Source organism: Manis pentadactyla, chromosome 7 (genome assembly GCF_030020395.1).
Source record: "Manis pentadactyla isolate mManPen7 chromosome 7, mManPen7.hap1, whole genome shotgun sequence".
Lineage (NCBI taxonomy): Eukaryota > Metazoa > Chordata > Mammalia > Pholidota > Manidae > Manis > Manis pentadactyla.
Genome location: NC_080025.1, coordinates 39,753,726 through 40,307,255, shown reverse-complemented (window position 1 = coordinate 40,307,255; position 553,530 = coordinate 39,753,726). Strand labels below are relative to the sequence as shown.

The 553,530-nt window shown below is 43.6% G+C and overlaps 4 protein-coding genes, 1 long non-coding RNA gene and 2 pseudogenes across 9 annotated transcripts; 4 read left to right on the top strand and 3 right to left on the bottom strand.

The window, feature by feature from the left end:
* The first annotated feature begins 112,145 nt into the window (after nt 1-112,145).
* Nucleotides 112,146-352,755, top strand: LANCL2 (LanC like glutathione S-transferase 2). Of its 3 annotated transcripts, none has more exons than XM_036910340.2 (9): nt 112,146-112,897; nt 250,011-250,128; nt 281,411-281,618; nt 282,455-282,602; nt 283,654-283,800; nt 292,564-292,746; nt 323,530-323,706; nt 332,519-332,591; nt 351,668-352,755. In XM_036910340.2, exons 1-9 carry the CDS (start codon nt 112,706-112,708, stop codon nt 351,778-351,780), a joined length of 1,359 nt encoding a protein of 452 aa, XP_036766235.2. In that variant the 5' UTR covers nt 112,146-112,705; the 3' UTR covers nt 351,781-352,755. The 3 variants fall into 3 exon arrangements, with proteins under 3 accessions (XP_036766235.2, XP_036766234.2, XP_036766233.2); XM_036910338.2 differs by lacking the exon at nt 112,146-112,897 and adding an exon at nt 226,974-227,963; XM_036910339.2 differs by lacking the exons at nt 112,146-112,897; nt 332,519-332,591 and adding an exon at nt 226,971-227,963.
* On the bottom strand, nt 142,116-152,919 carry LOC118924996 (neutral amino acid transporter B(0)-like). The gene is made up of 8 exons (XM_057505306.1): nt 151,026-152,919; nt 148,600-148,642; nt 148,128-148,175; nt 147,090-147,256; nt 145,023-145,256; nt 144,075-144,269; nt 143,798-143,932; nt 142,116-142,362 (listed from the first exon to the last, which is right to left on the bottom strand). The coding sequence occupies exons 1-8, from the start codon at nt 151,589-151,591 to the stop codon at nt 142,230-142,232; spliced, it is 1,521 nt and encodes a 506-aa protein (XP_057361289.1). The 5' UTR covers nt 151,592-152,919; the 3' UTR covers nt 142,116-142,229.
* Nucleotides 160,826-177,269, bottom strand: LOC130684452 (neutral amino acid transporter B(0)-like). Its single transcript, XM_057505311.1, is given in 9 exon segments — nt 160,826-165,173; nt 165,176-165,297; nt 166,680-166,814; nt 166,957-167,151; nt 167,904-168,137; nt 169,971-170,137; nt 171,009-171,056; nt 171,481-171,523; nt 173,913-177,269. Coding segments are annotated over 9 exon segments (1,650 nt in total). The 5' UTR covers nt 174,479-177,269; the 3' UTR covers nt 160,826-165,033.
* On the top strand, nt 188,953-211,547 carry LOC118907920 (40S ribosomal protein S15a-like; annotated as a pseudogene).
* Nucleotides 352,756-372,999: 20,244 nt separating the features above from the next.
* On the bottom strand, nt 373,000-490,749 carry VOPP1 (VOPP1 WW domain binding protein). Of its 3 annotated transcripts, none has more exons than XM_036910333.2 (5): nt 490,561-490,749; nt 417,597-417,655; nt 397,594-397,671; nt 392,518-392,654; nt 373,000-375,407 (listed from the first exon to the last, which is right to left on the bottom strand). In XM_036910333.2, exons 1-5 carry the CDS (start codon nt 490,612-490,614, stop codon nt 375,217-375,219), a joined length of 519 nt encoding a protein of 172 aa, XP_036766228.1. In that variant the 5' UTR covers nt 490,615-490,749; the 3' UTR covers nt 373,000-375,216. The 3 variants fall into 3 exon arrangements, with proteins under 3 accessions (XP_036766228.1, XP_057361293.1, XP_036766231.1); XM_057505310.1 differs by lacking the exon at nt 490,561-490,749 and adding an exon at nt 490,045-490,104; XM_036910336.2 differs by lacking the exon at nt 397,594-397,671 and having other exon boundaries at nt 490,561-490,746.
* LOC130684453 (uncharacterized) lies at nt 490,118-498,462 on the top strand. The gene is made up of 2 exons (XR_008998750.1): nt 490,118-490,265; nt 497,869-498,462. It is a non-coding gene; the product is annotated as an uncharacterized LOC130684453 (long non-coding RNA).
* Nucleotides 498,463-512,926: 14,464 nt separating this feature from the next.
* Nucleotides 512,927-519,159, top strand: LOC130684345 (septin-10-like; annotated as a pseudogene).
* The last annotated feature ends 34,371 nt before the right edge of the window (nt 519,160-553,530 follow it).

Sequence of the window (553,530 nt, the reverse complement as noted above, 5' to 3'; positions counted from 1 at the left end):
TTCAAAGAACCAGTTCCTTCCTCCAGCAAAGGAGCTGTTCACCCCCAGGGACAGCTGTTGAAGTTCCCTCCAATGTCTATTTTGCATTTCTTTCCTTTTGCTAAGCGCTTGTTTTACTACAACGTAATGATCTGTTTATATTTCCTTGCCTGGGGGCTGTAAAACCTTCCTGAATAGAAATCCCTGAATAGAAATTACCAGCCACACCTGCCACATTATGGGCTGTGGGCTTTTGTACTATTAAGATACATTTATGCAGGACTTTTAAATGTTAATCTATTTCTGTAACTTTATGAGGAATACTACCCTCATAGGTGGCCCTGAACTTCGTAAGGTATATTTTTAGGAAAACTCATTTTTCTACTAAAGGCAATGTTAGGCTGGAGAAAGGAAAAACAAGGACATGCAAACAGAACAGAGAGATGCCATAGGGGGAGAACAGACCAGACCCCAAAGTCCGTGCAGTATATGGAAAGGGGACCCCTCTCCCTGAATTCCATCCTGATGTGCCAACTAAGACCCGGATGTCAGCCTCCTCTCTCTTGGAAAGAAAAAAGTTTCTAGTTGTCTATTATGTCACCTTTAGCCAATCGTACCTCTCCACACCCCCTAGGATAGCTTGCCCACTCCTCCCCCTCCTAACCCCTTATAAGCCCCCTACCTCCCTAACCGGCGTGACTTCTCTGGCCTCTGACAATAAGGCCACAGAACCTCACCCGGGGGTATTTAAATAAATTACCTGGCCCTTTGTTGCCTCTCTTTGCCTGCTTATTCTGGCTAGAATTTATCTTACATGAAACAGTTTACATTAGAAAGACCAAAATATAATCAATATTTGAAACAAATCTTTGTTTAAAGGGATTTAATTGAAGCAAGAGAAATGTCTCTTACAAAAAGACACAACCTCATTCAGCTAGGTCATTATCCTGAGGAAGAGAATCATGGTTTTTATGTTTATAAAATGAGAAAAGGTAGAACGCACATTCTTTGTCTTGATCTGAAGCAAGTTTGGTTGAGTCTGTTTCAGACACTGTTACTGGAAAGAATTATTGTCATTACAAACACGGATCCGACTGCATGTTGTTCTCATCTGCCAATATGAACTGTAAATGTACAAAAAGCAATTATATAACACTTTTTTGGTTTCTATATGCTAATCTGACTTTTACCCAAATTACTTCTATGTTTACACTTGATATGCATTCACCAATATAGACGAGAGATGTCTGCGGAGTCCTAGTAAAGTTCAGTGTGTTTTGGTTACTCAGTATATTGATGAAAGCCACCAGTGGTCTTACCAAGCCTGAGCATGGGCATGACCCCCTTGAGAAGGCATCCTCAGTCCCAGACACACAGGGAAATCACTGGAGGAGCTTTTGAAAATCTGAGGCCCAGCAGCACCTCAGATCAGTTTAATACGCAGGCAAATTCTACTGACGTAGGTACCTCAGGATGAACTCTTGAGGCCCAAAGGACTGAGCCACAGGACTTCAGCATTGAGGCACCTGGATGGACACAGGTTCTGTGACAGTTGTCCAAGAGCTGGAGGGGAAAGGTCTAACCAACCAGTGAGAAAGGGAATATAGAGCAGTGTAGGTAAAATTGGAACATTTCCAGAATATCTCGCCTGGCTTTGGTACATCTGCATATCAACAGGCATTCAGAGGTGTAAAAAAGTATGGCTTTAGTGTATTTGCATCATTCCTCAGGGGTAGAGAGAAGTTCAGCTCCATATCAATGGGTAATTACCTGGGCAGGGAGGCTTATCTGTACCTGAGAGGGGAGGGGAGGGCTGGTTTTGCTTCTGCTAGAGCAGGAAAGAGAAACAGCCCCAGACTGCAGTTTGTGAGCAGTAAACGGGTTTTAAACTTTATTTCTCTCTTTGACTGATTTCGGTTTTTAGAGGTATTTTGCCCCGGGATTTCGTGTCCCTGAAACTTAGAAGCAGACACTGGGGTCCAATTCCTCTCTTTAAGGTGGACTGGTAGTGAAACAAAAGTAACATTCTTACTGCTTGTGCCACCGACCGACGGCCTCCATAGGGCACCAAGTGACCTTTATTTCCCAGTTACATTACACAGGGTAGAGACAGGCTGCATAAGTAGTTCAACAAGAATCCAAGAAGAGGGTTCTTCCTTTAAGAAACATTTTTTATGTTTTTTTCATGAACTGTATCTGAGATAAAACTGAAGCAGTTTGTGCTCTCACTATGGTTAACTGCACAGCTGGCGGAGGCTGCAGGTCCAGAAGGTCAGAGCTGCCTGTGGAAGCCTTAAGTGCCCCCCATCACCTAGCGGATAAAACAAGGGAAAATGCAAATATAGGCATCTGTAGTTGCCTTTAATTATTTTTTTAAAAGCTCTTTGACCTGATTTGACTACAAAACAATCTTACTGTATAATATAATCTCTTGGAAATGAGATCGATGGGTCTGATAACTGATATCAGAGGTGACCATGTAACAGATCAGCAAAAATTTAATTTTGACACAAGCAAGCAATAGCTTTACAGTTTCTACTGAGGTACGTTCTAATATTGTAAAGTTTTGCCATGATGAAAGCAATATTTGTACAACTGAAAAGCAAAATTCTCATTCTAGGTTTACACTATTACAGAATGTGTTGATTGTATATTAAGTATTAAAAAGCTGGATATGTATTATTCATTGTTCCTTACTCACAAGTACCTTATAAATAATATTGTGTTCTTTGTTAACAACACAGCATTGATATTAGTTATGAATCATATCTTACCTTTCTGACAACTTTTTTAAATTAATAAACTTTATTTTGAACAGTTTTAACTGGTTCAGATTCTGCAAAATTGAGCAGCAAGGGCAGAGTTCCCATATACCCCCCTCCCCCTCCAGCCTCCCAGTGAGACAGGGACCGTGGACTTAGACAGAACAGGGTGAGGGTCTCCGGAAAAAGCCCCCTACCAAAACTCTGTATTAAACAATTAAGCAAAGTCAGAGTCACATTAATTCTCTAAAGTAAAATATCAAACTAAGAATATAAGCATTCTTCAGTGAAGATTAGTTAAAACTAAAAAGCCAGGAATAACCTGGCCTGGAATGTTTGAACATCCCCCAGATAAGAAAATACCTCAGCATAGCCCATGTCTTGTTTGTGTCAATTAAATAAATCTATTGTAAAATTTACTTTAGCCCAGTAAAAGGCCCAGTTTGTCTTTAACTTTACCCAGATGCTGCTTTTCCTCCTCCAGCCCCTAATCAAGTCAGTAACTCAGCTCACCTTGAAAGCAAAACAAGCAGCCTTGACTGATAGGCTCCCAAACCAAGAAACTGCTTTTCTAAGAAAGATTCAAAGCAATAAATTTCTTACGTTAACTCTGCAAAATAGTCCGGAAAACTGATAAGAAACTTAGTGTCTCTTTAAAGATAAACACTTGGAGACCATCTGATGGATCTACATCCCTAGCCCTTTGTCTTTCAACTGCCTATAAACCCCCTAGACAACGCACCACTCGGGCTCTCCTGTCCCCTCTGGGCATGAGCCGGGAGCTCTGTCCTCACTGTATCTCTAAATAAAAGCCTCTCCCTGGCTTTCCCGCCTTAACTGTTTGCTAAGTTCATTCTTCGACCCTGCAAACAAGAACCTCGGCCTCACCAGAGCCACCACCTACTCCAGCTCCAGGATGTAAAGCCAGCCCTCCCACCCACCGCTGGTCACCCTGCAGAGCTCCCACTGTGGCTCTGACCCAGGAGAACAGAGGACAGGAAGTCTGGCGCCTGCAGCTCACAGCCCTGGGGACCCCACTGTCAGCTCCCCTCATGTCCAGGAAAATCACAGCTCTGTTTCTTTTTCTTCACCCTGAAGGTCATCAGTCATCTACGTATAAACATAGGACTGAGACTGAGACTCAGACTAAATTTGTGTGGAACTGGGACATCAGGATAATGAGGTCCTTGAAGAATAAGCAAATTGGTAACTTTTCAGTGTCCGCATCAGGCCCCCAGGCCTTCCTGGGCTGCTGGCCCTCAGCCCCCACACTCACATTCTAAGGTGCCCTGAGGAGGATCAGCCTCTTAGAGCTCAAAGCTTTTGATTATTGGGTTTAGCAAGTTGGGGTAAATGAAGCAGACATGGGGAGTTCTACGGGGCACTGGCTACCTGGAACCTGAAATGCCACCCACAAGGGAAGGTCATGCTTACGGTCCCAAGGAGCACCCTTTCTGCAGGGCAGACTCTAGCACCATGGTGCCCCCGGTCCTGCTTCCACAATTCTAGTTGAAGCTCAACACAGATGGGGCTTCGGCCTGAAGAGGCTTTCCTGTGGGCCCATAATCTTATAAACGTCATCATGACCATCCGGGGAGAGAAAAGACTTCCCAGGGATGGGAGAGTCTGAAGAGGAAGACTGAGTCAGCCCTGCCCTCACCTTGGGTGCCCTGTTCAGGCGTGGGCAGACCGCCAGCTTTGTAGTCCTGGCTCCTCCAGGCCGCCAAGGCCCTTCCTCCACACCCAGGAAAGGGCATGTAAACCTTGAGTAGAAAAGCCATAAGACCACATCTGATTTCTGCCCTGCTCTCAGAACCAGTAAACAAAGTCTGATAAAGAGGCTGTGGGCCTAAATTTGTAGGTTATAACTGTGCATCTTGAAGGGGCCTCCCCCTCTGCTCCACCCCAGCCACACTGAGAAACCTGGAAAATACAGCCAGGTCACACCTGAAGTCCTTCCATAGGCTCTGCCTTGAATCCTTCTCCCTGCCTGGGACACTCAGCTAGGAAACCTGGAGAGCAGGTTCTAAAGGAAACAAAATGTGTCCTGGACCCCATTCCTGAAGGTGAACCCTTCTGAGTCCTAGCAAAGGCATTCTCAGTCCTACAGCCATGGCACGTGTAGCTGGGGACAGGTGCACAGATGGGCCGCAGGGCCCACAGCCCTGTTCTCACCTGTGTTCAACTCTGCCCCACAGCAGGCCACCCCTGGCTCAGAGGGCTGCACAGTGACGATGCTGAATAGGTTCCAGCACCTGAGCATGGTGCACAGGAGGGAGGGCAGGCTACGGGTGGACAGTTCTGCTATTTCCTGCCCCACCCCAGGGAAAGGGCAGTATCCATGGATTGGCGGGAGACATGTGGGGAGACTGAGGAGCTGTCCAAACCAGGGTTCCCAGCACCTGGGTCTGAGGCTGGTACTGCTCGAGCAAATGGGACCTGACACTCAATAGAAAGTGGGAGGCCCCGAATTTCCAGAGGCCTCAGGGCCCGTTCAGTTTCCTACAGCACATAGCTTTCTTCCCTTGAGCCAGTGATGTTACAAACCCAGGATACTCCATCTAGATGGGTGGGCGTGGTGGTTGTAGGAGGGATAGCTGTCCTTTCCCGTCCATGGGGACTTGAGGCCATTCCTTACCAACTCTTTTTATTTCTGAAGAGGTTGCTTCTTTCACCTTTTCTACTTCCCAGAGCCTCTTCCCCTACCCTTCCCATGGTATAATTTAGCCTTTCCTGAACCCAGCACAAGTGGGGAGATAACCTGCAAGGATACTTTAACCTATGATAAGCTTTCCTCTGCCTTAAACTTATGCTTGGCTGACCAATTTCCACAAGAGCAAGTCTCAGGGAAATTAACCCAGCACAGCACACAAGCTTTAAGCCTCAAGGACAGTGGGGCAGTCAGAGGGAGATCTGCTTTTCATACACATCAACAGCATAAAAGAATTGACATGGCAAAGACCATCACTAAAAAAGTCCACTAGACTCAAATAGTTTTTGGATGTTCTGGCCTGCAAAGAATAGTTTTTATATCATTTAAAGTATTGCAGTACATAGAAAAAGATGGGAAATTTCCCAATTCATTCTACAAGTTTAGAATAGTACTACAAATCGAAAAAGTACTACAAAAACAAAACTATAGTTTCATTTATGAATATAGATGTAGAAATCCTAAATGAAATACAGGAAATGGAATCACTTATTCCAGGAATCCAGGGACAGTTCAATGTAAGATATTTTGTTTATATGTACAAAGAAAGTAATAAGGAAAATGTTAATATTAAGAGATGCTGACATAGCACTTGATGAAATCCAATCACATTGCTGTTAAAATCTTATTAACCTAGAAATAGATGAAAACACCTCTAAATGGGTAAAAGTATCTATCAAAAATTTAATAAGAAACATGGAATTTAATGATGAAATACCAACCCCTTAAATAAGAACAAGATAACAGTGATCGTTATCACTTCTATTTTCAACACTTTTCTGAAGTCCACTGTTTTGGAGACAAGGAAAAATAGGATATTATTTATATATGCTATATTTGCATCTTTTGAATATAATCAGCAGACCCTGTCACATGCCCAAGAGTTGGATCGAGCTAGCGACCTGTTTTTGTAAATAAACTTTTATTGGAACACAGGCATACCTGCTCCTTTATGGATTGTCTATGGCTACTTTCACACTACGGTGGCAGACATGAACAGTTGCAACAGGGATCCTGTGACCTACAGAGCCAAGCTTTCCTACATATTATCAATCATTAATTAGACAATGTAATGAATGAATGTCATTTACAATAGCAACTAAAACTACAAAATAGCTATAAATAAACTTAAATGTGCAAGAACAATATGAAAACAAAATTATGAAACTTTGCTAAGTCATAAAAGAAGACAAAAGATATATTACATCCCTTGATATGAGGATTTAACCTTGTAAAAATACCAATTCTCCCCTAATTATTATGTAAATACAATATAACACAAATGCAAATTTCAATCATCATTTTGGGTAGTATTAAGTTTGAGAACTTGGAATCTAGAAAAGAAAAGACACAATAGCCATTTGGGAAACAACTGAGTAGTGATATCAATGATATAAAATATACTCTATAAAATTATAATAACTAAAGCTGCATGGTACCAATGTAGTCACAGAAAATAATTAATGGAAAAAATTTAGAAGTTTGGAACCAGGCATGTACATACATGGAAACATAGCATATGGTAATGATAACATTTGATAACATTTCCAGATAATGGAGGAATGAAAGACTCTCCAATAAATGGTTTTGGAGAAAACTTACATACATTTGGAAATTAGAGCTCTATTTCACACCTTACCCCAAAACAAATTCCAGATGGACTAAAGATCTAAAAATAAAAACCAAAACAATCAAAAAGTATTGAGCAAAATATATGGGAATATTTTTGAATGGGAAAAGTGATGTTAATTCTCAACAATAAAACTCCAAAGCCATAAAGAAAAAGATTGGCAACATGGCCACCTAAATTTTTCTTTCTGGTTTTTAAAGAAAAGAATAATTAAACACAGTAAAAAAAAAAGTCAAAATTCATATGAGGAGAAAAACTGAGATATATCAAAGATTAATAATGAACACACGAAGAATTCCAAGGGATCCATACAAAAGTTAAACAGCCAACAAAAACTTTGACAGTGTATACGTAGACAATTTGTGGGAAAATTAGAAATGACTAATAACACTTATGAAAATAAATGCTCAACCTCCCTAACAATCAAGAAAATGTCAATTAAAAATTATACTTCCTTTTCACCACACATTTTGGTGGGAATATAAAGTATCAAACTTTTTGAAAGGACAGTCATAAATATGTTTATCCTTTGAAATGGCAATTTCATTTTAGAAATAAACTGAACTAAAATATTGTCACTGACTCAGTATGTCTCCCCCAAAGTCCATATGTTGAAGCCCTAACCCCAATGTGATGGTATTTGGAGAGGTGGCCTTTAGGAGGCAGGGTCAGGTGAAGTCAGGAGGGTGGGGCCTTAAGAGTATCAATGTCCTTATGAAACGAGAAAGAGAGCAGAGGTGCCTCATGTTGCACCAGGTGAGGACACAACTAGGCAGCAGCTACAAGCCAGGAAGACAGACTCACCCCGATCTCATATCCAGACTGCAGAATTGGGAGAAATAAATGTCTGTCATTTAAGCCACCATCCAATTTATGGTACTTCATTTTGGCAGCCTGCACTAACACAAATATTTAAACAACTATACAAAGATACATGAATGTGAGCTACTAGATCTAATATCTGAATTCAGCAAAGTTGCAGGTTACCAAATTAATACACAGAAATCTGTGGCATTCCTATACACTAACGATGAACTAGCAGAAAGAGAAATCAAGAAAACAATTCCATTCACAATTGCATCAAAAAGAATAAAATACCTAGGAATAAACCTAACCAAGGAAATGAAAGACCTATACTCTGAAAACTACAAGACACTCATGAGAAAAATTAAAGAAGATACCAACAAATGGAAACACATCCCATGTTCACAGATAGGAAGAACTAATATTGTCAAAATGGCTACCCTGCCTAAAGCAATCTACAGATTCAATACAATCCCTATCAAAATGCGAACAGCATTCTTCAATGAACTGGAACAAATAGTTCTAAAATCCACATGGAACCACAAAAGACCCTGAATAGCCAAAGCAATCCTGAGAAGGAAGTAATAAAGCAGGAGGGACTATGGTCCCCAATCTCAAGCTCTACTACAAAGCCACAGTAATCAAGACAATTTGGTACTGGCACAAGAATAGACCCATAGACCAGTGGAACAGACTAGAGAGCCCAGATATACAGTCAAGCATATATGGTCAATTAATATATGATAAAGGAGCCATGGACATACAATGGGGAAATAACAGCCTCTCCAACAATAGGTATTGGCAAAACTGAACAGCTACATGCAAGAGACTGAAACTGAGTTATTGTCTGTCTCCATACACAAAAGTAAACTCGAAATGGATTAAACACCTCAAAGTAAGTTATGAAACCATAAAACTCTTAGAAGAAAACATAGGCAGAAATCTCTTGAATATAAACATGAGTGATTTTTTTCCTGAGCATATCTCCTCAGGCAAAGGAAACTAAAGCAAAACTGAACAAGTGGGACTACATCAAGCTAAAAAGCTTCTGTACAGCAAAGGACACCATCAGCAGAACAAAAGGGAATCCTACAGTATGGGAGGATATATTTGTAAATGACATCTCTGACAGGATATACATTCTTCTCAATTGCACATGGAACATATATAATATATACAAAATATATAAAGAACTCACCTCAACACCCAAAAGCAAGTAACCCTATTAAAGAATGGGCAGAGGATATGAACAGAGACTTCTCTAAAGAAAAAATTCAGATGGCCAACAGGTACATGAAAATATGCTCCACATCGCTAATCATCAGAGAAATGCAAATTAAAACCACAATGAGATATCACTTCACACCAGTAAGGATGGTCAACATAGAAAAGACTAGGAACAACAAATTCTGGCGAGGATGTGGAGAAAGGGGAACCCTCCTGCACAGCTGGTGGGAATGTAAACTAGTTCAACCATTGTGGAAAGCAGTACGGAGCTTCCTCAAAAAACTCAAAATAGAAATACTATGTGACCCAGGAATTCCACTCCTAGGAATTTACCCTAAGAATTCAGGAGCCAGTTTGAAAAAGACATATGCACCCCTATGTTTATCACTGCACTATTTACAATAGCCAAGAAATGGAAGCAACCTAAGAGTCCATCAGTAGAGGAATGGATAAAGAAGAGGTGGTACACATACACAATGGAATATTATTCAACTATAAGAAGAAAACAGATCCTATCATTTGCAACAACATGGATGGAGCTAGAGGGTATTATGCTCAGTGCGATAAGCCAGGCAGATAAAGACAAGTACGAAATGATTTCACTCATCTGTGGAGATTAAGAACAAAGCAAAAACTGAAGGAACAAAACAGCAGCAGACTCACAAAACCAAAGAATGTACTAACAGTTGCCAAAGGGAAAGGGACAGGAGAGGGTGGGTGGGAAAGGAGGGATAAGGCGGGAAAAGGGCATTACAATTAGCACACATAACGTGGGGGCGTGGGGCCAGAGGGAAGGCAGTATAGTACGGAGAAGACAAGAAGTGACTCTACAGCATCTCACTATGCTGATGGACAGTGACTATAATGGGGTATGTGGTGAGGACTTGATAATGAGGGGAATCTATTAACCACAATGTTGCTCATGTGATTGTATATTAATGATACCAAAAAAAATACATGAATGTGAATGTCCAGTAACACATTATTTATAATTGAGAAAAAATGGAAAGCTTATTTAAAAACTTACCCTTTCCATCAAAAGGAAATCATTGAATAAATCAGGGAGAATCATACTATGGAATTCCATGCAGGTTTTAAAAAAGATAAATACATATGCAATAGCATGGAGATAGCGTCTCATGATACAGTTTTTGGGTTTTTTTTTTCCTTTTTTCTAAGAACCGTGTATTCAAGATGGAACCCTAAATCTTTTTTTTCTTTTGTTTTTCTTTTCATATCATTAATGTACAATTACATGAGCAACATTATGGTTACTAGACTCCCCCCATTATCAAGTCCCCACCACATACCCCATTACAGTCACTGTCCATCAGTGTAGTAAGATGCTATACAATCACTACTTGTCTTCTCTGTGTTGTACTGCCTTGCCCATGCCCCCCACCCCACATTACGTGTGCTAATCGTAATGCTCCTTTTTCCCCTTTATGCCTCCCTTCCCAATTTATTTGAATTTACTGAGGCTCTTTTTGTGGCCTAGTATATGGTCTATTCTGGAAAATGTTCCATGTGCAATTGAGAAGAATGTATATCCTGCTGCTTTTGGGTGTAGAGTTCTGTAGATGTCTTTTAGGTCCATCTGTTCTAATGCGTTGTTTAGTGCCTCTGTGTCCTTACTTATTTTCTGTCTGGTTGATCTATCTGTCCTGTGAAGTGTTGGTATGTTGAAGTCTCCCAAAATGAATGCATTGAATTCTATTTCCTCCTTTAATTGTGTTAGTATTTGTTTCACATATGTGTTGGGTGCATAGATATTTATAATGGTTATATCCTCTTATTGGACTGTTCCCTTTATCATTATGTAATGTCCTTCTTTATCACTTGTTGCTTTCTTTGTTTAAAAGTCTATTTTGTCAGATACATGTACTGCAACACCTGCTTTTTCTCCCTATTATTTGCATGAAATATCTTTTTGCATCCCTTCACTTTTAGTCTGTGTATGTCTTTGGGTTTGAGGTGAGTCTCTTATACGCAGCAGACAGATGGGTCTTGCTTTTTTATCTATTCTATTTCTCTGTCTTTTTATCGGTGCATTCAGTCCATTCACATTTAGGGTGATCATCACTAACTATGTACTTATTGCCATTGCAAGCTTTGGATTCGTGGTTACCAAAGGTCCAAGGGTAGCTTCTTTACTATCTAACCATCTAACTTTAACTCACTCATTACACTCAATCTGATGATTCTTTATTTCTCTCCCTTCTTATTCTTCCTCCTCCAGTCTTCACAAGTTAGGTGTTTTTTCTGTACTCTTCTGTGTTTCCCTTGACTGCATTTGTGGATAGCTGATTTTGTTTTTTGCCTTTAGTTAGTATTTGGTTGGTCTGCTTTCTTTGCTGTGGTTTTATTTTCTCTGGTGACATCTATTTAACCTTATGACTACTTCCATCTAGAACAGTCTCTTTAAAATACCCTGTACAGGTGTTTTATGGGAAGCAAATTACCTCAACTTTTGCTTATCTGGAAATTGTTTAATCCCTCTTTCAAATTTAAATGATAATCTTGCTGGATACAGTATTCTTGGTTCAAGGCCCTTCTGTTTCATTGCATTAAATATATCATGCCATTCTCTTCTGGCCTGTAGGGTTTCTGTTGAGAAATCTGATGATAGCCTAATGGTTTTCCTTTGTAGGTGATCTTTTTTCTCTCTCTGGCTCCCTTTAATACCCTGTCCTTGTCTTTAATCTTTGCCAGTTTAATTATTATATGTCTTGGTGTTATTCTCCTTGGGTCCCTTGTGTTGGGAGATCTGTGGGCTTCCATGGCCTGAGAGACTATTTCCTTCCCCAACTTGGGGAAGTTTTCAGCAATTATTTCTTTGAAGACATTTTCTATCCCCTTTTCTCTTTCTTCTTCTTCTGGCACCCCTATAATGTGTATATTGTTCCATTTGGATTGGTCACACAGTTCTGTTAATATTCTTTCATTCCTAGAGATCCTTTTATCTCCCTCTGCCTCAGCTTTCTGTATTCCAGTTCTTTGATTTCTATTCCATTAACAGTCTCTTGCACCTCATCCAGTCTGCTCTTGTATCTGTCCACTGTTTGTTTCATTTCCGTTATCTCCCTCCGGACTTCATTCCTTAACTCTTGCATATTTCTCTGCATGTCCATCAGCATGGTTATGACTTTTATTTTTAATACTTTTTCTGGGAAATTGGTTATATTGGTCTCACCAGGCCCTCTCTCTGCCATTTGAGTGATTTTGGACTGGACCAGATTCTTCTGCCTTTTCATGGTGATAGAAGTGATCGCCGGCAAGTGGCGCATTTATCATCTGAGAGAACAAAATCCTTTCCTGCTTGCTGGTCACCTTGCCCTTCTCCACTGCTTGTGCTTGTTAACTGCACACAGGGAGCAGTCTCTGGGTTAATTCCCTGAACTGCCATTCAGGGGCTGCCCTCAGGATAGCCTACAGCCCTGCTGTGAGTCGCACATGCATGGCATATGTTCTCCTGGGAGAACTGTGCCCCTTTGTGCTTTCCGGACTTTGCACCGGCTTCCTCTGCCTGTGCCGGGCAGCTGTGCACAGGGGTTAGCCTCTGGGTTTGGCCCAGTTAGCTGCATGCTGGGAGAAGACTCTGTGTGGTTGCTGTGGGCGGTGCTGCTCCCTGGCTGGTCCACAGCCATGGTGGGTCAGTCGGTTTGCTTGCAGAGCCAGTTGGGGGGAATGAATGGCAGGCTGCTTATCACCTTGAGGGGCTTTGGAGCTGCATTTCCACCCAGGGTCTTAGGGAACCTGAAGTTTCTTAAAATTCCCAGCATGCTGGGCTGAGTGTTTTAGGACAATTTTGTCCACCTGTTAAACACTTTTTCCTTTAAGACATTTAAGGTGACTGCTTTTATTTTGTCCCAGATCTTTTGGCAGTCTCAGTCCCAGATTTTACTTTTTTATTTCTCTAATACCCAGTACACCATACAATGTGTGTCTGTGCTCCCAGTGAAGATTACTATGGCTGGGTATTTAGCAGTCCTGTGCTTCCACTCCCTCCCCACTCTGATTCTTTTCCTCCTGCCAGTGAGCTGGGGTAGGGGGAGTGCTCTGGTCCCACTAGGTCATGGCTTTGTGAGATGCTGAGTTCTCACAGATGTAGACATAGTCTGGCTGTTGTACTGTATCTTCTGGTCTCTCTTTTAGGAATGTTTGTATTTGCTGTATTTTCCAAAGTATGTATGGTTTGGGGAGATTTCCACTGCCCTACTCATGCTGCCATCTTGAGAAAATCCCATGATACACTTTTAAATGAAATAAAGCAAGTTAGTGAATAATATTTTTGGTTTTTAAAAAAGGTTATATTTATGTACATACCTATGTGAGTTGCACAGGCATACATACATACACTGTCTGGAAACATCTGGAACTATGAATGTCAGCCTCTTAACGGTGGACACCTGTGGTGAGTGGGGAGTGAAATGTGAGATGAGGAAGTGGCAAGGAGGGACTTTCACGTTTTGTTCTCTGCACTTCCATGTCATTGGGGTCTTTGTAATGAGTATATGCTACCTTGGCAATTGTGTTGGGACAAAACATAATGTGTTTCTGTTCAGAGCCTTTCATTCCCTTCACTCACAGCAGCATATTTAGCAATTTCTTGTGTAGTCTTCACTTCATCCTGGGGTCAGCCTCAGTGCCCCTGGGTGGGCTGGAGGGGATGTGGTCCCGGGCAGCCTTGGTGCACGGAAGCTGCACTGTGCTGGGGCACTTCAGGCTGGGTGCGCAGCTCTGAGCATGACGGAGTACACACTCACAAGCAAAGGATGCAGAGCCCCTCAACTCGCCACAAAAAAAACCATGGACTGGGAGGCTAAAACACACAGACATGTATTTCTCACAGTTCTGAAGGTGAGACATTCAAGATCAAGGCTTATTCGCTCCCTGGTGAATCCATCCTCCTGGCTTGCCAGACGTGCCTTCTCCCCAGGCACTCACATGGCAGGGAGTCAGAGTGAGCGAGCTTGCGGTGTCCCTTCTTATGAGGCTGTCAGTCCCACTGGGGAAGCCCAGCCTCATGACGTTGTGAAGCTCAGCCTCCCATAGGCCCCACCTCCATGTATTATCAATTGCAGGGGTAAGGCTTCAACGTGGGAATTCAGGGGGACACAAGCATTTGGTCTGTAATAGAAAGTCTTCTTTATTTTAGGGTGCAAGAGCCTAGGGAGGGTAACAGACTCCAGTGATAGTTAACCTATGCTGCAGTTTAAGGGGGATCCAAGTATGACCTGGAATTTCTGTTGGGAACTTGTTTCTTTAAATTGTTAAGGAAAACACTGGAATACCTGGACTGGATCACTGACTGAAGTACGAAGCAGCACTCAGAGGTCTTGGAGAGTTGAGGTTTATTTTACACTGGCAGGCTCAGAGGGGAGCAATCTCCCAAGGTCTGAGCCCTGAACACAAGCAAGGGGAGCAATTTATATTATTATTATTATTATTTTGGTATGATTAATCTACAATTAAATGAGGAACATAATGTTTACAAGACTCCCCCTTCACCAAGTCCCCCCACATACCCCATTAGTCACTGTCCATCAGCGTAGTAAGATGCTGTAGAATCACTACATGTCTTCTCTGTGTTGCACAGCCCTCACTGTGCCCCACCCCACATTATACATGCTAATCATAATGCCCCCTTTCTTCTTTGCCCCTTCTCCCTCCCTTCCCACCCATCCTCCCCAGTCCCTTTCCCTTTGGTAACTGTCAGTCCATTCTTGGGTTCTGTGATTCTGCTGCTGTTTTGTTCCTTCAGTTTTCCTTTGCTCTTTTTTTTTTTGAGAGGGCATCTCTCATATTTATTGATCATATGGTTGTTAACAACAATAAAATTCTGTATAGGGGACTCAATGCACAATCATTATCAACCCTAAGCCTAATTCTCAACAGTCTCCAATCTTCTGAAGCATAACAAACAAGTTTTTACATGGTGAACAAGGTCTTACATAGTGAATAAGTTCTTACATGGTGAACAGTGCAAGAGCAGCCATATCACAGAAACTTTCGGTTTTGATCACACATCATGAACTATAAACAATAAGGTCAATTATGATTATTTGTTTGATTTTTATACTTGATTTATATGTGAATCCCACATTTCTCCATTATTATTATTATTATTATTATTATTATCATTATCTTTAATAAAATGCTGAAGTGGTAAGTAGATGCAAGATAAAGGTAGAAAACATAGTTTAGTGCAGTAAGAGGGCAAATGCAGATGATCAGGTGTGTGCCTATAGACTAAGATTAATCCAAGCTAGACAAGGGCAACAAAACATCCACGGATGCAGAAGATTTCTCTCAAAACAGGGGGGGTGAGGTTCTAAGCCTTACCTCTGTTGATCCCCAATTTCTCACCTGATGGCCCACCTGCGACTGTGCCTGTCTTAGGTTGTTCCTCCCTTGAGGAATCTTACCCGTCTCTGGCTAATCTTCCAGGGCCATACAGGGAAATATAAAGTTGGTAAGTGAGAGAGAAGCCTTATTGTTTGAAAAGGTTAGCTTTTTACTTCTTTGCAGATTTATGCCCTGTGGCTTCTATGCCCATCATTTGTCTTGAGGTATCTTTACCATTTGGAAGAATTATGATACTCAGTAATTTCGATATGAGGCACGAATTCTACTTAGGGATTTTAATTATGAAGGAAGAAGAAAAGCTATAGAAGTGGCAGATGGAAGAAAATATGGGAAGATTGATTATTTCTTTGACATATCTTCTTGTAGTGTAACATAAGTGTGTATAGGTTTTAAATTACTAATTAAATTGCGTGCACACATTAACATAATAGGAATACAGCTACATAACCAAAGCAGACCTACAATTACCAGCCATATCTGGTGAAAACCAGTTAGGCACCCTAAGCATTTGTGAAAACTTATCAATAATATGATAGATATTGTCTAACTGAATTTGAATAGTTTGAGAAAAATCAGACAAATTAAAACAACACATACCTGGGAACTGTTCACATCCCATATGTTCTTTTAACAGTAGATAGTCTATAGTCACAAGATTTTGGAGCACTGCAACTTGCACTTCTCCTAATTCTTGGTTGAGTTCCAACAGTATAGATCCAGTCAAATTTGTTGTTTTACTGTATGCACAGGCCAGCTTAGATATCTCCTTCTTCATTCCAATGGCAAGTCCAGGAACCGGTGGGATGAATGCAGCTACAACTGCAACAGCACCAGGATCTTTGTTGAAGTTTTTTGATGATCATCTTCTGGAATGACTCTTCCAGAGAATGTTGATGTTGGAAGTTCTTCTTCATATCGTATCTTAATTCGTTTTCTGGGTAGCCAAATTAGGCTTTGGTCCTCTGTAAAAGCACAAACAAACCCTTTGCCCACACTTTCATATGCCCTTTATACCATTGTGAGGAACTTATTGGAGAACACCACACAGGAACTGCTTTTTTTTTTTTAAGAGAAAGGAATATTATCAGAAAAATGTACTTCCATAGCTGATCATCTGACACCCTTTAAATGATCAAAATTAAGGTTATTTAAAGCATGCATTAATCGGTGATTTTCAGTTAGTTTAATCCTATCAGGGAGTAATCCCCCTTTTCTTTCTTTCTTTCTTTTTTTTGTTATCATTAATCTACAATTACATGAAGAACATTATGCTTACTAGGCTCTCCCCTATACCAGGTCACCCCCTCACAAACTCCCTTACAGTCACTGTCCATCAGCATAGCAAAATGTTGTAGAATCACTACTTCTCTTCTCTGTGTTGTACAGCCCTCCTCTTTCTACCCCCCCATTATGCATGCTAATCATAATACCCCCTTTCTTCTTCCCCCCCTTATCCCTTCCTACCCACCCATCCTCCCCAGTCCCTTTCCCTTTGGTAACTGTTAGTCCATTCTTGGGTTCTGTGATTCTGCTGCTGTTTTGTTCCTTCAGTTTTTCCTTTGTTCTTATACTCCACAGATGAGTGAAATCATTTGGTATTTCTTTTTCTCTGCTTGGCTTATTTCACTGAGCATAATACCCTCCAGCTCCATCCATGTTGTTGCAAATGGTAGGATTTGTTTTCTTCTTATGGCTGAATAATATTCCATTGTGTATATGTACCACCTCTTCTTTATCCATTCATCTACTGATGGACACTTAGGTTGCTTCCATTTCTTGGCTATTGTAATAGTGCTGCAATAAACAGGGGTGCATCTGTCTTTCTCAATTTGGGCTGCTGCATTCTTAGGTTAAATTCCTAGAAGGGGGATCCTGGGTCAAATGGTATTAGTATTTTGAGCTTTTTGAGGAACCTCCATACTACTTTCCACAATGGCTGAACTAATTTACATTCCCACCAGCAGTGTAGGAGGGTTCCCCTTTCTCCACAACCTCGCCAACATTTGTTGTTCTTTGTCTTTTGGATGGCAGCAATCCTTACTGGTGTGAGGTGATATCTCATTGTGGTTTTAATTTGCATTTCTCTGATGACTAGCGATGTGGAGCATCTTTCCATGTGTCTGTTGGCCATCTGAATTTCTTCTTTGGAGAAGTGTCTGTTCATATCCTCTGCCCATTTTTTAATTGGATTGTTCGCTTTTTATTTGTTGAGGTGTCTGAGCTCATTATATATTTTGGATGTCAAGCCTTTATCAGATCTGTCATTTATGAATATATTCTCCCATACTGTAGGGTACCTTTTTGTTTTATTGATGGTGTCCTTTGCTGTACAGAAGCTTTTCAGCTTGATATAGTCCCACTTGTTCATTTTTGCTTTTGTTTTCTTGCCCAGGGAGATATGTTCATGAAGAAGTCACTCAAGTTTATATCCAAGAGATTTTTGCCTATGTTTTATCTAAGAGTTTTATGGTTTCATGACTTACATTCAAGTCTTTGATCCATTTCAAATTTACTTTTGTGTATGGGGTTAGACAATGATACAGCTTCATTCTCTTACATGTAGCTGTCCAGTTTTGCCAACACCAGCTGTTGAAGAGGCTGTCATTTCCCCATTGAATGTCCATGGCTCCTTTATCATATATTAATTGACCATATATGTTTGGGTTATGTCTGGAGACTCTATTCTGTTCCACTGGTCTGTGGCTCTGTTCTTGTGCCAGTACCAAATTGTCTTGATTACTGTGGCTTTGTAGTAGAGCTTGAAGTTGGGGAGAGAGATCCCCCTCACTTTATTCTTCCTTCTCATGATTGCTTTGGCAATTCAGGGTCTTTGGTGGTTCCATATGAATTTTAGAACTATTTGTTCCAGTTCGTTGAAGAATGCTGTTGGTAATTTGATAGGGATTGCATTGAATCTGTAGATTGCTTTGGACCGGATGGCCATTTTGACAATATTAATTTCTCCTAGCCAAGAGCATGGAATGAGTTTCCATTTGTTAGTGAAATCTTTAATTTCTCTTAAGAATGTCTTGTATTTTTTGGGGTATAGGTCTTTCACTTCCTTGGTTAGGTTTATTCCTAGGTATTTTATTCTTTTTCATGCAATTGTGAATGGAACTGTTTTCCTGGTTTCTCTTTCTATTAGTTCATCGTTAGTGTATAGGAAAGCCTCAGATTTCTGTGTATTAATTTTGTAACCTGCAACCTTGCTGCATTCTAATATCAGTTCTAGTAGTTTTGGAATGGAGTCTTTAGGTTTTTTTATGTACAATATCATGTCATCTGCAAATAGTGACAGTTTGACTTCTTCTTTACCAATCTGGATTCCTTGTATTTCTTTGACTGCAGCACCTGCTTTTTTCTCCTTGTTGTTTGCATGAAATAACTTTTTTTTCCATCCATTGACTTTTAGTCTGTGCATGACTTTGGGTTTGAGGTGAGTCTCTTGTAAGCAGGATATGGATGAGTCTTGCTTTTTTATCCATTCTGTTTCTCCGTGTCTTTTGATTGGTGCATTCAGTCCATTTACATTCAGGGTGATTATTGAAAGATATGTACTTATTGCCATTGCAGGCTTTAGGTTTGTGGTTACCAAAGGTTCAAGGTTACCTTCTTTACTATCTTACTGTCTAACTTAACTTGCTTATTGAGTTATTATAAATACTGTCTGGTGATTCTTTGTTTCTCTCCCTTCTTATTCCTCCTCCTCCATTCTTTGTATGTTAGGTTTGTGTGTGTGTGTGTGTGTGTGTGTGTGTGTGTGTGTGTGTGCTCTTTTTTGTTTCCTTTGACTGCTTTTGTGGGTAGTTGATTTTATTTTTTGCCTTTAGTTAGTATTTGGTTCATCTGCTTTCTTTGCTGTGATTTTATTTTCTCTAGTGACATCTGTTTAGCCTTAGGAGTGCTTCCATCTAGAGCAGTCCCTCTAAAATACCCTGTAGAGGTGGTTTGTGAAAGGCAAATTCCCTCAACTTTTGCTTGTCTAGGAATTGTTTAATCCCTCCTTCATATTTAAATGATAATCGTGCTGGATACAGTGTCCTTGGTTCAAGGCCCTTCTGTTTCATTGCATTAAATATATCATGCTATTCTCTTCTGGTCTGTAATGTTTCTGTTGAGAAGTCTGATGATAACCTGATGGGTTTTCCTTTGTAGGTGACATTTTTTCTCTCTCTGGCTGCCCTTAATACTGTGTCCTTGTCTTTGATCTTTGCCATTTTAATTATTATGTGTCTTGGTGTTGTCCTCCTTGAGTCCCTTGTGTTGGGAGTTCTGTGTGCTTCTATAGTCTGAGAGCCTATTTCCTCCCCACGTTTGGGGAACTTTTCAGCAATTATTTCTTCAAAGACACTTTCTATCCCTTTTTCTTGCTCTTCTTCTTCTGGTACCCCTATAATGTGGATATTGTTACATTTCGATTGGTCACACAGTTCTCTTAATATTCTTTCATTCCTGTAAATCCTTTTGTCTCTCTCTGCCTCAGCTTTTCTGCATTCCTGTTCTCTGGTTTCTATTCCCTTAATGGCCTCTTGCATCTCATCCATTCTGCTTTTAAGTCCTTCCAGAGATTGTTTTATTTCTGTATTCTCCCTCCTTAGCTCTTGCATATTTCTCTGCAAGTCCATCAGCATATGACCTTTATTTTGAATTCTTTTTCAGGAAGATTGGTTAGGTCTATCTCCCCAGGTTCCTTCTCAGGGGAGGATGTCTGTGTGATTCTGGTCTGAGTCAAATTCTTCTGCCTTTTCATGGTGATAGGCAGATGGCATGTGTGTCAGCTGGGAGAAAAAAATCCCTTCCTCCTTGCTCCTCACATTCCTCTCCTGGAAGAACAGCGACCCCTAGTGTCTTGTGCTGGGCAGGTGCGTGAAGGAGCAGCCTCTAAGTCTGGCCCCAGGCTGCTGCTGTGGGCATGGCCAGCCTCAGGCTGCTACTCCACTATGGTGGAGCTGTGCCGGAGGGGTAACGGGTGGGAGGCTCTTTGTCGCAGTGATGGGCCTCAGAGCTGTGCTGCTGCCCAGGGGCTTAGGGCTCCCGGATTTCCCCAGGATCCCTAGCTGCTGGGCTGAGTGCGCCGGGATGCTTCTGTCCAGTTGTGAGGCTCCTGTCCCTTTAAGACTCTCAAATAGCACTTGCTTTTCTTTTGTCCCAGGGGCGCTGGCCATTGGGACCCGCTCACAGGTCTTACTGTCCTGTTTCCCTAGTATCCAGCCCCCCACGCATGCACTGTGTCTGTGCTCTGATGTGGATGGCTAGGGCTGGGTGTTCAGCAGTCCTGGGCTCCCTCTCCCTCCCCACTCTAACTCCTCTCCTTCCGGTGGGAGCTGGGGTGAGGGGCGCTCCGGTCCTGCTGGGCTGTGGCTCATTTCTTAACCCCTTCATGAGGTGCTGGGTTCTCGCAGATGTAGATGTAGCCTGGCTGTTGTCCTGTATCTTCTGGTCTCTCTTTTAGGAATAGTTGTATTTGTTGATTTTCAAAAATATATATGTTTTTGGTAGATTTCTGCTGCCCTACTCATGCCGCCATCTTGGCTCCTCCTCCAATTTATAATATTTTGATATGTGGCATTTCAGCATGCGTTGGGCAAAAGAGGAGCCTGGAGGAGGGGAGGGGGGATCTGGGAGGGCTTTGCCAACTGGAGGAAAAAAGCAGTTTGCTGACCTTGGCGGCTGTGTTGAATATTTTTCTTATCAAAATGAGACACTGACTTAAGTATCCAAGTCTTGGTCATCATAGGCCAAAGCTCCAGTACTTAATATTTTAATGATTAAGGAAAAATAGTATTTTTAAGTTTATTGGTTATAGGCATCAGCAACACAAATATGTGAAGTATGTTCAAAATGTGAATTTTGAAGAGCAAGATAAGGAAGAATTTCCTTAAAGATATTCACTTCGAGCAGCACATTCCAAAGCTAGTCTCAACCCAATTACACAGAGAATTTGGTCCTAATACATGCAGGAATCCACTGTATTCAATTAATAACTTCTCTATTCTCCTAGAATTGTACTAGTTCGCTACCACCCTTGGGAGTGTGAAATAAGATGAAATTTTATTTTGATCCCCAACATGATCTCATAGGCAGAGAGCTATGCAAGCTGAAGAGACCACACAGGTCAGCTGGGAAGATACATGCTGTGCTCCAAGGATGTCCTGAAGCCATTCCTGCCTGTGTCATATGACTCACAGCCCCTCACCCCTCATCCGTGACCAGAGGAAAACCTGCCTATTTTCATCGCCACCTTATTTACAACAGCCAAAATATGGAAGCAACCAATGTGTCCATCAATAGATGAATGGATAAAGAACAGTTGGTACATATACACAATGGAATATTACTCAGCCATAAAAAAGTAATCTTGCCATTTGCAATAACATGGATGGACCTAGAAGATATTATGCTCATTGAAATAAGCCAGGCAGAATTAAAGAAATAGCAAATGGTTTCACTTATTTGTGGAATATAAAAACAAAACAAAATAAAATGAACAAAACAGCAGTAGACTCACAGAAACTGAGAAATGACTGGTGGTCCCATAGGGGAGGGGCTGGGGTGGGTGGGTGGGGAGTGGGGGGGGATAAAAGGGCATAAAATTTCTTGATCATAAATGTAAGTTGGTCACGGGGTTGGAAGTGCAGCAGGATGTCTGTGGCATTTCAGCATGTGCAGGGCAAAACATAGCTAATGATTCTGTAACATCTTCCTGTGCTGACAGATAGTAAGTGCACTAGTGGGGGTGAGGATTTAAGAATGTGGGTAACTGTTGAACCATTGTGTTGTATATTTGAAACCAATATAAGATTGTGCATCAACTATACTTTAACAACAATCAAAAGGAAAACATGCTTGGAAAGCTCAAAAGGAGATAAGCTGGTCTGGCCCTTCTGTCTCCAGTAGAATCCTTGAGAAGGATGATCAGCAGTCCTGTCCTTTCCTCTCATACAGATGGCATCAGAATGTTATTGTCTTTTCTTTTATAACACTGCCCTGATGTACTGATTGACATAACCTCTCCCCTGCACCCATCTGCTATTGTAAAAAACCTAAGATGTTCCCAAATAAAGGGGCTTTGGAGCAGTTTATCAAAACACTCTGATGGGCTGCTTTGAAGCCATGATCCTCAATAAGATGCCAAATAAGCCTTTTCTTAAATACAATAGTCATGTTGATTTCGGTCAACAGGAGAATTAAGACACTAGTCATTAAATTATTTCCTATAGGAAATCTCTCCAGGTGTCACAGTTGAAAAGTCCTGCATGCATCCAAGAATAAAGGGTGGTTCTGATGCCGGGGTTCTTGTTTGCGGAGCCGAAGAATGAGCTATACAAACAGTCAAGATAGGAGCACAAGGTACAGGCTTTTATTTAGAGATAAAGTGAGAGGACAGAGCTCCTGGTTCACGCCAGGAGGGGACAAGAGAGTCCGTAGTGGTGTGTTGTCTAGGGGGTTTTATAGGCAGTTGAGGATTTTTTGAGAACATGAAAAAACTTAGGGGTGGGGACTTGTTAAGTGGTCCCTGAATATTAAAAATTAACTTAACTCTAAGGAATTTCCTACCTTGATTTATCTCTGGGACACCAGCGCCTTGGTCTGGGAGCATATCAAAAGGCTGCCTGCCCAGCCCCCAAGGTGGGCTGAGGTATTGTCTACTTGCTAAAGAAGCTTGCCTCTTGAACTTCCTGGGTGTTAAAATGCAATCTTATCTTTAAGATGGAATTCTTTCTGCCTTTAACCATGCTGTCTACAGCTGGGTCTGCATGTTAAGTTAGTTGCTCAGTTTGCAAAATCACCTTGTCAGATCTGAAGGAGGAAAGACAGCACATAGGCCTGGGCCTTTTAGTATGCTAAAGTGAATCTTACACATGGTTACAAATGATTAGTGAAGGGCCCCCACCCATAAGATGGCGAACTTCCTGCTTCTCTTCTGGGTCCTCGGTTCCTGTCGGTGCCACCTGAAGCCCAATCACCTCTCTCCCCCCTCCCAATCCCAGCACCTAGCCAATAGCCACCAGCCCCGTAGAAGTAACACCACAATCACCTCATGCCCCTTCCTATATAACCCAGCACCTTTCCCTAATAAAGCGGAATTCTCCAGTGAATTGCTGCTGTGTGTCGCTCCTTCCTTTCATTGGTGCCGAAACCCGGGAGATGGGACACCCCAACTGGGCCCCGTCTTCCCCCCAACACCAGCAGCAGCTTGCCCTCGTCCTCTTTTTCCGGCGCTGGCTCATCACACTCACCACTCCTCTCTGGCCTTTGGGTAAGTTTTCCCCTGGAGTGGGCCACTCTTCCCCGAGCTATCGCAGCGCCATTGACCGTGATCGTCCGGCAAGGCCCTGACGCTCGGGGACGAGGAGGGAACTCTCCCTGCCTCAGGCCTTCACGGCTGTGGCGGACGCTCAGGCCCCTCCTCCAACAGCCATAAATGAGGTGACTCCTTTGCAGATGAGAACGCTCCCTTTTCCCCCCCTCCTGCTTCCGTTCCTTCCCCCGAAAATTCCTAGTACTGGGTTCCTCGTGACTCTGGCACTATGCCTTCTTAGAGAAGTCTGGGTGACGACCCACACTTACTAAGAAATTCCAACTCGTATACGAGGTTCCGCAGACCACTAAGGATCATCGGGGACGCCCTTTGTCTCCTTGCCGTCTGCTCCCAGTCTGAGGATCTCCTTTTGTCTTCCCCTGTTTGTGTCCTTCTCTGTCCTTTAGCCATGGGAGCCTCCTCATCCCTCCCTGAAAGTTCACCTCTTGAATGTCTGCTCAATCATCTAACTACCCTCTCCCTGACGCCTGATATAAAACCAAAACTTCTCCGTAAATACTGCTCCCAAGATTGGCCGACATACCCCCTAGACAATAACAACCAATGGCCTGCAGGGGGAACTCTTGATCCTAACATCACTCGCGATCTCTTTAACTACTGCCAGCGCCTGAAAAAATTGGAAGGAGATTCCCTATACCGAAGCTTTTCACCTCCTAGCTCAAAATCCCAGCCTCTGCACCACCTGTTCCCTGCACCAAGTTCTCCTAGCCTGCAAGCTGTCTTCCTCCCCTCAACACACTCCCAGTCCCTCTTCAATTACCTTTGACCCAGCCGACGAACCTTCGCCATACAGGCTTCCCTCGTCAGCCCCTCCCCCTCCTACAACACCTCCGCCCTCTTCCGCAGTCACTGCTGCCTCCACCCCCTCCCCCACAGAAGCCTCCTGCACGGGCCCTTCCCCCTCCTCTCCTACAACAGCCCCTCCCCCTTCCTCCACCACCATCTCCTCCCCCACCTCACCCCCTCCGCCTTCGTCCCCCTCACCTTCCCCCCCCGCAGATCAAGCCTGAGCCTTTCAGCCCCCCTCTAACTAAGTCCCAGGAGCCTCCTCCATCTTTGCCCCCATCACCTGTTTCTCCCCCACAGACTGAGCCAGAACCCTTCAGTCCTCCTCAGACTTGGTCCCGAAGGCCTCCCAAAATTATCGCCCCCCTCCGGGAGGTAGCAGGATCCAAAGGCATTGTGCGCGTTCACATCCCTTTCTCCTTAGGAGATTTAGCCCAACTTGAGAAATGCCTAGGTTCCTTTTCCACTGATCCCACGACATATATCAGGAAGTTTCAATGGACCCTCCAGTCATACAGCCTTACACTTCATGACATTTTCATGCTCCTGGCCAATACCCTCCTTCCTGAAGAGCGTAGACGAGTTTGGGACTTCACCCAAACACATGGTACCAAAACCCACAGGACTGACCCCACCTATCCCCCTGGCCCCACCACTGTCCCTGAACAAGACCCACACTGGGATAATAACACCGCCGTGGGTCTCCGCTCTCGAGATATTTTCGCCTCCTGCTTAATAGCAGGTCTGAAAAAGGCAGCTCGTAAAGTAGTCAATTTTCAAAAGCTCCAAGACATAATTCAAAGAAGGGAGGAAACTCCCTCTGAGTTCTTAGACTCACTCACTCAAGCCCTATTACAGTATACCAGCCTGGACCCAGAAACGCCTGACGGGAGACATGTCCTTATGACATACTTCCTGGCTCAAAGCTACCCCGACATTAAAGCTAAACTCAAAAAGTCAGAACAGGGCCCCGCTACCCCACAGACTGAGATCCTAACAGTGGCCTTTAAAGTCTTCCATAACCGGGAGGAGGAGAAAGAACGCTGTAAACAAAAGGCTGATCAGGCCAATTTCCAAATGTTGGCCCAGCTGATAAAACCACAACCTGGGCACCCCTCTACAAACAAGCCCCCCCCAGGAGCTTGTTTCAAGTGTGGAAAAGAAGGACATTGGTCAAGGGTGTGCCCCTCCCCCAGATCTCCTACCACCCCATGCCCCAGATGCCACAAAAAGGGCCACTGGGGGTCTGATTGCCCAACCACCCGAAGGGGAGGCTGGACAAACAACCCCCATCCTAAGCCCGCCGTAGTGGGGCTGGCAGAAGAAGATTGACGGGGCCGGGGGGCTTCTCACCCAACAATTTCCATCACCAAACAGGAGCCCAGGGTTACTTTAATAGTAGACGGTCACCCCATGTCCTTCCTCCTAGATACAGGAGCCACCTTCTCAGTCTTGCGAGAATACGAGGGCCCTACCATGCCTGCCATTACTCCTATAGTCGGGGTAGGAGGTAAACAGATTTTCCCATTAAACCCCCCCCTTTCATTCACAATCCAAGACAATCCCATACCTTCCTCCCACTCCTTCCTGGTTATGCCCCAGTGTCCCATCCCTTTACTAGGATGGGACATCCTTTCTCTCCTCCATGTTTCCATAACTATATCCACTCCCACAGCCCCCAGTACTCCCTTTCTGATGGCCCTCATAGCCGACAACCCCCCTCTACCCAATGAAAGCTCCAGTTCCGCCCCCATACACCCTGTAAATCCCAAAGTTTGGGACATTAAAAGTCCCTCCATGGCTCTATGTCCTCCTGCCTCTATCAAATTACGTGACCCCTCTCAGTATATCTGTCAGGCCCAATACCCCCTAACCACTTCAGCCCTCATAGGCCTCCAACCCATCATTCAAGATCTTTTAAACAAAAATTACCTCAGACCCACTCACTCCCGTTTAATACCCCATATTAGCTGTTAAAAAAACAAATGGATCTTTCCGCCTTGTCCAAGACCTTCGCCTCGTCAACATGGCAATCATCCCTATCCATCCCTTAGTCCCAAATCCATACACCCTTTTATCGCAGATCCCTGCCTCAGCCTCCCACTTCTGTCCTAGAACTCAAGGACACATTTTTTTCTATCCCTCTGGACCCCTCCTCCCAAGATTTTTTCGCCTTCACCTGGACAGACCCATACACAAGACATTCTGAACAACTCACTTGGACAGTTTTGCCACAAGGCTTCTGAGATAGTCCCCATATTTTTGGACAGGTCCTAGCTCAGGACCTCAAACAGTTTCATCATGATCACTCCGAGTCCACCTTATTACAATACGTGGACGATCTTCTACTCTGCAGTCCCTCGTGGGAACAGTCTCAACTTGACACTGCCTCCCTACTTAACCTTCTAGCTTCCAGAGGTTACCGGGTATCCCCCATCAAGGCTCAAATCTCTTCCCCTTCTGTCACTTACCTCGGATTCCTTCTATCTCAACAAAGAAAGTCCATTACCTTAGACAGAAAACGGCTCCTCTCTGACCTGCCCATTCCCAAAACCAAGACAGAAATCCTTTCCTTTCTAGGCCTGGCTGGGTATTTTAGAGCATGGATCCCTAACTTCTCCCTGTTGGCAAGACCCCTATACGACCTCAGCAAGGGCCCCCCTGAAGAACCATTATCCTCCTCACCCCGACACTCCTTCATTAAGCTCCATCAAGCCCTTGTGGAAGCCCCAGCTCTCCATCTTCCTGATTTGTCGAAGCCCTTCTCATTATACATTCATGAGAGGTCCAGTCAAGCTCTAGGAGTCGTAGGCCAACATTATGGCCCATCCTTTGCCCTAGTAGCTTATCTTTCCAAGCAATTAGACCCCACAGTTCGGGGATGGGCCCCCTGCCTACGGGCATTAGCTGCTGGACAGCTCTTGCAGAAGGAAGCTCGTAAACTGATATTCGGGGCACCCCTTACCATTCTGTCCCCACATCACCTAAAGGATCTCTTAACCTACAAAAGTTTACAAACTCTCCCTCCCTCCAGACTCCTGACCTTACTGTCCTCTTTCCTCCAAAATCCAGACATTTCTTTCCTCCCCTGCCCGCCCCTGAATCCGGCCACTCTTCTTCCTCTACCCTACTCTCCTCATACTCCCTCGCATGATTGCCTGGAAGCCCTTCACAACTTCCTTCCGTGCCACTCCAAGATCTCCGAAGGAGCCCTCTCACACTGCGACCTCATCTGGTTTACTGATGGGTCCTCCTTTAAACATGAGGGCACCCATTATGCAGGATACTCAGTAGTCTCCCTCGAAGACATCATAGAGGCATGAGCCCTACCCCCCAGTACAACCAATCAACAGGCTGAACTCATTGCAGCCACCAGAGCTTGCACTCTGGCCTGGGACACGTCTCTTACACTGTACACTGACTCCAAATACGTATTCCACATTCTCTTGTCTCATGCGGCAGTATGGAAAGAACGAGGCCTCCTCACCACAAAAGGAAACTCCATCACTAATTCAGCCTTAATTTCTAAACTTCTAGAGGCTTCACAACTCCCACACCGACTGGGCATAGTCCACTGCAAATCACATCAAAAGGACGACTCCCCCATTACAAGAGGTAACAATAAAGCTGACAGAGTAGCCTGGTTGATTGCCCTATCAGAAGAAGTACCAGACAGCAATCCGTCTGCCCTTGCAGTTTTAGCCTTATCACAAGACACCCTCTGTTCCCAGGACAAAGAGTCCCTCTTCCGCTTCTTACACAATCTGTTCCATCCTAGCCCCCAATCCTTGATCCATTTTTTACAATCCTTTTTTTCTCTCTCTCCTGAAGACAAAACCCTACTTAACCAAATCACCCGCAGGTGCACCATCTGCCAACGCACTAACCCTAATACCCCCCTCAAGGCCCAACCCTTCCCGGCTCATCAAGCAAGGGGTAATGTCCCCACTGCAGATTGGCAAATAGACTTCACTAACATGCCCCCCGTACTGTGTACCAGATACCTACTCTTCTTAGTAGATACATTTTCAGGATGGGTCAAGGCTTTCCCCACCACTAACAAATGAGTGTCCGCGGTTGCCTCTATCCTCCTCACCCAGATATTTCCTAGGTTCGGGATGCCCACTTCCCTCCAATCAGATAACGGCCCTGAGTTCACTGCCCAAATCATTCAGAACCTCTCCAAGTCGCTCTCACTCCCCTGGCATCTACACTGTTCTTATCAACCACAGGCTTTGGGAAAAGTAGAAAGAGCCAATAGGACTCTAAAAGACATCCTGACCAAACTATCTCTAGAACTACACCTTGACTGGGTTCACTTACTTCCTTTAGCTCTACTCCGCATTCGGGCCCTCCCAAAGAAACCTTCCTTCTTGTCACCCTTTGAGATCATGTACGGCCGCCCAATTCTAACCCCAGGGCTTCCCACAAAGGACCAATTCCTCCCAATATGGCCCTTCCGCTACTCTCTCTCCTCCACACCGAATTGTGGAAATATCAGGATTGGCTCCTTCCTGATCCATCCGCCTCCCAAAATCTTCCTGTCTTACAGTCTAGCCAACTAGTGTTTTATAAGCCACCAGAGGATCGGCCCTCTCTCACCCCAAAATGGGAAGGTCCACACCCAGTTATTCTCTGCACCCCCTTGGCCGCCAAGCTCTTACTGCCTGATAACTCTGTCACCCCTTGGATTCATATCTCCAGGTTGAAACCAAACACCCAGGATCCACCTTCTCTGGACGCCCAAGACCCATCGGTCACAATCCAGAGTCCTTCAGATACAGCCCAAGACGCTGTCTACTCTACCACTCTTCATCCCTCTGATCCCTTGAAACTCCGCATCTCCCATTCACCCCATTTGCCATCCATACCCGAATCATGACTTTTTCCTCCTTTACTGCTCTCTCGCTTTTTTTCCTCATTCCTATTGTCTTCCCCGCCACCCCAGCCTCCTTTGTATGGCGATTCAAAGTCAGACAGACTTACACACAGCATCAAACAAAAGTTACTGCCCTCATTGCCACATCAGACTGCCCTCTGAAAGGCTGCTCCGAGCCTTTATACCTCCACTTTCCTCCCTCCACCGAAGTGTTCACTAGCAGCTACCTTTATTCTCCCTACCTCTGCTCCCTCTATGACCAAAAACAAGCCTTTGCAGGCGATGGCCAGACACCTACGGGGGATGTCCCTACTGATCTTGCGCCATTCACTACATGGGTAACTCCCCGTACCCACAGTATTACTCCTCCAACCGTTTCATAAAATATCCCAACAGCTCATTCTCCTTATCAATCCCAGATCCCTGGGACTCTCAATGGGCCGCCGGAGTCACAGCCACAGTTTACTATGGGGGGTCCTCGACTCCCCACGGTACCCTTCATATCTCTCAAGAGTATGTTCCCTCTCATTCCCAGATCTCTCAAGTTGCATCAGATATCGGACATTCCGAAAAAGTCATTATCCAAACTCTTGACAGCACCTCTTCATCTTCTTATCCCCGCCCCTCTTCCAATTTCTCCTACTCTTGGTTACAGCTCATTCAAGACACCACCATCTTTCTCAACCACACCTTCAACACCACCAATTGTTTCTTGTGCACATCACTACAGCGCCCACTGCTGGCCGCCGTGCCCCTTAATATTTCTAACTACTCCTTCCACGCAGTAGGACATCCCCTCCGCCCCCTGGCAGACATACCCCTATGGGAACCAGAATACGCAGATAATCTCACCATCCACCACTGTCTAGGCCCAACCCCTCCCCCCTCCAACGCACTTCACTGCCTATCTATCTACACCCCCACCTCCGACTCTAAAACTTTTATCCAACCAGGACACTTCTTTTGGTGTAATGGCAGTCTTTTCAACTCACTGCCTCCCAACTCCAATATACCCTGCATTCTCATCACCCTAATCCCACAGCTTACACTTTACAGCATGGCAGAATTTCTTGAGCTCCAACCTCCCTTGCCCTCGCGCACAAGAAGGGCTGCTTTCCTTCCCATCATGGTCGGTATCTCTTTGACCACCTCAGCCATTGGGGCAGTGTTTTCGGGAGGGGCCTTGGGTCACTCTCTGTGGGCAATTAAAGATCTCATCGCCAAACTTGAGGGAGCCCTGACATCCACTGCCGATTCCCTGGCCTCTCTCCAAAGACAGGTCACTTCGCTAGCTAAAGTCACCCTTCAAAACCGGCGGGCCTTAGATCTGCTTACAGCCGAGAAGGGCGGCACCTGCGTCTTCCTTCGAGATCAAGAAGAGTGCTGCTATTACATCAACGAATCTGGCATTGTAGAAACTGACATTACCAAACTCACCGACCTTGCCTCCAGCCTCCACTCTGCTTCCAATTCCAACCCATTCTCTTCAATACTAACAAATCCCCTCCTTACCTGGCTCTGGCCCATTGCAGGCCCCATAATAATCATTCTTCTCACCTGTCTCTTCTTACCTTGTATAATAAAGTTCATTAAATCCCAAGTCGGAAAAATCTCTAATCAAACTTTCAACCAGTTTTTACTCAGGAACTATCAGCTTCTGGCCACAGAAGATCCCTCACCCTCACGTGACCTCCTCACCACACGCTGAGATGGACCCCTCTCTCCACTGGAAATTGTTCCTGGAAACAATGGCTGCAGACACCTGGCTTCTGGCACCCATATCCTCTTGGCACCATTGGAATCAACAAGTCCTCGACCTATGGTTACAGGGAACCTTCACTGATTTCCAACCTGAAGAAGTCCACATCTACTCGTCCTTACTGTGGGGAGTCCTATCAACCCTTTCCTCCCAGTCCTCAAGCCCTTACTCCCTTCTGTGCCCCATTCAGCAGGAAGCAGTCAGAGAGAAAGCAACGTGCACAACCCCATAGAGGAGAAAGGGGGGAATGAAGGGCCCCCACCCATAAGATGGCGAACTTCCTGCTTCTCTTCCGGGTCCTCGGTTCCCGCCGGCGCCGCCTGAAGCCCAATCACCTCTCTCCCCCCTCCCAATCCCAGCACCTAGCCAATAGCCACCAGCCCTGTAGAAGTTACACCACAATCACCTCATGCCCCTTCCTATATAACCCAGCACCTTTCCCTAATAAAGCGGAATTCTCCGGTGAATTGCTGCTGTGTGTCGCTCCTTCCTTTCAATTAGCATAATAAAACATGTGCTACTCTTCTTTATCTGGGGAACATTAACTGATCTCACTGAAGAATGATTCTAGAGCTCAATGTTTAACAGAGTTTTAGTAGGGGGGTTTCCTTGCATGTAGTTACATTGCTCTGACTGCAAATATCCCGCCCTGCCCCCTCCAGAGCCCCTCACCCTACTCTGACTACATCCATTGCCCCTGTCTCAGTTCCAGGTATCTTGTGTTACATTAACTCAAAATATACTCTATAATTCAGTAAGGCGCTAATTAATATTTGGAACAGTGAAGGAATTAACAAATGAAACTGATGCTGGTTTCTTGTTTGCAGAGTTGAAGTATGAACTTAGCAAACAGTCAAGGTAGGAGAGCCAGGGAGACTTTTATTGAGAGATACAGTGAGAGGACAGACAGAGCTCCTGGCCCAGGCCTGGAGGGGACAAGAAAGCCTGTAGTGGTGCATTGTCTAGGGGTTTTACAGGTAGTTGAGGATTTTGGGGAACCGGATAAAAGCCTTAGGGGTGTGGACTTGTTAAGTGGTACCTGAATATTAAAAATTAACTTAACACAAGAAATTTACTGCTCTGATTTCTCCCTGGGATACTGGCATCTTGGTCTAGGAGCCTATCAAAAGGCTGCCTGCCCAGCCCCCAAGGTGGGCTGAGGTATTGTCTGTTTGCTAAAGAGTAAGTTAAGAACATTACTTCTTAAATTTCCTGGGTGTTAAAATGCAATCTTTTCTTTAAGGTGCAGTCCTTCCTGCTTTTTACTATGTTGTTTACAGCTGGGTTTGCATGCTAAATTAGTTGCCCAGTTTGCAAAATCACTTTGTCTGATCTGAAGGAGAAAAAACAGCACATAGGCCTGGGTCTTTAGCATGCTAAAGTGAACCTTACACATGATTACAAATGATTAGCATAATAAAAACATGTGCTACTCTTCTTTATCTGGGGAACATTAACTGATTTCACTGAAGAATGACCCTAGAGCTTAATGTATAACAGAGAGTTTAGGTAGGAGGTTTCCTTGCATGTAGTTACATTGCTGACTGCAAATATCCTGCCTTGCTTTCTCTGGGGGCCCTCACCCTATTCTGTCTAAGCCCACAGTCCCTGTCTCAAAACAATAATAATTGATTCTATATATTGATTTTTAATACAGACCAGATTGCTGTGCTGAGTGGATGTTTACACTGTGGGAGATGAAGGATTTTCCCATTTCACAAAAGAAGAAGAAACACCTAACATGCAATATTACACTACTTATTTTACACACAGGAAAAATTATGTCTGTCACATAAACAAAAATAAAAATATTTAAAATATATTTAATTTTCTTAATTTATTTCCCATTCAAATTTCATTTGTGACCTTTTTTGGGGGAGGATGTCTGTATCCTTTTTACTGACTTACAGGAGTTCATTGCATATCCTGGATTCTCATTTTATTTTCAATTTTCTAATTACATGTTACATATTGTAAATATTATCATTGGTGAAACATAATTTGAACATTTCTTATATCAAATTTATTTTTTCCTTTATGGCATTTGCCTTGTACTTCTGGTTTGAGAGGCCTTCCTCTTACCCAAGCACAAAAAAATGTTTTCCCACATTGCTGTCTGTCTCTAGAGTATTTTTACTCTCAGCTTCACGGGATTCAGCAGGATATTCACCCTCTCTGGTGGTGAGGCCCACGCGCTCCCACGGGGCTGCTTCTCTCTCTGGGATCCTCGCTCGGCACTCCCAGGCCTAAGCCCCGTCCCTGGGCCTTCAGCACCTCCTGCTCACACCCACCCCCGGCCCCGCGGATCCCGGAATCCCAGCTCGCGGTGAACAGTAGGGGGACACGTTCTGAGTGACCCCTGCCTTCAGTCTCCAGCCCGGGCCGCACAGCCCAGGGAGGGAGTGACCCCTACACACCCGAGGGCCTGAAAACCACAGGGCCCTGTGGCTCCTGCGAAGCGCTGACCAAGCTTTCTGGCGTTTCGGCAGTGACCGTCCCCACATACACCAGGGGCAGGGGTGGGGGTGAGCCGGTCTGAAAACTCTCTCAGCTTCTGCCTCACCTCCCAAGAAGAGCTGCTGGCCGCTGCTGGCCGCTGCTGGCTGCCGGAGCTGTACCCGGCCCTCCCGCCTGCTCCCGTGTGCCCTGCAGGCCCCTCTTCCCCAGAGCCAGGCCACCCACTCTCTCCCCGGAGCCAGGACCCCCTCTTCTCCCCGCAGCCAGGATCCCCTCCCCACCCCCCAAGTCAGGACCCCCTCTCCCCCGGGAGCCAGGACCCCCATCCCCCCAGGAGCCAGGACCCCGTCTCACCCACTGGAGCCAGGCCTTCCACTACTGTGATTTTCAGCAGGAGAGATCATTGCCTTTGCCAAAACAACTTCAATTCCAAGTCTCCTAAGCCTTAAACAAGAAGTTTAACTTTTTTACTTACAGTAAAGCCTGGCGGTAGGCACCCAGACTCTTCCTACAGCGCTGTCGCACAGCGCTCTCACCGTCCTGGGAGTCTGCAGTGGTCCTTACACCACCGGGATCAAGGAGTCCGACAATGACCTGAGCACGTGGGGCTATTACAGCAGAAAATAAGAGGAGACACTGTTGGACAGATACCAGTGCACACAGGAGAAATGTGGCGAAAAAGGACTATGGAAAAAGGGATCAGTTAGCCAGGGTGGTGATCAGTGGTCCCATCACAACTTCCATCAGATGCAGGGGCCAACTGAGGCTTGAAATAAAGAGGCTCAGATGGGCTGGGGTGTGTTTCTAGAGTGTTGGGGATGCTGGGATGTTGGAATCCTACAGTTCTACAGCACATTCTGCCCACTGTGGAGCAGAACCTTGGACAGCTAATGGGGATATAGAGAGGAGGGTCCAGCCCATATATAGGGGACAGGAAAACTGGAGCAGGGTATCTGGATCCAGCTAAGAAGATCAAAGTGCACAGCCAGGCAGCAGCCTCAGGAGGAAACTAGAAGGCGGCCAAGAAATTAAGGCACAGCTAATGGTGTGGCCCCGGCAGATGCAGCTGGCATTAGAGAGGAGCTCTGGGACTCGGTGACACACAGCGGATTGGAATCACCTCTCACTGTATGCCAGGAATGCTGAGAACCTGGCTGGGAGCAGGAAGACCAAGTCTATCCTCTACTCACTGGTGGGGGTGAGGCTGCCTAGTCCACCTGCCCCTGTCCTGCTGGAAATGACCATGGCCTGTTAGGCTGACCTTAACTGAGCCAGCAGTGCCTGGAGAGGGAAGGCTCAGGGAAGCAGGAGCCAAAGCGATTTTCACAGCCAGTCTCCTCCTCAGTGTCCAGCCACCTCTGTGTCCACCCCTGTGATGTGGTAGACAGCTCCCTCCTTCTGCCTCTCTATCCAGGACCTTGTTTGTGGTTTTAGAGGAGAGGTGGAGAACAGCCCTCCCTTCTTCTTCCCCCCAGGACCCCTCCCCACTCTGTCTTGGGTTTTGGTTCCTTAGTCATGCTGACTTGGGTGACCTCCAGTCCATTTCAGCATCATGAAACATCAGAGCCCACCAACAGTTTATGCTTCAGACCCCACACAACAACCCACTAATCTGGAACCCCATTATTCTTTTTCCCCTTTTTCTCACCTTAAATTCTGATTTGTTGCTTAGAGGCAGAATGTCTGGCACCTTATGCATTTATTCTGTTACTTAAAGACTTTATTTTAGGGTTTGTCATCTCTTGCATACTGCAGCTATTTTCACCCTCTGCCTCTTCGTCTTCCCAACTTACTCCATACAACAGAACATAACATGAATAGTTGTGATGGTCAGTTACTATGGAAAAAGAAACAGTGAGGCACCGTGGCACATGGCCCCATTTATTTCGTAGTTTTCATTCCTAAGCAATATAGAACATAGAGTATCTTCTTGCTAGTAAATTACCTCACATTATGGGAATAAGACATGTTGCTTCATAAAGACCACAAGACTGATAGGAAGTCAGAAGATCTGTCAAAAAAATTGGCTTAGTATCTTATCCTTCCCCTCCATTTTTGACTCACCACCCAATTTACAAATAAAAACCACCAATTTCTTGCATCTCTCCTATCACATCCCCTTGCAGCCTTCTCAGATGTAACCACCATCCTGAATTGTGTGTTGAATCACTCTCTTGCTTTTTGAAAAAGTAGTTTTATCATAAATGAATGCATTTATAAACAGTGTATCACTTCAGTTTGCTTGATTTGTATCACTCGGAAAATGAAGCCCTAGTTTAGGTGGTGTCCTGGGGCTGCTTTCTCTACTCCATGTTGTGCTGGTGAGATGTCTCATGTCTGTGAGGTTGGAGCTAATTCATTTTCAGTGTGGTAGTTTATTATGTCCAGGCAAGAGATAAAGAGAGGCACAGGCCCCGTTCGTCCGGCTTTTCTCCTGGGTGGCATTCTGTCCTCCACAATTAATTTCATAATGGCTCCCCTCTTCCCAGCACGTGGCATTGGGGTGTTTGCTAGGGAGGGCTGTGCATGCGTGATGATTGCTAAGTGAGCTGGGAACTGTTTTTATAGGTCATGAATGATGCTATCACTCCTCTGGTTTAGAATAGCTCTGTAGAAGACAAATGGTCATGTTATTTCTCAAAAATTCATTTAGTGGACTCTAAGATAACATCTCAGCCTATACCATTGAGAGAGAGGGTGACCCCATAATTTGCTCAGTGTCCCCAGTGCAGACAGATCTTGGGATCAGTCACATTTCTCTTGCTCTTGAATACATGAAACTTCAGCCTCAAATCGTCACTTTCCATATGGTCTTAATGCACAAACTTCAACAGGAAAGCCCTTTGAGCTGGAGCATCACCTAAACCAGGAGCCCCAGGACTGGGCTGATCTCATGTCTGTGACTGGGCCTGAAATGAGGAGACTGAACCAGATGGTCTTCACTAAGGTCTCCTCTCACTCCACAATTCTAACACCCTTTAACTTAGAAAAAAATAAGAAAGTAGAGTCATTACTGGCAACTGGAGCATGAAGAAAGGACTGGAGCCGTGCTTCCTGTGCTTCATGCACATCCGTCCCGGTGTTCTCAGTAACCAGAGATGCCCCATCGCTCCAGTGACCTGCTTCACAAAGCACAAGTTTGGGCTGGAGGTGGACCAAGACCAACTGGCAGGTGACAGGAGCTTCAGTTTCATTTCTTCCCAACAAAGCAGCAAACTGCTCTGAGTCCAGCCGAGCTCTGGGTGTTTTCCACAAGCTTTTGCTGACACTATGGGTTCTACACTCAGAAGGGAAAAGGTACACCCACACCGATTTCATGTGTGTGGTTTCCTCTCACAGATGCCCAAGGAAAACATGTCTCCTTCTCCTCCGAGTAGCTCATCTTGGCTCTGCCACTCACTACTGGGTGTGGCCTTGGGTGAATCCCGCATCCTCGCTATGATGAGTGGGTTGGACTAGAGGCTTCTAAGGTCTACCATCTCTCAAGTCCCAGGATCAGATAGTGTGTCTCTAACAAAATTAATGCATGCAGACCTATGTGGAGAGAACTCAGTGAATAGTCAAAGAAATTTGGATCCAGATGTCCCTTCATGTCTTGGGTATTCATTAGCATCTGTTCTGGGCTGGACACAGGCACTGTGTCCTTATGCATCCTGCCATGGTAGGGATGTCAGCAATATTGTTCCCATTCAACAGATAACCTCATCTCAAGGGTAGTAGGTGACTTTCTTGAACATGCTTAGTAGTCACACAAACGTTAACCATCAGCACGAGGAACTGAGTTGAGGCTGCTCCAGAGTACATGCTATTTAAGCAGTAGATCCTGGGTGGTTGCCTGCAGGGAAGCAAAATACAGAAAATCCTTTTCATGGAGGGGCACTGCTAAATTGTCTAAGCACTGGACAAGTGCACTTACCAGCATGCCAGCTTCACACCCATTATCCCTGCTTTAGAAATATAGCTAGGGGTTAGGGGTGGGGAGGAGATTGAGGAGCAACTCAGCTATGAGCTATACTTCTGGAATGAGCTTCACCCAGACAATGGGAAAACGCTGTTTCACCTACTCCATTTTACGTTTGCTGAAAAAAAGAAGGCAGCTAACTAGGGTGACACCTAAGGAAGCGTTTCCTTTGCAGTGAGCTTCAAATTAGCTGCTGGTGTGACTTTTTTACAAACTTACATGAAATAAATGCCAGGAAGTCTGGGGTGTCCCTATTCCTATCTAAAAATATGCAGTGATTCTAGGGAAACACACATTATGACATTTTTTGTTTTGTTTTGTTTTCTTGCTTTTTTATTTTTTATCACATGGGCAACACTGTAGTTACTAGATTCCTCCCATTATCAAGTCCCCACCACACACCCCATTACAGTCACTGTCCATCAGCGTAGTAAGATGCTATAGAGTCACTACTTGTCTTCTCTACGCCATGCTGCCTTCCCCATGTGCTCCCCCTGTGTTATGTTTGCTAATCGTAATGCCCCTTATTCCCCTTCTCCCTTCCTTTCCACCCACCCTCACAAGTCCCTTTCCCTTTGGTAACTGTTAGTCCATTCTTGGATTCTGTGAGTCTGCTGCTGTATTGTGCCTTCAGTTTTTGCTTTGTTCTTATGTACCACAGATGAGTGAAATCATTTGGTACTTCCTTTCACTGTCTGGCTTATTTCACTGAGCATAATACCCTCTAGCTCCATCCATATTGTTGCAAATGGTAGAATTTGTTTTCTTCTTATGCCTGATTAATATTCCATTGTGTATATGTACCACATCTTCTTTATCCATTCATCTACTCATGGACACTTAGGTTGCTTTCATATCTTGGCTATTATAAATAGTGTTGTGATAAACACAGGGGTGCATATTACCTTCTGAATCTGAGAACTTGTTTTCTTAGGGTAAATTCCTAGGAGTGAAATTCCCAGATCAAATGGTGTTTCTACTTTTAGTTTTTTGAGGAACCTCCATACTGCTTTCCACAATGGTTGGACTAGTTTACATTCCCACAAGCAGTGTGGGAGGGTTCCCCTTTTTCCGCATCCTTGCCAGCATTTGTTGTTTGTCTTTTCTCTGTTGGCTATCCTAACTGGTGTGAGGTGATATCTCACTGTGGTTTTAATTTGCATTTCCCTGATGATTAGCGATGTGGAGCATCTTTTTATGTGCCTGTTGCCCCTCTGAATTTCTTCTTTGGAAAAGTGTCTGTTCATATCCTCTGCCCATTTTTTAATCAGGTTATTTGCTTTTTGGGTGTTGAGGTGTGTGAGTTCTTTATATATACTGGATGTTAACCCCTTGTCGGATATGTCATTTACAAATATGATACTGTAGGATGCCTTTTTGTTCTGTTCATGATGTCCTTTACCCTACAGAAGCTTTGTAGCTTGATGTAGTCCCATGTGTTCATTTTTGCTTTTATTTCCCTTTCTCAAAAAGATGCATTCAGGAAGAAGTTGCTCATGTTTATATTCAGGAGACTTTTGCCTGTTTTCTTCTAAGAGTTTTATGGTTTCATGACTTACATTCAGGTCATTGATCCATTTTAAGTTTACTTTTGTGCATCGGGTTAGATAATAATCCAGTTTAATTCTCTTCCATGCAGCTGTCCACTTTTGTCAACACCATTTGTTGAAGAAGCTGGCTGTCTTTTCCCCTTGTACATTCATGGTTCCTTTATCATATAACAATTGGCCATATATGAATGGGTTTACATCTGGGCTCTCTAGTCTATTCCATTGGTCTATGGGTCTGTTCTTGTGCCAGTACCAAATTGTCTTGATTACTGTGGCTTTGTAGTAGAGCTTGAAGTGGGGGAGCATAATCCCACCAGCTTTATTCTTCCTTCTCAGGATTGCTTTGGCTATTTGGGATCTTTTGTGCTTCCATAAGAATTTTAAAACTATTTGCTCCAGTTCATTGAAGAATGCTGTTGGTATTTTCATAGGGATTGAACTGAAGCTATAGATTGCTTTAGGCAGAATGGCTATTTTGACAATATTAATTCTTCCTATCCATGAGCATGGGATGTGTTTCCATTTATTGGTATCTTCTATAATTTCTCTCATGAGTGTCTTGTAGATTTCGAAGTATAGGTCTTTCACTGCCGTGGTTAGGTTTATTCCTAGATATTTTATTCTTTTTGATCAATTGTGAATGGAATTGTTTTCCTGATTTCTCTTTCTGCTAGTTCATTGTTAGTGTATAGGAATGCAACCGTTTTCTGTGTATTAATTTTGTATCCCACAACTTTGCTGAATTCAGATATTAGATCTACTAGTTGTGGAGTGGATTCTTTAGGGTTTTTTTATGTACAATATCATGTCATCTGAAAACACCAACAGTTTAACTTCTTTCTTGCCAATCTGGATGCCTTTTATTTCTTTGTGTTTTCTGATTGCAGTGGCTAAGACCTCCAGAACTATGTTGAATAAATATGGAGAGAGTAGGCATCCTTGTCTTGATCACAATCTTAAGGGAAAAGCTTTCACCTTCTCGACATTAAGTAGAAGGTTGGGTGTTGGTTTGTCATATATGGCCTTTATAATGTTGAGGTACTTGCCCTCTATACACATTTTGTTGAGAGTTTTTATCATGCATGGATGTTGAATTTTGTCGAATGCTTTTTCAGCATCTATGGAAATGATCATGTGGTTTTTGCCCTTCTTTTTGTTGACATGGTGGATGATGTTGGTGGATTTTTTAATGTTTTATCATCCTTGCATCATGATGGGTGATCTTTTTTTTTTGGTATCATTAATCTACAATTACACAAAGAACATTATGTTTACTAGGCTCCCTCCTTCACCAAGTACCCCCCCCCCACAAACCCCATTACAGTCACTGTCCTTCAGCATAGTAAGATGCTGTGGAAACACTACTTGTCTTCTCTGTGTTGCCCAGCCCTCCCCGTGCCCCCCCTCACATTATACATGCTAATCGTAAGGCCCCCTTTCTTTTTCCTGTCCTTATCCCTCCCTTCCCATCCATCCTCCCTAGTCTCTTTCCCTTTGGTAACTGTTAGTCCATTCTTGGGTTCTGTGATTCTGCTCCTGTTTTGTTCCTTCAGGTTTTCTTTGTTCTTATACTCCACACATGAGTGAAATCATTTGGTACTTGTCTTTCTCCGCCTGGCTTATTTCACTAAGCATAATATCCGCTAGCTCCATCCATGTTGTTGCAAATGGTGGGATTTGTTTTCTTCTTATGGCTGAATAACATTCCATTGTGTATATGTACCACATCTTCTTTATCCATTCATCTACTGAAGGACACTTAGGTTGCTTCCATTTCTTGGCTATTGTAAATAGTGCTGCAATAAACATAGCGGTGCATCTGTCTTTTTCAAACTGGGCTGTTGTATTCTTAGGGTAAATTCCTAGGAGTTGAATTCCTGGGTCAAATGGTATTTCTATTTTGAACTTCTTGAGGAACCTGCATATTGCTTTCCACAATGGTTGAACTAATTTACATTCCCACCAACAGTGTAGGAGGGTTCCCCTTTCTCCACAACCTTGCCAACATTTGTTGCTATTTGTCTTTGGGATGGTGGCCATCCTTACTGGTGTGAGGTGATATCTCATTGTGGTTTTAATTTGCATTTCTCTGATGACAAATGATGTGGAGCATCTTTTCATGTGTCTATTTGCCATCTGAATTTCTTCTTTGGAGAACTGTCTGTTCAGCTCCTCTGCCCATTTTTTAATTGGATTATTTGCTTCTTGTTTGTTGAGGTGTGTGAGCTCTTTATATATTTTGGATGTCAACCCTTCATAAGATCTTTCATTTATGAATATATTCTCCCATACTGTAGGATGCCTTTTTGTTCTATTGCTGGTGTCCTTTGCTGTACAGAAGCTTTTCAGCTTGATATAGTCCCACTTGTTCATTTTTGCTTTTGTTTCCCTTGCCCGGGGAGATATGTTCATGAAGAAGTCATTTATGTTTATGTCCAAGAGATTTTTGCCTATTTTTTTCTAAGAGTTTGATGGTTTTATGACTTACATTCAGGTCTTTGATCCATTTTGAATTTACTTTTGTGTACAGGGTTAGACAATGATCCAGTTTCATTCTCTTACATTTAGCTGTCCAATCTTGCCAGCACCGACAGTTGAAGAGGCTGTCATTTCCCCATTGTATGTCCATGGCTCCTTTATCATGTATTAATTGACCATATATGTTTGGGTTAATGTCTGGACTCTCTATTCTGTTCCACTGGTCTGTGGCTTTGTTCTTGTGCCAGTACCAAATTGTCTTGATTACTGTGGCTTTGGGTTGATCATTTTGATGTATTTTTTAAGTCGTTTTGCTAATATTTTGTTTAGGATTTTTGCATCTCTGTTCATCAGGGATATTAGTCGGTAATTTTCTTTTTTTGTGGTGTCTTTGCCTGGTTTTGGTATTAGAGTGATGTTGGCCTCATAGAATGAGTTTAGGAGTGCTCCCTCCTCTTCTACTTTTTGGAAAACTTTAAGGAGGGTGTGTATTAGGTCTTCATTAAATGTCTGATAAAATTCAGCAGTGAAACTATCTGGTCCAGTGGTTTTGTTCTTCAGTAGTTTTTTGATTATCAGTTCAATTTCCTTGCTGTTAATTGGTGTGTTCAGATTTTCTGTTTCTTCTTGGGTCAGCCTTGGAAGGTTGGATTTTTCTAGAAAGTTGTCCATTTCTTCTAAATTATTCGGTTTGTTAGCATATAATTTTTAATAGGATTCTTTCATAATTCTTTGTATTTCTGGGGTGTCTTTGATGATTTTTCCTTTCTCATTTCTGATTCTGTTTATGTATGTAGACTCTCTTTTTTTATTGATAAGTCTGCTTAGGGGTTTACATATTTTGCTTATTTTCTTGAAGAACTAGCTCCTGCTTTCATTAATTCTATCATTTTATTATTCTTGATTTTATTTATTTCTGCCCTAAGCTTTATTATGTTCCTCCCTCTACTGACTTTGGGCCTCATTTGTTCTTCTTTTTCTAGTGTCATTCTTCTTCTTCCCTGAGGTAGGCCTGTATTGCAATATACTTCCCTCTTAGCACGGCCTCTGCTGCATTCCACAGGTTTTGTGGTGTTGAATTATTGTTTTCACTTATCTCCATTCATTCCTTGATCACTGTTTTTATTTGGTCATTGATCCATTGAATGTTTAGGAGCATGTTATTAAGCTTCCAGGTGTTTGTGGACTTTTTTGTTTTCTTTGCATAATTTATTTCTAGTTTCATACCTTTGTGATCTGAAAAGCTGGTTTGTGCAATTTCAATCTTTTTGAATTTACTGAGGCTCTTTTTGTGGTCTAGTATATGATCTAGTCTTGAAAATGTTCCATGTGCTCTTGAGAAGAATGGGTATCCTGTTGCTTTTGGATGGATTGTTCTGTAGATGTCTGTTAGGTCTATCTGTTCTAATGTGTTGTTCAGTGCCTCTGTCTCCTTACTTGTTTACTGTCTGGTTGAACTGTCCTTTGGAGTGAGTGAAGTGTTGAAGTCTCCTCAAATGAATGCATTTCATTCTATTTCTCCCTTTATTTCTGTTAGTATTTTTTTCACATATTAAGTGACCCTGTGTTGGGTAGGTAGATATTTATAATAGTTACATCCTCTTGTTGGACTGACCCCTTTATCATTATGTAATGTTGTTCTTTGTGTCTTGTTACTTTCTTTGTTTTGAAGTCTATTTTGTCTGATTCAACTATTGCAACTCCTGCTTTTTTCTCCCTATTAGTTGCATGAAATCTTTTTCCATCCCTTTACTTTCAGTCTCTGTATATCTTTGGGTTTGAAGTGAGTCTCTTGTAGACAGCATATAGACGGGTCTTGTTTTTTTATTCATTCCATGACTTTATGTCTTTTGATTGGTGCATTCAGACCATTTACATTTAGAGTGATTATCGATAGGTATGTACTTATTATCGATAGGCATGATATTGCCATTTCAGGCTTTAGATTTGTGGTTACCAAAGGTTCAAGGGTAATTCTCTTACTACCTAACAGTCTAACTTAACTCACTTAGTATGCTATTACAAACACAACCTAAAGGTTCTTTTTTCCCCTCCTTTTCCTTCCTCCTCCATTCCTTATGTATTAGGTATCATATTCTGTGCTCTTTCTCTTTCCTTTGATTGACTTTGGGGGTAGTTGGTTTGATTTTGCATCTGCTTAGTAATTAATTGTTCTACTTTACTGTAATTTTATTTCCCCTTGTGACAGCTATTTAATCTTGGGGACACTTCCATCTATAGCAGTCCCTCCAAAATATACTGTAGAGGTAGTTTTTGGGAGGTAAATTCTCTCAGCTTTTGCTTATCTGAAAATTGTTTAATCCTTCCTTCAAATTTAAATGATAACCTTGCCCGGTAGAGTATTCTTGGTTTGAAGGCCTTCTGTTTCATTCATTGAATATATCTTGCCATTCCCTTGTGGCCTGTCAGGTTTCTGTTGAGAAATCTGATGATAGCCATCAGATGGGTTTTCCTTTGTATGTGATCTTTTTTCTCTCTCTAGCTGCTTTTAAAAGTCTGTCCTTATCCTTGATCTTTGCCATTTAATGTCTTTTTGTTATTTTCCTTGTGTCCCTTGTGTTGGGAGGTCTGTGCACCTCCATGGTCTGAGAGACTATCTCGTTCCCCAGATTGGGGGAGTTTTCAGCAATTACCTCCTCAAAGACACTTTCAATGCCTTTCTCTCTTCTTCTTCTGCTACCCCTATATTGCGAATACTGTTCTGTTTGGACTGGCCACACAGTTCTCTCAATATTTTTTCATTCTTAGGGATCCTTTTTTCTCTCTGCCTCAGCTTGTTTGTCATCCTCTTGTTTAGTTTCTATTCCATTTACTGTCTCTCCTACTACATCTAATCTGCTTTTAAATCCCTCCATTGTATGTTGCATTTCAGATATGGAATTTCTTAATGATTGAATCTCCATCCTAAATGTGCCTCTGAGTTCTTTAATATTTTTCTGAACCTCCATGAGCATGTCTATGATTTTTATTGTGAACTCTCTTTTTGGAAGATTGGTGAGTTCAGTTTCATTTGGCCCTTTTCTGGGGTTTGTGAGATTTTGGCATGAACCAGTTTCCTTGGACGTTTCATATTTTATGTGGCAACCTCTAGTGCCCTGAAGCTCTAGGCTCTGGAACTGCTCACCTCCTGGAGTGAGGTTAGGGGTTGCAGGGGAATGGCACTGCTGCCTACAGGGAGGAAAGAGCTGTTTCCTGCTTTCTCCACCCTCAGAGCCAGTGGGCCAAACACAGAGGTGTAAGCCTCTGTGCTTTGTGTCTGTAGCTGTTGTAGGCAGGGCCTCTCTCTGGTTGGCCTGATGCCAAGGCAGTGACTGCCAGTTTGCAAGCCGGTGCTGGCGGGCCAGGAGGAAGGTGCAGCAGGCTGCATATCATAGGGGGGGGGCCTCAGAGCTGAGTATCCAGCCAGCCAGGGGGATGGAGCACCCGAAGCTCCTGAAAGTTCCCAACCTGCTGGGCCGACTGTGCCCAGACAACCTTGTCCACCTATCCTTTCTCCCACACAGCAAGCTCTGTGCAAACCCCACCCCTGCAGCAGCCCTCCTGCAGCTAGGAAGCCTCTCAGACCACCCATCTTTCCTTTGTCCCAGAGGGGCCAGATGTGGATCCCTGTCCTCCACAAATGGCTGGAATCTCAGTCTTTCAAGTCTTCTGTCTGTCTTAGCTTTCCAACCCCACTAATCTCCAGAGCACCATGCAATGTAGGTTTATGCTCCCAAAAGCAGATCTCCAGGGCTGGATGTTCAGCAGTCTTAGGCTTCCACCCCCTCCCTGCTCCATTTACCTTCCTCCCTCTGGTGAGCTGGGGTGGGGGAAAGGCTTGGATCCCACCAGATCAAGGCTTTGGTACATTACCCTGTTTTGTGAGGTCTGCTGTGCTTTGTTCTCTAGGTGTATGCAGTCTGTTACAGCCTTCTTTCCTGTTGCTCTTTTATGATTAGTTGTATTAACTATATTTTTGTATTATATGTGGTTTTGGGAGGAGTTCTCTGTCTCATGTCTCACACTGCCACCTTATATTGATCTCCCACTTTATCACTTTTAAAGGACTCATCTTAATGAAAATCAACTTTCTGATATACAAGCACAATTTTCTCTCATCAATTCATAGTAAATATTTTATAGAATGCCTACATGGCCCAGCCTGTTTCCAAACTTAGGAAGTCATAAACCATAAGAGGACCCCAAAGTTAAGTACAGAATTATATAAACTGAGCTTCTCCTCCTATCAGTGGCGAGTAAGTACAGGTTAAAAGGACACATAGCTATTTGAATTTCAATTTGAGGAAAGGAATGTATTGGTGTTACAGAACAACTCAAATTCTGGTTGAAAGTGATCAATTTATGGCAGCAGAACAGTGAGCCAGAACTGAGAAAATTAAGATGCAATGCCCACCTGCTTTCTCTTCCTTCCTCCTCGTTCCAATTTTGTCTGGTGCATAAAAGCAAATAGGAATGCCGCAGAGCAGGAACAGACAGAGCAGAGAAGGCCTTGGGCCAAATATAACCCTGGGACTGTGCTAAGCCATTGGCCTCCAGTGTGGTGCTAGACCAACATCCCAGAGTTGGCTGCAATTCTGGACCATGGCTGAGTTTCACCAGCTGATTTTCTGAAGGCAGAAATGTCTTGACAAGGTGACAGGAGAGCCAGGTGGCTCTGTCTGTGGCAATGATGGGAGCTGGAAAGGCCACTGGCACCTCACTGGCCTCCCACCCAGACTCCACCTGCAGTGTGTTAGGCACGAGAAGGCCTATAGCTGCCAGCCTGAAGACTGGCGGATAATGAGATGCCAGCTGGACACAGGGTGACTGGCTGTGCGGCAGTACACCTGCACTAGGGGGTGAGAAAATCCTTTTCATGAGGAGAGACAGTACTTCTTAACAGTTTTTTGCAACCCACCTAGGCTCCCTAATTTTAATCTTCCCCACTTTCTCCTTTGTCCTCTGTCATACTGCACAAGCCTCTGTCCATCCACTCTGTTTTTCTTCCTTTTAGAAGCACTCTCCTGGGTGTGTTGGAGTAAGAACATGAGCTGTGGACACATCTGAGCTGGGATCTGACTCAACCCCTAGTCTGGTGATCAAAAATAATAATTCAACCATGTTGCACCTCACTTTCCCCATTTACAAAAAGAAAATAACAATGCCATTGACGACACGAGACAGAACTGCTAGATTGTTATGTATTATCATCATCACATGTCCAGAGCTTGCTCCTGCCCAGTCATTGATGTTACAGCAGCTGAACCTCCTTCTGAAGCAATTGCATGGTTCTTTGTTCCCTCTGTGCCCTGTCCTTGAGCACATTGGAGGGACGATGGCTCAGCTGAATATTGCCTTGTTCAGAGACATATGAGGTTCCCATCTGCTCGTGCACCCGTGAAAGCAGAGCGTTTCCACCTCATGACTCAGCCAGCCTGCTCGTGTCACTGTGGACTGACAGCCTGACGCTGCCCCCTCTGAGGCTTTGCACCTCTGCCAGGGCTGGTCCCAGTGGCCATGCTAAACACAGGCCTTCCTCAGCTCATAGGGGCTCTCCTTTGTGACAAGAAAAAACATAAAAGCATGGGGGTTAGACTTCAAACTATTTTTAAGATGGGTCGCCAAGACGTACTTTGTGAGAGAGCATGTGCGGTCATGGAGGTGAACAGCCAAGTGCAGGCTTTTCACCTACTAGGTGCCAGGAAATGTCACTTCCCTTTTTCTGTTTTGTCATTACTTCTTTATCCTTGTCCAGATGCCACTGAAGATATTTTATTAATTGAAGAATTATTATTAATTGAAGAATTCATAATAAAGAAAAGTAAACAAAAAGGTAAAATAAGAAAAAAATGCATTTATCAAAGTTTTCCTCTTTATGTGTATCTGCCATGTCTCTTTTACAACTGACTCCATGAAGACAGATGGTTTCATCTGGTATGGCAACTATACTGTTAATATATTATAAAGAACCTGGTCTAATATAAGCACCAAGGAGAGTTAGAAAGGCAACCTCTGCAAAGGGAACCTGCCCAGGTGTGCATCCAGAGCATCTGAGTCCAGAGTCTCTTGCAACTGCTACATGGGTTGAGATTCTAAAATAATAGATATACTGATGAATCTCCTGAAATGGAAAGATGGCATTACAAACCAATTTCATTCCAGTCAAAGTCCAAATGAAACTGAAGGTTGAAAAAAAACTCAGTTACATGCATCCCATGGCCCCAAGTCCCAGTAAGGCTCAGAACCTGGGCCGCTTTTCAAAGGTTCCAAATTTCTTTTTAATCAGAATAATATGTCCCTGTTTTCTAAAAATCAAATCGTATAAAGGTATTAATAAAGGAAAACAACTGTCCCCTCCCCATGCACCCACCTGCATGAGAGGCAGCACATGGAGTCCTGTCTGGTTTGGCTCTGCGGCTGCCTGTCTGGTTCCCACAAGCTCCGGGACCAGTTCTGGACTCACCAGCTTTATGTGTTACCCATTGGCTCTCCATCAGGACAAATGGTGGCCTAGTTGGCTTAAATCCTAACATGTTTCCCCATAACACACTTGCCCACTGCATACATACAGGTGTTTTTTAAGTATATGTTTATAATACCTTTTTCAATTTATCTGTTACTTTTATAACTTTAAATCATATCTTTACACCCCTACTACTTTTTCCATTAATTATAGACAGGATGTATCTTTCTCTTTTAAAAATATAATCACCAATGTTCATTTGTGAATCAAAGTCAAATGGGAAAGTAAAATGTTTACCAAATTCCTACAGTGATTCCTTTCTTGCTCTGATCTGTAATTTAGGGTCCCTGGCTCCTGCAGCTAGTAAGCAGTCAGCTGGCCATCGGGGTTTCCTTCCTTCTCTACTGCAAAATGTAGATTACCCTAGAGGTGTGGGCCTTGATGATCCGGAAGCACACTGGCCTTTTATGGCCAAACTCCCTTACGGGACCCTTCGAGCACTCTCGAAATCTCCGTGGCCTGCATTTTGGGGACACTTACCTGTGTACTTCAGGAGCCTTACTCTTCCTGTGTCAACAAAACATGCTGCTTTGTAGGCCTTGGAATCACTGTCTTCCAGGAACTCTCTTCACAGCTCTCTTGAGGTGGACTCCCTTTTTCCCAGATCCACCAATTTTTTATTTGCTCCTCGTTTTTGCTAGAGTACAGCCTTGTAGTTGATTCCTAGGACAGCCACAGAGAAGTCAAGGTGGGTTTCCCATGATGCTAAGGCAGCATCAAAGCTTTGAGGCCCCTCACTAGCATGGGCCTCTTCCAAGGAAGTGGGCCCTAGCCGTAGGTTCACATGACTGTTTTTATAAAACCTGAAAAGATCAGCTAGTTAAAAACAACTCTTTAGAACACCTCTCTTCTTCTTCTCCTCTGTCACACTCCCCATCTTGCTAGTGGTTGTGGAGTGACCCACAGCACGTTGAAATTTGGTTAGTTGAGCTGGGGACACATTGAGCTTGGGTGTGAGTTGCACCATCTCTATGTATAGCTGAGTTCTTGCTGAGCTGGAGAAGAAATGGCCCCCAGGATGCCCCTCCTGCTCGGGGTGAGCATCTCCTCACTTCCAGGCTTTGCCAGCACGGGCCCTGAGGCCATGGCACGACAGGGACACATAGTTCCCTCAACTATCAATAAGAAATAACAACATTTTCATCAACTGTAGTAGAGAAAGGACTGAATATTTATTTCTATTGTCTATAAAAATATTACAAAATTGTCATAAGCATATAACAGAACTCAGGTCAAAAATGTTCTGGACTTTATAATGCTTATAATCTTTAAGCTAATATTTGCATTTAGTTGTGATTTCTTTTATGATTCTAAATAAATATTCACTTTTGTACCTAATTCTGTAGTAGTAATTTGTTCTGTTTTTCTTAAAGCAAGCTCCCCAAATTGTATAGACTTCAAGCCCCACCAAACCTGAGCCTCTGGGTAAAAAGGTCAAGAAGAGCTGGGGAGTCAGGGCCTTGAACAGGTCTTACAGTGGAGGTGTGAGCTGCATTCGGGGTGTCCCGATACTTTGCATCTCCGAATTTCAGAGTCATGGGAGAGGAAAACCTGGGACAGTAAGAGCCTCTTTATCGAAGTTTTACCATAGAGTGTGACTGTAAGCCCCTCCTTTCAGGCCATGACCCAAGTTTAAGGTTACGGGAGGAGGATCAGGCAAAGGGATGTCTCCTCGTCCCACTGAGAAGATGGAGCATGCAGGCTGTGAAAACAGGGGGCTGGCCTGCATCTGAGAGCTGGGCCGCCATTCCCCTGGGTGGTTCCAAATGGTTTAGGCCTCAGAACGTGCAGCCGCCATATAGTCTGTCTCCCCAGCCCCACTCCCAGTTCTTCAGGCAAGAAGCCCCTGGCCTGGGCTCAGAGCCACATCCACGGGGCTGGGCTTGGGGTGACAAGGATGCACCATGCTTCACATGCATGTTTTTTCTGAGTTTGATCGGAAATGAGTGGGAGGCCCAGAAACCACTCTTCCTAGATAAAAACATGTCATCAGCTTCCCGAAAAGCAGGAATATGGAGAGAATTGACTATTTCTTCTCCCTCTACTACCACCACCCTTCACGCCCCCGCAGTGGGTGCTGCCTTCGCTCCTCCCGTGTTGCAGTCAAGGCAAGTCTCAGAGGTCAGATGCCACACGGGAGAGCAGGGTCAGCAGAACGTGAGGCTCAGTTAAAGATCTGAATAGTTAGAGGTAAAAAAGTCAGGGATCCAAATCTGACCTTTCTGTCAGTATCCCAGTATCATTTTATTTTCTTTGATAAGAAAAAGTAAAGGAAGTCTTAATGGAGAAAGCACAATTTTAAATAGGACTCAAACTGGAATTTTACTTTTTTCTGATTATACAGATAGAGCATGAAAAAATGCAATAAACAAAACATAGAGATTGTTTTAAATTTAAATTAAATTTGCAATCATCTGCCAAGGGCCTGTGTTTTTCTCCTGGACTGCACCTGCCATCCTCAGCACACAGCTTCCACCTCCTCATCCAAGACGGCTGTTCCAGTTCCAGCCATAACACTCACAATCCAAGCAGACAGGAGACAAAGGCAGGAAAGGGGTGTGCCTCCTGCTCTTACAAACACTTCTCAGAATTGTGTCCGTGCTTCCCTTACACACGTACTCACACAGCCTCACCCTGCTGCAATGGGGATTCTGGGTGGCCATGTGCCCAGCTAAAAATCCTGAGTTCATTTATTGTAGAAAAACAGGAGAAAAGATCTTGGATCTTACCAGCAGCCTCTGGGACAGGAGTAAACTCCGAGGAGAATCCTTGTTAGGTCAGCAAAGGGATGAATGTGAAGACAGAAACAGATCATTCTATGTAAGGGAAGATGGTGTGCAGAGGGCTGGGAAGACATGCCGAAGCCAGCCTAGCCATAGGGGACCAGGTACACTGACTTCTAGGTGGAAAGATGAGGCTACCGACTCCAAGAAAGAACTCAGGGAAAGAGAAGACAATTAGAGGATTTTGTAATGAGGGGCTTGCAATGTAAACCCACTATACCGAACACCTATCGAATCCTCCATCAGTGTCCGTGCCTCATTCATGTGGTGTGGAGCTGGACCTCTGTGGGGAACAACTGGAGTTGCTGCATTCCCTACTGGGGACAAGTAAGGGAAGCATATTTTTGCTTTTGTCTGTTTTTTGTTTGGGAGGCATGCAGTCAAGATGTCCTGAGGCACAGCTGGCTGAAACACCAGAATCTGTGTATGTTCTTGCAGGGGCTAACTTACACACAGAGGGAAAGATTCATTCTTTCATCCTGGAATGGAGAGACCTCTCTAGGCCTGGTCACAGTGTATTTGCATACCCTGTCACAGGGTCTGGAGAACGTCTCCAGCGCACTCTCCATGTGTGCGCTGGGGGATTCTGTCAGGGCATGGCACTGCTGTGGGGCTGCGCCTGGCATCCTGGTGCATGCGGCCACACCACCCAGAGCTACCGGCAGACAGCAGGGTTTGTCCCCAGGTTCCCTGATGGCCTGGCTCCATACCAATGAAGGCAAGTGTGCACGACTCAGAGCCACACTTGTCCCTCACTTTGGGGCAAATTCCCTGGAAACTGGGGCATGGTCTTCGGCTGTCACCTCCAGAGCTGTGACTGTCCCTTTTTGTCTTCATGGGTCCTCACTAGTCTTCTCCTAGAAGTCAAGAAAGCATGTTTTGCTTTTGTTCGTTTGTGTTGTTCATCTCAGTCTCAACTTGAGGAATTGTTGGATTGGTGGGGAGAGCCTTCTAAGCAGAAATAACAAGAGAAAAATACAGAGTTAGGAAGCTAAGCCCAAAGCCAGGACATGGTGCAGTAAAAGACAAGGCTAGAAAGACTGAACGCAGACATGCAGCCGGGTTTCCTGTGCCCTCCTGTCAGCGGCAAACAGCTGCCTGCAGGGGGGCTGAGGCAGGGAAGCAACACCAGAGTCAGTGGAAGTGTTTGTGCCAAGAATGTAGAAAAGAAGTTCAGGAAGGAGCCCAAGGAGGCCTCGACACAGGTCAGGGGCAAGAGTGAAAGGGGCCTTGGAGCCACACCGAGGTCTGCAGTGGAAGGGACTTGTTATGTAGCTTGTGCCCAAATCTAAGAACTTCAGGACTCTCAGGGCTGCTGTTGCCTGAAAATCTTATTAAACGGAAACACCCCCTTTTAAAGTGTTGGCTGGAGTAGAAGGTGCAGTAGAATAGAATCAATCCCTGGGACCGTCCGTGGCTTCGGGAGAGTGATGAAGAGTGGGGGCCGGTTCAGGAGAGACCCCAGGGCCTGGGGCTGAGCAGGAAGGGCGCCGGCCGCCGCCTGGAGAATGCTGGTCACGGGAAGCTGCCAGGCTGAGTCCGGAGGTGGCAGGAGGGGCGGAGGGAGGTGCAGGGAAGGCATCCCCGCTTTGGGACTCCCTCCAGTGTCATCCTTCATCCTGCCGCTGTAGTTGCCGGGAGGGTTCCAACCTCAGCTTCAAATCCTCCAATGACCTCAGGCATTTGAAAGGTGGCTTTGCTTTTCCAGTTTGCTGTCCTTTCTCTGAAAGATTTTAAGAACCTCCAGTGGTGGGGCTGATGGCCTGTGAGTGGAGCCACCACAATCCCTAAGAGCTCTTTTCAAAGCTGGGATTCCTGAGTACAGTACAATGCATTCCTAGAGATTCCCCTTCATGTCCAAGTGTAAAGCGACTTTCACGGCTCCGCCTGTGCCCATGAACGTTACCCACAGTGCCAATGAATCTTTACTGGTGGCCCTCAAGTCCCCTAGGCCATTTCTCAAAGAGCTCGGGAACTCCACAGAAAGAGCTCCCCTGATGGCCACCCAGACATCTCAGGCTTCCTGAAGTGTATATTCAAAAAAAATCACTTCATCTAATAGTGGACTCTAGAAATATAACAGTTTGAAGTTACCACATTTTAATTTTCCCTACCCATCCAAAAATATTTGCGGCTTTAAAAGCTCAGCTGTCTGTCATCAGACTTTCATCCAACTCCCTGATTCTAGCAGAGTGGCTAGAAAGGACAGGAAGACTTACTAAAACAAAGATTTTTAAATGAAAAGATGAGTGTAACTCCTTCTTTCTTAGCAGAAGCAGCTCCTCCTTTGGCAAGAATGTCCTTTGGTTCCCATCCAGCATTCCCGGTCCTCATTGCCCATCTCACCTGACATCTGGGTTATTCCCCCCACTTCACTGCCAGTTCTAACGTTGACCACACAGTGCACAAGACATGCTAGTGATAGTTTTAGTGAACAGGCCCAATTCCTTTTTTATTTAATAATAACACTCAGAGCCTTTGTCTAAGGGCACAATGAAAAAAGTGATCCTCTAGCTTCTGATATCTGATTGGCTTAACCAGACCATATGTTACTGAGTTTCTTTTTTCCCTGACATCCTACCAATTTCCTTAAGGCTAATTTTCTCCTGACCCTACATTCTCCAGGCTCCTTCTGCCACACCCCTTTTAGACATGGCTTGTTCATTTCTCACCAATTCTACTGTCCGCCCCCTCACTGCCCTGTGCTCAGCCCACATGCCTCTGTACACCTTTCTGAACCTCAGAGCAGCAGCTGGTCGCACTGCCTCTACCTCCCTAGCAGCTAAGGAGGTGGCCTGCGAGAAGTCAGTGGTCATGCGACTCTGAGGAAATCAAGGGAGAGGAGAACTGCAGGGACAGGGTCTGGGCCAAATACCAGAGCAATGGCTCAGAAGACACGGACTGAAAGTGTGCTGAATAATTGTTCTGTGGACAGCTGGGCACCACTGCAGAGTACCGGCAGTCCAGACAGGGAGCTTGTAGGAGACAGTCTGACATCCTGGAAGGAACTTGACTTGTAGAGCCACTTGGCTTGGCTGGAATCTGGTTCTACCATTTACTAGCTCCGTGATCTCAGAGAAAGAGATTTGCAGCACGTGCTGTGGTGACACCTGTGGCTCAAAGAGAGGCAAACGTGGCCATCGGTGCCAGAGCCCTTCCTCAAGTCCTCTTCGGCCCCTTCCCTGCCACATCGCGGCTCGTGCCCACATCTCCTGAGGCTCCTTGGCCGTCTCCTCCCTGTGCTCCTGCATCCCCTCTTGGTCCCTAAAACGGAACTTATGTCAATTTTCAATCCACGCCCCTTCTTCTCCTTTCACACGTCCTTTCTTTCTCCCCTGTGGAAGATGTCCAGTACTTAGCCCACATGTCTCTGTATGTATCTCTAGTCCTTGGTCCTCTGCATGTGTAAACTGAACATCGTGACCCTTCCAGTCCCACTTCACCTGAAGGAGAAGCCATGGCTGGAAGCCCTGTGCTTCCCCGCAAGCTCGGCCCCGTGCGGCTGCGCGCTGCTGCCCCGTCCCAGGCCGCTGGGCACCGGCTGCTCCTCCGTAGGCCCCGCTGGCCCATACTGCCGGAGTCCAGCTACAGCGAGTCCAGGAGTCCCTGAAGAAGGAACGGCGTCGGCAACTGAATGAGTGAGGCCACAGACACTAGCAAAGCGGAGCCTGGCCTTTATTGTTGAAGTTTAGCAAGGTTATATATGTTTTGGGTATGCAGTTTCATAAGGGTTAGATCATTTGATTTTTTCAGAAAAAATGTTCACATAAAGGTAAGTCTTTAGAGATTAGATTATTGGCGCCTTAGCGATCATTAATTTTTTGCACTTATGCTTGCTTGACTTCCCTGGCAGTTTCGGAACAAACATGACTTAATTCTTAAAGTGTTCCCTCACGCCTGGTTGGCCTGGGCCCTACTTGCAGTTTCCTTATTATTGATTCTAAAATAGCCATGATTACTATTCATTTGATTAACAAGTATAGCTAAGTCTATTTTTCTAGGTCTAGAGCATTATGTGCAAATTTAAAGAAAAACATCAAAGTGTATCATTAAAGCAGTGTAGCAAGACTAGGCTGATTGTAATTGCGGGAACTGAAAACTCTGTACTCCTGGGTAGGTGCCCAGTTTCATAGAGACGAAAGCGTTGCACCTGGGGGGATGAGGTAAGGGGGTAATAACCAATGAATCAGAAGGCATAGGGGCCCTTCAGGCCACCTTTCTTCCCAGGGAGGGCAGGGGCATGTCCTTTTCAGAGTTTCTTTAAACCATATACAATAATAATCTTTTCTATTGGGATAGTTTCTACGGTCATGCCAGGCCCTTTCACACACAATATCCCATCCGTTATACTGGCTCTCCTTTATTGTTCTATTTTTTCCCTAGGACCCAACAGGTCTAGGAGTCATTTAGAAATTCCTCACGGGGCCGAGTTGGGCAGGGAGGGGGAACTGGAACCCAATCAAACAATCCCTGTTTATATTATCCTAATACTTGTTTCCAATGTCCTCTCCGCATCCCCTTCTTATCCTGTCCTCCCTTTCTGGGAGAAAGGGGAACCTTGCCTTTGGCATTCCTCCCAGGGTATTTTAAATTTGGTTTTCCAGTTTAGGTAAGTGACCAATAACAACATTTCCAAACACCATAATAATAGGGAGAGAGAGCGGGGTTGTTCCGCTCAGAAGTCCGCTTTGCGGTTCCTTCTTTCCAGGCGTCTGGGCTGTGCCATCAGACGGATGGGTCGGCCTGGCTCCCCACACCGTACCTCTGCCCTTCTAGCCTGTGAGTCTGGGGTGGGGGAGGGGGGAAGGGAGGGAGGACGGAGGGTCCCTGTCCCAGAACCACTGCCTGAAGAACTGGGAGTGGGGCTGGGGAGACAGACTATATGGCGGCTTCACATTCTGAGGCCTAAACCATTTGGAACCACCTGGTGGGAATGGCGGCTTCAGCTCTCAGATGCAGGCCAGCCTCCTGTTTTTACAGCCTGCATGCTCCGTCTACTCAGTGGAACGAGGAGAGATCCCTTTGCCTGATCCTCCTCCTGTAACCTTAAACTTGTGTCATGGACTGAAGGAGCTCGGACCTGGAAACCTGGCCTACCGTGCAGGGCCGCCTGCGGGCTCAGGCCTCCGGCCCCGAACCAGCGGGCGCGCGAAGCGCTCGGCGATGCCCTGCCCCCCGCGTCTGCGCGCACGGGCCCCGCGCGCTAAGTCCCCGGAGCTACGCCGAACAGGCTCCCAGGGCTTTGCGTCCGTGCCGCCGCCGGCCTGCGCCGGGTCCTGCCGGGTCGGGCCGAGGCCGTGCCCAGCCGCCGGCGCACGTTCTGACGCGGGCCTCTGCTTCCCGTCTCCAGGCCCGCGTCCCCGGAGCCTGGCTGCCTCCAACCCTGCCTGACTGCCAAAGGCCCCTTCCTGTAGACGCGCTCCTCCCGTCTGCTTATTAGGCAGCAGGTACCGAGCTGGATGACTTTCAGCGCCTGCTGCAGCGCCCGGGGAACGTGCCCGGGGAACGCCGCGGGCTTGGTGCAGAGATGCCAGCGTGAAGAGCTGCTTTGGAGAAGGGAAAGAACCCCCCGTTTCTCGTGGGCTTTGTCTCGGCGCAGATGGCAGCGTGTTTGCTGGGGGACGTAGGGACAGATGTTCAGCGACTGCCCGGAAGGCCGGCGCTTCTCTAACCTGGTTTTCCAATGGGCTTCCGCGTGTCGCAGATGTATCTGCATCGGATCAGAGCACATCGTGATGTTTCATATCCTCTGACAAAAGGGAGAGCCTTAAAATACCCGTGCCTAATCTTGAATGCAGTGTGCAGCAGTGAATGCAACATCCTCATATTAGAGTTTACCAAATGCTAATGAACATTCTAACACTGACTGGACGAGAAGCCGACTCTCTCGCCAGCAACAACGGGTGAATGGTGCCCTCTGCTGGGGGACTGAGCATGTAGACATACGGAACGGAGGCCCAGGCTTCACGGTCGTGATTCAGCAAGGGCCTTGGTCGCGTTAGGCCCTAAGCCCGAAGCCGAGAAGCCGGCTTCCAGCCCTAGCTCTGCTGCAGACCCACTTACGATCTCATGGAAGTGTGCACGTGATTCTCCCTCTTGGCCTCGCTGGACTGTTCCAGAATGAAGAATTTGAGCCGAGTGGTCTGCTGTGCCTCCAGGTTCCTCCATTCCTGGTAGCAGGGGGATCAATCTCATGCCCTTGGCTAAGAGACCAGAGAGAACCCTGGGACAAGGGAGACAGACAGAGCAGCCTGAGCTTTCTGAGCACACGTGGGGCCAGCATGTGGCCAGCTCACAAGAGCTCGCCTACCTGGTGGAGTTGTGGGAGGAGTGGGCCGGAAACAGCAGGCTCACTCCTCTCCCAGGAGCTGGGCTGCCTATCTGTTGCTCTCTTTAATGCTTTCCTTTAGGTGTGCAGTCACATGTTACCTAAAACATGGGTCTTTTACTGCTGGGAGGGTCACTGCCAGGCTATCCTGAAGATGACAGTTTGGTCTGCCCCTGATGGCCACTGGGCCTAAAGGAGCATGGCCAGTGTGTCCTGGTCTCCATTTCCACATTGCTGAAAAAACAAGGGGTTTTACTGAGGACCGAACAAGGGAATGAACACAAAACTGCCTTATGAACCTTGAAGAATTACACACGTGGATATCAGTAGGATGAGAAACCATCAGGGAACCACCTGGCCTATTTAGACAGGAGAGAGTGAGTAAGAGCACACTGGAAATGAAAATCCAAATTTATGCAAAACAGAAATTAGGGGTCTTACAGACCAGTAGCAAGATTACCTTAGGGCATCACTTCCCAAAATAAAACTACCCTGAGATGCTCCAAAGAAAAAAAAATGATGGCATGGGCAAATACATCTTCCCCTTTAGGAGACGCGCAATGCCTTTCAGTATGTAGGGCTACAGTCAGGTCAGATTCTAGCACCACATTTATTAACAAAAATGCTCGATTTTCAAAGCTGTTACAAATTTCAGAATTGCAGGTAAGACTTCTAAATTTGTGTTAAAATCCAAAAGAGGTTCCAGTCTGAGTGGCTCTTGTGTCTTGGTCTCTTCAGAAGAGCTGATCTTTCAATCTACTGTTAGTTTACATAGTCATCAGTAATTTAGTAATTAAAATATTCCTACCAACTATGGGCGATTTACAACTAAGTGGTCCAATGTATGTAAAGTACTGTGGGTAAAATTGCAGTATTTCCAGAATTTCTCACCTGGCCTTAGTGCATCTCCATATCAGTAGGTGTTTCCAAGGGCAGGGGAGAAGTAGTCCATCTCCACATCAGTAGGTGATTATGAGGGGGTGTGAGGACATATCTCTCTGGTTGGGTGGGGTCCCTATTTGCAGCAGGTTCGCCAGAGACACAGGCAAGCAGAAGTGGACAACTGCTTGTAAGTAATAAATAGGTTTCTCCCACTTTATTTCTCCCTTTGACTGATTTTGGTTCACAGGTATTTCGCCCTGGGCTGGGAAAATATTTTCCCCCCAGAGTTACAAATACTTATAATGGACCTAGGCAACAAGTGTGGCTGCAATTACAGCCTGTGGTGGAGGGGGTCCTTCTTGCCCCAGGTCGTGCAGGAAGGGTACCACACCAGAAATGCCTAGGAAAGAGGACCCATGCTGGCAACTCATACCAATATGCTGAGCCCCAAGTTAGGACTGGTGATCTGACAGGTTAAGTGTTAGGCAGGAAAATAGATATGAGCAGGGTGGAAAGAGAATAAGGCAAATAAAGCCCACTAGAAGGGACTCGGAGTTAACCAGTTAAAAATAGAAAGCTCAGAAGGCCAAGAGCAACTTGGCCTAGAAGTTTGAATACTCCCCAGATGAAGAAAAGTTATCTCAGCATAGCCTGTGTTTTCACTGTCAGTTAGAACATACCATTGTAAGATTTACTTTAGCATCTGCTAAAAGGCCCAGCTTATTCAGGAAGAATTCTATCTTAAAGCTAAGATTTCATTTGAATCAAACAGACTGTGACTCAGCCCACCTTGGAGGCAGAGAGACAGTCTTGATTGATATACTTCCAAACAGAAGCTGATACCCTGGAAAGGAATTAAAGCAGTATATTTCTTGTATTAAGTTAAAAAAAAAACTTAATGTAGTAGGATAAAGAGGGGAAAAACATCACCAAAGGCAAGAGTTACCTGGTAAGATTTCCCAAGGATAGTAGGACCAGAATGGAGATTTGAGGGGCTGCATAAAACCAAAGAAAGCATAACCCCTGTCTTCTGCAAAGCCATAAACAGATACCCAGGTAACAAAGGGAATATTCAAATGAAAGAGTATTGTTAGAAGTCCTGGCACTGCTTTAGCCAGGAGAGGCGGAGTCTGCTTGAATGACAACAACCCCGAATCTCAGGCTTTGACAACATCTTTGATGTCCATCATGGACCACCTGCTCCACACTGTCTTTCTTCCAAACCGGAGAGAGATGCTCCATCTGGGACAGGAGACCATGCTGGCTCACAAACCTTCTCCGGGAATGACACCTGTCGCTTCCTCACTCCTCACTGGCAAACGCCCACGTCTGTGTAGTGGGGATTCCATAATCCTTCAGTGGGAGCAGCAGCAAATATTTTGAGGAACTTAAAACAGTTTTCCACAGAAACACAGGGTGAGGCTGGCTTACTGCTTGAAATAAAGTCTGCTCCCTTAGAATGTATTCTATTTGAAAATGCTGCAAACAGGAGAGGGCAGAGATATTTCCAGTATTAAAGATCAAGCAAACTCATCAAGAATGAGTAGCAAATTATTATTTTTTTAAGCCTGAAGTTATTTTTTATTTGCCACTGAAGAATCAGAGTCCTACTTCACACAGCAATTTCCCAGGGGTTTTGTTCTTTCAGAGCAGCAATACCTGTGAAGCAGTCTGTGAAGATGAGAATCCCTTTTAATGAGGTGATTAATGGGGTGAGAGGGAAGATGCTCCTAAACAACTTAATTATGTTTCCTTTTTGTTTTCCTATCCCAACTGCAAATAACTAGACTGCCTTTTAATGACAATTAAATGCTCTGTCTGTCCTGCTCCATCACTGAGGTTCTGTGTATGCTTGGTACTAATCTGCAAGGGGACATATGCAGATACTAATTTTTTTTCCGGTGCAGTGAGGTTAAGACGTGGCGGAAGCTGTGAGGACCCAGAGAATGACTGGATCTCTAGCGCCCGTGGCCTCCTCACATATGGGGAGGACCAGGCAGCTTCTCCCTCTCTTGCTTCCCAGCCCTGGGGAGCATAGGTCAGGGACAGATCACACTAGTGCTCCTGGCCCTGGGCTTCTATTCCAAAACCTACATATTTAAATACAAGCCATTTCAGAGGAGTTATTTCTTCTCATTTTGAATGTGCTGGAAAGCCTGAAGGAGCATGCTAAGCTGACATTATGAGGGAGAAGCAGAATTTTCCTAAGAGGATGTGAATTGCAAACAATATTGATGGCCTCTTAATAGTCACATAAATGAGGACCCCTACAGTCAAATTCATTTCCAATGATTATAAAGGAATGTCTTGGTGGGGAAATTGTGTTTACACAACAGCCAAGGACTCTGCCTTGGGCTAGAATAAAAGAACATAAAAGAACAGGAGGAAAATAATTCAGGGAAATACTCCTTATTTTTAGCCGATAGGTTTTGTTTCTCAAGCCAGGGGGCTTAGTTTCTTTATCTGGGAAGGTAGGAAGACAAGCAAGGTGAGGAAGTCAGGAGGCTGTTTTCCCATCCCAGGTCTGCCACTGACCACGTGAGTGCTCGTGGGCGTGTTCCTGTGTCTCCCTGATCTGGACCTTCATCATCTGATTCACACAAAGTTTGCCAACCCCGTGTTGGATCAAATGAGAAAATGAATGTGAAAGTCCTTTGAAAATTGAGAAGTCATGTACAAATGATAACCATCTCATTCTCCAAACACCCTTCCAATGGAATTCACTCATTCATGAAATACTTGCAGTGCCTACTAAGTGCTACATGGTGACGCAAACACAGCCCGGCCTTGTGGGGCTGTGGCTTGTGGAGCAGAAACACAATGAGTACACAAATATTTTTGTGACCCTGTAACACTTCTTTTTTTCCACGCTCTTCCTTTCCAATCAACTCTAACACCATCTCCACAGTGGTGAGTGCTGGGGGAGGGAGGGGAAAGGGGGAAGGAGGAGGGGAGGGGAGAGGGGGAGAGGGAGGGGAGAGGAGGGGAGGAGTGGAGTGTTAGGGTTCAGGACTCCGGGGCTTTTCCAGAGAACAAGCCACGCAGGCACAGAGATGTAAATCCAAGCAAAGTCTTTATTCAGCCAGCTAGCTGGGGCCGACAGCACCTCCCCCTGACACACAGGTCGAGTCTGAGCTGTCGACCCCCAAGCAACTTTAGGTATAGATTATATAGGATCTCCACAGCCATTACACCAACGCCCATACATCACCACAACCAATGAAGTTAAAACACACCCCATGCTTTAACTAATAAAGTTGAAACGGGGACCCGCCGCTTGCCTGACCTTTGCACGAGCATCCCTTAACGTCTTGTCACGAGTTTCGTCCCCACGAGTTTCATCCCCCTTAGGGTATGGAAACTGGGTGGCTCTCGCTCTAGGGTGTTTCCTGCATTCCTTTACATTCTCCCCTTTTCTTGACTAAACTGAGGAATCTTCTACAGCGGCATTTAGAGCCCGATACCTTTGACGAAGGACTAAAAGTTGGACAGTGTCAATCTTCTCCTGCACAAACCTAACAAGCCTGTTAATTATGCATGGGCCAATCGTAAGCAGCAACAGCAGGATGACCAGTGGCCCTGCAATGGCCGAGAGGAGGGTAGCGAACCAAGGTTTGTATTTGAACTAAGACTCAAACCATCCTTCGCTACTTTCATATTCTCTATGTCTCTTCTCTAGATCTTTCTTCAGTTTGGCCAGGGAGTCTCTTACTGCACCTGTTTTGTCTACATAGAAACAACATTCTTCTTTTAAGGCTGTGCACAGCTCACCTTCTCTTAAGAACAGGAGGTCCAGGCCTCTTCGGTTCTGTAGAACCACCTCCAACAAGGAAGTGAGGGATTGCTCCAGGTCTGACATTGTCTGTCAGAGTTGTTCTAGGTCTCTATCAATTGCCAGCCTCAGGGCTGTAAGCCCCTGTTCCGGAGTTACAAGGGCTGCGACCCCAGCGCCTGCCCCTGCTATCCCTAGGGAGAAGAGGGCCCCAATTGTCAGGGCAGTAACAGGCTCCTTCTTTCTCCGGTGGGGGCTCGGCGCTTCTTCCCAAAAAGAAAGGAGGGATTCATGAGAACGATATATTAGGCGAGGTGGAATGGCCACGAGCACACAAAACTCACGGCTAGCATTGAACACAAGGGTGGATAGGGCTGGGGTGAGGCCTGCTTTTGAACAGAGCCACCAACTCGAGGAGGGTATAATCCACTTTTCCAGCTCCCACGTGGTGTTATTATAGGAGGAGCATAACTGACTCTGGGCCGTAGGGACTGTGCCCACACATGTACCAGCGATTGAGACCTAAGCAATCGTAAGTCCCTTCGGTCCCCTGTCCCAAGGAGTGGGATAGGAGTCGTTGATGGTGTAGGAGCCATTTATCCCAACTGCCTCATAGAAGGGGGGTGAACCTGGGTAGCATAACTAACAGGGATCAGTGAAGGAGGGAGTGGGGTGGTTCAGAGTTTCTGCTACTGCCTGCACCTTCTCCCACAAGGGGTTATCTAACCCGGACGGATCCAAACCCGGTCTTCCTGCAGGTTCTGGAATCAGCTTCAAAGATGTGGTTCTCTCAAAAGTCCATATTAAGGCGCTTATCAGCAGGATCTCCTTCATCTTCGGCTTAGGTGTAGTTTTAGAGGATTTGCCGGATGCTGCTGCACCTTCTACTCTTCCTCGCGGGCTCCTGGATCCTTATGAGGCAGGACCTTCCGAACGTGGGTGTGATGCACCCAGGGAGCGATACCATCTACCTTGAGGGCAGTGGGGGTGGTAAACAATACAACGTAAGGTCCCTTCCACCTGGGCTCGAGTGTCCTCACTCGGTGTCTCTTGACCCACACTATGTCCCCTGGGACTATGCCATGTTCCGGGCTCGGAATCTTTCCGCCCTCATAATATGCTCTAATCAGGGGCCAGATTTCCTGTTGCATTTTAGCGAGAGCTTGCAACACATTCAGGTAGTCAGGGGCCGGGTCCCCTGCCCCGGAAAGCTGTACTCGCTGAGTTATGGGTGGAGGAGCCCCATACATTATCTCAAATGGAGTTAAACCATGTACATAGGGGGAGTTTCGAGCACGGAAGATGGCTAAGGGAAGGAGGGTCACCCAGTCCCCGCCAGTCTCTAATACTAATTTAGAAAGGGTCTCTTTCAAGGTCCGATTCATTCTCTCTACCTGCCCAGAGCTTTGCGGGTTATAAGCACAATGTAACTTCCAATCTACCCCCAAAGCCTGGGCCAGTCCCTGCAGGATCTTGCTAACGAAAGCCGGGCCGTTATCTGAACCTATGGCTTCAGGGACCCCATATCGGGGAATAATTTCTTCAGTTAATCTTTTTGCTACTACCTGGCTTGTCTCATGCTTGGTTGGAAAAGCCTCCACCCACCCTGAGAAGGTGTCTACCACAACTAGCAAATACTTGTACCCATACTTCCCTGGTTTTACTTCGGTGAAGTCTATTTCCCAATTCCTCCCTGGAGCCCTCCCCCTTTCCCGAGTACCTGTCGGGTGGGGCCCTCTTGGGGCTGGTTTCAGCATTGCACAGCTGCTGCATTCTCTCGTGATCTGACGAGCTGCCTCATTCTGGTGGGGAAACACCAACTGCGCAGACTGGAAAAGGCTGAGCAGTTTTTTCCAGCCTAGATGGGTGGACTTATGCAGATTAGCAAGCATGTACTGTCCTAATGCTTCTGGCAGGATCAATCTACCTTCTTGGTCCCTACTCCAATTTCTCTCCTCAAACACTCTACCCGAGACTTGTTTCCTAATCCACTCAAGATCCTGAGGGGAATACTCAGGTTTGGGTGGCAAGGCGGGCAGTTCAGGTATGGGTACCTCGAGGGCTGCAAGTACAAGGGAGTCTGAGAGGGCCGCCCTCCTAGCTTCTGCATCAGCATGTTTGTTGCCGATGGCCTCAGGTGTCTTCTTTGATTGGTGGCCTGGTACATGTATAACTGCTACTGCCTTCGGTTTTTCGATAGCAGCCAGTAATCTTTGGACTTCTTGTAGATTCTTCAGCTCCTTTCCTTCTGCGGAGCGGAATCCTCTTTCCCAGTAAATGGCACCGTGGACATGGACAGTGCCAAAGGCATATCTGCTATCTGTGTAGATGTTGGCCCGCTTGCCTTCTGCTCTCTCCAGGGCCTCAGCGAGAGCAATAAGTTCCGCCTTCTGTGCTGAGGTGCCAGGGGGTAGGGCTGCACTCCAGACTACTTCTCCCTCGTGGGTCACCACCGCTGCCCCTGCTCTCCTGACTCCCTCCTGCACAAAGCTGCTCCCATCTGTGTACCAATTTAGCTCACAGTTTGGTAATGGTATGTCCTTCAAGTCTGCTCACATCTGGATAATTCCAGAGAGGATGTCTCTACAGTCATGGATGGGGGTCGACAGATCTGGGTCCAGCAGAAGGGTGGCAGGATTTAAGGTCACAGGGTCGGAGAAGGCAATTCGTGGAGAATCTAATAGGAGCCCTTGGTAGTGAGTGAGTCTTGTATTCGTCATCCATATTCCTGGCGGATGCCTGAGGATCCCCTCCACAGTATGTGGGGCTGTTACTCTCAAGTTCTGGCCAAAAGTGAGCTTGTCTGCCTCTTTTATCAGTAGAGCAATGGCTGCTAGGATACACAGACAAGGTGGCCATCTGGAGGCCACGGGGTCTAGTCGCTTGGACAAATAGGCCACAGGTCTTTTCCATGGGCCTAGCTGCTGAGCCAAGACTCTTTTAGCCACTCCTTTCTTTTCATCTACAAACAGGATGAAGGGTTTTTCTGGGTCTGGCAAAGATAAGGTGGGGGCCCGGAGGAGAGCTTCTTTTAGTCTGTCAAAAGCCTCTTGTTTTTCTTGAGTCCATCGCCAGCCCTGCCCTTCTTTGGTCGCCTCATATAGCGGTCGGGCTATTTCTGCGTACCCTGGAATCCAGAGCCTGCAGAACCCGACTGAGCCAAGAAATTCCCTCACTCCCCGGGGTGAGAAAGGGACGGGGATAGTCAGAATAGTTCGTTTCATGGCCGGCGTTAGCCACTTGGCTCCATTAGATATTTTGTACCCCAGGTAGATCACTGACCTTTGACAGATGTGGGCTTTCTTGGCACTGGCTCGATATCCCAGTGTGCCTAGTTCAGCCAACAAGTTCCCTGTGGCTTTTTCGCACTCCTCATGGGTTTCTGTGGCCAGCAACAAGTCATCCACATACTGCAGCAATGTCACACAGGGGTGGCTCCTGCGAAAGGGCTCCAGGTCCTGGCTTAGGGCTTCATTGAATAAAGTGGGAGAGTTTTTGAAACCCTGTAGCAGTCTAGTCTAGGTAAGCTGCCCGTTTCTTCCTCCCCCTGGTTCCTGCCACTCAAAGACAAACAAAGGCTGACTAACTTCAGAAAGGGGAATATTGAAGAAGGCATCTTTCAGGTCCAGAGTAGTATACTATACATGTGAGGGTGGCAGGTGGCTGAGCAAGGTGTAAGGGTTGGGCACTGTGGGGTGGATGTCCTCGATCCTTTCATTAACCTTTTGCAAGTCTTGCACCAGTCGGTATTCTCTGCCGCCAGGCTTCCTTACTGGAAGCAAGGGCGTATTCCATGCAGATTGGCAAGATTTAAGGACTCCAGCCCCTAACAGTCTGTGGATATGGGGTGCTATCCCTCTCCTAGCCTCTTCCGGTATTGGATACTGCCGGACTCGGATGGGCAGGGCTGCGGATTTGAGCTGAACAACAACTGGAGGCAGATGTTTGGCCTCCAGTTTCGGCCCATGCAGAAGGGAACTTCTGCAACCAAGAGTCTATTTCTCCTTGGCCCCCCTTTTCTTGATCTGCCTGAAACAGGCGATGCTCATTGGCTAGGGATAGGGTTAGCACATGCACCGGTTGTAGGGATTCCCTTCTCTGTCCATGATCTTTATCCCTTCGGGTTCAAAATGAATGCGCGTCCCAACCTTGGTCAATAAGTCTCTGCCCAGTAACGGTGCGGGGCTTTTGGGTACAACCAGGAATGAGTGAGAGACCTGATGTCTTCCTAGGTCCACTTTTCTATTAGTAGTCCAGGCACATTTCTTGGACCCTGTTACTCCCTGGACTACACTTGTGCATCTTGGGTTTAGGGGACCATGGGCTTGGTTGAGAACTGAATACTGTGCCCCCGTATCTACCATGAACCCAATAGGAGTCCCCTCCACACACACAGTTACCCAGGACTCGGGGAGGGGTGCCAAGTCCCGTCCCCGTCAATTGTCTTCTCCTAGGTGCAGGGTCTTAACGGGGTTCCCTCCTCCTTGTTCCTTCCTTTTTGGGCACTCTCTTTACCAGTGCTCATGTCCCTTACACAGGGCGCACTGATCTCGTCCTAGCTGGGATGGGCGGGGTCCCTTTCTTCGAGGAGATCTAGGGCTCCCCTCTACTCCAGCTAAGAATATCCTAGCCATCTCCTCTCTCTGCTTCTTGTTCTCCCTCTTCTGAAATTCTCTGTCTTCCTTCTTATTTCTCTCCTGCACTTCCCATTTCTCTTTCTTCAGCCTTTCTTCCCTATCTTCTGGAGTCTCTCTAGCATTGAAGACTTTCTCCGCTTGCTGCAGCATTTCTCTAATAGAGATCTCTCCTAAGTCATCCCACTTGTGGAGTTTCCTCCGGCTATCGGGGGCTGCCTGGTTGATGAATGAGAGGACTACAGCTGATCTGTGTTCCTCTGCCTCTGGGTTTATGGGGGTATATTGCCTGTAAGCATCAAACAGCCTCTCCAGATATGCGGCCGGGCTTTCCTTTTCTCCCTGAACAATAGTTTTTACCTTAGCTAGGTTAGTGGGCCATCTGGCAGCTGCCTGGAGACCAATCATCAGAGTCTGGCGGTAGACCCGGAGATGCTCCCTACTTTCTGCAGTCCCGAAGTCCCAGTTTGGGTGTGTAAGTGGAAACGCCTCATCAATGATGGGCTGGAGGGTAGTAGGTCTTCCATTTTCTCCGAGGACAAGGACATTTTTCCTGGCCTCATTGAGGATGCGCTCTCGCTCTTCCGTTGTGAAGAGGGTGCGGAGCAACTGCTGGCAGTCATCCCATGTGGGACAATGGGTGAACATAATGGACTCTACCAGACCTATAAGACACTTGGGGTCTTTTGAGAAGGGCGGGTTCTGAGTCCTGTAATTATAGAGGTCACTAGATGAAAAGGGCCAATACTGATATTGCTGAGCTCCGCCCGGACTGCCTGCACCAATGGCACGCATGGGCAGAACCGGTATTGCTTCTTCTGAGGTGGAGGAGGGGGCCTCCCCTTCTTGCTCCCTCGCCCCTCGAGGCCTCAATTGCATTCCTCCCACTCTACCTGGCGCCCAGCGTGGAACCAGGGTGGGAGAGCATGAGGAAGCTCTTTCCGGCCTCCTGCCTTCTCCTGCTGAAGAGTCTGGGGAAGCTGTGGCCGCCAGATCCCTGCTGGGCTCCCCAACCTCATTCTCTACCCCTCCGGCAGCTTCACCCCCCTTCTCCTGCATATGGGGGTGGCCGCTCAATCGGCAGAGGGGGGTAGAGGGGGGAACTGTCAGGGAGAACAGGTGGTGCACTTGGGCGCACAGGTTTTCTGGCCCTATGATCAGGAGGTTTTAGATCTTCCTCTATGACAGGGGCAACTAAGACGGAGGTTTTTAGTGGGTCAGTGTGAAATTTCCCCACTAAAAAAGGCCTCAGCCAGGAAGGGGGATTCTTGGCCAAATTTTCCCAGACAAGAATATAGGGAAGCTGGTCAGGGTGGCCCTCAGAGTCTGACTGGGAGATGACGGCTTTGACCTTGCCAATAAGGTCCAGGGAAAGAGACCCCTGGGTCGGCCAGCCTACTCCAAAAGAGGGCCACTCGGCTGAACAAAAGGTATCAAGCTTACTTTTCTTCATACTAAGACTCATGTTTAGGGCCTGTTCCTTGACCTTCGGAAAGTGGGAAAGGATCAGACCTTTAGGAGTAGCCTAAGTCTGGCCCATGGTGAATAATGCAAGGAAGACAAAAGGCGAAAAGTAGAAGTGCCACTTTAAACAAGATGATGACTGGTGTATGTGCTTGTGGACGGGTGCCTGTCGTTGCACAGTTTTTCTTCTGCGGGGGATGCGAATTTATCTGGGATTCACGGCTGTGACCCCCTTATCCTGTCACGGGAGTCTTCCAGCGGCGGGCGCCCTAATGGCTCTTAATTGCCCGACCCGTGCCCGCAGGGGAATGATTTAGTGGCAGAAAGGAGGAACGGAGAGAACAGGAACAGGAGAGCCTCAGAGTAAGAGAAACTTAAAGGGAAAAGCGCAAAAGGAAATATAAACCAGTACACAATAAAACAATCAACAATAACACCAAACACACACACCACATTTGATCGCACTCACTCAGACCTGTCCTTCTCTCACTCTGGTGCGCACCACACTCACCACTTTCAGGATCCTCAAAAACTCTTGTGATTCTCCTGAAAGGCATCCACTCGGACTGCCACAGGGTGACGAGCTCGATCCTTTCCTCCTCGGGCGCCAGGTTCCTGCCGATCGGACTTCCCTTCCTAAGGCCGAGTCACTCGGACCTTAGGGCCAGGATTGGTTACCTGGGCTTTACCCAGGGTCACTAACCTGGGGGCCAGGACTACCAACCCGGACTTCCTCACTCGGGATCACTAACCCGAGACCAGACACGGGATGGCGACTCCCGCTTTATACTGGATTTATGCAGACACGAGGGGGAGAACCTCGAATTACACTGCCCCGTCTGGACAATCAGACCTTGCCTCCAGCCGTCTCTTGTTCTCCGGGAAGTCGCTCGGGTCCCGGACGAGCCCCCAAAATGTTAGGGTTCAGGACTCCGGGGCTTCTCCAGAGAACAAGCCACGCAGGCACGGAGATGTAAATCCAAGCAAAGTCTTTATTCAGCCAGCTAGCTGGGGCCGACAGCACCTCCCCCTGACACACAGGTCGAGTCTGAGCTGTCGACCCCCAAGCAACTTTAGGTATAGATTATATAGGATCTCCACAGCCATTACACCAACGCCCATACATCACCACAACCAATGAAGTTAAAACACACCCCATGCTTTAACTAATAAAGTTGAAACGGGGACCCGCCGCTTGCCTGACCTTTGCACGAGCATCCCTTAACGTCTTGTCACGAGTTTCGTCCCCACGAGTTTCATCACCCTTAGGGTATGGAAACTGGGTGGCTCTCGCTCTAGGGTGTTTCCTGCATTCCTTTACATGGAGGAGGAGGAAGGGGGAAGGGGGAGGAATTCTCCCTCCACCCCCACTCACTGCACTCCCACCACCCAGCAGGAGAGCTGGAGTCTTCTCACTGACGTTGTATAGACTTGCTAACGAACAGTGATTACAAAAAGCATATGGACTTCAGTCAACGCTGTTACTGTGTGTACATCCTCCTGAGACAGTGCACCCTTATAGTCTTCACACAGGGTGCATCTGTCCCTATGGCCGGGAGGCCCAGACATTACTTCTCTACTACCATCTCCATTTTGGTCCACGGCTTCTCCTCTCTACTAGAAAAATGTCACTTAGTTATAGACAAACTACCAGTGGTTAAAAATCTTAACTCAGCTCTAGTCTTCTCTCACTAAAAATACTGGCTGGCCCCCTAACTATCTTTGAAAGAGGTCCATGTCAAATTTTTCAACTTAGAGTTTTCCAATTATTAAGGGATTTATATCATTTCAGCTCATTTAAGCCCTTAGTGCATCTACACCTCTGATTTCTTATGTCTCTCAAATAAAATGAGAAATATTGCTGCTCCCAAAATAGATGGAGGCTGGAAGTCTGAGATCAAGGTGTTGTCAGGTTAGTCCCCGGGGGTCCCTCCGGGCTGTGGGTGGCCTCTGCTGCCTGGGTCTGTGCATGGTCCTCCCCCTGTTGGTCTGTGTCCACGTCTCCTCCTCTTATAAGGACACCAGTCATGTCAGAGTGGGACCCACCCTAGTGACCTCATGTCAGCTTAGAGACCCCCTTAAGTGCCCCAAATCCAAATACAGTCACAGTTTGCTGTACTGGGGGTTAGGACTTCAACATATGGATTTGGGGGAGACAATTCATCCCATAACAGATGTCCATGTCCTAATCCCCAGAACAAAGCAAAAGAACTTTGTGATGTGATTAAGTTGATTTAAGGATCTTGAGGAGGGGAGATGACTCTATTATCCAGGGGGCCTCAATGTACTCAAGGGGCCTTAGGGGGAAGGTAAAGGGTCAAAGTTGGTAAAAAGATGTGTGGCAAGAGAGGCAGAAGTCAGAGACAGAGACAGAGACAGACTTGGAGGGGTAGATTCTGCTGGCTTTCAAGACGAAGAAAGAGGCCATGAGTCAAGGAATACAAGTGGCCTCTAGAAACCAGAAAAGCAAGGAAATGGATTTTTCCTCAGAACCTTCAGAAGGAGCACAACCCTGCTAACACCTTGATTTCAGCTCAGCGATGCTTCTGACCTCCACAACTGTGAGATAATAAATTTGTGTTGTTCTAAGCCACTATGTTTATAGTAATTTGTTATAGCAGCAATAGGAAACTAATATAACTTCCAGTCTGGAAACAGTTTGGAAACTGGAAAATGACGAAACAGAGGATAATCAGAAAATCATGAGAACTGGAGATAAAGGGAAAATGCCACAGTCAATGAGAGGTGAGAGAAAGAGAGAAAGAGAATTTGAGGGATGCAATAAAACAGATTGCAATTCAGAGTGTCAGGCCTATGGAGGACACACACTGGCCTGGAGAACAGTATTACATTAGGGAATTTAAATCACAAATACAGGGAGTATGCTAAATCAGCTGTGGAACCCTGAGCTTCTGGGAAAGGAGGCCAGTCCACACAGCAACTGGGTGCCCCATGGCTGTGACCACACTGGTTTGCCAAAGGCTGGGCAGAGAAGCCTTGGAAGGGCCCAGCCACACAGGCAGTCAGCCAGATCTGAAAATGGTCAGGTCTGCACACTTCAGAGAAGTCACTGACATAAACAGGACCTAGTTCCAAGACCATCTAGGTATCCTCCATGGGGGTGGCAATAATAATAGCCACTTTTCAGAAATGTGTTACTATGTCCAGGCACTTGAGAGACTGAAAATACAAGTGGACAATGCCCAGACTATATACAAAAATAGAACTCTGAGATTCAACCTCCAGCAGCTTGCCCAAGAAACTAGCCAGCATCAGCCAGACTTGTAGGAAGTCAGAGCACTATCCCCAGTAACAATCCAGGAAGCCTAACAATGACTTCTGTAACAATCGGCCCCAAATGGCCAGGACTTAATTAATAATTGCTACCTTCCTTAACTTTTGTCCCTACTTCCAGCTTAGGACCACCCAGAGAAATCCAGAAGTGCACCCCTACCCAGTCATACAGGATGTCCCACTTCTAGTCCCTGCCTCCAGCCTCCCCACACAAACAGCCTTCCCTTTTCCCACTGTAAAGCTTTCCCATCCTTCTGCCTCCCTGTGAGTCTCTGCCCATAGCAAGAGATGGTAGCTGACCCCTTGCACTAGCAAGCTCTCAATAAATAGCCTTTGGCTGTTCTCATTTGGGTGGGCTTCACCTAAGCTCTTAGGAACCACTTGCTCACAACCACCCTGTGAGGTGGTGACTTACAAAACAGCAAGATGGCAGAAGCCAGAGGATCGCCTCTGATTGGTAGCCGAGGCCCTTGTTCATCAGCCAACACGTGAACACCCAGAGAAGTCTGGCTCAACACCTTCCACAAAGCCTACCACTAACCACATTTGGGAAAGCCCAAGCTAGTGTCTATGAAGCAAGCCATCTCTGGGAACCAGAAAAATAAATAGTTGGAGGCCAGAGCAGGACTAAACCAGACAGCGATCAACATGATGTGACACAATCACAGGAGTATTTCTTTTTAGAAGTGAACAAGCTTCAAAATATGCCCAGTGTCCCTGAGGATTCCTCCAGGGTCTTGTTGCACATTGTCATGCAGTATCCAAGTCTCAGTGCCACTGCCATCCGGCCCTGGCCCTCCTCAGACTGCAGTGCATCTGGCCCTAGTGGTCACCACCATCCTGTCCTGGGCCTCGCTGACTCTGGAACCTGAGCACTAACCCCAGGGGCCTACTTTCAGAACCCCGAGAGTTGGGGTTGGGACCGCTTTCCTCCCTTGGGCCCCACCTGCCTTCTCAAGGCACCTTATCCCTCACAATTAGAGTGAGCTAGGCCTCCACATGTCAGAGCCTAGATCAGACCCCCGTCCCTGGGAGACCAGGCCTTTCTGCTCCCTCTTGTATCCCATCCATGGACTGAAGCACTGTGCTTCATCCCAGCATCCCTGTAATTTTGGATGACTGACAGCAGAATATCTGCTCCCTTCCCACAAACTTGAAAGACAACCACTCAATAACTTGATATGTGAGATTGGATTAAAGATGGCAGCATGAGAGCTGAGACAGAGGCATCCTCCTAAAACCTCATATAATATGAAAATATCATTAATACAACTAATCCTGAAAGAGCAACAGGAAAGAAGGCTGCACCAGATTGCATACACCTGGAGAAAAGAGCAGACCTCACAGAAAAAGGTAAAGTACCAAAGCCGTGATCCAGTAGGACCAAAGCCCATCCCCCACCCCAACTGATTGGTGGAAGGAAGAGAAACAGAGTGGGGAAGGAGTGGAGGCTTGGGACTGCTGAGCACCCAACCCTGGAGATCTGCTGTGGAGATCTGCACAAACCTACATTAGTGGTGTTGGAAAGCTAAGATAGGTGGAATACTTGAGAGACTGAGATTCCAGCTGTTTCTGGAGGACAGGGATCCATATCTGGCTGCTCTGGGACAAAAGATAGGTGGGCAGTCTGAGGAACTTCCCAACAGCGAGCAGGCCACTAAAAGGGCAAGGACTGCACGGAGCTTACTGCTCAGGAGAAAGGACAAGTAGACAAAATTGTCTGGGCACACTCTGCCCAGCAGGTTGGAATCTTTCAGGAGCTTTAAGCACTCCATCCCACTGGCTGGCTGCACAGCTCCAAGGCCCCCCAGCATGATACGCAGCCTGCTGCACCTTCTTCCTGGCCAGCCCACATCTGGCTTACAAACCGGCAGCCCCTGTTCTGGCGTCAGGCTGGCCAAAGGGAAGCTCTGCCTATGACAGCTAGAAACACAAAGCATAGAGGCTTACACCTGTGTGTTTGGGTCACTGGTTCTGGGAGTGGAGACAGAAATAGAAGCCAGGAAGAAGGAAACAGCTCTTTCCTCCCCACAGGCACCAGCACCACTCCCCTGAAACACCCAACATCACTCCAGGGTCTGAGCAGTTCCAGAGAGTAGAGCTTCTGGGCACTAGAGAGTGCCACATACAAATATGAAACATCAAAGGAAACTGGTTCAAACCAAAATCCCATAAACACCAGGAAAAGGGTCAAGTGAAACTGAAACTCATCAATCTTCCTGAAAGAAATTTCAAATTAAAAATCATAAACATGCTCATGGATGTACAGAAAAATATTCAAGAACTCAGGAGCAAATTCAGAATGGAGATCCATTCGTTACAGAATACAATGAAGGGTTTTAATTAGATTAGATATGGTAGAGGAGACGATAAATGAAATAGAGAAGAGGAATAAAAAGCTGAGGCACAGAGAGAAAAAAGGATCTCTAGGAATGAAAGAATATTGACAGAATTGTGTGACCAATGCAAACAATATTCATATTATTGGGGTACCAGAAGAAGAAGAGAGAGAAAAAGGGATAGAAAGTGTCATTGAGGAAGTAATTGCTGAAAACTTCCCCAATCTGGGGAAGGAGATAGTCTCTCAGGCCATGGAGGTGCACAGATCTCCCAACACAAGGGACCCAAGGAAGACAACACCAGGACATATAATAATTAAAATGGTAAATATCAAGGATAAGGACAGACTATTAAAAGCAGACAGAGAAAAAAGATCACATACAAAGGAAAACACACCTGGCTATCATCAGATTTCTCAACAGAAACCTTACAGGCCAGAAGGGAGTGCCATGACATATTTTAAGGCAATGCAGCAGAAGGGCCTCAAACCAAGAATACTCTACCCGGCAAGGTTACCATTTAAATATGAAGCAGGGATTAAACAATTTCCAGATAAGCAAAAGCTGAGAGAATTTACCTCCCACAAACCATCTCTATGGTGTATTTTGGAGGGACTGCTATAGATGGAAGTGTTCCTAAGGATAAATAGCTGTCACTAGAGGTAATAAAAATAACCACAGTAAGGAAAGTAGAACAATTAATTACTAAGTAAATGAAAAATTAGATCAACTATCCCCAAAGACTGTCAAGGGACAGACAAAGAGTACAGAATATGATACCTAATATATAAAGAATGGAGGAGGAAGAAAAAGGAGGAGAAAGAAAAAGAACCTTTAGGTTATATTTGTAATAACATATGAAGTGAGTTAAGTTAGACTCTTAGATAGTAAGAAAGTGACCCTTGAACCTTTGATAACCACTAATCTAAAGCCTGCAATGGTAATAAGTACATACCTATTGATAATCACCCTAAATGTAAATGGACTGAAAGCACCATTCAAAAGACATAGAGTCACTGAATGGATAAAAAAACAAGACCCATCTATATGCTGCCTATAAGAGACTCACCCAAAGACATACACAGACTAAAAGTGAAGGGATGTAAAAAGATATTTCATGCAACTAATAGGGAGAAAAAGCAGGAGTTGCAGTAGTTATATCAGACAAAATAGACTTCAAAACAAAGAAAGTAACAAGACACAAAGAACGACATTACATAATGATAAAGGGGTCAGTCCAACAAGAGGATATAACCATTATAAATGTTTATGCACCCAACACAGGAGCACCTACATATGTGAAAGAAATACTAACAGAATTAAAAGGGGAAATAGAATGCAATGCATTCATTCTAGGAGACTTCAACACTCCACTCACTCCAAAGGACAGATCAACCACACAGAAAATAAGTAAGGAGACAGAGGCATTGAACAACACTTTAGAACAGATGGACCTAACAGACATCTCAGAACTCTACACCAAAAAGTAACATTATACACATTCTTCTCAAGTGCACATGGAGCATTCTCCAGAATAGACCACATACTAGGCCACGAAAAAGAGCCTCAGTAAATTCAAAAAGATTGAAATTGTACCAACCAGCTTCTCAGATCACAAAGGTATGAAACTGGAAATAAATTACGCAAAGAAAACAAAAAAGCCCACAAACACGTGGAGGCTTAATAACATGGTCCTCAACATTCAGTGGATCAATGACCAAATAAAAACAGAGATCAAGCAATATATGGAGACAAATGACAACAATAATTCAACACTGCACAATCTGCAGCAAAGGCTGTGCTAAGAGGAAAGTGTATTGCAATACATGCCTACCTCAGGAAAGAAGAACAATGCTATACGAACAGTCTAAACTCAAAATTACTGAAGCTAGAAAAAGAAGAACAAATGAGGCCATAAGTTAGAAGTACAGAAATAATAAAGATTAGAGGGGAAATAAATAAAATCTAGAATAATAAAACAATAAAAAGAATCAATGAAAGCAGGACCTAGTTCTTCAAGAAAATAAACAAAACAGATGAACCCCTAAGCAAACATCAAGAAAAAAAGAGAGTTTACACACATAAACAGAATCAGAAATGAGAAAAGAAAAATCAGTACAGACACCACAGAAATACAAGGAATTACTAGAGAATACTATGAAAACTTATATGCTAACAAACTGGATAACCTAGAAGAAATGGACAACTTTTTAGAAAAAAACCTTCCAAGGCTGATCCAGAAAGAAACATAAATCTGAACAGACCAATTACCCACAACAAAATTGAATTGGTAATCAAAAAACTCCCTAAGAACAAAACCCCTGGACCAGAAGGCTTTGCTGCTGAATTTTATCAAACACTTAGAGAAGACATAATACCCCTCCTCCTTAAAGTTTTCCAAAAAGTAGAAGAGACGGGAATACTTCTAAACTCATTCTATGAGCCCAGCATCACTCTAATACCAAAACCAGGCAAAGACACCACAAAAAAAGAAAATTACAGACCAACATCCCTGATGAACATGGATGCAAAAATACTCAACAAAATATTAGCAAACCAATTTCAAAAATACATGAAAAAGATCATCCATCACGATCACGTACAATTTAATCCAGGGATGCAAGGATGGTACAATATTAAAAAATCCATCAACATCATCCACCACATCAACAAAAAGAAGGACAAAAACCACATGATCATCTCCATAGATGCTGAAAAAGCATTCGACAAAATTCAACATCCATTCATGATAAAAATTCTCAACAAAATGGGTATAGAGGGCAAGTACCTCAACATTATAAAGGCCATATATGACAAACCCACAGCCAACATGATACTTAACAGTGAGAAACTGAAAGCCTTTAAGATCGGGAACAAGACAAGGTTGCCCACTCTCTCCACTTTTATTCAACATAGTTCTGGAGGTCCTGGCCACAGCAATCAGCCAACACAAAGAAATAAAATGCATCCAGAGTGGTAAAGAATTAAACTGTCACTGTTTGCAGATGACATTATATTGTACATAAAAAACCCTAAAGAATCCACTCCAAAGCTACTAGATCTAATATCTGAATTAGGCAAAGTTGCAAGATATAAAATTAATACACAGAAATCTGTTGCATTCCTATACACTAACAATAAACTAGCAGAAAGAGAAATCAGGAAAACAATTCCATTCACAATTGCATCAAAAATAATAAAATACCTAGGAATAACCTAACCAAGGAAGTGAAAGACCTATACTTCGAAAACTACAAGACACTCATGAGAGAAATTAAAGAAGATACCAGTAATTGGAAACACATCTCATACTCATTGATGGGAAGAATTAATATTGTCAAAATGGCCATCCTGCCTAAAGCAATCTACAGATTCAATGAAATCCCTTTGAAAATACCAATGGCATTCTTCTACGAACTAGAGAAAATACTTCTAAAATTCATATGGAAGCACAAAAGACCCCGAATAGCCAAAGCAATCCTGAGAAGGAAGAATAAAACTGGGGGATTACACTCCCTGACTTCAAGCCCTACTACAAAGCCACAGTAATCAAGACAATTTGGTACTGGCACAAGAACAGACTCATAGACCAATGGAACAGACTAAGGAGTCCAGATATAAACCCAAGCATATATGGTCAATTAATATACAATAAAGGAGCCATGGATATGCAATGGGAAAATGACAGCCTCTTCAACAACTGGTGATGGCAAAACTGGACAGCTACACGCAAGAGAATGAAACTGGATTACTGTCTAACCTCATACACAAAAGTTAACTCAAAATGGATCAAGGATCTGAATGTATATCTTGAAACCATAGAACTCTTAGAAGAGAACATAGGCAAAAATCTCTTGAACATAAACATGAGCAACTTTTTCCTGAACACATCTCCTCAGGCAAGGGAAATAAAATTAAAAATGAATAAATGGGACTACATCAACCTAAAAAGCTTCTGTGCAGCAAAAGACACCATCAATAGAACAAAAAAATCATCCTACAGTATGGGAGAATATATTTGTAAATGACATATCTGACAAAGGGTTAACATCCAAAATATATAAAGAACTCACACACCTCAACACCCAAAAAGCAAATAACCCAATTAAAAAATGGGCAGAGGATATGAACAGACACTTCTCCAAAGAAGAAATTCAGATGGCCAACAGGCACATGAAAAGATGCTCCACATCACTAATTATCAGGGAAATGCAAATTAAAATCACAATGGGATAACACCAGTTAGGATGGCCAAAAGAGAAAAGACTAGGAACAACAAATGCTTGCAAGGATGCAGAGAAAGAGGAACCCTCCTACACTGCTTGTGGGAATGTAAAATAGTTCAACCATTGTGGAAAGCAGTATGGAGGTTCCTCAAAAAATTCAAAATAGAAATACCATTTGACCCAGGAATTCAACTCCTAGGAATTTAGCCAAAGAAAACAACTTCTCAGATTCAAAAAGACATATACACTCCTATGTTTATCGCAGCACTATTTTCAACAGCCAAGATATGGAAGCAACCTAAGTGTCCATCAGTAGATGAATGGATAAAGAAGAGGTGGTACATATACCCAAAGGAATACTATTCAGCCATAAGAAAGAAACAAATCCTACCATTTGCGGCAACATGGATGGAGCAAGAGGGTATTATGCTCAGTGGAATAAGCCAGGCAGAGAAAGACAAGTACGAAATGATTTCACTCATTTGTGGAGCATAAGAACAAAGCAAAAACTGAAGGAAGAAAACAGCAGCAGACTCACAGAACTCAATAATTGAGTAACACTTGCCAAAGGGAAAGGGACTACGGGGTTGGGAGTGGAGTTAGGTGGGAAGGGAGAGAGAAGGGGAATAACGGTCATTATGATTAGTACACATAATGAAGCATGGGGCCACGGGAAAGGCAGTATAGCACAGAGAAGACAAGTAGTGATTGTATAGCATCTTACTAGGCTGATGGACAGTGACTGTAATGGGATATGTGATGGGGACTTGATAATAGGGGGAATCTAGTAATCACAGTGTTGTTCATGTAATTGTATATTAATGATACCAAAATAAAATTTAAAAAGAGTAGTTTTAGGTTTATGGAAAAATTGGGCAGAAAATACAGTTTCTATACCCTCATCCTCCATCCCCACCCCCTCCACACACCACACAATTTTCTCTACTACTTAATAAACATCTTGTGTTAGTGTGGTAGATTTGTTACAACTGGGAACTAATATTGGAAAAAAAATAGCAGCAGACTCACAGACTCCAAGAAGGGACTAGCAGTTACTAAAAGGGAGGGGTGGGGAAGGGTGGGTGGGGAGGGAGGGAGGAGGGGATTGTGGGGTATGATTGGCACACATGGTGTGAGGGGTCATGGGGAAGACAGGCAAATAGTGACTCTGTGACATCTTACTGCACTGATGGACAGTGACTGCAATGGGGTAATGGGGGGGAACTATGTAATATGGGTGAATGTAGTAAGCACATTGTTTTTCACATAAAACCTTCAAAAGAGTATATATCAATAATTTCTCAATAAAAATTTTTTAAAATGCTAAATAATTTTAAAAATTAAAATAACCTGCCATGTGACATGCTCATGATTGCCTCATTGATCTTGGAGCAAATAATCTTCAAATTAATCCCACAAATATCCCTCTTTTGAAGGGTGATGAACACCTGGATTTTCATCCAAAAGAGCAAAACATACTTAAATCCTGAACACTCGCTTCAAGCTCCAGGAATAGTGGATGTATTTACCCTTCTGTCTGCCACACATGCCTTCCTTACAGAAGCTTCTACACTCATTATAGTGCTGTCAGCGCCAAAATTAAGGGCTGTAAGCCCTCCATTACAGGCTGTCCTATGGGAGAAAGCCCTCCAGGCCCTGTGACTGGCTAAGCAGTGAGATATGATCCAAGCAAAACATAGAGGGATATTCAAGGAGAGGGTTGGAATTTTTGTGATCCTGGAGCTTTGGGAAGGCATCTTTCCCACAACCAGGTAAGAGCCTTGCAGAGCAAAGCAGAGCTGCAGGGTGGAAAAGCTGTTTCCTGACAATAAGGGTTCAGAAGCAGAATCTTGCTATTGCTGAAGAAATAGCTGAATGACTGGTTCTGAGAGTCAGCAAAGTCCCTTGTTATCTGAAGCAGATTCAACTTAGGCTCTATCACTAGTGCAGCTAGAATAGAGGGAAATTGTCTGAGCCTCCAATTAAAATTAGGACAAACACTGGGCAATAGACTTCCCCCCTTCCCCAGGGCTCATGTCCTACAGTGACTCCAGAGAGGCAGCGGGATAGAATGCCTTCAAGAAACAGGGCTGCCAGAACTGAGCCAATGAGAGGAGGCCGTCACCTTGCATGGACCACACCAGATGCCTGAAACAGCCTCACGGGGCAGAAACAGTCTGGCAGGTGGCTACTCTTCTCCCAAGGTACTGTCGCCTTAGGGCCAGGAGCACGGCCCTTTGTCCCAGGGCACATGTTCTGAACAGCAGAATGTGCCCACTCTGCCATGATGCTCCAAAGTCCAGGGAACCATGGAGAGCCCCCTGATCCCACAGCAAGGTGGGCCCACTGGAGCGCTGAGTCAGAACCCATCCTCCAGGGGTACAACACCCGGGAACAACCTGCACTGCCCCGTTTTGTTTCCAGAGCCATGACCGGGTAATCCGGGAAAGGAACAAAACCTTCCTGGACACGCCTGTCTGGGACTCAGCAGCGGACTCATCAGGTCCTGGTGGGGCTACAGGCTGAACTGCGTGGAAGCCCAAATCCTTCACATGACTCTATTGGAAAGGGAGACTTTAAGGAGTTGGCTAAATGAGGTCATAAGAGTAGATCCCTGATCTGATAGAATTGGTGTCCTTATAAAAGAGGAAGAGACACAAGGGATCTCTCCCTGCCATGTGATGACACAGTGAGAGGCACCGTTTACAAGCCAGGAAAGGAGTTCATCAGAAGCCAAGTCTTGCTGCCTCCAGAGCTGTGGAAACAAATTTCCATTGTTTAAGCCACCTAGTCTGTGGCACCTTGCTACGGTGTCCTGATCCCACTGAGCCATGGACTGTGAAGACCTCTGGATAGCTATGTCCCCAGATCTCTGGGAGATCTGATGCCTTCCTATTACTGTGGTTTTCTGGACAAAATCCAAGTAACCCCTTAGTTAACCTGGAACTCCATGAGCTTAAAGGCAGGGCCTCTGCCCTGGCTGGTGCCAGAGGCTGTGGCTGCTGGCAGCTGCAGGGCCCTGCTGCATGGTGCTGGCAGACCTGAAGTGTGGACTTTATGGCCAGGAGCCCCAGTTCCTCACCGAGGAAGATGGGGCTTCTGCCGTAACCTTGAAGAAAATTAAGCGTCAGGCAAAGTCCTGGTTCAGGGACCACCTAGTCAGGTGACCTCAGGGTCAGGAATGTTGAGTGGGCATGGACGAAGCAGGCCTCCCGATTCCAAATGTTCCTGTTGCCTCAGAGGCTAGGCTGCCGTCAAGACCCACCTGCAGGCAACCATCCAGCAGAGCAGCCACCTGCATGCAGGCATGGAGATGGCCTCAGAGGGCCCTGAGGCCCAGGAAGGCAGGGCCCGGTGGGCTGTGCTCACTGTTTCCTTCCCAGCGCGGAGCATGGAAGGCGGAGCCCCAGCTGAGGACCTGTTTCCCCCTCCCGGCCCTTTCCAGCTGCGCTCCTTTAGGTTCCCGCTCCCTTGCTGCATTGCCACCCCTGCGGCTGGTCAGAGCCACAGTGTCAGAAAAGCTGCGCTGCTCCTGCACCGCGGGGCATCTGTCCTGGATACTCAGCATGCCCTTCCCATCCTGGGCTCTCTTCCTAGACACTTAGAGTAGAGGGAAGTTCTCTGCCTGCGCTCACTGCTGCCTCGCAGTATAGACACCTGGCCAGGGAGAGGGGCTGGCAGCACATGTCACCCACATTTTGCAGGCTATGACGTCAGCAGGTGCCTGTGCTGGCCTCTTCCCCTTTATGACCTCAAGTTCCAAGTGGCCTACCCTGCCTGTCATCCTCCCACACTTCTAGAATCCCTCTGCTCTCTCACCTCCCCTGAAGGTCATTTCACGGCTTCTCACTGATCGAACTTCCCAGGCACCTGCCCGTTCTCACCCACCCTCACTTCACTGAGTACACAGAGGCAATAACATCCCCCCACCGCGTCCACAAACTCCCTACACCTAGAATTGTCGCTCTGCTCTCTTCCCTGTGGCAGCTGGCAATCTGTCCTTGCTCCTTCCTTAAGCAGCCTAAGGTTTGTGCTCTAGACCCCATCCCCTGTCAACACAAGGACTTGACTCCTATGATTCACTCCTGCCCTCTGGCATCATCAATTCGCCCACGCTCCAGGATCATCACCACAAACATATCACATGATCAAGTATCTCCCATCTTTTAAAAAATGGCCTCTCGGGAGCCCATGTTCCGCCTGAGCTGCTTCCACCCTTGCGGCCGACTTCGCAGGCCCTTTGCTGGCTCTTTGGCCTCTGCACAGAGGGCAGTGCTTGGCCCTCTTCTAGCTGGCCTTGTGACCTTGGGCATCTCATCAATCACTGGCTTTAAGGACATCAAAATGCTCACAAGTATTAAATTTATATTTCCAGCTCCAACATCTTTGCTGAGTTTCAAACTCTGATATGCCAGTGCTTCCTTAGCTCTCTAGGAGGTGTCTCAAGTTTAATACAATTAGAACACTTACCAAATCTGCCCAACCTTGTGGATCCCTCAGTCATCCCCATTTCAGTAAATAGCACCAATATTTCCTCTGTTCTCAAGTCAAACCCTAGGAATCCTCACAAACTCCTCTTCCCCATACACCCTGGAATTCCTGCTGGAATTGGTCAGCAGGTCAAGATCACTTCCCCTTCATGGATCCCAGACCCAACCCTCACTGAAGCTTGGCAGCCCAACAGTCTGGGCTCAGGGCATCTCCCCAGGAGCACCACTGCCCCTGGGCCAGGTCAGGTGATGACGGACAACGGGGACAGGAGTCACCCCCACACACACCCCGCCAGCTGCCATACACAGGGCCAGGGCCACAGACACTTGAAAACTTACCCTAAGTCATGAGGCAGGAAGTGAAGAGGCAGGATGTGACCCTAGGAGGTCTGGCTCCAGAGTCTTTGCTCTCAGCCACTGTGTTAACATACAGACAAGGCCAGATATGGAGCGTGTCCAGCCGGCCTCAGGAATCAACCAGCAGACCTGCAAAACTTTCATTCTTCAGATGGACAGACGTAGGCATACTCAAAGTCCACTCCACCCTCCCCACCCACACATCCCCATAGTTGTGGCCAAGATATCTATTTACTTCCCCAGACTGGGGAAGGTTTCAGATCATGAGGCCATTTACCAGTCTCCAAAGCCACTCTTCCCCAGGGATGGGAGTCTAAGTCACAGGTCTGGGCCACTGAGCATGGCCAGTTGGACAGCTGGTCCCATGGGGCTAGGAAAAAGAAGAGCCAAGGGCATAAAGCAGTGGCCAGAGCAGGAGCAAGGTACAAAAAGGCTGTTACTGAACTGACATGGGCCATTTGTCCTGGATTGCAGGGCCCTGCTTATGTGGCCTGGCCATTGGGAACAAATCTAAACCCACCTGGGCCAGAAACAAGTGCCCAAATCGAAGAGACCGTAATTCCTATTGTGATCAACAGAATTATTTTGGAAGACTGAAAATACAGATTTCTAGGCTGTATTCTGACTGAATCAAGCATCTCAGGTGCCATCTGGGAGTCTTTACCTTTAGTGTAAGTCATCCAGGTTTGACAGAGACTGGTGTGAGGTGGGAGAAGGAAGTGATGGAGACACTGCTGCGGTGGCAGGCCTCCGGGCTGACCCCCGTGCACCCACTTGGTGTGCATGCCCTGGGGAGTCTCCTTCCACAGCAAAGACACCGGACCCGTGTGCCCACTCTAGATTGCACAAATGATGATGTCTGGTTTGGGGCCAGGTCATAAAAGACATCACAGCTTTACTCCTCACACTCTCTGGATTGCTACTCTGACACAGAATTTCATAGGGATATTCGAGCAACCCTGTGGAGAAGTCCACATGCAGAGGAGCCCAGGCCTCCTGCCAACAGCTACTACCATGATCAGCCCACGGCACAAGTGCAGCATTTTGGAAGTAGATCCCCAGCTACAGTCAGCCGTCCTGGTGGATTTTTCCCTCTAGCATTTTGAATATTCCATGCCACTCCCTTCTGCTCTACAAAGTTTCTGCTGAGAAATCTGCTGAAAGCCTGATGGGGTTTCCCTTGTGGGTAACCAACCATCTGCGTCTTTTCTGCTGCTGTTAAGGTTCTCTCTTTATCTTCAATCTTTGCCCTTTTAATTACTATCTGTCTTGGTGTTGTCCTTCTTGGATTCATCTTGTTAGCGTCTTTCTATGCTTCTGGGACCCAGACATTTATTTACTTCCCCAGACTGGAGAAGGTTCCGCTATTATTTTCTCACAATGTTCCTACCCCCTTTGTCTCTCTCTTCTCCTTCTGGGAACCGGAATATGCAAACAGTGTCACACTTGGAGCTGTCACACAGCGCTCTGAGCATCTCCTCAGTCATAGAAATTCTGTGTTCTCTGTCCCTCAGCTTGGTCACCTCCACAACCTTATCTTCCAGCTCGTGGATCCTTTCCTCTGCCTCCTCAAGCCTGCTATGCATCCCTTCTATTGTATTTTTCTTTTCCGTTATGTCTTCTTAAGCTCTGAGTGGCTCTTTTTTATGTTCTTTATCTCTTTGTTGAAATTCTCCCTGAGATCCTTGATTCTTTTCTCACTTCAGTGAGCATATTTATGACCACTACTTGGAATTCCTTATCAGGAAGATTGCTTATCTCTGTTTCATTTGGTCTGTTTCCTGGTGTTTTGTCTTGTTCTTTCGTTTGTGACATATTTCTCTGTCTCCTCATTTTGTCCGGGTCTGTGTTTCTTCCTTTGTATTAGATTGGTCTGCTTTGCCTCCTGGTCTTGAAAGTAGTGGCTTATGTAGTGTGCATCCTGTGGTGCTCTGCAGTCACAGCCCCTGCTCACCAGTGCCTGGATCTCTGCTGTGGCTGAGGCACAGCTGCTGTTGGTGGGCTGTGGGTGGGGGCCAACTTTTGCCTGTCTGACGGGCATGGCAGACACCCACTGCTGGCCTCTGAGTGCCTCTTTGCCATCAGTGGTGGAGCCCCTCTGCCATGCATTTGTTTGACGTTTGGCATTTCTACTGGGATGCACGGTGGGTGGGGCCACCCTCTGCCTATCTGCCAGCCATGGCTGACTACTACTGAGCTGAGCATGTTGGGTGGGGTGGGTCTGCAGGGGAGAGTAGGGCTGAGCCAGTGGGGCAAGTGGAGAGCTTCAGAGCTGGCTCTCACAAGCAGCTGGCCAGCTGGGCTGAGGGAGGGCTGAGAATGTGTCATCTGCCTGCTCTTTCTCCTCCAGAGGGAACTCCTCAGCCCCTACCCCTCCAGCACACTTCCCAAGGCTAGAGAATCTTTCGAACGCTGCCTCTGTGTTGGCATGGTGAGAGAGTGACAAAGCAGGCTGGTCTTCCACGAGCATCCGGTCTCGGCTCCCCACAGTGCTCCAGTTCTCCCTGGTGTCCAGCCCTGGTCGTCATCGAAGCCCAGTACATAAGGACATGTCTTCCTGGAGCAGGTCTCCAGGGCCGAGTGTGCCTGTTCCTGAGCCTTTATTCCCGCCCCACTCTGTTCCTCTCCCTCCCTCTGTGTGCTCGGATGGGTGAAGGGCTTGGATCCAGATGGATCATGGATCTGTCCCTTTACTTTCCTCCATATGGTCTTCTCTTCTTTGCCAGGTGTAGATGGTGTGTTCTGCAGGCTTCAGGTTGTTTTTGGAGTTTATTCTATTCAATGTAATTGCCTCCTTGGTGTGTCCCTGGGAGACAGTTATCACAGTGACCTCCTATTCCACCAACTTCCTCCAACTCCTCCTTTCTAATCTGGATGCCTTTTATTTCATTTTCTTGCCTAGTTGTCCTTCCTAGAACGTCTGGTACAATGCTGAATGGGAGTTGTGAGAACAGGTATATTTTTCCTATTCCTAATTTTAGGGGGAAAACATTTAGTCTTTCACCATTAATGATGACATTAACAGAGTTTCTCTTAGATGACATTTATCAGGTAGAGGAAGTTCCCTCTATTCGTAGTTGGTTGGTGTTTTTATCTGTTAAAGGTGTTATATTTTGTCTAATGCTTATTCTGAATCTTTTGAGATGATCATGTGGTTTTTGTCCTTCATTCTATTAATAAGATGTCTTATACTGATTTTCATATGCCAGAGTAAACTTGCACTGGTGTTATGACAAACCCCATTTGCTCATTTATATGTTACTGAATTTTATTTGCTAGTATTTTGTTGAGAATTTTAACATCTATATTCTTAGTGGATATTGGTCTGTAGCTTTCTTTTCTTATGATATATTTGTTTTGGTGTCAGATTAATACTGGCCTCACACAGTGTGTTGGGAAGTGTTCCCATCTCTTCTTTTTTAAGGGCTTGAATCAGAATCTCTTATGTGTCGATTTTAAATGTTGTGGTCACCATCTCCATTTCTGTAGTTGTTTTCAACCTGGCTAATTATTGCGCATATCTGTATAATTAGAGAAGGTGGCACTGTGTGTCAGGAAGTGCTTGGTAATATGTGTACAGACAGGATTTTTGTATTTTAACCATTCACATGCCGTTTATAGTCTAAAAATGTAACTCCATGCATTGGATATTATCTGTAAGTTTCTATATGATGCTACATAAATCAGAGTATATAATCTAGACCCTAAATACTTTAGCCTGGGCACAAATAATATTAAAAAACATTCCTTAATATCATTACTGTTTTTTTATTACAATAATTTAATGAAAGTATCATTTTCATAAAAACTCTGAAGACATAAAACTGAACATTTTTCTTGCACTGTGAACCTAAGTTTTAGGCCTTTTAGTAGCTTAATGATAACTAACTAAGGAGTTCCTTAATCCTCCTTTTTAACAAAGTTGATTGCACTAAATTATAAGCACACAGCTTCATAAATCATGCGTTCTCAAAATGTGTCATTTACTTCAACTCTGCATGGTCCTCATTAAGATGCAACTGAGTCATTTGACAAAACACCTCTGAGCACAGTGGAAGTTGGTTCCAACCTCAGACAAAAATGGGATGGTAGACATTTACTTCTGGGATTCTCAGCACTGCTTTTCTAAAGCCTTCTCCCACTTCATCTTCCCACCAAACACTTACATTTTTAAATTTTAATCACTAACTCAACAGTTAACTCAAGTTAACTAACTAGGCAGTCAGCATACGGGAGGATGTTTTTCATCCACTAGGATTTTCAGATCACAGTGTGGTTATTTGTCAATGAAACTTCGAAAGGAAACTAAAAAAAAACTTTCCTTGGGACTTGGCAGTGGAGGTCTAAGGTACGACCTGACAAGTTGTCGTGTCTATTTTGGGGCTGACTAGATGGAACAGGATGGAATGGTCGCAGGAGTTAGAGGAAGGAAGACCTGGTGCTGAGCTCAAATGAACATCTGCTGTGGAGGCTGACGCCGCGCAAAGTCACCTGCCGCTGCTCCTGACCATTCCCGCCTCTGCTCTGGGCTCCATCCCACCTTGTCTTCTCCTCTCTGCTCCCCAACACCTTTATTACCACCTACTGGGAACGGGCAGGATCTTTGCACTTAGAGCTTTGGTGAGTAGCTTGGTTAATCATTTTGAAAGGTGGTAATTAGCTATGTCTAAGTGGAAGGATTCCTGAGACCTATTTATAGGTCTTATTAAGGGGCAAGATCACAGATAAAGCATAGGTAAGTATTACTTCCCTAAACACCTCTTTTTGCAGGATTACGCTAAAAATTTAAAGTTTGATCTAATTTTGGGGGAACTTTCTGCCTTTAAAGTACATCTAAAGAATGAGGTTGTTATATCTGAATTTGCTTAATTTTCTTGTTCTTTTTTTGTGAGCATAGATTTTTTAATCTGATTATGGTAATCATAAAAATTAAAAATTACTGATAATACCACAAACTAGAACTAATCAGTGTTGACATTTTGCTTAATAGAGTCCTTGTTTCCTTTCTTCCTTCCTTCTCTTACTCCCTCCCCTTTATATAATGCAAAGCAAGACTATGGTATTCACACTCTTGCAATCTGCTTTCTGACTTACCCATATATGTTGGACATCTTACCATGTGAACACATATTCTCCCTCAAGATAATTTTAATGGCTGTATATTTCTTTGTATCATTTATATAATTATTGCCCAATTCTCACTACTGTAAATAACCAAGGTAAGCATTCTTACACATATATTCCTGTTAACATGTTCACTTATTTTCTTGGAACAAATTCATGTACTTGGAATTGATGATATGCTCATGTTTGGGGACTTTCTAAAAGCCACTTTACTGAGATAGAATTGATATAAAAGCTATACACATTTAATGTAAACAACTTTTGATTAATACTGCTAAGTTACCTTTCACAAAAGCTTCCTTATCTGAGGGTGGGGTGGGGTGTGAAAAGGGCAAGGAAGCAGGACAATCACCACAGGGTGTCAAGCTTCCTCGGGGGTCTGAAGCTTGTTTGGGGGCGAGGGGTAAGGGCCCCTGCTTGTGTATCTGTCTGAGGCGGATAGGTGGAGAAATAAGACTCTCAAATCTTCAGATGTCATTGCTCCCTTCCATGCTCTTCAGGAGAGACTCCAGGTCAGAGTGCCTGCTAAGCCACTCCTGAATTCCTGACCCCCAAAATCATATGAAATAATACATGTTTATCGTTGTTTTAACCTGATGAGTTTTGGGGTGATTCGTTACACAGAATGAGAAAATTAATATATCTGGAGTGATCAGGGACACTTCATGAAGGAAATTGGATTCTAGGCCCTGATAAGAAAAGAGGAGAAGGGCAGGGCATCAGGTAAAAGAATAATCTAGGGAGGAAACATAAGCACAAATCTCTTGAATATAAAGAGCAACTTTTTCCTGAACGCATGTCCTTGGACAAGGGAAACAAAACACAAATGAACAAGTGGGACTACATGAAGCTAAAGAGCTTCTGTACAGCAAAGGACACCATCAGCCGAACAAAAAGGCATTCTACAGTATGGAGAATATATTTGTAAATGACATATCCAACAAGGGGTTAACATCCAAAATATATAAATTCAGAACTCACTCATCTCAACACACAAAAAGCAAATAACCCAATTAAAAAATGGGCAAGGGATATGAACAGACACTTCCCCAAGGAAGAAATTTGTTGGTCATCAGGCACATGAAAAGATGCTCCACATCGCTAATCATCAGGGAAATGCAAATTAAAACCACAATGAGATATCACCTCCCACCAGTTAGGATGGCCACCATCCAAAAGGCTAGGAACAACAAATGCTGGTGAGGATGTGGATCCAGGGGGGTGGGGGGTGCCATCCTACACTGCTGGTGGGAACATTAAGCTAGTTCAACCATTGTGAAAACCATGTATGGAGGTGCCTCAAAAAACTAAAAATAGAAATACCATTTGACCTAGGAATTTCACTCCTAGGAATTTAGCTAAAGAAAACAAGATCCCAGATTTAAAAGGACAGATGCACCCCTATGTTTATCGCAGCACTATTTACAATAGCCAAGATACGGAAGCAACCTAAGTGTCCATCAGTAGATGAATGGATAAAGAAGAGGTGGTACATATACACAATGGAATATTATTCTGCCATAAGAAAACAAATCCTACCATTTGCAACAATATGGATGGACCTAGAAGGCATTATGCTCAGTGAAATAAGCCAGGTGGAGAAGGACAAGTACCAAATGATTTCCCTCATTTTGTGGAGTATAACAACAAAGCAAAACTGAAGGAACAAAACAGCAACAGACTCACAGACTCCAAAAGAGGGCTAGCAGTTACCAAAAGGGAGGTTGTGGGGGAGGGCGGGTGGGGATGGAGGGAGAAGGGGATTTAGGGGTATCATGATTAGTACACATGGTGTGGGGGATCACAGGGAAGACAGTATAGCACAGAGAAGATAAGTAGTGACTGTGACATCTTACTACACTGATGGACAGTGACTTCAATAGGGTATGGAGGGACTTGATAATATGGGTGAATGTAGTAAACACAATGTTTTTCATGTGAAACCATCATAAGAGTGTATATCAATGCTACCTTAATAAAAAACAATAATAATAATCTAGGTCAAAAGTGTTATTTTTCACTGAAAGTCAGACAACAGTAAATTTATCCCTCTGCCCAAATTACTCGATTTCACCAATGAGACTAACAGTGCTCCCCCCAGGGCATAGGAAGGCTGGCATCATTATGCTTGACGAGGATGGCTGGCACCTCACAGCAAATTGTCCTGGATCCTCACTGACCCCATTCATGAGTCTCAAGCTGTGTTACATGTTAAGATTCCCTGGAGAACTTGAAGAAATATTGATTCCTGGGCTACATCCCCAAAGTTCTGATTTCACTGGTGAGGGCTGTGGCTGGGCATGAGCAAGCCTTAAAACCTTCACAGATGATTCTAATGTGCAGCTCTGGCTGAGAACTGCTGTAGCAGAAGCTTCCACATCTGACTACGGCTGAGTTAGTCAATCCGGCAGTGAGGGTAGGCAGGAAACTTGTTTGTATGCAGCCCAGTGTGCAGGGGTGCTGGGACCATATATGCTACTTTCAGGCTTCTTCTGAAGGACAATAAATTAAACAAATAGCCAATGAGGATTGCTGTTCTGATTATCCGTAGCTGTGCTGCATAAACTACTACAACCATTTATTATAATTATCACTCTTGGTCCTGGGGGTTGACTGACTCAGCAAGATGCTTCGCAATTGGGCTCTTTCATGTGGTTACAGCCAGACAGTGGGTAGGGCTGGTGTCCTCCCTCAGACTTCACACATGTCTGGTGGCTAATGTGGGCTGTCAGCTGGGTCTTGGGTGGGGCTGTTAGTGGACCATTTACTTGCAGACTTTCCATGTGTCCTAGGCTATCTCACAGCACGGTGCCTGGGTTCCAAAAGTAAGTGTCCCAGAGAAATCATCGGAAGTTGCAAGACTTTTTCTAAGCCAGCCTTCCAAGTCAGGCAGTACCACCACATTCATCATCAAGAAGCCACAAAGGCCCCTCGAGGTGCTGTGGACTGAGTTGGGTCCACCACAAAATCCATGCATGGAAGCCCAAGCCCAATTGATGGTATTTGGAAATTGAGCTTTAGGAAGATGATCACATTTAGATGAGGTCATGAGGGTGGGACCCTCATTAGGGGACTAGTGCCCTTAGAAGGGACACCAGAGAACTTGCTCTGTCTCTGTCTCTGCCATGTAGAGGGAGGAGGCAGCCACCTCAAGGTCAGAAAGAGGACCCTCAGCAGACCCCACCACACTAGCACACAGATCTCAGACTTCCAGTCTCCAGAACTCTGAGAAATAAATGCTGCTTAAGCCCCCAGTCTACGGTATCTGTTCTAGCAGTCTGAGCTAGGACACATGCAGAGGAGGTACTGACTCTGCCACTTGATAAGGGGAGTGGCAAAAAATTTACAGACATGTTTGAAACCACTGAAAATAGACATGAACAATGCCTCTGGGCCACATCAAGACTTGTGTTAGTGAGTCTGAAACTAAGACACTTTGGGATTTTGTAGATGATCAGTAGCAGAGTTATTTTGTAATCCAGAGTTCCTGTAATTGCAGCTCCCACAATTTTTTGTGCAGAATTAGGAAGGGTAGATATAGGTCGATTTGGTGGTCTCAACAGGAAAGCAACAGAGGACATTCTCCCTTATTTAAAAATTCCAGAACATAGCATTCTGCCTAGCACATGGGAGTTGCAGAATAAACATTTGGTGAACTGATGAATTCAGTTCTCAGTAACCATCACAGGTACTGCCTTGGTCATCCAACTGAAAGGCCAGGCAGGGGTTACCTCTATCCTGTGTCTGGTATTGATCTGCCTGTTTGGAAGCAGAAGACACTAAGCATATATGGTGTCCACCTGCTGCCCAGTGACAGAGATGGGAGCTGAGGACTGACACTGTTTATAAGTAGTTATTGGAATTGATTTCTGCTTTGAGGGGATAGCGTGGGAATCTCTGAGGGGGCTGAGATGCTCTGATTCATTTCAGATGTGGATAACTAGAAACAGTGGGAATGGAACACAGGCAGGCTTCTCAGGCTGTTCCAGCCCTTCAGCTGCTGTGGCCCGGCTGTGATGAGACGCCAGCCACTGACTAAAGGTGCCTGGTACAGGGCACTGCCCCAGGGGCCCCTAAAGACCTTACAAGCGAGAGTGTAATGCAGATAGAATTTCCATCAGCCAACGCGCACTTGGTCCAGTGAGCTGGTGCCACTGGGGGCAGATGGGAGGGCAGAGCAAGTGGGAGGAAGCCCATGGAGGCCAAGGGCACGGCGGCAGCTGGGGCTGAGAGACTGAAAGGAGTCCAGCATTCCCCAGGGAACAGGACTCCGAGAAATGGACAAAAAGCCCCCATCATGCCCTGGGGATACCCCAGAGGGTGTTGCCAGGGAGGGATTTGCTAACTGGGTGAAGAGTGAAAAGGCCACAGGGAAAGGAACCTGCAACGAGGCAGAAGGGGATTCTCAAGGACCAGCAGGCTGTCCCCATGAGGGCCCCCAAAGCCAGGAGTCAGCCCGAGTGACAGCTGTGAACATGCTTGGCAGAGAGCTAAGTCCTCTAGCCACCCAGGGCTGTGGCTTGGCTCTCCCGGGTGGCTGCTCAGCCATTCACGAAACGTTACATTATATAAACTCACAAAAACCTCTGAGGGTGGTGTTTTCCCTACTTTGCATCTGAAGAAACTGAGCATATTAGTTTTCTGTGCTGCTGCAACACATTACCACTGAGTGACTTAGAACAACAGAAATTTATTCTCTCGTTCTTTGGGAGGCTGAAAGTCCAAAATCAAGGTGTCCGCAGGGTCATGTCCCCTCTAAAGGCTCCGGGGAAGAACCTTCCTTGCTCTTCCGAGCTCTGGGTGGCCCGTGCAGTCCCTGGTGCTCCTTGGCTTGTGGATGCTTGCTCCAGTCTCTGCCGCTGTGTGTCAGCCTCTCTGTGCCCTCCCCTCTTCTTGTAAGGACACCAGTCACTGCAGTTAGGACCCACCCCAGTCCACTATGACTCCGTCTTAATTAATTACATGTGCAAAGATGTTATTTCCCAATAAGGTCACATTATCAGGTCCCAGGTGAACATGTATTTCCACCCAGTGCACTGAGGCTTAGAGAAGTTTCAGGAAATGGCCACGTTTCCACAGCCAATAAGAAGCTAGTTGAAATGGGGCTTGAGCCGCAGAGTGAAGTGCCTGCACTTGTCCCAGTGGCCCAAAGCTGTCTCAGCAGTGAAGAAACAGCATCCCCCACGACCTTCACTTTTTAGCCAATGGGACAGAATTGGAGGGTAAATATTGTGCTACCTACGTGAACCCCTAGACAAGCAAATACCTATGCCAATAAAGAAAAACATAAGCAGGATTCAAAGAAAATGACTCCTCGAGTGGTAAAACACCCCATTACCGCACCCTTTACAAGCTGACAGGACCCAAAGAGCAGGAGCTGACGGAGCTTTTGCCCAGCAACCTGAAAACATGAGAATGTTCTCAGCTGGCTTGGAGATCCATCTGGACATCCCAGCCCCTCCTCACTGGGATTACTAGTGTGGACCAGGTCCCAAGCTGCCTCCCAGAGCAGCGCCGGCCTCAAGAATTCTGTGCAGACTATGGTGACCCCTGGTGGCCTTGAGAGGTGCTGCACAGAGGTTCAAAGGCTTGAATGGAAGAGGCAGAGGCGAACAACTCCAAGAAGGTCCCCAGAATCCCAAGGTAAGGAAGCCGAAGGGAAGGCGCACAGTTAGAGGGCCTTGGCCTTATTGAACTGGCACAGTGGCTCCTGGAAATGGGCAGGCAGGTCCTGGAAAAATGAGTAATCTTTCTTTACTTTGTCCAAATCTCTATATCACACCACTCGGTGTATTATTAGAAAACAAGAACTAGGAACAGCAGAGGAATAAGGACCTGCCTTGAGGACTCAACTCTGTTGGCCTTCAGTGAGGGGATGGAATGTGTGGGGTGCGATGGCAAAGGCCCCTTTGGCTGGCCATACCCTTCACCTTCCCCTGGCCAGCTCTCAGACCATTCACAGGGTCCCAGAGGGCAGGCGGCAGACAGCTTGGTCCTCTGCCTCTCGGCCGAGTCCCTAGCCTGCTTGGGCCTCAGCTTCCTCAGCTGCTCAAAGGAAATGACCCCTGACTGTTGTAACTGGGAAGAAAGGAGAAGTGATTGAAAGTGTAACCTGCTACTCCCTTTCGGAAGAAAAGACAGTAACGTTGATTTTTTTAAATGTTCTAGAGAGCTGCCATGCAGGGGCTGTTCCACATGGTGAGCCCCAGGGATGTGGCCCGGCTGGAGCCTGGAGCAGGCATTGGAGCAGGGTGGGAGCCGCAGAGCTGTGTGGCCCGGGTAGGTTCCCTCCATCTCCAAGCCTCAGGGCTGGTGAGACCCCAGAGAGATTACTTATGGCTCCCAGGCCTCCCCAGGTGTGCCTCTGAAGTCTGCAGGTGTCCCTGGGTGACGGCCTCTCCCTCAATCTTTTTTTCTGCTGCAACTTTCTATTTCGATGATGTATCGCTTCAAAGATGCTTCTCTTTTGTCTTCTTTCTGAACTCCCCACACCCTACCTGGCTGTATCTAAGTGTCTTGATTGGATCTCAGATTCCTTTCCCAAATGCTAATTAGCATGTGAACATTTTTCAGCTAAGCCCTGCACAGCCTGACCTGTAGGACACCCTGTAGGAGAGAATTGGTAAGTGCTCTTCTGCACTGGGAGCTGGGTTTTAATTAGGATTTATATCCTCATAGCCCTGCAAACTGTAGATAGCAGTGATTCCTAGTTATCCAGGGTTTTGAGGCAAGTTGTCTTTTGTTGACAACAAAGGAAGTCAGACTCAGACTGCAAGGTGGGAAGGAGCGTGGGGTTGCAGCCACCCCCCGCCCCCACCATCTAACCATGCTTCACACCCAGGTCACAGAGGACTCGGAAAGGAACAGATAAAGGACCGTTAAAAGAGAAAAACAGAGCGAAGCAAGTGCTTATTTCTCCACCCACCTGCCTCAGACAGATCCACAAGCAGGGGCCCTTACCCCTCGCCCTCAAACAAGTTTCAGACGCCCGAGGAAGCTTGACACCCTGTGGTGATTGTCCTGCTTCCTTGCCCTTTTCACACCCCACCCCACCCTCAGATAAGGAAGCTTTTGTGAAAGGTAACTTAGCAGTATTAATCAAAAGTTGTTTACATTAAATGTGTATAGCTTTTATATCAATTCTATCTCAGTAAAGTGGCTTTTAGAAAGTCCCCAAACATGAGCATATCATCAATTCCAAGTACATGAATTTGTTCCAAGAAAATAAGTGAACATGTTAACAGGAATATATGTGTAAGAATGCTTACCTTGGTTATTTACAGTAGTGAGAATTGGGCAATAATTATATAAATGATACAAAGAAATATACAGCCATTAAAATTATCTTGAGGGAGAATATGTGTTCACATGGTAAGATGTCCAACATATATGGGTAAGTCAGAAAGCAGATTGCAAGAGTGTGAATACCATAGTCTTGCTTTGCATTATATAAAGGGGAGGGAGTAAGAGAAGGAAGGAAGAAAGGAAACAAGGACTCTATTAAGCAAAATGTCAACACTGATTAGTTCTAGTTTGTGGTATTATCAGTAATTTTTAATTTTTATGATTACCATAATCAGATTAAAAAATCTATGCTCACAAAAAAAGAACAAGAAAATTAAGCAAATTCAGATATAACAACCTCATTCTTTAGATGTACTTTAAAGGCAGAAAGTTCCCCCAAAATTAGATCAAACTTTAAATTTTTAGCGTAATCCTGCAAAAAGAGGTGTTTAGGGAAGTAATACTTACCTATGCTTTATCTGTGATCTTGCCCCTTAATAAGACCTATAAATAGGTCTCAGGAATCCTTCCACTTAGACATAGCTAATTACCACCTTTCAAAATGATTAACCAAGCTACTCACCAAAGCTCTAAGTGCAAAGATCCTGCCCGTTCCCAGTAGGTAGTAATAAAGGTGTTGGGGAGCAGAGAGGAGAAGACAAGGTGGGATGGAGCCCAGAGCAGAGGCGGGAATGGTCAGGAGCAGCGGCAGGTGACTTTGCGCGGCGTCAGCCTCCACAGCAGATGTTCATTTGAGCTCAGCACCAGGTCTTCCTTCCGCTAACTCCTGCGACCATTCCATCCTGTTCCATCTAGTCAGCCCCAAAATAGCCACGGCATCTTGTCAGGTCGTACCTTAGACCCCCACTGCCAAGTCCCCAGGAAAGTTTTTTTTTAGTTTCCTTTCGAAGTTTCATTGACAAATAACCACACTGTGATCTGAAAATCCTAGTGGATGAAAAACATCCTCCCGTATGCTGACTGCCTAGTTAGTTAACTTGAGTTAACTGTTGAGTTAGTGATTAAAATTTAAAAATGTAAGTGTTTGGTGGGAAGATGAAGTGGGAGAAGGCTTTAGAAAAGCAGTGCTGAGAATCCCAGAAGTAAATGTCTACCATCCCATTTTTGTCTGAGGTTGGAACCAACTTCCACTGTGTTCAGAGGTGTTTTGCAAAATGACTCATTTGCATCTTAATGGGGAACCTGCAGAGTTGAAGTAAATGACACATTTTGAGAATGCATGATTTATGAAGCTATGTACTTATAATTTAGTGTAATCAACTTTGTTGAAAAGGAGGATTCAGGCAACTCCTTAGTTAGTTATCATTAAGCTACTAAAAGGCCTAAAACTTAGGTTCACAGTGCAAGAAAAATATTCAGTTTTATATCTTCAGAGCTTTTATGAAAGTGATACTTTCATTAAATTATTGTAATAAAAAACAGTAATGATATTAAGGAATGTTTTTTAATATTATTTGTGCCCAGGCTAAAGTATTTAGGGTCTAGATTATATATTCTGATTTATGTAGCATTATATAGAAACTTACAGATAATATCCAATGCATGGAGTTACATTTTTAGACTATAAACGGCATGTAAATAGTTAAAATACAAAAATCCTGTCTGTACACATATTACCAAGCACTTCCTGACACACAGTGCCACCTTCTCTAATTATACAGATATGTGCAATAATTAACCAGGTTGAAAACAACTACAGAAATAGAGATGGTGACCACAACATTTAAAATCGACACATAAGAGATTCTGATTCAAGCCCTTAAAAAAGAAGAGATGGGAACACTTCCCAACACACTGTGTAAGGCCAGTATTAATCTGACACCAAAACCAAATATATCATAAGAAAAGAAAGCTACAGACCAATATCCACTAAGAATATAGATATTAAAATTCTCAACAAAATACTAGCAAATAAAATCCAGTAACATATAAATGAGCAAATGAGATTTGTCATAACACCAATGCAAGTTTAGTTTGGCATATGAAAATCAATATAATACATCTTATTAATAGAATGAAGGACAAAAAACACATGATCGTTTCAAAAGATTCAGAATAAGCATTAGACAAAATATAACACCTTTAACAGATAAAAACGCCAACCAACTAGGAATAGAGGGAACTTCCTCTACTTGATAAATGCCATCTAAGAAACCCTCAGTTAATGTCATCATTAATGGTGAAAGACTAAATGTTTTACCCCTAAAATTAGGAACAGGAAAAATATACCTGTTCTCACAACTTCCATTCAACATTGTACCAGACGTTCTATGCAGGACAACTAGGCAAGAAAATGACATAAAAGGCATCCAGATTAGAAAGGAGGAGTACTTCCATTCAACATTGTACCAGACGTTCTATGCAGGACAACTAGGCAAGAAAATGACATAAAAGGCATCCAGATTAGAAAGGAGGAGTTGGAGGAAGATGGTGGAATAGGAGGTCACTGTGATAACCGTCTCCCAGGGACACACCAAGGAGGCAATTACATTGAATACAACAATCTCCGAAAACAACCTGAAGCCTGCAGAACACACCGTCTACACCTGGCAAAGAAGAGAAGACCATATGGAGGAAAGTAAAGGGACAGATCCATGATCCATCTGGATCCAAGCCCTTCACCCATCCTAGCACAAAGAGGGAGGGAGAGGAACAGAGTGGGGAGGGAATAAAGGCTCAGGAATGGGCACACCCAGCCCTGGAAACCTGCTCCAGGAAGACACGTCCTTATGCACTGGGCTTCGATGAAGACCAGGGCTGGACACCAGGGAGAACTGGAGCACTGTGGGGAGCCGAGACCGGATGCTTGTGGAAGGCCAGCCTACTTTGTCACTCTCTCTCCATGCCAACACAGAGGCAGTGTTCGAAAGATTCTCTAGCCTTGGGAAGTGTGCTGGAGGGGTAGGGGCTGAGGAGTTCCCTCTGGAGGAGAAAGAGCAGGCAGATGACACATTCTCAGCCCTCCCTCAGCCCAGCTGGCCAGCTGCTTGTGAGAGCCAGCTCTGAAGCTCTCCACTTGCCCCACTGGCTCAGCCCTACTCTCCCCTGCAGATCTGCCCCACCCAACATGCTCAGCTCAGTAGTAGTCAGCCATGGCTGGCAGATAGGCAGAGGGTGGCCCCACCCACCGTGCATCCCTGTAGAAATGCCAAATGTCAAACAAATGCACGGCACAGGGGCTCCACCATTGCTGGCAAACAGGAACTCAGAGGCCAGCAGTGGGTGTCTGCCATGCCCGTCAGACAGGCAAAAGTTGGCCCCCACCCACAGCCCACCAACAGCAGCTGTGCCTCAGCCACAGCAGAGAGCCAGGCACTGGTGAGCAGGGGCTGTGACTGCAGAGCACCACAGGATGCACACTACATAAGCCACTACTTTCAAGACCAGGAGGCAAAGCAGACCAATCTAATACAAAGGAAGAAACACAGACCCGGACAAAATGAGGAGACAGAGAAATATGTCACAAACGAAAGAACAAGACAAAACACCAGGAAACAGACCAAATGAAACAGAGATAAGCAATCTTCCTGATAAGGAATTCCAAGTAGTGGTCATAAATATGCTCACTGAAGTGAGAAAAGAATCAAGGATCTCAGGGAGAATTTCAACAAAGAGATAAAGAACATAAAAAAGCCACTCAGAGCTTAAGAAGACATAACGGAAAAGAAAAATACAATAGAAGGGATGCATAGCAGGCTTGAGGAGGCAGAGGAAAGGATCCACGAGCTGGAAGATAAGGTTGTGGAGGTGACCAAGCTGAGGAACAGAGGACAAAGAATTTCTACCACTGAGGAGATGCTCAGAGCGCTGTGTGACAGCTCCAAGTGTGACACTGTTCACATATTCCAGTTCCCAGAAGGAGAAGAGAGAGACAAAGGGGGTAGGAACATTGTGAAGAAATAATAGCTAACCCTTCCCTGGTCTGGGGAAGTAAATAAATGTCTGGGTCCCAGAAGCATAGAAAGACGCTAACAAGATGAATCCAAGAAGGACAACACCAAGACACATAGTAATTAAAAGTGCACAGACTGAAGATAAAGAGAGAATCTTAACAGCAGCAGAAGAGAGGCAGATGGTTACCCATAAGGAAACCCCATCAGGCTTTCAGCAGATTTCTCAGCAGAAACTTTGTAAGGCAGAAGGGAGTGGCATGGAATATTCAAAGTGCTAGAGGGAAAAATCTAGATCCAAGAGTATTCTATCCAGCAAGGTTATCATTCAGAATTAAAGGAGATATTAAAAGTTTTCCAGATAAAGGTCAAAATCATTCATCACAACTAAATTTTTCATACAGGATATATTAAAGGGACTTTTCAGATATAACTGTTTTCAAATTTAAATGTTTTTCAGCAGTGAAAGCATGCTTATGGTAGAGGTAGTTGACCAATCACAAAATAAACATGAAGGTAAAAGAGAAAAGTAATAATATCAACAATACACAAAACTAGTCAAGGAATATACTAAATAAAAAGATGTAGATTGTGATATCATATACATAAAATGTGGAGGAAGAATAAGAATAAAAAAATAGATTTTTATAGAATATGTTTGAAATTGACCATCAACCTAATACAAATTTGTATATATAGGAAGCTATATATCTTATACACAAACCTAAAGCCCATAATAGATGCACAAAAAATAAAGAGAAGGGAATTCAAGCATAACACTGAAGAAAATCATCAAATCACAAAAGAAAAGAGCAAGAGAGGAAGAAAGGAACAAAGAGGAGCTACAAGAACAACCAGAAAACAGTTAACAATATGGCAATAAGTACATACCTATCAATAATTACAAAATGTAAATGTACTGAATGCACCAATGAAAAGACATCAGATGGCTGAAGAGATAAAGAAACAAGATGCATCTTTATGCTGCTTACTAGAGACTCATTTGAGACCTAAAGACAAATATGCTGAAAACAAAGGTATGGAAAAAGCTATCCCACATAAATAAAAGAGAGAAAAAGCAGGAGTAGGAGTGTTTATATCAGATAAAATAAATTTCAAAACAAAAAAGTAACAAGAGACAAAAAAAGGCATAGTAATGATAAAGGAATCAGCCTAACAAAAGGATATAACAATAGCAAATATATATGTACCCAACATAGGAGCATCTAAATATATAAAGCAAATACTAACAGACCTAAAGGGAGAAACTGGCAGTAAAACAATAATAATAGGGAAGTTTAGCACCCCACTTACTTGAAGGATAGATTATCTAGACAGAAAATAAACAGGAGACACAGGCATTGAACAACACGTTAGAATAGATGGACTTAATAAATACATGTGAAATACTTTCCCTAAAAGCAGCAGAACACATATTCTTCTTAAGTGCCCATGGAATGGTCTCCAGAATACATCACATGTTAGGACACAAAACAAGTTACAGTAAATATAAGAAGACCAAAATTGTATCAAGCATTTTTTCAGACCACAGACAGTGTGAAACTAGAAATCAATTATAAGAAAACACTGGAAAGAACACAAACACATGGAGTTTAAAAAACATGGTTTCTAAATAATTAATGGATCAAAGATGAAATCAAACAATACATGGAGACAAAACAGAAATTAACAGTTCAAAATATGTGGGATACTGCAAAGTGGTTCTAAGAAGGAAGTTCATAGCAATGCATATCTACCTCAAGAAACAAGAACAATTTCAAATAAACAATCTAGTCTTACAACTAAAGAAACTAGAAAAAGGAGAACAAAGCCCAAAGTTAGCACAAGGGGCAACATAAAGGTCAGACAAGAAATAAATAAAATAGAGGCAAAGATCAAAATAGAAAAAGAATTAATGAAACCAAGAGTTTGTTCTCTAAGAAGATAAACAAAACATACAAACTCTTAGCCAGACTTATTAAGAAAAATATAGAGGACACAGATAAATAAAATGAGAAATGAAAATGGAGAAGTAACAATGGAAACCACAGAAATTCAAAGAAATTTAAGAGAATTATATGAAAAATAGTGTGCCAATTAATTGGGCAACCTAGAAAAAATGGAGAAATTCCTAGGAACATACAGTCCTCCAAGACTGACCCAGGAAGAAACAGAAAATCTGAACATGCAAATTACAAGTAACAAAATTGAACTGGTAATCAAAAAACTCCCAACAAACAAAAGTTCAGTACCAGATGGCTTCAGAGTTTAATTCTACCAAACATTTAAGGAAGAGCTAATATCCATCCTTCTTAAGGCATTCCAAAAAATAGAAGACAAAGGAATACTTCCAAAGCCATTCTATGAAGCCAGCATTACACTAACACCAAAATCAGACAAAGACACTACAAAAATGAAAATTAAAAACCAATATCACTGAAAAATATCAATGCAAAAATCCTCAACAAAATTTTTGCAAACCAAATTAAAATAATTCAAAATGGCCACTCATCATGATCAGGTGGGATGTATTCCAGGCATGCAAAAATGGTACAATATCTGCAGATCAATCAATGTGACATAGGACATTAACAAAAGAAATGGTAAAGTCATATGACCATCTCAATTGATGCTGAAAAAGCATTTCACAAAATTCAACATCCATTCATCATTAAAATGCTCAACAGAGTGGGTACAAAGGGAAAATACCTCCACATAGTAAAGGCCATATACAACAAACCCACAGCTAACACCAAAATCAATAAGGAAAAGCTGAAAGCTTTTCCTCTAAATCAGGAACAAGACAAGGATGCCCACTCTCATCACTTTCATTCAACATAATACTAGAAGTCCTAGCCACAGCAATCAGACAAGAAAAAGAAATGAAAGCCATTCGAATTGGTAAGGAAGAAGTAAAAATGTCACTATTTGAAGATGACATGATACTATATATAGAAAACACTAAAGATTTCACCAAAAAACTATTTGAACTAAGAAATGGACCAGTAAAGTTACAGGATACAAAATCAATGTACAGAAATCTGTTGCATTTCTATGTACTAACAACAAACTAGCAGAAAGAAAATCAAGAAAACAATTCCTTTTACAACTGCATCAAAAAGAATAAAATACCTAGGAATAAACCAAACCAAGGAGGTGAAAGACCTATACTCTGAAAACTGTAAGACATTGATGAAAGAAACTGAAAAAGATACAAAGAAATGGAATGCTCTGCCACACTCATGGATAGGAATAATTAATATTGTCAAAACGGTCATTTACAGATGCCCAAAGCAATTTACAGATTCAATGCAATCCTTATCAAAATGTCAATGGAATTTTTCTGTGAACTAGAGCAAAAATCTTAAAAATCATATGGAATCAACACCCAAAAAGCAAATAACCCTATTAAAAATGGGTGAAGACTATGAACAGACACTTTTCCAAAGAAGAAATTCAGATGGCCAACAGGCACATGAAAAGATGCTCCACATCACTAATCATCAGAGAAATGCAAATTAAAACCACAATGAGATATCACCTCACACCAGTAAGGATGGCCAGAATCGAAAAAAGTAAGAACAACAAATGCTTCTGCTGCTGTTTTGTTCCTTCAGTTTTCTTTTGTTCTTATGCTTCACATATGAGTGAGATCATTTGGTACTTGTCTTTCTCTGCCTGGCTTATTTCACTGAGCATAATACCCTCTAGCTCCATCCATGTTGTTGCGAATGGTAGGATTTGTTTTTTTCTTAGGACTGCGTAATATTCCATTGTGTATATGTACCACATCTTCTTTATCCAATCATCTACTGATGGACCTCCCCAGTCCCTTTCCTTTTGGTACCTGTTAGTCCATTCTTGGGTTCTGAGATTCTGCTGCTGTTTTGTTCCTTCAGTTTTTCCTTTGTTCTTATACTCCACAGATGAGTGAAATCATTTGGTATTTCTCTTTCTCTGCTTGGCTTATTTCACTGAGCATAATACCCTCTAGCTCCATCCATGTTGTTGCAAATGGTAGGGTTTGTTTTCTTCTTATGGCTGAATAATGTTCCATTGTGTATATGTACCACATCTTCTTTATCCATTCATCTACTGATGGACATTTAGGTTGCTTCCATATCTTGGCTATTGTAAATATTGCAGTTGTAAAATAGATAAACATAGGGGTGCATCTGTCTTTTTCAAACTGGAGTGCTGCATTCTTAGGGTAAATTCCTAGAAGTAGAATTCCTGGGTCAAATGGACCAATAGTTACCAAAGGGAAAGGGACTGGGGAGGAAGGGTGGGAAGGGAGGAATAAAGGCAGGAAGAAAAGAAAGGGGGCATTACGATTAGCATGTATAGTGTTTGGGGGGCACGGGGAGGGCTGTTGCAGTTGTAGCTGCATTCATCCCACTGGTTTCTGGACTTGCCATTGGAATGAACAAGGAGATATCTAAGCTGGCCTGTGCATACAGTAAAACAACAAATTTGACTGGATCTATACTGTTGGAACTCAACCAAGAATTAGGAGAAGTGCAAGTTGCAGTGCTCCAAAATCGTGTGACTACAGACTATGTACTGTTAAAAGAACACATGGGATGTGAACAGTTCCCAGGAATGGGCTGTTTTAATTTGTCTGATTTTTCTCACACTATTCAAATTCAGTTAGACAATATCCATTATATCATTGATGTTTTCACAAATGCCTAGGGTACCTAACTGGTTTTCTTGGTTTCACTGGATATGGCTGGTAATTGTAGGTCTGCTTTTGTTAAGTATCTGTATTCCTATTATGTTAATGTATGTGCGCAATTTAATTAGTAGTTTAAAACCTATACATGCTTATATTACTCTACAAGAAGATATGTCAAAGAAATAATCAATCTTCCCATGTTTTCTTCCGTCTGCTACTTCTATAGCTTTTCTTCTTCCTTCCTAATTACAACCCTTAAATAGAATTCGTGCCTCATATCGAATTTACCAAGTATCATAATTCTTCCAAGTTGTAAAGATACCTCAAGACAAATGCTGGGCATAGAAGCCACAGGACATAAATCTGCAAAGAAGTAAAAAGCTAACCTTTTCAAACAATATGGCTTCTCTCTCACTTACCAACTTTACATTTCCCTGTATGGCCCCGGAAGATGACTGGTTAGCCAGAGACGGGTAAGATTCCTCAAGGGAGGAACAACGTAAGGCACAGTTGCAGGGGGGCCATCAGGAGAGCAATTGGGGACCAACAGAGGTGAGGCTTAGAACCTCACCCACCCACCCCCGTTTTGAGAGAAATCTTCTGCATCCATGGATGTTTTGTTGCCCTTGTCTAGCTTGGATTAATACTTAGTCTATGGGCACAGACCTGATCATCTACATTTGCCCTCTTACAGCACTAAATTATGTTTTCTACCTTTATCTTGCATCTACCTACCACTTCAGCATTTTATTTAAAATAATAATAATAATAATAAGGGAGAAATGTGGGATTCACTTATAAATCAAGTATAAAAATCAAATAAATAATCATATCTGACTTGATTGTTTATAGTTCATGATGCGTGATCAAAACCGAAAGTTTCTGTGATGACTGCCCTTGCACTGTTCACCATGTAAGAACTTATTCACTATGTAAGACCTTGTTCACCATGTAAGAACTTCTTCATTATGCTTCAGAAGATTGGAGACTGTTGAGAAATAGGCTTGGGGTTGATTAATGACTGTGCATTGAGTCCCCTATACAGAATTTTATTGTTGTTAACAACCATTTGATCAATAAATATGAGAGATGCCCTCTCAAAAAAAAATGTCGTTGGAATTTTGAGAAGGATTGCATTAAATCTATAAATTGCTTTCAGCAGGATAGTCATTTTGACGATATTAATTCTTCCTATCCATGAACATGGAATAAATTTCCATTTATTTGTGTCTTCTTCAATTTCTTTTATGAGTGTCTATAGTTTTCAGAGTATAGGTCTTCACTTACTTGGTTAGGTTTATTCCTACGTGTTTTACTCTTTTTGTGTAATTATAAATGGAGTTGTTTTCTGATTTCTTTTTCTGTTAGTTCATTGTTAGTGTAAAGGAATGCAGCAGATTTCTCTGTAATATTTTATCCTTCAAATTTATTTAATCCAGTTATTAATTCTAACAGTTTTTTGGTGGAGTCTTTAGCGTTTTCTGTATGTAGTATCATGTCTTCTGCAAATAGTGACAGTTTACTTTCTTCCTTATCAATCTGGATGCCTTTTCTCTTTGTCTTGTCTGATTGCCATGGCTAGGACCTCCAGTACTATGTTGAATAAAAGTGGTGTGAGTAGTCATACTTGTCTTGTTCCTGATCTAAGAGGAAAAACTTTTCAGCTTTTTGGCATTAAGCATGTTTGTTGTGGGTTTGTTGTATATGACATTTATTATGTTGAGTTACATACCATCTATACCCATTTTGTTGAAAGGTTGTATCATGAAGGATGCTGAATTCTGTCAAATGTTTTCTCAGCATCTTTTGAAATGATCAGGTGGTTTTTTACCTTTCCTTTTGTTAATGTGGTGTATGGTATTGATTGATTGACAAACATAATGCCATCCTTGCATCCCTGGAATAAATCCCACCTGATCATTGTAGCTCCAGAAATAAGAGGGTTCCCAGCCCAGGGCAAGTTCTATATAAATCTGGTGAAACTGGAGATGGACAAGGGGAAAGGCAGGATGGGTTAAAAGGGTTTATTTATCACACCTTCATTAGCCAGATCCCACACCATTCATCCCCTCCCACTGTGACATGTACTATCTTCTCCTGCCCAATGGTGGATCCATGGTGACTGGCAAACACAAGATCAGTTATGTACCAGAAACAGAGGGAAGGAGAGAATGGCTCTTTCCTTTCCACCCCCTACCACAGATTGACCAGAAGCTCTGCCATGGTAAACATCCATTGGCTATGTAAATAGACTAAGGCCAGGTGGGAAATTTTGGAAATTCTGGGTGAAAACTTCCATTTACCCCACAATCATGATGGATGATCCTTTTGATGTATTTTTGGATTCAGTTTGCTAATATATTATTGAGAATTTTTTGCATTTATGTTCATCAGGAATATTGGTCTGTAATTTTCATTTTTTGTAGTGTCTGGTTTTGCTGTTTGAGTGATGCTGGCCTCATTGAATGAGTTTGGAAGTATTTCCTCCTCTTCTACTTTTTGGGAAACTTTAAGGAGAATGGGTATTAGGTCTTTACTAAATGTTTGATAAAATTCAGTGGTGAAGCCATCTGGTCCTGAAATTTTGTTTGTTGAGAGTTTTTTTATTGCCAATTCAATTTCATTACTGGTAATTTTTCTGTTCAGGTTTTCTGTTTCTTCCTGGATCAGTCTTGCAAGGTTGTATTTTTCTAGGAATTGTCCAATTCTTCTATGTTGTCCAACTTACAGGCATACAATTTTTCATAGAACTCTCTAATTCTTTGTATTTCTTTGGTATCCACTGTGGACATTCACTTTTTGTTTCTGATTTTGTTAATTTCTGTCATCTCTCTTTTTTTCTTGGTAAGTCTGGTTACTTAGCCCATTTTGTTTATGTTCTCAAAGAATCAGCTCTTGGTTCCATTGCTTTTTTCCATTGTTTTATTCTTCTCTATATTATTTATTTCTGCCCTGATCTTTATTATGTCCCTCATTCTACTAACTTTGGATTCATTTTTTTATTTTTCTAGTTTCTTTAATTGTGAGTTCAAACTGTTTATTTGGGATTGTTCTTGTTTCTTGAGGTAGGCCTGTATTGCTATGTACTTCTGTCCAAGAACCACTTTTGTGGTGACCCACAGATTTTGGACTGCTGCATTTTTGTTTTCATGTGTCTCCATGTAGTGCTTGATTTCTGTTTTGATTTGTTCATTGATCCATTGATGATTTAGAAGCATGTTGTTTAGCATCCATGTGTCTGTGGGATTACTTTGTTTTTGTGTGTGTGTTATTTATTTTAGTTTCATAGGATTGTGGTCTAAGAAGTTGCTTGATACAATTTGATTCTTTTTGAATATACTGAGGCTCTTCTTGTAGCTTAGTATGTTATCTATTCTGAAGAACATTCCATGTAGACTTGATAAACATGTGTATCTTGCTTCTTTTGGGTGGAATGTTCTGTACATATCTGTTAAGTCAATCTGATCTAATGTGTTGTTTGTGACTCTGTTTCCTCATTTATTTTTTGTCTGGCTGATATGTCCATTCATGTAAGTGGCATGTTAATGTCCCCTAATATGAATGTATTGCCATCTTTTTCCTCCTTTAGTTCTGTTAGTATTTGTTTCACATATTTAAGTGCTCCTATATTGAATGCCTAGATACTTATAATGGTTATATCCTCTTGTTGAACTGACCTGTTTATCATTCTGTAATGTCATTCTTTGTCTCTTGTTAGTTTCTTTCCTTTGAAGTCTATTTTGTCTGGTATAAGTACTGTTATGCCTGCTTTTTCTCCCTATTATCTGCATGGAATATCTTTTTCCATCACTTCATTTTTTGTCTGTGCATATTTTTGGGTCTGAAATGAGTCTCTTGTAGGTAGCATATAGATGGGTCTTGTTTCTTTATCCACTCTGCCACTCTTTTTCTTTTGATTGGTACAATCAGTCCATTTACATGTAAGTTATTTATTAATACGTATGTACTATTGCCATTTTATTAATTGTTTTCTGGTTGTTTTTATACCTCCTCTCTATTCCTTTCTTCTCTCTTGCTCTTTTCTTGTTATTTGATGTTTTTCTTTAGTGTTGTGATTGGATTTCTCTTTTTTAGTTTTTGTGTATCTGTTATAGGCTTTAGGTTTGTGGTTACCATGAGGGACAAGGATAGTTTCCTAACTATATAACAGTATATGTTAAGTTGACAATTGCTCTATTTCAAACACCATCTAAAAGTACTTGTTTTTTATTCTTCTTCCTCCTCAACTTTTATGTATTAGATGCCATAATCTGCATTTTTTGAATGTGTATAGTTGATTTTACTACTTTTGTTTTGTTTTGCTTTAATTTCATACTTGGTTGGTAAGTAATTGGTCTACTACCTTTACTGTGGGTTTAGTTTCACTGGTGAAAACTATTTGGGCTTAAGAAATACAGAAGTCCCTTTTACATATCTTGTAATGCTGGTGTAGTAGTGATGAATTCCTTCAGTCTTCATTTATCTGGGAAATTTTTAATCTCTCATTCAAATTTGAATGATAATCTTACCAAGTAGATTATTCTTGGTTGTATGTCCTTCTGTTTCAATACATTAAATATTTCAGGTCACTCCCTTCTGGCCTATAAAATTTCTGCTGAGGAGTCTGCTGATAGCCTGAAGGAGTTTTTCTTATAAGTAAATTTTTTTCTCTATAGCTTCTTTCAGTACCATCTCCTTATCCTTAATCTTTGCCTCTTGACAACTTTTTAAATGTACAATATATTACTGTGGACTATAAGTACAGTGTGATACAGCAGACCTCTGGAGCCTAGAGCCTATTCATTTTGCTTGATTGAAATTCTATGTATGTATGTTATGTAGTATCTTCCACTTTCTTCTTTCCCCAGTCCCTGGCAACATCATTTCACTTCTTGATTCCATGAATTTGACTACTTCATTCAATTTAGGCCATTTTAAATCAGATCATTAGCTTTTTTATAATTGAGTTGTAAGAGTTCCTATATATTTTGAAGATTAACTCCTTATCAAGTATATGGTTTGCAAATATTTTCTTCCATTTCATAAGTTACCTTTTCACTCTGGTAATTGTTTCCTTTACTGTGAGGAAAAGTTTTAGTTCAATGTAGTCCTACTTCTGTATTTTTGTTTTTGTCGCCTGTGCTTTTGGTATCATATTTGTGAAAATCATTGCCAAGATCAATGTCATGAAAGTTTTAGAATGTTTCATCTTAGGAGTTTTATAGTTTGCAGTCTTATGTTTAAGCCTTTAATCAATTTTGCATTGATTTTTGTATGGTATAAGGTAATGGTCCAATTTCAGTCTTTTGCATATGGACAAGCAGTGGATAACCAGTTTTCCCATACCACTCCTTGTAGAGAAATTTTGTATTCTTGTGTATCCTTGACACCCTTGTTCAAGGTCAGTTGACTCTAAATATTGAGTGGGACAGTCACATGGTGTTCTCCCTTCTTCAGTAATATTATTTCTGAAGTTGGAGAAGGTATTCCCTCAGGGTGTGTGGAGCACAGGGCAAATAGTGTTTTGAGGGACCACTACTTACACAATCTGAATCATCCCAAGTCAGTGTATCAGCCCCATTCTGGTGGCCTAATCACTCTTAAGACACTCTCCTAGAGCTTGGGTCCAGCCATGGGACCCAAGGAAAACCGCCAAGGAGAAGGTAACTTATACTCATTACAGAAAAATACTGTAAATTTTTTCTGGAAAGATCTTACCTCTGCAACTGCTCTGTGTACCAAGTAGGACAGATTCCCCTAGCTTATGAACAAGGTTACATGAGAAGTAATTATTCATATTCTACTGTCTCATTACCTGCAAACTATCCCCCCACCCCAAATATGTCATTTCATGATACGCCTCCCATGTTTGTGAAAAAGTCTGCCCTGAGTGCTGGCTCTGCTTTGCAGCAAGCCCCATTACCTGTGCCACCCTGACAGCTATGCCTGGTCTGAAGTAAGGAGGGGGAAATGCAGAGTTAACGGTGAAGCCCATTCTTCCTTCAATGTGATGACTTTCTCTTCATATGACCAGTCCCATCATGGGTTGAGCTGGAGACAAGGCCAAGCCTCACATTGTTCTCAGAATCACGCCATGTCTGGAAACAACTGAGGCTTTCCTCCCAGGCCACGTGGTTGTTCCCAGCTCACAGAGTGTAAAGAGAAGACAAGCTCCTTGCAAACCGTTTGGTGTTGAGCTGCCTGTGAATCTGAAAACAGTCTTAGAGACGGCTGAACCACAGCAGTGAGCTCCCTGTTCCCTGCTGTATCTCTAATATCCAATCTGAGTAAATCCTTGTGTCTGTTATACTTTGGGGCACTCAAGATGAGTTTGTCCTGAAAGCATGTCGCTCTCAGTGTGGTGGCCAGAATGAGTCCTGCAGAACTTCTGTGATGCCTCTTGCGCTCATAACCTTTCCTGTGATCTAACCAACTTCTGGGCTTCTTTTGTCTTCTTATCTGTGTGTTCATCTAGAACAAATTAGATCCTCCAACTGATCCCTAAGGGATCTAGAAATCAAAGTAGATATTTCAGGCAGCCATGATAGATTTTGACCCTGTGAGGAGAGAGTATGGGAAGAGTACGAAATTGCCTTTTGATTCAGAAACTTTCAAGAATAATCATGCCCTCCACTGATAGGAGCCATTTAGGTGGTCCCCACCAGAAGTCCTATGACAGCAGTTCCCTGTCCTCAACAACCAGGTGTGTCCTCAGCCACAATGAAGGGTGCTGAGAGCTGCCACAGGGACAAGAGCAGAATAAGATGTTCTCCAATCCACCATAACTTCTTCCTGGGAATGCCTACAGAACCCAAACTGGGTTAAAATCTATCACGCTTCTGGTTTCTACAACTATCATATAAGTATTAGTATCCAGCTTACTTTCTAATTTTGGCACAAGCTTTAAATCTAGTGGAGTATCCATGACTACACACAAAATGTGGTTCAGGATCTCCAAACTGTCCTTTTATGTTTGAATGGTTACCTAGCCTTTTTTTCATCTCACTTTTCAACATAAATTGTGTCCCACAAAGCAAGAAATTATACAAATGACATCAAAATCCATGAGCTGTCACAGGAAGACCTTGTAAAAAAGACAACAGGAAACAGCAAATATAAGATGAGGTAGGTACTCTTTGCAGTATTCATCTGCACCTTGGACTGCACTGAATTTCCTGTATCTCTGAAATGAAATATGCCGGGTAAAAGAACTGAAGGCAGCGGTTTTCTAATTTTGGTCTCAGAATCATATTATACTCTTAAAATTTGTTGAGGATCCCAAATAATTTTTATAAGGGCAATATCTATCAATGTGTGCCAAATTAGAAATTAAAACAAAAAAATTAATTTTTAAAAAATTTGTCAAAATAGTACCTGCAGTCAGCAGCATTTAGGGAAAGATGCCAGTTGCTTAAATAGGGTTTGGATTTTTTAGTTTTTGAAAATATTGGTTGTCCTTAGGACAAATTTGTGTATTTGCCCACAGCTTTCCACAGGTATCCATCAGATTTTAAAAAGAATGAGAAAAACAGTCCTCACCTCACACCAGGGGTAGAGAGAGATCAAAGGTCACCGGGCTGAACGTGGCAGAAACGGCCATGGATGATTCAGCAGCACCCGCCATAGTGTTACTACAGCCTGAAAGACTCAGGCTTTCGGGACCACCTGCCACAGGTTATTTTAATGAAGTCCCTGAGATGGGAGAGGGACACCTCCTAAGGCAAATATCAGTAGTTAGGGGACTGAACTTCCTACATGGGAAGTCATGAAAATTCGGGAGCAGTGAGGAAATTTCCTTAATTGAGGGTGGGGGGAAAAATGGACTCTGGGCAGGGGAATCAAGCAAGAAAGTCAGGCTGGCCCTGTAATGGGTATCCCATTATGTCACTTCTTTTTTCTTGAACTTTGAGGATAGCTGTGCTGAGTACACTTTGTTTTTCAGTTTTCCCCTACCCTGGAATATCCCGTGGTCATCCTCTCTGCAGGGGGTGTTCCTGCGCACAGCCCTGTGCAGCCGGGAGCCGATAGGGCAGACAGCAGTGGGAAGCCAGGCCAGAGGCAGGATTGGTCCTTTTCTGTGCTTGGTGCTGTTTTTCTCTATCACGTGACTTTTATGTTACGTTAATATCTACTTTGCTTCGTTCCAGAAAAGAATTCATATCACTCTATGCTACAGTCCTTACCTTTCCCATCCAGTGACTTGGAATCCTGGGGGCAGAAACTATCTTTTTAATCTCTACTTTGTCATTCAACTAATGTCTAAACGGAAAAAAACGGAATTCTTTCCCTAAAGGAGAAATCATTACGTTTGGTCCCAAATAATTAAAGAAGCAATAAGAACAAAGAGAACCATTAAAGACTGATAAGTAATCATCCTGTTATTATATAAATGTTAAGATTTCCTGTGTCCTTTTATTATACATGTTATGCTCCCAGGCAATTAAATTAATATTGGAGGAATCTCCCGGGGTAATTAAATATTTAGATGATTAAGTATTCTTTCACATGATCTCCCGGTCGGCGGGAGAAAACGCGGGTGGCTGACGGCGCGTCCACGCCGCACACAGCGTGAGGGCGGTGAGCTCCTCGCTCCAGGCTGCCCGGGGGCACGTGTGGCGCCCGCTTCCCCGGGGAAGCCGCGGCCAGGACGGGGCCGTGCAGGCGCTCGGAGGCTCCTGGCTGCAGGGGCGGCGCCGGAGCCCTCGGAGCGCACCCGCCGCGGCCAGGCCCCGCGGGAGGTTCCCGCCCGCTCCGAAGCCCCCGCTCGTGGCCTTCCTAAAGGGCCCCTCGCTGCCCGCCGCGCGGGGCCCCGGAGAGAGGCTGCCCGCGGCCAGTGCGCCGCGGCACGGCAGCGCCGCTCCGGTGGAAACGCGCCGGCAGGATGCTTGTCCCGGTGCGCACGCCGTACCGCGCGGCCGCGAGGGTGAGGGCGTGCGACAGAGATGGGCGAGGCCATGCCAAAGAGGCTGAAGCTGAAGCTGCATCTGAGCGCGGAGGCAGAAATGGAGGAGCGGGCGTTCGCCAATCCCTTCCTGGACTACGAGGCCGCCGCCGGAGCAGCCGAGGAGCCAGGCTGTGCTCGCCCCCCGCCCACCACCGACGAGCTCGGCCTGCCTTTCCACGACGACGGAAAGGTGAGTCGGTGGGCCGGGAGGGGCGTCGTGGGAGCTCGGGTCGTGGGATCGCCCGCCCGCCCCGTGACGTCATCCTGCCGTGCTGCGCGCCCCGCAGGGTGGGCCAGGGAACTGCGGTCAGCGCACGGCCCGGGCTGGACCGGCCTGCAGGGCTGCGGCTCGCCGGGACACTCTCCCAGGCGGGGCCCTTCCTGGTCTCGCGTGCCGTTGGAATGCACTGATGGGGCGCATGTTTCGTGGACCTTGGAAGCGTCCTTCCGAGCTCCAGGGTCAGAGGATATGCAGGGCCCTGAGCACACTCCCACCTTGAGCTGCGAAACGAGCCCAATGACCACCGCTCATGGCTTTTCTGAGGCCGGCTCTTTCGTGGGGCCCAGCTCCTTGTCCCCTGACCTTGGAATTTACAGCTTAGAAACCGCAAAAGCATAGTTCATACACGGTAGCGTCATTTTGATGGGTCGTGTGTGTACCCAGGTATCTGAGTACACGTTAACTTGCTAGGGGAAAAGTGAAAATAAAGGAAAGCGTGAACATCAGCAGAACTGTTTTCAGGTTTGGTAGGACCACGTTCACTAATCATCGTTTCTTCACCGATCTCAGTGTTCTAAGTCCCACTTCCCCTCCGGAGCTCCCCATGTATTTTGTATTCGGAAGGGTAAAAGTTTGCCAAAACTACTAATAAAACTTTGAAAGGGCCATTTGTCTGAGTACGGAAACTTAGGCAAGTGAGGACTTCTCTAAATCCCTTTTCTTATATGTAATCAAAAACTGGATAAAAATAAGGGTGTTAGTAATCGAGTTAGCTAAAATGCCGAAGTTGACTTGCAAACTGACTTATAAAGCACCTTCTATACTCCCAGTACATGTCAGTCTCTTTCTTCCCCTTGAAAATTCAGTCCTATGGCTTAAAGTTCACATGCTGATATTAGTTTTTCTCTAGATTTCTTCTGTTTGCAAATACATAAGTGTAACTCCCGGAGAGGAAATCGCGGGACAAAATACCTCTAACACTGAAATCAGTCAAAGGGGAAAATAAAGCTTAAAACCTGTTTATTGCTTACAAACTGCAGACCAGGGCAGTCTGTTTCCTGCTCAACCAAAAGTAAATTAGACCTCTTCCACACCTCTCAGGTTCAGATAAGCCCTCAGATGGCTGGATAATGACCCATTGACATCGAGATGAACCATTCTCCACCCCTGAGGAATTCCTATTGATGTGCAGATAGCCTAAAGTGATACTTCTCTCCACCCCTGAGGATGCACTAAAGCCAGGCGACATATTCTGGAAACATAACAGTTTTACCCACAGGCCACCCCTCCAGAAATCTCGCCTTACACTTTACTCATTTCCCCTTTTTTTTCAGTGGCCCCTGGGCCTGAAAACTGAAACATTGTGACCAGACTAATGAATACAGTAGCAACAGTAATAGAATCACAATAATCCTCAACCCAGAGGATTCAGCCTATGCAGATTAAGTAAATGTGCTTTACAACACAATCTCTCACTAAGCACAAAATATGTTTAATATACTAACACACTATTATTATTTGCTACACTTGTTTACTCATTCCTAACAACCATGCTAGATTACTCACAAAACTTTTACCGAACATTAGACAAAGTCAAGCTGCCTAAGCATTTTTTCTTGACAATAGCAATAAAGTCCAAAGCTCATCCATTTCAACCATCACGTAGCAGCTGCAGCCAGGGGGCGCATCCTGGCCACAAGGACTGTAGAAGAAAATAACCATGATCTTTGGGGTCACTCTGCTGTTACTCCACAAATACACAGGAGGCCAGCTTCCAGGCCTTTTCCCCTAGATGCCAGAAGAGCCACCCATTGCCAGTCCATGTGTTGAAATGTCCAGGGCCATGTCCACTTAACAGTATCTAATTTCCACTTTATTTCTAATTGCACCCATCTTTGCAATGCATGTCCAGTAAAGTGGGTACCTTGATCGGACTCAATCACTGGCAGCTGTCCATAGGCTGCAGAGAGACGCTTCAGGCTCCTCTTGGTGGTTTGCTGATCCTCACAACATGCAGAAAGAGAACCAATAGTCCAGTAGCCGTGTCCACAAAAGTCATGGCATACTGATATCCTTTTGATATGGACAGAGGCCCATATAGTCTGTCTGCCAGCTGAAGAGGGCTGTTGGCCCCCTTACTATTGTCCCATGCTGCTGTTGGACTTGGTGTAAGTCCCTCTGAGAGCACACAAGGAGCTCTTTCCAGGCTCGGCTGACTTCTTCAAAAGTCAATGGTAAGCCCCACCAATAGGCTATAGCCCACATTGTCTTTTGCCCCACATGCAACAAATGTTGATGTAGCCATTGGGCCACATCAGAGGCAGGCTTTCCTTCAAGCCAGAGCACCTGGGCCAATGTGTCTGCATTATTATTCCCTGGGGATGCCAAAGGCAAATGGCCAGTCACATGATATATGGTAGGTGTCTGTGCCACACCACTCCATGGCCTTTGTGTCCAGTCTCACACCCACCCTGTGATGGGACAGGTGGTTATTACCTTGGTTGGAGCTATTCCGGTAATGGGCTCCGTAGCCAGCAAGGCATGGTACACAGCACCCAGTTGCTTCTCTATCAAGGTGTACCAGACATCTGCTCCTTTCCATAGTTGTGACCAGGTTCCAGCCGGCAGCAGGAGCAGCAGAAGCAGCCTTCGGCTTGGGCCATGGCCTGGGTTGGCGCAGTCAGAGGCGGTGGTCGCACCTCCATGACCACACAAGTGCAGATAAATGTCCCTCTGCACAAGCGCCACTTCTCACCATTATCTCTAGGGGCAGCGCTCCCAAAGGACACCCACTATGACAGATTTCGGGTTCACAGATGCTGTCGACTACCGCCAGATGTAACTCCAGGGAGAGGAAATCCTGAGACAAAATACCTCTATCAAATGGAGCAATAAAGTTTAAATCAGGCAAATGGAGAAATAAAGTTTAAAACCCGTTTATTTCTTAGAAACTGCAGTTCAGAGAGAGGGCGGAGCCGAGATGGTGGCGTGAGTAAGACAGTGGGAATCTCCTCCCAAAAACATATATATTTTTGAAAATACAACAAATACAACTAATCCTAAAAGAGAGACCAAAAGACAGGACAACAGCCAGACTACATCCACACCTGCAAGAGCCCAGCGCCTGGCGAAAGGGGTAAGATACAAGCCCTGGCCCGGTGGGACCCGAGCGCCCCTCACCCCAGCTCCCTGCTGGCCGGAGGAGAGGAGTCGGAGCGGGGAGGGAGAGGGAGCCCAGGACTGCTAAACACCCAGCCCCAGCCATCCGCACCAGAGCACAGACACAGTGCATGCGTGGAGGGCTGGAAACTAGGGAAACAGGGCAGCAAGACCTCTGAGCGGGTCCCGAAGCCGATGCCCCTATGACAAGGAAAAGTGAGTGCTTTTTGAGAGTCTTAAAGGAACAGGGACGCCACAGCTGGAGGGAAACATCTCAGGTCACAGTCCAGCAGCTGGAAATTCCAGGGAAATCCCCTGGGCAACAGCTCTGAGACCCCTCAAGGAGGTAAACAGCCAAACAGCCCCCACCCCCACCCCCCGCATCCATTACCCCTCCGGGGCCCTGCCAAAGCAGAGAAGCAGCCTGAGGCTGGCCACACCCTCAGCAAGGGAGCTTCCGGACAAGATACAAAGACCCAGTCTACACGCAATTGCCCAACACAAGCCACTAGGGGTCGCAGTTGTCCCAGTAAAGAAAGGCCAGGAGCCAAGTGGAAAGCTGAGAGACCCGTCAATAGCACTCAACTGCACCTATCAACATGAAAAGGCAAGAAACTGCAGTTCAGGGCCATCTCTTTCCAGCTCTGGCTGAACTAAATTACACCTCCCCCTCACCTATCAGGTTCAGGTAAGCCCTCTGTTGCCCAGGTAACTACCCATTGATATGGAGATGAACCATTATCCACCCCGAGGAATGCCTATTGATACGCATATGAATTAAAGCCATACTTCTCTCCACCCCTGGGGATGCACTAAAGCCAGTTGAGATATTCTGGAAATATTACAATTTTATCCACAGTAAGATTTCTCTGATGCTTGTGACTTAGTGTTCAAATTTTTTATGATAAAAATAAATCTCTGCCAAGCATTAAAAGACCCATCGTTCATACTTATCAGTTGCTATGTCAATACTCTTTGTGTTGGATTCTCCCAGAGGAGGACGCCGCCCCAAATCACTCACGGAAGGCGTCTCTTGATGCAACAAGCAAGAGGAATTTATTCAGAGGCCAGCTAGCTGGGGTCCATGCGTTAGCCCGACGCAGCGGGTCTCAACGAGGACCCCGAACTCACAAAGCCAGAAGTTTTTATAGCATTTTCAAAGGGGCAGTATTTTCTACAGTCACAATACAGTGTTTTTTTTTTTCATAGACACATAAATTTTCGGCTGACGCCTCATCCTGGGGGTCTGGTTAGATAAAATCACTTTCGGAATGTTTAGGGTGGTTCTAGCAAGATAAGCTTAACTGATTGAGGTTGGCTAACTAAAGGTCACTACAATTAACACTGGCTGACTAACTTGTTTTTCAAAGTTCTAGTAATTTTTCTCCTTCTAGGTTAGAAAATGGTGTTTGAGCCTTTAAGATGGCTGTGCTTATGCTAACTTTTGATTCTTCAGGTTCTACATTTCCCCACTTCTCTTTAAGGGCATTCCAATCACGGAATGTTTGTATCTTCTTGTTGGGTGAGTGAATAATATTGTTGCTTCAAACATTAGTACATGAACGGCACTCACTCTTTCTCTAACAAAAGTTATCAGCCGATTCAATATGCAGGGTCCTAAAGTGAGGAGCAACACAAGGATGAGTAAGGGCCCAGCCAGAGTGGATATCAAGGTCGTAAACCACGGGGACCTAGTGAACCAAGATTCAAATAGCCCTTGGCCGGCTTCTCGTTCTCTCTTTCTCTGGTCTAGCCTCTCCCTAAGCTTTGACATTGAATCTCTTACTATTCCGGAATGGTCTGCATAAAAGCAGCATTCTTCCTTTAAAGCTGCACACAATCCTCCTTCTTTTAGAAACAGCAGATCCAGCCCTCGTCTGTTCTGCAAGACTACTTCAGAGAGGGAAGTCAGAGATTCTTCAAGTTTAGTAATGGATTGCTCTATGGTTTTTAGGTCTTCATCAATAGCTGTCCTTAGTCCCTCATAATGTTGGTTCCCTTGGATAATAGCAGCTGTCCCTGCTCCTACTCCGGCTGCGACTCCTATCCCTAACAACACAGCTAAGGTCAGCGAGACCGGCTCCCTCCTATATCTATGCCTAGGTTCAAATTCAGCTACGAATGAGAGGTCATCATGATACATCAACCTGGGCACCAGCTGAACCATGATACAGAAATCGCGGGAGGAGTTGAAGGCAGAAGTAGAGACACATGGGGTCACTCCAGTGTTACAAGCCCACCACCCTTCGGGAGGAGGGACTAGATACTCATTTTCACCTGAGGAGGTCACAGCTATGGTTTCATTACACAGAGCTTTATGGGTGGGGGGGACTGAACCTAAACATTTTCCTCTTCCAGTTACTTCAGTCAGAGTTAGCTTCTTGTGGCTTCCCCAGCTACAGATCTCGTGACGGGTTGTCCTGTTAAAACTGCCTAACAATCCCAGTCCTTCATAATAAGGCGATCCAGAAGAGAAACACAACCAACAGGATTCAGTAGTGTTAGGGTTGGTGGTATTTAAGACCTGAAAAGCCCCTTCAAGGAGGTTGAGAAGGCGTTGTCCGGTGCCAGGAAAGGAGGTGACTCGGCCAAGAGTGGAGGCGGAGGGAGTGGTGGCAGAGTCCATAGGTGGGGCTAGGGCCTGTTTTGGGGCTGGGGCTGGGAGACGCAGTTGATCTCGCAAGACAGCGTTGGGTCCTACTGGGACAGCTGGAAGAGTCTCTACCTTAAGCCTGAGCATAAACAAGACTCCATTATCATAGCCACTCTGGTAGAGTCTTAGTCCCCACATAAGCCCTTTTTCCCAGTTTGTTGCCCTTTTTCCTGCATCTGTGAAAGAGATGTCAATAGGGTTGCAGGTGGGATGAGTCGTGCATTGGGCATGAGCGGTATTCCACTGGATTTTTATGAGGCCTAGAGGAGATCTCCCTGCGCTTCCTGTCAGCCAATGGCATGTCCCTGTTTGTTCACAACCCCAATTTTTGCAGAAAAAAATCTGTCTTCCCACCACACTGTGAGGCCTTGGCACTATCGGCTGAGGGGGCTGGGCATACATAGAAGCAGGTATTCTGGAGCTCTTTCATGGTCCCAGAGCCCCAATGCACTGTATAATCTCGAGTACCACATCCGGGTACCCCAACTTTATCTTCATACCATGGGTCTTGTTTGAAGAGAGTGCACAAATCTACAGTGAGGGTAGGCCACCAAGTTCCCCTAGGGTGTTGTCCTGTTAACTGGACTACTACTTGTTGGGAAGCCAGGGTAATGATTTGCCATGTGAGTAACCTGGGTTCATGGGGGTTAGGGTTCTGGAAGGTGGGAAGTAACTGGGTCATTAGAATTAGAATTGTTAGTGACACAATCATTTTTACACAAGCGAAATTTAAGAGGGTTATCAGTTCGAATTACTCGCCAGTCCGGGTCTGGTTGAGGCACTTTCTTCAGATGTGAAGCATGTATCCAGGAAGAGATGCCATCTACTTTCACAGCTGTAGGTGTGGTCAAAAGGACGATGAAGGGTCCTTTCCACCGAGGCTCAAGATTGTCTGTTCGATGTCGCCTTACGTAGACAGAGTCTCCCACTTGGAACGGGTGAGGTACTGAAATGTCCTCTGGCCGATAGGCTTCTCGGATAGAGGCCCACACTTCTTTCTGCACAACTTCCAGAGCCCGTAACCTTTCAAGCAGAAACTTATTAGTCACAGATTCAGGGGATACGTGGAGGTGAGCTGCATTTAGTGGAGCCGGGGCTCCAAACATTATTTCAAAGGGTGTTAGTCTAAAACGGCTGGGGGTGTTTCTAACTCGGAATAAGGTGAAGGGAAGGAGGACCAACCAATCATATAAACCAGTCTCTATGGATAATTCAGCCAGGGTCTCTTTTAGAGTTCTATTCATCCTTTCTATCTGTCCTGAGCTCTGGGGCCTGTATGCACAATGCAATTTCCAATCCGTCCCCAAAATCTTGGCCAATCCCTGACTTACCTGGGCAACAAAGGCAGGGCCGTTGTCGGAGCCGATTACCTTTGGGATTCCAAACCTGAGAAATATTTCTTCAAGGATCTTTTTAGACACCGTCTGAGCTGTCTCAGTTTTGGTGGGGAACGCCTCTGTCCATCCTGAAAATGTGTCTAGGAAAACTAGAAGGTACTTATATCCATACTTAACAGGCTTGATCTCAGTGAAGTCAACTTCCCAGTAAGCTCCTGGGCGATCCCCTCGAAGTCTTTTCCCGGATGTTACTGGATTTTTACTCACATTTACTAATTGGCAGGGAACACAATTTCTTACAACCTCGTCAGCCAGTTTTCCTAATCCAATAACATGATAAGGGGAGTCTTGAACCAAGGTCTTTAGGTTTTTTGCTCCCAAATGTGTGAATTGATGCAATTGCCTTAAGTATTCTTCTGCCTCTCTCTTAGGCAGGACAACTCTCCCTTTTTCAGACTTGTATATCTCGTGGGGTGAGGAATTTTTAAACCCTAATTTGTTTATACAAGCGAGGTCTTCGGGTGTATACTGGAAGCTCTTAATACAAGTGGCCTCCGGGTACACTTGGAGGGGTAAGATATTCATTCCCTGGGCTGCTTGTTTTGCAGCTTGGTCCGCCCTTCTGTTTCCTTGAGCTATTAGAGAGTCGCTTTTTTGATGCTCAGGGCAATGTATTATTGCCACTTCTCTAGGTCTATGGATGGCTTCTAACAAATTTAAAATTTCTTGTTTGTTTTTAACATCTCTCCCGGCAGAAGTCAATAACCCTCTCTGTCTATAAATAGCCCCGTGTATGTGAGCGGTGGCAAAAGCGTATCGGCTGTCGGTATAGACGTTAAGTCTCTTACCTTCTGCCATCTTTAGAGCCTGAGTCAGAGCGACGAGCTCTGCTCGCTGTGCAGAAGTGCCCATTGGAAGTCCACTGGCCCACACGATTCGGTTATCATCCACTACTGCAGCTCCCGCCATTCTCTTACCATCCATAATGTAACTGCTCCCGTCTGTATACTAAGTCAGGAGTCCTGGTCCTTCTAAAGGCTGATCTTGTAAGTCCTGGCGGGTCCCCGCCTCCTCAGCCAGGATTTCCTGGCAGGTATGAAGTACTTCTTTTTCCAAATCGGGGAGCAGAGTAGCTGGGTTTAGGATGGCGGGTGGGGCAAATTCCACACGATCACGATTCAGGAGTAAGGTCTGGTAGTGAGTCATTCTGGCATTTGACATCCATCTTTCAGGTGGTTGCCGGATTATGCTCTCCAACGCATGTGAAGCAACCACAGTGAGTTTTTGTCCCAGTGTTAGTTTGTCAGAATCTTTAACTAGGAGGGCCACAGCTGCTACTACTCTCAGGCAGGCAGGCCACCCACTACTCACGGGGTCTAATTTTTTTGACAGATAGGCGACAGGTCTCTTCCAAGGTCCCCATTGTTGGGTCAACACTCCTCGAGCTACTCCGCTCCGTTCGTCCACGAAAAGGACAAATGGCTTAGTTACATCTGGCAATGCTAGAGCGGGTGCTGAGAGGAGGGCTTTCTTGATATCATCAAAGGCCTGTTGTTGCTCAGATCCCCAAAAAAACGGGGCTGTCTCCTTGGTAAGGGGGTAAAGAGGGGCGGCCAAGGAAGCATATCTGGGTATCCACAATCTACAAAACCCCGCTGTCCCCAGAAACTCACGAACCTGGCGTGCTGTAGTGGGGACCGGAATCTGCGTCACAGTTTGCTTCCGGGCTTCAGTAAGCCACCTTTTCCCTTTTCTCAGGGAATATCCCAAATAAATCACTTGTTGTTGGCAGATCTGTGCCTTCTTAGCAGATGCTCTATACCCTAATTTGGCAAGTTCAGTCAAAAGGGCTTCAGTGGCCTCTTGGCAGGTCTCCCGGGTGGGAGCGGCTATCAATAAGTCATCAACATATTGCAGCAAAGTTACCTGTGGGTTTGAAGCTCGGTAGAAAGCCAAGTCCTGATGTAAAGCCTCATCGAAGAGGGTGGGCGAGTTCTTGAATCCTTGTGGCAAACGAGTCCAGGTCAATTGCCCAGTAGTTCCTGTGGTGAGATCTTTCCACTCAAAGGCAAACAGCGGTTGGCTGTTCTGGTGCAAGCGCAGACAAAAGAAAGCATCCTTTAGATCTAAAACTGAATACCAGATGTTTTTGGGGGCCAGGGAGCTTAGTAGGTTATAGGGATTTGGCACGGTGGGGTGAATGTCCTGTGTCCTTTTGTTAACTTCTCTTAAATCTTGTACTGGTCGGTAATCTCCCGTTCCTGCCTTTTTTACAGGCAGCAAGGGGGTGTTCCATGGGGATTGACATTTTACTAATATTCCCTGTTCCATAAGCTTCTGGATATGTGGTCTAACTCCATCCCTGGCTTCTTTACTTATTGGATATTGCCTCACAGTCACTGGCAAGGCTGAAGCTTTTAGTTCTATGATTACAGGGGGCTGGTTCTTGGCGAGCCCCATGCCCGCCGTCTCCGCCCAGGCTCCTGGGAATCAGTCGAGCCACTCCTGACTAATTCAGGAGGGCTCTGGTTCCATAAAAAGACAGTATTCGTCTTCCAATCTTATGGTCAGAATACTCAAGTTCAAAGGCTTATTTTCCTGATTAGTCACCAGAGGTTTCTCAGCTTGAAAAGATATTTGGGCTCCTACTTTGGTCAAGATGTCCCTTCCTAACAGGGGCATAGGGCATTCCGGTATAATGAGGAACGAGTGACTTACTCGTCCTACTCCTAAGTCTACTGCTCTTCGGGTGGTCCATGCATATTGTTTCTGGCCTGTAGCTCCAATCACCCAAGACTTTTTGCCAGAGAGAGGGCCCTTGTCTTTAGTTAATACAGAATGTTGAGCACCGGTGTCTGCTAGGAACTCAACGGGTTGCCCCTCCACTTTCAGAGTTACCCTGGGCTCGGGGAGGGGTTCCGAGCCCCGTCCTCCCTAATCTTCGTCTTCCAGCAGAGACAACACCTTTTTTGGAGGCTTCTGCAGTGGCTTTTTAGGGCATTCTTTCACCCAATGTCCTTTCTCTTTGCAGTACGCACATTGATCTTTATCCAAAGGAGGCTGGTTGCCCAGGTGCCCTGCCTGACTAGTTCTACCACTAGAGGGCGGGCGTCCCTTACCTTCTACTACTGCGGCCAAGATTTTTGTTAAATTTCTCTCATGCTTCCTATCCCTCTTTTCCTCTTTACTTTCTTTTTCCTTTTCCTTCTTTAATTCCTTCTCTTCCTCAGTCTCTCTCTTATGATAAACTTTCTCAGCTTCTTTCACCAAATCTCTCAACGACAAATCCTGTAAGCCTTCTAGTCTCTGAAGCTTCTTTCTAATATCAGGCGCTGATTGCCCAATAAAGGCAAGAGCCACTGAAGCACTGTGTTCCTCAGAAGTGGGGTCAAAAGGAGTATACCGCCTGAAGGCTTCCATCAGGCGTTCTAAGAACACCGCGGGTGCCTCAGCGGCTCCCTGACTAACCTCTCTTACCTTGGCCAAATTGGTGGGGCGCCTTGCAGCCCCGCGAAGACCTGCCACCAGAGCCTGGCGATAGATGGTTAGTCGCTCCCTACCTTCTGGAGAATTAAAGTCCCAGTTGGGTCTGGTCAGCGGGAACCCCCTTTCTATATCATGAGGGAGTTGCTACGGTCGTCCGTCAGCTCCAGGCACGTTCTTTCGCGCTTCCAGGAGGATCCTTTCTCTTTCTTCCATGGTGAAGAGTACCTGTAAGAGCTGCTGACAATCATCCCAAGTGGGCTGGTGAGAGAACATCAGGGACTCTATCAGTCCCATTAGTCTCTGCGGTTCCTCTGAAAAAGGAGGGTGGTTAGCTTTCCAATTATATAAATCGGCAGAGGAGAATGGCCAGTATTGCAGAGGTTGGAAAGGCGGGTCTCCTTCCTCCCCGAGAATGGGGGCCCCATAAGACCTGAGGGGAAAAATACCTGATGGGTCCAATGCGGCCCCTTGGCGCCGCCAAGTTCCTTGGGCCGGTCCTGGAGCTGGCCCCGATGCCTCGGTACCAGAGGCTAGAGGCATCGGAGGTGCCGGGGCTGGAGGCACTGGGGCTTCGGCCACCGGGGCCTCGGGCGCCGGGGCAGAGGCAGGAGGGTAAGGAGGGGGATCATCAACCATGAGCAAGTCTTGAGTGTCAGGGTGTATTTTGGTGGTCTCTTTCCCTTTTCCCCGAGGTTGATCCTGAGCCAATAAGACTCGAGAGTTCGCTTTCTTTCGCACCCAGGGCTTTATCCAGGGCGGTGGATTTTCCACCAATTCTTGCCAGACCACAATGTAGGGCTGCTGATCCGGATGTCCCGAGTTGAATTCTGGAAAACAACAGCTTTTACTGCAAGCAGAGTGGAGAGGTCAAAAGTCCCCTCCGGGGGCCATCCAACGTTAAAAGTGGGCCACTCAGAGGTACAGAAAGTCTGCCACAGCCCTTTTTTAACTTCTACCGACAAGTCAAGCGCCCTTGCTCTCACTTCTGTCCAATGACCTAACGTCAGGCTATGGGGGGTCGTCACGGTCTGTCCCATTGCCAGTATAACAATTATTAGACACGTAAAGGACACATAAAACAGAGACACACAGAGATTAAACACACAGCGGCCGCTTTTTGTCTTCCTCAGATTTCTGACCAAGAACCGGAAGGAATCAGTGGGCTGATACTCTCGGCGCCCAAAAACCAACCCTATCTCATCCGGTTCACTTTTGCGGAAAAACAGGTGGGAGGCCACCAGGCGTCCCTGGCCCTCCAAACTCCCCGGGGCGTCCCCCAGGGTTGCAGCCTGCGGTGCTCCAAGTATGTCTACTGACCGCAGTCGCGACCCCTTATGGGACCGGGACGGCTGCCAGACAGAGGGTACCCTTTTCAGAACTCCGTCCGGTCTCACTGAAAAGCAGAACACAGAACACAGACAACTCAAGGCACCACTAATCTTACCTCTTCCTCCAAGAACAGCTTCGGGAGTGAAGCGGGGTGAGCGCACGATCCTGGACGAGCCCCCAAATGTTGGATTCTCCCAGAGAAGGACGCCACCCCAAATCACTCACGGAAGGCGTCTCTTGATGCAACAAGCAAGAGGAATTTATTCAGAGGCCAGCTAGCTGGGGTCCATGCGTTAGCCCGACGCAGCGGGTCTCAACGAGGACCCCGAACTCACAAAGCCAGAAGTTTTTATAGCATTTTCAAAGGGGCAGTATTTTCTACAGTCACAATACAGTGTTTTTTTTTTTTTCATAGACACATAAATTTTCGGCTGACGCCTCGTCCTGGGGGTCTGGTTAGATAAAATCACTTTCGGAATGTTTAGGGTGGTTCTAGCAAGATAAGCTTAACTGATTGAGGTTGGCTAACTAAAGGTCACTACAATTAACACTGGCTGACTAACTTGTTTTTCAAAGTTCTAGTAATTTTTCTCCTTCTAGGTTAGAAAATGGTGTTTGAGCCTTTAAGATGGCTGTGCTTATGCTAACTTTTGATTCTTCAGGTTCTACATTTGGAATAACAAGGCAATAACAGTGTTTACTTAAATGAATTTCTGACCACCATTTGAGTCTCCGTGAGAACAAATGAAGAGATGTGAGCACTTGGGTTTCATTTAATACCTCACAAAAGGAGATACACTCTGCTTCTGAAATTACGTTCTTTTCTTTTTACCCTTTATATCTGGTAAACTTGATTTTGACCTCAACTATATACCAAACTGACTTATGTAAAGAAAATAGAACCACAAATAACTAATTGGGCTTGTTATTATTTATCTCTATGCAATTAAACAAAAGAGGTTCGGGTGGACCCCATACTAGTGGTTTGATCATATGATAAAGAAAGGGAAATGGAAATTGTGTTGTTCCTGAACATACAAAGGGAGAGTGTGTTAAGGTGAGAGGAGCATTGTGATTTTAAAAGGTGGAGACAATGCTTATTTGTTACAGGAAAATCATAAAAAGACAAGTTGTCTTCTGTATAGATATTTTATGATTGGCAGATTATTACATTTTTAATTCTTAAAATGTTAAGATAGGAATGTAATTAAGAGAAGATTTCAAATATATTTGCATTTGTTTTGATTGAGATGAAGTTTTATGAAAATTGAGGGTGTTATGGATTGAATTGTGTCTTCTAAAAAGGCATGTTGAAGTCATAACTGCTGAATTTTCAGAATGTACCTTATTTGGAAATAAGGTCATAGCTGATGTAATTAGTTGAGACAAGGTCACACTAGAGTAGGGTGGGCTCTTAATCCATATAACTCGCATCCTCCTAAGAAGACAGAGACAGAGGGAGAAAAGATGGCCAACTGATGGTGGAGGAGACATTGGAGAGGCGTGGCTACAAGGAAGTGAATGTCATGGATTGCCAGCAAACTAGAAGGTGTAAAAGGCAAGGAAGGATCCTCCTCTACAGGTTTCAGAGGGTGCATGGCCCTGCCACCTGTGTGATTTTGGACTTAGAACTGTGAAACTATACATTTGTGTTGTTTTATGCCTCTAAATTTGTTTCAGCATCCCTAAGAATCTAATGCGGAGGGTAATTTGTAAATTAGGCATTGAGAAACAATTTTAGCTTGATGATATGTGCAGTTAGTGAGAAAAGATTACATAAAATCTACCAACACTATTATTGAGCCATAAAAAGAAAACAAATCCTACCATTTGCAACAACATGGATGGAGCTAGAGGGTGTCATGCTCAGTGAAGTAAGCCAAGCAGAGAAAGACAAGTATCAAATGATTTCACTCATCTGTGGAGTATAAAAACAAAGCAAAAACTGAAGAAACAAAACAGCAGCAGACTCACAGAACCCAAGAATGGACTAACAGTTAGCAAAGGGAAAGGGACTGGGGAGGATGGGTGGGAAGGGAAGGATAAGGGGTATAAGGGGCATTACGATTAGCACACATAATGTGGGGTGGGCACATGGATGGCAGTATAGCACAGAGAAAACAAGTAGTGATTCTACAGCATCTTACTACGCTGATGGACAGTGACTGTAATGGGGTATGTGATCGGGTCTTGATAATTGTGGGAATCTAGTAACCACAATGTTGTTCATGTAAGTGTACATTAATGATACCAAAAAAATAAAAAATAAATAAAAATATATCAACACAATACTAGCTTATTCTAAGTATTCTTTAGGACATTTACTCAATCATATTTTAGATTCATTATATATATGTGTGGTATAATCAATCAGTAAAATTCACCTCCAATTCTAAAACAGCTTGTCTGATTCTTTGAATCATGTTGGTATAAGTAGGCTTTTGTAACATGTAACATTTCTCACAACATTGGGACGGATATTATGAGAAGCAATTGATCAATGTAGTAGCAGTTTTTAAAGAAATATGAAAGGTATCTAAGTAGACACTGTTGGCTCCTTACCTAACAGCCATTTCTTCCCTTCCTTTTACTTCATTTTGTTGTGGCCATGGACTTTAGGCAAAGAGCCCAGCACCAGCGCCAAGTCATGATTAATCTGAGCCAGTGATTCTCAAAGTGTTCTTCTCTGTCCAACAGCATCAGCTTTATCAAGTGTGTTGTCAGGATCTAATCTGGAGACACAAACCACACAGTAATTTGATAGGGAAAGTTCAATATAAAGAGTTATCACTAATCATAACAACATTGGAGCAATGAGAGATTGCCTCATAAGAAGTAAACAGAATTCTGAAGTATAAGAACAGCAGATTTAAGGAGCAGGCCCATTCCTAGGGGCCATTCCTTAGTAACTGAATGAACATTTATTATCTCACACATTTCCTGAGGGTAGGAATCTAGTTACTGGATTCCTGAGAGTCTCTGGCTGAGGGTGGCAGCCAAGCTGTCAGCTCTCAGCTGTCTGAAGGCTCAGCTGGGGCTGGAGGGCCTGCTTGCCCATCACTCACAGGGCTGTGGGCAGGCTTCTCTAGTTCCTGGTTGAAGCCTTCAGGTTGTCACCACAGGAGTCTCACCACAGGCTGCTGGCTTCCCCTAGAGTGACCGAAGAATGTGCTAGAGCACCCAGGATGGAAGCTGCAGTCATTAGCAATGTGACCTCAGTGGTGAAGCACCATCCCTTAAGCCAAGACCTTACACCCAGCCCACACTCACGGGAAGAGGTCGCACAAGAGTGTAAATACCCAAAGGCTTAGAGCCCTGCATCCCGGACGGAGATCTGGGTTTCTTGGGGAGGCAGAGGCATAGCCATAGCTCCCTGGCTGTAAGAAACGAAATGTTGCTGTTGAGCCAGTGGAACTTGCTAGAAATATGTCCTCCAGAACCATGAAATGAGTGTTGTAGTTAAGTGAGACTATATAAAGAATGTCATGGGGCATGAGAGAAGGAAGAAGAGAGATTAATTCTGCCTGTTGACATGACGAGTAGCAGAATATATCACCCCAAAATACACTTCTTGGAACTGATTACTTTTGAGAAATGCAGAGGAGAATCTCTGAAAATAAGTGGTAGATACCCTTTTGTAAGAAACATGTGCATGTATAAAAGACGTCTCCATTTGTAAGGACATCTCCTTGTCTGTACCAGGTAAAGAAGGATGACTAAATATGCAGAAGCTCTTATCGTGGAGAAGGCATGGACGTAGATCTCTGTAAGAACCCCAGCCATGTTTACTGTGCTTTTCCCGGTCACCTCCCCACTACATCTCTTTCATCTTTAGTTGAAGATGGTATTTAAGTGGCAACTTGAGCCCTCTTGGGGAGTTACTCATTTTCCTCTTTATCTCCCCTGCATATTTGAGGTATACATGGAACTAAACTTCTGTTTGTTTTTGTCATGTTAATCTGTGTTTTATTACAGGGGGAGAGGTGGTCTCAACAAAGAAGAACCTAGAAGGAGAGAGGGAAAATTATTTTTTTTCCCCTCTAGGCATCAGGGAAGGCTTTTCAGATAAGATGACATTTATGTGGTGCTTGAAGGGTTAAGTGATGTTAAACTCAGGCGTATTTTTAATTTTTTTTAAATTTTATTAAGGCATTATTGATATACACTCTTATGAAGGTTTCACATGAAAAAATGTGGTTACTACATTCACCCCGTTATCGTGTTCCCCTATACCCCATTGCAGTCACTGCCCATCAGTGTAGTTAAGTTGCCACAGAGTCACTATTTGCCTTCTCTGTGCTGTACTGTCTTTCCCTGATCCCCCCACACCATGTGTGCCAATCATAATATCCCTGAAACCCCTTCTCCCTCCCTCCCAACCCACCCTCCCTCACCCCTCCCCTTTGGTAACCACTAGTCCCTTCTTGGAGTCTGTGAGTCTGTTGCTGCTTTGTTCCTTCAGTTTTGCTTCATTGTTATATTCCACAAATGAGAGAAATCATTTGATACTTGTCTTTCTCCACCTGACTTATTTCACTGAGCATAATTCCATCTAGCTCCATCCATGTTGTTGCAAATGGTAGCATTGGTTTCTTTCTTATGACTGAATTGTATTCCATTGTATGTATGTACCACTTCTTCTTTATCCATTCATCTACTGATGGACACTTAGGTTGCTTCCATATCTTGGCTATTGGAAATAGTGCTGCAGTAAACAGGTGCATATGTCTTTTTGAATCTGAGAACTTGTATTCTTTGGGTGAATTCCTAGGAGTCGGATTCCTGGGTCAAATAGTATTTCTATTTTTAGTTTTTTGAGGAACCTCCATATTGCTTTCCACAATGGCTGAAGTAGCTTACATTCCCACCAGCAGTGTAGGAGGGTTCCCCTTTCTCTGCATCCTCACCAGCATTTGTTCTTAGTCTTTTCAATGCTGACCACCCTAACTGGTGTGAGGTGATATCTCATTGTGGTTTTAATTTTCATTTCACTGATGATTAGTGCTGTAGAGCATCTTTTCATGTGCCTGTTGGCCATCTGAATTTCTTCTTCGGCGAATCGTCTCTTCATATCCTCCACCTATTTTTTAATCAGGTTATTTGCTTTTTGGGTGTTGAGATGTGTGAGTTCTTTATATATTTTGGATGTTAACCCCTTGTCAGATATGTTGTTTACAAATATATTCTCCCATACTGTAGATGCCTTTTTGTTCTGTTGATGGTGTCCTTTGCTGTACAAAAGCTTTCAAGTTTGATGTAATCCCATGTGTTCATTTTTGCTTTTGTTTCCCTTGCTCGAGGAGATGAATTCAGAAAAATGTTGCTCATGTTTCTATTCAAGAGATTTTTGCCTATGTTATCTTCTTAGAGTTTTCTGGTTTCATGACTTACATTCAGGTATTTGACCCATTTCAAGTTTACTTTGGTGTATGGTGATAGACAATAATCCAATTTCATTCTCTTGCATGTAGCTGTCCAGTTTTGCCAATATCAGTTGTTGAAGAGGCTGTCCTTTTTCCATTGTATGTCCATGGCTCCATTATCTTATATTAATTAACTATATATACTTGGGTTTATATCTGGGCTGTCTAGTCTTTTCCATTGGTCTGTGGGTCTGTTCTTGTGCCAGTACCAAATTGTCTTGATTACTGTGGCTTTGTAGTAGAGCTTGAAGTCGGGGAGCATAATCCCCCCAGCTTTATTCTTCCTTCTCAGGATTGCTTTGGCTATTTGGGGTCTTTTGTGGTTCCATATGAATTTTAGAATTATTTTCTCTAGTTCATTGAAGAATGCTGTAGGTATTTTGATAGGGATTGCATTGACTCTGTAGATTGCTTTAAGCAGGATGGCCATTTTGACAATATTAATTCTTCCTAACCAAGAGCATGGGATGAATTTCCATTTATTCATGTCCTCTTTAATTTCCCTCATGTGTGTCTTATAGTTTTCAGGTTATAGGTCTTTCACTAACTTGGCTAGGTTTATTCCTAGGTATTTTATTCTTTTGGATGCAATTGTGAATGGAGTTATTTTCCTAATTTCTCTTTCTGCTAGTTCCTCATTAGTGTATAGAGATGCAACAAACAGATTTCTGTGTATTAATTTTGTATCCTGCAACTTTGCTGAATTCAGATATTAGTTCTAGTAGTTTTGGAGTGGATTCTTTAGGATTTTTTTATGTGCAATATCATATCATCTGCAAACAGGGACAGTTTAACTTCTTCCCTACCAATCTTGATGCCTTTTATTTCTTTGTGTTGTGTGATTGCCATGGCTAAGAACTCTGGTACTAAGTTGGATAAAAGTGGTGAGAGTGGGCATCCTTGTCGTTTCCTGATCTTAAAGGAAAACCTTTCAGCTTTTCACTCTTAAGTATGATGTTGAGTGTGAGTTTGTTGAATATGGCCTTTATTATGTTGAGGTACTTGCCCTCTATACCCATGCTGTTGAGAGTTTTTATCATGAATGGGTGTTGAATTTTGTTGAGTGCTTTTTCAGCATCTATGGAGATGATCATGTGGTTTTCTTCCTTCTTTTTATTGATGTGGTGGATGATGTTGAGGGATTTTCAAATTTCATACCATCCTTGCATCCCTGGCATGAATCCCACGTGATCATGCTGTATGATCCTCTTGATGTGTCTTTTAGTTCGGTTTGCAGATATTTTGTTGAGTACTTTTGCATCTGTGTTCATCAGGGATATTGGTCTGTAGTTTTCTTTTGTTGTGGTGTCTTTGCCTGGTTGTGGTATTAGAGTGATGCTGGCCTCATAGAATGGGGTGTATCTATTTTGTTTAATCTTTGAGAAAATAAACAAAATAGATAAGCCCCTAGCCAGACCAATCAAGAAAAAAAGAGGATCTACACACACAGACAGAATCAGAAATGAGAAAGGAAAAATTCCTCCAGACACCACAGAAATACAAAGAATTATTAGAGAATACTATGAAAAATTATATGCCAGCAAACTGGATAACCTCAAAGAAATGGACTTTTTAGAAAACTACAACCTTTCAATGCTGACCCAGAAAGAAACAGAAAATCTGAATAGACCAATTACCAGCAACAATATTGAATAGGTAATCAAAAAACTATCTAAGAACCAAAGGCCTGGACCAGATGGCTTCATTGCTGAATTTTATCAAACATTTAGTGAAGACCTAATACCCATCCTCCTTAAAGTTTTCCAAAAAGTAGAAGAGGAGGGAATACTTCCAAACTCATTCTATTATGTTTTTTCGCCCCTTCAAGTTTAGTTTGTGTATGTCTTTGGGTTTGAAGTGCATCTCCTGTAGGCAGCATATAAATGGGTCTTGCTTTTTTATCCATTCTGTAACTCTATGTCTTTTGATTGGTGCATTCAGTCCATTTACATTTAGGGTGATTATTGATAGATACATACTTATTTCCATTGCAAGCTTTGGATTTGTGGTTACCAAAAGTTCAACAGTAACCTCTTGCCTATCTAGCAGTCTGCCATAACTCACTTATTATGCCATTATAAACACATTCTGAAGATTCCTTTTTTCCCCCCTTCTTTTTCTTCCTCCTCCTTCTGTTTATATGTTAGGTGTCATATTCTGTATTCTTTGTGTATCTGTTGACTGACTTTGTGGGTAGCTGATTTAATTTTGCATTTGGTTAGTATTTAATGGGTCTACTTTCTTTGTTGTGGTTTTATTTTCTCTAGTGACAGTTATTTAGCCTTAGGCACACTTCCATCTATAACAGTCCCTTTAAAGTACACTGTGGAGATGGTTTGTGGGAGGTAAATTCCCTCAACTTTTGCTTATCTGGGAATTGTTTAATCCCTCCTTCAAATTTAAATGATAATCTTGCCGGGTAGAGCATTCTTGGTTTGAGGCCCTTCTGCTTCATTGCATTGGATATATCATGCCACTCCCTTCTGGACTATAAGGTTTCTGCTGAGAAGTCTGATGATAGCCTGATGGGTTTTCCTTTGTAGGTGAGCACAGGGCTCAAGTAGTTCAGTTGCAGCAAGGAGGCTCCCTGTAGCTTTGGGACCGTGGTGGGTAACACGCTGGCCTACCTCTATGAGGAGCGTTGGATGCCCTTTGCTGCCTGTGCACACTGTGTGAGACTGCACACTACTTGTTGGGCATTCTGGAGGCATCCAGCGTGTGCTACTAGCTGGAGGGCAGCTCACTGCTGGGTACGCCCACCGCAGGGACATCATTCCCTGGGACTACAACATGGACCTGGGCATCTACCTGGAGGACATGGGCAACTGCGAGCAGCTGCAGGGCACCAAGGTGGGCTCAGTGTTGGACGAGTGCAGCTTTGTGTGGGAGAAGGCTGTAGAGAGTGACTTCAGTGTGCAGTACAGCAAGAGCAATGACCTGCATGTGGACTTGTGTCCCTTCTACCCCCGCAATGGGATCATGACCGAGGACATGTGGCTGGACCACTGGCAGGATGTCGAGATTCCTTAACACTTCCTGCAGCCTCTCGTGCTGCTGCCCTTTGCCAGCTGCATGGCCCACGTGCCTAGCAACTACCGCTGCTCCCTAGAGCTCAGGTTCGGCCCGGGGGTCATCAAGAACCCTGAGTACCCCAATCCTGCACTCCTGAGATTGACAGGAAGTGTCTGAAGCTTCAGCACCTGTGCCTAGGGTTGAGGGGACATTCGGGCACCAGGAGCTGTCATTTTTCTTGGTGCTGCTGGAATTTGGTGGACAGGCCAGGGATGCCAAGCCGCCCTGTAGGGCCCAGCACCGTCCTGCACATCAAAGAAGTGCCCTGTCCAAGGTTTCCAAGAAGCTGGGCTCTAGGGCATGGACAGTTTTGGAAAGAGAGGAAGAAAGTATAGGTTCTGGGGCTGGACTGCAGCAAGTCAAACTCCAACTCTACCACTTAGTTTGTTGGCTTTGAGCAAGTGTCCTGTTTCTCTGTGCCTCTGTTTCCTCAAGAATTCAGGGAGTGCTATCAGTGTCCAGCACACGAAGAGCCCTCTGGACACTTGCTCACTGGGGTTCTTTCTTCCACTAGAGGGCGCCATTGTCCTGCTGTGGGGCCAGAGCCTCTGCTCCATAGCTCTTGCATCTCCAGCCTTTGGTCTTCTCTCCAATCCCCACTGCCTGGCCAGTCGGACAGGATGCCTATCTCTGCTTCTTCCAGAACGCGACCTCCTCCTGGGAGAGCCCTGTGAGGCGCATGCTGCTTTTAACCCCATCTTGGGGATCAGGAAACAGGCTCAGATCTCTGAGGTGCAGCTGTGGTTAAGAACCACTCCGTGTTAACTGTGTTACCTCGTTATTTTAGTTCTCCGCACCCGTTAGCCTACTTGCTAGGTGGGTTAAACAATAATCAGAGCTCACATTTTCTGAGCACTTACTGTATGTCATCGTTCTCAGTGTTTCACACAGATGAACTGATCTATCCCTTGCCTCAGTCCTCCGAGATGAGAGCTGCTATTGTTCCAATTTTACAGATGAGGAAACTGTGACCACAATGGTAATGTTACTTGCCCAAGGTCAGACATCTTAAGAAGTGGCAGAGCGGGAAGTTGAACCCAGCCTGTCAGACTAGGAGCCCACACGGAAGTTGCCCTCTGTGCCCCTCTCTACAATGGTTTGTAGAGGGACTTCTGGGAAGCCCCACCACTCAGCGGGGAAAGCGATGGCTGCCTTCCTTTGGTAATCATGCACTTAAGAGTAAATACTGTTCGGCCGTGTACCCCCAATGTGTGTATTTATTTATAAGTTATATACAGGTACCACTATCATTCTGTATGTTAGTAATAAGGCTTAAATTATTCCAATCTAAAAGTAAAAATATATGTTTTGTTTACTTCTCATTATTCCAGTCACTTGTCCCACATACCTCCCAGGAATGTGCACCTGGCTTTTGAGACCACAGGTTCAGAAGTGGGGTGACCTGGATTCAAACCCCAGTACTGCTGCTTCCTACCACTGTGAACCTGGGCTGTCCTCACTGCCTCTCTGCAACTTGTTTTACACCTGGAAATGAAGGTAATGAGTGCTTACCCCACGGGGGTGCTGTGAGGCACTGGAGTGGAGTCAAGACTGGGTTTGGTTCCTGTCTTGGCCACTTAACCTTCTTTGTGATCTTAGGCAAGTCACTGCCTCTTTCAGCCTCTAGGTTGGGCAGAGGGATTGCTGATATACTGCAGAAGTGTAAAGCCCTTGGAGGAGGGGGCAAGACAAGATAAGATGCAAATTTGGCCCAGGCTCCTGAGGCTCAGACTTCCAAAGCCTGACTTCTTATAACTCAGCCTCTGTTTTTACCCACTAAACCTGCAAATGGCTGGCAGAGAGACTGTTGGGTTCTCATGGAGCCTTATAGGGACGTAATGGGGATGATCTGGGTTATCCCTGTGATCGGGTGGGGGTTTTGGCTCTTGGAAGGCATGGCCTAGAGGTGGAGATATCTTATAATATGCAGGGCATCTCCACACAATGAAGTATTGTTCCTTGTCACACACAGTTTTAAATGTGCCATTGGACTTTTATGACACATGGGTGATACTCAAAATACTTGGCAACTGGCACAGTGATATAAATTAATATATAAATATATGAACGAAAATTTAAAACATTTTTCTTCTCTAAATAATCAAAACCATCTACCTATATATACATAGTTCTTTAAATTGTTTGCCAAGAACATAAGTTGAAGCACGAATCATTCAGAAGTTATTGTAAGGATTTTGTTTTTAGAAATTGTTGGTGTGATTTTTTGATTGACATACCTGCGTATTTCCTATAAACATATGCATGTTTATAATATAACCAAGCCTTAGAGGTGATTTGATTAGGGAACCACATCAAATGGTTCTAGCAATTGTCCATTAGACTGAGACCATCAGGTGACTTGAGTTATCAGTAGATGAAGAATTCTCTTAACATAGTGTTTTGATGTTTTCTCCACTCTTTGCTGCCCCTCAGCTAACAGCAGTTACATTAAAAACTTTTCTAGCCCTTACAGTACTATCTCATAGTTTTGTATATTTAATATCTTTATTACGAACTAAGTAATGAGATGACAGAAAACCCGTTGCACCAATTAACTTGAAAAATGAGTTTATATCAGAACATGTATTTTTGAATTTTACTGTTTGCTCACTTACTTTTGTACTATTAACCAGCCAGAACTGAAGTACTCCAGTATTTTAACCAGCACATCCCTACCAGTGCATACTAGCTTAAGTTTTAACGTTATTTGGAAAAATCAGGTTAAGAATTATCTGAACTCAGGAACTAATTTTCTCCTCATGCAACGTCCTCTTTGTAAGGTTTTAATAGGTTCTGAATTTTCCAAGAAGTGCCACTACCACGTTAAATAAGGGTAGCTTATATGTGTTTTGTTTAAAACTTGGCCAAAGACTGTCAACAATCTTGGAAAATCACGTTTCACATGGCCTGTGGTAATTAGACACTGATACCCCATGTTTCCAGCCATGATGAGAACTGCACGCATTACAGGAATAAATATCTGGCTACCTCCTTGGGTTCTGGGAGGTGGCCCCACACATTCATATATTGAAATGCATATTATAAATGACTATCCTTTTATTTCTCCTTTTTATTACAGTTAGAGCCATGTAGAGACTGTTTTTAAAATCATGTGCAGGTCATATTGTCCATGTAGTTCATTTCAGGAGAGCCAAGAGGACTTTCCCAGAGCCAGCCTTCAAGCCAGCCCAGGGCACTGGTATGGCCATGCTGATGGGGAAAACATGAAAACATTATTGATTACTGTTCTGCTGGTCAATGTCACTGCCACGAGCCCCCTATTATTACCTTCCTGGGGACACCCTGGACCTCTTCACACCCAGAGAAAAAGGTGTTCACAATGGGCACAGCGGGAGGGAAGGGGACCCATGTCCCAGATGCGGTTGGGGTGACTGATAGCCTGACCAAGTAGTAAATACTTTGTGTATGCCTCATCTCCCTGCGCATTACAAAACATTTGCTATGAAAAGTAAATGCCTCTCAAAGATCTACATACAACACACGTTATACACAACGGCCCCAAACTGGAACCCACCCATGTCTGTTAACAAGTGAGTGAGTAAACAAATGGTGCATCCAGACAATGGAATGCTCTGTGGTGATTTAAAAAAATAAAAAAGGAATGAACTACTGATACATGCAAAAACATGACTAGATCTCAAAAGCATCATGCATGTACAAGAAACAGAATGCAAAAAGCTACATACTGTATGATTCCACTAATGTGAAATTCTAGAAGAAATCAAACTGATCCTTAGTGACCAAAAGCAGCTCAGTGGTTGCCTGGTCCTGTGGTGGAGGGTGGGACAGACCGCAAAGGAGCAGGAAGAAATTTGATGATGGTGGGAATATTGTGTATCTAAGTTTTGGTTTTTCATGAGCATATGCATCTGTCAAAACTCCTCCAATTGTTGACTTTAATGAATGCAGTTTATTGTATCAAATTATACCTCAATAAGGTTGATCCCCGCTCCCCAAAGAAAGCAGACTGGGAGGGCAGTTCAACAAGCCTAGATTAATCATTCTCTACAAGGGACGAAGCTGAGTCATTAGTCTGTGACTGCCTGCCCCCCATACTGTTATTCTGAGTCCAGAACTCAGGACCAAGCCCAAATCAAGAACAGCCTGAGCCTCCCTCCCAAGTCAGGTTCCTTCAAAAGAGCAAGAAGGTGTCCCAGTAATAGGAGTGGGTGGATCAATGGAGGAAGGGAGGGAGAGGTGGGAGCCCCGCCCCAGAGTGGCTGTCAGGTGCTTTTCCTTCTGTTCTTATGTAACCTTCACCAGTGGCCTTTGGGTAAGACATAGCCATTGTCACCAGAGGGTGAGCCCCATGCTGTGCTGGGCATAAGGCAGTGAACAGGACAAACGTGGCTCTCTCACGGAGTGATCACATCCTAGTGGAGGCCAGGTCTGGGAGCCACTGAAGCCCCAGTCCACCCTGGGAAGGCTGGGATGGTTCCAATCTTTCTGTATAACGGAGATCAGCATTTTAGGCAAATCAATGGCATGTGCCCAAAAAATTTTTTAAATGGCAGAGAAAAAAGTGGGTAGGTACTGTTTGGTGGAATTTAGCCCAGTTACAGTGTTTATGTATGGACACATATTGTGTATACAGATTGTATATGCAATATATTACATCTGCAGGTATGCACCTTTTTAAATACGCATCCCTCAAATTCTAAATCCAATGCACTTCCAACAAAGCATTAAATAGTAACTATCTTGAGCAGGGAAAATGATGCCTTCACAGTTCCACCCAAAACCCCAACTGATTTCCCCATGCATCATTAAAACAATCTTAAAAACTTACATAACAACCCACAAAGGAGTTTGGCATACTAGAAAGCATTGGAAATCTCAGTGACTGTTATTCAACACTTAACAAACTCATTAGTGGTTATGCTGTGTGCAATACACGATTCTGCCCAGAACCAGATATGAATTATATTTTCCTTCTGCACTGCAATTATCATGAGATGTAACTAAATAAACTGAAAAATGATGCTAAAGATACTGAAGGTACCATCGATAATGGAACCCAAATTGGTGCTGCCTCTAGGCACCTAGCAGAAGTCTACTTAGGGACCGAGGTTGGGGGCCATAGTATCAGTAGCGTGTGACACGCTGCAGCAGTGCGCAAGACAGGATCCTGCTCGGACAGGTGAGCTGCACTTGGTATCATCCATATCCTGGATATCTATAGGAGTTCAGCAGTTGCAGAGCAGTTTTTTAATTCAAATAGCAAATTCTGGATTTAAAAAAGCACGTCATTTTTGGGGATGATTTGGAAGTCACAGTTCAGCTACCAATGGAGTCTTGCATTCCCACATAGGTGATTATAGTGGAAAATGAATTCCCACCATGAGCTGTGCAAAATTCTTAAATGGAAGATGATATACATAGGATAAAATGCACACCTTTTAACTGTACGGTGTCATTCTACTGAATATATACATCTGTGTAAGCAGAACCCATATCAAGATATTGAACATTTGCTGTATCACTGAAGGCTGCCTTGTGTCCTCTCCCACTCAGTAAGTTGCCCTCCTAGATCACCACTGTTCCAATTGCTCTCCCCATGGACAGTTTAACCTGTTCAATATCTTCATATAAATGGAAATGTACAGTATGTACTATTTCCAGCTTCTTTCACTCAAAATATTATCTGAGAGATGCATCTAAGTTGTACATTAATACTCGATTTTTGCTGAGTTGTTTCCATCATACTTATGACTTTGCCAGTTTATACAACTGACTCATTTCCAAATGTTGGCAATTGTGGAGAGATCAGCTATACATATTAATATATCAGTATTTTTATGAGCAGCATTTCATTTCTCTTGGGCAAATACCCAGCAGTGAAACTACTGAGCTGTAGGGCACATGTACATTTTAACTTGATAAGCAACTGCCCAGTGATTTTCCAAAGTGATCGAATTACTTTGCATTCACCCCAGCCACGTGTGGGCTGTCCAATTGCTCCACATCCTCAGCAGCATTTGGTATTGTTTTTGTTTTGTTTTGTTTTGTTTTTTGTTTTTGCCATTCTGATAGGTGGGAGTGCTATCTCCCTGTTGTTTACAATGGTGTTTTTTGATGAACAGATAGTTTATTTCAATGTAGTCCAACTTACCATGTTTGGGTTTTGTTTTTCCTGTGTGGCTAGTGCTTTTAGTCAAATTCTTAAAAACATCTGATGAGATATGCTTGACAATTTTATTACTCAAAAATGTCCTCTGCCCAAGCATATATGTTCAACTAATATACGATAAAGGAGCCATGGATATATACAATGGGGAAGTGATAGCCTTTTTAACAGCTAGTGTTGGAAAAACTGGACAGCTACGTGTAAGAGAATGAAACTGGATTATTGTCTAACTCCATACACAAAAGTAAACTCAAAATGGATCAAAGACCTGAATGTAAGTCATGAAACCACTAAACTCTTAGAAGAAAACATAGGCAAAACTCTGTTGAATATAAACATGAACGACTTTTTCATGAGCATATCTCCCCAGACAAGGGTAACAAAAGCAAAGATGAACAAGTGGGACTACATCAAACTACAAAACTTCTATACAGCAAAGGACACCATCAGTAGAACAAAAAAAGTCCTACAGTATAGGATAATATATTCATAAATGAATGACATATCCGATAAGGGGTTGACAGCCAAAATATATAAAGAGCTCACATGCCTCAGCAACCAAAAAGCAAATAATATGATTAAAAAATGGGCAGAGGATCTGAACAGACACTTCTCCAAAGAGGAAATTCAGGTGGCCAACATGCACATGAAAAAATGCTCCACATCACTAGTCATCACAGAAATGTAAATTAAAACCACAGTGCGATATCACCTCACACCAGTTGGGATGGCCAACAACCAAAAGACAAACAACAAATGCTGGCAAGGATGTTTAGAAAGGGAAACCCTCCTACACTGCTGATGGGAATGTAAATTATTTCAACCATTATGGAAAGCAGTATGGAGGTTCCTCAAAAACTAAAATAGAAATACCCTTTGACCCAAGAATATCTCTCCTAGGAATTTACCCTAAAAATGCAGGATCCCAGATTCAGAAAGACCACTATGTTTATCGCAGCACTATTTACAATAGACAAGAAATTGAAGCAACCTAAGTTTCCATCAGTAGATGAATGGATAAAGAAGATGTGGTACATATACACAATGGAATATCATTCAGCCAAAAGAAGAAAACAAATCCTGCAATTTGCAACAAAATGAATAGAGCTAGAGGGAATTATGCTCAGTGAAATAAGCCAGGCAGAGAAAGACAAGTACTGAATGATTTTACTCATCTGTGGAGTATCAGAACAAAGGAAAAACTCAAGGAACAAAACAGCAGCAGGCTCACAGAACCCAAGAATGGACTAACAGTTACCAAAGGGAAAGGGACTGGGGAGTGTGGGTGGGAAAGGAGGGATAAAGGGAATAAGGGGCATTACAATTAGCACACACAACATTAGGGGTGGTGGTTCACGGGGAAGGCAGTATATCACAGAGAACACAAGTAGTGACTCTATAGTATCTTACTATGCAGATGGACAGTGACTGTAATGGAGATGCGGTGGGGACTTGATAATGGGGGGAATCTAGTAATCACAATGCTGCTCATATGAGTGTATATTAATGATACCAAAATAAAAATAAATAATTAAAAAAAGATACACAAAATGGAATATTATTCAGCCATAAGAAAAAAACAAATCCTACAATTTGCAACAACATGGATGGAGCTAGAGGGTATTATGCTCAGTGAAATAAGCCAGGTGGAGAAAGACAAGAAACAAATGATTTCACTCATCTGTAGAGGATAACAACAAAGCAAAAGCTGTAGGAACAAAACAGCAGCAGACTCACAGAACTCAAGAAGAGACTAACAGTTATCAAAGGGAAAGGAACTGGGGAGGGTGGGTGGAGAGGGAGGGAGAAGGGGATTGAGGGGCATTGTGATAAGCACACATAATGTAGGGGGGCACAGGGAAGGCAGTATAGCACAGAAAACACAAGAAGTGACTGTATCATCTTACTACACTGATGGACAGTGACTGTAATGGGGATGTGGTGGGGACTTGATAATGGGGGATATCTAGTAACCACAATGTTGCTCATGTAATTGTATATTAATGATATCATTAAAAAAATGTCCTCTCGAGTAACAGTAGTACTTATCCTGCTCTTCCGGAGTCCCCAGAGTTCCAGGCAGTGTTTCTCTTAAAAACACTGAAGGGAAAAGACGACCTGGGGACAGAGTGGGAAGTATATGGAGAGAGTCACAGAATACACACACACACACACACATACACACACACACACACACCAGCTACAGCCATCAAAAGAACAAGCAAAGGAGCCAGCAACCGGTCTGAACATCCTTCAAATCCGTATGGTGCCCTGCGCCCTGTGCCCCAAGACAGGTAGGCCAGGCAGGCTCCCAGGATGGGGTGTAGAGGACACTACTGCTCCATCTTGCTGTTTCTAGCCTTGGGTGGAGGCAGGAGTTGAAGACTGGGGAGATTTGGGGTGACGCACACACACACACATACATCCCAGCAATGAGGCCTCTCTGATGTGATGTCAGGGAGGAGGCTGGAGCCCCCAGCTCCCTGGAGTGTGTGGGTAGAGACCCGGAGCCCAGTTTGTTTATTCATCCCTCCTCATGATCCCAGTGTTCAAAGTGCCCCTGGTCAGTGTAGGGAAGGTTTCTCATAGAGTTTACATGAGGGATTCCCTCTTGTAAGTGTCAGCATACCCCCCCAGGTCCTGCACCACAGTTTGAGGAGGGGGTTTCCCTCCCCAGTAGAGAGTGGCAGTGGACTCAGGGGCCCTCAGTCTTCACTTCGATCAGCTCGGGCACCGGGCTCCAGGACTCTGTGTGATCCACATAACTTTGCAGGAGTCCTGCCCCAAAGGCGTCACCTTCCACATTGAGGACGGTACGAGACTGGTCTCTGAGGGGGTAGGAGTGATGGAGAAGTGAGTGGGGGGGGCTGGTCATGCCCAGCCCCACCCCTTGCTCCCTGGTATCTTGAATTCCCCAGCATACCCTTCATGGAAGCCCGTTCTACTCCTGGACCCAGAAGCTTGTCCCTCCATCCTCCCTGGACCCCAAATGATCCTTCTGCCAACAAAGCACAAGACTTGTTCCTTCTGGAACCTAAGTCATCCCTCTCTCTTCCTGGGGCCCCAGAAGACCCATCTACATCTCCTCTTACGCCTGAAACCCTAAAGTCTACCTCAGGCTCTTCTCCCCCCTGGAATCCCAAGGATCTTTCCTTTGCTTCCTCTTTAACACTATGTGTGTGCATGTGTGCGTGTGCATGCCACTTTAGAAAATGAAGCTTTAATTCACATAGCATAAAATTCACCCTTAAAAGTGTACAATCTAGTGATTCTTAATATATTCAGACTTTTGCAACCATCAACACTATTTAATTTCAGGATCATTTCACCACTCCAGAAAGAAACCTCCTCAACCCATTAAGCACTGACACCCCCCCCACACCCCACCATAACCCCTCCTCCCAGCCCTAGGTAACCACTGATCTATTTTCTGTCTATAGATCTGCCTACTCCGGACATGTCATACAAATGGAATCATGCAGTATGTGGTCATATGTGTCTGCCTTCTTTCACTTAGCATAGTGTTTTCAAGGGTCATCCTTGAATGTGTACATGTATCAGAGCTTCATTCCATTTTATTGCTGAATAATACTCCATCATATGGGTATGTGACATTATGTACCCATTCATCACCTGACAGACATTTGGGTTCCCACCTGTTTATTTGTTATTCTGAATAATGCTGCGATGAACATTCATGGACAAGTTTTTGTGAACGTTTCCAAATTCTCTCAAGTATATACCTAGGAGTAATATTGCTGAGACATATGGTAACTCTATATTTAACTTTTGGATCCAAATTGTTTTATAATCTTGTATGTGCTTAAAAACTTAATCATGATAGCTCACAATAATGTAGCATTTACTACTGACGAGGGGCTGTTATAATGGAGTTGCATGTATTATGTCATCCAATCCTCAAGGAGAGACTAGTCTTTCCATTTTACAGTTGGTGAAACTGAGACACAGAGATTAAGTACTTGCCCAAGGTCACTAATAGCTAGCAAGTGTGGCAGTGGGATCTGTACACAAGCAGCCTGGCCTACAGATCCACTTTAGTAATCAACAGTGTGTGTTACCTTTCTGCGGTTCTCAAAATCCCGAAGATCACTTCCGGTCCTCTGACTGGAATATTCAAGCTCTCATTCCCTTTTCTCTAGACCTCCTTCCTCTCTTCTGCACAGAGGTGCTCAGTGAACCTCCTGATCCTCTCCTCTCCCAGGGGTACCCCTTACCCACATTGAACCACAAACCCGCACTTACAGAAGCCAGTCCACAGCCAGGATCAAGGAGACGTCATGAGCTGGGAGACTGACGGCCTCGAGAATGATGGCCACCGTGAGGACACCTCCAGCAGGAATGCCCGGAGCGCCCACGCTGGAAGTTATGGCGGTGACCCTGGGGGAGGTGGGGAGGTCACAGAGACGCCTTGGTAGTGGGAGAAGCTGCCACCCGAGCCCTGCTCCCCTCAGCCTGAGTTTACTCTCAGAGGAGGGGTCAGGTGCGTTGGGGGTACTAGCAGCAGTCACCCCGCACTCACAGGATGGTGATGATCTTCACGAAGTCCAGGGACTGGTGGTTGAGCTGTACAATGAACACCGCGGCCACACCATGGAAGAGCGCAGCACCGTCCTTGTTGAACGTGGAACCGATGGACAGGACAGAGTGGCTGATATGCTTGGCGACGCCATTCCTCTCCTCCACGCACTTCTTCATCGTGGGCAGCGTGGCAGAGCTGCTTGGAACGGGACCACCCTGCAGTCATCTCGGGAGGTGACCCCGACCGCCCCGCCCCTGTTCGCCCCAACGCAGGCTCGGCTCCCAGCCAAGGCTCCGCCCAGCAGCCTACACCTGTCCCCAACTACCCCCAGGCCTCCACCCAAACAGCTCCCTAGGTCTCCATGGCATTCCCTTTCCAGGGCCAGAATAGGGCTCCCCCAGAATGCAAGGATGCCAGCATGCCTGAGTCCTGGGCTCCCTGGGGAAGAATAGACTGCTGCCCTTCAAAATACACTCAAAAATCCATACCTAAATCCTGTGATGCCTGAGAGCTCACTGGCCCACACCCCCTTCCCACTGCACCTCAGATCCCCCCTTGCCTTGGGGATGTCGCTGCAGGGAAGGACCGAGTTCTGGGGGGACAGGTGAGCAGAGACAGGTGAGATACCGAGGGGAGAAGGTGGAAGGAGCTCCCAGAGGCTGGACGCAGGCTGGAGCACTAGCGTCCCAGGACCAGGCCTTGGCAGGGAGGAGGAGGGCTCTGAGGAAGGATGAAATCTCTACAGCAGTGGCTTCCTTAGAAATTCCTTATGGTGGCGGGGGTGGGGGTGGGGTGGAGGTCGGGGATGGCAGGACCTTATGAGAAACTTAGGAAAAGTATGCTCCCTGTACGCAGATCCAATGTCCCCAGATACAAAATTTCAGGGATCTTCTTCATATCAGGCCCCTTAGCTTAAAAATCCTGGCCTGTCCTACCCCAAGGCCACACCTGGAGGCAGTCATGAAGGCAGTGAACAGCGCTGTCCTGAAGCCCCACAGGAAGCGGTAGGGATTTTTGCAGGTGAAGACGAAGTAGATGAGGGGCAGCACCAGGAGCCCATGAATGACATGGCCCAGCAGGCAGCACAGGATGTATTTGCCGAGGATGGTGAAGAACATCCCCACGTCCTGCATCTTCACGATCGTGCCAGCCACCAGGAACAAGATGCCCACAGGGGCATACCTAATTACCCAGGAGACAGATTGCAGTTTCTGACCACATGCTCACCCAGGGCCAGGCACTGCGCCCAGCACATGGCAAGACCACAGCCCCCTCATAGTCAGGAGGTGCCCAGAGCAATGTGTGCTGAGGTTGACACCTCCCCTGCCATCCTCTAGGCTCTCTCGCCTTGAAGATAGGGCAGCAGGGAGATAAAAGACACCTTCATCACCACTTGGAGGAAGGTCACTAAGCAGATTTGGACTTAACACATGATGGAGAAAGAAACATCCACCGTGTGTGGAGCCATTTACATTTTCGAGTTTCCTTTACTATAGTAGCCAGTATGACTTAAACCAATATAATAATCTCACCACATCATGAAAAATGAAAAGGCTGTGGCTCATGTCTTAATAACAGCTCTCAGACCGGAAGCATTACTGATGTGCTAAGCCCTTGAACGTGACTGAATCTTCACCACGACACTATGAGGGAGCTCCTATTTTAGCTTCTTGCAGCTATAGTTGAATTAAACAAAATCTTATAGGTCTGTAAAACAGGGACATTAATGCTACCAAGCTCATAGGAATGTTGGAAGGATAGAATGAGATGCCAGTTGAAATGACTTGAAAGCATTTTGTACATAATACATCCTCTGTAAATTTCAGCTGGGATTATTATAACCATCTCCTGAAATAAGATCCCCGGCGTGTTCATGCCTCCCAAACAGGAGGCTTCCCAGGACTGCCTCCCTGAATGCTCAATTGCCAGGGCCAGTTGTCTCCCAACCCACTTCTCCTTAGTAGCAAAAGAAAGGCATCATTTCCCAGCCACCTGGGCAGCTAAGGTTTGGTTCTGGCCAATAAGATATGTCCAGCAGTTGTACAAGTAAAGTACTTGATAAATAGTAGCAAATATTGTTTACTGTGGACATGCCATATAGGTTAGTCACTGCCCCAAGAGCTTTATACTTTACAATCCATTTGTGCCCAGTACAATAGGCCCCATTTTCCAGATGGGAAACAGTCACAGCAGGATAAGCAACTTGTCATAGGGCACACAGCTAGGAAGAGGCAGCAGCACAGTGGGAACCCAAGCCTCCGCGACCCAGCCTCTCTGGGTAAGTGCTCTTACTCGTCAAGGAGCACTACATTCCACACAGCAGCTTCTTAGATGTTAGCTACACTGGAACCAGGGAGGGTGGGGCTGTGCGATTTGTTTAAAATGCAGCAACCCAGGTCCCTCTCCTGATTTCTGACCTTCTAGATCTAGCGTAGGTCCTGAGAATCAGTGTGAGACTGTGTGGAGATGAAACTGGGGAAAGGGGCAAAGGGGGAAAGTTGGACGTGTGTGCACATGTCTTCTTTTCCCTCATTATCTGAGGTGATGTAACAAAACTCATGTCTAACAATCATAGCTAACCTGAAGTGAATGCTCACAGGTTCCAGGCAGTTAAAGCACTTTCTAAGTGCTCCAACTGTACCTTAGTCACTCCTTTCTTCTTCGTGATAACCCTATAAAGTAGGCACTGTTTTAGACCGTCGATCCAAAGGCAAACATTTGATTACATTTACATCTCTGAAACTGAGATGCTTAGCTAAGCTGTGGTCACAGTTTGGCTGTCTTTGTTATCTTCCAGTAGGATCCAGAAGGTGCTAGCATCGGTCTTAGCTCTTTTGGACTACAACAGTGTCCTTTTATAGAGGAGGAAATTAAAGCACAGAGAAGGTAGTCCACTTGCCGGAAGTCACAGAGCCAGGGAATGGTCAACACTGGATTTGATGCAGGCCATTTGGCTTCAAGGAGAGGATAGAAGATTGCCTCATCCCACAACCCCAGCCCCCACCCACCACTTACCACATGATCCAGGACACCAGCACTATGGTGGCTTTATTGAAGGCATTGAAGAACCGGATGAGCAGCTCTCCCTCAGGCCCCAGCTTCTTCAGGGCCACACCAAAAACGATGGCAAACATCACCAGGCCTAGAATATTCATACCTTCCACCTCGCCTCCAACAGGCACCTTTGGGCAAGGAACAGATGGGGATAGGACGGCAACACTCGTTGAGCCTGCACAGTCACTAAGGGTCTCTCCTGGGTACTGCTAGGACCCAGCACACAACAGCGCCTAGGAACCCTTCCTCCCAAGGCTCAAGTCCAGGTGCAAGACAAATGGACCAGTCATGAGGGATCACCCAGAGTGGGCATGGGAACCCAGGGGAGTACAGGAGCTGAGAGAACAATGCCAGCTTGGCGGCGGTGGGGAGGAGAATCAGGGAGGGCTCCCTGGGAAGGGGCTAAGATCTGGATGGTGAACCAGGTAAATAGGGGTGGTGGAAGGTGCTGGAGAGAGGAAACAGTGTGTAACAGCCTAGAAATGAGGGCAACTTGAGCTTTCAAAGAACATAGAGAAATCCAGTGGGGCTGGAACGGAACAAGCCAGGCATAGGTGGCTGGGCAAAGGCAGGGTCCCATGGACTGTGGTGAGGAGCAGGCTGGACTTTTTCCTGAGGGCACTAGGGAGCATGCCGGGGCTTTGGGGGGCAAGGGAGAGGCAGGGTCAGGTTTCTACTTTGGAAGGACTACCCTGGCTGCCAGGCTGAGGGTCGGGGAGGAGGGGCAGGCCTGGGAGCAGGCCAGGGTAAGATGGGGAGAAAAGAGACTAATGGACCAGGGCCAGGCCATGGGGAGTGGGAAGAGGAGGCAAAATGCAGACTCCAGAAAGGCAAAAAAGACAGAAATGGGGAAGGGGCAACAGAGAGTTTAAAACAAATTCCACACGAAATATTAGAGACACAGAGCAAACAGAGGCAGAGTGACACCACAAAATGGAAAAACCCCAGCAGTGGGTCAATGGGTGCGCCCCCCCCCCCAATCCCTCCTTCCGCTCTCACCTTCACCTTGGTTCCATCGACCCCTCTCTCGTCATAGGTGGTAGCATACTGCAGGTGGGGTTGGGAGGAGTCAGTGTCAATTGCCACCGGGACTCTCCCACCCCTTGTTGACACTAGCAATGCTCAAAGGCTGCCCTAAGCGTCCCTTAAACATGACCTCACTTCATCCTGCCAGCAACCCTGCTGAGGTAGGACTTTCATACCTCCATTTTCCATTGACAGAAACCAAGGCCCACAGAGGTAGAGGCACTTGCCTGGGGTCACACAGCTAGGATTAGAACCCAGGATGGCTCAGAACTCATATTGTCGTTTCTCAATGAGGAGCATGGGTGGGTTTCAGAGCCACCCAAGAACCCTGCAGTGTGGCCTGTGAATATGTGGGCATGTGTGCCTTTCCAGGCACCACCGTGCTGCATCTGGCTGTCTTTCTCCCGGCCTACCACCCACCCCTCGGGATATCCCTCAGACTCACTGAGCGGAAGGCTGCAGACACCAGGTTGGAGGGGAAGACATTTCTGCAGAGATAGACATGGAGGTAGTTATTAGTACCAAAGGGGAAGGTCAGGGAGTATCTGGGGGCTGGCTTGGCCTTTGGGGGTAGGGGAGGTCCCATTTCCATCCAAATATGGCCCCCACCTATGCTGGAGCTAGGTTCAGTCATGCAAAGTGTGGGGAGTCTGAGCTGGCCTCCTAGGACCCCAGTAGGCTGGTGGTCCAGCCTGGAGGGATCGTGGATTGGTAGTGAGGAATGCTGGCTGCGTAGCACAGGATGGGCAGGGTCACCAGGGGCCTCAGCTCCAGCCCATAAGGCAAACCTAAGACCCTGGTCATTTTGCTTCAGCCTCTTCCTCCGGAGGGCTGGGAGGGCTGAGAAAAGTGCTGGCCCTGGGGACTGGCTGTGGGTGGGAGGCTGTGGGGGAAAATCTGGGTGTGCTAGAAAGAGGCAGTGAAAGAAGACAATAAGGGGCTGTTTGTGTGACAAATGTGCATCTGTGCTTCCGTGGCCACCAGTGTGTGACCATGTCTGAGTGTGACTCGGTGTGTAACAGCATTCATTAAACCCCAGTAAGTGTGTGACGGAGCCACACACTGGCCTTCTGGATCTCACACTGAGACAGAAATAACAGCAAAACGCATTTACAGTAGCTGTAGTGAGTGCTTTTCATCAATCTACTCATGTAATCCTCAAGCAGCCCTTTGGGATTTGCACTATTGTCCTGGTTTTGCAGGGATCCAGGTGAACCCGGGAGCCTTGGAGAATCGTACCTGGGTAGGAAGTGGTGGCGGGAGATTTGAACCCAGCCAACTGGCTGCCTAGTCCTAACCACTCAGGATCCTCCCTCTCACCAATGACGTGGGTGTACAGCTCTTGCTGTGGGTCGGCAGACAGTGTTGGTATCTGGCTGGGAGTATGGGTCAGTGTTCAGCTATGTGGGACAGTGTTGCTACGTGGCCACGCAGATGTGTTTGTGTGTGTATGTACTCTCGAACGTGTGCTCAGGCAGTGCTCAATGTATTGACATAGTGGCATCACTGCGTGGCTGTTTGTGTAAAGGGAAGTCAGTACATGGTGTGTGTGTGGCAGCTGGTTTAAGACCATGTGTCAGTGTGAGATGCCGCAGTTGTGGCTGAGTGTCTGTGGGCCTGTGTCCAGCTGTGTGTTAGTTGGTTATAAAGTTTTGTGGCTCTGAGATGTTCCAGCTAAGTCTGAGTGGCTGGCCAAGTATGAATTACATCTATTTTGGCACACGGGGGAAGCCCACACACAAACAGCCTTCAGGTGGGTGTGCCTGTCTGCAGGTTGGCCTGTACCCACCCAGGCTAGCCAGGGCCTGGCCAGGGCCCAGCTAATCTCCTGCAGCCAGGACGTGCTCCTCCCACCCCACCCCGAGCCTGTGGCAACTTCTGAACAACAAGCCTGCCCAAGTCTCTCATCTCAGCCTCCACAGATGCCCCAAGGTGCTGGGGGAACCCAGTCCCGTGACTCGTCACTTGCTTCCCCCACTTCCAGGAAGTCCCCAACCAACCTGGAGCCACTGAATCAGCAGGCCCCAAAGGCCAGGCCATGTGGGTGGGCCCAGCAGTCTGTCCTCCTAAAAACAGGGAGGCTGGGTGGGGAGGGTACTTTCTTGGGTGGGGAAGCAGAGGTCAGAAGGAAAAGTATCTGCCACTTTCTGATTGGCCCCCTTCTGGGCAGCCTTGTTGTGGGGAGCCCAGACAGAGGGGGACAACAGGAAGGAAAGTCGGTGGAGGGGGCAAGGACTCTCCAGGAGCAAATACAGGGGAAGCCACCAGGGCCCAGCTGCAGCGGGTGTGGAAGGGAGGCTGAGAAGGCAGCCTGGGCATGTCCAGGTAGCCCACGGTGCGGGGAGCTCTGGGGCTGGAAGAGCACCTGGGGAGGGTCACTCGGGTGTCCTCAGATCCTCCAGGGACTCCTTACTCAGGGGCCCCAAGCCCTCTGACCCTAGACTCAGATCTTCAACCAGAAGCCCCATCCTGGAGCCTTCGCTGCCCAAAGATCCCCTTCCAGGTTCCTCCCAGGGTTCCAACCCGCTCAGGAGAGACCCTCGTCTATGCTCCCGACCCTTCTGAGCACTCCTCATCCTCCCCCCCTCCAGGACTGTTGCCTATCACTCTCATGGCCCTTACAGCCCCAGGCTGCACCTTTACAAGCCTCCCTTCCCCAATCTGCCCTCACCCTCTGTGCCCTGACCCCACAGAGGGCCGGAGCTTCCCCCACCATCCGTGCCGTCGTGTCCTTCTGAGGCCCTTGGGATGACCTTTCTCTGGAGGGCCCAAAGCGCCCCCCCACACCCCCCGTTCACGCGGTCCCTCCCGCCATCCCTAATGTGGCTGAAGCAGCCCCGTCTCCCCTCCACCGGGCGGGCGGGGTCTGACCTCACAAGATCCAGGAACGAATAGAGCACCTCCTCTCTGGAGTCCCCTTCCACGGCGTCCGTGGCTCCGAATGAGCTGCTGGCGGCGAAGGCGACGCCTGGCTGCAAGGCCAGAGCCAAGCCCACCCCGAGCGCGGACGCTAGCAGTGTGGTGACCAGGAAAAAGAGCAGCGTCCAGGCGCCCAGGCGGCCGAGCGCGCTCGGGTCCACGTTGGCGGCGCCGCTGATCAGGCTGCACACCACCAGCGGCAAGATGATCATCATTAGCAGGCGCAGCAGCAGCTCGCCCGGGAAGGCGAAGGCCTCCAGGCCCGCGGGGCCCAGCGCTACTGCGCCACCGGCCCACGACACCCCTAGCCCCAGCGCCACGCCCGCCACCGCAGCCGTCACGGTCAGCAGCACCAGCAGGTTGGCGCGACGGCAGCGGCTCACCTGGTCGCGGGAACCGCAGCAGCCACCTCCCGCTGCGCCCGGGTCCTCTGTGGGGACCAACTCCGGGACATCGTTAGCGGTGGGCTCCGCCGCCGCGAGCCCCTTGGGGTCTCCCTTAGGTGGATCGGCCATCATGACGGATGCCTCGGGGCTCCCCAGCGCCCGGAAGCTGGGAGCTTCCTGGGGGTCCTTCCCAGGACGTACACGTTCCTCAGAACTGAGCCGAGTAACAGAGCCTGGAGGCGGGAACTCGGGAGGGTTCCTTGGAGTGGTGAGTTCGCAGCGCCTAAGTTCCTTGGCTCTTGGGAGCTGGAGTGTCGGGGACTGCTAGGCTGGGCGCTGGGGCTCTGATCTTCCAGACTGTGTCCGGTGCCCCAAAGCGGTGACGTGGGAACTCCTGGGTTCACTTGGGCGTCAGGCACACAGGACTTTCTCAGGCTGGAACCTGGGGTCGTTGACTGCTGAAGAAGCAGCCCCCACGGCGGCGATCTTCAAGAGGTACTGGTGGCGCGGACCTGGGACCCCTGGATCTGGAAGGCGGCGACCTAGGTTGCCTGGGTCCTGGAAACCAAGGGCTCGGGAGCCCGAGTCTGGGGCCCGGGAGGCGCAGATCCGGGAAATGGGGAGCCAGTTCCCTGGGGCCGGGAGGGGAAATCCAGGCCCCTGGATGCGGAAGGCGGCGGTCCGGGATCCCAGAAGATGACGGCTATCAGCCCAAAGGGAACCTGCTGCGCGCGCCGCGCCGCTCTGAGCGGAGTTGGCGGAACCTACAGGGATTAAGGGCAGGGGTGAGGCTTTGAGAAGGTGGGGGGCTGGCCGAGGGCGCTGATTGGCTGCAGCGGGTTTGGAGGCCCCCCACTCCTGGGACCGAGGGGCGCGGCCCGGGTGAGGGTGGGGCCCGGGGCAGGGAGTCGGGCAGACGCTTTTCCCCGCCAAAGGAATTGGGCGGTTTGGGGCTGCTAAACTGCAACTAAACGGAGTCGCAAGGGTGTCCGCAGAGTGGAAGTGATCCGCCGGTGCTTAATTTGGAAACCTGCTCCTACTGGAACTCCTCCCTGAGTTCCATCTTGTGTCTCCTTTCGGATTTGAATTCCTCTAACGTAAAACTCAGATTAAAAGGCTCATCCCTCGCATGATTGGTTTAAGATTTAAGTGAGATGGAGTTATTAATTTTAAAATGTTAATAATTTTTAAGTAAATGTTCCCAATTCAGATTCTGACACAGCAATTAATGGCAGTTAGTATATTTGGGATTGTAATCCACTTTGCCCAAGCAAGGTACCCAATTGGCAATTCAGCCATTAAAAATTGTACTTTGAATTAATGACTGTGCTAATACATTTACAAATGCTTTCACCGAATATTTCTTCTATAGTTCATTAGAAAAATTTTCAAACGAACACAAAAATGTAAAGTATTTTACAGCACCCATTTACCTTCCACCTATAGCTTACAAGTACTGCATCACATACCTCTATATCGTACTTCCATCCATTGGTCTCTCTATCCGTCTGTCCATTCACCTTTTTCTGATGAATGCCAAAGTAAGTTGCACGCATCAGTGTGCTTTCTCTCTAAACACATCACCCCATGTGCATTTATTGACCAGAGTTCAATATTTGCACACAGTTCTTTTCTCTTTTTAGGTGAAATTTACATACAGTAAAATGCAAAAATCTTCAGTGCCATTCGCTGATTTTTGACAGATATATTTGGGTGATTTCACTGGAATCTTCATAACTTCTTGGTGAGGTTGGCATTGTACCCATTCTCCAGATGGGTAAAACTGGCCAGAGGAACTTTTGGAGGCTTACAGCCAAAGGAAGTCACTTGAGGCCACATCTGGGGAGGCTGGGAGTTGCACGCCTACCTGCTGAGGCCCTAATCCTAACTGCGGGGCCGTCTCCCTAAATCCGTTTTAGTCACGTGGATGTTTCCAGTGAATCAATCATGACTCCCTGCTCTGCGTAGCAGTGCTGAAATCCTACTTCCTTCCCCACCTGTCCGGTTACCTGACAACATTTCAGGTTTTCACACTTGCTCCAAGATTAGGGATAGTGATAACCTCAGAAGCTTAGTCCTGCAGCAGCTATGGGGCCTCAGGCAAGACACAACCTCAGTGAGCCTCAGTTTCCACGTCTGTAAAGAGGAAGGAAGAATAATAGAGCAAAATTCCTTGGTTGCTGTGTAGATCAAATGAGATATGTTCAAAACATTCAGGCAGGGTACAGGGTAGCCCTTAATAAAGTTAAATAGTACTGCTAAGATGACTGCTATTATCGTTGTTATTGAAGGATATGGTTGAGGCCCGGACCAGCTCCAGACGCTGCTGGGCCCTAGTGGTGAGCTCTCCCTCATGGTCACTGCCAGTCCCAGACCTTCTGGAAGGAGTTTGAGAGCTTGTGGTGACTCCCTGTGGAATGTGAGGCATTGGGGTCAGGCCGCAGCCCTGAAGTCCTCCTGTGTCTCTCAGACACTCTCCCCTCCCAAATCCTCCCATGCTTAACACCACCAACCTCCCATCCCACACTGAATTCTGAAGCCACATTCATTCAACAAACTCTTGTTAAAGCCTGGGGTGCTTGGTTCTGTGCTGGACACTGAGAGTGTGGGTCCTAGAGCCACACAGACATGGGTGCAGATTCCGGCTCCACCCCTTCCCAGTTGAACATCAGATGCATTTGTTCTAGAGTCAAAATGAGCATAAAAATTTGATCATGCACGCTGTGACCCTGGATACAGAATCTGAGGGCAGAATTCCTGAGTATTCCATGCATTCTCTAAATATTCCTTGAGCACTTACTAAAGGCCAAGTGCTTTCCAAGGTGCTGGGGATTCAGCAGTGAGAGAAAGAAAAAGAAAAGAACGACGAGGCTCCTTGCTAGCCTTCTAGTGAGAAGACACAAGGAGATGAACTGGGGCTGTCAGGTGGGGTAAGTGCTGGAGAAAGCTCCGACATCGCATGGCAGAGAGAGTTGGCGTGGTCAGGATGGGCCACTTTGAGGAGGTAACATTTGCATTGAGACCTGCATGACAGGAAGGAGCCCACTGGGACAGTATGGGAAGAACATTCCAGTGAGAGCAAAGAGCAGTTTTCAAAGCCATCAGGCAGCAGTAAGAGGGGATTCCCACCCTGTTTGAAGTGCTGTTTGGTGTTATCCTATCTCCACTAAGCCTTGGGACCTCACTCTCCCATTTCACTGATTTGGTAGCAGAAAGGGGATTTGAACTCAGGTATCTGTGGTCCTGGTCCATGCCGTGAATGCCTATTGGTTACCATGGCTACCCCTGCATTTGGCTCCTTCCCACATACAGACATTTCCTTCAATGGACCATCATTTATTCTGAGCACAAATGGGTGGTGCCAGGGACCCAGTGGTGTCCAAGACAGCCACATCCCCAGAGAGTAATGATGCAGAGTGAACAGGGCTGGGAGAGTGGAACGAGGGAGGGATGTTTGACTTGGCCTGGGGTTCAGGGAGGGCTTCCTGGAAGAGGAGGCATTACAGCTGGGATAGGACAGGGTTAGACCAAGACCAGGAATGTGTATTCCAGGCAAAGAGAACAGTACAGGCAACCGTCCAGAGTTTAGAAGAGCCTGGAATGTTCCCAAGATCTAACCTAGTCACCCCCACCCTCTGAGTGGCCCCAGCATCTTCCCTCAGGATAAAGTCCAAACACTTCAGCTGGGCACCTGTCTGTTTCACTACTTCATTCCCTCAATCATTTAACAAACCACATCCACAGAACAGAGTGCTGAGAGACGTCAGATGGAATGAGACAGATGGGGAACTGTGCTGAGGGCCCGTTTCAGTAATAAATCAGGTGGTCAAGAAATACTGTTAGGGAGGAAAACTTAAGGTTCAAGATGTGTATAGGACAGGGCACCTTACAGTCTATGGGGACAAACGAATATGTAGCAGCTTCTGTTTCAAATGCACTGACTGTCTCTACAAGAATGCATACACACTGCCCAAAGTGGTTGCTTTCAGAGAGGAAAACTGTAGCTTTGCAGTTCAGCGTGAGCACCCCGGTTTGTTCAACTGTGAAATGGGAATAGTTGTAGTATCTGCCTCAGAGACCATGGAGAAGTGAACCAAGTTTGTGTGTGTTAAGTAACTGCGGTGGTGCCTGGAAAGTCACAGAGTCAGGGTGTCTTCAGCAGTGAAGACTTTTTGAGATCAACATTTTATCTAAAATAAAATCTAAAAGGCCTTTTTCATACTTTCCGTCAGACACAACCTGGGGCTGCCCTCCCAGGAGTGTTCAAGACCCAGGGTCCACAGGCAGACGGAGCCTGAGAGGCGCCAGACTGGCCCCAGCAGCTGGTTTCACGGCCTGCAGTAGCAGGTGGCCTGGCTGGGGGCAGGGAAGCTTCTGGAAACCCTCCCAGTGATCAAGGCCGCAGGGTATGAAGAAGCGGCCCAGGCAGGGAGGAGACGTGCAAGGAGGAGGCTGCAGGGTTCAGGGACTCCTGAATCCCAGAACCTGCAGGGAGTGTGGGATGGGTTGGGCCAAGAGGTCAGCGTTTGGAGTTTGGTCCCAGATTGGCCAGGAGTGTCCCACCCCCTGCCTTCCTCAGGTTTAGAGAAGAAAATATACCAACTGGTCTCAACCAGCTCTCCTCCCACACAGTCAAACCTCCTACCCAGATTCAGATTTCTTCATTGGAAAAAGAAAAGAGAAAAGGCCTGGGGCTCTGGGAAAGAGGTGAGAAGAGGTGAGAAGGACCATAGGAGGCTGAACTGAGCAGTGGAAAATCTGGGCTCCACAGAACAGAGAGGCCCTTCCTGGCCTCAATTTGGCACCTGTGAAATGGGTATCATTCTGGAGGGTGTCCTCCTGCAGAAGACTGTTGTCTGACAACAGATGGGGACTGAGCAACGTTCAGGCTTTCAGCCTTCTCCATCAGACCTGTGATCAGGAGCCCCCAGAGGATAGGGTCTCTCCTCCTCCCTCAGATGTGTTCAGCAAACATTTTCTGAGCACCTTCTGTGTGCCCAGTCCTACACTGGGTGGAACTGGGAACCCAGCTGTGACTGATGCAGGTCTAGCTCCTGCCACCCTGAGCTCATAGTCCAGTGAGGGGACAGACAGTGATGACCCAGAGAAGTGTTGGAAGGGAGGAGCTCAGATGGGAAGCCCAGCCTGGGAATTCAGGTAAAGGAGGGCTTCCTGGAGGAGGCAGAATCTGAGCTAAATTTTGAAGGATGTCAGAACTGATCAGTGAAAGGAAGAGGAAAAGGGCATAGGCACAGGACACAGGTGAGAAATGCATGAAACCAAGAATTGTCCCATTTGGTTGGAGTGCAAAATTCAAGGGGAAATCTGTCAAGAAATGAGGCTGGTACTGTGGGGAGGGGCCAGATCAGGTAGGAGAAATAAAAAGGCTGAAGTTAAAACCATTCACTGAACATGTTTTACCAAAGTGCCCGGCCCTGTGGTGGGTACTGCTGGGGTTACAGTGATGGCCAAGGGGGGCTCTGCCCTGTTCTCTCAGAGTTCATCACCTGTGTCACTGTTTCTCAAACTTCCTGTCTCACAGCTCCCTTGGCATGTTAGAATGCAGATTCCTGGTCTCCAAGGCTACTTCAAAATGGAGGGAAGTAAAATCCTACCACCTGCTGAGTAGGAGAGGAGAATGGGAATATTGGTTAACAGCTCTAGAGGGATTTTGCTGATTCCAGAATTCTGCTCCTTTGCTCGGAATCCAGGAGTTCTTAGCACAGTCTGGTCACCTATATTTTCAAATTTCAGATGTCAACCTATTGCTAGGACAGGAAATAAAGTAATCGCTCTCAAGCAGCTAAATAGGAAAATATTAAATATCAGAGCATATTGCGGAAGCTCATTGTTTTGTGAAATTTTAAGTCACGTGTATGTGGTCATGCCTGTACATACACGTACTGGGTTCTAAGTAAAATATACATTCTGTTGTGCATTAAGGGTCTTAAATTCAATTAGTTTGAAAAACTCTAGGCTACTGGCCCTACGACCTGATCCACCTCCTCCTGGGAGAGCCCTGTGAGGCGCATGCTGCTTTTAACCCCATCTTGGGGATCAGGAAACAGGCTCAGATCTCTGAGGTGCAGCTGTGGTTAAGAACCACTCCGTGTTAACTGTGTTACCTCGTTATTTTAGTTCTCCGCACCCGTTAGCCTACTTGCTAGGTGGGTTAAACAATAATCGGAGCTCACATTTTCTGAGCACTTACTGTATGTCATCGTTCTCAGTGTTTCGCACAGATGAACTGATCTATCCCTTGCCTCAGTCCTCTGAGGTAAGAGCTGCTATTGTTCCCATTTTACAGACGAGGAAACTGTGGCCACAATGGTAATGTTACTTGCCCAAGGTCAGACATCTTAAGAAGTGGCAGAGCGGGAAGTTGAACCCAGCCTGTCAGACTAGGAGCCCACACGGAAGTTGCCCTCTGTGCCCCTCTCTACAATGGTTTGTAGAGGGACTTCTGGGAAGCCCCACCACTCAGCGGGGAAAGCGATGGCTGCCTACCTTTGGTAATCATGCACTTAAGAGTAAATACTGTTCGGCCGTGTACCCCCAATGTGTGTATTTATTTATAAGTTATATACAGGTACCACTATCATTCTGTATGTTAGTAATAAGGCTTAAATTATTCCATTCTAAAATTAAAAATAAATAGAGAGGTTTTGTTTATGTTTCCTCATTCCAATGACTTGTCCCACATCCCTTCCAGGTGTGTGCACCTGGCTTTTGAGACCACAGGCTCTGAAGTGGGGAGACCTGGGTTCAAACCCTGATGCTGTTGCTTCCTGCCACTGTGAATCTGGGCTGCCCTCACTGCCTCTCTGCAACTTGTTTTGCACCTGGAAATGGGGGTAATGAGTGCTTACCCCATGGGGGTGCTGTGAGGCACTGGAGTGGAGTCAGGGCTGGGTTTGGTTCCTGTCTTGGCCACTTAACCTTCTTTGTGATCTTAGGCAAGTAACTGCCTCTTTCAGCCTCTGGGTTGGGCAGAGGGATTGGTGATATACTGCAGAAGTGTAAAGCCCTTGGCGGAGGAGGCAAGAGAAGATAAGATGCAAATTTGGCCCAGGCTCCTGAGGCTCAGACTTCCAAAGCCTGACTTTTATAACTCAGCCTCTGTTTTTAGCCACTAAACCTGCAAATGGCTGGCAGAGAGAGAGAGACTGTTGGGTTCTCATGGAGCCTTATAGGAACATAATGGGGATGATCTGGGTTATCCCTGTGATCGGGTGGGGGTTTTGGCTCTTGGAAGGCATGGCCTAGAGGTGGAGATATCTTATGATATGCCGGGCATCTCCACACAATGAAGTATTGTTCCTTGTCACACACAGTTTTAAAATGTGCCATTGGACTTTATGACACATGGGTGATACTCAAAATATTTGGCAACTGGCACAGTGATATAAATTAATATATAAACATATGAACCAAAAATTTAAAACATTTTTCTTCTCTAAATAATCAAAGCCATCTACCTATATATACGTATTTCTTTAAATCGTTTGCCAAGAACATAAGTTGAAGCAGGAATCATTCAGAAGTTATTGTAAGGATTTTCCTTTCAGAAATTGTTGGTGTGATGTTTTTGATTGACATAGCTGCATATTTCCTACAAACATACACGTCTATATTATAATATAACCATGCCTTAGAAGTGATTAGATTAGGGAACCACATCAAATGCTTCTAGCAATTTTCCATTAGACTGAGACCTTCAGGTGACTTGAGTTATCAGTAGATGAGGAATTCTCTAACATAGTGTTTTGATGTTCTCTCCACTCTTTGCTGTCCCTCAGCTAACAGCAGTTACATTAAAAACTTTTCTAGCCCTTACAGTACTGTCTGATAATTTTGTATATTTAATGTCTTTATTACCAGCTAAGTAATGAGATGACAGAAAACCCGTTGCACCAATTAACTTGAATAATGACTTTATATCAGAATATGTATATTTGAATTTTCTGTTTGCTCAATTACTTTTGTACTATTAACCAGCCAGAACTGAAGGACTTCAGTATTTTAACCAGCACATCCCTACCAGTGCATACTAACTTAAGTTTTAAGGTTATTTGGAAAACTCAGGTTAAGAATTATCTGAGCTCAGGAACTAATTTTCTCCTCATGCAACGCCCTCTTTGTAAGGTTTTAAGAGGTTCTGAATTTTCCAAGAAGTGCCACTACCATGTTAAATGAGGGTAGTTTGTATGTGTTTTGTTCAAAACTTGGCCAAAGATTGTCAACAATCTTGGAAAATCATGTTTCACATGGCCTGTGGTAATCAGACACTGATAATCCATGTTTCCAGCCATGATGAGAACTGCACGCATTACAGGTATAAAAATCTGGCTACCTCCTTGGGTTCTGGGAGGTGGCCCCACACATTCATATATTGAAATGCATATGATAAGTGACTATCCTTTTATTTCTCCTTTTTATTACAGTTAGAGCCATGTAGAGATTGTTTTTAAAATCATGTGCAGGTTATATTATCTATGTAGTTCATTTCAGAAGAGCCAAGAGGACTTTCCCACAGCCAACATTCAAGCCAGTCCAGGCACTGGTATGGCCATGCCGATGGGGAAAACATGGAAATATTGATTACTGTTCTGTTGGTCAATGTCACTGCCACAAGCCCCCTATTATTACCTTCCTGGGGACACACTGGACCTCCTCACACCCAGAGAAAAAGGTGTTCACAATGGGCACAGCGGGAGGGAAGGGAACCCATGTCCCAGATGCGGTTGGGGTGACTGATAGCCTGACCAAGTAGTGAATACTTTGTGTATGCCTCATCTCCCTGCGCATTACAAAACATTTGCTATGAAAAGTAAATGCCACTCAAAGATCTACGTACAACACACGTTATACACAATGGCCCCAAACTGGAACCCACCCATGTCTGTTAACAAGTGAGTGAGTAAACAAACGGTGCATCCAGACAATGGAATACTCTGTGGTGATTTAAAAAAATAAAAAAGGAATGAACTACTGATACATGCAAAAACATGAGTAGATCTCAAAAGCATCATGCAATGTACAAGAAACAGGACGCAAAAAGCTACATACTGCATGATTCCACTAATGTGAAATTCTAGGAGATCAAACTGATCCTTAATGACCAAAAGCAGCTCAGTGGCTGCCTGGTCCTGTGGTGGAGGGTGGGACAGACTGCAAAGCAGCAGGAAGAAATGTGGTGGTGGTGGGAATATTGTGTATCTAAGTTGTGGTGGTGGTTTTTCATGAGCGTATGCATCTCTCAAAACTCATCCAATTGTTGACTTTAATGAATGCAGTTTATTGTATCAAATTATACCTCAATAAGGTTGATCCCCACCCCCAAATGAAAGCAGACTGGGAGGGCAGTTCAACAAGCCTAGATATATTGATCGTTCTCTACAAGGGACGAAGCTGAGTCATTAGTCTGTGCCTGCCTGCCCCCCATACTGTTACTCTGAGTGCAAAACTCAGGCCCAAGCCCAACCCAAGACCAGCCTGAGCCTCCCTCCCAAGTCAGGTTCCTTCAAAAGAGCAAGAAGGTGTCCCAGTAATAGGAGTGGGTGGATCAATGGAAGAAGGGAGGGAGAGGTGGAAGCCCCACCCCAGAGTGGCTGTTCAGGTGCTTTTCCTTCTGTTCTTATGTAACCTTAACCAGTGGCTTTGGGTAAGACATAGCCATTGTCACCAGAGGGTGAGCCCCATGCTGTGCTGGGCATATGGCAGTGAACAGGACAAACGTGGCTCCCTCACGGAGTGATCACATCCTAGTGGAGGCCAGGTCTGGGAGCCACTGAAGCCCCAGTCCACCCTGGGAAGGTTGAGATGGTTACAATCTTTCTGTATAACGTAGATCAGCGTTTTAGGCAAATCAGTGGCATGTGCCCAACAAATTTTTTAAATGGCAGAGAAAAAAGTGGGTAGGTACTGTTTGGTGGAATTTAGCCCAGTTACAGAGTTTTCGTATGGACACATAATGTGTATACAGATTGTATATGCAATATATTACATCTGCAGGTATGCACCTTTTTAAACGGGCATCCCTCAAATTCTAAATCTAATGCACTTCCAACAAAGCATTAAATAGTAACTATCTTGAGCAGGGAAAATGATGCCTTCACAGCTCCACCCAAAACCCCAACTGATTTCCCCATGTATCATTAAAACAATCTTAAACACTTACATAACAACCCACGAGGGACTTTGGCATACTAGAAAGCATTGGAAAACTCAGTGACTAAGTTATTCGACACTTAACAAACTCATTAGTGGTTATGCTGTGTGCAATACACGATTCTGCCCAGAACCAGATTTGAATTATATTTTCCTTCAGCACTGCAATTATCATGAGATGTAACTAAATAAACTGAAAAATGATGCTAAAGATACTCAAGATACCATCTATAATGGAACCCAAATTGGTGCTGCCTCTAGGCACCTAGCAGAAGTCTACTTAGGGACCGAGGTTGGGGGCCATAGTATCAGTAGCGTGTGACACGCTGCAGCAGTGCGCAAGACAGGATCCTGCTCGGACAGGTGAGCCACACCTGGTATTATCCATATCCTGGATATCTACAGGAGTTCAGCAGTTGCAGAGGAGTTTTTTAATTCAAATAGCAAATTCTGGATTTAAAAAAGCACGTCATTTTTGGGGATGATTTGGAAGTCACAGTTCAGCTACCAATGGAGTCTTGCATTCCCACATAGGTGATTATAGTGGAAAATGAATTCCCACCATGAGCTGTGCAAAATTCTTAACTGGAAGATGATATACATAGGATAAAATGCACACCTTTTAACTGTACGGTGTCATTCTACTGAATATATACATCTGTGTAAGCAGAACCCATATCAAGATATTGAACATTTGCTGTATCACTGAAGGCTGCCTTGTGTCCTCTCCCACTCAGTAAGTTGCCCTCCTAGGTCACCACTGTTCCAATTGCTCTCCCCATGGACAGTTTAACCTGTTCAATATCTTCATATAAATGGAAATGTACAGTATGTACTATTTCCAGCTCCTTTCACTCAAAATATTATCTGAGAGATGCATCTAAGTTGTATATCAAAACTATTTTTGCTGAGTAGTTTACATCGTACTTTTGACTCTGCCGGTTTATACAACTGACTCATTTCCAAATGTTGGCAATTTTGGAGAGAGCAGCTATACATATTAGTATAACAGTTTATTAGTAGGATTTCATTTCTCTTCAGTAAATACCCAGCAGTGAAACTACTGAGCTGTAGGGTACATGTACATTTTAACTTGATAAGCAACTGCCCAGTGATTTTCCAAAGTGATCGAATTACTTTGCATTCACCCCAGCCACGTGTGGGCTGTCCAATTGCTCCACATCCTCAGCAGCATTTGGTATTGTTTTTGTTTTGTTTTGTTTTGTTTTTTGTTTTTGCCATTCTGATAGGTGGGAGTGCTATCTCCCTGTTGTTTACAATGGTGTTTTTTGATGAACAGATAGTTTATTTCAGCGAAGTCCAACTTACCATGTTTGGGTTTTGTTTTTTCTGTGCGGCTAGTGCTTTTAGTCAAATTCTTAAAAACATCTGATGAGATATGCTTGACAATTTTATTACTCAAAAATGTCCTCTGCCCAAGCATATATGTTCAACTAATATATGATAAAGGAGCCATGGATATATACAATGGGGAAGTGATAGCCCTTTTAACAGCTAGTGTTGGAAAAACTGGACAGCTACGTGTAAGAGAATGAAACTGGATTATTGTCTAACTCCATATACAAAAGTAAACTCAAAATGGATCAAAGACCTGAATGTAAGTCATGAAACCACTAAACTCTTAGAAGAAAACATAGGCAAAACTCTGTTGAATGTAAACATGAATGACATTTTCATGAGCATATCTCCCTGGACAAGGGAAACAAAAGCAAAAATGAACAAGTGGGACTACATCAAACTACAAAACTTCTATACAGCAAAGGACACCATCAGTAGAACAAAAAAACATCCTACAGTATGGGAGAATATATTCATAAATGACATATCTGATAAGGGGTTGACAGCCAAAATATATAAAGAGCTCACATGCCTCAGCAACCGAAAAGCAAATAATCTGATTGAAAAATGGGTAGAGGATCTAAACAGACAGTTCTCCAAAGAAGAAATTCAGATGGCCAACAGGCACATGAAAAGATGCTCCACATCACTAGTCATCAGAGAAATGCAAATTAAAACCACAATGAGATACCACCTCACACCAGTTGGGATGGCCAGCATCCAAAAGACAAACAACAAATGCTGGCAAGGATGTGTAGAAAGGGGAACCCTCCTACACTGCTGATGGGAATGTAAATTATTTCAACCATTGTGGAAAGCAGTATGGAGGTTCCTCAAAAACTAAAATAGAAATACCACTTGACCGAGGACTACCTCTCCTAGGAATTTACCCTAATAATGCAGGATCCCAACTTCAGAAAGACCCCTATGTTTATCGCAGCACTATTTAGAAGAGCCAAGAAATGGAAGCAATGTAAGTGTCTACCAGTACATGAATGGATAAAGAAGATGTGGTACATATACACAATGGAGTATTATTGAGTCATAAGAAAAAAACAAATCCTACCATTTGCAACAGCATGGATGGAGCTAGAGGGTATTATGCTCAGTGAAATAAGCCAGGTGGAGAAAGACAAGAAACAAATGATTTCACTCATCTGTAGAGTATAACAACAAAGCAAAAGCTGTAGGAACAAAACAGCAGCAGACTCACAGAACTCAAGAAGAGACTAACAGTTATCAAAGGGAAAGGAACTGGGGAGGGTGGGTGGAGAGGGAGGGAGAAGGGGATTGAGGGGCATTGTGATAAGCACACATAATGTAGGGGGGCACAGGGAAGGCAGTATAGCACAGAAAAGACAAGAAGTGACTGTATCATACTACACTGATGGACAGTGACTGTAATGGGGATGTGGTGGGGACTTGATAATGGGGGATATCCAGTAACCACAATGTTGCTCATGTAATTGTATATTAATGATATCATTAAAAAAATGTCCTCTCGAGTAACAGTAGTACTTATCCTGCTCTTCCGGAGTCCCCAGAGTTCCAGGCAGTGTTTCTCTTAAAAACACTGAAGGGAACAGTCGGCCTGGGGACAGAGTGGGAAGTATATGGAGAGAGTCACAGAATACACACACACACACACACACACACACACACACACACACACACACCAGCTACAGCCATCAAAAGAACGAGCAAAGGAGCCAGCAACCGGTCTGAACATCCTTCAAATCCGTACGGTGCCCTGCGCCCTGTGCCCCGAGTCAGGAAAGCCAGGAAGGCTCCCAGGATGGGGTGTAGAGGACACTACTGCTCCATCTTGCTGTTTCTAGCCTTGGGTGGAGGCAGGAGTTGCGGACTGGGGAGATTTGGGGAGACGCGCACACACACACACGTACATCCCAGCAATGAGGCCTCTCTGATGTGATGTCAGGGAGGAGGCTGGAGCCCCCGTCTCCCTGGAGTGTGTGGTAGGGCCCCCGGAGCCCAGTTTGTTTATTCATCCTTCCTCATGATCCCAGTGTTCAAAGTGTCCCTGGTCAGAGTAGGGAAGGTTCCTCATAGAGTTTACATGAGGGATACCCTCTTGTAAGTGTCAGCATCCCCCTCCAGGTCCTGCACCACAGTTTGAGGAGGGGGTTTCCCTCCCCAGTAGAGAGTGGCAGCGGAGTCAGGGGCCCTCAGTCTTCACTTGGATCAGCTCGGGCACCGGGCTCTGGGACTCTGTGTGATCCACATAACTTTGCAGGAGTCCTGCCCCAAAGGCGTCACCTTCCACATTGAGGATGGTACAAGACCGGTCTCTGAGGGGATAGGAGTGATGGGGAAGTGAGCGGGAGGGGAGAGGTCAGGGCTCAGCCCCACCCCCTGCTCCCTGGAATCTTGAACTCCCCAGCACACCCTTCATGGAAGCCCGTTCTACTCCTGGACCCAGAAGCTCATCCCTCCATCCACCCTGGACCCCAAATGATCCTTCTGCCAACAGAGCCCAAGACTTGTTCCTTCTGGAACCTAAGTCATCCCTCTCTTTTGCTGGAGCCCCAGGAAACCCATCTACCTCTCCTCTTCCCCCTGAAACCCTAAAGTCTCCCTCAGGCTCTTCTTCCCCCTGGAATCCTAAGGATCTTCCCTTTGATTCCTCTTTTACACTATGTATGTGCATGTGTGCATGCACTTTAGAAAATGGAGCTATAATATGCATACCATAAAATTCACCCTTAAAAGTGTACAATCTAGTGGTTCTTAATATATTTAGACTTTTGCAACCATCAGCACTATTTAATTTCAGGATCATTTCACCGCTCCAGAAAGAAACCTCCACAACCCATTAAGCAAGTGACACCCAACCCGCACCACACCAATCCCCCTCTCCCAGCCCTAGGTAACCACTGATCTATTTTCTGTCTATAAATCTGCCTGCTCTGGACATCTCATACAAATGGAATCATGCAGTATGTGGTCCTATGTGTGTGGCTTCTTTCACTTAGCATAGTGTTTTCAAGGGTCATTCATGAATACATACATGTATCAGAGCTTCATTCCATTTTATTGCTGAATAATATTCCATTGTATGGGTATGTGACATTATGTACCCATTCATCAACTGACAGACATTTGGGTTTCCACCTGTTTATTTGTTATTCTGAATAATGCTACTATGAACATTCATGAACAAGTTTTTGTGAACGTTTTCAAATTCTCTCAAGTACATACCTAGGAGTAATATTGCTGAGACATATGGTAACTCTATATTTAACTTTTGGAACCAAATTGTTTTCTAATCTTTTATGCACTTAAAAGCTTAATCGTGATAGCTAACAATTATGTAGCATTTACTACTGACTATGGGCTCTTATAAAGCAGTTTCATGTATTATGTCATCCAATCCTCAAGGAGAGACTAGTCTTTCCATTTTACAGTTGGTGAAACTGAGACACAGAGATTAAGTACTTGCCCAAGGTCACCAATAGCTAGCAAGGGTGGCAGTGGGATCTGAACACAAGCAGCCTGGCCTACGGATCCACTTTAGTAATCAACGGTCCTCTGACTGGAATATTCAAGCTCTCATTCCCTTTTCTCTAGACCTCCTTCCTCTCTTCTGCACAGAGGTGCTCAGTGAACCTCCTGCTCCTCTCCTCTCCCAGGGGTACCCCTTACCCACATTGAGCTACAAACCCGCACTTACAGAAGCCAGTCCACAGCCAGGAACAAGGAGATGTCATGGGCTGGGAGACCGACTGCCCGGAGAATGATGGCCACCGTGAGGACACCTCCAGCGGGAATGCCCGGAGCGCCCACGCTGGAAGCTATGGCGGTGACCCTGGTGGAGGTGGGGAGGTCACAGAGACGCCTTGGTAGTGGGAGAAGCTGCCACCCGAGCCCTGCTCCCCTCAGCCTGAGTTTACTCTCAGAGGAGGGGTCAGGTGCGTTGGGGGTACTAGCAGCAGTCACCCCGCACTCACAGGATGGTGATGATCTTCCCGAAGTCCAGGGACTGGTGGTTGAGCTGTACAATGAACACTGCGGCCACACCGTGGAAGAGCGCGCCACCGTCCTTGTTGAACGTGGAACCGATGGACAGGACAGAGTGGCTGATATGCTTGGCGACGCCATTCCTCTCCTTCACGCACTTCTTCATCACGGGCAGCGTGTCAGAGCTGCTTGGAACGGGACCAACCTGCAGTCATCTCGGGAGGTGACCCCGACCGCCCCGCCCCTGTTCGCCCCAACGCAGGCTCGGCTCCCAGCCAAGGCTCCGCCCAGCAGCCTACACCTGTCCCCAACTACCCCCAGGCCTCCACCCAAACAGCTCCCTAGGTCTCCATGGCATTCCCTTTCCAGGGCCAGAATAGGGCTCCCCCAGAATGCAAGGATGCCAGCATGCCTGAGTCCTGGGCTCCCTGGGGAAGAATAGACTGCTGCCCTTCAAAATACACTCAAAAATCCATACCTAAATCCTGTGATGCCTGAGAGCTCACAGGCCCACACCCGCTTCCCACTCCACCTCAGACCCCCCCTTGCCTTGGGGATGTCGCTGCAGGGAAGGACCGAGTTCTGGGGGGACAGGTGAGCAGAGCCAGGTGAGATACTGAGGGGAGAAGGTGGAAGGAGCTCCCAGAGGCTGGATGCAGGCTGGAGCACTAGCGTCCCAGGACCAGGCCTTGGCAGGGAGGATGGGGGCTCTGAGAAGGAAGAAGTCTCTAAGGCAGTGGCTTCCTTAGAAATTCCTTATGGCAGTGGGGGTGGGGGTGGGATGGAGGTCGGGGATGGCAGGACCTTATGAGAAACTTAGGAAAAGTATGCTCCCTGTACGCAGATCCAATGTCCCCAGATACAAAATTTCAGGGATCTTCTTCATATCAGGCCCCTTAGCTTAAAAATCCTGGCCTGTCCTACCCCAAGGCCACACCTGGAGGCAGTCATGAAGGCAGTGAACAGCGCTGTCCTGAAGCCCCACAGGAAGCGGTAGGGATTTTTGCAGGTGAAGACGAAGTAGATGAGGGGCAGCACCAGGAGCCCATGAATGACATGGCCCAGCAGGCAGCACAGGATGTATTTGCCGAGGATGGTGAAGAACATCCCCACGTCCTGCATCTTCACGATCGTGCCAGCCACCAGGAACAAGATGCCCACAGGGACATACCTAATTACCCAGGAGACAGATTGCAGTTTCTGACCACATGCTCACCCAGGGCCAGGCACTGCGCCCAGCACATGGCAAGACCACAGCCCCCTCATAGTCAGGAGGTGCCCAGAGCAATGTGTGCTGAGGTTGACACCTCCCCTGCCATCCTCTAGGCTCTCTCGCCTTGAAGATAGGGCAGCAGGGAGATAAAAGACACCTTCATCACCACTTGGAGGAAGGTCACTAAGCAGATTTGGACTTAACACATGATGGAGAAAGAAACATCCACCGTGTGTGGAGCCATTTACATTTTCGAGTTTCCTTTACTATAGTAGCCAGTATGACTTAAACCAATATAATAATCTCACCACATCATGAAAAATGAAAAGGCTGTGGCTCATGTCTTAATAACAGCTCTCAGACCGGAAGCATTACTGATGTGCTAAGCCCTTGAACGTGACTGAATCTTCACCACGACACTATGAGGGAGCTCCTATTTTAGCTTCTTGCAGCTATAGTTGAATTAAACAAAATCTTATAGGTCTGTAAAACAGGGACATTAATGCTACCAAGCTCATAGGAATGTTGGAAGGATAGAATGAGATGCCAGTTGAAATGACTTGAAAGCATTTTGTACATAATACATCCTCTGTAAATTTCAGCTGGGATTATTATAACCATCTCCTGAAATAAGATCCCCGGCGTGTTCATGCCTCCCAAACAGGAGGCTTCCCAGGACTGCCTCCCTGAATGCTCAATTGCCAGGGCCAGTTGTCTCCCAACCCACTTCTCCTTAGTAGCAAAAGAAAGGCATCATTTCCCAGCCACCTGGGCAGCTAAGGTTTGGTTCTGGCCAATAAGATATGTCCAGCAGTTGTACAAGTAAAGTACTTGATAAATAGTAGCAAATATTGTTTACTGTGGACATGCCATATAGGTTAGTCACTGCCCCAAGAGCTTTATACTTTACAATCCATTTGTGCCCAGTACAATAGGCCCCATTTTCCAGATGGGAAACAGTCACAGCAGGATAAGCAACTTGTCATAGGGCACACAGCTAGGAAGAGGCAGCAGCACAGTGGGAACCCAAGCCTCCGCGACCCAGCCTCTCTGGGTAAGTGCTCTTACTCGTCAAGGAGCACTACATTCCACACAGCAGCTTCTTAGATGTTAGCTACACTGGAACCAGGGAGGGTGGGGCTGTGCGATTTGTTTAAAATGCAGCAACCCAGGTCCCTCTCCTGATTTCTGACCTTCTAGATCTAGCGTAGGTCCTGAGAATCAGTGTGAGACTGTGTGGAGATGAAACTGGGGAAAGGGGCAAAGGGGGAAAGTTGGACGTGTGTGCACATGTCTTCTTTTCCCTCATTATCTGAGGTGATGTAACAAAACTCATGTCTAACAATCATAGCTAACCTGAAGTGAATGCTCACAGGTTCCAGGCAGTTAAAGCACTTTCTAAGTGCTCCAACTGTACCTTAGTCACTCCTTTCTTCTTCGTGATAACCCTATAAAGTAGGCACTGTTTTAGACCGTCGATCCAAAGGCAAACATTTGATTACATTTACATCTCTGAAACTGAGATGCTTAGCTAAGCTGTGGTCACAGTTTGGCTGTCTTTGTTATCTTCCAGTAGGATCCAGAAGGTGCTAGCATCGGTCTTAGCTCTTTTGGACTACAACAGTGTCCTTTTATAGAGGAGGAAATTAAAGCACAGAGAAGGTAGTCCACTTGCCGGAAGTCACAGAGCCAGGGAATGGTCAACACTGGATTTGATGCAGGCCATTTGGCTTCAAGGAGAGGATAGAAGATTGCCTCATCCCACAACCCCAGCCCCCACCCACCACTTACCACATGATCCAGGACACCAGCACTATGGTGGCTTTATTGAAGGCATTGAAGAACCGGATGAGCAGCTCTCCCTCAGGCCCCAGCTTCTTCAGGGCCACACCAAAAACGATGGCAAACATCACCAGGCCTAGAATATTCATACCTTCCACCTCGCCTCCAACAGGCACCTTTGGGCAAGGAACAGATGGGGATAGGACGGCAACACTCGTTGAGCCTGCACAGTCACTAAGGGTCTCTCCTGGGTACTGCTAGGACCCAGCACACAACAGCGCCTAGGAACCCTTCCTCCCAAGGCTCAAGTCCAGGTGCAAGACAAATGGACCAGTCATGAGGGATCACCCAGAGTGGGCATGGGAACCCAGGGGAGTACAGGAGCTGAGAGAACAATGCCAGCTTGGCGGCGGTGGGGAGGAGAATCAGGGAGGGCTCCCTGGGAAGGGGCTAAGATCTGGATGGTGAACCAGGTAAATAGGGGTGGTGGAAGGTGCTGGAGAGAGGAAACAGTGTGTAACAGCCTAGAAATGAGGGCAACTTGAGCTTTCAAAGAACATAGAGAAATCCAGTGGGGCTGGAACGGAACAAGCCAGGCATAGGTGGCTGGGCAAAGGCAGGGTCCCATGGACTGTGGTGAGGAGCAGGCTGGACTTTTTCCTGAGGGCACTAGGGAGCATGCCGGGGCTTTGGGGGGCAAGGGAGAGGCAGGGTCAGGTTTCTACTTTGGAAGGACTACCCTGGCTGCCAGGCTGAGGGTCGGGGAGGAGGGGCAGGCCTGGGAGCAGGCCAGGGTAAGATGGGGAGAAAAGAGACTAATGGACCAGGGCCAGGCCGTGGGGAGTGGGAAGAGGAGGCAAAATGCAGACTCCAGAAAGGCAAAAAAGACAGAAATGGGGAAGGGGCAACAGAGAGTTTAAAACAAATTCCACACGAAATATTAGAGACACAGAGCAAACAGAGGCAGAGTGACACCACAAAATGGAAAAACCCCAGCAGTGGGTCAATGGGTGCGCCCCCCCCCCCAATCCCTCCTTCCGCTCTCACCTTCACCTTGGTTCCATCGACCCCTCTCTCGTCATAGGTGGTAGCATACTGCAGGTGGGGTTGGGAGGAGTCAGTGTCAATTGCCACCGGGACTCTCCCACCCCTTGTTGACACTAGCAATGCTCAAAGGCTGCCCTAAGCGTCCCTTAAACATGACCTCACTTCATCCTGCCAGCAACCCTGCTGAGGTAGGACTTTCATACCTCCATTTTCCATTGACAGAAACCAAGGCCCACAGAGGTAGAGGCACTTGCCTGGGGTCACACAGCTAGGATTAGAACCCAGGATGGCTCAGAACTCATATTGTCGTTTCTCAATGAGGAGCATGGGTGGGTTTCAGAGCCACCCAAGAACCCTGCAGTGTGGCCTGTGAATATGTGGGCATGTGTGCCTTTCCAGGCACCACCGTGCTGCATCTGGCTGTCTTTCTCCCGGCCTACCACCCACCCCTCGGGATATCCCTCAGACTCACTGAGCGGAAGGCTGCAGACACCAGGTTGGAGGGGAAGACATTTCTGCAGAGATAGACATGGAGGTAGTTATTAGTACCAAAGGGGAAGGTCAGGGAGTATCTGGGGGCTGGCTTGGCCTTTGGGGGTAGGGGAGGTCCCATTTCCATCCAAATATGGCCCCCACCTATGCTGGAGCTAGGTTCAGTCATGCAAAGTGTGGGGAGTCTGAGCTGGCCTCCTAGGACCCCAGTAGGCTGGTGGTCCAGCCTGGAGGGATCGTGGATTGGTAGTGAGGAATGCTGGCTGCGTAGCACAGGATGGGCAGGGTCACCAGGGGCCTCAGCTCCAGCCCATAAGGCAAACCTAAGACCCTGGTCATTTTGCTTCAGCCTCTTCCTCCGGAGGGCTGGGAGGGCTGAGAAAAGTGCTGGCCCTGGGGACTGGCTGTGGGTGGGAGGCTGTGGGGGAAAATCTGGGTGTGCTAGAAAGAGGCAGTGAAAGAAGACAATAAGGGGCTGTTTGTGTGACAAATGTGCATCTGTGCTTCCGTGGCCACCAGTGTGTGACCATGTCTGAGTGTGACTCGGTGTGTAACAGCATTCATTAAACCCCAGTAAGTGTGTGACGGAGCCACACACTGGCCTTCTGGATCTCACACTGAGACAGAAATAACAGCAAAACGCATTTACAGTAGCTGTAGTGAGTGCTTTTCATCAATCTACTCATGTAATCCTCAAGCAGCCCTTTGGGATTTGCACTATTGTCCTGGTTTTGCAGGGATCCAGGTGAACCCGGGAGCCTTGGAGAATCGTACCTGGGTAGGAAGTGGTGGCGGGAGATTTGAACCCAGCCAACTGGCTGCCTAGTCCTAACCACTCAGGATCCTCCCTCTCACCAATGACGTGGGTGTACAGCTCTTGCTGTGGGTCGGCAGACAGTGTTGGTATCTGGCTGGGAGTATGGGTCAGTGTTCAGCTACGTGGGACAGTGTTGCTACGTGGCCACGCAGATGTGTTTGTGTGTGTATGTACTCTCGAACGTGTGCTCAGGCAGTGCTCAATGTATTGACATAGTGGCATCACTGCGTGGCTGTTTGTGTAAAGGGAAGTCAGTACATGGTGTGTGTGTGGCAGCTGGTTTAAGACCATGTGTCAGTGTGAGATGCCGCAGTTGTGGCTGAGTGTCTGTGGGCCTGTGTCCAGCTGTGTGTTAGTTGGTTATAAAGTTTTGTGGCTCTGAGATGTTCCAGCTAAGTCTGAGTGGCTGGCCAAGTATGAATTACATCTATTTTGGCACACGGGGGAAGCCCACACACAAACAGCCTTCAGGTGGGTGTGCCTGTCTGCAGGTTGGCCTGTACCCACCCAGGCTAGCCAGGGCCTGGCCAGGGCCCAGCTAATCTCCTGCAGCCAGGACGTGCTCCTCCCACCCCACCCCGAGCCTGTGGCAACTTCTGAACAACAAGCCTGCCCAAGTCTCTCATCTCAGCCTCCACAGATGCCCCAAGGTGCTGGGGGAACCCAGTCCCGTGACTCGTCACTTGCTTCCCCCACTTCCAGGAAGTCCCCAACCAACCTGGAGCCACTGAATCAGCAGGCCCCAAAGGCCAGGCCATGTGGGTGGGCCCAGCAGTCTGTCCTCCTAAAAACAGGGAGGCCAGGGCTGGGTGGGGAGGGTACTTTCTTGGGTGGGGAAGCAGAGGTCAGAAGGAAAAGTATCTGCCACTTTCTGATTGGCCCCCTTCTGGGCAGCCTTGTTGTGGGGAGCCCAGACAGAGGGGGACAACAGGAAGGAAAGTCGGTGGAGGGGGCAAGGACTCTCCAGGAGCAAATACAGGGGAAGCCACCAGGGCCCAGCTGCAGCGGGTGTGGAAGGGAGGCTGAGAAGGCAGCCTGGGCATGTCCAGGTAGCCCACGGTGCGGGGAGCTCTGGGGCTGGAAGAGCACCTGGGGAGGGTCACTCGGGTGTCCTCAGATCCTCCAGGGACTCCTTACTCAGGGGCCCCAAGCCCTCTGACCCTAGACTCAGATCTTCAACCAGAAGCCCCATCCTGGAGCCTTCGCTGCCCAAAGATCCCCTTCCAGGTTCCTCCCAGGGTTCCAACCCGCTCAGGAGAGACCCTCGTCTATGCTCCCGACCCTTCTGAGCACTCCTCATCCTCCCCCCCTCCAGGACTGTTGCCTATCACTCTCATGGCCCTTACAGCCCCAGGCTGCACCTTTACAAGCCTCCCTTCCCCAATCTGCCCTCACCCTCTGTGCCCTGACCCCACAGAGGGCCGGAGCTTCCCCCACCATCCGTGCCGTCGTGTCCTTCTGAGGCCCTTGGGATGACCTTTCTCTGGAGGGCCCAAAGCGCCCCCCCACACCCCCCGTTCACGCGGTCCCTCCCGCCATCCCTAATGTGGCTGAAGCAGCCCCGTCTCCCCTCCACCGGGCGGGCGGGGTCTGACCTCACAAGATCCAGGAACGAATAGAGCACCTCCTCTCTGGAGTCCCCTTCCACGGCGTCCGTGGCTCCGAATGAGCTGCTGGCGGCGAAGGCGACGCCTGGCTGCAAGGCCAGAGCCAAGCCCACCCCGAGCGCGGACGCTAGCAGTGTGGTGACCAGGAAAAAGAGCAGCGTCCAGGCGCCCAGGCGGCCGAGCGCGCTCGGGTCCACGTTGGCGGCGCCGCTGATCAGGCTGCACACCACCAGCGGCAAGATGATCATCATTAGCAGGCGCAGCAGCAGCTCGCCCGGGAAGGCGAAGGCCTCCAGGCCCGCGGGGCCCAGCGCTACTGCGCCACCGGCCCACGACACCCCTAGCCCCAGCGCCACGCCCGCCACCGCAGCCGTCACGGTCAGCAGCACCAGCAGGTTGGCGCGACGGCAGCGGCTCACCTGGTCGCGGGAACCGCAGCAGCCACCTCCCGCTGCGCCCGGGTCCTCTGTGGGGACCAACTCCGGGACATCGTTAGCGGTGGGCTCCGCCGCCGCGAGCCCCTTGGGGTCTCCCTTAGGTGGATCGGCCATCATGACGGATGCCTCGGGGCTCCCCAGCGCCCGGAAGCTGGGAGCTTCCTGGGGGTCCTTCCCAGGACGTACACGTTCCTCAGAACTGAGCCGAGTAACAGAGCCTGGAGGCGAGAACTCGGGAGGGTTCCTTGGAGTGGTGAGTTCGCAGCGCCTAAGTTCCTTGGCTCTTGGGAGCTGGAGTGTCGGGGACTGCTAGGCTGGGCGCTGGGGCTCTGATCTTCCAGACTGTGTCCGGTGCCCCAAAGCGGTGACGTGGGAACTCCTGGGTTCACTTGGGCGTCAGGCACACAGGACTTTCTCAGGCTGGAACCTGGGGTCGTTGACTGCTGAAGAAGCAGCCCCCACGGCGGCGATCTTCAAGAGGTACTGGTGGCGCGGACCTGGGACCCCTGGATCTGGAAGGCGGCGACCTAGGTTGCCTGGGTCCTGGAAACCAAGGGCTCGGGAGCCCGAGTCTGGGGCCCGGGAGGCGCAGATCCGGGAAATGGGGAGCCAGTTCCCTGGGGCCGGGAGGGGAAATCCAGGCCCCTGGATGCGGAAGGCGGCGGTCCGGGATCCCAGAAGATGACGGCTATCAGCCCAAAGGGAACCTGCTGCGCGCGCCGCGCCGCTCTGAGCGGAGTTGGCGGAACCTACAGGGATTAAGGGCAGGGGTGAGGCTTTGAGAAGGTGGGGGGCTGGCCGAGGGCGCTGATTGGCTGCAGCGGGTTTGGAGGCCCCCCCACTCCTGGGACCGAGGGGCGCGGCCCGGGTGAGGGTGGGGCCCGGGGCAGGGAGTCGGGCAGACGCTTTTCCCCGCCAAAGGAATTGGGCGGTTTGGGGCTGCTAAACTGCAACTAAACGGAGTCGCAAGGGTGTCCGCAGAGTGGAAGTGATCCGCCGGTGCTTAATTTGGAAACCTGCTCCTACTGGAACTCCTCCCTGAGTTCCATCTTGTGTCTCCTTTCGGATTTGAATTCCTCTAACGTAAAACTCAGATTAAAAGGCTCATCCCTCGCATGATTGGTTTAAGATTTAAGTGAGATGGAGTTATTAATTTTAAAATGTTAATAATTTTTAAGTAAATGTTCCCAATTCAGATTCTGACACAGCAATTAATGGCAGTTAGTATATTTGGGATTGTAATCCACTTTGCCCAAGCAAGGTACCCAATTGGCAATTCAGCCATTAAAAATTGTACTTTGAATTAATGACTGTGCTAATACATTTACAAATGCTTTCACCGAATATTTCTTCTATAGTTCATTAGAAAAATTTTCAAACGAACACAAAAATGTAAAGTATTTTACAGCACCCATTTACCTTCCACCTATAGCTTACAAGTACTGCATCACATACCTCTATATCGTACTTCCATCCATTGGTCTCTCTATCCGTCTGTCCATTCACCTTTTTCTGATGAATGCCAAAGTAAGTTGCACGCATCAGTGTGCTTTCTCTCTAAACACATCACCCCATGTGCATTTATTGACCAGAGTTCAATATTTGCACACAGTTCTTTTCTCTTTTTAGGTGAAATTTACATACAGTAAAATGCAAAAATCTTCAGTGCCATTCGCTGATTTTTGACAGATATATTTGGGTGATTTCACTGGAATCTTCATAACTTCTTGGTGAGGTTGGCATTGTACCCATTCTCCAGATGGGTAAAACTGGCCAGAGGAACTTTTGGAGGCTTACAGCCAAAGGAAGTCACTTGAGGCCACATCTGGGGAGGCTGGGAGTTGCACGCCTACCTGCTGAGGCCCTAATCCTAACTGCGGGGCCGTCTCCCTAAATCCGTTTTAGTCACGTGGATGTTTCCAGTGAATCAATCATGACTCCCTGCTCTGCGTAGCAGTGCTGAAATCCTACTTCCTTCCCCACCTGTCCGGTTACCTGACAACATTTCAGGTTTTCACACTTGCTCCAAGATTAGGGATAGTGATAACCTCAGAAGCTTAGTCCTGCAGCAGCTATGGGGCCTCAGGCAAGACACAACCTCAGTGAGCCTCAGTTTCCACGTCTGTAAAGAGGAAGGAAGAATAATAGAGCAAAATTCCTTGGTTGCTGTGTAGATCAAATGAGATATGTTCAAAACATTCAGGCAGGGTACAGGGTAGCCCTTAATAAAGTTAAATAGTACTGCTAAGATGACTGCTATTATCGTTGTTATTGAAGGATATGGTTGAGGCCCGGACCAGCTCCAGACGCTGCTGGGCCCTAGTGGTGAGCTCTCCCTCATGGTCACTGCCAGTCCCAGACCTTCTGGAAGGAGTTTGAGAGCTTGTGGTGACTCCCTGTGGAATGTGAGGCATTGGGGTCAGGCCGCAGCCCTGAAGTCCTCCTGTGTCTCTCAGACACTCTCCCCTCCCAAATCCTCCCATGCTTAACACCACCAACCTCCCATCCCACACTGAATTCTGAAGCCACATTCATTCAACAAACTCTTGTTAAAGCCTGGGGTGCTTGGTTCTGTGCTGGACACTGAGAGTGTGGGCCCTAGAGTCGCACAGACATGGGTGCAGATCCCAGCTCCACCCTTTCCCAGCTGAACATCAGCTCCATTTGTCCTAGAGTCAAAATGAGCATAAAAATTTGATCAAGCACGCTGGGACCCTGGATACAAAATATGAGGTCACAATTCCTGAGTATTCCATCCATTCTCTAAATATTCCTTGAGCACTTACTAAAGGCCAAGTGCTTTCCAAGGTGCTGGGGATTCAGCAGTGAGAGAAAGAAAAAGAAAAGAAAGACGAAGCTCCTTGCCAGGCTTCTAGTGAGAAGACACAAGGAGATGAACTGGGGCTGTCAGGTGGGGTAAGTGCTGGAGAAAGGTCAGGCATTGTATGGCAGAGACAGATGGCACGGTCAAGATGGGCCACTTTGAGGAAGTAACATTTGCAGTGAGACCTGAATGACAGGAAGGAGCCCACTGGGACAGTATGGGAAGAACAGTCCAGTGAGAGCAAAGAGCAGTTTCAAAGCTGTCAGGCAACAGTAGGACAGGCTTCCCGCCCTGTTGGAAGTGCTGTTTGGTGTTATCTTATCTCCACCAAGCCTTGGGACCTCACTCTCCCATTTCACTGACTTGGTAGAAGAAAGGGGTAATGAGGGTGGTTGTGTGCCCAGAGCCATGCTACTCAAGCTGTGTAGCGAAGCTCAAGCTGGAGGAAGACCCCCGCAAAGCAGGGGCCTTCACAGCTGGCTCCCGCTATTACCCACCTTGATTTTGTTTTTCTCCATTATACTATTGGTTTTGTTTTTTGCTTGCATTATTGCCAAGAGCTAAGCTAACCTTTGCTGAGCAGTGTGGAAAGGATGAGAGCATAAACTTCCCAAAAGCTTTTCAGGACAGTGCTCCTGAAGAATAGAACACGCAGGGGCCAAATGGTGATCTTAGCATAAAGTACCAAAACCTGCTGTTAGTCAAACATTGACCACCCCATTTCCACTGAGAATGCCCCCCTTGTTTTGCTAGTGAAACTAGTGATGGAAAGTTTTATAGAAATAGAGTCATGAGAAAATATTGAATAGAATAACTCTGTTGACAATTAATCATTTCATGTTTTCTTCCCTCTACTACTTCTATAGTTTGTTTCTCTTCTTTCCTAATTATAGCCCTTTACTAGAATTTGTGCCTCATACGTGAAATTAGCAAGTACCATAATTTTCCAGGAAGTAAAGAGACCTCAAAACAAGTGCTGGGCATAGGAGCCATAGAGCATAAATCTGCAAAGAAGTGAAAAACTAACCTTTTCAAAGAATATTACTTCTCTCTCACTTACCAGCTTTACATCTCCCTGTATGGCCCTGGAAGATGGCTGGTTAGCCAGAGACGGGTAAGATTCCTCAAGGGAGGAACAACCTAAGATAGGCACAGTTGCAGGGGGGCCATCAGGTGAGAAAAAGGGGGCCAAGAGAGGTGAGGCTTAGAACCACACTCCCCCAGTTTTGAGAGAAATCTTCTACACCTGTGGATGTTTTGTTGCCCTTGTTCCACTTGGATTAAGACCTGGTCTGTAGGCACAAACCTGATCATCTACACCTGCCTTCTTACAGTTCTAAATCATGCTTTCTATCTATATCTTGCATTTACCTACTACATTAACATTTTATTAGATTCACATATAAAGTATAAAAATCAAATGAATAATCATACATTATATTTGACGTGATTGTTTATAGTTTAAGGTTTGTAGTTAAAGCAGAAACAGTTTCTATGATATGAATGCCCTTGCATTGTTCACCATGTAAGAATTTTGTTTAGTCCCTGCAGTAGTGGAGTCATAGAGACCTGTGTAGCATATGTCAGGGAGATTTTGGTATCCACACAAACGAAAGAGAAATGTAGATAAGAATCAGAAATGTAGTTTGCTGCCTACTGTGCCCTGTAAAGAGGTATATAATGAAGATATGTTTATGATTTTAGATTGATTATAAATTTATTAAAGCTGCTAAGAATATTTTTGTGGGAAAGAATCCTAGCTAACTGTGGCACTAGGTGACCTGTATTTCGCCCTGAGCTGATAGACTCCATAGTCGCTGCTACATACTGCACGCTCCTACGGTCACATGCACTACTTAGAAACTGTGTTGCATGGAAACATAAAACACAATAGAGTACATGTTGATAGGAAAAGTTTCGGTCAAGGAACAGAAAAACAATCACCTGTCTAACGCTTGACCAACCATGAATAGATTAAAAAGGAAAAGTAAGAAAAAAAGCTTGCCTATACTTATTAACCAACTGCCTATACTAATTAATCATCAGAACAATAAAAAATAATCATATCCTTGTGCAAAATGGTATAAATAAAGCTGTCATCGACACTTTGTCAAGAGACCACCTCCATCTGACTCCGTGTCCTGTCTCTCCATACGCTGACTCGTCCTGCACCTTCAGGCATCCCACCCCTAGGCTGGAGCTGGACTCCCGCAGTTGTGGCCCAGACCCTCTACCTGGGGATAATATTTGAACTCAGGTATCTGTGGTCCCGGCCCATTGATGTCAACCCCTACTGGATACCATGGCTGCCCCTGCACTTGGCTCCTTCCCACACACAGACATTTCCTTCAATGGATCATCATTTATTCTGAGCACTAATGGGTGGTGCCAGAGACCCAGTGTTGTCCAAGACAAACCCATCCTCGGAGAGTAATAATGCACAGTGAACAGGGCTGGGATATGGGAGCAAGGGAGGGATGCTTGACTTGGCCTGGCATTCAGGGAGGGCTTCCTGGAAGAGGAGGCATTACAGCTGGGATAGGACGGGGTTAGACCAAGACCAGGAATGTGTATTCCAGGCAAAGAGAACAGTACAGGCAACCGTCCAGAGTTTAGAAGAGCCTGGAATGTCCCCAAGATCTAACCTAGTCACCCCCACCCACTGAGTGGCTCCAGCATCTTCCCTTGGGATAAAGTCCAAACACTTCAGCTGGGCACCTGTCTGTTTCACTACTTCATTCCCTCAATCATTTAACAAACCACATCCACAGAACAGAGTGCTGAGAGACGTCAGATGGAATGAGACAGATGGGGAACTGGGCTGAGGGCCCGTTTCAGTAATAAATCAGGTGGTCAAGAAATACTGTTAGGGAGGAAATCTTAAGGTTCAGGAAGTGTATAGCACAGGGCACCTTACTGTCTATGGGGACAAACAGACGAATATGTAGCAGCTTCTGTTTCAAATGCACTGAGTGTCTCTACAAGAATGCATAGACGCTGCCCAAGTGGTTGCTTTCAGAGAGGAAAGCTGTGGCTTTGCAGTTCAGCGTGAGCACCCCTGTTTGCTCAACTGTGAAATGGGAATAGTCGTAGCATCTGCCTCAGACATCATGGGGAAGTGAACCAAGTTTCTGTGTGTTAAGTAACTGTGGTGGTGCCTGGAAAACCACAGAGTCAGGGTGTCTTCAGCAGTGAAGACTTTTTGAGATCAACATTTTATCTAAAATAAAATCTAAAAGGCCTTTTTCATATTTTCCCTCAGACACAGTCTGGGCTCCCCTCCCAGGGGTGTTCAAGTCCCAGGGCCATGGGTAGAGGGACCCTGAGAGGTACCAGGTGGGCCCCAGCAGCTGGTTTCACGGCCTGCAGTAGCAGGTGGCCTGGCTGGGGGCAGGGAAGCTTCTGGAAACCCTCCCAGTGATCAAGGCCACAGGGTATGAAGAAGCGGCCCAGGCAGGGAGGACAGGTGCAAGGAGGAGGCTGCAGGGTTCAGGGACTCCTGAATCCCAGAACCTGCAGGGAGTGTGGGATGGGTTGGGCCAAGAGGTCAGCGTTTGGAGTTTGGTCCCAGATTGGCAAGGAGTGTCCCACCCCCTGCCCTCCTCAGGTTTAGAGAAGAAAATATGCCAACTGGTCTCAGCCAGCTCTCCTCCCACACAGTCAAACCTCCTACCCAGATTCAGATTTCATCACTGGAAAAAAGAAAGAAAAGTACTGGGGCTCTGGGAAAGAGGTGAGAAGGACCATAGGAGGCTGGACTGAGCAGTGGAAAATCTGGGCTCCACAGAACAGACAGGCCCTTCCTGGCCTCAATTTGCCACCTGTGAAATGGGTGTCATTCTGGAGGGTGTCCTCCTGCAGAAGACTGGTGTCTGACAACAGATGGGGACTGAGCAATGTTCAGGCCTTCAGCCCTCTCCATCAGACCTGTGATCAGGAGCCCCCAGAGGATAGGGCCTCTCCTCCTCCCTCAGATGTGCATCCGTGTGTTCAGCAAATGTTTTCTGAGCACCTTCTGTGTGCACAGTCCTGCACTGGGTGGTACTGGGTACCCAGCCATGACTGAGGCAGGTCTAGCTCCTGCCACCCTGGGCTCATAGTCCAGTGAGGGGACAGACAGTGGTTGGGAGGGAGGAGCTCAGAGGGGAAGCCCAGCCTGGGAAGAGCGGTCAAGGAGGGCTTCCTGGAGGAGGGGCATCTGAGCTACATTTTGAAGGATGTCAGAACTGATCAGTGAAAGGAAGAGGAAAAGGGTATAGGCAGAGGACACAGGTGAGAGATGTATGGAACCAAGAACAGTCCCATTTAGTTGGAGTGCAAAATTCAAGGGTAAATCTGTCAAGAAATGAGGCTGGTACTGTGGGGAGGGGCCAGATCAGGTAGGAGAAATAAAAAGGCTGAAGTTAAAACCATTCACTGAACATGTTTTACCAAAGTGCCCGGCCCTGTGGTGGGTCCTGCTGGGGTTACAGTGATGGCCAAGGGGTGCTCTGCCCTGTCCTCTCCGAGTTCATCACCTGTGTCACTGTTTCTCAAACTTCCTGTCTCACAGCTCCCTTTGCATGTTAGAATGCAGATTCCTGGGCTCCAATGCTACTTCAAAATGGAGGAGAATAAATTCCTACCACCTGCTGAGTAGGAGAGGAGAATGGGAATATTGGTGAACATCCCTAGAGGCTGTCACACTTTGCTGATTCTAGAATTCTGCTCCTTTGATCAGAGGCTAGGGGTTCTCAGCAGAGTCTGGTCACCTATATTTTCAAACTTCCTGTGTTAACCTATTGATAGGACAGGAAATAAACTAACTGCTCTCAAGCATCTAATTTGAAAAATATTAAATACCAGAGCACATTGCAGAAGCCCATCGTTTCATGAAATTTTAATTCACGTGTGTGTGATCATGTTGTACATACACGTACTGTGTTGTAAGTAAAATATACATTCTGCTGCTTATTAAGAGTCTTAAATTCAAAGCACTTTGAAAAACTCCAGGCTACTGGCCCTATGGTCTGGTCCACCCCAAGCTTCTAAGTCCTATCTCTTCCTCCCTTTTTTCTACACACCTTTCTCTTCATTTAACCAAGATCTTCAGATTTTGACTCAGAGATCCCCTGAGCAGTCCTCCAGACCCTCAGGCTGGGTCAGATGTCTCTCCAGTCTCCTGCAGCCCCTTGGACTCCCTCCATCCCAGCCCTGTCCGCTCTGGGTGATCAGTCTGTCCCCTTGTAAATCCAGGGAGAGGAAATCCCAGGGCAAAACACCTCTAAGAACCGAAATCAGTCAAAGGGAGAAATAAAGTTTAAAACCCATTTATTGTTTACAAACTGCAGTCCAGAGATGCCTCTCTCCTCTGATCTGGAAAAAACAAGCCAGCAAGCAAGCCAGCTCCTCCCTTTAAACTCTCAGATTCAGACACACCCACGGTTGCCCAGATAATTACTCATTGACATGGAGATGAACTTCCCTCCACCCCTGAGGATATGCAAATGACCCAAAGCCAGGAGAGATATTCTGGAAATGTTACAATTTTACCCGCAGCCCACCCATCCAGAAATCTCGCCTTACAATCAACTTGTTCCCCTTCTTCCACAATGGTCCCTGGGCGAGAAAACTGGATCACTGTGAACAGACTAATGATGTAACAATACCAACAGCAATAAAATCATGACAATCCTCTAGCTGGAGGACTCAGATAGGTTCCAAATCCTATGCAGATTCAGTCCATAGCTCGTCCATTCCATAGGCAGGCAGTAGCTGAGGGATCAGAGCAAACATCACGCAGCAGCTGCAGCCAGGGGGGCCCATTCAGGCCACAAGGGCTGTAGGAGAAAATAACATTAAGGGCGATAAGATACATGTTTTAATGACACCAGCATAGGCAAATCTTGTCCATCAGGTAGGATACATGCAAGAGAGTGGTCCTGTGATAGGACAGTGGCAGGAATGGGATCTCATCCTGGTCGAGTATATGACACATTCACCCCCCTCCCTGTGGGAGTTACAGATGGGTGGATATATAGGGCTAGGGGAGGTACATGCACTGGCCATAAAGATAAAACAAAACTTCCCCGCAGGATGCTCTTACCTCCTGGATGTTTGGGGGCCATTCAGCTGTTACTCCAGGAATACACAGGAGGCCAGCTCCCAGGCCTTTTCCCAAAGGTGCCAGAATTGCCAGCCATCACTGGTCCATGTGTCAAAAATGTCCAGGGCCAGGTCCATTCAACAGTGTCTCCAGGGCTCAGTGCAGTAGGGGCTGGCAGCAGGATGTTGCTCTGCTGCCCATATCCTAGTTTCAATAACTCTAATTTGGTTTGGACATACAATTGTATAGGAGAGGCAGCAAGGTGTGTGAGCCTATCCACAGGGCTCAAAGCTCCTTTACGTGGCTTCTCATTCAAATGCCACAGCACTGTCCATAGGGGAACCGACCAATCCCATAGGCTATTGCTGTCTGACTTTAGGCCAGATTTCAACAAACCATTGTACCTCTCTATCAAGCCTGCCCCAGTAGGATTATATGGTACATGAAATTTCACTGTATTCCTAATTGCTGCACCCATTCTTGTAATGCATGTCCAGTAAAGTGGGAGCCTTGATCACTGTCAATCACCTGCACCCAGCCATAGGCTGCAGAGATGCTCCAACCCCTCTTGGTGGTTTGCTGATCTGCACAGCATGCAGGAAAAGCAACCAAGTCCAGTAGACTTGTCCACACAAGTCATGGCATACCAATATCCTTCTGATATGTGCAGAGGCTCCATATAATCTATTTGCCACCTGACAAGGGGCATTGGCCCCCTTACTATTGTCCCATGTTGCTGTGGGACTCGGTGTAAGTCCCTCTTACAGCACACAAGGCACTCCTTCCAGGCACTGCTGACTTCTTCAAAGGTCAATGGCAAGCCCCACCTACGGGCTACAGCCCACATTGTATTTTCCTCCATGTGCAGCAAACGCTTGTGTAGCCATTGGGCCACATCAGAGGCAGGCTTTCCTTCCAGCCAGCACACCTGGGCCAATGTGTCTTCTTCATCATTCTCTGGGGATGCCAAAGGCAAATGGCCAGACACATGAAATACAGTAACAGTCTTAGCCTGACCAGAGGCCCATAGGTCTTGCCACAACTCTTGCCCCCAAAGGGGCTGGTGACCAACCATCCAGTTGGCCTCAAACCATGTTGGTAGCCAAGGGTCAAGCCCTGATAGATGGCCCTGCTGTCAGTGCAGACAACTATGGGGGAAGGCTCCTGGGTGATCATGAGCCATACTGCCCACAATTCAGCCCATTGACTGCTCTTCCCCTCTCTGTCCTCCATCCATATTGTCTCAGTCTTAGGATGGAAAACCACAGCCCTCCACTTTGGGTGCTGCCCATGACTGTAGCCATCTGTATACCAAGCATCTTCAGGTATAGGGGCTTTTCCCTCCTGATAAGGACTCTCGGCTATGAATGGCTCAAAAGCAAGTTCTTTGTGCTTTCCACTGGTATAGGTGACTGGCCCCAGTAAGCATTGGAGTTCTCCACTTAAGGTGCTGGTAGAGAGGGTGCCACCTACTGTAAATATGCGCCCCTATGGCCAGTGTAGGTGTCTGTGCCATGCCACTCTGTGGCCTTTGGGTCCAGTCTTGTACCCACCCCGCGATGGTATAGGTGGTTATTACCTCGGTGAGAGTGGTTTCAGTGATGGGCTCCATAGCCAGCAAGGCGTGGTACACAGCAGCCAGTTGCTTCTCTATCAAGGTATACAGGACCTCTGCTCCTTTCCATAGTTGTGACCAGAATTCAATAGGTTGGTGTGTCCTTTCAAGCTGCTGCCAAAGACCCTATCCATAACCATCTTTGGTTACATGAACATCTAGCTCACAGGGCCTTGATGAGTCCATTACATTCAAGGCCTGTACAGCCTTGATGCCCACTTGGTAGCAGTAAAAGCAGCTGCACATACCTCATCCCAGTCCCACCTGATGCCCTTTAGTACCAACCAGTATAAGGGCTTCAGAATTTGTGCCAACTGTGTGGTAAACTCTCTCCAGTAGCCCAAAAGACCCCAAAACTCTTGTAATACAGCCACAGTGGTAGGGGTGGGAAAAGCCTGGACTTTGTCTATGACTGCTTCAGGAATAACTTTAGTTTTACCCGACCAGACAACCCCCAAGAATTTCACAGACAACCAGGTCCCTGAACCTTGGTGCTGTTCAGTCCATCCTTTTTCCTGTAGATGTTACAACATTCTAGGAACTGCCCCTTGTAAATCTGAAAGAGAATCAGATATGAGCATTTCATCAATGTAGTGATACAACTGCACTGTTTGCGGTTTCCTCCATGTGGCCAAGTCCTGGGCTGCAAGTCTATGACAGGCAGTGGGACTGTGGAGGTGCCCCTGTGGAAAGTCAGTGAATGTCCACTGCCAGCCTTCCCATGTGAAGGCAAACTGTTCCTGGCTTTCCTGTGCTATGTCAATAGAGAAAAAAGCATTAGCAAGGTCTACCACATAATGATACATTTCCAGTTCATGGCTGAGGGTGTCCAGAATGTCTGCTATAGAGGGGACAGCAGCATGCAAAGGGGGGCGTGACTTTATTCAAGTTCCTGTAGTCTACAGTCATGCGCCAGGAGGCACCTGGCTTTCTCACTGGCCACACTGGGGAATTAAAAGGACTATGAGTGGGCTTTAGTATGCCAATGCTCTCCAACTCCTGTAGAGTTTCTCCAATTTCTTGTGCCCCCCAGACAATTTATACTGCTTTATATTTGTCACCCACTGGGGTACAGGCAGAGTTACAGGTGGGTGCTTAGCCTGTCCCCTCAGAACTGCCTTTACCACACATACCCTCAGTCTGAACTCACCTGAAGTGGTCTGTAACCACAGGCCCTGCAGGATATCTATCCCCAAAATACATTCAGGGATGGGAGAAATGTACATAGTATACTCCTCTGGGGGTAAACACCCTATCCCCAGTGGGATTTGGGCTTTCTTCACTCTAATTGCCTTATCCCTATAGCCATCTATCACAGCAGGAATACCAGGAAAATGCTCAGGGTTGCTGTGAATCAAAGAACACTCAGCTCCAGTGTACACCAGCGCCAGACACGTTGTGCATTCACAGGGGACCAGTGAATTACTAATTCTACATGTGGCCTCTGGTCCCTACCATGTCCCCTAAGGTGGGGACTTTGACCACCCCCTCAGTCTAACCACGATGCCCAATCATCCTACTGTGGGGGTGAGGGCTCAGGTGAATCCTGAGTACTGTCTCCCATGAAGTTTTGCAGAGACACAGGTTGGGCATGAGGCCTTGACTCTGGTTTCCATGTCCTGGACCTCAGCGGCTGGAAGTGCTGCTCTGGCGTTAATTGGTGCCACAGTTCTAACAATATTCTATTGGGCTTCCCATTGAGTTTTTCTTTCACTACCATGTCTTTTATCAAATCAACCCACATCTGGGTCCTCAAGACCCTCACGGGGCCTTTTGTACCTCTCCTTTCAGTGTTGGCCTGTACTTTCCTATGTGCTCTTATTATTTCAACCTCCCCCAGATCTGTTAAAGTACAAGTAGCCTCTCTTATGGGTTGCCCTAGGTGGGGGGCAAGAGTATTCACTAGGGATGCAAAGAGAGATGTGGGAGCTGTGTGCAGCACCAGGTTTCTCATTCCTACAGTGAACACCTCCTCATCAGGGCCCTGGGGGTCCATATTATAGATGATATTTTTCATACCCAGTTCCCACAGTTGGAGCTCTGCATACATTTTCCAACTACTGGGTAAATATGGTAAATCACCCTGATTACGCCAAACTGTCCTGATGGCAGCTGTCAACCATTCCAGGAGTGTCTGATTCCCTGAGGTGTGATGGGCATTTTGCAACCGCCACTGGAGGTGGCCGTCAGGGAAGCCATTCTACTCATCTCAGTACCCGACACACTGTTTTCCACTCCCATATCCCAGAGATGTAAAAGTCACATTGGCAGAGATTCTGATTGTCTCTGTCTACACCTGACACTCCTGTCCACCAGCTCATCCTGGGTATAGGGGCAGAGCATGGAGAGCTCCACAACCTGGGGAGTGGGCTGCTTCTCCCCCTGAGGAGCCTGCAGTTGTTTCACTTTTATTTTCTTAATTGCAGCTCAGCAGGCCTTTAAAACAGGTGAAGATGGTACCTCCAGTGGTGGCCTGGGTAGCAGATCTGCCAACGGCACCGCCTCCTTACTCTTCTCCCTTGGGCTCCTTCACCAATGGCTCCTCTTCCACCATTTCCAGGGCTGAAGGGACTGCTCTTCCCCCAACCCATGGCCTCCTGAAACACTTTTCCTGCCATCTACCCCCTCGCCCCCTCCCCACTAAGGAATCTTCTAGGAGAGTGGCATGTCTTTTCAGTAGCTCTCTTCTTTAATAGCACCCCATAGGTAATCGCCCAGCTCTTCCAAGCGATGCTGAAGTGTGTCTCTCTCCTGCCCAAGTCCCTCGATAATCCTCTTTCTCCTGTATAACATTTTCCACTATTTCAATTAAAAGGGACCCTACAATGCCAGCCACTACACAGCCCCCTAAGGTCTCCAAGCAGTCTTCCAACTCACGGAGGGCTAACTGTGCAGCTTCCAGTGTTCCCACCTTTCCCCATTTCTGGTGAAGGCCCCACCCCTCTAGGAGGTACTTTACTAGACCAATTTCCCACTAGGGGTTCCCAAGTTGGAAGCCCCACAACTGGGGCGATAATAACAGGTGAAGCGGCACCCTCTGCTGCTGCATCTCCTGGAGCCTCCCCACCATCCACAGAGCAGCGCTCCCAAAGCTTGCACCCATTATGACAGATTTCGGGTACAAAGGAATCCTGCCAACTGATGCCAGATGTAAGTCTGGGGAGAGGAAATCCCAGGGCAAAATACCTCTAAACACTGAAATCAAAGGGAGAAATAAAGTTTAAAACCTGTTTATTGCTTACCAACTGCAGTCCAGCACCATCTCTCCCCACTGCTCTGGAAAAAGCAAGCCAGTAAGCAAGCCAGCTCCTCCCTTTAAATTCTCAGGTTCAGACACACCCTTGGTTGCCCAAGGAATTACACATTGACATGGAGATGAACTTCTCTTCACCCCTGAGGATATGCAAATACCCCAAAGCCAGGTGAGATATACTGGAAATGTTACAATTTTACCCACACCCGTCCATTGGGCTGGGGGTGAGGATGGGTCAACCACTGTGGATTCCCCAGCATTGCCCAGAGCGGGGCCAGGTGGACAGTAGGAACCCTGGAAATGTGGGCTGACATTTTAGAAACAGGAAGAAAAGGAAGGAACAGATGCCTGGGTATATCAAGGGGAGGATGCACAGACCTTGTTTAAGCCTTCTGTCCTGGCTAGAAAGCAGCAGCCTAGGGCAATAGAGTCACACACAGACCCCCGGGCTCCTACCTTTCCAATTACTTCTTTAACAGCTTCTTGTCTGGGCTGCTCCGCCCTGCTTTCCCCAGCCAGCAGGCTCTCAGGCCTCTCATGCTTGTAATACAACAGTAACTCAGGTTTCTGGGCCTTGAGGCCCAGAGGGGGGTATCAGGTACTACCCTCCCTGCAGATCCTGCCAAGTTTGTGGGAGCTCTTTTTCAGGGCAGCTGCCCAGCCACCACTCCAGGCCCTGCCCTGGGGTCCAACAGGTGTCCTGGGGCTTGGATGACCTGGATAGAGGACCCCAGGGCCCATTCATGGAGAGTATGTGGGTGTCCTCTCTGAGGGCTGCAGGCCTGAAGGGCCAGGACATTGTGAGTCTGGAGACATGGCCACCTCAGACCGTCTGAAGCCGGAGGAGTCCTCGGGTGCGGAGTAAGTCCCACACCATAAGCAGCCAGCTGGGTCTCCCGAGAAGAGGCCAAAGGGCCACTGCCTCACTTTATGAGAGAACTGTGGGACGAGCGGCCTGGCTCTGCGAGGCATGAGAACTTGGCCGAGACGAGGGGGCAGTCTGAGCACTGACTAAGGGTCCTGGACAAAGTCCTGCCTGTGCTGGATGGAGGGGCCGCAGTTTGGGCTGGGAAAGGCAGGCCCTGAAGCCTTGACACTCTGGGCTCAAGGAAGGCCTCAGCCCATGAAATTTGAGGGCTCACAAGAAACCAACAGGGTCCTGCCCCCTCTTGGTACAGGCAAGGAAACTAAGTCACCAAGTCCCACAGCAAACCATTGGAAGAGCCAGGGGAGAAGCTGGGGGTGGGGAGGGGGAGGAGGAGGTGGGGTATCAGGCCAGGAAGAGGGAGGGGCACAAGGCTTCCAGAACAGGACAAGCCATGAGGCTTCACAGCCTGAGAAGAACATCCAGATACTGGCCACCCCGTTTTTTTCCAAAGTGCCAATTAAAAAATATATACTTTTGAGGTGAAAAATCACTCGACATGAAAAGTAACCACTTGGCAGCGTACAAGTCAGTGGCATTTAATACATTCCCCACGTCTAGTTCCAAATCATTTCCATCACCCTGGTGAGGAAACCGAGTAGCCATTAAGTAGTCACTGTCCATCCCCTCTCCCAGCCCCGGGCCACCACTAGTGTGCTTTCTGTCTTTTTGTTTGCCTCTTGCGGACATTTCATGCAAATGGAATCCTACACTCTGTGCTTGCGATGGTCTGAATGTTTGTGTCCCGCCCAAATTCACGTGTGGAAACCTAGCCCCATGGTGATGGTATTCGGACAGGCCTTTGGGAAGTGATCAGTTATGCATGGCACAGGCGGCCTTATCAAAGAGGCTCCAGAAAGCTCCCTCACCCCTTCCACCACGGAAGGTACAAGTCTGCAGCCCAGAACAGGGCCCCGCCCCGCCAGTGCTGGCCCCTGACACCCAACTCGTGGCCTCCAGAACCATGCGCAACAAATTTCTGTTGTTTATAAGCCACCCAGTCTGTGGTATTCCGTAAAAGCAGGACCAAGACGGTGACCTATTCCCTCTGGTTTCTCTCATTTGGCAATCGGCCCAATATTTTGATTTAATAGCAGTAACTAACATTTGTTGAACACTTGCTGTATCTCAGGTGCTGCTCTCAGCACTGTTGATGTATTAACCTATTTGAGCCTCTCGGCAAGCCTGTGAGGTGCTCATGATTGTTAACCTTATTTTACAGTCCAACGAAGAGACTACGGGAGAGGCGGCCCAACCTGCCCCAGGTCACACGGCTGGTAAGTGGTTGAACTGGGACTTTTTTTTTCTCCTTTTTATTTTATCTTGTTTATTATTATTTGTTAGCATCTTGAGCTTCATTCTCTTGGTACTGTGGTAAAATATAAGTAAAACGTCACAGACTAGCCATCTTAAAGAGAACAATTCAGCGGCTTTGAGCACATTCTCAGTGTTGCATGACTGTCCCAATTTCTAGCTCTGAACCTTTCACCATTGCAAAGAACAAAACCAGGATCTGAACCCATCTGCCTCCAGAGCCCAAGAACTGGCTCTCTGCCCACTCTGTTCCCACTCTGTCTCTCAGTTGAAAAATTTAGCAAGTGGGCAAGAACGGGTCCCCTCTTTGGAGTTAGGCCTGCAGGGTGGTGTGTGGCTATTGGGTTGTTGGTGAGGGGCAACCAGGGTCTGGGATCTGGCACCAGGTCTGGCACTCTGTGGGCTCTTCTCTCTGCCTGGAACCTTCCCTCCACTCCCAGCTCTTTGCCTCCTGTGACCATGAAGGGGATCTCTAAAAGCAGAGGATACCGAAGTGTGCTGATGCAGAAGAGAACAGAGCCAACAACCCAAGACTGGCCTCATGGCATCATTCAAGCCCCTGGAGCCAGCTGTGCCTGAAGCCGGACAATGTGATGATTTTTCACTCAGAGGAGCCCATCAATTCCTGATTTTTCAGAAGACAGTTACAGTGGGGATTTCAGCTTCTTGGAACAGAAAGGGTCCAAAGTGAATGAGTGGGAGTTTCTGTGGTGATAGGTGCTGGGAAGTAAGCTCTCAGAGAAGGGAAATAAAGGCATGAATGAGCAAGTATGGATGGGAGCGTGGCCCATGCCAGGGACAGGCAGCAGATTACTAAGGTAGCTATAATGTGGAGTTTATGAAGGGTCATGGTGCAGACTTCCAGTTGCAAGACAAACAGACAAGACCCGCCAGTGAAGGGCCTCTGCTTTGGGAAGATCGGAGGCTTCATCCTGGGCGCAGTGGGAGCTGTCACAGGGTTTAAGCAGCAGAGTTTGCATCTCTAGGAGAAGCCTCTGTAGCCTGACCCACTGCTGGTGGGTGTGGAAATTGGTGCAGCCTCCATGGAAAGACATTAGGCAACAGGCATTCATGTGAGAACACCCACACCCTTTGACACAGCCCTTCTTAGAGGGGTTTATTCTGGGGGGCAGCCATATGTGTGCGAGATCACAAAAGCACTGTCAGTGTTAGCAAAAGACCGAAAACAAATTAAGAGCTCATCAGCAAAATATTTATGGCCTACCCATGCAATGGAATACCATGCAGCTTTACAAAAAAATGAGCCAAATCTCTGTGCATTACAGTGGTTGCGAGTTGGGAAATAATCACTGGCTCTCTGGGGGTGGAAACAGTCTTGCTTTGTATAGGTTGCCAATGTCTGTGGTGTAAATACTCCCACCACAGCTGATTTGAAGCAATCAATGTGACATTGACTGCAGCGTTTGGAGGAAACAGCAATAGCTCACCACTATATAGTATTTCTACCAGGCAGACACAATAGACGTAAAACCTCTAGAGCAGAAATGGTAGTAAATATGCTGCAATAATTAGGAAACAGATTTTTTTTGTATCATTAATCTACAATTACATGAGCAACATTAAGTTTACTAAATTCCCCCTCATCATCAAGTACCCCCCACAAACCCCATTACAGTCACTGTCCACCAGCGTAGTATGATGCCTTAGAATCACTACTTGTCTTCTCTGTGTTGTATAGCCCTCCCTGTGCCACCCCCACATTATGTCTGCTAATTGTAATGCCCTTTTTTTTCCTCTTATCCATTCCTTCCCACCCATCCTCCCCAGTCCCTTTCCCTTTGGTAACTGTTAGTCCATTCTTGGGTTCTGTGAGTCTGCTGCTGTTTTGTTCTTTCAGTTTTTTTTTTCTTTGTTCTCATACTCCACAGATGAGTGAAATCATTTGATACTTGTGATTTTCCACCTGGCTTATTTCACTGGGTAATACCCTCTAGCTCCATCCATGTTGTTGCAAATGGTAGGATTTGTTTTCTCCTTATGGCTGAATAATATACCATTGTGTATTTCTACCACATTTTCTTTATCCATTCATCTACTGATGAACACTTAGGTAGGAAGCACTAAGTTTTGGACTACTTATTATCTTTGTGTTTGATACCATTTTTTAGTTGAAGGTTTAATTTAATCTTTAGTAATGGCGATGTTTAACATGTGGCGTTCAAAATACACCAAAACTTAGCCATCGGCTCTCACAAACTATTACAAGCCAGCCCCAGCATGCCAGTGAGGCATTCCCAAAGTGAGAAAGCATAAGCTAGCTTCTGGACAGGGTTCTGCAGGATAGAGTCTCACCCCCGACACTCCCTCTCACTCATTCTTCTCCAGTCACAATGCTTTCCTTCCTGGATCTGAAAACACTTCAGATTCACTCCTGCCTCAGGACTTTTGTACTTGCTGTCTTCTCTGCTGTACACACCCTTACCCCTGGATTTCTAAATGACTCGCTTCCTTACCACTATCAGGCTTTTCCTCAGATGTCACCTGTTAGTGGGGCTTCCTCTGACCACCTTGTCAAAAAATAGAAACCTGCTTCCTTAATACTCCAATGTTTTTTCCTGCTTTATGTTTTGTTAATTACACTTACCATTGCCTTTTGACCTATTAAGTAGTTCAATGTACTTGTCATTTTATCTGTCTCCTGTCTGTCTCCCCCACTAGAATGTTAGCTCCAGGAAAGCAGGGAATTTTGTCTGTTTTCTTCTGTGCTGTATCCCCAGTGCCTAGAACAGTGCCTGGCATACAGTAGGTTCTCAATAAACATGTGTTGAATAAATGAAAATACTCTTGAGCAAAAATCTAAGGTGCAGAATCTTGTGAATAACCTGAACAGTATTACCTCATCTTCATTTACTTACAATAGCCTAGCTCTGGGAGAAAACCCTAGAAATTGGTGGCCCCAGTGCCTCCCAGTGGGGGGCCTTGGAGAAGGGAGAAGAGAAGGCTTGCACTGTATCTCTTCTTGGACTTTTAGAAATCTGTGCCATGTGCCTTTAATTATCTATTAACATTTTTTCCAAGAGTTCTGTGAAAAGTACCACCTCCAACTGTTGTGGAGACCAGGGACAGCATGGAGGAGAGCAAGCCCAGGCTGTGAGAAGGCGGGGACAGTGAACTGAGAGAGGGGGCCCGATGGGGCTGCTAAGCTGTCATGGCCTGTTCCAGAAGGTCCTGCGGTGGAATATTCTGCACACAGCCATTATAAGGTCCTGGGAAGCGAGGCCTGTCCCTTAGGACCCGCCCTCTGCCCCTGGCAGCTACAAGCCAGCCATATGGTCTTTCAAAAACATACATTGGTCACTTTGCCCCTAAGTAAAAAGATCCCTGTAAGTTCCTCTGCCTCCAGCTGTCCAGAGGACCAAAGCTTGGGGCCTTTCACACGCGGCGTCCTGCCAGAGTCCTCCCTAGTCCTCCTCTTCACTTCCTTCCACCCTCCTTCCTTCTCCTGTTCCTCCTCTGAGCCCCACACAGCCTGCCCCAGGGCCTCAGAATCACCAGCTCTCTTTGCTCCACACCTTTGCCTGTGCTGTTCCCTCTGCATGGAACTCCCTCCTCCAACGTCTTCACCAGACTGTGGTTTTATCTCAGAAATTCTGGCTTCCTTCTTTAACATACCAAAGATTTGCCAGGCATCATTTCTTTATCAGACTCTCTGCCAGGGATTAGGGAGCAGGGGCCGAGGAGAGGCCACTTCCTAGCTGGAAGGCAGGAAAAAAAGTGTCAACAGAAACTAGAAACAAGGGACTTTCTTAAAAGAGTTAAATGCTGCAAGGACAATTGTTCTGCAATCTGACAGAGGAGGAGCTGCCTGGTGAGGAAGTGAGAAGAGAGTACCATGCACAGGGAACAGCAAGTGCAATGGCGCAGAGGATGGGGAATAAGCTTGGAGAGTACAGGAATTGGAAAGAAGGCCATGTGGCTGGTTTCAAGGGAGTGAGAGAAAATGTCATCAGTTGGGGCTGAAGAGCTGGATCTCTCTGTGGGTGTCAGACTCCATGAGGAGCTTGGTTACCGCTTCTTCAGGAAGACCTCCTTGACTGCATCAGATACCCCTCCCTTGCATCTCGACCCTGTTCATTCTAGGGTGCCACCCTCTCTCTGGTCACTGATCTGTCTCTTCTACTGCCCTGTGAGGGCAGGGCTGTCACCACTATGTTCCCAGCACATGCCTAGGTACACAGCAGGGGCCAAGTAAATGCCCAGCACATGCCTGGGTACACAGCAGGTGCTCAGTAAATGCCCTGGTCACCACAGGAAGGATCGCCTTCTCTACCTCCCTGCCTTCCCTCAGCCTTCACCTATTCCTGACCCAGCCCCAGCATTCCTGAGCTCCCTGCCTGGCCACTTTCTTTCATCCCACCCCCAAAGGCCCATCTAGGGGAGGATTCCCAGCTTCAGCCTGCTCTGCTGGGCTGCATGCCTGCGGTGAAGGCTCTGAAGTGGTCAGATCAAACAGGGCTAGCCTTGGGTTGGACCAGAGTCAGGGAGTCTCAGAGGAGACAGAGGTTTCTAGGCATGAGTATTCAGGGGGAGGATGGAGGGGTGACAGGCAGGGTGTGGAACCAGCAAAGGGGCCCGCACATTTCTCCGTCATCACTACGTCCAGCTGCTGACCCATTTCATGTCAGCTCCTTTTTAAAAATAGTGTAACTCGAGTGGGAGCCAAGATGGTGGCATGAGTAGAGCAGCAGAAATCTCCTCCCAAAACCACATATATTTTTGAAAATACAACAAAGACAACTCTTCCTAAAAGAGAGACCAGAAGACACAGCACAACAGTGAGACTACATCCACACCTGCGAGAATCCAGCACCTCATGAAGGGGGTAAGATACAAGCCATGGCCTGGTGGGATCCGAGCGCCCCACACCCCAGCTCCCAGTGGGAGGAGAGGAGTCGGAGCGGGGGGGAAGAAGGAGCCCAGGACTGCTAAATAGCCAGCCCTAGCCATCCGCACCAGACTGAAGACACAGTGCATGCATTAGGTGCTGAAAACGAGGGAAACAGGACAGTAAGACCTGTGAGCAGGTCCCCGCAGCTGGTGCTCCTGGGACAAAGACAAGCGAGTGCTTTCAGGAAGTCTTCAAGGGACAGGGACCCCACAGCCAGATGGAAGCATCCGGGACACTTAGCCCAGTAGCAGGGAACTCTGGGCACCCTAAACCCCTGGATAGCAGGGCAGCTCAGAGGCCCCTCATGGAGATAAACAGCCTCCTGGTCATTTCCCCTCCAATGCGGCTCCGCCATATCAGAGGAGCAGCCAGAGGCAGGCCATGCCCACAGCAACAGAGGAGATAAACTCCATAGCAGCCGGGCAAGAATCAGAAGCCCCATCTATGTGCAGTTGCCCAGCACAAGCCACTAGAGGTCGCTGTTCTCCCAGGAGAGGAAGGCAAGAAACCAACAAGAAGGGACGTTCTCCCAGCGGTCACTCGTACCAGCTCCACAAACTATCTCTATCACCATGAAAAGGCAGAATTTGAGGCCGAAAAAGATCACAGAGACAACACCTGAGAAGGAGACAGACCTAACCAGTCTTCCTGAAAAAGAATTCAAAATAAAAATCATAAATATGCTGACGAAGATGCACAGAAATATACAAGAGCTAAGGGATGAAGTCCAGAGGGAGATTACAGATGTGCGGAGGGGGATTACAGAAGTGAAACAAACTCTGGAAGGATTAATAAGCACAATGAATAAGATGCAAGAGGCCATTGATGAAATAGAAGCCAGAGAAAAGGAATGCAGAGAAGCTGACACAGAGAGAGATAAAAGGATCTCCAGGAATGAAACAATATTAAGAGAACTGTGTGACCAATCCAAAAGGAACAATATCCACATTATAGGGGTACCAGAAGAATAAGAAGAGAGAAAAAGGGATAGACAGTGTCTTTGAAGAAATAATTGTTAAAAATGTCCCCAAACTGGGGGAGGAAATAATCAGAGCTCAGAAGTACACAGAACTCCCAACAGAAGAGAACCAAGGAGGACAACACCAAGACACATAATAATTAAAATGGGAAAGATCAAGGACAAGTACAAAGTTGTAAAGGTAGCTAGAGAGAAGAAAAAGGTCACCTATAAAGGAAAACCCATCAGGCTATCATCAGAATTCTCAACAGAAACCTTACAGGCCAAAAGAGAATGGCATGATATATTTCATGAAATGAAACAGAAGGGCCTTGAACCAAGAACACTGTATCCAGCACGATTATCATTGAAATATGAAGGAGGGATTAAACAATTCCCAGACAAGCAAAAGTTGAGGGAATTTGCCTCCCCCAAACCACCTCTACAGGGTATTCTAGAGGGACTATACTAGATGGGAGCACTCCTAAGACTAAACAGATGTCACCAGAGAAAATAAAATCACAGCAAAGAAAGCAGACCAACCAAATACTAACTAAAGGCAAGAAATAAAATCAACTATCCACTAAAAGCAGGTAAAGGAAACCTGAAAGAGCACAGAATAAAAAACCAACATATAAAGAATGGAGGAGGAGGAATAAGAAGGGCGAGAAGAAAAGAATCTCCAGCCAGTGTATACAACAGCTAAATAAGTGAGCTAAGTTAGGCAGTAAGATATTAAAGAAGCTCACCTTGAACCTTTGGTAACCATGAATCTAAAGCCTGCAATGGCAAAAAGTACACATCTTTCAATAGTCACCCTAAATGTAAATGTATTGAATGCACCAACCAAAAGACACAGAGTAATAGAATGGATAAAAAAGCAAGACCCATCTATATGCTGCTTACAAGAAACTCACCTCAAACCCAAAGACATGCACAGACTAAAAGTCAAGGGATGGAAAAACATATTTTATGCAAACAACAGAGAGAAGAAAGCAGGTGTTGCAGTACTAGTATCAGACAAAATAGACTTCAAAACAAAGAAAGTAACAAGAGATAAGGACATTACATAATGATAAAGGGCTCAGTCCAACAAGAGGATATAACCGTTATAAATATATATGCACCCAACACAGGAGCACCAGCATATGTGAAACAAATCCTAAAAGAACTAAAGGGAGAAATAGAATGCAATGCACTCACTTTAGGAGACTTCAACATGCCACTCACCCCAAAGGATAGATCCACTGGACAGAAAATAAGTAAGGACACGGAGGCACTGAACAATACAGTAGAACAGATGGACCTAATAGACATCTATATAATGCTACATCCAAAAGCAACAGGATACACATTCTTCTCAAGTGCACATGGAACATTCTCCAGAATAGACCATATACGAGGCCACAAAAAGAGCCTCAGTAAATTCCAAAAGATTGAAATTCTACCAACCAACATTTCAGAAAACAAAGGTATAAAACTAGAAATAAATTCTACAAACAAAAAGGCTCACAAACACATGGAGGCTTAACAACATGCTCCTAAATAATCAATGGATCAATGAACAAATTAAAATAGAGATCAAGGAATATATGGAAACAAATGATAACAACAACACAAAGCCCCAACTTCTGTGGGAAGCAGTGAAAGCAGTCGTAAGAGGAAAGTATATAGCAATCCAGGCACTCTTAAAGAAGGAAGAACAATCCCAAATGAATAGTCTAACATCACAATTATCAAAACTGGAAAAAGATGAACAAATGAGGCCTAAAGTCAGCAGAAGGAGGGACATAATAAAGATCAGAGAAGAAATAAACAAAATTGAGAAGAATAAAACAACAGAAAAAATCAATGAAACCAAGAGCTGATTCTTTGAGAAAATAAACAAAATAGGTAAGCCTCTAGCCAAACTTATTAAGAGAAAAAGAGAATCAACACACATCAACAGAATCAGAAATGAGAATGGAAAAATCATGACAGACTCCACAGAAATACAAAGAATTATTAAAGACTACTATGAAAACCTATATGCTAACAAGCTGGAAAACATAGAAGAAAAGGATAACGTCCTAGAAAAATACAACCTTCCAAGACTGACCAAGGAAGAAACACAAAAGTTAAACAAACAAATTACGAGCAAAGAAATTGAAGTGGTAATCAAAAAACTACCCAAGAACAAAACCCCAGGGCCAGACGGATTTACCTCGGAATTTTATCAGACATACAGAGAAAATATAATACCTATTCTCCTTGAATTTTTCCAAAAAATAGAAGAGGAGGGAATACTCCCAAACTCATTCTATGAAGCCAACATCACCCTAATACCAAAACCAGGCAAAGACCCCAACAAAGAAGAAAATTACACACCAATATCCCTGATGAATGTAGATGCAAAAATAATCAATAAAATATTAGCAAACCGAATTAAAAAATACATCAAAAGGATCATACACCATGACCAAATGGGATTCATCCCAGGAATGCAAGGATGGTACAACATTCGAAAATCCATCAACATCATCCACCACATCAACAAAAAGAAGGGCAAAAACCACATGATCATCTCCATAGATGCTGAAAAAGCACTTGACAGAATTCAACATCCATTCATGATAAAAACTCTCAGCCAAATGGGTATAGAGGGCAAGTACCTCAACATAATAAAGGCCATATATGATAAACCCATAGCCAACATCATACTGATCAGCGAGAAGCTGAAAGCTTTTCCTCTGAGATCAGGAATAAGACAGGGATGCTCCCTCTCCCCACTGTTATTTAACATAGTACTGGAGGTCCTAGCCACGGCAATAAGACAAAACAAAGAAATACAAGGAATCCAGATTGGTAAAGAAGAAGTTAAACTGTCACTATTTGCAGATGACATGATATTGTACATAAAAAGCCCTAAAGACTCCACTCCACTCTTACAACACTAAACTATGTTTTCTACCTTTATCTCGTATCTACCTACCACTTCAGCATTTTATTAGAAATAATAATAATAAAGAGAGAAATGTGGTATCCACATATAAATCAAGTATAAAAATAAAATGAATATTCATATTTGAACTGACTGTTTATAGTTCATAATGCATGAACAAAACTGAAAGCTTCTGTGATGACTGCCCTTGTAATGTTCACCATGTAACTTATTCACTATGTAAGAATTTATACTCCATGTAAGAACTTGTTCGTTATGCATCAGAACATTGGAGACTGACGAAAATTAGGCTTGGAGCGGATTAATGATTGTGCATTGAGCATTGACCCCCCTATACAGAATTGTATTGTTGTTAACAACCATTTGATCAATAAATATGAGAGATACCTTCACACACATACACACACACACAAAATATATATATATATACATATATATATGTATATATATATATAAACACACTTCCAATTGTAAAATAAATAAGTAACCGGGATGTAATGTATAGCATAAGGAATATAGTCAAAATATTGTAACAACTTGGTATGGTGATAGCTGGTACCTAGAATTATCATGTATATAAATGTTGAATCACTGTGTTGTACACCTGAAACTAATGTAATACTGTGTGTCAACTATCCTTCAATAAAAAATAATTATCCAGGGAAAAAAAAAAAAAGAAACAAATTGTGGGGGAAGAAAAAGACATTCAGAAACAAGATAATTCTGTACATTTTCATTCTGTAACAATGGGGAGGGACACTTCCAATTAAAGAAACAAAAACATGAAAAAAAAAAAAAAGACTCCACTCCAAAACTACTAGAACTGATATCAGAATAAAGCAAAGTTGCAGGATACAAAATTAACGCACAGAAATCTGTGGCTTTCCTATACACTAACAATGAACCAATAGAAAGAGAAATCAGGAAAACAATTCCATTCACAATTGCATCAAAAAGAATAAAATACCTAGGAATAAACCTAACCAAGGAAGTGAAAGACCTATACCCTGAAAACTACAAGACACTCTTAAGAGAAATTAAAGAGGACACTAACAAATGGAAACTCATCCCATGCTCTAGGTTAGGAAGAATTAATATAGTCAAAATGGCCATCCTGCCCAAAGCAATATACATATTTAATGCAATCCCTATCAAATTACCAGAAACATTCTTCAATGAACTGGAACAAATAGTTCAAAAATTCATATGTAAACACCAAAGACCCCGAATAGCCAAAGGAATCCTGACAAAGCAGAATACAGTTGGGGGGATCTCACTCCCCAACTCAAGCTCTACTACAAAGCCACTGTAATCAAGACAATTTGGTACTGGCACAAGAACAGAGCCACAGACCAAGGGAACAGAATAGAGACTCCAAACATTAACCCAAACATATATGGTCAATTAATATTCGATAAAGGAGCCATGGACATACAATGGGGAAATGATAGTCTCTTCAACAGATGGTGTTGGCAAAACTGGACAGCTACATGTAAGAGAATGAAACTGGATCACCGTCTAACCCCATAAACAAAAGTAAATTTGAAATGGATCAAAGACCTGAATGTAAGTCATGAAACCATAAAACTCTTAGAAAAAATTATAGGCAAAAATCTCTTGGACATAAACATTAGCAACTTCTTCATGAATGTATCTTCCCAGGCAATGAAAACAAAAGCAAAAATGAACAAGTGGAACTATGAAGCTGAAAACCTTCTGTACAGCAAAAGACACCATCAACAGAACAAAAAGGTACCCTACAGTATGGGAGAATACATTTGTAAAAGACAGATCCAATAAAGGCTTGACATCCAAAATATATAAAGAGCTCACGCACCTCAACAAACATAAAGCAAATAATCCAATTAAAAAATGGGCAAAAAACTGAACAGACAGTTCTCCAAAAAAGAAATACAGATGGCCAACAGACACATGAAAAGATGCTCCACATCGCTAGTTATCAGAGAAATGCAAATTAAAACCACAATGAGATATCACCTCCCACCAGTAAGGATGGCTACCATCCAAAAGACAAATAACAACAAATGTTGGCGAGGTTGTGGAGAAAGGGGAACCCTCCTACACAGCTGGTGGGAATGTAAATTAGTTCAACCATTGTGGAAAGCAGTATGGAGGTTCCTCAAAATGCTCAAAATAGACTTACCATTTGACCCAGGAATTCCACTTCTAGGAATTTACCCTAAGAATGCAGCACTCCAGTTTGAAAAAGACAGATGCACCTCTATGTTTATTACAGCACTATTTACAATAGCCAAGAAATGGAAGCAACCTAAGTGTCCATCAGTAGACGAATGGATAAAGAAGATGTGGTACATATACACAATGGAATATTATTCAGCCATAAGAAGAAAACAAATCCTACCATTTGCAACAACATGGATGGAGCTAGAGTGTATTATGCTTGGTGAAATAAGTCAAGCAGAGAAAGACAAATACCAAATGATTTCACTCATCTGTGGAGTATAAGAACAAAGGAAAAACTGAAGGAACAAAACAGCAGCAGAATCACAGAACCCAAGAAGGGACTAACAGTTACCAAAGCAAAAGAGACTGGGGAGAATGGGAGGGTAGGGAGTGATAAGGGCAGGGAAGAAGAAAGGGGGTATTATGATTAGCATGTATAATGTGGGGGATGAGGGAAAGTGGAGGGCTGTGCAACAAAGAGAAGACAAGTAGTGATTCTACAACATTTTGCTAAGCTGATGGACAGTGACTCTAATGGGGTTTGTGGGGGGCACTTGGTGTAGGGGAGAGCCTGGTAAACAAAATATTCTTCATGTAATTGTAGATTAATGATAACAAAAAAGGGGGATTACCACCTGGTATGAAAAAATTAACTGAAAATCAACGATTAATGCATGCTTTACATATCCTTAATCTTGATATTTTAAAGGGTGTCGGACGATCAGCTATGGAAGTACATTTTTCTGATAATATTTCTTTCTCTTAAAAAAAAAGAAAAGCCATTCCTGTGTGGTGGTCTCCAATAGGTTCTTCACAATGGTATAAAGGTCATATCAAAGTGTGGGCAAAGGGTTTGATTGTGTTCATACAGATGATCAAAGCCTAATTTGGCTACCCAGAAAATGAATTAAGATACGATATGAAGAAGAACTTCCAACATCAACATCCTCTGGAAGAGTCATTCCAGAAGATGATCATCAAAAAACTTCAACAAAGATCCTTGCGCTGTTGTAGTTATAGCTGCATTCATCCCACTGGTTCCTGGACTTGCCATTGGAATGAAGAAGGAGATATCTAAGCTGGCCTGTGCATACAGTAAAACAACAAATTTGACTGGATCTACATTGTCGGAACTCAACCAAGAATTAGGAGAAGTGCAAGTTGCAGTGCTCCAAAATTGTGTAACTATCGACTATCTACTGTTAAAAGAACATATGGGATGTGAACAGTTCCCAGGAATGTGTTGTTTTAATTTGTCTGTTTTTTCTCAAACTATTCAAATTCAGTTAGACAATATCCACCATATTATTGATTAGTTATCACAAATGCCTAGGGTACCTAACTGGTTTTCTTGGTTTCACTGGATATGGCTGGTAATTGTAGGTCTGCTTTTGTTATGTATCTGTATTCCTATTCTGTTAATGTGTGTACACAATTTAATTAGTAGTTTGTTAAAACCTATACAGGCTTATGTTACTCTACAGGAAGTTATGTCAAAGAAATAATCAATCTTCCCATGTTTTCTTCCGTCTGCTACTTCTATAGCTTTTCTTCTTCCTTCCTAATTACAACCCTTTAGTAGAATTCGTGCCTCATATAGAAAATTACCGAGTATCATAATACTTCCAAGTGGTAATGATACCTCAAGATAAATGCTGGGCATAGAAGCCACAGGGCATAACTCTGCAAAGAAGTAAAAAGCTAACCTTTTCAAAGAATATTGCTTCTCTCTCACTTACCAACTTCACATTTCCCTGTATGGCCCCAGAAGATGGCTGGTTAGCCAGAGATGGGTAAGATTCCTCAAGGGAGGAACAACCTAAGACAGGCACAGTTGTAGGGGGGCCATCAGGTGAGAAATAGGGGATCAACAGAGGTGTGGCTTAGAACCTCACTCCCCCTGTTTTGAGAGAAATCTTCTGCATCTGGGGATGTTTTGTTGACCTTGTCTAGCTTGGATTAATACTTAGTCTATAGGCACAGACCTGATCATCTACATTTGCCCTCTTACAGCACTAAATTATGTTTTCTACCTTTATCTTGCATCTACCTACAACTTCAGCATTTTATTTAAAAAAAAAGATAAAAATTAGGGAGAAATGTGGGATTCACATATAAATCAAGTATAAAAATCAAATGAATAATCATATCTGACTTGATTGTTTAGGTTCATGATGCGTGATCAAAACCAAAAGTTTCTGTGATACGAGTGCCCTTGCACTGTTCACCATGTAAGAACTTATTTGCTATGTAAGAACTTGTTCATCATGTAAGAACTTGTTTGTTATGCTTCAGAAGATTGGAGACTGTTGAGAATTAGGCTTGGGGATGATTAATGATTGTGCATTGAGTCCCCTATACAGAATTTTATTGTTGTTAACAACAATTCGATCAATAAATATGAGAGATGCCCTCTCAAAAAAAAAGTAGTGTAACTCATTAATTTAAATAGGTGAGATATGGTCAGGGTGCAAAGTTCTTAAGTCTTAAAAGGCAAGGGGAAAAGTATCTAATTCACAATTTTTAAAAATTGGAAAAAATGTCTCTCCCATTGGGAGGAGGCAACTCAGATTGCTGAATAACATTTATCTGCTCTCCACCCATTTCCTCTTCCCTCAGGCAACTACTATCACCAGTTTCACCAGGAACATTTGCTCAAAAAATATTAATTGAGCAGCTACTATGTACCAGGCACTGTTCTGTGGGTTGAGGGTATATATGATGTTGAGCAATGGAAGCTGGAGTCCCAGCTATTGAGCTGATACTCTAATGGAAGACAGACTAGGGGAATATGGACTGTAGCAGATGTTAAAACACTGAGTGGAGAAAAGTTAAGTATAGTTGGGACACAGGGGCTAGGGAGTCAAGTTTTTGTTTTTGTTTTTGTTTTTGATAAATCAAAGGAGATTAAACATCAGTTTTGTGTGCTGAAGGGGATGATCTAGATTCCTAGATTCTGGCAGAGAAGCAGAGGGGAGAGGGGAGAATGGCTGGAATGTTATCCTTGAGCAGGCAAGAAGGGAAAGGAGCCTGGGCTCAGGGTCATAGTTCATCATTAGTAGGGAGATGTGTTCTCTAAAGATGGCCACAACAATCACTCCCATCCCACATGCTCTCAGAGTGTGACTTCGACATTCCTCCCATTGAAACACAAAAGTGTATTTTTTCTGAAGTTGTGTTCCCTCCCTTTTTTTTAAGTTTATTTTTTCTTAAAGTATCATTAATATGCAATCTTATGTTGGTTTCAAAGGTACATCACAGTGGTTCAACAGTCCCCATGATCAACTTATACTGAGATTGTGAATTATTGTGCCCTTTTATCCCCCTCCCCTTCCCCCTTGGCAACCACGGTCACTTCTCTGTGTCTATAAGTCTAATACTGTTTTGTTTCTTTGGTTTGCTTTTTCTTTATATTCCACAAATAAGTGAAATCATATGGTATTTGTCTTTCTCTCCCTGGCTTATTTCACTGAGCATAATTGCCTCTAGATCCATCCTAGTTGTTACAAATGGTAGGATACCTTCTCTTTTTATGGGTGAATAAAATTCCATGGTATGTATGTACCACCTCCTTATTCATTCATCTATTGATGGACACTTACATTGCTTCCATATCTTGGCTATTGAAAATAGTGCCGCGATAAACATAGGGGTGCATATATCTTTTCGAATCAGAGATTTTGTTTTCTTCAGGTAAATTGCTAGGAGTGGAATTACTGGGTCAAATGGTATTTCTATTTTTAGTTTTTTGAGGAAGCTTTCCACAGCAGTTGCACCAATGTGCAGTCCGACCAACCGTGTAGGAGGGTTCTTATTTCTCTGCACCCTCACCAGCATTTATTGTTTCTTGTCTTTTGGATAGTGGCCATTCTAACTGGTGTGAAGTGATATCTCATTGTGGTTTTAATTTGCATTTCCCTGATGATTAGCAATGTGGAGCATCTTTTCATGTGCCTGTTGGCCATTTGTATTTCTTCTTTGGAGAAGTGTCTGTTCAGGTCCTTTGCCCATTTGTTAATTGGCTTATTTGTTTTTTGGATGTTGAAGTGTACAAGTTCTTTATATATTTTGGATGTTAACACCATATCAGATGAGTCATTTACAAATATATTCTACCATATTGCAGGATGCCTTTTTGTTCTGCTGATGGTGTCCTTTGCTGTACAGAAGAATTTTAGTTTGATGGAGTCCCACTTGTTCATTTTTTGTTTCCCTTGCCCAAGGAGATGCGTCCAGGAAAACATTGATCATGCTTATATTCAAGATATTTTTGCCTACGTTTTCTTCTAAGAGTTTTATGGTTTCATGACTTATATTCAGGTCTTTGATCCATTTCAAGTTTATTTTTTGTATGGGGTTAGACAATAATCCAAGTTTCATTCTCTTACATGCAGCTGTCCAGTTTTGCCAACATCAGTTGCTGAAGACGCTGTCTTTCCCCTGTTGTATATTAATGGCTCCTTTATTGTATGTTAATTGGCCATATATGCATGGGTTTATCTCTGACCTCTTTATTCTGTTCCATTGATCTATGTGTCTGTTCTTGTGCCAGTACCAATTCGTTTTGATTACTGGAGCTTTGTAGTAGAGTTTGAAGTCAGGGAGTGTAATCCCGCCAGTTTTGCTCTTCTTTCACAGGATTGCTTTGGCTATTGGGGGTCTTTTGTGGTTCCATATGAATTTGAAACTACTCTAGTTCATTGAAGCATGCTGTTGGTATTTTGATTGAGATTGCATTGAATCTGTAAATTGCTTTGGGCAGGATGGCTATTTTGACAATATTAATTCTTCTTATCCATGAGCACGGGATATGTTTCCATTTTTTGGTGTCTTTTATAATTTCTTGCATGAGTGTCTTGTAGTTTTCAGAGTATAGGTCTTTCACCTCTGTGGTTAGGTTTACTCTTAGGTATTTTATTCTTTTTGATGTAGTTGTAAATGTAGTTGTTATCCTGATTTCTCTTCTCACCAGTTTGTTGTTTGTATATAGGAATGCAACAGATTTATGTGTATTAATTTTGTATCCTGCAACTTTGCTGATTTCAGTTGTTAGTTCTAGTAGTTTTTTTGGGGGGGGTTTTCTATGTATATTAGCATGTCATTTCCAAATAGTGAGAGTTTAATCATTTTCTTACCAATTTGGATGCCTTTTATCTCTCTGTGTTGTCTGATTGCAGTGGCCAGGACCTCCAGTACTATGTTGAATAAAAATGGTGAGAGTGGACATCCTTGTCTTATTCCTGATCTTAGAGGAAAAGCTTTCAGCTTTTTGCTGTTAGATATGATGTTAGCTGTGGGTTTGTTGTATATGGCCTTTATTATGTTGAGGTAGTCTCTATACCCATTTTGTTGAGAGTTTTTATCATGAATGGATGTTGAATTTTGTCAAATGCTTTTACAGCATCTACAGAGATGATCATGTGATTTTTATCTTCCTTTTTGTTATTGTGGTGTATGATATTGATGGATATGTGAATATTGTACCATGCTTGCATCCTGGAATAAATCCCACTTAGTCATGATAGATGGCCTTTTTGATGTTTTTTTTTTTTCAGTTTGCTAATATTTGGTTGAGTATTTTTGCATCTATGTTCATCAGGTATATAGGTCTGTACTTTTATCTTTTTGTGGTGTCTTTGTCTCATTTTGTTATTAGACTGATGCTGGCCACACAGAATGAGTTTGGAAGTATTCCATCCTCTTCTAGTTTTTGGAATGCTTTAAGAAGGGTGGGTATTAGCTCTTCTTTAAGTATTTGGTAGAATTTGGCTATGACACTGTCTGGTACTGGAGTTTTGTTTTGGGGACTTTTTTTTTCTTTCATTACTAGTTCTATTTCATTGCTGGTAATTAGACTGTTCAGAGTTTCTGTTTCTTCCTGGGTCAGTCTTGGAAGGTTGTATTTTTCTAGGAACCTGTCCATTTTTTCTAAGTTGTCCAATTTATGGGCATATAATTTTTCATAGTATTCTCTACTAACTGTTTGTGTTTCTGTGGTATCTGTTGTGATTATTCCTTCTTCATTTCTGTTTCTGTTTATTTGTGTATACTCTCTTTTTTCTTGATAAGTCTGGCTAGGGGTCTATCTATTTTGTGTATTTTCTCAAAGAACCAGCTCCTGGTTTTATTGGTTTTTCTATTGTTTTATTCTTCTCAATTTATTTATTTATGTGCTGATCTTTATCATGCCCCTCTTTCACTGACTTCAAGTTTCATTTGTCTTTCTTTTTCTAGTTTGTTAGTTGTGATTTTAGACTGTTTATTTAGGATTGTTCTTGTTTCTTGAGGTAAGCTTTATTGCTGTGTACTTTCCTCTTAGAACTGCCTTTGCCATGTCCCATAGATTTGGGGCTGTTGTGTTTTGTTTTCATCTGTCTCCATGTATTGCTTGATTTCTTTTTTAATATTTTCATTGATCCATTGATTATTTAGAAGCATGCTCTTTAGCCTTCATGTGTTTGTAGGTCGTTTTGTTTCCTTTGTGTAATTTATCTAATCCTGCTTCTCTCTCCCTATTATTTGCATGGAATATCTTTTTCCATCCTTTCATTTTTAATCTGTGTATATCTTTGGGTTGGAAATGAGTCTCTTGTAGAAAGGTTATAGATGGATCCTGTTTCTTTATCCATTGTGCCACTCTATGTCTTTTGATTGGTGCATTCAGTCCATTTACATTTAAGGTGACTATTGATAGATAAGTACTTATTGCCATTTTATTAATTGTTTTCTGGTTGTCTTTTTAAATCTATGTTCATTTCTCTCTCATACTTCTCTCTTGTTATTGATGGTTTTCTTTTGTGTTGTAACTGTATTTCTTTTTTTATGTTTATTTTTGTGTGTGTGTGCATATTTATTGTAGGCTTTAGTTTTGCGGTTACCAAAGGTTCAAGGATACTTCTTACTACATAATAGTCTATCTTAAATTGCTGATTACTCTATTTCAAACACAATCTAAAGGTACTTTTTTTTCCTTCTTCTCCCTCCTCCACATTTTTCATATTAGATGTCATAATCTGCAATTTTTGTGAATCCCTTGACTGATTTTCTGTATAGTTGATTTTGCTTCTTTTTTGCTTTAATTTCATACTTGATAATTAGATGGCCTACAACCTTTGCTGTGGGTTTATTTTCACTGGTGAAAGCTACTTAGCCTTAGGGTCATTTCCATCTACCATAGTGTGTAAGACTAGCTTGTGGTGGCAAATTCCTTCAACTTTTATTTATCTAGAAATTGTTGAATACCTGCTTCAAATTTAAATGATAATCTTGCCAGGTAAAGGATTCTTGGAGGTCCTTGGGTTTCAATACATTAAATATATTTTGCCACTACCTTCCGACCTGTAGAGTTTCTGTTGAGAAGTCTGCTGATAGCCTGATGGGATTTGCTCTTTAAGTAATCTTTTTTCTCTCTCTGGCTGCTTTCAACACTCTCTACTTATCTTTGATCTTTGCAATTTTAATTATTATGTTGGTGTTGTCTTGCTGGGGGTTTCCTTTTGTTACAGGATCTCTGCACTTCCATGACCTGAGTGTCTATTTCTTTCCCCAAGTGGGGAAGATTTCAAGAGTTCTTTCCTTAAAGAGAGTTTTTAACCCTTTCTCTGTCGCTTCTTCTGGTACCCCTATTATGCAAAGATTGTTTTGTTTGGATTGGTCACATAGCTCTCTTATCATTCTTCACTTCTAGAAATCCTTTTTTTCTCTGTTTCTCAGCTTCTTTGTTTTCGTGTTCTCTGATTTCCATCTCTTTCACCATTTCCTCAACCTGCACCAATCTACTCTTAAATCCCTCCACTGTATGTTTCATCTCAGATACTGTATTCTTCAGCTCTGGGTGGCCCTTTTTCAGGTCTTCTATCTCTTCTTTGAAGTCCTCCCTGAAATCTTGAATACTTTCCTGGAAATCCATGAGCATGTTCATGACTTTCATTTTGAAAAATTTGTCAATAAGATTGGTGATCGCTGTCTCATTTAGCCATCTTTCTGGGGTTCTGTCCTATAGTTTTGTTTAGATCATTTTCCTCTACCTGCTCATTTTCTCAGGGATTCTGTGTTTCTTCCTTTCTATTAGATGTCTCTGCTATGTTTTCTGGTATAGAGTAATAGCTCTATGAAGAAGTGTGCTCTAGTGCCCAGAAGCTCAAATACTTTACTCTTTAGAGCCTGGTTCTATTTTGTGGTGGCTCCAGCTACTGTCATGCCATGGGTGGGGCACCTTTCTGTCTGGTGTCTGTAGTGGCCCAAGTCTGTGTGGGCAGTGTGCTTGAGCTGCTGCCTTTGTGATCACCTCAGGAATCTCTGCTGGGCTTGCTGTGGGTGGGGCCACCCTCCACCTGCCCTGCAGCAATGGCGGGTCTCCAGGGTTAGTGGGGTGGGCAGACTGATGTGTGATCCTGCCCCAGCTAGACACACAGCACTGGGTTTGGACACCCACAGGGAGGAAGGAGCTCTTGGGGCTGGCTCCTCTGGGCACCTCCCTGGTTGGGCTGAAATGTAGCCAAGGAAGCTGGGAGAGTCTCCCTCTGCCTGCCAGGCAGCAAACCCTTATACTGCTGCTGGGCCAAGTGGGCTGGCTCCCAGCCGTGCATGCAGGTGGAGCCTCCGGGACTGTACTGCCACCAATGGGGATGTAGTGTCTGGAGATCTCGAGAGTTCCCAGTCTCCTAGGCTAAGGAAGGGCTGTGGTGGCATCTGCTACCTGCCCTTTCTCCTTGGGAGAGAGTTCCGTCCAATGCTTGTCCTTCTGGTATTCCTGCCACTGCTGGCAACTCTTTCAGACTGCCGCCTCTGCTTTGGGTCTCTGGACTAGCACACTGGCTGGAGTCTCAGCCTCCTAAAGTGTTCTACCTGTCCCTGGTGTCCAGCCCCACTAGTCACCAGAACCCAATATAGTGTGGGCTCATGCTCCCAGAGCAGATCTCCAGGGCCAGGTGTGCAGCACTCCCGGGCTTCTACTGACTCCCTGCTCTGTTCTTCTTTCTCTGGCCTGTACGATGGGGTTGGGGGAGGGCTTGGGTCTTGCCCATTCTCCGCTTTGCCACTTTACCTTTTTCTATGTCGTCCTCTCTTCTTCCTCCATTGTAGGGGGTCTGTTCTTCAGGCTATGGGTCATTTTCAAGTTTCATTGTATTTGCTATATTTTCTTCTTTAAGGTGTTCTTGGGAGGAGGTTTCCACCTTGCATTCCTCTTCCACCATCTTTACTCCCTACACCGTGTCCTCTCTCTTTGAACCTGGGGAAAACTTTCTGTCTGCCTTGACCAATAAAGTGTAGCAGAGGTGAAGCTTCCAAGGCTACCTCATTAAATGGCAGGCACTTCCCACTTGCTCTTATGGCACTCACTCTTGGCACTCAGCCACCGTGCTGTGAGGAAGGTCAGCTAGTCAGAGAAGTTGTATGGAGGTGTTCTAGCAGTCAGCTCAGCTGAGGTCCCAGCCAGCAACTGCCAGCACCAACTGCTGGACACGAGTAAAGCCTCCACCAGCTGATTCTAGCCACCAGTCATCAAGGCATACCTGGTTTGCAAGTCTTGCCAGGTAAGGCCCCAGACATGACAGAGCAGAGACAAGCTCTCTTTACTGTGCCCTGTGCAAATTCCTGACGTACAGGACCAGTGAATATAATACAAGGGTTGTTTAACGTTTGGAGCTGTTTGGTATACAGCAGCAGATAACTGGTATACCATGTAATAGGAGAAAATGAGGGTTGATGGGTCATAGGAGTCTGGTGAACTTTTCTTCTGATTAGTTCTCTTTTGAGGTAGGAAACAAGATCCCCATTGACAGTGGACAGGAAGACAAGAGGTGTAGGAATTTGAGAAGAGAGGAGAAGGTATTAAAACATCTAGGGAACAGGCCAAGTGCACATCCTGGCCAAAGCTCTCAAGAGCTCAAAAGCATTAATAGTGCCAAAGAGAGAGGCACACGCCAAGTTCTTGTTAGGCTGTGCTTCAGAGTTATTTTAAACATTCTAATTGTGATAATGAGGCATGATTACATTGACAAATTTGAAATCATTGATGATCACAGAGCTGGGAATTTGGTGAACCTCACAGGTGGTTTGGTTTTATTGTGCCAATCACCACAGCTGGCATCGTGTACCAAGAGGAGGCACAAGAAAAACACACGGTAGAGAAACTTTTGGGATTCTTTTTCTAGGGATGTGATACACACATAGAAATAAAATACCCCAATGAAAAAAAATGGAATGACATTCTGGCACATGCTACAAGTATACATAATCCTTGAAAATATTATGCTAAGAGAAATAAGCCAGATATTAAAAAACAAATATTGTATGATTCTATTTACATGAAATATTCAGAATAAACAAATCTGTACATGCTGAAAGTAGATTAGTGGTTGCCAGTGGGCTGGGGAAAGGAGAGAATGGGGAATTAGTGTGTAGTGTGAACAGTTTCTTTGGGGTAATGATAAAGTTCTGGGGAGGAATTCTGGAGTGGGACGCCAGATGGAGTGACCTGCGAATGGTGATGATTGCACAACATTGTGAACATGGTTTATGGCACTGAATTGTATCCTCTAAAATGGTATATTTTACATTATGCACCTTTTTCTACAATTTCAATTTTTTAAGGATACTTAAAGAGCAAATGGGTTAAGGTTCTTAGAGCAATTTGCTAGTCAACATTAGCACCCACTTGAGGTCCAAGGTCCTGAAGGTCAAGGAGATGCGTCAACATGATTAAGGGTTTTTCTCCACCCACTCATCTGAGCAGGGACAGCCCACATTAGGCAGATAGTTGGGGGTCCTCCCTCTGTGTGAGAGGAGCCAAAGGAGTTCAGGATGGGTGCAGGGAAGCAATTGCAGGGATCAGCCACAGGTTGTAAACTGGGTGAGGGCAGAGTGGTCCTGAAGGAGGCGGAAAGAGTTGGAAGCAGTTGGATTAATGGAACGGAGGTCCTGGTAAGTTTGAAGGAACTCTGGAGTGGGACGCCAGATGCAGTGATCTGGAAAAGCCCAGGTGGGGGTGCTGGTGTGGGATGCCTGAAGCTGAGGTTGTGCAGGGAGTGGGTGTGGGTCCTGGTTGAGACCTGAGTCCGCTCTGGTCATGGAGGGGGGCCGGGGCTCAGGGACTCTGGATGCAAGGTGTTTGGGGGAGGAGAGGTCCACGCACTGAGGAGCCAGGGCGCTGGGACAGTCATCTCCATGCATTTGGAAATGCCTCCGACATTCCAAATGGAAAGGACAGGAAAGCATAACTGCAGCTGGAAGGCTGAGAGCCAGGGAGCCAGGGACCCGTTAGACTGCGCCCAGCCAGCATGACAGGTGGCACAGTGGGATTCATGAGCTTCAAAAATGGAAGGTTAGAATCACGGGAAGATAGTGGTGTGAGTAGTTCAGTGGAAATCTCCTCCCTAAAACATATATATTTATGAAAATACAATAAATACAACTATTCCTAAAAGACACCAGTGGATACGGTACAACAGCCAGGATACATCTACATCTGCGAGAACTAAACAGCTCATGAAGGGAGTAAGATACAATCCACGGACACGTGGGACCCAAGCACTCCCCCCACCCCAGAACCTGGTGGGATGAAAGGAGTTGGAATGGGGAGGCAGTGAAAGCCAGGACTGCTAAACAACCAGCTTTAGAAATCCGCACCCGGAGTGCAGACACAAGGTGCACAGGGTGCTGGATATTAGAGAAACAGAAAAACAAACCCTGTCGCAAGTCCCCGCAACCAGCGCCCCTGAGTCAAAAGAAAAGAGAGTGCTTTTTGAAGCCTTAAAGAGACAGGGACCACACAGCTGGACAAAGTTGTCCGGCACACTCAGCCAGCAGCTGGCAATCCAGGGTACTTTAGGTGCCCTAACCCCCTGGGTGGCAGCACAGCTCTGAAGCCCCTCATGGCACTACACAGCCTGCCAGTCATTCCCCCACATGGCATGTACCCCCAACACACTGCCCCAGTAGTGGGAGAGTGGCAGCGTCCATGGGGGGCAGCGACACTGGAGGGGACTGGGAGTGGCCTGCATGTGCCAGAAGTGCCAGAGGGGACCAGGAGTGGCTCAAGTGAGCCTGCTGCAGCAGCGCTCGAGCTGCCTGGGAGCGGCCCGCATGCACCGGTGCCAGTGACGCCAGAGGGGCCCAAAAGAGGTCCGCACAAGCCTGTGGTGGTGGCAACAGAGCAGCCGGGAGTGGCCTGCTCATAAAAGCAGTGGTGGTGCCAGAGGGGCAGGGGAGAGCCCGCGCATACCTGCAGTGGTGCCAGAGGGAACAGCTGTGCTCCCAGCAGCCGATGGAAAACCCAGCCCAATGCACAGTGATGTGGGCAAGACCCAAAGGTTGCTGCTGGCACACAGCTGCCGGGCAGGGACACTGCTATCATGGAGGAGTGCACCTGGCGTGCCTGCCACTCCCCGTAGGGCTCTGTGCTGCTCTGACGGAGACCCCACCCACAGCAACTTAGGGGATTAACCCAGTCTCTGCTCCAGGAGTGTGAGTAACTGACGCAGGCAGCAGAGAAGGGCAAGGAATCCAGCAAGCAGGAAAGGACTTTCTTATTCCAGCTGACACACCTGCAACCTGCCTACAGCCACCACTATCACCATGAAAAGGCAAAAAAATTTAGTCCAGTCCAAGATAGTTCAGACAACACCTGAGAGGGGATCTGCAGAGACAGACCTAACCAGTATCCCTGAAAAAGAATTCAAAATAAAAATCATAAACATGCTGATGGAGCATCAGAGAAATATGCAAGAGCTAAGGGATGACATCCGGAGTGAGATTACAGAAATGAAACAATCTCTGGAAGGATTTATAAGCAGAATGGATAAGATGCAAGAGGCCATTGATGGAATAGAAACCAGAGAACAGGAACGCATAGAAGCTGACACAGAGAGAGATAAAAGGATCTCACGAAATGAAACAATATTAAGGGAACTGTGTGACCAATCCAAAAGGAACAATATCTGCATTATAGGGATACCAGAAGAAGAAGAGAGAGAAAAAGGGATAGAAAGAGTCTTTGAAGAAATAATTGCTGAGAACTTCCCCAAACTGGGGGAGGAAATAGTTGCTCAGACTACAGAAGCACACAGAACTCCGAACATAAGGGACCCAAAGAGGAAAACACCAAGACACATAATAATTAAAATGGCAAAGATCAAGGACAAGGAGACAGTATTAAAGGCAGCCAAAGAGAGAAAAAAGGTCACCTACAAAGGAAAGCCTATCAGGCTATCATCAGACTTCTCAACAGAAACCTTACAAGCCAGAAGAGAATGGCACAATATATTTAATGGAATGAAACAGAACTGCCTTTAATCAAGAATACTGTATCCAGCATGATTATCATTTAAATATAAAGGAGGGATTAAACAATTCCCAGACAAGCAAAAGTTGAGGAAATTTGCCTTCGAAAAACCACCTCTACAGGGTATTTTAGAGGGACTGCTCTAGAATGGGAGTACTCCTAAAAAGAGCACAGAACAAAACACCCACTATATGAAGAATGTAGGAGGTGGAATAAGAAGGGAGAGAAATAAAGAATCATCAGACTCTGTTTATAATAGCTCAATAAGTGAGTTAAGTTAGACAGTAAGGTACTAAAGAAGCTAACCTTGAACCTTTGGTAACCACGAATCTAAAGCCTGCAATGACAATAAGTACATATCTTTCAATAATCACCCTAAATGTAAATGCAATGAATGCACCAATAAGAAACAGAGTAATAGAATGGATAAAAAAGCAAGACTCATCTATATGCTGCTTACAAGAGACTCACCTCGAACCCAAAGACATGCACAGACTAAAAGTCAAGGGATGGAAAAAGATATTTCATGCAAACAATAGGGAGAAAAAAGCAGGTGTTGCAGTATTAGTATCAGACAAGATAGACTTCAAAACAAAGAAAGTAACGAGATAAAGAAGGACATTACAAAATGATTAAGGGCTCAGTCCAACAAGAGGATATAACCATTATAAATATATATGCACCCAATACAGGAGCACCAACATATGTAAAACAAATACTAACAGAATTAAAGGAGGAAATAAAATGCAATGTATTCATTTTAGGAGACTTTAACACACCACTCACTCCAAATGACAGATCCACCAGACAGAAAATAAGTAAGGACATAGAGGCACTGAGCAACACACTAGAACAGATAGACCTAATAGACATCTAAAGAACCCTGCATCCAAAAGCAACAGCATACACATTCTTCTCAACTGCACATGGAAAATTCTCCAGTATAGACTACATACTAGGCCACAAAAAGAGCCTCAGTAATTTTAAAAAGATTGAAATCTAACCAACCAACTTTTGTGCAACAAAGGTCTAAAACTAGAAATAAATTGTACAAAGAAAGCAAAAAGACTCACAAACACATGGAGGCTTAACAACAGGCTCCTAAATAATCAATGGATCAATGACCAAATTAAAATGAAGATCCAGCAATATATGGCAACAAATGACAACAAACAACCCCACAAAGCCCCAACTTCTGTGGGATGCAGTGAAAGTAGTCTTAAGAGGAAAGTATACAGCAATCCAGGCATATTTGCAGAAGGAAGAATAATCCCAAATGAATTGTCTAATATCACAATTACCGAAATTGGAAAAAGAAGAACAAATAAGGTCTAAGATCAGCAGAAGGAGGGACATAATAAAGATCAGAGAAGAAATAAATAAAATTGAGAAGAATAAACCAATAGAAAAAAATCAATGAAACCAAGAGCTGGTTCTTTGAGAGAAGAAACAAAATAGATCAGCCTCTAGCCAGACTTATTAAGAGAAAAAGAGAGTCAACACACATCAACAGAACAGAAACGAAAAAGGAAAAATCACAACAGATGCCACAGAAATACAAAGAATTATTAGAGAATTCTATGAAAACCTATATGCTAACAAGCTGCAAAACCTAGGAGAAATGGACAACTTCCTAGAAAAATACAACCTTCCAAGACTGACCCATAAAGAAACAGAAAATCTAAACAGACCAATAACCAGCAATGAAATTGAAGCGGTAATCAAAAAACAACCCAAGAACAAAATGCCCGGGCCAGATGAATTTACATCGGAATTTTATCAGACATACAGAGAAGACATAATAACTATTCTCCTTAAAGTTTTCCAGCAAATAGAAGAGGAGAGAATACTCCCAAACTCATTCTATGAAGCCAAAATCTCCCTAATACCAAAACCAGGCAAAGACCCCACCAAAAAAGAAAACTACAGACCAATATCCGTGATGAACGTAGATTCAAAAATACTCAACAAAATGTTAGGAAACCGAATTCTAAAATACATCAAAAGGATCATACACCATGACCAAGTGGGATTCATCCCAGCTATGCAAAGATGGTACATCATTTGAAAATCCATCAACATCATCCAGCACATCAACAAAAAGAAGGAGAAAAAGCTCATGATCATCTCCATAGATGCTGAAAAAGCATTTGACAAAATGCAACATCCATTCATGATAAAAACTCTCAACAAAATGGGTATAGAGGGCAAGTACCTCAACATAATAAAGGCCATATATGATAAACCCACAGCCAACATCATACTGAACAGCGAGAAGCTGAAAGGTTTTCCTGTGATATCCAGAACAAGACAGGGATGCCCACTCTCCCCACTGTTATTTAACATAGTACTGGAGGTCCTAGCCACAGCAATCAGACAAAACAAAGAAATGTAAGGATTCCATGTTGGTAAAGAAGAAGTTAAACTGTCGCTATTTGCAGATGACATGATATTGTACATAACCCTAATGACTCTACTCCAAAACTAGTAGAACTAATATCGGAATTCAGCAAAGTTACAGGATACAAAATTAACACACAGACATCTGTCACTTTCCTATACACTAAAAATGAACTAATAGAGAAATCAGGAAAACAATTCCATTCACAATACCATCAAAAAGAATAAAATACCTAGGAATAAACCTAACCAAGGAAGTGAAAGACCTATACACTGATAACTATAAGACACTCTTAAGAGAAAATCAGTGGGTCACTCACAACTGGAAACTCATCAAATTCTCCTGTCTAGGAAGAATTAATATTGTCAAAATGGCCATCCTGCCCAAAATAATATTCAGAGTCGATGCAATCCCTATCAAAATACCAACAGCATTCTTCAATGAACTGGAACAAATAGTTCAAAAATTCATATGGGAACACCAAAGACCCCAAATAGCCAAAGCAATCCTGAGAAGGAAGAATAAATTTGGGAGGGATCTCACTTCCCAACTTCAAGCTCTACTGCAATGCCACAGTAATCAAGAGAATTTGGTACTGGCACAAGAACAGAGCCACAGACCAAGGGAACAGAATGGAGACTCCAAACATATATGGTCAATAAATATTCGATAAAGGGGCCATGGACATACAATGGGGGAAATGACAGTCTCTTCAACAGATGGTGCTGGCAAAACTGCACAGCTACATGAAAGAGAATGAAACTGGATCACTGTCTAACCCCATACACAAAAGTAAATTCGAAACAGATCAAAGACTTGAACATAAGTCATGAAACCATAAAACCTTTAGAAAAAAACATAGACAAAAATGTCTTAGACATAAATATGAGTGACCTCTTCTTGAACATATGTCCCCGGGCAAGGGAAACAAAAGCAAAAATGAACATATGGGACTGTATGAAGCTGAAAAGCTTCTGTACAGAAAAGGACACCATCAATAGAACAAAAAGGTATCCTACAGTATGGGAGAATATATTCATAAATGACAGATCCAATAAAGGGTTGACATCCAAAATATATAAAGAGCTCAAACACCTCAACAAACAAAAAGCAAATAATCCAATTAAAGAATGGAAAGAGGAGCTGAAGAGACACTTCTCTATAGAAGAAATTCAGATGGCCAACAGACACATGAAAAGATGCTCCACATCTCTTGTCATCAGAGAAATGCAAATTAAAACCACAATGAGATATCACCTCACACCAGTAAGGATTGCCACCATCCAAAAGACAAACAACAACAAATGTTGGCAAGGTTGTGGAGAAAGGGGAACCCTCCTACACTGCTGTTGGGAATGTAAATTAGTTCAACCATTGTGGAAAGCAGTATGGAGGTTCCTCAAAATGCTCAAAATAGACTTAAAATTTGACCCAGAAATTCCACTTTTGGAATTTACCCTAAGAATGCAGCACTCCAGTTTGTAAAAGACAGATGCACCACTATGTTTGTCATACCTCTATTTACAATAGCCAAGATACGGAAGCAACCTAAATGTTCATCAGTAGATGAATGGATGAAGAAGATGTGGTACATATACGCAATGGGACATTATTCAGCCATAAGAAGAAAACAAATCCTACCATTTGCAACAACATGGATGGTGCTAGAGGGTATTATGCTCAGTGAAATAAGCCAGGCAGAGAAAGACAAGTACCAAATGGTTTCATTCATCTGTGGAGTATAAGAATAAAGAAAAACTGAAGGAACAAAACAGCAGCAGAATCACAGAACCCAGAAATGGAATAACAGTTGCCAAAGGGAAAGGGACTCGGGATGATGGGTGGGAAGGGAGGGATAAGGGCAGTTAAAAGAAAGGGGACATTACAATTAGCATGTACAATGTTGAGGGGGTACGGGATGGGCTCTACAACACAGAGAAGACAAGTAGTGATTTTACAGCATCTTACTACGCTGATGGACAGTGACAGTGAAGGGGTATGTGGGGGGAACTTGGTGAAGGGGGGAGCCTAGTAAACATAATGTCCTTCATGTAATTGTAGATTCATGATACCAAAATATAAAAAATGGAAGGTTTAGCTCCTTACTGAGCTGTCTTTTTATCCCACATCACTCTAATTCACACAAGGGCACCAGGCTGGAACAGACCCCGTCATCCTGAGGACAGGGAGTTGTCATGACAACCGCATCTCCCTCACCATTGCATTGGGCCAGGGGGTGGGTCCTGGCATCCACTTCCATGGAAACAGCCAGGCTCACATTCTGGAGGGACAGTGTCATCATCTGGAAGACCTTTACTGATCTGGGATTCTTTCTCTTACCAGCCTTACTGTCTCTTTTAGGAAGCCTTCCAGGATTGTTCCATAGCCCTCATCTCTGGCCCAATCTGGCTTCTACCATGGGTCGCTGATTTGGGGAGAAGAGGAGGAAGCCATGCAGGGAGTACAGCGTGCTGTGAGAGTTCATGCGACAGAGAGGTCATCAGGAAAGACATCCCTAATATTTCATTCAAGCAATATTTATTAAGGACCCACTATGTTCTGGGAATTGTGCCAGCGCCAGGGACATAGTGGTAAATAAAATGAAATCCCAGTCTTCTTGGAGGGGACATTCTATTAGTAGGAGGAAGACAGATAAGAAATAGACTAGCAAAACATACAGTGCATTGCTGTCCAGTAGAAACAGAGTGGGAGCCACACAGGTCATTTTTACTTTTGTGGTGGCCACATTAAAAAAAAGAAAAAGAAAAAGGCAAAAATAACTTTAATAATCCACTTTATTTCACCCAATTAAGGTAGGCAGAATAATGGCTCCCAAAGATATGCACATCCTAATTCCATGGATTTGTGAAAGTGTGACATCACATGGCAAGAGGGACTGCAGAAGTGAGTAAGAAGCTGGAGATTGGGAGATCATTCTGGATTATCTGGATGCTCCAGTGTAATCAAGGATCCTCAGAAGGGAAAGAGGGAGGCAGGAGACACCCAGAGAGAGGGAGATATGTTGACGGAGGCAGGGGTTGGAGTGAGGCAGAGGGCATTGAGAGCAAAGGAATGTGGCCAGCTTCTAGAAGCTGGAAAAGGCAAGGGAACAGACTCCTCCCTAGAGCCTCCAGAAGGGACACAGCTTGATTTTAGCGCTGTAAGACTCATTTGGGACCTCCAGAACTGTAAGATGATATATCTGTCTTCTAATGAGCCACTAAGTGTGTGGTAATTTGTTACAGCAGCTGTAAGAAACTAATACACCCATATTTCCAAATTACTATCATTTCAACATGTAATCAACATAAAAATTTAGAGATTTTTTGCATTCTATTTTTTTCATTTATACTACATCTTCAAAGTCTGATGTGTATTTTGTACTTACAGTACGTCTTAATTTAGATTGGCTACATTTCAAGTGTTAATAGTCACATGTGGCTGGTGGCTCACCTATTTGCAGAGGTGTAGAATGTCAAATGGTGATAAATGCAGGGTAGAAAGCTAGGAAGTGCTGGCAATAGTTAGGAAGGGGAATAGTTTGGAATTTTAGGTAGGGTGTTTAGGGCAAACGCCAGAAATGTGAGAAGGATCCAGCTGTTCGAGCAGCTGAGGAAAGGGCATTCTAGGCGAGGGAACAGCTGGAGTGAACACCAAGCCAGAAGCCAGTGGGCAGAGCAGAGTAAGGGCAGGAATGGCAGTAAATGACATGGGGACGTTAGGAAGGGTGATAGTTCATGTAGGGCCTTGGGGGACTTTGGCTTTGCTCTGAGGAATTGTGTAAGGGTTTTGAGCAAGGAAAAGACTTGCTTGCCCTGTGTTTTAACAGAGTTATTGTGACTGCTGGGTGGGGGACAGGCTGTGAAGGCAGAAGGCAGGAAGCAAAGTCATAATCACTGGAGCTATTTTGCTTATTGAACTCTAACTGCCACTACTGGCTGATATTTATTGAGGGTTCCCCTATGTGCCAGGTGCTGTGCTAAATGTATTTGGTGCCTGGGCTCATGGTATTCCTCACATCACTTTGATCCTGTTTTACAGATGAACAGACTGAGGCTCAAAGAGATACAGTTGCCAAGTTAGCCAAATTCATTCAGCCCTTAAGTGCCAGAGCTGCGGTTTGAACCTATGGCTGTTTGACTCCAAAGCTCCTGCTTTTCCAAGGTTTCCATGTATGGTTGTTCAGGTTGGACACTGCACAACTCTAGAGGGCACCATTCACAGAGTAGACATCATTTCTTTGTTTGTTTTTTAACCATTGCCAGCAGATGACAGTGAAATGTCTCGCTCTAGCAAAATTATTATATTATGAAAATTTTCCAGAAATAGAAGTAAAGTATCTTGAAGAGAGGACACCTTTTCTAATTTGTTGAAAGAAGCTGTAAGGGCCAGTGATGACTCTGCTTAATTCCTATATAAGTCTGTGTGTCACTACCTGCGGCTGCCATTGTGCTGAGTAACAAACAACCGACCACAAAACCTCAGAGACTTTTAACAGTATATACTGATTTTTGCTCCTGAGTCTATGGGTCAGCTGGTTAGCTCTGCTAAATTGGCTGGGCTCCATCTTATATCTGGGACAGCAGCGGGTATCGTGAGTCCTCAAAGGCCTTGGCTCTTACCACATCTTTCATCCTCCAGCAAGCTAGCCTGAGCATGTTCTCACGGCAGAGGAGCAAGAGAAAACATGCGCACCCTCTTGAGGTCCAAGCTCATCCATGATCACTTGCACTCACTGTGTTGGCAGGAGCCACTTACATGGTCACCCCAGACTCAAGGATAGGAAGGAGGCTCCCACTCTTGATGGGAGATGCTGCACATTATAGAAGGTGCAGAAATGGAAAGGAGAGAATTGAGAGCATTTTTGCAGTCAGTCTACCACAGGCTTCTTTGACCCATAGAAAAAAATTCCAGAAAAACTAGGTCTTCCAGAAACCACTCACTTGATGATGAGGTTAGGACCCTACCTTGGGGATCCCACCATCTGAGGAAAGAGGCAGATCCACCCACTCGCACCCACAGCAGCAGGCTGGCCCCGTGCAGGCTAAGTTTTTAGGGGTTAGGGTTTCTGGAAGAAGTAAGTGTGCACACTAAGCACTGTTTTCTCCATGTTCCTCAAACACCCAAGCTTGATCCCACCTCAGAGCCTTTGGGCTTGCTGTTCCTTCTGCCTGGAACAGAAAAAGACACACTTGTGTATCAGTGACTACAGTGAGAATTGTTACAGCCTTTCTGAAAGGGAATCTGGCAGCATCAGTTACAATTGGAAATGCATTTTACCCTTGACTCAGCAGCTCCATTCCTGGGAATGCATCCCACTGAAATCAAACCTCCAGAATGAAGTAAAGGTATATATGGAAGGGTGTTTGCTGGAGGACTAGGGTAACAGGAAACTGAGAATCAAAGATGGAATCCTATCTTTGGGTCAAATAAATGATGGTCCACCCACTTGGTGAACAATTAATGCAGTCATTCCAAAGAGCAACCTAGAATCCATTCTAATGGGCTTGGTTCAGTGGTCCCAACTCCAGCCGCACATAGCATCACCTGGGAATGTTTAAAAATCCTCATCCTCAGACCATACCCCAGAACAGCCATCAGAGTCCCTGGGGCCAGAGCATCAGTATTTTGTAAAACTCCAAGTGATTCCAAACTGCAGCCAGAGTGGGAACCACTGACATGGAGGGCTTTCTTGTGGCATAGAGTGAGGAAAGGAGGAGTCAGGGGTGTGAGTGCAGCGAGCCCAAAGAAAGGCACCCCCCATAGATTGGTTTATCAAGCTATGTGTCAGGCTGTCTTCTGTGCATTTAGTTATCATAACAACTCTGATGACTGACTGTTATTATCCCCATGTTACAGATGGAAAGACTGAATCACAGAATGATTTAGGCATTTGCTCAAAGTCACAGGCTATTAAGTGGCAGATTGGGATTTGAATCCAGGCCATCTGGTTCCAGAAACTGCTGTGCTCTGACTACTAAACTTCATATCTGTACATATGTATGTATTTAAATATAGATTCACATATTCATGTATGTAATATTCCTATATATATATTTCTACATCTCTAGTCTTCCTATATGCATAATACTCCTGTTTCTATATACCGTATTTATATATAATGCCCATATATTTTTCAAATAATATTTATGCATATTAGTACAATATAGTTTTCTTCTATATGATATTCCTATTATAGGCATAGTACGTACAGGCGTAATTCTTTATAGGTGTAATATTCCTATGTATTCATATATAATACTACTGTATAAAATATTCTTAAATATTTCTTGATATATGATATTCCTTTGTATAGAACATTCATAAATGTAAAATATTCATTTTTATAATATTCCATGTATTTCTGTATATAATGTGCCTAAACAAAGATTTCCATATATATACCTATACAGTTGACCCTTGAATAACATGGGTTTGAGCTGCCCAGGTACACTTCACACACTGACTTTCTTCAATAAATATACTGGAAAAGTGTTTGGAGATTTACAACAATTTAGAAAGACATTTTCTTTTCTTTAGCTTACTTTATTCTAAAAATACAGTATAAAATACACATAACATACAAAATATGTGTCAATCAACAGTTTATGTTGTTGCTAAGGCTTCTGGCCAACAGGAGACTATTAGTAGTTAAGTTTGGGGGGAGTCAAAAGTTATACACAAATTTTCAACTGCACATAGGGTCAGCATCCCTAACCCTTGCATTACTTAAGGATCAATTGTATATACAATGTTCATATATATCTGAGTATATATACATAGTATTCCTATATACAACAGTTCATATATAGTATTCTTTTGTATTCCTATACATAAAACTTCTTTCTAAGTAACGTTCATATATATTATGTAAAGAACCCTTTTCCAATGAAAAATGAACATTCCATATGGTTGAAACTATGATTATATGCACTGGAGGAAGGACCCTCCCACCCCAGATTTTTGGGATGGGGTAGGAGGTGTCAGGGGGAGAGAGATGGGAGAAGAAAAAGAGCTGATTGGAGAAAGGTAGCAGAGAAGGTCTCCCAGCCCAAAGGGAAGGCAGGCTGGGCTGGGGGCTCACCAGAGGGACGCTGACCTGCCCAGGCCACCCTGGACCACCAAGGGGCTCCTCCCAGCTCCCTGGGGAGGATGAACTGGGGAGCACAGAATAACCATGTTCAGCAAATTGAAGAGTCCTCATTTAAACTTTCCTTAAATGAAAATATTTTTCTTTTATTAACCTTCTAAGCCCCCTGGCCTTGGCTCCCAGTTCACTCACTCATTCATTCCTTCACTCATTCACGTCACCAGTTTCCCCAGCACCTCTGTGGCACGGTAGACACCTCTGTAGACCCTTCCAGGCACTAGGGAGGCAGAGGTGAGCAGACTAAAGTCCCACCCTGGGGAGCAGTGCATGGCAACAGGCAGTGTAGAGTCAGCTATATGGGCTTAAGTGCTGGGCAGTCAGGGGAGCAGGCAGAGAAGGGGGCTCTGCTGGGGGTGGGGAGGCACAATGATAAAAGGCTCCTCAGGGAAACCCTGGGAAGAAGGGTGCCCTTGACGGACAAACTGAAGGAGGAGGTGAGAGGGTGACATATGATGATCTGTAGGGAAGAGAGATTCAGGCAGTGGGACAGCATGTGCAAAGGCCCTGAGGCGGGAGCATGTCTGCTGTATCAAAGAATGGCAAGGCAGCCAGTATTGTTTCCTCTCTTCCTACCATGTGAGATCTTGGCCCACATTCCTCCCCTGCTCAAATCCCTTCTGAGAACCCCCACCCCAGGCCTGCATGGATAGGGAGAACTTCCAGCCTCGCCACTCACTCTCTCACTTCTTTGAAGGGTGTCCTACAAATTGAGCTCAAATCTGACACTATCTATATAGCCTTAGATCCCACTGGTAAAGGGCACCATCCATAAGGCCATCCCTATGTCAGAGCCAATCAAAGTCCAGGCTGTCACCTATGCTTCTAGCCCACTGTCTAAAAATCAGAGGTTCGCACAACCCCGGTTGGATCATTTTTTAGAATGACTCACAAAATTCGTATCATTTTTAGAACAACTCCCAAAATCCAGAGTACTTATAATAAAGGATATAGGCTGGACAGCCAGATAAAGAGGTACCTAGGGCAAGGCCCCAGAAGGGTCTCCAACGGCAGGAGCTTCTGTCCCCGTGGAACTGGGATGGACTGACCTCCATCCACAAGGATGTGTTCACCAGCTCAGAAGCTCATCAAAACTTGTTCAACAGTTTCTATAGAAGAGAGGACAAGTCAAGATGATGAAAAGAGAAGATGTAAATGGAGCTCTAGGTTAAGATGTGGCCACATAGCTGAGGTGAATAAACAGCTACAATTACATACTACATTTTTAGGACAGAAAAATCACAAGTGGTAACACACAGAGCCGCACATCTTTTACTGCCCGACAAAATTAAACAGGTAAAAGTCCTTGCTAACTTTTGAATCTAAACGTAGATGCAATTTAGATCTAATTTCAGAATCTAAATTCAAGACGTCATTTGTGTCATAGTTGTGGCAGAAAGGGCATTGTGAAATAAAGTGAATCGCAACTACTGTGCTACTTGGGAAAGAAGAGCCCCCCAGAAGGGAAAGTGAACAATTTAAATTAACCGTCAAGGAAAGTTTTTGGCCGTGCTGCAAACAAACTATAAATCTTTCAGAAGATGCACCTACAGACACATACACAAAGACAGAGCAATTAGAATGGGATCAAATAACCAAAATCACAGGAAACTTCATTACTATTTTAAAGTCCATATAATGCTCCACTACTATTGAAATTACTCCTCTCTCCAAGACAGTGCAAATGAAGAGGTTGTCACAATTTTGCTCATGAGAATACTGTTGGCTTTCTTTTTCCAAATTTTCAGTAATAAAACTTTAAAGTATGTTATCTGCGATTACAAAGAGAAAACTAACCAATGTAAAATTGACCTAAATTAACATGGAAAGTAAACGGGTGGGAAGGGAGAAGGGTTTTTATAAACTATCGAGTGTAGCCGCCCCATCCCCTTCCCAGAGGGTGGAGAGTGGGGCTGAAAATCCAACCTGTTTTCACTGGATCTTCCTACTGATGGGCTCCAGCTTGAAGCTACGTGGGCGCCCCATACTAAATCACCTCGCTAGCATGTTTGATCACTCAGGGGTGATCAAGAGGGTTCCTGATTAATAATAATACACTCCTATCACTTAGGAAATTCTGAGGAGTTGAAGAGCTCTACGCCAGGAAAGGGGACGAAGTGGGAGAAAGATGGACGCTGGACAGGGGAATGAAGCAAGAAAATCAGGCTGGCCCTCAAGGGATGCCCCTGTAACGGGCATCCCGTTATATCACTTCTATTTTCTTGAACTTTGAGGATAGCTATGCTGAGTACACTTTGTTTTTCAGTTTTCTGCTACCCTGGAATATCCCGTGGTCATCCTCTCTGCAGGGGGTGTTCCTGCGCACACCCCTGTGCAGCCGGGGAGCCCATAGGGCAGGCAGCAGGGGGAAGCCAGGCCAGAGGCAGGATTGGTCCTTTTCTGTGCTTTGGTGTTTTTCTCTATCACGTGACTTTTATGTTATGTTAATATATACTTTGCTTCCTTCCAGAAAAGAATTAATATCACTCTATGCTACAATCCTTACCTTTCTCATCCACTGACTTGGAATCCTGGGGGCAGAAACCATCTTTTTAATCTCTTACTTTGTCATTACCTCGTGCCATCTAGCATTCAACTAATGTTTAAATGGAAAAAAACGGAATTATTTCCCTCAAGGAGAAATCATTACATTTGGTCCCAAATAATTAAAGAAGCAGTACAAAGAGAACCAATAAAGACTTATAAGTTTCATACTGTTACCATATAAATGTCAAGATTTGCTTGTGTACTTTTATTATACATGTTACGTTCCCGGGCAATTAACATTGGAGGAATCTCTCGGGGCAATTAAATATTTCGATGATTGAGTATTCTTTCACATGATCTTCCGCTACCAAAGACATCCGTTTATTTAAAACAAAGGGATTAAAAAAAAAAAAACGCCCGTGGCTCCTCCTCCAGACACCCCCTCCCAACAGTGGTGAACAGAAGGGCCTGTTCCCGCCGGAGACACTATCCTTGCAGTGTTTGGGGCTGTTCAGAAACTGTCATCCTTAGAAGAGATTTTTTTCCTAATATCAAACAGACCTGCTGCTATTCCCGGGGCCTGTGCACCCGGGCCGAGGACACCCGCCCCCGGTCGGCGGGAGAAAACGCGGATCGCTGACGGCGCGTCCACGCCGCACACAGCGTGAGGGCAGCGAGCTCCTAGCTCCAGGTTGCCCGGGAGCACGTGCGGCGCCCGGTTCCCCTGGGAAGCCGCGGACGGGACGGGGTCGTGCAGGCGCTCGGAGGCCCCCGGCTGCAGGGACGGCGGCTGCGCGGGCGGCGCCGGAGTCCTCGGAGCGCACCCGCCGCGGCCAGGTCCCACGGGAGGCTCCCGCCCGCTCCGAATCACCGCTCGTGGCCTTCCTAAAGGGCTCCTCGCTGACGCCGCGCGGGGCCCCGCAGAGAGGCTGCCACCGCCAGTGCGCCGCGGCCCGGCAGCGCTCTCCAGTGGAAACGCGTCGGCAGGATACTTGTCCCGGTGCGCACGCCGTACCGCGCGGCCGCGGGGGTGAGGGCGCGCGACGGAGATGGGCGAGGCCGTGTCGAAGAGGCTGAAGCTGCATCTGAGCGCGGAGGCAGAAATGGAGGAGCGGGCGTTCGCCAATCCCTTCCTGGACTACGAGGCCGCCGCCTCCGCGGCGCTTGCTGCCGGAGCGGCGGAGGAGCCAGGCTGTACTCGCCCCACGCCCACCAACAACGAGCTCGGCCTGCCTTTCCACGACGACGGGAAGGTGAGTCGGTGGGGCGTGCGGGGTGTCGCGGGAGCTCGGGCGGTGGGACCGTCCGCCGGCCCCGTGACGTCATCCGACCGCGCCGCACGCCCCGCAGGGTGGGCCAGGGAGCCGCGGTCAGCGCACGGCCCTGGCTGGACAGGCCTTCAGGGCTGCGGTTCGCCGGGACACTCTCCCAGGCGGGGCCCTTCCTGGTCTCCCGTGCCGTTGGAATGCACCGGTGGGGCGCTATGTTTCGTGGCCCTTGGAAGCGTCCGTCCGTGCTCCAGGGTCGGAGGATATGCAGTGCCCTGAGCGCACTCCCAGCTCGAGCTGCGAAACGAGCCCGATGACAACCTGCTCATGGCTTTCCTGAGGCCGGCTCTTTAGTGGGGCCCGGCTTCTGGGCCCCTGACCTTGGAATTTCCAGCTTAGGAACCGCAAAAGCATAGTTCAGACACGATAGCGTCATTTTGATGGGTCGTGTGCGTGCCCAGGTATCTGAGTACACGTTAACTTGCTAGGGGAAAAGTGGAAATAAAGGAAAGCGTGAACATCAGCAGAACTGTTTTCAGGTTTGGTAGAACCACGTTTACTAATCATTTCTTCACCCATGTCAGTGTTCTAAGTCCCACTTCCCCTCCGGAGCTCCCCATGTATTTTCTATTCGTAAAGATACAAGTTTGCCAAAAGTATTAATAAAATTTTGAAGGGGCCATTTGTCTGAGTACGGAATCTCAGGCAAGTGAGGGCTTCTGTAAACCACTCTTTTCTAATGTGATTAAAAGGTGGATAAAAATAGGTAATTCACAGTGGTGTTAGTGATTGAATTAGGTAAAATACCTAAGTTGACTGGCAAACTGCCTTATAAAGTACCTAGTAGACCTCCAATACATGTTAGTCCCCTCCCCTTGAAAATTCAGCCTTACAGCTTAGAGTTCATATGCTAATATTAATTTTTCTCTAGATTTCTTCTGTTTTCAAATACATGAGTGTTAACTCCGGAGAGAGGAAATCCCGGGACAAAATACCTCTAACACCGAAATCAAAGGGAGAAATAAAGTTTAAAACCCGTTTATTGCTTACAAACTGCAGACCAGGGCCATCTGTTTCCGGCTCAACCAGAAGTAAATTAGACCTCCCCCTCACCTCTCAGGTTCAGATAAGCCCTCAATTGCCTGGGTAATGACCCATTGGCATGGAGATGAACCACTTTTCACCCCTGAGGAATGCCTATTGATACGCAGATACAGTAAAGCCATACTCTCCACTGGGGGAAGCACTACAACCAGTGAGATATTCTGGAAACATTACAGTTTTACCCACAGACCACCCCTCCAGAAATCGCACCTTACCCTTTACTCCTTCCCCCTCTTTCGCAATGGTCCCTGGGCCAGAAAACTGAAGCATTGTGACCAGACTAATGACATACAATAGCAATAGCAATATAATCATGATAATCCTCAAGCCAGAGGATTCAGCCTATGCAGATTAAGTAAATGTGCTTTATAGCACAATCTCTCACTAAGCACAAAATATGTTTAATACACTAACACACTATTATTATTATTGGCTACACTTGTTTACTCATTCGTAACAACCATGCTAGATTACTCAAGAACCTTTTACCAAACATTAGACAAAGTCAAGCCTCCTAAGCATTTTTTCTTGACAATAACAGTAAAAAAGCCATAGGATTCAGCTAGGTTCAAAGTCCTATGCAGGTTAAGTCCAGAGCTCGTCCATTCCAACAATCATGTGGCAGCTGCAGCCAGGGGGCACATCCAGGCCACAGGGACTGTAGAAGAAAATAACCATGATCTTTGGGGTCATTCTGCTGTTACTCCGGGAGTACACAGGAGGCCAGCTTCCAGGCCTTTTCCCCAAGATGTCAGAAGAGCCAGCCATCGCCAGTCCATGTGTTGAAATGTCCAGGGTCACGTCCATTTAACAGTATCTAGTTTCCACTTTATTTCTAATTGCTGCTCCCATCTTTACAATGCATGTCTAGTAAAGTGGGTGCCTTGATTGAACTCAATCACCAGTGGCCGGCCATAGACTGCAAAGAGATGCTCCAGGCTCCTCTTAGTGGTTTGCTGATCCTCACAATGTGCAGAAAGAGCAACCAATAGCCCAGTGGCTGTATCCACACACAACATGGCATACCAATATCCTTTTGATATGGGCAGAGGCCCATATAGTCTGTCTGCCACCTGAGGAGGGCTGTTGGCCTCCTTACTATTGTCTCCTGCTGCTGTGGGACTCAGTGTAAGTCCCTCTGAGAGCACACAAGGCACTCTTTCCAGGCTCTCCTGACTTCTTCAAAGGTCAACAGGCTACAGCCCACATTGTCTTTTGCGCCATGTGCAACAAACAGTGACGTAGCCATTGGGCCACATCAGAGACAGACATTCCTTTTAGCCAGAGCACCTGGGCCAATGCGTCTGCATTATTATTCCTTGGGGATGCCAAAGGCAAATGGCTGGTCCCATTATATACAGTAGGTGTCTGTACCACACCACTCCATGGCCTTTGGGTCCAGTCTCACACCCACCCTGTAATGGGGTAAGTGGTTATTATCTTGGTCAGACCTCTTCCGGTGATGGGCTCCGTAGCCACCAAGGCATGGTACACAGCACACATTTGTTTCTCTATCAAGGTGTACCGGACCTCTGCTCCTTTCCATAGTTGTGACCAGGTTCCAGCTGGCAGCAGGAGCAGCAGAAGCAGCCTTCGGCTTGGGCCACAGGCCAGGGTCGGCACGGCCAGAAGAGGTGGTGACACCTTCATGACCACACAAGTGCAGACAAACGTCCCTCTGCACGAGCACCACTTCTCACCATCATCTCTAGAGGCAGCGCTCCGAAAGGTCACCCCCTGTGACAGATTTAGGGTTCAGATGCTGTCAACTACCGCCAGATTAACTCCAGGGAGAAGAGATCCCAAGACAAAATGCCTATAAAACTGAAACCAGTCAAATGGAGAAATAAAGTTTAAAACCCCTTTATATCTATTTTTTCTTAAATTTTTTATTAAGGTATGATTAATATACACTCTTATGAAGGTTTCACATGAAAAAACAATGTGGTTACTACATTTACCCATATTATCAAGTCCCTGCCCATACCCCAATGCAGTCACTGTCCATCAGTGCAGCAAGGTGCCACAGATCCACTAAGTGCCTTCTCTGTGCTACACTGTTCTCCCTGTGATCCCCCACACCATGTGTACTAAACATAACACCCCTCAATCCCCTTCTCTCTCCCTCCCCACCTGCCCTCCCACACCCCTCCCCTTTCATAACCACTAGTCCCTTCTTGGAGTCTCTGAGTCTGCTATTTTGTTCCTTCAGTTTTGCTTCATTGTTACACTCCACAAATGAGGGAAATCATTTGACATTTGTCTTTCTCTGTGGCTTATTTCACTGAGCATAATATCCTCCAGCTCCATCCATGTTGTTGCAAATGGTAGGATTTGTTTCCTTCTTATGGCCAAATAGTATTCCATTGTGTATATGTACCACATCCTCTTTATTCATTCATCTACTGATGGACACTTCCATATCTTGGCTATTGTAAAAAGTGCTGCTATAAACATAGGGGTGGATATGTCTTTTTAAATCTGAGAACTTGTATTCTTTGGGTAAATTCGAAGGAGTGGGATTCCCAGGTCAAATGGTATTTCTATTTTTAGTTTTTGAGGAACCTCCATATTGCTTTCCACAATGGTTGAACTAGCTTACATTCCCACCAGCAGCGTAGGAGGGTTCCCCTTCTCCACATCCTCACCAGCATTTGTTCTTACTTTTTTTGATGCTGGCCATCCTTACTGGGGTGAGGTGATATCTCATTGTGGCTTTAATTTGCATTTCTCTGATGATTAGTGATGTGGAGCACATTTTCAAGTGTCTGTTAGCCATCTGAATTTCTTCTTTGGAGAACTGTCTCTTCATATCCTCTCCCATTTGTTAATTGGGTTATTTGCTTTTTGTGTGTTCAGGTGTGTAAGTCCTTTATGTATTTTGGATGTCGGATATGTCATTTACAAATATATTCTCCCATACTGGAGGATGCCTTTTTGTTCTGTTGATGGTGTCCTTTGCCATACAGAAACTTTTTAGTTTGATGTGTTCCCATGAGTTTATTTTTGCTTTTGTTTCTCTTGCACGATGAGATGTGTTCAGGAGGAAGTTGCTCATACTTCTATTCAGGAGATGTTTGCCTATGTTGTCTTCTAAGAGTTTTATGGTTTCATGACTTACATTCAAGTCTTTAATCCATTTCGAGTTTACTTTTGTGTATGGGGTTAAACAGTAATCCAGTTTCATTCTCTTGCATGTAGCTGTCGAGTTTCGCCAACACCACCTGTTGAAGAGGCTGTCATTTCCCCATTGTATATCCATGGCTCCTTTATTGTATATTAATTCATCATATATGGTTGTGTTTATATCAGGGTTTTCTAGTCTGTTCCATTGGTCTATGGGTCTGTTCTTGTGCCATTACCAAATTCTCTTGATTACTGTGGCTTTGTAGTAGAGCTTGAAGTTGGGGGGTATAATGCCCCCGGCTTTATTCTTCCTTCTCAGGATTGCTTTGGCTATTCGTGGTCTTTTGTGGTTCCATATGAATTTTAGAACGATTTTCTCTAGTTCATTGAAGAATGCGGTTGGTATCTTGATAGGAATTGCATTGAATCTGTAGATTGCTTTTGGGCATGATGGCCATTTTGACAATATTAGTTCTTCCTATCCATGAGCATGGGATGTGTTTCCATTTATTGTTATCTTATTTAAGTTCTCTTAAGAGTATCTTGTAGTTTTCAGGTTATAGGTCTTTCACTTCCTTGGTTAAGTTTATTCCTAGGTATTTTATTCTTTTTGATGCAATTGTGAATGGAATTGTTTTCCTGATTTCTCTCTCTGCTAGTTCATTGTTAGTGTATAGGAATGCAACAGATTTCTGTATATTAATTTTGTATCCTGCAACTTTGCTGAATTCAAATATTAGATCTAGTAGTTTTGGAGTGGATTCTTTAGAGTTTTTTATGTACAATATCATGTCATCTGCAAACCAGGACAGCTTAACTTCTTCCTTGGCAGTCTGGATGCCTTTTATTTCTTTGTGTTGTCTGATTGCTGTGGCTAGGACCTCCAGAACTATGTTGAATAGAAATGGGGAGAGTGGGCATCCTTTTCTTGTTCCCGATCTTAAAGAAAAAGCTTTCAGCTCCTCGCTGTTAAGTATAATGTTGGCTGTGGGTTTGTCATAAATGACCTTTATTATGTTGGGGTACTTGCCCTCTATACCCATTTTCTTGAGAGTTTTTATCATGAATGGATATTGAATTTTGTCAAATGCTTTTTCAGCATCTATGGAGATGATCATGTGGTTTTTGTCCTTTTTGTTGATGTGATGGATGATGTTTATGGAGTTTTGAATGTTGTACCATCCTTCCATCCCTGGAATTAATATTACTTGATCATGATGGATGATCTTTTTGATGTACTTTTGAATTCAGTTTGCTAGTATTTTGTTGAGTATTTTTGCATCTATGTTCATCAGGGATGTTGGTCTGTAATTTTCTTTTTTTGTGGTGTCTTTGCCTGGTTTTGATATTAGAGTGATGCTGGTCTGATACGATGAGTTTGGAAGTATTCCCTGTTCCTGTACTCTGGAAAACTTTAAGGTGGAGGATGGGTATTAGGTCTTCACTAAATGTTTGATAAAATCAGCGGTGAAGCCATCTGGGCCAGGAGTTTTGTTCTTAGGTAGTTTTTTGATTGCCAATTTGATTTTATTGCTGGTAAGTGGTCTGTTCAGATTTTCTGTTTCTTCCTTGGTCAGCCTTGGAAGGTTGTATTTTTCTAGAAAGTTGTCCATTTCTTCTAGGTTACCAGTTTGTTAGCATATAATTTTTCATAGTATTCTCTCATAATTCTTTGTATTTCTGTGGTTTCCATAGTGATTTTTCCTTTCTCATTTCTGATTCTGTTTATGTGTGTAGACTCTTTTTTTCTTGATAAGTCTGGTTAGGGGTTTAGCTATTTTTTTAATTTTCTCGAGGAACCACCTCCTGCTTTCATTGATTCTTTCTATTGTTTTATTCTTCTCAATTTTATTTCTGCTCTAATCTTTATTATGTCCCTCCTACTGACTTTGGACCTCATTTGTTCTTATTTTTCTAGTTTCGTTAATTGTAAGTTTTGACTGCTTATATGTGGTTGTTTTTCTTTCCTGAGGTAGGCCTGTATTGCGATTTACTTTCCTCTTAGCATGGCCTTGGCTGCGTCCCATAGATTTTTTTGGTGTTGAATTACTGTTGGCATTTGTTTCCTTATATTGCTTGATCTCTGTTTTTATTTGGTCATTGATCCATTGGTTATTTAGGAGCGTGTTGTGAAGCCTCTATGTGTTTGTGGGATTTTTCATTTTCTTTGTGTAATTTATTTATAGTTTCATACCTTTGTGGTCTGAAAAACTGGTTGGTACAAATTCAATCTTTTCGAATTTACTGAGGCTCTTGTGGCTTAGTATAATGATCTATTCTTGAAAATGTTCCATGTGCACTTGAGAACAACATGTATTCTGCTGCTTTTGGGTTTAGAGTTCTGTAGATGTCTGTTAGGTCCATCTGTTGTAGTGTGTTGTTCAGTGCCTCTGTCTCCTTACTTATTTTCTGTGTGGTTGATCTGTGCTTTGGAGTGAGTGGAGTGTTGAAGTCTCCTAGAATGAATGCATTGCATTCTGTTTCCCCTTTTAACTCAGTTAGTATTTGTTTCACATATGTAGGTGCTCCTGTGTTGGGACCATAGATATTTATAATGGTTATATCTTCTTGTTAGATTGACCCCTTTATCATTATGTAATGTCCTTCTTTGTCTCTTGTGACTTTCTTTGTTTTGAGTCTATTTTGTCTGATACAAGTACTGCAACTCCTGCTTTTTTCTCTCTATTAGTTGCATGAAATATCTTTTTCCATCCCTTTACTTTTGGTGTGTGTATGTCTTTGGGTTTAAAGTGAGTCTCTTGTAGGCAGCATAGAGATGGGTCTTGTTTTTTTATCCATTCAGTGACTCTGTGTCATTTGATTGGTTCATTCAGTCCATTTATATTTAGGGTGATTATCAATAGGTATGTACTTATTGCCATTGCAGGCTTTAGATTCGTGGTTACCAAAGGTTCATGGTTAATTTCCTTACTATCTAAGAGACTAACTTAACTCACTTAATATGCAGTTACAAACACAATCTAAAGGTTCTTTTCTTTTTCTCATCCTTTTTCTTCCTCCTCCATTCTTTATATATTAGGTATCATATTCTATACTCTTTGTCTAGCCCTTTATTGACTTTGGGGATAGTTAACTTAATTTTACATATGCTTAGTAATTAGCTGTTCTACTTTCTTTACTGTGGTTTAATTGCCTTTGGTGACAGCTCTTCAACCTTAGGAACACTTCCATCTATAGCAGTCCCTCCAAAATAGAGTGTAGAGATGGTTTGTAGGAGGTTAATTCTCTCAGCTTTTGCTTATCTGGAAATTGTTTAATCCCTCCTTCAAATTTAAATGATAATCTTGCTGGATAAAGTAATCTTGGTTCCAGGCCTTTCTGCTTCATTGCATTAAATATATCATGCCACTCCCTTCTGGCCTGTAAGGTTTCTGCTGAGAAGTCTGATGTTAGCCTGATGGGCTTTTCTTTGTATGTGATCTTATTTCTCTCACTGGCTGCTTTTAATAGTCTGTCCTTATCCTGGATCTTTGCCATTTTAATTACTATGTGTCTTGGTGTTGTCTTCCTTGGGTCCCTTGTGTTGGGAGATCTGTGGATCTCCATGGCCTGAGAAACTATCTCCTTCCCCAGATTGGGGAAGTTTTCAGCATTTACCTCCTCAAAGACACTTTCTATCCCCTTTTCTCTCTCTTTTTCTTCTGGTACCCCTGTAATGTGAATATTGTTCCATTTGGATTGGTCACACAGATCTCTCAGTATTCTTTAATTCTTAGAGATCCTTTTTTCTCTCTGTGCTTCAGCTTCTTTGTATTCCTCTTCTCTAGTTTCTATTTTGTTTATTGTCTCCTCCACTGTATCCAGTCTGCTTTTAATACCCTTCATTGTGCTTTTCAATGATTGGATCTCTGACTGAAATACATTTCTGAATTCTTGAATATCTTTCCATAGCTCCATGAGCATAAGAATGATTTTTATTTTGAACTCCCTTTCAGGAAGAGTCATGAGGTCCATCATCTTTCTCAGGGGTTATATTAATTTTACTCTGGACCAGGTTCCTTTGGCGTTTCATATTTGTGTATGGCGCCCTCTAGTGTCCAGAAGCTCTACTCTCTGGAGCTGCTCAGCACCTGAGGCAATGTCGGGGGTGGCAGAGGAGTGGTATTGGTACCTGGGGAGAGGAAAGAGCTTAAGCCTGTTTATTTCTTACAAACTGCAGTCAAGGGCCCCTCTTTCCTGCTCGGCTTAAGTAAATTAGACCTCTCCTTAACCCCTCAGGTTCAGATAATTCCTAGGTTGCCCAGGTAATTACCCATTGATATGTAGACAAACTGCTTTCTACCCCTGAGGAATGCCTATTGATAATGAGATGCATTAAAGCTCAGTGAGGTATTATGGAAATATTACAATTTTACCCACAGTAAGATTTCTCTTGTGCTTGTGATTTAGTGTACAAATTTTTTTATAATAAAAATAAATCTCTGCCAAGCATTAAAAAGACTCATCATTCATACTTATCAGTTGCTATGTCAATACTCTTTGGAATAACAAGGCTATAGCAGTGTTTACTGAAATGAACTTCTGACCACTATTTGTGTCTCCATGAGAACAATAAAGAGATGTGAGCACTTGAGTTTCATTTAATACCTCACAAAAGGAGATACACACTGGTAATGAAATTATGTATTTTTTTTTTTACCCTTTATATCTGGTAAACTTGATTTTGACCTCAACTATATACCAACCTGACTTATGTAAAAAAAATGGAACCACAAATAACTAATTGGGTTTGTTATTATTTATCTCTATGCAATTAAACAAAAGAGCTTGGGGTGGACACTGTACCAGTAGTTTTATCATATGATAAAGAAAGGGAAATGGAGATTGTGTTGTTCCTGAACATGCAAAGGAGAGCGGATTAAGGTGAGAAGAGCATTGTGATTTTAAAAGGTGGAGACAATGCTTATTAGTTACAGGAAAATCATAAAAAGACAAATTGTCTTCTGTATAGATATTTTATGATTGGCAGATTATTACATTTTTAATTCTTAAAATGTTAATTTAGGAATGTAATTAAGATAAAAGATATCAAATATGTTTGCGTTTGTTTTGATAGACATGAAGTTTTCTAAAAATTGAGGGTGTTTGGATTGAATTGTGTCTTCTAAAAAGGCATGTTGAAGTCATAACTGCTGGAATTTCTGAATGTACCTTATTTGGAAATAAGGTCGTAGCTGATATTATTAGTTGAGACAAGGTCACACTAGAGTAGGGTGGGCTCTTAATCCATATAACTCGCATCTTCCTAAGAAGACAGAGACAGAGGGAGAAAAGAAGATGGCCAACTGATGGTGGAGGAGAGACTGGAGAGGTGCAGCTCCAACGAAGTGAATGTCATGGATTGCCAGCAAACTCTAGCAGATGTAAAAGGCAAGGAAGGATCCTCCTCTACAGGTTTCAGAGGGTGCATGGCTCTGCCACCAGTGTGATTTTGGACTTAGAACTGTGAAACTATACATTTGTGTTGTTTTAAGCCTCTAAATTTGTTTCAGCGTCCCTAAGAATCTAATGCAGAGGGTAATTTGTAAATTAGGCATTGAGAAACAATTTTATCTTGTTAGTGATTTATATGTGCAGTTAGTGAGGAAAGATTACATAAAATCTACCAACACAGTACTAGCTTATTCTTAGTATTCTTTAAGACATTTACTCAATCGTATTTTAGATGTATGTATGTGTGGTATAATTAATCAAAATTCACCTCCAATTCAAAAGCAGCTTGTCTGATTCTCTGAGTCATGTTGGTATAAGTAGGCTTTTGTAATATTTCTCACAACATTGGGACAGATATTATAAGAAGCAATTGATCAATGTAGTAGCAGTTTTTTAAGAAATATGAAAGGTATCTAAGTAGACACTTTTGGCTGCTTACCTAACAGCCATTTCTTCCCTTCCTTTTACTTCATTTTGTTGTGGCCATGGACTTTAGGCAAAGAGCCCAGCACCAGAGCCAAGTCATGATTAATCTGAGCCAGTGATTCTCAAAGTGTTCTTCTCTGTCCAACAGCATCAGCTTTATCAAGTGTGTTGTCAAGATCTAATCTGGAGACACAAACCACACAGTAATTTGATAGGGAAAGTTCAGTATAAAGAGTTATCACTAATTATAACAACATTGGAGCAATGAGAGATTGCCTCATAAGAAGTAAACAGAATTCTGAAGTATAAGAACAGCAGATTTAAGGAGCAGGCCCATTCCTAGGAGCCATTCCTTAGTAACTGAATGAACATTTATTATCTCACACATTTCTTGAGGGTTAGGAATCTAGTTGCCAGATTCCTGAGAGTCTCTGGCTGAGGGTGGCAGCCAAGCTGTCAGCTCACAGTTGTCTGAAGGCTCAGCTGGGGCTGGAGGGTCTGCTTGCCCATCACTCTCAGGGCTGTGGGCAGGCTTCTCTAGTTCCTGGTTGAGGCTTGAGGTTGTCACCACAGGAGTCACCACAGGCTGCTGGCTTCCCCTAGAGCAAGTGACCGAAGAATGTGCTAGAGCACCCAGGATGGAAGCTGCAGTCATTAGCAATGTGACCTCAGAGGTGAAGCACCATCCCTTAAGCCAAGACCTTACACCCAGCCCACACTCACGGGAAGAGGTCGCACAAGAGCGTGAATACCCAAAGGCTTAGAGCCCTGCATCCCGGACGGAGATCTGGGTTTCTTGGGGAGGCAGAGGCATAGCCATAGCTCCCTGGCTGTAAGAAATGAAATGTTGCTGTTGAGCCAGTGGAACTTGCTGGAAATATATCCTCCAGAACCATGAAATGAGTGTTGTAGTAAGTGAGACTATATAAAGCATGTCACGGGGCACCAGAGAAGGAAGAAGAGAGATTGAAGTTCTGCCTGTTGGCATGACGAGTAGCAGAATATGTCACCCCGAAATACACCTCTTTGAACTGATTACTTTTGAGAAATGCAGAATAGAATCTCTGAAAATAAGGGTAGATATCTTTCGTAAGGGACACATGCATGTATAAAAGACGTCTCCATTTGTAAGAATGTCTTCTTGTCAGTACCAGGTAAAGAAGGATGACCAAATATGCAGAAGCTCTTTTCAGTGGAGAAGGCATAGATGCAGATCTCTGTAAGAACCCCAGCCGTGTTTACTGTGCTTTTCCCGGTCACCTCCCCACTACATCTCTTTCATCTTTAGCTGAAGATGGTATTTAAGTGGCAGCTTGAGCCCTCTTGGGGAGTTACTCATTTTCCTGGATATATCTCCCCCGCATATATGAAGTATACATGGTATACCTTCTTGTTTGGAAACTTCTGTTTGTTTTTCTCTTGTTTATCTGTGTTTTATTACAGGGGGAGAGGTGGTCTCAGGTAAGAATAACCTAGAAGGAGAGAGGGAAAATTTTTTCCCCCTCTTGGCATCAGGGAAGGCTTTTCAGATAAGATGACATTTATGTGGCACTTGAAGGGTTAAGTGATGTTAAAAAATAAACTCAGGCATATTTTTAAAATTTTTTATTGAAGTATCATTGATATACAATGTCACATTGCTTTCAAGTATTCAACACAGTGGTTCAACCATTACCCATATTATTAAATCCTCACCCCCTCTAGTACACCTACTATCTGTCAGCATAGGAAAATGTTGCAGAACCATTGGCCATATTCTCCATGCTCTACTATCATCCCTGTGACCAACTTACATTATGACTGAGAATTTTTATGCCTTTTTATCTCCCTCACCTTCCTCACCCACCTACCCAAACTCCACCCCCCCTGATAACCACCAGTCACTTTTCAGTGTCTGTGAGTCTACTGCTATTTTGTTCATTTTGTTTTCATAGGTGAAATCATGTGGTATATGTATTACTCCGCCTGGCTTATTTCACTTAGTATAGTACCCTCTGGGTCCATCCATGTTTTTGCAAACGGCAGGATTCCCTTTTATTATGAGTGAATAATATTCCATTGTGTATGTGTACCACCTGTTCTTTTCCATTCATCTATTGAGGGACATTTAGGTTGCTTCCATAACTTGGCTATTGTAAATAGTGCTGCAATAAACATAGGGGTGCATATGTTGTTTTGAATCAGGAATGTTTTCTTTGGGTAAATTCCTAGGTGTGGGATTGCTGGGTTGAATGGTATTTCTGTTTTTAGTTTTTTTAGGAACCTCCACACTTGTTTCCACAGTGACCGCACCAACTGTCATTCCCACCAGCAGTGTAGGAGGGTTCCCTTTTCTCTGCATCCTTGCCAACACTTGTTATTTCTTGTCTTTTGGATAGTGGCCATTCTAACTGGTGTGAGGTGATATGTCATTGCGGTTTTCATTTACATTTCCCTGATGACCAGTTATGCAGAGCATCTTTTCATGTGCCTGTTGGCCATATTTATTTCTCCTTTAGAAAAATGTTTTCAGGTCATCTGCCCATTTCTTAACTGGGTTATTTATTTATTTTTTGGTGTTGAGGTATGTAAGCTTTTTATTTTGGATGTTAACCCTTATTATATGAATCATTTAGTAATATATTCTCCCAAACCGTAGGGTGGCTTTCTGCTCTGTTGATGGAGGTCTTTCCTGTACACATGCTTTTTAGTTTAATGTAGTCCCACTTGTTCATTTTTTATGTTGTTTCCCTTGCCTGAGTACATTTATCCAGGAAAAAACTTCTCATGCTTATGTTCAAGAGATTTTTGCCTCTTTTCTTCTAATAGTTTTATGGTTTCATGTCTTACATTCAGGTCTTTCATCCATTTCAAGTTTACTTTTGTGTATGGAGTTAATAATCCAGTTTCATTCTCTTACATGTAGCTGTCCAGTTTTCCCAACACGAGTTATTGAAGAGGCAGTCTTTTCCCCATTGTGTATCCACGGCTCCTTTATCCTGTATTGTATGTGGGTTTATATCTGGGCTCTTTATTGTGTTCTATTGATCTGTGGGTCTGTTCTTGTGTCAGTTCCAAATTCTCTTGATTACTGTGGCTTTGTAGTAGAGTTTGAAGTTGGGGAGTGCAATCCCCCCTGCTTTATTCTTCCTTCTCAGGATTGCTTTGGCTATTTGGGGTCTTTGGTGGTTCCATATGAATTTTAGAACTGTTTGTTCAAATTCTTTGAAGAATGCTGTTGGTATTTTGATAGGAATTGCATTGAATCTGTAGATTGCTTTAGGCAGGATGGCCATTTTGACAATATTAATTCTTCATATCCTTGAGGATGGGATGTGTTTCCATTTATTGGTGTCTTCTTTATTTTCTCTCATGTGTGTCTTGTAGTTTTCAGAGTATAGGTCTTTCACTTCCTTGGTTAGGTTTATTCTTAGGTATTTTATTCTTTTTGATGCAATTGTGAATAAAATTATTTTCCTAATTTCTCTTTCTGCTAGTTCATCATTCGCATATAGGAATGGAAAAGATATCTGTGTATTAATTTTGTATCCTACAACTTTGCTGAATTCAGATATTAGATCTAGTAATTTTGGAGTGGATTCTTTAGGGTTCTTTATGTACAATATCATGTCATCTGCAAACAGGGACAGTTTAACTTCTTCCTTACCAATCTGGATGCCTTTTATTTCTTTTGTTGTTTTATTGTCATGGCTAGGACTTCTAGTACTGTTTTGAATAAAAATGGGGAGAGACATCCTTGTCTTGTTCCCGATCTTAGAGGAAAACTTTTCAGCTTTACACTATTAAGTATGATGTTGGCTGTGGGTTTGTCATATATGGCCTTTATTATGTTGAGGTACTTGCGCTCTATACCCATTTTGTTGAGAATTTTTATCATGAATGGAGGTTGAATTTTGTCAAATGTTTTTTTAGCATCTATGTAAATGATCATATGATTTTTGACCTTCTTTTTATTGATGTGTAATGGATGATGTTGATGGATTTTCAAATGTCGTACCATCCTTGCATCCCTGGGATGAATCCCACTTGAACATGACGTATGATCCTCTTGATGTATTTTTGAATTTGGTTTGCTGATATTTTGTTGAGTTTTTTTGCCTCTTTGTTCATCAGGGATATTGGTCTCTAGTTTTCTTTTTTGTGTTGTCTTTGCCTGGTTTCAGTATTAGAGTGATACTGGCTTCATAGAATGAATTTGGAAGTATTCCCTCCTAATTTTTGGAAAAGTTTAAGGAAAATGGGTATTATGTCTTTTCTAAATGTCTGATAAATTCAGCAGTGAATACATCTGGTCCAGAGATTCTTTTCTTTGGGTAGTTTTTTGATTACTGATTCAATTTCATTGCTGGTAATTGGTCTTCTCAAATTTTCAGTTTCTTCCTGGGTCAGCCTCGGAAGGTTGTGTTTTTCTAGAAAGTTGTTCATTTCTTCTACGTTATCCAGGTTGTTAGAAAATAATTTTTCAGAGTATTCTCTAATAATTCTTATTTCTGTGGTGTCTGTCATGATTTTTCCTTTTCTTATTTCTGATTTTTTTGTGTTTAAATTCTCTTTTTTTCTTGATAAGTCTGGCTAGAGATTTATCTATTTTGTTAATTTTTTCGAAGAATCAGTTCCTGCTTTCATTGATTCTTTCTGTTGTTTTATTCTTCTCAATTTTATATATTTCTTCTCTGATCTTTATTGTGTCCCTACTTCTACTGACTTTGGGCCTTATTTGTTCTTTTTCCAGTTTCAATAATTGTGAATTTAGACTCTTCATTTGGTATTGTTCTTCATTCTTTAAATAGACCTTGATATCTATATACTTTCCTCTTAGAACTGCCTTCACTGCATGTCATAGAATTTGGGGTGTTCAACTGTTGTTTTCACTTATCTCCATATATTGGTTGATCTCTGTTTTAATTTGGTCATTGATCCATTGATTATTTAGGGGCATAGTGTCTAGCCTCCATGTGTTTGTGAACCTTTTTGTTTTCTTTGTACAATTTATTTCTAGTTTCATACCTTTGTGATCTAAGACGTTGGTTGGTACAATTTCAATGTTCTTGAATTTTTTGAGGCTCTTTTTCTGGCCTAGTATGTGATCTATTCTCGAAAATGTTCCATGTGCTCTTGAGAAAAATGGATATCCTGCTACTGTTGGATGGAGTGTTCTATAGATGTCTGTGAGGTTCATCTGTTCTAGTGTGTTGTTCAGTGCCTCTGTCTCTTTATTTTCTGTGTGGTTGATTTGTCCTTTGGAGTGAGTGGTGTGTTGAAGTATCATAAATTTAATGCATTACATTCCATTTCTCCCTTAAATTCTGTTAGTATTTTTTGTACATATTTATGTGCTCCTATGTTGGGTGAATAGCTATTTAGAATGGTTATATCTTCTTGATGAACTGACTCCTTTATCATTGTGTAATGTACTTCTTTGTCTGTTGTTAGTTTCTTTGTTTTGTGGTCTGTTTTATCTGACACAAGTATTGCATCTCCTTCCTTTTTCTCCCTATTGTTTGCATGAAATATCTTTTTCTATCCCTTCACTTTTAGTCTGTGTATGTCTTTGGGTTTGAAGTGGGTCTTTTGTAAGTAGTATATAGATGGGTCTTCCTTTTTTATCCATTCTTTGTATGTGTGTCTTTTGGTTGGTGCATTCAGACCATTTACATTTAGGGTGATTATCGATAGATATGTACTTATTGCCATTGCAGGCTTTGGATTTGTGGTTACTAAAGCTACAATGGCAGCTTCTTTACTATCTACAGTCTACCTTATTATGCTCTTATAGACACAATCTGAAGATTCTTTTTTTCCCCTCCCTTATTTTTATTCCTTCTCCTCTGTTTATATGTTAAGTGTCATATTCTGTATTCTTTGTGTATTCCTGGACTGACTTTGTGGGTAGCTGATTTAATTTTGCATTTGGTTAGTACTTAATGGGTCTTCTTCCTTTGCTGTGAATTTATTTTCTCTGATGACTGCTATTTAGCCTTAGGCACACTTCCATCCAGACCAGCCCCTTTAAAATACACTGTAGAGATTGTGGGAGATAAATTCCCTGAAATTTTGCTTATCTGGGAATTGTTTAATCCCTCCTTCAAATTTAAATGATAATCTTGCAGGGTAGAGTATTCTTGGTTTGAAGCTCTTCTTTTTTATTATTTTGAATATATCATGTCACTCCCTTCTGGCCTATAAAGTTTCTGCTGAGAAGTCTGATGATACCCTGATAGGTTTTCCTTTGTAGGTGATCTTTTTCTCTCTGTAGCTGCCTTTAATACTCTGTCCTTGTCCTTGATCTTTGCCATTTTTTTAAATTATATGCTTAGTGTTGTCTTCCTTGGGTCCCTTGTGTCGGGAGGTCTGTGGACTTCCATGGCCTGAGAGACTATTTCCTTCCCCGTATTGGGAATATTTTCAGCAATTATTTCTTCAGAGACACTTTCTGTTCCTTTTTCTCTCTTCTTCTTCTGATACCCCTATAATGTGAATATTGTTCTGTTTGGATTGGTCACATGGTTTTCTTATTATTTTCATTCCTAGAGATCCTTTTTTCTCTCTCTGCTTCAGCTTCTTTGTATTCCTGTTCTCTAATTTCTATTCCATTTACCGTTTCCTCTACCTCATCTAATCTGCTTTTAAATCCCTCCTTTGTTTCATTTCAGTTACTGTATTTTTTAAGGTGTCTGTTTCCCTCCTGAATTCGTCCCTTAGCTGTTCAGTACTTTTTGTAGCCCCGTTAGCATGCTTATGACTTTTATTTTGAAATATTTTTCAGGAAGACGAGTAATTTCAGTCTCTCTCACCAAGCCCTGTTTCTGGTGTTTGAGGGATTTTGCATTGAACAAGGTTCTTCTGTCTTTTCATAGTCCTGGAGCAATGGGAGTGGTTGCAGGCGAATGGCCTGGGTGTCAGCTGGGAGGGCAAAGTTCCTTCCTGCTTCCCGGACGCAGTGCCTTTCTCCACTGTCTGTTCCAGTTAACCACGTGAGGGAGCAGCCTCTGGGTTAGTCCCCTTATCTGCTGTGGATGGGGCCACCTTCAGGAAGGCCTATGGTGACAGCTGGGGTCACAGGCGAGCAGCGCAGGTTTTGCTGCAAGGACAAAGCCCTTTTGTGCTTCTCTGCCGCAGTGCCTGTCTCCACTTTCTGGGCTAGTTAGCCGCTCCCAGAGAGTGATCTGTGGGTTAATCCCTTAAACTGCCATGGGCGGGGCTGCTCTCCTGCTGGCCTAGGCTATGGCGGGGGTCACAGGCAAGTGGCACAGGTGTTTGCAGGGAGGGAAAAGCCCTTTTGTTCTCCCCTGTCATTGTGCCTGTCTCCACTGTCTGGGCCGGTTTGCCGTGTGCAGAGAAAAGCCTCTGTGTTATGCTGTGTAGTTTCTGTAGGTGGGGCTGCCCACCTTCTCATCTGCAGCAATGGTGAGGACAGTGGGTTTGTGCTCAGGTGGCAGTGGGGAGGAAGGAGCAGCAGACTGTTTATCATGGTGAGGGACCTCGGGGATGCATTGCCAACCAGGGGGATGGAGCACCTGAAGCTCCTGAAAGCTCCCAACCTGCTGGGCTGAGGGTGCCAGGACAGTTTTGTCCACCTGTTCCTTCTCCTAAATGCTGGCCCCTTCAGCAGCTCTCTGACTGTTGAGAAGTCCTTCAAAGCTCCTGCTTTTCTTTTGTCCCAGGGCAGCCATTTGTGGGAAGTTGTTCACAGTCTTAGTCTCTTGCTTTGGTTTTCAGCCCCTCTAATCTCCAGAGCACCATGCAGTGTGAGTCTGTGCTCTCAGGGTAGATTTCTAGTGCTGGTTAACAGTCCTGTGCTTCCACTCCCTCCCTGCTCTGATTCTCTTCCTCCTGCCAGTGAGCTGGGGAGGGGGGAGTGCTTGGGTCCTGATGGCTTGTGGCTTTTTACTTTACCCTTTTTCGTGAGGTGTTGACTTCTCCCAGAAGTAGGCTGGCTAGTGTACTGTTACTTCTAGTCACTCTTTTAGGAATAGTTGTATTTGCTGTATTTTCAAAATATATGTGGTTTGGGGAGATTTCTGTCACACTTCTCAGGCCATCTTTTTTCCTCTCCCCTGTGTCATTTCATTTTAATCACCTGTAATATTTGTAAAATTTATATATCCTTTTTATTTTTTTCTGAATGTAATATAGAACACAGCCTATGAACATACTAGCCTAAGTGCATACCTCATGTAGAACCTGCAGGTGAGGCAGAGAGGTGCACAGTATGTGTGTATGTACATGTTTTAGGAGACGACAGACAGAAAAAAATTATTTCCCCAAAATTTTTCTCATGAAGTATGTGGAAAAAATATGGCTGAAGAAGAATTTGACTTCCTGAAACTTTTTTCAAGAACTGAACTGGGGTGGTTGGTTTGCCTAACATCATGCAATGTTTGTTTATCTGTCTGTTTCTCTTCTCTCTCTCTCTCTCTCTCTCTCTCTCTCTCTCTCTCTCACTCTTTCTGTGAAAAGAGCACTGTCATCCTGATTCAAAGATTGATACCATGAAAACACTGAAGAAATGTACGTCTTCTTGTGAACATACACTGCATATTATGTGGGATAAGAGGTGCAGCCAGATCTTACAGGGAGTCTTATAGCCAGTGATTGATATCTATTCCAGTGTGGTTTTGCTTTATAACACTTTGAAGCATCCTTGTTTGGGAAAATTCTGTCCTTCCCTTTCAATACATTAAAATATTTCATGCCACTCCCTTCTAGCCTGTAAAGTTTCTGCTGAGAAATCTGCTGATAGCCTGATGGGGTTTTCTTTGTAGATAACTGTCTGCCTCTCTTTCTGCTTTAATATTCTCTCTCTTATCTTTAGTCTTTGCCATTTTAATTACTGTGTGTCTTGGTTTTGTTTTCTTGGGGCTCCTTTTGTTAGGGGCTCTCTGTACTTCCAGAACCTGGGTGTCTATTTCCTTCCCCAGTGTAGCTCCAGGGAGGGAATGGGTGTTCCTGGCTCTGGGCGAATGAACCAGTGGAACCAAAATCAGTCAAGGGAAAGGCAGGTTGGGGGAAAGGGCTTTTTATTGCTCATAATGCTGCCACTCTTGCTCCTTCCCTTTCTTCTGGGTCTCCACTAGCATAGCCCTCTTAGTGTTCTCTGTCTCTGCCTCTGCAGTCACTTCTCCACCTGCCCCTTCTTGGAGGAACTCCACAGGCAAGTCCCCGGCAACTGACAGACACCAGACCTATTATGTACCAGGATCAGAGGGAAGGAGAGGATGGTCATCCTCTCTCCACCCCTTGCCCCAGAGGCTGTGAGAAGCTGCAGTAGTAAATACCTATTGACATATAAATGGACTAAGGCCAGGTGGGAGATTCTGAAAATTCTGTACTTTACCCCCACACTGAAATTGGAGAAATTTCTTGCTATGATTTCTTCAAGAGACTTTCTGTCCTCTTCTCCTTCTGGTACCGCTATTATGCAAATATTGTTTGGAGTAGTCACAGCTCTCAACATCCTTTCATTCCTAGAGATTCTTTTTTCTCTCTGTTCCTCAGATTCATTGTTTTCTTGTTCCCTAATTTCCATCTCATTGACTCTCTCCTCTACTTGTAGCAACCTATTATTCATTCCCTCCACTGTATATTTCATTTCAGTTACTGTATTCTTCAGCTCTCAGTGGCTCTTTCTCAAATGTTCTCTCTCTTGTTGATATTCTCACTGAGACAGTCAATGCTTTTCCACAGATCAGTGAGCATATTAGGACTGTTACTTTGAAATCTTTGTCAAGAAGACTGGTGGTCTCTGTTTCACTTAGCCCTCTTTCTGGTGTCTTATTTTGTTCTTTTGTTTGGGAACATTCCTGGGCTCTTCATTTAGTCAGGGTTTCTGTGTTTCTTCCTTTGTATTAGATGGATCTGCTCTGCTTCCTTGTCTAGATAGTAATGGCTTTATGAAGAAGTCACCCTGTGGTGCCCAGAAGCTCATCTCTGCTCACCTGTGTGTGGTTCTCCTTTGTGGGGGAGCTGCATTTGCTGTTGGTGGGCCGTGGGCGGGGCCGCCTTTCTGCTTGTCTGCAGGCAGTGGCTGATCTGTCAGCAGGGGCCTTTTGTGAGCATTGCAGTGCATCTGGGAAGTCATGGGCAGGGTTGCCCTCTGCCTGTCAGGCAGCATTGGTGGGGATGCTGGGCCGGTGGGGTGGGCAGGGTAAGTATGTAGGGGGGATGCACCAGTGAGGGAAATGGGGCACTTGGAGCTGTCTCCCACAGGTGCCTCCCCATTTGGGCTGAGAGAGGGCCAAGAAAGTTGTGAAAACCTCCCTTTGCCTGCCAGACAGTGAAGTCTGACCGTTTCTGACCACTGCTGGGCCAAGCAGCTAGCTGGGTATGTGGGGAAGCACACCCCAGTTCTGAGCCACCAGTGAGGGAGATGGAGCATTTGGAGCAGGCTTTGCAAACACTCAACCAGATGGGCTGAGGATGGCTGGGGAAGTATAGTTCACTTGCTGGTTCCTCTGTGGAGAGTGCCCCGTCTAACCCTCACTCCTCTGGCACTCCTCCCACTGCTGGCAAGTCTTTCAAACCACCATGTCTGTGTTGGGTCTCAGTGGGACTGCTGAGGCATGCTTGATCTCTACAAGCAGCTGGAGTCTTAGGCTCCGCAAGTGTTCCCACTCTTCCTGGTGTCCAACCATGGTAATCACCAAAGCCTGATTCAGTATGGACTCCTGTCCCCAGAGCAGATCTATCGGGTCAGGTGTGCAAAGTTCCTGGGTGCCTGTCCACTCCCCACTCCATTCCTTTCCCTTCCATTTGTGGGCTGGGATGGGGGAAGGGCTGGGTTCCTGATTGATCATTGCTCTGCCACTTTACCCTTGTCAGTGTGGTCTCCTCTTCTTCCCCAGGTGTAGGTGGTCTGTTCTGCAGGCTTCAGGTCATTTTCAGGGTCAGTTGTATTCATTGTAGTGGCTTCCTTGGCATGTGTTCGGGAGGAGGGTTCTGCCTTGCCTTCCTACTCTGCCATTTTTTCCACATTACAATTGTAACAACTTCTAGGGTTGGCTTTTGTCCAGATTCCCAAATTTCAGTAAAATTTGCACTGAAAGCCCTAACTGCAGTAACATAATTTCTCTAAAGTACTACAGGGGGCATTCCATTATGGTAATGAGTCAGTTGTCAGGGAGACATCACGGTGATAAATTTTTCTGTGCCTAATGGTAGAAATAAAGTATACATAAAATTAAAAAATATTGGAGAAGTAGACAGTTCCATAGGCATAATCAGTATTTTAATTACCATACCAATTGGTACAGCAACTGGATTTTTCAAAAATCATTAACAGCAGAAAACCTGAACAGTACTATCAACTGTGAGTTTGGGAATATTGCTAAATTTCCCCTGGGAAAGACTACCAGATGCAAGAGTACCTGTTTCCTTAGCTCCTCGTAGCCTTGGTGTTCAAATATTTTAAGTGGTTTATTATTTAGACAATCTGTAGTATTTGTACTTACTTACATTTCATTAATTGCTAAGTGATTGGACATTTTTCCATAAGCTTGTCATTTTTTTCTTTTTAGGAGGTACATTGATCTATTTTGTATTATTCTGGTCTTTTTTGTATTTTATATTGCAAATATTTCTACTTTTCATTAACTTTTAAACCATCTTTCTTATGTTCTTTCACTCATAGAAGTTAAAATATCTATGTAGTCAAATCCATCTTTTTCTTGTTTCTTTCATTTTTTTTCTTTGGTGCTTACAACTTGTGTAATCCTGCTTGTGATTTATAGTTCATATAGGGCATTATTTCATTTAAATTTACCTTATAAAACCAAAGTAGACTCCCTCTAGTCAATGAAGCACTGAAATGGGCCAAGTAATATAATTTGTCTGTTACATTCTTACTATTTAGACTGAAAGTATTTGCTACCACACTGTTCTATTCTTATGCAATTTAAATTTGTGCCTTCTTTTGGTTCTCAGATTATTTTTAATTTTGCAAGGAGGATCCAGAACAAAATCAAAGATCTTCTACAGCAAATGGAAGAAGGGCTGAAGACAGCTGATCCACATGATTGCTCTACCTATACTGGTTGGACAGGTGAGAATATGGGGTGTAAGTAATTGGTATGTTTTACTTTTAGATTATGATACATAAGACTGGGATTTGAATTTTTTTCTTTTAAAATGCTAAAGGTTTATATCCTTTAAATAAAGTTTCAAACTGTCTTCATTGACAAGATGCTTTGGAATTTTATTTCTAAGGAAATTCTGCCAAAGATTGAACTTCAACATAGTATGTTGTATTTCTATAACATGATGTATTTGACTAATATATTATTGTTTATGAAAATGTGTAATAAGTGCAAACTTGCTCTAGGGTCAGTTTTTTTGTTTGCTTTTGCCGCTTTGATCTTTGTCAAGTTTCAGTTTTGTGATTTCTCTGGTTCATTATATATAAACTAACCTATTGCTTGTACTCATTTGGCTCCAAAATAAAATAAAGATTTTTATTTTTATTTTGATAAAAATAATTAAGCAACCAGTAATACAATTCACATTGAAAAACAATTTCAAAATTAGTCTACCTGAACTAATCTTTACATCCTCCTTATTTATTTACCATATAACCAGAACATAGAAATTGCTATTTAGGGAATATAAAAGTAACAAAAGACAGACCTTGTCTTGAAGAATTAGATTACCATATGATTACTGCTAATGACAGTGTACCTATAAATTTATAACGTTTTTTGCTAATTTTTTAAGTCTAATTATTCCTTTTTTAAATTTTGGTATCATTAATATACAATCACATGAGCAACATTATAGTTACTAGAGTCCCCCCATTATCAAGTCCCCACCACATGTCCCATTACAGTCACTGTCCATCAGCATAGTAAGATGCTATAGAGTCACTACTTGTCTCCTCTGTGCTATACTGTCTTCCCCATGACCCCCCCTACATTATGTGTGCTAATCATAATGCCCCTTAAGCCTCTTCTCCCTCCCTTCCCACACACCCTCCACAGTCCCTTTCTCTTTGTGGTCTGAAATGTTGGTTGGTAGAATTTCAATATTTTGGATTTTGCTGAGGCTCTTTTTGTGGGCTAGTATGTGGTCTATTCTGGAGAATGTTCCATGTGCACTTGATAAGAATGTATATCCTTTTGCTTTTGGATGTAGAGTTCTATAGATGTCTATTAGGTCCATCTGCTCTACTGTGTTGTTCAGTGCTTCCGTGTCCTTACTTGTTTTCTGCCCGGTGGATCTATCCTTTGGGGTGAGTGGTGTGTTGAAGTCTTCTAAAATGAATGCATTGCAGTGTATATCCCCCTTTAGTTCTGTTAGTATTTGTTTCTCATATCCTGGTGCTCCTGTGTTGGTTGCATATATAATTAGAATGGTTATATCCTCTTGTTGGACTGAGCCCTTTATCATTATGTAGTATCCTTCTTTATCTCTTGTTACTTTCTTTGTTTTGAAGTCTATTTTGTCTCGTATTAGTACTGCAACCTCTGCTTTCTTCTTGCTGTTGTTTGCCTGAAATATGTTTTTCCATCCCTTGACTTTTAGTCTGTACATGTCTTTGGGTTTGAGGTGAGTTTCTTGTAAGCAGCATATAGATGGGTCTTGCTTTTTTATCCATTCTATTACTCAGTGTCTTTTGTTTGGTGCATTCAGTCCATTTACATTTAGGGTGACTATTGAAAGATATGTACTTATTGCCATTGCAGTCTTTAAATTCGTGGTTACCAAAGGTTCAAGGTTAGCCTCTTTAGTATCTTACTGTCTAACTTAGCTCGCTTATTGAGCTGTTATATACACTGTCTGGAGATTCTTTTCTTCTCTCCCTTCTTATTCCTCCTCCTCGATTCTTCATATGTTGTGTGTTTTGTTCTGTGCTCTTTTTAGGAGTGCTCCCATCTAGAGCAGTCCCTGTAAGATGCCCTGTAGAGGTGGTTTGTGGGAAGCAAATTCCCTCAGCTTTTGCTTGTCTGGGAATTGTTTAATCCCGCCATCATATTTAAATGATAGTCGTGCTGGATACAGTATCCTTGGTTCAAGGCCCTTCTGTTTCATTGCATTAAATATATCATGCCGTTCTCTTCTGGTCTGTAAGGTTTCTGTCGAGAAGTCTGATGTTAGCCTGATGGGTTTTCCTTAATAGGTGGCCTTTTTCTCTCTAGCTGCGTTTAAGACTCTTTCCTTGTCCTTGATCTTTGCCATTTTAATTATTATGTGTCTTGGTGTTGTCCATCTTGGATCCTTTCTGTTGGGGGTTCTGTGTATTTCCGTGGTATTTTCGATTATTTCCTCCTCCAATTTGGGGAAGTTTTCAGCAATTATTTCTTCCAAGATACTTACCATCCCTTTTCCTCTCTCTTCTTCTTCTGGTACCCCTATAATACAGGTATTGTTCCTTTTGGATTGGTGACACAGTTCTCTTAATATTGTTTCATTCCTGGAGATCCTTTTATCTCTCTCTATGTCAGCTTCTATGTGTTCCTGTTCTCTGGTTTCTATTCCATCAATGGCCTCTTGCATCTTATCCATTCTGCTTATAAATCCTTCCAGAGTTTGTTTCATTTCTGTAATATTTGTGATCTCCCTCCGGTCTTCATCCCATTTCTCTTGCATATTTCTCTGCATCTCTGTCAGCATGTTTATGATTTTTATTTTGAATTCTTTGTCAGGAAGACTGGTTAGGTCTGTCTTCTTCTCTGGTGTCTCTGTGATCTTGGTTTGCCTGTAATTTTGTCTTTTCATGGTGATAGGAATAGTCTGCAGAACTGGGACGAGTGACGGCTGGAAGAACTTCCCTTCTTGTTGGTTTGTGGCCCTCCTCTCCTGGGAGAACAGCGACCTCTAGTGGCTTGTGCTGCGCAGCTGCGCGCAGACAGGGTTTCTGCTTCCTGCCTGGCTGCTATGGAGTTTATCTCCGCTGTTGCTGTGGGCATGGCCTGGCTCTGGCCGCTGCTCCAAAATGGTGGAGTCGCGTTGGAAGGGGAGTGGCCGGGACGCTATTTATCTCCGTAAGGGGCCTCCGTGCTCCGTGCATCCCAGGGTATTAGAGTGCCCAGAGATCACCAGATTCCCTGCCTCTGGACTAAGTGTCCTGCCCTGCCCTGCCCCTTTAAGACTTCCAAAAAGCACCCACCAAAACAAAACGACCACACAAAAAAAATAATAATAAAATAAAATAAATAAAAACAAATGGCCGCTCGTTTTTCTTTATTCTCTGGTGCCAGCCTCAGGCACCCGCTCACCGTTCTTGCTGCCCTGTTTCCCTAGTATCCAGGACCCCATGCATGCACCGTGTCTGCGCTCTGGTCTGAATGGCTGGGGCTGGGTGTTCAGCAGCCCTGGGCTTCGTCTCCCTCCCTGGTCCGACTCCTCTCCTCCTGCCGGGCGCTTGGGAGGAGGGGCGTTCGGGTTCCGCCCGGCCGGGGTTTGTATCTTACCCCCTTTGCGAGGCGCTGGGTTCTCGCAGGTGTGGATGTGGTCTTTATGTTGTCCTGTGTTCTCTGGTCTTTATTCTAGGAAGAGTTGTCTTTGTTATATTTTCATAGATACATGTGGTTTTGGGAGGAGATTTCCGCTGCTCTACTCATGCTGCCATCTTGGCTCCGGGTCTGTTGAGAGTTTTTATCATGAATGGATGTTGAAATTTGTTGTATACTTTTTCAGCATCTATGGAGATGACCATGTGGTTTTTGTCCTTTTTGTTGATATACTGAATGATGTTGATGGATTTTTTAATGTGGTACCATCCTTGCATCCGTGGAATAAATCCTATGTGAGTATGATGGATGACCTTTTTGATGTATTTTTAAATTTGGTTTCCTAATATTTTGTTGAGTATATTTGCATCTATGTTCATCAGGATGTTGGTCTGGAATTTTCTTTTTTTGTGGTATCTTTGCCCGGTTTTGGTATTAGGGTGATTCTGGCCTCATAGAATGAGTTTGGGAGTATTCTCTCCTCTTCAACTTTTTGAAAAACTTTGAAGAGGATGGGTATTAGGTCTTCACTAAATGTTTGATAAAATTTAGCAGTGAACCCATCTCGTGCAGAAATTTTATTCTTAGGTAGTTTCTGATTACCAGTTAAATTTCCTTGCTGGTAATTGGTCTATTTAGATTTTCAGTTTCTGCCTCGGTCAGCCTTGGAAGGTTGTGTTTTTCTAGAAAGTTGTCCATTTCTTCTAGGTTATCCAGTTTATTAGCATATAATTTTCCATAGTATTCTCTATTAATTCTTTGTATTTCTCAGGTGTCTGTAGTGATTTTTGCTTTCTCATTTCGTATTGTTTATGTGTGTAGACTGTCTTTTTTTCTTGATAAGACTGCCTAGGGGTTTATCTATTTTGTTTATTTTTTTGAAGAACGTGCTCCTGCTTTCATTTATTCTTTCTATTGTTATTCCTCTCAATTATATTTATTTCTGCTTCAGTCTTTATTATGTCCCTGCTTCTACTGACATTGGGCTTCATTTGTTCTTTTTCTAGTTTTAATTGTGAGTTTAGACTGTTCATTTGGGATTGTTCTTCTTTCCTGAGGTAGGCCCGTATTGCAATATACTTCCCTCTTAGCCTAGCCTTTGCTGTGTCCCACAGATTTTGTGGTGTTGAATTATTGTTGTTATTTGTCTCCATTTCTTGCTTGATCTCTGTTTTTCTTGAGTCATTGATCCATTTATTATTTAGGAGCATGTTATTTAGACTCCATGTGTTTGTGGACTTTTTCATTTTCTTTGTGTATTTTATTTCTCATTTCATACCTTTGTGATCTGAGAAGCTGGTTGGTACAATTTCACTCTTTTTGAATTTACTGAGGCTCTTTTTGTGGCCTAGTATATATGATCTATTCTTCAAAATGTTCCATGTGCACTTGAGAAGAATGTGGATCCTGTTGCTTTAATGGAGTATTCTGTAGATGTCCATTAGGTCCATTTTTTTCTAATATGTTGTTCAGTGCCTCTGTCTCCTTACTAATTTTCTGTGTGGTTGATCTGTCCTTTGGAGTGAGTGGTGTGTTGAAGTCTCCTAAAATGAATGCATTGCATTCTATTTCACCCTTTTATTCTGTTAGTATTTGTTTCACATATGTAGGTGATCCTGTGTTGGGTGCATACATATTTATAATAGTTATATCCTCTTGTTGGACTCACTCCTTTATCATTATGTAATGACCTTCTTTGTCTCTTGTTACTTTCTTCATTTTGAGTCTATTTTGTCTGATGAAAGTACTGCAACTCTTGCTTTTTTCTATTAGTTGCATGAAATATCTTTTTCCGTCCCTTTACTTTCAGTCTGTGTATGTCTTTGGGTTTGACGTGAGTCTCCTGTAGGCAGCATATAGACGGCTATTGTTTTTTTTATCCATTCTGTGTCTTTTGATTGGTCCTTTCAGACCATTTACATTTAGGGTGATTATCAATAGGTATATACTTACTGCCATTGCAGGCTTTAGATTCGTGGTTAGCAAAGGTTCAAGGGTAATTCCCTTACTATGTAACAGTCTTGTTTATCTCACTTAGTATTCTACCACAAACACAATCTAAAGGTTCTTTTTTTTTCCTCCTTTTTCTTCTTCATCTATTCTTATATATTAGGTATCATAATCTGTACTCTTTGTCTATCCCTTGACTGACTTTGGGCATAGTTGATTTGATTTTCCATGTGCTTAGAAATTGATTGTTTTACTTTGCTTTGGTTTTATTTCCCTTGCTGACAGCTATTTAATCTTAGGAATACTTCCATCTATAGCAGTTCCTCCAAAATGCACTGTAGAGGTGGTTTGTGGGAGGTGAATTCTCTAAGCTTTTGCTTATCTGAAAATTGTTTAATCCCTCCTTCAAATTTAAATGATAATCTTGCTGGGTAGAGTATTTGTGGTTCACGGCCCTTCTGCTTCATTCCATTAAATATATCATGCCACTACCTTCTGGCCTGTAAGGTTTCTGTTGAGAAATCTGATCTAGCCTGATGGGTTTCCTTTGCATATGATCTTATTTCTCTCTCTCTAGCTGCTTTTAAAGGTCTCTCCTTTGATCTTCATCATTTTAATTATTTATATGTCTTAGTATTGTCTTCCTTGGGTCCCTTGTGTTGGGAGATCTGTGCACCTCCATGGCCTAAGAGACTATCTCCTTCCCCAGACTGGGAAAGTTTTCAGCAATTACCTCCTCAAAGACACTTTTTATATCTTTATCTCTCTCCTCTTCTTCTGGTACCCTTATAATATGAATATTGTTCCGTTTGGATTAGTGACCCAGTTCCCTCAATACTCTTTCATTCTTAGAAGTCGTTTTTTCTCTCTGTGCCTCAGCTTCTTTGTATTCCTCTTCTCCAATTTCCATTCCATTTACTATCTCTTCTACTACATCTAATCTACCTTTAAATCCCTCCATTTTATGTTTCATTTCAGATACGGAATTTCTTAATGATTGTATTTCCGTCCTAAATTTGTTCGTGAGTTCTTGAATACTTTTCTATACCTCCATGACATGTTTATGATTTTTATTTTGAACTCTCTTTCAGGAAGATTGGTGAGTTCATTTTCATTTGGCCCTTTTTCTGGGGTTTGTGAGATTTTGGTCTGAACCAGATTCCTTTGACGTTTCATATTTCTATGTAGCGCCCTCTAGTGCCCTGAAGCTCTCTTTCTTAGGCTGCTCAGCCCCTGGACTGGGGTCAGGGGTCGCAGTGGTGCGGTGCTGGTGCCTGGGGTCTTGCTAAAGTTTTATGGTCTAACCAATGAAAGTATAGCCACAGTATAGATTTTAGAGTCACCATGAACAAGATACCTAGTTTTGCAATGCACAACCACACATGGTGACCCTGGTCTTTCTTTATTGGTGTTTATATTTAAATTAATTTATGTGATGCTTTATTTAATGTTTTCCTTTTATGAATACAACATTTACATAGTGACATTAGAATTAAATTTTTCCAACTTTTAAACTTAGACAGACATGGAGGTAGGTCACTTAACAGAGCCAAATAAATTTATCCTAAGTGTACGATTAGTTAATTTTAGCTAAGTTGATATAAAATACAAAGAATAAGGATTTTTTAGAGGAAAATAAAACACTTATTGTAGTGCAGGTTTCCCTTAAAAAAATTACACTTAAAGTACTTCCCATTGAAAATGGGGTTTTAACTGTGACTGTTCAGTCCCAAATTTGCCATTCATCAGAATATTTCAGAGAGCTTTACAATAAATAAAAATTGCTTCATAAAAATAATAAATGATATAATGAACAGTTTCCACTCCAGAAGAGCTACATCAGGAACTCTGGGAAGGATGCAAAGAATCAGAATTTTTTTTTAATCCCCATTTTTTTTGGAATCACTAAAAGAGCCATCATGGAGATATTTTGTTTGAATGGTTTAAAATATTTAGGGTTTTGGGTTTCACGTAGCAGTATGGAATCCATCTGGACCCATACCTCCCTTTCTTTTCTCCTAAAACTATTCAATATAAGAAGAGTGAATGAAGCATACACAATTTATCCGTTTAGCTAAATCATGAAATAGGAAATACGCAAGTAATACTGGGTGAAAAAAAAAGCAGCACCCAAAATGTCTGTGGAAAGCCATAATGTGTAGCTGGTTAGGAAAGCAAAGAATCTGGGGATGGCAAAAGTCTGTCCTGCTGCTACCCCCTCCCGAATCAACAGATAATTATTTCCAGTAGTGAAACATACCCTGAGGGGGATTTTCTGAGGTTATATCTATGTGTGAAGGGGATGAGAGTGGCAGGGAAAAAAGGCATGGAGAGTGTATAGGGAACAGTGGTTACAAGCTTTCTTTAAAAACAGTATTCTAAGAAAAGAGGATTAACTTATAAGCAGGAGACTCATCCCCAGTGGCACTGGGTAACATGGTGTAAGTAGTGAGTGAAACAGCAATGATAGGAGCCCTTCTGAAATGAGAACAAGTATGGGAATTAAAGGAAATTTGGACTCCAAAGTCACCATGTATTAAATAAACTGTTCATCGCTTAATAAGAGAGTATCCTTGATACTAAAAAAATCTGGAAAGCTACTCAAACCATTTTTGTTAGAGAATCTTCCTGTTAACTGTTGATCCAGAAAAATACATCTAATTCAAATTCATGAAAAAAATCAACAATTTTATATATATTAGGGGAAAAAAGAAAAATCGAAGGTTTTTAATGGAAGAAGAAAATGTATCAGGAAAATGTCACCACAATGTGGAGGAAGTTTACAGTATTTTGAACATTAATTTTGTAGCTTAAATTCAGCAGGAAGTTCCCAAAGCAGAAGTAATGGAACTCAAAGGTGGGAAAACAATAGGACGATGTGAAATAAGAATTGACATAACTAAAAAAGTGAAGAAAAGGAAAAAAATCACTTCAGAAATGTACTAATTACAAAGAGCTAAAGAAATAACTGATACCACAGAAATCACAGCAAACCATATAAAGAAAAAGGGAGAGAAAAATTAATTGAAAATGGACATCCAGTTTCCTGTCTGACATGTAAGGGCCTCAGAAGTTGCCACAACATCCTAACAAATAGAAAGCTGAACTGACAAATCAACAGCTTTTTTTAGATCTGTCACAGAGATAAGGTTACAGGGCAGAAGGTGACATCAGAAATAGGAGGAATAGGGAGATGACAAAGAATGAGAGTTTACTGGAGCACAGACCCACAAGGTCTGCACAGGAACCAATGTGGGGATAAGAAACCTAAGCTGCAATTGACAAATTGCTGGAGGCTCAGTGTGGGTAAATATAGGAGCTAAAAAACTGGAAGGGTCCCAGTCATAGGGAAGTATACTTATTTTGTTAGGTTAACTCCAGTTCACTTTGAATACTGGAGAAAAATTCCCTCAGGCTTCCAGCAGGGGTAGGGAAAAGCAAAACAGTTTCAAAATATGCCAGAGCATTCTTTTCTTCACAAAGCTAGCCCCCACAAGAAACTAGTTTACCAGAGCCTAACCTCCCTGGGAGAAGGGAATGCCTAACTACAGTCTGCTCTAGCTTTCTGTATGAGAGAAAGGAAGTACCAAATTCCAGCTCCTGTAGCCATGCCACCCGACCAAAGGGGAGAAACACACTGAGAAGCACTGGTGATGTTCATGGTTTATGGGCATAGGCTCACCATTCAACTGAGACTTAATTAGAACCATAGAACCCTTCCATTTCCACATTCTTTACTAAAACATTGCTTAACACCTATTTACTGGTTTTTTTTAACCAGTTTAAAATGTCCACTTTTCAGTAAAAAATTACAAGGCATAATAAAAGGGAAAGAAAAGTTTGAAGACACTAACCAAACATCAGAATCAGATATGACAGGAATGTTAGAATTGTAAAAAGAGAAATTTTGAAATATCGTGATTACACTGATAAGGATTTTAGTGAAAAAAGTACACAACATGCAAGAAATCCTGAATAATGTATGCAGAGATATGGAAATGCTAAAGAATGAATTGAACAAAAGTGCTAAAAATCAAATACACTCTAACAGAAATGAAAACTTCCTTTGATAGGCTCACTAAAATACCTGATACAGCTAAGGAAAGAATCATGGAGCTTGAGGATATGATAATTAGAACTTGCAAAACTGAAAAGCAAATTTTTTTTATTAATCTACAATTACACGAAGAACATTATGTTTACTAGGCTCCCCCCTTCACCAAGTCCTACCCACATACCCCTTCACAGTCACTGTCCATCAGCGTAGTAAGATGCTGTAAAATCACTACTTGTCTTCTCTGTGTTGCACAGCCCTCCCTGTGCACCCCCATGCACTATACATGCTAATCGTAAGGCCCCCTTCCTTTTTCCCTACCCTTATCCCTCCCTTCCCACCCATCCTCCCCAATCCCTTTCCTTTTGGTAACTGTTAGTCCATTCTTGGGTTCTGTGATTCTGCTGCTGTTTTGTTCCTTCAGTTTTCCTTTGTTCTTGTATTCCACATATGAGTGAAATCATTTGGTACTTGTCTTTCTCCGCCTGGCTTATTTCACTGAGCATAATACCCTCTAGCTCCATCCATGTTGCTGCAAATGGTAGGATTTCTTTTCTTCTTATGGCTGAGTAATATTCCATTGTGTATATGTATCAGATCTTTATCCATTCATCTACTGATGGACATTTAGGTTACTTCCATATCTTGGCTATTGTAAATAGTGCAGCAATAAACAGGGGTGCATCTTTCTTTTTCAAACTGGAGTACTGCATTCTTAGGGTAATTTCCTAGAAGTGGAATTCCTGGGTCAAATGGTATTTCTATTTTGAGCATTCTGAGGAACCTTGATACTGCTTTCCACAATGGTTGAACTAATTTACATTCCCACCAGCAGTGTAGGAGGGTTCCCCTTTCTCTACATCTTCACAAACATCTGTTGTTGTTTGTCTTTTTGATGATGGCGATCCTTACTGGTGTGAGGTGGTATCTCATTGTGATTTTAATTTGCATTTCTCTGATGACAAGTAATGTGGAGCATCTTTTCATATGTCTGTTGGCCATCTGAATTTCTTTAGCGAACTGTCTTTTCGTCTCCTCTGCCCATTTTTTAATTGGATTATTTGCTTTTTGTTTGTTGAGGTGTGTGAGCTCTTTATATATTTTGGATGTCAATCCTTTATCGGATCTGTCATTTATGAATATATTCTCCCATACTATAGGATACCTTTTTGTTCTATTGATGGTGTCCTTTGCTGTACAGACGCTTTTCAGCTTGATACAGTCCCACTTGTTCATTTTTGCTTTTGTTTCCCTTGCCCGGGGAGATATGTTCATGAAGAAGTCACTCATGTTTATGTCCATGAGATTTTTGCCTTTGTTTCTTTCTAAGAGTTTTATGGTTTCATGACTTACATTCAGGTCTTTGATCCATTTTGAATTTACTTTTGTGTATGGGGTTAGACAGTGATCCAGTTTCATTCTCTTACATGTAGCTGTCCAATTTTGCCAGCACCATCTGTTGAAGAGACAGTCATTTTCCCATTGTATGTCCATGGCTCCTTTATTGTATATTAATTGGCCATATATGTTTGGGTTAATGTTTGGAGTCTCTATTCTGTTCCACTGGTCTGTGGCTCTGTTCTTGGGCCAGTACCAAATTGTCTTGATTACTGTGGCTTTGTAGGAGAGCTTGAAGTTGGGGAGTGAGATGCCCCACACTTTATTCTTCCTTCTCAGGATTGCTCTGGCTGTTTGGGGTCTTCAGTGGTTCCATATGAATTTGTGAACTATTTGTTCCAGTTCATTGAAGAATGCTGTTGGTAATTTGATAGGGATTGCATCGAATCTGTATATTGCTTTGGGTAGGATGGTCATTTTGACAATATTAATTCTTCCTAGCCAGGAGCATGAGATGAGTTTCCATTTGTTAGTGTCCTCTTTAATTTCTCTTAAGAGTATCTTGTAGTTTTCAGGGTATAGGTCTTTCACTTCCTTGGTTAGGTTTATTCCTAGGTATTTTATTCTTTTTGATGCAATTGTGAATGGAATTGTTTTCCTGATTTCTCTATTAGTTCATTGTTAGTGTATAGGAAAGCCACAGATTTCTCTGTGTTAATTTTGTATCCTGCAACTTTGCTGAATTCCAATATTAGTTCTAGTAGTTTTGGAGTGGAGTCTTTAGGGTTTTTCATGTACAATACCATGTCATCTGCAAATAGTGACAGTTACAGTTAGACTTCTTCTTTACCAATCTGGATTCCTTGTATTTCTTTGTTTTGTATAATTGCCGTGGCTAGGACCTCCAGTACTACGTTGAATAGCAGTGGGGAGAGTGGGCATCCCTGTCTTGTTCCCGATCTAAGTGGAAAAGCTTTCAGCCTCTCACTGCTCAGTATGATGTTAGCTGTGGGTTTATCATATATGGCCTTTATTATGTTGAAATATCTGCCCTCTATACCCATATTGTTGAGAGTTTTTATCATGAATGGATGTTGAATTTTGTCGAATGCTTTTTCAGCATCTGTGGAGATGATCATGTGGTTTTTGTCTTTCTTTTTGTTGATGTGGTGGATGATGTTGATGGATTTTCGAATGTTGTACCATCCTTACATCCCTGGGATGAATCCCATTTGGTCATGGTGTATTATCCTTTTGATGTATTTTTGAATTCAGTTTGCTAATACTTTGTTGAGTATTTTTACATCTACGTTCATCAGGGATATTGGTGTGTAGTTTTCTTTTTTGGTGGGGCCTCTGCCTGGTTTTGGTATTAGGGTGATGTTGGCTTCATTGAATGAGTTTGGGAGCATTCCCTCCTCTTCTATTTTTTGGAAAACTTTAAGGAGAATGGGTAGTATGTCTTTGTATGTCTGATAAAATTCCGAAGTAAATCCATCTGGCGCAGGGGTGTTGTTCTTCGGTAGTTTTTTGATTACTGATTCAATTTTGTTGCTGGTAATTGGTCTGTTTAGATTTTCTGTTTATTTCTGGTTCAGTCTTGGAAGGTTGTATTTTTCTAGGAAGTTGTCCATTTCTCCTAGGTTTTGCAGCTTGTTAGCATATAGGTTTTCATAGTATTCTCTAATAATTCTTTGTATTTCTGTGGGGTCCGTCGTGATTTTTCCTTTCTCATTTCTGATTCTGTTCATATGTGTTGACTCTCTTTTTCTTTTAATAAGTTTGGCTAGAGGCTTATCTATTTTGTTTATTCTCTCGAAGAACCAGCTCTTGGTTTCATTGATTTTTTCTAGTGTTTTATTCTTCTCAATTTTATTTATTTCTTCTCTGATCTTTATTATGTCCCTCCTTCTGCTGACTTTAGGCCTCATTTGTTCTTCTTTTTCCAATTTTGATAATTGTGGCATTAGACTATTCATTTGGAATTGTGCTTCGTTCTTTAAATATGCCTGGATTCCTATATACTTTCCTCTTAAGACTGCTTTTGCTGCATCCCACGGATGTTAGGGCTTTATGTTGTTGTTGTCATTTGTTTCCATATATTGCTGGATCTCCATTTTAATTTGGTCATTGATCCATTGATTATTTAGGAGCATGTTGTTAAGCCTCCATGTGTTTGTGAGCCTTTTTGCTTTCTTTGTATAATTTATTTCTAGTTTTAGACCTTTGTGGTCTGAAAAGTTGTTTGGTAGGATTTCAATCTTTTGGAATTTACTGAGGCTCTTTTTGTGGCCTCGTATATGGTCTATTCTGGAGAATGTTCCATGTGCATTTGAGAAGAATGTGTATCCTGTTGCTTTTGGATGTAGAGTTCTATAGATGTCTATTAGGTCACTGTTCTAGTGTGTTGTTCAATGCCTCTGTGTCCTTAGTTATTTTCTGTCTGGTGGATCTGTCCTTTAGAGTGAGTGGTGTGTTAAAGTCTCCCAAAATGAATGCATTGCATTCTATTTCCTCCTTTAATTCTGTTAGTATTTGTTTCACATATGTTGGTGCTTCTGTATTGGGTGCATATATGTTTATAATGGTTATATCCTCTTGTTGGACTGAGCCCTTTATCATTATGTAATGTCTTTCTTTATCTCTTGTTACTTTCTATATTTTGAAGTCTATTTTGTCTGATACTAGTATTGCAACACCTGCTTTTCTCTCCCTGTTGTTTGCATGAAATAACTTTTTCCATCACTTGACTTTTAATCTTTGCATGTCTTTGAGTTTGAGGTGAGTCTCTTGTAAGCAGCATATAGATGGGTCTTGCTTTTTTATCCATTCTATTACTCTGTGTCTTTTGATTGGTGCATTCAATACATTTACATTTAGAGTGATTATTGAAAGATATGTACTTATTGCCATTGCACACTTTCGATTCGTGGTTACCAAACGTTCAAGGTTACCTTCTTTACTACCTTACTGACTACCTTAACCTGCTAATGAGGTATTATAAACACAGTCTGGTGATTTTTTCTCTCCCTTCTTATTCCTCCTCCTCCCTTCTTCATATGTTGGGTGTTTTGTTCTGTGTTCTTTTTAGGAGTGCTCCCATCTAGAGCAGTCCCTCTAAGATACCCTGTAGAGGTGGTTTGTGGGAGGCAAATTCCCTCAACTTTTGCTTGTCTTGGAATTGTTTAATCCCTCCTTCATATTTAAATGATAATTGTGCTGGATACAGTATCCTTGTTTCAAGGCCCTTCTGTTTCATTGCATTAAATATATCATGCCATTCTCTTCTGGCCTGGAAGGTTTCTGTTGAGAAGTCTGATGTCAGCCTGATGGGTTTCCCTTTGTAGGTGTCCTTTTTTCTCTCTGGTGCCTTTAATACTCTGTCCTTGTCCTTGATCTTTGCCATTTTAATTATTATGTGTCTTGGTATTTTCCTCTTTGGATCTCTTCTCTCCTGAGTTCTGTGTGCTTCTGTAGTCTGCAACTATTTCCTTCTCCAGTTTGGGGAAGTTCTCAGCAATTGTTTCTTCAAAGACACTTTGTATCCCTTCTCTCTTCTTCTTCTGGTATCCCTATAATGCGGATATTGTTCCTTTTGGATTGGTCACACAGTTTTCTTAATATTGTTTCATTCCTGGAGATCCTTTTATCTCTCTCTGCATCAGCTTCTATGCGTTCCTGTTCTCTGGTTTCTATTCCATCAATGGCCTCTTGCATCTTATTCATTCTGCTTATAAATCCTTCCAGAGATTGTTTCACTTCTGTAATATCCCTCCGGACGTCATCCCATTTCTCTTGTATATTTCTCTGATTCTCTGTCAGCATGTTTATGATTTGTATTTCGAATTCTTTTTCAGGGAGACTGGTTAGGTCTGTTTCTGCAGATCCTCTCTCAGGTGTTGTCTGAACTATCTTGGACTGGACTAAATTTTTTTGCCTTTTCATGTTGATAGCAGTGGCTGTAGGCAGGTTGTGGGTGTGTCAGCTGGGTAAAAAAAGTCCTTTCCTGCTTGCTGGAAGCCTTGCCCTTCTCTGCTGCCTGTGTCAGTTACTCGCACTCCTGGAGCGGCCATGTGGTTAATCCCCTAAGCTGCTGTGGGCGGGGTCTCTGTCAGTGCACTGCGGAGCCATGCGGGGAGTGGCAGGTACGCCAGGTGTGCTCCTCCCTAATAGCAGTGCCTCTGCTGGGCAGCTGTGTGCCAGCAGTGTCCTTTGGGTCTGGCCCCGGCGGCTGTGCATTGGGCCGGGATTCTGGTCTGCAGCTGGGAGTGCGGCTGCTCCCTCTGGCTCCGCTGCAGGTGCACGCAGGCCTCTCCTGGACGGACCTCTCCTGGGCTCCTCTGGCGCCACTGCCGCCGGCGCACACGATCCGCTCCCGGTCCCCTGGTGCTGCAGCCCTCAGCGCGCACTGCCACTCTCCCACTAGGCCAGTGTATCAGGGTCCACGCCACTTGTAGGAATGACTGGCAGTCTGCTTAGTGCTGTGAGGGGCTTCAGAGCTGCGCTGCTGCACCGGGGTTTAGGGCACCTAAAATTCCCCAGGATTCTCAGCTGCTGGCTATGTGTGCTGGGACGACTTTGTCAAGCTCTGGGGTTCCAGTCTCTTTAAGACTTGCAGAAAGTACTTGCTTTTCTTTTGTCTCAGGAGCGCCAGTTGCGGGGACCTGCCCACAAGTTTTACTTCTCTGTTTCTCTAATATCCAGCACCCCGTGCACCTTGTGTCTGCGCTCTGGGTGCGGATTTCTAGAGCTGGTTGTTTAGCAGTCCTGGACTTTCACTCCCTCTCCGTTCTGACTCCTTTCTTCCCGCTGGGTTCTGCGGTGGGAGAGCATTCGGGTCCTGCCTGGCCGTGGCTTGTATCTTACCCCCTTCATGTGATGTTGAGTTCTCGCAGACGTAGATGTATCCTGGCTGTTGTACTGCATCCACTGGTGTCTCTTTTAAGAATAGTTGTATTTATTGTATTTTTATAAATATATATGTTTTGGGGAGGAGATTTCCACTGAACCACTCACGCCGCCATCTTACCATGATGAAAAGCAAATTTTTAAGTGGCTGAACAAAAAACAATTCAAGAACTGTGGGACAATGACAAAAGGTGTAAATATATGAAATGGGAAAACTAGTAAGAGAAGCAACAGAAGTAATATTTGGAGCAATAATGACTGAGAATTTTCCTGAATTAATATCAGACACCAAATCATAGATCTAGGAAGGTCAAAGAATACCATAGAGGATATATGTGAGAAAAACAAAAGACAAGAAATTGCTACTAGGCATATCATATTCAAAATTCATAAAACAGAAGGGAGACAGAGAAAGAAGCCACCCTACTTAAAGAGGAACAGAGATAAGAATTACACCAAACTTCTCTTCAGTAACAATGCAAGCAAGATGAGAATGGAATGAAATGTTTAAAGTATTTAGTCGAAGACCCCCCCCAGCAGCCTAGAATTCTGTACTCTGCAAATTTATCCTTAAAAAGTGAAGGAGAAACAAAACCTTTCTCAAACAAAAGCCATGGGAATTTGTTGCCAGTAGACCTGACTTGCAAGAAATGTTAAAATAAGTTCTTCTAAGAAGTAAAATGATCTAGGTTAGAAACGTGGATCTACAAACAGAAAGGAAGAACATCAGTAAGCGAAGGTGAAATAAAGCCAAGGTGAAATAAAAACTTGCATTTTTCTTAATCTGAGAGATCAAAATATATGTTCAAAATATTTGTTCAGAATAATCGCAACAATGTATTCAATTGTGTGTGTTTATATTTATATATATTCTTATATGACATATTACGTATAAGTAAATGAATGACAACATGATACAGTGATGGAAAGTAGATGAATGGATAAAGGAGATGTGTTACATATACACAATGGAATATTACTCAGCCATAGCAAGAAAACAAATCGTCCCATTTGCAACAACATGGATGGAGCAAGAGGGTATTATGCTCAGTGAAATAAGCCAGGTGGAGAAAGACAAGTACCAAATGATTTCACTAATTTGTGGAGTATAACAACAAAGTAAAACTGAAGGAACAAAACAGCAGCAGACTTACAGAATCCAAGAAGGGACTAGTGGTCACCAGAGGGAAGGGGTTGGGGATGGTGGTTGGGTAGGGAGAGAGAAGGGGATTAAGGGGCATTAAAATTAGCACTCATAGGTAGGTCACAGGGAAGGCAGTATAGCACAGAGAAGACAAGTAATGACTCTATAGTATCTTACTACACTGATGGACAGTGATACAGTGGGGTGTGAGGGGGGCACTTGATCATATGGATGAATGTTGAAACCACAATGTTACTCATTGGAAACCTTCCTAAGATTGTATATCAATGATTCCTTAATTTAAAAATAATTAATTTAGAAAGATACAGTGATGGGAGGGAGGAATTAGGAATATTTCCGTTACATCCTAGCCAAAGCAAGACTGTCTAGTTGGTCATTCTTGCAAAAAGACCAAATCATTTATGGCAGGGAGATTATGTTACTGTCAAACCTCTCAGTGGCTACAGGATATTCAAGGAAAACAAGTACAAAGAAAAGATTTTAAGTTTGACTAAGTTACCACCTTTCAGGCATATAAGATACAACAGGAACCTAGAAAATGTCCCCAAAAGCATTCCTGAGGACTTCACTAGTTGAGGAGTTAAGGGATGGCTTACTGAGCCAAATTTGGGACCCAACCTGTTTTTCTACAGGCTGTGAGCAAGAAAGGTATTTAAATTATTAAGAATTTTGAAACAGAGTAATATGCAATAAAGACTGAATGTGGCCTTCAAAGCCTAACATAAAATCTGTCTAGCCCTTTTCAGAAAAATATTTGTTGACCTCTGTACTAGAGGACTGGCTAAGATATGAATGAGAAAGCATGTGCATAGGTTTATAATGGCATTGATTATATTTAGTTATAAAAGTAAGATTTAAACAAGTTTGCAGATGGGGAAGAAAGCACAATAACATTATCAGTGAAATGGGGGAAACCATTGAAACAGGAAATTTTGGAAATTATTTCACATCTTTTCACTCTACATAAATTTATTTCATAATGTATATGAAATAGGTAAATCTCTGAATATATAATCTACCAAACCTAACCCTAGAAGAGATAGAATGTCTAAATAGACAAATTTTTCAAATAAAAGCTAAGGATGTTATCAAAGATCTAACCAAAATATTTCACTCAGGAATTTTACCAAACCTTTAAAGAACAGGAAACCCCAGGGAGAGGGACATAGCATGATAGAACAAGAGTTTTCTACTGTCTTCCCCTCAAAAAAACCTGATTTTGACAATCACATACAGATAAGCATACCTTTGTGGGACCTAGAGTCAAGTGGAGAAGTCCCAGCACATTGCTGGAGTAAAAATATCAGAGATTAGACACACTGAAGAGAACAAGAGGAGTAGTTTTACTTTACCTATATTACCCCACCCTCAAGGTGGCAGAGCTCAGTGCCAAGAGAGATGCACTCATCCTGTTTTCTCCTACAGGAGAAAGTGAGAACATGTGAGTGAGTGTCTGATTTCCCCAGCTATACAGGACATTTCTAAAGACACCCGCTTCTTTCTTACCCCTTTCAGAGTACAGAGGTGATCTGTATAACTGAGGGGCAAGGAGAGTCTGGGAACATAGTAGCCAAGGCTCAGAACTCAACCAGGAAAAACCGGTTTCCATGCTCCATCAGAAAGCCTGCCCATTACCCACTGGGGATCCCTTACCTGTGCCCACAGGTACCTTTGACATTCTACATTCCTCATCCACAGACTGTCCCGCCCCATAACTGTGTGCACCTGAGGGCCATGAATGCAAGCCTTTGCAGACAGAGAATCTGGGCAGAAAGCTGCCTCAACCTTGCAGAAATGAGAGAAAGCAAAAAAACTCAAGTATTTAGTACTGCCCTAGCAAAAGAAAACAGGAGGCTGCCAATACTCAGCTTAGCTTTGTGGAATCAGAGAAGGCATCCAATTTAAGAACTTTCCCCTAAGAGGGAACAAGAATTACAGAGCACACATATCCATAAAGAAGGTCTGAGAAAGCCTCAGAATCCCTAGCAGGGCTGCTGATAGAAGACATTTCCTGAAGTCAGTAAAGACTAGAGGAGATAGTTGCTGCTTTAAATGCTGACAGCAGCACAACACTTCAAGGAAACATACCACCATCAAAGGAACAAAACAATTTCTAGTAACCACCCCCAAAGAAATGGAAATCTATTTGCCTGATAAAGAAATCAAATGAGTTGTTTTGAAGAAGCTTAGTAAGCCACAAGAAGACACAGAAAGACATTTCAATGAAATCAGGAAAACAATATGAAAACTAAACAATAGGAAGTTAAACTGAGAGAGAAATCATAAAAAGAAACCAAACAGGAATTCTGGGGTCAAGAATACAGTGAATGAAAAAAATGCAATAGAGAGCAATAGCAAAATGTATCAAGGAGAAAAAAGAATCTGTGAATTTGGAGACAGGCCATTTGTAATTATCCAATCAGAGGAGGAAAAAGTAAAAAACATGAAAAAGTGCGAAGGAAGCCTACATGTATTATGGGATAGCAGCAAATGAAACTTTTTATGCATTATGGCTGACAGCTTTTGAAATCTGGGGAGAGAGATGGGCCTCAAAGTTCATGAAGCCCATAATTCCCAATTCACAGATTCAATGTAAAGAAGACTTCACTGGAACACATTATGTAATATATAATAAAGCTGTGTAGAATCAAACACAAAATTTTGAAAGCAACAAGAGACAAAAAACTCTTCACATGCAACAGAACTCCCATAAGTCCATCCGGGTATCTCTCAGCAAAAACCTTACAGGTCAGGAGAGAGTGTGGGTTGATATGTTCAAAGTGCTTAAAGCAAAAAAAAAAAAAAAAGCCAGTCAAAAATACTATACCCAGCAAAGCTGTCCTCCAGAAATTAAAGAGAAAAACTTCCACAGACAATAAGTGAGGGTGTTCATAACCACTAGGCCTACCTTACAAGGAAAAGTGAAAAAGTTCTTCAAGCTGATATGAAAGGATATTAATTATTAAAATATAAAGCATGTTGTTACAGTCCAGTATGTAATCAAATTCAGATACCATAATAATGTAAGATGACCATGTGTAAATGGCTTAACTCTACTATAAAGGTTAAAGTACAGAAGTATTAAAAATAACTTTAACTACAATAATTTTAATGGGTACACTATAAAATATGTAAATTGTGACATCAGGATCATAAAGTGTTGGGGTGATTAGAGTTTTTGTATGATAGAAGAAACTTAACAATTTAAAATGGAGATTTGTAACTATAAGATGTTTTATTTAAATCTCATGGTAACCACAAAGCAAAAACTTATAGTAGGTACACAAGCAGTTTTTTAAAAAGGGATTAAAGTATACTAATATGGAAAATTGTAAAATCAGAAAGGAAGACAATAATAGATGAAGAAAGGAACCAAAACAGCCAGGAAATTAATAAGATGTGTTAGTAAGTCTTTGCATCTCAGTAAAAACTGTAAATTTAAATAGATTCTCAAATCAAGACATAGGGTCTTTGAATGGATAACAAAGAAGACCTAACTGTATTTTGCTCACAAGAGACTCATGTCAGCTTTATGGAGATAGACTGAAAGTGAAGACATGGAAAAGATACTCCATGCAAATGGAAACCAAAATAGAGAGGCAGTAGGTATACTTATGTCAGAACTAATAGACTTTAACTTCAAAACCTTATAATAAGAGATAAAGAAGGTCATTATATAATGATGAAAGACTCAGTCCAAGAGGATACAACAATTGTAACTACATATGTACCCACCATCAGAGCACTTAAATATATTAAGCAAATGCTAACAAATATGAACAGGAAAGTATATAACAGTACAATAATAGGAAACTTCTATATCCTTCTTCCAACACTGGCTAGATTATCCAGATCATGAATAGGAAGCATTGGAATTGAACTATACTTTAGACTGAATGAATCTAACAGACATATACAACATCCTGTCCAACAGCAGTGTACATTCTTCTCAAGTACACTAGAACATTCTCCAGGATGGATCATGAGTTAGGGCTCAAAAAGAATTATCAACAAATTTAAGATAGAAACTATATCAAGGATCTTTTTCACCACAATGGAACAAAACTAGAAATTGGTAATCCTAAAAAAACAAAACAAAACAAAAAACTGGAAAAATTTAGAAATGATATGGAGACTAAACAAAAAGCCCCTGAACAACAATGGGTCAAAGAAGGAACCAAAGTTAACTCAAAAAATATCGTGAAACAAATGAAAATGGAAACACAATACACTGAAACTTACAGGATGTAGTAAAAGCTATTCTAAAAGGGGAGTATATCACAATAAACAAGAGAAAGGAAATATCTCAGATAACAACCTAACTTTACATGAAGTAGAAAAACATGAAGAAATAAAGGCCAGAGGTAGTAGAAGGAAGGAGATAGCAAAGAGGGCAAAAATAAATGAAATAGAAACAAGAAAAACAATGGAAAAGACTGACAAAACTGAAGTGTTGGTTTTTTTGAAGATAAAAAACTGGCAAAACTTTACCAAGGCTAGATGGGAAAGCAAGAGAAGATTCAACTAAATACAGCCTGAAATAAAACACAAGGCTTTATAATTGATACCACAGAAATACAAAGGGTCATAAGACACTACCATGAACAATTATAAGCCAACAAATTGGATAACCTAGGAGAAATGGATAAATTCCTAGAAACAGAATCTACCAATACTAAGTCATGAAGAATAGAAAATCTGAAAAGACCATCAAGGAGATGGGATCAGTAATCAAAAACTTCCCTATAAAGAAAGTACCAGGACCTGACGACTTTATTGCTGAATTCTGTCAGACTTTTAAAAGAGAATTAATACCAGTCTCAGACTTTTCCCCAAAATCGAAGTGGAGAGAACACTTTCTTTTTTTTTTTTTGCCTTTCACCAGAGGAACTTCTATTTAGTTATTTGTTTGTTTGTTTGTTTGTTTGTTTTGGCCAATATTATATTTTATTTGCATGGAGTATTAACACAATGCATTAAATATTATGTAGAAATTCAGTTGCATGAATTTTTTTGATATCATTAATGTACAATTATTTGCACAACAATAATGGTTACTAGACTCCCCCTATTATCAAGTCCCCCCCACATACCCCATTACAGTCACTGTTCATCAGTGAAGTAAGATGCTATACAGTCACTACTTGTCTTCTTTGTATATACTGCCATCCCCATGTGTGCTCCTACATTATGTGTGATAATTGTAATGCCCCATTTTTTCCCCTTATCCCTCCCTTCCCACCCATCCTCCCCAGTCCCTTTCCCTTTGGTAACTGTTAGTCCATTCTTGGGTTCTGTGATTCTGCTGCTGTTTTGTTCCTTCAGTTTTTTCTTTGTTCTTATACTCCACATATGAGTGAAATCATTTGATACTTGTCTTTCTCCACCTGGCTTATTTCACTGAGCATAATATCCTCTAGCTCCATCTGTGTTGTTGCAAATGGTAGGATTTGTTTTCTTCTTATGGCTGAATAATATTACATTATGTATATATACCACATCTCCTTTATCCATTCATCTACTGATGGACACCTAGGTTGCTTCCATTTCTTGGCTATTGTAAACAGTGCTGTGATAAACATAGGAGTGCATATGTCTTTTTCAAACTGGGCTGCTGCATCCTTAGGGTAAATTTCTAAGAGTGGAATTCCTGGATCAAATGGTATTTCTATTTTGAGTGTTTTGAGGAACCTCCATACTGCTTTCCACAATGGTTGAACTAGTTTACATTCCCACCAGCAGTGTAGGAGGGTTCCCCTTGGAGAGAACACTTTCAAACTCTTTATCAGCATAACCCTGATGCCAAAGCAAATGATGCTACTAGAAAAGAAAATTACAGGTCAGTATCTCTAATGAACACAGATACACAAATCCTAAGAAAATACTAGCAAACAGCACTTTAAAAGGGTCATACATCATGGTAAAAGTAGGCTGTATCCCAGAGATGCTAGGATGTTTCAACATATGCAAGCCAAATGTGATATACAACATTAACAGAATAAAGGATAAAAATCATAATCATGTCAATAGATGCAAAAGCATTTGATAATATTCAGCATTGTTTCAAGATAAAAACTCAACAAATTCAGTATAGAAGGAATTAACTTGAACATAAAGACAATATATGGATTCAAGATGGCGGCATGAGAGGTGAGACAGAGAACTCCTCCCAAAACCACATATAGTATGAAAATATAGTTAATACAACTAACCCTGGAAGAGCAACAGGAGGGAAGGCTGCACCAGACTACATACAGACCTCCCGAACAGAGCAGACCACACAAAGCAGGGTAATGTACCAAAGCCTTGATCCGGCAGGACCCAAGGCCCTCCCCCACCCCAGCTCACTGGCGGTTGGAAGAGAAATGGAGTGGGGAGGGGGTGGAAGACTAGAACTGCTGAACACCCATCCCTGGAGGTCTGCTTTGGACCACAAACCTACACTGTGTGGTACTCTGGAGGTTGGTGGGGTTGGGGAACCTGGACTTTATTTAAGGCAGAGTGCTTGAGAAACTGAGATTCTGGCTGTTTGTGTAGGACGGGGATCCACATCCAGTGACTCTGGAACAAAGGAAAGGCAGGGGGTCTGAGAGGCTTCTTAGCAGCAAGCGGACTGCTGAAGGGGCGGGGTTTCCATGGAGCTTGCTGCACGGGAGAAGGGAAAGCTAGACAAGATTGTCTGGGTGCACTCAGCCCAGCAGGTTGGGAACTCTGAAGAGCATCAGGCACTCCATCCCCCTGACTGGCTACTCGGATCCGAGGCCCCCCACTGTGACATGCTGCCTGCTGTGCCTTCCTCCTTGCCTGCAGGCACTGGCTTGCAAACCGGCAGTCTCTGCACTGGTGTAAGGCCAGCCAGAGGGAGGCCCCACCTAAAACAGCCTGAGACACAAAGCACAGAGGCTTGCACCTGTGTGCTTGGCCCACTTTCACTGATACTGGAGACAGGCACTGCAGCCGGGAATCAGGAAACAGATCTTTCCTCACCCCAGGCACCAGCACTGCTCCCCTATGACCCCCCAACCTCACTCTAGGGGCTGAGCAGCTCCAGAGACTAGAGCTTCTGGGCACTAGGCTGGTTCAGACCAAAAAAGGGACAAATGAAAGTACACTCACTAATTTTCTGAAAAAGAGTTCAAAATAAAAATCATAAACATGCTCATGGAGGTACAGAAAAATATTCAAGAACTCACGAACGAATTTAAGAAGAAGTTTCAAATCATTAAAAAATTCCATACCTGAAATGAAACATAAAACGGAGGGATTTAAAAGCAGATTCGATGTAGTAGAAGAGACAGTAAATGGAAGAGGAATTAGAGAAGAGGAATTCAAAGAAGCTGAGGCACAGAGAGACAAAAGGATCTCTAAGAATGAAAGAATATTGAGAGAACTGTGTGACCAATCCAGATGGAACAATATTCGCATTATAGGGGTACCAGAAGAAGAGACAGAAAAAAGGATACAAAGTGTCATTGATGAGATAATTGCTGAAAACTTCCCCAATCTGGGGAAGAAGATAGTCTCTCAAGCCATGGAGGTGCACAGATCTCCCAACACAAGGGACCCAAGGAAGACAACATCAAGAAATATAATTATTAAAATGGCAAAGATCAAGGATAAAGACAGTCTTTTAAAAGCAGTTAGAGAGAAAAAAGATCACATACAAAGGAAAACCCATCACACTATCAGATTTCTCAACAGAAACCTTACAGGCCAGAGGGAGTGGCATGATATATTTAATGCAATGAAGCAGAAGGGCCTCAGACCAAGAATTCTCTACTTTGCAAGGTTATCATTTAAATTTGAAGGAGGGATTAAACAATTTTTAGATAAGCAAAAGTTGAGAGAATTTACCTCCCACAAACCACCTCTACAGTGCATTTTGGAGGGACTTCTATAGATGGAAGTATTCCTAAGGTTAAACAAATAGATGTCACCAGGGGAAATAAAGCTGCAGCAAAGTAGAACAATTAATTACTAAGCAGATGCAAAATCAAATGACCTACCCTCAAAGCCAATCAAGGGATACACAAAGAGTAAAGAAGATGCTACCTAACATATAAAGAATGGAGAACGAAGAAGGAGGAAAAAAAGAAAAAAACTTATAGATTGTTTGTAGTAACATACAAAGTGAGTTAAATTAGAGTGTTACATAGTAAGGGAATTACCCTTGATCCTTTGGTAACCATGAATCTAAAGCCTGCGATGGCAATAAGTACATACCTATCGATAATCACCCTAAATATAAATGGTCTGAATGCACCAATCAAAAGATAGTCACAGAATGGATTAAAAAAACAAGACCCGTCTATGTGCTGCCTACAGGAGACTTACCTCAAACCCAAAGACATATACAGACTGAAAGTGAAGGGATGGAAAAAGATATTTCATGCAACTAATAGGGAGCAAAAAGCAGGAGTTGCAGTACTTGTATCAGACAAAATAGACTTCAAAACAAAGTAATAAGAGACAAAGAAGAACATTACATAATGATAAAGGAGTCAGTCCAACAAGAGGATATAACTATTATAAATATCAATGCAGCAAACACAGGATCACCTACATATGTGAAACAAATACTAACAGAATTAATGGGGGAAATAGAATGCAATGTATTCATTTTAGGAAACTTCAAAACACCACTCACTCCAAAGGACAGATCAACCAGACAGGAAATAAGCAGAGACAGACACACAGATTAACATATTAGAATAGATGGACCTAACGGACATCTACAGAACTCTCCATCCAAAAGCAACAGGATATATATTCTTCTGAAGTGCACATGGAACATTTTCAAGAATAGATCATATACTAGGCTATAAAAAGAACCTCAGTAAATTACAAAATATTGAAATTGTACCAACCAGCTTCTCAGATCACAAGGGTATGAAATGAGAAATAAATCACAAGGAAAAAGAAAAAGCCCACAAACACATGGAGGCTTAATAACATCCCCCTTAAATAATCAATGGGTCAATGACCAAATAAAAACAGAAATTAAGGAATATATGGAAACAAATGAAACCAATAATTCAACACCACAGAATCTGTGGGATGCAGCCAAGGCCGTGCTAAGAGGGAAGTATATTGCAATCCAGGCCTACCTCAGGAAAGAACAGTCCCATATGAACAGTCTAAACTCACAATTAGCAAAACTAGAAAAGGAAGAACAAATAAGGCCCAAAGTCAGTAGAAGCAGGGATATAATAAAGATTGGAGCAGAAATAAATAATGTAGAGAAGAATAAAACAATAGAAAGGATCAATGAAAGCGGGAGCTGATTCTTTGAGAAAATAAACAAAATAGATAAACACCTAGCCAGAGTTATCAAGAAAATAAGAGAGTCTACACACATAATCAGAATCAGATATGAGAAAGGAAAAATCACTACGGACGCCACAGAAATCAAAGAATTATGAGGGAATCTCTATGAAAAATTATATGCTATCAAATTGCATAACCTAGAAGAAATGGACAACTTTCTAGAAAAATACAGCCTTCCAAGGCTGACCCAGGAAGAAACAGAAAATCTGAGTAGACCAATTACCAGCAAGAAAATTGAATTGGTAATAAAAATCTACCTAAGAACAAAACGGCTGGACTCGATAGTTTCACTGCTGAATTATATTAAACATTTAGTGAAGACCTAATACCCTTAAAGTTTTCCAAAAAGTAGAAGAGGAGGGAGTACTTCCAAACTCAGTCTACGAGGACAAAATCACTCTTAATACCAAAACCAGGCAAAGACACCACAAAAAAAAGAAAATTACAGACCAATATCCCTGATGAACATAAATGCAAAAATACTCAACAGAGTACTAGCAAACCAAATTCAAAAATACATCAACAGAATCATCCATCATGATCAAGTGGGATTCATCACAAGAATGCAAGGATGGTACAACATTCGAAAATACATCAACATCATCCACCACATCGACCAAAAGGACAAAAACCACATGATCATCTCCATAGATGCTGAAAAAGCATTTGACAAAACCCAACATCCATTCATGATAAAAAAAAAGTCTCTCAACAAAATGGGTATAGAGGGCAAGTACCTCAACATAATAAGGGCCATATATGTGAAACCCACAACTAACATCATACTAAACTAACATCATGAAAGCAGGAGCTGATTCTTTGAGAAAAGAAACTTAACGGTGAGAAGCTGAAAGGTTTTCCTTTAAGATCAGGAACAAGACAAGGATGCCCACAGTCTCCACTTTTATTCAACACAGTTCTGGAGGTCCTCGTCATGGCAATCAGACAACACAGAGAAACAAAAGGCATCCAGATTGGCAAGGAAGATGTCAAATTGTCCCTGGTGGCAAATGACATGATATTGTGCATAAAAAACCCTAAAGAATCCACTCCAAAACTACTAGATCTAATATCTGAATTCAGCAAAGTTGTGGGATACAAAATTAATACACAGAGATCTGTTGCATTCCTATACACTAACGATGAACTAGCAGAAAGAGAAATCAGGAAAACAATTCCATTCACAATTGCATCAAAAATTATAAAATACCTAGGATGAAATTTAACCAAGAAAGTGGAAGACCCATACTTTGAAAACTACAAGACACTCATGAGAGAAATTAAAGAAGATACCAATAAATGGAAACTTGTCCTGTGCTGATGGTAGGAAGAATTAATATTGTCAAAATGGCCATCCTGCCTAAAGCGATCTACAGATTCAATGCAATCCCTTTCAAAATACTAACAGCATTTTTCCACAAATTAGAGCAAATATTTCTAAAATTCGTCTGGAACCAGAAAAGACCCCAAATAGCCAAAGCAATCCTGAGAAGGCAGAATACAGCTGGGGTGATTATACTTCCCAGCTTCAAGCTCTAATACAAAGCCACAGTAATCAAGACAGTTTGGTACAGGCACAAGAACAGACCCATAGACCAATGGAACAGACTAGAGAGCCCAGATATAAACCCAAGGATATATGGTCAATTAATATACAATAAAGGAGCCATGGATATACAATGGGGGAATGACCACCTCTTCAACAGCTGGTGTTGGCAAAACTGGACAGCTACATGTAAGAGAATGAAACTGGATTATTGTCTAACCCCATACACAAAATAAACTCAAAATGTATCAAAGACCTGAATGTAAGTCATGAAACCGTAAAACTCTTAGAAAAAACATAGGCAAAAATCTCTTGGACATAAACATGAGCAACTTCTTCATGAACGTGTTTCCCCAGGCAAGGGAAACAAAAGCAAAAAATGAACAAGTGGGACTATATCAAACTAAAGAGCTTCTGTGCAGCAAAGGACACTATCAGTAGAACAAAAGGAAATCCTACAGTATGGGAGAATGTATTCATAAATGACATATCCAGTAAGGGCTTGACATCCAAAGTATACAAAGAGCTCACACACCTCAACAAGCAAAAAACAAATAAGCCAATTAAAAAATGGGCAGAGGAGCTAAACAGACACTTCTGCAAAGAAGAAATTCAGATGGCCAACAGGCACATGAAAAGATGCTCCACATCACTAATCATCAGAAAAATGCAAATTAAAACCACAGTGAGATATCACCTCACACCAGTTAGGATGACCACCATCCAGAAGACAAATGACAATAAATATTGGCGAGGATGTGGAGAAAGGGGAACCCTCCTACACTTCTGGTGGGAATGTAAATTAGTTCAAGCATTCTGGAAAGCCGTATTGAGGTTCCTCAAGGAACTAAAAATAGAAATACCATTTGACCCAGGAATTCCACTCTTAGGAATTCACCCTAAGAATGCAGGTGCCCAGTTTGAAAAAACATATGCACCCCTATGTTTATCGCTGCATTACTTAGAATAGCCAAGAAATGGAAACAACCTAAGTGTCCATCAATAGATGAATGGATGAAGAAGATGTGGTATGTATACACAATGGAATATTATTCAGCCATAAGAAGAAAACAAATCCTACCATTTGCAACAACATTGGTGGACCATGAGGGTATTATGTTCAGTGAAATAAGCCAGGCAGAGAAAGACAAGTATCAAATGATTTCACTCATCTGTGGAGTATAACAATAAAGAAAAAACTGAAGGAACAAAACACCAGCAGATTCACAGAACCCAAGAATGGACTAACAATTATCAAAGGGAAAGGGACTGGGGAGGATGGGTTGGAAAGGAGGGATAAGGTGGAAAAAGGGGCATTATGATTAGCACACATAATGTAGGGGGTCAGGATATGGGGAAGGCAATAAGTATAATAAAAGACAAATAGTGATTCTATAGCATCTTATTACGGTATTGGACAGTGACTCTAATGGGGTGTGTGGTGGAGACTTGATAATAGGGGAAGTCTAGTAACCATAATGTTGCCCATGTAATTGTACATTAATGATACCAAAAAAAAGAGACAGTATGTGATAAACCCATCATACTGTCATCATACTCAGTGATATTCATACACAGCTAAGATCATACTCAGCCTTTAAGATAAGAAACAAGGTAATGATACCCCTTCTCACCACTTATATTCAACATACTACTGGAAGTCCTAGCCAGAGCAGTTAGGCAGGAAAAAGAAATAAAGGCATCCAAATGAGAAAGAAGTTAAATTGCCTCTCTTTCTAGATGGCATGGTCTTATATATAGAAAACCCTGAAGACTCCACCAAAAAATTGTTAGAACTGATAAGTTCAGTAAAGTTGCAGGATACAAAATGAATCTACAAAGATTAATTGTGTTTACACACTGATGACTGCCTTTTGGAGAAAAAAATTAAGAAAACATTTCCATTTACAATAACATCAAAAAAAAAACCTTTGAAATAAATTTAACCAAGAAGGTAAAAGACCTGTACAGCATAAATTATAAGACATTTAATAAAGAAATGGAGGAAAAACACAAATAAATGTGAAAAGTATTCATGGATTGGAAGGATTTATGTTGTTAAAACATCGATAGTATCCAAAGTGATCTATGTGTTTAATACAGTCCCTATCAAAATTCTAATTGTCTCTTTCATAGAAATTGAAGAAAATCCTAAAATCATATGGGAAGTACAAAAGACTCAGGGAAGCCCATGCAATCTTGAGAAAGAACAAAGCTGGAAGCATCATACTTGCTGATTTCAAAGCATATTACAAAGGGATAGTAATCAAAGCATGGTATTGGCTTAAAAACAGACACATAGACCAGTGGAGCAGAATAGAGAGGCCAGAAATAAACCCAGGCATAAATGGCTGATTAATGCTTACAAGGGCACCAAGTACACACGTGGGAGAAGAACCATCTCTTCCGTAAACAGTGCTGGGAAAACTGGCTAGCCACATGCAAAAGAATGAAATGGGGCTTTATCTTGTACTCCCAAAAGTTAACTCAAAGTGGATTAAAGACTTAAATGTAAGACCTGAAGCATAAAGCTCCTAGAAGAAAACAGGGAAAATGCATTTGGCAATGATTTTTTGGATATGACACCAAAGGTACAGCAATAAAAAACAAAAAGTAACCAAGTAGGATGACATTAAACCAAGAAGCTACTGCACTGCAAGGGAAACAGTCAACAAAATGAAAAGGCAATTTACAGGATGGGAGAAAATATTTGCAAACTATACTCTGCTAAGGGGATAGTACCAAAATATATAAGGAACTTACACAACTCAGTAGCAAAAAAAAAAAAAAAAATTACAGTTAAAAAATGGGCAAAAGACTTTTCTTTTTTTTCCAAAGAAGTGAACATTTTTCCAAAGAAGACATACAAGTGACTAACACATATATAAGAAAGTGTTCAACATTAATCATCAAGGAAATCAAGACCATAATGAGATACCACTTCACACCTGTTAGGATGACTTTCATCAAAAAGACAGTATATAACAGTGTTAGCATGGATCTGGAGTAAAGTTAATCCTAGTACACTGTTGGTGGGAATGTAAATTGGTACAGTCATTATGGAAAAGTGTGGAGGTTTGTCAAAAAACTGAAAAAATGGAATGATCCACTGGTTATTTGGTCATTTGTATGGTTTGGTCATTAAAGAAAACTGAAAACTTGTGAGAAATAGAAAACTTGGAAAGAGAGGATATAAAATTCAGAAAGTAATTTAATTTGGGATAACAGAGAAAATAATTACATCAGAAATAAAAAGAAAAGGATCCAAATTAGCTTAAGATACAACGGGAAATGAATGAAAATCAGATGGAAATGAATAGGAAGTCTCATGTCTCCCTTTGTTGGGGAGCTATTTATTCACTATGTCAGAACAATAGCAAACTAATACATTTTAAGTTATTTAAAAATTTTTTCTACCCTAAGTTCTTTTATCTTCCCCCATTTTTAAGAAATATATAATATGAGAGTGTTTGATGTTGCCCCTTCACAAACAGGCTTTATTCAAGTTTTTCATGCATCATAAAATAATGTCCTGAAGGTAAAAAGGAAAGGTAATAATGCTTTTCTTTTGGGATGGGGGAATTATTCCAGGCATAGCCCTTTTGTACCTGCAGTTGTACCGAGTCACGTGTGACCAGACCTACCTGCTCCGATCCCTGGATTACGTAAAGAGGACACTTCGGAATCTGAATGGCCGCAAGGTCACTTTCCTCTGTGGAGATGCTGGGCCCCTTGCTGTAGGAGCTGTGGTATATCATAGACTCAAAAGTGATTGTGAATCCCAGGAATGCATCTCAAAGTGAGTTTTGAGAACTGGAAGTATTTTTCTCCAAATTCTCAGCTGTAGGTCTTGCTATAGAAATACATTCAAAAAAGAAATTATTTCTTAATTTATCTACTGTTTCAAAGAGGTTTCTCCAAGAATTGAAGAGGGTTATATATTACTTCTGAACATAATGGTGGGGTTGTGTCCTTTCTTTCAATCCAAGCATATAGTTGCCCTAATTTTGGGAAGAATAAACATATTTCTTTGCCTTACTTTAATCATTTTTCCTGAGTGATTCTTGATTGCTTCCAAATGCATGAAAATTAGCTAAATGCCTGAGATTCACTATTACAACTAAGTTATTCTTAGGGTCCCTTATTGTGGAACAGAGTGTGTAAACTTTTTTTGTACCTATTGGTTTATTTTCAAGGAAAATGCAGAAATCAGGACTCAGTCCCACATTCTGGCACATGCTAATCAGTTAATGTTTGTTGAAAGACAGAATGACTCGATCTAATTCCCAAGTTTTGGCTACTGAAAATTTTAGTACTATTTTCATTTATATTTTAAATCAACTTTCTTCTAATTCTGGATATCAAAATTGAGTTTCTTCTCTTACATGGTTTAGAGTATATATAAAGGTAGAAATTTTGAACAGAAATATGTTTTGTTTTTAATTTTGGTATCTGAGAAGAAAATAGTAAAGTGAAGTTTTTGTTGTTTTCTGGGGTTTTCTGTGTATTTTTTAAAAATCAGTCTTAAACGAAAAATAAATGACAGGTAGTTCCTAAAGTGATAGGTTTACTTAGAGTTTCAAAAAGAGGTATTTTAGACATTGTCTGGAAAACAGCATTTTTCTTGTCTGGTAGACTTTTGCAGCTCCAGAGAACCATTGTCTGCCAAGACTCAGAGCTTCCCGATGAGCTGCTCTATGGACGGGCAGGGTACCTGTATGCCTTACTCTACCTGAATACGGAGATCGGTCCAGGCACCGTGTGTGAGTCCGCTGTTAAAGAGGTATGTGGGATTACTGACAGCTACAGGCATCCCTGTCACTGCTATTTGAACCTGTCTTAGCACAGAGTGACTATAGTAGCTGGACTCTCCTTGTAGGTGGAGTAATTTCTTAAAGCATCTTGTAAAATTAATAAATAGTTTCTTTTTTTCCTTTCTAAGAATGTGTCTTAAAAATCTGTACTCCTCTTAGGCCTGTATTCAGCTGTTTTTACTAGAAGCAAACAACTGCAGCTTTGAAAAAATAGAATGTTTATTTCTCTTTCATGAGTCGTCTGGAGCGGTAGGAGCCCAGGTGAATATGGCTTTTCTGTCGTGTCTGCCATGTCCTAGGGGCATGCCCTTACCTGCATGACCAAAGCTACTGAGCACCCCCAGCCCAGGGGACAGGTGAGGAAGTGAAGGTTGAGGAGCTTTCTTTTTAAGGCCACGAACTAGAAGTTGCCCACCTCACTTTCCTCACATCCCACTTCCAGAACTTAGTCAAGTGACTGTGTCCAGCTGTATATAGCTCAGAGGTCAGATGCATAGCTAAAACTTGGAGCTCTGTTACCAGTAGTATGAGGGGAAGGAAGGATATGAAGAAAAAGTTAGTCTTTGCCACATTGTCATTTCAGATATGGTATTCTTTTGATCTAACATCTGCATACTACAATGACACATCTCATTTTATTAGCCTTTCATAAAGAAAACTAATTCCTCCAGCCTTTCCTGGAAGATGTACATGCCAGTCTTTGGGGGGAAATATTTACAGCTACAAAACAACTAAGTCTAGAGCAGTTGTTATAGAAAGTTATCCTAGGTTTTAGCAAACTGTTGATACAAAGAACTTTTGATTTCTTTGACTTCTTAATGTCTTTTCTACTCTGAAATTATCTTCTGGTTTTTCTCTGTATTTATTAATTTATAAAATAAATAAAACAATGTTGGCTACTAACTGCTTAAAGATTTTAGATTAAATTCTGTCTAAAGACAGGTTGTTAGTGTTAATTAAAGTAGAACAGGATACATGTAAGGTGTTTAGACTTAGGCTGCTGCCTCTTTATCTCTGTAGGTTGTCAATGCTGTTATTGAATCGGGCAAAGCCTTGTCAAGGGAAGAAAGGAAGGCTGAGCGCTGTCCCCTGTTATACCAGTGGCACAGGAAGCAGTATGTTGGTGCTGCCCATGGTATGACTGGGATCTACTACATGCTACTGCAGGTAAGTAAGAATTCTCAGAAATACTAATATCAGTGACTGCTTTATAAAATATTAGATCAAAGAGGGAATGTGAACTTAAATTTTAGTACAAACCACACAGGCTGAAATGAAATAAGGATCCTACTTTGAATTACAATGTTTAAACTCTGCATATGAGCCCCAAGAAGTGAACCCACGAGCACATTCCATATGCAGTTTTGTACAGGCGAGGTGTCTACTGGCCCCAAGTCTCTTCTGTGCGTGTCCCGCTGCTGATTGACGCAGTCACCCTTGTAACAGTGAAAGCCTTCAAGGGACTTCCAGAGTCTATCTCTGAATCTCTGGAGACATTTCATGGTCAGATACCCCCAGTTGCTCTCAGTTGTGTTCTTGATTTTTAAGTAGTTTATTGTAGAGGTTATGATGTTGTCTGTCAGTCATCCCTGACATCTACTGAATTAAGTACTGGCTCTTCTGTCAGGCAGTCAGAGACCCCACACAAAGACCGCTTCAGCCTGCAGCCAGCCATATGGCCTGTGATTCCTTCCCTTCCTTGCTCTGTATGTGGCCCAATTTTTTTTTTCCATTAAGGCTTTCATTATTCTGCCACACCCATAACAGTAGTTAATTAACTTGCTCAAAATCACAAAGCTATTAAGGAACATGGATTAGACTTTAGATCTTCTTTTTTTTTTTTTTAATTTTATTTTGGTATCATTAATCTACAGTTACATGAAGGACATTACGATTACTAGGCTCCCTCCTTCACCAAGTCCCCCGCACATGCCCATTCACAGTCACTGTCCATCAACATAGTAAGATGCTGTAAAATCACTCCTTGTCTTCTCTGTGTTGCACAGCCCTCCCCGGTGCCCCCACCCACACTATACATGCTAATCGTAATGCCCCCTTTCTTTTTCTCCTGCCCTTATCCCTCCCTTCCCACCCATCCTCCCCAGTCGCTTTCCCTTTGGTAACTATTAGTCCATTCTTGGGTTCTGTGCTTCTGCTGCTGTTTTGTTCCTTCAGTTTTCTTTTGTTCTTATTCTCCACATATGAGTGAAATCATTTGGTACTTGTCTTTCTCCGCCTGGCTTATTTCACTGAGCATAATACCCTCTAGCTCCATCCATGTTGTTGCAAATGGTAAGATTTGTTTTTTTCTTATGGCTGAATAATATTCCATTATGTATATGTACCACATCTTCTTTATCCATTCATCTATGATGGACATTTAGGTTGCTTCCATATCTTGGCTATTGTAAACACTGCTGCGATAAACATGGGGGTGCATCTGTCTTTTTCAGACTAGGCTGCTGCATTCTTGGGGTAAATTCCTAGAAGTGGAATTCCTGGGTCAAATGGTATTTCTATTTTGAGCATTTTGAGGAACCTCCATACTGCTTTCCACAATGGTTAAACTAATTTACATTCCCACCAGCAGTGTAGGAGGGTTCCCCTTTCTCCACAACCTCGCCAACATTTGTTGTTGTTTGTCTTTTGGATGGTAGCCATCCTTAGTGGTGTGAGATGATATCTCATTGTGATTTTAATTTGCATTTCTCTGATGACAAGCAATGTGGAGCATCTTTTCATGTGTCTGTTGGCCATCTGAATTTCTTCTTTAGAGAAATGTCTATTCAGCTCCTCTGCCCATTTTTTAATTGGATTACTTGCTTTTTGTTTGTTGAGGTGTGTGAGCTCTTTATATATTTTGGATATCAACTCTTTATAAGATCTGTCATTTACGAATATATTCTCCCATACTGTAGGATACCTTTTTGTTCTATTGATGGTGTCCTTTTGCTGTACAAAAGCTTTTCAGCTTGATATAGTCCCATTTGTTCATTTTTGCATTTGTTTCCCTTGCCCGGGGAGATATGTTCAAGAAGAAGTCACTCATGTTTATGTCTAAGAGATTTTTGCCTATGTTTTTTCCTAAGAGTTTTATGATTTCATGACTTAATTCAAGTCTTTGATCCATTTCGAATTTACTTTTGTGTATGGGGTTAGACAGTGATCCAGTTTCATTCTCTTACATGTAGCTGTCCAGTTTTGCCAGCACCATCTGTTGAAGAGACTACCATTTCCCCATTGTATGTCCATGGCCCCTTTATCGAATATTAGTTGACCATATATGTTTGGGTTAATGTCTGGAGTCTCTAATCTATCCCACTGGTCTGTGGCTCTGTTTTTGTGCCAGTACCAAATTGTCTTGATTACTGTGGCTTTGTAGTAGAGCTTGAAGTTGGGGAGTGAGATGCCCCACACTTTATTCTTCCTTCTCAGGATTGCTTTAGCTATTATGTCTTTGGTGTTTTGGTGTAAAGACTATAGCTTTAGTCTTTGGTGTTTCCATATGAATTTTTGAACTATTTGTTCCAGTTCATTGAAGAATGCTGTTGGTAGTTTGATAGGGATTACATCGAATCTGTATGTTGCTTTGGGCAGGATGGCCATTTTGACTATATTAATTCTTCCTAGCCAGGAGCATGGGATGAGTTTCCATTTGTTATTGACCTCTTTAATTTATCTTAAGAGTGCCTGTCTTATAGTTTTCAGGGTATAGGTCTTTCACTTCCTTGGTTAGGTTTCTTCCTAGGTATTTTATTCTTTTTGATGCTATTGTGAATGGAATTGTCTTCCTGATTTCTCTTTCTATTAGTTTATTGTTAGTGTATAGGAAAGCCACAGATTTCTGTGTGTTAATTTTGTATCCTGCAACTTTGCTGAATTCCGATATTAGCTCTAGTAGTTTCGGAGTGGAGTCTTTAGGGTATTTTACATACAATATCATGTCATCTGCAAATAGTGACAGTGTAACTTCTTCTTTACCAGTCTGGATTCCTTGTATTTCTTTGTTTTGTCTAATTGCCATGGCTAGGACCTCCAGTACTATGTTGAATAACAGTGGGGAGAGTGGGCATCCCTGTCTTGTTCCCGATCGCAGAGGAAAAGCTTTCAGCTTCTCGCTGTTCAGTATGATGTTGGCTGTGGGTTTATCATATATGGCCTTGATTATGTTGAGGTACTTGCCCTCTATACCGATTTTGTTGAGAGTTTTTATCATGAATGGATGTTGAATTTTATCGAATGCTTTTTCAGCATCTATGAAGATGATCATGTGGTTTTTGTCTTTCTTTTTGTTGATGTAGTGGATGATGTTGATGGATTTTCGAATGTTGTACCATCCTTGCATCCCTGGAATGAATCCCACTTGGTCATGGTGTATGATCCTCTTTTGATGTATTTTTGAATTTGGTTTGCTAATATTTTGTTGAGTATTTTTGCATCTACATTCATCAGGGATATTGGTCTGTAGTTTTCTTTTTTGGTGGGGTCTTTGCCTGGTTTTGGTATTAGGGTGATGTTGGCTTCATTGAATGAGTTTGGGAGTATTCCCTTCTCTTCTATTTTTTGGAAAACTTTAAGGAGAATGGGTATTATGTCTTCTCTGTATGTCTGATAAAATTCCAAGGTAAATCCATCTGGCCCGGGGGTTTTGTTCTTTGGTAGTTTTTTGATTACTGCTTCAATTTCATTGCTGGTAATTGGTCTGTTTAGATTTTCTGTTTCTTTCTGGGTCAGTCTTGGAAGGTTGTATTTTTCTAGGAAGTTGTCCATTTCTCCTAGGTTTTGCAGCTTGTTAGCATATAGGTTTTCATAGTACTCTGTAATAATTCTTTGTATTTCTGTGGTGTCCGTCGTGATTTTTCCTTTCTCGTTTCTGATTTTGTTGATGTGTTTTGACTCTGTTTTCCTCTTAGTAAGTCTGGCTAGAGGCTTATCGTTTTTGTTTATTTTCTTAAAGAACTGGCTCTTGGTTTCATTGATTTTTGCTGTTGTTTTATTCTTCTCAATTTTATTTATTTCTCCTCTGATCTTTATTATGTCCCTCCTTCTGCTGGCCTTAGGCCTCATTTGTTTTTCTTTTTCCAATTTCGATAATTGTGGCATTAGACCATTCATTTGGGATTGTTCTTCCTTCTTTAAATATGCCTGGATTCCTATATACTTTCCTCTTAAGATTGCTTTTGCTGTATCCCACAGTAGTTGGGGTTTTGTGTTGTTGTTGTCGCTTGTTTCCATATATTGTTGGATCTCCATTTTGATTTGGTTGTTGATCCATTGATTATTTTAGAGCATGTTGTTAGCCTCCATGTGTTTGTGAGCCTTTTTGCTTTCTTTGTACACTTTATTTCCAGTTTTATGCCTTTGCCTGAAAAGTTGTTTGGTAGGATTTCAATGTTTTTGAATTTACTGAGGCTCTCTTTGTGGCCTAGTATGTGGTCTATTCTGGAGAATGTTCCATGTGCACTTGAGAAGAATGTGTATCCTGTTGCTTTTGGATGTAGAGTTCTGGAGACGTCTATTAGGTCCATCTGTTCTAGTGTGTTGTTCAGTGCCTCTGTGTCCTTACTTATTTTATGTCTGGTGGATCTGTCCTTTGGAGTGAGTGGTGTTGAAGTCTCCCAAAATGAATGCATTGCATTCTGTTTCCTCCTTTAATTCTTTTAGTATTTGTTTCACATATGGTGGTGCTCCTGTATTGGGTGCATATATATTTATAATGGTTATATCCTCTTGTTGGACTGAGCCCTTTATCATTATGTAATGTCCTTCTATCTTTTGTTACTTTCTCTGTTTTGAAGTCTGTTTTGTCTGATACTAGTATTGCAACAGCTGCTCTTTTCTCTCTGTTGTTTGCATGAAATATCTTTTTCCATCCCTTGACTTTAAGTCTGTGCGTGTCTTTGGGTTTGAGGTGAGTCTCTTGTAAGCAGCATATGGATGGGTCTTGCTTTTTTATCCGTTCTGTTACTCTGTGTCTTTTGATTGGTGCATTCAGTCCATTTACATTTAGGGTGATTATTGAAAGGTATGTACTTATTGCCATTGCAGGCTTTAAGTTTGTGGTTATCAAAGGTTCAAGGTTAGCTTCTTTACTATCTTACTGTCTAACTTAACTCGCTTATTGAGCTATTATAAACACGGTCTGATGATTCTTTATTTCTCTCCCTTCTTATTCCTCCTCCTCCCTTCTTCATATGTTGGGTGTTTTGTTCTGTGCTCTTTTTAGGAGTGCTCCCATCTAGAGCAGTCCCTGTAAGATGCCCTATAGAGGTGGTTTGTGGGAGGCAAATTCCCTCAACTTTTGCTTGTCTGGGAATTGTTTAATCACTCCTTCATATTTAAATGATAATCATACTGGGTACAGTATTCTTGGTTCGAGGCCCTTCTGTTTCATTGCATTAAGTATATCATGCCATTCTCTTCTGGCCTGTAGGGTTTCTGTTGAGAAGTCTGATGATAGCCTGATGGGTTTCCCTTTGTAGGTGACCTTTTTTCTCTCTCTGGCTGCCTTTAATACTCTGTCCTTGTCCTTGATCTTTGCCATTTTAATTATTATGTGTCTTGGTGTTACCGTCCTTGGATTCCTTGTCATGGGAGTTCTTTGTACCTCTGTTGTCTGAGAGACCATTTCCTCCCCTAGTTTGGGGAAGTTTTCAGCAATTATTTCTTCAAAGACACTTTCTATCCTTTTTTCTCTCTCTTCTTCTTCTGGTACCCCTATAATGCGGATATTGTTCCATTTTGATTGGTCGCACAGTTCTCTTAAAATTCTTTCATTCCTAGAGATCCTTTTATCTCTCTCTGCATCAGCTTCTCTGTGTTCCTGTTCTCTGTTTTCTAGTCCATTAATGGTCTCTTGCTTCTCGTCCATTCTGTTTTGAAGTCCTTCCAGAGCTTGTTTTGTTTCTGTATTCTCCCTCCTTAGTTCTTGCATATTTCTCTGCAAGTCCATCAGCATGTTTATGACTTTTGTTTTGAATTCTTTTTCAGGAAGACTGGTTAAATCTATCTCCCCAGGTTCCTTCTCAGGGGAAGATGTAGAAGATGTTGAAGCTGTCTGGGTTAGTCTTGTCTGGATCAAATTTTTTTGCATTTTCATGTTGATAGGTACAATGGTGAGCTATTGACTCATCTGTCAGTTGAGAGAGCCACGACTTTCCACTTGCTCCTGGACTTTCTTTACTGGGACAACTGAGACCCCTAGTGGCTTGTTTTGGGCAATTGCGTGTAGACTGGGTCTTTGTATCTTGCCCAGCCGGTATGGAGGAAGCTCCCTTGCTGTGGGCATGGCCAGCCTCAGGCAGCTGCTCTGCTATGGCGGGGCCCCGGAGGGGTAATGGACAGGGGGGTGTTTGGCTGTTTACCTCCCTGAGGGTTCTCAGAGCTGTTGCCCAGGGGGTTAGTGTACCCGGAGTTCCCTGGAATTTCCAGCTGCTGGACTGTGACCCGGGATGCTTCCTTCCTGCTTTGGCGTCTCTGTCCCTTTAAGACTTTCAAAATGCACTCGCTTTTCTGTGTCCCAGAGGCACCGGCTGGGGGACCTGCTCAAAGATCTTACTGTCCTGATTCCCTAGTTTCCAGCACCCCACACATACACTGTGTGTGCGCTCTGGTGCGGATGGCTGGGGCTAGGTGTTCAGCAGTGCTGGGCTCCCTCTCCCTCCACACTCTGACTCCTCTCCTCCCACCGGGAGCTGGGGTCAGGGGCACTCAGGTCCTGCCAGGCTGGGGCTTGTATCTTACCCCCTTTGCGAGGCGCTGGGTTCTCGCAGGTGTGGATGTAGTCTGGCTGTTGTCCTGTGTCTTCTGGTCTCTCTTTTAGGGGTAGTTGTATTTGTTGTATTTTCAAAAATATATGTTTTTGGGAGGAGATTCCCACTGTCCTACTCAGGCTGCCATCTTGTCTCCACCTCCGACTTTAGATCTTTTTTGACTAAAAGCCCATATATTCCCTTTTTTAAAATTTTATTTCAAATTTCTTTTTTAAAAGAAAACTTACTGCGTCATGCTGCTACTCACTAAAGCACAATTGTGTAGGTATGAAAAAGTTCATATCTACACAGGACTAAAACCACTTTTTATGGTTATTAGTTGTTTTTGTGAATCATTGTAGAAGGTAAAATATGTATATATTCTAATTTGTGAATTTTCCTTAAGTGCAGACATGTTTTCAAAATAACCAAAATTCCATATCTCACTTAAAAATGGCATGTTATTCTGGACAGTTGGCAGATTGTGTATATTCTCTCTTTTGCCAGAAAAATGTTTTAGCAGCAGCTTTTGAAACTTTTTTTTTTAATGATAATAGTCTTAGCAGCAACAGAATCCTATGAGAACCATGCCCCAGAAAAACAGCTGAACTTAGATTTCAGTGTCAGGTTGATTTTGTTAGATACAAGGGGTTTCCTTGAGAGAAACACAAATCGTAAAATTGTCCCCTCATCTGCTTATAAAGTGAAGAATATGGAAATACCGTTTAGTAAGCATTGTATTTAGAAATTGATATTGGGCTTCTTATAGCAGTCACTGAGCAGTAGTGTGCTAGAGCGAGCTCACAAGCAGACTGCACATCACTTCTCTGTTCAGCGGGGGTACCGTCCTGGCAGAGCGGCGCCCAGCCATGCAGCAGTCAGCCAGCAGTGCACCACCATAGGTCCTGTGTAGCCTTCCATTTGGAAGGCTAGTGGAGCAATAGACACAAAACTTCTAAAATAGCACTTAAACAGATAAACTTTCATGATACAGAATGATATTGGTCAAAGATTATTCTGGATGTTTCTGTGAGAGCATTTTGGGTGAGATTTACACTTAATTCTCTTCAAAATCATCTCAAAATAACAAGGAAAACAAAAAATAGAAACCCAACTTCTTTGATGAAACTAGGAGACATCTGGCTCCCCAAACTACAAATATGTAGACTGAGAAAATAGATGAAAGAATGGAAGATGCCCTGGCAAGGCAGAGGAAGGCCACAATCCAGGAAGGGGCCTGAAGAGAGGGTGCCAACAAGGAGCAATCAGTTTGCCCTGCAGGCCCCTTGCCCTCAGGAATCTTAAGTGCCATGTACTGTTGGAGGCAGTGCCAGATGTCAGGTCTGGTATACGGAGGATGAGGGCTGGGCAGTGGGAATTCTTTATATGGAGCATTAGGCCTGTCGGTAAGATCACCCTGCACACTGAGGTGATTGCCCCCCACCCAGCTCCTGCTATGAAGGAAATGGTCTACAGGAACTGAACCAGCTCTTTCAACTCAAGAAAGCCGGGTGTGGAGGGAGTTGAAGTTAAGCATCCAACTGAAAACGGGGGGTTTGATGAATGTCCACATGGTGAGTGGTGAGACTTCCTGCTGCCATAGCCACTCATGCACACCTTCTTCACCCTATTTGACAAGACCACTTTCACCTCAGGAAGGGAATTAAAGTCTCTTTTTGGGGGGAAACAACTCAGATTAAAGATTCATAGATACATGTATTTGAAAGTCCCTAGTGAAAATACCAGCTATCTGTGACAGTTAATCTTACATGTTAAATTGGCTGGGCCAATGGTGCCTAGATATTGGTCAAACATTATTCTGGATGTTTCTGTGAGAGCATTTTGGGTGAGATTTACACTTACATGTGTGAACTTGTAGTAAAGCAGTTTTCTCAACCATAACATGGGGGACCCATCTAATCAGTTGAAGGCCTCCCCTGAGCAAGAGGGAATTCTCCAGAAGATGGCCTTCTTACTTGTCAGTGACATCAGAAAGACACAAAAAAATGTCTGCCCAAGTCTTAAATAACCAGTTAATCGAATTAATTACAATTTTATATGCTTCTTGGTATTCCAGGTAATTGATGCCTTCTTATATTAGCCACAAAACAGATTTTTTAAAAAGGAAACTTAAGGAAAAATTAATGTTTTTTTTTTTTGTTTGTTTGTTTGTTCAAAGCCATCAGCAAAAGTGGACCAAGAAACCTTGACAGAAATGGTGAAACCTAGTATTGATTATGTGCGCCACAAAAGATTCCGATCTGGGAATTATCCATCTTCATTAAGCAATGAAACAGATCGATTGGTCCACTGGTGCCACGGTGCTCCAGGTGTCATCCACATGCTTATGCAAGCCCACAAGGTCAGTGCTTCAGCTTGTGCCACAAGCATCCAGTGTCCGTAGATCCACTTTTCTCCACCAGGTTTTCAGTTTGATTTTGGTTGCAAACTAAACACCTTTTAGAATTAATGTTTTTACAAAATAAATAGAAAGTCTCTTTATTTCACTGTTCATCACCACTGTAGTTAGAGCTATAAGTACATGTGTGTGTGTTTTAACAGAAATCGTATTCATGTATAGAGTCAAACCTGGATGACAGCATAGTAATGATTTTTATTCTGAGCGTAAGTTCAGTAAGGCAGAAGGAAGTGTTATAAACAGGATGCCTTTTTTTCTTAACATTTTATTTTCTTGCTTGAATATTCCTCTATTGCTGGATTATTATTATAAGTCAGGGGCTTTTAAGTTTGAATTTAAAATTTTTATAAAATTATGCACAAGAGAAAGGTATGGCACTCATATTTTTACACATACAGGGTATTATAGGAAAACAGGAGGTACCTTTACTGATAATTCTAGTAGACACTAGATATATTTGGGCACAATATTAAAAATACTTGATTTCTTTTCTGGACTAAGAATTATAGCTTGAAAGTAAATAATGCTTTTTTTACAATTTTATTTTTCTTTTGATACACCTTATTTATAACATTTGATGTTAGAGATTGTTGCTCATATATCAAAGCATAGATTATAACCACAATGAACGTGTTTTGGTAAGGTTTCTTGGTTTTGCAGAAATAAATGAAATTAATGGAGTGGAATTCAAGTTTCTACCTGAAAATAAAAAAACTGGTCCCTGAATCATTTTTATTTTTTCTTTGTGGCTAACTAATAAATTAGACAAATTGTGGGGAATTATCTCTCATGATTTAGACTAATTTCTCAGAATTTTTTAGTCCTACAACAATAACATAAAAAATATTCTAATAATACAAAAGTCAGGTGTGAGCACTCAAGAAAATAATGTCGACAGTTGTGATAGTTGATGAGAGAGAAGCACAGTGAAATATACACCTTGGCATGCAGAAGAGCTTAATCATGCATTTTCTTAACACCTTAGCTTTTAAATTAAAACGTCTGTTCAAATCACTGCTTCCCCTTTTTTAGAGCTTTAGAGCAATTGTAGCTTTAGTGGCATAGATATGAGTCTGTAATATCAGAATTATCTGGCCATAATAACCGAGCATGCTGTTGGCAGTATAAGCAAGGGTCCCTTCATATTCAAAACAGATGTATGACTGTTAAAAGATGTATTTTGTTTGTCATACTTCTTTGTCGTACTTCTTTCCCCTTTCGCTTTAAAGAGAATCAGCTATAGAGGTGGGCACTCCTAGTAGCTGATGATCTTGGCTTCTGGAGGTCTCCTCCAACCCACCCCCAGGTTGCAGCAGCTGAACCCTTGGGCAGCAAGCAGGTGATCAAGAGCCATGGCTCCCTGGGGGCCCTTCTCCTGAGCAATTCTGTTCCTGTTAGCCCTGTTGACATTTCCCACCGTCCCTCTCCACCACTGCTGGTAGCACAGGAAGCAGTCAGAGCAGAGCTCTGCTGCCGGCAGGGCCACAGCTGTCTCAGACCAGCTGCCGCCTACAGGCTTCTGCTGAGAACACCATCTGGGTGCCTTTCCCTGCCCTGCACATTCCAAAACAGAAATTTCTTTCGTCTCGAAAATAGGGAGCCAAATACATTAAGGTGCCTTACTTAGTCATTAAAACTTAATTTTGTCCATTTATATCAAAATTCTCAGACATGAGGAAGGAGAGGAATAGCAGAATCTTCTGAAGTGAAGATATCAGTGGTAATTTGAAAAAGCACAATATAGTTTAACAGGTGAGTGACACTATGTCTTCATGGTCTAGGTCAGTGAGTGAGATGTGAAATTTGTGTTTGGCAGGGCCAGGGGGTGGTGAGGGGTGGGCGCACAGAGCTAGAGAACATGGTTCTAGACTCTATTTTCTCTCATGTTGGTAATTCAAATTAAGAGCATCTATATTCACTGAAGTTGTCTCTTAAAATTAGAAAGTGTTTAAATTATGTGTCATAAACTTTCTACAGTTTCTTATGCTGGCATATGAAGTCATAAGGTTTCTTCGAGAATGCATATGAAGGCACAAGGTTTTCAAGTACTTGAAAAAATATTAATATCCTTTACCAAAAAAACTATGAGTCCAGATTCACTAACTTTATTTTCCCTTGCTATAGATGCTAATCATGTTTTAGTCATTAGCTAGGGTATACTTGTCTTTTTATGAGCATGACTTGTTAATTTAAAATTTTAGTGTTTTAGGTGATTTTGGACAAAAAGTCAAGGTTTTAACAGTCTTCTTTATTGTATTTAGAGTTTTGTTAATTGCAAATGTTTTTCTAACAAATTACATTTGTGGACTCACAATGATGTATAGTTACAATCAGCTCTGGATTATCTGACAGTAAACTAGAGGTAATGGTAACAAATTCTACCTTCTAACCATAATTTGGGCCCTTGGGCATTAGCAATTTGGGTGGACTGAGCCACTACAAACAAATGTTAACATTCTTCAAATGAAATTGGAAGGGTTAATATGCTGCCAGGTAAACCATGCCGGTTACATCCAAGTACTCTCAACATGATCCTTTGGTTCTGGAGTAGACGTGTGAAACAACCATACCTTCCCTCTCTTGTCCCCCCATGCTGACACTCTGAACATCTCAGAAAAGAAAAGGTGGTCAACTGTTTCTGACTGTCAGAAAATGTTTTCATATGAATTGTGTTCCAAAAGCTCGTTTGTAAGTTGATTATTTGAAACAGGGAACATCTTTGGGGTGGGGTGGAGTGTGGTGTAGAATAATCACCTGGAGAAATTTTTTTCGAACTGTGCTGCTTCTTCAAGATTCTGATAACATCCTAAGTTTAAGCATTGTTTATGTAAATATACCACAGTTTATCCATTTGTTTTTCAGTTTTTAGCTGTTTACTTTTAGGAATCAGTTGGTATGAACATTCTTAGAAGGTCTTTTTATAGACATATGTTTTCATTTCTTTTAAGCTAATACCTAGGAGTGGAATTGCTGGATCAGAGGGTAGATGTATATTTAGTGTTATGAGAAACTGCCAGACCTCTTCTCAAAGTAGTGGTCATACCTTTTACATTCCATCAACAGCGTAAGAGTTCCAGTTGTTCCACGTCTTTGTCTTTTTAACTCTGTTCTGGTGAAGATTCCATTGTGGTTTTGATTTGCATCTTCCTGATTTATAGTGTTGAGCAGTTTTGCTTGTGCTCATGGGTCATTTGTATATCTTTCTTTGTTGAATGTCTGTTCATATTTTTACCTGCATTGTTTTATTTACTTTTTTTGTCTTTTTATTATTGAGTTATAAGAATTCTTAATATGTTTGGCTACAAGCCATTTTGTCAGATACAGGTTTTGGAAATAATTTCTCCCATGCTGTTTTGTGTGTTAAAATTCCTGATAGTATCTTTTGATGAACAGAGTTTTTAATCTGATAAAGTCTATTTTATCAGTGTTCTTTTTATGGTAATTACTTTCTGTATCTTTCTAAGAAATTTTACATGCTTTCAGATTATCCAGATAATACTCTGCTACAGGGTTCATGGATTTAGATTTGACATTTAGAACTGTGATCTGTCTCAAGTTTTGTGTATTATGTGAGTTAAAGAGTGAGATTTGTTTTTTAACTGTAGGGACACCTGGTTATTTCCACATCATTTGTTGAAAGACTTATTTCCCTAGGTGGATTAATTTTGGAGCCTTTATAAAAATCAAATTAACTAGTAAGCATGAGTTTATTTGTGGCCTCTCTGTATCGTTATTTTACCCTGTTTTTTCCTGTCATTATGACACGATTTCAATTACACTACTTAACTGTAAGTATTGAAGTCAGGTAATTTAAGACTTCAACTGTATTCTTTTTCAAAAGCACTTTAAACAATCCAGATCCTTTGCATTCCCATATAACTTTTAGAGTCAGTTTGTCAATTTCTGCAAAAGAGGCCTTTTGGGCTTAAGAGTGAGATTGTCTTGAATCTATGGATAAATTTTGGTAGAATTGATCCATGTGCAATCTTATTCACAAATACAGTATATCTCTCCATTTATTGATACTTTCATTTCTGTCAGCAATGTTTTATAGTTTTTGATGTCTTTAAAGTGTGTCTCTTTATACTTGGACTTGTCTGAAAATCCAGTCTAACAATGTGACCTTTAGTTTGGAAAGTTATTATACATTTATTGTTTAATCTATATATAATGTTTAATATACATATACAATGTATGTATATACATATACATATATATAAATTCATACTGTTTAGAATACACATACATACACAGGAATTATTTATATGGTTAAATTTAGCTTTGCCATTTTCCACTTGGTTTCTATGAGCTACATCTTGGAATTTTTTTCCTCCTGTTTTTCCTTTCTTTCCTTTTGTAGGGAAATAGGAGAGATTAATTGGATATTGTCTAGAATTTCATTTTAATATCTCTCTTGACTCTAATTGTATTTTTTTTGATATCATTAATCTACAATTACATGAGGAAAACTATGTTTACTAGACTTCCCCCTTCACCAAGTCCCCCCCACAAACCCCATTATAGTCACTGTCCATCAGCGTAGTAAGATGCTGTAGAATCACTACTTGTCTGTGTTGCACAGCCCTCCCTGTGCCTCCCCCCACATTATACATGCTAATCATAATACCCCCTTTCTTTTTCCCCACCCTTATCCCTCCCTTCCCACCCATCCTCCTCAGTCCCTTTCCCTTTGGTAACTGTTAGTCCATTCTTGGGTTCTGTGATTCTGCTGCTGTTTTGTTCCTTCAGTTTTTCTTTGTTCTTATACTCCACAGATGAGTGAAATCATTTGGCACTCGTCTTTGTCCGCCTGGCTTATTTCACTGAGCATAATACCCTCTAGCTCCATCCATGTTGTTGCAAATGGTAGGGTCTGTTTTCTTCTTATGACTGAATAATATTCCATTGTGTATATGTACCACATCTTCTTCATCCATTCATCTACTGATGGACACTTAGGTTGCTTCCATTTCTTGGCTATTGTAAATAGTGCTGCAATAAACATAGGGGTGCATCTGTCTTTTTCAAACTGGGCTGCTGCATTCTTGGGGTAAATTCCTAGAAGTGGAATTCCTGGGTCAAATGGTATTTCTATTTTGAGCATTTTGAGGAACCTCCATACTGCTTTCCACAATGGTTGAACTAATTTACATTCCCACCAGCAGTGTAGGAGGGTTCCCCTTTCTCCACAACCTCGCCAACATTTGTTGTTGTTTGTCTTATGGATGGTGGCCATCCTTACTGGTGTGAGGTGATATCTCATTGTGGTTTTAATTTGCATTTCTCTGATGACAAGCGATGTGGAGCATCTTTTCATGTGTCTGCTGGCCATCTGAATTTCTCCTTTAGAGAACTGTCTGTTCAGCTCCTCTGCCCATTTTTTATTTGGATTATTTGCTTTTTGTTTGTTGAGGTGCATGAGCTCTTTATATATTTTTTGGATGTCGGCCCTTTATCGGATCTGTCATATATGGATATATTCTCCCATACTGTAGGATACCTTTTTGTTCTATTGATGGTGTCCTTTGCTGTACAGAAGCTTTTCAGCTTGATATAGTCCCACTTACTCGTTTTTGCTTTTGTTTCCCTTGCCCAGGGAGATATGTTCATGAAGAAGTCGCTCACGTTTATATCTAAGAGATTTTTGCCTATGTTTTTTTCTAAGATTTTTATGGTTTCATGACTTACATTCAGTTCTTTGATCCATTTCGAATTTACTTTTGTGTATGGGGTTAGACAGTGATCCAGTTTCATTCTCTTACACGTAGCTGTCCAGTTTTGCCAGCACTATCTGTTGAAGAGACTGTCATTTCCCCATTGTATGTCCATGGCCCCTTTATCGAATATTAGTTGACCATATATGTTTGGGTTAATGTTTGGAGTCTCTATTCTGTTCCATTGGTCTGTGGCTCTGTTCTTCTGCCAGTACCAAATTGTCTTGATTACTGTGGCTTTGTAGTAGAGCTTGAAGTTGGGGAGTGAGATGCCCCACACTTTATTCTTCCTTCTCAGGATTGCTTTAGCTATTCGGGGTCTTTGGTGTTTCCATATGAATTTTTGAACTATTTGTTCCAGTTCATTGAAGAATGCTGTTGGTAGTTTGATAGGGATTACATCGAATCTGTATGTTGCTTTGGGCAGGATGGCCATTTTGACTATATAAATTCTTCCTAGCCAGGAGCATGGGATGAGTTTCCATTTGTTATTGACCTCTTTAATTTCTCTTAAGAGTGTCTATCTTATAGTTTTCAGGGTATAGGTCTTTCACTTCCTTGGTTAGGTTTATTCCTAGGTGTTTTATTCTTTTTGATGTTATTGTGAATGGAATTGTCTTCCTGATTTCACCTTCTATTTGTTTATTGTTAGTGTATAGGAAAGCCACAGATTTCTGTGTGTTAATTTTGTATCCTGCAACTTTGCTGAATTCCGATATTAGCTCTAGTAATTTCGGGATGGAGACTTTAGGGTTTTTTACGTACAATATCATGTCATCCGCAAATAGTGACAGTGTAACTTCTTCTTTACCAGTCTGGATTCCTTGTATTTCTTTGTTTTGTCTAATTGCCATGGCTAGGACCTCCAGTACTATGTTGAATAACAGTGGGGAGAGTGGGCATCCCTGTCTTGTTCCCGATCGCAGAGGAAAAGCTTTCAGCTTCTCACTGTTCAGTATGATGTTGGCTGTGGGTTTATCATATATGGCCTTGATTATGTTGAGGTACTTGCCCTCTATACCGATTTTGTTGAGAGTTTTTATCATGAATGGATGTTGAATTTTATCGAATGCTTTTTCAACATCTATGGAGATGATCACCTGGTTTTTGTCTTTCTTTTTGTTGATGTGGTGGATGACGTAGATGGATTTTCGAATGTTGTACCTTCTTTGCATCCCTGGAATGAATCCCACTTGGTCATGGTGTATGATCCTTTTGATGTATTTTTGAATTCGGTTTGCTTATATTTTGTTGAGTATTTTGGCATTTACGTTCATCAGGGATATTGGTCTGTAGTTTTCTTTTTTGGTGGGGTCTTTGCCTGGTTTTGGTATTAGGGTGATGTTGGCTTCATAGAATGAGTTTGGGAGTATTCCCTCCTCTTCTATTTTTTGGAAAACTTTAAGGAGAATGGGTATATGTCTTCTCCGTATGTCTGATAAAATTCCGAGGTAAATCCATCTGGCGTGGGGGTTTTGTTCTATGGTAGTTTTTTGATTACCCCTTCAATTTCGTTGCTGGTAATTGGTCTGTTTAGATTTTCTGTTTCTTTCTGGGTCAGTCTTGGAAGGTTGTATTTTTCTGGGAAGTTGTCCATTTCTCCTACGTTTCCCAGCTTGTTAGCATATAGGTTTTCATAGTACTCTGTAATAATTCTTTGTATTTCTGTGGTGTCCGTCGTGATTTTTCCTTTCTCGTTTCTGATTCTGTTGATTTTTGTTGACTCTCTTTTTCTCTGAATAAGTCTGGCTAGGGGCTTATCTATTTTGTTTATTTTCTCGAAGAAGCAGCTCTTGGTTTCATTGATTTTTTCTATTGTTTTATTCTTCACAATTTTATTTATTTCTTCTCTGATCTTTATTATGTCCAACCTTCTGCTGACCTTAGGTCTCATTTTTTCTTCTTTTTCCAATTTCGATAATTGTGACATTAGACTATTCATTTGGGATTGTTCCTCCTTCTTTAAATATGCCTGGATTGCTATATACTTTCCTTTTAAGACTGCTTTTGCTGCGTCCCACAGAAGTTGGGGCTTTGTGTTGTTGTTGTCGTTTGTTTCCATATATTGTCTGATCTCCATTTTGATTTGGTCATTGATCCGTTGATTATTTAGGAGCATGTTGTTAAGCCTCCATGTGTTTGTGAGCCTTTTTGTTTGTAGAATTTCTTTCTAGTTTTATACCTTTGTGGTCTTGAAAAGTTGGTTGGTAGGATTTCAGTATTTTTGAATTTACTGAGGCTCTTTTTGTGGCCTAGTATGTGGTCTATTCTGGAGAATGTTCCATGTGCACTTGAGAAGAATGTGAATCCTGTTGTTTTTGGGTGTAGAGTTCTATAGATGTCTATTAGGTCCATCTGTTCTAGTGCGTTGTTCAGTGCCTCTGTGTCCTTACTTATTTTCTGTCTGGTGGATCTGTCCTTTGGAGTGAGTGGTGTGTTAAAGTCTCCCAAAATGAATGCACTGCATTCTGTTTTCTCCTTTAATTCTGTTAGTATTTGTTTCACATATGCTGGTGCTCCTGTTTTGGGTGCTTATATATTTATAATGGTTATATCCTCTTGTTGGACTGATCACTTTATCATTATATAATGTCCTTCTTTATCTCTTGTTACTTTCTTTGTTTTGAAGTCTATTTTGTCTAATACTAGTACTGCAACACCTGCTTTTTTTCTCCCTGTTGTTTGCATGAAATATGTTTTCCAATTCCTTGACTTTTAGTCTGTGCATGTCTTTGGGTTTGAGGTGAGTCTCTTCTAAACAGCAAATAGATGGATCTTGCTTTTTTATCCATTCTATTACTCTGTGTCTTTTGATTGGTGCATTCAGCGCATTTACATTTAGGGTGATTATTGAGAGATATGTAATTTTTACCATTGCAGGCTTTAGGTTCATGGTTACCAAAGTTTCAAGATTAGCTTCTTTACTATCTTACTGTCTAACTTAACTCGCTTATTGAGCTATTATAAACGCTGTCTGATGATTCTTTATTTCTCTCCCTTTTTATTCCTCCTCCTCCATTCTTCATATTTTGGGTGTTTTGTTCTGTACTCTTTTGTGTTTCCTTTGACTGCTTTTGTGGGTAGTTGATTTTATTTTTTGTCTTTAGTTAGTATTTTGTTGGTCTGCTTTCTTTGCTGTGATTTTATTTTCTCTGGTGACATCTATTTAGTCTTAGGAGTGCTCCCATGTAGAGCAGTCCCTCTAAAGTACCCTGTAGCAGTGGTTTGTGGGAGGCAAAGTCCCTCAACTTTTGCTTGTCTGGGAATTGTTTAATCCCTCCTTCATAATTAACTGATAATCGTGCTGTATACAGTATTGTTGGTTCAAGGCCCTTCTGTTTCATTGCATTAAATATATCATGCCATTCTCTTCTGGCCTGTGAGGTTTCTGTTGAGAAGTCTGATGATAGCCTGATGGGTTTTCCTTTGTAGGTGACCTTTTTTCTCTCTGTGGCTGCCTTCAATACTCTGTCTTGTCCTTGATCTTTGCCATTTTAATTATTATGTGTCTTGGTGTTATCCTCTTTGTGTCCCTTCTGTTGGGAGTTCTGTGTGCTTCCGTGGTCTGAGTGATTATTTCCTTCCCCAGTTTGGGGAAGTTTTCAGCAATTATTTCTTCAAAGACACTTTCTATCCCTTTTTCTCTCTCTTCTTCTTCTGGTACCCCTATAATGCGGATATTGTTCCGTTTTGATTGATCACACAGTTCTCTTAATATTCTTTCATTCCTGGAGATCCTTTTATCTCTCTCTGTGTCCCTGTTCTGTGATTTCTGTTCCATTAATAGCCTCTTGCACCTCATGCTGTCTGTTCTTACGTGCTTCCAGAGATTGTTTTATTTCTGTCATCTCCCTCTGTACTTGCTCCTTTAGCTCTTGCATATTTCTCTGAAGATCCATCAGCATGGTTATGACCTTTATTTTGTATTCTTTTCAGGAAGATTAGCTAGTTCTCTCTCCCCAGGGTGTCTCTCAGGGGTTGTCTGGACAATTTTGGACTGGAATAAATTCTTCTGCCTTTTCATGGTGATAGCGGTGGCTGTTGGCTGGTAGCATGTGTGTCAGCTGGGACAGCAAAGTCATTTCCTGCTTGCTGGTTGCCTTGCCCTTCTCTGCTGCCTGTGTCGGTTACCCGCACTCCTGGAGCAGCTGCCGGGTTAGTCCCCTAAGCTGCTGTGGGGGCGGTCTCCATCAGAGCAGCACAGAGCCCTGCCCGGAATGGCAGGCGTGTCAGGTGCGCTCTCTCATGAAAGCAGCACTCCTGCCAGGCAACTGTGTGCCAGCATTGGCCTTGAGTCTGGCCCAGGCAGCTGTGCACTTGGCTGAGATTCTGGGTGGCTGCTGGGGGCACAGCTGCTCCTGGACTGCCACTGCCAGCATCCTGCAGGCCGCTCCCTGGCCCCTCTGGCACTGCCGCAGGTGTGCGCAGGCAGCTCCCTTGCCCCACTGGTGCCACTGCCTCCGGCACGCACGGGCCGCACTTGGACCCGTCTGGCGCTGCCGCTGCGGGCTCGTGCAGGCCGCTGTCAGGTCCCTATCCCTTTAAGACTTGCAGAAACACTCACTTTTCCTTTGTCTCAGGGGCGCCGGTTGTGGGAACCTGCTCATAGGTTTTGCTTTTCCTTTTCTCTAATGTGCAACACCCTGTGCACTGTGTGTCTGTGCTCCCGGTGCAGATTTCTAGAGGTGGTTGTTTAGCAGTCCTGGGCTTTCAGTCCCTCCCCGCTCTGACTCCTTTCTTCCTGCCGGGGTCTGGGATTGAGGGGGTTCAGGTCCCACTGGGCCGTAGCTTGTATCTTACCCCCTTCATGTGATGCTGAGTTCTCACAGATGTAGATGTAGCCTGGCTGTTGTACTGTATCCACTGGTGTCTCTTTTAGGAATAGTTGTATTTGTTGTATTTTCAAAAATATATATGTTTTTGGGAGGAGATTTCTGCTGAAATACTCACACCATCATCTTGGCTCCTCCTCTCTCAATTTGTATTTTTAAAACTGTTTATAAATGTTTAACTTCGCAATATACAAATCACAATATATATATATCCTTAACTTTTTAGTTTATGTAGAGCTAACATTGCACACTTCATACAAAATGTGATGAAATAGTAGTTCTCTTTATACCAGCACTTCACACTATGTCTGTCATCATGTCAACAAGTATTATACACCAAAATATAATTTTATAATCTTTGCTTTCTTAGATACTCCTGTGCATTTTGAAGAATTTAAGACAAAAATATAATCTTTGATATTTATTTATAAATTTCCAAATTCCGTTTTTCTTTTTTCCTTCTGCAACTTCTAGGTTTCTATCTGATTTTTTTCCATTCAGCCTGAAGAACCTCCTTCAACATTTCTTTTTTTTTTATTTGTTTTTTTTTGGTATCATTAATGTACAATTACATGAGCAACATTATGGTTACTAGACTCCCCCCATTATCAAGTCCCCACACACACACCCCATTACAGTCACTGTCCATCAGCATAGTAAGATGCTGTAGAATCACTACTTGTCTTCTCTGTGCTATACTGCCTTCCATGTGCCCCAACCCCTACATTATATGTGCTAATTGTAATGCCCCCTTTTCCCCCTTATCCCTCCCTTCTCACCCATCCTCCCCAGTCCCTCTCCCTTTGGTAACTGTTAGTCCATTCTTGGGTTCTGTGATTCTCCTGCTGTTTTGTTCCTTCAGTTTTTTCTTTGTTCTTATACTCCACAGATGAGTGAAATCATTTGATACTTGTCTTGCTCCGCCTGGCTTATTTCACTGAGCGTAATACCCTCTAGCTCCATCCATGTTGTTGCAAATGATAGAATTTGTTTTCTTCTTATGGCTGACTAATATTCCATTGTGTATATGTACCACATCTTTTATCCATTCATGTTCTGATGGACACTTAGGTTGCTTCCATTTCTTGGCTATTGTAAGTAGTGCTGTGATAAACACAGGGGTGCATATGTGTTTTCAAACTGGGCTCCTGCATTCTTAGGGTAAATTCCTAGGAGTGGAATTCCTGGGTCAAATGATATTTCTCTGGTTAGTTTTTGGAGAATCCTCCATATTGCTTTCCACAGTGGTTGAATTAGCTTACATTCCCACCAGCAGTGTAGGACGGTTCCCTTTTCTCCACATTCTTGCCACTATTGTTCTCAGTCTTTTTGATGGTGGCCATCCTAACTTGTGTGAGGTGATATCTCATTGTGGTTCTTATTTGCATTTCCCTGATAATTAGTGTTGTGTAGCATCTTTTCATGTGCCTGTTGGCCATCTAATGTCTTCTTTGGAGAATTGTCTGTTCATAACCTCTGCCCATTTGTTAATTGGGTTATTTGTGTTTGGGTGTTGAGGCATGTGAGTTCTTTATATATTTTGGATGTTAAACCCTTTTTGGATATGTCATTTGCAAATATATTCTCCCATACTATAGGATGCCTTTTATTCTCTTGATTGTGTCCCTTGGTGTACAGAAGCTCTTAAGTTTGATGTAGTCCCATGTGTTGATTTTTGCTTTTGTTTCCCTTGCTCGAGGAAATGCATTCAGAAAGAAGTTGCTTGTGTTTATATTCAGGAGATTTTTGCCTATGTTATCTTCTAAGAGTTTTACAGTTTCATGACTTACATTCAGGTCTTTGATCCATTTTGAGTTTACTTTTGTGTATGGGGATAGACAGTAGTCCAGTTTCATACTCTTGCATGTACCTGTCCAGTTTTGTCAAAACCAATCATTGAAGAGCCTGTCCTTTCCCCATTGTATATCCATGGCTCATTTATAGTAATAAAATTGACTATATATACTTGGGTTTATATCTGGGCTCTCTAGTCTGTTCCATTTGTCTATGGGTCTGTTCTTGTGCCAGTACCAAATTGTCTTGATTACTGTGCCTTTTAGTAGAGTTTGAAGTCAAGGAGCCTAATCCCCAAGCTTTATTCTTCCTTCTCAGGATTGCCCTGGCTATTCGGGGTCTTTTGTGGTTCCATATGAATTTTAGAACTATTTGTTTCAGTTCGTTGAAGAATGCTCTTGGTATTTTGATAGGGATTGCATTGAACCTGTAGATTGCTTTAGGCAGGATGGCCATTTTGATGATATTAAGTCTTCCTATCCATGAGCCCTGGATATTTTTCCATTTATTGGTATCTTCTTTAATTTCTCTTAAGAGTGTCTTGTAGTTGTCAGTGTATAGGTTTTTCACTTCCTTCATTAGGTTTATTCCTAGGTATTTTATTATTTTTGATGCAACTGTGAATGGAATTGTTTTCCTGGTTTTTCTTTCTGTTTCATCATTAGTGTATAGGAGTGTAACAGATTTCTGTGTATTAATTTTGTATCCTGCAACATTGCTGAATTCAGATTTTAGATCTAGTAGGTTTGGAGTGAATTCTTTAGGATTTTTTATGTACAATAACATGTCACCTGCAAACAGTGACAGTTTAACTTCTTCTTTACCAATATGCATGCCTTTTATTTTTTTGTGTTGTCTGATTGCCGTGGCGAGGACCTCCAGAACTATGTTGAATAAAAGTGCAAGGAGTGTACATCCTTGTCTTGTTCCCGATCTTAAAGGAAAGGCCTTCAGCTTCTTGCTGTTTAGTGTGATGTTGGCTCTCAGGGATCAACCCAGAGTCTTCCACCTGCGTGCGGCTGATCGGCACAGGCAGAGGAAACTGGCAGTCTGGAAAGCTTGTAGGAGCTCTATTCTTGTGGTGAACACAGACTGACCGCCTGCAACCACTGCCAGTTCCCTAGGCCACACTGAGGGCCGCCCTGCCCATGGCAGCTCAGGGGATTAACCAACAGGTTACCCCCTGCACACGCCTGACCGGCACAGGCAGAAGAAACTGGTGCAGAGTCCACAAAGCATGTAGGGCCTCTGTTCTCGCAGCAAACACATGCTACTTGCCTGCTACCACCACCAGTGTCCTAGGCCAGGCTCCTCTTCCTTTGGTAACCAATAGTCCATTGTCAGTATTTATAGGTCTGTTTTATTTTTGCTATACAGTATGTGTCTTTCTCTGACTGACTTTTTTTACTTAGCAGGATGCCCTCTAGGTACATCCATGTTGTTCCAATTGCCAGATTTCCTTTGTTTTTATGGCTAATATTTCCATTGTGTACATGTATAACATCTTCATTCATGTATTGATGGGCATTTGGCTTGCTCCCTTATCTTGGCTAATGTATACAATATAGCAGTCAGCACAGATGTGCATGTATCTTTTTGAGTCAGTGACTTTGTTTCCTTCATGAAAATTCACATATGTGAAATTACTGGGTTGAATGATATTTCTATTTTCAGTTTTTTGAGGAAACTCCATACTGCTTTCCAAAGAGGTTGGAATAATTTATGTTCCCATCAATAGGGTAGGAGAGTTCCCTCTGTTCCACATCTTCACCAACACTTGTTATTTCTATTCTTTTGGATAGTAGCCATTCTGACTGGTGTGAGGTGATATCTCACTGTTGCTTTGATTTGCATTTCCCTGATGATGTGTGATGTGGAGCATCTTTTCATGTGCCTGTTGGCCATCTATATGTCTTCTTTGGAGAAATGTCTATGCAGGTCTTTTGCCCATTTTTTATTTGGATGATGTGGGTTTTTGGTGTTGAGTCATAGTGCTATTTATATATGTTGGATATATTGCATATATTGTTTACAAATATATTTTCCCATACAGTAGGTTGTCTTTTTGTTTTGTTGATACTTTCCTTTGCTGCATACATGCTTTCTTGTTTGATTTAATCCCGCTTGTTTATTTTTTGCTTTTGTTTCCCTTTCCCAGAGAGATGTATCCAGAAAAAAAATATTGTTCATGCTGATGTTTAAGAGATTCCAGCCTATATTTTCTTCTAAGAATTTTATGGTTTCATGTCTTACGTTTAGGTCTTTATTCCATTTTGAGTTTACTTTTGTGTATGGTGTTAGTGATCCAGTTTAATTCTCTTACATGTAGCTGTCCAGTTTTCTCAACACCATTAATTGAAGAGCTCTTTTTTCCCCATTGTATAGTCTTGCCACCTTTGTCATATATTAATTGACCATATACATGAGTTTATGTCTGGGCTCTCTTCTATGTTCCATTGATCCATATGTCTATTCTTGTGCCATTACTATGTTTTAATTGCTGTAACTGTGTAGTATAGCTTGAGGTCAGAGAGCCTTATAAACCTAACTTTGTTCTTTCATCTTGCAATTTCTTTGGTTACTTAGGGGTTTATTCAGGGTCTTTTGTGGTTCTCTATAAATTTTAGAATTCTTTGCTCTGGTTCATTGAAGAATGACATTATGTTTTCATAGGGATTTCATTGAATCTGTAAATTGCTTTGGGCAGGAGGCCATTTTGACAGTATTAGTTCTTCCTATCCATGAACATGGGATAGGTTTCTATTTATTTGTGTCTTCCTTAATTTCTCTCATGAGTGTCTTATAGTTATCAGAGTACAGGTCTGTCATCTCCTGGTTAGATTTATTCCCTGGTATTTTATTCTTTCTGTACAATTGTAAACGGAATTGTTTACTTGATTTCTTTTTCTGCTAGTTCTTTATTAGTATATAGAAATGCACCAGATTTCCATATGTTGATTTTGTGCCCTGCAACTTTACTGAATCCAGTTATTGGTTCTAATTGTTTTTTGGTATAGTCTTTAGGATTTTCTATATATAGTATCATGTCATCTTCAAATAGTGACAGTTTTACTTCTTCTTTACCAGTTTGGATACCTTTTATCTCTCTATCTTGCCTGACTGCCATGGATGGTACCTCCAGTACTGTGTTGAATAAAAGTGGTGAGAGTGCACATCCTTGTTTTGTTCCTGATTTTAGAGGAAAAGCTTTCAGCTTTTTGCTGTTAATTATGTTGGCTGTGGGTCTGTCATATATGGCCTTTATTATGTTGAGGTACTTGCCCTGTATACCCATTCTTTTGAGAGTTTCTATCATGAATGGATGTTGAATGTTGTTGAATACCTTTTCAGCATCTATTGAGATGATCACTTAGTTGTTATACGTCCTTTTGTTAATGTGGTGCATCACACTGATTTACTTGTGGATATTGTACCATTCTTGGATGCATGGAATAAATCCCACTTGGTCATGATGGATGATCCTTCTGATGTAGTTTTGAATTCAGTTTGCTAATATTTTGTTGAGGACTTTTGCATCTATATTCATCAAGAAATCTGTGATTTTCTTTCTTTTTTTTTTTTTTTTGTAGTGTCTTAGTTTTCCTTTAGTGTGATGCTGGCCTTGCAAAATGAGTTTGGGAACATTCCCCCCTCTTCTGTTTCTTGGAAAACTATATTAGCCCCTCTTTAAGGATTAGTATAATTCATCCATGAACCATCTGCTCCTTGACTTTTTGTTGTTGGGAGTTTTTGATTTTCAGTTTGATTTCATTACTTGTTAGTTGGTCTGTTCAGATTTTCTGTTTCTTCCTGGTCAGTCTTGGAAGACTGTGGGTTTCTAGGAATTAATTCATTTTTTTCTCAGTTGTCCAATTTATTGTCATGTAATTGTTCTTAGAATTCTCTTATACTTCTTTGAATTTCTCTGCTGTCAGTTGTAATGTCTCCTTTCTCACTTCACATTTTGTTTGTGTCCTCTTTTTTTCTTGATAAATCTAAGATTTGTCTATTTCATTTATCTTCTTGAAGAGCCAACTCTTGGTTTCATTGATTTTTTTCCTATTGTTTCCTTAGTCTTTATTTTACTTATTACTGCTCTGATCTTTACGATGTCTCTTCTTATACTAACTTTAGGCTTCGTTTGTTTTTCTTTTTCTAGTTCTTTAGTTGTGAGTTTAGATTGTTCTTGTTTCTGGAGGTAGGCCTGTGTTGCTATGAACTTCCCTCTTAGAGTGACCTTTGCTGTGTTCTCACTTTGAACCATTGTGTTTCTGTTTTAATTTGTCTCCATGTATTGTTTGCTTTCCTATTTGATCTGTTCATTGGTGCATTGATTATTTGAAAGCATGTTGTTTACACTCCATGTGTTTGGGATTTTTTCCAGTTTTTTTTCTTGTAATTGATTTCCAGTTTCACACTGATGTGGTCTGAAAAGCTTGATACAATTTTTTTTATTAAAGTATAATTGACATATGATCTTATAATGGCTTCAAATATACAACACATTGATTCAATAGTTACCCACATTATTAAATCATCACCCCCACTAGTGCAGTTACTCTCTGGCTTGATACAATTTCAGTCTTCTTAAATTTATTGACATTTGTTTTGTGTCCTAACATGCGATCTATTCTGGAAACCATTCCATGTTCACTTGAGAAGAATATGTGTTCTGTTCTTTTTAGGTAGAGTATTTTGTATGTATTCATTAAGTCCATCTAGTCTAATGTGTTTTTCAATGCCTCTCTTTCATTATTTTGTCTGGATGATCTGTCCACTGAAGTTAGTGGGGTGTTAAAGTTCCCTACTGTTATTGTGTTGCTGGGAGAAAAGACATTTCTCCCTTTAGGTCTATTAGTATTTGGTTTATGTATTTAGGTGCTCCTGTGTTCAGTGCATAGGTGTTTATGGTTGTTCTGTCCTCTTGTTGGACTGATGCCATTATCATTATGTAATGTCCTTCTTTGTCTATTGTTATTTTGTTTAGAAGTCTGTTTTGTCTGATATAAGTACTGCTCCTCCTGCTTTTTTCTCTTTTCTGTTTGGATTACCTCTTTCTTTCCATTCAGCTTCAGTATATTTGTCTCTAGGTCTGAAATGAGTCTCTTTTAGGGAGCAAATATATAATTCTTGTTGTTTTATCTCCTCAGTCACCTGTGTCTCTTGATTAGAGCATTTAGTCCATTTATATTTAAAGTAACTATCAGTGTGTATGTACTTACTGCCATTTTGTTAAATGTGTCCTGGTCATTTTTGTCATTCTTCTCTGTTCCTTTCTTCTTCCCTTGCTGTCTTCTCTTGTGTTTTATGACTTTCTTTATTGTTAGGGTTGGGTTCCCTTCTCTTTTTGTGTGTGTGTATCTGTTACAAGTTTTTGGTGGGTGGTTGCCATGACATCCTATGAATATAACAATCTGTATTAAGCTGATGGCCACTTAAGTCTGAATGCATTCTAACAGCACTGCATTTATAACTCTGCCTCCTCCCCATTTTATGTATATGTCTTCTTTTATACCTTTTAATCCACTGATTCCCTTAACTAATTTTTAGGTGTAATGTTTTTGCTTCTTTTGTCTTTTGACCTTCACAGTAGCTTTTATGTCATTGATCTACTGCCTCTGCTATATGTTACCAATGGTAATTTTTCCCCTTCTTAAATTTCTTGCATCTAGTTAGGGTCCTTTAGCATTTCCTACAAGGCCAATTTAGAGATGGTGAACTCTTTAACTTCTGTTTATTTGTGAAGCTCTTTATCTCTCCCTCAATTCTGAATGTTAACCTTGCTGGGTAGAGTGTTCTTTTGAGTGGAGGATTTTCCTTTCAGCACTAGAGTATATCATGCCACTCCCTTCTGGTCTTTAGAGTTTCTGCTGAAAAATCAGCTGATAGGCTTATGGAGTTTCTCTTATACATAATTTATTGCTTTTCTCTTGTTGCTTTTAATATTGTCTCTGTCTTTGATCTTTGATATTTTAATTACAGTGTGTCTTGATGTGGGCTTCCTTGGGTTCATCTTGTTTGGAGCTCTCTGCCTCCTGGACCTGATATATTCCTTCTCTTGGTTAGGAAAGTTTTCAGCTATTATTTCTTCCAATAAGTTTTATACTCTGGTCTCTCTCTTCTCATTCTGAGACTCCTATAATGAGGATGTTAGGACTTTTGGTGTTGTCCCAGAGCTCTCTTACCCTATCTTCATTTCTTTTCTTTCTGCCTTCCACTATTCAACTTGAGTGGTTTCCATTACTGTCTTCCAAGTTACTGATCCATTTTCTGCATCCTCTAGTCTGCTGTCATTCCCTTCAGCATATCTTTTATTTCATTTATTGAATTATTCATCTTTGATGGGTTCTTTTTTAGATATTCTCTTTGTTGAAGTCCACCTTGAGTTCCACCATTGTTGTCTCACGGTCTGATGAGCATCTTTATAAGAATTACTTTAAACTGCGAGGTAAATTGTTTACCTGTGTGTCATTTAGTTTTGGGTTTTTTTTTCCTGGGCCTTTTTCTTGTTCTGTCATTTGGAGCACATTCCTCTATCTCTTCATTTTATATGATTTCTATGCTTGGTTCTTTGAATTAGTTGAAAGGGCTCACTCTCCCAGTCCTGAAGGATTGGCCTTGTGTGGGAGAGTTCCCTTTGTTGACTGTGTGCCTCATGGTCTGGGCAAGCTGAAGGCCTAGTGAGCACTTGATGAGCTTTTTCTGGTGCTGCTTCACAGTTTTGTTCACACTCCCTGTGGGGTCGGGGAACTTTCAGTCCTGCTGATGGGGGCTAGGCTGGTGGATGGCAGTGGGCAGCAAGGTAAGACTGCTGGATCTCCTGCAAGTGTGTTTGCTTATAGGTGGGGGCAAGGAGGCTGCCTACCCCCAGTCTGCCATTGGTGTGTGTTCCTGGACCTGCCCTTGGCTACACTAAGGTGTACAGGAGCACAAACAGTGGCTCTGCAGCCCCTGTGATCCCAGAGTGCTTCCTGCATCTCCCCTGCCAAGTGGTGGGTGCTCAGTCCTGAAATGGGTCTAGTTCTGTTCTCACCTTTTTCATGTGCCTCAGGGCAGCGAATGTGCCCCGGCTCTGGGATGTCCCTCCTCCCCCTCACCAGTCACTGTGCTGTGGGTGGCATACCTGCTGTCACTGGGTCTCTGTCTCCTGCTGCTTTTAACGTGGTCTTTCTGTCCCTTGTATAGAAGGTGTTCACTTCAGTATCCGCTCTGCAGGGTGAAGTGCTCTGTGTGTAAGTGTAGATTCGCTGGGTTCAGGAGCTCCACTCTGCCATCTCTCCCTAATCCCCATATCTGTATATATCCTTCTTGAGGTCCCTTAAGTGTCTTGAAATTGTTATGTCCCCCATTACAGTTGGTAAATAAATTTTTAGCTTTTATTTTCCAAAAGGTCCCTGAACTTTTTTTCCCCTTTGGAATTCAGATTGGATAATTTCTACTTATTTAGCTTCTTACTCACTAATGATTTCTCTCATGTCCAACTTACTATTAAGCCTACCCAGTAAGTTTTTTATTCCTGGGACATATAGGTGATACTGGTGGTGTTTTTCAGCTCCAGAATATCTTTTATAGTAATGTTTTCTCTGTGTGTTCCAAACTATTCATTGATTATAAGTAGGGTTTCCTTTTCATCATTAAATATTTGTAATAACTGCTAGAATCCTTGTGTCTGTTTTCAACATTGGGGCCATCTCAGAGTTAATCTGCCCAGTGACGTGAGCAGGCAGCTTCAGAGAAGTCACAGCAATTCATCCAAAGTTGCATTTTTGTAGGTGTGGAAGGAACCCACCCAGGCTCTGACTGCAGATCCCTGTTTTCACCCACACTGTACTGTCTCTCCTAATGTTTTTCATATGCTTCCTAGGGAAGCTTACCATCTGAGAGGAGTGATATGGATAAGTAAATGCATTTTCTGGCCAAGTTATAATTGCTACCATGTAGAGAAAATGAATCTATGATTAAATCTGAGAGCTTTTTTCTGTAATCCTTAAATTTCTAAATGTCACAATATTAAAAGTACCTCCTCACTTAGAACATGAATGTATGTGTGCAGAGTAGGGATAGGGTGGGAATTGCTGGCACTGGGGAGATAAAGAGCAACATATGGAGCCTACCTCCAGAGGCCCCATTTAACCAGAGAAACAGGGATGGCAGGAAGAAAATTAATTCGTTTACCTTTCAAACTTCACATACTCCTGGGCTATCACCAGAAGATGCACATCAGATTTCCTTTAGGACTGGCCTTACTCTCAGTATGACTTCAGAAGGTAGTCTCTAAAACAGTCTCTTTTCACCTACATTTGGGTGGGGGGTCGTTGAGAAATTGTGACCATGGGCTGATGCAGCAGTTGCGTCCTAGAAACCAAAGGTTCCCCACCCCGCCCCTCTCCACAGCCCCTCACTGACCTCGGAGTGTGCTCTGTACTTGCCTTCCCAGATCTCAGAAGCTGCCTCAAGGACTCAGCCTTGAGATAGTGATGTGGAGTTGAGAGTGTCTGACCAGTACGTAAGACTTACGTTCCTGGAGGGTAGGTGGGAAACCTGCTTGTCTGCCGCTGCTCAAGACCCTGTCAGCTACCAACCTGGAGTGGCCTGCCTCTTTCTCCAGTCTGTCCCTGCCCTGTGCTTATGGGCCAGCTTCATATTACACTTGGGAAGTGCCCAAGGCTTTGAAGTAACAATGAGCGAAGCAGACAGGAGACTGAAGAAATGGGCTTTGGGAAAGAAGCAGCCATGGAGGAAGTCTGAAGTTGGCCTTCAGCATCTTCATGGGGCTAGGTGGCCCATATGTCAGATGCTTCTGAACTACTGAGTTGAAACACTAGCTGGTCTAATGCACTTGTTAGAGGAACCATGCAAAGCACCCTGCGTGGCAGAGGGAGATGCATGGCTGTGCAGTGGGCTGCCCTCTGCTGTGGGCTGTCCAGCTGGCCACCAAAGCCCACATAGAATCTGAAGCAGAGCTGGAGTTAGAGTGCTTTGTGTGGGCGTCCACTGCTGTGCTGGTGTCAGGGCTGGCCGGCCAAGTGGAAGAGCAGGGCAGTAAGTTGGAGGCTTTAAGTGCATTGCTCTGCAAAGCTAGGCAGACACAGCTGCATGCATTAGGTCTTAGCACTTGTGACAAAGCCTGATTGGGACACTAAGAGGCGGAAGGAACCCTGCAAAAGTGGAGAACAAAAAGGAGGGTGTGACTGATAGGGAAACAGATGAAATGCCCCACCTGCCATGACCTCTCACACAGGAACGCAAAGCCCAGCGGTGGCCCAGCCAGTGGGCAGCTCCAGTCAGGAAGTGCCTGGATGAGCAAATATGTGCCTACTGGGCTTGGTGGTATATAGCGGCCACGTTCCAGCACAAGGCCAGTGGAGGGTCCAGGGGAGATCAGTCCACCTATACGGGTTATGGGGGTTGGCATCTCCGACATGGCAGGAGGCAGAAAATGAGCATCACCACACACCTGGCCTTCTGGAAGTGCCTGCATGACAGTGGGCAGGTTCGAGCCTGCAGGTATTGTAGCCTTCAGGTAAACCTGGCCAGTGAGGGGGGCCTCCCTGGGCATGTGGGACCCTCAGGACCTATAGGGAAAGGGCATCAAATACTTAGGAAATGGGAATGAGAAGGGTACCCTACCGCCTGCCTCTGAGGGCCCAAATGGGGCCACGTTCACTGCAGGAAGGAAAGCTAAGATTCTCAGTTCTCCCCAGCTCCTGCTGTGAGACACTGACATCTGTGCTGAGCACAGTCATGGGACAAGATGTTTATGATGTTGGGCAATCCATTGCTGATCTGGGGGAATTTGACAAGTCCCAGGAATAGACAGAGGAGGTGGGAAAGACCTGAGCCAGAGGGAGCTCACAAAGCTGAAAGGCTGTCCCAATCAGCTGAACAGGGTCCAATAAAAATTGTCCAGAAGCAACTGTGGTTTGACCTCATTGCTGTAGGGACCCCACATAAACAGGCCGACACCCCAGTGCTGTGATGGTCGGCCTGCGTAAGCCTCACAACCTTAGCAGCAGTCAGACCTGCCCCTCCTGCCCCACCGACTCTGAGGCCCTGCAGCTCCCACAGAGGCTCCAGGGGTGCAACCCTTTTCAGGGGGTTGCTCCCATTCCTCAGTTTAGGAAGCAGGCCAAGACTGTCTCCAGGGACGGCCACAGGAGGCCATCGGGGGCCTCATAGTGAGCTTGCTGTTCACTGGTCCTAGAAATTAAAAAAAGCTGGAGGCTCTGGTGGTTCCTGGAGCCAAAAGTACTGTAATACATGGTGATGCTCATGAGTTTTATGGCCTCTTGGGCACCATTGATGGTTATGGGGACAGCAGTTATGGTCAGGAAGTCCTTTCGACACTGCAAATTGGTGTTCTCCCTTGAGAATATGAGGTTTTTATCTCTCCAATGCCAAAGAATGTATTCAGCACTCATATCCTATAAGGTCAAGCTCTGCAAACTCGTCAGTGAATTCTGCCACCAGGTTAAAGTAATCAAACCAGCGCAGAGGGGAAAGGCCAACTGGGGACCAGTAAGCTTGCACTGCTGAGAAGAGCATAACTGTCAAACAATATAAATCGCCTGTGGGCATAAAGATGTAGGAGAACCCTCCCAAGGACTGCACTGCGTGGGCACTGACCGCCCTGCCCCTTTCAGCAGCCCAGCATGGCAGGCAGAAGAGCCAGAGGCTTGTGGTGGACGACAGTGGCCTACCGGGAACTGAACAGGGTGGTGCCCCATCCATGTGGCTGCACCCAGCATCGCCACTGTCCCAGATCCCTTAGCTGTCATCCTAGGAGTGTGCCATGCTGTGCTGGCCTTAGCAAATGCCTTTCCAGTAAGCCCCGGGCCACTGAGTCACAGTCAGTTCACCTTCCTGTGGGAGGGGCAACAATGGGCCTTTCAAGAACTTCCCCAGGGCCACCTGCACAGTCCCCATATGTCATGGGGTGGCAGCCCGAGGCCTGTCCCTGTCTTTCCCCACATCAGACAAATGGGCCCATCACACTGACAGTGTGGTGATGTGTGGGGACTTGCCCCTGCCAGAGGACATCCCGTGGCTTTGCTGGACATTTGTGAGGGAGGAGGTGGGTGACCCCACAGAGAAGTCAAGGCCCAGACACCGCCATAAGGTTTGGGGAGTAGTTTGGTCGGCAAGACACATGTTGTCCCAGAAGTTGTGATTGATAAAGTGCAAGCTTATCCAACCCCCAAGAGTGTGAAAGAGCTCCAAGCTCTAGGGATTTAGGCATTTGTAGGACTTTTATTCCCCACCTGGCTCTGGGGATCAGAGCAGCACACAGACTTTGAGAGACAAAAATACTGGTGGAGCAGATTAAAGCCCTAGGCATCCCCCATGCAGGCTGCCATTTGAGTTAGATGTGTCTAGGTCATACACTCTGGCAGAGACACCATAAGGGGAGAATATTCCTAGGATATACCCCCATAGAGCAACAGCTCCTAGCAGGTACACAGAACTCCAGGAAGAACCTCATACCAGCAGGTCCTGGTAAGAACTTCCCTTCCTATCAAGGGGTGGGGGAGAGTATGTTCCACTGACCCACCTCTGCATGGCTGAAGCCCTCACACTAAGGGGCTTGCCTATTTGCAGCAGAGGAGCACCCTGTCCACCAGCTGCTGTCTCTAGAAATGGGGGTGCTACCAGGCTCTGTGGAGGATGTAAATCCCTCAGGTGCCGCCATGCATACACATTCCTGTGGAAACCCCTGTGGCCTGCAGAAGGGAGCAGGGGTCTAGTCAAGGCAGCAGGTCCTCAAGGACTGCAGTAGCTATTCAGCCCAATACAAACACCATCTCGATGGAAGCAAGAACAAAACACAGCTGTAACTGAGCTGAACCGAGAGGTTTGGCTGGCAATCACTCATGCATGCTGGCCATTAACCTCATTGCACTAACAGGCAGGCAGTTCTAAAGGGATTCACCTTACAGCTTGGACAATGGGAAGCCAACGGTGGAGGGTCATAGATAAGCTGTGTGGGGCCAGGATACATGGACAGACTTGGGTTTGTCTGTCAGAGCCTGAGGCAGTCCTTACTGTCTCCACATACAGGCTCCTAAGGCAATTTTATTAGGTTTTACCAAATATTGCCTAAAGTGGGAAAAAGTGTTTCCCTTTATAATTCATTTTTAGAAGCATAAGATGCAAATAGCAGGATGAAGCATTTGTGCTGCTGTGATAATGTAGAAAAAGTACTAGTTAGAGAGAACTGTGTGACCAATCCAAATGGAACAATATTCAAATTATAGGGGTACCAGAAAAGGAAGAGAGAGAAAAAGTGATAGAAAGTGTCTTTGAGGAGGTAATTCCTGAAAACTTCTGAAATCTGGGGAAGGAGATAGTATCTCAGGCCATGGAGGTGCACAGATCTTCCAACACAAGGAACCCAAGGAACACAACATCAACACATATAATGATTAAAATGGCAAAGATCAAAGATAAGGAAAGACTATTAAAAGCCAGAAAGAGGAAAAAGATCCCATTCAAAGGAAAACACATCAGGCTATCATGAGACTTCTCAACAGAAACCTTACAGACCAGAAGGGCGTAGCATGATATATTTAATGCAATGAAACAGAAGGGCCTCCAACCAAGAATACTCTATTCAGAAAGATTATCATTTAAATTTGAAGGAGGGATTAAACAATTTCCAGATAAGCAAAGGCTGAGAGAATTTACCTCCCACAAACCACCTCTACAGTTATTTTGGAGGGACTGCTAAAGATGGAAGTGTTTCTGAAGCTAAATAGCTGTCAAGAGAGGGGGAAAAAAAAACCACAGTAAAGAAAGTAGAACAATTAATTACCAAGCAGATGCAAAATCAAATCAACTAACCCCAAAGTCACTCAAGGGATAGACAAAGAGTACAGAATATGATATCTAATATATAAAGAATGGAGGAGGAAGAAAAAGGAGGAAAAAAGAAAGAACCTTTAGATTGTGCGTATAAGAGCATACTAAGTGAGTTAAATTAAGACTGTTAGATAGAAAGGCAATTACCCTTGAACATTTGTTAACCATGAATCTAAAGCCTGCAGTGGCAATAAGTACATACCTAGCGATAATCACCCTAAATGTAAATGGTGTCAATGCACCAATCAAAAGACAAAATTACAGAATGGATTTTAAAAAAAGACCCACTTATATGCTGCATACAGGAGACTCACTTAAACCCAAAGACATACACAGACTAAAAGTGAAGGGATGGAAAAGATATTTCATGCAACTAAAAAGGGGACAAACACAGGAGTTGCAGTACTTGTATCAGACAAAATAGACTTCGAAACAAAGAAAATAACAAGAGGCAAAGAAGGACATTACATAATGTTAAAGGGGTCAATCCAACAAGAGGATATAACCATTATAAATATTTATGCACCCAACATAGGAGCACCTATATATGTGAAAAAAATACTAACAGAATTAAAGGAGGAAATAGAATGCAATACATTCATTTTAGGAGACTTCAACACACCACTCACTCCAAAGGACAGATCAACCAGACAGAAAATATGTAAGGACACAGAGGCACTGAACAACACATTAGAACAGATGGACCTAAATGGGATCTATAGAACACTCCACCCATAAGCAACAGGGAACACCTTATTCTCAAGTGCACGTGGAACATTTCCAAGAATAGATCATATACTAGGCCACAAAAAGACTCAGTAAATTAAAAAAGATTGAAATTGTACCAACCAGCTTCTCAGACCACAAAGGTGTAAAACTAGAAATACATTACGCAAAGAAAATGAAAAAGCCCACAAACGTGGAGGCTTAACAACATGCTCCTAAATAACCAATGGAGCAATGACCAAGTAAAAACAGAGATCAAGCAATATATGGAGACAAATGACAACAATAATTCAACACTGCAAAATCTGCGAGATGCAGCGAAAGCCTTGCTAAGAGAGAAGAATGTTGCAATACAGGCCGACCTCAGGAAAGAACAATCCCATATGAACAGTCCAAACTCACAATTAAAGAAACTAGAAAAGTAAGAATAAATGAGGCCCAAAGTCAGTAAAAGGAGGGACATAATAATCATCAGAGCAGAAATAAATAAAATTGAGAAGAATAAAACAATGGTAGCAGTATAAGCCAGAGCTAGTTATTTCAGAAAATAAACAAAATAGATGAACCCCTAGCCAGACTTAACAAGAAAAAAAGAGAGTATACACACACAAACAGAATTAGAAATGAGAAAGGAAAAATCACTACAGACAGCACTGAAATACAAAGAATTATTAGAGCATACTATGAAAAATAATTGCTAACAAATTGAATAACCTAGAAGAAATGGACTTTTTAGAAAAATACAACCTTCCAAGACTGACCTAGGAAGAGAAAATCTGAACAGACCAATTACTGGCAACAAAATTGAATTTGTCATAAAAAAAACTACCCAAGAACAAAACCCTGGACCAGATGTCTTCACCATTGAATTTTATCAAACATTTTGTGAACACTTAATACCCATCCTCCTTAAAGTTTTCCAAAATGTAGAAGAGGAGGGAATACTTCCAAACTCATTCTATGAGGCCTGCATCACTCTAAAACCAAAATCAGACTAACACAACACACCAAAAAGAAAATTACAGACCAATATCCCTGATGAACATAGATGTAAAAATACTCAACAAAATATTAGCAATCCGAATTCAAAAATACATCAAAAAGATCATCCATCATGATCAAGTAGGATTTATTCCAGGGATGCAAGGATGGTACAATATTTGAAAATCCATCAACATCATACACCAAATTAACAAAAAGAAGGACAAAAACCACATGATCATCTCCATAGATGCTGAAAAAGCATTTGACAAAATTCGACATCCATTCATGATAAAAACTCTCAACAAAATAGGTATAGAGGGTAAGTACCTCAACATAATAAAGGCCATATATGACAAACCCACAACTAACATCATAATTAACAGCAAGAAGCTGAAAGCTTTTCCTTTAAGATTAGGAAGAAGACAAGGATGCCCACTCTCCCCAGTTTTATTCAACCTAGTTCTGGAGGTCCTAGCCACGGCAATCAGACAACACAAAGAAATAAAAGACATCCATATTAATAAGAAAGAAGTTAAACTGTCACTGTTTGAAGATGACATGATATCGTACATAAAAAACCCTAAGGAATCCACTCCAAAACTACTACAACTAATATCTAAATTCAGCAAAGTTGCAGGATATAAAATTAATACACAGAAATCTGTTTGTTGCATTCCTATTCACTAACGAACAAGGAGAAAGAAATCAGGAAAACAATTCCACTCACAATTTTATCAAAAAGAATAAAATACCTAGGAATCAACCTAACCAAGGAAGTGAAAGACCTATACTCTGAAAACTATAAGACACTCATGAGAGAAATTAAAGAAGATACCAATAAATGGAAACACATCCCATGCTCATGGCTAGGAAGAATTAATATTGTCAAAATGGCAATTCTGCCTAATACCAACAGCATTCTTCAACAAACCAGAGCAAATAGTTCTAAAATTCATATGGAACCAAGAAAGACCCCAAATAGCCGAAGCAATCCTGAGAACGAAGTATAAAGCTGGGGGGATTATGCTCCCTGACTTCAAGCTCTACTACAAAGTCACAGTAATCAAGACAGTTTGGAACAGACTAGAGAGCCCAGATATAAACCCAAACACATATGGTCAGTTAATATACAATAAAGGAGCCATGGATGTACAATGGGAAAATGACAGCCTCTTCAACAACTGGTGTTGGCAAAACTGGACAGGTACATGCAAGAGTATGAAACTAGATTATTGTCTAACCCCATACAGAAAAGTAAACTCAATATGGATCAAAGACCTAAATGTAAGTCATGAAATAACAAAAGTCTTAGAAAACAACATAGGCAAAAATAAATCTCTTGAATATAAACATGAGCAACTTTTTCCTGAACACATGTCCTCGGGCAAGGAAAATAAAAGCAAAAATGAAAAAAATGGAACTACATCAAGCTAAAAGGCTTCCTTAGAGCAAAGGACACAATTAGCAGAACAAAAAGGCACCCTACAATATGGCAGAGTATATATAAATGACATATCCAATAAGGGGTTAACATCCAAAATATATAAAGAAGTCACACACCTCAACACCTGAAAAGCAAATAACCTGATTAAAAAATGGGCTGAGGATATGAACAGACAATTCTCCAAAGAAGAAATTCAGATGGCAACAGGCACATGGAAAGATGCTCCACATCGCTAATTATCAGGGAAACGCAAATTAAAACCACAATGAGATATCACTTCACACCAGTTAGGATGGCCAACATAGAAAAGACTAGGGACAACAAATGCTGGTGAGGATGCAGAGAAGGGGGAACCCTCCTTCACTGCTGGTGGAAATGTAAGGTAGTTCAACCATTGTGGAAAGTAATATGGAAGTTCCTCAAAGTACTATAAAATACCATTTGACCCAGGAGTTCCACTTACAGGAATTTACCTAAAGAAAAAAAGATCACAGCTCTCCTATGTCTATTGCAGCAGACTATAATACCCATGATTTGGAAGCAACCTAAGTGTCCATTAGTAGATGAATGGATAAAAAAGAGGTGGTATATATACATGCTGAAATACTATTCAGCTATAAGAGAAAAACATCCTAACATTTGCAACAACATGTATGGATCTAGAGAGTATTATGCTCAGTGAAATGAGTCAGACAGAATGACAAATACCAAATAATCTCCCTCATTTGTGGAGTAAAACAACGAAGCAAAACTGAAGGAACAAAACAGCAGCAGACTCACAGACTCCAAGAAGGGACTAGTGTTTACCAAAGGGGAGGGCTCGGGGGAGGCAGCTGGGGAAGGAAGGAGAAGCGGAATGAGCAGTGTTATGATTAGTACGCATGGTGAGGGGGAATCATGGGGAAGACAGTGTAGCACAGAAAAGACAAGTAGTGAGCCTGTGGTATGTTAGTATACTGAGGGACAGTGACTGCAATGGATTATAGGGGGGACTCAATACTATGGGTGAATGTAGTAACCACAGTATTTTTCTTGGGAAACCTTCATAAGAGTGTGTATCAGTGATATCTTTAAAATTAATAATAATAAAAGAAAAGGTACTAGTTAATTATAGCTCAGAAGTAGTTAGCATTTAGCTATGTGCCAGGCGCTGTTCTAAGAGCTTCTTGTATATTATTTCATTTTAATACAACAAGCAACTCAGATTAAAAAATAGTACCCTTTTGTAGTTGAAAAAAGTAACACATAAGAGGTTAAGTGACTTGCCCAAGGCCACATAGTTAGAAGATAATGGAGCTGAGATTCAAACTCAGGCGGTCTGACCACACAGCCTGCATCTCAGCTGCTTCTGTGACTGAGCATCCTCCTTGTGACCCTGGAGAGCAGGCTCTGTAGCCGGAACAGCAGCCGGGATGTGCACGTGCCTCTTGGCCCCCCTCCTGTGCCTGGAGGTCCTGCTCACAGGCCGTGCCTCCTTGCTTTTCCCGCAGCCTCACAGCCTCCTCAGCTGGGCGCCCCGGGGTTCCCCTCGTCAGTCACAGTAGCTGAATGCCATGTGCCACCTCGAGGAGATCATCTCCAATGACCCTTTTGCCTCTCATCCTTTTTCAAAAACTCGTTTGCGCCAGAATAGAACAAGCTGGCATGTGATCACTATTAACAGAATCAGAGGGAAGAACAGGGGAAAACAAGAAGCATCTGAGGAAAGAAAAGAACATTTAAAATGGAACCTTGTCAGCAAGAGACTGCCTCCCTTCACAAGCCTCGGCCTTCCCTGGACTCCTGGGCCTCCTGCGAGCCTCTGGGCACAGCGCTGTCGCATTCTGCAGCCCAGGAGGACTGTGGGTGCCTGCAGGAGTTTCGTGCAGGGTTCCTCATGACGGGTTCTGACAGACCTCCCCGCCCTGGCAGTGCCAGATCCACAGGGCCTTGCTGCTGGGTGGCTCGCCCAGGACACTGAGGGCTCCTCACCCGGATGGCAGGACATCGTGGAGTTACCAGTCTCTTGATCACCTTCTAAATAAGCAGAAGTTTTAGAGCTGTAAGTTTTAGGCCCCAGGAAGCACAGAATGATTTATTTATGACAAAACATCTTACCAAAGAAATCTGGTAGCTTTTATTTTAATTTTTTAAACTAAATTTTAGAATTATTTTTGTAAAACTATCAACAAGAAGGAGGGCAAGGAGAATGGATGGGTGGACAGTAGATAAAGACTGTAAGGCACCATGGTTTTGGTTTTGCTGGTCGTGTTTGATTTTACCCCAAGTGCCATTTCAGGTTTCCTAATGTCATGTAAGTTTCTAACCAGAAGGGGAATATATTTTGCTAACTCTATTGAAAACATCTTAACACTGCTTTGTTTTCATTGCCCAGGTTTTTAAAGAGGAAAAATACCTGAAGGACGCCATGGAGTGCAGTGATGTGATATGGCAGCGAGGTCTGCTGCGGAAGGGCTATGGCATCTGCCATGGGACTGCAGGAAATGGCTATGCTTTCCTTTCCCTTTACCATCTCACGCAGGATAAAAAGTACCTCTACCGAGCTTGCAAGGTAAGGATGCCTCTATCCAAACAACTTTTGTACATGCCAGAATGGACACGAAGCCCAAAAATACAACTCCTCTCCTCCTTTTAACTTGTTTCTCCAAACTCTGTGGTTCTTGTTTCTTCCGGCACAGCCTTGTTCCTTGCCTCTCCATGATGCATGATTCCATCTGTCAAGTGGGGCTAAGACACAGGGATGAGTTCTGAGGACACAAGTTCTAGAGTCACATGACCTGATTAGAATCATCCCCTGTGCCATTGACTAGCTTTATAGCTTTGAGTATGTCTCTTCTTAAAGCCTCAGTTTCCTCATCTATGAAATTGGGGAGAAATATCACCCACCTCCTATATTTGTTCCAAGAAGAATTAATTGAGATAATGTAATATGCAGATCATCTACAACTGCCCCTGCTTAAAATCCTCCAGTGGTTTTTCTCCCTGCAGTGTGACTGAAACCCAAACTGCTTCCCAAGTTCACAGCACCTGTTCACTTGCCCCTGGCTGCCTCTCCTCCACATCTTAGCCACTGTCTAGTCTAGCACATTCCACACCACAGCTGTGCTGCTGCCCCTTCCCAAGTGGAGCGCGCCATGTGTGCCTTTGAGTGTTTTTTAGTCTTTTCCTCTACCAAGAATGCTTTTCCCCTGAAATTTGCATGATGACTCCTTGTCACTCCAGTCTCAGCTTACATGGTGCTCTTAGAGCCTCTGAGATGTCAGAAGTGAAAGGGTAACCCAGCCATTCGTCGTGGAGTTGTTTCATGCATATGTTGCACCAGCAGAATATAAGGTCCGTGAACTTATTTGTCTAGGTACTGGTGTGGGGTGGTGACCCAGAACAGTGCCAGCACCAAGTAGAAACTTAACAAATATGCACAGAATGTATAAAAATGAAAGGCACAAAACAGGACTCAGTAAATGCTTGCCAGTGTTTTTATTACTACACACATTTCACAAAATATAGTTACCATAGACACAAGAAAAAGATGGAATGAAAGCAAGCCAAAATGCTCACAATGACCCTTGATAGAAGGGTGTTATGAATAACTTATTCTTTATATTTTTTGGACAATGAGCACCTGTCACTATTAAGAATCCTTTTCTCAACCCAAATGGAATAAATCCTTTCCTTCTTGGTGCCCTGAGACATACACATGCCAGGAGAAATGCCCACAGTCAGAGAGGAGCACACAGGACATTGTAGGGGCACATGGAGAAGGAGATACCCAACCTGGACATCCCTGAGAAGTTAAGAAGTAACACCTGGACAAGACCTAATGGGTAACTAGAAATTCAGCAGGGGGGATGGGAAGTGTTGAAAGGAGAGGCCTGAAAGGTGTGAAGCACCAAGCAGAACCCTGTGGAATTCATCTGGATGGAGCAGAGCAGCAGATAGAGTCCACAAGGTGAGGAGCAGCTTGACTTGGTGATAATTATCATAGCAGATGATTAAACAAATGGGGAGGATTGGAAGGACTTAATGGAGGGTGAGATGCAGCTGGTTTTGTAAAGATGAAGAGTGTTTCAGGTGGGTCAGGGGCAGCCTGGGGAGGTGGGTAATTGCCCTTGCAAAACCACAGTGCCGCATGGTCATGAGACTGAGTGCCCCAGTGCTGGGCACGGCAGAGGGCAAAGGAGAAGGCAGACAGGAACGCAAAGTCCTTTTGACAGTGGTTCTCAACATTGGTTACACATGAGAATCACTAGGAGCTTTACAGGAGTACCTGCACCCTACCCCAGACAGGGAGGGGGTGCAGGCCCCAGGAGTGTCCAAGGCCTGGGTATTCCAATAATCAGCCAGTGTGTATGCTGATCTGGAAAGGGGGGGTTCACAAGGGTTTCTGATACATGTTCAGACTCTTCTCATAAATCATGATCATAGCAGAAAGAGTGAGTTAGATGTTACATTTCCCCAAATTGATGTTTTGTAACTAACATAAGAAATGTTGAGTTATAAACCAAGACACTGGTTCTGATAAAAACAGAAAAGAGAGGCTTAAAGATGGCAGTGTGAGAGGTGAGACAGAAACATCCTCCCAAAACCACATATAATATGAAAATACAGCAAATACAACTAATTCTGAAAGAGCAACAGGAAAGGAGGCCGTGACAGACTGTCTACATCTGGGGAAAGAGGAGACCTTACAGAAAAGCGTAAAGTACCAAAGCCATGACCTGGCGAGACCCAAGCCCTTCCCCAACCCAAGCTTACTGGAGGAAGAGAAATGGAGCAGGGAGTGGGTGGAGGCCTAGGACTGCTGAACACCTAGCCCTGGAGATCTCCTCTGGCAGCACAAACCTACATTACATGGTGCTCTGGAAATAAGTGGGGTTGGAAAAATAAGTCAGGCAGAATACTTAGAGAGACTGAGACCCAGCCACCTCTGGAAAACAGGTAACCAAAACCAGCAGCTCTGCGACAAAAGAAAGGTGGGCACTCTAAGATTTCCCAACAGCGAGAGGGCTGATAAAGGGGCAAGGATTGCACAGAGTTTGCTGCTCAGGAGAAAGGACAGGTGGACAAAATTGTCCTGGTGCACCCAGCCCAGCAGGTTGGGAACTTTAAGGAGCTTCAGGTGCTCCATTGCCCTGGCTGGCAACACAGCCCCAAGGCCCACCACGGTGATACGCAGCCTGCTGCTCCCTCCCAGCCAGCACAGCCCCACAAACCTGCCCCTGCCATTGCACTGGGCCAGCCAGAGGGCAGCCACACCTATGGCAGCTATAAAGGTGTAGCATAGAGACTCCTCTCTGTGCACTGAACTCACTGGCCCTGTCAGTGGACACAGTCACTATAACCAAGAAGCAGGAGAGAGCTATTTGCTCCTGAAAGGCACCAGTGCTGCTCACCTACGACCCCTGCCATCACTCCAGGGGTGGAGCAGCTTCAGAGAACAGAGCTTCTGGGCACTAGAGGGTGCCACCTGCACCAAGTTACTATTACAAATATGAAATGGCAAAAGAAACTGATACAAACCAAAATCCCACCAACACTAGAAAAAGGGCCAAGTGAAACAACTCGCCAGTCTTCCTGAAAAAGATTTCAAAATAAAATTCATAAACATGCTCATGGAACTACAAAAAAATATTCAAGACTTCAGGGCGGAATTCAAGAATGAGGTAGAAACATTGAACAATACAGTATCCAAAATGAAACATACAATGGAGGTATTTAAAAGCAGATTAGATGAAGAAGAGGAGATGGTAAATAAAACAGAAATTGGAGAATAGGAATACAAAGAAGCTGAGGCACAGAGAGAAAAAAGGATCTCTAGGAATGAGAGAATATTAAGAGAACTGTGTGACCAATCCAAAGGGACAAATTTATTTGCCTTATATGGGTACCAGAAGATGAAGAAGAGAGAAAAGGGACAGTGAGGGACCACTCACTCCAAAGGACAGATCAACCACACAGAAATTAAATAAAGAGACAGAGGCGCTAAACAACACATTAGAACAGAAGAACCTAACGGACATCTACAGAACACTCCATCCAAAGAAGCAGGATACACATTCTTCTCAAGTGCACATGGAACATTTTCAAGAATAGATCATATATTAGGCCACAAAAAGAACATCAGTAAATTCAAAAAGATTGAAATTGTGACAACCAGGTTCTCATATCACAAAGGTGTGGAACTAGAAGTAAATTACACAAAGAAAATGAAAAAGCCCACAAACATGTGGAGGCTTAATAACATGCCCCTAAATAATCAGTGGATCAATGACCAAATAAAAACAGAGATCAAGCACTACAAGGAGACAAATGACAATAATTCAACACCACAGAATCTGTGGGACACAGCAAAGGCTATGCTAAGAGGGAAGTATATTGCAATACAGGCCTACCTCGGGAATGAAGAACTATCCCAAATGAACTCAAACTCACAATTAATGAAACTATAAAAGGAAAAACAAATCAGGCCCAAAGTCAGTAGAAGAAGGGACATAATAAAGATTGAAGCAGAAATAAATAAAATTGAGAGGAATAAAACGAAAGAATCAATGAAAGCAGGAGCTGGTTCTTCGAGAAAATAAACAAAATAGATAAACCCCTAGACATGAAAAAAGAGAGTCTACACACACAAACAGAATCATAAATGAGAAAGGAAAAATCACTACGGACACCACAGAAATACAAGGAATTATGAAAGAACACTATGAAAAATTATATGGTAACAAACTGGATAATCTAGAAGAAATGGACAACTTTCTAGAAAAATACAACCTTCCAAGGCGGACCAAGGAAGAAACAGAAAATCTGAATAGACCAATTACCAGCAAGGAAATTGAATTGGTAATGAAAAAAACTACCTAAGAACAAAACCCCTGGACTCGAAAGTTTCACTGCTGAATTATATTAAACATTTAGTGAATACCTAATACCCAGCCTCCTTGAAGTTTTCCAAAAAGTAGAAGAGGAGGGAATACTCACAAACTCACTCTATAAGGACAAAATCACTCTAATACCAAAAGCGGGCAAACGCACCACAAAAAAAAGAAAATTACAGACCAATATCCCTGATGAACATAGATGCAAAAATACTCAACAAAATATTAGCAAACCAAATTCAAAAATACATCAAAAAGATCATCCATCATGATCAACTGGGATTCATCCCAGGAATGCAAGGATGGTACAACATTCAAAAATCCATCAACGTCATTAACTACATCAACTAAAAGAAGGACAAAAACTACATGATCATTTCCATAGATGCTGAAAAAGCATTCAAGAAAATTCAACATCCATTCATGATAAAATCTCTCAACAAAATGGGTATAGAGGGCAAGTACCTCAACATAATAAAGGCCATATATGACAAACCCACAGCCAACATTATACTTAACAGCGAGAAGCTGAAAGCTTTTCCTTTAAGATCAGAAACATGACAAGGATGCCCACTCTCCCCACTTTTATTTAACATAGTACTGGAGGTCCTAGCCACGGCAATCACACAGCACAAAGAAATAAAAGGCATCCAGATTAGCCAGGAAGAAGTGAAACTGTCCCTGTTTGCAGATGACATGGTATTGTACATAAAAAATCTTAAAAGAATCCACTCCAAAACTACAAGATATAATATCTGAATTCAGCAAAGTGGTGGGATACAAAATTAATACACAGAAATCTGTTACATTCCTATACACTAAGGATAAACTAGCAGAAATAGAAATTAGGTAAACAATTCCATTCACAATTGCATCAAAAAGAATAAAATACCTAGGAATAAACCTTACCAAGGAGGTGAAAGACCTATACCCTGAAAACTGCAGGACACTTTTAAGAGAAATTAAAAGAGGACACTAATAAATGGAAATTCATCCCATGCTCTTGGCTAGGAAGAATTAATATTTTCAAAATGGCCATCCTGCCTAAAGCAATCTACAGATTCAATGCAATCCCTATCAAAATACCTACAGTATTCTTCAATGAACTAGGGCAAATAATTCTAAAATTCACATGGAATGACAAAAGACCCCGAATAGCCAAGGCAATCCTGAGAAGGAAGAATAAAGCAGGGGGAATTATGCTCCCTGACTTCAAGCTTTACTACAAAGCCACAATAATCAAGACAATTTGGTACTGGCACAAGAACAGACCCATAGACCAATGGAACAGAATAGAGAGCCCATATATAAACCCAAGTACATATGGTCAATTAATATACGATAAAGGAGCCATGGATATACAATGGGGGAAATGACAGGCTCTTCAACGGGTGGTTTGGCGAAACTTGACAGCTACATGTAAGAGAATGAAACTGGATCACTGTCTAACCCCATACACAAAGTAAACTTGAAATGGATCAAAGACCTGAATGTAAGTCATGAAACCTTAAAATTCTTAGAAAAAAATATAGGCAAAAATCTCTTGCAGTTAAACATGAGCAAGTTCTTCATGAACATATCTCCCCGGGCAAGGGAAACAAAAGCAAAAATGAACAAGTGGGACTATATCAAACTAAAAAGCTTCTGTACAGCAAAGGACACCATCAATAGAACAAAAAGACATCCTACAGTATGGGAGAATGTATTCATAAATGACATATCCAATAAGGGGTTGACATCTAAATTATATAAAGAGCTCACACACCTCAACAAACAAAAAGCAAATAATCCAATTAAAAAATGGGCAGAGGAGCTGAACAGACACTTCTCCAAAGAAGAAATTCAGATGGCCAACAGGCACATGAAAACATGCTCCATATTGCTAATCATCAGAGAAATGCAAATTAAAACCACAATGAGATATCACCTCACTCTAGTTAGGATGCCAACATCCAAAAGACAAACAACAAATGTTGGCAAGGATATGGAGAAAGGGGAACCCTCCTACACCGCTGGTAGGAATGTAAACTAGTTCAACCATTGTGGAAAGCGTATGGAGGTTCCTCAAAAACTCAAAATAGAAATACCATTTGACCCAGGAATTCCACTCCTAGGAATTTACCCTAAGAATGCAGCAGCCCAGTTTGAAAAAGACAGATGCATCCCTGTGTTTATCGCAGCACTATTTATGATAGCCAAGAAATGGAAGCAACCTAAGTGTCCATCAGTAGATGAATGGATAAAGAAGATGTGGTACATATACACAGTGGAATAGTATTCAGCCATAAGAAGAAAACAAATCCTACCATTTGCAACAACATGGATGGAGCTAGAGGGTATTACGCTCAGTGAAATAAGCTAGGCGGAGAAAGACAAGTATCAAATGATTTCACTCATCTGTGGAGTATAAGAACAAAGAAAAAACTGAAGGGACAAAACAGCAGACTCACAGAACCCAAGAATGGACTAACAGTTACCAAAGGGAAAGGGACTGGGGAGGGTGGGTGGGAAGGGAGGGATAAGGGGTAAAATAGGGCCTTACATTTGGTACACATAGTGTAGCGGGGAGGGACACGGGAAAGGCAGTATATACAGAGAAGAGAAGGAGTGATTCTATAGCGTCTTACTAGGCTGATGGATAATGACTGTAATGGGGTACGTGGGGGGGAGTTCATAATAGGGGGAGTCTAGTAATCATAATGTTCAAGTAATTGTACATTAACAATATCAAAATAAATAAATAAATGAAAAACAATGTAAATAAAGCACTTTGCACAGTGCTTGACACATAGTAAGTGCTTGCTAAGTGGAAAAAAAGAAGGAACAGCAAATGCTGGCACGGATGTGGAGAAAGGGGAACCCTCCTACACTGCTAGTGGGAATGTAAATTAGTTCAACCATTGTGGAAAGTACAATAATGTGGTTCCTCCAAAAACTAAAAATAGAAATACCATTTGACCTAGAATTCCACTCCTAGGAATTTATCCAAAAAAAACAAGATTCCAGATTCAAAAAGATATTTGCATCACTATGTTTATCGCAACACTGTTTACAGTAGCCAAGATTTGGAAGCCACCTTAGTGTCCATCAGCAGATGAATGGATAAAGAAGATGTAGTACATTTACACAATGAAATATTATTCAGCTGTGAGAAGGAAACAAATCGTACCATTTGCAGCAACATAGATAGAGCTAGAGGGTATTATTATGCTCAGTGATATAAGCCAGCTGGGGAAAGACAAGTATCAGATGATTTCCCTCATTTGTGGAGTATAACAATGAAGCAAAACTGAAGGAACAAAACAGCAGTAGACTCACAGACTCCAAGAAGGGACTAGAAGTTACCAATGGGGAAAGGTGAGGGAGGGCAATTGGAGGGGTGGCTGAAGGGAATTGAGCGGCATTATGATTGGCACACATGGTGTGTGTGTATGTCTCAGGGAAGACTTAACACAGAGAAGGGAAGTAGTGACCGTGGCATCTTACTACGCTGATGGACAGTGACTGCAATGGGGTGTTGGGGGGACTTGATAATATGAGTGAATGTAGTAACCACAATGTTTTTCATGTGAAACCTTCATAAGAGTGTATATTAATGATACCTTAATTTAAAAAAACAGAAGACAAGAGATTTAGAAACATTTAGATTGAGCCCACAGAATTTAATGGTTGTTTCCTTAATGTGAAGAAGATGGAAGTATCTGAATGTCTCCCAATTGTATGACTTAAAAAAACCTGATAGATGGCACATAAAACAAATTAGAAGAATGAGCAGATTGGGGAGGGTAGAAAGCCAAAAATTTTAATGTGCTGAATTTTATATTCCTTGTGTTTATTACTTAATGATTCTTTGTATACAAATGACAAAAAAAATAAGTTAGGTGAAAAATGGAAATTTCTGATAATGTTGTAAAAAACCCATTGAAGACAGGCTTAAGAAGGAAGAGTCAGAGAGCTTGATGGAAATTGCTTGGAGAGTGAAGGGAAAAAGAGCTTTAAAGATGAAGAAAGTGGTCGGGCAGCAGAGCGGAGTTTTATAGGAGTGGAACTGGGAGTAGCTGGGAACAGGCTGCAGTTGCCTGAGAAGATAGCCAGGGGGAGCCCGCAGGGGATTCGGAAGGCCATTTCAGAGACAAGGGTGATTTAATGTGGATAGAGCAAATGCTTCAAGTTGTTACTTCAGGAATTTTGACTCTAAGGGACAGGAGGCAGGTGCCTAAAAAAGCAGAAGGTTATTGTTGAGTTGTGTTTTTTGCTTCAGCCTTCGCTACCACCTTTTGACAGGTGAGTGAACATGCAGGGGGGTAACAAGTTGCCGGGTATCACCCAGCTGAGAAGAGGGGACACTGGGGCTCCGTCCAGAGCTCACACTCCTATCCTGTTGCCGGGGATCTTCTGTCTCTGAATCCTGATGAATCCCTGCAGTCTTAGCTGCCACCTCACCCAGTGAAGAGCGGAGACACTCTAAGAGAAACACTTTCTTCTTAGTTTGCAGAGTGGTGTCTTGAGTATGGAGCACATGGGTGCCGCATTCCCGACAGACCCTATTCTCTCTTTGAAGGTAAGAGTGAGGAAAAGACTATAGTTTTAAATATTGGGGCAAGTGAATTTGATCCTCCCCTTTTTGTGGATGACCACTATTACATTTGATCTTAATGGGTAATCACTGTAACACAGCTGTGAACAGGGTGGTTTATTGCTGAAAATTATATTGAGTCTTTTCACTTTACCTATTTTGTGATCCTATGAATGTCTTCCAAGTATTTTTAGATATTTTGTGAGGTCTATATAAAGTCAGAACATTACTGCTACTCAGTAATGCAAGAAGTAAGTTAACCTCTCTGCATTTCATCTGTGATACTGTGTTATAATAATGACCTGGTCACTGGAAACTTAGTTATTTAAATATATTTAATTATTTAATTTATATGAACAAGTATGAAGATAATGAATATTCATTAGTAATGTAAAGTATTCATAGTTGGAAGACAATATTTAAGAAAATTCTGAAAAACAAGCAATAACAGGAAATTGGCAAATGCAACATTAACAGTCTGAAAACTATTCTATATATATAAAATATAATTAACAAAAGAGACATCCTCAAAGAGACTCATGTATTTTTTATATTAATATTGTGCATGTGTGTATGAATTGGATAATTTATAACAAGCCACAAGTCAAAGGGCAGAGGTTAAATGGTGTGAGGATAAAGTGATGATAACTTTTACTTGTAATTGACCCTCAAAACAATATGGGTTTGAATTGCAGAGGCCACGCATATGTGGATTTTTTTCAATAACTATATTAGAAAATATTTTGGAGATTTGCAACAATTTGAAATAACTCGCAGGCAAACCATGTCCCTAGAAATATCAAAAAAGTTAAGAAATAGGTATGTCATGAATACATGAAATATATGTAGATACTAGTCTTCATTATTTACTACCATAAAATCAACAGTAAGTTATTAGTAATTAAGTTGTAGGGAAGTCAAAAGTTATATGCAATTTTTCAACTGCATTGGGGTCCATACCCCTGGACCCCATAATTTTCAAGTCAGCTGTACTTTAGAGCCACATCTTATACTAGTTCCAAAATAAACTTCAGAAGGAATAAATAACTGAATATTTTTTTAAAAAACAAATAATAGTTGGGTACTGAATTTTGTCAAAAAAATTTTTGCATCAATTTCTGCATCTGTGGAATAAACCTCAGTTGGTAATGGTGTAAAATTCTTTCTGTATAGTGCAGAATTGCATTTGGTAATATTCTGTTGAGGATTTTTCCACCTGTATTCACATGGGGTATTAGGCTGTTGTTTTCCTTTTTGTTTTTGTTTTTGTTATCTGGGTAATACTGACCTACTTACCTAAAAAACTATATTGAGGATACTTTATCCTCTCCTCTTCCATTTTCTGGAACAGATTGTATATTAATTGGAGGAAGAATTGGTGTTAATTTTCATTTAAATGGTAGAATTCTCCAGTGAAAATTATTCAGCTTAGGAATTTTTTTCAGAATTTTTTAAATTATAAATTTAATTTGTTTAATAGTTTACAGGGCTTTTCAAGTTATTCTGTTTCATATTTGATCATATTTAGTAGTTTCACATTGGTGTCCAATTTATCTGTGTAAAGCTGTGGTAGTATTCCTTTATTATCCTTTTGATGTTTGAATTGTCTATAGTGATGTGCCCTGTTTTTTTTTGCTATTGATATTTTTAAATCACATAATGGAAATATGAGTATAAAATAGAGAATTTGTCATTATCTTCTGCTGAGTAAGATCTTTTTAATATCCAAAGGAATCATAAAATATTTCTCCAAATAAAAATTTTATTCTTTCATGTCATAAAAATGCAGTGCATTTGCACCATATATAACAGAGTTAATACCTGAGCTTTAAATAGGGTCCCTTCAAGTTTATAATGGCAATTTCAAAGCCCCAGTAAATCAAAATCCTTGAATGTACAATTCCCTAAAGACTGGGAAGTTACCAAATTCATCTGTTCCCCTGTGCTTCACAAGTCTCTGGTAGTAGGCACTAGTTAGATTCCTATCCATGGGTAGTTGTATTGAGTGCCTGTGTGGAGACTGCTCACCTGGAAGGGTTGACATCTGTGACTCCTTCTGGAGGAGCTTTCTCCTGCTGAAGTGGACCTGCTGTCCCACCCCAACAAAACAAGCAAACAAGTGTCATCTCAGGATGGCCTACTCTAAGGGCTCTTCAGACAGTGTTATGCATCACTATCTATTTTTAATGGATTATAACAGATCAGTAGTTTTCATATTTCTTAAATAAGCTGCTGTAACTCTTTCTTTATATAAAAGCTTGTAGGAAAGGCTTGGAACAGCCCAAATGCAGGAAAACAGCTCCAGACTTACAAAAAATATGAATGAATCAATGAAAAACTGAAAGAAGAAACCAGATGCAACAGGCTACAATTGTGTGACTCTGTTCATGTGATAATCTGAAACAAGCAAAACTAATCCTTGGTGAGGTGGGAATGGTGGCAGGGGTAGAATGGAGAGGCACACACAAGAACTCCTTGGAGGACAAATGTTGGTAGTAATGGAAATATCCTGCAACACTGAAGACTTCTGTAGTTTGTTGTATATAAGTTTTACATAAAAATAATAATAAACAACCCAATAAAGAGGGATCAGAGTCAGAGGAAGATAATGGAATAGGAGGTAACAGTGATAATAACCTCCTCCCATGTACACACTGAAGAGAAAACTACATTGAATACAATTAACTCTGAAAATTACCTAAGCACCAAAGAATAGTCAGTCTACACCAGTGAAGAAGGGAAGAGCACATTGAGAAGGGTAAAGGAGCAGAACCATAACTGATCTGGATTCAAGCCCTTTCCCCATCCCAGCCCTCAAGCAGGAGGAAGAGGAACAAAGTTAGGAGGGGATAAATGCTCAGGAACCTGATGCACCTGGCCCTGGGTATCTGCTCTGGAAAGACAAGTCTCCAATGGGCTTTGAAGATAAATGGGGCTGGCCACTAGGAAGAGTAGGGAGTATTGGGTGCAGGGGGTGGAGGGGTGCCAAGACTCCAGTTAGTTATAGAGGACCAGTGAGCTCTGTTGGTCACTCTTAGACCCAGCACAAAGGCAGCAGCTTTAAAGATTTTCTAGCCAAGGTAAGTGTGTTGGGAGATTCTGAGGCAGCTATCTCTGGAGGAGAAAGGGTAGACAGACAACACTTTTTCAGTCCTCCCTTAGACCACTGGCCAGATGCTTGCAAAAGCCAGCTGTGAAATGCTCCCTGCCCACAGCCTACTAATGCAGTTGCAGCTTGCCACAACAGAGAATTGGGGTCTGGTAACAGAGGGTTTAATAATTCTGGGTACCGCACAATGCACACTACCTAAAACCACTATTTTCAAGACCAGGAGTCATAGCTGATCTATCTAATAAAAGGAAGAAACAAAGAGAACCAGACAAAATAAGAAGGCAGAATAATATGTTACAAACAAAAGAACAAGACAAAACACCAGAAAAAAACTGCTAAAAGAAACAGAGGTAAGCAATCTTCTTGAAAAAGAATTCAAAGTAATGGTCATAAATATACTCACTGAACTGAGAAAAAGAGTTGGTGATCTCAGTGACAACTTCAACAAACAGATAGAAAATATAAAAAGAGCCACTCAGAGCTGAAGAATACAATAACTGAAATGAAAAAATACAATAGAAGGAATATATAGCAGGCTGGAGGAGACAGAGGAAAGGATCCGTGAGCTGGAAGATAGCGTAGTGGAAGATAACCAGGCTGAGGAACAGAAAACAAAGAATTTCTAAAACTTACAAGATGCTAAGAAAGTTGTGTGACAACTGCAAGTGTGACACTATTCAAATAATTGGGGTCCCAGAAGGAAAAGAGAAAGACAGAGGGGTAGAAATTGTATAATAGCTGAAAACGTCCCCAGTCTGGAGAAGGAAATAAACACCCAGGTCCTAGAAGCACAAAAAGCCCCTAACAAGGTAACCCCAGGATGACAACACCAAGACACACAGTAATTAAAATGGCAAAGACTAAAGATAAAGAGAGAATCTTAGCAGCAGCAGGAGAAAGCAGTTTTACCTATAAGGGAAACTCTATAAGGCTATCAGCAGATTTCTCAGCAGAAACTTTACAGGCCAGAAGGGAGTGATGTGATATATTCAAAATAATGAAAGGGAACAATCTACAACCAAGAATATTTTATCCAGAAATATTATTTTATACAGAACTGAAGGAGAGATTAAGTTTCCCAGGTAAATGTAGGTTAAAGTAATCAATCACCACTAAACCAACCTTACAGGATATTTTTTAATGACTTATTTAGGTGTAAATGTCTTTAAGTGCAAATGTTTTTCATCAGTGAAAACAAACCTACAGTAAATGTAGTAGACCAATCATTTCCAAAGCTAATATGAAGTTCAAAAAATAAAAGTAGTAAAATCAACTATACACAAAATGCATCAAGGGATACACAAAAGATACAGATTATGACATCTTATACCAGAAAAGCATAAGAGGAATAAGAATAAAAGTAGAGTACTTCTAGAATGTGTTTGAAATTAAGTGACCATCAACATAATATAGACTGTTACATATATAGGAAGCTGTATATGAAACCTTATGGAAATCACAAACCTAAAGCCCATAATAAATATAAAAAATAAGGATAAAAGAATCCAAGCATTACAGTAAAGAAAATCATCAAATCACAAGGGAGGAGAGCAAGAGAAGAAGGGAACAGAGAGGAGCTATAAAAAAAACCAGAAACAACAAAATGACAATAAGTACATAACTATTGGTAATCACTTTACATGTACTAAATGCATCAGTGAAAAGACATAGGGTGGCTAAAGATATAAAGAAACAAGAGCCATCTCTATGCTGCCTACAGCAGACTTATTTCAGACCTAAAGACAAATATGCTGAAAGTGAGGGAATGGAAAGAGATATTCCATGCAAGTAGAAGAGAGAAAAAAGCAGGAGTAGCAGTAATTATATCAGACAAAATAGATTTCATAACAAAGTAACAAGAGACAAGTATATTGCATAATGATAAAGGTCAGTCCAACAAGGAGGTATAACAACTGTAAATATATACATACATACCCAAAATAGGAGCATCTAAATCTATAAAACAAATACTAACAGACCTAAAGAGAGAAATTGACAGTAAGGCAATAATAATAGGGGATGTTGACAACCTACTTACATCAGTAGTTAGATCATCCAGACAAATCAATGAGAAAATAGTATTGAATGACACATTTGACCAAATGGATGTAACACATATATACAGAACATTCCACCCAAAAGAAGCAGAATACACATTCTTCTCAGTTGCACATAGAATGGTCTCCAGAATAGATAATATATTAAGACACAAAATAAATCTCAATAAATTTAAGAAGATTCAAATTGTACCAAGCATCTTTTCAGACCACAACATTGTGAAAATACAAATCAGTTGCAAGAATTAAACTGGAAAATACAGAAACACCTGAGGCTAAACAACTCCAATAATCAGTGGATCCAATAACCAATAATGGATACAATAATCAATAAAATCAATGAACAGAACAAAGAGGAAATCAAAAATACATGGAGACAGAGAAAACAAACACAATGGTTAAATTATATGGGATGCAGCAAAAGCTGTTCTAAGAAAGAAGTTCACAGCAACTTCCCTAACTTTAAAACTAAAGGAACTAGAAAAAGAAGAACAAACAAAACCTAAAGTTAATATAAGGAGAAACATCATAAAGATAAGAACAGTAATAAGTAAAATAAAGACTAAGGAAACAATAGGAAAAACATCAATGAAACCAAGAGCTGGCTCTTCAAGAAGATAAATACAATAGACAAGCCTCAGACAGATTTATCAAGAAAAAAGAGGACACAAAATGAGACATTACAACTGACATCACAGAAATTAGAAGAACTATAAGAGAATTCTAAGAACAATTATATGCCAATAAATTGAACAACAGAGAAGAAATGGATAAATTCCCAGAAGCTCACAGTCTTCCAAGACCGACCAGGAAGAAACAGAAAACCTGACAGGCCAACTACAAGTAATGAAATTGAACTAAAAATAGAAAAACTCCCAACAACAAAAAGTCCAGGAGGAGAGGGCTTCGTGGAGGAATTCTAACACTTAAAGAGGAGCTAATACTGAGCCTTCTTATAGTTTTCCAAGAAATAGAAGATTGGGGAATGCTGCCAAACTCATTCTGCAAGGCCAGCATCACACTAAATCAAAACCAAGACACTACAAAAAACAATCACAGACCAGTTTCCTGGTGAACATAGATGCAAAATCCTCAAAAAATATTAGCAAACTAAATCCTGAGAAAGAAGAATAAAGTAGGGGGGATCTCACTCCCCAACTTCAAGCTCTATTATAAAGCCATAGTAATCAAGACAATTTGGTACTGGCACAAGAACAGAGCCACAGACCAATGGAACAGACTAGAGAATCCAGACATTAACTCAGACATATATGGTCAATTAATATTTGATAAAGGAGCCATGGACATACAATGGCGAAATGACAGTCTCTTCAACAGATGGTGCTGGCAAAACTGGACAGCTACATGTAGGAGAATGAAACTGGACCATCGTCTAACCCCATATACAAAAGTAAACTCAAAATGGATCAAAGACCTGAATGTAAGTCATGAAACCATTAAACTCTTGGAAGAAAACATAGGCACAAACCTCTTAGACATAAACATGAGTGACCTCTTCTTGAACATATCTCCCCGGGCAAGGAAAACAACAGCAAAAATGAGTAAGTGGGACTATATTAAGCTGAAAAGCTTCTGTACAGCAAAAGACACCATCAATAGAACAAAAAGAAACCCTACAGTATGGGAGAATATCTTTGAAAATGACACATCCGATAAAGGCTTGACGTCCAGAATATATAAAGAGCTCACACGCCTCAACAAACAAAAAACAAATAACCCAATTAAAAAATGGGCAAAGGAACTGAACAGACGGTTCTCCAAAAAAGAAATACAGATGGCCAACAGACACATGAAAAGATGCTCCACATCGCTAATTATCAGAGAAATGCAAATTAAAACTACAATGAGGTATCACCTCACACCAGTAAGGATGGCTGCCATCCAAAAGACAAACAACAACAAATGTTGGCGAGGCTGTGGAGAAAGGGGAACCCTCCTACACTGCTGGTGGGAATGTAAACTTGTTCAACCATTGTGGAAAGCAGTATGGAGGTACATCAAAATGCTCAAAACAGACTTACCATTTGACCCAGGAATTGCACTCCTAGGAATTTACCCTAAGAATGCAGCAATCAAGTATGAGAAAGATCAGTGCACCCCTATGTTTATCGCAGCACTATTTACAATAGCCAAGAATTGGAAGCAACCTAAATGTCCATCGATAGATGAATGGATAAAGAAGATGTGGTACATATACACAATGGAATACTACTCAGCCATAAGAAAAGGGCAAATCCAACCATTTGCAGCAACATGGATGGAGCTGGAGGGTATTTTGCTCAGTGAAACAAGCCAAGCAGAGAAAGAGAAATACCAAATGATTTCACTCATCTGTGGAATATAAGAACAAAGGAAAAACTGAAGGAGCAAAACAGCAGCAGAATCACAGAACTCAAGAATGGACTAACAGGTACCAAAGGGAAAGGGACTGGGGAGGATGGGTGGGTAGGGAGGGATAAGGGGGGGAGAAGTAGGGGGGTATTAAGATTAGCATCCATAGCGGGGTGGGAGAAAGGGGAGGGCTGTACAACACAGAGAAGACAAGTAGTGATTCTACAACAGGTTGCTACGCTGATGGACAGTGACTGTAAAGGAGTATATAGGGGGGACCTGGTATAGGGGAGAGCCTAGTAAACAAAGTATTCGTCATGTAAGTGTAGATTAATGATTAAAAAAAAAAAATGCAGTTCCTATGTGGTGACCTCTAATGAGTTCTACACAATGATATAAAGGACATATAAAAGTGTAGGCAAAGGGTCTGTTTGTGTTTATACAGAGGATCAAAGCCTAATTTGGCTACCCCGAAAATGAACTAAGAAACGATATGAAAGAGAACTTCCAACATCAGCACTCTCGGGAAGACTCATGCCAGAAGATGATCATCAAAAAACCCCAACAAAGATCCACGCACTGCTACAGCTGTAGATGCACTCATCCCACCAGCTCCTGGACTTGCCATGGGAATGAAGGAGATATCTAAGCTGGCCTGTGCATACAGTAAAACAACAAATTTGACTGGATCTATACTGTTGGAACTCAACCAAGAATTAGGAGAAGTGCAAACTGTAGCGCTCCAAAATCTTACAACTACAGACTATTTACTGTTAAAAGAACATATGGGATGTGAACAGTGCCCAGGAATGGGTTGTTTTAATTTGTCTGATTTTTCTCAAACTATTCAAATTCAGTTAGATAATAACCATCATATCATTGATAAGTTTTCACAAATGCCTAGGGTGCCTAACTGGTTTTCTTGGTTTCACTGGAGATGGCTGGTAATTACAGGTATGCTTTGGTTATGTAACTATACTCCTATTATGTTAATGTGTGTGCGCAATTTAAGTGGTAGCTTAAAATATATACATGCTGAAGTTACTCTACAAGAAGATATGTCAAAGAAATAATCAATCTTCCCATGTTTTCTCCCGCCTGCTACTTCTATAGCTTTTCTTCTTCCTTCCTAATTACAACGAATTCTTAAATAGAATTCGTGCCTCATATCAAATTTACCGAGTATCATAACTCCTCCAAGTGGTAAAGATACCTCAAGACAAATGCTGGGCATAGAAGCCACAGGGCATAAATATGCAAAGAAATAAAAAGCTAACCTTTTCAAACAATAAGGCTTCTCTCTCACTTACCAACTTAACATTTCCCTGTATGGCCCCGGAAGATGACTGGTTAGCCAGAGACGGGTAAGATTCCTCAAGGGAGGAACAACCTAAGACAGGCACAGTCGCAGGGGGGCCATCAGGTGAGAAATTGGGGATCAACAGAGGTGAGGCTTAGAACCTCACCCCCCCTGTTCTGAGAGAAATCTTCTGCATATGTGGATGTTTTATTGCCCTTGTCTAGCTTGGATTAACACATAGTCTACAGGCACACACCTGATCATCTACATTTGCTCTCTTACAACACTAAACTATGTTTTCTACCTTTATGTTGTATCTACCTACCACTTCAGCATCTTATTAAAAATAATAAAGAGAGAAATGTGGTATCCACATATAAATCAAGTATAAAAATCAAATGTGTATTCATATTTGAACTGTTTATAGTTCATAATGCATGAGCAAAACCAAAAGTTTCTGTGATGACTGCCCTTGTACTGTTCACCATGTAACTTATTCACTATGTAAGAATTTGTTCTCCATGTAAGAACTTGTTCGTTATGCTTCAGAAGATTGGAGACTGACGAAAATTAGGCTTGGGGTGGATTAATGATTGTGCATTGAGCATTGACTCCCCTATACAGAATTTTATTGTTGTTAACAACCATTTGATCAATAAATATGAGAGATGCCCCAACAACAACAACCAAGAAAAAGTACACACTTCCAATTGTAAAATAAATAAGCAACCGGGATGTAATGTATAGCATAAGGAATATAGTCAAAATATTGTAACAACTTGGTATGGTGATAGCTGGTACTTAGAATTATCATGTATATAAATGTTGAATCACTGTGTTGTACACCTGAAACTAATGTAATGTAATACTGTGTGTCAACTACCCTTCAATAAAAAATAATTATCTAAAAAAAAAAAAAAAAAAAAAATATTAGCAAACTAAATTCAAAACTACATCAGAAGGATCATCCATCATGACCAAGTGGGATTTATTTCATGCATCCAAGGATGGTACGATGTTCACAAGTAAATCAGTGTGATGCACCACATTAACAAAAAGAAGAATAACAACCAAACGATCATCTCAATAGGTGCTGAAAAGGTATTCGACAACATTCAACATCCATTCATGATAGAAACTCTCAAAAGAGTGAGTATAGAAGTAAGTATCTCAACATAATAAAGGCCATATATGACAGAACAACAGACAACATCATAATTAACAGTAAAAAGCTAAAAGCTTTTCCTCTAAAATCAGAAACAAGGTAAGGATGCCCATTCTCACCACTTCTACTCAACTGGTACTGGAGGTCCTAACCACAGCAGTCAGACAAGATAGATAAAAGGCATCCAAACTGGTAATGAAGAAGTAAAACAGTCACTGCTTGAAGATGACATGATACTATATATAGAAAACCCTAAAGACTACACCAAAAACCTGACAGAACCAGAAAAAAAATGGTGGCATGAGAAGTGAGGCAGAAACTTCCTCCCAAACACCACATATAACATGAAAATACAGCAAATACATCTAATTCTGAAAGAGCAACCAGAAAAAAGACTGCAACAAAAGGCCTACATCTGGGGAAAAGAGAAGACCTCATGGAGAAGGGAAAAGTAGCAAAGCCACGATCCAGTGGGACACAAGCCCTCCACCCACCCCAGCTCACTGGTGGGAGAAAGAGAAATGGAGCGGGGAAGGAGTAGAACCCATTACTGCTGAACACCCACCCATGGAGATCTGCTCCAGGAGCATGAATCCACATTACATTCTGCTCTGTAGATTAGTGGGGTTGGAAAGCAAAGACAGGTGGAATAGTCAGAGAGAATGAGATTCCAGCTGGTTGTGGAGAACAGATACCCACAACCGGCCACTCCAGGAAGAAGAAAGGTAGGCAGCCTGAGAGACTTCCTAACAGCAAGAGGGCTGCTAAAGGGGCAAGGATTACACAGAGATTGCTGCTCAAGAGAAAAGATAGGTGGACAAAATCATCCAGAAACACTCAGCCCAGCAGATTGGGAACTTTAAGGGGCTTTATGTGCTCCATCCTCCTTGCTGGAAACACAGTGCTGAGGCACCCCACTGCATTACAAAGCCTGCCACTCTGATTCCCAGGTGGCACTGGATGGCAAACCTGCTGCCCATACTGTTGTTCCAGGCCAGCCAAAGGGCAGCCCTGTCTAGGGCAGCTACAAGGGCAAAGAACAGAGGCTCTTCCCTGCATGCTCAGCCCACTGGCCCTGGCAGTGGAGGCAGGCACTGCAACTGGAAAGCAGAAAAGAGCTCTTCCCTTCAGGCAGGTACCAGAGCCACTCGGTGACCCCTTGCTGTTGCTCCAGGTGCTGGGCAGCTCCAGAGAGTAGAGCTTCTGGGCAGTACAGGGCACTGCCTACACAAAGCTATTATTCATAGTATCAAGTAGGATTATGAAAAGGCAGAAGAACCTTGTTCAATCCAAAATCCCTCAGACACCAGAAAGAGGGCTAAGTGAAACTGAAATCACCGATCTTGATAAAGATTTTAAACTAAAAATCATAAACATGCTCACAGAGCTACAGAAAAATAGTCAAGATCTAAGGGATGAATTCAAGAGATATAGACACTCTGAAAAATACAGTATCTGAAATGACATATACAATGGAGGGATTTAAAAGCAGACTAGAAGAGGTAGAGGAAGTGGTAAATGGAGGAGAAATTAGAGAACAGAAATACAAAGAAGCTGACGCACAGAGAGAAAAAAAAGGATCTCTAGGAATAAAAGAATAATAAGAGAGCTGTGTGACTAATCCAATCGGAACAATATTTCCATTATTGGGGTACCAGAAGAAGAGAGATAAAGGGAGAGAAAGTCTCTTTGAGGAAATAATTGCTGAAAACTTCCCCAGTCTGGGGAAGGAAATAGTCTCTCAGGCCATGGAAGTGCACTGATCTTCCAAAAACAAGGGATCCTAGGAAGACAACACCAAGACATAATAACTAAAATGGCAAAGAGCGCATATAAATGAAAACCCATCTGGCTATCATCAGACTTCTCAAAAGAAACCTTACAGGCCAGAAGGGAATGGCATGATATATTTAATGCAATATAACCAAAGGGCCTCCAACCAAGAATACTCCACCTGGCAAGATTATCATTTAAATTTGAAGCAGGGATTTAAAAATTTCCAGATAAGCAAAAATTGAGGGGATTTACCACCCACAAACAATCTGTACAGTGTATTTGAAAGGACTGCTCTAGATGGAAGTGCTTCTAGCCAGAGAAAATAAAACCACAGTAAAGGAAGTAAACCAATTAATTACTAAGCAAATGCAAAACTAAATCAGCTACCCACAAAGTCAGTCACGATACACAAAGAGTACGGAATATGACACCTACCATATAAAAAGTGGAGGAGGAAGAAAAAGAAGAGCAAGAAAGAAGAATCTTCAGACTGTTTTATAATAGTGTAATAAGTGAGTTAAGGTAGACTGCAAGATAGTAAAGAAGCTGCCCTTGAACCTTTGGTAACCATGAATCCAAAGCCTGCAATGGCAATAAGTACATATCTTTCAATAATCACCCTAAATGTAAATGGACTGAATGCACCAATCAAAAGACAGAGTTACAGAATGGATAAATAAGCAAGACCCATCTGTATACTACCTATAAGAGACTCACTTCAAACCCAAAGACATACACAGACTAAAAGTAAAGAGATGGAAAAAATATTTCATGCAAAGAATAGGGGAAAAAAAGCAGGTGTTGCAGTACTTGTATCAGACAAAATAAACTTCAAAACAAAGAAAGTCACAAGAGACAAAGAAGGACATTACATAATGACAAAGGGGTCAGTCCAAGAAGAGGATATAACCATTATAAATATCTATGCACCCAAACAGGAGCACCTACATATGTGAAACAAATACTAACAGAATTAAAGAGGGAAATAGAATGCAATGCATTCATTTAGGACACTTCAACACTTCACTCACTCCAAAGGACAGATCAACCAGACAGAAAATAAGTAAGGAGACAGACGCACTGAACATCACATTAGAATGGATGGACCTAACGGACATCTACAGAACACCAACCAAAAGCAACAGGATACACATTTTTCTCAAGTGCACCTGGAACATTTTCCATAATAGATCACATACAGGCCACAAAAGGAGCCTCGGTAAATTCAGAAGGGTTGAAATTGTACCAACCACCTTTTCAGACCACAAAGATATGAAACTAAAAGCAAATTGTGCAAAGAAAACATAAAGCCCACAAACACATGCAGGCTTAACAACATGTTCCTAAATAATCAGTGGATCAATGACCAAATAAAAACAGAGATCAGGCAATATATGAGGATAAATGAAACAACTCAACACTCCAAAATCTGTGAGATGAAGTGAAGCCCATGTTAAAAGGGAACTATATTGCAATACAGGCTTACATCAGGAAAGAAGAACAATCCCAAATGACCAGTCTAAACTCACAATTAATGAAACTAGAAAGAGAAGAACAAATGAGCCCCAAACTTGGTAGAAGGGGTAACATAATAAAGATCGGAGCAGAAATAAATAAAATTGAGAAGAATAAAATGATAGAAAGAATCAATAAAACAAGGAGCTCGTTCTTTGAGAAAATAAACAAAATAGATAAATGCCTAGGCAGACTTATCAAGGAAAAAAGAGAGTCTAAACACATAAACAGAATAAAAAATGAAGAAGGAATAATCCCAATAGATACCACAGAAATACAAAGAATTATTAGACAATACTATGAAAAATTATATGTTAACAAATTCAATAACCTAGAAGAAATGGACAACTTTCTAGAAAAATTAAACCTTCCAAGACTGACCCAGGAAGAAACAGAAAATCTGAACAGACCAATTACCAGGGATGAAATTGAATTGGTAATCAAAAAACTACCCAAGAACAAAACTCCTGGACCAGATGGCTTCACCGCTGAATTTTATCAAACATTTAGTGAAGACCTAATATGCATCCTCCTTAAAGTTTTCCAGAAAGTAGAAGAGGAGGGAATATTTCCAAACTCATTCTATGAGGGCAGCATCACTCTAATAGCAAAATTAGGCAAGGACACCACAAAAAAAGAACATTACAGATCAATAAACCTGATGAACATAGATGCAAAAATACTCAACAAAATATTAGCAAACCAAATTCAAAATACATCAAAAAGATAATCCCTCATGGGCAAGTGGGATTTATTCAAGGGATGCCAGGAGATGGTGCAATATTCAAAAATCCATCAAAATCATAAATCACATCAATAAAAAGAAGGACAAAAATCACATGATCATCTCAATAGATGCTGAAAAGGTATTTGACAATATTCTACATCCATTCATGATAGAAACTCTCAGCAAAATGGGTATAGAGGGCAAGTACCTCAACATAATAAAAGCCGCATATGACAAATCCACAGCCAACGTCATACTTAACAGTGAAAAGCTGAATGCTTCTCCTCTAAGATCAGGAACAAGACAAGGATGCCCACTCTCACCACTTTTATTCAGCATAATACTGGAGATCCTAGCCACAGCAATCACACAACACAAAGAAATAAAAGTCATCCAGATTGGTAAGGAAGAAGTTATAAATGGTCACTGTTTGCAGATGACATGATATTGTACATAAAAAGACCCTAAAGAATACACCACAAAACTACTAGAATTAATAACTGAATTCAGCTAAGTTGCAGGATATGAAATCAATTCACAGAAATCTGTTGCAGTCCTATATACTAATGATGAGCTAGCAGAAAGAGAAATCAGGAAAACAATTCCATTCACAGTTGCATCAAACAGGATAAAATACCTAGGAATAAACCTAACCAAAGAGGTGAAAGACCTATTCCCTGAAAATGACAAGACACTCTTAAGAGGAATTGAAGAAGACACCAATAAATGTAAATGCATCCCATGCTCATGGGTAGGAAGAATTAATATTGTCAAAATGGCCATCCTGCCTAAAACAATCTACAGATTCAATGCAATCCCTGTCAAAATACCAAAGCATTCTTCAGTGAACCAAAGCAAATAGTTATAAAATTCATATGGAACCACAGAAGACCCTGAATAGCCAATGTTATTCTGAGTAGGAAGAATAAAGCAGGAGGGATTACGCTCCCCAACTTCAAGCTCTACTGCAAAGCCACAGTAATCAAGACAATTTGGTACTGGCACAAGAACAAACCCATAGATCAATGGAACAGACTAGAGAGCCCAGATATAAACCCAAACATATATGAACAATTAATATACGATAAAGGAGCCATGGATATACAGTGGGAAAATGACAGCCTCTTCACCAATGGTGTTGGCAAAACTGGACAGCTATGTGTAAGAGAATGAAACTGGATTACTGTCTAACTTCATAACACAAAAATAAACTTGAAATGGTTCAAAGACCTGAATGTAAGTCATGCAAAAATAAAACTTTTAGAAGAAAACATTGGCAAGAATCTCTTGAAAATGAACATGAGCAACTTTTTCCTGAGCATGTCTCCTCGGGCAAAGGAAACAGAAGTAAATGAACAAAATGAACAAATGGGACTACATCAAACCAAAAAGCTTCTGTACAGCAAAGGACACTATCAGCAGAACAAAAAGGCATCCTACAGTATGGAGAATATATTCTTGAAGGACATATCTAATAAGGGATTTACATCCAAAATATATAAAGAATTCACACTTCTCAACACCCAAAAAAGCAAATAACCCAATTGAAAACTGGGCAAGGGATCCAAACAGACACTTCTCCAAAGTAGAAATTCAGATGGCCAACAGGCCCATGAAAAGATTCTCCAGATTGCTAATCATCAGGGAAATGCAAATGAAAACCACAATGAGATACCTCACACCAGTTAGGATGGCCAACATCCAAAAGACAACCAACAAATGCTGCCAAGGATATGGAGGACTGGAAACCTTCCTACACTGTTGGTGGGAATGTGAGTTAGTTCCCATTGTGGAAAGCAATATGGAGGTTCCTCAAGAAACTAAAAATAAAAATATCATTTGACCCAGGAATTCCACTCCTAGGAATTTACCCTAAGAAAACAAGATTCCAGATTCAAAGAGACATATGCTCCCCTATGTTTATAGCAGCACTATTTACAATAGCCAAAATATAGAAGTAGCCTAAGTGTCCATCAGTAGATAAATGGATAAAGAAGATGTGGTACATATACACAATGGAATATTATTCATCCAGAAGAAGAAAAATCCTACCATTTGCAACAACATGCATAGAGCTAGAGAGTATTATGCTCAGTGAAATAAGCCAGGTGGAAAAGGACAAGTTCCAAATGAATTCACTCATTTTGGGCATGTAACAACAAAGCAAACTGAAGGTACAAAACAGCAGCAGACTCACAGACTCCAAGAGACTAGTGGTTATCAAAGGGAAGGAGTTTTGGAGGGTGCATGGGGAGTGAAGGAGAAGGGGATTAAGGTGCATTATGATTAGCACACATAATGTAGGGTAGTCACGCCAAAGACAATATAGCACAGAGAAGACAAGTAGTGACTCTAACATCTTACTACGCTAATGGACAGTGACTCCAGTGGGGTGGAGGGGAATTGATATTATGAGTGAATGTAATAACCACAATGTTGCTCATGTGAAACCCTCAGAAGATTGTATATCAATGATAACTTAATAAAAGAAATAACTCCCCATTTGAACACTTGGGATCAAAACAACATACCCTAAAACAGAAACAATAAACAAAGCAGAAAAGAAAAAGAACTATTATAACCAATAACTGGATTTCTCAAAGTTGCAGGACAGATAATCAATATATGGAAATCTGTTGCCTTTCCATATACTAATAGTTAACTAACAGAAAGAAAAATCAAGTAAACAACTCCATGTACAATTGCATAAGAAAGATAAAATACCAGGGAATATACCTAACCAACACAATGCCAGATCTGTACTTTTAACACTATAAGACACTGCTGAATGAAACTGAAGAAGACAAATAAATGGAACACTCATAGGAAGAATTAATATTATCAAAATGGGCATCCTGCCCAAAGCAATTTACAGATTCAATATAATCCCCATCTAAATAACAATGGCATTTTTCAATGAACCATAGCAAAGAATTCTAAAATTTATAGAGAACCACAAATGGTCCCAAACAGCCAAAGTAATCATGTGAAAGAAGACAAAGCTGAGTGTATCATGCTCCCTGCTCACAAGCTATACTGAAAAGCTATGGTGATTAAAACAGTATGGAAATGGTGCAAGAACAGACCCATAGATCAATGGACAGAATAGAGGGCTCAGAAATCAACCCATGGGTATGGTCAATTAACATATGATAAAGGAGGCAAGAATATAAAATGGGAAAAAGACAAGTCTCTTCAGTAACTGGTGTTTGGAAAAGTGGACAGCTGCATGCAAGTGAATGAAACTAGATCACTAACACCGTACACAAAAGTAAACTCAAAATGGATTAAAGACTCAAATGTAACACATGAAACCATAAAAGAAAACATAGGTGTAAATTTCTTCAACATAAGCATGAGTAATTTCTTTTCAGATACATCTCCCTGGGCAAGGAGAACAAATGTAAAAATGAACAAGTGGGACTACATGAAACCAAAAATCTTCTCCACAACAAAGGAAGCTATCCACAAAGTGAAAAGGCAACCTACAGTATGGGAGAGTATATTCACAAGTGATATATTCTATAAGGGGCTAATATCCAACATACATAAAGAACTCATATACCTTAACAATAAAAAAAAACAAATAATCCAATTAAATGGGCCAAGGACTTAAATAGACACTTTTCCAAAGAAGACATAACAGATGGCCAAGAGGCACATGAAAATATGCTCCACATCACTAATCATCAGGGAAATGCAAATCAAAACCACAATGAGATATCACCTCACACCAGTAAGGATTGCCGCCATCCAAAAGACAAACAACAACAAATGTTGGCGAGGATGTGGAGAAAAGGGAGCCCTCCTACACTGTTGGTGCGAGTATAAATTGGTGCAGCCACTGTGGAAAGCAGTTTGGAAGTTCCTCAAAAACCTAAAAATAGAAATACCATATGACCTAGCAGTTACACTTATGGGAATTTACCAGAAAAAAAGAAAATCACTTACTTGAAAAGATGCATGCACACCTATGTTTACAATGGCCAAGTTATATAAGCAACCAAAGTGTCCATCAGTAGATGAATGGATAAAGAAGAGGTGGTACATATACACAGTGGAATATTATTCAGCCATTAAAAAAAAAGAAATCCTGCCATTTGCAACAACATGAATGGACTTAGAGGGCATTGTGCTCAGTGAAATAAACTAGGCAGAGAAAGACTAATACCATATGATTTCACTTATATGTGGAGCCTAAAAAACAAAACAGACGGAACAGAAATAGACCCACAGATACTGAAAAGAGACTGGTGGTTACCATGGGGGAGGGTTTGGGTGGGTGGGTGAATAGGTGAAGGAGATAAAGAGGTATAAAATCTCAATTATCATATAAATTAGTCATGGGGATGAAAGTACAGCATAGAGAATATAGTCAGTAATTCTGTAATATCTTTTTGTGGTGACAGTGTACTAATTGGGGATAGGCATTTAATAATGTAGATAACTGTTGAATCACTGTACTTGAAACCAATATAATATTATGTATCAACTGTACCTCAAAAAAAAGAACCCCAGCAGGGAGTAACTGAGGAGGGAGATGGGCCCTGGAGGCTGGCGCTGGCCGGCAGCCTTCCCACCCTTCCAGGCACCCCTGTGCACCAGGTTAAAGTCCGACCTTGGTCGCTGCAGTGGTTTTGGGTGAGTGTTTGAAAAAAGCAAGTAAAATTCAATTTAAAACAACATTCTTAAAACCTAAGGAAGATATGCAATACAACTTTTTGTTTGGAATAAGAATATAAAGGCTCTGCGGAGGAATTTTCATATGTTAAATATCATAATAGCAGCACCCATAACTTTTTCAGTAACAATTCTGTGAGATCATCTTAAAGTTTCAAGGTACGAGATTAAAGCTTCAAAGCCAATTAAAAACCAAAGACAGTGCAGAAAACGTATTCCACTAAGTGCTGGCAGCCTGAGCGCTCTTTATCTGTGCAAGGTGGTTTGTAAGGGCCTCGGCACCTGTCCGTCCCGCGCCTCTGGCACAGGCAGTGCAGCGCACTTTGTTTCAGACACGCCTGTGCCCGTCATAAAAAGACCTGCGTTTTGTGTTGCAGGAATGGCCGGTGCGATTCACTTTCTCTCTGACATCTTGGCACCAGAGACCTCGCGGTTTCCAGCGTTTGAGCTCGGCTCTTCACAGAGGGATGAGAAAGTGCAGGGAGACTAGAGGCCTGTTTGGGCCCAAAGCTACCAGATTGCTGAACACTGGGCATAGAACCAACTGCAAATCCTGATAAAAAGGAGAAGAAACACCCTCACAGGCCCCCTTGTGTTGCAAAGACCCTCAAGTTAAGAGCATGAGTGACAGAAACCATCCCATCAGTGTTTTGTAACAAGTTCCCCTTGCCGGTGTTGGAAATGAAATATGCACACCCAATTCTCTGTAGCATTTGCATGTTTCTTGGTGTGTGTTGTCTGTAAGTTGTTCTAAACAGAAAGCCCTTCTCTTCCCCAGAGCCAGGAGCTGTCTGTACATGGGAGCAGGCGGCAGCCCCCCCCTCAGTAGATGATTCCTGAAGAGGGGTGTCTGCTGTGTTGACAAACAGGAAGTCAGGTGCTGTCTCTCTTCTGTATAGGGAAAATTCTCTAACGTGATAGCCTAGTGATAATACTTTTTTCAGCACCTGGGAACCTTTCAGATGAGCAGGAGGAAGAAACCACTCCAAAACCTGAAAAGAAACAGAACAGATGGGAGGGAAATGGTTGGGGGCGTAAGCCTTTCCGCACGGTAGTTGAACTCTTCCTCTTTGTATTTCGAGCTCACCTTAGTGTCTTTAAGAGCCAAAGGGAGGGCACCGTAGCCCTCCTAGGACCCCCCGTTCTCAGCAGAGGTCAGGCGCTCTGTGTGAAGTTCCAGAGGCTCCTTGCAGTCCAAGGCCACAGCTGCCCTTGGGGGTGGGCTTCATGGCATCGGCGACAGCAGTCCAGGGAAGCCTTTTCATGGCGACATTGTACATCAGGTAGCAGTGACTGTGTGTTGGCAATTTTGGATTCTGTGTGTATTATTAGAACAGACTGTACCTCAATTTTGTCAATATTATAACTTACTGTTCTAAGTTCAATGATACAATTCCAGATGGGTGATAAATAGGAAAATTTTCAGCTGTTCCCCTGTCCCTGCAATTAAACTTATTTCAAAATATGGTGAGTTATCAGAGTATACATTTGGGATTAATTCAGTCCTTAATTTCTTGTCCACTATTTGGGTGACAAAACCCCACATTTGATGAAATGTATAAAGTGTAAGCTAGTCTACATATATATGTACATATATATGGGACATGTAATGCCCTAACCAAAAAAATTATGGCATCATCTGTCTAACATTTTTATTTTAAAAACGGGCATTAATTTGGATTAGCATACCCTAAATAATTCTACCACAGGTAACAGTTTTTAGGAGTTTTCTCATCATAGTAGGAGTGGCCAAGGACTTCCTGCATACTTTTCGTCTTGTGAGCTAAGGCATGCGTTCTAAAAGACAAGGTGGGTCTCTGATGGTCTGGTCCGTGCCTATGAGGGGCTTTCTAAGTGTTTATCAGCCTCTGTTTCTACTCCTTTCGTAAGGGAGAAAGAAGAGTGTCAGTGCAGAGGATGCAGTCCTTGGATGGCACCGAGCCTTATCGGTGGGGCTGCCACCCCGTGTGTGACCTTCAGGTCCTCAGTGACGCCTCATGAGTCTCTTCATCACAGACACTCTTGTTTCTAAGTCACAACTATCTTCTTCCAAGTTACGGTGATGACTTCCATAGTCACAAATTCTCATGGATATATTTTAACCCACTTTGTGGGCCTGGTGGTGTGCTTCTCAGGCCCCCAAGCCCCGTCACCTAAAGGCAGGATATGTCACGAGTGAGTTGAGGGCGACCATTTGGCAGAAGAGCTCACCTGGCGTCACAGCTCAGCCGGACGACACAGCTCCCTTCCTCCCCACCCACTTCATCCAAACCACGGCAACGGAGCCTACGGAGAGGTCCTGCCTGCTTCACCCGTGGCCACCCTCAAGGCTTCAGCTAAAAGCTCTGCCTGAGTGGTCTCATCTCAGGGGAAGCAGTGGGACCCCTCAGGAATCACCCCGAGGCCCCCGGACAGCCTGTCTCACCAAGAGGGAGCAGGTCCGGGAGGCCCTGATTCTGACAAGCCCCCAGGCCAGAAATATGGAGGGTGGCTTTTGGTTGTCTGGGCATCTTGCTGTGTATGGAAAATATTTGGTAGGTTTATTTCTGACTAACACCTTGAAGAAAGATAAAATACCAGTGGGATAAATGGAGGGTATTTTCTTACAGGATTTTTTTAAAAGCTAGCTGGGTTGACACTTTCCTACTTACCCACTACATGTTAAAAGATGTGCAGTTCTGTGACTCTACAATAACTCACTTACTAGCATCCATTCGGCTGCTGCATAACAGTAGTTCCAGCTCTCAGGCTCTGAGGCATAGGAGAAATGGCAGGTACTTCAAAGAACAGAGGGCTTACGGAAGTTGTCTTAATAGTTCTGTGTTTGAATTCAGGTCTCAGAACATATCACAATGATTTCTTGGATTTGTGTCCTCCAAAATGTGACTATACTTTTGAAGTATGTATATGCAAAATACCATTTTAAAACTTGAAAGAAAAAAAGCTGATGTCCACAGCTGTGTCTGGGGTTCTTGGGTTTTGTTAGTAAAGACAGTTTTGTGATGATCTGTGGATCTTCATGTGCTCTCACCTCTTGTGTTTAGGAGTGACATGGGTTTAGAGCATTGATCACCATTCTGAAGATTTGTTTCTTAAAAATCTGGCAGTTGCTCACATTATGAGTTACTAGATAACTGATTAGGACAGGAGCACTGTCTCTTCCTTCCAGGCCCTCTGGCGCCTGTCGGAGTGTAAGAGCAGCATGTGCTGACTGGCCCCACGGGACGGGGTCCTCAGAAGTGCAGCGCCCTGTGTGTGTGCAGGTGAGAGTCTGCAGGGAGCTCCTGGTTTTCACCAGAGCCTGAGTGTCCCTGACCCCAGAGGCTGGGTGAGGAACTCACATCAGCAAGCTGGGCTCCTAAGGGAGCAGGGGCCGGGCTGTCTGGGGTCAGGAGGCTCCCCACCCTCCTACGGCGGCAGATGCTGCCTGCAGGTCTTGATTTTTCCACATCGCTGTGAAGAGAGCCACATGTCAATTCCAGCATGACGGTGACCCCTGATGCCTCTCATCCTATTAAGCTGGCCGGTGGTCCTGGAAGGCTGTGTTCATCACCTCCCCTCCTGATCAGAGCACGTTTTACCAACCCTCTGGCTCCCTGGAGCCAGATTACTGAAGCACTGGTGGTTCCAGATGGCTGAGGCTATCATGAGGTCCAGTCCACTTCACAAACAATGCTGCCCCCATTTCCCTCTCCCACTTGGAGACGGGAGGTTGATTCCTTCATTCAGCAGATGTTGACTGCCCACCTGCAGTGTGCCAGACCCTGAGCTAAGTGCTGAGGGTGAAATCAGCCTACAGCCATGGATCCAACTTCAGTGGCTCACAGTCCCGCTGATGGACGGAACATGCCCGGAGTGAGCAGCCTGGAGCTCCTGCGCAGGGGCGCCCTCCCTTGAAGGACTGACAGGAATCACAGCGCGAGGTGGGAACTGCAAGTGTCCTTGTGAAGGATGTGCTCTGCGCCTTCCAGGCCATGGCAGCAGTAGTGGAGTCTGGTCCAGCCTTGTGGTGTGACACCATCTGGTAGGATGAGCCTGTCCCTGTCATCAACGGGCGTATGCAATGCAAACAAAGAACACAGACTCCTCAATCAGAATGTGTGTCTTTATCTCTGAGTGCAACCGCTTGTGTGAACCTGGACAAGCTTCGTAAGTCTTGGGTTTTTTCCTATAAAATAGGGATAATAATTGGGACAAACTTGTTTGGTTGGAAAGATTATTAAAATAAAGTAACAAATGGAGAAAGTGTCTAGCACATTCAAGTGCTCTGTTATGGGGGAGGTGAAGGTGTTGGTATAGTGCTTTCTCTGAAGAAACCAGCTCAGTCTCCCAGGTAGCAGGGTGAGAACAGATCCAACCAGGTCCAAAACCCCTGCCTCATAACAGTCCAGCTTCTCTACTCTGCCTGGGGGCCTGGGCCTTTCTGCCAGCTGTGTGTGCATGTGGGCATGCATGCATTTGTGTGTGTGCGTGTGTGTGTGTGTGTGTGCCTTGCCACCTCAGGGCAGGGAAAAGTTACCACAGGAACAAGGAGGGAACAAGCCCCAATTTCAGGAGGACTCAAAACCTTCTGAGAGTGGGGTCTCCACTGCTCTGGTCTATCCCTCGTTTAGTGCCTCACTGAGATCTCCCCAGTTCCATACCAGGCAGACATTTGCACTGTCACAGGATCGTCCACCAGGGCAATGTTGGTCACATGTCAAGAGGGAGTTCACCCCACTCTTTAAACCATTGCCCATGAGAGAATAAAACATGTTCCAAGAAGTGTAATCATATATCTACCCATGGTCATGCGAATATTCCAACAGATCTGAGAACTGAGGAGGATGGCTCTTTATACCGTTTCATCACAAAGGCATTTGATAATGAAATTATCAAATAATGAACTTAGCAAATGCTTTTGGCTCAGCTGCTGGGAACTAAAAGGCACAAGGACAGTCCTACTCCCCTGGGCTCCCCCAGGGAGCATGAGGCTCTGCATTAGCAGGAAGGGAGGCCGGGCTCCCTCTCTGCAGCTGAGCTAAATGTTCTGGGACCTTGCATGCCTGAAAGATGTCTCTGTTCTGCCCTGAAACTTAAATCATACCTTGTTTACAGAACTCTGGACTGGGAATTGCTTTCCTACTAAAATTTAAGGCATTGCCATACTGTCTTCTCGCTTCCACTGTTGCCTCTCAGAACTTCATAGCTATTGTGAGTCTTCTTTCCTTGTACCTGATCTTATTTTGAATGTGATTGCTATGCAAGTTGTACAGTTTTTTTCTCCCTGTCATGACACGGCCTAGTTCTGTGTTCTTGGTGGGCCCTTCCAATCTGGAAATTCTTATCTTTCAATTCTAGGAAATTTTCTTGAATTATTTCTAATACATTTTCTCTCTGATGTCCTTGTCTTTTTCTTGAACACCTATCATTAGATGTTAAACCTCCTACTATGTTTTCAGATTTTTCCTTCTTCTTCTTTGTCTTACTGCTTTACTTCCCAAGAGATTTTAATTTTATTTTCCAATCCTTTTATTGAACATTTCATTTCTTAATTTCTAGGAGTTTTTCTTGTTCTTAGGGCACCTTTTGTAAATATCTTCTTTCAGTGAAGTATCTTCTGAGGATGTTAATTTATTCAACTAATAGTCTAATGCTTACTCAACACCAGATACTATTTTAGGCACTTAGAATCCATCAGTGAACAGAAATATCAAAGATCCGTACCTTGTATAGTTTTTTGGTAGTATTGCAGGGAGGAGAAAACAAGGCAAACTTTCTCATGTTATAAGGTAATAAATAATATGGAAAAAAGATAAAGTAAAACAGAGTAAGAGGGACAGACAGTGGTGAAGAGAACACATTGTGCTTTAAACACAATGATTGGAGTAAGACTAGAGATGGCAACATTTGAGCCAACACTTGAAGTAAACAAGTCAGCCAGATGAATATTTGTAGAAAGAGCAAAAGAGCACGCAGACAGAAGGCGTGCAGCTAGTGTTCAAGGAAAAGCAGGAAAGCCTGACTGGAACATGACAGGGAAGAGGAAAGTGGTAGAGGACAGAGGAAGCTGGGTCTCCAGAGATTCACGTGAGGCCTGGAGCCAGTCATGAATTTGGCTCTTGCTCTGGGTGAAGGAGAGAGCCACTGGAGAGCTTTGAGCAAAGGCAGAACACTATCTGATTTCTATTTCAAAGGGATCATTCTGGCAGAATGCAGGGTAGAAGCAGGAAAACCAGAAGGCTGGCCCAGGAAAAAAATTATAATGGTGGCAGCTCCACCCTGGTATAGTTGGCAGCAGTGAGCAGTGGTCAGACTCTAGACATATCCTGAAGCTAGAGCCAGTGAGATTTCCTGGCCGTCAGGTGCAGGGTATGAAAGAGTAGACAAAGATGGCTCCAAAGTGTTTGGCCCCAGCACCAGGAAGGCACCAGAGCTGAGATGTGGACGAGGTCAGGCAGGAAGATCAGGGCTGGGTTTTGAGCATACGAGTTTGGGATGACTTTAGACATGAAAAGTCTGGAGTCTGGGATGGAGCTGTCACTTTGGAGTCATCTGCATATTGATGTTATTTAAAGTCATGACACTGGAGGCGCCCACCTAGGAAGTGAGGGTAAAGAGAATTGGGAAGGGGCTGAATGCAGGGCCCTGGGCCACAGCACCATTAAGTTGGGAGATACAAAAGAACCAGCGGAGGAGGGTAAGAAGACGCAGTCACTGGGGGAGGGGTACGTGTTCCTGGAGACCAGTGAGGAAAGTGTCATCCTGAGAAGGGAAGGACCCACAGGTTCAGAGGCCCTGAAGGCATAGGAGAGTAAGGGTAAGAGCTGACGGGCTGCCCGCAGCCTGAGGTCGTTCGTGAATTTGTCAGCAGTTTAGAAAACACTTCTTAGGAGTTTTGTTGCAAGAGAGGGCCATAGTTGGTGAAAGAGGATTAAGAAAAAACACTTTTCTAGTTCAGAAAAAAAACAGCATGTTTCGGTGGGCATGATCCAATGGGCAGTTAAAAACAAAAGTGATGTAGAACAGAAAGGGGGTGGTGCTGTGGTCTGCCAGCAGGCAGAGGAGCCAGCGCTGGCCACGGGCTGCAGAGCAGCTCGGAGGGACACGCACCACACCATCAGCCAACAGACCAGCAGAGGCAGGGCGGCCGCTGTGGAAGCTCTCCGAGTTCTTCTTTGGTCAGCGAAGTACGGAATGAGGCAGCGTCTGCTGAGTGAGGACAGTGGAGGAGGTGGTGCTGGGATCTGAAGAGAGAAAATGTGAATATTGCCCAGGACAATGGGAGAGTGATTGAGTAGTTCTCAAACTTGAGCCTGCTCAAAAGTCACCTGGAGGACGTGTTCAAATCCAGGTTGCTGGGCTAGGCTGTAGTGGGGCCTGAGAACTGGTTTCCTAGCAAGTCAGGGTGGCACTGTGATGCTGCCGGTCCGGGGACCCCACACTGCGGGGAAACTCAGGACAGTCGTCCTCGTTCTGCTGGTCCAGGGGGTCCTGGCCACGCGCCATGACGGCCTCAGGGCCCACACGCTGGGAACACAGGTAAGACCGGCCAGTGGATTCTGTGTTTTTCCCAGCTCTGCATTAGCAGAAGGGAGGCCAGGCTCCCTCTCTGCAGCTGAGCTAAATGTTCTGGGACCTTGCATGCCTGAAAGATGGCTTTGTTCTGCCCTGAAACTTAAATCATACCTTGTTTACAGAACTCTGGACTGGAAATCACTTTCCTACTAAAATTTAAAGCATTGCCATACTGTCTTCTATGTTTGCTTGCTTTTTTAGTTTATCAGAATTGCCTTTTCCTACTTGTTGGCTTTAGTTTCCATCTTTCTTGCTAGAGGGCCCCTTGCTATGTGCCGCAGACAGCTGCCCAGAGTCGTGTGAGGGGGGCTGACACACACTGAAAATTCTGGTCCCTGTGGTACGATCTGGGGGATCTTTGCATTGGGGAAACTGCAGCTTGTGGGGCCCATCAGTCCCTGCCGAGCTGCCGGTAGGTGGCAGGAGGGAATGGAAGTGAGCTGGGTGGCCACCTTCACTTGATGACACTCCTGACCTTCAACCAGATTTAGTACCCCCTGGGCCAAAGACGAGAACCTTTTCCAAAAAAGAAGCCTCCAGTTTTGTGCCGGGAAGCAGGAGGGGACTGTGGCCATGACACTGCTGTGTAGGCAGGGGAGAGCTGGCTGGTCACCTGCGTGAAGCGCCCTCGCCCCACCCAGAGGCCCTGGATGCGGCCCACCCCCCAGCCCGCCTGCTCTGGGTGGGTGACAGGTGGCTTCTGCTCTCCTGGCTTCAGGCTCAGGACACTTTGCTCCCCCTTCCTCCCACAGGCCTTCCTCTGCTGTGCTTTTTGGCTCCCCAGGCATGTGTGTTTTCCTCCTCTCTAATCTCACGCTCTCTGTGGAGATGCACCTTGTGGGGTGGCGGGGATGGCTGCTCTCCAGCAGGCCTTGCCAGGGAGCCCAGGTGCATGCGGCCCAGCCCTTCACTTGCCCGGCTCCCAGCTAGATTTGGAGGACCGGGAATGGCCGATGTTTTTTAGCCCAAGAGGGTTCTCATCTCCATGGTTTTATCTGGACTCTCCCTGGGCTGGACTAAGCACTGCCAGCCGTCACAGGTGCCAGGTATTGACCAGTCCTGAGACAGCCCTATACTCAGTGTCACCATCATTGTGCAAACGGGCTGAGACGTGGGCACTCTCTGCCCCAAGGGGGGCTCAGACCACACTGCTCTTTGGAAGCTTCTCACACTGAATTATCTTGCTGACATCTTGATTTTGTGATTTTTGTCCCTTACAGAAAGCCTGTTTGTTTTTGTCAAATGGAAAAATTCATAAATAAGGCATGTTAAGCATTTGCAAAACACCATAGTTTCTCAGCAGTTTTGCCATCACAACATTAGCCATTTCGGGAAGAACGGATGTTGAAGGTCAGTAAGAGCAGAAACAGGTGGCTGGGGCAGGAGGGGAGAGAGAAAAAGTTACTGGCCCCACAGTGCATCTGCAAAACAAGCCACCCACCCTCTCCACCTCGCCTCTCCCACCTTGAAAAGCATCAGGCCTTCCAGACATGCCGATACCTGAAATCCCCATATTCCACATCCAGAAAGAAGCTGTAAAATTAAAGTTCCCTGGTTGATGTCTATGAAGATTGACAAGAATGGGCTTTGACATCAGGAGCAGGGTTCTCCTGTGGCTTTGCCACATTCAATACCTGCCTCATACGGCTGTTTGGAGGATTAAATAGAATAATCCGAGTAAAACACCTAACAGTGCAAATGTTAACAAAATAAACATCACCTTTACTGCTAAATTAGGGACAAAGTAACTGACATCAGGGGATTATCTAAGGAAGGAAGTCTGTACTGATGGGGCTGGTTGCAGCTGGCACTCTGGGAAAGCAGTAGCAGGCCAGCACCGACACACAGAGGTTGCCCTCTTTTTTCTGTCCTTTTCCTGTTCCAGCTCCACTTCCCCGTTTCTTCAGGAAACACAGGCCTTCCCAGGGAGCTGCTTGCCCCTCCCACTTAGATGCCACAGCTTCAGTGTGAACACCCGACATACAGAGGTGTGGCATTTAGTTTACAATTAGCACAACTGAGTCATGGAAGATGTCCCCAACTGCCTCCTCATTGGAGACAGCAATAGGGCATCTTCACATCCTGTGCTCTAGGCTTGCGCACATTTAATGGGTTTATCACCAGAGCGTGTTTCGTTCTAATGTATAATAACACGATCTCTCCTTTACTGTGCCAGGCCCCGTGTGAAGCGCTTGATAAGCAGCTCTGCACTCAGTTACCCCGTTGGCCTTACAAAGGCTGGTGCAGAGCTTCTTGGGCACACTTTCATAGTCTCTGTTTCTGTTTTTCTGTTTTCTGTATTTTGAACAAATGCAATAAGTTATTGGTAACTCAGCCACATTTTACTACCTATGAAACAACTCGGGGGTGGGGAAGCTGCACGATGTCATACAACCACTGAGTTGTGGGGCAGTGATTCAACCAGACCCAAATTTACAGGAGTCTCATCAGACATTTCAAGATCAAGGATAAAAATGGAACTAATCTCCATTCTCGCTGAAGGTGAAGGTAGTGGAAGATGAGCCGCTGGAATGGACAGCAGAGTGGCAGCGTAGCACCTAATGTTAGTGGACAGAGACAGCTAAGCGGCAGTCAGAAGCTCTGATCTAGTCACTCAGGACAAATGTCCAAACCACGATCAAAGCTCTAGAGCAGAGTACATAATCTATAAAATAAATAGTGATTTCATTCAGTCAAAGGTATGGCCTTCCCCCAACATCCATGTAGTCTTAGTGATCTATTGCTAAATTATCCCCAAGTTTAATGGGTTAAAATAACAGTAAATCTATCTGTTGCCATGGCACAGAAATTCAAGAGACACTGGGCTGGGCCAATCTGACTTGGGGTCTCCCAAGAGGCTGCCAGCAGTCAGCGTCCCCTAGAGCGGGAGGGAGACCTCCAAGAGGGCTCACTTGCTGGGTGGGCAATTGGTGCTGCTGTTGGTGGGAGGTTGATCCCTCTCTGTATTCATTTCCTAGGGCTGCCTACAGGAGATGAATACAAAATGCACAGTCTGGGCACCTTGAAACAAATTTATTCTCAGTTCTGGAGGCTAGCAGTCTGAAATCCAGGTGTCTGTTGGGCCACACTCTCTGAAGGATCTAGGGGAGCATCTGCTCCATCCTTCCTCGGAGCTCCGGGCATGGCCAGCATCCGTGCCCCTCTGCCTCACAGGCGCATCACTCCAGTCGCTGCCTCTGTCCTCACAGTGCCCTCTCCTGTGTGCGTGTGTCTCTGCCCCTTTTCTTCTTCCAGGGACACCAGTTATTGGATTACGGGACCATTGACTGCTCCAGTGTGACCTTATCTTAACTAATTACATCTGCAATGACACTATTTTCAAAGCAGCTCATGTCCCACGGGCCTGGAATGACATGAATCAGGGAGACACTTCCCAGCCCAGGACACTCCCATGGGGTCATCTTTATAGGGCTGCTCGAGCATCCAAATGACAGGGCAACTGGACTCCCCAGAGTAAGGATCCAAGCAATCCTAAGGCCACTCTTTGACGGCCAGACTTCAGAAGTTACACACTGTCACATCTACAGTATCATACTCAGTGTGGAAGGCACTGAACAAGGGCAGAAATATCAGCAGTTGAGGCTGATCGTGGGCTGCACTGGAGGCTGCCTACATGACTCACATCCCTCCACTTGAAAAATACTCTCACCCCTCCCAGGCCCCCTAAATGCTCCTCTCATTACATGGGCTTCTGCTGGGCTAACGCACAGTGCCCTTTAGCTTCTTGGAAGCTCTTTTGTTTATCGGAATAGTTGTCTGAGGTATGACCCTAGGCGTTTCTTTTAACACAGCTCTTAACAAAAGATTTTATAGCTACACTCTTGCCGTCATCTTTATACAACATTTTCCTGAGAGCAGCCTGGGTTTTATCTTTGCCTGAAAGCCATTTCTTAATTTTAGCTTTATTTGCCATTTGGAGGGTCTGAGAATTTTCAAAATCAGCAATTCCTGACTCCTTTATGTTTAATAGTCCTCGTTCTAGCTTCTTTCTCATCTCACAAATTTTACTGTAAAGAGCAAGAGGAAGCCAGACAGCATCTTTAACTCCCATTTGGAAATCTCCTTATAAGTCACTCAGTTCATTAGGTATGTTTTCTACTTTCTCTCTTGGAAGAACTATCATGCATGACAGGGCTATTTTAGAAAACATTTTGCCCTGTCTGCTTTAGCTTTCTCTCTCTCCACACCCACACCCACATACACTTGCTTCATCACTTGAAAGTAAGTTGTAGATATTATGTATGACCTTCTTCATAAGTACTTCATTATACCTCTTCTGAAAGTAACAACCCGCCACATAATCACATTACAAATATCATACCTGATAAAACTAACAGTGGTTTTATATTATTGTAAGTCTGGGGAGAGGAAATCCTGGGGCAAAACACCTCTAAAACTGAAATCAGTTAAAGGGAGGAATAAAGTTTAAAATCTGTTTCTTGCTTACAAACTGCAGTCCGGGGCCATCTCTCTTTCCTGCTCCAGCAGAAGCAAAACCACACCTCCCCTTCACCTCTCTGGTACAGATAAGCCCTCGGTTGCCCAGGTAATTACCCACTGATATGGAAATGAACTTCTCTCCACCCCTGAGGATATGCAAATGCACTAAAGCCAGGAGAGATATTCTGGAAATACTACAATTTTACCCACAATTATGTTGTATCCAAATCATATTCAGTGTTCCCCAACTGACTCAAGAATGTCTTTAAGTCTGTTGTTTTTTTCAATCATGGCCCAGTTGAAGTTCTAGCATTTCATTCATCTCTTCATTATAACTGAGGACAATCCCTGTTTTTTGTTTTGTTTTTGTTAGGCAGAAAAATAGGTATAAGCAGGGTGAAAAGAGAATAAAGCCAGGAAAGCCCACTAAAAAAGACCCAGAATTAATGAGTTAATCAGTTAAAGCTCAAAAAAGGCAGGAACAACTTGGCCTGGAAGTTTGAATATTCCCAGATAAAGGAGGGTACCTCAGCATAGCCCATGTCTTTAGTGTGTCAATTAGATCATGCCATTGTAAGATTTACTTTAGCCTGCTAAAAGGCCCAACCTATTTTTCTTACTTTACCCAGACGCTGCTTTTCCTCCTCCAGCCCTTATCAAGTAACTTACAACCTGGGCAAGTAATGTGGCAAGCAAGCCAAGCCATAAACAACAGTAAAAGCAAGAAGGATTCCATCTTGAAGATAAGATTGCATTTTAAAACCCAATTAGTTGAAAAGTTTCTTAATATACTCATTAGCAAACAATAACTCAGCCCACCTCGGGGGCAGAGCAGGCAGTCTTCTTTGAAAGCTCCCAGACCAAGTCACCAGTATCTCAGAGCAGTAAATTTCTTGTATTAAGTCTTAACAAGTCTGCACCCCCAGCCCTTTGTCACATACCTGAAAAATCCTTAAAAGGAGGAGCCCGTCCCCTGCACTTTCTGAGTTCATACATTTTCTTTCAATGAAACTTAAACCTTTCAAAGCGCCTCTCCTCTGAGGTCACCTGCTGCACTTTTTCTATCTTTAAGTAACTTTAAATAAAACTTTTACTCTGTTTCACTACTGTGTCTCTGCCCTTCAATTCTTTGTTGTGGCAGGACAAGAACCAAGGAAAATACACAACGATCCCCCAACATTTTTAATGACATTGATTTTTTGAAGACTCCAGGACTGTTTTCTTATAAAATATCCCCTTGTGGATTTATCTGATTCTTTCCCCATGGTGCCATTTAACTTCTGCTCTTTCCCACTTCCTGTAACTTTGAAGTTAGGTCTAGACTCAAGGGCTATATTGTCTAGTATGGTAGCCAATAGCCACATGTAGCTATTTTAATTTAAATTAGCTTAACAAAGGTAAATTTGACATTTAAAATCTGGTTCTTCTGTGTCACTGGTCTCATTTCAAGTGCCCAATAGCCACATGTAGCTAGAGCCTACTATACTGGGCAGTATGAATATAGAACATTTCCGTCACAGAAGTTCTACTGAATAATAATGATCTAGATGCTCAGTTACATCCAGGTTAAACATTTGTGGCATGGCCTCTTAGGTGGTATTTGGTACTTCATTAGTGCACCACATGAGAAGGCCTGGCTGGGAGTTCCAGGGTCCCCAAGGGACTTGTGGGCTGTAATAATGGAACTAGAGATACCACTCTCTCCCACTCTGGACATCCTTCTCTGATTCTGTCAGCCTGGATCCTGCATCCTGTGATGGAAAAGATTTCTAAGGACAAGAAAGCAGAATCAAAGAATTTCAGAGCTGAAAGAGAACTTTGATACTATTTTACTAAGCAGCTGCAGAAAATGCCCATAAAGGTCGAAGAGTTGCTCAATGTCACTGACGCTAGTTGGAAGCAGAGAATCTCTTCAACAAACATCTCACTCCTGCCGAGACTTACATCCAAGTAGCAAATGAGATCAATTGGTACTGCTAACACTAGCAATAACAATCATAAAACACTGGGGGTCTGGGACAGGTGGACCCAGTGAGAAGACGGACTGGCTCCCATAAACAGGTAGTCACCATCTACCATAGCATTTTTATTTATTTATTTATTTTCATTTTGGTATCATTAATATACAATTACGTGAGCAACATTGTGGTTAACTAGATTCCCCCCATTATCAAGTCCCCACCCACCACATACCCCATTACAGTCACTGTCCATCAGCATAGTAAGATGCTATAGAACCACTACTTGTCTTCTCTGTGCTATACTGCCTTCCCCGTGCTCCCCGCTACATTATCTGTGCTAATTGTAATGCCCCTTATTCCCCTTCTCCCTCCCTTCCCACCCACCTCCCCAAGTCCCTTTCCCTTTGACAACTGTTAGTCCATTCTTGGGTTCTGTAAGTCTTCTCCTATTTTGTTCCTTCAGTTTTTCCTTTGTTCTTATAATCCACAGATGAGTGAAATCATTTGCTATTTGTGTTCCTCGGCCTGGCTTATTTCACTGAGCATAAAACCCTCTAGCTCCATCCATGTTGTTGCAAATGGTAGGATTTCTATATGTACCACATCTTTATCCATTCATTTACTGATGTACACTTAGGTTGCTTCCATTTCTTGGCTATTGTAAACAGTGCTGCGATAAACATAGGTGTGCATATGTCTTTTTCAAACTGGGTTCCTTCATTCTTAAATTCCTAGGAGTAGAATTCCTGGGTCAAATGATATTTCTATTTTGAGTTTCTTGAGCAACCTCCATACTGCTTTCCGCAATGATTGAACAAGTTTACATTCCCACCAGAAGTGTAGGAGGGTTCCCCTTTCTCCACATCCTCACCAGCATTTGTTGTTCCTAACCTTTTCTATGTTGGCCATCCTAACTGGAGTGAGGTGATATCTCATTGTGGTTTTAATTTGCCTTTCCCAGATAATTAGTGATGTGGAGCATCTGTTCATGTGCCTGTTGGCCATCTGATGTTCGTCTTTGGAGAATTGCCTCTTCATATCCTCCACCCATTTTTTAATAGGGTTATTTGCTTTTTGGATGTTGAGGTATATAAGTTCTTTATATATTTTGGATGTTAACCCCTTGTCAGATATGTCATTTAGAAATATATTCTCCCATACTGTAGGACACCTTTTTGTTCTGCTGATAGTGTTCTTTGCTGTATAGAAGCTTTTAGCATGATGTAGTCCCATTTGTTCACTTTTTTATTTTGTTTCCCTTGCCTGACGAGATTCATTCAGGAAAAGTTGCTCATGTTTATATTTAAGAGATTTTTGCTTTGTTTCCTTCTAAGAGTTTTATGGTTTCATGACTTACATTCAGGTCTTTGATTCATTTTGAGTTTACTTTTGTGTATGGGTTTAGACAATTATCCAGTTTCATTCTATTACATGTAGCTGTCCAGTTTTGCCAACACCAGCTGTTGAAGAGCCTGTTATTTTGCCATTGTATACAGATGGCTCCTTTATAGTATATTAATTGACCATATATGTTTGGGTTTATATATGGGCTTTCTAGTCTGCTCCATTGGTCTATGGGTCTGTTCTTGTGCCAGTACCAAATTGTCTTGATTACTGTGGCTTTGTAGTAGAGCTTGAAGTCAGGGAGTGTAACTCCCCCTGCTTTATTCTTCCTTCTCAGCATTGCTTTGGCTAGTCGGGGTCTTTTGTCATTCCATATGAATTTTAGAACTATTTTCTCTAGTTCATTGAAGAATGCTGTTGCATTTTGATAGTCATTGCATTGAATCTGTAGATTGTTTTAGGCAGGATGGCCATTTTGTCTACCACAGCATTTTATGCATGTTGCACTCATTCATTTAAACCTGTATGATATTTTGTTATTTAAAAACGAGAAACAAAATGGAAAAACCTTAAATTTTCATCCAAACGGAAAAAAAAGAGCAACCATGTTGTGGGATACTATTTAATCACTACAGGGAAGTAGTAGAATGTTTACATGCCATGAAACATACTGGAGAATAAAGGGCTACAAAAGATCCCTGTTTGGGGAGGAGCCAAGATGGCGGCATGAGTAGGACAGCAGAAATCTCCTCCCAAAACCATACATATTTTTGAAAATACAACAAATATGACTATTCCTAAAAGAGAGACCAGAGGATACAGTACAACACCCAGGCTACATTTACATCTGCGAGAACTCAGCATGTCACAAAGGGGGTAAGATACAAGCCGTGGCCCAGCAGGACCCGAGTGCTCCCCCCACCCCAGTTCCCCAGTGGGAAGAAAGGAGTTGGAGTGGGGTGGGAGTAGAAGTCCAGGACTGCTAACTACCCAGCCCTAATAATCCACATTGCATGATGTGCTGGATATTAGAGAAACGTAACAGTAAAATCTGTGAGCGGGTCCCCACAGCTGGCTCCCCTGGGACAAAAGAAAAGCGAGTGCATTTTGAAAGCCTTAAAGGGACAGGGGCCTCACAGCTGGCCGGAAGCGTCCCGGCACACTCAGCCCAGCAGCTGGGAATCCCATGGAACTTCAGGCACCACAGCCCCCTGGGAGGCAACACAGCCCTGAGGCCCCTCACGGCGATAAACAGCCAGCCAGTTGTTCCCACTCCAGCACAGTCCTGCCACAGTGGTGGAGCAGCTGGAGAGTGGCCACACCCACAGCAACTCCCAGAATCTCTTCCCAGCGTGCAGCCACCCGGACCAGATCCAGAGGGCGACTCTAGTAAACATAATGTTCCTCATGTAATTCTAATGATAGATACCAAAAAAAAAAAAAAGATCCCTGTTTTGATCCCGGGTGTGTCTCTTCGGAGCAAGAGAGCTTGAAAGCGATGGAGGCACACCCACCTCTTGGCGACGCGGGACTGGCAGATGATTTAAATTTTCCTTTTCTTTTTGCTTTTCTCAACAATCCACATTCCCTTCAATGAGCATGCATTACTTGCAGTCAGATAAAATATAAAGGCCCGTGGTTTGGTTTAGGGTAAAGGATTTTCACTGGGACCTTACCAAGATTCGGGACAGTGACCCCCCCTACTCCCGCGACGCAGTGGCCCGGGGGCGGGGCAGAGGCGGGCAGGGGCGTGACCGAAATTCGGGGCGTGGCCAGCGGCGGGCAAGGGCACGGCCAGAGCTCAAGGCGGGCGGGGATTTGACTAGAGCTTGGGGCGTAGCCAGGGGAGGTGTGGGCGTGGCCGGCGGTTGGGGCGGGGCTGGAGCGGAGTTCTCCCGGGGGCCGGAGCTTCCGCGGCGTCTCCCCAGCTGTCCGCGGCCCGGCTCCCCACCGGGCCCTGCGCTCTCGCCATCCCGGGCGAGGTGGTCTGGTGAACCCTCAGCACCCCGCGTGCCCCGAGGCTCACTTTCCCGACGGAGAGCCCCGGAGGTCGGTGACGCCAGTCGCTGAGTGACACACTGGGGCTCCAGCACCGGGGCACCGCCCTGCCTCCGCCCGCTGCGCGAGCTGCAGCCATTTCGGCCCCAGGCGAGGACAGCGACAGCGGGGCGCTCATCCCCAACTCGCTCCCCGGGGCATCTTCCCCAGGTTGCGAGGCTGACGGCGGGCCGCCGCCGGTGCGGAAAGGGGACGAAGGTAGATGTGCCCCGCAGGACTCCCCGGAACTGAGCCACACCTTCTGCGCACAGGGCCTTTGGGTGCCTGAGTGGTAGACCACAGACCATCCCGCTGCGCCTCCGCGTCCCCGCGAGTGGTTTGCCCGGCCCGGCAGGGAGAGCAAGCGTCAGCCTGGCCTCCCCAGGAGAGGGCAGCCCGCCCCACCCACCGGGCTCTGCCCTCGGTAGATCCTGTCACCCTTCTACCGTCCTCCTCCCCACTGCCTCCACCTCTGTACCTGCATTCTAGGGCCCAGTCACAGGTGTCGGGTGGAAGAGGTTCTGGACACCCTGTAACATTTGAGAGAAGCTGGTTCAAGGGCACTTGAGCGATCAGCACGTTGTGGGGGTGAGATTTCTGCAACTGAATCTTGGGTCTCCTGTACACCCCACACTGAGTCAGGCAAAAAGTTCTTCCCCAAGGACACACGTTGGAGTGAAAGTACTGTCGTCCTCCCTCCCTGCTGAGAGCTGCTCCCCCCTTCCAGGGGACATGGGCGTTTTGTTGAAGAACTTGGTGAAAACCAAAGGAGTGACAGACTTGCGTCTGGGGAGACATCTGGGAGAGACCTCAGGGGTCTGGCATCACTTACCTGGCCAGCAGCAGTGATGCTGGGAGCGTTGGTGAGGTTGCCCCAGACCTGCTGTCTCTTGGGTTTTCCTTAGCAATGCCCAGACACCACCATCGGCACCTTTGGAGACTAGAATGAAACACTGAGCTGCTGCAACCCTCCTGTCCAACCCAAAGAGCGCCAGGAAGGAAACACTTTTATCTCCCAAGATCACTGACTGTCACCTGGAGAGACGCTGCGTTGTTAAAGGAATCTGCAAGACTACCTGTGTAGCTTAGAGAATTGTATCGGATCGCTAAAGGTTGTACTGTGTCACGCCGGCTTGAATTCCACCTTCAACCTTTTCAAATTTACCTGACTTAAACCTCACTGTTGTAGGTAACCGGCCAGAACATGAGAACTGAGCATTTTCTTAGGCATTGTTGTCCCACATGGGTAGAAAAGCAGCCACTAGCTCTGTAGAGTTACTGCACACTTGAGATGTGGCTGCTCCAAGTGGAGACTGTGCTGGTGAGCATAAAATTCATATTGAATTTTGAAGACGGTATGGAAAGAAAAGAATAACATTTCTTTTTCACATATTTTGTTACATGTTGAAATAGTATTTTGATATACTAGGTTAAATATTAAAATCAATTTCACCTTTCCTCTTTTTTAATGCAGCTAATGAAATGTGATGTATTTGGCTCAGATTATGTTTTTAATGACTGGTCTAGGACATATCTCTAAAAGCATTTTCTGTAAACTCTAAAGCAAAATGCAAAATTCTTTTATTTCACAAAAACATGAGGGGTTGTGATTCAGATTTTGTGTCTCTTTATCCCCTTCAACTATTCTACAAAATCTCAATCATAAATCAGTCATGGGGATAAAAGTACAGCACACAGAATATAGCCAATGGTTCTGTAACATCTTTGGTGACAGTAACTACATTGGTTGGGATGAGCATTTCATAATGTACATAACTGTTGAATTACTATGTTGTATACCTGAAACCAATATAATATTGTATATTAACTACACTTCAGTAAAACACATTTTTTTAAAAATCATGAGGGATTGTTACTGTTTGGAAGGGCTGCGCCCAGGCACTTTTCATAGGTACATGCCTGGTATCTATCCTTGTTCCTGTACAATGAGTCCTGGGTCAGCAGCAAGTGATTCATGGGCTTCAGGACCTCAGTACTGTGATTTCGAGTCCAGAGAGGAAGACAGCAGTGCTCTGAAGCATTCCTGTTACTCCTGAAGAGATGGAGGGGTGCAACTCCTCCCTCCCTGCACTCTTGGAACTGGCCTAAGAACATGAGTTTTCCTTCACAGAAGCCGGATCTTTACAGCAGCGTCAGAAGGGGACTCTCCAGGGAGATGCTACAGCCCAACTCTAATCCCCTTCATCTTATCTTGGGCATTAGGGGAAGGAGGCATTGAGTTGCAAATCAGCTGTGCACCCACCACTTTCAGGAGGGTCCACGCCCAGGAGCAGAGCCCTCCTGGACACTGCAGCCACAGCCAGGGCAAGGCAGGATTATCACAATAGGTGGTTGCGGGGGGTCAGCAGAAACACCTGAAGTAATATGAATGTACAAAGCAATGCTTCAAAGTCAGGTCATGGCTTGTTCTGGGTACTCAAAGATCTCATCAGTACAGTTAGGTGCAGCGTGGTGGTATACAGCACACCCTGTGGCTTCCATCTTCACAGGATCGTGGTCTGAAAGGTGAATACATGGGGCACATATCCAGAGGAAGTTCACTCCCCTCACACCATGGACCTTGTCTCCTGATAGCTGTGCAAAGGACTGGGTGGGAGGCCATTTCTCTCCCACTGTGCTTCAATTTCTCTTGCTCAGGGAAATGTGGAATGAGGGAGAACAGACGATTTTCAACATTCGTTGAGTACTCACAGTGTACCAGGTACGAGGCTGGTATATGGAGCAACAGGGAGTATGACTCCATTTTATAGTTGTGGAAACTGAGACGAGATCATTTGAATCACTGAAGCTTAAATCATTTGGCAGACACACAGCTAACGAGCAGCAGACTCCAGACTTGAGCAAGGCTGGCCGTCTTCATGGCCCACAGTCTCTCAGTGACACCGCAATGGGCAGCGAAGCCCGCACGGGTGCCCTTACATCCACTGTGTGCTCTCATCTTTGGTATTCAAAGAATATTCTAGGTTGAAGACTCAAACTGTTAAGAACCATTGTAGCTGAGATGCTTGGGCAACTGGATCGCAAGGCTGACATAGTGCAAGTCAGGAGAAAACTTGGCTGAGTATCTTCTCTGGTGCTAGGGAAACTTCCAAGGGAGGCTTTGTAGTTCTGGTGACTGGGTCCTGATTTTTCCAGCTCCTTGAGTTTCTGCCTTGTGTGGGAACTTTCTCTGACCTGGAATCAAGATCCAGGGACTGTGAGAAAGCCATTGTAGCCAAGACGGAGTGTTTTAATTCATACATTAGAAAAGCCTAACCCATTTTCTAAGATGAAATAACGATGCCAAAGGCCCATCTCTCAGCATCTTACACCCAGAGCACCCACTTTGTGAGAAACTGAGCTTCAGGGTCATTAATTCCTGCGGCCAGCCACGCCACTTAATGGGAGCTGGGGCAGAGCACGGCCAGTCCAGCACAGCTGCTTCCAGAACAGCCCTTGCCCATCACCCTGCCAGCTGCCCATGGCCCACACCTGCCCCCTGCACTCACAGGGCTGCAGTGTACAGTGTCGCTCACTGCACGCCCTTCCCAACTGTCTTCTTGGCACATTTTCTGCTTCCATATCTCAGATGTTTTCTCCATCCACCAATCCCACCTGCCATCTTCTATGCCAGAAATTACTCAAAAATTCTGTTCTTGTACTTCTTTGCCTTGAGAGCCATTATGGATTTTTTTGAAGTTAAGTGAAATTTGGGAAGGACAAGATAGAAGCATCCAGTTTGCCATGAGCTTTGCCTTGTGAATGTCCCTGCTTCCACTTCACTAGGGGAAGGTGATGACAAATGGGGTGTCCAGGTAAGGTGGGTCAATTGGCTATGGCTTCAGCACAAGCAAGCTGCTTGATTGCATCTGGCTTATTTCCTGCTGTGTTTTAAGATAGCAAATTATAAAATCATACTTCTTTTAAAACTCTCAATTAGTGACTCGTGTAAAATGCAGCCTAATTGTAGCAGTTATATCCTTCAATAAATCTGTGAGATATCTTGGTTTCTGACCAAGCAGAGAGAGATTTTAAAATCAAGACTCACCCATAGAAAGCAGATCCTGACCACAAGGTAATTAATATCAGTATTAGTTATGAGTTTACCCAATTAATGCTTCTCTCTTCCTATCTGCTTCAGATAATTTTTTTTCTTAGGAAGATTTTAAAAATGTGTTGTTGAGCCAAAAGTTCCTTACATTCGTGGAAAATATCTAATCTCCGGCTCTCCTGAGATTGAATGCATTCTCCCCACCCCCACCTGGCTGAACTGGTGACCCACTGTACACCCTTCCTCTCTAGAACCTTCTTCTCTGCCCTCTTTCCCAATTCTCAGCAAAACAATCAAAGCACATGCCCAAATTTATTTTTATTTTGCATGCATAGGGAACAGGACCCTATCAAAAGAGAACTAAAAACAGAAAAGAGCCAAGTGTTGCAGAAGAAAAACATGCACAGATCTGCTCCAAGTTTACTCCTAACTGCTGACTCTATAGGACTTGACATCGGAGCTGGACTCACTCTAAGCAGTGGGCATAATCCACCCACAGCACAGAGAAGATGAAGATGGCTGGGAAATGTCACCACAAGTCGATTTTCCATACACCGTGTCAGTGTTCACTATAGCTGGGTTTTTACCCGGGTTAAAGAAAAACAAAACTTACTTTACACAAACATGGGAATATAAAATTGTCAAGCACTACCTAAATCATTCAGTGTCTCAAGCACATCTGCTATCAGAAAGATAACACAATTGCACAGTGGCCTTCTGTACGCCTATGCAGCTGTACCCTAATCTGGTTCTGGGGCAGCTCTTACTGCTGCTCTGCTGAAACAGGAAAGGGAGAAGTTGGAAATAGCCAAACAAATGCCCTGGTGGATGAGGAACTGCCTGGACCCAAGTTGCCCTTGGGTGTAAACAGCAAGTGTTGTGCTTAGTTGTCTCATGGGAATCAAGGACCCACGTGTGGGGAGGTAATGGAGTCGGGGCAGGAGTTCAGACGAGGGCAGTTGAAGACCCCAGCAGCGGCACCTCTTCACAAACTGTGTTTCCAAGGGCTTTTGTCTGGCTCCAAGCATTTCCTGTAGGATTCCCTTGGAGGTTTCCAGATTCTCTGTCGTTAAAGTCAAGTCAGCCTGAGGGGTCACTGCAGCCCATCGAGATTTCTCACCCCTGCTCCTTACAGGGTGTCCCAGCAGAGCAGGACACCAAGACTCCCAGTCTAGGGCAATGAAAAGCACTAGTACCCACTCGAGTGAGATGCCCTGGTGCTCAAGGTCAGTGAGTACAGATTTCCAACCCCACCTCAGGGTCCCACTGCAGAGGAACTGATCTTCCCTGCTCACTGCCAACAACCCCAGTGACTACAGGTAAAATCCTGGGTGAGACAGGTTTCTTGGCCAGGATTTGCATTTTTAATCATCATCTTCTTTATTCTAATTTTCATTATATTGCCAGTGAAATATAATTAGTACTTTTTGAAGAGATCTCCCTGCAGTCCTGGCATTTCCTATTACTGTCTTTCTCAGCAAGCTCCTCCTCTTCAGAGCCCAGCACACACCTGCTGAGAGCAAACAAAGGCCTAGCCCTAGGCACATCTATGAGGCATGGACCCAACTCCCCAGCCAGATGTCCTCTCTGCTTTTAACGTGCCTGTCAAACCCCACCACCAGAGCTGCCCTGGGGAAGCATGCTGAGACCGTTGGTCATGATCAAAACCAGCAAGCTGCTGATATCCAGAGTAGACATTCTCAGTCTGACCTCAAAGGACAGGACTAGGTACACGAACTTCCAAAAAATGCAACAAAGAAGGGGGAAATATTTTTTTCCCAAATCAGACAGACCAGGAGCTCATAAAATGCAATGTTGCCATGTGAAGCAGGGAGCAATTTCCCATGAATTTAAATAACTTCCTTTACTGATTTTCAGATGACTGTAAACATCCAGCTTGGCCTGGACCTGGGTCCTCATCTTGAGGTGAGAGCTGTGCACAGCACTCGCCCAGCCCTGGCTGTGCAGAGAGGAAGCCCCTTCTTCAGGAAGTTCATGGAGATAGGAAAGTGCTCCAGGGTTTCTTCTCCACCACATGTCTAACAGCTGCTTGAAGAGGAAGACTGACAGGACGAGGCTCCCCCAGCAGACCCCGTGGGGCCTACCGTCAGTGAGCTGCCTGCTGTTGCCGGGCTTTCCCTGTGGTGGGAGGAAGCTCACCTGGGCCAGGCACCTGGCCCCTCCGTGGGCTCGCCTGCCCATACCGCCTGGCCTTGTGCCCCCTGCTTAGTCTCTCTCGTGAGATCTGGGCGTGCTACCTATGTTGTTAACCCTTGGGGACTGTCCATGCTCCACCAGAGCACAAGTCACATCAGAAACAGAAGCAACAGAGGAGACACAGGGTGAATTCCAAGCCCCACCCCATGGAAGAGGGAAAGGGAGCTGTGCTTGCTGTGAAGGCATCACTGAGGAAGGGACCCTTGGTGGCTCATAGGATGGGGACAGGGAGGCGGAGGGAGAGGGCCCCTCCCTGTCCCCCTGTGAGGTCACAGGCAGGCGCTGGGCGGCACCCCCACTACTTGGCCTTCACCACCTGTTCATATGGGGGTGGCGGTGTGTTGCAGTAGGAAGGGGGTGGTGGGTAGGCTGTGCTTCCCTGAGGTGAGGTGGGCTGGACCTGGAAAGCCATCGCCATGGAGGTCCCAGCAGGATTCATGCCTGGCCCTCCGGGGTCGGTGTAATATGGCAGCCCTGGCTGGTGGACTCCTGCAAGACAGATGAACAGATGTGAGCACAGCAGAGAAAACCTACTGCCCATCACACCCAGAGCACAACCAGGCTGGAGGGGCCAAAGAGACCACCACCCTGGTCATCCACTCAGCTGACAGGTATCAAGGCCAACACACCCAGCCATAGTAAGGCACCTGGGGTGAAGTAACTAGCGAGGTGACACACAGATCCCTGGCCTCATGGAGCTTCTAGTCCATTGGGTGCAGACAGCTCAAAGACCCCACACAAACTCACAAGGGTGGCTAAGTGACAGGAGGGACATTAACAGGATCAGGCATAGTATAAGCGGGGTGCAGACATTGCTAATTTGAAGCCTGAATTATTAAGGCAGCTGTGTGAAGAGGTAGTCAAGTGGGTACCAAAGAAACTCCCAACAAAGAGGGCTGTGCACATTCAGCCACAGCCTGGACAGTGGCAATTTGTGGCTGACTGGGAAGCCCTGAAGAGGGCCCTGTTTCATGGCTCAGCCAGAACTACGCTGGCAGGGCCACACACCCTTTGGGAACACAGTTGCTGAAGTGCATTTCTGAGGTAGAGTCTCTCCTCTCACCTGCTGGGTTAACAGCTTATCAGGGTGAGGATGACAGGGAGACAACCTGCAGGGTAAATGCCAGCAAGGAGGGGTCATGCGGCAATGGAACCTCTATCTGCCTTTGATGGCCTCCTCCTCCAGGTGTGAGCCTTTGAGACACAGGCTGACTGGGCCACTCCAGGCCAGGGTGCAAGACGGGGGTCCAGAGAGCACAGAAGATGACAGGAGGGGACAGGCTGGTCATTGGCCCCAAATCTGGCCCTAATTCTCATCTTAATGGGTAGAAATATCTGAGCTGCTGTTCTAGAGCATACTTTTTACATCTGCTTACTCTGACGATGTTGGTAACCTACAAAATACTGAATATCTGAAGAATCAAGAGATAAGACTGGGAACTTGGGTGTTTCTGGGACTAAGCTGGTTTCATGGGTGCACTCAGGTCTGAGTCAGGCCTCATTTAACCCAGGGAGACATTTGGCATGTCAGGGAAGTCATCCCTGTATGTATACTGTGTAATTGTGTAGGGTCTTTTTTTTTAACACCTCCTTCTACCATAGTTTAAGTGAATAAAGGTCAGATTCCTGGAAAGATGGCCATCAATGCGTGCATGATGTCTCAACCTGGCAAAGGCAGGTCTCGGGTATGCACAGATGTGCTGAAGGAGAGAATGCAGAACAGAAACAAAGGGCCAGAAAAACATCTCAGGGTGTCGGCAGGCCCCAGGCACCGCCTTTATCCGCCGACCTGTGGGGCCCAACGGACAGCATCTACTTCTACTGGTGCATTCCCCCAGCCTTGGGACATGCTTGTCTACAAGCCCGTGACCAGGAATTTCTCAAGGGCAGAGACTCTATTTTTATTTATCTCTGGATCCCTTTAATTTTACACAAATAAAAAGTTAAAGATTAAAAAAAAGAGGCTATTGTAATAGCCCAGGAAAGGCATGATGGAAGCTTCTGAACATGAGAGGGACGGGGAGGAGAGAGAGGGACTCAGGAGGTGTGTCCAGAAGGACTGGGGCCAACTCTGTGGGCAGTGCTTGAGGATGGAGAAGAGGGCGAAAGGGAAGACCCTGGTTTCTGGTCTCCAAAAGGGAGTCCACCAAGCAAGAGGCAAGTTCCATGCTGGATCCACGGCAGCCAAGGCAGCTGTGGCAGAGACATGGTGTAGCCAAATCACCCCGCAAGGGTCCAAGGAGGCTGAGGGCAGAACAGTGGGAAAGACCAACGTCCAAGGTGGAAGAGGGCCCAGCCCCCGTGAGGTGGGCAGCAAGGGTGCAGGCAGTGGCCAGCAGGTGATGTGGCGGCAAAGGAGAGCTTACAAGAAGGCAGAAGCAGTCAGTAGCTACAAGGTTAAAGAGTTGAAACAAGAGTGGCAAAACCTCAGTGGATACGGCATTTGGGATTTCCTGCCAACAGTTTTAGCACAGCTGCAGACACAAAATCCCAAGTGCAGAGGGCAAAAGGGCTATCCAAGGGGGAGGGGGAAGGCCACTGAGGGGGTACCCAAAGGGGTACACGGTAAAGAAAGATGTATTTTATGGGTGGGAAATGCTTGAGCATGTTTATAGGGTGTAGGGACAGATACCTGGGAAAGAGAGAAGATTTCTAGGGGAGAATATAGGCTAAATGAGGGCAGGGAGCTTTGACATCTGGTTCCATGTTGCCTAGCAAAGAGCCTGATGACAGGGAGCCCGATGTGCCCCAGACGCAGGCAGAGAAGCACACAGGTAGTGGCCCTGAGAAGCTGCCTGGGGCCTCTGCAGCTGTGTGGGAAGGAGGCCCTGGGCACACCGCAGGCAGTGCTGCACTGAGAGAAACTGCATGTGCAGCTATCCAAAGACATCTGAGAATAAATGGTCACAGGTGGTGGCAAGATAGTGACAAAGTGGCAGAGCCAAAAGGCAGGGACTCAGTGTAGTCGGGACTTCATACATGAGAGCTGGAAGAGCACTAAGTGACAGCCAGGAGCCAGGGGGACGCCAGCCCCATCTCCTTCCCCTACAGGGGGAAACATGGGAAAAGAGAAGTAGCCCTTCAGGTTAGAAGGTTCACAGAAGATGACTCGGGTGGACAAGAAAGCAGAGCACCCTGTGAAGAGGCCAGGCTCACAGGAAGACTTCCTCTAGCAGAGAGGCAGGGTCAGGAGAGCTGCCCCTTCTGTGTCCTCAAGTATTAAGTGGCTACTATGCCAACCTGTGTTGCATTTGCTTTAGATGGGATGGGATGGGATGGGGACAGTGAGGCAATAGGGGGTGGTACTGTATAAACATTCTTTTGTTTATACATTGAGGCTCTGAGGCTCAAGAAGATGAGGTAACTTACCAGGGTCACACAGCTGTTACTTGAAGCAGTGGGACGGGATTTGAGCCCAGCCAGTCATGTGCTGGAAAGCCCAGGTTCTCTCCCCTATGATGTATGTCCCTCCCAACAGAGTAATGAATGGGGACAGAAGCTCAGGCATGAGAGGGATGGGAAATTCCAAGAAGATAGTTGACATTCACAGGCCTACATTCTGAGTGCCACCCACAGATGAAGGACTGGCTACGGTCTGTCATGATGCAGGCTTATCCCTGGCAATGTTGTCTGTCTCCAGAGAGTTGAAGTCCTTTTATTCTTTAATGCCATTATCTTTTTCCTCATTGAGATTGTTTGCATGTTTTGACAGGAAACTCTAAATTCAGTGCAGATTAGTATGCAAATGTCAAAGATGGCAATTGCAACAGCTCCTCCTCTAAGTGGAACAATTCCATCTATGCCCAGGGATGATGTGGCAGCCAAGCTTTCCTAACAATGACCCTGCCTCTCTAAACAAAGCTGACTTGTGGACAGACGGGTTTGGCCAGGCTTTACTTGGAATGCAGAGGAATCTGGCTAGCAGTAGAGAATGGTGTAAACACAGGGAGAGGTGGAGACAACCTGAGAAAGACCTGGCAGCCCATAGGACATGGAAAGGTTGCCAGTCCCAGGCTGCCCCAGATCCTAACACACCACACATGCCTACAGTCACCCCACTCGGGGTCAGCTCTGCTGGGTATCCAAGTTCGTCTCACTCCATTCGTCTGCAACCTCTCAGTTACTCAGAGCCAGTATCCTAAGTTCTTACGTCCACCTTTGTTAGCCAGGCTGCTTCTCAAGGTTTCGGCAAATATTTGAAACACATTACAGCTGACACATCATTCATCCTTCCCACCTGTGAGTTGAACATCCTGCATTCATTCCCATTCTTGATTGGTGCCACCAATTCACCCATGGGACCATAGGCTGAGTTCCCTGAGGGGGCACAGATGGCCCTCCACAGTCAGATTCTTACCTACTTCAAAGGGGTGTTTCTTCCTGCCTAGCCTTATTCTTTATCACCCAACAACAACCTAATTGCTTGCATCCTGCTCCTCACCCCCTACCCTCACCAGAAGGCACCTCACTGCTGTTCAACATGTAGACCCCTCCTCCTGGAACGACCACCACCTACAAACCACCTTCCCCAAAGGCCCCTGTATGGCTAACTCCATTTGACCTGCAAGCCTCAGATCAGAATCACCAACCCCAGGAAGCTCTATCTCTCAGCCTACCGCCCGCTCCCTGTGTTAGGTGCCCTGTCCTCCTGGCATTCAGGACAATGTATATGTATTGGTGCATCACTGTGTCATACAATTTTCTGAGCTTTCCGCACATGAAGACAGGATATCAATCATTTTGGAACTCTCAGAGCCCTGAACAGCACCTGGCATGTGGCACATGTTCATAAATATATAAGATGAATGGCTGAAGATGGGATGAATGGTGATTCTGATCTGGACTTTGCCATATAGTGCTGGGCACACCTCAAGGTTTCTTGAGACACACCAGTTTCTGATATGACAGGAAACTGGCTTCCCCAGCCCAGCAAGCTTGTGCCAATGCCACCCATCGTTTCCAAGGACAGAGGGCTTGGAAGGGATGCCCCTAACTCCCTATCACAGGTGAAGGTGGGTGGGTCTGGTCTTTGTACCAGAGATGTGCCTTGGGCTATGTCTGTACAGCCATGCTGCGTGACCACTCACTGGAGAATGAGAAACACGGGCAAGTGAGTTCAATTTAATTGGCAATTTTATGTTAACAGCCACAACTCACGGGTATTGCAGGGAATTGGAAGGACAGGATTGAAATACTTGAACATGTAGATGGAGAGACATTCAGAATATTAAAGAAATAGAACACACAGGAGGTAGATGAATTACATGCTTGTCAAGAACATGAGTCCTTAGGGACTCTGGAATCCAAAGTATTGTAAAACTGTAACTTCACAGACCAATATCCCTAATGAACATAGATGCAAAAATACTCAAACAAAAAATTAGCAAACCGAATTCAAAATTACATCAAGAGGATCATGCATCATGATCAAGTGGGATTCATCCCAGGGTTGCAAGGTTGGCACAACATTTGAAAACCCATCATCATCATCATCATCCACTATATCAATAAAAAGAAGGACAAAAATCACACAATCATCTCCATAGATGCTGAAAAAGCATTTGACAAAATTCAACATTCATTCATGATAAAAACTCTCAACAAAATGGGTATAGAGGGCAAGTACCTCAACATAATAAAGGCCATATAAGATAAACCCACAGCCAACATCATACTTAAAAGTGAGAAGCTGAAAGCCTCTCCTCTAAGACTGAGAACAAGACAAGGATGCCCACTCTCCCCACTTTTATTCAACATGGTACTGGAGGTCCTAGCCAAGGCAATCAGACAACACAAAGAAATAAAAGACATCCAGATTGGTAAGGAAGAAGTTAAACTGTCACTGTTTGCAGACGACATATTATACATAGAAAACCCTAAAGAATCCACTCCAAAACTACAAGATCTAATATCTGAGTTCAGCAAAGTTGCAGGATACAAAATTAATATACAGAAATATGTTGCACTCCTACATACTAAAATGAACTAGTAGAAAGAGAAGTCAGGAAAACAATTCCATTCACAATTGCATCAAAAATAAAATACCTAGGAATAAATCTAACCAAGGAAGTGAAAGACAAGCTCTGAAAACTACAAGACACTCATGAGAGAAATTAAGAAGACACAAATAAATGGAAACACATCCCCTACTCCTGGATAGGAAGAATTAATATTGTCAAAATGGCCATCCTGCCTAAAGCAATCTACAGATTCAATGCAATCCCTATCAAAATACCAACAGCATTCTTCAACGAACTAGAGTAAATAGTTCTAAAATTCATATGGGGCCACAAAAGACCCCAAACAGCCAAGGCAATCCTGAGAAATAAGAACAAAATGGGGGATTATGCTCCCCAACTTCAAGCTCTACTACAAATCCACAGTAACCAAGACAATTTGGAACTGGCACAAGAACAGACCCATAGACCAATGGATCAGAATAGAGAGTCCAGATATTAACCCAAGCATATATGGTCAATTAATATTTGATATATATTGGGGAAATGGATATAAAATGGGGAGATGACAGCCTCTTCAACAACTGGTGTTGGCAAAGCTGGACAACTATATATAAGAGAATGAAACTGCATTACTGTCTAACTCCATACACAAAAGTGAACTCAAAATGGATCAAAGACCTGAATGTAAGTCATGAAACCATTAAACTCTTAGAAGAAAATATAAGCAAAATTCTCTTGAATATAAACATGAGCAACTTTTTCATGAACATATCTCCCTGGGCAAGGGAAACAAAAGCCAAAATGAACAAGTGGGACTATATCAAACTAAAAAGCTTCTGTACAGCAAAGGACACCATCAGAAGAACAAAAAGGCATCCTACAGTATGGGAGAATATATTCATAAATGACATATCTGATAAGGGATTGACATCCAAAATATATAAAGTAGTAACTCTATAGCATCTTACTACACTGATGGACAGTGACTATAATGGAGTATAGTGGAGACTTGAGAATGGGGGGAATCTACTAACCACAATGTTGCTCATGTGATGGTATATTAATGATACCAAAAGAAAAAATTGCAATAGAACTTTCAAAAAAAAGAGAGAACCTTTTAAATTTATGCATGAAAGATAAAGAAGATTCAAAAACAAACAAAAAATGACCAAGAGAGAGGCCTCAAATCTTATTCTCTGTCAAAGAGAATGGTTTTCTAACTGAAATGGGGATTTTAATAAAATGAGTGAGGGCAAATGAAACTCCAAGATAAGTAAACTAAACATATAAAACAAATACTAAGAGAATTAACATGGGAAATAGATTGCAACACATTCCTTTGTGGGAGACTTTAACATACTACCCACATCAACAGACAGATAAAGCAAACATAAAATAGCGAAACAGAGGCACTAAACAACACATTAGACCAGATGGACTTGACAGCTACAGAATGCTCCACCTGAAAGCAACAGGTTCACATTTTTCTGAAGTGTACATGGACTGTTCTCCAGAATAGATCATATACAAGTCTACAAAAATGAGCCTCAATAAATTTAAAATGATTGAAATTGTATCAAGCAACTTCTCAGACCACAATGCTATGAAACTAGAAATAAATTACACAAAGAAAACAAAAAGCCTAAAAACACATAGATGCTAAACAACATGCTTCTAAATAACCAAAGGATCAAAGAACAAAATGAAAAAAATCAAGCACTACATGGAGAGAAATGAAAACAGAAACACAACAGTCCAAAATTTGTGGGACACCACAAAAGCTGTTCTAACAGGGAAGTACATAGCAATACAGGCTTACCTCAAGAAACAAGAACAATCCCAAATAAACAGACCAAACTCACAATTAAAGAAACTACAAAGGAGAACAAATGAAACCCAAAGTTAGTAGAATGAGGGACATAATAAAGATCAGGGCAGAAATAAATAAACCAGAAAAGAATAAAACAATAGAAAGAAATCAGTGAAACCAAGAGTTGGTTGTTTGAGAAAATAAAGAAAATAGATAAACCCGAGCCAGATGTATCAAGAATAAAAAGAGAAAATACACACACACACACACACACATACACACACACACAAATCAGAAAAAGGAATAGTCACAATGGATACCACAGAAATATGAATAATTATTGGAGAATTCTATGAAGAATTATATGCTAATAAATAGGACAATGTAGAAGAATTGAATAATTCCTAGAAAAATACAACCTTCCAGGATTGACCAAGGAGGAAAAAAAATCTGAACAGACCAATGAAATTGAGCTGGTAATCAAAAAACTGCCAACAAACAAAAATCCTATTACCAGATATATTCACAGCTGAATTCTACCAAGCATTTAAAGAACAGCTAATACTAATCCTTCTCAAAGTATTCCAAAAAGTAGAATTGGAGGAGATACTTCCAAACTCATTCTAGGAGGCCATCAATCTAATACCAAAACCAGACAAAGAAACTACAAAAAAAATTATACACCAATATCCCTGCTGAACATAGATGCAAAAATCCTCAACAAAATATTAGCAAATCCAACTGAAAAATACATCAAAAGGATCCATCACAACCAAGTGGGATTTATTCCAGGGATGGAAGGATGGTATGATATTCATAAATCAGTCAATACCATACACCACATTAACAAAGAGGGATAAAAACCACATGACCATCTCAACAAATGATGTAAAAGCATTTGACAAAATTCTAGCCAAGAAATGGAAACAACCTAAGTGTCCATCAATAGATGAATGGAAAAAGAAGATGTGGTACATATACACAATGGAATACTATTCAGCCATAAGAAGAAGACAAATCCTACCATTTGCAACAACATGGATGGAGCTAGAGGGTATTATGCTCAGTGAAATAAGCCAGGCAGAGAAAGACAAGTACCAAATGATTTCACTCATATGTGGAGTAAAAGAACAAAGGAAAACTGAAGGAACAAAACAGCAGCAGAATCACAGAACCCAAGAATGAACTAACGGTTACCAAAGGGAAAGGGACTGGGCAGGAGGGGTGGGAAGGGAGGGATAAGGGCAGGGAAAAAGAAAGGGGGCCTTACAATTAGCATGTATAATGTGGGGGGGGCATAGGGAGGGATGCGCAACACAGAGAAGACAAGTAGTGAGTCTACAGCATCTTACTACGCTGATGGACAGTGACTGTAATGGGGATTGTGGGGAGGGACTTGGTGAAGGGGGGAGTCTAGTAACCATAATGTTCTTCATGTAATTGTAGATTAATGATAATAAAATGAATATTTTAAAAAAGCTTCTGTACAGCAAAGGACACCATCAATAGAACAAAAAGGTATCCTACAGTATGGGAGAATATATTCATAAATGACAGATACGATAAAGGGTTGACATACAAAATATATAAAGAGCTCACACACCTCCACAAACAAAAAGCAAATAATCCAATTAAAAAATGGGCAGAGGAGCTGAATAGATAGTTCTCTAAAGAAGAAATTCAGATGGCCAACAGACACATGAAAAGATGCTCCACATCGCTTGTCATCAGAGAAATGCAAATTAAAACCACAATGAGATATCACCTCACACCAGTAAGGATCGCCATCATCAAAAAGACAAACAACAACAAATGTTGGCAAGGTTGTGGAGAAAGGGGAACCCTCCTACACTGCTGGTGGGAATGTAAACTAGTTCAACCATTGTGGAAAGCAGTATGGAGGTTCCTCAAAATGCTCAAAATAGAAATACCATTTGACCCAGAAATTCCACTTCTAGGAATTTACCCTAAGAATGCAGCACTCCAGTTTGAAAAAGACAGATGCTCCTCTATGTTTATTGCCGCACTATTTACAATAGCCAAGATATGGAAGCAACCTAAATGTCCATCAGTAGATGAATGGATAAAGAAGATGTGGTACATATACACAATGGAATATTACTCAGACATAAGAAAAAAACAGATCCTACCATTTGCAACAACATGGATGGAGCTAGAGGGAATTATGCTCAGTGAAATAAGCCAGGCGCAGAAAGACAAGTACCAAATGATTTCACTCATATGTGGAGTATAAGAACAAAGGAAAACTGAAGGAACAAAACAGCAGCAGAATCACAGAACCCAAGAATGGACTCATAGTTACCACAGGGAAAGGGACTGGGGAGGATGGGTGGGAAGGGAGGGACAAGGGTGGGGAAAAAGAAAGGGGGTATTACGATTAGCATGTATAGTGTGCGGGGGGTACGAAGAGGGCTGTGCAACACAGAGAAGACAAGTAGTGATTTTACAGCATCTTACTACACTGATGGACAGTGACTGATGGAGTATGTGGGGGGGACTTGGTGAAGGGGGGAGCCTAGTAAACATAATGTTCTTCATGTAATTGTAGATTAATGATACCAAAAAAAAAAAAAAGTTAAATCGGTGTCTTGTCATGTTAGTGAGAGGCTTTTGGACGCCACCCAATGGTGGGGCTGAAAGTTGAATCAGCCAAGAGCCAATAATTAAGCCAATCATGACCATACAATGAAGCCCTCACAAAAACCCCTAAGGAGAGCTTACCACTCTCTTGGGTCCTGCTTCTCTGTCAGAGAGAGGCTCCACACTTGGGGAACCAGAACCCCTCCACATGCCACCGAGTCAGACTCGAAGCTCCACAAGGATAGAAGCTCCTTTATTTGGGACCTTGCCCTATGTCTCTCTTTATCTGGCTGTTAACTTATATCTTTTATGTGGGGCTTGGGACCAGCATTTGGAGTGGTGGGTGGAGGGCAGTCTTGTAGGACGGAGCCCTTAACCCAGGGAATCTGGTGCTGTCTCCGGGCAGATACATCAGAATTGAGTTCTTGGACACCATGCTGGTGTTTTGAGAATTGCTTGGTGTTGTGCATGGGAAGACCCCCCTCCCCCTACACACACACACACACACACACACACACACACACACACACACACACTGGAATTGGGTCCAGGAATCCAAAAGGAGTTGTATTCTTCAACACATTAATTCAGCCTCCTGGTACTTATGCTCTCTAAACATGATTCAATATAATTTTCTGTTGGTGTCTGTTTCCAAGTTACACTAGCTTTAAAAAATAAATTAGGGAGATTTCCTAACTTTCTATACATTGCAGTACTTCATAAAGTATGGAAATGAACTTTTTCTTAAAAGTTTCAAAGATGACATATGAACTCAGAGCCATTCTGGAAGCTAATTCTTTGAAAATTAAAAACTCTTCCTTGACTTTGCTATTGAACTTCTGAATGTTCTGGTGCTTCTTTGGTGATGCACACTTTCCTGTCTGACAAAGGTTTTTCATTACATCAATACTTATTTGCAATTTTCAATCTCCTTTGTATCTGTCATGTTTTATTATTTTATTTTTTCTTTTTCCTCTTTACTGATTAGGTTTATCAGTGGGGGGCTTGTACTGTCATTGACTTTTATTTATTTTTAACTAAGTACTAACTTTTAGATTTACAAATCTATGTTTCTGTTTTGTGCAATTAATTTATACTTTTATTATGTGCTTCTTACTGCTTTCTATGGGTTACATGCTGTGAGGCAGTAAACACTCCTGGGTTCAGCTCTCAAAACCACACCTCTCCCCTCCCCCTGACCTAATTCTCTGGTTAATCATTCACCTTCTGCCATCAGGGATGAATTGGTAAGGAGTGTTCTGGTATCTATGAGAGTTATGTTAATACGTTGGCATTTATGGCTTTTAAACATATTTCCAGTTCCTTTCTTTCACCAAAACCATAAATTCAAAAATAATTCCATCTTAAAGGAAGTCACCCAGAGCAGCATAGTGGAGGGGAATGGACAAGGGTCCCTATGGGGGCACAGGGCTCTTATAGTCCACTGCCCCTGCACACCTGCTCCCAACCCCTGGCAGTTTCTTCAGAAAATAAACAACTGAAACCTTAGCCCCAGGATTAGAGATGGGGACAGGGGCCTGCAGGGCTGTCATCTGCATACCTGAGGCACCAGCCCCTTCAGGAAGAGTGACACTTACTCCACTGGCTCTGAGAGGCAGATTGTCCTCACAACTGAAGCAGCCCTGTTTGTGTTTCAGCTTGGATTTGGATGGTAATTAAATTGTCAAAACACACTCCCTACTATTTACATTTTCCCGCAACCGGCATCCTTTAGTCAGGCCACTGCTGCCACTGTGAGTTGACAGATTTAGCATAGGAGGAGACATCAGAACTCTCAGGAAGCCGTCAACAGACTCACCACAAATGCACTGCAGGAAGGGATGAAAATCCATCTCTCAGTGAGAATACTCCATTGTCTTCTATTTTAATTTCTTTAAGTCAGAATTAGTCACATTAAAGGAAACTATCTTTAAAAGAAAATTCAAACCACATTAACACCACAGATACCATTATTGGCGATTCCCTCCCATCTCTTGCATTTATGTGATTACACAGGCGGATCAGGGCCACTCGACAAACCTATCACCCACCATCCTCTTCTCCACACACAGCCTCACACTTGCCTTGCCAAATTTATGTAGCCTTGATCCTGACCCCAGTGCCTCTAGTGACCACATAATATACATGAAGAGACTGGAGCTGTGTCACCCTTTCCTCTGTACCCCCTGGCTCCCCCTCCCCGTGCTGTCTTGTTGCACCAAGTCCAGCTGAGGCCACTGCTCAGACCTGTCTGCAACCCTGCCCCGCTCTCCTCCAGACTCACAGCCCTGCTTCAGCTAAGGTTTTTATGTTTTTCCTACTGCTGTAAAAGCTTTTCTCTTCCAGTTTTATTGAGATATGATTGACATGGAACATTGTAGAAGGTTCAGGTGTACAACATGATTTGATATATGTACAGATTGTGAAATGACCACCACAGTAAGTTTAGTTAACATCCATCATCTCACAAGATTACACAAGTTTTTTCCCCTTGGGATGAAAACTTTTAAGATCTACTCTTTTAATAACTTTAGGGTATATAACCCGGTACTGTTAACTATGGTCACTATGCTGTACGTGACACCCCCAGAACTTATTTATCTTTCAACTGGAAGTTTGTACTTTGACACCATCTCCTCTGCCCCACTCTGCAAGTTCTTAAAGGGTGGGGAGGATATCCCACACCCCTCCCCTGTGTGAAATGCTGCCAGTCAGCTCTTATTTGTTGAGTGGATAAATGAGAGGATGTCTTTCCTTTCTGCCAAGGAGGGTGCACCCATGCACCCTGTCAGCATGGCGGAAGGGACTTGGGGGCTCTGACTTCCTCAGTCTCACGCAGGCAGCTTCTGGATATGACTGAGTGAACAAGCAGCACTTTTCCTCACAGAATGTCATTTTGCAGAGACTGTGCTGAGCCTAGCAGGGACAGTGGCTCATTGTTCTCACAGACCTCAGGCTTCCTGAGCCCCGTGCAGGTGCCTCTCTGTTTCAGAACTACAGCTTCTCCATAGCTCCTGTACCCCAGCGCAAGGCCCAGATGAGCTGGATCGAAGGCCCTGAGACCTTCGACAAGCAGCTTCAGCCTTTGTTCTTCTGGTTCTTGGCAGACCTGGAGCCCCACCTCTGAACCTTAGCCCCAGGACCTAGCTTGTTAGTCCTGCTCTGACCCACATCCAACCCCTAGAAACAATGCTGCCACATGCCTCCCCAGACCCTGCCTGGTAGAATCATCTTTGTAACGTGCAGGCCTCTGCTTTTCTACACTCAGCCATGCTGGACTGTGAGGCTGGTCCCCGCTCAACACTGCTGCATGCCCCCTAGCACAGCAGGGTAGTAGCTGCCACCCAATCCTGGCCACCTGCCCTCCAGTACATGAGCACCGGTTCTCTAAAACCTTCTGCCTTTTCTTCATAAAGAAGCAAAGCTCAACAACATCCACTTCCCCTACCCAGACCAGTGGTGGAAGGAAAATGGAGCCACCCCAGCAAGTCCACAGGCCCTGCCCCATGCTTCAGGCAGAACTGTCTTCCTTAGCACTGACCAGGCCCCTTCTGGACCCGATCTTTATCCTGTGGGCCTGCCATGTGCTGTCAGTGCACTCAGTTTCTCTACAAGACTGCCAAGCCCCATGTGGCCCTCTTACACTGCACACTCACTCCCACAGGCACGGGGCCGTAAGCCTTACAGGTTCTCAGCAAACAGGTGCACAGGGGATGAACCCCACCCTAGGGTGAGATGGGGTCTAGACCCAAATCATTTAGAAACCAAGGGACCCTACTTTTTTCAATGTTACTACTTCTAAAGAATCGAACAAAAGCATTTAAATTCTTCCCAACCTTTGTGTTGTTAGCAAAAGATGAACCCTTGATTTTGCAGTGAAGTTATGGAGATTGTATACTCCCAGGGAACACAGCAAGCCTCGTTTTCATATGATATTGTGGTATATTTAGGGACTGACTATTTCCAACCATGATAGGCCTGTAAGAAGTGCACAACAGGGATGGAGGTGTGGAGAGGTGGGGGCACCCAAAACAACACCTCCCAACAGGTCATGAATGGGCTCTCTCCCCAGGACCCAGCGGTTATTGCATCATGGGATGTCTAGGAAGAAAATAAAAGGTCCTGCTTCCTGAATACCCTCAATCACACAATGGAAGAGGATCAAACCACACTTTCCCCAAGACATTCAAGATGCTGTGCTTGGCCCTCCATTCACCTGTGTTCTTCCTCCACTGTTTGCAGACAGACTCAATATTTTAGTTGGTGTCTCTCCTGCCCTAGATCCCTACATTTATCCCACCATCAAAAGCATCCTGCAGGTGGTGCCATGGCCGCTGGGGCTGAAGACCTGTTTGCAGCTCTGCAGTGGGTAGGCATGTTCAAGGCTGTGGGAAAGGCAGATGCGGGCACCTCACTGGCTACTTCTTAGCATTGCACCCTTCCCCAACTAGCTCCCATGACATATTCTCACATACTCTTCAGGCCCTCCATCTGGCCCAAGATCAAGTTTCCTGCTTATATGGCTTCCCAGTATCCAGGACGTTTTCTCCATAGCCCTCAACTCAGTCAGTGGCTATAGCTATTTGTACAGTTGCACAGGGCTCCCACACGTGGTTGTGCAAACCATGCAATGCATGAGGGGGTGAACAAGGGCTGGAACCCAGGCTGTACCCCAACACCCATGTCTCTGCAGCACCTTAGTAGGTACATGGTATGGGCTGAGTGAGTGACTCGCAGACCTGGGCTCCAGGCTCCAAGTATGGCCCCAGTAAATCTCAATCCGAGGTTACCCATTCACTCAGCTGGCAGACATGAGTCTGCTTGGTGCCTGAGATGTGAGTCCTGCTGAAGCACTTGGCCAGCTGGGGTCCCAGAGTATACACAAAGGATTAAAACACCACAATACATGCTGTGAAAGCACCTGGTGGAGTAACCAGGACAGGAAGAGCAGGGAGGGAAATGGCCTGGACAATCTCACTATGGAGGCATTTTCCAGGTAGAAGATGCACAGGGGTCCAGAGAGATGGCAGGACTTGAGAGAGCAGGAGGGACAGGGAAGGTGAAGGGTCCTGGGCCCTCGGCTAAGGAGTCTGGGCTTGCTGGAACAACCTGAGCCTTAATCACAAGAATGACATGACCTATGCACCTGCCTTCTTCCTTAAAGAATCTTCTGGTGGCCACGTGTAAGGCAGAGAAGAGCTGGAAGACACCACTGTCAGGGAACTTGTAGCCGGCAATCACCAGGGATAAGAGTCTGAAGTTAGATGTGGTTGGATCTGACTCCTGTTTATTGGTGTGGTTGATATAGGAACTGAGGATTCCAGCTGCAGACAAGGTACACTGCGATGCAGGAAGGAAATGAGGGTGGGCATTGAGGGCACACAGGATGCACCAAGCTCCCATTTGGAAATGCTGAGGCCATGGACGCCCCAGGGGAGCTGTGGGCAAGCAATGGGAAGCATCACCTGCTCCCGCTTCCACTCAGCCCAGCAAGGACAACACAGCTGACACCTGCTCTGTGCTGCAGACCGAGGACATGTAGCATCTGTGTCACAAATCCACATACTGGAGACAGAAAGGAAGAGCTAATTCTGAAGTCTTTGACCCATTTCTCTGATCTACTGTCTCCTTGAAAAAAATCAAGGACTGAGAACTCAGACCAATCCAGATGAAAACTAGTTTTGGTCTCCCATCATAACTTCCCTTTACCCTATGCTACAGCACAATTTCAAACTATTCAAGTATTTCCAAATACAAAAGAATAAAAATCCACTTACATATGAAAAGGGGCACTAACCTTAAGTGAAAGTTTAAGGTAGAGCAATCTCTGAATTGTTGTGGAAAATACATGTTCAGATATTTGAGTAATGTTTTAAAAAAATAATAAAGAGGATTCTTTTTAAAAGAAAACACTGAGAAGCATCTGGTGGAAGAAAGCTAAGAGTAAATCAATAAGAGACTGTCTGGGCACCTTGAGCACAGCACGCCTCAGGAGAACAGAAGCAAGCCGTGTCTTCTTACACCCAATCCCTACTCTTCTCTTTTTCTGTTGGAAACCACTGTTTTGAGATATGACTAACTTACAAAAAGCTGATCATATTTGATGTATACAACTTGATGAATTTGGAGATAAATGTACACCATGACAATAAATGCCATAAACCTATCCATCAACTCTAAGTTTCCTCCTGCCTGCCGAATTTATTATTATTATTATTTTTAATTATTGTGATAGGAACACTGGACATAAGATCAACCCTCTTAGCACAATACAATATTATTAGCTGTAAGTCCTATTCTATGTAGCATATCTCTGGGACTTATTCTTCTTGTATAACTGAAGCTCTGTAAAAACCAAGGGAGGAAATGCTTTTGTGCATTTACCCATGGTGGGCAATGAATGGAGAGAGCCCCTCCTCTCATTCCTCAGACATAAAGTGACAGGGAGTAGAGCGGTGTGCACAGTGCACGGGAGCAATTCCAACTGCCTGGCTCCACCACACCATGCCAGGAGGGAAGGGAAACACCTCACAAATAATGCCCAAATACCAACTAGTCTGTGTCCTAAGGGAGGCTGGAATTCACCCACTACAGTATAGGAGAGTTGTAGATAGTTGAGGCAGCATTTTATAAGACCACTAACTCTTTTTGACTCTGGGCATCACTGTGGGAAGTGTTCCATAAAGAGGCCAAAATGTCACTTGTGCAAAATGTCTATAGTTGCCCTATATATAGGTATTCGGAATACTAGTAGATGCACAACAAATACTTGTTGAATGAATGAATGAAAAACAAAACAAACGATCCACAGTGACAGAATATCTAATTGCCATTTAGCAACACAGTTAATTAATATTTGGTCTGGAGGCATTAAGAATGGAAGGGATGTTACTGTTTCAGTAGGGAAACTTACACATGAAATAATTTTTAAGGAAAAAGACACAGAGAGCAAACAATATGCATATGCAAACTGCATAACCATGTATAAAAGGTACATCGATAATTAGATAAGGATATGAGGTGACAGACACACAATCCAATAGACACTGCATATTTTTTATCAATGTAAAGGCACAGGGAGGTTGATCATCAGAACTTAAATGAATGAACATAGCCTGAATTTTTTTTTCTAGCATATTCCATGGCAGTGCTTACAAGTGCTTTTCAAATGCTGACAGAGACACTCAGACTGCAGGGAGGAAAAACAAGGACGGAGGGATTGGCTGACCTGAAGTGGGGTTTGGGGGCTGCCTGGTGTAGGATACGTTGAAGGCAGGCTCCTCAATCAGCGGTGGGGGATACATGCGCCTCCGGAGGAAGAAGCCAGCTCCACAGCAGAAGAGCACGCCCATCATCAGGAGGAACCTGAGAAGAGCACAGGGTGAGGTGGAGCACACGCGGTCAGCAGTGCCCTGGGACCCAGAAGTGCCGAATCCTCAGTGCACAGATCAGAGGGCGGGCTCACCCTGGCTCCTGGTGGTCTACCCCTGGACATTTTCCCCAGGATGTTCTTGGGTAGATGCCATTAGGGAGACGCTTGGCCTGTGGGTATCCCTGGATGGGGGCCATTCCCACCAAGAAGCTCCTGAAGTGAGCTTTGTGTCTCAAATAGCTCCACATGATTAGGCGGCTTCAGTGAGTTGACCCATTTACTTTCCTGTCCATGGCTCTGACCTCAACTCAGTATTTTAGTCAAACAAAGATGCCATCTCCACCCTGTTTGAACACTATGGCTGACCCAGCCCTTACCGCACTATCCATTTCCCCCATTTTTCATTCTTCCCTGTGAAAGCAACAAGGGTTAGCACATTTATCCACCCCAGCAGTTTTCTTCCCATTATTACATATAAAGACATTTTAAGTAGTGCCTTTCCCTACAGCACACCTTAATGAACAACTCTAAGAATAGAGAAAATACTCACAATCAATAAAAAAGCTACAGCATTAAAATCTCTAGGGTCTAAGTACGGCTGAACATTCATTCCTACCATGACCCTAAAGTCTCACGGTAGAGCTGACCACCATAAGGCAGCTGCCCAACTCGTCTAAGCATTTCAGTGACTTTACATCGCTAGCATTCAAGAATGACTGACAAACGAGTGAAGGCCATTTTCCCACCTCATATTTGTACTCGACCCTGTGTTTCTAGAAACAGGGGGAGTCATTCTGAGAAGGGCCAGTTTTCTCTCCTGCACAGACGTAACTGGGAAGCTCTTACCCAACTCTGAACTGATAGTAAGATAGGACTCACGGAACCTTCCAGAACCTCACTCCATATATCCATGCTGTGTCTGGGCAGTAAACAGCCTTGTGAAGGATGCATGAGCACCACTGGCTGCATCATTGCCAAAAACATACATGGAATTTAACAAAAGCATAGATGACAAAGCCTTTGAGAGTAACTTAAGTGATGTCCATTGGTCAGTCAGCATGTATTCACTGGACAACCTTGGAACTTGAGCAGAAAGAAAGATCAGAGCACAAGACAGGAAACAAGAAAGGAATGAAATTGTGGGCTTCTGATCTACATTCTAATTCGTTATTCACTCAACAGGTAATGTTTAAGCACCTGGTATGCTCCCAGCACCACGCTGTACATCACAGGGAGCGAGACCGCTGAGCTGAACTCGAGTTCTAACACAGGAGGGGGACAGTGACAACGGGTTTATAAGGCTGTCGATTTACAACTCTGGGAAGTGCTAAGGAAGACAAGTGAAGGTGCACACAGAGGAGGGTCTATGTGTGTGTGTGTGCAGTAAAATATACACAACACATAACTGACCGGTTTCACCATTTTTATGTGTACAATTCAGTGCAAAAAGGGGTTTTAACAAGGGCATCTGTCACAGTGAGAAGATCAGAAGGGCTGCTTTACCTTCAAAGCAACATCTGAGTTTAGCTCTGAAGGAGGGGAAGAAAGGTGAAGGGAAGGGGAGGGCGGTCCGGGCGGGCAGAGCAGCACAGGTCCTCCCGCACAGAAGGCTGGGAATGTGAGGCGAGCAGGGCTGCGGGCTGCAGAACGGGGCGGGGCTCACGGGGCGGTCCTGGCGCCAGGGGAGTCCAAGCCGTGCCTGGCCGAGTGAGGCGATCTCAGCAGAGATGCTGAAATCACAAAGAGAACAGCTTCATCTCTTAGCACTAACTTCCTGCAGGTAGACTCAATGATATTACATTCAACACGGGGTCCAACCGTCAATCTCTGAGAGGAAATACAAAGGAAAGAGAGGCACATGGGGTTACCTTCTCAAATGACAGTACTGCTCACTCCCAGGAGACCAGCTCCCTGGGTTGGAAATTGCTGAAGCCATCTGAGATCTTGGTCTCTTCCACAAAGCAAGCCAAAATGTTGGCTACGTTAAGAAATAAAATGTATTTTTTTCCTAGACAAATAAAAGACACTGCACCTCACCCCACGGACTGAAGGCAAGCAAATTAAGTACCAGGCAGGGACAGACTAGGCCTTGTGGCAGGAGACCAAACCCCAGCTGAGGTGTTGATCGTCATTAGATTCGTGCCTTATTGAAGTATTAGTCTGAGAAAAACATTGTAAAAGAAACTGACAAGGGGGGCTGGGGAATGAGCTTACAGGAACAAGGAGACAAAAGGGAGCGGGAGGTCAGCTGTGGGAAGGAGGGAATAATAAGAAAAGCAGTTCTTTGAAATGCTATGAGCTACAGGGCGATTGCTCTCTGGATGTGCGCTCTCATTGCTGAGCAGGTGTGGAGACCTTTCCAGGGATTAAGAGAGGAAGTGTGTGCCTTTTCTAGCATCAAAAGTAATCTGGTTTCTTCAATTCTATTTGTTTTTTCGATCCCTTCCGACCGTCTGAACACCTGGCCAGCAGTTCTCACCTGCACATGCCCATACCAGGTAGCGGTCCTGCCAGGCTACAGCCCAGCTCTTGTGTGTCCAGCAGTGGGGCCCACCCAGTGCTGCCTGCCAGCTGTGCCTAGATGCCACGAGTCTACCTTTCCTAATTCTGATTACTTCATTCAGACCATCATGGTTAAGATCACTCCAGATTGTGGAGCTGGCGGGGTTCTGAAAGCATTCTCCTGCAAAACCTTTGTTTTATGGGAAGCAGACAGAAGTCCTTCAAAGCCAGGTGGGAGCCAGGTGGGAGGGCAGCCCTTCCATCCACATCCACCCCCAGCCTCCCCTCCAGTGATTCTCCCCTGAACCTGCCCATGCACACGTGCCCCTTCACTCTCTCCCCAGGCCCGTTCCTGTCACGTCCCTGCCCTGCCATGTGTTGTATCCTTCGTGAGGACCACCTTCGCTGAAACCTGGTCAGAAGCTTGGCAGCTTTTCCCAACTTTTCTGGCAACAGACCGCCATGATCTGTATGCAGAGCACTGCTTTAAAACTCTCCACAGGTAATTACATGATTAGACATCTGTCTCTTTTAGGACCCTGACCGCCATGAGGGCCTCTCCCTGGTGTCTGGTACAATCAGACACGATATACTGAGAAGGAACGGGCACAGCAGAACCCAGCATCCTTTGACCTTGGCTGGGGCACCGCAGACTCACATACCAAGGTGTATTTGGCTATGACCCTCATTTAGAAACTGGTGTCAGAACCTCAACTAACGACTCCAATCTGGCATCTGGCACACTGACCTTCTAGACCTGCTCTCATTTGATGGCACTCATGGGACAACTCTGTGCTAGGATCCCGCAAACCCATGTGCCATCTCTGTGACAGGCCCTGGCTATGACAAGTGACCGGGCCAACAGCTCGAAGCACCTGGCTGTCAGCTCAGCTACAGCTTCCCGGGAAGGCTAGCAGAAGCTGCTCTGGCTGCCAGGCTCTCACAGTTTTCCTGCACTCTCAGTTTTTTTCTTTATAATCATGTAATACCTGAACTTTGACAAGTTTTCTTGTTTTCATTTTTTAGGAGCATTTCCACAACCTCAACATTCACTGGGTGCTTCAGGCCAACCTGACATTCTTCTGAACCCTCTCAGGATCCCCGCCCCAGGCAGACCCTGCTGTTTCTACCACCAGGCCCATGGAGGAAACACCTAAGTGAAGGCATCATGAAGCCAGGTAAAGCTCCGAAAGGCCACCCCCTCCGGCTCCCCTCCCCGGCTGTGGTACTATCCCCTCCACCTTGAATAAACACAGAGCTGTTCACACTTGGAAAATCTCAGGCAGCAAAAAATTCACCTTCTGTTACAGAGTTTTCAGCATGAGCAACTATGAGGTGGGAAGAAGCCAGCATCCACATGCCACTGTTCAGGAAGCTGCCAGAAGTGGTGACACAGAGACAGGGGATGTCGGGGGAGGCCAGGTGGGGCCTAGTGAAGGTGAGTCTAGTCCCCAAATTGCCAGTGCCCCACCGTGGAGGTGGTCCTGGGGGTATGAACGGAGGCTCAAAGGCATCATGGCACATGGACTGCCCACTTGCTGGAGCCTTCTCTAGTCACTCATGGGGGACAGCTGGCAGGAGGGAAAAACAAAACTTCACAAAACTTCAAGTGGCTGCTGTAACATGCTCAGTAAAGGTCTTACAGTCTTTAGAAGTTAGTAATGCCAGAAGCTTAGAGTTACAATGAACCTTATGTCTTGAAAGCAGCGAAGTCTTAACACTGCGGAGTCTGCCTTGTGGCATGACTCTCAGGGGAGCACAGGAGACAGGGGTCCCTGTTTCAGGCAAATCCTTTCCCACGTGAGCTCTGCCACCCTGACCTGGGAAGCAATCTCTTACTGCAGAGTCGAATCGATCCTCAGACATACCCCAGCGGGTGCTCCCTGGGGCCAGCGATCCACAGGAGACTCCTGTTGTTAATGGGCTTTGCAGTCAAGGCACAGGTTCACAGACTTCAGGCAGCTCTTCCAGCCTCCCTCAGTGGAGCTGGAAGATGGACAAGGATACTGTCTGCCTGTCTTGGAAGTTAGGATCCAGCTGACACAGGCTGAATGGGGAAAATTTCCAGCAGAAGCTATCCCAAGATTTGTAGATTTTCTGATTCTTTAAGATAATCAGCCTCAGCTCCCCTTCAGAAACTTGTGAAGGAGCTGTGAGGGATAAGGCTGTTGTCCAGCCTGCCTTCCAGAAGAACAACTCATCTTCCCCAGCCATATGCCTATGGAAACAGGAACGAGCCTTCTGCGGGCTCTGCGAGCAGAAATGCTCATCCTGAAGCCAATCCACACAAACCTGTTTTCTGCCTTGAGACTCCACTACAGGCCCCGACCTCAAGTGCAGATACTGTAATTGGCTGTGACCCTACTGACAGGGCAGAGGCCCGGGGCTAGGCGGGGAAGGCATCCGAGACCAGCAAGAGTTGTGACCTACCAAAAATACCACAGCCTCTGTATGGAGAGGGCCCGCACACAGCACCTGGAGCCACAGCAGTCCTCATAAGGGCGGCATCTGTAGGAGAGAGGGGCACAGGCTGGTCAGCGTCTGGGCTGGAAGGCAGGGCCAGATGCGTCATGAGGCCCAGGCCCATTTCAGTGACCAGGACAGAACTGCGTTCCACAACACGGCAGAGCCGGCTGTTGTCCATCCGGTGGCCCAAAGGGAAGGACTGATGGACATGATCAGAGCACCATGCTGACTGCATGGCCCTGGGATGAATCACAGTACTGTCTTTCTGGGCACACTGTCATGAAATCAGCCACCTCTGCAACCAGACGGAAGCTCGACAGCAAACCGGTGTCCCATGTGGTAGCTCCTCCTCAGTGTGCAGTCCCCGACGATGGTCAAATGAGGGGAATACTGTGCCCAGTCCAGGGAGGGCGAAAGCAGAGGTTCTGCTGTCAGACAGGCACAGGCCTGGGCGGCATGCTCAGGGGCTGTTCTTCCCCAAGAGCTGCCCCAGAAAGGCCCTCACTGAGGAAAGGACCCAGGGCAGGCTCCAAAGGAGTCCACCTGGCTTCCTCCCCCAACAGCACCTCCCCACCTTTTTAAAAAGACAGGTCACATCCTTGGGTCATGCACTTCGGCATTTACAGAGAAACGTTCACAGACCAACTTGAGTCCATGTGGCAGTGGATGGAGAGATAGGGAGGAAGGTGGACTCTCAGTAATATTAAGTGATCATTTATTGTGATCTAAGTTGCTGCCAACTTTCTTTAAAAAAAAAAAAGTAGCTGGGAGAAAAACTTGATCCAAGATCTTAGACAATGAATTTGTAGATAATTCAATACAAATTGGCTTGTGTTACATAGAAAAATGTGTGGAAGACAGATGCCCAGAAATATGGCTGAGACAGAGCACCAGGAGTTACAGGGGAGCTCTGCAGACCCGAGCTGCTCCTCGGCTGGCTCCAGGGGCTTCTATCTCTTTAAATACTCAACACCCAGCTGCTGCTAAAACCTCTGTCATTTCAGGGCAAACTGAGAGTCTGTCCAACCATCATCACCACCACCACCACCACCACCACCACACACAGCACTCTACACGTGATTCAGACGCATTCACATCCAGTCCTTCTGCTGCCCATTAGCAGGAATTTTTATCTACTGGGTAAAATATGCTATGATATCGATGAGATACTCCCATAAGCTGGTGACATAAGCTGATCTGCTGAACTTGTTTTATCCAACCAACAGCTGGGATAGCACCAAAATGTGTGCTTCCAGATGCTGGTTTTCACAATTCATGCATCCAGCAAAAAGCCACTGAGTGCTACTAGGAACTCGGCTTTGTGCTGGGTCCTGGGGGTGGAGCAACGAAAACCCAGACAGAAGTCCCTGTAGTACAGGAGCTTTCCTTGTACAAGGAGATGAACAGTAAGCAAGAAAAGTATGAACTGTGATCAGGGCAATCAGTTCCACCCTGGTGGAATATACAGCAGGGTCCCGGGGTGGAGAGCATGGGGGAGGGGAGGCAGATAATACAGTTTTAGGGTGTTCAGGTATGACTCATGGAGAAGGTGACATCTGAGCAGAGACCACAGAAATATCCTTGCTGGCACCAGGGCCTCTGCGCTGTTGGCTCCAGGGAGGCTGTGCTGCTGGCCCCTCCAGGCCTGGCTCCACAGGCCCCGTGAGCACGTCACAGGGAAGAATGGTTGAGCACAGAGTGCAAGGGAAAATGAAATGCCCAAGGTGGGGTGGGGGGCAGTGCAGGGACAGAATCTGGGCCAGGGCTGGACCAGCAAGGACCTAGCACTGCCCCAACAGCACCATATAGTATGCTTCAGAGCACTGCCCACAGCCACAGCTTGGTGCTCTCTCCCCAAGGGTCTCAATGATCCTGAGTCACCCATGTATGGGTATGTGTGGAGGGAGCAGGGAGCATTCAAGGGGGATGATGGACTTCTTGCTCTTAGAATAGGTAGAGTTCAGACAACTAATTGTAAACAACAAGAGATGGGACTGCTTCCTATCATGAGTTTGCACAGTCCTTAGCAATTATGTTAGATTCATGATAGATGTGATAATGTGGCAGGCAGAATTTGAAGATGGCCCCAAGATTCTGTCCCCTAGTGTACACAGCCTGCATGATCCCCTCCCCTTGAGTGTGGAGGGTCCTGGATATATGACTGGATGGCCCCCAGGATTATGGAACAGTATGTAAGATCTGTTGTATAAAATTCTACCTTAGTTTTAACCCGTGAATTCCTCTCCTAGGAATTTACCCAAAGAAAACAACTTCTCAGATTCAAAAAGACATATGCACCCCTATGTTTATCTCAGCATTATTTACAATATCCAAGAATTGGAAGCAACCTAAGTGTCCATCAGTAGATGAATGGATAAAGAAGAGGTGGTACATATACACAATAGAATACTATTCAGCCACAAGAAAGAAACAAATCCTACCATTTGCAGCAACATGGATGGAGCCGGAGGATATTATGCTCAGTGAAATAAGCCAGGCAAAGAAGGACAAGTGCCAAATGACTTCCCTCATTTGTGGAGTATAACAACGAAGCTAAACTGAAGGAACAAAAGAGCAGCAGACTCACAGACTCCAAGACGGACTAGAAGTTACCAAAGGGGAGGGCCGATGGGAAGGGAGAGAGAAAGAGATTATGGGGTATCATGATTGGTGCACATAGTGTGTGAGGGGTCACGGGGAAGACAGTATAGCTCAGAGAAGACAAATAGGTACTCTGTGGCATCTTACTACACTGATGGACAGTGACTGGATTGGGGTACGGGGGGGACTCGATAATAAGGGTGAATGTAATAACCATGTTGTTTTTCTTGTGAAACCTTCATAACAGTGTATATCAATGATACCTTAATAAAAGGAAAAAAAAGGAGTTATTAACTATACAGTTTCATACCTACAAAAATTTGCCTCACTAATAGTTGGGCTATATTGGAGGAGAATAAAGAGCAAGTACAAGAGAGGAGATTCCACTTATAAACTATTACTGAGGCCAAGCACATGGTCCCTGCCTTTACAGAATTAACAAATATTAACAAAGCAAACAGTGCAGGTCTAGGGAAGTACAAAGATGGGCATGTGGGGAAAAAAGAGAAAAACAACTCTGCCTTAGCAACTGGGGCTCCCCTGCTGGCTTTAGCTGCTGTGCCGTAAGCGGGCCATGCAGCTAGGACTGAGGGTGGTCTCTAGAAACTGGGTATAACTCCCAGCCAGTCAGCAAGGGAACTGGGACCTCAGTCCTACAACTGCAAGGAGCTGCATTCTGGCAACAACTGGAATGAACGTGCAGGAGGATCTCATGCAGGGGATACAACCCAGCCAACCCTTTGATTTCAGTCTGTGAGACCCAGAGCAAAGGACCCATAGATGCTATGCCCAGACTTGTGATCTGTAAGGATTTTAAGAGTAAACAAATGTAGTGTCAATCTGCTAAGTTTGTAGTAATTTACTATGCAGCAACAGAATATGAATACAAATAAGAACAAAGGTTACAGGTTATGGACATGTCTTACATTCTAGATAGCAGGTCAAGTGCTTCACAACTTTCTCGTTTAACACTCAAAGAAAGCATCCATATTCAAGGTAAATACTGTTAGCTCCACATACGAAATAAGTTCAGAAAATAAGGCATAATGGATGTTGTGTGTCCTCATCCCAGGGCACTGTCTGCTAAAGCCAAAAATGGACTTGGCCAGTATTTCAGCAAAGCATTTTGTGGAGACACTGTCTCTTTGGCAGTACTGAGTCTTTCATTACCACAGTGCCACCTTCTCTGTCCCCACTTGATTTTCCTATTCTTCACTGGCTCTGCTTCGACAACTGCTGTGAGCCAGGCAATGGTGTGTTGTGACAATACTCATTAACAGTGATCATATAAGGCTCCATCACCATTTAGCTCATGCAAATGGACCAACTGGAAAAAAGAGAATCTGGACATTGGAGGGATGTCTAAGAAAGTGGAAGAGGTAGAGCAGGTGTGGGAGGAAGGTGAAGCTAATGCAGCAGGAGTAGGCCAGAGCGCGCGCCAAGCCCTGAGCTGTGGGAGGAAGGGGTGGACACTGGGCAAGGCCATGGGACAGAGATAATGTGAAAAAGCACAGAATCCTTGGTTGAATGGCAGGAGGGCCCTGGGATAGAGCCCACAGACAGAAACTCAGCAGTCACTGTTTAATAATGCCAGAAGGTGTTCTCAGTTTAACTTGGAACTGCGCATCGACCATGGTGACTCCCAAACAGGCCCACACCATTCCATGTCAAGAACTGTCTAAATCAGTAAATAACTTAATCATGAAAGACGGGAAAAAATACATTTGCATTAGGTAAAAGTATGGGATCTGGAAATTATTAATGCTCCTATAATATTATACAACAAAACAGTGTTTTTCCAACTATTGCGACCCACTAACAAATTATGAAATGACATTATTGGGTTGTGACATGCATTTTATAAAGGTAAAGACTGATTTAAAATAATCACAGGACATCACATACAAGCATTGTTTTGTGAAGCCGACCCTGGTCCCACATACAGCCACAAGGTACGTGCGGACTAGCAAAAGAAAGCATGTTTCTTCAAAGCTAATATTGTGGAAACCCCAAGTCAAAAGTGGACTGCCTCAAGACCCCATTGTGCCTAGATCAGCTTCTTGCATCTTCTTGGGAGGTTCTGGGCAGCCTCAGGGGAGATGACTTCCTGCCATCAATGGTATGGGGCTGAGGTCTCCAGGTTCCCATGACTTCTGGGTGACAGCAGTCAAATGGCTACTGTATTTCTGCTCCTAATTCTAGTAAAAAGTGTCCTGTAGTGATCAAATCCTAGAAGGTACAGCCCTTACAAAGACCGTCTCAAGTGGGAATGCCCCTTGTTGACCTGCCTACTTATGATCAGCCTCTGAAGGCAGGAGGTGGCTTCAGCAGTGGAGAGCAGAAAGACAATGTACAGCTTAGGAGGGGTGAGACGATCTTCTGAGCTCAGAACCACTTCCATCCATTGCTCTACCACTTTTGCCCCCACAAGGCTTCCTGTGTCTCCCCAACTATTGCTAGAGCTGCCTCAGCTCTGGGCACTGTCAGGGGTACGTGGGGTCTACCCAGCTGTGGCCACCACCCAACTCTCAGTATAAAAATTCAGTGAATGGATCAGCTTTCAAGATCTGAATTTGCTAAGACACTTCCCTTTCAAGGTTCTAAAGAAGTATCGCTGCTTTGAAACCTAAAACCCCTGCAGCATCCTGGTTCCCATGTCAGAGGAAGTACCCAGGGAAGAATCTCTACAGGCTTCTATATGTATGCAGAGCCTCTTCTCTCCAATTCTACACACACACACACATCTAAGCACACACACACATATACACCCCTCAGCCTGAGAACAAAGATTAGACGCGGAATGATTTCAAGTTCCTAATTCCACTCTCGGCATACTTGTGGCTATCTGCGGTCCTGGCCGGCTCCCGATGCAGACACTGGGGAAAGCTAGCCACCTGAGCATCAGGTAAGCTCCCACGGGGCGGCACTGACCCCTTTCTCATTGCTGCTTTCTTCCAATGAACCTGCTGGTAAATGGGGGCCCTAAACACACACCTGTTGACATTTCTAAAGAGCTGCAATTATAAAAAGAATGTTAAGTGTAACACTGAGCTTAATTAAAAGCAGTAAACATTAGCAGGCAGCTAGCATACTAAATAAGCTGTCATCCAACACCTCAGGTCTGTGCTCCTGTGCTTAAGCCCTGAAATGGCACCAGTGTTTAAATGACAGCTAAAGCTAAGCCAGTTGTTCACTGAGCTGGGTGCAGAACAAATCAGGACAGAGACAACAGCATGGAAATTTCCTTGTCATTCCACTCGGTGTGCCATATTTTCAGACTTGCAATAGAAAGGAACAAACATCACCTCGAACTAAAGCCACTCTCAACATATCTAATTAAACATCTAGGACTCTGAGGCATACACAACTGCTTCAAGAGATGAAAAGAGCACGAACATCTCCAGAAACAGACCCCAGGAATTGCTTCCTATTAGCCAAGTACTTTTCATTGTATCTCAGAATCCAAATATAAATTTATGATAAGGTCATAGAAGGGAACAGTCCACTCTGAGCAGGTGTTAAATTGTAATTAAGCATATCACCAAGATAAAATCAGAGCGTCTAGACTCCCTCTCCCAGTAATGATAGGGGAAGTGGTCCTGAGGATGCATAATGTAAAAAGGAGCATATATCCACCCTTGTACCTGCCACAGGTTAGAAATGCGCCCGTACTTAAATGCCAATGTGACAGGAGGGCCCTCGGGGAGTTTAAGTAGGTCTAGGAAATAAGCACAGGTTGTGCCAAACACTGTCCAGCAAGGGGGTCTGGCCACTGAATTCATTTATTCCTTGCCTCTGAGTCACAGCGATCTCAAGAGTAAAAAAATCTACTATACTAGGTCAAGGAATGTTCAATTAATGAAGTCAAAAAATCTTTCTATTAAAGAAAAATGTCCAAATGTCGGTACGTAACTTTTTCATATGGTGTAAATGGTCATTTATATTTAAACTGATTTGTGGAAAATCACCTCCCCATCTGGTGGAGCAACTAAAGTATGCATAAGATACTCGAGGTGGAGGTCTAGAGATGAAGCTCTTGGGGGTTGTAAATATTTGAATGTAAAATAAAGAACAGGGAATGGCTAACAAAAGAAAACTTCAGAGTTCTAAGTAAAGTTCTGTCAATACGATTTCATGCAAAAGGCCAATCCTTTCCTTCACCTGCTGGAATAAGTAAGTCTCAGCAGATCATTCTCTTCCTTCTAAGTATCTGCCACCACAACATTTTTCTTCCTGTCCAACCCAAGGTTGGTCTGGTCCCTCAGTCATATACTATATGTATTTTGCTATCTGGACCCGCTTTTTACACAACATTTATTTTCACGTGTGTTTTCCTACAGAGTGAAGCCCATAGCAGATGCATGGAAGGCTTCTTGAGTTAGAATCAGGAAGCACATTTAAGGTTATCAGAGACCTTCAGTTAACCTGCAAGAACATGGACTCCTTGGAAAAACTAAACATAGCCCTGCAAGGCTTGGAGAAAACTCTACAGGAAAGTGAAGTTGTGGGAGTGATGGTGCAGAGGTCAGCTCGATCCTTAGCCCACCTAATGGAGCTCTGCACTTTACTTGTATCAAGGAATCCGACTAAATTCCCCTGTCAAATGCCCCACGCAGAAGCTGTCCATTCCCTGCTGCAAGATCTCCTGAGGCACATGCCTTCTATGACCATGAGGCACTCTTCCTTGTGCAAAATCCAAGCCTGGCCACCTGGTCCCATTCCTGTCTCTCACGGCCACTCCACAGGAAGCCAGCCCTTTCAGCATCTGACGGGGTTCTCATGACTCCCCACGTCTTCTCTTCTCCAGGAAAGTATGCCCCGTTTAGGTGCAGACGTGGTTTCCCATCATCAGGGAGAATGCCCTTCATTCTCATTTCTGCCTCTGAAGCTTCAGACAGAATTAACATTCTAGCAACCAGAGCATCACTGAATCGCAGTGAACTTTCTGCCCGACTCTCCTCAGTAGTTCTGTCTTCCCACCCTGTGCTTGTACAGTAGGGTGTGGGGACCCAAATACAGGGTGTTACAGCTATCCGCAGTAAAGCTCAGACAAATAGAATCTGGTCCATGACTTCAGCGTCAGGAGCTTTTGGAGCCTCATGCTGTCACTCAAGGCATTCACTACTCCTTCCAGTTTTTTGTCATTGAAATGAATAATCTGAGTCAACTTCTGTGAGGACCCAGAAATCCTGAATACCACCATGCCAGCTCTGTTCTGCGTCTCTGCAATGACCCCACAGCAGATGACCCAGCACAGCAGTGTCCACTAACTCCACCATATGGTCAGGGGGGAGGAAAAGGATCAGCCCTGAACAAGATGAAGAATCTTTCCACATCCTGATGCTGTAATCCAGAGGCTAGAATCTTCCCCAAGTCCAATAGGCTCCCTAGAGCAGGAAAATCTAAGTAAGAGAAAGAGAGAAGGTCCCCCCCACAAGGTGAGTCCTGGACTAGCTTCATGGAATGTGGAGGGAAAAGGTGGCCAGGGGAATAGACTGCAGGGAGGAGCAGGCAGAAGCAGGGAGTGGGGAGCACCCAGGCACTGGGTCACACACCCCCAGATGTCTTTTAATCAGCTGTCCTAGATGCTCATCAGTCACATCAGCTCCCTGCCCGGATAAAATGTAAGTGGAAGTGAGTTCTATGGTATTTGAATTATATATTAATTTCAAAAGAGAAAGAAAGGAAGGGGGATGGGAAGAAGGAAGAAATGGAGGTGGATCCAAGACATCCTCTCCCTACCATTTATGAATTGACTGTTATGGCATGCCTTGCACGGTTTCCCTCCAATCGGTGATGAAATACTGGTGACAGAGCCAATGGTCAATCCCACTGGGGACCATCCTTCCATCTTAGTATTTGATTGATGCTAATTTTACAGGTACCGTAATTACACCAGTTACAAATCCACCTACTGCCTATTTATTTAGACCTGAATTCCCTGTCACAGCTGAGATACCGAGCGAGGTGCTCTGAGTACCTCCACGCAGCTCAGGCACACTGTCACATCACAGATCTCCCAGCCTCATGGTTCCACTGAAAACTGAGCCCAACCTGTACAGGACGTTGGAGGGCAAACCCGAATTAGTTCCAAATGACTATGAAGTACCCCTTGAATAATCTCCTCTAGATGCTTCTCCTTGAAGCCCTCACAGAGGTTCCCACCCATCTGGCGAGTGCCCTGGGGGGTGAGTCTGCTTTTCATCGTTTGCACATGTCCTTTTAAAATCTCAGCTTGGTGGGCTCCTTGCTTCCCAAGCACCTTGACCAGGATATTTCCACTTCTTCCCTCCTAAACAAGGTCATCTGTGCTCTTCATGATGTCTCAGGCCCCCACTTATTCCCTGAAGCACCCCTTTCAGAAGCACATCAGTAAGGCACAGTCATCCCTTTCCCAACTGAGTCATCCTGAAATCTATTACTCACCCCCAATTCTACCTTCTTTTAACAAGTTTCTCACTTTATTGTTCAATGCAGTCATTTATTTTCAGCCTTACTATGGTATAACATGGGAGGTGGTATCTCCAGCCCTGCCTCTAGGACTCCACCCCACCACGGGAAAGCTCTCATCTGAATGAGGCAGCAGTCACCCTCCCCTTGCCCACAGAAAGGAGGAGGTCTGGCAGGAACCCTGGCAGCTTCAGGTGGCCACACGCTGTCATGAACACTCTAGAAAGCAGTGGTTCCCAACACTGGCTCATAGAATTACTGGGCAGCTTAAAAAAAAACACCTATTCCTGTTGGTTGAGAAGCACTTCTCAGGTGAGTCTAGTGCACAGCCAGGTCAGGGAATGGAGAGAGGCACGTTGTTTTGGCTTTTCTAATCAGTTTTTTGAAAAACAGCTTTATTGAGGTATTGCTATGCAAAGAGCTGCACACATTAAATATCTATAATTTGATGAGTTCAGACATATGCAAACACCTGTAACACCATCAGGGTAATAGACATATTCTGATCAGTTTCAATATTGAATCTCTGTGAGAAAAAAGATTTTTTAAAAAAGAACTTTCAGCTCTTCAAACACAGGTTTTAGACCTTTTATCTGTCCACCTGGTAAGGCAGAAACTTCACAGACACAAAGATAAGTTGAAGGTTTGCTGTTTCTTTCAACGTCCCTTGACGCTTCCTATGTCTGAATCTTTTCCTTCCTGGCTTGACTTGGTTTCCCTGATGGGCGGGGATGAGCCTCCCTCTGGAGACTCGTAGTCAAATTCTGGTCTTTTAACTGTGACGTGGTCAGCATGCCCAACAGCAAAGCCCAGCGTCTCTGGGCTCTAAAGAGGAACCATGGTGGCTCTGGTGAGACCTGACCTTGAGACTTTAAGGATAGAAGGACAGTTGCCCTGTGAGCCACTCCTCCAGAGACACATCTTTTATTAGAAAACATCTTAAACTTGAATAAGCCCAAACTGGTTGTACTTGGGACAGCATGTGGGACTTACCTAGGAAAGCTACGCTTTTATTTCTACCATGGGATAAGTGCTTATTATAAGCCCTAAAACTGACAGGCCACATGGGTTAGAAAGTACTCATTTCTTTGCCATTTTAGCCCCCTTGAATAGCTGCTGCCTCAGAGCAGCCGCACCCGGGGTCAAGGAGATGAGGTGAGGGGGACCAAGAGGCCCTTGAGCTACTGCCGACCACGGCTGACATTAAGGTTTTGGAACTGAATCCTTGGCCTTCTGGGGCACAGGTTTCTCTTCTTTTCTCCTTTGAGTAAATTGTTGGTCATTTAAAATCAGTTCTATTCAACTCTATCCTGGAAAACAAGGGCTTATATTTCTAATTTTGAGTTGAATAACTCCCAGATTGAAAAACAAATTTCTGGCCAGTGAAGTAATATGGAAAATGAAAAATAAACATCCTCTTATGATCTTACAGAATTTAAATCTGATAATAAATTGCATCTCATTGAAATAATACAAGCATGGCCAATACAAGTGGAATGATAATGAATCTGGCAATGAGATCTGGACAGCAGAATCTGGTTAACTGTTACCCACATGCTCAGAACTTCTAAATCTGCATTCTGTCTCTGACTCCCTCTTGGGCTACGGAAGAAGCCCCCCCACTGCTTTCAATTCCTGGGTGCTCAGCAAGGACTTCAGACTCAAGATGTGCACAGCTGCCACTCTCCACGTCCTCTTCACCAAGAGCCTCCTGGAACCTGCTCTTTTCATGGCCTCTCACTGTCTGCCCAGCCAGGACCTCTGAATTATTAACTCTCTTTATCCATGCATTACATCATTCCGTGCATTATATCCACGCATCTCACTAGAGCACCCATCTCCTCCCCTCCAGTCCCCACCTCCCAGCCCAGCACTGTCCTCACAGCCTGCTGAGGGACCACACTCATACTATTGTCTCACTTTGTGCACAAGTGAGGATCATCTCCTCAGAAGGCTATTCAAGACCCTCTCAAAGAGCCTCGCTCTCCTTTATCTCCTCTCCTGCTACCTGTCAGGAACCCTGAACTCTAGCCTTGCGGCTCCCTGAATACACAGCATACTTCCCACACTTCCATATGGTCTCACCACAGACTCTGCTCCTCGCTTTTCAGAGATCAGCTCTGTGAAGTCTTTCCCGACATCATCCTCTCTTCCTCCTCTGCAAATCATGAGCCTCCCTTCTCTGGATCTCCATTTATATAGCTCTCACCACGTATGATAACGTTGTTCACTGTTAACAGCATCTAACCTCCACGCCAAACCCTGAGCTTAAGAGCAGTCCTGTCTCGCCCTCTCTGCGCTGCCCAGGTGCCCACTACAGTTCTTGACACAAAATAAGCGCGTTGCCTGAAGCAGAAGTGACGTGCAGCATCAAGGAGACTCCCTACAAAGGCGCGATACCTTAACTAACACAAACTCAGAGCCCAACGGTCACTTTAATTACAATGTTACACCCAGTGCTGGTGAGGATGGTCACACAATGATGGCCAACCATGACAACCTTTGACGACTAATGGCAGCATTGATTAAAATGCAAATTAATTATAACCTTTGTTTCAGCAATTCTATTTCTGCAAATTCATCCCATGACAAAAAGTTCTAGTACATAAAGGCATAGTATGTAGCCAGATGTTTACTGAGTCCTAGGTGCCACAATCCTTTTTCCAAACTCCTGGGACCAGATGTGTGGACAACTTAAAACAGTTTGGATTCATGAATGACAGGAAATATAATACCATGCAGTACATAATACTACCAGCAGGGTCTGCACCGAAACATGCAAACATCCGCTAAAGTCATCAAACAAGGAGGCCATCAGGCTGATGTGGCTCTGAGGCCTTCCCAGCCTGCATAAGCAAACCAAAACCTAAGCCAGAGCTCCTGTAAATGCCCCAAGGTTAAGAAGAACCACCTATCGCACACAGCCAGGAGGCTCTTCCAAACCATGCAGCCACTTAAACTACATCCAAGCCAGTCATCCTCACCATGCCTCTGAGGAATCCTTGGCTCTGTGCCTCTACAAAACCCCGGCTCCTGTCAGGAGTGCCCCCAACTATTCCTGGCAGGGTGCTTCCCCGTTTGAATTGATGTTTGCTCAAATAAATTCATAAAAATATTAAGATGCTTCAGTTGATTTTTTAATACATCATGCAAATCGGATTTTAAAAGAATATAAATAGCACCACATCCAAATCCATTCTCCCTACTAAGTGGATGATTTAAACTAAAAGCAAGTGTTCATGAATACTGTTTTGAATTTCACAGTAAATTCTAGATAACGAACTGTGGACCTTCACTAGTAAAAACAAAGCAAATCTAAAACTAACCTGGCACTTCCTGAATGTACTTATAAGAGAATGTGTAAATGAATTACGGTGCCTCATCAGGGAATACTCTGTCACTATGAAAAACAATGAGGTTGTATTATTTACTGATTTAGAAGAATATTTACAATATACAGTCAATGAAAAAATCAAGTTATAGGATATATACAGAAACAGACTTTTAGGGCTTGTCTTAGTCCGTCTGAACTGCTATATCAAAATACCACTGACTGGGTGGCTTATAAACAAACAACACAAATTTATTTCTCACAGTTGTGGACACCGGGAAGTCTAAGATCACGACCATGGCCATCTCCTCATGAGGGCCCCTGTCTGGTTCACAGCCGGCACCTTCTTGCTGTGTTCTCACGGGGCAGAAGGTCCAAGGGGCTCTCCCTCAGCCCTTAAGGCCTAGCCTCCTTCCAAAGCTTACTTCCTAATACCATCACCTTTGGGAGTTATGATTCAGTGAACGGATTTTGGGAGGAAACAAACATTTAGACCATAGCAAGAGTCTAGAGATAATAAGCATTTCTTATGGTTCTGAGCACAGGAAAATGCCTCCAACTTATACCAGGAATCCTCATGATTCCTGCATAACATGAATCAAGGGAGAAGACAACTTCTTTAAGACATCTGTTCCTAGACCAGACATCTCCCCAGCCCCAGGCTGCTAACCAAAGGCTGGGCTCAGGAGCCTCACCACGGCAGAACAACAAGGGTTATAGGAAAAGGGGCACGTGGAGGAACACACAGTGAAGGGAGCAGCCCTGCCCCTGCACCCATCTGCACACCCCTCAAACTGCTGGTGCTGCTGGGAGGAGAGCGGGGAGCTTGAGGTCTGGCTGACTTGGCACCAAGGGAGCTCCTCAGGAGGGCGGTGCAGGGGTGACCTTGCGTCTCAGTGCCCCGGGACTCATCTCAGCATCTCCAACTCTCGCAGGCAGGGAGGGAGGCTGGGCACTGGCTCTGCAAAACCTGCGAATGCTTTACCCACTTGCACCACGAATTATCCACAGTATAGCAACGAACCCGGAGGGACACAATAAACCGGAGTAATGCGAGTACTTCAAAACAACTTCAACACTCTACTGGAAGACTTGGGAAAAAGGCCTGGCCAAGATCAACAGTCAGAGAGCAGCCCTGGGAGGGCCGGGCGCACGGTGCTGCCGGGGAAGCCAAGGACCGGGAGCTCTGGGAGCAGAGACCCTGCCTCCCGACCTTCACTGCCCATGGCCCCTCATGCTCCCTCCCGCCCCCTCCAGCAGTGGTGTGGAAGTAACAAGTGCTCCATGAGTGTTAGAGGAATTAACACATGGCCCTGATGGGTGTGCTCACAGACTGTTCCATGGAGCCTATCTTCCTTTTAGATTTGACCAAACAGCTTTCCATTCGTCTGTACCCTTACGTTCCCTCCTTTGAGCTGGTTGGGCATGGAGTCCCTCGAGTCTCACAGGATTTGACTTCAGAGACATTTTCTATGGACAAAATGTCTTTCTCTCCTTCAATGGAACTCAGATCAGAAACAAAAATTAAAATAACTGAGCAACCTCAACACCCAGAATTCATATGTCCTGCTCCTCTATTCCACTATGCGGCAGCTAGAGATGTGGCCCAGTTATGCAAAAGTCCTTCGAAGGAGCTGCAAGCTCAGGGGAATGGCTTAACACCTCCTGCTGTCAGTTATTTCATTTGCAAAACCTGGTAGGGATGGCCTTACAGTTTTATTAGTATCTAAGAGGGTTGAGTATCAAGGACCACTTCTGAGGCCAAACCTTTCTCTCCTGCCAGCTCTCCAGAAGGCCACTGGGTTATCTCACTTTTAAATCACTGGTACCTAGTTAAGACCCAGCATACTTCTAACTTATCCTCAATTTTCTGGAAGGAACTACCAGATTCATTTCTGTTCATAAAGAATAGGACAGGTGCACATCTAAATCACCAGCTCTCTCTGCCTTGTTTAAAGCACATGACAAGTGTCACGGCCTGGATAAACAAGTGTCACACACATGACTGCCACAGAGCTCCAGTCCCACACCTGATATGGTGTCATAGGAACTTCAAATCTAGGACCCCAGGTGGTCACAGGTTCCTAGATCTATCCACTGCCTGACTGTGTTGCTAACATTTTTTTCTTACTGTTATGTCAATCCAACGACTCATGGCTTTGAAAGGACATTCAGCAGCTGCTTTGTACTTAATGAGCTCATCCATCTCACAGCCATAGGCTTGTCTCTGCTGTAACACACAAGCCTGCTTGGTCATTCCTCTTCTGTTCTCTGTGCTCTAAGTTATTCCATGCAGCCAGCTGGAGGATGTCACGGAATAAGCAGGGTAAGACCTTGGAGACTGTATAGCTCAGGAAACGGGGGCCTAGAAAGGGACTTGACTTCTCATCCCTAAAACACATTCCATCACCAAGGATGATGGGGAGTCACTCTTTCCTTCTCCACCCCTTCTCTAGGCCACCATTTGTTTCTGTTACTAAACGTGTACCAAATGCCTTCTCTGTGCCGGACAGTGCTGGCCCAGAACCTGGAGAAGTCAAGACAGAGCTCATGCCCTCAATGAACTCCTCGTCTGGGGGGACAACACATGCTCTATTCCAGCAGCAGTGAGTCTGCTGATGGCGCACAGCACCAAAGCACCAGGGGCCACATGCCCATCAGCTGACACAGGGAAGGATGAGAGAGGGGCCACCATCCAAGTCCCCCTGAAGGAGAGCATCCATGTACATGCTTAGCACCTGTGCCCTACACACTACACATGAAACCTGCCAGCTGTTTTCCCTTTTAGTCTTGGCATTATAATTAATGACCTCACCACTCCCCTGCCTCAATGGACAGCCCTCTCTCAAGTACAGGCTGGGAAAACTCAGGGACTTGGCTCTTTCTTGGTCAGAGGGACCATGGAAATGTGGGTAGATCTTGGACACCATTGGAGGTTGAGCCAGGGTTGTGAAGTCCTTCCAGCCCTCCATGTGAGGTTCCTCTACCACTGTCAACTTCTGAGAAGGCCCCAAGGCCCCAGGTGCCCACACTTAGAAACTCATGTGTGCCCAACACAGACCCAGCACCAGATCACCTTTCACCTGCTTCTGCCTCTCAAGCTGTCTCCCACCTCTGCTCTGTGGACACATGTCCTTCCACATGTGCAGCCTCAGGCTGCAAATCTCAGCAGACAGGGTGATGTTTCTTACAGACAGTAGAGACAGGCTGGCTGCTCCCAGCCAGCGAGGCCCCCACTGCCCACAAAGGAGCTGGTTATGGCTACGGTGGTACCCACTGCAAGGGAACCCCTCCACCTACAGACACTGAAGATGAGCCGGGAAGGACCCCTCTCACAGTCACCAGGAGCATGTCCAAGAGTGAGACATCTGTCTAGTCCTCCTGCCCCCTAGGGGTAGCAGTTCCATCTGGTCATCACTGGACTGACCCACTGACCCCCTCCACACCATAATGCAACTTCAGATATTACCAAATCATGGATATGATGAACATGCACACCCACCCTCAAAGCAGCCGAGTGTGTCCACTTTATAAAGGGAGAACTGAGACCTGAGGTCAACTCACCTGTGACGTCACTCAGCTGTGAGAGCAGGTAGGCCAGAACCACCCCCCTTGCACTGCACGGCCACCCTTCAGCATGGGCAGGAAACTGGCGCACCACCCCAGGTGGGACAGGAACTCCAGCCCCTTGACAGGGGACAAAGAACTCAGCATGCCCTGCAGCCTCCTGGGCATCAGAGCTCCAGGATGGGACACTGCACTGAGACTCTTCTCCGGCAGATGCCACCTTTGACTGCAGCACTTTCTGGACTCGAAACAAGTGAGGAAAGAGTGCTCCTTTAGATCTGTGCAGCCCTGTGCCAGCCACAGCCTCTGGCAGCCCACTCCTCACCATCTCATCTTGTGCCTCCCACAGCTCGTATCATGCTGAGCTGTGCAGACAAAGGGGCTGAATGAGCAAGTCCTTGACAGAACAACTCAAGTGGAGAATGAAAGCAAAGGAACTGATTTGGTGATGCCACCCTACCTATCCTAATAGAGGCGATAACTGTCTCCTAAGCCTTGAACCAAAGTCCAAAGAAGGCACGTTTTAATTAAAAGCATTTGAAAAAGCAGCCCGTAGACAGGAAAGAAAGGCACTGCCCTGGAGAGCAAGGGAGAAGAAAAAATAACATGAGAGAGACTTGAAACACATATTGCTTCTCTGTTCAGGCTCCAAAGGGACTTTTTCTTCAAAAATAAAGAGAATACTTTGTTTGCACATATACATGTGCATGCTTGTAACTCAACACTGATAAAAATAACAAATGAAAGAAATTTAAGAACCATGACAAAGGGAAAGAGCAGAAAGAGAGTGAATTCAGCATAAAGAAACCAAAACAGGTGAGAGTAAGTCTGCACATCTATGTAGGTACAGTGGAAACCTAATTATCTTTAAAAAAAATTGGCCTCTATAGCTTGATAGCTATAATGCAGAATGAAATTCAGGAACATGCAGAGAGGCAAGAGAAGTAGGGGTGCCATATGGGATTTTGGTGAGACAAATGAATTAGATTTCAAATACAGGAGCAAAATCTCTAAAATAAGTGTGCAGCCCAGATGTTCTCTCTCCAGTGTCTTCCCTGCATCCCATGGAATTATAAACACAAAAGGGAGGTGTTGTTTTGAATATATTTTCTGCAGAGGTAACAAACCCTATAACAGAATAAAAGGATACCATCTTGAGTCAACACATATTTAAAGAATTACCTATTTGGGAGAATCTCAAATAGAGCACTTTACACGGAAATGAAAAGTAGAATATACTCAGCATTTGTTTTTTACATGAGATTGGTTCTCAATCATGGGTTTCTTAATTTAATGTTAAAGGTACTTAAAAAATAACTGATCAATCACACATGATTACACTACAACTCCCTGGGGTACAGGCACATCCTATGCCACCGCATCCCAGCAACTGACACATGGCAGACACTCAACAGGTGTCCATGGATTCAATGAATGGAGAGTGGCCACCTCAGCCCCTCGAGTGGAGCCTTGCACACCAAACGTGTGTCACAAGGGGGGCTGGCACAGTGTGGAGACCACAGGGCACTAGCCTGGATATTAGATAATGACACCTAGGCCCCCAGCATTGGTGAGCTTGGGCTGGGCATGAATCTCCTTTATCTGCACCACGTCCATGCCGACTCCACAGAAACCATGTCTTCCACAGGCCCAAGCACTTCTAGGCAGGGTTGTGATCTTTCTATGGCTACCACCCGGCCTGCAGAAAACCTACCCTTTAGCAACATAAGCTTGCATGGAGTAGAATATATCTAAGCCATTTCTTACTCCCCTTGTATAAAAAGTCTTCACTACCTCAACTTGACGGAAAGCAGGGAGAAGAGCTGCCTAGTGTGAGGAGTGGAAAAAGCAGCACCCTCCTGGGTACCAGGCTAACCCATGGGTACGTCAGGATACTGACTCCGTCATGGGTGCCAGAAGGCAGCAAGCCCAGTTTCTGAAGAACCAATCTCACATGGATACACAGCAGGCTGCAAGCTACCATGGGTGTGTGTATACCTGTACGTGATTTCAGTGCTGACAATGCGCGGGCCCCAAGCTCCACACGCAGAAGGTCAACACTGTGTGCACATCTCGTGAAGAAGCTAACTGAGGTCAAAGGGCAGGGACATAACAGAGCATAGTGATGGCAATGTTTACAACTAAATGAAGGTAGTGACTTCTCAAGGCTGTGAATATACCATATGCCCCTGCACGATTCACCTTAAATCAGTTAATTTTGTTATGTGAATTTCACCTCAATTAAAAGTAATAGAGCAAATATCTGAATGCTGATCTTCTGGACTCTGGAACACTATGATTAGGAAAAGGAGCTAGAAATGAGAAATAAAAACAGGGAGAAGTAAGCAGGGAGAAAGTAAACTGTGCGAACACGAAGCAGTGGATTCAGATGAGGGCAGTGGGAACAGAGAAAAACAGAAACATCAGAGTAGAGTCAGGAAAACTAGTGCGTTTGGTTGGGGTTTTCAAGTGGCCGTGGGATTAGACAACGTTAATTCACGTGTAGGCACAGGACAGTGCCCAGCCTACACTAAGAGCTCAGTAAATGTTACCTGTGCTCACAGTTACACTGTACTTCCGTGCTCCAGTAACAGGGTGGCTTTACCTTTCAATCCCAGGGCCCTTCCTCTCACCCATGGTGAGGGGAGCCAACCAGCAGGTCTGAGTGACAAGCACAGGCCTGTATTCTGTCAGCACAAAGCCACGTTCCACACACAGTGAGTAAGTAAATGAGGAAAGGAAGAGAGGAACAAGGACAGCGAGGACTGGACTCCCAACTCTGAACCAGGAAACAAATCACCAGATGATCTACAAAACAGTTTGAGAAAGATCTGTTTTCAAGGAGGAACACATATGAAGACATGGCTGACCCACACTTGCATAGGAAACTGGACCAAGGAACTACAGCTTGCCAAGGCAAATCCATTGCACAAAGAAGAACTGTTTTATCTTCCTGCTATTCCATCACCATTTTTCTTCTGCCTGACAATCCTGTGATTAGAGTCAAAGTCCTTACGCTGCTGCTTTATTTTCCAAGTGGCTTTTGTCTTTTTGCAGCTGCAGAGGCTTTTTTTTTGCCAGGACTCCTGCCATGTGGGCCATTAAGGACTCCTGCTTGTCAATACATCCCCATTCAATCAGGCAACCTTGGTTTGCCTGCTACAAAGGTCTCTCCAAGGTTAGAAATTCCCCAAGAATGACAGGTAATGTACATCTTGGCCCATTAAGAAATAACCTTCTTTCTCATTTTGCAAAATTCCATACCAAAAATAACAGCTTTTTGGAAAAAACAGTTTGGGTGCATTCCCCTCAAAACCTCTGGAACTGCAGAACACAATAAAAAATAATAACTGACAACCTGGGAAGTTAATCTGGCTACCTAGGCAGGTGGCTCAGCATAGCTAGTGGCTAACACCGCAGATACTAAAAAAACACAAAAACAACAGGAAAATGCAGCAATGCTTCAACTAGAGTAACACCAGCAGGCACCAGAGCACACAGCAAGAAGCACTGAAGCCCTGAGCCACAAGCCAGCAAGGCTGACAACGCCTGCGTGGGGAGGGGACCTGGGGCCAAGGAGATCTCTGTGATCATCTCACACACACACACACACACACACACACACACACACACAGTCAGAGCAGCTGAGCTAAGGACTCTTTCCTGCCTGCTCTTACTTCCCTTGCTTCCTTTGCCTAAGAAAATCTGTAAAACCAACATAACTTGGGCCTTGCTCAGGTATCTTGCCCCTTTGACCAGTCAGGTATGAGCTAACATGCATCACAAACTAAGCCCCAGGTATTTCATGCTGTCCTCAAAGTCACTGGTCTGAGCAGGCTGAGTGTCTTTAGGTAGGTCACGTGCTCATTTGTGAGCAGAGGCAGGTGTAACCAGGGACGAAGGCCTCCCAAGACTGGGCTTTCTCCATCCCATAACCAGTCCTGTTACCTAAGAAATAATTCCCAGAGAAAGATGTGACCAAAGAATCATACCAACAGAAAAGCGTACAAATACTTACATATAATATGTTGGATAGAGTCCTTCAAAATACCAGCAATGTTTTTTGGCATCTGTGCACTGGAAATAGAAAGAAGAAAAATTTTGTCAGTGAAAACTAGCATACTGCTGAGAAGATCTCAAAGAGAAACGAGGAGGAGAGAATACGGCTTAAAGTGAAAAGCAGAGGCTTCAAGGAGACAGTGATGTTAGAGGAAGATCCACCCCTACCTTGACTGTTTTTTTATTGAAGTATAGTTGATATACAGTCTTATACTGGTTTCAAGTACACAATACAGTTGTTTAACCGTTATACCCCTATTATTAAATACTCACCCCCAATAGTGCAGTTACTATCTGTCAGCATAGGAAGATGTTAGAGAATCACTGGGTATGTTCTCCGTGCTCTACTACAGTCCCTGTGACCAACTAATATTATTACTGAGAATTTTTGTGCCCCTTTATCCCACCACACCCACCCACCCAACACCTCCCCCAACTTTTTATTTATTTAAAATATTTTAAAGGAGGGAAAACGTGTATTCCCCTGTAATTTTACTAGCCTTTCCATATCTCTAAAAACACAGGTATGACCAATTCATTAAAAAAGCAAAGACTATCTGTCTTGCTAATGGGTTTCAGCCCTGGGCAAGTTCACTATGGATTCAATGTGACCAAAGGAATGACAGTAGAATGTTCTTGGGGGTGAAAAGGGTTATAACCCAGCTTTATTTCCATGGTGGCAGGTCAATCACTAAAATCTCATTTACTCAGAGCGAGTCTGCATGTAGCAAGCTGGTCACCACCTCTGGGCCTCTGTCCTTGGCGCTGCCACCACTCCAGCCTCTGCTCTGCTCTCCTGCAGCCTTGCAGCCCTGCCACCGTGTCGCCCAGAGCACTGGGCAGCGCCTTTATATAGAGACAATAGCAACATATTGCCCACACGTGCGTAGTGAGCTAACCAACCAGAGCCAGGTGAGAATCCTGGCCACAGGAACTTTCATTTTATACACACTATCCCTTTTTAAAAATTCACATGGTATGATACTTTGAATATCTAAAGAACGCCAGCTATGCAGTATTACAAAGATTCCCATATTCCCCCAATTTTTAATTTTTGATAGATATTTCCCTTAGTTTTAACATTACTACATCTTTGTATTTCAGATTACTTCAAAAGCCATATTCAAATCATGGGTCGCAGCAGATTTACATCTGCCTGACTCTGTAAGCCAGGATTCACTCAGTAGCATAGTGGTGCCCCTGCCCCCAGGGATGAGAAAAGGGCAGGAGGAGGAAGACAGGAAAGATAACAGAGGCCTCCCCTGTGCTCTCCCAGGAAGTCCAACACTCTGGAGGGCAGGGAAGAGCAGTGGCGATGCCAGCCTGGCGGCGTATCTCACGCATCTCCAGCAGGTGAGAGCGGGCCTGTGGGCAGCTGCCTGAGCACTCTGAGCAGAAAGGCTCTCACCCACCTGGGCAAGACTTGTCAAAAATTACTCTACCCGTGCCACGATTTTTGCTTATTCACAACTTCCTACCTCTGTGATTCAGTTCCTTGGCCCATATGCGTAAACAGCACCTTTGAAACATTACAGGGCAAAGCTCCCAACAGGAAAATGGGAAAGGTGCAGTGAAACAAAGTTTTCCTAGGGAAAGATGGCCACTCCCTCCTCTGCATCTCTGCAGCCCTCCCAGCTGCACCATGCCCTCCTCTGTGGTGACCAGCAGCTGTAAGGAAGTTCAGAAACTGACCCCAAATTTATAGTGGCGTGCCAAGGGAGAGGTGAGTACAAATGCTATGTTTATGCTAGCTAAATTAGATGGGTTTTGAAAAGAACGCAGAACACTGGGGTTTTTAAATGTGCTTTAGAACACTCAAAGTACCCTCAGGCAGCCCAAAGTGACCTAGTTTTATTAATGGGAAATCAGTTTAATTTCGACTAGGTTAGCTCCTGTCCAGCAAAAAAGGAAGTTCAGACAGCTGAAAAAATCTTTTTGGACAAGGAAGAAAATTTCAGGCCTCTGCACTAAATTACAATTCATTTCACTGGAATCTTTTACTGTAAACTGAGAACTAGGTCTTTCTTCCAGGTGGCATTTAAAATGTCTTCTTTATTCTCCATCACTGCTAGAGTCAGACACACCTTCTTGGAACTGGACATTCTTCTCCTCCCATATTGTCCTGCCCCCATACAAGACGGTGGCAAGAGAACCAGACCAAGACATCAGGAATCTGCTGGCTCTGCCATTAACAGTCCAGGAGAGCAGCTCTCCCAGCCTGAGATGCCCACACGGTGGGGGCATGTGAGCATACACGGGGGTGCATGTATGAATCTACAGGAAGAGGAGCTTCAGAGCTACAACAGGGTATATGTTAAAAGCACTGAATTGTTACATACAGCATAAGCCCAAGCCCTCTCACACATGGCACTGGCAAGAAATTTAGCAATATCTGGAAAACCACTGATGCTCTCTCTATGTATATGGAACACCATATGCACAAGGTTATTTATGGTGGCATATTTCTAACAGAAAAATCCGGGAAAGGCTACAGTATCCCCATGTTGCAGACTGCCCAAAGGATGAGGCACCCCACAGGGCACACCAAGCAGCCAACAAGGATGAGGTCTCAGAGATGGTGAAATGATTTATAAGATGCAGTGTTAATTGAAAAAGCAATATGCAAAAAGGTGTGTCTATTATGCTTTTCATGGGAAAGGAAAACTGTACATTTGGTTCATTTTTTACAAAAAGAATCACAGAAGGGTTTGGTAAAAAGTAACAGAAATGCCCTATGGGAGCTGGGGGGGTGGTCAGAGACAGGGACAAGAAAGAGATGTCTCTGAGCATACTTTTTTTTATAGATTGACTCCTGAAATGCTTCCACATGCAAAAAGTAAAGTCAAAAGGATTTTATAAAAATCCACTCTTCCAACTGGAATAAAGTCTATCCTGGCACTTTAGCACATACCTCTCTGCCGGGAGTGACCGCATGGTGGACAGCTGGGAGCTGAGCACAAGAACCTGTCAGGAGCAGGAACACGCTCTCCTCCGGTGCCCCTCCTAGTGCCCTCAGAGATCAAGGGCACCATCTCTGTCCCATTATTCCTTTGATGTCCCCAAATCTACTTCTGGCACTCTTGCTGTGGTGTTCAGTAACGTGGTTCCTCCTTGCTGATTTCTCTTGCTCACAGCTATATGTTAATCACCTTCTACCTTTTCTCACTAAGCTACTCAAATAAGGCTGATTTTGAAAAATATTAACCCCAGTTTGTTCGGTTATAAAAATTCTCTTAAAAGAAGAAAATATTATGGCCACATTTCCTGAAACAGAAGAGAAAATGCTTTTCAAATGGTGCTAAGGGGGATTTCCACAGCACCCCCAAACACTGGTGGCCCTCAGGCGACACCATGAGCGACAGACAGGTGGGATGGGGAAAGGCAGAAAGGCACTGGCCACTGGCAGACACATCTGGATCGAGGGGCAAGGATGGGTCCAAACACGGAGGAGGGATCACAACCTAGGGGACTGGGTTCTGACGTCGCAGCCACTGACCAGCCATGCCAGTCAGTCCAGATCTCAGCTTCCTTACTGCTAAAACAGAATACTGTCTTTCCTCCAAAATCCGTAAAATGGTCTTATGAAGTACCTGAGACTGAATGTATAAAAATGCCTAGACATATCAGAATATGGTTCACTGAATCCCACAGCCAGGCAGTAACTCTATTCCTAAATGAGTCTTGAAGCAAAGCTTTAATTCTCCAGAGCAAGTAACTTCCAGAGCTCATTCCACTGTGATCATCCAAGCAGAAGCAATGCTTCCAAACCTCTCAAGAACAGATTCTAAATATGTTAAGACCTTAACATTTGTGTGAGTCTCCCAAAGTCTCCCTTAAAGTAAGCCCCTCTCCAAAAAAACGTTTTAAAAGTATGTAAGAAAAAAATCAATTTCAGGGTTATGTCCACCGCTAGAAGTAGGGCTACCCATACTGCAAAGATACTACTATGGCTTTTTAAGGACTGACCATCTACTAAAACAGAAAATATATCTGATAGGGGAGGTCAGGTCAGCTGCTTTCTGTTACTGACTGGATATTCCCAATAACCAGGGCTCAGCACCAAGTTCTGGGCAAACAGCAGGTCCTCAAGGAGCTCCGTGTGTAATGGGAATGATAAGCATTACATTCTATTTCCTGACAAGATCACAGAGTATGGTTTTAACCTGTAAGCTATTAACAAATCAGAATAAACAGCATTGTGAGAAAGCATCTACTGTGTGGAGCGGTTTCACCCAATGGTGATCTCAAATTACTGGGAAGGCTCATAAGATATCTACACTCAGGGAAGAACCTAGTGCCCTATTATTCAAAGCCTAGGATATCCACAAATATAGTTAAGCCCTTCTAAATACAGTTATCCACACGTAGCCAGGATACAAATAAGTCAAAAGAGCAAATCCTTGCTGACCCCCAGTAATTATCCTCATGTTGACATACTACTCTTCATCTATCTGTACTGAACACAGGAAGACCCAGGATGCCACTGTTTAATGAAATGAACACCCTTTTCCAATTCCAAGTTAAAAGAATAGCTGTGCCACAGTAATATATGGTCAGTGTTGAGAGAACTGAAGCCTGTGAGCCTGGGCACATGGGAGTCAAGAGCATGGGCTTTCGTACTAAACACTGTGGATCACAGTTCAGACAAGCTAGTATGTCACTAACACAACTAATCCCACGACACCAAAAAGTAAGGATCCTTATTTCACTTGCTATAGCAACAGCTTTAGCCAGTCTGTCCTGGGCCAGTAAGTCTGCAGTTTGCTTTGAAGTGGTGGGAAGGTGCCTAGAGGATCAGCTTGACTCTCTCTGTCACAGGGGAAGGACACCCTAGTATGCCTCAGTGCTACTCACTCATCAAAACCTGAACTTGACATGTACGTGGGGGGATTCCAGCTGTGTTCAGCTCCAGCCCAGCTGCAGTGGGCATTTACACTCCACACAGGCTCTGAATGAAGGCAGCCTCTTGGATGCTCACAGTGTGATACTCAGGACCAGGGACAGAGGCAGAGAGTAAGACCTAAACTTGCTGAAGTCGGAGAATTATCTCTAGGCCTCTGAATTTCAAATAATAAATACAAATAATCATGCTTTAAATACCTGCATTGGAATTTAGTCAATTCCCTAAGTGCTAATTACTCAATCCTGGGGCTTATGGATATTCTATTTTTCAGGAATAGTTCATGTACAAGGAACTTTGATTTAAAGGGAAAAAAACAGAGAAGCTCTTTAAAAAACATAAATAAAAGATCCTTCATTGTCTTATAAAAGAAACCACCTCAATGATTCACATATTGGCAGCAAATAAATAACCATCAAATGTGGCACAGTCTACTAATATCTTGAAAACTCGGGACATTTAGACTCTAAGAGCTAGATTAGTCCCAGCTGCACATGCCCAGGAAAATTCTGTGAACTCTCAGAACTTGCTCGTAATAAGTTTTTTTGCTTTATCTACTTTAAGTTTTAACACAAAATTGCAGGGGAGCAGATTTAATCAGTCCTCAATTCAAGTAGGTATGAATAAGAATCCTCATCTCTGTGAGAAGAAAATTAATAATCAAAATTAAAAGGCAAATTATAAAGGAAAATATTCAAATATAACAAAGTTAATACACTTAGACTATAAAGAGTCTACATAATTCAGGAGGGAAAAGATAAAGATCCTAACAGCAAAGAAACAAAAGTAATACATATGATAATTCCTCAAAGAAACACAAAAGTTCAATAAAGATATTTAAGACATAAAATTCATTAGTAATCAAATAAATGTAAATTATAACACTATGGTTTTTGTATATTAGATTGTTAAAAAACATAAAAACTAGTATCTCCTGTTGATGAGGCCATGAGGGAAAGGATATATCACATGATATTTCTGGGAATATTAATATAATGTTGCTGGAGGACTATTTTTCAATACATACCAAAAAAATCTTTAAAATGTATATAGCTCAAGTGGCATTATAAAATTTATCTCAATATTAACAAATGTGAATGACTGTTATTTTTTTAAAAACTTTAAAACATTAAGAATATTAAGGGGGAGGAAAAGATGGAGGCATGAGAAGTGAAGAAGAAACCTCCTCCCACAACCACATATAACACGAAAATACAGCAAACACAACTAATCCTGAAAGAGTGGCTAGAAAGAAGACTGCAACAGACAGCAAACATCTGGGGAAAAGGGAAGACCTCATGAAAAAGGGGGAAGTAGCAAAGCCACAATCCAGCAGGAGCCAAGCCCTACCTCCACCACAGCTAACTGGTGGGAGGAAGAGAAATGGAGTGGGAAAGGGGTGGAAGCCCAGTACTGATAAACACCTACACCTGGAGATCTGCTATGGGAGCACAAACCCACATTACATGGTGCTCTGGAGATTAGAGGGGTTGGAAAGCAAAGATTGTGGAATACTGGGAGAGACTGAGATTCCAGCTGCTTATGGAAAACAGGTACATACAACCAGCCACTCTGGGACAAAAGAAAGGAGGACACTTTGAAAGACTACCCAGTAGCAAGAGGACTGCTAAAGGGGCAAGGATTATACAGAGCTTGCTGCACAGGAGAAGGAACAGGTAGACAAAATCATGGCAGCACACACAGCCCAGCAAGTTGAAACTTTCAGGAGCTTCAGACACTCCATCACCCTGGCTCACAACACAGTGCCAAGATACCCCACCATGATACAGAGCCTGACATGCTTTCCTATCAGCCGATACCAGTTTGCAAACCTACAGCCCCTGCCATTGCACCAGGCCAGCCAGAGGGCAGCCCCACCTACAGCAGCTACAGGAGTATAACATAGAGGCTCCTCCCTCTGTGCTAAGCCCACTGGTCCTGGCACAGGAGGAAGGCACTGTAGCTGGGAAGCAGGAAAGAGCTCTTTCCTCCCGACAGGCACAACACCACTTGCCTGCAACTCCTGCCATCTCTCCACAGGCTAAGCAGTTCCAGAGAGTAGAGCTTCTGTGCACTAGAGGGTGCTAACTGCACAAAGTAGTTATCCCATATTATTCATTAGTAATATGAAGCAGCAAAAGAAACTGGTACAAACCAAAATGCCTAAAACACCAGAAAGAGGGCTCAGTGAAAATGGAATCAATCTGCTTGGTAAAGATTGCAAAATAAAAATCATAAACAATCTCATGGAGCTACAGAAATCTATTCAGGATCACAGAGGTGACTTCAAGAAAGAGATACACACTTTGACAAATATGGAATCCGAAATGAAACATACAATGGACAGATTTAAAAGCAGATTGGAAGAGGTAGAGGAGACAGTAAATGGAATAGAAATTAGAGAAGAGGAATACAAAGAAACTGAGGAAAAGAGAGGGGAAAAAAGGATCTCTAGGAATGGAAAAATAATAAAACAACTCTGTGACCAATCCAAATGGAACAATATTTGCATTATAGGGGTACAAGAAGAAGAGAGAATAAAAGGGATAAAAAGTCTCACTGAGGAAATAACTGCTGAAAACTTCCCCAATCTGGGGAAAGCAATAGTCTCTCAGGCAATAGAAGTGCACAGATCTCAAAACAAGGGACCCAAGGAAGACAACACCAAAACATATAATAATTAAAATGGCAAAGATCAACAAGACAGAATATCAAAAGCAGCTCAACAGAGAAAACAGATCACATACAATGGAAAACCCATCAGGCTATCATCAGAATTCTGAACAGAAATCTTACAGGCTAAGGGAGTGGCATGATATATTTAATGCAATGAAACAGAAGATCCTCCAACCAAGAATACTCTACTTAGGAAGACTGTCATTTAAATTTGAAGGAAAGATTAAACAATTTCCAGATAAGCAAAAGTTGAGGGAATATACCTCCACAAACCATCTCTACAGTGTATTTTAAAGGGACTGCTCTAGACGGAAGTGCTAAAAAGGCTAAATAGCTGTCACCAGACAAAATGACACCACAGTAAAGGAAGACAACCAATTAATTACTAAGCAAATTCAAAATTAAATCAGCTACCCACAAAGTCATACAAGGGATATAAAAAGAATACAGAATATGACACCTAACATATAAAGAGTGAAGGAGAAAGAAAAAGGGAGAAAAAAAAAGAACATTTAGATTGTGTTTGTAATAGTGTAATGAGGGAGTTAAGTTAGACTGTTAAACATGAAAAAAACTACCCTTGAACCTTTGGTAACCACACATGAAAAGCCTGCAATGGCAATAAGTACATACCTATCAATAATCACCCTAAACATAAATGGACTGAATGCACCAATCAAAAGACATAGAGTTACAGAATGCATAAAAAAAAAGATCCATTTATATGTTGCCTATAAGAGACTCACCTCAAACTCAAAGACATACACATATTAAAAGTGAAGGGATGGAAAAAAGATATTTCAGGCAATTAACAGGAAGAAAAAAGCAGGAGTTGCACTACTTCTAACATACAAAATAGAATTCAAAACAAACAAAGTAACAAGAGACAAAGAAGGACATTACATAATGATAAAGCAATAGTGTTCAGCCCAACAAGAGAATATAGCCATTATAAATTTCTATGCTCCCAACATAGGAACACCTAAATACATGAAAAAATACTAACAGAATTAAAGGGGGAAAAACAATGCAATGCATTAATTTTAGGAAACTTCAACACACCACTCATTCCAAAGAACAGATCCACCAGACAGAAAATAAGTAAGGAGACAGAGGACTGAACAACACATTAGAACAGATGGACCTAACAAACATCTACAGAACAGTCCACCAAAAGGCAATAGAATATACATTCTTCTCAAGGCACATGGAACATTTTCCAGAACCTGGGCCACAAAAAGAGCCTCAATATATTCAGAAAGACTGAAATACTATTAACCAGCTCCTCAGACTACAAAGGTATGAAACTAGAAACAAACGATACAGAGAAAACAAAAAAGCCTACAAACACATGGGGGCTTAACAACATACTCCTAAACAAACAATGGATCAATGACCAAATAAAAACAGAGACCAAGCAGTATATGCACACAAATACAAACAAGAGCTCAACAACCCAACTTCTGTGGGACACAGTGAAGGCAGTTCTAAGAGGGAAGTATACAGCAATAAAGGCTTATCTCAAGAAAGAACAACAATGTTAAATTAACAGCATACACTCACAATCAATGAAATTTGAAAAAGAACAAATGAGGGAAAAAATCAGTAGAAGGAGGGACATAATAAAGATTAGGGCAGAAATAAATAAAATTGAGAAGAATGAAACAATAGCAAGAATCGATGAAACCATAAGCTGCTTCTTTGAGAAAATAAACAAAATAAACCCTTAGCGAGACTTACCAAGAAAGAGTGTACACATATAAACAGAAACAGAAAAGAGAAAGGAAAAATCACTACAGACTCCACAGAAATACAAAGAATTACTAGAGAATACTATGAAAAATTATAGGCAAACAAACTGGATAACATAGAAGAAATGGACAACTTTCCAGAAAAAAACAACCTTCCCAGACTTCCCAGGAAGAAACAGAAAATCTGAATATACCAATTACCAGCAATGAAATTGAAATGGTAATCAAAAAACTATGAAGAGGTGCTCAAGATGGCAGAATGAGTACACCGGCGGAAATCTCCTCCCAAAACCATAAATATTTTTGAAAATACAGCAAATACAACTATTCCTAAAAGAGAGACAAGAAGATACAGTACAACAGCCAGGCTACACCTAAATCTGTGAGAACTCAGCATGTCACAAAAATGGGAAGGTACAAATCCGTGAGCCAGTGGGACCTGAGCGCTACCCCCACCCCAGTTCCCTGGTGGGTGGAAAGAAGTCAGAGCAGGGAGGGAGTGAAAGCCCAGGACTGCTAAACAACCACCTCTAGTAATCCGCACTGGAAGTGCAGACACACAGTGCATGGTGTGCTGGATATTAGAGAAACAGAAAAGTAAAATCCGAGATGGAGACTGCAAGCACGTCCCCACAGGCGGCTCCCCTAGGGAAAAAAAAAAGTGAGTGCTTTTAAAAGGACAAGGGCTTAACAGCTGGGCAAAATCCTCCTGGCACACGCAGCTCAGCAGGCTGGGAATCTTAAGGAACTTCAGGTGCCCTAACTGCCTGGGTGGCAACACAGCTCTGAAGCACCTCACAGTGATAAACAACCTGCCATTCATTAGCCCCCACCGGGACTACAAGCAAATGGACTGAACCACCACTGCTGCGGACCAGCTGGGCAGCACTCCCGCCCACAGCAAACACACAGTGTTCTCCTAGTGTGCAGTTAACCGGAACAGACCCAGAGGCTGCTAATGCCAACTGCCCAGCACAGGCAGAGTAAGTCAGCACAAGGTAGGGAAGGCACAAACGAGCACCATTCTCGCAGGAGAACACACTCCAACCTCTGCAACCCCTGCCAGTACCCTAGGCTATCCCGAGGGATGCCCCACCCACAGCAGCTCAGGGGATTAACACAGAGACTGCTCCCAGTGTGCTGATAACCATTATAGGCAGCGGAGAAGGGCAAGGTGACCAGCAAGCAGGAAGGGACGTGGTTTTCCCAGCTGACACATGTGCCACCTGCCAGGGATCACTTTTATTGACATGAAAAGGCAAAAGAAACTGGTCCAGTCCAAAATCACTCAAACAATGCCAGAGAGAGGGCGTGGTGAGATAGATATAAACAATCTTCCTGAAAAAGAATTCAAAATAAAAGTCATAACCATGCTGATGGACTTGCAGAGAAATATGCAAGAGGTAAGGGATGAAGTCTGGAGAAAACAGAAATGAAACAATCAATACAAAGACTTAAGGACAGACTGGATGACGTGCAAGAGACTGTTAATGGAATACAAATCAGAGAAGAGGAGTACAGAGAAGCTGAGGCAGAGAGAGATAAAAGGATCTCCAGGAGTGAAAGGATATTAAGAGAACTGTGTGAAAAATCCAAATGGAACAATAGTCACATTATAGGGGTACTAGAAGAAGAAGAAGAAGAGAGAAAAAGGGATAGAAAGTGTCTTTTAAATAATTGCTGAAATATCCCCCAAGCTGGGGAAGGAAATAAGTCTCTCAGACCATGTAAGCCCAGAGACCTCCAAACACAAGAGACCCAAGGAGGACAACAAAAAGACATCTAATAATTAAAATGGTAAAGATCACCTGAATGTAAGTCATGAAACCATAAAACTCTTACAAAAAAACATAGGCAAAAACCTTTTAGACATAAACATGAGTGACCTCTTCATGAACATATCTCCCCAGACAAGGAAAACAACAGCAAAAATGAACAAGTGGGACTATATTAAGCTGAAGAGCTTCTGTACAGCAAAAGACACCATCAATAGAACAAAAAGGAACCCTACAGTATGGGAGAATATATTTGAAAATGACAGATCCGATAAAGGCTTGATGCCCAAAATATATAAAGAGCTCACCCACCTCAACAAACAAAAAACAAACAATCCACTTAAAAAATGGGCAGAGGAACTGAACAGACAGTTCTCCAAAAAAGAAATACAGATGGCCAACAGACACATGAAAAGATGTTCCACATTGCTAATTATCAGAGAAATGCAAATTAAAACTACAATGAGATATCACCTCACACCAGTAAGGATGGCTACCATCCAAAAGACAAACAACAACAAATGTTGGCGAGGCTGTGGAGAAAGGGGAACCCTCCTACACTGCTGGTGGGAAAGTAAGTTAGTTCAACCATTGTGGAAAGCAGTATGGAGGTTCCTCAAAATGTTCAAAATAAACTTACCATTTGACCGAGGAATTCCACTCCTAGGAATTTACCCTAAGAACACAGCAATCAAGTATTAAAAAGACAGATGCACCCCTATGTTTATCGCAGCACTATTTACAATAGCAAAGAATTGGAAGCAACATAAGTGTCCATCAGTAGATGATTGGATAAAGAAAATGTGGTACATATACACAATGGAATATTACTCAGCCATAAGAAGAAAACAAATCCTACCAATTGCAGCAACAAGGATGGAGCTAGAGGGTATTATGCTCAGTGAAATAAGCCAAGCGGAGAAAGAGAAATACCAAATGATTTCACTCATCTGTGGAGTATAAGAACAAAGGAAAAACTGAAAGAACACAGCAGCAGAATCACAGAACCCAAGAATGGACTAACAGGTACCAAAGGGAAAGGGACTGGGGAGGATGGGTGGGTAGGGAGGGATAAGGGGTGGAGGGAAGATGAAGGGGGGTATTAAGATTAGCATGCATAAAGGGGGGTGGGAGAAAGGGGAGGGCATTCTGCTATGCTGATGGACAGTGACTGTAAAGGGGTTTATAGGGGGGACCTGGTATAGGGGAGAGCATAGTAAACATAATATTCCTCATGTAATTGTAGATTAATGATTAAAAAAAAAAAAGAAAGGGGGATTACTCCCTGATAGGATAAAACTAACTGTAAATCAATGACTAATGCATGCTTGAAATATCCTTAATTTTGATCATTTAAAGGGCGTCAGATGATCAGCTACAGGATTACATTTTTCTGTAATATTCCTTTCTCTTAAAAAAAAAAAAAAGCAGTTCCTGGGTGGTCACCTCCAATGAGTTCTTCACAATGGTATAAAGGGCATATCAAAGTGTGGGCAAAGGGTCTGTTTGTGTTTATACAGAGGATATCAAAGCCCAATTTGGCTACCCAGAAAATGAAATAAGATACAATATGAAGAAGTAGTTCCAACATCAACATACTCTGGAAGAGTCATTCCAGAAGATGATCGTCAAAAAACGTCAACAAAGATCCTGGTGCGGTTGCAGTTGTAGCTGCATTCATCCCACTGGTTCCTGGAATTGTGATTGGAATAAAGAAGGAGATACCTAAGCTGGTCTGTGCAAACAGTAAAATAACAAATTTGACTGGATCTATACTGTTGGAACTCAACCAAAAATTAGGAGAAGTGCAAGTTGTAGCACTCCAAAATCTTGAGACTACAGACTATCTACTCTTAAAAGAACATATGGGATGTGAACAGTCCCCAGGAATGGGTTGTTTTAATTTGTCTGATTTCTCTCAGACTGTTCCAGTTCAGTTGGACAATATCCACCATTCATAGATAAGTTTTCACAAATGCCTAAGGCGCCTAACTGGTTTTCTTGGTTTCACTGGAGATGGCTGGTAATTACAGGTATGCTTTGGTTATGTAACTATACTCCTATTCTGTTAATGTGTGTGCGCAATTTAAGTAGTAGCTTAAAAGCTATACATGCTGAAGTTACTCTACAAGAAGTTATGTCAAAGAAATAATCAATCTTCCCATGTTTTCTTCCGTCTGCTACCTCTATAGCTTTTCTTCTTCCTTCCTAATTACAACCCTTAAATAGAATTCATGCCTCATATCGAATTTACCGAGTATAATAATTCTTCCAAGTGGTAAAGATACCTCAAGACAGATATACAGGGAAGATGGCAGCATGAGTAGAGCAGCGAAAATCTCCTCCCAAAACCACATATATCTATGAAAATATAACAAAGACAACCCTTCCTAGAAAAAAGACCAGAGGACACAGGAAAATATCCAGACCACATCCGCACCAGAGAGAACCCAGCGCCTCACAAAGGGGGTAAGATACAAGCCCCGGACCGGCGGGAGCCGAGCGCCCCTCCCCCCAACTCCCGGCGGGAGAAGAATAGGCAGAGCGGGAGGGAGACGGAGCACAGGACTGCCGAACACCCAGCCCCAGCCATCCGGGCCGGAGTGCAGGGCCCTGGATACTAGGAAAACAGGGCAGCAAGAACAGTGAGCGGGCACTGGAGGACGGGTGCCAGAGGACATAAGAAAAGCGAGCGACCTTTTTTGTTGCTGTTTTGTTTTGGCTAGCGCTTTTTGGAAGACTTAAAGTGATAGGGCCCAAAATACTAGGGAAACGGGGCAGCAAGAACAGTGAGCGGGCACTGGTGGCCTGGCGCTGGAGGACACCAGAAAAGCGAGCGACCATTTTCTTTTTTTCGGTTTTGTTTTGGCGAGCGCTTTTTGGAAATCTTAAAGGGATACGGACCCCAATACTAGGGAAACAGGACAGCAAGACCGGTGAGCAGATGCCTGAGGCTGGCGCCGGAGAATAAAGAAAAATGAGCGGCCACCTTTTTTTTTTTTAATTTAAATTTTTTTTTTTCATGGTCGTCTTGTTTTGGCGGGTGCTTTTTGAAAGTCTTAAAGGGGCAGGGCGGGACACTTAATCCAGAGGTAGGGAATCCGGGGATCTCTGGGCACCGTAACCCATGGGCTGCAGGGAGCAGGGAGGCCCCTTATGGAGATAAATAGCCTCCAGGCCGCTCCCCCTCCAACGCGACTCCACCATTTTGGAGCAGAGGCCCGAACCAGGCCACGCCCACAGCAAAAGCGGAGATAAACTCCACAGCAGCTGGGCAGGAAGCAGAAACCCTGTCTGCGCGCAACTGCCCAGTACAAGCCACTAGAGGTCGCTGTTCTCCCAGGAGAGGAAGGTCACAAACCAACAAGAAAGGAAATTCTTCCAGCCGTCACTCGTCCCAGCTCTGCACACTATTCCTATCACCATGAAAAGGCAAAGCTACAGGCAGACAAAGATCACAGAGACAACACCAGAGAAGGAGACAGACCTAACCTGTCTTCCTGGCAAAGAATTCAAAATAAGAATCATAAACATGCTGGCAGAGATGCAGAAAAATACGCAAGAGAAATGGGATGAAGTCCAGAGGGAGATCACAGATGCCAGAAAGGAGATCGCAGAAATGAAACAAACTCTGGAAGGGTTTATAAGCAGAATGGATAGGATGCAAGAGGCCATTGATGGAACTGAAATCAGAGAACAGGAACGCATAGAAGCTGACATAGAGAGAGACAAAAGGATCTCCAAGAATGAAACAATATTAACAGAACTGTGCGACCAATCCAAAAGGAACAATATCCATATTATAGGGGTTCCAGAAGAAGAAGAGAGGGGAAAAGAGATGGAAAGTATCTTAGAAGAAATAATTGCTGAAAACTTCCCCAAACTGGGGGAAGAAATAATCAAACAGACCACGGCAAAAGACAGAACCCCCAACAGAAAGGATCCAAGGAGGACAACACCAAGACACATAATAATTAAAATGGCAAAGATCAAGGACAAAGAAAGAGTTTTAAAGGCAGCTAGAGAGAAAAAGGTCACCTATAAAGGACAACCCATCAGGCTAACATCAGACTTTAAGACAGAAATCCTACAGGCCAGAAGAGAATGGCATGATATATTTAATACAATGAAACAGAAGGGCCTAGAACCAAGGATACTGTATCCAGCACGACTATCATTCAAATATGATGGTGGGATTAAACAATTCCCAGACAAACAAAACCTGAGGGAATTGGCTTCCCACAAACCACCTCTACACAACATCTTACAAGGACTGCTCTAGATGGGAGCACTCCTACAAAGAGCACAGCACAAAACACCCAACATATGAAAAATCGAGGAAGAGGAATAAGAAGGGAGAGAAGAAAAGAATCTCCAGACAGTGTATATAACAGCTCAATAAGCGAGCTAAGTTAGGCAGGAAGACACTAAAGAGGTTAACCTTGAACCTTTGGTAACCACAAATTTAAAGCCTACAATGACAATAAGTACATATCTTTCAACAGTCACCCTAAAGGTTAATGGGCTGAATGCACCAATCAAAAGACAGAGTAATAGAATGGATAAAAAAGCAAGACCCATCTATATGCTGCTTACAAGAAACTCACCTCAAACCCAAAGACATGTACAGACTAAAAATCAAGGGATGGAAAAACATATTTCAGGCAAACAACAGCAAGAAGAAAGCAGGGGTTGCAGTACTAATATCAGACAAACTAGACGTCAAAACAAAGAAAGTAACAAGAGATAAAGAAGGACACTACATAATGATAAAGGGCTCAGTCCAACAAGAGGATATAACCATTCTAAATATATATGCACCGAACACAGGAGCACCAGCATATGTGAAACAAATACTAACAGAATTAAAGGGGGATATAGACTGCAATGCATTCATTCTAGGAGACTTCAACACACCACTCACCCCAAAGGATAGATCCACTGGCAGAAAATAAGTAAGGACACGGAACCACTGAACAACAGAGTATAGCAGATGGAACTAATAGTCATCTATAGAACTCTACATCCAAAAGCAACAGGATATACATTCTTCTCAAGTGCACATGGAACATTCTCCAGAATAGACCACATACTAGGCCACAAAAAGAGCCTCAGAAAATTCCAAAAGACTGAAATCCTACCAACCAACTTCTCAGACCACAAAGGCATAAAACTAGAAATAAACTGTACAAAGAAAGCAAAGAGGCTCACAAACACATGGAGGCTTAACAACACGCTCCTAAATAATCAATGGATCAATGACCAAATCAAAATGGAGATCCAGCAATATATGGAAACAAATGACAACAACAACACTAAGCCCCAGCTTCTGTGGGACGCAGCAACAGCAGTCTTAAGAGGAAACTATATAGCAATCCAAGCATATTTAAAAAAGGAAGAGCAATCCCACATGAATGGTCTAATGTCACAATTATCGAAATTGGAAAAAGAAGAACAGATGAGGCCTAAGGTCAGCAGAAGGAGGGACATAATAAAGATCAGAGAAGAAATAAATAAAATTGAGAAGAACAAAACAATAGCAAAAATCAATGAAAACAAGAGCTGGTTCTTCGAGAAAATAAACAAAATAGATAAGCCTCTAGCCAGACTTATTAAGAAGAAAAGAGAGTCAACACAAATCAACAGTATCAGAAACGAGAAAGGAAAAATCACGACGGACCCCACAGAAATACAAAGAATTATTAGAGAATACTATGAAAACCTATATGCTAACAAGCTGGGAAACCTAGGAGAAATGGACAACTTCCTAGAAAAATACAACCTTCCACGATTGACCCAGAAAGAAACAGAAAATCTAAACAGACCAATTACCAGCAACGAAATTGAAGCCGTAATCAAAAAACTACCAAAGAACAAAACCCCCGGGCCAGATGGATTTACCTCGGAATTTTATCAGACATACAGGGAAGACATAATACCCATTCTCCTTAGAGTTTTCCAAAAAATAGAGGAGGAGGGGATACTCCCAAACTCATTCTATGAAGCTAACATCACCCTAATACCAAAACCAGGCAAAGACCCCACCAAAAAAGAAAACTACAGACCAATATCCCAGATGAACGTAGATGCAAAAATACTCAACAAAATATTAGCAAACCGAATTCAAAAATACATCAAAAGGATCATACACTACGACAAAGTGGGATTCATCCAAGGGATGCAAGGATGGTACAACATTCGAAAGTCCATCAACATCATCTACCACATCAACAAAAAGAAAGACAAAAACCACATGATCATCTCCATAGATGCTGAAAAAGCATTTGACAAAGTTCAACATCCATTCATGATAAAAACTCTCAGCAAAATGGGAATAGAGGGCAAGTACCTCAACATAATAAAGGCCATCTATGATAAACCCACAGTCAACATTATATTGAACAGCGAGAAGCTGAAAGCATTTCCTCTGAGATCGGGAACTAGACAGGGATGCGCACACTCTCCACTGTTATTTAACATAGTACTGGAGGTCCTAGCCACGGCAATCAGACAAAACAAAGAAATACAAGGAATCCAGATTGGTAAAGAAGAAGTTAAACTGTCACTATTTGCAGATGACATGATACTGTACATAAAAAACCCTAAAGACTCCACCCCAAAACTACTAGAACTGATATCAGAATACAGCAAAGTTGCAGGATACAAAATCAACACACAGAAATCTGTGGCTTTCCTATACACTAACAATGAACCAACAGAAAGAGAAATCAGGAAAACAACTCCATTCACAATTGCATCAAAAAAAATAAAATACCTAGGAATAAACCTAACCAAGGAATTGAAAGACTTATACTCAGAAAACTACAAGTCACTCTTAAGAGAAATTAAAGGGGACACTAACAGATGGAAACTCATCCCATGCTAGTGGCTAGGAAGAATTAATATCGTCAAAATGGCCATCCTGCCCAAAGCAATATACAGATTTGATGCAATCCCTATGAAACTACCAGCAACATTCTTCAATGAACTGGAACAAATAATTCAAAAATTCATATGGAAACACCAAAGACCCCGAATAGCCAAAGCAATCCTGAGAAAGAAGAATAAAGTAGGGGGCATCTCACTCCCCAACTTCAAGCTCTACTATAAAGCCATAGTAATCAAGACAATTTGGTACTGGCACAAGAGCAGAGCCACAGACCAACGGAACAGACTAGAGAATGCAGACATTAACCCAGACATATATGGTCAATTAATATTTGATAAAGGAGCCATGGACATACAATGGCGAAATGACAGTCTCTTCAACAGGTGGTGCTGGCAAAACTGGACAGCTACATGTAGGAGAATGAAACTGGACCATGGTCTAACCCCATATACAAAAGTAAACTCAAAATGGATCAAAGACCTGAATGTAAGTCATGAAACCATTAAACTCGTGGAAGAAAACATAGGTAAAAACCTCTTAGACAGGTTCAGGGGCGGAAGATGGCGGCGTGAGTAGAGCAGCGGAAATCTCCTCCCAAAACAACATATATCTATGAAAATATAACAAAGACAACCCTTCCTAGAATAAAGACCAGAGGACACAGGACAATATCCAGACCACATCCACACCTGAGAGAACCCAGCGCCTCGCGAAGGGGGTAAGATACAAGCCCCGGCCCCGCGGGAGCCGAGCGCCCCTCCCCCCAGCTCCCGGCGGGAGAAGAGCAGGCAGAGCAGGAGGGAGACGGAGCACAGGGCTGCCGAGCACCCAGCCCCCGCCATCCGGGCCAGAGTGCAGGGCCCTCGATACTGGGAAAACAGGGCAGCAAGAACACTGAGCAGGCACTGGAGGCTGGGCGACAGAGGACATAAGAAAAGCGCGCGACCATTTTTTTTTTTTTTGCTTTTTTGCTGCTTTGTTTTGGCGAGCGCGTTTTGGAAGTCTTAAAGGGACAGGGACCCCAATACTAGGGAAACAGGGCAGAAAGACCGGTGAGCAGATGCCTGAGGCTGGCACCGGAGAATAAAGAAAAACGAACAACCACCTTAATTTAAAAAAAATTTTTTTCTTGTTTTTTTTTGTGGTCGTTGTTTTGTTTTGGCGGGTGCTTTTTGGAAGACTTAAAGGGGCAGGGCGGGTCACTTAATCCAGAGGTAGGGAATCCGGGATCTCTGGGCACCCTAACCCCTGGGCTGCAGGGAGCAGGGAGGCCCCTTACGGAGATAAATAGCCTCCCAGCAGCTCCTGCTCCAACGCGACTCCACCATTTTGGAGTAGCTGCCCGAGCCAGGCCACACCCACAGCAACAGCGGAGATTAACTCCATAGCAGCCGGGCAGGAAGCAGAAGCCCTGTCTGCGCGCAGCTGCGCAGCACAAGCCACTAGAGGCCGCTGTTCTCACAGGAGAGGAGGGCCACAAACCAACAAGAAAGGAAGTCCTTCCAGCCGTCACTCGTCCCAGTTCTGCAGACTATTCCTATCACCATGAAAAGGCAAAGCTACAGGCAGACAAAGATCACAGAGACAACACCAGAGAAGGAGACAGACCTAACCAGTCTTCCTGACAAAGAATTCAAAATAAGAATCATAAACATGCTGACAGAGATGCAGAGAAATACGCAAGAAAAATGGGATGAAGTCCGGAAAGAGATCACAGATGCCAGAAAGGAGATCGCAGAAATGAAACAAACTCTGGAAGGGTTTATAAGCAGAATGGATAGAATGCAAAAGGCCATTGATGGAATTGAAATCAGAGAACAGGAACGCATAGAAGCTGACATAGAGAGAGACAAAAGGATCTCCAGGAATGAAACAATATTAAGAGAACTGTGTGACCAATCTAAAAGGAACAATATCCGTATTATAGGGGTCCCAGAAGAAGAAGAGAGAGGAAAAGAGATGGAAAGTATCTTAGAAGAAATAATTGCTGAAAACTTCCCCACACTGGGGGAGGAAGTAATCAAACAGACCACAGAAATACACAGAACCCCCAACAGAAAGGATCCAAGAAGGGCAACACCAAGACACATAATAATTAAAATGGCAAAGATCAAGGACAAGGAAAGAGTGTTAAAGGCAGCTAGAGAGAAAAAGGTCACCTATAAAGGGAAACCCATCAGGCTAACGTCAGATTTCTCAACAGAAACCCTACAGGCCAGAAGAGAATGGCATGATATATTTAATACAATGAAACAGAAGGGCCTTGAACCAAGGATACTGTATCCAGCACGACTATCATTCAAATATGACGGTGGGATTAAACAATTCCCAGACAAACAAAAGCTGAGGGAATTTGCTTTCCACAAACCACCTCTACAGAACATCTTACAGGGACTGCTCTAGATGGGAGCACTCCTAGAAAGAGCACAGCACAAAACACCCAACATATGAAGAATCGAGGAGGAGGAACAAGAAGGGAGAGAAGAAAAGAATCTCCAGACAGTGTATATAACAGCTCAATAAGCTAGCTAAGTTAGGCAGTAAGATACTAAAGAAGCTAACCTTGAACCTTTGGTAACCACGAATTTAAAGCCTGCAATGGCAATAAGTACATATCTTTCAATAGTCACCCTAAATGTTAATGGGTTGAATGCACCAATCAAAAGACACAGAGTAACAGAATGGATAAAAAAGCAAGACCCATCTATATGCTGCTTACAAGAAACTCACCTCAAACCCAAAGACATGTACAGACTAAAAGTCAAGGGATGGAAAAACATATTTCAAGCAAACAACAGTGAGAAGAAAGCAGGGGTTGCAGTACTAATATCAGACAAAATAGACTTCAAAACAAAGAAAGTAACAAGAGATAAAGAAGGACACTACATAATGATAAAGGGCTCAGTCAAACAAGAGGATATAACCATTCTAAATATATATGCACCCAACACAGGAGCACCAGCATATGTGAAACAAATACTAACAGAATTAAAGGGGGATATAGACTGCAATGCATTCATTCTAGGAGACTTCAACACACCACTCACCCCAAAGGATAGATCCACTGGGCAGAAAATAAGTAAGGACACGGAAGCACTGAACAACACAGTAGAGCAGATGGACCTAATAGACATCTATAGAACTCTACATCCAAAAGCAGCGGGATATACATTCTTCTCAAGTGCACATGGAACATTCTCCAGAATAGACCACATACTAGGCCACAAAAAGAGCCTCAGAAAATTCCAAAAGATTGAAATCCTACCAACCAACTTTTCAGACCACAAAGGCATAAAACTAGAAATAAACTGTACAAAGAAAGCAAAGAGGCTCACGAACACATGGAGGCTTAACAACACGCTCCTAAATAATCAATGGATCAATGACCAAATCAAAATGGAGATCCAGCAATATATGGAAACAAATGACAACAACAACACTAAGCCCCAACTTCTGTGGGACACAGCAAAAGCAGTCTTAAGAGGAAAGTATATAGCAATCCAAGCATATTTTAAAAAGGAAGAGCAATCCCAAATGAATGGTCTAATGTCACAATTATCGAAATTGGAAAAAGAAGAACAGATGAGGCCTAAGGTCAGCAGAAGGAGGGACATAATAAAGATCAGAGAAGAAATAAATAAAATTGAGAAGAACAAAACAATAGCAAAAATCAATGAAACCAAGAGCTGGTTCTTCGAGAAAATAAACAAAATAGATAAGCCTCTAGCCAGACTTATTAAGAAGAAAAGAGAGTCAACACAAATCAACAGTATCAGAAACGAGAAAGGAAAAATCACGACGGACCCCACGGAAATGCAAAGAATTATTGGAGAATACTATGAAAACCTATATGCTAACAAGCTGGGAAACCTAGGAGAAATGGACAACTTCCTAGAAAAATATAACCTTCCAAGATTGACCCAGGAAGAAACAGAAAATCTAAACAGACCAATTACCAGCAACGAAATTGAAGAGGTAATCAAAAAACTACCAAAGAACAAAACCCCCGGGCCAGATGGATTTACCTCGGAATTTTATCAGACATACAGGGAAGACATAATACCCATTCTCCTTAAAGTTTTCCAAAAAATAGAGGAGGAGGGGATACTCCCAAACTCATTCTATGAAGCTAACATCACCCTAATACCAAAACCAGGTAAAGACCCCGCCAAAAAAGAAAACTACAGACCAATATCCCTGATGAACGTAGATGCAAAAATACTCAACAAAATATTAGCAAACCGAATTCAAAAATACATCAAAAGGATCATACACCATGACCAAGTGGGATTCATTCCAGGGATGCAAGGATGGTACAACATTCGAAAGTCCATCAACATCATCCACCACATCAACAAAAAGAAAGACAAAAACCACATGATCATCTCCATAGATGCTGAAAAAGCATTTGACAAAGTTCAACATCCATTCATGTTAAAAACTCTCAGCAAAATGGGAATAGAGGGCAAGTACCTCAACATAATAAAGGCCATCTATGATAAACCCACAGCCAACATTATATTGAACAGCGAGAAGCTGAAAGCATTTCCTCTGAGATCGGGAACTAGACAGGGATGCCCACTCTCTCCACTGTTATTTAACATAGTACTGGAGGTCCTAGCCACGGCAATCAGACAAAATAAAGAAATACAAGGAATCCAGATTGGTAAAGAAGAAGTTAAACTGTCACTATTTGCAGATGACATGATACTGTACATAAAAAACCCTAAAGACTCCACCCCAAAACTACTAGAACTGATATCAGAATACAGCAAAGTTGCAGGATACAAAATCAACACACAGAAATCTGTGGCTTTCCTATATACTAACAATGAACCAACAGAGAGAGAAATCAGGAAAACAACTCCATTCACAATTGCATCAAAAAAAATAAAATACCTAGGAATAAACCTAACCAAAGAAGTGAAAGACTTATACTCTGAAAACTACAAGTCACTCTTAAGAGAAATTAAAGGGGACACTAACAGATGGAAACTCATCCCATGCTCGTGGCTAGGAAGAATTAATATCGTTAAAATGGCCATCCTGCCCAAAGCAATATACAGATTTGATGCAATCCCTATGAAACTACCAGCAACATTCTTCAATGAACTGGAACAAATAATTCAAAAATTCATATGGAAACACCAAAGACCCCGAATAGCCAAAGCAATCCTGAGAAAGAAGAATAAAGTAGGGGGGATCTCACTCCCCAACTTCAAGCTCTACTATAAAGCCATAGTAATCAAGACAATTTGGTACTGGCACAAGAGCAGAGCCACAGACCAATGGAACAGACTAGAGAATCCAGACATTAACCCAGACATATATGGTCAATTAATATTTGATAAAGGAGCCATGGACATACAATGGCGAAATGACAGTCTCTTCAACAGGTGGTGCTGGCAAAACTGGACAGCTACATGTAGGAGAATGAAACTGGACCATTGTCTAACCCCATATACAAAAGTAAACTCAAAATGGATCAAAGACCTGAATGTAAGCCATGAAACCATTAAACTCTTGGAAGAAAACATAGGCGAAAACCTCTTAGACATAAACATGAGTGACCTCTTTTTGAACATACCTCCCCGGGCAAGGAAAACAACAGCAAAAATGAGTAAGTGGGACTATATTAAGCTGAAAAGCTTCTGTACAGCAAAAGACACCATCAATAGAACAAGAAGGATCCCTACAGTATGGGAGAATATATTTGAAAATGACACATCCGATAAAGGCTTGACGTCCAGAATATATAAGGAGCTCTCACGCCTCAACAAACAAAAAACAAATAACCCAATTAAAAAATGGGCAGAGGAACTGAACAGACAGTTCTCCAAAAAAGAAATACAGATGGCCAACAGACACATGAAAAGATGCTCCACATCGCTAATTATCAGAGAAATGCAAATTAAAACTACAATGAGGTATCACCTCACACCAGTAAGGATGGCTGCCATCCAAAAGACAAACAACAACAAATGTTGGCGAGGCTGTGGAGAAAGGGGAACCCTCCTACACTGCTGGTGGGAATGTAAGTTAGTTCAACCATTGTGGAAAGCAGTATGGAGGTACATCAAAATGCTCAAAACAGACTTACCATTTGACCCAGGAATTCCACTCCTAGGAATTTACCCTAAGAATGCAGCAATCAAGTTTGAGAAAGACAGATGCACCCCTATGTTTATTGCAGCACTATTTACAATAGCCAAGAATTGGAAGCAACCTAAATGTCCATCGATAGATGAATGGATAAAGAAGATGTGGTACATATACACAATGGAATACTACTCAGCTATAAGAAAAGGGCAAATCCAATCATTTGCAGCAACATGGATGGAGCTGGAGGGTATTATGCTCAGTGAAACAAGCCAAGCGGAGAAAGAGAAATACCAAATGATTTCACTTATCTGTGGAATATAAGAACAAAGGAAAAACTGAAGGAACAAAACAGCAGCAGAATCACAGAACTCAAGAATGGACTAACAGGTACCAAAGGGAAAGGGACTGGGGAGGATGGGTGGGTAGGGAGGGATAAGGGGGGGAGAAGTAGGGGGGTATTAAGATTAACATGCATGGGGGGGTAGGAGAAAAGGGAGGGCTGTACAACACAGAGAAGGCAAGTAGTGATTCTACAACATTTTGCTATGCTGATGGACAGTGACTGTAAAGGGGTTTATAGGGGAGACCTGGTATAGGGGAGAGCCTAGTAAACATAATATTCGTCATGTAAGTGTAGATTAGTGATAGCAAAAAAAAAAAAAAAAAAAAAAAAAAAAAGGGGCAGTTCCTGTGTGGTAACCTCCAACGAGTTCTACACAAGGGTATAAAGGGCATATAAAAGTGTAGGCAAAGGGTCTGTTTGTGTTTATACAGAGGATCAAAGCCTAATTGGGCTACCCCGAAAATGAACTAAGATATGATATGAAAAAGAACTTCCAACATCTGCACCCTCTGGAAGACTCATGCCAGAAGATGATCATCAAAAAACCCCAACAAAGATCCACGCACTGCTACAGCTGTAGATGCACTCATCCCACCAGTTCCTGGACCTGCCATGGGAATGAGGAAGGAGATATCTAAGCTGGCCTGTGCATACAGTAAAACAGCAAAATTGGACTGGATCTATACTGTTGGAACTCAACCAAGAATTTGGAGAATTGCAAATTGTAGCGCTCCAAAGTCTTACAACTACAAACTATTTATTGTTAAAAGAACATATGGCATGTGAACAGTCCCCAGGAATGGGTTGTTTTAATTTGTCTGATTTCTCTCAGACTGTTCAAGTTCATTTGGACAATATCCACCATATCATAGATAAGTTTTCACAAATGCCTAAGGTGCCTAACTGGTTTTCTTGGTTACACTGCAGATGGCTGGTAATTACAGATATGCTTTGGTTATGTAACTATACTCCTATTATGTTAATGTGTGTGTGCAATTTAAGTAGTAGCTTAAAACCTATACATGCTGAAGTTACTCTACAAGAAGATATATCAAAGAAATAATCAATCTTCCCATGTTTTCTTCCGCCTGCTACTTCTATAGCTTTTCTTCTTCCTTCCTAATTACAACCCTTAAATAGAATTCATGCCTCATATCAAATTTACCGAGTATCATAATTCTTCCAAGTGGTAAAGATACCTCAAGACAAATGCTGGGCATAGAAGCCACAGGGCATAAATATGCAAAGAAGTAAAAAGCTAATCTTTTCAAACAATAAGGCTTCTCTCTCACTTACCAACTTCACATTTCCCTGTATGGCCCCGGAAGATGACTGGTTAGCCAGAGACGGGTAAGATTCCTCAAGGGAGGAACAACCTAAGACAGGCACAGTCGCAGGGGGGCCATCAGGTGAGAAATTGGGGATCAACAGAGGTGAGGCTTAGAACCTCACCCCCCCGTTCTGAGAGAAATCTTCTGCATACGTGGATGTTTTATTGCCGTGGTCTAGCTTGGATTAACACATAGTCTACAGGCACACACCTGATCATCTACATGTGCTCTCTTACAACACTAAACTATGTTTTCTACCTTTATCTTGTATCTACCTACCACTTCAGCATTTTATTAAAAATCATAATAATAAAGAGAGAAATGTGGTATCCACTTATAAATCAAGTATAAAAACCAAATGAGTATTCATATTTGAACTGACTGTTTATAGTTCATAATGCATGAGCAAAACCGAAAGTTTCTGTGATGACTGCCCTTGTACTGTTCACTATGTAATTTATTCATTATGTAAGAATTTGTTCTACATGTAAAAACTTGTTTGTTATGCCTCAGAAGATTGGAGACTGACAAAAATTAGGCTTGGGGTGGAATAATGATTGTGCATTGAGCATTGACTCCCCTATACAGAATTTTATTGTCGTTAACAACCATTTGATCAATAAATATGAGAGATGCCCTCACAAAAAAAAAAAAAAAAAAAAAAAAAAAAAAAGGACAGACTTCCAATGGTAAAATAAATTAGTAACCGGGATGTAATGTATAGCATAAGGAATATAGTCAAGATATTGTAACAGCCTGGTAGGGTGATAGCTGGAACCTAGAATTATGTATATAAATGTTCTACCACTGTGTTGTACACTTGAAACTCATGTAATGTAATACTGTGTGTCAACTACCCTTCAATAAAAAATAATTAATAAAAAAAAAAAAATTTCAAAAAAAAAAAAAAAAAAAGAATGTGAGCTGTGAGGTGCAAACTGCTGTGGATTCCCTGAAGAAGGAAATGGCATTGATGTGAGAGGAGGCAGCAAGCACAAGAATGCCAGCAGCAAGGTGCTGTTGAAGAGGAAAAAGATTCCTTACAGAACGTGCTCTGAAGGAGGAAAAGGCCATAAAGGAAAAAGATGACTCCTGAGGGAAGCACAGGCAGAGGTGGCATGAGAACATCAGCTGTGAATCACTGAGCTGAAGCTAAGAGAGCTTCTGAAGACTGAGCAAGCATTGCTGCGAGGGACAGTAGAAAAGGAAAACGTTGTAGCAGAGGAGGCACTAGGGGGATGGGAAAGGTGCCATCAGCCCCAGAAAGAGAGGAGCTGGGGAAGGATGAAGGGGTGGTGCCAGGGGCACTGACCCCTCCCCCATTTAAAGCACACCCAGTGGTTGTAAAGAAAATAAAGACCCAGCAGCGGAGAGTTCCCTAAGGTGAGGAGCAGCCCCTTCCCCAAGTCATGGAGCACTCTATGCTCCGCCCCTATACTCAGGCTGAGGGGGTGCATTTGGGCTCCCAGTTTAGGCAGAAGCCCTTGGAGTCAATATCAGCTTGGCTCCTGCATCTGTGGGACTTAGAGGTGGATGGAATTGTTCTGTTTGGATCAGAGATGGGAAAGCTGGCTTCCCTGATGGTTCAGCCCACCTTGAGGCAGCAGTTACAAAGTGCACATCACACGCCAGGAAATCACTGCCTACTCAATTGGCTTATGGCTGCACTACGTGCTGTGTGGCCCAATCAGGGTGATCTACCATCCACCCCTGCTAGATGGCAGACGTATGCTGAGCTCCAACAGGGGGCTAGGCATAAGAAATGCCATCTATAGCCCAGAGAATCACGGCCCAGATGAAGAGCCCTTCATTACAAGGATGAGAAATATTGTGCTTCTAACAGCTCCCACATCCCTCTTTGAGTCTCTAGCAGCCATTCTTGCCCCTCACTTAGGGCAGCCCATAAGCAAGGTAATGCGTACAGTAGCAGACTTAGGAGAGGCTGAAGCAATGAGAACACAGAAATAAATAAGGTCTGCTACTCACAAAAAGAATTTTAAGGGCCCCATGAAGGTTACAAGAACCAAGATGTGGGTTGATTTAATACGGGCAGGAGGAGATGAAAAATAATTAGATGGGAAGTCAAATAGGACCTTACTGGAGCTATGGTAACAAGTGAAACCAGAGCAGCAGTTCCAGCCATTGAGACCAAAGAGGCAGAGGTCAGAGACAGAGCCACAAGTCCAGCCTGTGTGTTTGCAAGACTTCCTGCTGGAGAGCGAGCCAACCTCACTCGAGCCCACACAGGAAGATGATTGGGGAACAAGGTTCGACTGAGGGGAAGTTTGAGGTACCTGCCCTGAGGGACCAGGGGGACCGGAGGTCACATGTTGAAATAGCTATCCATTGGTCCCCAGTGAACATACAACGTCCTGGCTCTGGTGGACACGGGGGCTGAATGTTCACTGATTCATGGTAACCCTGAGCAGTTTCCTGGTTCCCCCGCTATCATAGATGGATATGGGTGTAAGGTTATCAGTGTGAAACAAGCCCAAATCCCTTTGGGAATAGAGTGTCTACCCCCAAAACAGTATACTGTGTATATCCCTCCCATCCCTGAGTATATTTTGGGATTCATATCCTGCAGGGTCTATGGTTGCAGACCACTATAGGTGAGTTCAGACTGAGAGTACACATGGTGAAGGTAATTCTGAGGGGACATGGTAGGGACCTGCCCATAGCTTTGCCTGTGCCTAGGCAGGTGACTAATACCAAACAATACAAACTGCCTGGAGGGCATAAAGAAATTGGAGAAACCCTCCAGGAACTGGCAAAGGTGGGTATTATAAAGCCCACTCAAAGTCCTGTCAATTCCCCAGTGTGGCCAGTAAAAAAGCCGGATGGCTCCTGGCATATGACTGTGGATTACAGAGAACTGAATAAGGTCATACCCCCTATGCATGCTGCTGTCCCCTCTATTGCAGGCCTGATGGATACCCTCAGCCATGAACTAGGAACCCATTATGTGGTAGATCTTGCTAATGCCTTCTTTTCCATTGACATTGAGCAGGAAAGTCAGGAACAGTTTGCCTTCACATGGGAAGGAGAGCAATGGACTTTCACCATCCTTCCACAGGGATACCTCCACAGCCCCACCATCTGTCATGGACTTGTAGCCCAGGAATTTGCTACATGGGATAAACCACCAACAGTGCAGCTGTTCCATTATATTGATGATGTCATACTCATGTCCAATTCTCTTTCAGATCTAGAAGGTGCAGCACCTAGACTACTTCAATATCTACAGGAGAATGGATGGGTTGTGAATAGTAACAAGGTTCCTTGGTTTCTTAGTCAAATTTCTTAGGGGTCGTCTGGTTGGGTAAGACCAAAGTTATACCAGAAGCAGTTATAGATAAAGTCCAGGCCTTTCCTACACCTACAACTGTAGCATTGTTACAGGAGCTTCTGGGTCTTCTAGGCTACTGGAGAGTGTTTATCCTGCACTTGGCACAAATTCTGAAGCCCTTATACCGGTTGTTATGAAAGAGCGTCAGGTGGGACTGGGATGAGACATGTGCATCTGCCTTTACTACAGGAAAATGGGCAGTCAAGGCCATGCAGATCCTTGAGTCTGATAGACCCATCAAGGCCCTGTGAGCTGGATGCTCATGTCACTGAAGACGGTTATGGCTCAGGTCTCTGGCAGCAGCTTGAACTAACTCGCCAACCTATTGGATTCTGCTCACAACTCTGGAAAGGGGCAGAGGTACGATACACTTTGATAGAAAAACAACTGGCTGCCATGTATCATGCCTTGCTGGCTATAGAACCCATCATTGGAATGGCCCTGATAAAGGTAATAACCACCTATCCAATCTTGGGGTGGGTATGAGATTGGACCCAAAAGCCAAGGAGTGGTGTGGCACAAATGCCCACACTGGCCAAGTGGGGTCTTACCTACAGCAGCATAGTGCCCTCTCTAGTAGCCCCTTGAGTGAAGAACTCCAACACTTATTGGGGCCGGTGACAAATACTAGTGAAAAGAAAGAAGAATCTACTTTAGAACCATTAGTAGTAGAGAGTCCTTATTGGAAGGGAAGGGCCCCTATAACCAAGGATGCATGGTACACAGATGGCTCCAGCTGTGGGTAGCCCCCAAAATGGAGGACCATAGCTTTCTATCCTAAGATTGAGACAATATGGATGGAAGATGGTGAGGGGAAGAGCAGCCAATGGGCAGAGTTGCTGGCCATGTGGCTTGTGATCAGCCAGGAGCCCTTCCCTATAGTTATCTGCACAGACAGCTGAGCCGTCTATCAGGGCTTGACCCTTGGCTACCAACATGGTACCATGCCAACTAGCTAGTTGATCACTGACCCCTTTGGGGGCAAGAACTGTGGCAAACCCTATGGGCCTGTGGTCAGACTAAAACAATTACAGTGTATCATGTGACAGGTCATTTGCCACTGGCATCCTCAGGAAATGATGAAGCAGATTAATTGGCCCAGATATGTTGGTTAGAAGGAAAGCCTGCCTCTGATATAGCCCAGTGGTTACATCAGCATTTGTTGCAGGTGAAGCAAAAGACAATGTGGGCTGAAGCCCGTTGGTGGGGCTTGCCTATGACCTTTGAAGAAGTTAGCAGAGCCTGGCAGGAGTGTGTCATATGCTCCAAAAGGGACTTACACTGAGTTCCACAGCAACATGGGACAATAGCTAAGGGGCCTATACCCCTCGTCAAGTGGCAGATAGACTATATTGGGCCTCTGTTGTTAGAAGGATATCAATATGCCATGACTTGTGTGGACACAGCTACTGGACTTCTGGTTGCTTTTCCACATGTTGTGCAGACCAACAGATGATCAATAGAGGCCTGGAGCATCTCTTTGCTGTCTATGGCTGACCACAGGTAATTGAGTTATCAGGGCACCAATTTTACTGCACATGCACTGCAAGAATGGGTGCAACACCTGGGAATCAAATGGAAGTATCATATGCCTACACTCCTACTGCAGCAGGCATGATAGAGAGGCACAATAGCTTGTTAAAATCTGAACTAAAGTAAGAAACCAATAGTCTGCAGGGATGGTCAGTCTGCTTATGGACTGTGCTACAGCATTTGAACAAGAGACTCCGAAAGGGAGCCCTGAGCCCCGTAGACATGTTAACACATATGGCTGCCTCCCCTATACAACTGCAAGTACAAACCAAGGAAGAATCATTGAAGCTGAGGTTCGGCCACCAGAATAATATCTTGCTGCCAGCACCAACTGCCCTAAACCGTGGACACTCCTTTGAGTGGATGTGGCCTTGGACCTTTCAACACATGGACCAACGATGGCTGGCTCTCCTGGCACCTTGGGGACAAGGTCTGGAAGCTTGCATCCTGTGTATTCTTGGAATATCAGCAGAGTGGCCCCCAAAGGTCACAGTAGTATATCCTGAATGGCGAGAAGGTCGGAGTATCTTACCTGGGACTTTTGTTTTATCATTATGGCCAGTGCATGCACCTCCAGTAGCACCATATAGAGACCCTTCAGTAAACCCATGGGGGAGAGGAATAAAAGTATGGTATACTAGACCTGGAAGGGACTCACTTCCTGCTACAGTCCTATCACAGGACCACTCTCTTGTGTGGACAAGATTTGCCTATGTTGGTGTCATTAAAACATGTGTCTTATCGCCCCTAAGGTCTTTGTGGATTGGGAACCTCCTCAGGCTTAAGGATTATTGTAATTTTTGTTCAAATTCTTGTATCTTAATTTTTGTTATTATCTCTAAGTTGTTGTTCGATATCACCCCAAAGGTCTTTGTGGATTGGGAACCTCCTCTGACTTGAGGATTGTTATAACTTCTGTTACCTGTATCAAAATCTTGTCATATCTTAATTTTTGTTATTATCTCTAGTTACTATCCTCTGTTGCTGTTGTGGAGTCTGGTTACAGTGCTTCAGCTTTCTTGCACAGGGACCACTGCAGAAGATTGAGGGCATGCAGATTGTAAGGCAAGAATTCTGGAGGGGTGGAGTGTGGGGAAGATGGGGTTCCTATGGCCAGGATCCTCACTGAACTTAAACCACTTGATGATATAACTGGCCTGCTGCTAGGCTACTGACTCCATACCCGTAGGCAAAAAGCTATTATTGCACTGTATAGAGAGCTCGGCCCAGTGCTCTGGGCAGAGGCAGAGACACTAGTGCTCGACCTACCACTGGGAGAACAAGCCGAGTAATAAACCCTTTCGCCCCAAGAACGTTCTACTCTCATTTCTTTGGTCACACTGAATCCATAGTGAAGTTGCCCAGGGCTGAAACCCATTGGCAAGACATTCCCCTTTCCTAGGCCATTAAGAAACAATCACCTTCCAACAGGTCCCATTTCTTCCTACTTCAACTACCACAAACCACTTAAGCAAAAATCCAACTCTCAAACTACCCACAAAAGTTCCTTGTCCTCAAACCCATCAGTAAATACTATTCATGTTGTTGCCAGGCAAGGCCTCAATGAATTAAGGCAGTTGTCCACCCACATCCTTCACTCTCCCGTTAGCTCCTCTCTGTATGCTAATGAGGAGGCCAAGAGGTTCCACCTGGGAAACCGCAGCTCCCAGTGAGGGTCTCACACAGCTGACCCACATGTGCAACCCCAACCCAGATCAGTAATAACACACCACCTGCTGCCTCCTCCCAGGCCCCTGGGCTGCAAGACACATCTCTTCACCTGCTGACAAGGTGTAGAACTTTTACTGCTAATCTACACTAGAGGTCATGTCAGATGCACATCACCTGAAGAACACTGTATACACTGTGATCCAGACCCATCTCACTGTAGAGGTGTTTCAGGAACATGGAATGTTGCAAAATCCATTACTGCAAACAAGAGGGGTAGGTCCTGTCACAGATGCTATCCCTTATGCAATCTGCACTTGGGACAGCTACCTGTTTCCTACTTGGAACAGTCTTCTCTAACTAAGGTGTTCCCTCCCATCTGTCCACACACCCAGAGTTACCCAGGGTCCTTCGGCCTCACTGAAAGGGACAATATGTTTGGGCCCTTTCTAACTTAATACTCAAGCATCTTTCTCAAATCTGAAAATGAGCCTTGACTACCAGGCTGCACAAAAACCACACAGCAGTAAATCACCCTACAGTCCAAGACCTCAAGATTCCACAGCCCAGCTGAGAACCACTGTGACAAATGGAATAATCCATCAATGCAAACTTGCAAAGAAGCATAAGGAAGATCCTTGCCCAAGAGTTTCACAGAGCATTGTGTATTGACAGGACCTAAATGTCCATCAAAAGATAGTTGATTAATGAGTCATGATCACTCACTCAAAGGAACACTCAGCAAATCTTGGGGGAAGTGTGGTGGGTTTGTGCATGCTGATAGGGAAACACCTGCAAGAGAAACTCTCAGGGAAGATGAAGAAACGAGGTGCAGGACACTGTGGACATGATCCCATCTGTGTGCTTTTAAGAAAGTATCTGAATAAATAAATATTTCTGAAAATTCAGAGCCTGCAAAGGAAACAAACTACTCCCTCTGCAGAAAGGGTCTACAGCTGAGGAGGAAGTGGGGAGGAAAGACACCCTCACAGTATGTTATCATTTTTATATTTTCATTTTGTTTAAAAATTAAAACCATCAAATCGATTACCTATTAAAATGTATCAAGATCAACATAGTTAAAATCCCTAGATAACTTGGGAATGCCATTTCTACTGGTATTCACACTTATAAACAAACTGATTTCAGTTTTTCCCTCTTCCTCTCTCTCTCTGTCCTTAAAACAAAACTAATGAACTATGAAACGGCCAAATGAGAGGCCAAATGGAAGAAAAACAAAAGCTCTTCCTGAGCGACAAACACAGGCCACACCGATCCTGCCGTGGATGAAGTTGGTGTTCTCCCCTACCAGACTGAGATGTCTTGCAGGAGGATGGAGTTCTCGGGGCAGTCTGCCTCCCAGCCGTGGTGCAGGGATGATGGCCAGAGGTGGGATCAATGAATGGTTGCCGAACCAACTGTACAGACAGCCGGGAAAAATGGATAAGCACATGCATGTGTGCATGCACATGTGCGGAAACGCACACACGCACGTGCGCGTGCACGCGCACACACACACACAGAGTCCCCAGGGGATGGAATAGCTATGGAAAACAACACTAATGTATTAACACTAGTACACCCCAACTTAGAAACGTCACATTTCAAGTCTATCTCTAAACTGATGACTTAGAATTTAGGACCCATTTTTTTCACAGAAGTAATGGTATAATTGTTGGCTAGCCACAAATTTCTATTTAGCTTATAAAATAAATGAACACTGGTTAGCCAGAGACGGGTAAGATTCCTCAAGGGAGGAACAACCTAAGACAGGCACAGTCGCAGGGGGCCATCTGGTGAGAAAATGGGGAGCAGCAGAGGTGAGGCTTAGAACCTCCCCCCTCATGTTCTGAGAGAAATCTTCTGCATACATGGATGTTTACTGCCCTCGTCTAGCTCGGATTAACACATAGTCTACAGGCACACGCCTGATCATCTACATTTGCTCTCTTACAACACTAAACTCTGTTTTCTACCTTTATCTCGTATCTACCTACCACTTCAGCATTTTATTAAAAATAATAATAATAGAGAAATGTGGTATCCACATATAAATCAAGTTTAAAAATCAAATGAATATTCATATTTGAACTGTGTATAGTTCATAATGCATGAACAAAACCGAAAGCTTCTGTGATGACTGCCCTTGCACTGTTCACCATGTAACTTATTCACTATGTAAGAATTTGTACTCCATGTAAGAATTTGTTCGTTATGCATCAGAAGATTGGAGACTGACGAAAATTAGGCTTGGGGTGGATTAATGATTGTGCATTGAGTATTGACCCCCCTATACAGAAATTTATTGTGGTTAACAACTATTTGATCAATAAATATGAGAGATGCCCTCACAAAAAAAAAAATATATATATATATATATATATATATACTTAAACACACTTCCCATTGTAAAATAAATAAGTAACCAGGATGTAATGTATAGCATAAGGAATATAGTCAAAATATTGTAACAACTTGGTATGGTGATACCTGGTACCTAGAATTATCATGTATATAAATGTTGAATCACTGTGTTGTACACCTGAAACTAATGTAATGCAATACTGTTGTCAACTACCCTTCAATAAAAAAAAAAAATAAATAAAATAAAATAAAATAAAATAAAATAAATGAACATCAACTCTGTCCTTGCATGTGCCCGGCCCAGAGCTGTTTGCTGAGGAGATCCTACATCTGTACTCTCTCTGGGCCAAGCTCAGAGCAGAAGTGAAATGACTCTGGTTTGGGGTGTGTGGCACACTCAGGAGCAGCCATCAGTGTCACTTTGGCACTGTCATTGCTCAGCCTCAAGGACTAACTTCACTACAGGTGTACATGTTGCCCAGTCAAATGCCTACCTGAAGCAGCAGTTAAAAAACACTAGGGAAGACTGGTTGAAGGCTACTGGTTCCTCCAGACAACAAAAAAGATGCTTCATAGCAGTGCCAGGTCTCCGCCTCCACCATGAAACATTTACCACTGAATTCCCTGCTGAGATGCACTTTGATAGACCAGTGTCATTGTTATACATCTTTGTCTGAATTATTTTTGTGTTTGATTTAGACATCAAAAAGTCTCTGACATGGTTTAAAGTAATACCAAATAAAGTACAAAGAAAGAAAACAGCAAAAGCAAAAGTAGCAAAAGAAAAGTTGAACTACATCAATTTATTTTTTACTTTATTTAATTATTTAATTATTTACTTACTTATTTTTGGTATGATTAATGTACAATTACAGGAGCAAAATTATGGTTACTAGACTCTCCCTATTATCAAGTCCCCACCACATACCCCAATACATTCACTGTTCATCAGCGTAGTAAGATACTACAAAATCACTACTTGTCTTCTTTGTGGTGTACTGCCTTCCCCGTGCCACCAGCCCACATTATGTGTGCTAATCGTAATGCTCCTTTTTCCCCCTTATCCCTCCCTTCCAACCCATCCTCCCCAGTCCCTTTCCCTTTGGTAACTGTTAATCCATTCTTGGGTTCTGTGAGTCTGCTGCTGTTTTGTTCCTTCAGTTTTTTCATTGTTCTTAGACTCCAAATATGAGTGAAATCATTTGAAACTTGTCTTTCTCCACCTGGCTTCTTTCACTGAGCATAATAACCTCTAGCTCCATCCATGTTTTGCAAATAGTAGGATTTGTTTTCCTCTTATGGCTGAATAATATTCCATTCTGTATATGTACCACTTCTATATCCATTCATCTACTGATGGACACTTAAGTTGCTTGCATTTCTTGGCTATTGTAAATAGTGCTGCGATAAACATAGGGGTGCATCTGTCTTTTTCAAACTGGGCTGCTGCATTCTTAGGGTAAATTCCTAGAAGTGGAATTCCTGGGTCAAATGGTATTTCTATTTTGAGCTTTTTGAGGAACTTCCATACTGCTTTCCACAATGGTTGAACTAATTTACATTCCCACCAGCAGTGTATGAGGGTTCCCCTTTCTCCACATCCTCGCCAACATTTGTTGTTGTCTTTTGGATGTTGGCCATTCTAACTGGTATGAGGTGATATCTCATTGTGGTTTTAATTTGCATATCTCTGGTGATTAACGATGTGAAGCATCTTTTTATCTGCCTGTTGGCCATATGAATTTCTTCTTTGGAGAACTGTCTGTACAGATCCTCTCCCATTTTTTAATTGGATTATTTGCTTTTTGTTTATTGAGGTGCATGAGCTCTTTATATATTTTGGATGTCAACCCTTTATCGGATCTGTCATTTATGAATATATTCTCCTATACTGTAGGGTACCTTTTTGTTCTATTGATGGTGTCCTTTGCTGTACAGAAGCTTTTCAGCTTGATATAGTCCCACTTGTTCATTTTTGCTTTTGTTTCCCTTGCCTGGGGAGATAGGTTCATGAAGAAGTCACTCAAGTTTATGTCTAAGAGATTTTTGCCTATGTTTTTTCTGAGTTTTATGGTTTCATGACTTACACTCAGGTCTTTGATCCAGTTTGAGTTTCCTTTTGTGTATGGGGTTAAACAATGATCCAGTTTCATTCTCTTACATGTAGCTGTCCACTTTGGCCAACACCAGCTGTTGAAGTGGCTGTCATTTCTCCATTGTATATCCATAGCTGCTTATCGTATATTAATTGACCACATAAGTTTGGGTTTATAGCTGGACTCTCTAGTCTGTTCCATTGGTCTATGGGTCTGTTCTTGTGCCAGTACAAATTGTCTTGATTACTGTGGCTTTGTAGTAGAGCTTGAAGTTGGGAAGCAAGATCCCCCCTGCTTTATTCTTCCTTCAGAATTGCTTTGGCTATTTGGGATCTTTTGTAGTTCTATATGAATTTTAGAACATTTTGTTCCAGTTCATTGTAGAATGCTGTTGGTATTTTGATAGGGATTGCATTGAATCTGTAGATTGCTTTAGGCAGGCTGGGCATTTTGACAATTCCTACCCAAGAGCATGGGATGAATTTCCATTTGTTAATTTCTTTAATTTATCTTAAGAGTGTCTTGCTGTTTTCAGGGTATAGGTCTTTCACTTCCTTGGTTAGGTTTATTCCTAGGTATTTTATTCTTTTTGATGCAACTGTCAGTGGAATTGTTTTCCTGATTTCTCTTCTTGCTAGTTCATTGTTAGTGTATAGGGATGCAACAGATTTCTGTGTATTAATTTTGCATACTGCAACTTTGCTGAATTCACGTACTAGTTCTAGTAGTTTTGGAGTGGATTCTTTAGGGTTTGTTATGTATAATATGTCATTTGCAAATAGTGAGTTTGACTTCTTCCTTATCAATCTGGCTGCCTTGTATTTCTGTTTTGTCTGATTGCTGTGGCTAGGACCTCCAGTACTATGTTGAATAAAAGTGGGGAGAGTGGGCATCCCTGTCTTGTTCTCGGTCTTAATTGAAAAGCTTTCAGCTTCTCACTGTTAACTATGATGTTGGCTGTGGGTTTGTCATATATGGCCTTTATTATTGTGAGGTACTTGCCCTTTATATCCAGTTTGTTGAGACTTTTTATCATGAATGGATGTTGAATTTTGTCAAATGCTTTTTCAGCATCTCTGGAGACAATCATGTGGTTTTTGTCCTTCTTTTTGTCGATGTGGTGGATGATGTTGATGGATTTTCGAATGTTGTACCATCCTTGCATCACTGAGATGAAACCCACTTGATTATAGTGTATGATACTCCTGATGTATTTTTGAATTAGGTTTGCTAATATTTTGTTGAGTATTTTTGCATCCATGTTCTTCAGGGATGTTGCTCTGTAATTTTCTTTTTTTGTGGGTTCTTTGCCTGGTTTTGGTATTAGAGTGATGCTGGCTTCATAGAATGAATTTGGAAGTATTCCCTCTTCTATTTTTTGGACTATTTTAAGGCAAATGAGTATATGTCTTCTCCAAATTGTCTGATAAAATTCAGCGGTGAATCCATCTGGACTGGGACTTTTGTTCTTGGGTTGTTTTTTGATTACCGATTCAATTTCATTGCTGGCAATTGGTCTGTTTAGATCTTCTGTTTCTTCCTTGGTCAGTGTTGGAATGTTGCATTTTCCTAGAATGTTCTCCATTTCTTCTAGGCTAACCAGCTTGTTAGCATATAGATTTTCAAAATATTCTCTAATAATTCTTTGTATTTCTGTGGTATCCATCATAATTTTTTTCTTTCTCATTTCTATTCTGTTTATGTGTGTAGATTCTCTTTTTCTCTTAATAGGTCTGGCTGGGGGTTTATCTATTTTGTTTATTTTCTCAAAGAACCAGCTCTTGGTTTCATTGACTTTTTTTCAATTGTTTAATATTTCTCAATTTTATTTATTTCTTCTCTGATGTTTATTATGTCCCCCCTTCTGTTGACTTTGGGCCTCATTTGTTTTTCTTTTTCCAGTTTCAATAATAGTGAATGTAGACTATTCATTTGGGATGGTTCTTCCTTCTTTAAATAGGCCTGGATTGCTATATACTTTCCTCTTACTTAGCACTGCCTTCACTGCATCCCACAGAAGTTGGGGCGTTGTGCTGTTGTTTTCATTTATCTCCATATATTCCTTGATCTGTGTTTTAATTTGGTCGTTGATCCATTGATTATTTAGGAGCACGTTGTTAAGCCTCCATGTGTTTGTGAGCCTTTTGTTTTCTTTGTAGAATTTATTTCTAGTTTTACATCTTTGTGATCTGAGAAGTTGGTTGGTAGAATTTCAATCTTTTTGAATTTACTGAGGCTCTTTTTGTGGCCTAGTATGTGATCTATTCTGGAAAATGTTCCATGTGCACTTGAGAAGAATGTGTATCCTGCTGCTTTTGAGTGTAGAGTTCTGTAGATGTCTGTTAGGTCCATCTGTTCTAGTGTGTTGTTCAGGCCTCTGTGTCCTTACGCATTTTCTGTGTGGTTGATCTGTCCTTTGGAGTGAGTGGTGTGTTGAAGTCTCCTAAACTGAATGCATTACATTCTATTTCCTCCTTTACCTCTGTTAGTATTTGTTTCACATTTGTAGGTGATCCTGTGTCAGCTACATAGATATTTGTAATAGTTATATCCTCTTGTTGGACTGACCCGTTTATCATTATGTAATGTTCTTGTATCTTGTTATTTTCTTTGTTTTGAAGTCTATTTTGTCTGATATTAGTACTGCAACCCCTGCTTTCTTCTTGCTGTTGTTTGCCTGAAATATGTTTTTCCATCCCTTGACTTTTAGTCTGTACATGTCTTTGGGTTTGAGGTGAGTCTCTTGTAAGCAGCATATAGATGGGTCTTGCTTTTTTATCCATTCTATTACTCTGTATCTTTTGATTGGTGCATTCAGTCTCTTTAAATTTAGGGTCATTATCGATAGATACGTACTTATTGCTATTGCAGGCTTTGGATTCATGGTTACCAAGGATCCGAGGGTCACTTCTTTACTATCTAATCATCTAACTTTAACTCACTTATTATGCTATTATAAACACAGTCTGATGATTCTTTATTTCTCTCCCTTCTTAACTCTTCCTCCTCCACTCTTAATATATTAGTTGTTTTATTCTGTACTCTTTTGTTTCCCTTGACTGCTTTTGTGGATAGCTGATTGTATTTTGCCTTTTGTTAGTATTGGGTTGGTCTGCTTTCTTTGCTGTGATTTTATTTTCTCTGGTAACATCTATTCAGCCTTAGGTGTACTTCCATCTAGAGCCGTCCCTTTAAGATGATGGGTTTTCTTCTGTAGGTGATCTTTTTTCTCTCTCTGGCTGCTTTTAATACTCTGTCTTTGTCTTTGATCTTTGCCATTTTAGTTAGTATATGTCTTGGTGTTTTCCTCCTTGAGTCCCTTGTGATGGGAGATCTGTGGGCTTCCATGGTCTGAGAGACTATTTCCTTCACCAGCTTGGGGAAGTTTTCAGCAATTGTTTCTTCAAAGATAGTTTCTATCCCTTCCCTTTTTCTCTCTCTTCTTCTTCTGGTACCCCTATAATGCAACTACTGTTCCATTTGGATTGGTCGCAGTTATCTTAATATTCTTTCATTACTAGAGATCCTTTTATCTCGGTTTACCTCAGCTTCTCTGTATTCCTGTTCTCGTTTCTATTCCATTAACAGTCACTTGCACCTCATCCAGTATCTGCTGCCTGTGCCAGTCAACGGCACACAGGGAGCAACCTTTGGGTTAATCCGCTGAGCTGCTATGGGCGGGGCAGCCCTCCTTTTGGCCTACAGCACCAGTGGGGGTTGAAGGCAATCAGCACGTGTTCCCCACGAGAATAAAGCCCCTTTGTGCCTTCCAGGCTCTGTGCCATCTCTCCGCTGTCTGTGCCAGGCAACTCTGTACAGGGGGAAGCCTCTGGGTTTGTCCCAGTTAGTTGCGTGCTGGGAGAAGACTCTGTGTGGTTGTTGTGGGCAGGGCTGCTCCCCGGCCGCTCCGCAGCAATGGCAGGTCAGCTGGTTTGATTGCAGTACCAGAGGGGGAGAATGAATGGCAGGCTGCTTAACACCATGAGGAGCTTCGATGCTGCGCTGCCACCCAGGGGGTTAGGGCACCTGAAGTTCCTTAAAGTTCCCAGCCTGCTGGGCTGAGTGTGCCAGGACGATTTCGTCCACTGTTAAACCCTTATCCCTTTAAGAGTTTTAAAGTGCCCGCTTTTCTTTTGTCCCACGGCAGCCGGCTGTGGGGACTATTTGCAGTCTTGGTCTTGGATTTTACTTTTCCATTTCTCTAACATCCAGTACACCATCCAACGTGTGTCTGTGCATCAGGTGCAGATTACTAGAGCTGGTTATTTAGCATCCCTGTGCTTCCACTCCCTCCCCACTCTGATTTTTTTCCTCCCACCAGTGAGCTGGGGTGCGAGGAGTGCTTGGGTTCCCCCAGGTCACAGCTTTGTATCTTACCCTTTTCCTGAGATGCTGAGTTCTCACAGATGTAGATGTAGCCTGGCTGTTGTACTGTATCTTCTTGTCTCTCTTTTAGGAATAGTTGTATTTGCTGTATTTTCAAAATATATATGGTTTTCGGAGGAGATTTCTGCCACCCTACTCATGCTGCCATCTTGAGAATCTCTGAACTACATCAAAATTTTAGACTGTTATGCTGCAAATAATACCATCACGAAATTAAAAGGCAAACCACAGAATGGGAGACAATATTTACCAACTGCAGGGAAAATGGAAGTTTCATAGCCAGGATGCTCACTGACTCTAATCTACTTGCCCACTGTGCACATGCAATGATGCAATACTTGGCTGATAGCATAGGCACCTGTGTGTACCCATGCTGCCTGTGTTGCTGTATAAAGACCTCCTCCCAGTGCTCTACGCAGAGGTGGAGGCAAATTGCAGGTGGAGGACTTGTGGAATGTGGATGTGACTCGAGCACTCGACCTGCCACTGTGAGAATAAAGCCCAGTATAAGACCTTTTACCCTCAACATCCTGTTGTTGTTGTTTTTACTCAATTTCACTGAATCTAGCTGAAACTCTCCAGCACTACATCAACCATACAGCTGATACGGGACTTGCATAAAGAAGTGTTAAATTTTAATTAACAAAAGACAACCCACTAAAACTGGACAAAGGAATGACTGCTAATGGCTCCTGGGTTCCTTTGTAGAGTAATGAAAATGTCCTAAAACTGACTGTAGTGATACTGGCACAACTCAGTGAATATATTAAAGTTGTACACTTCAAATGGGTGAATTGCATGTTTGTGAATTAGATGTCAATAAAAATGTTTTTTTTTAATTGGGCAAAGGATTTGAATAGACATTTCTCCAAAGAAGATGTATAAATGGCCAGCGAGCACATGGAAAGCTTTTGAACATCATTAGTCACGAGGGAAATACAAGTCAAAACCACAGTGAGATAGCACGCCATACTCATTAGGATGGATATGATACAAAAGACAGACAATAACAAGTGTTGACAAGGATGTGGAGAAACTGGAACCCCTTATATACTGCTGGTGGAAATATAAAAATGGTGTAGCCACTTTGTAAAACAGTCTGGCTATTCCTCAGAAAGTTAAAGTTACCATATGACTCAGCAATTTCACTCTGAGATAAATACTCAAGATAAATTAAAACATAAGTCCACATAACTTACATAAAAATGTTCATAGCAGCATTATTCATAATAGCCAAAAAGTGGAAATAACTCAAATACTCATCAACTGATGAATAGACAAATATATTGGCCTATTATTTGGGAATATAAGGGAATGAAGTACTGATACATGCTACATAAAGAAGCCAGTCACAAAAGACCACATATTATATGACTCTGCTTATATAACATGTTCAGAATGAGTAAACTTAGAGACAGAAAGCAGGTTGCTGGTTGCTGGGCATGGGGTGCAGCAGAATGGGAAGTGATTGCTGATGGGCATGAGGTTTCTTTTAGGGAGTAAAAACTATTCTAAAATTAATTCTGGTGATGGTTGCATAACCCTGTGAATATACTGAAATATTCTGAATTGTACACTTTAAAGGGGTGAAGTGTTTAGTATGAGTTATATCTCAAGCTCTTTTTAAAGATACAAGAAAAGCCAGCATATGTGAGTTTGTATTGATAGATGACAGCTGAGTGAAAGGGAAGCAAGGATGGAAAACACGATGAAACTGGACTGAGACACAAACGCAGATAGCGGGGTGGTGGTTTAGGGTGGTGGTGGGGGAGGCACAAAGATGGCCACCCTCAGCTCTCCAGAGGCTGACACAGACAAACACAGATGAGCTACATCACAAGATCCATCAGAAGGGAAAAATTTCAGAGAAAAGAGTCTTTCTCAAACAAAGAGATTTTCTGGTATCAGGATGTGATGGACATTTTCCTTTGGGGCTTCCTAAGGAGAATGGTCATGACTGGCATGAAAGAATGGAAGGAGGGTTCCAGGAGGACCCCCAAGGGGAACCGGGACTGACCGGTCCGATCTGATATTTGACTCTGGACAACTCTATTGAGGAGTCCTATGGAGCTGGTAAAGAATTTGCAACTCAGCCAAACATTTGAAATAAACTAGCTAATGAAGACAGAAGCCATTTTGAACTCAAGGAGAAACCAAAAAGTTATGCAATAAAATAAGTGAAATATTAGTATTCTACATGGTTCAACAGTCAGCAAAATTTAAACAGTCATAAAAATGATAATGATATTAAGGATGCGTTTAACCATATGGTACATAGATTATGTTGTGTATGTATTGATATAACTAAATATGCTGAAAGGAGAGGGGAAGGGAGGTCAACTAGACAATGTCCAATACACCATGTTAGAAGTACGTGTATTATTTTAAAATGTGGAGACAAGTATTAAAAAACCAGCTAAAAAAGTTGAAAGTAGTTGCCTCTGAAAAGCAGACCATGATAGCAGGGCTATGAGGGAGTTGTTATTTTTATTTTTAACATCTAGCACTATTAAACTTCCCAATTTATATTAATATATTACTTTCTTAAATTGGGCCATTGCAACCCCTAGGAGCAAGAGGTAGAAGAGCTCATTGTTTGGGTCAGTTCCTGCCCCCAGACACTTCTCTGGGTATCTTGCCACCCCCAACACAAATGGCATACAGCCCACACATGTCAGGCCCGGCCACAGTCAAAGCACAGGCTGTGGGGGGAGAAAAGTGCTCTCTCCTGCTCCCCCTTTCTGGCACAGCAGACATAACTGAATTCACCCAGAGATAAACACAGGCATAATTACACTATGGTATGACTGAAAAAATCAAACACACATGACTGCAGCTGGAGTCCCAGCTGGTGGGTGACATGAGTCTCGCATCAGATGCAGCTCAGAGGTAGATAAGCTGTCCCAAATACTGCTCTTATTCAGCTACAACAGCTCCCAAGAAGCCTGCCATTCGCCTTTACTATACAGGCCACGCCTAAGTTAACAGAGCTGGTCTGTTATGGCGGGCAGGTAGACAGGTGTTAAGGCTCTTGTGTTGAACACCTAGCCCCCAAATGAATACATAATTATTCCCAGGGATCCACCAAGTTGAGAATAGTTCAGAGAAATGGAAAAGTGAGAGCAGGAAGCAGGAAGTCTCGACAGAAATGAGTTAAAAGCCAGAATTCAACAAGGATACTGGGTTGGATATTGGAAGAGAAAAAAGGACATTAGTGGGAAAACTGACAAAATTCAAATAATGCCTGAAGTTCAATTAATAATAATATATCAGGGTAGGTTTCTTTTTTAGCAAACGTAGCATGGACTATAAGATGTGAAAATCACGAAAACTGGGTAAGAGGTATGCAAGAACTCTGTATTCATTTTGTGACTTCTCTATAAATCTAAAATTATTTCCAAACTTAAAAGTATACACTCATACTGTGCCAAAAACACTAAATAAAAACCTAAATTAAGGCCCCTGGCTCTGAGTTCCAGGGAGTAAGGCTAGCGTGGTGGAGAGGGAGAGGCCGCGGCAGGAGTGAGTTCGTTTGGGTGGGACAGGGCCTTGCAGGCAGGGAAGGATTCAGGTCTTTATCCTGAGGCTGACGGTGTCAGGCAAACTCCCCAGCATGCCTCCAGGGCATGAGGAGGTGGGCAGCCTGGGGTCTGCAGATGAAGGAACCAGTGGGAGCAGGTTACTCAGCATGTGAGCAGAGAAGGGACCCACACTAGCCAAGTGTCCAGTCTGGCAGAAGGCCAGGCAATTTGTAATTCTTCCAACCTGGACTTTAGCAGCCCCAGGTTAGCTGTAAGGATGTGGGAGGGGCCAGCAGAGCTCCCAGAAGCAGCAGGTTGCATGTTATCCCACCACTCTCACCTGACATCCAGACCAAACTCCGTGCCATTTCTGAAGCCGGGGAGCAAAACTAAGATGACTCTGGTGATTTCACAGGTCACAGCCGGGCAGGACCAAGGTTGCCTCCCCAGTGAGCAGTGGCCAGGCGACCTCTGAGGCTTTCTAACTATGATGCCACATAGCCATTAGGCAGGACCTGAGGCTAATTTTACAGTGAAATCCTGTTCTTCTCTGACATTTAGAAATATAAACATATTTTTGTGAAATGCCTTTACAGAGACCTCTGTACACACAGAACTAAGTGTGCCAATCATTCAAGCCTTACTAGTAACTGATAATGGTCATCTCTAACTGGCCACCCATGGACGTGTTTTGCTTGACCCACAATAGTTTTAAGATAAGAAAACTTTACAGAAAAATCTAGATTTCCAACTTTTTGTGAAGAATCTGAAACTTGTCAAAAATCAGCTGGCCCTGAGGGGTGCCTACTGCCCCTCGCCCCAACCTGTAACATGATGAGACCTTTTCTAGTTTTCTGCTCTTCCTTCCCATCACTCCCTGCAGACAAAGCTGGTAGGCTGTACATATTCATTCATATCCTGGGCCCTGCAGGCATTTGCATTCACTGTCTTTTCCTACAGAACCTCTTCCTGCTACTCATAAAAGCACACCAGCCATTTCACAAGCAAGACTTCATTCCCTTGTCAGTGCCTCTCAAACTCTCCCACCAAACCCCAGACAGCACCTAGGGGCATGGCTGCAGATTCTGGGAACAGAAGCAAATAAAGGGAGATGCGGTCTTGAATCACACTCAATGGATTTTAAGTCAGTAGAATTCAAAATTCTTTTGACATCACAAGCTTTACCTTAAAAACTAACCTATGGCATTTTATTTCATTTATGTACACTGTATTCTATTCCATGATACAACTGTATTAAACTTCATACATGTTTTCAGTTATGTGTCAATTAAAGGACTACCTTTCTCCCCCTAAAAACTCAGTGTTAATGGAGCTCTGCACAGTATACCAGGCTTACACTGTGTTTTCTGTCTCTGCCAGAACCACACTGGCCCCAGCTTGAGAAGCTCAGATGCCAGCTGACCAGTGCTCTGTCCCCTAGGATTTCAGGGTATCTAGGAAGTCCCCAGTAGGCTTACCTGCTCATTTTCTCACATTACAGGCTAAAATGTGTATTTTTCCTCCCTCACAGGGATCTACATTAGCCCCGTTAGCAGGAAACCTAATGTCTGCCACTCAGATGACTCACACTCCTGCAGGCCAGCTTCTCTGCAGGCCGGCTAATGAGATGCAGAGTACATGGGTGAGCATGTTTGCTACAGGTAATTATAAAGCTCTTTCCATGTACCTCTTGCTAATAGATTCCAGTCATCTGCCTTATGTGGGTTTACCATATTCCTCTTGTTCCAGGACTGCATACAGAAATCTGGGAAACACAGCACACTTACCATGATAAAAAGTAAGTGAAAAAGTGGGGCGGAAGATGGCGGCGTGAGTAGAGCAGCGGAAATCTCCTCCCAAAACCACATATATCTATGAAAATATAACAAAGACAACCCTTCCTAGAATAAAGACCAGAGGACACAGGACAATATCCAGACCACATCCGCACCTGAGAGAACGCAGCGCCTTGTGAAGGGGGTAAGATACAAGCCCCGGCCCGGCGGGAGCCAAGCGCCCATCCCCCCAACTCCTGGACGGAGAAGAATAGGCACAGCGGGAGGGAGACGGAGCACAGGGCTGCCGAACACCCAGCCCCAGCCATCCGGGCCAAAGTGCAGGGCCCTCGATACTAGGAAAACAGGGCAGCAAGAACAGTGAGCGGGCACTGGAGACCGGGTGTCAGTGGACATAAGAAAAGCGCGCGACCATTTTTTTTTTTTCTTTTTGCTGTTTTGTTTTGGTGAGCGCTTTTTGGAAGTCTTAAAGGGATAGGGAACCCAATACTAGGGAAACAGGGCAGCAAGACTGGTGAGCAGAGGCCCAAGGCTGGCACCGGAGAATAAAGAAAAATGAGCGACCACCTTTTTTTTTTAATTTAAAAATTTTTTTCTCTCTCTCTTTTTTTTTTTTCTTGGTGGTCGTTGTTTTGTTTTGGCGGGTGCTTTTTGGAAGTCTTAAAGGGCAGAGCGGGACACTTGATCCAGAGGTAGGGAATCCAGAGATCTCTGGGCACCCTAACCCCTGGGCTGCAGGGAGCAGGGAGGCCCCTTACAGAGATAAATAGCCTCCCAGCCGCTCCTGCTCCAACACGAGTCCACCACTTTGGAGTAGCTGCCCGAGCCAGGCCACACCTACAGCAACAGCGGAGATTAACTCCATAGCAGCTGGGCAGGAAGCACAAACCCTGTCTGCGCGCAGCTGCGCAGCACAAGCCACTAGAGGTCGCTGTTCTCCCAGGAGAGGAGGGCCACAAACCAACAAGAAAGGAAGTCCTTCCAGCCGTCACTCGTCCCAGCTCTGCAAACTATTCCTATTACCATGAAAAGGCAAAGCTAAAGGCAGACACAGATCACAGAGACAACAACAGAGAAGGAGACAGACCTAACAGTCTTCTTGAAAAAGAATTCAAAATAAGAATCATAAACATGCTGACAGAGATGCAGAGAAATACGCAAGAGAAATGGGATGAAGTCCAGAGGGAGATCACAGATGCCAGAAAGGAGATTACAGAAATGAAACAAACTCTGGAAGGGTTTATAAGCAGAATGCATACAATGCAAGAGGCCATTGATGGAATTGAAATCAGAGAACAGGAACGCATAGAAGCTGACATAGAGAGAGACAAAAGGAACTCCAGGAATGAAAAAATATTAAGAGAACTGTGTGACCAATCCAAAAGGAACAATATCCGTATTATAGGGGTCCCAGAAGAAGAAGAGAGAGGAAAAGAGATGGAAAGTATCTTAGAAGAAATAATTGCTGAAAACTTCCCCAAACTGGGGGAGAAAATAATCGAACAGACCACAGAAATACACAGAACCCCCAACAGAAAGGATCCAAGAAGGACAACACCAAGACACATAATAATTAAAATGGCAAAGATCAAGGGCAAGGAAAGAGTGTTAAAGGCAGCTAGAGAGAAAAAGGTCACCTATAAAGGGAAACCCATCAGGCTAACATCAGATTTCTCAACAGAAACCCTACAGGCCAGAAGAGAATGGCATGATATATTTAATACAATGAAACAGAAGGGCCTTGAACCAAGGATACTGTATCCAGCACGACTATCATTCAAATATGACGGTGGGATTAAACAATTCCCAGACAAACAGAAGCTGAGGGAATTTGCTTTCCACAAACCACCTCTACAGGACATCTTACAGGGACTGCTCTAGATGGGAGCACTCCTAGAAAGAGCACAGCACAAAACACCCAACATATGAAGAATCAAGGAGGAGGAACAAGAAGGGAGAGAAGAAAAGAATCTCCAGTGTATATAACAGCTCAATAAGCGAGCTAAGTTAGGAAGTAAGATACTAAAGAGGCTAACCTTGAACCTTTGGTGACCATGAATTTAAACCCTGCAATGTAAGTAAGTACATATCTTTCAATAGTCACCCTAAATGTTAATGGGTTGAATGCACCAATCAAAAGACACAGAGTAACAGAATGGATAAAAAGCAAGACCCATCTATACGCTGCTTACAAGAAACTCACCTCAAACCCAAAGACATGTACAGACTAAAAGTCAAGGGATGGAAAAACATATTTCAAGCAAACAACAGTGAGAAGAAAGCAGGGGTTGCAGTACTAATATCAGACAAAATAGACTTCAAAACAAAGAAAGTAACAAGAGATAAAGAAGGACACTACATAATGATAAAGGGCTCAGTCAAACAAGAGGATATAACCATTCTAAATATATATGCACCCAACACAGGAGCACCAGCATATGTGAAACAAATACTAACAGAATTAAAGGGGGATATAGACTGCAATGCATTCATTCTAGGAGACTTCAACACACCACTCACCCCAAAGGATAGATCCACTGGGCAGAAAATAAGTAAGGACACGGAAGCACTGAACAACACAGTAGAGCAGATGGACCTAATAGACATCTATAGAACTCTACATCCAAAAGCAACAGGATATACATTCTTCTCAAGTGCACATGGAACATTCTCCAGGATAGACCACATACTAGGCCACAAAAAGAGCCTGAGAAAATTCCAAAAGACTGAAATCCTACAAACCAACTTTTCAGACCACAAAGGCATAAAACTAAACTGTACAAAGAAAGCAAAGAGGCTCACAAACACATGGAGGCTTAACAACACACTCATAAATAATCAATGGATCAATGACCAAATCAAAATGGAGATCCAGCAATATATGGAAACAAATGACAACAACAACACTAAGCCCCAACTTCTGTGGGACACAGCAAAAGCAGTCTTAAGAGGAAAGTATATAGCAATCCAAGCATATTTAAAAAAGGAAGAGCAATCCCAAATGAATGGTCTAATGTCACAATTATCGAAATTGGAAAAAGAAGAACAGATGAGGCCTAAGGTCAGCAGAAGGAGGGACATAATAAAGATCAGAGAAGAAATAAATAAAATTGAGAAGAAAAAACAATAGCAAAAATCAATGAAAACAAGAGCTGGTTCTTCAAGAAAATAAACAAAATAGATAAGCCTCTAGCCAGACTTATTAAGAAGAAAAGAGAGTCAACACTAATCAACAGTATCAGAAACGAGAAAGGAAAAATCACGACGGACCCCACAGAAATACAAAGAATTATTAGAGAATACTATGAAAACCTATATGCTAACAAGCTGGGAAACCTAGGAGAAATGGACAATTTCCTAGAAAAATACAACCTTCCAAGATTGACCCAGGAAGAAACAGAAAATCTAAACAGACCAATCACCAGCAACGAAATTGAAGCCGTAATCAAAAAACTACCAAAGAACAAAACCCCCGGGCAAGATGGATTTACCTCGGAATTTTATCAGACATACAGGGAAGACATAATACCCATTCTCCTTAAAGTTTTCAAAAAAATAGAGGAGGAGGGGATACTCCCAAACTCATTCTATGAAGCTAACATCACCCTAATACCAAAACCAGGCAAAGACCCCACCAAAAAAGAAAACTACAGACCAATATCCCAGATGAACGTAGATGCAAAAATACTCAACAAAATATTAGCAAACCGAATTCAAAAATACATCAAAAGGATCATACACCATGACCAAGTGGGATTCATCCCAGGGATGCAAGGATGGTACAACATTCGAAAGTCCATCAACATCATCCACCACATCAACAAAAAGAAAGACAAAAACCACATGATCATCTCCATAGATGCTGAAAAAGCATTTGACAAAGTTCAACATCCATTCATGCTAAAAACTCTCAGCAAAATGGGAATAGAGGGCAAGTACCTCAACATAATAAAGGCCATCTATGATAAACCCACACTCAACATTATATTGAACAGCGAGAAGCTGAAAGCATTTCCTCTGAGATCGGGAACTAGACAGGGATGCCCACTCTCTCTACTGTTATTTAACATAGTACTGGAGGTCCTAGCCACGGCAATCAGACAAAACAAAGAAATAAAAGGAATCCAGATTGGTAAAGAAGAAGTTAAACTGTCACTATTTGCGGATGACATGATACTGTACATAAAAAACCCTAAAGACTCCACCCCAAAACTACTAGAACTGATATCAGAATACAGCAAAGTTGCAGGATACAAAATCAACACACAGAAATCTGTGGCTTTCCTATATACTAACAATGAACCAACAGAAAGAGAAATCAGGAAAACAACTCCATTCACAATTGCATCAAAAAAAATAAAATACCTAGGAATAAACCTAACCAAAGAAGTGAAAGAATTATACTCTGAAAACTACAAGTCACTCTTAAGAGAAATTAAAGGGGACACTAAGAGATGGAAACTCATCCCATGCTCGTGACTAGGAAGAATTAATATTGTCAAAATGGCCATCCTGCCCAAAGTAATATACAGATTTTATGCAATCCCTATGAAACTACCAGCAACATCCTTCAATGAACTGGAACAAATAATTCAAAAATTCATATGGAAACACCAAAGACCCCGAATAGCCAAAGCAATCCTGAGAAAGAAGAATAAAGTAGGGGGCATCTCACTCCCCAACTTCAAGCTCTACTATAAAGCCATAGTAATCAAGACAATTTGGTACTGGCACAAGAACAGAGCCACAGACCAATGGAACAGACTAGAGAATGCAGACATTAACCCAGACATATATGGTCAATTAATATTTGATAAAGGAGCCATGGACATACAATGGCGAAATGACAGTCTCTTCAACAGGTGGTGCTGGCAAAACTGGACAGCTACATGTAGGAGAATGAAACTGGACCATTGTCTAACCCCATATACAAAAGTAAACTCAAAATGGATCAAAGACCTGAATGTAAGTCATGAAACCATTAAACTCTTGGAAGAAAACATAGGTAAAAACCTCTTAGACATAAACATGAGTGACCTCTTCTTGAACATATCTCCCCGGGCAAGGAAAACAACAGCAAAAATGAGTAAGTGGGACTATATTAAGCTGAAAAGCTTCTGTACAGCAAAAGACACCATCAATAGAACAAAAAGGATCCCTACAGTATGGGAGAATATATTTGAAAATGACACATCCAATAAAGGCTTGACGTCCAGAATATATAAAGAGCTCACACGCCTCAACAAACAAAAAACAAATAACCCAATTAAAAAATGGGCAGAGGAACTGAACAGACAGTTCTCCAAAAAAGAAATACAGATGGCCAACAGACACATGAAAAGATGCTCCACATCGCTAATTATCAGAGAAATGCAAATTAAAACTACAATGAGGTATCACCTCACACCAGTAAGGATGGCTGCCATCCAAAAGACAAACAACAACAAATGTTGGCGAGGCTGTGGAGAAAGGGGAACCCTCCTACACTGCTGGTGGGAATGTAAACTAGTTCAACCGTTGTGGAAAGCAGTATGGAGGTACATCAAAATGCTCAAAACAGACTTACCATTTGACCCAGGAATTCCACTCCTAGGAATTTACACTAAGAATGCAGCAGTCAAGTATGAGAAAGATCAGTGCACCCCTATGTTTATCGCAGCACTATTTACAATAGCCAAGAATTGGAAGCAACCTAAATGTCCATCGATAGATGAATGGATAAAGAAGATGTGGTACATATACACAATGGAATACTACTCAGCCATAAGAAAAGGGCAAATCCAATCATTTGCAGCAACATGGATGGAGCTGGAGGGTATTATGCTCAGTGTAACAAGCTAAGCGGAGAAAGAGAAATACCAAATGATTTCACTTATCTGTGGAATGTAAGAACAAAGGAAAAACTGAAGGAACAAAACAGCAGCAGAATCACAGAACTCAAGAATGGACTAACAGGTACCAAAGGGAAAGGGACTGGGGAGGATGGGTGGGTAGGGAGGGATAAAGGGGTGGGAGAAGTAGGGGGGTATTAAGATTAACATGCATGGGGGGGTAGGAGAAAAGGGAGGGCTGTACAACACAGAGAAGGCAAGTAGTGATTCTACAACATTTTGCTATGCTGATGGACAGTGACTGTAAAAGGGGTTTATAGGGGAGACCTGGTATAGGGGAGAGCCTAGTAAACATAATATTCGAAATGTAAGTGTAGATTAGTGATACCAAAAACAAAACAAAACAAAAAATAACAGGGCAGTTCCTGTGTGGTAACCTCCAATGAGTTCTACACAATGGTATAAAGGGCATATAAAAGTGTAGGCAAAGGGTCTGTTTGCGTTTATACAGAAGATCAAAGCCTAATTGGGCTACCCCGAAAATGAACTAAGATACGATATGAAAAAGAACTTCCAACATCAGCACTCTCTGGAAGACTCATGCCAGAAGATGATCATCAAAAAACCCCAACAAAGATCCAGGCACTGCTACAGCTGTAGATGCACTCATCCCACCAGCTCCTGGACTTGCCACGGGAATGAAGGAGATATCTAAGCTGGCCTGTGCATATAGTAAAACAACAAATTTGACTGGATCTATACTGTTGGAACTCAATCAAGAATTAGGAGAAGTGCAAATTGTAGCACTCCAAAATCTTACAACTACAGACTATTTACTGTTAAAAGAGCATAAGGGATGTGAACATTCCCCAGGAATGGGTTGTTTTAATTTGTCTGATTTCTCTCAGACTGTTCAAGTTCAGTTGGACAATATCCACCATATCATAGATAAGTTTTCACAAATGCCTAAGGTGCCTAACTGGTTTTCTTGGTTTCACTGGAGATGGCTGGTAATTACAGGTATGCTTTGGTTATGTAACTATACTCCTATTATGTTAATGTGTGTGTGCAATTTAAGTAGTAGCTTAAAACCTATACATGCTGAAGTACTCTACAAGAAGATATGTCAAAGAAATAATCAATCTTCCCATGTTTTCTTCCGCCTGCTACTTCTATAGCTTTTCTTCTTCCTTCCTAATTACAACCCTTAAATAGAATTCGTGCCTCATATCAAATTTACCGAGTATCACAATTCTTCCAAGTGGTAAAGATACCTCAAGACAAATGCTGGGCATAGAAGCCACAGGGCATAAATCTGCAAAGAAGTAAAAAGCTAACCTTTTCAAACAATAAGGCTTCCCTCTCACTTACCAACTTCACATTTCCCTGTATGGCCCCGGAAGATGACTGGTGGTTAGCCAGAGACGGGTAAGATTCCTCAAGGGAGGAACAACCTAAGACAGGCACAGTCGCAGGGGGGCCATCAGGTGAGAAATTGGGGATCAACAGAGGTGAGGCTTAGAACCTCACCCCCCCTGTTCTGAGAGAAATCTTCTGCATACATGGATGTTTTATTGCCCTTGTCTAGCTTGGATTAACACATAGTGTACAGGCACACACCTGATCATCTACATTTGCTCTCTTACAACACTAAACTATGTTTTCTACCTTTATCTTGTATCTACCTACCACTTCAGCATTTTATTAAAAATCATAATAATAAAGAGAGAAATGTGGTATCCACATATAAATCAAGTATAAAAACCAAATGAGTATTCATATTTGAACTGACTGTTTATAGTTCATAATGCATGAGCAAAACCGAAAGTTTCTGTGATGACTGCCCTTGTACTGTTCACTATGTAACTTATTCATTATGTAAGAATTTGTTCTCCATGTAAGAACTTGTTTGTTATGCCTCAGAGGATTGGAGACTGATGAAAATTAGGCTTGGGGTGGATTAATGATTGTGCATTGAGCATTGACTCCCCTATACAGAATTTTATTGTCGTTAACAACCATTTGATCAATAAATATGAGAGATGCCCTCACAAAAAAAAAAAAAAAAAAAAGGACAGACTTCCAATGGTAAAATAAATAAGTAACCGGGATGTAATGTATAGCATAAGGAATATAGTCAAGATATTGTAACAGCTTGGTAGGGTGATAGCTGGAACCTAGAATTATGTATATAAATGTTTTATCACTGTGTTGTACACTTGAAACTAATGTAATGTAATACTGTGTGTCAACTACCCTTCAATAAAAAATAATTATCTAAAAAAAGAAAAAAAGAAAAAGAAATAGTTGAGGGGATTCCCTGATGTCTTTCTTCATCTCATTTCAAATATGCTATCTTACATTTGCAAAGATCTTGCTATTAAATTAATCTAATCTGAAAAAAAAAAAAAGTAAGTGAAAGATGAGGAAAAGCTAGCAAACATTATGGCTTCTGCAACAGGTACTTCAAGAAAACGAATCCCAAAAGCAGTTCCCAATACCCGACAAAATCTACAGTCTGATTGGGGGCTTGGGGGTGTAGGAATCTTGTTTTATTATCATACGTGTCTATGAACACCCACGGTGGGACTGGCCACATAGCAGGGAGAACGCCACATCCAAGAGGTGTGCCGACAGATGACGGATAATCCAAGCAGCTGGAGACCAAGTGTTCTAAATGGACTAAATTACCTAAAGGTTTGATAAGGGAGATTGGGCCAGTTCATCATAAACCATTCCCAAGAATTAAAAACACCCAGGCAGGTAAGCAAAGGTCCATGTACACAGTCATGGGACAGGAAGGTTGGCAAGGGGCTGGAGCCCCCTGATCATTTGCCCTCCCTCAGGGCAGGTGACCCCTGGGCCAGGCATATACATTTCTTTGGAACAATAGACTGATGACAGATGTATATAGCCCATGGCTTAATTTCTAATAAAATGCCCAAATCTGTGGTTCATCTGGACAAAAGCTAAGGAAGTGCCCCTCAAACATCACTTTTGCAACTGGGACTGAAGTAGAATGCTCTTAAAGACCTTTCCCCCTTTCCTTCCTCCCTCAGAAACAGGGTCCGTCTCACAGTCAGCCATCCTCCCCAGGATGACTGTTAGGGGCAGGCCTGCGCAGGCACCTCTGTCTCTGAGTGCCTGCCCTCAGCACACCAACAAAAGGAGGAGGCATCTGCTGATGAGCATGGGTTTCATCTGCTTCCTTTACCCCAGACACTACATCCCAGACAGACACACGACCAGCTACATGAAGAATGCTTCCTCCTTCCCAAAAGAAGTGTGGAACTATTCAGTAAGAAATCCCCCTTTTAAAAAAAATCCCATATACTTAAAAGCTAGTACTCCCCTCCTTTCTGAAGGATAAAATTCTGCTTTCAAATCAGGAAAAGGCTCATCCCCCTCCCACTCCCACCATGGTCACCTTAGGGAATGCCTGCCTGGCCAGGAAAACAGCCCCTGGGCAGTCCTCACCAAGACTGGGCCACTCCCCCAGCACAGGGCCGCTGCATGACCAGCTCAAGGCGCCCCAACAATCGAGTAGTGAATGTTGCTCCCAGAATGAGGGAGGACACTTGGAAACACATGTGCTTGGGAGAGGCACAGCATTTCATTTGCTACATTAGTTCAATAACTCCTGGCACAACCCCACTTTGTAGTATTCTATACGTCAGCCATCAGAACGAAGGTCCAGGCATGGGAACCCAAGCAAGGCAGGGGACTGTCAGCCTCTCTCTGAAACAGGACTACCAACACCCAATGAATGTAATTAAGTGCTAAGATTTTAAACCTCTGCAACTCATAACATGGGGAAAACATATTTTAGTCCAAATAAGCAAATATAAAATGCTTGACCTTGTAGTCACATAAACTGCTAGCAGGGGTATAAATTCAGTTTTAAGAAAAAATCTGAAAGTCAGTCTGACAAAACATACCAGATGCCTTTAAATCTGTCAAAAAGCTTTGGTCAAATTATTCCATTTCTAGACAGCTATCACTCAAAAAAATCCAAAATCCACAAAGATGCTTATCTTATAATTCCTAAGATATAGGAAAATGGGGAACAGCTAAATAATTCAACATCGGGAGAACTGATAATCAATAGCTATGTCATAAAATATCACATGGCCACTAAAGCGTTGATGGGTGATTGTTAATGGAATAGAATGGGATGGTCATGACAGGAGAACGCAAACTGTATGTATGTCATGACCACCATATGAAAAAGGCAAAGAAAACGCTGGAACAGAAAGCACTAGGCAATGTTAATGGTTGCTGTCTTGGAGTGAACTTTGAGTACCTTGTTTTTGTTTCTTTGTCATTTCTCTAGTTTTCAATTACTCCACAATTAGAGCGCATTAGCTTTACTGTTTCACCAGTAAGGCAATGTAACTCTGAAGTGAAGCCTATATGAAATGAAAAGTGGAAGACAGGTGAGGGCGAGGGCTCTCCCAGAGGAAGGAGCAGGGCAGGTTCTCCTAGGGCAGCTCCGGTAAAATGCAGGCACGCCCCCTCCTCCCCAGAGCTGGCGCTGCTCGCCAACAGCCGCAGCAGCTTCGTCTGTGCGTCTCCGCAGCAAAGAGCCCCAGGCGGCTTGCAGTAAGACTGGCATAAGTTTACAGCAACTCAAACCTGTCTGCCGTGTTGTGGTTTGATCCCTTCTAAAGTCACTGGAAGTTTTTACTGAGAACAAAGTGATGCCTGGAATATTAGGATATGAAACAACAGCACCCAGCACTCACAGTGAGCACATCCTCCTGTAACCTGTCTGGGGAAAACTTCCCACCAAGCTCCAACAGGACAAAATGTGCTCAGTGCCAGATCAGATTCTGAGTGCTTCCCAAGCACATCTCAAAGGTCGACTTTCCCAGCGAAGCAAATATCTAATGCACAAAAACATGGCAAAAGAAAGTCTTATTCCTTTCTCCTAAAGGGAACACTGAGTGGGGGAGGAGATCGGCTAGGTAGAGAAAAGGCCCATCTTTCCCTTAGCGTAAGTGTTGGAGGGCAGGGAGGCACTCAAACACACTGAAGGAGAAAATGAAAGTTAAAGCAGGACAAACATAAAAAATGAGTGGTGAGGTGACAAAGAGTGGAGAGGTGGAGGGACAGGTTAGGAGCCAGACAGTGAAATGGGAGGAAAGGAAGAAACGGGCTCCACTCCAGGTAAGGCCTGTGCCTTCTGTGGGTTTCTAGTACGCACTGCATGGGGAAGGCAGTCCATTAAGGGACTAGATGACACGGACAAATACAAGCACCTTTTGAATTTAGAAACAGCGATGAGAGAAGGAATGCAAGTTAGCTGACTTCAAAAGCTCAGTGCAAAATGCTTTTCCTCCCAATTAGTTTAAATTGCCTTAAAGGGCTGCTCTGTTCACACTGTCTCCAGAAATGGGGTGGTGAATATTTTCTCATTCCCATCTTAAATTAAATTCTGTACCTATCAGAAAGCAAATGACACATATATATATATATATTAAGGACAGCAGCCACCATTTATTAGGTATCTATTAACTGGCAGACCTCCACACTCAGATCTCTAAGCTCTTAGAGTACATCTCCTGCAAGACATGCATGATCTCTCCGGTGCTACAAAGCCCAGGAAAGTGAAGCAACTTGACTGACACAACAATGATGGAATCAGTTAGAAGCTCGGGTCTGTCTGGCTCCCAAGTTGTTCTTTTCCTACCACATTACATCACCTCCCAAAACAGGAAAACCTCAGCCCCTCCTCAGGCAGAAGTCTGATCTGCCAGGTGCTGACAATGGAGCGCTGGCCTCGGGAGAGTCCTCCCTATGCCGGAGCCTCTCTGCTGTGTTGACTCAGAACAGTGACACACAACACTGTGGACCCTGTGGAGACAACACACAGGATTTCCTAGACTGGACTCCTGAACTCAAAGAAAAAAACATACACACTGCTGACTGCAAATCACTAACAAACGCTCACACACCTTAGAAAGACAGCAACCAAGACCTGTGCCCTGCACTATTCTAGGCTAAGTCAGGGGAGCTTTCTGGGCTTCAATGTCGCTGCTGCAGCAAAAATGACACATGCTTGCCAACAGAATTACAGATGTCAATTTTCATTAACTAAATTAAACTTGGAAACATTCAGGAGGTAAAGGTATAGGCACAGAACTTAATTTTATCTCATAACCTTATCTCCTATGTCTTCCACCATCAGGAGGCACTGTTAGAAACTGCAGTTCACCAACTATTTTTAAATTTTGGATTCAAGAATTTTTTTCAAAAAGGAGGGGTCTGAGGAACAGTTTTTAACATAGTTCCAGCAATCAGTTCCACTGCCAAGCACAATTTAATGGAGCTCTATTTTCATTCCTACTTGGGAGAAGTACTCAGGATGTGCTGGTGGGGTTCTCATGAATAAAACTTCTGCAAGGGGCCTACTTCCAAAGTGAAAGAAATAGAAGGCTAGCCTGGGGAGCCATAGGATATGATATAGACCCTATTATACAGACCCTAACACAAGGGTACTAGGTTTGGCTGTAAACTCTAATTCATCTACTGCAAAACAAGTAGTATTTAGATTACGGATCTAGGCCCAGTGGCTTTGGTTTAAATATGACCCTTAAGGAAACCAATGGGACAAACTGGGAGTGAGTCCTACCAGAAGCCCACACCCTGTACTCAACCTGAACAAGCACACGCACCATGGCTACTTAGGTAGACACCATCACATACGGAGCTCCCATCTCCAACCTCTGACTTCACTGGTATCACTGTGCTCCCTTCTCTTCCACCCTTAACACACACACACACACACCTGCATACACATATTTTCACTTACATTCTTCCAAGGCCTGGCAGCTGGACATTTCTCTCCAGACCCTGGAACCTCCTGGTAGGACTGCCCCCAGGTCCCTGTTCAGCATCACAGGCAGCACACTGCACAGCCCAGGGGATGCCATTTATAAAGGCTGTGCTGTGACAGGCACAGCCTGGAGGGGTGCCTTTTGGTGACCCTGGCTGCTACTTACCTGTTCAAAATTTACAATCATGTATCTGTTTCCCTTCCACCCTCTGTGATTTCCAAAATGCAAAAGATTATGGAGAACTGTGATCACAAGTAAAGAAGAGGAGCAGAGAGAACTTCCCATACAAAGGCACTCCTCCGGACCCATTCACTGCTGTCAAGTGACCAGTTAGTTCTAAACTCATAAGTGATCATCAGTTAATGCACTTAGGATAAAACATCACAAAACCAGGTGAAGTCTGCTGTCTCACTACTCAGAAAGGCTTGGGACAGGGGAGTTCCCCCGTGCACCATCTAAGGAACGGACAGGGCACGGAAGGGCACTGTGAACTAGCTAAGACTGGTTGGAATTTAAGGTGCATTAATGGATTTCACGTAGGGGAGTGATAGGTTGGATTAGGGCTTCAAAGATTCACATGCGCAAAAGGAGGAAAGCATACAGGGAGGGCAGCCTGAATGCAAAGCTGCAGAAGGGCAGAGCTGGAGGGGCGTCCTGCGTGGTGGAGGGTTGCTGACTAAGACAGACGCCACCAGGGGACATCTGGGGAAGGGGCAAGCTCTGGTTCAGAGACAGGATCTGAGAGACCGCTATGCTACGCCAGTGGAGATTTCTATTAGACAAGGAATCTACAGGGGCTGGGGCTCAGCAGGGAATTACTGCGTTAAACATACAAATTTTGGAGATGCTAGCCATAAATACTGTCATTGAAGATTCAGATGGGGATGAAATGCCCCAGGATCTTTTAGCCAATGAGAAAGAGGAAATCCTCCACCAGGCTCAGGAGATGTTCACATCAAAGGTGCAAATAAGGGGTCTGGGAAGGTGATGGAGGAGGAGGAGCCCCTGGGGAGGGCATGCTCTGCAGTGTGCTGCAGAGAAAAGGGGGATTGTACCTTCCTGAAGAGGTACTGTTCCCACTTGAACCATTACATTAAAACACACTTCTAGGCCAAAAGATAAGCCCATCTAAAACAAGTTACAGAGAGAAATACACCTTTTAAAAAGGTTCTTAAAAAATTATCAAGCTGTCTACAGACTTTGGAGAAGTAGTAGAAAGAAGGGGAGAAAAGCAGTAAACAGCAGAGCTGGGAGGGATGGTGGTGGGTGGGTGGGGTCTGGACTGAGCCCCGGCTGCGGCAGTGCATGCAGGCCAGGCCCTCTCTCTGGGTGCTTCCATCAGTGCATCTGACCTCTCCCTTCTCCCAGCTCAAACAGCAGCTCCTGAAGGATACCACAGCACAGAAGTTAAGAAGCTGGCTTGCAACCATCCTCAGCTTCCCTACACATAAACACTGGAAACAGCAACTCCTATATGCACGACCTTTGATAAACCACCTAACTTCTCAACGAACTGCCAAAACGTACAGTGTCACTGTGGGGGACACAGGTAAGGTATACAGCTAGAACAGTGCCCAGCACACTGTAGGGGAGATCCGGCTCTTATTGGTGCTGTTCTGGCTCAATGGCCTCTTCCAGATGGCCTTTCCCTAAGCTTCAAAGTATTAAAACTCTTTAGGTACAGGCTCCTCTTCGTTTCCCTGTCCCTCACCTCATTAAATACAGCCGTATTGGCCAATTATTTTCACATGAGCAGTATGTCCTTGGCTGAAAATGAAATTCCTTGAGAGTTTTTAAAAGAAAAACAAATTTCACTTACATCATATCTACATATAAATATATACTTTCAAGGACTATAATCGTACTAATATAAAGACTGCTTGTATTAGAATCCTCTCAATGAGCTCTACTAACAAAAATACAACAGAGGAAACACATATAAATTAATGAACACCCAAAATAGCCCATAAACCTCTAGTTTTATAGGAGATGTATGATTCTGTCCAAGGAGGAAATCTCTAAGGGCAGCCTTGACCGCACCAGCCACCACAGGGATGGCCACTCCCACTCAGCTTAGCTGGCCGAGCCCAGGTGTCTTCTTTCCTGCAAGGAAGTGGTAAAAGCATCAGGTGCATCAAGTAATCTGTGGCCTCAATTCCATTATTCCAGAAACCTTTTCCCCATTTGTGATTCATCCTCTTGTGCAACTCAGAAAAGTTGGAAGTGAACCTCAGCTTTCACCAGGACAGCCTCCACATATTTTTACTGCCTTTCTGCCAAGAACTCAAAGCATAAAACAGACCTAAGGCTTATGCTGGCAGATCCTCACTACCCCCAGATGAAGTGTGGTGAACGGTTGCCTGCATTCACTCATCACTCACTCCACAGCCCTTATCAGCAAGGCTCTGAACTGCACCCTGCAGGGTCCCACAGAATGACCCTGCAACGCAGTGATGGGCTATAAAAACCCTTCACTAGCAGTGATTTAGTTACAATATCTGTTTTAAGCAATCATCTTTTTCAATCTTGAGGCAGGTAGAAAAATGCCTCTTCTCCCCTCAGACATACACAATCTAATCCTTGGAAACCTGTGAATCTGTCACCTCACATAGCAGAAGGACATCGCAGATGTGATTAAGTTGAGGATGCTGAGATAGACAGATTATCCTGACTCATCCAGGTGGGCTCAGTGTAATCACAGGAGCCTTTATGAGTGACGGGGAGGCAGAACTGTGAAAGAAATTGAAAGATACTACATTGCTGACTTTGAAGATGGCAGAAAGGACCACCGGTCAAGCCAAGGAACAGGGACAGCCTTTGGAAGCTGGAAAGGCAGGTAAAGAGATTCTCCACTACAACCTGCTGTCCACACCCTGATGTTGGAGAGACCCATTTAGGGCTTTGGACTTCCAGAACTGTTAAAAAATAAATTTGTGTTTTTAAACCATTAAGTTTATGGTGATTTGTTACACAAGTCACAAGAAACATACACAGACCTCTCAGCAAAATCAGTGATACAATATCCTCACCCTCCCCTTCTGCCATAGGCTCATGTCTACTAGATCTGCCACATACCCTCACCTCACTCCCATGTGACCTCCAATTTTTTTTTTTAGCACGATGCCCTCTTCATTTTCCAATCCACCAACCCCTTTCTAATTTCACACTCCAGCAATGACCCTAAATCAACCATCTTAACAGTAACCCCCGGAACTCTCTTACTCCTGACATACTGCTATGATGCCCACCACTGATATCAATTATAGGTAGCCACCTTCCCATCCCGCTGTCCTGTGCACAAAGGAGGCAATCCAGGCACCTGGCTGTAACTACAGGACTGTTAGAAATGCCCACCCTAAACCTCAACCATGGACATTCTGAGACGCACAGGTACACAGCTTCCAAGTGGCCCCTCCCCAACAGTTATTTCAGACCTTTGCCATTACCTATAGTTCAGATCCTTTCCGGCTCACCTCCATGGCTTACTTTAAAAAGCCCAGGACATCCTACCGTTGTTGGCCCGACCTCTTTCCACTAAACCTCAGATACACCTGAGGCTTCCTTCCTGTTCATCTCTTTTCCCTCCTCAAATCCCCACCCTCTTTCCTGAGGCTAACTTGCACTTTCAGGCTCCTGATTCCACCCCCCTTGCCTCTGCCAGCATCTGGACTGCAGACCCTGTAGGAGCTTAAAGTCTAAAGGATTCACAGGCCACAAACAGGCAACTGAAACACATGAGCTAGGAGCTCCTGGAAGTGGCTTGCTTGCCCAGCTCCAACATAACCCATACCTGACAGGACAATCAGCATAGTCTTCCTGGACATCACCTGAGGGGAGGAGTTGAAATGGCAGTCAGTGAGATGGGGAAAAATTGCGGTGGTTTCAGCGGCCATCAGTAAGCAGTTTAGTCAGGCTGAGCTGACTGAAGACACTTCATCACCAATTCAGAAGCAGGGAGCATCTAGTGAAAAATAAAGGTGGCTGGGGCCAGCCCAGAGATCTGGATGAAACTGGTCTGCCCAGGTGCAGGTAACTGTTACAATCTCCCCGGGTCAGTCTATGAACAGTCAGTGCTCAGATGGGCAGGGAAGTTGCTGGGGTACTAAAGACTTCCTAAGGGACATTCCTCCATACTATTAAAATCTCAGTCAAGACCTTCAACTCCCATAGATCTTTCCTAAAACTGACCTGCCTGACAACACAGGTCCTGGTCAAGTTGTTGGCTGGCCAACTGGGCACTTCACAATCACCATCTCCCCCTTTACAAAGCAAAGTACACCTCTCACCCATTCCTAATTTTACTAGGATGTGCTGGTCTGAACTGAAAACTGTCCAGAGTACCAATCTGAGGCCATTGCAAATACTGATATCAACACTGTTGGGAAATTATTTTGCTACTTGCTAAAACGGTAAGGAAGACTTTATTCAAGACTACTGAAATAGGGGAAAGAGAGACTGAGTTCAACTCCTTAATACAGTAAGGACAAGCGGGGACTTACAGCCAAGGAGCAGAGGGGGATGGTCAGTGGATGGAATATCATTAAGAAGAGACATCAGGAGTAGGAGCATTCTCACTAAACTGAAAACATTCTTGCTTAAGGCAGTTCAAAGTGATTGGATATCAAGGATTTGGGGATGACATAGCAAGATTTTAACTGAACCTGGCCCAGTGCGAGCAAACATGAGAGGCCAAGGTAGAGGCCTAATTGTGAAGACAGCTCGGAGGAACCTCGCAAAAGTTTAGTCAAGGAAAGTCTTTTGTTAACACACACACCTTACATCTCAGATGAACTCAAATTCTTTGCTTTCAATTAAATCAAAAGATGACCTAACCATAGATTACCATGGGGCTTGGCCACATGATACAGGAGAAGTCAATATGAAACTTCTTCAACTTCCATCAGTAATACATACTCTTAACTGGAAAAAAATCCTCACCTATCCCACTAGGAAATTTATTTTCAGTAAACTTTTCTGTTTATGTTTATAATAATCATTCTGTAATATATTTACAGTTTCAATCAAATGCCTAATAATAAATATAATGGCAACTCAATCTATTACATCAATTTTTAGTCTCTTGAAGGTTTGTCTGAAGATTTTTTAAATGATTTTAGATACATATTTTTGTTACAAAAAAAATGACAGAGATCAAAACTAGACTTTTAAGCATAAATACATATTTCATTAGAATAAAGTTCCATGGGGGAAGTAGAATAGAAGTTCAAGTTCAAAGAGAAAAGAGGATGCAGTTAGATTTCCAGTTACTAGAGATGAGCTAGTTTGCCTATTTTTAAAAGAATGATCATCAGTATCAAATTGCCAATGGTATTTAGATTCCATTGAAGACATTAAAAGAGTAATGTTATAGTCAATTTTCACAATATATGAGAGAACAAATCCATTGATGCCATTTGATCAAATGTATTAATCATTTAAAATCTATGATAAAAAAGATACATGTCAACTTAAAACGTTGTGAGGGGGTATACAGTTTTTGAAATTTCCTGAAGAGAGTATACAAAAGCTAACAATCTCTGAGCTGGTAGGTGAAAAGTAGCAAGAAAGGAGGAAAAAGGAATAAGAAAGCAGGCCTCCTGAAGAGGCTCTGAGGCACTGGAGTGGCCTCAAACTTATCTTGAGGTCAGCAGAGCGCATCTGAGGTTTGTTGTGATTTTAATAAAGGAGGAGATCCTGCAACAGTATTAGAAAGATGCCCTTAGGCTGCAGGGACTGGGCGACACACACTCCACAAGCTTCCCATCTCACTTTCCATCTTCAGGCTTCTTTTTTATCCAACTTAATGGAATGAAGAACCAACAAGTAGGAACTTCACAAATCCTACATACACACAGTCCCCATCCCACACAAGAGTTTCAAATCTATTCCCATTTTCTCCATGAAGCCATATTTTAACTCTTTTTACAACACTGTCACAAGTCACAGAACACCAGGAGACAGAGACCAGTTAAAGAGCTTGAGGGTTTCACTCACCTTTACTCCCAGTTAAAGACAAAATGTTACCTGTGTGGCTTCTGCCTCCTACTGCACTGTCCAAACAGCGTGCAAAGGAAGAAAGGGCTAGTTTGGACCCTCTTAGCACTTTACCGAGGGCAAAAATTAAGAACCAAAGATGACAGTAATCACAATCTTCCTTTCTTCTAGAGAGTAACAATCAAGTTTCTTCTCAATCTAGTCACAGATGCACGAAAAAGGCAAGCAAGTACAATTTTTAAACAAAAGGACATTTTAGAGACCTCTCTGCAGATGTGCAGCCTCTAATTTGTCTTGGCACAGGATCCTTGCTCAGAAACAATTACCAATGTTCACAATCTGTTGATCCAACCTATGCAGAGAGTGAAGTTCCAAGTGGGGGATTCTCCTAGGGCCTTCCTCTACACTAAGGCACTTCTTATTTAAAAGAGACTCAACTGAGTCAATGAGATCTTAAGTAATTTACTCAAAGACTTCCAGCCAATACACAAATGGCTGAGATTCCACAACACACGGTCATGCCGCCATCTGCTATGGTCTGAACATTCACATCCCCTCAAAATTCCTGTGCTGAAACCCTAATGCCTCATGTGATGGTATTAGGAGGTGGGGGGGGGGCTTTGGGATGTGATTAGATCATTACAGCAGAGCCTTCAGGAATGAGATTAGTGCTCTTATAAGAGAGACCCCCCAGACACCCCCTACTCTTACCTGCCCCTTCCACCATGTGAGGACACAGCCAGAAGCTGGCTTTGAGGCAGGAAATGGGCCCTCACCAGAACTTCACCATGCTGGTCTGGTGCCTTGATCCTGGACTTCCCAGCCTCCAGAACTGTGAGAAATAGATTTGTTTATAAGCTACCCAGTAAGTGGCATTTTGTTATAGCAGCACAAATGGACTAAGACACCTTCCAAAATGAAACCTGACGCCATCCAGCTATCCCCCATGCTTCAAGCATGCAACTGATCGATTTCAAACCTGATTTGTAAGCTACAACAGCCCCCCGCTTATCTGCAGGGGAAATGTTCCAAGACCATCAGTGGATGCCTGAAAACTTGGACAATACTAAACTCTATATATATTACGTTTTTTTCCTGCACACACATACCTATGATAAAGTTATTTATAAATTAGGTACAGTAAGAGATTAACAATGATTAATAATGAAATAGAACAATTATAACATACTATAATAAAAGTTATGGGAATGTGGTCTCTCCCTCAGAGTATCTTACTGTACTATACTTGCCCTTCTTGTGATGATGGGAGATGACAAAATGCCTACATGATGAGATGAAGGGAGGTGAATGGCACAGGCACTGTGACATCGCCTTACACTGTTCCTGACCTGCTGATACATCAGAAGTATGGTCACCTGCTGTGGGCTGCAGCTGATCTCAGGTGACTAGAACCATGGAAGAAAGCCGAAGTGCAGAAGAGAAGGACGACTTGACTATCTCTCCCTCTTTGTTCTGGTCTGAGGGTGCTGTTCTCTTGTCAAGAGCTTTGAAGTATGAGCTGCACTTCCTGAAATTATCTATCTGTATATACTCATTGCCTCCCTCCTTCACTGTCCTCTTGACTCCTTAACCCCAGTAAGTAAGGTCACCACTTCCTAATCACCAAATACAATGGGCTTGCTTAAGGCTTCTTCTCCACTGCTCTGAGGCATGAGTGCAAATAATTCCCAAATTTAGTTATCTTGCTCCTTGAGTTCTTGACTCTCATTTGTTTGTCTCTCCTCACCAAGGGCAAACACTTCATACCTAAAGCTGAATTCTGACTTCCTAATATTAAGGACATCAATGTTCTCCACGTTAAAATCTCAATCATCTGTCTCAGCCCAGATGTAGGTCCCCATCTTTGACTCAGCTCTGTTCAACATTTTATTAATCAGTTGGATAAAGCTGACAATGGTATGATAATCAAATCTGTAAAGGAGGCTGGATTTTTAAAATAGTATTCAGATGTTGACAGGCTTCAGATGAGATAAAGGATGAAATGGGAAATGTAATCAGAATCAACATATAGTCCTCAATTTAGGTTTTAAAAACTATAATAAAGAGCTCCACAACTATTGTGAGGGTTTCTGTTACCAGCAGCAACTGTTAAAAGATCTGAATGTCACTGAATGTCACCACAAACTCACTGTGAGCTTCTTGGCTTACCTTGTCTGCATAACTGGAAAGGTCCACACAAGAGTTGTAACCGTGCCAGTGAGACCACACCTACAGAACAGTGTCCTCATTATTCAAGTGAGTCCTACTGGGGAGAGATCAGAGGCAAGCCAAAAGCTTCATGACAAAATGTACTGGCCATGGAACTCATCACTTTGGAAATAGAGTGCCAGCACCCCAGCCTTCTTAACACCCGCGACTCCACAGTCAGGCTCACAGGCCCATGCCACAAGAACACCACACAAATGGAGAGCAAAGTGCCCTTACGGATACAAGTATCTCATGACGTCTATGAAAGGGGCAGGAGAATATGGCAGTTAAGCCATTAATAATGACCAAAAGATGCCCAACAGAGAATTCTATGAATAAAAAAGACCAAGAGAAGCTGGAGATGTGAGGTGCAAGTGGAGGTCTGATTACCACAGCAAGTAATTCTGGAAAAAAAGAAAAAAAAAACTTTACTATGATGATGCTACCTACTTTCAATGTCAAATGAAGACTACCTGTTATATATCACAGACTTTTATCAGAAAAATTAATCTCCCCCTCCACCCACCAAACTTGACTCTAATAATTCTAAAAATGAGTACTTAGGATAGAATTAACTTACTTTTATAATTTGGGTTTTGTTCTTCCAAAATAAAGTCAATCAAACTTTTTTTCCTACTAATTACAAAATTTTGATCCTTATTTTAAGTGGATTTGATACTTGAGTTAAGTGGATTAACTGTAAGTATCCTTTTTCTAGGACCAATTGTGTTCAGACAGCAAGGATTTCCTGAGCACTATGCAGTTCAGCAGAACTTTCAAGGGGCAGCTGTGAGGATGGTGAAATGATTCAAAACCACGCCTTGGTAGAAATGACAGCAGAAAAGACTAGAGAAAAACACAGTGGGGATCCTAACAGCTGTGTTCAAATACTGAGGGGCTATCAGTGTGATTATATTCCTTCTGAAAAGCCCAAGAGTACAGAAGTGGACCAGGTAGAAACAATGCAGAAATTTGTCCTCAATATAACAGAAAACGTAAAACAATTGAAGTTGTCCAAAAAGTTGATGCTTTAAGAAATAGCTTCCATCCTACAGGTTCAAACAATGATTAGATCCAAGTCCTAGCACAGGTGCCCCCTTTCAGAGTCCCTTTTCATACTATCAACTGCCTTCCCCTCTTCTACTATAGATCTACTATAAACCTACTCAGCTCCGTCCCCCAGAGTCATCACCCACTGATCTACTTACTCATTCAAATATTTACCGAGTCCCTAATCTGTACCAGGTACTGTTCTAGGACCTGGGCATATTTCAATTAATAAAATGGAGCAAAACCTATAACCCTACCATGTAAATGCCATCATATTTTGAAAGTAACAGACACAAAGGAGGAAAGAAATTGGTCAGAACAAGGAGGCTGGGAGGGACAGGGGCTGGAATTTTATACAGGCTGGTCAAGATAGTCCTCATTGAGGGTGACGATTAAGAGGTCTTCTCGAGAGGAGATGATAAACAAGTTCCAGGAGAAGCACTTGCCATCCCATGGCTAGATAATCAAGGGAACACTGTGTACTTCTAGAGTCACTTCCCCACAGTGGCCTTTAAAGCAGTGCACAAGCCAAAAGTAAACAGGGCCCATTAGAGCCCCAAGTCCGAGCCCAAGTCCCCTGGCTCACACCTGGAACCAGGTTTTCCTCACACTCAGAGCAAATCATTCACAACCTGCTCTTTTATCACTGTGCCTCCATCAGCACTCAACCTCCTATGCAGCTTCTTTCTCATTCAAATTGCATGCTGCTCAGATTCTAAAAACTCTAAAGAGTAGGAGGGTTGAAAAGGTTTATTTCAGAAAATTGGCACCCAGGGGCTGCCACATTCATTGGAATTGCAAGGCCCAGGGAACATTTGGGAGGAGACACTCTTAAACATGACTTGGTTCTAACTTCAAAACTCCCAGGCATCAAAACATACATGATTTTAGAAAAACAACAGCAATTCTCTTATTTTCCTTGGTTTCAAAAAATAATGTTCACTTCCTAAATCTCTCTCTCTCCAGGAGATCCTTTTCCTTGGCCAAGAGGCTATTCAGGGACCATTTGAAGCCCAAGCCAGCCAGCTTAAAGGTCTGCACTGCCTGCTCCAGGGACTGACCTGAGACCCTGATGCCCCTGTCTTCATAAAAGGACCACACAGAGATCATCCCTGCGAAGTGGACACAGCAGACCCCCGGCACCTGCACCAGAGAATGTCAAACTACACATTTCTGGGCTTCTTAAGAAGGACAGAGCCCTCAGAACAAATACCACTAAGTATATTCCCCAAGGGTCCACAACACAACCTCTAGAAAGAGACCACAGTGACGATACATCTAGAAAACAGTGCCCTGTGATGAAAGCCCATGGGAGGCACATACACTTGGGGCCTAATTATCCTCCAGGTTCAAGTAAAGCACAACCAGATTCGGGACCTCTTTTCTCTGTGTTTCTATGTGCAGCTGGGTCCAGGAAAGGCCACAGGGAATTCTTCAGCAAGGCTACTGGCAAACAGCCTGGCACCCCCACCTCCCGCAGCCACTGCTCTCAGGGCCTCACAGGAGCCAGCAGGCACATCAGAAGCACAGGCCTTTAGACTTTTAGGAAAAGAGCTTTGAGGTTCCCCTACTCTGTGACCACATTAGTGGCCAGGTGCCTGGGACCCACGCAGCTGCCATGCAGCGACTCGGGGGCGGGGTGGGTGAAATAAAGGCCCTCACCAGCTCCTCATGCAATTCATAGGAGCCCTGAGTCAACAGCAAAGAAAGGGCACTTCAGCCATGAGACCCCCAAGGAGCCTCCCTGGGGAAGGGATGGTGCTGTCAGCAGCCTGTTCCTACTTTAAGCCCAGCCTGAGCTTTGGGAAGAGCAGACAACCAGGGTTTCCCCAGACAGTCCTTGATGCCTGCTGTGCAAGCCCAGTTACTAACAGTGCCTGATTTCACCCTCCGGAGTGTCCCAGTTTGGACGCTAAGTTCTATGGTCCCCCTAAGGAAGTGTGACTGATGCAGAGTACTCTGCTGGTTTTCCTATCGCATGGGACACAGCCCTCTCCAAGTGCACCACTGGCCTCAGGCACACTAGGTGCAGACTCCCCATGTCTCATCTATGCAGCAGCAGCAGAGACAGCAGGGCAGCACTGTGAGGTGCAGCCCCACTGCCCGGGTTCACACTGCAAGCCCCTCACAACAGCAGTGAGACAGTGAGCAAGTTCTTTAACATCTCCCAGTTGAAATCAAAAGGGGGAAAAGCTAATTGCTAAAAGGATTAATGAGTTAATATTTATAAAGTGCTTAGCACGGTGCCTGACACAAGGTAAGCACTCTACAAATGTTTGCTAAGTAAAAAAAATATGCAGTCTTTATGTCTAACAGGTAAGTGTATTTCTAAAAAGGGATGGTGAGGCAGGGGAGGGAAGCTCTTCTCAGAACACCTTTTAAGTCCCCTCCCTACTCAAGAACTTCTCTCTCCCATACAAGCCCAGTGCATGATTCCGGAGGTCTGGCTGGGACAGAGCTGGAAAAGAGTAACCCCAGCCACGAGGCCCGCAGCTCCAGATGCTTTATCACCAACAACGCTGCAACTATCATAAAACCAGCTCTCACGGAGCCGTGAAACAAAGACAGGCATCCCAGGCTGCAACTAGCTGTCAGAAGCCATCAAATATTTTCCTCAATTGTTTTACGCCCTCACCTTGAAGAGAGCCCTTTGCCTCCTCACAGATTCAGCAACTGTAATTGCACATTTATATATGTAATTCAGCTCTTCAAAAGTATCAAAGGGGTTCTCTCAACACCAATTTTAGATGAAACTCAGAACAACTAATATAAGATGAAAATATCTGATACATAGCTCATGTATAAAATGTCATGTGATGAACTATAAAGAAATCTCAAATCTTCAGAAAGATACCTCTCCACAACAGACAAAGCAGGTGCTTGGGACAATCATCCTGTAAAAGTGGGCTACACTACACCACCCTGCTTTTTGGAATACTGAAACCAAGTATCGCCAATTATCTAGATATTCAACTCTGTGAAAGCATCAGCTTAAGTCAGGCAGGTCTTAGAGTTGTCATAGTTCTGCCTTTAAGATCAATTCAACCTTTCAGACAGGATATGAACACTCATATTAACATGATAAATTCCTATGCAACAAAACCACTAAATTGAAAAGAACTGAGTCTCTGGAAGGTCTCGGCTACAAACGGGGCACAGCCACACACACGGAAGAGCGGGGAGAGGTACAGCCAATGAATGGAATGCGAGATAATTTCATCAAGGGCTGACTTCACAAAGGGGTGGGGGCGGCACTGCATGTGTAGGTACAGGTGCATGTGTTTCTAGGCAAAAGTGGTATTAGATTCATTTTTCCATTTTTCTGTCCAGTGAGTCACGGAGGGGATGTAATCCTAAGATTTAAAAATTCTTAACAAGTAGAAAGAATGCAGGTTGGCTGGCACGCCCCCAAAATATTGAACACCAAGCCAGGGGGATATTAAGAACAAAAACAGGAAGTCTGTTACAGCGAAGCCTAGCGTAAGACACTTTTCCGTCAACCATTCTTTCAAGAGAGCTAAGATTTTCCCTCCCAACATTTTATAACAATTATTTTTTAATAAATGAAGAAAACCGCGTAGTCATTTTCAACACTAACACCCAATTATTAAAAAGTTTACAACCCTGTAAAACAAGAAAAGCATGAGACCTAAGCTGGGTATTACCCATTTACTTTGACTTTTTAATTCCAGGCAAATTTCCTTCAAAATAATGAAGCTGAATAGGGAGTTGAGCACGCCCTAATTCCGAGGGCACAGCCTCCCAGCCAGGGCAGCCGGCCCACCCACGCGGGCTGCGACCACCCCGGGTTTCCGCCCTCAATCCCTTCAAGTTCCCTTTGGGCTTCAGCACAGAGCACCACCACGCAAGCTCTCCGTGAATTTTTCTCTCAGCTGAAGGCTTTGCACTTCATTGTCACGTGCAGGAATGTTTCCTCCTGCTCATCTCAGCTATTTCCCTGGCATTCCCGTGACATTGTCCCACAACCGCACCGCGAGCTCGCACCTTCACGCTCCAGAGCCAACACACTGCCCGCCGACCGGGGATTCTCCGCGCCTGCGCCGCTCCCGGAACCACCCCCACCCCACCCCACCCTCTCGTCCGCTTCCCCCCCGGTCCCGGCCCTCCGCGGGGGAGAAGGGATGGGCGGAGTACAGCGCATAAAAGTCACTCCGGAGTCCCCCAACCCGCGCGAGGAGCGAGATAAGCAACGCGGAGGAAGACCGGTAGGCGGTGTTGACTGGGGATAGAAGGGGACGGCAGAGAGGCGTAGGGAAGGGCCAGGGGTGCGGAGGGCTCCGTCACCAGGGTCCCTACAGCTTCCAGCACCGGAACATATGTATTTCCGCAAAGCTATGGCTCTGGACGGCTCGACCTTTGGGATTCTCCCAGATGGTCTTCCCGGGGCGTATGGGTACTGCGCCCCCCTCCGCCCCCGGTATTGTTCGCGCTCCTAGAGCGCATTCGAGAGGCGCTCCGGACGGCACGACCCGGCCCCCCGCCCCGGCCCCCAGCCCCTACCTCCACAAGTAGCCCGAGCAGCAGCGCCGCCACCCTCCCTGGCAGGCGGCTCATGGCTCTGCGTAATCTTGGGTAGCAGGCATGGGTCAGTTGCACGTCCCCCGCGCCGTGGGCGAAACGGCGGGCAGCTCTCCAGCCACCGGCAGGCGGGCAGTGAGGGCGTGGGTCTGTGGGCCGGGAGACGGGACGCGCAGAGCCTGACTCCGCCCCAAGCAGCGCGCGCTCCCGACACGCCTGCTTGGGCGCGCTCCTGCGTACCCGGAGCCGCTTCCTGGCGGGCATGGGCACGGCTGCTGGGCGCCAGAGCCCGCAGTGGGGTCGCAGGCCGCTGGCGAGTAGGAGAGGAGCTGCCAGTTGTCTCCTTTCTACGGGGAGACGGTCCTGTTACCCTCAGTAGACGCAGGACGGTTTTGAAAAGAAGCAGTCTGCTCGAGGCTTGTTTTGGGGATAGATAGCTATAGATGAGGCCTTGCTCCATCTTGCATCTGGTGCCTCCGTGTTCTTTGTTCTCTCTGGTTCCTACGAACCTCTGGGGCTGTGTACCCTCCCCACATGTGTCTGGAAGGAGAGCCGAAATTCAACAGAGGCAGGCTGCAAGTAGAAGGCTCCCTGCAGCTCACCTCTCACGGAGCGGTGGGTGCTTTTCTCCAGGCCCTGCCTGGACTCCACCACAGTTGGCCTCACAGTGAGGTCCACCCTCCGACTGCCGAGTTTGCAGCCTCCTTCACGTACGCTCAGCCACTTCTCCACCCCCACTACCTTAGTACAAACAGTATTTTTTTGCAAGATGACTCAGATCCCACCTCATTCGTGCAGTCATTCAACAAACATTTATTGAACTTGTAAGATGTACCAGAACCCAAGCTAGTGGGCCAGTACGTAGAGGTGGGCGAGAAAACTAAGTCTGGAGTTTGAAGGGAGATAGTCACATACACGTGACTCTGAGGCAGAGCTCTGAGTGCAGAGACCCAGGGGCCCGGAGAATAATAAAGGAACATGAAGGATGTGGGTCTAACCATAAGGGGAGGTGAAGGGAGGAGGGCACTGGAAATAGATGTCACTTTGTGCGAGTCCCAAGCACTTTCCAGCCCTCAGTGTATATACACTCACCTGATGATTGTAAAACATGCACCACCAGAGGTTACCTGTTAGAACCAAAACTTGCAAGTAAAGCAGAAAAGATGCCTGTGGGCTTCATTGCCATGCACCATTAGACCAGGGGGCTTTGGACTCTTGAAACTGAAGGACCCCCACCAGTAAGATGGCAAAATTCTGGCTTCTCTTCCGGGTCCTCAGTTCCCGACGGCGCCACCTAAAGACCTATCACCTCTCTCCCCACTCCCACTCCCAGCACCTAGCCAATAGCCACCAGCCCCGTAGAAGTAACACCACAATCACCGCATGCCCCTTCCTATATAACCCAGCACCTTTCCCCAATAAAGCGGAATTCTCCGGTGAATTGCTGCTGTGTGTCGCTCCTTTCCTTTCATTGGTGCCGAAACCCGGGAGGAGGGGTCTCGGGAAGCCAAAGCAGGGCAGCGATAAAAGGGTGTATGGATTTGGGACTAAGGGATGGATAGGGACAATGGCCATGTTGATGAGGTGAAAGTCTTGGACGAGGCGGAAAGATCTGTTGGTTTTTTTAACAGCTAATATGGGGTATTAAACGGGGAGTGAGTGGGTCTGAGGTAATTTTGTTTAAAAGATCTTGAATGATGGGTTGGAGGCCTATGAGGGCTGAAGTGGTTGGGGGGTATTGAGCCTGACAGATATACTGAGAGGGGTCACGTAATTTGATAGAGGCAGGAGGACATAAGAGCCACAGAGGGGCTTGTAATGTCCCAAACTCTGGGATTTACAGGGTGTATGAGGGCGGAACTGGAGCTTTCATTGGGTAGAGGGGTGTCGTTGGCTATGAGGGCCATTAGAAAGGGAGTAATGGGGGCTGTGGGAGTGGATATAGTTATGGAAACATGGAGGAGAGAAAGGATGTCCCGTCTTAGGGGATGGGACACTGGGGCATAACCAGGAAGGAGTGGGAAAAAGGTATGGGATTGTCTTGGATTGTGCATAAAAGGGGCTGGTTTTTAATGGGAAACTCTGTTTACCTCCTACCCCAACTATAGGAGTAATGGCAGGCGTGGTAGGGCCCCGGTATTCCCGCAAGACTGAGAAGGTGGCTCCTGTATCTAGGAGGAAGGAGATGGGGCGACCGTCTACTATTGAATTAACCCTGGGCTCCTGTTTGGTGATGGAAATGGTCAGGCGAGAAGCCCCCGGGCCCCATCAATCTTCTTCTGCCAGCCCCACTACGGCGGGCTTAGGATGGGGGTTGTTCGTCCAGCCTCCCCTTCGGGTGGCTGGGCAATCAGACCCTCAGTGGCCTTTTTTGTGGCATCTGGGGCATGGGGTGGTAGCCCTTGACCAATGTCCTTCTTGTCCGCACTTGAAACAAGCTCCTGTGGGGGGCTTGTTTGTAGAGGAGTGCCCAGGTTGTGGTTTTATCAGCTGGGCCAACATTTGGAATTTGGCCTGATCAGCCTTTTGTTTACGGCGTTCTTTCTCCTCCTCCTGGTTATGGAAGACTTTAAAGGCCACTGTTAGGATCTCAGTCTGTGGGGTAGTGGGGCCCTGTTCTAACTTTTTGAGTTTAGCTTTAATGTCGGGGTAGCTTTGAGCTAGGAAGTATGTCATAAGGACATGTCTCCCGTCAGGCGTTTTTGGGTCTAGGCTGGTATACTGTAATAGGGCTTGAGTGAGTCTGTCTAAGAACTCGGAGGGAGCTTTTGAAAATTGATTATTTACGAGCTGCTTTTTTCAGACCTGCTATTAAGCAGCAGGCGAAGATATCTCGAGAGCGGAGACTCACGGTGGTGTTATAATCTCAGTGTGGGTCTTGTTCGGGGACAGCAGTGGGGCCAGGGGGATAGGTGGGGTCAGTCCTGTGGGTTTAGGTGGCGTGCGTTTGGGCGAAGTCTCAAACTCGTCTATGCTCTTCAGGAGGGAGGGTGTTGGCCAGGAGCATGAAAATGTCATGATGTGTGAGGCTGTATAACTGGAGGGTCTATTGAAACTCTCTGATATATGTTGTGGGATCCGTGGAAAAGGAACTTAGGCGTTTCTCAAGTTGGGCTAAATCTCTTAAGGAGAAAGGGACGTGAACGCACAATGCCTTCGGATCCTGCTGCTTCCCGGAGGGGGGCGATAATTTTGGGAGGCCCTCAGGACCGAGTCTGAGGAGGACTGAAGGGTTCTGGCTCAGTCTGTGGGGGAGAAACAGGTGGTGGGGGCAAAGACAGAGGAGGCTCTTGGAACTTAGTTAGAGGGGGGCTGAAAGGCTCAGGCTTGATCTGCAGGGGGGTGAGGTGGGGGAGGAGATGGTGGTGGAGGAAGGGGGAGGGGTTGTAGGAGAGGAGGGGGAAGGGAGTGAGCGGGAGGCTTTTGCAGGGGAGACGGCTTGCAGGCTGGGAGAACTTGGGGGGTGCGGGAGGAGGAGGCGGAAAGCTTCGGTATAGGGAATCTCCTTCCATTTTCTCAGGCGCTGGCAGTAGTTAAAGAGATCGTGAGTGATGTTAGGATCAAGAGTTCCCCCTGTGGGCCATTGGTTGCTATTGTCTAGGGGGTATGTTGGCCAATCTTGAGAGCAGTATTTGTGGAGAAGTTTTGGTTTTATATCAGGTGTCAGGGAGAGGGTGGCTAGATACTTAAGCAGGCATTCAAGAGGTGAACTTTCAGGGAGGGATGAGGAGGCTCCCATGGCTAAAGGACAGAGAAGGAGACAAACGGGGAAGACGAACGGAGATCCTCAGACTGGGAGCAGACGGCAAGGAGACAAAGGGCGTCCCCGATGATCCTTGGGGGTCTGCGGAAACTCGTATACGAGTCGGTTTCTTAGGAAGTGTGGGTCGTCACCCAGACTTCTCTAAGAAGGCAGAGTGCCGGAGTCCGAGGTACCTAGTACTAGGAGTTTTTGGCAGACGGAACGGATTTCGGCAGGCAGAACAGGAGGAAGAGGAAAAAGGGAGCGTTCTCATCCACAAAGGAGTCACCTCGTTTATGGCTATTGGAGGAGGGGCCTGAGGGTCTGCAGCAGCTGCGAAGGCCGGAGGTGGCAATTTATGGCTGTTGGAGGGGGGCCTGAGGGTCTGCTGCAGCCGTGAAGGCCTGAGGCAGGGAGAGTTCCCTCCTCGTCCCCGAGCGTCAGGGCCTTGTCGGACAATCACGGTCAATGGCGCTGCGATAGCTCAGGGAAAAGTGGCCCACTCCAGGGGAAAACTTACCTAAAGGCCAAAGAGGAGTGGTGAGTGTGAGGAGCCAGTGCTGGAAAAAGAGGACAAGCTGCTGCTGGTGTCGGGGGGAAGACGGGGCCCAGTTGGGGTGTCCCGTCTCCCGGGTTTCGGCACCAATGAAAGGAAAGGAGCGACACACAGCAGCAATTCACCGGAGAATTCCACTTTATTGGGGAAAGGTGCTGGGTTATATAGGAAGGGGCATTTGGGACATTACAAGCCCCTCTGTGGCTCTATGTCCTCCTGCCTCTATCAAATTACATGACCCCTCTCAGTATATCTGTCAGGCCCAATACCCCCCAACCACTTCAGCCCTCATAGGCCTCCAACCCATCATTCAAGATCTTTTAAACAAAATTACCTCAGACCCACTCACTCCCCATTTAATACCCCCATATTAGCTGTTAAAAAAACCAACAGATCTTTCCGCCTCGTCCAAGACCTTCGCCTCATCAACATGGCCATCGTCCCTATCCATCCCTTAGTCCCAAATCCATACACCCTTTTATCGCTGCCCTGAGTTGGCTTCCCGAGACCCCTCCTCCCAAGATTTTTTCGCCTTCACCTGGACGGACCCATACACAAGACATTCTGAACAACTCACTTAGACAGTTTTCCCACAAAGGTTCTGAATCCACCTTATTACAATCTGCAGTCCCTTGTAGGAACAGTCTCAACTTGACACTGCCACCCTACTTAACCTTCTAGCTTCCAGAAGTTACCAAGTATCCCCTGTCAAAGCTCAAATCTCTTCCCCTTCTGTCACTTACCTCCGATTTCTTCTATCTCAACAAAGAAAGTCCATCACCTTAGACAGAAAACGGCTCCTCTCTGACCTGCCCGTTCCCAAAACCAAGACAGAAATCCTTTCCTTTCTAGGCCTGGCTGGGTATTTTAGAGCATGGATCCCTAACTTCTCCCTGTTGGCAAGACCCCTATACGACCTCAGCAAGGGCCCCCCTGAAGAACCATTATCCTCCTCACCCCGACACTCCTTCATTAAGCTCCGTAGAGCCTTTATAGAAGTCCCAGCTCTCCATCTTCCTGATTTGTCGAAGCCCTTCTCATTATACATTCATGAGAGGTCCAGTCAAGCTCTAGGAGTCCTAGGCCAATATTATAGCCCATCCTTTGCCCCAGTAGCTTATCTTTCCAAGCAATTAGACCCCACAGTTCGGGGATGAGCCCCCTGCCTATGGGCATTAGCCACTGGACAGCTCTTGCAGAAGGAAGCTCATAAACTGACATTCGGGGCACCCCTTACCATTCTGTCCCCACATCACCTAAAGGATCTCTTAACCTACAAAAGTTTACAGACTCTCCCTCCCTCCAGACTCCTGACCTTACTGTCCTCTTTCCTCCAAAATCCCGTTCACCCCCTTTGCCATCCATACCCGAATCATGACTTTTTCCTCCTTTACCGCTCTCTTGCTTTTTCTCCTCATTTCTGTTGTCTTCCCCGCCACCCCAGCCTCCTTTGTATGGTGATTCAAAGTAAGACAGACTTACACACAGCATCAAACAAAAGTTACTGCCCTCATTGCCACATCAGACTGCCCTCTGAAAAGCTGCTCCGAGCCTTTATACCTCCACTTTCCTCCCTCCACCGAAGTGTTCACTAGCAGCTACCTTTATTCTCCCTACCTCTGCTTCCTCTATGACCAAAGACAAGCCTATTGCAGGTGATGGCAAGACACCTACGGGGGATGTCCCTACTGGTCTTGCGCCATTCACTACATGAGTAACTCCCAGTACCCACAGTATTACTCCTCCAACCGTTTCATGAAATACCCCAACAGCTCATTCTCCTTATCAATCCTAGATCCCTAGGACTCTCGATTGGCTGCCGGGGTCACAGCCTCAGTTTACTATGGGGGGTCCTCGACCCCCCATGGTACCCTTCATATCTCTCGAGAGTATGTTCCCTCTCACTCCCAGATCTCTCAAGTTGCATCAGATATCAGACATTCCGAAAAAGTCATTATCCGAACTCTTGACAGCACTTCTTCATCTTCTTATTCCTCCTACTCTTAGTTACAGCTTATTCAAGACACCACCATCTTTCTCAACCACACCCTCAACACCGCCAATTGTTTCTTGTGCGCATCACTACAGCGCCCATTGCTGGCCGCCGTGCCCCTTAATATTTCCAACTACTCCTTCCATGCAGAAGGACAACCCCTCCGCCCCCTGGCAGACATACCCCTGTAGGAACCAGAATACGCAGATAATCTCACCATCCACCACTGTGTAGGCCCAGCTGCACACCCCTCCAGCGCACCTTCACTGCCTCTCTATCTACACCCCTACCTCCAGCTCTAAGACTTTCACTCAACCAGGACACTTCTTTTAGTGTAATAGCAGTCTTTTCAACTCACTGCCTCCCAACTCCGATATACCCTGCATTCTCGTCACCCTAATCCCACAGCTTACACTTTACGGCATGGCAGAATTCCTTGAGCTCCAACCTCCCTTGCCCTCACGCAAAAAAAGGGCTGCTTTCCTTCCCATCACGGTCAGTATCTCTTTGACCACCTCAGCCATTGAGGCAGGGTTTTCGAGAAAAGCCTTGGGTCACTCTCTATGGGCAATTAGAAATCTCAACGACAAACTTGAGGGAGCCCTGACATCCACTGCCGATTCCCTAGCCTCTCTCCAAAGACAGGTAACTTCGCTAGCTAAAGTCACCCTTCAAAACCGGCGGGCCTTAGATCTGCTTACAGCCGAAAAGGGCAGCACCTGCGTCTTCCTTCGAGATCAAGAAGAGTGCTGCTATTACATCAACGAATCCGGCATTGTAGAAACTGACATTACCAAACTCACTGACCTTGCCTCCAGCCTCCGCTCTGCTTCCAATTCCAACCCATTCTCTTCAATACCAACAAACCCCCTCCTTACCTGGCTGTAACCCATTGCAGGCCCTATAATAATCATTCTTCTTGCCTGTCTCTTCTTACCTTGTATAGTAAAGTTTATCAAATCCCAAGTCGTTAAAATCTCTAATCAAAATTTCAACCAGCTTTTACTCAGGAACTATCAGCTTCTGGCCACAGAAGATCCCTCACCCTCACGTGACCTCCCCACCACACGCTGAGATGGACCCCTCTCTCCGCTGGAAACTGTTCCTGGAAATAATGGCCACAGACGCCTGGCTTCTGGCACCCGTATCCTCTTGGCACCATTGGAATCAACAAGTCCTCGACCTATAGTTACAAGGAACCTTCATTGATTTCCAACCTGAAAAAGTCCACATCTACTCGTCCTTACTGTGGGGAGTCCTATCAACCCTTTCCCCCCAATCCTCAAGCCCTCACTCCCTTCTCCACCCCTGTTCAGCAAGAGGCAGTCAGAAAGAAAGCAACGTCCACAACCCCATAGAGGAGAAAGGGGGGAATGAAGGGCCCCCACCAGTAAGATGGCGAACTTCTGGCTTCTCTTCTGGGTCCTCAGTTCCCGACGGCGCCACCTAAAGACCTATCACCTCTCTCCCCACTCCCACTCCCAGCACCTAGCCAATAGCCACCAGCCCCGTAGAAGTAACACCACAATCACCCCATGCCCCTTCCTATATAACCCAGCACCTTTCCCCAATAAAGCAGAATTCTCCGGTGAATTGCTGCTGTGTGTCGCTCCTTTCCTTTCAGAAACTTTGACTTACTTATCAATCTCATCCCAAGGGTCCTCCACTCCGAACATTTTTCACTGGCTGCATATGTATTGTTAGCCTTAAAAATAAAGCAGTCAATATTTCACCAGCAAAAAACAGGTTTATTCGGGAATAACAGAGAATTTGCAATTTGGACATGGAAGCTACAGCAAAACCACAGGCAAATCCAGAGAACAAAAGAGGAACTGCTCTTTTATAAAGGAAAGGGCCAATTATGATTAGCACACATAATGTAGGGGAGGACACGGGGAAGGCAGTATAGCACAGAGAAGACAAGTAGTGACTCTATAGCATCTTACTACACTGATGGACAGTGACTGTAATGGGGTATGTGGTGGGGACTTGATAATGGGGGGAATCTAGTAACCACAATGTTGCTCATGTGATTGTATATTAATGATACCAAAATAATAAATAAAAAAAAATAAAGGAAAGGGCCAAGATGAAAAGGCTGTTCTAAGCCAAAGGTCCCTTGGAGAAATTTGGGAGTGCCATATTATCACTGCTTCTCTGGCTGGGCTATTGCCTGGAGGAGGAAGGTGAAATCTTCCTGCTGGGTGGTAATGAAGCTGAAACAGTATGGCTTCCGTCTCTTTCAGCAGGGTCTGAGACTTAGGAGTGGTGGACATGAGAGCCCTTGCAGGCCTCCTGACCCCAGGGCAGTAAGGTTTCACTTTAATTTCCACAATATATACATGTCAGCTGCTTGCACTCTCCTTTGAAGAAGCTTTGTCATCCTACAAGTTCCTCATTAATGGATTAAAGTAGAACTTTGGCACTTGTTCACCATTATAGGTTGAACATAATGCTAATGCCTGACATATGTCCTCCTGTCTCTGTATTGCCACTGAAAAGATAGTTTTGCTGAGTTTAACTTCCTGTAATTTGTATAAAATTTTTTCAAAATACAAAATTAAAACTTCGATAATGCTTTCTCCCCAGTTTGATACCTCTCCTGTGTGTCCTCCACCTGATCCAACATGATGGGTGCCACTTGACATGAGTGGGCAATAGCATAAGGGGATAGCTGGCCAGGCTGTTGCCCTGAGTGTAAGATAAATTTTAGCTGAAATAAGCAGGCAAAGAGAGACAACAAAGGGCCAGGTAGTTTATTTGAGTGCAACTCCCAAGCGAGGTTTCCCAGTCTACAGAAATGGAGGCTGGAGAAGTCACACCCAGCAGGGCAGGCAGCAAGTTTTTGAAGAAAGAAGGGGGAGGGAGAGCAAAGGTATACAGTGGTGCGAGGATTGGCTCACCTAGGGTACATGGAGGTCTCTCATTGGCTTTTAGCCAGGTACTGGACAGTTACCACTATTCTTCTAGCCTGGGGAGGGTTCTAGTTAGGAATGTTATCTGATCAGTCTCTGGAATGTTGTCACACCGGAACCTGTTGGTCTCTTCACCTTGTTTGGTGAGGCCTGAGCTTGTCCAGCAGGCTCACCCCTTGCCCTGGTGCCTCCAGCCTTACATTCCAGCCTTTTGGTCATAATGGGCACTGAGTCTATCTGGTTACTTCCCACTGACAAGGGGCATTGGGGTGGGGGGTTTCCTAGCATGTAGTTACCCTGCTCTGACTGCAAATATCCTGCCTTGCTTTCTCTAGAGGCTCTCACCTTATTTTGTCTAAGCTTATGGTCCTTGTCTCATTTTCCCCTCTACAGATAGAGACTCTAGCTGCTGCTAGGGAAAAGGGGCAATGACTGCTCCGGCTGCTTCATGCTAACAAGGGGTGCAGTAAAAGGTGCAGCTAGGTTTCCATCACTGGTCAACTGAGAGGGCCTCGGAAGGTTGGCGCTTCTATTCTGGAAGGATGAACTTGATGAGATTAAGAATGCATGGCTGAATATGAGAACTAGAAATATGAAGAGTCTAATTGAGAATCATAGCCAGGTATCATGGGGAAACTAGAATTCTGGATCTAGTTTACATCTCAATGACTAGTATTAGGATTTAGTATAGATAAGGCTGCATTATTGAAACAATACTTTTCTCTAAAATCACCCTCATTTTTATTAGAAGTAACCAGGTTAAGAAAATAAATAACACTTGGCTTTATTATTTGCATAAGTGCAGCAAGAAGAGTAATTGATTACATGGGATCTTTTAAATGTCCTTTGCTGGAACTTTTTGTAAGGAATTTCAGATTGAACTTTTAAAGGCTTCTCGAGGCCAGACAGCTAAGCCAGACTTGCCATCAGGTTGTGCCTGCAGTACCTGTACATTTGGGTGAATTCCTCTCTTCTTGAGGTTCCTAAGACATCCTGAGGTTCCTGCACCTGCCAGGAAGTGACCTTCCTTACTCACCTGGTAAGGCTGCTGGGAACCCTGTAAGCAAGGTACCAGGCCAGTTCTTCCAAGGGGCTTTGTTGGCTTTATAAAGTCAATCTTAGTTTCTTAAAGTTGTCTGTTCATATCTGAGTTTACACACGTGTCTCTCAGGTATGACGTTCCAGTCAGAGCTTTGGTAATATAACCAGTGTTTTTAATTGGTCCTCTTACAAGGAAAGCAGATTCTTATTGAACTTATGCAAATAAACATACTGCCATGAAACATGAAAATAGTCACTGAGAGTTTTTAAATTCTGGAGGGATCAGGTAGAGAGAAAGATATTCAATTCTGCTTATAAAGGCAGTCATTTACTAAACTGTTGTCAGCTTAAGAGGAAAAGCTTAAAACACTTTATCAGCAGCATTTGAAACAAAAAGCCACAAAATCATCTTTCTCAGTTTACTTAATCCTATATAACTAATACCTGTTCTGCTGAAATCTAGTTCTTTACTAGCTTAGGAGTAATAAAATAGTGACTATAAATGACAAAAGACTTACAAATGACAATGGTTAAAGATCTGATGAGAGCTTACTGTAAGACAGTTGACGTAAGGAAATTCTGATACTTCTGTAACACAAAACATTCAGTAACAAAGTTTAGCATTATTCCTTTTGACAGTGCTTTCCAGGTGATCAAGCAGGTAATTATATATCAGATAAATAAGCTAAATTAGCCAAATAATTTCTCCAATGAGAAAAAGTTCCTCTGACATGTTCCAGGGGCCCTCTGGAAAATATCAGAGTTAACTAGAGGTAAAAGCACCTTTTTAAATTTGATTTTGGGGAGCTGTTAAAAGTTTTAAGGCACTTGCTTAAATAGCCTAAATAGAATCATAAGTCATTATGAAACAATACTTATCTATTTTAACCAGAATGACAACAAAATACCTCAAAGGCGAATAAAGAAGGTTATACAGTTGTTAGCAAACTTCAGCTTTTAGTCCTTTTAATATTAAGATCTCAATTTCTTAAATACTCCCACAACTCACTGAGACTTTAAGCATGAGAAACTGCTTTGATAAAACAATTAGAAAACCTTTTGCAATCTTTCAACATTAAAAGGAGACTAACAATTTAAGAAAACTTTGTCTTTTTAACTGAAAACAAAATTCTAATTTTGCTGTGTACTTGATATCGAGACTCATTTGCTTTAATTTCACATAGCATGACTATATCAATTTTTCCACAAGCTTTATACAACTTTCCTTTTGCATTCAGTGTTCTCCTTTAAATAAATAGCTGTACTTTAGAACAATTACCTTCTTTTACCCTCAACAAAATGAATTTCCATTCTTTATACTTTCTCTTTTTAAAACACACATCTTTTTTTTGCAAGTAGAGATGTTTTCTTCTTTAAGTAGCTTTAATTAGACCTTAAAACTATTAGGAACTTAAATTTTCAGCGAACACTAAGAAGTAGGCTATTGTAAACTGTTAAACTAACATTCTTTAGATTGACAATTTATGAACACATTTTATAATTTCTGTAACTATGAGCTTTACAGCACAATCTCTCACTAAGCACAAAGTATACCTTCTTAACTTAGCAAAACTTTAAGGTTTTAGGTTACTACAAAGATTCTCAGGCTATAGGTAGGTATACACACTGTAATACACAATTATTATGGTGTTCACTTGCCACAGTTATTTAGTTCTCTCATTCCTAACAACTATGCTAGATTACTTACAAACCCTTTACTGAATATTAGACAAAGTCAAGCCTCTAAGCATTTTATTCTTGAAAGGTTTAGCAGATAACATCAACTTAAATGACTTTAGGTAAACTTAAGCAGCTGATACCATGAGGACATGTCCATTTCAGTTCAACTTAAATTAGCATTAATGCTTAATATTTTCAATTAGAATTTTCTGGAAGTTTTAGAATGCCCAATTTTCACAAGCGCTTGTCTTTAAGTCAATTCTATTAATACCATCCAGAGGTAGAAAAAAATTTTTTATTTACACACTTAGACACACAAACATATAAATTGAGACATAACAACTACAGTTAGCAACACTTTTCATATAAAAACATATACACACACAGACAAACAGATATAAAGATTTGAGTTACTGATATTTAATTGCTTTCTTTCTTTTTAGCTTCTTGTCCGTGGCTTCTGGAACCAGAGGGCAGGAGGGGCGTGTTCTGATGGAGGAAGAGGGCAGTGAAGGCGGAAGGAGACGGGGAGGGGTGGTGCAGCTACCGGAAGAGAAGAGGAGCAGGACAGCGGCATGGTTGAGAATGTAGGACTTTAAGATGGCAGCAACACGGGGGAGGACAAAGAACTTAAAGATGGTGGTGGAGAGGGGTGGGGGTAGCGAGCTGAGGGAGGTGGGAGACTAAGGTCCTCCGGTGGATCTGAAAAGGAAGAAGGACTGGGCAGAGTAAGAGGCTGACAATCCTTAACTGGAGATGGGGCCAGGAGAACCTGAGTCATTGAACACTTAACATAAAGGTCTGGGCGGGAGCGCAAAGTTCAAAAAGCCTGCACATATGGGATTTCACCCCACTCTCCGCTCTGGTGGCAATAATTAGGTCAGTGAGGAGGCCAAAATTGAAAGTTCCCCCAGGGGGCCAGCAAGATTGGTTGTCCAAGGGATACTGAGGCCCAGCCTCAGAGCAAAGACTAGCTTCCATTTGCGAGCTTCCCGGGACAAATATAGAGTAGACAGATTAGAAATGAGACACTGCAACAGGGTCTGAGCCTCTGCTTTTGAGGGCTGGTTCCCCATGTCTGTGCCACTCCCCAACTAATCCCACTGAGAGGAGCGCCCAGTGTCCCAAGTGCACCAAGTCAGGGGAGATGGCTTGGGAGCCTGGGTGAGGGACGTCTCCTCCACCACAGGGCCAGGGGCAGGCTGGATGCCTGCAGACGTCCTGGGGCCTGGGGTAGGGATGTCTCCCACACCGCAGGGCCAGGGGCAGACCAGATGCCTGCAGAGGATGGGCTGAATGCCCTAACCTGGATGTAGCTATGATTTCAAAGGGACAAGGTGAAACAGAGTTAGGAAGGGAGACAGACTGGGGAAAACTGAGGGACTCACTGGAAAATAGTCCATGCAGCGGAGAGCAGGCTGAGGTCCTGGGTCGGGAAGGAGGGCGCAGGGCCACCAGTGGCCGGTCGGGGCTCCGTGCTCACGCTCCTTCTCAGGATTTTGGCACCAAGTGTAAGATAAATTTTAGCCAAAATAAGCAGGCGAAGAGAGGCAACAAAGGGCCAGGTCGTTTATTTGAGTGCAATTCCCAGGCAAGGTTTCCCAGTCTATAGAAATGAAGGCTGGAGAAGTCACGCCCAGCAGGTCAGGCAGCAAATTTTTGAAGAAGGAAGGGGGAGGGAGAGCAAAGGTATCCAGTCGCACGAGGATTGGCTCACCTAGGATACGTGGGGGTCTCTCATTGGCTTTTAGCCAGGTACTGGACAGTTACCACTATTCTTCTAGCTTGGGGAGGGCTCTAGTTAGGAATGTTTTCTGATCAGTCTCTGGAATTGTCAGCCTGGAACCTGTTGGTCTCTTCACCTTGTTTGGAGAGGCCTGAGCTTGTCTAGCAGGCTCACCCCTTCCCCTGGTGCCTCCAGCCTTACACTGAGCACAAATCATAATGGCACACAGATATCACGGAGAACATAACAGGATGAAGAAAACTCCATTTACTTGCACAGATCTCAGGTAGGGTATGATGGGCTTGAAAGAAATTCTCTGATCTGTTTTGGGGGCAGGACTGGACACACCCAGGCCTGCTCACCTGCCTTTGAGAGAAGATCCAGAATAGGGGCTTTTGTATTGCCAAGGGATGCAGACAAAGGAGAGGCTGGGCTTGACGAGCAGTGTAGCTGCAGAGCTCCGCTGTCCTCACACGGAGTCTGTGCGAAAGATGGACATGTATTTCATTTGTTAAAAAACAAAATTCATCCAAGTAAATTTGAAATTTTAATTGGCTTTGTTAAGTGATTCATACCTAGCAGGTAGAGACATGCTTCAAAGGACAACAGAAAGGGAGAGGTTCTTAAAGGCTGGACAAGGAAGTCATAATGTTGTTGGGAAATTCAGGCCAGGGAAATCTCCCTGCCTGCTAGGTGAGGCTTCAATGCAGGAAAGGGTTCTTGGCTCTGACCGAGAAAGAATTCACAAGCAGGTACAAGTAAAGAGTAGTTTAATAAGGCAAAAGTACACAGTCAAGGAGGGAGTGTGGGTGTGCTCCAGAGGTGAGCAGCCCAGTGAGGGTCAGGTTGGGTGGTGGTGTAACTGGAGCTTAAGTAGGGGTGGATATTCATCAGAGTAGTTGGGGTTTTCTCAGAACAGGGAGAGGATTTCCACGAAACAGGGTGAGGCCCTCTCTTTGTCCTTAGATGGTCTGCCGGAACTATCATGGCACCAAGGGGTGTGATACTTACTATGCAAATGAGCAGTAATATATTTCGAGGTGAAGCCTGGGTCAACTTCTCCTGCATATTGGAACCAGCCAGTTTTGGCCAGTCTATTACCTATATTGTACTTCCCACATCCTACAGAACAGTTTAAAGGGAATGTTTGGAATGTAAATCAGTACCAGCCAAATGTAAACACCAGCCAAAGTACTCTTCCCCCCTCCCTGCTCCTGTCTGGCTAACTACCTACTATAACATTAAACAGAAAACGAATTATTTTAGATGAGGTCACCTTCATCTGGGAACAAAGGGTCTCACTAGGTGGAGTCCACCGTGGGGATGGATATGCACATGTGACATTATCTTACCCATGCTGACCAGAAAATTCCTGACTTGACTCATTTCTGCAGGAGGTTGAAACTGCAAGAAGGTGAGGCGTGAAGCCCCAGTTTGGTGACTTGGGCTAGCAGAAGTGATGCCATATTGGGCCTGCACCCTTCTTTTGAACACATTTACTCCATAAATATCTACACCTTCTTTGGGCCAGGCACTCTTCTGGGCACTGGGGATAACAGCAATGAACAAAATAGGCATAGCGGCTCCCCTGTAGATAGAAACATAGACTTCAACCACAAAACATGATATGCCTGAAGTGTGCTAAAAAACAAAATTCATCCAAGTAAATTTGAAGATTTAATTGGCTTTATTGAGCAATTCATGAATTGGACAGCATTGCCTCCAGCAAGAAGAGATGGTCTGAGGACTTGCACAAAATGGAAGGCTTTTATACACAGGATGGTGGGGGAAAGCTATGAGCAAGGAAAAGGATTGTTTCAGGTAAGGCTGCTCTTTCTTGGGGAGAAAGCCGGGGTGTCTTTGTCCCACCACAGCAAAGAATCGGAAGGGCAGAGATGGCAGCGAAGCATAGTGAGACTTTTATTTGGATACACTCCAAGGGAGGAGCAGGCCAGAGTCACGGGGGACAAAGGTATTGATCCATTAGGTGGGAGGCTTGTATATGGCATTCTGGCCAGGAGGCACCTCTGTCGAACAATGGTGGGGTTATGTGGTTTACAGGTCCTTTTATACAGTCAGCCCTCTCAGTGAGCAAGTCCTTTCTGTGGTGTGGTTTGGCCAGTTCTTAGCTCCATTTAGTTGTGCTTGTTTGGGGAAGGTCAGTTCGGAGATGCAGGGAAGTCAGAGCATAAGGTGATTAGAATGAAAAAGCAAAGTAACAATGACACTTACCAGTGGAAAAGCACAGAGACAGAGCGTTATAAGTGAAAGATTCATTTAAAGCAACAAGGTGCACACTCAGAGAGGGGAAAGTGTGGGCTACCTCAGAGAAGAGATGCCCCCAAGGTTTTAGGGTCTGGTGTTTTATAGGCAGTTGAGGATTTTCAAAGGGCTAGTGGTGTGGACTTGTTAAATAGTCCCTGAATGTTTATCCTTGATGAGTCATAACATCTTTCTTTTGATTAGTTTTCCAGGAAATTCTGCAAAATTAACATAAGAAATTTACTGCTGATTTCTTCCTGGAGTAGCAGCTTTTTGGTCTGGGGCATATCAATTAAGACCATTTGCCCTGCCCTCCAGGGTGGGCCTAGTTATTATTTGTTTGTTTGCTAAATGGTTTGTTAAGAATCTTAACTTCCTGGATTTTTTAAAATGCAATTTTGGCTTTAAGGTGGGATCTCCCTGTCTTTATTATGCTGTTTACAGGTGGGCCTTTTAGCAGGCTAGAGTAAATCTTACAATGATCTAATTGACACAGTGAAGACATGGGCTGTGCTCAGATACTTCTTGTGGGGAAGTTGGGTTCCTATGGCCAGGATCCTCACTGAACTTAAACCACCTGATGATGTAACTGGCCTGTTGCTAGGCTACCGCATCCACACCTTTAGGCAATAAGCCATTATTGTGCTATAGAGAGAGCTCAGCCCAGTGCTCTGGGCAGAAGCAGAGACTCCAGTGCTCTAGTGCTTGACCTACCACTGGAAGAACAAGCTGGGTAATAAACCCTATCACCCCAAATAACGTTTTGCTGTCAATTTCTTTGGTCACACTGAATCCATAATGAACTTGCCCGGGGCTGAAACCCACTGGCAAGACATCACTCCAGGCTCTGCATCCACCTCCAGTCTCTGCTCTGCTCCAGGCTCCGCCCGAGCCCTGGGCACAACTCTTTATATAGCAGTAAAAGGGTTTATTGCCAACAGATAGGTAGGCATCAGCCTACACAGTAGGCCAGTTGTTACATCATCAAGTATATTAGAGCCATTTGAGAATCCTGGTCTTAGTCACTTCCATTTTCTCTACAACTTTGAATCTTATCTGGAGGACTTTTCTTCATTTTTCCAGCTACTTATGTCTGTCTTTCTATCCAACATTCCCCACTGCTGATAAGGAACAGAGTTTGGAGATCATCCAGAGACAGTGATTTCATATTAGACCCAGGGTATCCAGTGTCCCTCTAGAGGGCTGTGGTTGGTACAAGCCCCAAAGGGACTCGAATCTGGGATGTGTTGTCCATGGGGAGACTGGTTGGTTCAGGTGTCCTATATACATGGGCGGAGTGGATTGGCTGATATCCTTCCTGTAGGACCCTCTGGAGGTGGATTAATTAGAGTCTGGAAGATATGACTTTTGTTAATAGGTTGAGGATACATGGGCCAAACAGGAGCAGACTGATGACCATGATGAGAGTACAGATAAAGTGAAGATTCCTATGGCCAGAGTTCTCACCCAGCCCTGGTTGGCTAGCTCACTACACACGTGTGGGCAATACGTTGCTATTGACTCTATAAAGAGCTGTGCCCAGCTCTCTGGGCAACATGGTGGCACAGCTGCAAGGCTGCAGGAGAGCAGAGCAGAGGCTGGAGTGGTGGCAGCTCCAAGGACAGAGCCTGAGACGGCTGCGGAGGCCGAGAGGCCCAGAGACAGAGACCGGCTTGCTGCATGCAGACTCACTGAGTAGATGGGATTCTGGTGATTGACCTGCCACCATGGGAATAAAGTTCCATATAATTCTTTCACCCCAAGAACATCCCACTGTCATTTCTTTGGTCTCATTGAATCCATAGTAAACTTCTGCAGGATTCATTGTTGACCAAGGAAAAGAACAGGCTGCCCTCATGGGAGGAGTGTTTCAACAGGCTGCCCCTATGGACGGGGAGACATTCAAGTGTCTGCCAGTGGACACGTGGCTTGCCTTCTAGAGGACTGGGCCCCACCCCAAGACTGGAGGCCACACCTGAGCCACTAAAGTTGGCCCTCAGCAAAATAGGGAATTCCTTAGAAAGACAGAGTGCCCGTGAGGTGGCGGTAATGGTGGGCAGTTTTTTCCTCACAATATTGAGAAAGGCTGTAAGCGAGAAAGACGTCTTCCTGCAAAAAGCATGATAAGAGTCGGCACAGGAATGTGAGCTGTGAGGTGCTGTTGAGGAGGGAAAGCACAAAAGGAAATACAGTCTGCTTCTTGAAGGAAGAAGGATATGATAAAGGCAGAAGCAGACAGGAAAGTCAAATAGCTGTGGCAACAACTGAGACCGGAGCAGCGGTTCCAGCCACTGAGGATGAAGCAGAAGCCAGAGACAAAGCAACAAGATAGGCCTGTGTGTCTGCAAGACTTTCTGCTGGAGAAGGTGGGTATTATAAGGCCCACCCAGGGTTCTTTTGGTCAACTCATTTGAGTAGAACTGGTTTGAATACAGCCAGGATGACCACTTGGTGGCAACGGGTCTCCTAAGACTTGAGAATTATTATGATTTGTTGTAATTTGTTATTTGTATGGAATTTGGTTATGGTCTGCTACTCAAAGGGAGAATTTAAAGGGCCCCGTGAAGGTCATGCGGACCCAGATGTGGGTTGATTTGATAAAGGCAGGAGCAGACAGAAAGAAATTGGATGGAAAGTCAAATAGACTATGGTCGGCTCCTATGCTGGGAAGGGGTGCAGGCCACATCTGAGGCACTAAAGTTGGACCCCAGCAAAATAGGAAATTCCTTAGAGAAACAGAGTGCCCGTGAGATGGCGGGAATGGTGGGGAGTTTTTTCCTCACAATGAGAAAGGCTATAAGGGAGAAAGACATCCTCCTGCAGGAAGCATGAGAAGAGGCAGTATGAGAATGTGAGCTGCAAGGTGCCATTGAGGAAGTAAAAAAAATTGTTGGTGATTGAGATGGCGTCACTACCAGGTGCTGTGGAAATGGTATCTAGTGGAGCCATCAGCCCCGGAAGTGGAGGAACAGAGGTTTGATGAACAAGTGGGGGTAGAGGCCCTGCTGGTGCTGGAAGCATCAGCCCCTCCTCGGTTGAAACCCCACCCAGTTGAAAGTTGGTGGAAAGCCCAGAAGAAAATACTGAAAGCATACCCAGTGGTTGTAAAGAAAATAGACACAGCAACCAAGGATTTTTTTTTTTTTAGACAAGCAATGAAATCAGAGGATTGAGGGCACATAGATTGAGAGGCAAGAATCCTGGAGGGGTGGAGTGTGGATAGAGTAAAGGATCCTATGGCCAGGATTCTCACTTGGCCCTGGTTGGCTAGCACTACACACATGTGGGCAATACATTGCTATTGACTCTATTTAAAGAGCCCTGCCCAGTGCTCTGGGTGACACGGTGGCACAGCCACAAGGCTACAAGAGAGCAGAGGCTGGAGTAGGCTGAGATGGCTGCAGGGGCAGAGAGGCCCAGAGGCAGAGACCAGCTTGCTGCATGCAGACTCGTTCTGAGTGGACGGGATTCTAATGATTGACCTACCACAGGGAGAATAAACTTGGGTATAAATCCTTTCACCCCAAGAATGTTCCACTGTCACTTCTCTGGTCTCATTGAATCCATAGTGAACTTTTCTGGGACTGAAATCCATTGGCAAGACAAATGGATATTATCAGCAGGGCTTGAAGTGACCACAACCACAGTCCCCACGATGAGGAGGCTGATAGGCCTGCCATCCTTGGTAATCGCTGGGTGTGTCTGAGTTCCTAAGTGCTGCAGAGTGGTTGAAAATTTCAGCAATGGTTTCTACTTTCGCTGAATTATTCATGTAGGTGCAACAGGTAGTATTAAGATTTGCATGTGCCCCTCCTTCTGAGGCCAGTATGTAGTCCAAAGCAATTTGGTTTTGGTATCCATGACTATACTGGCCAATGAATCTAGGGATTTTCAGATTTCTTGAAGGACCCTCACCCCATTTCATTAGCCAGTTCTTCTAATTCTGTTGTAACATTGGAGAGAATGATTTAATGTTCAATACATACCACTGTGGAGAAAATGGAAGTTCCTATGGCCAGGATCCTCACCTCACCCTAACCTACTTGATGTAACTAGCGTGCTGCTAGGCTACTGCTTCCACAGGCATAGGCATTGACTGAGTGACTGTATAAAGAGCTCTGCCCAATGCTTTGGGTGGAGGCAGAGACGAGGTGGATTATGGACCTGCAGACTGCTGGATGCAGATGATTTTAGTGCTCGACCTACTGCCATGAGCATAAAGCTGGGTATAAACCCTTTTACCCCAAGACTGTTCTGTTGTCATTTCTTGGTCTCACTGAATCTATAGTGAACTAGCCCAGGGCTGAAACCCTCAGTCAAGACACCCACCCACAGGAAATAGTATTAAAATCTTTTCTTCCCCAAGTAAAGACATTATCCAGGAGGCCCCAGCAGCTGCACGAAGGGATGGCTGTTTCATTGAAGATTTGGAAATTAGTTATCATGTATCCCAGAGAGCACATTCCATATATGAGGTAGAGACTAAGACTTGAGTGGCTATAGTATGTGAGGCATTAGCACAAACTGCGTGGCCACTGCAGGAAGTTGTTGCAAAGGAACATAAGAAGACTATAGCTTTAGGGTCACATATGGTAGCAGAATTATTGCCTGTGTAGGGTTTGAGGGTAGTGCAAGATGTGAAGCTTGCAGACCACCACTAACTAAAATAGAGCTTCCAGAGTTTGCACAGTATAGATGGTTCTCTGGTTCAATTTCCAAATCCTATGGTACCCTGGCAGCTGAAGGGCTTGTGTTTGGGGGTAGCAATATATAAGCAGGCAGTGAGGCCATTAACAAGTTTTACAAGAGCAAAGGGGTGGCCATGGTAAGGGGGTAAAAAGGGGAAACTAGCTTATTATAGCAGGAGTTGTTTGACAGCTGAGACTCAAAATACATGGAGGTGGTGGGGCACTGGCCACTTGAGGGTGTCTGTGTCACACCCAACAATTTTTAATATCCCCTGTCCCGAGAGCTGGGTTGTTCAGATTAGAGAATTTTTGGTCCATAGTTACTGTTTCAGTGTTATGATTGGTAAAGAGTTGGTTAGGTTTACAAAAGGAGGAAAAGCAGCCTCATGGTGATGTGCCAGATTCAACAGTGAGTCAAGAGGCAAAGCAAAATATGTACTTATCTACTATTGCTTTCTTCTGAAGAGAAGCTTTAAGTCTTCCACTTGTCACAGGTCTAGACTGGCTGTTTTTCCTTAGGTTCAAAAGGGATCCATGGCTTGGCCCATGTGTGATGAATCCAGCTAGTGATTTGGGCACCTTAATAGCAGTAGGAAAAGATAAGAGCACTGGATAAGGTCCCTTCCAGGTTGGTTGTAATTGAAAGGCCAGAGAGCCATCCTTCCATACTTTGATTAGAACCTGGGTTCTTGTGGATATAAGGGGTCATTTGGGTTTATTGGGGGTGCCCATGATAACCCATATTCCCTTAGGGCCTGCTGGAATTGGCTTAATGAACTTGCACATGAATGTAGAGCTAAGGCTTCTGAGTCAAGGAGAATCTCTGATCAAATGACAGGATGCCCATACAGTGCCTCAAACAGGCTGAATGCTAAGGATGCCTTGGGTGCTACCCTACCTCCTAAGAAGGAGGGCAATTGGGAGTGCCTCTGTCTACTTAAGGGAAGTCTCCTGGGTGATTTTACTTATGGTTGATTTTAAGAGTGGGTTGGACCCTTCCACCTTCCCAGAGGATTGGGGTTGCCAGGAGCAGTGTAAGTGGCATCTAATTCCTAGAGCCTTAGACACATTCTGAACAATGGAAGCTGTGAAGACAGGGCCACTGTCACTCTGAAGGGAGAGTGGAAGCCAAACCTGGGAATAATCTCATGCAACAGATTGCTGTCTGCCTGGACTTCTCAGTGTGAGTGGGAAGACCTCTCTCCATCCTGTGAAGGTGTCTACACACACCAGTAGGTACTTAAACTGCTGGGTGGGAGGCATTGGTGTAAACTCTATTACCACTCTTCCTCCCATGTATGTCCCTGCTCACTGAATGGCCTGGACCGGGGAGGGCTTTCAGGCCTCTTGTGGGTCACTGAGGGCACAAGTGGGGCAGGCTTTACACCTGGTCAGTGACCTTAGGCAAGTCCCTTCCTGTGAACACCAGAGATGTTACAGTGACAAGGGCATTAATCCCTAGATGGGAAGCATCATGTTAGGATTTTAAGACTTCCCAAAGGAGGTTTTGGGGAAGAAAAAGAACATTTTCTTTTTTAATCCTTCCTGAGGCAGGTGCTCAAGCCCCTTCTGCTGCACACAGGTCCTTCCCTCTGGTGTGCAGGTGGGAGTGGGCAGGGCCTCCGATCTGGTGCTGGAGCAGCCAGAAGGGGCTCCTGCAAGGCTGCCCATTCAGCAGTTGCATCTGCCATTCAGTTCCCTTTGGCCACTGTAGTGTCCCCCTTTGGTGGCCTCTGCAGTATACAATGGCCACTGATCTGGGCAGCAAGGCTGTCTCCAAGAGGCGGTTGATCTGGTCAGGACACTGATGGGAGAGTCTCAGGAAGTTAGAAATCTTCATTCCTGCTATAGGGTCGCGTGTGCGTGGAGGATGAGGAAGGCCGACTTGGATGTTGTGTTACTCGCTCAGCTGGTTCAAGGGCTCTAGTCAGAGCAACAAGTTCAGCCCTGGGTAGAAATGCTGGGGAATAGGGACCGGGCTTCTCTTGTCCTGGAGTCAGAGACCACGGCGTATCCAGCTGCTCACCTCCCATCTGACATAAAACTACCCCCACTGGTGAACCGAATTTCACCAGGATTGTTCAAGGGCTGGTCAGTCAGATCAGACAGGGGCTAGTGGCTGAGGAGAGCATTTCTTCACAAGAATGAAGTGGAAGTGTCTCCTTGGAAGACAGCAGCAGAGTAGCAGGGTTTAAAGCATTACAGGCAGAGACAACAATCTCTGGGTTGTCTAGAGGAGGGCCTGATACTGGAGTATCCCATTGCCATACAGCCATGGATTTTGTTCTGTAATAGGGGAGCCTGTTGAGGTTGGTGAGAGCCTGAAGGGGAGCCCCAAGGTGAACTTGCAAGTCTCCCCACAAGCAGGGCAAGAGTGGCTAGAATCTTCAGGCAGCCTGGCCATCCTCAGAACACTGCATCATCTCAGACAGTATCCCAGGGGCCTCTGTTCTGGACCTGGTGTCTGGATTATTACTCCTAGGGCCACGCCTTCCCTTTCATGCAAATATAAGTGAAAAGGTTTGAAAGGCTGGTCAGTCCCAGAGGAGGTGCCTGAAGCAGGAGATCTTTTAAGTGCTGTAATGATTTTTGCTTTTCAGGTCCCCAAAAAGGAGTTCCTGATCATCTTTTCCTTTTAAACAGTCATATAAGAGCTTGGCTATTAAGCCATAATTTGGCATCCAAATTTGACAGTACCTCGTGAGCCCTGGGAAAGCCCTGTGCTGCTTACAGGCAGCCAGCGCTTGTAACTGGGTGGTGCCCTGGTTATGGTCGGAGGAAAGGCTCTGTCTGCTGGGTGTCAGCTGGATCCCTAAGTAGGAGACCTTTTGTTGTACTAGTTAGGCTTTAGATTGGAATACTCTGTACCCACACTCTGTCAGAAAACTTACGGCCTGGATGGTGTGTTCTTGGGCCTTAGCTTGGGTGGGCAAGTAGATAAGGAGATCATCTATATATCACAGGATGGTGCCCTCTAGTTGTAAGTCTTATAAATCCTGAGAGAAGGCCTGTCCATATAGGTGGGGGCTGTCTCACATGCCCTGTAGCAACATAGTCCAGGTTAATTGTCAGTGGGAAGTACTTAGAGTATTCCATTCAAAGGCAAAAAAATAGTGTGAGTGGGGACTTAGTGGGATACAGAAAAAGACATCCTCAATATTTAGGATGCTGAAACAGGAGGTCTTTGGAAGGATGGTTCCCAGTGAAGTATAGGGATTTGGAACCACTGGATGAAGGGGAATTACTGCTTCCTTTATCATCCTTAACTCTTGTACAGTAAGAGCCTCTCTTTCTTATGGCAGAATTGGGGTGTTGCAGGGAGAGCTAGTGGGCATAAAGAGTCCATGTTGGATAAGCAAAGATATTAAAGGCTGAAGGTCCCTTTGAGCCTGTGACCTGATGGGATATTGTTTTTGATTTGGGAACTTAGTAAGATCCCTGAGCTCAACTATCACAGGGAGGCCTGAATGGCTCTCCCAGGAATGCCATGGTCCCAGAGGTTAGGGTTGATAGCATGCTCTCCAGTCTTTGGACTCTGTCCTGGTTCTCCTTCTCAGTCAGAACAAGCATTTGTAAGGGAATCTGATGCAAGGGCCATTCTCCCAGAGTGACTCGAATTCCCAGTTTTTGTGGAATATCCCAGCCTAACCATGAGCTGGGACATTCAGGCATTCCCAGGAAGCTGGGAAAAGGCATGGCCTCCCACAGACAGCATTGTCCAGTCTGGTTACAATGAGATGCCTTGCCTCAGTCAGGACCCTGGGGGTGTGGGAACCTTTGTGAGAAAGGGAAGGGACCCAGTGTCCAAATGATTGTGAGAATGAATCAGGGTGAGTCCAACATCATTTCTATGAAGAAGTTTAAAGCACAGGTTGTCCTGATAGCTCTGAAGTGTCACCTTTGTGTGCACATGTGCTGCGCAATTTATTTCTGAAGTTACCTGTTTAGATAGATACTAACTTTATCAATTGGTTAAAATATAGATCTCAAACTTACAGGTACCAAAGTATCTTATTAGGGTAGCATGAATTTGTTGTATTAACTATTTAAATAGCTATGTTTTAGCTACCAACCATTAGTTGACTACATAGATGCTCCATTCGAGGCTTATCTCCAAGAGGAACTGAAGATTAAGCACTCTCTTTAACTACCATGATTCTTGCATCCACGTGTGCATGTACTTCATCTCACCCACGAGCCACTCTCTGAAGACCTGGACCTCTTAACCATGAAGAGCCTTGACAGCAGGGTGGGTTTGGAAAAGGGATAAAGTCAGCATGCATTAATGTTCATTTTGAACTATTAAAATCTCTTTATGATGAGTATACCTATCACAACTTTTATTCTGTACATTCTGAAAGTATTTCATATCTATCTTAGGTTATATTCCAGAGAAATTCTTTCTGGAAGATGAGATGTGAAAATAGTATTTATTGGACACTAATTTTACTTTGTGGCACTATTGAGTGAGAAGAATTGACAGAGATTAAGGTCTGATGTGTTGTCATGTATTATGTAAATGATGTCTTACTTTGAACCATCCCAAGAGAACCTATTTTTGATTTTCTGAGCTAATGAGCTATACTTAAATTAAGGGACCTATAAAAATATATAATCTGCAAATGTTACTTCAGATTTTTTTATTTAAAAGATGGCTGAAGACTGCTGTCTTATACTAAAAAAAATCTCCAGTTTTCCTGTAAACTCTGATGGTTTGACAATTGCAGGTTTCATCATCCAGGCTAATAATTTTGTAAGACAGGATTCAGAAAAAAGGCACGCTGGCCATGTCTGCTTTCTATATAGAGATCAGCATGGAAAGCATGAAGGCCTGCTAGTGAAGCCTTGGTACACAGATTGATTTTTGACTAGTTGCACGGTCCCCTAGCTTTAGCAAAACCTGATGAAGCTTATTTGAAAGTCTGGTCATCTGATCAGATGTTCTGACCATTTAGCCAGTAACTGTTGTAGTTGAGTCTGATTTTTGTGGAAATTCATATTAATTAAAGGAGCATAAAAACAAGAGTGTTCACCTTCGTCATCACCGATCAGAAGCTCCAAATGGCATGGTTTTGTGTAAAGGTCATAGAAGCTGGTGTTGGTAGAGACTGGTTGTAAATATGGGCTCCGTCACTTAATAGCTATGTTTTCTTGGGTAAATCTCTTTAGCCCTCTGAGCCTCAGATTCCCCATCACTAAAATAAAAACTAGGAAGAATACCTATCTCAAGCAGCAGATGTGAGGATTAATTAAATTGCTAGTTGGTCTTTTATTCTTAAAAGAAGAATACTGGCACAGAAGTTACCTTATCTTATGCATTGAGTGCCAGGTTGCCATCCCTGGGCACACCTGTTACTTTTCCTTCCCAGGTAGATAGATCAGTGTTACATTTATCTTTCAGTCCACACTGTGTCCTCCCAGCACATTTGTAGTGTTCCTGGTTCCAGGAGTACCTCAGCTGTGTGTACTCACAGTGAGCCTGCAGACATCCTCCCCCAACTAGGGCCTGTGCCAAGGCTGGGCTGGGCCTGTGGTTCTTACTGTGATCACAGGATGCACTTCAGCAAGAAACCATCTAGGAACTTTGGAAAATAAGATTTGTTACTCATGGATCCTGGAGGGTGCACAGCACACCCAAGGGTCACACAGAGGTCAGGAGAAGGGAGAGAGGCAAGCATGAACCTGGGTTTGGCCTTTATCTGAGGGTGGGGTGTCTAGGGTTCTTGAGCTTATGCTTCACTAAGCAAATGTAAAGCATCAGGGGGAGAATTAGGGCAAGAGAAGGGAGAAGTGGCCCCATTCAGGGATCAGTACCCAGGCTATGCAGGCTTTCTAAAAGGGGGACTTGAGGCGTGGCAGTGGCCTGGTTCCTCATTTGTTGTTTTGCTAGCAGCTGTGTTGACTGCTGGTGACACGGCATTCCATGTGGATGTTGCGATGGGGGCCTCAGCAATCAAACAGCTTATTGTCAGTCACTTACACTAAAGCCCTATTCTGTTTTTTATTGTGGAAGCAATTATAAGCTATTAACTTGGCATAATTTATTGAATACCTAAGTATTTAATATTGAAACAAGAACTAGGCATCACATTTTTATGTTTTGACAAACTTAACATGAAAGTTATTTACCCACAATTGTTGGGAAGTCTTCTGCCACACATTTCATGGATATTTAGAAAAATCTATATCTTATCTGGAGATGTTTAAGAGTAATAAATCCAAATATACACAGCAAATCAGTGTGGAATTGGAAAAAGAAAGACATTTAAGAATAGAATAGGAATTATGATTTTTACCTTTCACTCTTGCTCTGAAAATTACATTGATACCTCACTGTCTTGACACATATGACTAGTTGGCCTGAAGTTTTTCACTAAAAACAAACTAAATAAAAAACAAAAAAACAAAAATCTACAGACCCCTAAATCAGTGGAGACATTACTCTTTTGTGGGTACATTAATCTAACAGAACTAGCTTTATAGGCTTGTCTGTCTTCATGACCCCACCTCTCTTCTTTTGTGGCCAGTAATAAGTTAATGCTGAGAAAGTTATTCCTGTGAGTCATGAACATTTTTCATTGGTATATATAAAGTCTCCTTCCTTAGACAACCCAATGAATGAGAGTCTCTGATGACATGGGGCAGATCAAATGGATTCATCGGGAAAATGGGACCTGCTGCGTGAGAGGCTGCAGACCTAACCTGTCCCAAGTGTTGCTGGGGGATCAATCCCCCATTACCTAGTGTTTAGATTAAGAAATAAAACATCCTTAGTGATTTAAGCAGGCATTTCTGCTCACTGCCTACATTTACTTATTTTGTGTATGACAGAACTAGAAGAGATTTTGAGAAGAGAAAAGAAAATGTGAGATTCCTAAACCTATTCAGAGGAAATATTGTAAGAGCTCCTTTGTAAACGCAGTTATTGCAAGGTGGCTTCTGCAGGAATGATTGCATAGAGGTGTCTGGGAAGAACGATAGCCAGCACTTGTCTAGGTCAGGAGTCGGCAAGGCTTCCCAGGCCATGTGGTCTCATGTAACCTTTCATCTCTGCTACTGTGGCATGAAAGCGGTCGTAGACCATGTGTTAAGTGAGTGGGCCAGCTGTGTTCCAGCACATCTCTATGTATATCAACAGGTGGTAAACTGGACCATAGGTTGCCCATCCCCTGACCCAGGTTAAGAAAATTTGTGAAAGACTGAATGGATTTGAAAGCACAAACTACAGGATTAAAAAACAAATCCTTAATTATGAGATTTGTTTTTCTTTATTCTTACTAGGTGAACATTATACCAGTGATTCCCAAAGCAGATGCAATTTCTGAAACTGAATTACAGAAGTTTAAGATCAAGCTCCTGAGTGAATTGGTCAGCAATGGCATCCAGATATACCAGATCCCAATAGATGATGAAACTATTGCTAAAATCGATGCTGTAATGAATGTGGGCTCCTAATTGAATAGATTCTGTTTTACATGTGAAAAATATTATTTGTAAGTAACAGTGCTACAAATATGTTTTCACTTGTTTCTTCAAAAACACTTCAAACAAACTGAATTTTTCAAAAGTTCAGTATAGGAAATGTTTATTTTCTAGAGCTGGAAAAAGTATGACAATGTTTTGGAGCATATTTTCTTTTCTTCCCACTTTCACCTAAAGTAATGCATTTGTGAGGTGGGAATACACTTTTGTGGAATCATACTTAATGCCCTAGAAAGATGCCTTTTTATTCTCTCTTTAAAAACATGGAGGCCTATGGGGGGTCAGGGGGTTGCCTTTGAGGTTTTGGGGCAATGCAAAGAGCAAAGAAGACAGGAGTTGTCATGGAGGGTGCTCAAAGAGGCCACTTTATTCTGCATAAAGCTGTACTCTTTATACTGCTATACTGCTAATTCATGGTTACAGAAGTGTTGAAGACATGCATGCATGTGACCTTCATGGCCAAGTGTCTAGCCTTCAAGGCCCTTATCTAGCTCCTTTCCCATGGGTACAACATGCTGTGTTTTCAGGTTTCTCAAGGCCAGGTTTCTCAAGGCCAGACATATTTGGGGTGAAGCAGCAGCCACCTTCTTCATAGAACACTAGGGAAACTAGAGGGAAGGGTACCTTACCTACAAGGCCTCCCTTGGAATGCTTTGGAACCTTAAAACCTTTGAGGAGGTCTTTCTGATATGATATTAAAGCTCATTCTCTCCTACAGTGTCATACATATGTATTAAACATTCACATAACAATTAATGTAATTGAAGATAACTCAGTTCTTTGTGTTACTTTCTTGAGGCTGCCAAATTTGTGAAATAGTTGGTTATATTTTGAAAAATAATTGGTTAGTCAGACAGACTTAATGATAAGGTCTTCTGGGAGTTGCTAACCTCCCTAAGACTTTATCTACAAAATGCGCTAACTAAAACTATGTTAAGGAATGTTAAGAGTACAGCCGTTGTTCACTACCTAACACAGTGACCTTCAGTAACTGCTCATTCCATTCCTCCTCTCTTCCTTTTGTGATTTTTCATATTCCATTTATATTAAAATACTTAAACTAAATGTATAAAAAACGTTGTTTGAAATGTGTTCTCCCCTGCTGGTTAGATCTGCAAATCCTGGTTGTATGTCAGGAATTAAATGTGGCGCCATGATTTCTGTGTCTCCCGAGCAGTGGGGAACAAGATGCAGTGCCATTTTGTGAAGCTGAGGGGGGTGTGCACATGCCTGGAGGACCCACAGGAGCAGACGCTCGGGTGTCACTCCGGTTGACTGGCACCACAAGCTGGGTGCCAGAGGCTTTGCCGATGTGGACCCAGAGAAGCAGCTGCTCAGGTGAGCATCCCACCGCCAGTGATGCATGTTGGCGGGGTGGTGCCGTGAGGAAGGAGCAACTGGTGGGCATCTCTCCTCCATGGCCCCCTTGCTGTTGGATGGTCTCTAAGTCCTCGTCTTACCCAAGGAGTGAAGTGGAAGGGGATCACATGGCAAAAGCCCACTGTTTACACAATGCTCAAGTGAGTAACTAAAGGAAAACTCATTATTTGTTTTTATCTTTTTATTTATCTGAAAAGGATAAAAGTATATTTCTATTAAAAGGAAAGTTGGAATGTGGTCCTATTAAATAAACTAAAACTGTTGTTTTGTATTGTGGGTAAAATTGCGTATTTCCAGAATCTCTTACCTGGCATGAGCACATCTCCGTATCAATAGGTGTTTCCTAAAGGTGGACAGAAGCAGTCCATCTCCATAGCAGTAGGTAATTACAAGGGCGAGCAAGGACATATCTGGATGGGAAGATTGGGTGGGGTCCCTTCTGCAGCTGGGTTGCAAAAGATATGGGTGAGCAGAAGTGGATGACTGCTTGTAGCAATAAATGAGTTTCTCCCACTTTATTTCTCCCTTTGACTGATTTTGGTTTCAAAGGTATTTTGCTCTGGGATTTTGCCCCAGTAGTTATATGTATAGGATTGTAAGTCCAGGGAGAGGAAATCCAAAGGCAAAATACCTCTAAAAACCCAAATCAGTCAAAGGGAGATTTAAAGTTTAAAACCCATTTATTGATTACAAATTATACCCATTGATATGGGGATGAACTTCCCTCCACCCCTGAGGAATAATGCAAATGCACTAAAGCCATACTTCTTTCCACCTCTGAATGCCTGTTGATATGCAGATGTACTAAAGCCAGGTGAGATATTCTGGAAATATTACAAGTTTACCCACAAGCCACCCCTCCAGAAATCTCGCCTTACAATTTACTCGATCCCCCTCTTCCGACCAATCTAATAACATACAATAGCAACAGCAATAAAATCATGATAATCCTCAAGCCAGAGGATTCAGCCTATGCAGATTAAGTAAATATACTTTACAGCACAATCTCTCACTAAGCACAAAATATGTTTCAACACTTTTTTACTCATTCTAACAACCATGCTAGATTACTCACAAAACTTCTACCGAATATTAGACAAAGTCAGACCTTTCTTTAAGCATTTTTTTCTTGACAACAGCAATATAATCATGGTAATTCTCAAGCCAGAGGATTCAGCTAGGTTCAAAGTCCCATGCAGATTAAGTCCAAAGCTCGTCCATTCCGGCTATTACACAGCAGCTGCAGCCAGGGGGGCGCATCCAGGACACAAGGACTGTAGAAGCAAATAACCGTGATTTTGGGGGCCACTTTGCTGTTATTCCAGGAATAGCCAGGAGGCCAGCTTCCAGGCTTTTCCCCAAGGTGCCAGAAGAGCCAGCCATCTCTGGTCCATGTGTCAAAATGTCCAGGGCCATGTCCATTTTGTTCCTAATTGCTGCACCCATCCTTGCAATGCATATCTGTTGTGCCCAAAGTTGTGAATCCCAGAAGACTACCAAGGAGCCAACACCGATGCAAAAGCAAAGAGCCTTTGTTCGAGCTAGCTTGAGCTCAATCTCTCATCTACACCAACGCAGTGGCAAGATGCCAGAGAAAAGAGAGTGAGTTTCAATACTACAAAGGTTTTATGGGGTTCTAGGGCAGTTGGTGGGGTGATGGTCGTGGCTCTGGCTCATTGGCTGGATCTAGGAGTAGTTGGTGGGGTGATAGGTGGTGGCTCTGGTCAATTGGCAGGGTCTAAGGGTGGTGGGTGGGCTCCTTGCTGACTGGAGAGGAGAGAGACCAAGCTCTGATTGGCTGAAATAGGATCCAGGTCCCGATTGGCTGAAATAGAATCTGGGAGCTTGCCCTTTCACATCCAATAAAGTGGGTACCTTGATCACTCTCAATCACTGGCGACCAGCCATAGGCTGCAAAAAGATGCTCTAGGCCCCTCTTGGTGGTTTGCTGATCAGCACAACATGCAGGGCACTCCTTCTGGGCTTGGCTAACTTCTTCAAAGGTCAATGGCAAGCCCCACCAATGGGCCCACATTGTCTTTTGCCCCGCATGCAACAAATGCTGATGTTGCCATTGGGCCACATCAGAGGCAGGCATTCTTTCTAGCCAGCGCACCTGGGCCAGTGTATCTGCTTCATCATTCCCTGGGGATGCCAAAAACAAGTGGCCAGTCACATGATATATGGTAGGTGTCTGTGCCACGTCACTCCCTGGCCTTTGGGTTCAGTCTTGCACCCACCCTGTGATGGGATAGGTAGTTATTACCTTGGTCGGAACTGTTCCGGCAATGGGCTCCATAGCCAGCAAGGTGTGGTAGACAGGAGCCAGTTGCTTCTCTAGCAAGGTGACCCGGACCTCTGCTCCTTTCCATGGTTGTGACCAGGCTCCAGCTGGCAGCAGGAGCAGCAGCAGTGACAGAAGCAGTAGCCTTAGGCTCGGGCCATGGGCCGGGGTCGATGTGGCCAGCAGCAATGGTGGTGCCTCATAACCACACAAGTGTAATCATACTTCCCTTGGTGCAAGCGCCACTTCTCCCCATCATTTCTAGGGGTGGCCCTCCCAAAGGTCGCACCCATTAGGACAGATTTTGGGTTCAGAGGAATCCTGCAGACTGCACCATATGTAAGTCCGGGGAAGAGGAAATCCCAGGGCAAAATACCTCTAAAAACCAAAATCAGTCAAAGGGAGAAATAAAGTTTAAAACCCGTTTAGTGCTTACAAACTACAGTCTGGACCCTTCCCTCTTTCCTGCTCCAGCCGCAGCAGCCGGCCTCCCCTTCACCTCTCAGGTACAGAAAAACCTCCACTTCCCAGGTAATCACCCATAGATATGGAGATGAACTTCTCTCCACCCCTGAGGAATGATGCAAATTCACTAAAGCCATACTTCTTTCCACCTCTGAATGCCTATTGATATGCAGATGTACTAAAGCCAGGTGAGATATTCTGGAAATACTACAGTTTTACCCACAGTGATGAGTTTTGGAATGCTTTAAATTTAGGAAAATATCTTGTAAAGGGGAATGAAAGTACTTGCAGGCAGGCAGAGATTGGATTGTTTCCTAACATTTTGTAGTGGAGCTACAAGAATTTTAGAACCTGATAAACTTCTTGCTCAGCGATCAGAGCATAAAATGTTATTATAAACTTGCTTGGTAATACTATATGCTGCTACATTCCTGACTTTTTTTATTAAGATGTGTAAATGTGAAACTCTAATCCCTAACTAAATCAAATTTGACTTGATGTAGCATTCCAGAACAGTTTTTGCACGGGGAAAAGCATGAGATCCTGAAGACAAACTGAAAGGGTATCTCGCCGTGACCCGCCTTACCCAGAATGACTCAGGAGACACAGGCCCACGCAAGAGATTTTATTATCTGAAAGAGATAGTGGCTGCCCCAGAGGGGGGTGGAGAGAGACAGAGAGAGAGAGAGAGAGGGAGCAGCAGAGAGAACAGCGGGACAGAGAGACAGAGACAAAGAGAGAGGGCAGCAGAGAGACAGACAGAGACACAGAGACAGAGACAGCAGCGAGACAGACAGACACACAAAGACAGAGAGCAGTAGAGACAGACAGAGAGAGGGAGGGCAGCAGCGTGGTGCCTTTTATTGTGGCTATCCTCTCGGCCTGTTGCCTTGGGGGAGGGTCGGGATGTTTAGAGATAAGGCGGGGTAAACCCAGGCAAGCCCCAGGCAAGCCCAGGAATAATTCTCACCAGTTTATGTGCTTGGGACCATGGGGCAAATGGAGGATAAATTACTATATTCATACACAAACATTATTTGAAACTCTTATGAAATGAAGGATTCCTTTTCCATATCGTTATGTTCATTTCAGGCATTTCCCTGGCCGTTAGTATTTGCATCAGAGTAAATGCAAGGAGGGAGGGGGCATTAAACAGATGCTACAATTGCATATGACGTGTGGAAAGATTCAATGATAGATGAAGTTGCATTCTCAATTTTTTCAGTCTGTGGATTTAATTAGTGTTTCAGCTCTGGTAACATAGTAAATTGAGAATTATTTCCTTAGCCCCTCCTCATGAGTTAAGGCATGCTCTGCTTCTGGTTATGGGACAATTCTGGTAAAATGGTTATTGTCTGTGTTGAAGATAAATCATCTAGAGTTGGCTTTACCAGTGTTTCCCAGAGGAAGGAGGCTTTGCTTCATTCTTCCAAGTCTGAGGGTCAGTCATGTTTGTTACATGACACAACCCTAGGTGAGAGCAAGTGGGCCAGCCTTTATACACTGTGAGAAGCAGGTTCAGGCCGCCTCACGGGTCAGTCAGCAGTCACCTGTGGATAATGGAGAGCTGCGGGTTCCGAATTTCAGGGTGGAGCCTCAGGACCCACATTTAAGTTAAAATCCTCACTCTGTCACTCAGCAGATGCCAGTCACAAGATGTACAGGCATGGTGGGGTTAAGCAAAGGCCTTGCTTTGTAGAATTTGGGGGGCAGAGGTGGGAGGAAGGCACTTTGGCCCTATGTGGAGAATAGGTATGGTGGGGATCAAAAGTAGAAGTGAGAAGAACAGATAAGGAGGCTATTGTAGTGGTTCAGGCATGAGAAGATAGGCTTGGACTAGGGTGGTAGTGATAGAGATGGTCAGAGCATAACCTAGGGTAGGTTATTTGAAGGCAAAAGTTACTAGGACTCATTGATGGTTTAGATATGGGATGTGAAGGAAAGGGAGGAGTCAGGATGACTTCAGTCACAGCTTTTGACCCGAAAACCTGGGTGAATGGTGGTGATGTTTATTAATAGGGGCCAGACTTGGAAGGGGTCAATTTAAATTTAAATTGCTTGTTAAATGTTCAGGTGAAGTGTTTGAGAAAGTTGTTACATAAATGAATCTGGAGCTTAGAGGGAAGTTAAAACAGAAATTACTGTTGTAAATATTCCTGTGTAAAATCATAAGTATATTTAAAGTGTCTACTGTTTGCCAGGCTGTGGACAAAGTGCTGGGGATGTAGTACTCATAAGGTCTTACAGCCCTGGCTCTCGTGGAGTTTACATTCCCATAGGGGAGGCTGAAATCAAACATCTAATTGCATAATAAATTACGATTGTGAAATGTGCACTGAAGGAGACAGAGTGTGTACTGGGGGAAGGGTATGCTGATTTGATCTGGGAAACTAGGGAAGACTTCTTTGAGGCATTTACTGTTTTGAACCAGAATAACAAGGGAAAAACAGCAAGACATATGCAGAGACCTTCAAGACGGAGAGGGAGTGATGTTTTCAAGGCCCCAAAGATGAGTAGCTGGAGAGCAGGTGTGGGTGGCATAAGGACTGAGAGAAACGTAGGCAGGAGTCACACCCGAGGTACCCGCTGAGGTTCTGATCTTCATCCTGTTCAAAGACAGGGCAGTTGAAGGAGTTGTGTTACATCTGCATTTGAAAAATCACTCAGCTGCAAAGTAAAGAAGATATTAAAGAGGCTTAGGGGAGACCATTAGGAGAGTATTGCCTGGACTAAGGTAATAGCCATGAAAACAGAACTGTATGTGTTTGGGAGGGATCTAGAAGATGGACTTGGAAGAACTTAGTGATTGTTTGGATATGATAAGGTAACAGAAACAGGCGATGACAGAAGATGCTAGAAGCATTCTTGTCTCCTAGATTTATGGATTCATTGGCTAGGTGGATGGTTGTACCATTCCTCAAGGCAGGTAGCTCTGGAAGGGGCTAGCTTTTGGTGGGGGCAGCAGCCATGATATAATGGGGATCATTGTTGCAGTTGGGGACCGTGAAAATGAGGAACTGAGTAGGAATGACGTTTAATGCAGAGAGCTTAGACTACCTTGGAGACTAAGCAACAAGTCAGCGTTCCCCTGCGCTTTTATTAAGTTACAACAAGTAAAAAGACAGGCATTGATTAATGATTATAGGATGAGTTTTTTCATCAAGCTAAACAATTGCAAGCTAATCACCTCTTAAAAGTTTCTCTTACGTGTTGTCAAGTCATCGGCCACGTGAGTCTCACACTGTGCTCCTCATACGGGTTTGCCTTGGAAAGGATCCTGAGAGCTGTTTGCAGTCCCTGTCACACCGCTCATGACTCGCACCAGATTCCAAGGCAGCACCTATTGTTTTTCTCTCTTAGATTAGTTTCAGCTATAGATTAAGTTTAAGCAGGAACTAAATTACAGTGAGGTTAACTGCTGGGTATCTACACTGGGGTATCTACAGATCATAAACTCAGTGTGGGTCCTGTTGGCTTTCAGTTTCCTCCAAAGCTCAAGGTGTCAGGGTTTGTAGGCATTTTGGATACATATCTGGAGTTCAAGGAAGAGGGCCGGGCCAAAGGAATAATCTTAAGAGCCAGGCATTGAGGTGGTTAATTGAACATATTTAGTAATAATGAGATCGCCCGGAGAGAGAATTACATCTGCAAAGAATAGTGCCTTGGAGACAGCCTTGAGCTTCTCTATTATTTGTCACCAGGAGAAGCAGGTAGAAGAGACCGAGAAGTTTTGAGCAGAGGAACGAGGAAGTACAGGAGCGCCAGCCTTGGAGGCCAAAGAAGGTCTCATGAGAAGAGAGGCCAGCCGTGCTGGAGCTGGGCACCGGTGCCCGCTGTGGGAGCATGCGGTGCAGTGCAGTCGAGGTGCTTCTTTGAAAGTGATGAAGGCCGCTCCCTCTAAAACAAGGGCCGTGGCTGGGAGACTGCATAGGCCAGGACTTAAAAGAGTTCAGAAGGAAGGCTTAGAACAGGTAGAAACCAGTTTTACTTTAGTGCTGGCAGTGGAGTGAATGAACTGAAACCACTCAACAATTTCTAGCCCAGGAAGGGGCGCCCAGGAGTCCCATTTTAGGGCATGAACCCATGTCCTGGCTAGGGGTGGCCATGAACTGAAGTAATTGCCCCGTCAGAGTATATCCCATGAGGGAGAGAATCAGGATAATATTATCAAAAGGAAGTAGACAGATGGTGGGTGGTCAGAATCAAAGATTTCCCAGAACCTCCATGTTTTGAGCATTTGTTCAGTTTGGGAGGCGTCTGCTCACTTCAGTGAAGAACGGAAAACCGGAAGAGGAGGTTCTTCAGTTTAAACCAGGTTGCCGACTGGGGAGGGAGCAGGGGCTGCGGGATGCGTGCAGAGGACAAGTAGCTGGGGAAGAGGGTGTCAGTGCTGCCGCTGAGGCGGGAAGGCTAGTAGGGTGGGGTTTCCCGATCAGGCGCTGCAGGACTTCTCTTCTCTTGGTGCTTCCTCTGTGAGTTATTTGGTAAAGCTTCTGTAGCTCACGGTAGCCCGATGTCTTAGGAAGGTCTTAATTTTATAGATTTAAGATGTTACATTTTATGTTTTGGGGAGTCTTTCCTATTTAATTTGGGGTGTACATGACAGTAGTCGCCATAGTTTGGTCGGCATGTAAAACCTGCCCCTCAATATCATGTATATCAATGAAAAGGCAGTCACAAGACCTGTTAGCGTGACCTTTGTTCCCCTTTGTTTCCTGGCTCTCTGCATTGCCATACCTCCAGCCTGTTTTCCATATGTTTTACTGAACGGCTCTGCTGAGTCATAGCATCCAGGCCCACCAGCACTGACTATGTGTTTATCAAGAGGTCCAAGTAAATGGCATCACACATTTCTGATCTTAATGACCTGATCTTCAATTGTTTAAAATATATGCAACATGCTTTTATAAACCTTCTTAAATCCCCAGACTATCTTAGATTGATGTAACCAGTCCTGTTTCCAGTTAATCACCTTTAACATTCAGCTACAAATTCAGTCATTGCAGGTGCTGTGGGACCTTTGGTTTTGAAAGGGTTTTTGTCTTTTAGAATTGCTTAAGTGTGCGACGTGGTTTTTTGTGTCATTAAATTGTGTCTTTGGAACTCTAAGGAAATAGTTAACTTGCTGCATTTGGTCTACAGTAGAAGTGGAAACATTCACCGGTCTTGTTAGAACTGTACATGAAGGGTCTGCGGTGATTCCTTGATGAACATGAGCATATGAGAATTTTTTTTCTTCCTCTTTGGTTTTCAGTTTTGCCTTAAATTAGTTCTATATTTGCAATTATATTAGTATGTTGCACTAAGTACTCACCATAGCAAGCTACTTCACCACTTTTTGAGAGATATGTGGGTTTCTTTACTTGCTATTGGCTTTGAAAATTTATGTTGTCTGAGTTGGTGGAAAGCAGTGCGATGCGGTGGGAAACAGGCAGGAGCAGAGTGTCCCTTTGTGGTGCTGCTGGGACATCACTGGGGCCGTCACATTTATGGCGGTCAGGAAGGTGGGTGGTGGGGCCAGTCTGATATGGCCCAAATCTCAGCCTTTTGCTTACCAACTGTGTCACTTTAGGCAGACCACCTTCCTGAGATTGTTTCCTACCTGTAAAACAGCATCAGTGCATATCACTTGGTTGCTATGGCAGTTAGATAGCAAAAGGGGTCCAGCAGAGGTAGTTTCTGAAAATAGAGGAAGAAACCTGACAGATGAGGCCAAACAAACACAGAAAAACAGAAAACCTGATAAAAAGTAGAATGCCTCTGCTGCATAGTCAGGTCACAAAGATGGTTCTGTATTAGGAGAGAGGGGCAGGTGGGATGTAAACACCAAGACAGAGTATAAACAGTGCCGTGAATGTGCACAGGAGAAGCAGTCAATTCCAGCCAGGGATACTGGAGAAGGCTTTCTGGAGGAAGCTGCGTGTGACCTTGGCATTGAGGGATGAAAGATTAGCTGGGTAACAGAGGGTAGGAAGCAAGCCGTGGTATTGGAAGTAGAAGACACAACAAAGTAAAGCATGAAATATGAGGCCTGAGTAGGCACAGTGGGTAAGTGGGTGTGGCTGGAACCCTAGAGGGACTGGATTTGGGTGGTAAGAGATGAAACTGGAAAGGAAGCATTCACCAGTTCATGAAGTTTCTGAAGGGCCCTTTAAAGAAGGTAGGACCTTGTTCTGCAGATGCCATAATAACTGTAATGCAGAAAAAAAAGAAGGTGAGATATGTGTTTTTAAAATCTGAGGAGTGGCAAGAAGGGCAAAGTGAAAGAGAAGTTAAAAGCCCAGACCGATTAGACTACTGCAATGGTGAAGGCAGAACGCCACAAAGATCCAGCGGAGCCAGAGCAGGGGGTGTGTAGGAATCAAAAGATGTCCGAGTCCCAGGCTGTACTCACAGCCCTTGGTGGTCGGCTGTGGAGATCAAAGGGGAGAGTCAGAGATGACTTCCCGGCCCCTGGGCACAGTGGTGCCAGTTAGCAAGGGCTGAGAGAGGACCGTTGCGGTGAGGTGAGAGCACTCCTGAAGGCCGTGGAAGCAGGGCTTAGAGCTCTAGTCCTGTCTGGGAGCCGTCGCGTGGCTGGCTGTTTGTCTCGGGCTGCAGGAGGCTCCATGGTCCGGATTCCTCTGCATGACGTGCAGTGCACGTTACTATCGTCCTGAGGCTTAACCCCAGGTGTTTGCGGTCTTACAAGCTTGTTATGTCATATTTTCTAACACGAGAGTACCCCAAATAACTTCTCAGTCTTCAAGAGACCTACGGAAGCCAAAAGACATGAATGAGTCTTACGGAGAACGTCAGTGGAGGGAGGAGGAGATAAAGCAGATATCTGTGCAAGGAGTGAAGGAGAAAGAGGCCGTATTGAAAGCTGAGAGAGAGGCAAGCACACTGGTGTGCTGTGGCACTTGTCTTTTAGGTGTCCTGTTAATTTGGGGGATTTATCTTGACAATTTAGTTAGATGCCTTTGGAGACTACTTGTTCTTTAAAAAACAGCTATTTTAACACATAATCTTTGGATACAGACATTATAGTCTGAAATAGACAAAAAATATTGGCCTTTTTGAGCAGGTACTCTTCCAATAGAAGTGGTTTGCCAAGAACTTGTAATGGAACAGGTTACTAAGAGGTGTTTTAAATATCTTAACCATGAGCTGCAAATGTAGCTGTGGCTTGAGAAAGCCTTTTTAAAAAAAATTAAGGTATCATTGATATACAATCTTGTGAAGGTTTCACATGAGCAACATTGTGGTTACTACATTCACCCATATATATTATTAAGTCACCTCCCCAACCCATTGTCGTCACTGTCCATCGTGTAATAAGATGTCACAGAGTCCCTATTTATCTTATCTGAACTACACTGTCTTCTCCGTGACCCCACACACACCATGTGCACCAATCATAATACCTCTCAATCCCCTTCTCCTTCCCTTTCCATCCACCCTCACCACCCCTCCCTTTGGTAAATGCTAGTCCCTTCTTGGAGTCTGTGAGTCTGCTGCTGTTCTGTTTCTTCAGTGTTTGCTTTGTTCTTATGCTCCATGAATGAGTGAAATCATTTGGTACTTGTTTTTCTCTGCCTGGCTTATTTCACTGAGCATAATACCCTCTAGCCTCATCCATGTTGTTGCAAATGGTAGAATTTGTTTACTTCTTATGGCTGAATAATACTCCATTGTGTATATGTACCACATCTTCTTTATCCATTCATCTATTGATAGATGCTTAGGATGCTTCCATATCTTAGCTATTGTAAATAGTGTAGTTTATACATAGGGGTGCATATGTCTTTTTGAATCAGGGATCTGTTTTCTTCAGATAAATTCCTAGGAGGGAAATTACTGGGTCAAATAGTATTTCTATTTTTAATTTTTTAAGGAAACCCCATATTGCTTTCCACAATGGTTGAACTAATTTACATTCCCACCAACAGTGTAGGAGGGTTCCCCTTTCTCTGCATCCTCACTAGTATTTGTTGTTCCTTGTCTTTTCGATGTTGGCCATCCTAACCAGTGTGAGGTGATACCTCATTGTGGTTTTATTTGCATTTCCCTGATGATTAGCAATGTGGAGAATCTTTTTATGTGCTTGTTGACCATCCAATTTCTCTTTGGAGAAGTGTCTGTTCAGATCGTCCACTCATTTTTTAATTGAGTTATTTACTTTTTGGGTGTTGATGCATGTGAATTCTTTATATATTTTGGATATTAACCCCTTATCAAGTGAATTGTTTATGAATATATTCTCACATACTGTAGAACGCCTTTTTGTTATGCTGATGATGTCCTTTGTGTACAGAGCCTTTTAGTTTGATGTAGTCCCACATGTCCATTTTTTATTGTTTCCCTGATGTGAGCAGATGTGTTCAGGAAAATGTTGCTTATGTGTATATTCAAGAGATTTTTGCCTGTTTTATTCTATCAGTTTTATGGTTTCATGACTTACATTCAGGTCTTGATCCATTTCGAGTTTACTTTTGTGTATGGAGTTAGACAATAATCCAGTTCTCTTGCATGTAGCTGTCCAGTTTTGCCAATACCAGTTGTTGAAGAGGCTGTCTTTTCCCCATTGTACATCCATGGCTCCTTTATCATATATTAATTGACCATATTTATATCTGGGCTCTCTATTTTGTTCCATTGATCTATGGGTCTGTTCTTGGGCCAGTACCAAACTTCTGATTACTGTGGTTTTATTGTAGGGCTTAAAGTCAGGGAGCACAACCCCCCAGCTTTGTTCTTCTTTCTCAGGATTGCTTTGGCTATTTGGGGTCTTTTGTAGTTCCATATAAATTTTAGAACTATTTGTTCCAGTCCATTGAAAAATGCTGTTGGAATTTTGATAGGGATTGCACTGAATCTATAGATGGCTTCAGGCAGGATGGCTATTTTGACCATATTAATTCTTCCTATCCATGAGCACAGGATATATTTCTATTTGTTGGGGTCTTCTTTAATTTCTCTCATGAGTGAATTATTTTCAGGGTATAGGTCTGTCACCTCCTTGGTTAGGTTTATTCCTAGATATTTTATCCTTTTTGTTGCAAATATAAATGGCGTTGTTTTCCTGCTTTCTGTTTCTGCTAGTTCTAGTATATAGGAATGCAACAGATTTCTGTGCATTAATTTTGTATCTTGCAACCTTGCTGAATTCAGTTATTAGTTCTAGTAGTTTTTTGATGGAGTCTTTAGGGTTTTCTATGTATTATATCATGTCTTCTGCAAACAGGGACAGTTTAACTTCTTCCTTACCAATTTGGATGCCTTTTATCTCTTTGTCTTGTCTGATTGCCATGGTTAGGACCTCCAGTACTATGTTGAATAAAAGTGGGGAGAGTGGGCATCCTTGTCTTGTTCCCAATCATAGAGGAAAAGCTTTTAGCTTCTTGCTGTTAAGTACGATGTTGGTTGTGGGTTTGTCATATATGGCCTTTATTATGTTGAGGTACTTGCCCTCTATACCCATTTTGTTGAGAGTTTCTATCATGAATGGATGTTGAATTTTGTGAAATACCTTTTCAGCACCTATTGAGATGATCATGTGGTTTTTGCCCTTCTTTTTGTTGATGTGGTGGATGATGTTGATGGATTTTTGGATATTGTACCATCCTTGCATCCCTGGAATAAATCCCACTTGCTCATGAGGGATGATCTTTTTGATGTATTCTTGAATTCAGTTTGCTAATATTTTTTTGAGTATTTTTGCATCTATGTTCATCAGGAATATTGGTCTGTAATTTTCTTGTTTTGTGGTGTCTTTGTCTGGTTTTGGTATTAGAGTGGTGCTGGCCTCGTGGAATGAGTTTGGAAGTATTCCCTCCCCTTCTACTTTTTGAAAGTCTTTAAGGAGGATGGGTATTATCTCTTCTCTAAATGTTTGAAAAAATTCTGCCATGAAGTCTTCTGGAACGGAGGTTTTGTTCTTAGGTACATTTTTTTATTACCAATTCAATTTCATAGCTGGTAAATGGTCCATTCAGATTTTCTGTTTCTTCCTGGGTCAGTCTTGGAAGGTTGTATGTTTCTAGAAAGTCATCCATTTCTTCTAGGTCTTCCAATTTGTTGGCATATAATTTTTCATAGTATTCTCTAATAATTGTTTGTATTTCTGTGGTGTCCGTAGTGATTTTTCCTTCTCATTTCTGATTCTTTTTATGTGTGTACACTCTCTTTTTTTTATTGATATGTCTGGCCAAGGGTTTATCTATTTTGTTTATTTTCTCAAAGAACCAGCTCCTGCTTTCATTGATTTTTTCTATCATTTTATTCTTTCAATTTTATTTATTTATTTTTATTTATTTCTGCTCTGATCTTTGTTATGTCCCCCCTTCTACTGATTTTGGGCCTCATTTGTTCTTCTTTTTCTAGTTACATTAATTGTGAGTTTAGATTCTTCATTTGGGATTGTTCTTCTTTCATGAGGTAGGCCTGTATTGCTTATATGCTTTCCTCTTAGAACTGCCTTCGCTGCAATCCACAGGTTTTGGGCTATTGAAGTGTTGTTTTCATTTGTCTCCATATATTGCTTGATTTCTGTTTTTATTTGGTCATTGATCTATTGATTATATAGGAGCATGTTATTAAGCCTCCATGTGTTTGTGGACTTTTTTGTTTTCTTTGTGTAATTTATTTCTAGTTTCCTACCTTTGTAGTCTGAGAAGCTGGTTGACACACTTTCAATCTTCCTGAATTTAATGATGCTCTTTTTATGGCCTAGAATGTGATCTATTCTGGAAAACAATCCATGTACACCTGAGAATAATGTATATCCTGTTGCTTTTGGGTGGAGTTGTCTGTAGATGTCTGTTAGGTCCATCTGTTCTAATACCTTGTTCAGTGCCTCTGTCTTCTTCCTTATTTTCTGTCTGGTTGATCTGTCCTTTGGAGTGAGTGGTGTGTTGAAGTCTCCTGAAATGAATGCATTGCATTCTATTTCCCCCTTTAATTCTGTTAGTATTTGTTTCACATATTTAGGTGTTCCTACATTGGGTTCATAGAAATTTATAATGGTTATATCCTCTTGTTGGACTGACCCCTTTATCATTATGTATGTCCTTTTTTGTCTCTTGTTGCTTTCTTTGTTTTGAAGTCTATTTTGGCTGATACAAGTACTGCAACTACTGCTTTTTTTCTCCCTACTTATTGCATGAAATGTATTTTTCTGTTCCTTCACTTTTAGTCTGTGTATGTCTTTGGGTTTGAAGTGAGTCTCTTGTAGGCAGCATATAAATGGGTCTTATATTTTTATCCATTCAGTGACTCTATATCTTTTGATTGGTGCATTCAGTCCATTTACATTTAGAGTGATTATCAATACATATGTACTTATTGCCATTACAGGCTTTATATTTGTGGTTACAAAGGTTCAAGGGCAGCTTCTTTCCTATCTAACTATCTTAAATTGCTTATTACTCTATTTCAAACACAATCTAAAGGCTTTTATCTCCCTTCTTTTTTTTCCTCCTCTACTCTTTATATATTAGGTGTCATATTCTGTACTCTTTGTGTATCCCTTGACTGACTTTGTGGGTAGTTGATTTGATTTGGATTTACTTAGTAATTAATTGGTCTACTTAATTTACTGTGGTTTTATTTTTTCTGGTGACAGCTATTTAGCCTTAGCATTTCCATCTCGAGCAGTCCCGCCAAAATACACTGTAGAGATGGCTTTGGGGAGGTAAATTCCCTCAACTTTTGCTTATCTAGAAATTGTTTAATCCCTCCTTCAACTTTAAGTGATAATCTTGCTGGGTAGCGTATTCTGTTTCATTGCATTAAATATATCACGCCACTCCCTTCTGTCCTGTAAAATTTCAACAGAGACATCTGCTGATAGCCTGATGGGCTTTCCCTTGTACATGATATTTTTTCTCTCTCTGACTGCTTTCAGAACTCTCTCCTTGTCCTTGATCTTGTCATTGATCTCCTGGCCTTTTTTTTTTTTTTGTAGATAATTATTTTTTATTGAAGGGTAGTTGACACACAGTATTACATTACATTAGTTTCAGGTGTACAGCACAGTGATTCAACATTTATATACATGATAATTCTAGGTACCAGCTATCACCATACCAAGTTGTTACCATATTTTGACTATATTCCTTATGCTATATATTACATCCTGGTTACTTATTTATTTTACAATTGCAAGTGTGTACTTTTTTTTTCTTTTTTTTGGTGAGGGCATCTCTCATATTTATTGATCAAATGGTTGTTAACAACAATAAAATTCTGTATAGGGGAGTCAAAGCTCAGTGAACAATCATTAATCCACACCAAGCCTAATTTTTGTCAGTCTCCAAACTTCTGAAGCATAACGAACAAGTTCTTACATGGAGAACAAATTCTTACATATTGAATAAGTTACATGGTGAGCAGTACAAGGGCAGTCATCAAAGAAACTTTTGGGTTTGCTCATGCATTATGAACTATAAACAGTCAGTTCAAATATGACTACTAATTTGATATTTATACTTGATTTATATGTGGATACCACATTTCTCTCTTTATTATTATTATTTTTAATAAAATGCTGAAGTGGTAGGTAGATACAAGATAAAGGTAGAAAACATAGTTTAGTGTTGTAAGAGAGCAAATGTAGATGATCAGGTGTGTGCCTGTAGACTATGTGTTAATCCAAGCTAGACAAGGGCAATAAAACATCCACGTATGCAGAAGATTTCTCTCAGAACAGGGGGGGTGAGGTTCTAAGCCTCACCTCTGTTGATCCCCAATTTCTCACCTGGTGGACCCCTGTGACTGTGCCTGTCTTACGTTGTTCCTCCCTTGAGGAATCTTACCCATCTCTGGCTAACCAGTCATCTTCCGGGGCCATACAGGGAAATGTAAAGTTGGTAAGTGAGAGAGAAGCCTTATTGTTTGAAAAGGTTAGCTTTTAACTTCTTTGCAGATTTATGCCCTGTGGCTTCTATGCCCAGCATTTGTCTTGAGGTATCTTTACCACTTGGAAAAATTATGATACTCGGTAAATTCAATATGAGGCACGGATTCTATTTAAGGGTTGTAATTAGGAAGGAAGAAGAAAAGCTATAGAAGTAGCAGGTGGAAGAAAACATGGGAAGATTGATTATTTCTTTGACATATCTTCTTGTAGAGTAACATAAGCATGTATAGGTTTTAAACTACTAATTAAATTGCGCACACACATTAACATAATAGGAGTATAGTTACATAACCAAAGCATACCTGTAATTACCAGCCATCTCCAGTGAAACCAAGAAAACCAGTTAGGCACCTTAAGCATTTGTGAAAACTTATCTATGATATGGTGGATATTGTCCAACTGAACTTGAACAGTCTGAGAGAAATCAGAAAAATTAAAACAACCCATTCCTGGGGACTGTTCACATCCCTTATGTTCTTTTAACAGTAAATAGTCTGTAGTTGTAAGATATTGGAGTGCTACAAATTGCACTTCTCCTAATTCTTGGTTGAGTTCCAACAGTATAGATCCAGTCAAATTTGTTGTTTTACTGTATGCACAGTCCAGCTTAGATATCTCCTTCTTCATTCCCATGGCAAGTCCAGTAACTGGTGGGATGAGTGCATCTACAGCTGTAGCAGTGCGTGGATCTTTGTTGGGGTTTTTTGATGATCATCTTCTGTCATGAGTCTTCCAGAGAGTGCTGATGTTAGAAGTTCTTTTTCATATCATATCTTAATTCATTTTCAGGGTAGCCCAATTAGGCTTTGATCCTCTGTATAAACACAAACAGACCCTTTGCCTACACTTTTATATGTCCTTTATACCCTTGTGTAGAACTCATTGGGGGTCTCCACACAGGAACTGCCTTTTTCTTTTTTTGGTGTCATTAATCTACACTTACATGACGAATATTATGTTCACTAGGCTCTCCCCTATGCCAGGTCCCCCCATAAACCCCTTTACAGTCACTGTCCATCAGCATAGCAAATGTTGTAGAACCACTACTTGCCTTCTCTGTGTTGTACAGCCTTCCCCTTTCTCCCACCACCCCATGCATGCTAATCTTAATACCCCCCTTCTTCTCACCCCTTATCCCTCCCTACCCACCCATCCTCCCCAGTCCCTTTCCCTTTGGTAGCTGTTAGTCCATTCTTGAGTTCTGTGATTCTGCTGCTCTTTTGTTCCTTCAGTTTTTCCTTTGTTCTTATACTCCACAGATGAGTGAAATCATTTGGTATTTCTCTTTCTCCGCTTGGCTTGTTTCACTGAGCATAATACCCTCCACCTCCATCCATGTTGCTGCAAATGGTAGGATTTGCCCTTTTCTTATGGCTGAGTAGTATTCCATTGTGTATATGCACCACATCTTCTTTATCCATTTATCTACAGATGGACATTTAGGTTGTTTCCAATTCTTGGCTATAGTAAATAGTGCTCCAATAAACATAGGGGTGCATTTGTCTTTCTCATACTTGATTGCTGCGTTCTTAGGGTAACTTCCTAGGAGTGGAAATCCTGGGTCAAATGGTAAGTCTGTTTGGAGCATTTTGATGAACCTCCATACTGCTTTCCACAATGGTTGAACTAATTTACATTCCCACCAGCAGTGTAGGAGGGTTCCCCTTTCTCCACAGCCTCGCCAACATTTGTTGTTGTTTGTCTTTTGGATGGCAGCCATCCTTACTGGTGTGAGGTGATACCTCATTGTAGTTTTAATTTGCATTTCTCTGATAATGAGCGATGTGGAGCATCTTTTCATGTGTCTGTTGGCCATCTGTATTTCTGTTTTGGAGAACTGTCTGTTCAGTTCCTCTGCCCATTTTTTAATTGGGTTATTTGTTTTTTGTTTCCTGAGGCATGTGAGCTCTTTATATATTCTGGACGTCAAGCCTTTATCGGATCTGTCATTTACAAATATATTCTCCCATACTGTAGGGTTCCTTTTTGTTCTATTGATGGTGTCTTCTGCTGTACAGAAGCTTCTCAGCCTAATATAGTCCCACCTGTTCATTTCTGCTGTTGTTTTCCTTGCCCAGGGAGATACATTCAAGAAGAGGTCACTGATGTTTATATTTAAGAGGTTTTTGCCTATATTTTTTTTCACGAGTTTAATGGTTTCATGGCTTACATTCAGGTATTTGATCCTTTTGAATTTACTTTTATATATGGGGTTAGACAATGGTCCAGTTTCATTCTCCTGCATGTAGCTGTCCAGTTTTGCCAGCACCATCTGTTGAAGAGACTGTCATTTCGCCATTGTATGTCCATGGCTCCTTCATCAAATATTAATTGACCATATATGTCTGGGTTAATGTCTGGATTCTCTAGTCTGTTCCATTGGTCTGTGGCTCTGCTCTTGTGCCAGTACCAAATTGTCTTGATTACTATGGCTTTATAGTAGAGCTTGAAGTTGGGGAGTGAGATTCCCCCCTACTTTATTCTTCTTTCTCAGGATTGCTTTGGCTATTTTGGGTCTTTGGTGGTTCCATATGAATTTTTGAATTATTTGTTCCAGTTCAATGAAGAATGTTGCTGGTAGTTTCATAGGGATTGCATCAAATCTGTATATTACTTTGGGCAGGATGGCCATTTTGATGATATTAATTCTTCCTAGCCACGAGCATGGGATGCGTTTCCATCTGTTAGTGTCCCCTTTAATTTCTCTTAAGAGTGACTTGTAGTTTTCAGGGTATAGGTCTTGCACATCTTTGGTTAGGTTTATTCCTAGGTATTTAATTTTTTTTGATGCAATTGTGAATGGAGTTGTTTTCCGGATTTCTCTTTCTGTTGGATCATTGTTAGTGTATAGGAAAGCACAGATTTCTGTGTGTTGATTTTGTATCCTGCAACTTTGCTGTATTCCGATATCAGTTCTAGTAGTTTTGGGATGGAGTCTTTAGGGTTTTTTATGTACAGTATCATGTCATCTGCAAATAGTGACAGTTTAACTTCTTCTTTACCGATCTGGATTCCTTGTATTTCTTTGTTTTGTCTGATTGCCATGGCTAGGACCTCCAGTACTATGTTAAATAACAGTGGGGAGAGTGGGCATCCCTGTCTAGTTCCCGATCTCAGAGGAAATGCTTTCAGCTTCTCGCTGTTCAATATAATGTTGGCTGTTGGTTTATAATAGATGGCCTTTATTATGTTGAGGTACTTGCCTTCTATTCCCATTTTGCTGAGAGTTTTTATCATGAATGGACGTTGAACTTTGTCAAATGCTTTTTCAGCATCTATGAAGATGATCATGTGGTTTTTGTCTTTCTTTTTGTTGATGTGGTGGATGATGTTGATGGACATTCGAATGTTGTACCATCATTGTATCCCTGGGATGAATCCCACTTGGTCATGTTGTTTGATCCTTTTGATGTATTTTTGAATTCGGTTTGCTAATATTTTGTTTCGTATTTTTGCATCTACGTTCATCAGGGATATTGGTCGGTAGTTTTCTTTTTTGGTGGGGTCTTTGCCTGGTTTTGGTATTAGGGTGATGTTAGCTTCATAGAATGAGTTTGGGAGTATCCCCTCCTCCTCTATTTTTTGGAAAACTTTAAGGAGAATGGGTATTATTTCTTCCCTGAATGTCTGATAAAATTCCGAGGTAAATCCATCTGGACCGGGGGTTTTGTTCTTTGATAGTTTTTTGATTACCCCTTCAATTTCTTTGCTGGTAATTGGTCTGTTTAGATTTTCTGTTTCTTTCTGGGTCAGTCTTGGAAGCTTGTATTTTTCTAGGAAGTTGTCCATTTGTCCTAGGTTTCTCAGCTTGTTAGCATATAGGTTTTCATAGTATTCTCTAATAATTCTTTGTATTTCTGTGGGGTCCGTCGTGATTTTTTCTTTCTCGTTTCTGATACTGTTGATTTGTGTTGACTCTCTTTTCCTCTTAATAAGTCTGGCTGGAGGCTTATCTATTTTGTTTATTTTCTCGAAGAACCAGCTCTTGGTTTCATTGATTTTTGCTATTGTTTTTTCTTCTCAATTTTATTTATTTCTTCTCTTATCTTTATTATGTCCCTCCTTCTGCTGACCTTAGGCCTCGTTTGTTCTTCTTTTTCCAATTTCGATAATTGTGACATTAGACCATTCATTTGGGCTTGTTCTTCCTTTTTTAAATATGCTTGGATTGCTATATACTTTCCTCTTAAGACTGCTTTTGCTGTGTCCCACAGAAGTTGGGGCTTAGTGTTGTTGTTGTCGTTTGTTTCCATATATTGCTGGATCTCCATTTTGATTTGGTCATCGATCCATTGATTATTTAGGAGCATGTTGTTTAGCCTGCATGTCTTTGTGAGCATTTTTGCTTTCTTTGTACAGTTTATTTCTAGTTTTATGCCTTTGTGGTCTGAAAAGTTGATTGGTAGGATTTCAATCTTTTGGAATTTACTGAGGCTCTTTTTGTGGCCTAGTATGTGGTCTATTCTGGAGAATGTTCCATGTGCACTTGAGAAGAATGTATATCCTGTTGCTTTTGGATGTAGAGTTCTATAGATGTCTATTAGGTCCATCTGCTCTACTGTGTTGTTCAGTGCTTCCGTGTCCTTACTTATTTTCTGCCCGGTGGATCTATCCTTTGGGGTGAGTGGTGTGGTTGAAGTCTCCTAGAATGAATGCATTGCAGTCTATTTCCCCCTTTAGTCCTGTTAGTATTTGTTTCACATATGCTGGGGCCCCTGTGTTGGGTGCATATATATTTAGAATGGTTATATCCTCTTGTTGGACTGAGCCCTTTATCATTATACAGCGTCCTTCTATATCTCTTGTTACTTTCTTTGTTTTGAAGTCTATTTTTTCTGATATTAGTACTGCAACCCCTGCTTTCTTCTTGCTGTTGTTTGCCTGAAATATGTTTTTCCATCCCTTGACTTTTAGTCTGTACATGTCTTTGGGTTTGAGGCGAGTTTCTTGTAAGCAGCATATTGATGGGTCTTGCTTTTTTATCCATTCTATTACTCTGTGTCTTTTGATTGGTGCATTCTGTCCATTTACATTTAGGGTGACTATTGAAAGATATGTACTTATTGCCATTGCAGGATTTAAATTCGTGGTTACCAAAGATTCAAGGTTAGCCTCTTTAGTATCTTACTGCCTAACTTAGCTAGCTTATTGAGCTGTTATATACACTGTCTGGAGATTCTTTTCTTCCCTCCCTTCTTATTCCTCCTCCTCCATTCTTCATATGTTGGGTGTTTTGTGCTGTGCTCTTTCTAGGAGTGCTCCCATCTAGAGCAGTCCCTGTAAGATGTCCTGTAGAGGTGGTTTGTGGGTAGCAAATTCCCTCAGCTTTTGATTGTCTGGGAATTGTTTAATCCCACCATCATATTTGAATGATAGTCGTGCTAGATACAGTATCCTTGGTTCAAGGCCCTTCTGTTTCATTGCATTTAATATATCCTGCCATTCTCTTCTGGCCTGTAAGGTTTCTGTCGAGAAGTCTGATGTTAGCCTGATGGGTTTTCCTTTATAGGTGACCTTTTTCTCTCTAGCTGCCTTTAAAACTCTTTCCTTGTCCTTGATCTTTGCCATTTTAATTATTATGTGTCTTGGTGTTGTCCTCCTTGGATCCTTTCTGTTGGGGGTTTTGTGTATTTCCGTGGTCTGTTCGATTATTTCCTCCCCCAGTTTGGGGAAGTTTCCAGCAATTATTTCTTCCAAGATACTTTCCATTCCTTTTCCTCTCACTTCTCCTCCTAGTACCCCTATAATACGGATATTGTTCCTTTTGTATTGGTCACACAGTTCTCTTAATATTGTTTCATTCCTGTAGATCCTTTTATCTCTCTATATGTCAGCTTCTATGCGTTCCTGTTCTCTGGTTTAAATTCCATTAATGGCCTCTTGCGTCCTATCCATTCTGCTTATAAATCCTTCCATAGTTTGTTTCATTTCTATAATCTCCTTTCTGGCATCTGTGATCTCCCTCCGGACTTCATCCCATATCTCTTGCGTATTTCTCTGCATCTCTGTCAGCATGTTTATAATTCTTATTTGAATTCTTTGTCAGGAAGACTTGTTAGGTCTGTCTCCTTCTCTGGTGTTGTCTGTTTGATCTTTATCTGCCTGTAGTTTTGCCTTTTCATGGTGTTAGGAATAGTGTGCATAGCTGGGACGAGTGACAGCTTTAAGAACTTCCCTTCTTGTTGGTTTGTGGCCTTCCTCTCCTGGGAGAACAGCGACCTCTAGTGGCTTGTGCTGGGTAGCAGCACACAGACAGGGCTTCTCCTTCCTGCCCAGCTGCTGTGGAGTTTATCTCCGCTGTTGCTGTGGGTGTGGCCTGGCTCGGGCTGCTGCTCCAAAATGGTGGATTCCCATTGGAGGGGGAGCAGCCTGGACTCTATTTATTGCCATAAGGGGCCTCTGAGCTCCCTGAAGCCCAGGGGATTAGGGTGCCCAGAGATCCCCGGATTCTCTACCTCTGGATTAAGTGTCCTGCCCTGCCTCTTTAAGACTTCCAAGAAGCACCCGCCAAAACAAAACAATGACCACACACCCAAAAAAAAAATTTGTAAAATTAAAAAAATTAAAAAAATTTTTAAAAATGGCCACTCGTTTTTCTTTATTCTCCGGCGCCAGCCTCAGTCATCTGCTCACCGGTGTTGCTGCCCTGTTTCCCTAGTATTGGGGTCCCTATCCCTTTAAGACTTCCAAAAAGCGCTCGCCAAAACTAAACAGAAAACAAAAAAAATGGCCGCTTGCTTTTCTTATGTCCTCCGGCTCCAGGCCTCCGGTACCCGCTCACTGTTCTTGCCGCCCTGTTTCCCTAGTATCCAGGGCTCCCCACGCATGCACTGAGTTTGCGCTCTGGCCCGGAGGGCTGGGGCTGGGTGTTCAGCAGTCCTGGGCTCTGTCTCCCTCCCGCTCTGCCTACTCTTCTCCCGCCGGGATCTGGGGGGAGGGGCGCTCAGGTCCTGCTGGCCTGGGGCTTGTATCTTACCCCCTTCACGAGGCACTGGGTTCTCTCAGGTGCGGATGTGGTCTGGATGGTGTCCTGTGTCTTCTGGTCTTTATTCTAGGAAGAGTTGTCTTTGTTATATTTTCATAGATATATGTGGTTTTGGGAGGAGATTTCCGCTGCTCTACTCACGCCGCCATCTTGGCCCCAATCCTCCTTGCCATTTTAATTATTATATGCCTTGGTGTTGTCTTCCTAGAGTTCCATGTGTTGGGAGATTTCTGCACTTCTGTGACCTGAGAGACTATTTCCTTCCCAAGATTGGGGAAGTTTTCAACAGTTATTTCCTCAGAGAGGCTTTTTCTGCCATTTTCTCTCTCTTCTTCTTCTGGTGCCCCTACAATGACAATATTGTTCCATCTGAATTAGTTTCACAGCTCTCTTATTATTCTTTCATTCCCAGAGATCCTTTTTTCTCTGTGTGTCTCAGCTCCTTGGCATCCCTGTTCTCTAATTTCTGTTTCATTTACCATCTCCTCTCCCTCATATATGTGGTTTTAAATCCCTCCATTGTATGTTTCATATCTGATACTGTACTTTTCAAAGTTTCTATCTCTTTCTTCAAGTCCTCCCTGAGATTTTAGATATTTTCCTGTAGCTCCCTGAGCATGTTTATGAGGTTTATTTTAAAGTCTTTATCAAGAAGATTGGTGATTTCAGTTTCACTGAACCCTCTTTCTGGAATTTTTTCCTATATTTTTGTTTAGATCATATTCTTCTGTTCCTTCTTTTTTTTTAGTGTCTTGTGAAATAAAATGTTTGTGTAAGAGGCACCCTATTGTGCCCAGAAGCTCAATTTCCTGTGCCAGAGCCCCAGCTGTTGGCATGCAGTGGGTGTGTGCAGTGGGTCTGCCTTGCTGGTGGTGTTCTAACTTCAGGTAGGTTGTATGGGACATCAGCTGATCACAGGAGTGGGGAGAATACTTTCGGGAGCTGCCATGGGTGTGGCTGCCCTCTCTCTGGCCTGCTGCAATGGTGGGCACACAGGCGAGTGGGACCAGTGCCTGCCTTGAGGAAAGAGCTCCTGGGGATGTCTCTAGAATGTTGCTCCCTGGCTGGCTGAAAATACGGCTGAGCAGCCTGGGCGTTCTCCTCCTGCCTGCCTGGGAGTAAAGTTTGATTTCACTGCCAACCAAAACGCCATGGACTACTGTGAGGAGTCTCCAGGCTGTGTTGCCAGTGAGGGGAATGGAGCATCTGAAGCTCCTGAGGGCTCCCAACCTGTTGGGCTGAAGGTTGGCTGAGGCATTGTACACCATACTTTTCCTAAACAGAGAGCACTGTGCGATCTTTGCCCCTCTGGTACCCCTCTCACTCCTGAATATTCTTTCAAACTGCCTGCTCTGCTTTCTTTCTCCAGTAGAGCATGCCTGTTCTCCACAGGCAGCTGGGATCTCAGCCTCTCCAAGTGTTCCACCCATCTCTATTGACCAGCTCCACCAATCACCAGGGCACTGTGCAATGTTGGCTTGTGTTGCTTGAGCACATCTCCAGGGCCATGTGTTCAGGGTCCTCCTACCCTCTCTCCACTCCATTCCTTTTCCTCCTGCCTGTGGGCCAGAGATGTGGGAGGGCTTGGGTCCTGATGGATCATGGCTTTGCCACTTTACCCTTTTCGGTAGGGTCTCCTCTTCTTCACCAGATGGAGGTGTTCAGTTCTACAGTCTTCAGGGTGATTTCAGGCCTAGTTGTATTTGCTGTAATTTCATGTGCTATGTGATTTTGGGAGGAAGTTTTTGCCATGCCTTCCTACACTGCCATCTTTTTTTTTCCATCTCCCTTGAGGAAGCCTTTTAGGGGAGTTTCTGAGAGTTGTTGGGACTGTTGTCTACCATGGAACAGTAACTTTGAGGTATGCTTAGTAACTTTTTGAGTTTGAGCTCAGGCTTTTCAGAAGAGATAGTGGCAGAGGGCCTTTGATAGCCTTGGCACCCCCAGCACCAATGGCAGATTTCCATAATTTTGTTTGACTCTAGTTTTTCATGAAACAATTCTACTTTTATTTGAATTAAGCTATTGTCTATAGACCTATACACCTAACTGCAGTGGCTACTATTAAGTAAATGGGCACATTTAAGATGAGGGCTCAAAAGAATGAGGGCTGAAAGGGAATTTCTGAGAGAATTCAGAAATGTTAATGCAAATGAACTTGATAGTACAGAGTTCCTGAAAAGTTATGTGTGCTCTACAAGTTTGTTTTTCAGGTGCACTTCAGTCCTTGCTATTTGAATGAATACAGCAGGAAGTGGGTTTGTGAATTTAACCTACTAATATATATGATGCATAATTTTAATTTTGATTTATTTTGAAAAAGTTCAAACAGCAGAGAAGTGAAACTACAGGGTTGCTGTGTCCCTCCCCACACAAGTTTAGCTGGACATTTTTCCCTCTTTGTTTTGTGGGTGTGACTGGATGTGGCTGGGTGTGCATGGGTGCACCTGGGCATGGCTGGGTATGCCTGGGTGTGCCTGGAAGCTGGTTGTAGGCATCATGGCTCTTTATTCTTGGCACTTCACTGTGCATCTTGCAAGCTTACGGGTGTCTCCTCCACAGCTGGAGCACCCACCTCACACCTGGGGGAATGAATGGGAGTGTCACACACTGCCTGTCTGCAACTCACACTCACACCTCCCTGTTACCCCACAGTGGTCTTCCCTTGTTTCTTTTTTTTTGATGAATTTTTTAGTTTTGCTTTTGAACCAGAATTCAGTCATGGGTCTCATTGCATGTGGGTGTTCTGTTTGTCTTCTCTTTTACCCAAGAATAGTCCCTAGTTTGGAGTTATTCTTAAGCATAAATATTGAAGGAGGGGCTGTGATGAGTGGGAGACAAGGATGCTGATCTTTCTTTAGTAGATGCATCTTTAAGCAAAGATGCAGCAAAACTCTTCAGAGCTCATCTCTCATATCACATGATTCTTAGTTTCTCCAATGTGGAGAGAAAGTGTAGAAAGAAGTTATAGCCAAACTCAATATTTTAAATCCCATATATGGATATTTTGTTTAAATGTGTCTTATTTAAAAGGAAATTAAAAATTCAGGATGACCAGGACAGCTCAAGATTGCGGCATGAGTAAGGGGGTGGAAATCTCCTCCCAAAACCACATATATGTTTGAAAATACAACTATTCCTAAAAGATAGACCAGAAGATACAGTACAACAGCCAGGCTACATCTGCAACTGCGAGAACTCAGCATCTTATGAAAAGGGTAAGATACAAAGCCGTGACCCAGTGGAACCCGAGCACTCTGCCCACCCCAGCTCACTGTTGGGAGGAAAAGAATCAGAGTGGGCAGGCAGTGGAAGCACAGGACTATTAAATAACCAGTCCTAGTAATCTGCACCAGGAGCACAAACACATATTGCATGGTGTACTGGATATTAGAGAAATGGAAAAGTAAAATCCGAGATGGAGACTGCAAGTGGGTCTCTACACCTGGTTGCCTACAACTGGCTCCCCTGGGACAAAAGAAAAGCAAGCACTATTTAAAAGTATTAAAGGGACAAGGACTTAACAGCTCGACAAATTGTCCCAGCACACTCAGCCCAGCTGGCTGGAAATCTTAAGGAACTTCAGGCACCCTAACCCCCAGGGTGGCAATGCAGCTCTGAAGCCCCTCATGATGATAAGAGGCCTTCCATGAATTACACCCCACAGGCGATGCAAGCAAACCAGCTGACCCTCCACAGCTCCAGAGCAGCCCCCACACAGAAACCACACAGAGTCTTCTCCCAGTGCACAGCTAACTGGGACAGACCCAGGGGCCGCAACCGGCACACAGTTGCCTGGCACAGACAGAGGACACTGGAGTAAGTTCCAGACTGACTTAACATATAAAGAATGGAAGAGGAAGAATAAGAAGGGAAACAAAGAATCATCAGACTTTCTTTAAAATAGCTTAATAAGAGAGTTAAGTTAGATGGTTAGATAGTAAGAAGCTACCCTTGAACCTTTGGTAACCATGAATCCAATGCCTGCAATGGCAAAAAGTACATATCTTTCAATAATCACCCTGAAAGTAAATAGATTAAGTGCAACAATCAAAAGACCCAGAGTAATAGAATGGATAAAAAAGCAAGACCCATCTGTATGCTGCCTGCAAGAGACTCACCTCAAACCCAAAGACATACACAGACTAAAAGTAAAGGGATGGAAAAAGATATTTCATGCAAACAATAGGGAGAAAAAGCAGGTGTTGAAGTACTTCTATCAGACAAAATAGACTTCAAAACAAAGAAATTAACAACAGATAAAGAAGTACATTACATAATGATAAAGGGCTCAGTCCAACAAGAGGATATAACCATTATAAATATATATGCACCCAACACAGGAGCACTGACATGTGTAAAACAAATACTAACAGAATTAAAGGAGGAAATAGAATGCAATGCATGCATTTTAGGAGACTACAACACACCACTCACTCCAAAGGACAGATCCATCAGACAGAAAATAAATAAGGACACAGAGGCACTGAATAACACACTAGGACAGATGGATCTACCAGACATCTACAGAACTCTATGCCCAAAAGCAGCAAAATATACATTTTTTTCAAGTGCCCATAGAATATTTTCCAGAATAGACTACATACTAGGCCACAAAAACAGCCTCAGTGAATTCAAAAAGATTGAAATTCTACAAAACAACTCATATCACAAAAGTATAAAACTAGAAATAAATTGCACAAAGAAAGCAAAAAGGCTCACAAACACATAGAGGCTTAACAACATGCTCCTAAATAATCAATGGATCAGTGACCAAATTAAAACACATATCAAGCAATACATGAAGACAAATGACAACAACAGCACAAAGCCCCAACTTCTGTGGGATGCAGTGAAGGCAGTTCTAAGAGGAAAGTTTATAGCAATCCAGGCATATTTAAAGAAGGAAGAACAATCCCAAATGAATAGTCTTAAGTCACAGTTATTGAAATTGATAAAAGAAGAACAAATGAGGCCCAAAGACAGCAGGAGGGACATAATAAAAATTAGGGAAGAAATAAATAAACTTCACAAGAATGAAACAATAGAAAAAAATCAATGAAACCAAGAGCTGGTTTTTTGGGAAAATAAACAAAATACATAAACCGTTAGCCAGACCTATGAAGAGAAAATGAGAATCTACACACATAAGCAGAATCAGAAATGAGAAAGGAAAAATTACGACGGACACCACAGAAATACAAGGAATTATGAGGGAATACTGTGAAAATCTATATGTGAACAAGCTGGAAAACATAGAAGAAATGGGCAACTTCCTAGAAAAATGCAACCTTCCAAGAGTGATCAAGGAAGAAACAGATAATCTAAACTGACCAATTGCCAGCAATGAAATTGACTTGGTAATCATAAAACTACCCAAGAATAAAACCCCTAGGCCACATGGATTTACTGCTCAATTTTATCAGACATTTAGTGAAGACATAATACCCATTCTCCTTAAAGTTTTCCAAAAAATAGAAGAGAAGGGAATACTTCCAAACTCATTCTACAAAGACAGCTCACTCTAATACCAAAACCAGGCAAAGACCCTACAAAAAAAGAAAATTACAGACCAATATCCCTGATGAATGTAGATGCAAAAATACGAAACAAAATATTAGCAAACCAAATTCAAAAATACATCAGGAGGATCATATACCATGATCAAGTGTGATGCATCTCAGCAATGGAAGGATGGTACAACATTTGAAAATCCATCAACATTATCCACCACATGAACAAAAAGAAGAACAAAAAACACATGATCATCTCCACAGACACTGAAAAAGCATTTAACAAAATTCACCATCCATTCATGATAAAAACTCTCAACAAAATGGACATAGAGGGCAAGTACCTCAACATAATAAAGGTCATATATGGCAAACCCACAGCCAATGTCCTACTTAGTAGTGAGAAGCTGAAAGCTTCTCACCTAAAATTGAGAACAAGAGAGGGATGCCCACTATCCCCACTGTTAGTTAACATAGTACTGGAGGTATTAGCCATGGCAATCAGACAAAACAAAGAAATATAAGGCATCCAGATTGGTGAGGAAGAAGTCAAACTGTCACTATTTGCAGATGACATGATATTGTACATAAAAAACCCTAAAGACTCCACTCCAAAATGCTAGAACTAATATCTGAATTCAGGAAAGTTGCAGGATACAAAATTAATACACAGAAATCTGTGGCTTTCCTATACACTAATGATGAATTAGCAGAAAGAGAAATCAGGCAAACAATTCCATTCACAATTGCAGCAAAAAGAATAAAATACCTAGAAATAAACCTAACCAAGGAAGTGAAAGACCTATACTCTGAAAATTACAAGACACTCTTAAGAGAAATTAAAAAGGACACTAATATGGAAACTCATCCTATGCTCTTGGCTAGGAAGAACTAATATTGTCAAAATGGCCATCCTGCCTAAAGCAATCTACAGATTCACTGCAATCCCTGTCAAAATACTAACAATATTCTTTAAGAACTGGAACAAATAGTTCTAAAATTCACACGGAACTATGAAAGACCCTGAATGGCCAAGGCAATCCTTTAAAGGAAGAATAAAGCAAGGGGGATCTCTCTCCCCAACTTCAAGCTCTACTACAAAGCCACAGTAATCAAGACAATTTGGTACTGGTACAAGAACAGACCCACAGACCAGTGGAACAGAATAGAGAGTCCAGACATTAGCCCAAACATATATAGTCAATTAATATAGGATAAAGGAGTCATGGACATACAATGGGGAAGTGACAGCCTCTTCAACAGCTGGTGTTGGCAAAAATGGATAGCTACATGTAAGAGAATGAACCTGGATCATTGTCAAAACCCATACAAAAAAGTAAATTAGAAATTTATCGAATACCTGAATGTAAGTTATGAAACTATAAAACCCTTAGAAAAAAACATAGGCAAAAATCTCTTGGACATTAACATGAGCAACTTCTTCATGAACAAATCTCCCCAGACAATGGAAACAAAAGCAAAAATGAACAAGTGGGCTACGTCAAGCTGAAAAGCTTCTGTACAGGAAAGGACACCATCAATAGAACAAAAAGGCATCCTATACTATTGGAGAATATATTCATAAATGACATATCCAATAAAGGGTTGACATCCAAGATATATAAAGGGCTCACACACCTCAATAAACAAAAAGGAACTAATCCAATTAAAAAATGGGCACACAATCTGAACAGATAGTTCTCCAAAGAAGAAATTCAGATGGTCAACAGACACATGAAAAGATGCTCCACATTGCTAATCCTCAGAGAAATGCAAAGTAAAACCACAATGAGATATCACCTCACACCAGTAAGGATCGCCACCATCCAAAAGGCAAACAACAACAAATGTTGGTGAGCTTGTGGAGAAATGGAAACCCTCCTACACTGCTGGTGGGAATGTAAATTAGTTCAACCATTGTGGAAAGCATTATGGAGATTTCTCAAAAAACTAAAAGTAGAAATACCATTTGAACCACAAATTCTACTCATAGGAATTTACCCTAAGAATGCAGGAGCCAGTTTGAAAAAGACATATGCACCCCTGTTTATCACAGCACTATTTATAATAGCCAAGAAAGGGAAGCAACCTAAGTGTCCATCAGTAGATGAATGGATATAGAATTAGTACATATACACAATAGAATATTATTCAGCCATAAGAAAACAAATCCTACCATTTTCAACAACATGGATGGAGCTAGAGGGTATTATGCTCAGTGAAATAAGCTAGGTGGAGAAAGATAAGTATCAAATGATGTCACACATCTGTGGAGTATAAAAACAAAGAAAAAACCAAAGGAACAAAACAGCAACAGAATCACAGAACCCAAGAATGGACTAACAGTTACCAAAGGGAATGGGACTGGGGAGGAATGGGGGAAGGCAGGGATAAGGGGGGAAAGGGGCATTACAATTAGTACACATAATTTGGGGGAGCAGAGCACTAGGAAGGCAGTACAACACAGAGAAGAAAGTAGTGATTCTATAGAATCTTACTATGCTGATGGACAGTGACTTTATTGGGGTATGTTGCTGAGGAGTCTAGTAACCATAATGTTGTTCACGTAATTGTACATTAATGATTTCAAAATTTTAAAAAAAGGAAAACATCATGACATCTAAGAAATCATAATGAGGGGGGAGGAGCCAAGATGGTGGCATGAGTAGGGTAGTGGAAATCTCCTCCCAAAACCATATATATTTTTGAAAATACAACTATTCCTAAAAGAGAGACCAGAAGATACACTACAACAGCCAGGCTACATCTACACCTGCGAGAACCCAGTGCCTCACAAAGGGGGTAAGATACAAGCTGTGGCCTGGCGGGACCCGAGCACCCTCCCCACCCCAGCTCCCCGGTGGGAAAAGAGGAGTCAGAGCAGAGAGGGAGTGGGAGCCTGGGACTGCTAAATACCCATCCCTAGTAATCCGCACTGGGTGCACAGACACACAGAGCATGGTGTGCTGGATACTAGGGAAACAGAACAGTAAAACCTGTGAGCAGGTTCCCACAGCTGACACCCCTGGGACAAAAGAAAAGTGGGTGCTTTTTGAAATTCTTAAAGGAACAAGAGCCTCACAGCTGGATGGAAGCGTCCTGGCACACCCAGCTGAGCATCTGGGAATCCCGAAGAACCCAGGGTGCCCTAACACCCTGGGCGGCAGTGCAGCTCTGAGACCTCTCATGGTGATAAAGAGCCTCACAACCATTCCTCCTCCAGTGGGGCCCCACTAGAGCAGAGCAGCAGCCTTAGATGGGCCAGACTCAGAGAACCCATGGCATGCAGCTGCCCAGCAAAAGCTGCTGGGGGTTGCTGTTCTCGCAGGAGAGGAAGGTGACTTCCAAGTGGGAAGGGACCCTTTTCTCCCAGCTAACACACATGCCACCTGCCCATGACTACCTCTATCAACATGAAAAGGCAGAAGAATTTGATACAGACAAGAATCACATAGACATTCCCAGAAAGAATTTAAATAAAGGTCATAACCATGCTGATGAAGCTGCAGAAAAAATTGCAAGACCTAATGAATAAAGTTGTTAGGGAGAATACAGAAATAAAATCATCTCTGGAGGGACTTAAAGGCAGAATGGACGAGGTGGAAGAGGCCGTTAATGGAATAGAAATCAGAGAACAGGAACACAGAGAGGCTGACACAGAGAGAGATAAAAGGATCTCCAGGAATGAAAGAATATTAAGGGAACTGTGTGACCAATCCAAACAGAACAATATCTGAATTATAGGGTACCAGAAGAAGAAGAGAGAGAAAAGGGATGGAAAGTGTATTTGAAGAAATAATTGCTGAAAACTTCCCCAAACTGGGGGAGGAAATACTCTGTCAGGCCACAGAAGCCCACAGAACTCCCACCAGAAGGGACCCAAGGAGGACAACACCAAGACACATAATAAATAAAATGGCAAAGATCAATGACAAGGACAGAGTATTAAAGGCAGTTGGAGAGAAGAAAAAGGTCACCTACAAAGGAAAACCCATCAGGCTATCATCAGACTTCTAAACAGAAACCTTACAGGTCAGAAGAGAATGTCATGATATATTTAATGCAATGAAACAGAAGGGCCTTGAACCAAGAATACTATCCAGCACGATTATCATTTAAATTTGAAGAAGGAATTAAACAATTCCCAGACAACCAAAAGTTGAGGGAATTTGCCTCACACAAACCACCTCTACAGGGTATTTTAGAGGGAATGCTCTAGATGGAAGCATTCCTAAGGCTAAACAGATGTCACCAGAGAAAATAAAATCACAGCAAAGAAAGCAGGCCAACCAAATACTAACTAAAGACAAAAAATAATATCAACTACCCACAAAAGCAGTCAAAGGAAACACAAAAGAGCACAAAATAACACACCCAACATATAAAGAATGGAGGAGGAGGAATAAGAGGGGAGAGAAATAAAGAATCATCAGACTGTTTCTAATACCTCAATAAGTGAGTTAAATTAGACAGTAACATAGTAAAAAGCAAACATTGAAACTTTGGTAACCACGAATCTAAAGCCTGCAATGGCAATAAGTACATATCTTACAATAATCACCCTAAATGTAAATGGACTGAAAGCACCAATCAAAAGACAGAGTAATACAATGGATAAAAAAGCAAGACCCAACCATATGCTCCTTACAAGAGATGCACCTCAAACCCAAAGACATGCACAGACTAAAAGTCAAGGGATGAAAAAATATATTTCATGCAAACAACAGGGAGAAAAAAGCAGGTGTTGCAGTATTAGTATTAGAAAAAAATAGACTTCAAAACAATGAAAGTAACAAGATATAAAGAAGGACATTACATAATGATAAAGGGATCAGTCCCACAAGAGGATGTAACCATTATAAATACACACGCACCCAATACAGGAGCAAGAACATATGTGAAACAAATACTAACAGAATTGAAGGATGAAATAGAATGCAATGCATTCGTTTTACAAGATGTCAACACACCACTCACTCCAAGGAATAGATCCACCAGACAGAAAATAAGTAAGGACACAGAGGCACTGAACAACACACTAGAACAGATGGACCTAATAGACATCTATAGAACTGTACACCCCAAAGCAGCAGGATACACACTCTACTCAAGTGCACATGGAACATTCTCCAGAATAGATTACATACTAGGCCACCAAAAGAGCTTCAGTAAATTCGAAAAGATTGAAATTCTAACAACCAACTTCTCAGACCACAAAGGTATAAAACCAGAACTAAATTGTACAAAGAAAGCAAAAAGGCTCACAAACACATGGAGGCTTAACAACATGCTCCTAAATAATAAATGGATCGATGACCAAATTAAAATGGAGATCCAGC

What these genes read in the sequence shown, in the direction of transcription:
- LOC118924996 (XM_057505306.1), bottom strand. Translation starts at nt 151,591, where the DNA reads ATGATGGCCGATCCACCTAAGGGAGACCCCAAGGGGCTCGCGGCGGCG. An exon ending in TCGATGGAACCAAGGTGAAG is followed by an intron (nt 147,257 to 148,127) that starts GTGAGAGCGGAA and finishes CCTTGCCCAAAG; the next exon opens with GTGCCTGTTGGAGGCGAGGT. An exon ending in GTGAAGATCATCACCATCCT is followed by an intron (nt 143,933 to 144,074) that starts GTGAGTGCGGGG and finishes CACCTCCCCCAG; the next exon opens with GGTCACCGCCATAACTTCCA.
- LANCL2 (XM_036910338.2), top strand. Translation starts at nt 227,760, where the DNA reads ATGGGCGAGGCCGTGTCGAAGAGGCTGAAGCTGCATCTGAGCGCGGAG. An exon ending in TACCTATACTGGTTGGACAG is followed by an intron (nt 250,129 to 281,410) that starts GTGAGAATATGG and finishes GAATTATTCCAG; the next exon opens with GCATAGCCCTTTTGTACCTG. An exon ending in TCCCAGGAATGCATCTCAAA is followed by an intron (nt 281,619 to 282,454) that starts GTGAGTTTTGAG and finishes CTTGTCTGGTAG; the next exon opens with ACTTTTGCAGCTCCAGAGAA.
- VOPP1 (XM_036910333.2), bottom strand. Translation starts at nt 490,614, where the DNA reads ATGAGCCGCCTGCCAGGGAGGGTGGCGGCGCTGCTGCTCGGGCTACTT. An exon ending in TGCTCGGGCTACTTGTGGAG is followed by an intron (nt 417,656 to 490,560) that starts GTAGGGGCTGGG and finishes TTCTATTTCCAG; the next exon opens with TGCACAGATGCCAAAAAACA. An exon ending in GCCCCCAAACCCCACTTCAG is followed by an intron (nt 375,408 to 392,517) that starts GTCAGCCAATCC and finishes TCTGTCTTGCAG; the next exon opens with GAGTCCACCAGCCAGGGCTG.